The sequence below is a fragment of the Lissotriton vulgaris genome, chromosome 6 (assembly GCF_964263255.1).
Source record: "Lissotriton vulgaris chromosome 6, aLisVul1.2, whole genome shotgun sequence".
In the NCBI taxonomy this organism is placed as follows: Eukaryota; Metazoa; Chordata; class Amphibia; order Caudata; family Salamandridae; genus Lissotriton; species Lissotriton vulgaris.
Window position 1 is genome coordinate 1,400,341,671 of NC_141694.1, and position 576,716 is coordinate 1,400,918,386.

Below are 576,716 nucleotides of genomic sequence, written 5' to 3' on the forward strand. Positions count from 1 at the left end.
AAACGGCTCACCTCAGTTGGAAATCGGGGAAACACCGTTTATGTGAGAGAAAACAGAATTCCAGAAGAAAGTCCAGGCTCCGTACTTGCGGCGGGAGCCGCCGCCTCAGAAACACAAAATGGCGACCGGAGCCGCGAACGGCAGAATCGTCATCTACAGGACCGTCAAAATTGAAGGATGGCAAAGGGCAAAGGCGTCGCTAGAGTCCTCACATAATGCAGGTGAGGAGGGGATAAATCCTGGTCGATTTACCACCGCTTGAAGTGCAAAAATGCTGAAGGAGCAGAGGCTGTCGCGGGAGCTCCGCTGCTACACCGCCATCTTGCCTGGCACCGAAGCCACGCCCCCAGGGTCCATTATTGTTTTAAATCCATAATTCCATACCTGGGATAGCAACAAATGGGCTCTCACTCCTCTTCAGGCTATAGGTGCACACTGATGAGTTTTGACCTCGTTGTTTATTTCATAATTCCATATCCGAGATAGTAATTTATGGAGTGTTACTACTCTGCGGCTATTCGTACGTACCAAAAAATGTCAATCTTGTATATGGGACTGAAACAATTAGGTCGAGGTCTTCTTCAGGGTGGTAACCTTATATCTGTGTATCTGTGTGGGATACTCGCCAGTTACTTGCTAATAGGAGTGGCATCTTTGAAGATGGGAATCCCAGACTGTGGACCTCCCAGTGTCCAGCAACGGTCTTTTCCTTTTTAATTGAGACAACCCCATTCCCCAGCTTGGATGTCGCTTGCAGGGCTGTGAACCAGGTTGCATACACCATTGTGACTTTGGGGTGTGTGGTACTGAGGAACAAGGAAATGCAAGCACAGCGAGGAATCGACACAGACCATAACATCCCGCTAGGTGATTCAATCTGTCCGCAGCCCCAAAATGACAAAGGCTTCCTCTGTCCCCCTAGTACAATACAATAGTTTTGTGTTTTTTTCTTTATGTAATCTTGGAGAGGCTTACCCATAGAAGCAGAGCCATGACTGCCTACAATAGTTTACCATTCCCGTGCATACCTGAGAAACGATAACCGGTCTTGTGTTAACTTACAGATGGCTAGAATCCTGTCTGTGGACAAGTGTCTTTCTCCTGCTGAGAAGATGTGGCCTTAATAGTGTACACAGGGAAGACTGAATTGTCCCCTGAAAAGTGAAGAGGAACTGGCTATCTTGGCCAGTGAGAACAGAGGAAGAAAGGCATAACTAAAATATACAACTATGAACCATTTGGCAGTGGCTAGAATACATGGCAATATGGTTGCAGGGTTATGCACCACTGGACAACTGTGAATTAGAACAGGGTTAACAGCTCCGAATTCTTGCACAAATCTGTACATGCCGGTATGAGAGTTTTTTTATTGGCTTATTACATATCCTCACAGTGGGCACTAAAACACCGTGTTTTATTGAGGCAGAAAGATCAGGTCAAATACCCCTTCTGCCTCAGGACACTATGGGTTGGGGAATTGGGGCAGTTTCCTCATATGATTTATTTTAATTGTTATCTGCTCTGTTGGTAACATACAATCAACATTATTTTCATGTTCAACCATAAAGTAAAAGGCACTTCATCAAGTATAGCTGAATGAACTGAGCACAAGTTTCAACAATGACAGGGTTATGCTTTTAACTCGTGTGATTTTTATGTTATGAGTCAATATTTTTTGGTTATATATTGGTGGTCTGAAATCTTGGTTTTACATTACAGCAGAAGCCCTCTTAGGGGCACTCTGGTTAGCAGTCTAGTCTTTAGCTTCTCACTGAGCATATGAAGGGTGACTCTGCCTAAACAGGCAGTAGTATATCCATGCTTTTTGCAGGCTAATTATTTTACATTTTCTGCTATTTATAATGCGGTCTTCCAACTGTTCACCACATGTTTTCTTTTGTAATGTGATTTCAACAAAGACACCCTCACACACTTGTTCAGGACTTGCATACACAGGCCAAGCCGGGGGCGTGGCTAAGTCAGTGAGATTCAGGGGGTGTGAATCTGAAATTTCCCTACTAAAAAAGCAGTGGCCTACAGGATGAATGTGTGAGGTGACCGGGGTGTGGGATGGACAGTTCCCATGAGGAGCAGGGTCAGTACCGATTTGCTTACGGTAGGCCTCCTAGGCTGATTTAGAGTTTGACAAACAGGTGCTCTGTTGCCCTGGTGACTGTCTACCCTGTCCCTCAAACTCAAGGTACACCCATCCAGGCTGTTCATTTCCCCTCACATTTTGATATTTTAAAAACGAGTGAAACGGAAACAACAAAATGTGGTGAATAAAAAGAATCACTCTTCACTCAAAACCTACCAGGATTCTTGTGTTGATTTGAAGCAAGGAATTATCCTTTTGATAAAAAGATAACCGTGGAAAGGAGGAACACCTGCTCACAATCCCTTCTACACCCGTCCAGTTTCGAGACAACTGGACTGCAAGTTTTATGCAAACTGAGTCAAATTTAATATGTCAGTGTAAAACTTTCTTTGATGGCCCGACGGAGTAGGTGTCAGAAGTAACCCATGCAACTGTACACCATATTTAGAGTGAACAGTCAGATTACTTTTTTTCTTTTTTTACTGACCATCTTGAGGGACATTTAAAAAAGAAAAATTAATCCCATACCATGGAAGAAAACTGGTGTGGGAGGATCATTTGTTTAAACTCTGTCTTTGGGAGTTTGATTTTGAAAAATAAGAATCTTAGAAAAAGTTTGTCTGCCAGCTGTCATGTTTGAGGGAGCCATCCATTAAACTTGACCTACATTGACAGGAACCACAATGACAGCAGTTCCTGCCAGTGTATAGAAATGTCTGATGGGTTGGTGGACATATCTGAATTTGGCAGACGGAGTAAAGGCTAAATCCTAAATCAATCCCTCTGTCTAGAGTGGCACAGTAGGCAAAAACCAATGGATGGTTTGGAATGCTACGCCAGTGGTTATACTATTTGGAAGCATTCATCCTATCACATTTTAGTTGTTTGATTGCCAGTAGTAACCTGGAAACCCGCATGGTGTAGCTTTCTAAGACTACTGTTGCCAATGTTTGTTAATTCTAAAAAGAAGTAAATTGTATCCATTAAAGAAGTACTTCTGTGGGTAACGTTTTGCTATGCATTAAAAATGTGCTGTGTTAGACTCAGATTGGCAGGGGCGCTTTCATCCCCTCGTGAGGTAGGGAGACCATCAAGATTAAGGTTGATACAACTCAAAATACTCCACCGCACATATTATACTAGAATGACCCTCTACAAAATAGGGACGGCTTCACACCAATTTTGTCTACGAGACTGTGGGGAGGAGGGCACTTTCTATCATATTATATGGGAATGTTCGAAGGTTATGGCTTATTGGGTCAAGGTAATGAGGATGGTCTCGCAAACTGTGGGGGTGTCACTGCTTCCAGAGCCAAGGCGATGCCTACTGAATATGTGGGAGCCGAATGATTTGAGTCATTCTGCGCAGGATTGGGTAACGTTGGGGCTGATGTTTGCTAAGCGAAATATTGTGAAGAGGTGGGGTTCAGGAGAATCACCTACACTGCAAGAATGGTATAAAGACATGGATGAAGCTATGGAAGCAGAAAGGGCGGTATATGTACATCGGGGGTGCACTCAAAAGTGGGATAAAGTTTGGGGAGACTGGAACAAATTTAGAGAATATATTTGTGAACCACCTAGAGAGCCTCCAGGTGTGGAGAATGAGCAGTTGTCGGATTGAAGGGGGAGGGGGAGGAATGTAATTGTAGCATTGTTCCTGGGACCATTTTTTTTTTTTTTGCTGCAATGGGTAAAAATGATGTACCTGCTGTTACAGCTAAATGTGCCAATGATTACTGAACACAATGTTCTCTATGTGATTTCATGATGCCCTAAGTTTATAATAAAAATATATATATTTATTTAATGTGCTGTGTTGCTTCACCTGAAGAAAGCAGAACAGTGCTATCTCTTCAACGAAATGGCGCAGGTATACTCTCTGCATGAGCTGCACGCTTTGGGCTGCTAGCATTAATACAGGCCCCTGTAGACCATAGTGCAAGGATGTCTGCGTTATGCTCATGTCAGTTTTTGTGCATTAAGGGGTATCATCCTGCACAAAAACAGTTCTTGTAGGCGTTTTCCTATGTGCATCTGTGCTGTATTCTGCAGCACACATGCAAAGAGAAAATAAGTAGAGAAATAAAGATATTTCTCTCATTACGGCAGCCTCAGGCAGGCACACCATTTTGGTGTAAACTCTCGTCTATGACGGTTTGAAAATATGGCTTTCGATCAAAATCCATAGGTGGATGTATGGGAAAACCCACACACCACCCTTGGAAGGCCTACCAGACACAAAGCAATGCAAGTCAACACAATGCACTGTCATGTTACTTTTTCTGACAAAGCCAAATTCGCAACAGTAATGTGAGACTGTGGGAAAATTGCCTCCTTTTCCCTGATCACACCCATTTTGTGGGATAATGCTGTTTTTTGTATTTATTTGCCTTGTGCACTAGAATTCTGCTAACCAGGCCCAATACATGTGCTCCGACTACTAAAACATGTACAAATTGTCCATACGTCTAATTGGCATATTTAACTTCCTATCAGTCCCTAGTATAAGGCAAAAAGTGTACCCAGGGCATCAAGTTTAAATGTCACTAGTGGACTGTCTGCACCCACTAGCATGCAGTGTAAACCTGACTGTGGGCCTACCACGGAAGCCTGTCTGTGCATTTTTAAAACTGCTAATTCAACCTGTCAAAAGAACCCCCTTTGACAGTCCTAAACTCTCTTTTTAATTGGTAATAAGTCACCCTTAAGCAGGCCTTAATGTCTGTATGGCAGGGTGCATGATATTTAAAAGGAAGACATTTAAAGGTTTAATGTTACACATGTTCTTAACATGGCAAGGCTCCAAATGCTTTTTTTAACTGTAGCATGGTTGGTTACTCCATAGGAAAGCATTGGGTACAATCAAATGTATTATTATCTTTGCTTAGGAAACAGCTATAGAGTACCTAACGTACTTGTGCTGTGTGCTGCTGTTAATTCACTCGTTTTTAGGGCTCCCCTGCTGATGCGCATGCGCATAGATGGCGAACCTCTATAGTGGCTTATCCAGAGTTTAACCACTGGCGACTCCACTGGCGATTCCTTGCAGTGCATGTGCGCTTTTTAGGTCATTGCGCAAGCGCAAGCCCTAAAAAGAGCGTGCACAATGCCACCAGCCGCCTGCCTGCCTCGCATTATCACATCAAAGGCAGCTTCTCAGCGTGCGCTCATCCCCTAATTATTCACGGCCGGCCTGCTGTACTTTCAGTTTCACGGCCGCCAGGCCGTGTCTCCTTTTATGCTCTCTTCCTAGTCATTTTCCTCCTTACCCGCCAACCCTGATCAGCCCCTTCCCTGCCTCTGCCTAGATTACCCCTTCCTTAGCATTCTCACCCCTCATATGTCTAGCCTCTACAAGACCCCTTATTATTTCTCCCTATCCTAGCTCTTTCCTTTACTCCCCACCCCCCACCCCCACACCACCCGCCTCGTGCTATTTGTATGCCCCACTACCCCACACCCTCGTTGTTTATTTCTCCCCTGGACAATGATGGCGCTTTATGAAGTTCTAACCGTTTTTTGTCAGGGAGATCCTTCTCGCTGCTATGCAGCTCAGCGTGACGGATTAAACATCGACTAGTTAAATAAAAATTTATATCAACCACCTCCTAACTTCTAATGTCATGTTGTTTATAACTAATGAACTGATTAGAAGATAAACACATCAGTGAGACATTTCTGCATGCCTGCCTCTGATGCGGAGAGGCAGGCACCAGCAGAGTCCCTGCTTTCACCTAGGCTGCCAGATAGCTGCTATTCCAGTCTCTCTCTTCTCATTAGAGCTCCTGCGACAAGCATTTTATGTTATCCCTTTTTTACTCAATGACGTATTGGATTTATAAAAGTAAAACTGCTGAAAACGTTCTTAATTTTCATATTTGTTTGGCTAATTTCAGTACAATATACACCATAAGAAACACAGGGGGTCTATTAGCTAACTATTAGAGCTATGCAATCACTACGGAGTCACCTAGATCTCAACGTGTGTGCAAAAGAATAAGGACAAAGTAAGAAAACAAGTGGATACAAAGGTGAAAAAGAGATCGATACATTATAGACTATTCATCAGTGGCTGACCAGTCCAAAAGAGTGATGTAGGGTTTCCATCAAAAAAGACTTTTGTGATCAGTCATATCATCTGGCCAAACCCTGGAGTGTGAACGGCTAGTCCCCTGATCAAGGGGACTGAACCACACAGTGTTAATATCTTAGGATTTGGTCCACCAGTACTGATGAAACATCCGCAATGACTGATCTATGGATGGTTTTGAAAAAGGTGCAACAAAACAGAACATGTGACATAGAGGTTCCTTGTTGCCCAGAACTTTGTCTACCGCTGCAGGAGCAGACCACTTGCCTACCTGCCACCTTCCTGAACATTTCATCGACGTGAGAAGCAGCGCGAGAGCGAGGCCACAGAGGAGGTGAGAGGTGCGGCCCCGGGACTGCGAGGACCAGCAAGCAACACCAACAGCTGGTCCTCTTACCGAGGGAGCCGCGCCCCCTCCCAGTGCCACGCCCCCTGCCGCGTCCATAACCTCTCGCGGCCCCCGCTTCGCGGGAGCAGCTCGCATAGAGGTTCCTTGTTGCCCAGAACTTTGTCTACCGCTGCAGGAGCAGACCACTTGCCTACCTGCCACCTTCCTGAACATTTCATCGACGTGAGAAGCAGCGCGAGAGCGAGGCCGCAGAGTAGGTGAGAGGTGCGGCCCCGGGACTGCGAGGACCAGCAAGCAACACCAACAGCTGGTCCTCTTCCCGAGGGAGCCGCGCCCCCTCCCAGTGCCACGCCCCCTGCCGCGTCCATAACCTCTCACGGCCCCCGCTTTGCGGGGGCCGCTCGCATAGAGGTTCCTTGTTGCCCAGAACTTTGTCTACCGCTGCAGGAGCAGACCACTTGCCTACCTGCCACCTTCCTGAACATTTCATCGATGTGAGAAGCAGCGCGAGAGTGAGGCCGCAGAGAAGGTGAGAGGTGCGGCCCCGGGACTGCGAGGACCAGCAAGCAACACCAACAGCTGGTCCTCTTCCCGAGGGAGCCGCGCCCCCTCCCAGTGCCACGCCCCCTGCCGCGTCCATAACCTCTCACGGCCCCCGCTTTGCGGGGGCCGCTCGCATAGAGGTTCCTTGTTGCCCAGAACTTTGTCTACCGCTGCAGGAGCAGACCACTTGCCTACCTGCCACCTTCCTGAACATTTCATCGATGTGAGAAGCAGCGCGAGAGTGAGGCCGCAGAGAAGGTGAGAGGTGCGGCCCCGGGACTGCGAGGACCAGCAAGCAACACCAACAGCTGGTCCTCTTCCCGAGGGAGCCGCGCCCCCTCCCAGTGCCACGCCCCCTGCCGCGTCCATAACCTCTCGCGGCCCCCGCTTCGCGGGAGCCGCTCGCATAGAGGTTCCTTGTTGCCCAGAACTTTGTCTACCGCTGCAGGAGCAGACCACTTGCCTACCTGCCACCTTCCTGAACATTTCATCGACGTGAGAAGCAGCGCGAGAGCGAGGCCGCAGAGGAGGTGAGAGGTGCGGCCCCGGGACTGCGAGGACCAGCAAGCAACACCAACAGCTGGTCCTCTTCCCGAGGGAGCCGCGCCCCCTCCCAGTGCCACGCCCCCTTTTCACCTCATAGCCATAAAAGAAAGACCACCTCACGCAACGCGGGACGCGCGCGGGTCGCAGCACGGGCCAAGCAGATAACACCATGCCACCGAAAACCAGGAGTACCTCAAAGACCAAATCTAAACATGCACAGGAGGTAGCTCAAATAACGGGTCCCATTGATCTATTCATCTCACGGACCCACGAGGTAATAAACCAGAGTATTGCCCTGATGGAAAAGAGAGTGTCACTAGACCTCATGAACGCGAACGCAAAACGATCTTCTTTAGGCGCCATAGCAAATGCCACTTCCCCTATTCATCTCAACTCACAAAACTGTTCCCTTCCCGTGACCCTGTCAGCTCCTGACATAAATACAGTGCCATCTATAGTAGATCTTTCTGTAACACAGACCGAGTCTGACCTTTCATTAACTTCGGATGACTTGGAAGCAACCCCTGACCTGGCGATCTGTCAAACTCAGGAGGATGCCCAGATAAACGTTAACCTGCACCTTCAAGGAGAAAGGGAAGGAGCTATTCCAAAACAAAACAATACAACAACTGCTGAAAAAGCAGTAACCACAGCTCCCTGTTCAGATCATGTTATAACTCATCCAAACTCCACAACGCAACAAAACACACTACTCCCCTCTGTAACCAACCTACCTCACTTGGCAATTTCAAACGAGGCTTCCGATAACCTCTGCAGAACGTGAAAAGTCACCTCGCAAGTTCTGACTACAACAAAAGACCTCTTATTTCAATACCTGAAACCCATTCAACTCAGTATTAGAAACATAGAAGCTCAGTTGACTATAATCTCTGCAACACTCCTCGACACTAACACGCGCATAGAAATAAAGGGCCAGCGAAATCCACCGCAGCCACCCAAAACGCAATTCCAAGCGCAACCACACAAAGTAGTAAAACGTTCAAATCCAACTACCCTACCCCAAAAAAGTCACAAACAAAATACTGCAAATCAAAACTTGCCATCCACAACGCCCCAACCACAGCGGAGCTAAACCTCTGCTGTACCAAATCAACAAACACAAAACACAGACTCAGTCACTGTAGATACTCCAGGACCAGCGACAAATAATAACACCAGCAAAGCTTATCCGGAAAAAAAAGCCAGTATCTCTCCCATTGAAACCAGCGGCCTCCCAGCCGTCTCCCAAGAACAACACCAAAAAAACACCAGCAACCAGACGTCCAGCCCACTTGCCCCCGGAAGCCACTCCCTACACAATAGTTCTCACAGGCGTACCAGAGTTAACTGATGACACACCTGAAACTGCATGGTCACTTTAAAACAAGGTCATGCAGTGGTTAAGCATTAACAGACCTCTAGAATCCCATCTTTCTGGAGGGATCTCCACAGTCCGCAGGGTAGTCTGGGTAGGCAAAACAACAAAATCGATCCGCGGAGACTGTATTATAGTAACATGCAGAGACCCCTCCGCAGTGGACTACATCTGCGCCTGGCCCTCGCTGGAAAAAAAGGGGGGGATCGATGCTCGGCATCTTTCTTTCTTCTATCCCCCAGCGAGACAGCATCGCAACACCCCGCCCTGGTCCTGGCATCAGATCCCCAAAGAACCATGGAACCAAGAGCCATGGAACCAGATGGAGTACACATATGATCACGTAGGCAGAAATGGGCCGAGAGAACGGCCGAGGCAATACTGGCAAGAAAGACCCTGTCAAACTTATGAAGGCTGGCAGGGCCTTCCAACGCAAAACCGTTTTGACTGTCTAGAGATGGTCGATTGACCACTCAGGGAGGAACCTAGACACGCAAAACTCACCACCACACCACAACCACCTAACTTTATACAACATCCAGCACCCTCAGAGTCCCCTCCTGACAACCATAACAACCCATTCCAGGAATTGCTAACTACTTCCTCAAACATTCCTAAAAAAGGCACCTACACAACCTCTCCACCAGATGAAACTACCTCCGGCTTGTTTCACCAGTCAACTGTAGCTTCTAAAGTTTCAGTCGAACCCCCTCAGGTCAAACCACGACAACCACCAGAAACCCAGACTGCTAATACCCTGACAACTCCACCACACGTCTCGATGGACACCGCAAACCTGAGCTTCTCCATCGCATACTGGAACATTGCAGGCTTGACCTCAAAAATAACATCGACTTCGTGGCTTGACACAGCAAAGCAACATCAGATTCTGTGTCTGCAAGAAACCTGGTGCACAATCCCATTACATCTTGCGGGTTATAAAACTTTCTTTACCCAAGCAGTACCTGGAAACATGGGCAGACCAAAGGGGGGGCTCACGACCTATATCGCCAACACCCTCCCTTTCAGAGTGAAATTATTAAAGGAGTCACCTACTTTTCAAATCATGCAAATCACGCAGACAACAGCACCTAAAGGAAATAATCACATACTCATAAACTATTACAATAATTCAGGCACTCTGGAATGCTGGTCAAACCTAGAGGAGATAGCCGCATTTCTAACCCCACTTCAAAACGACAATAACATATCTCCAACTCATCTCATCTGGGGTGGCGACTTCAATTCCCCTTTGTGCCCAAAACACAAAAACGGAAACTGTGGTCTCCAGAACGAACTTGGGAATCCTACCCCTCACTTCGCACATTCGTCATGCGGTAACAAACTCAACGAAATCCTTTTCTCCCTAGATCTGGATTTTGTTAATGAACTAGTTGGCCCGCAGCAGGATTACTTACCCACCTTCCACGGGCGAGGCTGCTCCACAACCATTGACTATATAATAGCCTCAAATTCATTCAAAGGGCAACTAACGAATTACGAAATTGGGACAAACCCAATAAGCGATCACTACCCGCTCAGTGTGACAATCCACATGAAAAAAGCAGGAGCACACCCCGTAAAGCTTAGTTCCCTCGATCAACACTCGGTGTCCATGAACAAACTGAATGGGTTCACAATCAAATGGGCAAAGATTGACCCAGAAGAGATGACACAGAGGATCCTCGGAAAAACACACCATTGGCTATTCAAATGCATGTCCCTGGAGACGCCACCGGAAATAATTGTCAGCTGCTTCCAAAGTATCCAGGAAACAATAAGGGACAAGCTATTTGTCAACTTAAAAAACAAGACCAAGTCTCCCACCACGAGATGGTTTGACACCGCCTGCCGGAAGGCACTTACATCCCTTAAAGAAGCTCTGCGCAAGCCTACGAGAGACCCCCAGGAAATCTCTCACTCGAGGAAAAACTATAACTCTGCTCGGCAAGACCGCAAAAAACAGATCAAACGAGATCTATGGCTACGTCTACACGACAGTGCCCAAAGGAAAGATAGCACTGCATTTTGGCAAACCATAAGATCACCTTTTTTGGCAAACAGCACTGACCCTGATCACCTTGACGTGGCAATAACTGAGGATGACTGGGTCTCCCATTTTGCAAAAATCTTTGGAACATCATCAGACGCCGTACCAAATAACCCAACACAAGAAGCCCGACCGGAGAAAAACAACATCTACCCGATCAAGATACGTTTCTCCCTCAACGAAATCACAAAAGCAATCAAGGCTTCAAAAACTGGTAAGGCCCCTGGCCCCGACGGGGTTCCAATGGACTTGTTCCTTTATGACGTAGACTCTTGGTCAAAAATAATCACACGGGTCATGTCAGCAGTAGTTTCAACCGGTCTCTTTCACTCATGGTCAACCTCAATTTTATTACCCATCTTTAAAAAAGGCGACCGCAACGATCCCGTCTGCTACAGACCAATCTCCCTTCTGGACTCCATGGGCAAGATTGCAGGTCGATTACTCCTGGACCGACTACAATCTTGGGCCCGGGAGAACAACATCATAACCGACCTGCAATACGGTTTCCAGAAGGGGCTCGGGACCGTGGAGCAGGCCCTCAACCTTGTTCTCCTGGCTGGAAAATATGCTCGCGCCAAAGGAGGTAACATCTTCCTCGTCTTCGTCGATCTAAGCGCGGCATTCGACTGCGTCCAGCATGCGAAGCTTTGGCAAATACTAACCGACCTTGGTGTGGACCCCCCGATATTAACCTTCCTAAGAGAACTTTATACAAACGCCGAAGGTCGAGTACGATTTGGTACCAGCGGCGAACTGTCACGACCTTTTCATATAACGAAGGGAGTAAGACAGGGATGTGTACTGGCTCCCTTCCTGTTCAACCTCTACACAAATGGGCTTGAACAGGCTATGCTGGAAGGGAGCCAGGATCTGCCCCAGATAAATCATCGCCCGATACCCACCCTCCTGTATGCTGACGATTCAGTAATCCTAGCACGGACCTTAAATCAACTTCAGCTACAGCTCAACAAATACACAACATTCATGGACTCACTTGGCCTTAAAATCAACATCAAGAAAACGTTTACAATGAATATCGGCCCCAGGACCAAAATTTCCAAACCCATAACGGTCAATAACAACAGACTAGAAAAAACCCCGGTCTATCCATATTTGGGCATTCTAGTGGATGACGCAATGAACTGGCAAAAGGCAATCGAAGCCAGAAATTTACATTTCCGCCGTGCAACCTCAGCACTAACCTCTTTCTCGAGGAAACTGGGAAAACCAGCTCCACCTGAACTTTTAACCACATACTATGCAAAATGCCATAGTGTGGCCACTTACGGAGCTGGAATTTGGGGCCATGGACGTATTGACCAGCTTCAGGTCACTGAAAATGCCTTTATAAAATACATCCTAGCCCTCCCCAAAGCTCCCCGATATTGTCCTCACACCGGGAGCTTGGCATGGAATACATTATCGACACCATTCGATGCCAGCCCATCTTACTGTGGCATCGAATATGGTGTAATCCTGAAAGCCATCTAACTCGCTCCCTTATCATTGACTATTTAGGCCTGACAAACTGGCGGAAAATCCCGTGGCTAAACTATATACGTAATTTCTTTAAAGACCTGGATTGTGAACACTACTTTGACGAACCTCCCTCAGTCGAAGATATTTCCAGGAAACAACTAAAGCAAATGTGTTTGGGTCATCTGAGAGACCTTCGAAACCAGGCAGAGATTACCAAACCACAAAACGGAAAAATCTGTGCACTGCAGCCTGGAAAAGTTATTCAGCCCTACCTGACGTATTTTTTATCCAATTATGAAAAGTTTTTACTTACAAGATTACGCTTTGGTGTCTTCTTCCGTTTGGTTTCATTCCCGGAAATGCAGAATTGGTCCCGTAACTTGATGAGGTGCCCCTGCGACGGAGTCTCCTCACAATCCACGATCCATGTCGTCCTTTTTTTGCAAATATTACAAACGAGCAAGGAAAACATGGATCATCCCTATTCTCCGATCCAGTGGACTTAGACAATCCTATCCAGCACTCTCTTACTTGCAATCCTTAAATTCGCCACATGAAGCCAAACTCATAGCGACTTTTCTCAAAGCAGTTATAACAACGCGTCGCAACATTTCTAGCTAAATCAGTATTGTTACAAATCGTAAAAACTATTCCATTGTTTTAAATGCCTTTCTTCTACTGTGATTTAATTTTTCTGTGATTTCACTATTTTCTAACTTTTTGCGGTTAAAACTTTTTAATATGTACTTTTTATGTTTATTCAAACTGATAATCGAATAAAAGTTGATGAAACAAGACTTAAAATAGGATGGAATGTCCTCCTTTACGCAACTTTATTCTATGGACAAGACATGCCTCCTAATTAAAAACAGAACAGTGCAAGATGACAGTAACAAATATCTGTCTGTAAAGGGGCCAACATGTTTCTGCCTTTTGGGTGTCTAATCCCACGGCATTCATCAGGGCCTCTGTTCTTATACTCGTTGCACTCTTACAAGTGAAAAAAGTTCACCTCCACCATAAGAAGAAATGGGAAAACTGAAAAGAGATGGTTCACTACGGTACAACCTGTAATAACCATATGTTGTCACCCTCCGACTCACTCGTACTCTAGTGAATCCTGCGAAGGAAAACACATCAAACAATAACTTATAGCCTATCACTATGTGTCAAACCCCTTCCTGTGTGATAGGCGTATATGTTTTTAGCTTTATAATGCAACATTTCCACCGATGCACCCACCACACAGCTCCACCGATGCACCCACCACACTGCTCCACTGAGGCACCCACCACACAGCTCCACCAATGCACCCACCACACAGCTCCACAGATGCACCCACCACACAGCTCCACAGATGCACCCACCACACAGCTTCACCGAAGCACCCACCACACAGCTCCACCGATGCACCCACCACACAGCTCCACAGATGCACCCACCACACAGCTCCACCGATGCACCCATCACACAGCTCCGCCGAGGCACCCACCACACAGCTCCACTGATACACCCACCACACAGCTCCACCGATGCTTCAACTAACTTCCACCAATGCACCCACCACACAGCTCCATCAATGCACCCACTAAGCTCCACCGATGCACCCACCACACAGCTCCACCTACACAGCTCCACCGATGCACCCACCACACAGCTCCACCGATGCACCCACCACACAGCTCCAAGGTACCCACCACACAGCTCCACCGATGCACCCACCACACAGCTCCACCGACGCAGCTCCACCGATGCACCCACCACACAGCTCCACCTACACAGCTCCACCAATGCACCCACCACACAGCTCCACCGATGCACCCACCACACAGCTCCACTGAGGCACCCACCACACAGCTCCACCGAGGCACCCACCACACAGCTCCACCGATGCACCCACCACACAGCTCCGCCGAGGCACCCACCACACAGCTCCACCGATGCAGCACCACACAGCTCCACCGACACAGCTACAATGATGCACCCACCACCCAGTTCCACCGATGCACCCACCACCCAGCTCCGCCGATGCACCCACCACACAGCTCCCCCGAGGCACCCACCACACAGCTCCACCGATACACCCACCACGCAGCTCCACCGATGCTCCAACTAAGCTCCACCAATGCACCCACCACACAGCTCCACCAATGCACCCACCACACAGCTCCATCAATGCAACCACTAAGCTCCACCGATGCACCCACCACACAGCTCCACCGGTGCACCCACCACACAGCTCCAAGGCACCCACCACACAGCTCCACCGATGCACCCACCACACAGCTCCACCGACACAGCTCCACCGATGCACCCAGCACAGAGCTCCACCGATGCACCCACCACACAGCTCCACCGATGCACCCACCACACAGCTCCACCTACACAGCTCCACCGATGCACCCACCACACAGCTCCACCAAGGCACCCACCACACAGTTCCACCATGGCACCCACCACACAGCTCCACCATGGCACCCACCACACAGCTCCACCGATGCAGCTCCAACGATGCACCCACCACACAGCTCCACTGATGCACCCACCACACAGCTCCACAGATGCACCCACCACACAGCTTCACAGATGCACCCACCACACAACTTCACCGAAGCACCCACCACACAGCTCCACAGATGCACCCACCACCCAGTTCCACCAATGCACCCACCACCCAGCTCCACCGATGCACCCATCACGCAGCTCTGCCGAGGCACCCACCACACAGCTCCACCGATACACCCACCACACAGCTCCACCGAGGCACCCACCACACAGCTCCACTGAGGCACCACCACACAGCTCCACCGAGGCACCCACCAGACAGCTCCACCGATGCACCCACCACACAGCTCCGCCAAGGCACCCACCACACAGCTCCACCGATGCAGCCACCACACAGCTCCACCGACACAGCTACAATGATGCACCCACCACCCAGTTCCACCGATGCACCCACCACACAGCTCCACCGACACAGCTCCACCAATGCACCCACCACACAGCTCCACCGATGCACCCACCACACAGCTCCACCGAGGCACCCACCATACAGCTCCACCAAAGCACCCACCACACAGCTCCACCGATGCACCCACCACACAGCTCTGACGAGGCACCCACCACACAGCTCCACCGATACACCCACCACACAGCTCCACTGATGCTCCAACTAAGCTCTACCAATCCACCCACCACACAGCTCCATCAATGCACCCACTAAGCTCCACCGATGCACCCACGACACAGCTCCACCTACACAGCTCCACCGATGCACCCACCACACAGCTCCACCAATGCACCCACCACACAGCTCCACCGATGCACCCACCACACAGCTCCACCGACACAGCTCCACCGATGCACCCACCACACAGCTCCACTGATGCACCCACCACACAGCTCCACCGATGCACCAACCACACAGCTCCACCTACACAGCTCCACCGATGCACCCACCACACAGCTCCACCGATGCACCCACCACACAGCTCCACCAATGCACCCACCACACAGCTCCACTGATGCACCCACCACACAATTCCAACGATGCACCCACCACACAGCTCCGCCGAGGCACCCACCACACAGCTTCACCGATGCAGCCACCACACAGCTCCACCGATGCAGCCACCACACAGCTCCACCGACACAGCTACAACGATGCACCCACCACCCAGTTCCACCGATGCACCCACCACACAGCTCCACCGACACAGCTCCACCAATGCACCCACCACACAGCTCCACCGATGCACCCACCACACAGCTCCACCGAGGCACCCACCATACAGCTCCACCGAAGCACCCACCACACAGCTCCACAGATGCACCCACCACACAGCTCCACAGATGCACTCACCACCCAGCTCCACCGATGCACCCACAACACAGCTCCGCCGAGGCACCCACCACACAGCTCCACTGATGCACCCACCACACAATTCCAACGATGCACCCACCACACAGCTCCGCCGAGGCACCCACCACACAGCTCCACCGATGCAGCCACCACACAGCTCCACCGATGCAGCCACCACAGAGCTCCACCGACACAGCTACAACGATGCACCCACCACCCAGTTCCACCGATGCACCCACCACACAGCTCCACCGGCACAGCTCCACCAATGCACCCACCACACAGCTCCACCGATGCACCCACCACACAGCTCCACCGAGGCACCCACCATACAGCTCCACCGAAGCACCCACCACACAGCTCCACCGATGCACCCACCACACAGCTCCACAGATGCACTCACCACCCAGCTCCACCGATGCACCCACAACACAGCTCCGCCGAGGCACCCACCACACAGCTCCACCGATACACCCACCACATAGCTCCACCGATGCTCCAACTAAGCTCCACCAATGCACCCACCACACAGCTCCATCAATGCACCCACTAAGCTCCACCGATGCACACACCACTCAGCGCAACCACAGCATCACTCAGCGAAACCACAGCATCACTCAGCGCAACCACAGCATCACTGGTTCAAATATGTTGTTTCAAGCTGTTTTCAAGCTTTCATGCTTTATTACAAATCACAAAAAGATGTTAATATTTCACTTCTGTTCTTGGATTTTCATCACAATAAAAAACACTGAACATAATCTTCACAAAATTTATTTACAAAAGTTTAAGCTATTGCCATTGCCATTGTTATTTGTTATATCAATACATCTAAGTCACGTAAATACACAACATGTTGCATTACAAATGCTATACATGTTTGCGAAAGTTATAACTATTGCCATTGTAAATGACAAAGCTATTAATTTAGCTATTTTAAAAAATAACACATAAATGAAAAAAGAATCATTTATAAGACCAATAGCTCAAACTTTCCTAATTTGCCCTATTGCATTTCCAATGCTTGTTAAACTTGATTGTGTTCGCTTCTAATCTTGACTTTTTAAATTGACTGTGTTCATTAAATTGTGGTTTCACAAACTTACTCGCACTTCTGAACTCTGGGCACTTTTGACTTTTCTAAAATCGCTGCTTCCGCATCTCGGATAGCGCTGAGCTGGCTGTTTAGTGCCAATCAGACACGACAGGAGGTGCCTGTTCCTGCCCACCACCCCTTTGAATTGCACCAAATGCAGACGTGCGCTTCACTAAAGTACTCGTGCTGTGTGCTGCTGTTAATTCACTCGTTTTTAAACTTGATTGTGTTCGCTTCTAATTTTGACTTTTTAAATTGACTGTGTTCATTAAATTGTGGTTTCAAAAACTTGCTCGCACTTCTGAACTCTGGGCACTTTTGACTTTGCTAAAATCGCTGCTTCCGCATCTCGGATAGCGCTGAGCGCTGATTGGCGTTTTAGGGCCAATCAGACGCGACGGGAGGTGCCTGTTCCTGCCCACCGTCCCTTTAAATCGCACCAGATGCGAACGCACAGCAGACTCACGCCGAAGGCGCGCCTAAGGCAAACCCGTCTGCGCCAGGACGCTGCCAGCTACCCTGTTCAAATCTCTAATGACAGGTTAACTTAGACACGCTCCGAGCTCCTGTCCCTTAATATAAATTGCCCTAGTTGTCCAAAGCACATTTGGTCCCCTTTGTTGGATTCATTTCAGTGTGAACTATGGTCTTATAATGGTAGGAGTGGCATTTCTTCCTTTGTTTCAACAGAACTAAGGTTTTTTAGTTTAAATTGCCGCTCCCTTGCAAAACACCATGCAGAGATATTCGATCTACTTACAGACGAATCGCCTGCCGGAATTTTCCTGACTGAAACCTGATTAACACTCCCCCCAGGTTATAGTATGCATCAACTTAATCGATCTATCAAGCGGGTGGAGGTATTGCACTAATTCTCAAGGAGCCTTTTTGGTGCAGTTTTAAGGAGGAGGATATCCCTTATTGTGAAAGTGCTTTTTTTTTTTAAATCACTCTTAATCATAACTTCACGGTTTCAGAGTTGCTTATTTATCGCCCTCCTGGGCAGTCTAATATATTTAGGGAGACTCTAGTGAATAGGGTTTCCGTACTTGCTAGTAAAGCAGCAAATTTCACCATTCTGGGTGACTTAAATCTTCATCTGGAAGGTAGTTTCAAAACGGATATTGCCTGCTTCCTAGCCCATATTTTCTAATCTGGATTCTATATCCGTGTCACCTCCGGTTCCTTTGATCTGGTCTGACAACTTCTTGGTTTCCTTCTTCCTTCAGCTGCCTGGTAAACCAGCTTTGAACTACTCTCGCTCTGCGATGAAACATCCTTGGCATGAAGTGGATGCTAGTCAATGCTCGTATTTGTTGTTAAGCTCAAAACCTCAGTTGCCATCTGACATAGAGGTAGGTGATACTCTCTTCCAGGATTGGCTGACTCTAGCATTAGACACCAGCGTTCCTGCTAATCTCAGTTCAAAGAAGAAACAAGGGCCATCTAACCCGTGGTTCAATGAAACCTTGGTGAAAGCTAAAAAGGTCTGTAAGCAACTGGAGCGATCTTGGAAGCGTGCTTATGACTTGGAAGCTAAAGATAAATACCGCGCCGCAATTAAGACATATCATAGGTTGATCCGGAAAGCTATAGCCGAATACATTGCTGTTAAAATTTTGGAGAGTAATAATCCCCCTAAAATTATTTTTTCCCTTCTCAAAAAGATGCAACACTCTAATGTGAATGTGGTTCCCCCAATCTCCTCCAACGCTCAGTGCGACTAACTTGCTGATTACTTTGTGCATAAGGTGGAGACTATCTATAACAACCTTCCAACTGCCAGTTCCCATTTAGGGAGGGTCAACACTGATCAAATAGCCGAGGTCGAGGACAGGTTAGTCACTCCTGAACTAACGCTGTGCACTTTCCCTCCACTTTTGCTCTCTGCGACAAAATCACTCTGTCGTAATAAAAAATAAGGCTCCCCAGTCGATCCCTTGAGACCAGACCAACTCCGTCTGGTCTACAAGTCAGTTCTACCAGCGGTCAGGGAACTGATTAATTTATCCCTGCCCTCTGCATCATTGCCTGTAACATGGAAACATGCAAAAGTTATTCCTCTGCTAAAGAAACCATCTCTAGAGCCCTCGGACCCGGGTAATTTTCGTCCGATCTCTCAACTTACATTTTTAGCCAAAGCTACCGAGTCTTATGTAAATACTGTCTTAGCCAAGGTCGAGGACAGGTTAGTCACTCCTGAACTAACGTTGTGCACTTTCCCTCCACTTTTGCTCTCTGAGACGGAATCACTCTGTCGTAATATAAAATCAGGCTCCCCAGTCGATCCTTTGAGACCAGACCAACTCCGTCTGGTCTACAAGTCAGTTCTACCAGCGGTCAGGGAACTGATGAATTTATCCCTGCCCTCTGCATCATTGCCTGTAACATGCAAACATGCAAAAGTTATTCCTCTGCTAAAGAAACCATCTCTAGAGCCCTCGGACCCTTGTAATTTTCATCCGATCTCTCAACTTAGATTTTTAGCCAAAGCTACTGAATCTTATGTAAATACTGTCTAGGCAGAATCTGTAAAGCAGAACAAAATCCTTGACACCACACAAAATGGCTTTCGCCCCCGCCACAGCACCGAGTTGGCACTGTTGGTTATGATTGAGGATTTCCGTGGCAGCCTTGATGTTGGGAACTTGGCAGCCTTGATTCTGTTGGATTTAAGTGCCGCCTATGACACGGTTTCCCATGTCATCCTCCTAGGTAGGCTGCATGATATCGGTGTCAGGGGATTGGCCTTGACCTGGTTCCGTTCTTTTTTGGAAAGCAGAACTTTTCAAGTTGCTGTACCACCTTACCACTCGCAGGTGCATGCCATTAAGCACGGGGTCCCACATGGTTCGATATTGAGCCCGGCACTGTTTAACATCTATGTTCAACCCCTAGCAATGGTTGCTAAATGTAGAGGGTTGTCATTGATATCTTATGCCAATGACACCAAGCTAGTCATTGCCTTGTCAAAACAACCTTTTTAAATCTAAAGAGGATTTTTTAGCGATTTCAGACTGGATGACAGCCAATTGCTTGCAGCTTAATGCTGCCAAGTCGCAAATTCTTGTGCTGGGAGAGATAGTGCTCTCTGGTCAGAACAGTGGTGGCCGGACAAACACAAACCAGCACCACTGCCTAAAGAGGCGTTTAAGAATCTTGGCTTCTGGATAGATAGGGATCTTTCTTACGATGCTCAATCTAAAGTTCTTGCAAGAGGTTGTTTTGGACTCCTGAGGGGGCTGAAACCCCTGCTTGGATATTTTGAACTAAAAATCTGCCAAACTATTCTCCAGGCCACAATCTTATCCAGGTTGGACAATGGCAATTCCCTTTATCTCGGCGCCAATAAACGTGTACTTTACGCCTCCGGCCCGGGCTTTGCTGGCACTGCCCAAGTTCTGCTCGGTATCTAATTTTTTACCAAAATTGCATTGGCTGCCTGTAGCCGAAAGAATTCAGTTTAAGTCCTTGTGTGTAGCCCATAAAAATCTGACACAACAAGGCCCCCCGATCTTAATGGACCTGTTAGTCCAGTATACTCCGAATCGCTCACTTCGCTCTGCCAACGCAACTCTGGCCCCCGTTTTCGAAGAGCCCAAGCTGGTGAGTGTTCTTTTGAGGTCCAGGCGGCCTACCTCCGGAATTCACTCCCGATCTCTATCAGAGGACTCCAAAATCATTTGATTTTTTGTAAGGCTTTAAAGACCTGGCTCTTCCCGGCGTAACTGGTCTGGGTTGGTTGGAGCAGTCCTTTGCACCTGTCCTTTGGCAAGCGCTGGGACGCCCAGTTGCTGGGGCAGCTATGCACAGTATAAATCCGTAAATAAATAAAGTAAATTCTGACTTTTTAAACATTTTTTACGTGCCCAATTTACGGGTAAAGTCGGATTATAGTAATATTTTAGAAAATGCCCTTTTTAAGTTACCTGTACCCTACTTAAAGCCTTAAGAAGCCTGTTTGCATGACCTTCTAACTGTCATCCAGTAGCTTAATAGACCATTTGATGAGGTGTGAACATGGTACCAGAGCTGTGACAAAGGCCTTGGGAGTGGGGAGGTGTTCTATTTCTCTGACAAGAAGACCAGCTAGAATATGCCCGGGAACTTAGTTAAATTCAAAGACCAACACTGTCACAGGCATATGTTAGTTACACATCTGCATGGCCCTCTTTTGGCCACCTAGTCAGACGGGGACCGATCCCAGTGGGAGAGAAGCTGCCCCCAGAGCTGGTTTGAAGTGACCCCAGATATGGGGTTGCTCATTTCCCTGGCCACACCACTAGGGTGGGCAGAGGAGCACTGCACTGGGGATGAAAGGTTCTGCCATCTTGGTTTTAGCTGGAGAAGGGCACCCTGGGATTGTTTACAGTAGGGCACACCGGAATTGCTGCAAAGGTAGGTAGAGTTACCCCCGGGAATATTTCCCTATTGGTTAGGGAGGGTCTAGGGGTCATCCTCGCCCACAGGCTTGTGCCAGGCAAACACGTGTTACCCATGGGCACTCTATTTACTATACTACTGGACCTGTGAAAGACAGAAGGACTGCATCTGCTGTTAAAACCTGTGAAGACACCAAGGGTCAGTTGGTGGGCTTCCTATTAAGCTACAGGGATAAAACAAGCTGCTAGAAGCCTTTTCCCTGAAGAGCTCAGCCGACCACTTTCAACAGGAACTTCCTTGGACCCTGCTGGAGTCAGTGTTGACCTCCAAGTGCTGCTCGTTAGGTCCTGGAACCTTGGCTGTGTCAAACTATTCTCCCCCTAACATTCTGAAAAACCCGGGACTGAGAAACTTTTTGGCGTCAAAGACCTCTCGAGGAGGAGTGCAAACCTTCTAAGTCAATAGGATGAAGATGTGTTGCTGCTGGGCCAAAGATTGAGGTGATCTCACTCAGAGCTTTCCTGCAGCAGCAAATCTGTGTCAGCCGGATGCCAGAGAGAGAGTATACTGCCTCGTGGAGCCCTGTTCAGCTACACATTGCAGCCTTGCCTCACAGGAGGAATGCAAGCTCCAAAAAGGTGCCCAAGTCTGAACGTAGAAATCTTCACCCGACGAAGTATACCCTCCTGGAGGACTAAATAGTCCCGGCCTTATACTGGGTTCCATTCAGCTCTTCCTCCCAGTTGTCCTCCCATCTTGCTCGATCTGCTCACTCTTCTGCTGCCCCTCCTTTTTGCAGTCTGTTGAAACAATTCCATACATAAAGACATCAACCTAGATTTGTTGGACTCCTTTTTTTCTGTGCCAAGCTACAGACACAAATTCAGCTAGGCGATTTCTCTGCCACTTATTACAAATTATCGAGGGCTGTTCCTGTAGCTTGGGCAAAAGACATTGAACAAAGGCAGCACCCACAGTTTCCTGAGTTTTTTTCAGCAGGTTGAGCAATGCCTGAGTATCGTTCAAACACTTCCTTTAAACCATCTAAATAATCAGCAGGGGATTCACCTTTGTATTGATTTGTTTACCATTAGACATGCTGGTCCCATCAGTCATGACTCATGGTTGTATATACCTTGATTACAAGATTTAGTAAATCATCCCGGACAGCTGCATCATCTGGGACTGGACAAAGCCAAGTACTCCAGCCCACCAATAGTCGTCACCTGACCTCACTCTGCACAACAAGTTGCAGCACTTGATTCACATCAACCCAATTAGGTTTATAACGCGGGGTCCTGGTTTTATAGTATTTCTTTTTTTGACATTTCCGTCTGTATTTATCCATATTTATTTTTGGGCCATTTTATTGGTATTGATCCAGATTTCTTTTGTATTTTGAGGATAAATAGAGTTGTAAAATGGTATATTTCCACGTTTATTTAACTGATAAACGTGCACTCATACATTGAGGCCTGAAAGCACCCTGGCAGGTAAATATTATCAATATACACAAATATATGTTAACATATGGCAGTATTTTAGGGATTCTCAACCTGTTTTTAAATTCCCATGGTGGCTAACGTCTTAGCAGTAGGTCTTCAACTCATGAAGAATAACAAGGAGAGTCCCTCACAAGAAGCACAATTTTCTGCATTTGTCCAACTATAAAAATAAATGCCGACAGTAAATAGATTGTTTCCTGTCTGTATTTATCTGCAAAAATCAGTAAAAACAGAAAACTCAAATATTATTTGGAATGCCTTATTGAAATGTAAGGGATTTTTACTGATATTAGGGATTGTTTTTTGATGTTAAGAAGAAGATCCACAGGAGACCAAGGCACATGAATGGTACGTCAGCCTCCTACCCCTGGACCTAGGCGTTCTCACAAGAGATAAAAGGCATCCTTGGAATAATCACTAGATGAGAGGGTATGTTAGTCATTTTGAGGGTTCCACTCAAGCTCTCTCACTTTCTGATTAGCATTATGTCTCAGACTTTCCCAGAGGATTATAGTAAGAGGGTGTATCTTGTTGGGTCAATGTCAAGCATTGGTCCAGTAGGGTGCCAAGCAAGAGCAGGCTCTGGACGCGCTGTGTGTTGTGGCGCCAGACCCTGCCTCGACAGTGCCTCAGCATCCACTAGCCCTTTGCATCAGTCATGCTACCATCCTAAGTCATGGCTAGCTCGCAGTGTTTGATGCATCTGATGGGCCCACAAACGCAATATTTTTCTGGTACCTCTCCCGCCGTCTGTTGCTGCCTAATTTTCCAGGACCTGCCACTGGTGCACCTTGGGCTTCGGAAAGAGCACATCTGATAAGTCCTCCGCCTTTTTCTGTACCTGCTCTGGATTTATGGATGTAATTTGGGAAACCAAACACAGAGGAGGCAGAGAAGTAGAGCTCATAGTCCTTACCCCCTCCCTCTTGTGGATACCTTGTTACGCGAGTCCTCGTGACTCTCTCTCATAACTGTAGTTGGGACTCATGTTTGCATTTCTTAGCTTCCTCATACCAATTCAGTCCACTGATCTGCATCTACTTTACTTTGAGGTTTCTTCTTCTAAGGTTATTCAAGCACTCTAGATCAAAGGTACCTTCACCCAGGAAGGACTTCTGTCCATCCTCATTAGTGAGTCCCACCCACTGTTTTATCTACCTGCATGTGTTATTTCTAAACTGATAGTACTTTGTATGGGCAGAAGTTCCCTTTGCTGAGGTTTTTTCATGTTTCGACTTTTTGGCCCACATTTATGTCACTATTTCCTCATTTCCAACCAGGAAAACATTAAGGTGTCTGACAGCCTTGTGCCACTGCTCATGCTAGGAGGGGGTGAGCTAGAAAAGACAAAGTGAGACTAACCGCGCTTTTCTGTATGTTCTTGTGGAGGAAGGTAGGAAAGGGGTGCTTTCACTCTTATCCACTTTTTTTTTTTTAATCACCAGTAACAGCTTGTCAAGATTCACCAATGTTCCAATGCAGCTGGATCAGCATCTCTCTTTCATGCAAACCCATACACCTACTAGTCTGCCACTCCTGCCTTTCTTCCCCTTTCCCCTTTCCGAATTACTTTTAATTAATTCTATACAACACTTTTAATAAATGTATTTCATAATTTTTAATTTAATCATTGGAAATCATTTCAATTTAGTTTAATATATTTACAAAATCCATTTTAAATTAAAATTGAAGTGTGCTGTATAAAATTTATAAAATGTATTTACACCAATCTTCCAATTACACCCTATACTGTACAAATGGAAGATACTTGCTATTGTGGGATCCAAGGTGCATTTTATTGTACTAGGCTGTGTGCGTTTCCACCTAGCACCCTCAAGTGCACAACTTCAGAAATAGAGGGAAACAGTGGCACGTTACAAGATGTAGTACTGTTTTACTCTCTCCTTTTCATGCAACATGGTCTACCAAGTTATCTTTGTGCGCTATAGAGCATGAACACTAAGTAAATATGTCCCATGGTTCACTGTGTTACACCAACCTCAAAAAGAAAGAAAACTTCATCATTACAAAGATATGGTACTCTCTTTCTCTTCCCCCTGGTACTGCTTCAGTATTTAGTACCAAGCAGTAATGCATATTCCATTGCACATTAGAGCATGAAAGTGTCAATTATGTTAATTGTATGTGTTTCTGTCGAAGGGTAGTAGAATAACAATGCTCTAACATTTTTCCAACTTTCTGTCTGCCACTAGGCAGTATTTGTGCCTGGTAATGGTAGTGGGAGAGTATGACTATGAAAAATCTTTGTGAATATATTGCTTTTGTGCTCTATCCCTCTCCAGCAATACAGCACAGCAAGCTTGTTGTCAGTGGTGTATTGCATGCTATCATTCTAAATATGCCCCTATATATATATATATATATATATTTGTTCATTGGTATTCCATAAGGTATATGAACCAAAGCAGGATGCAAGACAATACATCAACTTGAGTAAATGCATTAATAATCGATGAAGACGGGTGGGAGCAGTGATGGAGCCTGTGTGAGGAGGAGCCACGATCCAGCCACCTCGCCACTGTTGCATGCTGGGAGAAACCTGATGCTTGGCGCTCATCGCACACTGCACTACACGGACAAACTGACAGCTAGTCAGCCAGATCGGAATGCAAAAGCAGAGATTGGAGGCAGGATTACCGGACAAGAAGGCAACCGACTTCCATGTCGTAAAGCACGGAGGCTTTACCCCTCGCTTAGTCGATCAAAGTTCTATGCGGAGGTACACTTGATTGTTCAATCATCGTGTTGTCAGCGGGTCCTGCTCACCGCAACAGTGTCTGTCTCAGCGGTCAGCAACACCAAGGCGGGGGCCCATGGGATCCTAACCGGGCAAACAGCATTTCTACACGAGATTCGGCTGCTAGCAACGAGGATGACGACGAGGGGCCAGAAAATAAAAACGAAGCCGACCGCGATGCAGTCAGAGGGAGAAAAGGAGGGAGAGAAATCAGACCAACCTCTGAAAGGTAAGAGGGACTTGGGGGCCGCTAGAAAGACTGTTAAACAAAACCTGGTAAAGGAGGGCCACTCAATCCATACAGGGCGCTCCCCCTCCATTAGTAGGCATTTCCCTGTACTAAAGTCTGCAATGCCAGCTAACCATGGGGACAATGCGATCAGTAAAGACACCGCTAGCGGCACCCCCCAAGTCTCCTCTACGGAGATAGAGCCACAAACACCGATGAGCTTGCTGGAAGCGGACTTGGATCCCAGGCAGAGCAATAGGGATGGAAATAATGAGCTATTAACAACCTCGAACATAGCCTTGTGTGTAGCAGAAGGGCTGGGGAAAAATTTGCCAATTGGGGATAATCCTGGGGGCCCACAGCCTCAAACTTCAGATCCTAGTGCCGAAATGTTCTACTCTGTATCAGACGGATCACTATCTGACATGGGTACAGGCAAAGAAAGCTCCTCTTCAGCAGAGGACTTGCAATCAGAAGAGAACGATAGCGAGGAGGAGTTTCCCCCAAGTAAAACAGCCAATACTGCCATAAGGAAGAGACAATCTAGGCAAAAACGGAATCAACTAAAATGGGATTACACTGACTCCCCCAGCCTTCTCTCACCTGGGAATCCCCCTAGCGTGCCTCAGCCGGGGAAGGATGCTGTAGCTCTAACTGGGAGCAGAAATTAAGCGGACATGCCCACTCTTACGTCAATTCTAAACTCCATTAAGGAATTTCAAGAGGAGGTGAGCTCAGATAGTCTCTCCGCTAAGGCCGCATCCAAGAAACTACAAAGTGGGATGAGGAAGCTCAACAAAGCCTGCACTGATATCGGTGACAGGGTGGCGATGGTGGAAACCAGGACGGATGTACTTGAGGGGGAGAGCGCGAAGGCTAAAGAGCGGGGAGACTCACATGAGGCATGCCTAGTTGATGTAATGACTAAACTGGAGGACCAGGAGAACAGACAACGCCAAAATAACCTGCGACTTCTGGGTATCCCGGAGGGCTGGGTATCTCGGAGGGGGTTGAGGGAGAAGACTCTAGAGGGTTCATAGTCAATCTGCTGAGAGCTGCATTTCCCTCTGAATCTTCCTGGAACTGGGCTTGGAAGTGCAAAGGGCCCACAGGTTCCCCTTCAACGTTAAGCCCAGATGGGGTGAGGTTAACACTAATGATAAACCCAGAGTTTTCTTAGTTTTCTTTGGAAACTTTCTACTGAGGCAGATGATTTATGACAAAGCAAGACCAAACTCACAGAAAGAGGCGAATGGAGTAAAGTTTTTTGCAAAACCTGACTTTTGCCATGCAACTGTAGAGCAAAGATGGAGACTGCGCCAGTTGATCTCTCCATTTCAACAGCAAGGGGCCCAAGTTTATTTAATGAACCCGGCTAGATTGAAGGTTATCCACGAGGGAAGAACGAGAGTCTTTCGGTCAGAAGTCAAAGCTGGAGAGTTCTTAAAGGAAGGCACAGGGCGGAAGCGATGAACTGATTATTCTCAAGACTTTGAAGTACACTAAAGCTTACACTAAGGTTTAGGCATTAGGACCCCCTGCTCACTAATGATTTCTTTTCTTTCTTTTATGTTTGTGGTTGGGTAGCTGGAACTCACACTTGACATCCATCATACAAGGTCATCTTGACTGCTCAATAAGGGAAGGGGGTGAGGGGTGGGGGCACCAAAGAGAAGTAAAGGAAAGGGCGCAAAGGGTCAGTTTGATACAAGTTATAGTTCACCAAAGCAAAAAAGAATAAAAAAGAGGCAGGAATGTGGGAGAGCTAAGAGAATCATTAAATTAAGATGACTGATATAAGCAAAGTTAAAATAATATCTGTCAATATTTCCGGTCTGAATGACCTGGCAAAAAGGCAGAAAGTTTCTCAAGGGCTGCAGACTCTGGGTCCTGACCTGATCTGTCTTCAGGAGACACATATTGAGGGAGCCCAGAAACCTCTTTTTAATTCACTAGGGTACAAAGTAATTGGGACCACAACTCGGGGTGCTAGAGTGAAAGGTGTAGCGGTGCTAGCAAATCACAGACTTGCTCTACAGATAGATAGTGTCAAAACAGATTGTCTTGGGAGATGGTTATTGTGGGGTGCTCTTTGGCTTCAAACTGCACTTTTACGTTGTGCTCTATTTATGGAAGCAACCTGGACGATCCGGGGGTTATAGTGACAGGAGAGCTATCTCATTGGCCGACGCCCATTATAATTTGTGGAGATCTTAATTTAAACCTACCTACCTGTTGGCAATCAAAGAAGGACTGGAGATACACGGGGAGAAAACCAAGGGTATTTCAAGCGATGCTAAACCTGGTGGAAACTCATGGTTTAGTTGATGTCTGGGCAGAATTGAGACCAAAGCAAGAGGGATTTACTTTCTTCTCTGCTCCTCACGTGTCACTCACAAGGATAGATTACTTTTTTATTTCTTCACCCCTGATCAGTACTTCTAGCATTGAAATTTTGCCCAGATTTATGTCAAACCACAACCCACTAATGTTACTCCTGGGGGTTCTAAAATTGGAAAGTAGGAATACAACCTGGTCTTTTGAAAAAGCGCTACTGTACGATGCCAAATACAAAGTACACATGCAGAAATGGATTGAGGAGTTTTTTTAGGTAAATTTAGACTCAGCCCCTCTTATGATTGTTTGGGACGCATTTAAGGCCGGGGTTAGGGGCGAGACCCTTAGTTTCTCAATCAAGAGAAATAAAACTGAAAAAGTACAGGTGCAGAAACTACAAGATAAACTGACAGTGGAAGAAACTAAATTGGCGCAGGCAATAAAAGCAGGAGGGGGAGTAGAAGCATTCAGCTGGTCGTAGCGGTGGTAAAGGCAAAGATAGGCTCAATCTTTGCAGAAAGAACGGCAGCAAAATGGGCTGCAACCAGGGGAAAAATATACGAATGTGGAGAGCAAAAAGGGCACCACCTTGCATTAGCAATCAGACTGCAGACAACAATTAATACAATCACAGAAATTAATACCAACTCGGAGGGATTGACTAAAGACCCGGGTAAAATTCACAAAGTCTTTGGAGGGTTTTATAGGAATCTCTACACCGAGGAAGATATTAGACCTTTAGAAAACAGGAATATAGACATTTCAGGATATCTAGATCTTGTAACCACGGCCAAACTTAACCCATCAGAGCAAGAACAGATGGAGTACCCTCCCTCGTGGGAAGAGATACTAAGCTCAATTAAGAGCTCACCGGATGGCAAAGCTACCGGATTAGCTCTATACCTGCAGAATTTTATTAAGTATTTGAGCCACAGATTAAAGAAACGTTTACACTAATGGTTGGCTTAATTTTTGGTGCCCCCCCCCCCCATACCTCATGGTCTCTTGCAAGAATTGTAATTTTTGCAAAGAAAGCTAAGTCCACAAGTGAAATGGCATCCTATAGGCCAATTTCCTTAATCAATACAGATTCTTTAAAATATTTTCCAAAATATTAGCCAGTAGGATCGCTCAAAACATACAGAGCCTAGTCTCAGATTGGCAACATGGATTTATCCCTAAAAAAGGAACAACCGAACATGTACGGAGAGCAATCATGCTGCTTGATGCAGCAAAGGTAGCAGGAGACCCGATCACTTTAATACTACTAGACGCTGAAAAAGCGTTTGACCGGGTCTCCTGGCTATTTTTATGGGAAGTACTAAAACGTGCTGGTATCGGCCCCAATATGCTGCAGGCGATTCAGGCACTTTACAAAACCCCTAAGGCTAGAATCACGATTAATGGAAATTTGACAGAACCTATAAATATTTCACGTGGAACGAGACCGGGATGCCCCTGCTCCCCACTGTTGTTCGCTCTTTATATCAACCCACTTATCACTAAAATAGAAACAAACCCCGAAATACCAGCGGATGTATAAGCACCAAGATTATGGCATATGCCGATGATTTAGCAATTGTTACACCAGACCCTGAAAGTGCCCTAAAGGCCCTAGAAAGTGAAGCACAGGAATTTGGGAAAATATCAGGGTATGCTTTAAATAAAACGAAAAACACAGATAATTCTGAACGAAAACATAAATTGGAAAGGTAGTCTAGTAGTTTCTAAAGCAAAATATCTAGGGGTGAGTATTACGGCTACTTAGACTCAATAGTTGAAGAAAACCTGAAACTATTATCTGTAGATACAAAAAAAGCACTGAAGAAAATTGATAACTTACATCTAACTATAACCGGCCGGAGCAATGTGGTAAAAATGACTTATTTTTCAAAACTATTATATTTTTTCAGAACAATTCCCCTAGAATTCAGTAATGCAATCCTCCAGATATTTGAGCAAATATTCTGTCAGTTTATTTGGTCATACTCTAATACAAGAAGATCAAACAAACTACTGTCCCTACCCAAGGAAAGAGGTGGCTGGGCGCTGCCAATTGTTAGGCTATACTATTGGACGACGGTGCTACAGTATAGCCCTTTCTTATTACATGATAGCTTTAGTCAGACACAACCTGGGATACCCTCCCCTTACATGGCTTTACTGGGGGAAAAATCTAAAGGATGTCTATGGAGGCAGCTTGAATTTGGGTACTTTAAACGGGTTCGGTTCAAGTCTCTGAAAAACGCATACCGGGTTTTCTCTAATGTCTGGAAACTGTTCGGTTTAGGAAGAGTGAACTATTACACCCCAACTAGAGGTAACCCAATGCTTCCTTTAATTTTTAATGATTCATATCTACAGAAATGGTACAATGCAGGGGTAACTAAATTGGGGGATCTGATCAATCGGGATGGGACCCGGCATTTTTTGGATCTTAAGACGCAGTTTCCAATTGAGGAGAACCAGATTTTTCACTATAATGCTGTTAAGAACTTTTTAGATCACAAGACTGGTGGCCTAGAGGGTTTCGATAAAATAGTAATTATCGATAGATTACAGGAGATTAACCCACCCCGGATTGGAGCAATTTACTCTAGCCTGAACGATAAAATGCCTGATGATTTGGGAAAAATTGACTTGAAGTGGAAAACCAAACTTAATGTTGACCAGAATGTCTTTTGCACTGCATTGAACCTCGCTCACAAATTTTTACTGTCCACTAAACTATAGGCGCAATTTTATAAAACGGGGTTTTTTCTATATATCACACCTAGTAAAATTGAAAAATGGGGAACTGGGAGAGGGACTCTATGCCCTAGATGCTTAGAATACTCTGCGGATCAGGTACACATGTTCGCCACTTGCCCAAAAGTAAAACCACTCTTAGCGCAAATTCAACTTTTTATGGGGTGGTACTAGGACAAGGTATACAACTAACCCCGGCTGCTGTCTTATTAGGGTTGGATAATTGTAACCGGGTGGGGGCCCTTTTATTTTTGTTCCAATTACTATTCATAGGATATGTATTGCGGCCCACTGGAAAGATCCGAACCCCCCGTCGTTTACACAATGGCAGGGAATATTACTAGCGACATGCAAGCTAGAGAAGGCTATTTATGCAAAAAAAAGGCAAGCGCGCAAAGAAAAATGAGTTAGCGGTATGGGAACAACTAGGAAATTGGATAGAAGGGGTACAAAACTGAAGAACTGAAGACCGCAAATGGTCTTTTAAGCTATTTTCGTTGTCTCACTCGGGAGAATTTGTCTTACTTTTCTTGCCTCTTATATACTGTTTAAAGTAAATTACTGCTGATTGCATTTTTTTTTCTTTTTTCTCCTTCATTTTTTTTGTTTTTTTCTCTTTTTTTGGTACAGAATGTATAGAATGGTGCCAGGGAATGGTGCCAGGGATTGAGTTGGAAAATGAACTAATGGAAACACTGTAATTGGATTTTCTTTGTGACGAAAAAACAAAATATATATTTTTTTTTAATTAAAAATTTAAAAATAATCGATGAAGGAGGAGCTACGCTGGCATCCAAGATGGTCGCGTGAGCAGAGAGCTCCCGGGAACCGCGCCGCCCTTATCGATCTATCCTTTCGACATCCTGATTATTTTGATGGGCTTTTGAAGTACTACTCTTGCTGATACTGCTGCCCTTTTCAGGGCTGAGATCGGACTTTGGGAACCATTTCTACGTCGTCCTACGTTTTCTGGCCTAGCCCCGGACGAGGCCGGGGTCTCTGCTGCTCTGGATGGCCGAGATGTAATTCAACAACAACGGTCGTCTGGCATCTGCTCAACCGGTGACGCTGTCGCTTTCACTTTCGGTTTCCCTCTGCTTCTGAGCTGCCGACCTAGGGAGCAGTTCGCATTCCTGGCTCCAGTGGTCTAGCTAGCTGTGCTCTTTGACTATCGCCCTGGACTGGCAGGTTGCAATTCTTTGCCTAAGCCCTGTTTTGGAGACCAGCGGATCGCTGCCATTTTCACCAGGTCCAGGAAGACTATTCGGGGTGCTGATTCCAATATGGCGGCTAAACCCGAGACAGAGAAACGCAGGACGAAGGTGACTACCCGTGGGGGATCGGTCCAATCCAACGTAATGGACCGCTATACTTAACCAAGAGGCTCCCCCAATGCTGCCAGCCGTAGTCTTGAGGACCCGAGGATGGACCTGGTAGCTACATCGGAGGTGTCCCTTCAAGATCTCATGGCCGCCATTGCTGGGCTCAAGACGGACATGGGTCAACAATGCGAAGCCATCGTGTCCAAGATTGACACGGTGGCGGTGGATGTTACTCTTATACGTGCTGACTTGGCTAAGACCAATGAGAGGGTCAAAGCTCTGGACCTCAAAGCCACCAGTTTGGTTACCGACATGGCAGAAGCACAATCAGAGATCGGTAATCTGCGGTCCTTGCACGATCTACTGGCCAGACGTCTGGAGGAGTATGAGAACAGGGCCCGACGGAACAACATTTGTCTAGTCGGAGTACCGGAGGACAGTGGTGCTGCTTCTATCGATCTCTTGGTCGAAGAGTTGATTGTGACCAAGCTTGCTCCCGCAGGTCTCAGTAAATTCTTTGCGGTCGAGCGCGCGTACCGTTTCCCGGGTGGACAGACCAAGCCGGGGGCACCCCCGAGGCCTATCATTGCTAGGCTATTCCACTTTCGGGACTGGGACGCCATCCTTCAGGCCTCTCGTAGACACGGTCCGCTGAAATTTGAGAACAGCTCCATTTCCATCTACCCTGACTTCACTCCTCAGGTGCAGCGGCAACGATCTGGATTCATGGGTGTGAAACGTCGATTGCGGGACTTGGGACTTAAGTACGCGATGCTGTTCCCAGCTCGCCTTTGCATCGAGTATAGAGAACGTACTTTCTTTTTTGATCAACCGGACAGTGTTAGCGACTGGTTGGACTCATTTCCCAAGGAGAACACCGAGAGCGGAGGCCTTGGAGGCGCGGACGGAGGTGCATCGGCACAGGAGTGATATTCTGGTTCCTGAGGTTCAATCCTGGGTCGTAGTATCTACAGAGTATCGTGTATATGCTTTCATTGTTAGGCCCGAGGGTGGGGTGGGATTGTCTCTCCCTTCCTCCTCAGGGGTTCTTTGTGTAGAGTTTGATGAAGGGGCGACAGGCACACTGCAGTTTGGGTGGCTTCTAAGTCAGCAGGGGTGCAGGGTGGGGGGTGTTGTAACGGGTTCTTGGTTGGGGGTGGGGGGGTGTTCCGGGTTGTTGTGTGTTGTATGTGGTTTCTCACATGGTACTTTTTCATTTGCTTGTATCCTTAGTTCTGGGATTTCGGGAGAGGGTGGTTTGGGGGTTCTGCGGGGCTGGGGGGGGTGATATGAAAGTGTTGTCTTGGAACGTCAATGGTCTGGGAGACAGGATTAAGCGGGGTATTGTGCTTCAATTTATTAGACGTCACTCCCCTGATGTAGTTTTACTGCAGGAGACCCACTTGATAGGGAACGCTTGTAAAGCCCTGGATCGTCGTGGCTACCGACTGGTGGCACATGCGGGTTTCACTTCCGGTTCCCGGGGGGTTGGCATAATGGTGAAATCCTCCCTGCCCCTTGAGATAGACGAAGTCACGCTTGACGATCGGGGCCGCTATGCTGCTGTTTCGGGGAGGTGGGAGGGAATGCTGATTGTAATTGTGGTTGTTTATGTTCCTCCGGGACTTCAGGCTACCACGTATGCTGATCTTGGTAGGACCCTCTTAGGGCTTCCAGACGGTGTCCTTATAATGGGAGGGGACTTTAATTCGGTGGTTTCGGGTGATTGTGATCGGTTGCCTCCCAGGGTTTTGCCCACGTCCCAGTTGTGGCTGACTGAGTTGATTGAGACTTTTGGGTTAGTGGATGTCTGGCGGATGTTGCACCCTACACAAACCCAGTACACCTTTCACTCTGGGGCCCACAGCAGCCTTTCGAGGATTGATTATTTTCTGATGTTAACTGCTAATACCTCCTTGGTGCGTGGGGTCCGACATCTTCCCAGGGGTATCTCTGACCACTCCCCCCTGTTGCTCGAGGCTTCGGTGAGAGACTGTTCTGGAGGTAGGGTCCCCCCTCTTCATCCCTGGCATTTTAGAAATCCTCAGCTTCGCTCAGACCTGGTTAAGGCCATTGACTGTTACTTCGACGAGAATGAGGGTTCCGTTTCTTCCCCTACTACCCTGTGGGAGGCCTTTAAGTCCGTGATACGGGGCTCCGCGTTATCCTTCATTGCTGCTGACAAGAAGGCCAGGAGAGAAACTGTGTCAGCTCTTGAGGCGGAAATTACTTCGCTTGAAAGTGGCCTGGGTGGTGACGATACCCCTGCAATCCTGCACTCCTTAGCGTTGAAACAGGCAGACTATAGGGCCCTGGTGACTGACGCTGCTAAAGTGATGCGTATGAATCAGCTGGGCCGGCTCTATGATGTGGGCGATAAGGCTAGTAAATTGTTGGCATGGTGGGATAAATCTGAGCGACTGAATCGAGTAGTGCCCGTGATAACCCGTGAGACTGGAATGTGTGTGACTGATCCGGGGGAGATTGTCGAATGCTTTGTGGACCACTTTCAAACCGTATACCGGTCTGTGAGTGACCGAGACGAGGCTGACTCTCGGTTGCTTCTGCGGGACATTGCGCTTCCCTGTGTGTCGGAGGAGGATAGCTCCGCTCTAGATGCACCTTTTACGGTGGATGAGATTGCCATTGCCATTCGTTCCTTGCGATCAGGTAAAGCGATGGGGCCCAACGGTTTGCCTATCGAGTTATACAAACTGCGTCCGGACAAAATGGCGACCCATCTGCGCACTATGTTTGTTGATGCTTTTGAGGCGGGCAGCCTCCCTCCCGACCAGCGTTTGACCACTATAGTAGTAATCTACAAGGACGGCAAACCTCGGGATCGATGCACCTCATATCGCCCTATCGCGTTGCTTAACGCCGAGCCTAAGATCCTGGCTAAGGTCCTTGCTAATCGTTTACTGACAGTTATCTGTGACTTGATCCATCCGGATCAGTCCGGTTTCATTCCTCATCGGAATACTGCGCTCAATCTCCGTAGACTCCACAGCGTTCTCGCGAGAGCTGGGACCCTTACTGAACCCGCTGTCGTGGTCTCCCTGGATGCCACGATGGCTTTTGATACCATCGAGTGGCCATATTTGTGGGCAGCCCTCTCGAAATTTGGTTTTGGCCCTAACTTTATCGCATGGGTGCGGCTTCTGTATGAACAACCGTTGGCCCAAGTCGTAGTTAACGGCAGAGTTTCTGGACCGTTCGCATTGGGGCGTGGCACCCGACAGGGCTGCCCGCTCTCTCCACTTCTCTTCGCTCTGGCATTGGAACCACTGGCGGCGTGGCTTCGATGGAAGCCCTCGATTAAGGGGATCCGGTGGGCACCGGACCTGGAGGATCGCGTCTCTCTGTATGCAGACGATATTCTGCTCTATTTTACCTCACCTCAGAAATCCCTCAACGTGCTCTTTGATGTTCTTACCTCTTTTGGGAGGAACTCGGGGCTCTTTATTAACTGGACCAAATCGTGTGTTTATGTTATAGCCGGGGAACTGCCTCCGCTACCTCGTAGATTCCCGATCTAGGTGGCAGAGACTGGGTTCAAATATTTGGGAGTTTTCATTTCTATGGATTCCTCTGTGCGGTATGATCGCAACCTTTATGCTCCTCTTCGTCGCCTAAAACAGGATGTTCGGAGGTGGCGCGGTTTGCCTCTGTCCCCACTGGGACGCGCAGCACTTTTTAAAATGATGTCCCTTCCCAGATTTTTGTATGCCTTGCAGAATTTTTGGGATCCTGTTCCTTCCCGTTACTTTTGCGAGGTTGAGGGTCTACAGAGGCAGTTAATTTGGGACGGACGAGCTCGTATCTCCTTATCTAAACTCACGCTCCCGTGGTACGATGGTGGCATAGCCCTTCCAGACGTTACTACTGGGCCTCACAGCTCAGCGCGATTAACCACGTGACGTACTACCCGTGGCCCGTACCCGCCTTCGCTATGGATAAACTCCTGTTGCCGGGCGGCAACTTCAACAGGGCTTTATATTCGAAGGCGCCACTCCGCCTTCTGACTGGCCCTACGAAATGCGCCGTGCGTGCTTGGAAGGATGCGACTGTGGCCACAGGTTGGAGTGATAGATTGACGTGAATGACCCGGCTGTATGACTCAGAGCGGTTGGGTGGCCTGTAAGCATGGGCGAATTTTGCGAATCTCGCGTTCGCGAATTTTGCGGATTTGCGAACTCGCAATCCGCAAAATCCGCGAATTCCCGTGGATTTTTTTTTTTTGTGTTCGCGCGTGTTTCTGCCAGTTCGCGAGGGTTTTTACAATTTCGCAATTTGCGAACTTACCTGTCGGGTCGCAAGTTTTGCGAACTTGTTGTTTCTACGTGTCCAGCCTGTTTGGGACACTCTTCTTCATCACTGCCACTCTCTGTCACCACTGCCACTCTCTGACTACTCATGCCACCCTCTGGCCCACCCATGCCACCCTCTGTTTCATCACCACACCCTCTGGTTGTCCAGTGTACATTATTTTCGGCAAAGCAAAGCACACCTTCCCTGCCTCAAGTGACCTGAATTAATTTGGGGCTGATTAATGTGTCACAGAATATTTTTTTAGCTGGCACCTGCTTCCTTAGTGCTTCCTGATTAGTGATCTTTTGCACTTGCTAAGTGCTTTCATTGTTGCAAAATTAGTTACAACACCTGCCCTGCCCCAACTGACAATAATGAATTAGGGGCTGATTAATGGATTTTAACTTCCAGCCTGGCTCCTGCTTGTCTCCCTTAGCTGTAATTCAGGACCTTTGTGGCATATGTGTAACTATTCTGAGGTTCAGAGCAGGGTCACATAATAGTTGCAACTGGCAACTGAACTCTGGAGGGGCCCCTCAGGAAGCACTACAGGAAATGGCTACTAATGATGAGCCTGAACTTTTGAACCTGGTAAGTAGTTTCAGTTTTGCTAAGATCGTATTTCTGCAATTTAGCACTTACTCGCGGGGTGCGAAGTTGTACTGGCAAGCCGCGAACTCACGCGAACAGTGCGAGCAAGCCATAAAATCCGCTGCTCGCGGATTTCACGGGAAATTCGCAAATCTCGCGGATTGCGAATTTACCGAAAATCCGCAAAATCCGCGAGCGAAACGGATTTTCCGCCCATGCTTAGTGGCCTGTGGCGAACGAAAGGGTTTGATAGATGGGATATGATCGGTATTAGCAAGGTGGAGGATCTTTGGGCCGGAGGCACAATTAAGTCCTTCGAGGCCCTGAAGGTGGATTATCAACTGGATGACAGGGAATATTTTCGTTATCTTCAGGTGCATCATGCGTTGCTCTCTGTTTTCCCCCCTGGGACGGAAATCCCCCAATCATCCCCGCTCGAGGATTGGATCCTTGACGGCCATGTGCCGGACAGCACGATTTCTCTAATTTATAAAAAACTTATTAATAACAGGGCTGATCTTCCGGTGAGGCTTAGGGCCTCTTGGACGGCAGATGGCCTTGAATTAGAGGACGAGGACTGGCAAATGGCGATTTCCTCCCCCAGGGAGGTGGCTATTCCGGCCCGCCTTTGCTTTGTGCAGTTAAAGATCCTCCACCGAGTTTACATGACTGGTACGCGTCTGGTTCGGATGGGGTTCTCGACTGATGGGCTGTGTAAACGTGGTTGTGGTATGGATGGCACCTTTCTTCACATTCTATGGGAATGCCCGGTGATTGCCGCTTTCTGGTCCAGAGTGCATGATGTAATGGGGCAAGTCACCGGGGTCTCCCTCCTCCCTGAGGCGAGGCGCTGCCTGCTTAATGTGTGGGAGCCTACGGATTGTACAGCTGCTCAGACCTTTTGGATCACTCTGGGCAACATAGTTGCCAAGAGAGACATAGCGCAACTCTGGGGCTCCCACAGACCACCTGGGATCAGTGCTTGGAGAGAAAACATGGACTGGTGCATGTTTCGGGAGAAGACGGTATATGAGGCTCGGGCCGACCCAGGAAATGGGGTAGAATTTGGCCACAATGGAATGCATACCATGGAGACATCTGTACCCCACCACTTGATTTTACTGCGGACATCCCCTCGTCCCTGTAGTTGACGTTCATATGGACTAACTACTTTACCTTTTCAATGATCCTTTTCACCGTCTCCATCCTCCCCAGAAGGTTGCCTTTATTCTTTCAAATCGATCTCCCCCTTCCCCCCATCCCGTGCCCTAGACACTGATCTACCATGTGAGTGTTTGTGTTGATCGTTTCAAATTTCATCAAAATTATAAAAACGAAACCTACATGATCCTTCCTCTATGTATGATGCCAATGCACCATAGTGATGTTATTTTTGGCTTTTTCCGCAGTATAATGTGGTCTGGAATATTGTAGATTGTCATAGCGGCCGGCCCGATTGGGTTGTAGGCAGACGCTGTGTACTGCGCATACGATAATAAAGGTTTTTAAAAAAAATAAATTTAAAAATAAATAAATAAATAAAATAATCGATGAAGACCATATACAATATGATATATACTTCCTGCTCTATTCTACAGCGTATGCACCTAATAAGAGTCCACAGCGCACTGCAGACACCTCCATAATATAGTGGAAATATGACTGTAAAATTTAGCATACTTCATGAATACTTATGTGTAACAAATTAGTAGTCCGTGCATATAAACTGCACAATTTTAGCACTTTCTATCTACGATGTTACATCAAGCATTTATGGATCTTTGTGCTAGTAGAACTTGGTGTAATGAGCAGGCAGTTAAAATTTCGGGGCTTATTTACAAGCCCTGTGCAACGTCACTTTTTGTGACGTTCCGGTGCTGCACAGGGCTTAGACTTATCTACAAGGCTACGTAAAGCCACCCGGAGTGCCTTTTCATTGCGTTGTAGATATGGAGGGAGGCAATGCAGCGCAAGTCCCTGCCCTGCCTCACACTAGGATGGAGAGGTGTGTTGTGGGTTTACGGTGGGTGTCCCCACGTAACACCCATGGCATTCGACACATTCCCAGATTCACAACAACCTGTAAACCTGGGAATGCGTCAAAATCCTATGCCTCCCCAGGCGGGGCGTAGAAGAGGCGCAACAAGGAAAAATAATATTATAATATAGTTTGTTCCTCTCCCTGTGTGTGCTGCATAGAAAGAGGAAATTGCCAACATGGATTGTTTTTCTGCAGGAAGGTGTCCCTGCAACGCAGACATCATGGTGCAAGGATGTCTGCATTGGCCTAAGGCAGTCCTTTGAGCACCAGCGCAGGGAAAAAGGACAGGAAAGCCCTGCACCTTATAGATACGGCGCATTCCAGCCCTTTTCTTTTGACTCAGGGTGGCATGGCAGGAAGGCTGGCGGCGCTGCCCTACGCCAAAAAATTGTAAATGAGGCCTTTCGTTTTTACACATTTAAAATATGTCTCACGGTTCTTTAAATGGGGATAATACAAATATATGCAAAATTTATTAAAATATCATGCACTTTTCGAAAGAACATTTATTAGTTGTTTCGTTTAGTAAAATTCCACAAATGTTATGATTTTAACAGCCTAAAACGTGTTTTTGTTCCCAGCGAGTGCCATTTCACCAGCTGGACTGCTTCACCACTTGTGAGTACCCATGCTTCTTCAGCACTCCAAACACTTCGAAGAAACTGATGAACTCATGGAACTTTGGGGAAATTAGAAAAAAACATAAAAGCAGTACGGGTTAGTATGTCAATTTATAAGTGCAGGTGCTCTAGCTTACTGCGTGGCAGGCATCATTTTAGGTACAACTTTAGTTAACCACTACTTATAGAAAGGGGAAGAAGTCCTAAACGTATGTATTAAATGCCCTAAACAAGTACTAAACAGTAATTGCCCTCTATGTGAAAAAATGTGCAAGCCTATACTGGTATTCGTGGGTTGAATGACGACATATAAACAAAATCTTTATATCTCGGATACTGCTTCTAATACACTCGGTCCTATATTTTTTAGAAATTTGGTTCCATAACAAATGTGTAGTGTGTTATTTTGTTGTTTGCACAGATGTGTAAAGTACCAAAAGGATGTCTGTTCAGGGTGAGAGTTAAGGTTAGACCTAAGAAGGTGGGTTGGGAAATGAGGGGAAGGTATTACCTGAAATTGAAAATATTTTAACATTTTTATGGCAAGGCTACTCCAAACATGGTTTTTAAACCTTAACTGCCTTCCATATATCCTTGTTTTTAGATGATGGGGGGTATCTTGGAATACTGTGGAGAAAGTGCTGGCTTATGGTATTGGTTGTCCAGGGGTATGATGGTGGGTATGTGGGAGAATGATGTTTGGAGTGTTGGTGTAAGCTAGAATCTATATAGGCATATGGTGTTTGTATGGGCAGGCACGTGATTGTGGGTGTATTGGTATATGAAGATCGATATTTTTGGCATAAGATTTTTGGTTGAGTGCAAGTATATTAGGTGTGTTTGTTGAGGAATGAATATGAGGTTGTTGGTGTGCAACAGTAAATGTGTTCCAGTATGATGGTGGGTGTTTTGACAGATGATGCAGTTCGTGTGTACATCTAATGGTTGGTGTGTTGGCATAGGATGTTGGTTGTGTGGATGAATGCTGGTGAGTATATTGGCCTACCATTGCGGGTGTGTGGAAATACGAGGCGGTGAGTGGGTGTTTGGACGCAATTGTATGAACATATGATAGAGGGTGTCATATGATGTTGGTTGTGAGGACGTATGTTGGCCGGAGTCTTAGTATATGATGTTTTATGCCTCTTCCTTCCAGTACCCACTCTGTGTGGCACCCTAGGTGCCCCGGCAGCACCTCTGTGGGCTTTCCATACCCCCCTCAGGGTGCCCTCCACCACCTCTACATCTCAACGCTCTGGAGCCGCTCTTAAGAGTCCTCACTCCACAGCAGCCCTTGCGAGTCTAAACTTGCCATGTCCCTGCTAGCCCCTTTGTATGCCCTTCTGCCACCCTAAGCATCCCCCTGTGTACTGTCTCTTAAGTCCCTCTGCATGCCACCCTGCTTTGCCCCCAGTAGCGGCTGGCATCTACGAGGACACGTGTGTGCAAAAATAAATCAATAAAAACTCACCGGGCCAACGTGATGTCCTCCGCTCCGGGCCCCCACAGGAACTGAAAGCTGGAGCCTGGAACTCCATAGACAATCAGGGCGCTGCTCTCACGCTGTGAGAGCGGTGCCCTGATTGGCGGAAGAGGCCACACTCTGTGCTCGGCATCGCCCTCGAGGCCTGTGCGGACTCTAACCCAGCTGTCTTAAAACAGCTGGATTAGAGATGTTTGAATTGTGCACGAGTGGCTGGCCGTCCCAAGAACGCTGGCCAAAAACACATGCACATTTTAAACCTAAGTGCATAGACAGCCCACCCTCCTCCCTGCTGCTGTCACTCAGCAGCGATGCCATCCCCGTTCTGATGCTTGACTTTGGATGGGGATGAAAAATAATATGGCAATAGGTTACCATTTATTTTTCATGGGGTTGGGGGGGGGGGGGGGGATTTTAAGGGGAGAGAGGCTCCTTCGCTTCAATGGACGGGGCCAGCCCTATGGGTAATCTCAGCCTCCCCTGCATCCTCTCTGTACCGTGTACCCCTGCAACATCTTTGTGTGGCTCAGCCATACTCCTATTCCAGTGTTTATTTATTTATTTATGCAATTTTATATAGCGCGGACTTTACCCGAAGGTGTCAGAGCGCTTCACAATAGGAACAGAAAAGATACAAACTGAGAATATTACACGAGCAACAGATTGCAGAGGCATACGTTACGTTACATACGGTAAAGTGAAAATTGTGAGCAAACAAGAATACATGAGGTAGACAAGGTAATTGTGACACTTGTGAGCAAACAAAATACATGAGGTAGTAAAAATGTGGGCTACCAAAAATACATGAGGTAGTAAAAAGTGCACAGGAGGAAAAAGTGACAAGTGTGCAGGCTACAAGAGAAAATGGAGTATAATTTGCGGTATAATACTGCAATATATGTTAGACACTCAAGCACAAGAACAAACGATTACGTAGGCAAAAGTGGCACTTGTGCAAGTATCAAAGGTAAAAAACATGTGAGAGGAAGCAAACCGTGTGTTACAGGGGCAAAGTGGTGAGTGCAAGTTGCAAGAGAGTTCTGCATTTTATCACCCCAGGTGTCCCTCTGCATGTCCCCTGCACTCCTGTGTTCCTTCTGTGTGTCCACCACCTCCCCTGCAGCCCTTTTTGTGCCTCAAAATCCCAGAACCCCTTTTGTGCAGTTCAGGGAGGACCTCAAGACCTGGATGTTCAGCCAATAGAACAGCAGCATGCTCTCCCCGCGCCTCGAGAGCCTCACGGGTGATGCAGCCATGCTCTACAAATCCTGATTGGTTGATTGATGTGTGCAACTTGCCTTCCAATAGACCGTTTGTGCCACCCTACCCTGCCCCGCTAGACCTGTGTGTACCAAGCTCCCCCTATAGACTTCCTACTGCATCACTTCTCATGAAGCTCCCTGAATTTCCCCCACTTAGCCTCTATGTGCCTCTGCCCCATCAGCCCCTTTCCGCACCCATACCTCTCCTGCAGCCCCAGTGTGCACACTGCCCTGGACCTATGTGGCCCTCCACCCCTTCCCCACACGACCTCTGTGTTTGCCACCTTTGCTCTGTGGTCCCCTGCCTGACTGCAGCCACCCTGGGCTGCGATGTTCCCGCCGGCCCTTTATGCCCTTTCATCCCTGGAGTCTCTGTGTGTGCCACCCATCCGCCGTGAAGCCCCTATGTATGCCTGCCCCCCGCAGCACCTCCCTCACTCTGTCCCTCTTCAGGCCCACGGTGGCACCCCGCATCTCAAGTCCTTCTTTGAGCCTCCCTGCCGCCCTCAACACTTCGGGGAGCTCCCTGCCTGCCCTGCAAGCACTTCCCCTCCACAGTCCCCTTTGCATCCATTGCCCCTCTGTGAGCACTTCCTGCCCTGCAGCCCTTCTGTGTAACCTCTTCTCATCAAGCCACGGTGGGCCACCCTACCGTGACCTCTGCAGCCACTTGAGCACCTGCGTGCCCCTACCCCTGCCACCTTTCCAGAGCCCTCACTCGTCATGTAGCCCCTCTGTGTTATGCAGCTTCTTGTTAAAGTGCCTTCACTCTTCCTGCTTATCCTCTACGTGCCACCTCGCACCCTCTGTGGGTGCCCCTGCTTCCCACCGTGTGCAGCTCCCGTCTTCCACCACCCCGCCCCTTGCACACTCCCTGTGAGATTCTGCCCTGCCCTGCCCCTACAGTCCATCTGTGTGCCTCCCCCATCCGGGCATTCGTTCAGTCTTTGTGCGCCCCCGTTGCATCCGCCTTTGGTTCCGCCCCCTGCAGTCGTGCGCAACACTAATATGCCCCTGTAGACCTTCTGTTCTCCCCTTTGCCGACCCTCGGCCCCGTGCCCCCTGTAGCTCCGCGTGCCCTCAATCTGAAACATTGGCAGAGCAAATAAGCCTGGGCTTGAAATGTACATTACAAACCAGACCTAATGACTGACATTTTTTCCAAGGTCTACCACAGAACATAAACTGAGAAAGATTCCTAGACTTTTTTACTGAACCAATTTTTTCAAACTCCAGGAGACAATAAAAAGGGGCTTCGATAGGAGAGGAATATCCCATAAAACCCTGCAAACACAGGGGGGAATTAGATACTTCTCTCTCCGCCTTGCCCAAGGGTCTTTCAAACACTACGCCTGGCCTTGCCCAAATGCATGGTTAGTGTGGTCTGGGCCACCCCTGCCTTGTCAAAGAGCGGGAGTTTTTTTATTTTTTTAACATAATGTCACTTTAATTGTGGTTTTTCAGTGACGATATATACAAGTTCGGATGAGCAGGTTAATATGCTATTTATTACCTTTAAGTGTGGCGAGAGCTCTGCCTCCCAAGAGAAGAGGCAAAGAGCATCCGAGTCACTGCTCCCACAATAATGGCCCTCAAAACACTTTACTCTGCTGATGATCGGCCTCCCTGGTTTATTCCATGCTATTTCCTTCATGAGTAGCAGATATAAGCACATTTATTCAACCAGAATCAGTGCACAAATTGTTAACCGTGTCCAGAGAAATACACATTTATTAAACAGTAATAGAGTTATGGTTTGCAAGCTGTAGCCACTGATGCAATGTGCTTTCTGGCAATAGTTCGGCTGTGTTATGGTAAGGACTTGGAATTTTACACTTCACAGCTCTGCGTATGAGTGCAAGTTTTATAGTTCATGTGTTTCACAGCATGTTCCATGTAGAAAAGGACAGACAGAAATGCAGATAGGGTGATAGATAAACTAAGAGAAAGGCAGACAGACCGATCGAGAGATGCGCCGTGTCGGTGAAATGTAAAAAGAATAATTGATGGACAGAATGCAGAACGATGTCATATATTCACCCCAGTCAGAGATCTGGGACTAAATCCATCGGTTTTTTGCACACCATGCCCTTCCAGTTTGAACCCAGACGTTTGCAAATCAACCTTGACCCTGCGCCCAATGGGACCAGTCCAGCCCGAAATCGGTGAAATGTGGCCAAGTGACGCAATTATAGAAAACAGGTTTAATAATAGTCACAGATTTATTGGTACACGACAAAGGCCACATTCTATGTTATTATCAAATAAACTGACATGAGAAAAACAATGTTTCTTACTGAATAGAATGCATCTCACACTAAATTTATTGCAAATAGTCGTGAAGTCCGTTTTATATAATTCCATCACAGATGTTACCACTCATGTTCTGGTGTGGTTCATGCACATGTTTAGAACCGACACACTGCGGCGTGGCCATCCACGGAGAGGTACCAGCCGGTGGCTGTAGGCGTGTTATTACCATTTTTAAGGTCGGAGAGAGAAATCATGAACCGCAGGAAGTTTCAGCTCTTTGGATGGACGGTCCCTCTACCCTCAAAAACGGCAAAAAAATAGTCCATTACCCCGGGTACAACTGCAGATACAGAGTGGGAGAAGATGCATAAGAAGTGAGCATGCAATGTGGTCCCGCAGAGCCGCTGAGGGGTCCCGGGTCACATCCTAAACCATGAGGCCAACATCAAGTGGGTTGTTAATGTCACCGATCCAATCTAACATGCTACACAATAAATATTGGATATGCCACTTTTTTTTGCAGTAGTGACTTAACATTTTTCCTTTTTTCAAACGGTAAAATGTTTATTGAAATCATTAAGTGAAATTCTGGGCTACACTGTTTACGAAAATATGTAATGGTGTAGTTAAGGTCAAACACCCTTTAAATTGCAGATTATTGGAGCTGCTCTCTGCGAGGTTCGGCTGACACGAGGCACCGGTTGGAATTCGACTATCCAGGCTTTGCTCACTTTTCATGGGTAGAATGTGGGTTAAACAGTGGGCAATATTAAAGCAGCGGTCTGGTACTTGTGTTATGAAGTTTAAGCCTACATTTCAAAGGCACCAATTAAATCGTTTCCAGATTTTACAGGGACCTGTAAAATAGGTCCCATTGTTTTTGGGTCCGGTCTGTGAAATAAGGGGTTTATTCCATAGTATTTCTGAAATTAAACCACTTAAACATGCAATAAGAAGAATCTCTCTCTCTCTCTCTCTCTATATATATATATATATATATATATATATATATATATATATATATATATAACCTTTCTTGAATGTGTGGCCGGCCATGACAAGTTATACGGTGCATTGGTTATAAATATAGCCACTTAAGCAGGCCCAGGGTACAGTGGCGCATAGTGTGAAGCATTGAAGATTATGCGGCATGGACACATTCTCGCTGCAGCGGTAACAAGGTGGGATTTCTCCTTTGCACGCTAGTAATATTTATTTGATCACTTGCCCTCACTGCCCACGAGTCCAGCGTCGGTCTGTAAATGCCAGCCTCCTCCGGGCGTACGTGTCCCTTCCCTCAACCACACTCAAGGGAACAAAAGAACAACGAACTCCACAACGCGTTTTTGCAGGATTTAAAATAGCGCCACTTATCTTTTTTTTTTTTTTAAACACAACAAAAAGTGAAACAAGGCGGCTTCAGCTTGACGCGCTGCTAATTGTTCGATGTTTGCGTCTTGGGAATGTGACAAGTGCGGTAAAGCTCTTAAATAAATAAAAGTCGGTGTAAACAACTAATTACTTTCTGGGGGCTGTTTGGACTCATTTCTTTTACATTTTGATGCGCAAACGCTCTGAATGGAGCACCTGCCCGCGGAGCTGGCATCGCACGCGGGCCGTGCCTTGGAGATGCGGTGCGCACAGATTTCCAGGCGGGCCCTCTGGAGGGTTTTGCGCCAAGAGGTGCGCGGTGCGCACGATGTGTGCGTGTGTTTGCAAAGCTCTGCTTAACACCGGGGCTCGACCCCCGGCCCCACAAGCGCTTAGCAGATGTTTACTACCATTGGGGTGTTTGAGTCGTGTCATTATTTTAAAATGTTTTGGTTTTGTCTCGAAAAATAAGCGCGCGTGGAAGTTACAAACATGGCCCTTTGAAACTAAGAATGTGTTCGAGGCCCTGCTTTAAATGGGCACGTGCTGTTCGGTACTGACTACCTGCATTTCCTTCGTTTGAACGGGGTAGTAACGGCACTTCTGCAATACACCTAATGTGGGAGTACCGGCACTTCTCGGCACAGCGCAATACACTTAATGTGAGAGTACCGGCACTTCTCGGCACTGCGCAATACACTTAATGTGGGAGTACCGGCACTTCTCGGCACCTCTGCAATACACTTAAAGTGGGAGTCCCGGCACCTCTGCAATACACTTAATATGGGAGTACCGGCACTTCGCGATACATTTAATGTAAGAATCCCGGCACTTCGCGGCACCGCTGCAATATATTTAATGTGAGAGTACTGGCACTGCTGCAGTACATCTAATGAGTGTACTCCCACTTTTCAGGAGTAGACAGGTACCGTATACCTGCACGTGTCAGCACTGCTGCAATATATTGAATGGGGAGTGCGTCTGTGCCTGCACTTCAAGAGCAAACGGATACTCGCATAGTAAGTACCTGCATTTTTATATTTCCGCTCAAGCACTGGTCTGAGAAGAGCCCGCGAGATGTGACCGTGTATTGGAAACATTACCCGAACCTACAAGCCTTGCGATTCGGGTTAAGTGGTAAAATGCGTGTGTGTGGTGGGGGGGGGCAGAGATATTTCTATAAAGGGGATATTATCTAAAGCTCGCACGCAGTGACGCAGCGCCCAGAGGCGCAGGTAGCTCACTCGGTTCAGACACTGACAGCGAGGCCTCCGCGCCTCACCAGAACCCCCGGGCACGTGGTAGGCAGCACCTCACAGTTCTGCAGGCACTTAAACCAGGACCCTAAAAAAAACCAAGCTGTTTAATGTCAGTAACCTTCGAGTTTCTTAAAATGTTACGCGTGAAACTAGTTACGCGTTCTAACCCTAAGAGGTCGGTCCGCAAATGTTACATTTGCTCAACAAGAACACAAAAGTTAGATTTAAAAAGTCAGTCCTCTTCGCGCAGGTGTGTTTCGTGATAACTGCACACTCGGCCATAATGTGGTGCGCAAGCAGCCGGAGTGCGCTTCGCCAACCCGCAGTTGGGTAGGGAGCGCTATATGAATCTTGCCGATGCGTCATTTACGATTAATCACTTGCGTGCCAGATATCAAACTGGAACGGATAATTCACAAAATAATTCGGACTAAAAGCACCTGCTTAAAAGATCGCACTGTCCAGCCAGCAGTGCTCAGTTGCATGACGGGAATTTGCTGCAAGAAAAGAAGGTAGGAACCGCGCACATAATGTGTTCATTTGCCTCCCGGGGTCACCGACGCCTTCCTTGGCAGGATTGCGTTGCTGATGGAGCTGGGTAGAGGTGTCTGGGTGTTTCCAGTAGCGCTACAACAGGTGGCTGATCGGATACCATTTTAAACGACTGAATGCTTTATATTTCATAGTGACAAAACGGTGAAATAGTGGTTGATGTTTATACGTGCGATTGATTCCTAGAGCAGGAACTACAATCTCCGCAATAAAAAAGAATTTTAAAAAACTTCGTTTCTCTGTCCTTGAACTCGGTCCATCATCAAATATTTCAATGCGAAAAATGTCCTCAAGGTGAACGAATTCCGAGCAGTCGTCAAATGGATGTTTGGAAATAAAAAAGCGCAGTACTCACTGGTGGAAAGTGGCGCTTCCCTCTGTTCAGGAGGCGAGGAAGACCCCCGAGGGGCTCAGCTGGGGTCAGTGGAGGAGGGTTCACCTGTCCCTCCGCGGCTCTGGCAGTCCGTGGGTTTGGAGGGCCCCTCTCCTTCCGAGGCTCTCACTAGTTTCCGTGCGTGGGTCCCTCGGGGCTCTTACTTCCGGTCAGTGGATGAAGAGGGCCCCTCAGCTCCCCTGGGCTGCTATTTGTGGTCAAAGAGTGATGGTGAAGGCCCTTCAGCTCCCTCCAAGACGCGTAGATATAGTGGGTGGTTTAGGAGGCCCCTCTGGTCTCCAGGGCTGGTCCGGTGGTCAGCGAGTGTGGTGGGCCCCTCTGGTGGCCAGGTCGGGCCCCTCTGGTCCCCAGGGCTGGCCCGGTGGTCGGCGAGTGTGGTGGGCCCCTCCGGTGTCCAGGTCGGGCCCCTCTGCTCTCCAAGTCTTGCCCCGGTGGTTAGTGCGTGTGACGGCCCCCTCTGGTTCCCAGGGCTGGCCCCGGTGGATAGTGCGTGTGGCGGGCCCCTCTGCTTCCTCCAGGACTCTCGCTTGCGGTCGGTGGGTGAAGAGCGCCACTCTGCCCCCCGAGGCACTCCATAACCAAGTGAGAACGGCCCTCTTCTCCCTCGGGAGTGCCAACTAACTACAGTTGGGGTGCCCCATCGAGTCTTCCGGGGCACTTGTGATAAGTGAGCGAGAAGGGCCCTTCTACTGCCCTAAGGCTTTCGCGTGGGGGTGGTGAGTGCTGTTAGAAGGACCCTCTGCTCCCTCCGGAGCCCTTGTGGTTAGCGGCGCCTCTGCACTCGGAGGCTCTCACTTGTAGCGAATAAGAGCGAAGGTCCCCTCGGCTTCCTCCGAGGCTCTCACCTGTGGTCAGTGCGCAGGACGGGACCCTCTTCTCCCTCCGAATCTCTCACTCGTGGTGAAAGTGTGAGACGGGCGCTCTCTGCTTCCTCCGGGGCTCTCCCGCGTGGTCCGTGAGAGAGAAGGCCCCCCTCGTTCTGCTCCGGGGCTCTCAGGTGTGGTCAGTGGGTGAAGAGCCCTTTGCCTTCTTCGGGACTCTCGCTTGCCCTTAGAGAGCGGGAAGGGTCGCTCTACTTCCGCAAGGGCTCTCACTTGCACTTAGTGAGCGGGGAAAGGCCGCTTTACTTCCGCCAGGGCTCTTCCTTGCGGTTACAGGGCGGGGAGGTCCCCTGCACTCCCTCCATGACCATCCGTGGTCAGTGGGTGAGGAAGGCCCCTCCAGGACTCACTCCCGTTAGTGAGCGGGAAGGGCCCGTTGACTTCCTCCTGGACTTCCACCTGCAGTTAGAGAACAGGAAGGGCCCCTTAACTTCCTCCAGAACTCTCAATGGCGGCGAGTGAGCGGGAAGGCTCGTTTATTCCTCCTGGGCCCCCTCCATGAGTCATCCGTAGCCATTGGGTGAGGAAGACCCTCCAGGACTCACTTCCGTTAGGTTACTTCCTCCAGAACTCTCAATGGCGGCGAGTGAGCGGGAAGGGCCCCTCGCTCCCTTCTGCGCAGCAGTGAATGCTCGCGAGGACGCCAGGGCCTTGGTGAGACACCTGTCGCCGCAGCCCGGATCCGGGAGCTCCTTTACTGGAGGACGACAGGAGCGGAGGCTGCGAGACGAGCACCTAAAGCCCAAACAAGCCCTGTGCGCAGCCAGCCACAAGCACCGCGCACAAGAGGCCCTTGCGGCCGAGATGGCGGCTCGCACTCCATGCTAGTGTGCGTCCTTGTGTGAAGAGGGGTCACGCGCAAAACCTACACGTGCACTGCTCGACGTCCCCCATCGGAAGCATTATGGAAAATATATATTTTCATTTGGTTCTGTACAGTGTGTATGTATATATATATAAATACATATATTAGCGTAACCTGTGAACTATCCTCACAGAGGCAGCCGCACCAGATCTTCGGACTGTGAAGCCAGTAGCCACTTCACTTCAAGATGCGATGAACTTCTTTTGTATTAGTTTCCAAATGTGAGTACACCAAAGAGTAATAGGACGCTATGTATAAGAATTATACATATATATATATATGGATAGCAGGGAAATCGGGCACTTCCCAAGTTTTGGGCGGAGAGCACTTATGTGGCGCACTCAACAGCACTACCGACAGACACTTCACAAACGAAAACAATTCTGACGTATGGGCGGTGTTGCAGAATGCTCCACAAAGTTGTTCTACGCCTAAAACGTGGGAACGACCCAGAGTTCCCTGCACTCTAACCCTGAAAGTGTGTGTATAGATATCGCACTCCGTGCCCACAACATATATTATACATATAAATAACCTACACGAGAGTAGATGCAGCCAGCAGCCCCGTGATGTTTGGATCGCCACGTGCTCAGCTCTATGTGGGGTGTTTTTTTAGGCCAGAATCGACATACAACTGTACGGTATCATTAAATATTCCCCTCCATATCCTATCAATGAGTGTAAACACCTGTCAAGCCCTTGGCTGTGCAATGATGAACCTGAAACCATAAAGGCCGTCCACTTTAAGGGGGTTACCGCGTTTGGGCCTGATGCGGTACACATACGAGGCGCGGTTTACATCAGTTACACTGGTTCGTTTGATTGATGTGTTGGGGCCTGGGGAGAGAGGGTACTCGACAGACCCATCCTGGCTTGAGGGTGCACACCCTCTTCCCTTCACCCACTAGCGGACGGGAGCCAGGCGGGCAGCGGCTCGATGTCAGCCTAACGCGCTCCAAGCGCACGCAGCAGCAGCGTGTGGAGATAGCTGTCAATGATGAACATTGTTTGCAAGGTGCTCATGGCTCCTCCTCTTCTCCTTTCTGCCTTGCAGCCCCCCCCTCCCCCTCCCCACTCGTGTTCTTTACCTCTCCCCCCGCCCTCGCCAGGGAGTCTGCTGTAAACCTGGCGCCGGCTAAAGTAAACCCGACATAAGAGCACCGCGGGCCCGGAGCAGGCGCCCCCTTCCGAGAGGGCAGCGCGGGGCGGACCCACCCCTGGCTCCGGCCGCCGAACCATGTCGCTGAGCCCCAAGCATACGACGCCCTTTTCCGTGACGGACATCCTGAGCCCCATGGAGGAGAGCTACAGGAAGCTGGGCGGCATGGAGGGCGCAGGCGGCTTCCCCCTGGGAGCCTACCGCCAGGGCCAGGTGCCGCAGGCGGCCATGCAGCAGCACGCCATGGGCCACGGCGCGGCGGCCGCCGCCTACCACATGCCGCACGGGGTCTCGCAGTTCAGCCACGGGGCCATGGGCGGCTACTGCAACGGGGCCATCGGCAACATGGGCGAGCTGACCGGCTACCAGGACGGCGTGAGGGGCGGCGCCGCGGCCGGGAGCTGGTACGGGGCCAACCCCGACCCCAGGTACTCCACAAGTAAGTTCGCACTTCAAACTTCGCGGTTCGGCCCAGTTTCGTCTTTGGTTTAATCGGCGAAACGAATTTAGCCATTTCTACCCACGGGAAAATTAGATACAAATTGTAAATGCCAACCTCTAACAGCAATATCCCCCCCCCCCCCCCCCCGCCCAAAAAAAATGATTCTGAATTTCTGGTGTACATTCCTGGAGATTTTGGGAACACGTATTTTATGTCAATGGTTGTGACATTTCTACTAAAGTTGGATTACTGGACAAACGAATTTTTCGTTAGTCATTTAACAGTTACCTGCTATCGATTTCATAAATAGAGGAAAAATAACAATCCATAATCTGTCTCAGTGGTTAGGAAATTGGAATTGACTCTAGTTCTAGTTATATTGAGATGTGTATTTATATTTCTATCTGTGTGTTCAAAGAAATACCTTCCATCTCTATATGTATAAATCTGTAAAGAGGAACATACATTAATGAATGTATTTACTTTTTGTTGCGTACCTTTACACTTTAATAAACCTGCCTAAAATGATGTAAAGCAATAGGAACGTGAGATTTCAAATGGAATAAAATGGCATTAATAACCATTTGGCTAATGCGATGAAAACATTTATGGAGATTCCATTTATTTACGAATTATTGCCAACAAACGGAACGAGAGAAACTTTAGGCAGTCGGCCAACATTTTTCCATCTGAATTATTAAATCTGATCATAATATTTGTTTACAAAGAGAATATAAATATAGCCCGACACAGGATCGCAGCTCATATTTTATAAAAATCCTTTTTATTTATAGCACGGCATGTGCAGTGTATCGGCTCACTATGAAATTGACTTAGTTTGGATTCTAAACATTTCCAAAGTCACGGATTTGACTTAAATTGAGCAATTGAACAGCAAAAATCTCTTAAGTAAACAAATAAATTACAAACCATACGAATAAACATTCCAAATAATACACAGATATCAAACATACGAATATCTACAGTCTGTGTATACATATATTCAAAATCCGATTGGCATATTTGGGGTATCAGTCCCCTTGAAACACCGGTTTAATTCACCTTTTCGTTTTATATGCACACATTGCAGGATTAAGCGTTTCCCGTTTAGAATCCCTTGCTTACGCCTCGATCATGCATGCCGTTATTTCCCATCTGCAGAAGATGCTTGCATTGGTGTTATTTTCGGTCTGCAACAGATCTGTGCATTGCTGTTTCCTCCTAGAGTAGATCAGGGCATGCTCATGTTTTCAATTAATTTTCTGCAGCAGATCCGTCCACAATTGTGACTTTCCCCCTCTGCAGTAGATCAGGCCAGGCCGCTGCTTTCACTTTGCTCCTCTGCAGTAGATCCGCGCATGCTGGTTTCACTTTGCTCCTCTGCCAGATCAGGCCGTGCCGCTGCTATCACTTTGCTCCTCTGTAGGGGCCCAATGCATGTTGTTGTTTATCCTGTGCGGTGGATTCGTGGCTGTGGTTTCTCTCACTGACCCCTCTTTTGCTCAGTTTCCAGGTTCATGGGCCCCTCTGGCGGGATGAACATGGCCAGCATGGGCGCGCTGAGCGGGATCGCCGAGGCCGCCAAGTCCATGGCCCCCCTGCACGCCGCGCCCCGCCGGAAGCGGCGGGTGCTCTTCTCGCAGGCGCAGGTCTACGAGCTGGAGCGGCGCTTCAAGCAGCAGAAGTACCTGTCGGCGCCCGAGCGGGAGCACCTGGCCAGCATGATCCACCTGACGCCCACCCAGGTCAAGATCTGGTTCCAGAACCACCGCTACAAGATGAAGCGCCAGGCCAAGGACAAGGCCAGCCAGCAGCTGCAGCAGCAGGACGGCTCCCTGTGCCAGCAGCAGTCCCCGCGCAGGGTGGCAGTGCCCGTGCTGGTGAAGGACGGCAAGCCGTGCCAGGGCGGCTCCAGCACCTCTACTTCAAGCCAGGGCCAGCAGAGCGGGGTGGCGCTGCCGACGTCCAGCGGGGCGTCCCACCAACAGCAGCAGGTGAGCGCCTTGAGCCAAGCGCCAGACCTGGACGACATGTCCCCCAGCCCACCCTCCATCCACAGCCAGGTGGCCGGCATGGCCCAGATGGACGCCTCGGGGGTCGACTACAGCAGTGGCATGGTAAACGCCAACCTGCTCTACGGCAGGACATGGTGATGGGCGGGCACGCACGGCGAGGACCACTGTGCCAGCCACAGACTCGTGCGCCCACATACAGGGCACGCGGAGGGCCCACCACAGGTACCAGTGGTGATTGTGCCAGCTTTCTTGGGACTGTCGAGGAAGCGCACCTGATGGGGGGCGGTGGACATTGAGAAACCTGCAAATGCAGTAAAAACACTAATATCTGTGGGTTCAATAGGTCATGAGCGGTTACCCCCCCTTTAAAGGAACTAGATGCGTTATTTTCCAGGTATTTGATGAAAGGACCGTGACTTGAAGTAAGTGGGCTAACATTTCACACTTGTTACACTCCTCACAAGCCAACCCTGCCGCACCCGCTACCACTGACTGAGACTTGAAAGTCGGCATCTTCGACTCCAGTGGAAGATTCACAGTAGACTTCTTGGAGAGTTTATTTTCTTCTAGACGCGAATTAATATTTGTACAAGCCACTCCTCGCCTTCCCCAAGAGCAATCTTATGTGCGATTGAAAATAAATGTTAATAAAACTTTGTCGAAGGTTCTCAGACGACCTCAGCCAGTGGAAGAGTCAGAGCGTCTACAGTGGCGAGGAACCCACACCATTAGCTGGGGTGCTCCTGACACTGATGAAGGAAGCTGGGGTGTAAGGACCCATGTAGGGACGGACTTGGACTCAAGTGGCGACCCCTAGCCGACCCGCTCGGATGTTGGAAAGCGCCGCCTCTCTGCAGATCACAGCCACACGCCATTTAATTTTAAAACAATCCTTTGATTGAACACTAACATTTACTAAAGGCTTCGCCTCAGACACGTGCATCACCTACCCAAAACTCCAGAGAAAACCTCACATTCGCAACATAAAATCCATACATTACAGATTCAAAATAGGTAAAGTTACAATTGGACGCACTACAAAATAGTCCTGATAAAATATTGCAGAGTAAGACAGCCCCCCCCTCCGTATTTTAAGGTTGCTGTAAACAGTGCTCGAATCCCGACAGGTCCAACTTGGCGCTTGTTTCCTCCAAGGGGGATCAAGTACCACGAATTTCGGCAGTGTCCGTTATTTAATCACATACAGGAATTTATTTTATACGGTTCGTTTGAAATGTTTTATTTTGGGCCACCCGCCTGTTTAGGTTAGATCCCACAAAACTATTAAACAATCATCTAAATCCTATGTCATCTAGCAGTCATATGGAGTGTAATAAAAAAACACAACTGAGGAAGTGTAAAAAGCTCCGTGGCGCAGGCAAGTTACGATCGAGCGTACTGGACGGAAATTCAACTGCATTAAACAAATTATTTAATTCGACATAGTCCATTTAATTTTTAGTCCTAAAAATCAACCTGTCGCCATGTGATGGGAATATTGTAAATTAGATAAGCATTTAATGTTTGCGCATGATCAAATGTAATCAATTTACAGACACTCGGTAATGGCACGGAGTAAAGCCCGGCATAGGCGCTCTCTTTTAGGCTCCTGGCAGGAATACGTTTATCACAACAACAAGCCCACAGATTTAACACTTTAGACCAATAGTTAATTATTCAGATGGCAAGGTAGTTTTCCAGGTAAAATGGCTCTCTTTCGAAATTTCCCAAAATATGTCCACCCCTTTCAAGATCACTAATTTGGCTTCTGGTTTCGAAAGCCGAGGGAAGCCAGCTGAAAAGCTTTAGTTGTGGACAGCACCGAAGCCACTTACACCCACTCTCCCATAAACAGAACCCAGGCTGCTTCTGTGTTTACAAACAAGATGGCGGCTTCAAGGGGCCTTTAACAAATCAACACAGACTAGGACAGGTCATCTTAGTTCTTTGCATCGTAAACAACGCCCAACTGGTTTAAAAAATAAAACACAACATAGCCTGAGCTCTGTAATAGAAGAGTAAGACACAGTGGCGGCATTGATCCTTCGGAGGGTAGGAAGAGGCCCGGCCATGATTAGTGCGGGCCACATGCGTGAAGTATGTGAAACTCATTAACTGAAGAGGGTGACAAGTGCATGCAGCCTGGACAAGCTGCCTACAGCATCTTTTTAATACCCCCAACAGGGAGCTTTTTGTAAACTTCACTGGGAGTCTATGATTAACATCCCGCAAACACATTCATTTAAAGGAAAGGGTAAAGGCTCCTATCATAATAAATATTTTTAGCAAACAAAAACATTTATCAATCTGTAGATCTTTACATTTGATTTTTAAGATTATATGCACTTAAGTTATCAAACAAAAACTGAACACTGGATGACCGAACATATTCTAAACAAAAAGTGTGCGTTTATTTTGCAGATATCCGGAACACGTTAAGCAGACATTGTAAAAAAAAAAGCAAAAGCCAACACGTGGTACCCAGTGCTTTAGCGCGTTCTAGGACGAGATAATTGTGAACACAGCGTCACTTTTGTCAATGTACTTTTAACTATTTGTTCTAAATGCCTCAAACATGCACTGTTACAAAATCTCCCCTCAAAGCTACCTGCAACCTGTTCTAACCTCTCAAGGCAAAGCAGCATAAGTTATGGCAAGAGGACACGGTTTCTCAGTTCCCCTGTTCGACAGGCTCGCTCAGATGATGGTATGACTTGTTTTCATTGTCGAGGTACTGTTTTTAAGATCAGATCATGTCTTCAGTTTGTAATGTATTTAAATGACGTCAGAGCACGACTCGAGCAGCTGAGCACAGGCTGTGTACGTGAACTTTCATTGCACCCCTACCGGTCTCCTGTTGTGTGTGAACGGCCCCTCACTTTGTAGGCCAATAAAACTGACCTTTTTCAACTTCGACGTTTAATTATTTAAAGGGTTGGCTATGTTGATGATTGTTCGCTAGTTCACTTATAAATGATTTTGCTCTGGGAGTTGTGAATATTCCGTTTGTAATGCTCTGTTTGATGTGGTTTTATGCGCGCACAAATTTCACACACAAAAAAATTAAGCAAACTATTGCCCAAAGTCACATGGGTTAGGCTAACTTGCCGCAGGCGCCGGGGATCGAACCGTGCCCCCCCATGTTCAGGAGTCCGTGGCCCTGTGCCAGGAACGCCTCATTTGCTGCACATTTCATCATCAAAACGTGCGAAATAACGACGAACATTAAACTGGTTATGACCCTAAAGAAGTCCTAGCTGTACCTCACACGAAAGCAGCTAGAGATGGTCGAATTGCTCGGTGAAGGGTTTAGTGATTAAGTCTGTTGCATTCTGGAGGGCTCGGGTTAGGTTCGCGTTAAAAGAAAAGTTTCCAAGGCCGAAAAAAATAGATTACATTGGGTAGCAGGGAACTCATTTACAGCACCACAGAATGCCAAAAGAGCAGAGCGGAAGGCGGCAGAAAACAAGAACAAAAAAAAAAAAAAAAAAAGACAGTTATTCAACTAGTGGATAAAAAAAAACGCATTCACGTTTCACTTAATTAGGTCGCTTAACAAATACTCTAACTACATTAAAAACCTATGGAATGCTGGGAGATGAAACGTGAGGGCATGAAATGCAGTAGGTACCTCGGAGCCAATCCGTGGGGCCGGAAATGGCGCACTCCTAGTGGAGAAGGGTCTCAACTAACAGTGCTTCAAACATCCGGCCCACTTCAAGCAGCAAGGCACACGAACACCGCGTGAAGGACTTAATATCATTTTAAGGCACAGGACGGTAAACCAGAACAGTGGCTACTTTCACATTACAGGCCCAGATGCAAGAACACCCCAGTGCACCCTCATTTCAACGCACATCCCTGGTAGGAAAACCACCATCTCCATGTCAGCAGCAGAAATTAAGCATGGGCCTTGTTGCCACTTCTGTACACCAGGAAAAGTTACATTTCTCTCCGCAACCAAAAAAAGAGTGGACAGACTTGAGATATGGCCACTCTCGGGGACAAAAGCAGAGAGTACACAGTGCTTCAATAACTGAGTCGCCACAAAGTAAAGGAGATATATATATATATATATATATATATATATATATATATATATATATATATATATATATACACACGTGCGTATTTACTATTTACTGGGTTAAATGGGTGTGAATTGGAGAGTCTAGAATGCCCCCAGTCACAGAGTCTGCTAGGGTGCACCAAAGATGGCAAACAAAATGCTGAAAATGGACTATTAAACTCTTCCCTAGATTGGCTGCACACCAATCATCTAGTTCTTAAAAACGATGTTCTTATAGGCGGGCACCAGAAACGCGTTAAACTGTTACCAGTTCATTCAAATCCAGACATAACCTAACCAGAATGTAAAGGGCTCAGATTCCGAGGGTGCTATGGCTTGTAACAATGCAAATGGTACACATGTGCAGAACATTTAATGCCCTAAAAAATGGTGATCATTTTATATTTATGTGGCTAAACGGCAAGAGCGGCCGACTTTGCAGCTAGGGAACCAGGTTGGAGTTTGGCAAGAGGCTCAAACATCCTGTGATTCTGGCCAAATCACTAATCATCCCGTGCCTAAAAAAAATAATTAGTATCTGCCATGCAACTAGTGCCCATGTAAAGCGCCATGGGGTCGAGTTCCCGCTATATAAAACTGCAAAAATATAAAATGACCTTTACTTAATATGCTTCTAGAAATACCACTGTCCAATAGAAGACTATTCCATAATATTTAAATTTAGGATTCCGTGACCAGGAAAATATATTTGCCAAAATAACATGTAGACTAAGAAAATTAATCACTAGGAAGTAAATGAACAGATTAGTCTGTGGCCAGTGTGATTCCCTCTTTAAAATCTAGGTCGAACAGACATATGCTTAATAACAGGAGTACACTGCAGAGGCATACCTTAGTACCGGTTACACCAGGCTCACTACAGGAGTACACTGCAGAGGCAGACCTTCGTACCGGTTACAACAGGCTCACTTTTACTACAGGAGTAAATTGCAGAGGCAGACCTTAGTAGCCGTTACACCAGGCTCAAGCTCTTCTTTACAAGCCAGAGCGGGCAAAGCATATTAAAGCTGGTGGACTTCTGTAGCAAATAAATGCTGTTTACTGGATTTGAACACTTTCTTAGTTTGATATTGTAAAGAAAGTGTAATATATATATATACACACACACACAGTTTATCCCGAACAGTTTCCACTAGTAAGCAGGTGCATCGGTTAGTATTGGCACTGCCATGGAAATAGCTGGCTCACAAGGACGGGTTCAAGCAGTGAGCCAACTTCTCACTCACTGGTACTGCTAACCGGCGGCCAGCACAGGCTTCTTCCATTAAAGAGAATGCTGCACAGCCACTGCACACCCTTACTACCCAAACGGGATTACGGAGAGAAGGCCCTTTCCAGAGGACTAGAACACATGCAGAGAGCAACACAGCAGCTCCTAAACCTGAAAACAAGCCACACCCTAACCGTGCGGTCGACTCCACACCATAAAGGCACCTGAGGGACAAGAATCGATTAATCAACTGCAACAAAGGACACAAGATGAAAAAGGTTGAATCATCTTTATAAAACAAGCCAGAGAAAGAAAATCAAATTCTTACATAAACGGACATAGTACAGCGTCTAAGATAAAACAAGCCGTTGCTCTGCAAACAGCTACTCAGGATTTTAGCATATTGCAGCAGAATGCTATTTTACATGTCCTAGTCCAAACTGGTGACAACATAAACATAGTTAAGATTCTGCTAGTGAACCAAAGCAGTGATTTAAAAAACCACCCACTGTATTCTAAAATCAAAGTACATACCTCATCACATACTGCAGCTATACACTTAGAAAGTACACAAGCAACACAAGTAAAATACCTTGAGTACAAAATACTTAAATCAAGAATTAAAAAGAATACTGGTGTTTTATAAAGATGACACTTTCAAATGTGGTTTAAAAATGCAGACTTCTTGACTTCAGGTCCAGCCGGATATCGCAAGACTATTTCCAGTTGTATCTTCCTGGTGGAGGTGGTAAGGGGTAACTCCTTCCAGAATTATATGGCTGAAAATAAACAGAAGAGTTTACTAGATAAACATAGCAAACACAGTAAATAGCCTGGTCTGTACACAACTTTAACACAAAAGGTGCCAGGGACAGCTAAGGACTGTTTACAGATGTGCTAACATGCCCTATACAAAGGATGCTGCTGCTACAGCCGGCTTCACTTGTAGTGTGTGCAGCCTCAAACTGAATGGTACCCCCACCCCGGGCCACGAGGCCGGATTACATTAACCAGTGGATACTAAAGCTGATCACAGATTACAAGTGAGAGGTTAGAGGTCAGGCGAAAGATTTATCACAAATCTGTACTTTGTCCCACAGGAGGCAATAGTTACACATTGCACCACAAGTATTTAGTACATGCGATGATTGTCACAAAATGATTATTGTAGCAAGTGAATTTCACAGAAATGGCTAAATTATAAAGCTAAATGTCTACCCGAATTTGAATTGGGTTTCAAAGGCCCATCAGATCTCGCTGTAGCTTTAACCCTCACGGACAGGGCAAATTTAAAATACATTCACATAATGCCTGCAGCGGGAAGAAGGCAACATCAACCCACCGGCACCAACTCTTTCCAGGTATCAATTCTTTCTGAATTACAGCACAAAAACGGAACCACTTTTAAACAATGTGTTTTCTTGAGAGAAACGAACACAAACATATCAATGCCAAGATCACAGTTCATGTCAATAAGTAAGGCACCAACTAATGTCACGAACTCCGGACAATTTTATTGCTTGGATTTACAATTTCTGCTATATTCCAAAATATTTTTGGATTCATTTACTTAGGCGTTTTAGTCAGTGTAACCAAAAACTAAAAGCCAATTCTTTGCAGCATCTTAAACGTTGTATTTTCTGCAGCTTCTTTAACCAAGGGCTGTTAGTTGATCCAGAAAGTGCCACATTACCAGATTGTTAGATGTATTTGGGCATGGAGGTTTTTTATGCACATGCAACCTTTGATGCATGGTTGGCCTCGGCTCTGTAGAGGCGTTTAACCGTTAATGTGGGATGTATAGTTAGTATAGCCAATATTCCTTATTAAACCAGATTTCCATGCATTAAGAAACCTAGACCTGGTGTTCAGAAATTGATTGTTTTTCAAATTAACTGACCACAGCGTAGGGTGTCTGGAGGGTGGGTGTGTGTGGAGGGGGGAGGGGGGGGGGGGGGGTGGGAGGGGGGGTAGGGGGGTGGACAACAGGCCTCCACACATTCATGTCTGTAACAGACCGCAGCTGACCTCAGTTCCTTACCTGTCTATCTCTGTCCCCACGATCATCCCTTCTTGGTGGATAACCGCCTTGTCTGCCCTGGTCCCCTTGTCGCTCTTGGCGGTAGGAAGAACTTTGGGAGTGTTGACTGCGGTTCCATGACATCGAAGGATCATTCCCAAAATTTCTGAGAAAAAAAGTTGGGAAAGAAATTACCATATAAAGATCAGATTAAAAGCAAGACATTCAAAACGAGAAAACGCCCCAACCGCCCTTTCAGAAACTGGAACTTAGCAATATCACAAATGGGAAGGGTTGTAAAGAAAAAAAAAGATCTCAAGAGGCAGTACTACTGCAAGAAAGAATATGAACTTTCATTTTTGAGAAGCAAAGCATACTATTTTATAAAATTAAGTTCAGCATCTAATTAAATGGCATTAGGACGCAATCGGTTCCTGCAATAATGTGCTAACAAACAGACACAAAAGAGGCTGTGGAGGTCCTCAAGTGTGTTTGCAATGACCTCGAATGCAGATTTTTGAACAAAACCTGGCCCTGACCAAGCCGCTACCTCGAAGACACTATCCTAAAAGTAAACATGCCTGGCTAGGAGAAAGGGTTTTCTCAAACGTCCAGACAGTTTCCACAGCCCATTCTCCCCCGTTAATTGCAGGTTGCAAATGAATTCTTACTGCAGAGTATTCGGAATCTAGGGTAGGGGCCCTGGGTCTTTTTTCCTCCTCCATTATTCTTCTCAATATGTCAGAAGGTCTGATCAGGAAGAAACCTTTTCAAGTTCTATTGATGCCGTTTTCAATTGACCGTGGTGACCTAGCAACATAGGCACTAATTGGCGCGCACTGACTGACATTTGGTGTACAGTTAGATGGGAACATTGGACAGCAATTACAATAGAGTTTGCATCGTGGATAACAAACCGAGCACATGGTTATTGCGCTAAAGTATCTATTGTAAAACCAGCATACAGAGCCATAGGTATAACACAAAGTACTGCCACCTGACCAATATTAATAAAATGATACATTTGAAGGGATTTCTAAAACATCTTTGGTTGACTATGATGGTGTAATTCACACAATCAATTTCAAATACCCCACATGGGCAGGAACACGAAGCTTTAAACATCTGCAATTGCCAAAGCCTATTTTCATTTTTTTTCATGCCACTACGCATCCGTACTAGCAGGGCTACTGCCAAGGCCCACTGCAAGAACTGGCATCCTGAAATAGGTTCTCCGATGTGCAGCTCACACAGATTATTTTTGCCAATCCGCTCCAAGTAGCAATTTATCAATATGCCCAGCCCGCACAAACAAAAATATTACAAGATATGGGAGGTATTGTGCCTACTTTGAATACTCTGCAGTTTCACTTCACGGTCCCCGGTTTATCTGGGAGGAGATACTTGCTTAGACTCTTCCCCATATCCCTGCAGGCAGAGACCACAGCCCGCTTTGTAAAGCTGAGTGTGCTGATGCACCCCCGCCCCCTCCACCAAGGATACGAGCAACATACTTAATGAAACAGTAAAGCAACCAAGGCCCCTGGATACTCTTGACTATCAAGACCCCCACAACACTCCGTGGAGGGTCACACACCAACTTAATTTGCGTCCGGGGAGAGATTCCTTCTAGGCACCCTGTTCACACCCTTGCACTCCTTGGGCTGCTGCGGAGGGCAATTTCACAAACTTCTGTGGAAGGTGGGCAATAAACAGCAGCTTATATGTCCAAGTTTATGCCTCTGGGACAGCAACCCAGTAAAAATCGGTTTCAATGCATCATTTCCGCTTAAAACAGAGCTTCGTGGGTAGAGTTTCTCTCTCCAGAGTGGTTTCTGGCAAGGACAACCTCCTTCATTCTGCACTGCCTACATGCAGGGACTGCGCACAACCTTCTGTGATGGGGATGTGGGTGTTAAAAAAAAAAAACTCACAAGCCAGGAGACGATTTGAAAACGAAAAAATAAAAGGATGTTACAACTGAAGATAGGCATGAACCTTTGTACCTAAATACCCGTTAATGTTCTAATTTTACGCCATGCATTCACTGTACTGAAAGGCTGCTTGAATATTTTTCAGTATCCCCTTTATATCCACAAAAGGTGATTAGAAGAAATGGGTTGAAGATCTATGGGAGGTAAAATAGAATTAAGTAATTCTTTCGTAATCCAAGCACTCCGGTTTGCGTCACAGAACATTCTGTGAATAGAGTAGTAACAATGAGAACGGATTAGTAGTTAGTTGAAATAGTCTTCACCAAGTTCTGTGGATAGAGACGGGTATTAATCTGTTTGGGAAGGAGAATGCGTCACTCACTGTATGGCCCAGCAGGTTAAAAAACGTAAACAGACCCAGTCATGATTAGCTCATATGTAACATCTATTTCTCCCTTTGATGTACTCCATTTTGAGGTGCTGGTCATACAACGAAGGGGACTCGTTTGGACCCTATGGAGACAGTTCGATATCTTGCTTAACATGAGGAGCCCCGAAGTACGCTTCATTGTGGAGACGAACATTTTCAGGCAAAGAAGGACGAAGAGAAGATACACACTTGGTTGGATAGCTAGGACTCACCCTCAAGGAGAGATTCGGGTGTCATCTACTACAAAGGGCATCATACCAAACTAATTGGGCATGAAAGAGGATGCACAAGGTTTCCAGTTTCTGCTACCTCCCCTTTTCAACTGCAGGAGGTTGATAGGGCCAAACATCCCTAACTGGGGTAACAAAACAAGTTTGTTACCTTCAGTAAGGAAGTTTCTGGTAGAGACTTATCTAGCCACAGATTCCTTACCAAATAATTATCTCCAGGTGTGAGACTAGATCTGGACTTTTCCGTGATGAGTACTCCTATGTGCTGGTAGGTGGTGTCATTAGGCTCTGCGTGTTGTCTGCGCTGGAAGTGAAGTACATGGTGTTATATAGGCACCACCCCAACAAATGGCCGTCCGTTTTTTTCGTGACTTTTCACGTCAGAAGCACAGCCACAAACACCACTGGTGTGTGGAACTGGGGCCCTGAAAAGGGAACAGCTCAGAACCCATAAATTCGTTCTGAGAGTGGGGAGGATGGGTGAGTTGGTAATCAATCTGCGGCTTGACAGTCTCAATTTAATAAGACATTACGAAGGTAAGTAACTTACTCATCTGATAGAGACTTCTGGCTGCAGATGCCTTACCTAATAGGTACACAAGCAATAGCTCCCCAGAAATGGGACTGCAAAAATGATTAATACCAGAAAGTCCTGCAGGACAGGATGGGCAAAGTTGGACCTGACTGTCCAGCCAGAAATGTTTGGTTAACATGTGCATCGAGGCCCACAATGCTGCCGGGCAGAGATCCAGGACCTGAAATCCACGTGCTAACGCAATGGTTGCAGCCTTTGAGCTGGTGGAATGAGCATGCAAGCCCTCCGGGTGCTGCTTCTTGGCCAATGCATAGCAAATCTTCATGCAAGCTATAATCCATTGGGAAATGGTCCGTTTCTGCATGGCTTTCCCTTTCTTGGCTCAGACATATCTCACGAAGAGTTGATAGTCCATCTGAAAAGGCTTTGTGCAGTCAAGGTAGAAAAACTTTTTGGGTACAACCGGAGCACACTCCTCTTCCTTAGAGGGAGGAGGTGGCACATAAAAGGTAGGAAAGGTGATTGATTGGCCTATGTGGAATGAGATTACCACAGTCGGCAAGATCAGAGGCAACCCGATAAGAGGACTGATGGCCATGATCAACAGCAAAGGATACCAAATTCTCTGAGCAGTCTGAAGCCACAAGAATGACTTGTGCCTGTTCGTTCCTGATCTTCTTGCAAATTTTGGGGAGTCGTCGTACGAGTGGAAAGGCGTACAGGAGGCCAGAGCTACTTCAGACGAAAAGCATCTCCAAGCAAGAGCCGCCTTGGAAACGCCAGTGCGCTGAACTGCAGACTTTGCATGTTCTTGGAGGTGGCGAACAAACCAAGGCTCTCCCCACTGCCGAAAGAGACCTTGCACCATCTCTGGATGGAGATGCCATTTGTGATCCACTAGGCATCAATGGCAGAGTTTGTCCGCCTTGGCATTCAGAAAGCAAGCCAGGTGTTGAATTACCAGGGAAATTTCCTGCCGTACCAGCTATGTCCAGAGACGCAGGGCCTTTTGACAAAGGGTCCACCCGCCTGGTTTGTTGCAGTACCACATGACTGGTATTGTCAGTGAACACCTGCACTAGCCTTTCTCCTATGGAGGGTAGAAAGGCTTACAATGCCAGTCGGATCGCTCGGTGCGCCAACAGATTGCTGTGGAGGCTGGACTCCAACGAAGACCAGAGTCCTCTGATCTCCATCGCTCCCAGATGGCCGCCTCAGCCAAGGAGTGACACATCGTTCACCACTGTCACATCTGGTTGGGTAAAGGAGAAGGCTCTGCTGCGGACCCAATCACTGTTTGTTAACCACCACTGCAGATCTTTTACAGTACTCTGAGATCTAGACCATGTTGGAGAGATTCCCCATATGCTGCGTAGGCTGGAACTTCAGGTCCCACTGCAGAGTCCGCATATGCCAGTAGGCATGTGGCACAAGGAGGCCATGAGGTCCAGCAGCCCGTCAGTCAGTCTCACTGAAACTCAGGGTGGCGGATGAATCATCGGTATACTAGCCTGAATATCCTGGACTCACTGTTTGGGAGGATAAGCCCAAAACTGCACTGTGTCCAGAATGGCTCAGAGGAAAGGGAGCATCTGAGAAGGGGTCGGTGTGACTTCAGCACTTTTATAGTGAACCCAAGCAAATGCATGAGGCCCACCAAAGTCTGGAGGTGAGAGAAGACTGCCTGGGACGAGCCCACATTCAACAGCCAGTTATCGAGGTTGGGGAAAGACTGGCACCCCTGATCTCTGCAGGTGAGCTGCAATCACCTAGGTGAACAGCCACAGAGCAATGGTGATGCCGAAAACTATAGAACACTCGAAGTGCTCTTGGCCCACCGTGAACTGCAAGTAACGCCTATGAGTAGGCAGGACGGGAGTTTGGAAGTATGCATCCTGCAAGACAAACGCTCCCATCTAGACTCCAGGGCACACAGGACATGAGTTAGTGAAAGCATCTGAACTTTTTTTCAAGAAAAAGTTAAGACGAAACAGGTCTAGAATAGGACAAAGGCCTCCATCCTTCTTGGACTTGCGACCTACTTCTGATGCAGGCACCCTCTCGATGGCTCCCTTGGCCAAGAGTCAACACTTACGATCAGCTGACAGAGGACCATTTCTCCTTGCTCTTGTAGTAAGTAGGCATGGGTGGAGGGGTGTCAAGAAAGGGGAGGGAGTAGCCCAAAAAGGCTATCTGCAAAAACCATCTGTCGGATGTTATCGGCTGCCAGTGGAGCAGGTGATGGCATATCCTGGCTGCAACAGTATGGCTCGGGGCTCCTCCAAGACCATGGGCAATACTTTCACAACATAGTCCAAGATCATAAGAGTTTATCAGCACAAGAATTACGCGGTGTTCACCAGCCGCAGTGCTAGGCTGGTGGAAGAGAACGCCCTCATACCAATAGGTATCCAGCCTCTAGGATTACCTATCCAGGGGCATGGAAGGGAACGTATCACAGTTGACTCAGGATGTGGAGGCTTGGACCAACAAGCTCAACGTGCTGGATGAGGAAACTGGTGTCCCCTGGAGCAGAACGGCAGCTGGCAATTACCTGTGCACAGGAGCTCCAGGGCAGCGCTTGGACAAGCGCCAAAGTAGGACATATGTAAGGGCTTCATCAAATGTGAGTAATGGTTCGGAGGGGGGCAACTCCCGTCTGAAGCACCCGTGCAATACATTCATCTTGATTGCCACAGAGCATCCAAAAGTCCAAGACCTGAGCCGCCTTTCACATCAACATAGTGAATGAGGCACCCTCCTCCGTAGCCATGGTAGGGGGAAGAGAGCAACCAAGTGCCCGGTGAGGTGTCTGGCATTAGGAATTGGGGGATTCCAGTGGGTTAGTTGCCCTCTGTCATCCAGGGGATGCTACTATCCATAAGGGTCCTCAGAACCCTCCCATTCATCTACCTCTTCAAGCTCCTAGAATGAACAACGCACTTGCTCCAGATCGGAGGGCATAGTCCAGGCCAACACCAGAGGCAGACTATGCCAGTTCAATTTCGTCCTGGAGAACCGAATGGCCAAAAAAGCCATCTCTCCGGACTTGGCTGTCCAGGCAGTAGTGTCTAGCAAACGTGGGCAGCGAGGCCCACGTAGCTGCCTGGCAGAAATCCTGCAAGGGGACTCCCCGACCCAGGGCAGTAGTAGCTGCCGTGGCCAGAGTGGAATGGGCACGCAGCCCTCCGGAGGCTCCTTCTTAGCCAAGGAGTAGCAAACCTTTATGCACAAGAACACCCAACGAGAGATGGTCCGTTTGTGCACCATCCGTCCCTTCTTAGCGTCCACGTAACCAACAAAGAGCTGGTCGTCCACCTGGAACTGCCGTGTGCAATGCAGATAGGAGAGCGCACGTTTTGGGTCCAGACGGTGGAGCCTCTCTTCCTCTTTCAAGGGATGCGGAGGCGGCAAGAAGGTGGGCAAGGTGATGGACTGCCCGATGTGAAAGGCCGTGACTACCATGGGCAGGAAGAAGGACGAGTCCTCAGAACAACTTTGTCTGGATGGACAGAGAGGAAAGGAGGTTTTAAAGATAGAGCCTGGTGCTCACTCACTCTCCTGGCAGAGGTGATGGCAATCAGGAATGCAGTTTTAAGAGTCAAGACGAAGAGGACAGTTATGAAGTGGCTCAAAGGGAGCGCACATCATATGTTAGAACAAGATTCAAGTCCCACTGAGGCATCACAAAGGGAACAGGAGAAAACGTGTGTGTGATACCTTTCAAGAATCTATTTACAACAGGGGACTTGAAGAGAAGGCTGATCAGGAAGCCTAAAGAAGGCTGAAATGACCGTGAGGTAGCCCTTGATAGTGCCCAGAGCAGAGCCCTGCTGGGCAAGAGAAAGAAGGAAGAGGAGAACCTCTGCAAGGGGGGCAGAGTAGATCCACAGCCTTTGCTGTGCACCATGCCACAAATTTGTTCCACCTGCAGGCATATACCGTTTTTGTGGAGGGATGCCTGGCTGCCAGAACAACATCGCAAAATTCAGGAGGCAAGTCAAATGGCCTCAACTGCTGCAGCTCAATCTCCACGCATGTAGGTGGAGACCGGACAGGTTCGGGTAGGACAGTTCCCTGCTGCTGTGACAGGTCCTCCTGAAGAGGGTGAATTGGAGGGATCGACTGACATGCTGAGTAGCTCGGAATACCAGTATCTTCGTGCCCAGTCCGGAGCCACAAGGAGGACTTGGGCCCAGTCTCACCTGATCTTCAGCACTCTGGGCAGAAGTGGTATAGGCGGAAAGGCGTACAATAGACCGCAGCTCCACTCACGACGAAAAGCGTTGCAGAGCGAGTGCTGCCTTGGAAATTGCAACGCGCAGAACTGATGACATTGCGCATTCTGTTCGGTGACGAATAGAGTAACCAAGGCTCTCCCCACTGCTGCAAGACGTCAGAGTTCAGACGCCATTTGTGATCCAAAATGCACCGGCGGATGAGTTAGTCCGCCCTGGCGTTCAGGGAACCTGCCAGGTGTTGAACCACCGGCGTGACACCCTGGTGTTCCAGCCATTACCAGAGGCGCAGAGCCTCCTGGCAAAGGAGGCATGACCCCACCCCGCCCTGTATGTTGTAGTACCACATGGTGGTGTTGTCCGTGAACACCTGCACTACACTTCCTCGGACAGAAGGAAGGAATGCCTTCAGTGCAAGTCTGATTGCCCACAGCTCCAGAAAGTGGATATGGAGCTGGAACTCCGCCGGAGACCAGAGGCCTCTGATCTCCCTCTCGCCCATGTGGCCCCATCCCAGGAGGGATGCATCCGTCATCACTACGTGTTCCGGTTGGGGTAGGGAGAGCGATCTGCCGCTGACCCAATCGCGGTTCGTGAGCCACCACTGCAACTGACTCGCAGTGCCCTCCGAGATCAGGAAGTGGTCGGACATGTTGCCCTGATGCTGTGCCCACTGACACTTCAGGTCCCACCGCAGAGCCCACATCTGCCTCCTGGCGTGATGCACCAGAGGGATGCAGGAAGCCATCAGCCCCAGGAGCCGCAGCGTCAACCTGACCGAAATTTGGGATGATGGCTGAAAGATCGGAATCAGAGCCTGAATATTCCAAACCCGCTGTTCCGGGGGAAAAACCAGAAACTGCGCAGAGTCCAGAACCGCTCCGATGAAAAGGAGCTTCTGAGAGGGGCACAGGTGTGACTTCGGCATGATGGAGAACCCCGCCGAGTGCAGGAGGTCAGCCGTAGTCTGGAGGTGGGAGACGACTGTCTGGGGTGAGCCCACCTTCAACACCTAGTCGTCGAGATAGGGGAAGACTGAAACCCCTGATCTGCGCAGATGAGCTGCGACTACTGGCACTTTCGTGAACACCCGAGGGGCGCTGGTAAGGCCGAAGGGGAGCACAGTAAACTGAAAGTGCTTGTGGTCTACTGTGAACCGCAGGTAGCGCAGGTGGGCCCGCAGGACTGGGATGTGGAAATACGAGTCCTGCAAGTCCAACGCTACCATCCAGTCTCCTGGGTCCAGGGCAGCCAAGACCTGAGCCAAAGTCAGCATCTTGAACTTCCCCTTCCGGAGGAAGCCGTGGACGCTTCAAAAAGGTCCAAGATAGGGCGTAGGCCTCCTTTGTCCTTCTTGGGTACCAGAAGCAACCACGTCCTACTTCTGGCCCAGGAACGCGCTCGATGGCCCCCTTGGCCAAGAGGGCCATAACTTCCTCCTGCTGAAGTTTCAAGTTATCCCAGACATGCAGTGGTACTGCAGTGGCATGGCTGGAAGGGTCGCCTCGAAGGGGATGGAGTAGCCCCTTTGGACGATTTGCAGCACCCACCTGTCCAACGTGATGGTGCACCATTTGAGGTGATGGTGAACCCTACTGGCGCCGAAGGGGTCTGAAATGCCCAACTGGAAGGCTTAGAGGCAGATGCTGCGGGAGCGGATGTGGACTGACCCTGCCGCTGAACCCCGGCACCGTCTTGGCGGTTACCACGTCTGCGTTGACTGGTTCTGCGGCCTGTGGCTGGCTGGACGTGTGGGGGCACCTCTTCCTTGGCAACGAAAGGGGCGAAAAGCCGAAGTTTGCTGGCGCTGGCCTAGACCCAAGGACTTGGCCGAAGCCCTGGAGTCCTTGAAACATTACAGCGCACTGCCAGATGTGTCGCCAAAAAGGAGACGGCCATCGAAGGGCATGTCCATGAGCGAGGCCTGGACATCCCCTGAAAAGTTGGCGGACCTCAGCCAGGACTGGCAGCGAACCGCCACCGTTGTTGCAATCGCCCTACCCAGTGATTCCGTGGTGTCAAGTCCACATCTAATTGAGTACCGTGCTGTATTCCGCCCTTCCGCCAGGGCTTGGGCGAGCTTTGCCCGGGCCTCCTCCGGGGACTGGGGCAGCACGTCCGCAACCGTATCCCACAGAGAGTGGGTGTAACGGCCCAATAGGCAGGCGGTGTTGACAGACCGCAGCCTCAAACTAAGAGAGAAGAACAGTTTCTTCCCAAACTGATCATACCTTTTGAATTCCCGATCCAGAGGAGCGGTCGGGAATGCGGTCTGGGACGTAGAGGCCTGGATCACCAGGCTCTCGGGGGTGGAGTGCACTGGCCATAGAAAGCTAGGGTCGCCCAGAGCCGGGCGGTGGCGTCTGGCCACATTCAGATCCACAGGAAGGCCTGTGGAGGGCTTGGATCAGGTGCCCAGCAGAACTTCAATGAGGGCTTCGTTAAAAGGCAGTAGAGGCTCCGAGGAGCTTGCCTGTGGTTTGTGCACCTCAGTGAGGTGGTTAGTCCTCACGGCCGCGACAGTGAGCTCAAGAGCCAAGGCCTTGGCCACCCTGTTCAACACCACGCTGTAAGAAGCCACGGAGGGAGGAGAGACGAATCCAGTGTCGGCGAAGTCAATTCCTTGTAACCGAAACCTGACCCAAACAACTAAATCAAAAAAGACCTCTTTCCACCCCAAAATCTTTTTGAAACCTGAATCCATTTCCCATCCCTCCCAGTCCATTGCATTTTGTCTTCGTAATAAGAAAATGTTTTGATTTAGTTGTTTGGGTCAGGTTTCTGTTACAAGGAATTGTACCTTATCTTTCTTACATGAATTACCCGATTCTTTTATCAATCTTTCCTTTCACAAGAGCACTTTTTCTTGCACTTTGCTACTGCGCCTGGCAGTATTCTTTCTTGATTTATGTATACATTTTTATGAAATTGTAAATATTCAAATAAATGCCGATCTTCGGAAAGAACATCCTTTGGAACATTTGATGGGTGCATTGTATATATATGTATAGACAACAGATTGGGCGTTTTCTTCCTCTGCTTAGGATTAATTAGTATGAACCAGTATCTTTTTAAGAATTGATTGGTCTTAAATATTAAATATAAGTCTAGGACCAATTTTTCATGTTTATCATTTGATGTTCTCAGCCAGGCATGCCTTCTGTGACCCCCGATCATCATGAGCCTGCTGGACCTGTCTGCCGCATCCAGGGCTGATTTTAGGCATGAGTTGGCTATATTCTTGCCTTCCTCCACCAGGTGTGTTGCCCTCTGTTGGTATTGCTCAGGGAGGTGTTTGAGCAGTTGTCCGATCTCGTCCCAATGCTAGTACGTATGCCTGTTGAGTAGGGTATTAGAGTTGGCAATGCACCAGTGTACTGCTGCATTCCTCTCCATCTTCCTTCCAGTGAGGTCTATCCTCTTACTCGGTCAGGTGGTGGGCCCAAGTTTGTGGGAACGTTGGCCCTTTTCCTGGCTGTTGCTACAATGATAGAGTCAGCTGTGACAGATCCCTGGATGTAGGGAGGATCCCTAGAGGAGTGTCTGTATTTTTTCTCTGTCCTGGGTGTGACAGACCTACAGCTTGCTGGTTCTTTGAATGCCTCTCTCCCCTGGTCCAGGACACTTGATATCATGGGGAGGAATGGACTCCTGGTTTGAGTGGGGAGCAGGGTCTCTAGGAGGAAGCAGGCTTTTGGTTTTTCTTCCTCCAGTTTCACTCCATAAGCTGTTGACGCGTTCCTGATGACCATGTTGTAGATACCAATGTCATCTGGTGGCGAAGGCCTCTAAGAAAAAGTCTTCACGGCCTCTTAATGGCTTTCGACATCGAGGTCCTGCCAATCCAGGTCCTGCACCACCGAGGATGCGGAGTCCATACTTGTGCGCTGGTCTTCACCTTCCTCAAAATAGTATTGGCCCTCTTCCTCTTGGTGTTCCTGGGGCTCTGGAGTTTACGGCTGCTCTTCGGCATCAAACTCCTCCTAGTCTTCGACTTAGACGATGGTCGTTGCCGGCTTAGACGGGATGGTGAACCTCTTCATCTGCTCGAATTCTCTTTACCTTTGCAGGATGTTATCCATTTCGGCCTCAAGCCTTTGCTTTTTCCTTTCCATCTCAGCTGCCTGTTCAGCGTCGAGTGTTTATGACGATCTCTTCGTCTATTTCGAAGAAGCCTTCGGGTATTTTCCTTCGGCGTAGAGCGCTCCTTTTCGGTGACGTGCTTCGACGACCTAGGCTTTTCGTGTGTTTTCGCCACCTGGGAGTCCTTTTCGAAGGATCCGCTGCGCTGTTTGTCCCTGGATGCAGCAGCAGCCGTAAAAATTTTCGGCACCACTGCTCCTTTGGTGGACAGACTGCTTCGAGAGTCTGACTCAGTCTTTCAAGAGTCTGTTGGGGCTTCAGGGGTCGACGTCTCTCCTACCTCTTTTGTAGTTTTCTTATTGGTCTCTACGACCGTGAAGTCATCTGGACCCTCGGCGATGTTGTCCACTTGGTAACTGGAGACGCCCAAGTCCCAAAGCAACAGAGATCTTTTCCTTGCATGATGTGGTTGGCTATCTTCTGCCTCTCTAAACCCGAGAGGCTTCGGCGTGAAGACTGAGCAGGCGTTGCAATCCTTGCTTTCGTGGTCGACCGGCAGGCAGAGGTTGCAAACCGGGTGCTGGTCCTTCTGCGCGTATTTGTGGTGGCAATTGCAGCAGAATTTGAACAGGGTCTTGTCCATTCCTGCGCTCAGGGGCCCCCTGGGTGCGCATTCTCCGTTGGACGTCGAAGTATTCGAAGTTCTCCTCCTTAGTCGGCCCGGCGGGCTTGTTCCTGGACGTATTCTCCGAACTTTTTCGGTAGATGAGCTTTTCCCTTTTCTCCAAAAACTCTGGAACCTCTCAGTGACGATCCAGACCCAACGGCGGAAAAAAGAATCTGAAGATGGCGCCCAAAGGTGGGAGCTGCCGCAGGAAGCATGCCGACGTCACAGGAAGTACACCAGAAGGTGCGACGTAGACTCCTACCTGGGCTACGGAAAAAAAAAAAAGAAAGGAAAGACTAGAATTCGGGACCCAACCACTAGACTGCGGAATAATGCACAGCGAATCCAGAAAGATTCATGCTGCAAAACTGCAGTTCCAGGTAATGCATTCCTTATCCAGTATTAGGGTATCTTTCATAGATTCACATGCCTGAATCAGAGTAGTAAGCAATGATGAGCACATTTCTGATGGCACAGTATCACACACTCACCAGATCATAACATATCAAAGTGAAACATAGAAAGTATCAAAATGCAATAAAAGAATAGTAATAGAGAAATGTGCGTAGAAGGATGGTGGATGAAGAGAAAAGGCTCACCTCTAATGAAATAGATGACGGAGCACAGCCTGTCCCACTGCCGCATCCTTCATGAGTTCTGTATCCAAGCAGTAATGCTTGGTAAATATATGCAGCGTGTTCCATATTGCCTCTCTACAGATACCTGTAATGGGCACTCCTGCAAAAAGTGCCATGGAGGTAGAAATCGCCCAAGTGGCATGGGCTCGAACCTTGGAATGCAGGGGATGCCCCGCTTGCTGGTGACAGATAATAGCTGCAGAGATCCATCGAGAGAGTCAAGTCAAGTCATAAAATTTGTATAGCGCACTACATACCCAGAGGGTTTCAAGGCGCTTAGGAAGGGGAGGAGGATTATTTGTCAAATATCCACGTTTTAAGCTGCTTTCTGAACGCTAGGTGGTTCTGGGTGAGGCGAAGGTAAGCGGGGAGTGAGTTCCATGTTTTAGCAGCCAGGTATGAAAAGGATCTGCCTCCCATGGTGGTCTTGTTGATGCGAGGTACAGTGGCGAAGGCTTGGCTGGAAGAACGTAGTTGGCGGGAGGGGGTGTAGAAGGACAGTCGAGAGTTGAGGCAATCTGGTCCGATGTTGTAGAGTGATTTGTGTGCGTGGGTAAGCAGTCGGAAAGTGATCCTCTTATTGACGGGTAGCCAGTGGAGGTCTTTAAGGTGACCAGAGATGTGTTTGTTGCGTGGGATGTCTAATATGAGCCTGGCTGAGGCGTTTTGGATTCGTTGGAGTTTCTTCTGGAGTTTAGCGGTGGTGCCTGCGTAGAGGGTGTTCCGTAGTCCAGTCGGCTCGTGACCAGAGCGTGGGTGACTGTTTTCCTTGTTTCGGAGGGGATCCAGCGAAATGTTTTTCTGAGCATGCGAAGAATGTTGAAGCAGGAAGAGGATACGGCGCTGACTTGTCTGTTCATTGAGAGGGAAGAATCCAGGATGACGCCAAGGTTCCGTGCGTGGTCTGTCGGGATGGGTGCTTTTCCGAGGGCTTCCGGCCACCAGGAGTCGTCCCATGCAGAGGGGGATGTACCTAAGATGAGGACTTCTGTTTTGTCTGAGTTCAGTTTCAGACGGCTTTGTTTCATCCATTCGGCGACTTCTTTCATTCCTTCGTGTAAGTTAGTCTTGGCGGTGCTGGGGTCCTTGGTGAGAGAAAGGATCAGTTGAGTGTCATCCGCGTAAGAGATGATGTTGAGGTTGTGTTGGCGGGCGATGGCCGCGAGGGGGCTCATGTATACGTTGAAGAGGGTGGGACTGAGTGAGGATCCTTGAGGTACGCCGCATATGACTTCAGAGGCCTCGGACTTGAATGGTGGGAGGCGGACTCTCTGGGTTCTTCCGGTGAGGAACGAGGTAATCCAATCAAGTGCTTTTCCTTGGATTCCGATGTTATTGAGGCGTTGTAGAAGGGTGCTGTGGCAGACTGTGTCGAATGCTGCAGAGAGGTCGAGGAGGATGAGGGCGACTGTGTCACCATTGTCCAGTAGAGTTCGAATGTCGTCTGTTGCTGCGATGAGGGCGGTCTCAGTGCTGTGTTTGGCTCGGAAGCCAGATTGTGAGGGGTCGAGGGATTTGTTGGTTTCGAGGAAGGCGGCGAGCTGGTTGTTGACGGCTTTCTCGAGGACTTTGGCCGGGAAAGGAAGAAGCGAGATGGGGCGGTAGTTTTTGAGTTCGGTGGGGTCTGCTGTTGGTTTTTTCAGAAGGGCGGTGAGTTCAGCGTGTTTCCAGTCTTCCGGGAAGGTGGCGGAGTTGAAGGAGCAGTTGATGACGTCTCGGAGGTGCGGTGCTATGACGGAGTCTGCTTTGTTGAAGATGTGGTGAGGGCATGGGTCTGTGGGGGATCCAGAGTGGATGGAATTCATCAGGCGGATGGTGTCCTCAGTGGAGATTGGGTTCCAGGCGTTAAGGGTGTTTACGGGGGGAAGATGGTCAGCAGATGGTAGGGTGGGTTGGCTTCCGGGTTGGTTATCAAAGCTGTTGTGGATGTCAGCAATCTTGTTGAGGAAGAAAGAGGCTAGGGAGTCGCAGAGGGTTTGAGAGGGGGTGATGTCGTTGGAGTTTGCCGAGGGGTTGGAAAATTCCTTGACGATGTTGAAAAGTTCCTTGCTGTTGTGGGCGTTGTTGTCAAGTCGATCCTTGAATGCTATTTTCTTGGCTTTACGGATCAGTTGGTGGTGAGTGCGGGTGGCGCTTTTGAGGGCGTCCTTGTTGCTGGTGGATGGGTCTTTTTTCCAGGCCTTTTCAAGGGAGCGGCATCGTTTCTTGGACTTCTTGAGATCATCGTTGAACCATGAGGCCTTCTTGTTGACAAGTTTGTGTTGACGTTTTTTCAGTGGTTCTAAGGTGTCGGCGGTGTTGGATAACCAAAGGGTGAAGTTGGAGGCGGCTTCGTTGGCGTTAGAAGAGAGGGCTGGGGAGGTTCGAAGGAGCGATGCGGAGATCTGATCTGTGGTGATTTTGTTCCAGTTTCTTTGTAGAGTTGGTTGGAGGTGGATGATGGGTTTCGGCTTGTTGTAGGTGAAGTGAACGCAGCTGTGGTCAGTCCAGAGGAGCTCCGTAGTGTGGCTGAAGGAGACATGTTTGCTGGAGGTGAAGATGGGGTCGAGTGTGTGACCTGCGATGTGGGTGGGGGAAGTGACCAGTTGTTTAAGTCCGAGGTTGGCGAGGTTGTCTAAGAGGGTGGCGGAGTTGCGGTCGTTGATCTTTTCGAGGTGAAAGTTGAGGTCTCCTAGAAGGATGAAGTCTTTGGAGGGGAGTGCGTGTGGGGTGATGAAGTCCGTGATGTCTTCACTGAATTTTGCGCGGGGTCCTGGTGGTCTGTAGAGGAGGGTGCCTCTAAGAGTTGTCTTAAGGTCGATGTGGATCTGGAAGTGAAGGTGTTCGGAGTTAGCGAGGTTGGCGTCAGAGCTGGTAGAGATGCGGATGGATTTCTTATGGACGATAGCGATTCCTCCTCCTGTATGGTCGGTGCGGTCCTTGCGTGTGATCTTATAGTCATCAGGGATAGCAATGGTGATGTCAGGGGCGGAGGAAGCGTTCATCCATGTTTCCGTAAGGAAGGCGACGTCCGGAGAGATGGTGTCTAGTAGGTTCCATAGGTCAATGGCGTGCCTGTGGACTGATCGGGTGTTGAGAAGGATGCATTGTAGGTGGTTGGGGTCAGGAATCTGTGGTGTGGTCGTAGCGGAGATGTTGTCGGTGCAGCTGAATTTGCAGGAGAAGCAGGAGAAAGGTCCATGGGTGCGTCCAGGAGCGGCTTGGACGCAGCTGGGGGCGCGACCGGGGTTAAGGGCTAGGAGGGTGGCGGCATCGTCGGTAATGCGGGAGGGCTGGGCAGCGCGAGGGGCAGGGGGTCTGGCGCTGGGCGCGGTCCAGGCGCGGACGGGCGTAGACGGGCTTACCTTTGGCGCACCTTTGGCGCGGGTTGGGCGCGGACGCTGCACGTGAACGCTGCGCGCGGGAACTCCTGTCATATATGGATGTGGAGGGGGAGGGGCGAGGGCGACTCAGCTGGGAGGCGGGGCGGGCTTCCCAACAAACAACAACCAACAAAATGGAGGAGGGGGGAGCACAACAGAGCGCTTGGGGACAACGCGCTAAATAGCTGAGAAGATCAAAACAAAGGCAATGCGCGTTATGTTAAAGCGGCAGACAGGCAGGGCAATACGAGGCACAGATGAAGCAGAATAAACGGAAGCGCTGCACAAATACCAGTCCACGCCAGGGAGCACTGGGAGCGACCACTCCGGTCAGAGCACAGAGCGAGTCACAGCGCTGCCGGGTAGGAAGGCGCAGATTGTATCCTGTGGGAGGGCGACTCAGCTGGGAGGCGGGGCGGGCTTCCCAACAAACAACAACCAACTTTGCTTAGTGAGCAGAAGACCTTTCCTAGGTCGACTAAAAGCCACAAAGTTGGTTGGATGTACGAAATGTCTGTTCTGTCAAGGTAAAATTTAAGGCAGCGTTTAAGGTCAAGAGAATGTAGAGTTCTTTCTGCTGCCATTTGAGGATGTGAAAAAAGGATTGCAATACTATAGGCTCGTTGAGATGAAAGTCTGGCGGGACCTTATGCATAAATTTAGGATTCGTGCGAAGTATGACCCCGTCGTGTTTGAATTGAAGGAAAGGGTCTTGAATTGAAAATGCATGAAGTTCACTTACTCGCCTTGCGAGAAGGAGCACCATTTTCCAGGAGAGATACTGAAGATCAGCTCTGTGTTTTGGCTCAAAAGTGTGTTTCATAAGCTGAACAAGAACTGTTAAGTTGCCAAGCGGGAGGTAAAGTCTTTACGGGAGGGAATGTCCTGAATATGCCTTTAAGAAACGGTTTAATCAACCTACTGGACCAAAGAGAAGGCCCGGCAGAGGATCGTCTGAAACAGGATATTGCTGCCAGGTGAACTTTAATGCAATCGTGTGCAAGACCTGAATTCGCCAGATGAAGGTAAGGCAATATTTCTTCCGGAGAAGATGAGGGTGTATCTTTTTTGACTTGCACCAGATGCAGAACCTCTTCCATTTCAAGGAATGTTTTGTTGGTACTTTTGGCCCGAGCCAGAACTGCATTGCAGTCCAGAGGAATATCTAGGCCATGGAATTCTCTTGAACTCAGGAGCCAAGCCGATAATTTGAGTAATGCTGGATCCAGATGTTGGACTTGTTGCTGGCTCATTGTGAGAAGAGAGGGAAATGATTTCAATGTGATCGGCAGTTCCAGGGAGAGAAGATGAAGCTCCGTGAACCAGTGCTGGCGTGGCCATGCTGAAGCTATCAAGAGGAGTGCAAGGTTTCGCTTTCAACTTCCTGAGGACCCTGGGAATCAGGGGAAATGGAGGAAAAGCGTACTCAAAGACGTTGAACCATGCGATCGAAAAGGCATTCCCTAGAGATCCCTTTTGGGGACGCCAGCTTGCGAAGTGTTGGCGTTTGGAGTTCTGTTTGGTGGCGAATAGGTCCAGGTGAGGGGTGCCCCATTGGGTGAAAATGCGGTTGAGAGTCCGTTGATTCAACTCCCATTCGTGGCACCTTATTGGTTGCCTGCTTAGTGAGTCGGCAAGAACATTGTCTGTTCCTGGGACAAACTCTGCCCGAAGAGAAATGCGATGAAGCAACCAGTTCCAGATTGTTTGTGACTCGCAAGTGTCAGAGAACAAATCCCCCTCTGCTTGTTTAGATAGTGCATTGTTGTGGTATTGTCCGTCCGCACAAGCACTAGAGAATTTTTGATCCTTGGAAGACATGCCAGAAGAGCTAGATCGAAAGCTCGCAGCTCGAGGAGATTTATCTGGAGTTCTTGGAGGAAAGCTCCCCAACCTTCCAGGGACGCATTTGTTGTGATGGTATGCGGAGAAGCTGGAAGCAAGAAAGGCAAGCCTTGAGAAAGGTTCGGAGGGCGAATCCACCACCATAGAACCATGACCATCTGAGGGGTCACTCGGATGACATTGTTTATTGACCCAGTACATTGGACCCATTGAACAGATATCGCCTCTTGAAGAGGGCGCATGTGGAGGCGACAGTGCAGAACCAGTAGAATGCAGAAAGACCCCCCGAACAGGGATTTGAAAAGGCGCACTGTGAGAGACTTTTTGGATCTTATGCGATTTGCCAAGAAAAGAAATCGGTCTTGTAGTTCTTGTGAGGGAAAAGCTTTATGGGTCGTGTCGAGAGTAGCACCCAGGAAAGTTATACGCCAGGAAGGCTGGAGGACGGACTTGTCCTGATTGAGAGCGAGCCCAAAGCGATCAAAAAGCTGTAGACAGGCGTCTGAAGACCTTGTCGGACCTTCTTGAGAGGGCGCTTTGACGAGCCAGTCCAGATATGGAAAGCCTGGATGGTGTTGCCGTCAGATATGCAGCCACCAGAGAAAGGCATTTCGCAAAAATGCGTGGCTCCGATTTGAGTCCGAAAGGCAGGACCCGAAATTGGTAGTGCCTGCCCGCCACAGCAAACCGCAGGAACTTTTTGTGATTCCGGTGGATAGGGACATGAAAATAGGAGTCTTTAAGATCTATGGACACCATGCAGTCATTTGCGTTGAGAAGTTTTAGCAACTCTTGGATGGTTACCATTCGGAACTACTGCTTCTTTAAAAATTTGTTGAGACTTCTCAAGTCCAGGATTGGCCTCCATTTCTTCTCTTTTTTCCGCACCAGGAAAAAAAGGGGAGTAAAACCCCTTCCCCCGTTGACGAGGAGGAACTCTTTCTATTGCTCCTTTCCAGAGCATCAGTGAAAGCTCCAGGAGCAGAAGATGCAAGTTCTTGTGAAGCATAGGTCGGGGAGGGGTTTGAGGAGGAAACTTGTATGAATTCCAGCGAGTGTCCAAATTGAACCAGCTAGTGGACCCAGCAGTCTTATCTTTTTCCAATTGGGTAGGAAATGAGAAATTCTTCCTCCAACTCTGGAGGGTGGAAAAGTGGAGACTAGTGGCAGTGATGAGTCCTTGTTGCCAAGTGGCGTCTTTGTCGACCACCTTTTCCTCAAAAGGAGGACTTGGAGTAAGAAGACTATTGTTGCTGTTGACGCGGCTTGTACTGTGGCAGGTTTGCTGATTGGAAGAATAGGAAGATCGGCAGTGCTGGTAGTTCTCTCGTAGAAGACTGTCCCCTTCCCCTTGAGCCATGAAAGGAGGGTGTTTGAATTGAAGGGTACCCAAAGCACTAGCTGTATCGGTATCCTTTTTTATGCCCTGAAGAGCATGTGTGCCGAAAAGAAGCTAACCATCCTAGGGCATGTCAAGAACTTTAGTTTGTACTTCCGGTCGGAATGCTGTCGCCTTTATGTAACCTTGGCGCCATAGTACCGCAGCACTGGCCAGTTGGTAAAAACCAGTAAAGGCGATATCCATCACACAATCTCAGATGCCGAACTTTCGCCCTCCAGCAAGATCTTTTTTGCTTCTTCTTTTGAATCCTCCAGCAAGGCTCCAAGATATGGGGCAATGTCTGCCCACATCTGCCTGTTATAGCGTCCTAACAGTGCCAAGGACTTGGAAGTACGCACTGTTAATGCGGACATGGACGAGAAACGTTTCCCAATATTATCAAGCCGTCTATCTTGCTTATCTGGAGTAGCGGTCAGTGGTGCGGAAGGATTTTTAAATTTCTGCTGAGCGGCCTGTGTGATAACTGAGCCAGGTTTGGGGTGTCTGGTCAGGCATGCTGGAGCGATGTTCGGAGCCCTGTATTTCTTGTCCAGCCGAGGCAACACAAGGGGTAGAGAAGAAGGGTTGTGCATAATCTTTACACCCTGATCCCATATGTAGTCAATAATAGGTATAGACCAGACAGATTTTTTGAAAGGTTCCATAAAGTAAGCAATCCGGTTGGTGTGAAGGCATAGGTATCAGGAAATGCTGTGCCGCTCTCTCTAGGATGTAATGGAAACCCGATACCCTCAGGAGGAGTCAGCTTGAGTGGGCACCAGGGATGCTGGACAGGGAATTACGTAATCCCACTCATGTCTCGATTGGGAATCGTGAAGTTCCCCTTCCTCATGTGGATCCTCCTCATCAACCGTGGAAGGTGGAGGCTGCGAAGTGGAAGGCCCAGGCTGCAGTCTTGGTGGTGGAGAGGCTACTGGAGGAGGTGAAGTAGCCAAAGTTGGAAACCTCTGCTTATTATCAGTGATTAGAAATTGGAGGTCGGAAACCAGGGACGCAGGAAGGCAAACCATGGTGGAGGTGGATGGCACTCTTCAGGATAATCCACCTGGTCCTCCTGCTCTTGGTCATCATAGTCCGAGCTGTTGTGGTACTTAACATGAAGTTCAAATGGGCTTATTGCAACTCTGAACATACTGCCATTGTCAGAATCTTCCTCCTCCAAGTGATGAGTAGGTGGCAAAGGTTGGACCCTACTAGGAGAAGTCAAGGCTGGTGTTGGCGTGCGTTTTGTAATCTTGAGGTGGACATACGCACTGTGTAGCTTGGGTTCTGTTATCGATGAGCCAGTCGGCGGAGTAGTTGACGGCGAAACGTCGACAGGCATCACCGGTGGTAACCGCGACAGAGCTCCCGTCGACTGAGCTGTCGTCGACTGTGTTGACGTAGTCGGCAGTGGAGAGGCCAGCATTATGCAATGGCGTATTCCACCTTTTCAAGAGGGGCAGCGATCTGGTTACAGGCTGAGTTCCCTTGTCCCTCAGTGAGCAGAACAGATGAGCAAGGCAGATATGTGCTAATGTCGACTTAAGTGTGTCCTTAGGCACAATGATTTCCTATGGGAGTAAAGGCATGTATAGCATACAGTTATTTGTGTTCAGCTTCTGGGGGTCTGCTTCGGAACTTAGGGTCGTAGGGGGCCAAGGTCCAAAGTAGTACCAGCAGATTCTCGTTACCTGCCCTGGGGCATCTGGGTGCAGAGGTGCTGGTTGTGTTGGTAGCTGCATGCAGTACGATGGTAAAGGGAAAGGGGGCACCTAGAAACCAGCTGCAGAGGGGGGACTTGAGGAGGGTGGGGGAGAAAAGCCCGGAAGCTCCCAACAGGAACTCCGGTCACAAGGGGCGTGGGGCCAAGGGAGAACAGTCTGTCGGTACCCGGCTGGGGCACTCTGGTGCAGAGAGGAAAGGTCAGCTGGGCTCCAAGCACCTTGAAACTTGTGGTGGTCTGTCTCGCTGGTTATGGGGTTAAAATCAGGTCAGACGGGCCACTTTGAAAGAGGGTCTTTCCGGTGCAGATGTCCCACGACATCTGCTTTGTCTTGGAGTCCTGACTGGAGTCTCTCAGTCTCTACTAGCTGCAAGGGGTCTGGGACCCCAGGGATTGGTCCTGTGTGGCTCCGGTTGGTCCAGGTGTCCTCTCTGGGTGTGGGGACAGATCTGACCTTCAGGACCACAGGGTCCTCTTTCCGGGCAGCTGCTGTGTCGGGTTGGCAGGGGAGCAGGAACACAGCAACCCTGACACTGCGGTTTGGTGCCGGAGGACTGCAGGGCAGTAGCTTCTCTACTCCAAGGGAGACTGCTTGCGGTTTGAAAAAGCCTGGCAGCCTCCCAGGGTTCTTGGAAGCTGGTCAGCTGCAGGACGAGTCACTGGGTTGTGACTGTCGAGACTTAGCGCAGGAAGCAGGTTTTTGGTGCCAAAAGTACACAACAGTCTTCAGTTTGATATTTCTTGCAGCTCTCGTAGCCTTCTCAACTTGATCTGTCGAATCTGAGCGCATGGTGACAGGGGTGGCACCTAAATCAATTTAGGGGCATTATGGGAAGCGACTGGCAGTAGCCAAAGGGCTACTTACCTTTAGGGTGTCCACATCCTCTATATAATCACTTCCTGTGGAAAGTGGGCATAAACCTGAACCAGAAGGCCTAATTTTACCAAACCCAAGATGGCAGAATTTAAAAAGTCACGTTCACATCAGGTATGGCACCTTAGGGATGGTGCTAGCCTGAGAGGGGGACACGCCTCGTGGCTAGCTAATTTTTCTGCCTGTTTTGGTGTCAAATATGCCCAGGGCAAGGGGTGGCACTTCCCCAGACTGGGGAAGTCTTTGGTCCCATATCAAAGGCTGCAGAGGACGTTGAAGACTCCTGCTTTCATATGCTGATCAGTTAGCCATCCTGCTTGGGTAGGTGATAACATCTCTGGCCGAAGCAGACATGGTTTCTGTCCTCGGAGAGCGTGAGCTCTCACATGCATGTAGTCAGAAACTAGTTTGTGGCAACAGGCTGGTCTACACCATTCAGCCAGAGCACTAGTAGATGGTAGGTTTTCATGGGGAAACCTCTAAGGTGCCCTATATATTGGTAAATCCATCACTGGATTCAATGTGGGTTTATTAATAAGAGATGTTTGATACCAAACAGCTCTAGTTTCAGTGAAGCCATCATGTGGCTGGGGAACCTGTAACCACCACATGTACTCAGAATGACTTCCCTGTTCACTTGTAATATCCAAGACACTATGTAGACATCACAGGGTCACATCTGCTCATGCAAGTGTCCTTAGGGCTGTAATGCTGATGTATGGATGACTTACTTACACACTATGCAGTGTCTCTAGGCATGGCACACAGAAGGTGTGCCATGTTATGTCTTCACTTTTCTCTGCACCATGGCACGCAACCGGCAATGGCAGTTTGTATGTTGGTGCCAAGGGTCCCTTAGGGTGGCATAATGCTTGCTGCAGCGCTTAGGGACCCTCCTTAGCCTCCTTGCCCTAGAGACCATGGGTACCCTTTACTAGGAACTTACAGGGAAGTGCAAAAGGTGTTGCAATTGGGAGAACAATTTTACAGTTTAAGGAAAGATCTGGTACTGGGATCCTGGTTAGCAGGAGCTCAGGGCACTTTGTCAAAATTGCATCAGACTCCAAGTAAAACATGGCTACAGGATTTAGATGCTTCATGTTCACCATTTACCCATTAAAAACGCAAGGGTTACAGCAAGCCACAGGACAGGAATAAATCCTTAACAGCAAATAGGCAGCTTACCTTAAAAATGAAACGAACCAACTGAGAAAATAAATTCTCTGATAAGATCGGTCATTTCAACCACAACAGCAACTGCTTGGTAGTTTGTGTTAAGCAATTGCTGTCCCTGATCCTCCGCTCTGGAAAAATAAACCCTTTAGTATTCTTGGATAGGCTGTCAAGTCGCCTAAGAATTGCCATACTGTGACCAGTATGGCTACTTGCGATACGCTCAACAATGGAATTTCTTCAAAAAGAAAAAAATAGGCTGGATCTTCTCTTGTAAGCATAATCCAGAGTTCTAAAGAATGTTCACCAGAAACAAAGACATAAGTCATAAGGACCATGCCTGTGGGACAGGAGTGGGCAAAGGCGGCCTTGTATTTAATCATGTGGAAATAATTTAGAACAGAAACTGTATCCAATAAATGGCATGTATGGTTATGAAAACCAGCGTGACAAGTTACAATGATTTCAGTTGTTGGAGCTGAAAGCTTCAAACTAGTATATTAAATCTCCACATGTGCAAAGCATCAAAGCACCAAGTGGAGGACACAGTCATTCTCCAACAAAAGCTCAGTGGAGGCAGATGGACTGCAAGAAGGGTGCAGAACAGAGGGCATTCCTATTTGGAGCCAATGTAATGAGGATGATGCAAGGTAGCTCCTTTGACTCTAAGATCAAGGAATGGGTTAAGATGCATTTCCTTGTTCACTGCAGATGTTCTGGAAGAATGGAGTGTAACTCTTGCATACCAAGTGGAGCACTCCAAGATTAGTGGAGACTGGCTGCCACTGGGTCTGAAAATTATTTTTCCCAGCTGTTTGTGGAGTGAGAGCAAATCAAAATTGCTTGGAGGTAGCAAAATCCACAAAAGGGGAAGAAAGATACTGCAACTGCTGTTGCGGGGGTCCCCAAGCAACAGCTCACTCGCTACAAATGAAGTGATGTGGTGTTTGAACTGGCGAGAAGGGTTGCTGCGGCCAGTATCGTTAACCCCCTAAAAAAGTTGTAAGAGATGGAAATGGAGGAATTGTTTAGTTGCAGAGGACTGTACCAGCGTGCATGCCGTAGCATTAGGGCTGACTGGGGGTCTTCAGAAAACACAATGGCACACACCAGGAATCCCTGCATAAGATCACTGCCTTAGCCATAGAGCAGGCCATAATGCCCAATCAACAAATCAGAATCTCTTGGGATTAATTAAGGCCATTTTGACCAATTTGGAAAAAGAATAGTTTGTCAACTAGAAGGCTAATTGTGCCCAGCTCTGCCATTTGCTATAGGGCTTAGACCTACTGCCTTGAGGAGGCATGTTGCGTTTTCAGTGTTTAAGGCAATACAATCAGAAGAAAAAAACTTTGCCCTTAGTGGATTAGAGCATTTGGACTCCCAGTCTGGCAGCACATGAAAAGTGTTGGGATTCAATTTTGCAAAAGATGCTTAAACCACCAAGCTCTCTGGAGAAGGAGGAGTCTAACATTTATATTGGAGGGCAATCTGCACGTGGACTGCTGGCACCAAAAAAGGCTTTTAACAGGCAGCCAGTACCTGTTCCAGAAGAGCCTAGCTGAAATGTACAACAGCTTCTGCAGTCACTGAAAACTGCTGCACGGTTTCAGGAAGAATATTGGATAGTTCTACAGACAGTAGGGGGCAACTCAAACATGCGACTTTTATACACAACCATTAACAAACATTTCCCCTGAAGGATCAGGAATCTCTTGTTCAAGGGGCGTATCAAGACTGCTCCCATTCTGAAGCCTTTAATAAAGCACCGCATCCAGGATATAAGGAGGGAGCAAGTTATCGGCCTCAAACATATTTCGCCGTGGGCCGAACTTCCAGGTGCCATATCAAGTTAATTTGCATACATAGGTTGAACCTCTGGGTATAGGGTCAGCATACCCTGTACGCAGTCCTGGAAAAAAAGCTTTTACTGTCTCCTTTTCTACCTGACTTATTTCTTTTGAAGGAGAGAATGCCAAACACAGCTCAGAGTGGCATCAGAGACTATAATAGAAGCAATGTCATAGTCCATACGTCCAGGGTTTTAGATGCCAGAAAACTCCCCAGAAGAAACGGCAGGACCCAAGTCTGTGTATGCAGTTGGCAGTGCCTTCGAGCGCAAGAGGACATTGAACAGTGGCTTGATAGGACGCAGTATATTATGCTCAGCTCTAATGCACTTCCTTGATTGGATTACTCGTGATCAGGGAAATGGATCACACTTTCTCTCAACAGTGTGGAATTCCATTCGAAGAAGACATTTGTCATTGTTACTGGAAGTTTGCTACCAATCACTGCCCTGATGAAGACCCTGGGGATGTGTATTTGGGGGTCGAAACCAACAATCACATGTGGACCTAAAATTTGACAGTTTCCGATGTATCGATTCAATGTTGTTTTGACTTCCTCAAAATGCACTACCGCACCATTGTGCGCACATTCAAAATCACTGCGCCATCAGTTGGAGCACAGATTAAGTATTTTTTCTTTGAATTTCATAAATATTTATTTGGTCATATGCACAATCAATTGTTGGTATAAAATTCAATCAACTGGTGGTTTATTGATGATTTGAGGTATTTTTAAACCAGGAAGCATAGGCTTGAAAGAAAAAACCAATGGGTCCCTTTTTGGGGGGGACGGACTGTTTGCGAGTCTTCTCACAGGTCTAGGCCAAGAACAACTTGGTTTTCCACTCTCCGGTGGCTTCCGGGTGCACAGACAATATGCAGAGGTCCATATCTTAACCCTATATCAGATTGTGACAAGATCTAGATAGTAAGAAGCCTAGGACGCTTACAACTAGTATTATATTCTTTAAGGAATTCTGTGAAAACCAAGTAAGAGCAACTGACAGTTGTCCGTATTGTGAAGAAAAACAAGCAGCACACCAGACGGCGCTACATATAGGCTGATTAATTTAGTTCCTTGGCAGGCAGAGCCACAACTAGTGTCACATGGTATCACCTAGCACGGCTGGAGACCTGTTAAGGCAAACATTTTCTAGATCCAGCCTATCACCAATGTCCACGTCTCAGCCTGGCAAAGATTAAGAATAAGCACTCGTGTGCCAAAGCAGTGGTAGCAGCCACTGTCCATTGGCTCGAAGGGGGCACCCCGTGGGTAAAGTCAGGGCCAAACTGAAATCTCAATGAGGCACAAAGGGTTTGGAGGGACATGTCAAATATTTTACAAATCGGATGACAACATTTTTTTTGTGTGGAAAAGGACGGTTGACCCGGTAAAAGCAGAAAGGGCTTCCAAATAACCTTCAAGAGGGCCGACTGCAAGACCTTACTGGGGCAAAGACAATTAAAAAAATTCAGAGAGTCTAGCTTGGTAAGAGTTTGCCTTGGACTCCACACCAGGCCTCAAACTTCTCCCATGACCTGGCTTAAATGAACTTTGCAGAAGGGTGCTTGAGAGCAAGGATGACATCTACCACTTTGGGAGATACATTAAACGCAGTTAACTGTTGTCGCTTAATCTCCACGCTTGGAGGCGTAAGCAAGTACAGTTTATTTCAGAAAATTGTTTCCCTAAAACTTGCAAATACAATAATCCTTGTAATACATAGTTATATAAAAATTTAACCAAATTAATCCATGCAAGTTAATCATACAACACTTCGGTTTAAAACCCTTGATAACAATTTCTATAAGTATTTGGATCAACATACAATCTATGCGTAAAAGATCCAAAACAAGATATTCATAAAATCAATTGTAAAGAATAAGACAAATGTGTGCAAATTAGCTATAAACTGACCTAATCTAATTCCTTCTTACTAAGGAATGGCTTCTAGCATAGTATGCACCAAAACACAATTTCGTAAAGTATCCCAGTACAGGCACTACCATGGTCAATCACAGTTTGCCCATGCAATTTGAATAGTGCTATAAACCAGTTTAGAGTAAACTAAAATGTAAGGTTATTTGTTTTCCTTATGAGGCCTAGGCCTGTAAGTACAGTCAAAGATGCGGTCAAAAGCAGGTTTGCCAACCTGCTTGGAGGTGTAGATTGTGCAGGTGAAGACTCTGCCCCGCAGCTGCAACAAAAGAGACTTCACAGAAACACCAACGTGCAAACCTTTTGACACTGCTTGTTCGACAGTAGTGAAAAAAATTAAGGCAGATTTCTCATCATTGCCGAAAGATGCTCTGCACTATCTTGGGATGTAGACACAGTCAAAGATCCTGCCAGGTGGTTTACTATCAGGAAAATATCCTAATGCTCCAGCGAACTTCAGAAACACAGAGCCTCCTGGAAGAGGACCCCATTCTGCCCTCCTGGATGCATTACATGGCAGTGATGGGTCCATGAGTACCTGCATAAGTCTCGCCTTGATGAACAAAAGAAAGACCTTGAACATCAGGCGAATGGCTGCAATTTCAAAAGATGGTTATGAAGCCAGGGTTTTTTCCAGAAACCTCAGATCTCCACCTACCCCAGATGACCTCCTCAACCCAGCAGTGACACATCCATCACCATATCAGCTTTGATTAGTGAAAAGAGCAGGGCATGCTGCTAGTCCAACTGCGGGCGAGCAGCTACCATTGAAGATAATCTGCAGTCTCCTCTGAAATCGGAATGGCATCCAATAGGTTTTCTTGGTGCTTGGCCTAATGAAACTTCAAATTCCATTACAGAGACCAGCAGGAGGCTAGAAGACAGTCTTAGCGAGATCAGAGGCTGAAACAGCGAGATCAGAGACTAACTTTGCTGGACTCATTGCAACGGAGGGAAGGCCCTAAACTGCACAATATCAAGGACAGCTCTGCAAAGGAGCCAGGTGTGACTTCGGCTTATTTATCATGAACTCCAATGGTAGCAGATGATCCACTGTAGTCTGGAGGTGGTGTACAATTGTGGTGTTCAAGTCAGTCGTCCAGATAGGTGGAACACTGATATCCCTGATCTCCAAAGATGGGCAGAGACCAACATAATCACTTTTTCATGAACACTCAAGGAGCACTAGTAGGGCTGATTGGGAGCACGGCAAACCAAAAATGCACCAGGCCTTCTGTGAGCTGCAAGTAACATTAATGGGACTGCAAGACAGGTATATGAAAATAAGAGTCTTGCCGGTCCAAGGATGGCATCCAGTTGCTTGAGTCTAGGGCAGACAATCTGGGTCTGGGCGAGGGTTTTAAATTTGTCCTTCCACAAAAAGTCTTACAGAGGATGAAAAATGGAAGATGGGCTAAAGGCTGCCATCCTTTGCCTGCACAAGTCAATAGCAAGAGTAGAAACCCTCCCCTCTTTCTGAACCCAGAACCCTCTCAATTGCTCCTTTGGAAGGTAAAACTCGCACCTCTGCAACAGTATAAACAGGTGTTCCTCTGAGATTTGCTTTCATGGAGAGGAGAGTGGGATGGGTGGGGGAAGGGGAAGAAGAAGAGTCCGCAGAACAGAAAGAAACAGTAGGGAATAACCATACTGAACAATTTGAGGGACTCTATGGAGTAAGATGTTTAACGAAAAAATCAGGCCATCTGCCTATTCACCGGTGGGCAAGAACAGGCTTTGATCAGGTGCCACTTAAGGCATCAGCAAGGGCCTCATTGAAAGGGAGCAAGGGCTCAGATGTGGCTGTTGCAGGTGGTACGATTTCTGCAAGGACCAAGCTATACCAGACTGATGAGCCCTAATCAGAGCCAAAGGTTAGCAGGCCTCAGTACACAGAGTCGAGAAACCAGCAGAATCAGTCGAAAAACTTGCAGTTGACTATACGAAAAGGGGTATTGCCTTACACTGTATTTGCAGATACAAATATAATCGGGTATATATTGGAATGGTTTTTTTATGGTCTTGTGTTTATTTACGGTTTTGATAAATGGGTCATGCTAGATTCCCTTCGAGTTAAGCCCCTCTGCTCAGTGCCACAGCTACCCAGTACTGAGCTACAGGTTGATTTAAAGAACCCCGACATGGAATAGTGACATTTCTTGGTGAGGTTTCATAACCACCCCCAACAAAAAATCCACTTTCTTACAACAATTATCTCCACTGCTACATGGACAACTGTGAATCAGGATAAGACAAATACATAAGTTGGTTTCCTGTGGTACAATGTGGTTGAGTGAGTGTTCCCTCGAGCCACTATGACACATCAGAACCAGAGTCCAGCCATCTGTTTAATCTTGAGGCTAATCAACATCAAGCAAAATATGAATGAATGAAATTGAGTTTCTATAGCAGGTTTCTACCCTGAGGCCTCGTAGCGCTTAACAGACCGGACAAGCTGGAAGCACATCAAGTTAGTGCGTAGTACTAAAAAGATTGGTTTTAAGAAGTTTACGAAAGGCCTGTAAGTTTGGTTCCATACGAAGAGTAGGGAGGGGGCGGGTGGGGGCGGAAGAGAGAATTCCAGAGGTTAGAAGCATTCAGGGAGCAAGAATGTCTACTCCAGCTAGATCTACGTACTTTCCTTTCCTTGTGGTAGCAAGGAAGGTGGAAGTAGCGAAGACTCCTAGAAGGATGGTAGGGAGTGACCAGGGGGTGGATAATGGCAGGGCCACATTTCCAAATGGCTCTGTGAGCCAGGCACGTGGCCTTGAATCGTATCCTCGACTGAATTGGGAGCCAGTGAAGATTACTCATTGCGGGTTTCGCTGATTGTCTCCAAGGAATCTGGAGAAATTGGCGGGCCGCACAATTCTGGATCACTTGTAGTTTTTGGATAGTGGCCTGAGGGGCACCCGGATACAGAGCATTCCCGTAATCCAGGCGGGACAGAATGAGGGCTTGCACCATAATCATTCTCGCCTGGAAGGGGAGTAGGATTTTCCTTAACATCCTCATCAGGCTAAAACAAGTAGCTGAGAGCTTGGTGGCTTGATGATTGAAACAGAGGGAGCTGTCTAGGCTCTTAATCGGATTCTTTGGGGTAGGCATAGTGCCAAGACAGGTTGGACATGAGAATGCCGAAGAGGGTGATGGAGATTTGCCCAGAAACATCAATTCAGTCTTGTCCTCATTTAGCTTAAGGTGATCGTTCCATCCATTCGGCTACCACCTCAAGGCAGGTGCCCAGAGCGCAAGATGAACCCTCAGTTCCAGTACCAGTTGGGTATCATCTGCGTAGGTGATGATTTTTAAGCCTAATGGAAGGACTATCTCTGCCAAAAGCGCCATATAGGTGTTAAAAAGCGTGGGGCTCAGGGAGGAACCCTGGGGAAAACCTCAGCTAAGAGGCCACCGGTTTGATGTTGCAGTGCCCTCAAAGACCTGAAAGAACTGGTCTTTAGAAAAGACTGGAGCAAAGTAAGAGCCAGGTGTGTCACTCCAAGATTATTTTTATTCGCTCAATCAGGGTGTTATGATCAACAGTGTCAAATGCAGCACTGGGGTCAAACAGAATGATTGCTGCTGAGCCGCCCTGATCCAAAAGTCTCCTTGCCGCCTCTGTTACTGCCAGAAGGGCCATCTCTGTTCCTGTCTGGGAATCATGGAGCAAGTTGTTAGACTCCTAATAGTGTACTAGCGTAGAGTTTATATATCTCAATCGGCTTGCTCAGCCAGGGAAGGAGGGAGATGGGTCGATAGTTGGCCCTGTTGGAGATATCTAGATTTGTTTTTTCAAAAGGACTCTAACCTAAGCACATTTCCAGGCACGGTACCCATGGCGATGGAGGCGTTTAGAGTGTCCAAGATTAACCGGCGAATGGCATCAGTAACTAGGGTGAGATGCTGCGGAGGAGCGGGGTCCATGGGAGAGCCCGAGGTTACTCTGGAAATAAGTGTATCAAGGAGACCTAGCCTAACATGGGAAACTCCGCTAAAGAGCACTGTAATTCGGGAAGGGAACTCCCAGTGCTGGGAGCTGTAGGCTCACTCTGGCGGGGAGGGAAGGATTGACATATCAGGTGAATTTTTTTATGGAAGTATTCCGCCACGTTGTTACAGCGAACTAGTTCATCCTCTGCGTTGGGAGATTTTTGCGGTATGGTGGAAAGGGATTTAGCAATACGGAAAAAATCTTTGGGTGAATTTGCAGCTGCACTAATCCTCTCCTCATAAAATGAGGATTGGGCGATTTTAATTTCTGCCTTATAGTTTCTAATTGCCTCTCTATAATCAATTTTCATCTCTTCTGCTAAGTTCTGTCTCCATCTCCTTTAAAGTTTCCAACTGCCAATGAAAAGGGTTCTACGTGCGAGGGAGTAATTGCGCCTCGCTGAGTACCCGTCTATGTGGTAAGTTATTTGACTAATAAAATGGTGCTACAAGGGGAGGGGTGACCCTAACAACCCCTCGAAAGCTGTTGTACAGAACAACCGTAATTCAAAAACCCAGTCCCTGTGCATACGCAAGTAAATATACATATAATAAGTACAATTTTAGAACATTTCCAATTGGTAATAAGAAAAATGAAGGGTGTAGCCTTGTAGGTCTTAATTCTTTAGTACTCGAAACAAGATAACCCCAGCCGACACGTGTTTCGTCAGAGTACAAATAAACTCGGACTCTTCAGGGCTTACTTCCAATGGAAGCACGTGGAACAATCCCTGAGCCAGTGTTAATTCCAACCCGGTTCGGGTGTTGATCAATTCTCAGATAGCTCTCAGAAAAATTGCATAGATGACGACCAAGCGGAGTCTGCTCTTATGTTGTGGGCTGTGTGTAATAAAGCCGTAGTATTATTCAGGGCAGACTAATTGAAAGGTATCTTCCCGATATACGGTGTGTTTATTAAAATTCTTAGAGTTTCGGTTCAAACCTGTGCCAATCCCATAATGGTCTGTGAATCCGTTGGTCTGCCCCACTACTATTCCGGTGTTCTTGTATGATGGCGAAAATTGCTGCACATGTATATTTACTTGTGTGTGCACAGGGACTGTGTTTTTCCTTTAAAGTTTCCTACAGGTTTGTTTAAGTTCCCTTAATTTGGGGGAATACCATGGTGCCGATTTTTGTTTGGATCTCTTGTAGGAAGGATTTTTTGAAATAATGTGTCCAGTGAGCTTTGGATCCAGAGATCGAAGTTATTAGCCTTCTCAGGATCAGGAACAGAAGGAGTGGTGGCAAACAATGCTGTGGACCATTGGCTGAAGGAGAGATTTGACCATTTCCTATCTAACGTCAGAGTAGCACTCAGAGGGAAAGGAAGCTATGGTCTCCCAGACCAGAGGAATTCACTGGGAATAGGAGTCCCAACCGAAAGATTCTAGTCGTTACTGAACACAGGATCAAGGAGATGACCCTTGACATGCGTAGGGGCGAAGCCTTTCTGCTTAATTTGAAGTGCCGAGGTTTGTTAGTAGCTCTTTGGCCAAGTGGTTGGAGGGGTCATCCAGGTGAATAGTAAGATCCCCCAGTATTGTAAAATTAGCTGGGGTTAGTGCTAAATTAGCAACGAAAGTTGTAAGTGCACTAAGAAATTGTCCTATGGGTCCTGGGGAGGGCGGAAGAGCAGTAGACCAGAGAATGTACTAGTGGGTGAAGATTCTAAGAAAAAGTTCATACTTTCGCAGTCAGGTAACCCATCAGTAGAAGACAGACAACAAAAATTGCCTTTAAAAATTATAACTAGACCTCCACCTCTTCCAGTCTTGTGGTCCACTCTGTATTAAATACCCCGGTGGCAAGGTCTGGGTGATCGCTGGGTCAGCTTCAACCTGTAACCAGGTCTGTCAGGAATAAAGCATCGAGTTTAAGATCTTCTATTAAGAGTGCAAGATCAACTGAGTTTTTTGGCAGAGAACAACAGTTTAGAAGGAATAATTTTAGCAGAGGACCAATGTCTGGTGCATCCTTACTAGGAGGTTGAAACTTAAAATTACAGTGGGAGCAACTGGATGAACTATTAGTGAGGATCAGCAAATGTAGGCAGTTGGTGCCCGTGACACCTCTTGTATTGATTAAGGTCTAAGCACTGTAGATGAGATTAATTTTTTGAAAACTGCCAGGGGGTCGTGGCTCCTAGACCCGGACGGGCACAGACTGGCTTGCCTTTGGCGCACCCTCTGCGCGCAGGGTCTGGCATGCTGCCTATGTACTGCCCAACTAGCACACGGACCTCCTGTCTCCGCCCCCAACCGGAAGCGAGGAGCCTCCTACACCCTCCACATCAATCAGGTGGAACCTGCGGTGGACCAGGGTGCAGCGGGAACAAGCGTGTCGCCTGCCTGCACGCGCGTCAAATTTTGCAAGAACTTTGAGAAAGACATGTGAATATTCCTGTGCTTGTGACCTCATGTTTGAGATGGTCCTGAAACACCAAAATGTCTAAACACCAATAACCACTGGTGTTCGAAATTTGAGAAATCACAGGAAAATACCCGCTGCAATTCACAAATAAACATTGAAAATAGAAAACCGGGGCTATCAATTTCGCTTTGATATGTTATGTTATGGTGGTGATTTATATAGCGCACGGCTACTCGGGCAGAGTGTCCCGGCGCTGTACAGATCTGTAGAGGGAGTCAGAGCACACCAAAACACACTAAAGGCCAAAAAGCCAGGTCTTAAGACTTTTCCTGAAAGACAGGAGATTGTCTGTTCTTCTCAGTGAAAGGGGGAGCTTATTCCAAAGCTGCGGAGCACGAGCCCTGTAAGAGCAACCTCCAATGCGTGAATGCTTTACTGCTGGGACGACAGCCAGGGCTTGTGTGGCCGAGCGTAGAGATCTAGAAGGATGATAGAACTGGACATGTTTCCTAAGGTAGACTGCACCAGTACCATGGAAGGATTTAAAAGTCATGGTCAAAGTCTTGAAGATGATACGCTTCTTCACCGGGAGCCAGTCGAGTGAATCAAGGAGGGTCGAGGTATGGGACCTGCGGCTCAGGCCAAAAATGGCCCTCGCGGCAGAGTTCTGTACAGTCTGTAGGCGAGCCAGGAGGTACTCTGGGAGACCTAAATAGAGCACATTGGCATAATCGAGCCTGGATCCAATCATTGCTTGCACAGTAATTCTCCTATGACAGTGCGACAGTAGTGGAAGAAATTTCCTGAGCGTGCGTAGTAGACCAAAACATTGGCCGACTAAAGTAAGGATCTGAGGTTTAACGGTAAGACCATTGTCAATTTTGACACCCAGATTCTTGGCGACCGCAGTAGGGGACGAAGGAGGATGCATATCTGCCGGCCACCAAGATTACCATTGAGTATCAGGAGAGCAGCCAAAAAATAACATTTCAGACTTGTTTTCACATAAGGAGATATTAGTGACTGAAAGGACTTTCTTTGGGCAAGTTAGGCAATGTTTTTCTGGGAACCATGGGTCTGATGAAATATCTGGCAGATTTAGGTTGCCTAAATACTATTGTTGACTTATCCTCTTAGGTGCAACTATACCAACAGGCAACCATAAAGTTGTTGCAGGGCAGCCATGAGGTAATTTTATTTAATTTCTTTAAGTCACTCATGCCTTCTCAATCAGGGGCGTTTTGGTGGTCGTGTTTAGGTTTCCAAGAGAAAAGCTACTATAGACAGAAGAGAACCCTTGTTTAAGGAGGTTTTAACCAAACTAATTCGCAAACTGGTGACAAGCATGGAGCAGGTGCAATTAAGAAGCACACCACCCTTGAGTGGTTTAGGAATCGGCGCCCTTTTAGTAAAGGAATCACTGTTTCATTTAATTAGGGAAGAACAGTAATATATCCCCGAAGGGCAGCATTCTGTAAACTAATGACTGGCTCCCTTTACCTTTCCTTCAAGTGCCTTTTGTGTTATGGGTCATCTCTAGTATTGTTTCTCCTTTATCCATGGTTATTGACGGGTGTAGTGAATCATCCCAAAAATGTATGGTAATTACAGTTTCTTCTCCACACAACATTACGGTAGGTTTAAATAAAAATATTTTTTAACTCACTTTCTCTTATAAAATCAAGGTTAAGTTATGGTTATGAAACCTGACAAACCACTGAAAATGGCCTGTAATCATAAAGTGCACAAAACTCACATGCCTAGGCTGAAAAACGTAACTCATCCTTCCCAGAAATGAACTGGTCAAGGTCCTACACGTGACAGACTGCATCACAAATAACCATGAGGACAAAATACCACCGTACCACTGACCTTATGATGACATTACTATGGACAGAATAGATTCTTTCTTGATTATGGTATAAATGATGTATTAAGTTCTATCATTTACCTTCAAAATATAGAGAAGTCTATATGCAGACCAAATGTTTTTCAATTTCAGAAGCCTCAGTTATGGTTTCCGCAGGGAACAGTAACTGGTCAATTACAGGGTATGGTTGAAGTGTTTATTTCGTAAGCATAACTTCACCTTACCTGTGTTTAAGGGTACATATATTTATAAGGGCAAGAACCAACTCTGCGTATAAAAAGACAGTTCTCTCTTAACACATGCTGGTCCAGATCTTTAGTCCTACATCCAGGTCTACTATAATCTGGTGAGGCCTTCAGTGGAATGCATATTCCTAACGTTTTATATGTTCATTATGAATTTATGATTAAAGTACCCGACTGAAAAATGGCATAAGAGTTAATGGACAGGAAAAAGGAAAGCCATTGGGGGAAATCAAAGAATAATAGGCACTATATTCAAAAGCTGGAGTGAGGATTCACATGGTGGCAGGCAGGGTGACTGTTAAAAGTCGCAATAGGAGAGCTGTTTTATGCACCAAGTGCAAGAGTGGAGTTCGTGGAGGTAATTTTATCATAGGAAGCATCACTGCACACCAGGATGATGGCAGGAAAGGAAATAGCGGGGATAAAGCGGATTTCTCAGTCTTGTGGATGCAAAGGGAATTATGGGGTGCAAAACAAACGTGGGCTAACTTTGCTGCATTAAAATGCCACACTAATACCCATATATTGAAACTGCTTTTATACTTGCATTTGCTCAGATCAGAATGATGTATATACATATTAACATGGTTCAAGAATTTGTATTTGTTTCGTCCAATATATATTATAGATAATTTTCTTACACCCATAGTTTAGGTTGTGAGATTGTTCAGAAATGACTATTTGAGCACATATGTTTAGCGCAAACCAATTGCTGCACGAACAGAAGCACAATGTTATTGCAGGCCTACCAAGTTCAACAAAACACCAATCAATACCTAGTCGATTTTATATAATGGCATGATACTACCCGTCATAAATCAGTTCATTAAACAGCCAAGACAAAAACATGAATATATCTAGCACGGACCTCCAATCACATTGTACTACTTCGTTAAGACCACCTCATTTAAAGAGCTGGATTTCATCAACGAAGCAACACATTTAAAACATCCCTCATTATCAAACCAAGTCACATTCTCTTTTCCTTAGTACTTACTCGACTGCAGATTGAATAATCCTCACGAGTCCTGTCTGCATTTAATTCAGTTCAGTCTTAAGTAGTTAAAGAAACTGTGTTCAGTGGCAACTAATAACTACTGACCTATAGTGACACAGTCCTACAATAGGCTTGTCGGGACTAAAAAAGTTTTTCCAAAGAAGCTGATTAAGACTTCAAGAGGTTTGTAGAAAGAATCAATGGCTCCTCTGTACTAATGCCGTAGGTCCCGCACAGAAGTGATAAAAGCAGAACTCCATTAGTTATGCTCAATTAAGCTCCAAAAACTCGCTCAAAAATGTGTTTAGTCTGTGCAAAATCTAATGGCAAATAGCTTTTTGTCGAATCTCGTTGCAATCCAAAGGCTTCATTAAAAATGCTTGAAGACTAGAGAAGCAGCTATGGAAACATCTATAGAGGTGGTTATGCCTACGATTCATTGGAAAGTAATTTAGAGCAGAAGATTCAAGCATCTGAAATAACTTCAGCGGAAGGAAATGGAATTAAAATACGCATGGAAATAGGAAACTTTATTGGGCAATTTCAATTTACAGTGAATTGAACAAGCACTTGCATACCTTTGCTGGGGTGGAGGATTGTAGCTTGGTGCTCTACTTTGCCAGGAATCTGCAAAGTAAAATAAACAAATAAATAAGAGTTAACATTTTATTAATACTAGTCAAACTGAGAAACGAGAGTGTTCTGCAAACACTGACCAACTGCGGGATTTCAGCGACTTGAAAATGCGCCGGTGTTGACAGGAATTCGTTCAGGTCATTCAAACGTTTTTGACATACAAAGTGTATATTAAGGATAATATATAAAACTCGGAGTACCCAATGAAGAGACTAAAACGGCCATTCCTTAATATAGTACCGAGTTTTCATTTTAAAAGTGTAAACTAATTCGATAAAACACCACTAACGCCTAAATACTCTTCACGCTTTTCACAGTGCAAATAGCATGGTTTACTCCTAAAACAACTCCCTCCTTTTGCCATTTCAAGTGAACAGGGCACCTTCCTCCCCTTCCATGAAAGCAAATACTATCAGAAATAAACAATAAACAGCAGGCGCCTATGGTTACACCTGTTCATTCAACTACCCTGTCAGGAGATATGAGCCTGGAAGGGTTATGCAGGACACAGGGAAAATCCGATAGAAATCGCCAAAAATGCATTATGCTTTGAAACAGCTTACCTACTTCCCAACTCAATAGAAGACACGTAACCTAATTCATGGTCATGAAAAAGGAAGAAGATAACTGAGCTGCTAAATTACAAGAAAAAACTTAAGGGCGGGCAGAGTGCGGGATCCGGAAAAGCAGCAAGGAGTCATTCAAGAAAATATCTTGCGGGAGTTGACTTGTTGAAATGTCTGCACGCCTGACCACCTTATGTGACAGAATTCAAACCGTGAGGGTTTCCCGACACTATCTGAGGAACGAGAACAGGGCTACATGGTAGGTTAGAACCACTTTTCACAGTTGGGATGTACCTTAACAATTGTGTGAAGACAGTGTTTAAAATACACAAATAGAGCTACAGGGCCTGGTGCTGACCCAACAGTCGACCAAAGGTCACCTTGTTGTGAGCTCTTGCACCTTTGGCAAATTTCAGGTTCCCTCATTGTAGTTTGCCCACTCTCTTCGCAAACTCAATCCAGGTACACAGTGGAGATGGTTGACCAGTGCTGTCAATCAGTACCTTCCTCTCAATCCGTTCCGCTACACCCAGTTCTTTTTCCCTTCCGTCCACAGCTGCCATCTTAAGGTGGAGAGAGAGTATAGGGAAGACCGAGTGCACCCCACCCCCTTCACTGCAGACGGCACTAGAACAAAGTACTAAAAGATGGCTTAGCAGCAAAAGAAATACCGCAATCTGCAGGTGAGTGAAGGTTATCCATGTTTAAAATGTATGGTAATACAGCTACTGGGCCTAGTTCTGACCCAACTGTATACTTCCAGTATGTTCTCCTGGCAGTGTGCGGTCTTGCAGCTCAGTACATTGTCTTTTTAAATATCAGGTTTTCACTTTATTACTGCCTCTACTCTCAACCTCCCCGGAGGACATGGAACAGCTGACTGCCTGATGCAGTTATGTGATGTTAACCACCTCACTGCTTAATCGGAGTAACTGCTGAGAGGCTAAGACTGCATACACTAACGATCTATTTCTGTTTGCACTGGAAAGAAACTGGGAAAGGCCGGTTTGACCTTCACATCACCCAGGTCAACACCTACATCCATTCTCCTTCAATTCACTTAAATTACATTTACCACAAGCACCAAATACCTTCTTTAATGATTCCAGAGGTCAGTCTTGGGGGGAATAAGACCATTTACCAAAGCTATCTGTGTCCAGTACATACCTCAGATGCTCCTCCATGGCTCTTGGGTGCATCTCAAGGCGTTTCACTGATTGCTGCGTTTCACCAACACATCTGAAGGTTATTTCTCAAGTAATCCTGGATGGACTCAGCATTTTACCCTAGCTTACTGCTATCAGTAAATTTTGGAAGAGCTAACCCTCCCTCACTCGTGGGGTGGGCACCAATGTGCACTTACCTTAAGGAAGCGAATACTGAATTGCGTGCCTATGATAATAAAAAGGACTGAAAGTAATTTGTAGGAGCAGAGCATTAGGTATTGTTTTCTTGAGTAGTGATTTCCTAGATTTGTCAACTTTGCCCAGATTGTGAAGCTTCATTTCTTAACACGTATCACCTCAGGACAAGCTACCTGTGTGAGAAAGTGTCCTCTTTCTTGCATGGTATGCCCCCACTTTTTGCTGATGTACTTTGACTGAGTGTGCTCTGGGCTCCTGCCAATCAGGTGCCCAGGGCCTGTGTTCCTTCCCTAAAACTGTATTGAAGCTAAAACCCAATTGGCATCTCTGGCCACATGTCAGTCCCTGGAAAATGGTACCCTAGGTACCCAGTGCACTGTGACCAGAGAAGACCCCTAAGGGCTGCAGCACTCATTGTGCCACCCGCCAGGGCCCTGCACCCTGACACCCACACACTGCCTTTGCAGACTGAGTGTCCTAGTGCAGCACTAAAGAGTCAACATGGCACACATCCCGGTGTTCCATGCCCACAAACCCACTGCCCTGGCATACATCAGTCGCCCCTCTAGCTGGGTGCCCTATTCCAGTGGTGTGGGCACAGGCACATGAGCCCTGTGCCCCTACAATTCCTAGGGCTATTCCTGGGCACTGTAAGTGCAGTGATGCCATTAGGAGTATATGGCGCTGGGAGGTTGTCATTATGAAACTCCACAGCCCATAATGGCTACACTGAAGACTGACAAGTTTGATATCAAACTTCTCAGCACATCAAATCCACACGGATGCCAGCATTGGATTTAAAGTAAAATGCACTACAGAGGGCATCTTAAAGATGCCCCCTGAAACCTAACCCACAATCCACGTCTTGTCTGAGGCTGCCTAGGCTGCCACACAGACATGTTGCTGGACCCCTGGATGTAGAGCCCCCGCTCTCCTGGGCCTGCAACAATGCACATCCTGGGCGAGGTCCTAGGTCTCCTCCCCCAGATTGGGCAGGGGGAAGCTTCAAAAGCATTCCGCCTTTGTAAGGTTCTCCAGGCCACTTGCTGTACTCTGCAACGGGGCCCCACCAGTTCTGACCCCCACTCTGGCGGGAAGACTGGTGGGAAACCCTATGTGAGGAAAGGGGGGGTGTCAGCCTATGCCAACTCCACCCCTTAGGTGGGAAAGGCGAGGTGAAGCACAACTCCGGGCTCTGGCCATCTTGAAGATGGGGAGCCCTGCCCAATCAGAGATAGGCTCCTGCCCCCCCTCCCACAGGAGAGGAGCAGTATAGGGGGTGTACTCACCCCAAGACAGGGACCTATTGGTCCCTGCCTTTCACCTACCTGTAACGCTCCTAAATGTAGTATTTAGGGGCACCCTGAACCTTCAGTCCTCAGATCCAGATTTCAAAACAAGAAAGAAGACCAAGAAGACCTGTCGTGCAGCTGCTAACAAGAGGACAACACCAACTAACTTGGCCCAAGCCCCACAGGTCTGTTGATCCTTGAACTTGCTCCTTCTAAATCACAGCATCTCCTGCGGACAGCAACCTCGAGAACCCCAGGGGACCTGCCTGCCTGGACCCTTTTAGAGACTGGGACTCCCATGAGCAGTGGCTCTGCTCAGACAGCAATACCCCTGGTGCCAGCCAAGAACCACAAATCCAGCCCACTGCACCCGCTGAGCCCGGCCTGTGCCCGAGTGGACAAAGACCCCGAGGACGGCCCCCCAGGTGTTTCGGACCTGGAATCCAGTGCCAAAGGACCCTCCTCGATGACCCAGACAACGCCTGCAGACTCCGAACCAGGGACCCCTCCAACCGTGAACAGCAGAGGGTAAGATTTCCCGACGTCCATAGACACCACTATATCCCGCGCCCGTTGGCCTCCAGTGCCCAACTCCGGGGTGCCTACCTATACTCCAAGATCCCAACTTACCCCTCGAAGTGTTGGTCGCTCCAGAAGATCCTCCGTCCCCGAGCCTGCAGCCATTGTTCCCTTTTCAAGACCTCTATTGAATAACATTGAGCCAGGTCCAGGGAAGACATGGCTTGGCAGTTCGGGCTGGACTGTTACCATGAGGTACAGGGTCAGACTGATTTGCATATAGCCATGTCTGAACTGGGGTGGCAGAGTGGGCTAAAGAACGGTGATGGATTAAACCCAGATCTTTTGACTGGGTGTGAGTGTTTGATTGATTCAGATGCTCCGTCCATCGCCACCCCCTTTTGTACTGTTTTAGATAGAGGTCCCAGTGCTGAACCTAAGAGTCCAGCACTGGATTACAAAAGTAATGTGAACATTTTCCTGCAAATTGAATTTCCTTCCATAGGATAACATTAGTAATTTCAACTGAAAAAGTTTCTAAGTGTCAACTTTTAAAATACAATAATATTCCTTAAAAATCACTACAGTACCCAAAACGCTTTTACTTAACTGTTTACAGCTCATATTCCGGGACTGAATGTAAGATCCAGTCCTGTGGTTAGAAAAGTAATCTACAAAGTAACTAAGTGCATTTAACTAAACATTCCCATTGAGCTCAATGTTTTTGTGTTGCCTATTGCAACAAACTAACTACTGCATTCAAAAAGTCTATTGCCTATTTGAAAAGTATTTAACTAAAGTAACTCGTCCTGAGAAAGTATACTTTGATACCTTGTTTGTTCTAAAATAAAACTATCTTTTGATACAAAACAATCGGCCTAGAGTTCAGTTCTTGAGTGTGTGAGACGATTTGCTGACTGAATGTGTACAACAAATGCTTTACACGGTCCTCTGATACTGCCTTACTGCTCGACTAAGCTACCACTTTAGAGAGTAAGGTTATATCTAACTTAAGCCTCTGCCAAACCTCTGGAGACTCTATATACTGGACCAAAGTAAGGTACGGTTTGTATATAGAGCCACTTTCCTACACCGTAGGGCAGCACTAGTGGAGGCATAGCTGTTCCGACCACACGACTCAAGCCATCTGGACTCGAGGGAGGAAGCATTAACTGAGGCAGGGAAGGCAGTTTGCAAAACAAACCTCTGCACGTCAGGGTGGACAAATAAGCAAACTGGATCATGTGGAGCAGGACGGTGACAGTGCAAGACAGAACGAGCCACTGGATCACCGGAAGCCGGCCGAATCCAGGTGCCCAAAAGGGCATCATAAAGAGAAGCTTCAAAGGGCACAAGCGGCTCCACATTCCCCGAACCAAGGTGAAGGACATCAAGCAGAGGGTCCACAGACAATGGGACTGAAGGGGGCCGCATGTTCAGAATACGAGTGGCCAAGGAGACTACTCTCAGAAAAGCAGCACCAGCCTCGGTAGCCCTCCATGGAGGAGACAGCAGCTCATCTGTAGGTGAGGGCTGTAAACTAAGCCATCCAAGACACTGAGGGTGCGACCAATGCCTAAAGGAAGAGCCCCATGGACGAATGGGGTAGTGATGTGGCTCCTGAGTAGGCGGGAATCCTGCTGGGTCCACAAATTATAAGGGGGGGCACAGGCAAGGTAATATCTGGCTCCACTGGACGTGAGAGCGACACCAAACTCTCTCCAGAAGCTCCTGGAGAAGTCAACAACCCGGCGTCGATGCAGTGCCAAAAAGACTTTTGTCAGCGCCAATCGTGCCTCGTCCAACACAGACTAGACTACATCCAGCACCAAGTCAGCCCTGTCCTGCGCCGAATCCATGACAAGCTCCGCTTCCGAAGAGGGAGAAGGCGCCCCACCTGCACCGACTCAGCCTCAACTACAACATGCTCGGACTCCGAAGTAAGAAGGGGAGTCTGAGCCGGGAGGAGAGTTTACAGCGCAGGCACTGCACCGCCCCCGGCTCCGGACAGGCGGACGCCTGCCCAGAAGGCAGAGGTGTGCTCTAAGCAAGGCTTTGAGCATCAGCAACCACCTGCGACGCCACAGGGATCCCCACGGGACTATGCAGCGGCAGGGGTGTTATGAGTCGTAGAGGGGGACCCAGCTGCACCCTGACAACATATCTCCGTCGTCCCTGGAGGGCAAGGGCTCATGTGGTGCCGGGGGCAAACCCACCGGGGCGAGTCCGTCAGGGACCCCATAAGTAGCTGAGGCCTTGAGGACGCCCCAGGGACAGGAGAGGACTCAAGGGAGGCCTGCAGAGCTGCGGCATAGGCCGCCATCTGGGTCTGAGTCGACCCACGCCCGGGTAGGGCAGATAGAGGAGGGGTGACTGCCGGGGGCGCATGTCAGGAGGGTTCCGGGAACCAGCCCCTGACAACAGATGAAAGTGAGGTCGAGGTCCTCGGCGACATGCGCCGCAACTTACCAATATGGGGCGAACGACGTCCCTGGGCCCCAGAGGGCGATAGACGGCGCAACTGGAAACCAGAGGGGCCTGTCGGCGATGAGGAGGCCGGAGGACGAGACTACTCCGACCGGGACAGGCGAGCCAAAAAAAAAGCTTCATCCAGTGCTCCCGCCGGGACTTCGGCTTGAGGTGTTGGCAGGCGTCGTAGTCCGTCGAGTCGTGGTGTTCACCCAGGCACCACATACAGATAAGATGTGGGACCGTCACAGACATTTGCCGCGAACAGGAAGTACAAGTTTTAAAGCCTGAAGGCATTGCACACTGTTCCAGAAGTGAAGCGTCAAAAGGGCCTGAAAACAGGCCAGAGGAATGGCTTACTCCGGATCCGTGTTGCACGTCGAAAAGGAAAACTGACATCAGCACGCCGGGAGGGACTTACATGAGGACGACGTCAGGGCTGGGTCGTGTGGCACCATCCCCCGGCGTGCAGAGGTGCTGCTGCAAAAAAATTACGGATCCAGTCTGACGCCTGGGGATATCCTGAGTTAAGGAATCTGCGGCTAGATGTCTATCAGATTGTTGATTCAATGTGGGAGCTGTGCCTCTGATAGACTAAGCTCAAAAGGGTATCCGGATGACATAAAATGAAGGGTCTGCTTTCAAACATTCCTCAGCAATAAACTACAATAAACCTGAGCAGCTATCTGATCTGCCAAACTCAAAATCTAAAATAGTGCAGGAGTCTGAAGAGTGGTACCCTGCAAAGGCCAACACATCTAATACCATTAAATTTAGTGACACTTGGGGTAAAAATCCTCTGCATCACTAACACCACTGAGCTTGAAAATCGTGCCAGCAAACAAGTACTGCTTGTTACAAGATATAATCATAAGGGTACTCTTTTTCGGAGAAAGGGCTTTCACCCCCGTCTAGGAGCACAGGCCTTTACAGTAGTACCACCAGTAGGAAGACCACCTATTGGCAGTCCTCAATTGCTTGCAAACTACTAAAAGTAGGGTGCTACGCCTTTAACACTCATGGTGGGATTCAAAGGTGAAAGTATGATTGCTGCGATCTGTTTGCACCCAGAGTATGAGGACAATGCTTTAACACCTACAAAGCCCTGTACTTGGGAGAGAAGTTTAGATTACCTCTGCCATTGATAAAACTCACCTTTACTCTATATCCTGCGATGCGGTCATCGCCCATGGAAATTGTAGCAGATGCAGGCCTCAGTATGAAGCAAACGCACAACAAATTGGCCTTTCAGAAGTGAGCTGACTTATGAACTCGATGCCTGCAAAACTGACGAGCAACAGACCGAATGCTTCCCCCAGGACTGAAGGAGCCTATAACGTTTTAACTATCATCCTGCCTTAACCAGCAGAAGGTTATTAATACATGGTTAATTTCTTATTTTGACACAGAGAAGGCTTCAATGTTACATAGTGGAGAAGCTGTCAGTACGGAGAAAAAAATGGACTGCTACCTTCTCTCTAGACCAGGCACAATCTGGAAAACTAGTGTAGGCTCCGTTCTACCTGGTGACCTGGGTAAAGGAGACCTCATCTGCTTGCCAAGAACATGGACTGCTCCTCCCAGGAGTGATATGAAAGCAATTAAGACAATCATGTCTCAGCTGACTGGACGATCTGCACGCGTACAGTTAAGTGGAACAACTAGACCCAGAAGTCACAAGGTCACCATAACCCATCCATTTAAGTGGAAACAAGACATTTGTCCTATCTATTGCAGCATCATTAATGAATGCATAGGATAGCCTACACTCTCCCAGATCCCTTCAGCTAAGGCAAAGGCAATATACTTTCACACACCTGGGACATGAAGTACAACTCTGCTAGCTGAAGGAGTTCACCCTGATTGCGGAACCTTTTGAACCGTCTTTCTAGTCAACATTGCTTCAGAAATATAAGAGGTTGAAGTTGCATTGACCATCTTACCCCAAAGGGCAAGTTCCAAATTGAGAATGGTGTTTCCAGTGGGTGTCTGTAGCGGGTGAGTACATAGTCAGGTGTACAAACAGCTTTAAAGTGAGCAACTGAAAAGGCTTGGTCAATTTTAGATTTGAAAGCAGATCTCTAGATCAGTGGCTCTCAACCTGGCTTCTGACAATTCAGGGGTAACAACTGTTACACAATTAAATATCAGAAATAAAGTATACATATATAAAAGTGCAATATGTAAAATTAAATGCTCTGTAAACGGGAAGGATTCTGAAATTGGAGGTTAAGAAGTAAGCTGGCATCAATAGCACACAACCTCTTATGTAGGATTTCTGGCTTCAATTAAAGCACAAGAGTGTGCTGATATATAGAGCACTTTGAGCAAAAAAACGAAGATATATGCTAGTCATATTGCATCATCTTTGAGAAATGTAGCCACATTTTTAACAGCTCTGGCTGGTTCATTAAATAAAAATGTGACTTTTTTGGTCAGGAATTAAAAAAAAAGAAAAGATTAAAAAAATCCAGAATTTGTGTATTGGACGTATACATATTTCTGTATTTTTTGTATTGTCTTGAGGTTCAAATTATAGAAATTGCTTCCAGTAGTGATTCACTGAGGGTCCACATTAGTCAAAATGTGGACAATTGCCCTAGATGCCAATTTGGTTAGACACAACACAGTACTGTGTTAATTGGTTAACATAACGAAAAACCATATCCCAAGCCCTCTAAACCAGTCAAAACTCTACTCATTCATGGGAAGGAGACTAAGAAGGTTAAACAAGAGATATAAAATGCCTACATGCCTTGAACACAATCACGTAAAAGATGTTTTGGGGTGCATAAACATCAAACCTTACCACTTGCATCCCATGTAAGCACAGAGTCTCTATGAACATGAATTATCCCTCAAGCTCAGTAGGCTAGGCATTAACAATGAAATCATGAGGACCAGAATCCTCCTCTGCTTTAAAACTAAATGATAAATCAAAGTTTAATCAGCTTTGCCTTCCAAGGAGAGAATAGTCGCTTTTACTGTCAGAGAAGCTAAATCCATTTAAGATTGGTTAAAAAATAGAAATAATGATAATAGAAGCTTGAAAATCAACATTTCCACATAACCTTTCAATGTTGAAATGAAGACTTTTGTAAAAAAAAAAAAAATAGTCCTTACTAGACAAACTGGGCAATTGTGGATGTCCTCTCGAGCCTTGTCTGTATGCATTTCCTGGATTGTAAGCTCCAGGAGGAGGTGCATTACTGTATTGTCCACTCCCTTGTCCTCGGTTGTCCTTTGGTATAACATGTCTGCATGATATGATGAAAAACAACAAGTTTTTAACAAGTCTGGTACACAAAGACTAAAACGGTAAGCTTTATGGAAACAATGAAACTATGACAATTCACACCAACTGGGCCCAACTCTGCAAACAAAAAAAAAAGTTACAAAGGGAGAATAAGTTACTTTTGATAGCGCATTATCTGGTAGAGAAAATACCTAGCCACAGCTACCTTCCCTTTGAATTTCCCAGGCGTCGGGCTGGATTCAGAAGATGCTTGTGTGAGCGAAACATCTTCCTGATCCAGTCTGTGCCAGTAGGTGGTGTCGAGCCACGTGTCTGCATTGAAAGTGACATTTGCGTCACCTATACAGGTGCCATTTCAGCACACTGATGTATGTTAATTTTCACGACGTTCTATGCCAGAAGCACAGAGCCATTAAAGGAACAGACACTGGTGTATACAAACAAAGCAGTGAAAGGGAATAAACCTAACCCTACAAATCTGTCCGCAGAGTGGGGAGGATGGGTGGGTCAGTAAGGAATCTGCGGCTAGATATTCTCTACTAGATAATGCATTACTGAAGGGAAGTACCTGGTTCATCTGATAGACATCTAGCCGCTGATTCCTTACATTTGAATAGATACCCAAGCAATACCATCCCCGGTGGTGGTCTGCAGACCAATTCTTAACTGGAAAGTCCTGCAGTTCCGAACAGGCAAAATGTCCATTCCTGCGGACCTAACTGTCCCGGCAGTAATGTGTGGTACACATATGCAGAAACACCCACGCTGCTGTCAGGCAGATGTCCAGGGTTGGGACTCCGCGTACTAACTCAGTGGTCGCATCTTTACCTCTGGTGGAATAAGCCCTGAAGCCCTTATGGGGTAGCAGATTTTAAACCAGAGTATAACTCAGCGCAAAATCATTTGTTTCTGCACCGCCCAAACCTCCTTTGCTACAAAATACCCCAAGAAGAGTTTGTCATCTACCAGGAACTCTTGTGCGATTAAGGTAGAATATGGCCCTTTTACGTACAGACTGGAGTCGCTCCTCTTCTTTTGAGGAATGTAGAGAAGTGGACAAAGTGACTGACTTGCCCACATGGAATGCTGTTACCACTTTCGCCAAGAAAGAGGCCAAAGTGCGAATTACCAGCTTATCTGGAAAAACAGACAGGCAGTTGTTATTGAGAAAGGCTGTTTCAATGGTAAGCAGCCAGCGGGGCAATTATGAAGAGGCTCGAGCAGAGCACACATTAAGAAAGTGAGAACCAAATTAAGGTCCTGCTGAAGCATATTGAAAGGAGAATGGGGAAACATGTTTTACAAGAGGTAGCAAAGTGCCTTTTTTGTGCATGGTTACTGCCCTATTTTTCCCGGATACTAACTTGACTATGTATGTGCTGGGGCACTGCTAACTAGGCCCCAGCATCTGTGTTCCCCCAAAACTGAACCTTTGTATCCACAATTGCCACACTTCTGGGCCACAAGCACATCCCTTGTATAAAGGTACCCCTGGTACCAGATTCCGTGTGACCAGAGATGGGCCCCCGAGGGCTGCAGCCTGTATTATGCCACCCTCAAAGACTCACACACTGCCATTGAAGGCTGCCTGTTTTGGTGCAGACCAACCAGAAGAGTCAACAAGGCTGTGTGCCATGCCTACCACCAGTGCCTGTGGCATGGGTAAGTCAACACTCTAGCAGGCCTCACAGTCCTAAAGCAGGGTGCACCATATCACAGTTGAGGGCATAGCTGTATGCGCAATATGCCCCTACAGTCTCTGCCATTCACAGACATTGTAAGTGCATTGAAGCCAGTTGGAGTACATGGGCTGGGAGTTTGTCAACACAAACCCCACAGTTCCATGATGGCTTTACGGAAAACTGAGAAGTTTGGTATAAAACTTCTCAGCACATTAATCCTACACGGATGCCAGTGTTGGATTTATTACAAAATGCACTCAAAGGGTATCTCAGAGTTGCCACCTGAAAAACTACCAACTTCTAGTGTATTGGCCGACTGGTCCCCACCAGTCACCCACCACCAGACAAGTTCCTGACCTCATGGGGTAAGAGCCTCTGTGCTCTTGGAGGTCAGAAGCAAAGCTTCTCTGGATGGAGGTTCTTCACGCCTCCCCCTGGCAAAACAGCAACACTTGGCGGTGAGCCTGAAAGGATCTCACTTTGTGATGTGCTGTTTTGGGCAGCTCCAACTAGTGGAGATGCCTGCCCCACTGTCCAGGTCCTACTTTCAGCGGCAGGACAGGCGGGAAAATTAAGTAAGCAGAGTACGTGTCGAAAAAGATACTTGCCTTCAGGGACGCATTATCTGGTAGTGACTATCTAGCTACAGATTTCTTACCTTTTCATTTTCCAGGCGTCCGGCTGGATCTAGAAACTTGCCGAGCAAAACTACTCTCATGCGCCATCGGGTGGCTCCATTCGGGCATGCGTGACTTTGTCAGCGTCTGTTATGACGTCACAGTGCCTATACAGGCACCCCACAGGGGCGCGGACGTCAGTACTTTTCATTTTTTCCCCACACCAGAAGTGTAGAACCACGAAGTAACAGACATAGTCGTGTGCAAAACTAGGGCCCTGAAAGGGGTGTAACCCTAGCTTTACATCAGTCCGCAAAGCCATACCATCCAGTGGGTGGGTGGGTTGCAGACCTATATCTCAAACTAGAAAATCCTGCATGACTGAATGGGCCAAATGCCAGTTTTTGCAGACTTGATTGTCCAAGCAATAATGTATGGCAAACGTGTCGAATGATGCCTGCATTTTTGCCCGACAATTGTCTAGGAACGAGATACCTGAGGCAAGGCTGTAGTCGTAGCCTTTCCCCTGGTGGGATGGGCAATTAATTCCACAGGGCAATGCTTCTTAGCCAGGGTATAGAAGACCTTAATGCAGAGAACGAGCGAGAGATGGTCCTTTTCTGCACTGCCCTTCGCTTTTTTGCTCCGACGTACCCCACAAAAAGTTGGTCATCCACCGCAACTCTTTAGTACAGTCAAGGTAGAACGACAACATTCTTTTTGGGACCAGTCGGTGGAGATGCTCCTCTTCCTTAGAAGGATGCGGGGAGCAAAGAAGGTGGGCATTGTGAAGGCCTGAATCAGATGGAATGGGGTAACATCTTACGGCAAAAAGGAAGCCAGAGTGCCAAGCATCACTGTCTGGAAAATGAATCAGATAGGGAAGCAAGATAATGCCTGTATCTCACTCAACCTCCGGGCAGATGTAATCCCCCACCAAGAAGGCTGTTTTGATGGTCAACAGCTGCGGGGAACAGTAGTGCAAAGGTCAAAGGGAGCACACATCAGGTAGGTGATGTAGGAAGCTGGGTTTGTTGCAGTAACCCCCCCCCCACACACACATTTTGCAAAACTACTGATTCACCATGACTTGATGTGCCCTGGGTCCCTGACAATCAGGGTCCCAAGGCCTGTGTTCTTTCCCAAAACTGTACCTTGTACCCTCAATTGACACCTCTGGCCACATTTCAGTCCCTTGTAAAAGGCACCATGGATACCAAGGGTACTGTGGCCAGGGAAGGTCTCTTAAGGGCTGCAGCACTTATTGTGCCACCCTTTGAGGCTCTGTACCTATACACACCCTACCATTGCATCTTGCATGTTTTGGTGCAGAAGCGAAGGGTCGTCATGACATCCCTGTGTGCCATGCCTGCAACCCACTGCCCTGGCATAGATCAGCCATTCCTCTAGCTGGGTGCACTATACCAGTGGTGAGGGTACACGTGCATGAGCCTTATACCCCTTCAATGTCTAGACCAATTCTTAGACCTATTCAGTGCAGTAATGTCATTAGGAGTATATGGTGCTGGGAGTTTATCATTACGAACTCCACAGCACCATAATGGCTTTACTGAAAACTGGTAACATTGGTATCATACTTCTTAGCACTTAAACCCACACTGATGCAGTGTAGGATTTAATGAAAAATACACTCCAGGCATCTTAGAGATGTCCCCCAGAAAAACGACCAGCCTCTGGTGGGTTCCCGGATTGGTACACACCAGTCTCTACCATCATGAGACATGTTTGTGGACCCTTTGGGTGGGAGCCTTCGCTCCCTGAGTCCAGAAACCAAGCTGCCTTTTTAAGGCGACCCACAGCCTCTCCTGCTCTCAGGAGCAGGTCCCCTTCCTGTCTCCCCCTCCTTTTCGGTGGGAAGACGGGCAGGAAAATTTAGCACAGCCCAGAAGGTGAGCCCACCTCTACCAACCCCACATCTCAGGTGGGGGAGGTGAGGTGAAGCCCACTCTTCAGTGCCCACCATCTTGCAGATGGCTGGCACACTCCAATCAGGATTAGGGATTGTGCCCACTCCCCCACAAGGGGTGAGCACACCAAGGGTGTAGTCACCCTACAGTCAGTAGCTCATTGGTTCCTGACCTAAAGACCCCTAAAACGCCCCCTAAAGCACAAGTTACTACTTGTGTAGGAATATGCTACTTACCAGTATGCATCTGTTCTTGGCATGTAGGGCTGCTGACATTCATTCCAGTGCATAGATCGCTGCCTAGTGTTGGGTCCGGATGATTGCACATTGTTGTCCTGGAAGAGTCTTCGAAGTATCACGAGCTAGGTGGCTCCTCCCCTGGACTACAGCGCGCATGGGCATCTTCTCCATCCTCAGATTGTTTTTCGCCATTGTGGCAGAGATGGAGTGTAGTACTGAAAGTGATGACCATGCCTGAAAATGATTCTGAGTGCTACAGCTGCGACAGGCACCGGGGAGGAGGGTGGGCGATATGAATGTCAGCACCCCTACATGCCAAGAACAGATGCATACTGGTAAGTAGCATATTCCGTTCGAGGCATGTGGGCTGCTGAATTCATATCTGTGCATAGAATAAATAGCAGTTACCTCCTTAGCGGCGGTTGCCCGTGCCAGCTGCAGCAGTCTGAAAGAGTTCTGAGAACAGCCTGTCCACAAGCAGCTTGCTGTTTGGAGTGTACATCTACGCAGTAGTGTTTGGTAAATGTATGTATGGTGGTCCATGTGGCTGCTGTACAAATATCCTCTAGAGGAATGTTACCCAGGAAAGCCATGGATGCCCCTAGCTTGCGGGTGGAATGCGCTCTTGGGGGAACTGTTAAAGTGCGTTTAGCCTTGTGATAACAGATTTGTATGCATTTAACAATCCATCTGGCTATACGGATTTGGAAATAGGGTTGCCTTTGTGTTGTGGAGAGAAGGCAACAAACAGTTGTTTAGTCTTTCTAAAGTCTTGTCCTGTCGATGTAATACAGGAGAGCTCTTTTAACATCTAAGGTGTGCAGTGCTCTGTCTGCCACTGAATCGGAGTTGGGAAAGAAAACTGGCAGTTCTATGTTTTGATTAATGTGGAACTGCGAGATTACCTTTGGCATGAACTTGGGGTTGGTGCGCAGCACTACCCTATTAGCATGAATTTGTAGGTAGGGCTCTTGAATGGTCAGGGCTTGAAGCTCACTGACTCTTCGTAGCGATGTGATGGCTATCAGAAAAGCCACTTTCCATGTAAGAAACTATCTCACAAGAATGAAGAGGCTCAAAGGGGGGCCCCATGAGCTTGGTGAGAACGATATTTAGATTCCAGACAGGCGAAGGAGGGTGTCTGGGAGGAATGACTCTTTTAAGGCCCTCCAAGAAGGCTTTAATGGCAGGCACTCTGAAGAGGGAAAGATGCTGCCTGTTTTGAAGGTAAGCGGCCATAGCAGCCAAATGTATCCTAATGGAACTATACGCTAGATTGCAGTGATACAGGTGCAGCAAGTAACATATAATGTTTTGCGTGGACGCATCTAGCGGATTAATGTCATTGTTGGAACAGTATATGACAAAGCGTTTCCATTTGGCTGCATAGCACGCCCTAGTTGTAGGTCGCCTTGCCTCTTTGATGATGGTCATACACTCAGGGGACTTTGTTTGATTCTTTGTTTCTCTGTAACTTTTATCCAATTGTATAAAATGATATCGTTTTTATTGTTTTTTAATGTTATGATTATGCATAATGAATTTTTTATATAAATAAAACCTAAACAGTTTTTTACTGAACAACTTATTGTGATGATTATTATTTTGAGTGAGTCAATACTATTGATATTCTATGCAATTCTACTGTGTCTTCTCCATCCTTGAGGTGTATATAAGAAAAATCCACCTACTTCACTGTATTTGTAAACAGACCACATTGTGCCTTTGCCTCCCTCGCCCACTTGATGGTATGCTGTTTTGATAATACACACCCCTAATAGTTAACATAGTAACTGGACGTATTCCATATTGTCCTTGTTACTAGGGACCTCTTCCTTTTCAATAAACATACACTCAGGGGGCAAGTGGAGGTAGCCAAACTATGACCTCAGGAGCCAAATCACTAGGCTCAACTGTTGCGGATCTGGGTGCTGAATGTCTCCACGGCTCCGAGTGAGGAGGCTGGGAGTGAGGCGCAGCCGTTGGTGTGGCACCACTGAAAGTTCCAGGAACGTGGTGTACCAAGCTCGCCGTGCCCACGTTGGAACAACCAGGAGGAGCGTCATGGAGTGCTACCTCAGTTTGCGCGCCACCAGCGGGTCCGCCATCTAGTTGTCTACGCCCAGGAGAAGTTCCGCCATGAGAAAGATGTTCCCCTGAATGGCCCACTTCCACATGCTCTGGGCTAGGTGAGATAGCTGCGGGGAGTGGGTGCCTCCCTGTTTCTGGATGTAATACATGGCAGTCATGTTGTCTGTCCGGATCAACACGACCTTGTTGCACAGGTGCAACTTGAACGCTTTCAGTGCCATGAAGATTGCCAGCAGCTCCAAAAGATTGATATGCATCTTCTGCTGTTGTGCCGTCCATAGTCTCTGCACAGTGTAATGGAGAACATGCGCTCCCCAACCCTGGAGAGATGTGTCCGTTGATAGCACTATCTGTGGGACAGGCTCTTGGAACGGTCGTTCCCTGCAAAGGTTTTGTGGATTCCACCAATGCAGAGAGTTGTATGCACGACCGGTTACCAACACTAGGTCTTTTAGATGCCCATGAGCCTGGTTCCACTGTCGTGCTAAGCATTCTTGAAGGGGACGCATGTGCAGCCTCGCGTGCGGGACTATGAATATGCAGGAGGCCATCATACCGATCAGCTGCATGAACACCTGCGCTGGGAGCGATTGAGGCCTGAACCTCCGAATGAGCAGCTGCATGCTGTTCACTCTGGCAGAATTCGGCTGCGCTGTTGCCGTCAGAGTGTTCAATGTTGCCCCTAGGTACTGTTGCACATGGGCGGGCTGCAGGTGCGACTTTGCGTAGTTGAGTGAGAAACCTAGACTGTGAAGGAGGTGAATCGTGCGTGACATGTGGCTGGCACACTGCTGGGCCGACTTAGCTTGAAAAAGCCAGTCGTCCAGGTAGGGATAGACATGAATGTGTTGTCTTCGAAGGTGCGCAGCCACCATCGCCAAGCACTTGGTGAACACTCTGGGGGCAGTGGTGACCCCGAAAGGCAGGACCTTGAATTGGTAATGCTGATTGTTGATGGTGAACCTGAGATTCTTGTGACTTGGGTGAATGGGAATGTAGAAATATGCATCCTTGAGGTCCAGGGTCGCCAGGAAGTCGCCGTGACTGAGCAACGGCAGGACCTGCTGTAAGGTTAACATATGAATGTGTTCTGACAGTATGTATTGGTTGAGGGGTCTGAGGTCTAGAATGGGCCGCAGGGAACCGTCCTTTGGGATTAAGAAGTACAGAGAGTAGACCCCTGTACCTCGTTCTTCTGCAGGCACGAGCTCTATTGCCCCTTTTTTCAGCATGGAGAGGACTTCTTGCTGCAATAAGTGCATGTGCTCTGCGGACATAGGACGGTGCCTTGGGGGTATGTTTGGTGGGGGGGGGGAAGAGGTTAGCTCTAGACAATAGCCGTATTGGATAAGTTGTCTCACCCACCTGTCTGTGGTAATGCTTTCCCAGACTGGCAGGAACTGCTGGAGTCTTCCCCCGACAGGTGTTCGATGGTCGGGGCAGTGACAAGGCGTCACTGTCTGTTGGGAGCGGAGGATCTGGCACTGTTATTGCCACGTCCTCTGCCCTTGGCGCTGTTCCCACGGTATCCACCCCTGGTATTCTTTGTATAGGTGGATTGCGGGCTCCCTTTGGTGTATTGGGCTTGCTGTAAAGCCTGTCCTCTAGAGGCTCCCCTATTACCGGAGCGACGAAAGGAACTGCCCCAAAACTGCTGTGACTGCAGAGCCCCCATGGATTTTGCTGTCTGTGTCCTTTTTTATTTTTGAGGGTAGTGTCTACCTCGGGACCAAAAAGGAAGTCTGGGTTAACCGGCTGGTTAAGCAGAGTTGTTTGAATTTCTGGCTTGAATCCAGAGATGCAGAGCCATGCGTGACGTTTTAACATTACACTAGTGTTAATGGCCCTAGCCGCTGTGTCTGCCGCATCCAGTGCGCATTTGATGGATGCATTAGAAATTAACTTCCCCTCTCGTATGATCATTTCTGCTCCCTCTTTGTAAGTATCAGGCAGGTGTTGCAACAACTGTTCTAGTGTGTCGTAGTGAGCCCTATCGTATCTAGCCAATAGGGCCTGTGTATTTGAAATCCTCCGAATATTAGCAGCCTGTGCTGCCACTCTCTTTCCTGACGCCTCCAAGATCTTGGATTCTTTGTCCGGAGGAGGAGCGTCACCACTAGTTTGCCCTCTTGCGAGCATTGGCCACTACGAGGGAGTCCAATGGAGTTGGCCTTTGATGTAGGTGGGGTCCACTGGAGCAGGCCTATATTTTTTCTCAATTCTTGGGTTGATAACCCTTGCTTTGGTGGGCTCTTTAAAAATGTCCGCAGCATGCTTGTGGACCCCTTTTAACATAGGCAAAGTCTTTGTGGATCTTTCAGAGGTGGAGAAAGTGTCAAATAAGAAATCTTCTTCCACAGGTTCTGCGTGCATTTCCATGTCATGGTTGAGGGCTGCCCTCTCGATCAAAGCGTTAAACGCCGCTGTGTGTTCAGTAGGCGATGTTTTGACATTGTAGGACTGAGCGTTCGGTGCAGCTTGTGGATCATCAGGATCTACAGTTTGATCTACAGCAATAGACCATTGCTGAGGTTCCTCCTGATCAGTGTCAGCGTGATAAGTGAAGGCCGCCTGACCATATTCATCACCCATGTCCTCCTCGCTTTGTGCTGGAGAATATGCCATCTGTTGTGAATAGTGCTCAACGTGTTCAAAGAACTGGTGAGGTGGCAGAGTCTTTCTTCTTTTTAAGAGGGATTTTATAAGCCTCCAAGGGATGTTTCTGGTGCAATCTTCCGTTTATGGATGGTAAGTGTGAGAAGGTGGCCTGATATGCAGTGCTCACTATTCTAGTGAACACTATGTATCAGTCCAGCAACCCTTATTGATGATTGGTTGTAAGTCAACCTTATAGACCAGCTATCCTAGTAGCGTGGATACGAGCAGTCTAAGGCTAAAGACTCGAGAGGGCGTGTTAAGCCAGCTGTTATACCACATATACCCCTTGAACACCAAGTGAAAGGACACCACACAAGTGTTATGAAAATAAACAGTTATTTATTAAGAATCACAACAGCCCTGTACTCTTTATGAGGACAGGGTACTAAGCACAAACCAAAACTCTTAAAAAAAATACTTAAGTTCGCACAGTATATACAAATGCCCGAGGGGCACAGAAAACCATATACTTGAAAAGTGGAATGCGAAATTACTAGCAGGTAAGTACAGTACTAATAGCCTTTGGAATCGCTAGGACTTGACTATAGAATTGTTAGATTACTTCTAGGAGACCCAGGGGACTCGGGTGCAGTGTGTGCACTCTCACGCGAGATGCGGGACAAAGTCTATGGTAGCTAGAAATTGCAAAGTTAGTGTTCTCGGGCGAACCCGACCTGGTGGGAGGAAAACGAAAGTAGATTCTGACCCTTGGATAGTGAGGCTATGCTGAGGCACCGAAATGCCGAAGTTACCTAGCCCAGGGGCTGCAGCTGCATAGGACTCAAAAGACGTCGGGAATCCTCGTTGCCGGACCAGGAGCCTGGAAGAAAGAAGTTGCTGGTAGGCGACCAGTGAAGAAAGTTCGGTGGATCCAAGCCTGGATCGATGGAAGATGACACCTGAAAGCAGAGGGGACCAAGTTCGAGACTACTAGCCAGTAGTCAGTGGGCACCAGGAGGGCACCGGATGGTAGCCACCTCGACAAGGTGAGTGGGTGACGCTGTGCTCGGAGATCTCACGGACCAGGAGGCGTTGTCGGCGACCAGGATGGAGGATCGAGCTGTCCCACGAAGATAGAAGCTGTCGGCGTCGCTGGACCCAGGATTGGGCAACAAAGCCTTGGCAAATTCAAGCCCACGCCGTGGACCTAGAATGGCGTCTGGAGTGGACCAGGAGGGTCCGGGGTGCCTCTCTTGAAGAAGGAAGCAAGGGCCAGTCTGGAGCAACCAGACCAGCAGCAGTGATGTCGTCGGGCGTCGTTCAGAAGGCCACAAGCCAGCCGGCTAGCAGCCAAACAACGCGGTGCACAGCAAACAGCAGAAGGGCCCCACGCAGATCGTGGAGATGCAGGGAGGCTGATCTTGGATGCTGGAGCTGCGCAGGGTTGGGGCTTCTCGGACCCCAAAGCACTCACCAGTGGAAGACTCGGTGGGCTTGTTACAAAGAAGTCCTGCAGTCTTGGCGATCGTCGGTCCCTCGAGGTCTCGTCGCACTCACGGTTCTCAGCTTTGCTGTAGAGGTGAGTAGAGGTCAGAGGTGCCAGGGAAGCCGGGTCTCGTCAAGCTGGGTCGTCTGATTCGTGAAGAAGGACTTGCAGCAGACCGCAGTGTTTCTTAGGATGGTGCCCGCTTGATGCAGGGTGACTACTCCTTAGCCACAAGGGAGAATCTTGAAGAAGAAATCGTGAAGTCCTTTCGAAGAAAGTCGTGTCTTGATTCCAAAGATGATCTAATTTGAACAGGGGGCCCGCTCCTGTCTTTATACTAAAAAAGGGGGCTGACCCGGTGACTAGGTCCTGCCTATGGGTGGGACCAGGAGGGGGGTGGTTACACCCTTCTCCCCTGCCGGACTTCCCCAGGCCAGGGGCTGGTGTGCCCCTGGAACTGGTTCTGACTGGCCTATGCGTAGTGAGTACCGGGGTGCCACTCAGCAGTCACCTTCCTGAAAAGCCCTGCCTACCCAGGATACACAAAACCATGTCTGGGATGGTGCTAGCACCGCCCCGGACAGGAAACCCTTTGTCCAGGCCTCCCTCGCTGGAAGGACTCCCAGCAGCAGGAGGTCAGACTTGTGTCTGTGGTGGCAGCATCCATTTTGTGGAGCTGAGGCTTCAGTTAACTTTAACCGGGGTTCACAGTTACATACATGTCGTGTCCCTCTAGAAGGGTGGAATGCTAACCCCGTCGCCAGAATTGGCAAGGGGTTAGTATTCCAATTCGTATGACACCTTACTCGACATGTTTTGATAACGCAATACCAAAGTTAGCATTTAACCGCGAGGATTATAATGCACTTAAGAGTATATGGTATGCGTTATCATGGAACAGCTATTAGGACTTGGTTCCGCAAGCTGCAGACAGGCTCAGCTCATGCCAGAGCACCATCTCACACGATTCCAAGCACTCTGCCTTCAGGATTGTCAAGGCCTGCCATAGGAGTGACTGATAGGAATCTGTGTGTCCATTTTAAGGTTAGGTATAGGTATACTACACCTACAGCAAAGGGTGATTACACGACTTTGCCCCAGCTGTCATGCAGCCAGTTGTGTCAAATTTAGGAGGCCAGCCAGGGGTGGCATAATACATGCTGCAGCCCCTGGCAGCCCTGGGTACACCTATGCCCTGAGTTACAGGGTCTGATAAGGTGGCCCAGTACCAATTGGAAATGTACCTAGGGTACATGGAATCCATTTTAAAGAGAGAGCAGTAGGCCTGGGGTCCTGATTGGCAGGGTCCCAGGTCGACTATGTCCAAAACCAGCTAAAACACAGGGCAAAAAGTTGGGGGCAACCATAGTCAGGATGTACCTTCCTACAGTAAGCCTGCCCGATTCTGAGTCGATGAAGTTTCGACTGGTTGTCGTACGAGGGTTCTTGGAACACAACCCCTTCAGTGGCGGGCTTCGAAGGCGCAGACAACATTTTAGAAGGGTCGGTGCATTTGAGGTGTTCGAGATGCTTGGCTCGAGCCGTTGGCGGAAGACCGAATTTAATCGGGTGTCTGACCTTCTTGGAGCTCGCCGCAGTGGTCGATCCGAGCTGCATCTGCGACTAAGCAGTGAGTTTGCTCGATTGAGTCGACTCGAGCTCCCGGTGCGTAGTATGCACGGCCTTGGGTGTCGATGCCACTGGCTGTTTCGGGTCGGCTTTGGTTTTCGACTCTAGTTGTTTGCTTAGTAGCGGTTGGAGCACTAAAATCTTCGGCTCGACAGCCTTCTTGGTCTGGAGGCCTTTGGCCTTGTCACCATGATCGTGCTTGATGGTAGAGCTCTACTGTGACGCTCCAGTCTTCGAGGCGACGGCCCCTTTCGACGCCGAAGGGTCGTCGATAGTCTTTGACTTGACTGGCATCGATCTGACGACCATCTTAAGCAGTTTCGGTTTCGATTTCTGCTCTGTAGGTTTCGGTTTTGAAGAATCGACCGATGGCTCTTTAAGTATTCTTAGCCTGGCTTGGATGCGGGGCTATAGAACGTAAAGGAAGATCTTGGCTAAGGCCCTTCGGCGATGCCTCGAACTGAGCCGTAGTTGGGCGTATTGACATTAGTAGGCCCCGCTACTGCGGGTGGGCCTGGCTCATCACTGGAGAAGTCATAGACGGCTCCGATGGCCCCTTCGTCGTCCCCTACCTCGACGACGTCTTCTTAGTCTTCGGCGCCTTACCGGCTCGGGCGCCGACTTTTGCGCTGACTGCCTTGCTGCGCGTCGAACTCTAAGCGTCTTCTTGGAGCGGAACTTGGAGCAGGCCTCATCGTGCTCGGGGGATAAACATTTATTGCACACTGGGTGCACATCGATGTGGGGGTATTTCGAATTACAGACTGGGCATCATTTGAACGGGCTCCGATCCATCGTCGTCGTGTTTGGGCCTTTGGTGTCGAAAGGGAAAAACCGCTTCAGACGTCCGGTTCGAAGAACTGGAGAAGAAACCGGCACCGAACGAGACAATACAGAAGCTTCGAAGGCCTTTTGGCCTTAGGAAAGAGTTAATACAAAGTTTCCGAACTGGAGTTGAGAAAGTACATCCGAACCCAATGGCGGAAAAAAACAATCTGAGGATGGAGAAGATGCCCATGCGCACTGTAGTCCAGGGGAGGAGCCACCTATCTCGTGATACTTCGAAGACTTTTCCAGGACAACAATGTGCAATCATCCGGACCCAACACTAGGCGGCGATCTATGCACAGATGTGAATTCAGCAGCCCACATGCCTCGAACACAATATATCTGTACGAGACATTAGCTCGTGATAGATTCCTTACCTTAGAATATTCCAAGGCTTCACACTGGATACAGTAGGTTTTGCTTAGCAGTACCCCTGCGGGTCAGTAGGTGGCATCCTGTGGCTCTGCGTCCGTCACTGGTGTCAGAAGCGCCGAGATGACGCCACGGAGTGTACTTAGGCACCACAAACTAGGGCTCTAAAAAGGATGATGACCTTAACCCTAGTTTGCATAACGAATGAGGATGGGCGGGGCGGTAAAGAATCTATTACTAATGTCTTACAGATATATCGTTACAAGTAGTAACTTGTGCATCTGAAAGATACGTTCGTGATCGATTCCTTACCTTAGAATAGATACCCCAGCAATACTAACCTTGGTGGTGGGTCTGCGAACAAGATTACACCAGAAAGTCACGGAGCACAGAACGGCCAAAGAAGCGCTCCCTCTGGACTGGACTGTCAAGGCAGTAGTGCTTGGTAAAAGTGTGCAGCGAGGCCCAAGTAGCTGCCTGACAAATGTCCTGCAAGGGAACGCCGCGTCCCAAGGCAGTAGTAGCTGCCGTTGCCCTGGTGGAATGGGCATGCAACCTCACAGGAGGCTCCTTCTTAGCCAACGAATAATAGGCTTGATGCAGAGAACGACCCACCCAGAGATGGTCCGTTTGTGCACGGCCCGACCTTTTTTTGGCACCCACGTAGCCAACAAAGAGCTGGTCATCCACCCGGAACTGTTGTGTACGGCTCAGGTAGAAGGAGAGTGCACGTTTTGGGTCCAGCACAGTGGAGCCTCTTTCTCTGGAAGGATGTGGATGCGGAAAGAAGGTGGGCAAAGTGATGGTCTGTCCGATGTTGAAGGGCGTGACAACCTTTGGCAAGAAAGAAGGACAGGTCCTCAGAACCACCTTGTCCAGATGAATAGAATGGAAAGAAGGTTTAGAAGAAAGCGTGGAGCTCACTCACTCTTCTGGCAGAGGAGATAGCTACCAGGAAAGCAGTCTTAAGAGTGAGAAGACGTAAAGGACAGTTATGACGGGGCTCGAAAAGAGCGCACATCTGAAACATCAAGACAAGGTTTAAGTCCCACTGACGCATGATAAATGGCACCGGAGGGAACGTGTGCGTAATGCCTTTCAGAAAACTGTTCACAACCGTGGACTTAAGAGAAGACTGATCAGGAAGCCGTAAAAAGGTGGAAATGGCCGAAAGATAACCTTTGATAGGGCCCAGAGCAGAGCCCTGCTGGGCTAAAGAAAGAAGGAACAAAAGAGCCTCGAAAAGCGGGGCAGAAAGGGAATCCACAGCCTTCGCTGTGCACTATGCCACAAACTTGTTCCACCTGCAGGCTTATACAGTTTTTGTATAGGGATGCCTGGCTGCCAGAATGACATCACAGACTTCGGGAGGAAGATTGGAAGGTGTCAACTGACTCCGCTTAATCTCCACACATGGAGGAGGAGGAGGAGGCTGGACAGGTTCGGGTGGAGAACCTTCCCCTGCAACATTAGATCCTTCCGAAGAGGCAGTCGGATAGGGGAATCGATTGCCATGCTGAATAGCTCGGGATACCAGTATCTTCGTGCCCAATCCAGAGTCACAAGGATGACTTGGGCCGGTCGCGCCTGATCTTCAGCACTCTGGGCAGAAGTAGTATAGGCGGAAAGGCGTACAACAGACCGCAGCTCCACTCGTGACGAAAAGCGACGCCGAGCGAGTGCCGCCTTGGAAATTCCAAAGCGCAGAACTGATGACACTGCGCATTCTGTTCGGTGAGGAATAGATCTAACCAAGGCTCTCCCCACTGCTGAAAGACCTTGCACCACGTCAGAGGTCAGACGCCATTCGTGATCCATCAAGCACCGGCAGCTGAGTTAGTCTGCCCTGGAGTTCAGAGAACCTGCCAGGTGTTGAACCACCGAGGTAATGTCTTGATGTTCCAGCCATGTCCAGAGGCGCAGAGCCTCCTGACATAGGGTCCAGGACCCCACCCCATCCTGTTTGTTGCAAAAACCACATGGTGGTGTTGTCCGTGAACACCTGCATTACACTTCCCGGGACAGAGGGAAGGAATGCCTTCAGTGCAAGTCGGATCTCCCGCAGCTCCAAAAGGTTGATATGGAGCCGGGACTCCGCCGGAGACCAGTCTCTCCCAAGTGGCCACCCCATCACAGGAGGAATGCATCAGTCACCACTGTGTGCTCCAGTTGGGGAAGGGAGAGGGAACTGCCACTGACCCAATCTAGAGACGTGCGCCACCACCGCAATTGTTGAGCAGTGCCCTCCGAGATCTGGGCATGATCGGACAGGTTTCACTGATAATCGCCCAATGGAACTTCAGTTCCCCACTGCAGAGCCTGCATATGCCATCTGGCATGTGTCACCAGCAGGATGCCGGAGGCCATCAGGTCCAGGAGCCGTGGGGTCATCCTGACAAACCCAGGATAGAGGCCGAAAGATCGGAATCATAGCCTGAATATCTCGGACTCGCTGCTCAGGAGGAGAAACCCGTAAACGCGTTGAATCCAGAACTGCTCCAATGAAGGGGAGCTTCTCAGAGGGACTTGGGTGTGACTTCTGCAATTGCTGGGGTTCTCCATCAGCCTGCCGGAGGTCGACCGTGGTCTGAAGGTGGTGGATGACTGCCTGGGGGGGAGCCCGCCTTTCAAAACCAGTCATCAAGGTAGGGGAAGACAGACCCCCCCGACCTGCGCAGGTAAGCCGTGACCACCACCATCACCTTCGTGAACACCCGAGGGGCTCTGGTAAGGCCGAAGGAGAGCACGGCAAAATGAAAATGCTCCTGGCCTACCGTGAACCGCAGGCAACACCTGTGGGCCGGCAAGACAGGGATGTGAAAATAAGCATCCTGCAAGTCCAACGATACCATCCAGTCTTCAGGGTCAAGGGCAGCCAGGACCTGAGCCAGCATTTTGAATTTATCCTTCCGGTGCAGGCCCCCCCCCTTGTCCTTCTGGGGGACCAGAAGGAAGTGGGAACAACCACTCCCTACTTCCTGCCCAGGAACACACTCGATGGCCCCCTTGGCCAAGAGGGCCGTGGCTTCCTGTTGGAGAAGAACCAAATGATCCCCAGACATGCGGTGGCACCGAGGCGGTATGGACTGAAAGGGAAGGGAATAAACCTTGAAGGTTATCTGCAGCGCCCACTTGTCCGATGTGATTTCGCGCTAGTGGTGGAGGTGGTGGCAGACCCTGCCACCCACAAGCGTGCTTCCCTGAAGCTGGCATTAGGCAGGTTTGGAGATGGAAACAGCGGGGGTAGAGGTGGACTGACCCGCACGCTGGTTCCCAAACCCACCACTGCAGAAGCGATGGCCGTGGCCGCGCTGAGGCTGGTTCTGCACAGGCTTGTTGGAGGAGCGTGCCTGGGAGCCTCTGTCCTGGCCACAAAAGAATAAAAGCCAGGAGTGGCAGGGTTCTTCGTAGAAAGACCCAAGGACTTGGCTGTGGCCTGTGAGTCCTTAAAGCGCTCCAGTGCACTGTCAGCCTTATCGCCAAAGAGGCAGGAGCCATCAAAGGGCATGTCCATGAGCGAGCCCTGGACATCGGGCGAGAAGGATTAGTTACTTACCTGTAATCCTAGTTCTCTTCCAGGGGTATCCTCATCAAAGTCTTAAGCACTAGAATATTCCCGCCCATGCGCGGGACCCCAGAAACACAATCATATATCCCCTCTACACCCCTATACACATATCTACACTAAAAAAGCAACTGGAGCCTTATACACACCAGAGAGGAATAATGCTGTAAGGACTGGCGATTCCCTATTATATCAAAAGCATACATTAGAAACAGGGAAAAACGACAGCAAAACCGGTTTTGAATCTGTTTTAATGCTTAGCAGTCAGAAGAAATTCTCACACAGGACTGAAAGCATATACAGCTCCCAGGATGCATTGCAAAAAGTCTAAAAAGACTGAAAAGCTAACTCAGAGCAACATAGAAATAAACTGGCACCATGCCTTTAAGGCAGTCATGGCCCCCAGCTTCCCATCATGCCTCAGGGGTGACAGTTAGGTCAGTCCTTTGCTGTGACTCACAAAGCCATGACATAAAGAGTTGACATTACCTCTTTAACAAACACAATGATACTTTGCCCGGGGTAGGTGGGAGGGTTGCTTAGGACTTTGAGGAAACCCCTGGAAAAGAACTAGGATTACAGGCAAGTAACTAATCCTTCTCTTCCAGGGGATATTTTTTCTGAATTCGAGCTGCTGCGGCCTTGAGCGTAGCTGGTGTCAGGAAGATGTCCATCACAGGTTCCAGAAGCCAAGGGGCGTAATGGACGAGACGCTGCAATCAGAGTCTCAAAGATCACCGTTGTTGCCACCTGAGCAGACCTCTCGATATTCAGCTTCTGACCCCCTCTCTGAAGCACATCATGGTAGGTGTTGATGTCATCTATCGGAGTTCCCTCGATGCAGGGCTGTCTGATAGGGTAGGGGAATAATCCCTCTTCGATGATCGGGTGGAAGACCACCACGACAGGGTGCTTCTTCCGCGATGGGAACTATGTCTTCGTTCCCGGGACCCGTGGGTGCTTGGCGTCTTGGGGGACACGATCTGTCCACCTCCTGCACCAACCTTTGTAAAGGTGGCCTGTTGATGGGACTGGCATATTCCTGCATCCGCTGTGTCGCCCCTGTATCCTTTTCCCAGTGATGCAGGGGGAGGAGCCCTCTTGGCGACAAGTGCACCGCAGGGGAAGCCTCCCTTTGAGAGGAGACTTATGAGCCGATCTACTGGAACATCCGTCTGGAAAGGCTGATCTCGTGGATGGCTGCCCGGAGGAATGTGAGGAAGAATAATGTGACGCGGATTCAGTCACCAGAACCACGGATCCTTCCATGGACCTCACTGAGGTGGGGCTTGACATCGGGCGTGCGTCTCTAGACGTCGAACCATACCTCCCATCTCCGGTCTGATGTTGGAACCGGTCTCGATGCTTCCCTAAAGCGACATTGGATCCCTTGCAGACGCCTGGACATCCCTTCGTCTCATTGTCTAACGTCAACTCGACGGCGAACGTCGCCGTGCAGATCCAGATGAAGGGGCTCTGCTCCTAGACACCAAACAATCTTGTAGACTACGGCGGAGGGCTCTTCCTAGACGACGAGCGTTGAGACTACGGCAGAGGGCTGCTCTCGACGCCGATCGAGACGGAGGGGTGTCTATCCTAGACGCCGATAGTCGTCGAGACGACGGAGGAGTTCCCGTCCAACGGGCTGACGGCGGAGGACTCCTGCCCCTAGACGTCGACCGCCGATTGACTGACGACGACTGAGGGGAGATACTCATACGCCGATCGCCGCCGGGTTGACGGCGGCGGAGGATCACGAGTCTTCGACGTCAACGACGTACCTGAATGTCTGTCTTCGACGGCGAGCCTGCCTTCGATGGCCTTTTCTTGGACAAATGACCTACCGGTGGTAGATTTTTCAGTGCAGAGCCAGACAATGAGGTCGAAGGGTGAGGGATCTTGCTTCTAGATGGAGATCTCAACCTCTTGGAAGCCTTCTTTACCAGCGACCTGCCTCTTGCAGATTTTTCTGCCAGCTCATATAGATGAATTATTTCTCTGCCCTTTAAAGTCCTTTTGGACAGGGTCTGACAATGAGGACAAGCCTTAGTGTCATGATCCTTAGGCAAACAATGGATACAGACTTCATGAGTCTGACCAGGCCACAAGGGTAGAGGTCAAAAAGTGAAGGAATTTTGAGTGGAATAAAGTGCCCAGAACGGTAAAAAAAAATACAGAACCTTACTTCAGAAGTAAGAAATTACATAGGGAGCAATATACACAGGGTGAAACTTAGAGTGCTACAGCATATGCGTGCCATAAAAAAAGATTTTAGTTACCCTGTGGCACGTCATTTCTCTATCAAACATAACAGTAACAGGGACCGGTTACATATTTCAGATTCGATCATGTACCCCCACATGTGAGGAGGAGGAAACAGTGCTAAAATTGAGAAGAAGAGTCTCGTTACATTATAGACTTGGGTACGAAATCCCCATATGGATTGAAAAGTGGGGAGGAATTGACAGTTCACCTTGGTAATTGATTCAATATGGTCGGTTTTTGTAGCTCTCGTTTTGTTGGTATTTCTTTTTCGTAATTTGTTTTATAGGAAGCATTGATAATAAGCCGATACACGGCTTTAAGTGTTTGGAACGAAGAGCGCGATGCCAGTAAACTGCTTAGAAAGGTTCCCAATACCGATCCACGGCGAGATGTGGTGCACTACGAATTGTATAATTGTATATAAATGTAAGAATACCAGGTTTTACTTTTTAACCAGAGATTAATTTTCATGCAATGAATATTCATGCTTAATTTGAGATTGCTCTACCAAGATGGCGCTTGTCAGTAGGTGACAGCGCATAAGTCCCTTGTTTGTTTCAATGAATTGATATGCTTTGCCTTTAAAAATGGCGAATGCCTGTTGAAACTTAGAAACACTGATCAAGGAAATTTATCCGAAACGCTTTTGTTTCTGAAATAAACTGAAGCTGTGAAATTAAGCTCTAAGAGTGCAGTCTTGCTGCATGTAGCGTGCAGGGATTGAGATATATATGTGAGGCACATATATGATTGTGTTTCCGGGGTCCCGCGCATGGGCTGGAATATTCTAGTGCTCATGACTATTGATGAGGCTACCCTGGAAGAGAACCCAGTCGAACACAACCAGGCGTGGTGCAGCAACGCCCCAGTCGTGGAAATTGCCCTGCCCAACCAATCAGCAGTGTCCAAACCACACCTGATGGCAAACTACGCCGCACCCTTACCCTCCGCAATCACTTGGGAAAAGATAGCTTGGGCCTCCTTAGAAAACTGAGGAAAGACCAGAGCAATGGAATCCCCCTCTGCTTGGGAGTAACAGCCCAATAAGCAGGTGGTGTTAACAGACCGCAGCATTAAGCTGGCCGAGGAGAACAAGCTCTTACCAAATTGTTCCTGCCTTTTAGTCATTATCCGGCGGAGCTGTGGGAAAGGCACTCTGAAGTCGAGGCCTGAATGACCAGGCTCTTAGGCGTAGGCTGAGTGGTCAAGAAGGCGGGATCCCGCAGCGCTGGGCAATGACGCCTGGCGAAGTTTTAATCCACCGGCACCCCTGTGGCCAGCCACAACCAAGTACCCAAGAGGACTTCGGGAGGGGCCTCATTGAAAGGAAGCAGCGGCTCCAACGATTTAGACGCCGTCTGGAGCACCTCTGTAAGGAGGTTCGTTTTGAAGGCCACTGTAGGGAAGTCGAGAGCGTCTGCATCCCGACGGAACACCATGGTGTACTAAGCACCCTCCTCCATAGTAGGCGGAGGAGAGGCAAACCCCCGGGTCAGAGAGACAGCTAGTTTGCCTGCGTCTTCCAGGTTGTCCACCCAATCTTGCTCGGAATCTCATTGCCGGGCAACAGGGTCAGATGACCCGTCCCAGTTGTTGTCTGCCTCTGACGTAGAGAGAGCATGTCGCGGCGGAGAAGGGACGAACGGCATTGGGTATGGCGCAGGCCCCGGCTGGGCCTGAGCCGCTCCACAATGCGGATCCCAGGCCGGAACAAGATGGTCCTGGAACCGGGGCAGGGGTGAGAAAAGGCACCCAGTGCGGCACCGGGGATGGAGCAGAGGGCGGCAGCGCTAAACCTCGTGGCACCGAAGCCAGCGGCACAGGATCCTGTGCCGCCGGGCCAACAGGATCTGGACACGGCCTGGGGGCCCGAAGGCGCGCCAGCGGGAGCTCTGGGCCTAAAAAGGCGGTCAATGGCAGCAAGAAACTCTTGCACCTGTTCAGGAGTCGCCGACGGACCGTGGGACTCACAGGCTCCAGAGGAGCAGCAGGGGAAGAAGCCCTGTCCCCCTAGTCTGCCTCTGAGGAGCGACGAGGGGAAGTCCGAGCGAACGCGCTTCTTCGACTTTTATGGCGTCGCTTACCGGAAACCGAAGGTGAAGATACAGCCTGAGGAGCAACGGCTCTCAAAAAAACAAGACTTCTCCTTCCTATGATGCTTTGTTTATTCCCAATGGAAAATCTTAGGAGCCAATTCACTGACAGGTGACTTGGGGTGAAGGAGATCACTTTGGCACCTCACTGCAAGCCCAAGCCAAAAACTACTTGACTTCTGCATTTCAATGGCATTCGGGAGATAGATAGATAGATAGGATAGATATATATGACGTGCATAATATACCAAGGTACATTCATGACAGGAGAAAGTGTGGTAGCCGATACTGCATGCTGCCACCTCGCACTAATGGAAAGGTACTGATTGAGAAAAGTTTCTCATACTAGTCTGAAGACTGGAATAATAATTCATAACGTGAAGGTAGTCAGGAAAACAACTAGAAAACAGGGTCTGATCTAAACCTAGGGGGTCGCAAGGGGAGCAGGGGAAAAGGAGAGGATTAGCACATGGTGAGCACAAGGTGTGCCCACAATTGTGAGTTGTAGGGGGCACAGATTTCTACTACACTGCTATAGAAGCAGTTTCTGGCCTCAGCACTGGATTGTGTTTCATACTAAATTTGACAATCGAAACAAATCCAAGACTGTATTAAGCGAATTACATGATTTTAAAAGTATATTTATGCAAACAAGCATCTAAAATGTGTTGGGGAAAAAACTATATTTGGTACTGAGTAAATGATACAATTGTGTTCACATGCCACAGGTCTCAAATTATTGCCCAAACAAAAGACAAGTTTAACTTTCAGCATACAAAAATATAAAGAACATGCGCCCATGAAAGCACAACTTGGCTGATGCAAGCATTGCATACTTCATTGATGATGCTGTTCAATATGCACTCACCCTAAGGTTCTGAATGCTGACGAATCTAGATGCACTTGTTTTCTGTTTGGGTTGAAACCAAGCTGGGGCTTCCAATTCCTTCCATTATTTGATTTTTCCCAGTCTCCTGGTTTCAGCGTTGGGGCAGCTTTCCTTAAAGAAGAGAGATTGTCAACACGAAATTTGGATTTAACTTTAATTAAAAAAAAGAAGAAGAAGAAGAAGAAGAAGAAATGAATTCCTTACTTGGCTCCAGGTAAAACCACAGCTTTGAAAACAAAGCCTTCCTCAAATTGCGGATCTTTAAATAGGATGCTAAAGAAAAAAAAAGGGGGGGGTTACAAAACAAATAGAATAGACTGGCAGAACATGTTTTGAAACAGCTTTAGTGATGCATGCACTATCCCTGGAAGAAATAGCCAACGTTACTAATGTACATAAATACTTTAGCACTAGGCTGCATACATTTTTCACTGTTTCTATGCATCAGTTTGTCAAACTTACAACTTAGATAAGCAACACCCTTTCCCTTGCATTTCACTGAATAACCAGTAGGTTTCCTCAAACTGGGGCAGAAGTTACTTTTTATATGCAACAAAAATAAAGGAAAAACTGAAAATATGCCATCACCTATACTTGATAGTATGGGAGAACACAGGTACCCCGAAATGTGAACCGGGGGTTAGTGTAGGTTTAGAAAGAACAATGGTTCAGGATTGGCCTCAATGGGTCCAGAGCAAGAAAGTAAAAATCCCCAATGAGACAGTGGGAATTCAATTTATACTGGACAATTAATCGTCACGGGAGCAAGAAGGTAGGGAAACATATGTAGTGTAAAATAGACTTTATTTTACACAAGTATGAATTTTATACTGCAAGTAATAGGTGCTCACAAAGGGAAAGGTGCATAATGTGACAAAGTGAGAGAGAACTAAAAACATCACATTGACAGCAAAATTGGAACTGCACATGAGTTTATACAATGGAAGGGGTTCATACAGGACATGTAGTGAGCACTACCTGTCCTGAAGATTATCTTAAGTACCTAAAAGATCGAAACGCCGTCGACCCTTACAACAGGAACCCCTTACATTGTATAAATTGAATTCCCACGGTCCCCTTGGGGATTTTTACTTTCTTGCTCTGGACCCATTGAGGCCAACCCTGAAACATTGTTTTCTAAATATCACCTATACTTGGCCACCTTAGAATTCCAATACACATTTTTAAATAAAATAAAACACTAATGCAATAATCTCAGACATGATAGGTATTCTAGATATAGATATATTTTACAAACATTAGTTGTGTCATGCATTTGGTTTGTATTTGTCAAGGAGGCAAGAAAAAAATACAACCTAGCCATTACCCAAATTGTACGCTGCTACAATGTCACTTTACAACAAGCATTTTCAATGCAATAGGTCTTGCATTTGCGAGAGTTTAAGCTATTGGCATTGTAAATGACAATGCCTTTTATTTATCTGTTTTGATTAACGCACAAATAAAAGGCAATGTCATTTACAATGCCAACAGCTCAAACTCTTATAAATGCGAAACCTATTTCATTTCATAGAAGCGACCGCCATTGTCCCCGGCAGCTTGGAAAGGGAAAGTGTGCATGGCGCGCCGAATGTTGCAAGAAAGCATGTCGTGCCTGCAGTAGGAGAAACTCAGGGTCCCGGAGCAGGCACCTCTGCCAGGGTGACCGCCGCGGCCGGTGGTGGCTTGCCTCGTGTTCTATAAAGACAGAAACCACGTGTTGAGCAGGGCACGCATTAAGGGCCTCCTAAAGATTAATAGTGGGGTCCGGATCTTCTTAGACTTCTCCAGGGAGAGACAGCATGCATCGTTTGTCACGCTAAAAGAAAGCTATGTCAAATGGAAGTGTCGTACTCTATGGTATGCCAGGCTGGAGATAGTACATGCGGGGGAGACAAGTTCTTCAACACTCCGCAAGATGTGTGGTATTGGATGGAGAAACGGGGGCTGAAAGACAGGAGACCCCATGGCCGTGATCAGCGAGAGCAGGACCATGCACGATTCCTCGTGAAGGGGGGGCCAATCAAGGGCCGCCCAACACAGGATGAAGTACGCCGAGACAGGGCGAGGGCTGTGGTGGCCATAGCATCCCTGAGCGCATCGAGTCCGAGGGGAGAACCCTCACAGTCACGGGAGAATCAAAGAGAATTATACTCATACCAGCTCAGCGACTATGGGGGGGACATCGGCCAGACCCTGCCGGAAGTGACCCCTAGATCGGCAGATGACTTATTCTGAAACAGTCATGGTCATCACTTGCATGCTGGGCAGCCTGCCTAGGAGGGGAGGTGGTAATAGCCTGCGGTTACACTGAGAGCCGTTGGGGCCTAAAGAGGGCAGCAGGAAAGCTCACTGAGGAATGGGGGACCAGGGGGTTGGGGAGGGAGTCTTCCCTCCAAACGGATGTTCACCTAGCTACCACCTGAACATTCGTCATTTGTCTGTTACCATGCCTGAGGGCAGTTTGGATGGGGGAGAATCTCCCACTTGTCCTGGGAAGGAAGAGTTGGTGACGTTTAGTTGTTCACAGTTGGGGGCACTGTTGTCTACAGATCCACAGGGACGAATGAGCAAGAGGCCTGGGTACGGGGCCGGCTGGCGGTAGCAAGATCATTTTGTGATGCTGGTTAACACGACGTATAATCTCATTTCTTGGAATGTCCGTGAAATGCACTCCATGCATAAGCGCTATAAGATCTTCTCACATTGGAGCAAAAGAGGGATTCACATAGTGATGCTGCAGCACACTAGCAGAGAAGGGGCAGTGCTACACCGTAGATGGCGCAGGCAGGCGTACTATACTTCCTACTCCGCATTTGCCAGAGGGACTCATCTGGAACAGGGTAGGGGTTCCCTTTCGACACACTGGGCAGAAGGTGGACTTGGACAGACGGTACATAGTGGTCACAGGGCGACTAGACTGCGAGGACATCACGTTTATCAATATTTATTGTCCGAATCTGGACCAGGGACTATTCCTAGAACGACTGTTAAGGACCCTAGCGCCGTATCCGACGGACCAGTCGTTATGGGGGGGGGGATTTCAACTGCATTGCAGATCTGGCTCTTGACCGCTCACACCCGCTGCTCAGGGACTCTCCAGCACATAGGGTGGCCAGGGCGTTTATGGACTGGAAATCACAGTGAAGGCTGGTGGACACATGAAGATGCACACACCCAGTAGATAGGAATATTACCTATCACTCACAGGTACATGATTTGCATGTACGGTACAACACTTTCTTGTGCTCTCCGGACGTACACGTCCAATTGTGGGGTACGGAATATCTCACCAGAACGGTCTGACCATATCCCAGTTACTTACCAGATTGCACTGGGGGTCCCAACAACCAATCCCTACATGGCGCCTTAAACCAGAGGCATTGGAGGACCAGGTGTTCCTGCATGAGATGTAAATTGTAAATTGATACTTGTATAGCGCACTACTCACCCGCAAGGGTCTCAAGGCGCTTGTACGAATACTGCTGTGGAACCCATCCTGGCTTTCCCTGTGAAGCTTTCACTCCTGGGCACCCCCAAGGTGGAGGCCAGGCATCCTTAGCGTTGTGGGGGCCGTTGTGGAGATTAAGCAAGCTATTGCCCAGAGTTGCAGAGTGGGACTCCATGATTGGAATAGGCACCAAGGCGAGAATTATCAGGTCTGTGGAATTTTGAGCCCAAGACCCGCCGAGGCGGGGAATTGAACCCTGGTCCCGGGCGAAGACCTCTGCATCAGGGTCTGCGGCTCTAATCATTTAGCCACACTTCTCCATCAGGGCCCAGATCACCACGTACTTTGAGGACAACGCTCAGACCACGCACTCTAGGGGGACAGAGTGGAAGGTCTTTAAGGCTGTAATTAGGGGATGATGTATGGCAGGTTACTGCGCTGGGTACAGTGGTTGTATACCGATCCTGTGGCGAGGGTGTGCACGGGGTGCACGATCTCTGATCTGAATACCGGGTGGCGAGGGGCACGCGTCAGGGTTGTCCCTGCTCCCCCCTGCTCTTTGCCTTGGCGGTGGAGCCTTTGGCTTGTGTGGCGAGGTCGGAGGAGGCTTACCGCAGACTCACCCTGGGGGAGCAGAGACATGCCATAGCACTGTACGTGGATGATATTCAGCTATTCTTGCGGCATGCGGGTTAGGAGCTGCCGGGGCACGGAGGATGATGGATGAGTATGTTTCCCTTTCGGGCCTTAGAGTAGAGTAAATTGGCAAAAATCCAACCTGTTCCCTTTGATGGCAGACGTGACTACACCGGGGGAGCTCAGGTACCTCAGATGGGAATCACGGTGCTTGTGTTGCCTGGGGGTACGCATATTTTACAACATGGCGGACGTGAAGTAGGGGAACATTGAGAGAGTTCGGTGGTCACTCAAAGACAACATTGCTTTCTGGAGGAAACTTCCACTCTGTGATGGGTCGAGTTTCTCTACTTAAGATGGTGGCCCTTCCCCCGTTACAATATTATTTCACAACACTACCGGTGTGCATCTCTGCAACATTGTTTAGGGAGCTGGGCTCCTGCCTGTCGTCCTTCATACGGGGAGCAGGCTGGAGACTAGTAGCCCTTAATACACTCAAACGACCTTGGGCAGAGGGAGGCCTGGCAATGCCAGATATGGAAACGTACTATTTGCCAGGACAGCTGCAGCCATTTACCCAGTGGGTGGCCGAAGGTCTCGATCTGGAGAGGGGGGATACAGATTTCACCCCAGACAAAATGGCAGTGTTCCGCACACCGTTTGGGACTGTTGGGCCACGCCAGGTCACTAGTGCAGAACAGAGTGATCTTAAAGTGCCGGAGCAGAGGCCTCCAGAAGACCAAAACAAGACACCCATACACACCGCAAGCGCTCTCTACTGTGATGGGGAGTAGTTCTCCTTGGAGGCACTTCCTACTCTAGAGCAGTCACGGGGGTGTGAGGAGACATTGGGGTACGGGTACGACAGAACCAACCAGACATGCAGCCTGTGACTATATAAGCCTTGCGGATGTGTTAAGGCGATGGCATGTCTGAACAGGGCCATGGGGCGAGATTCTATACAGTCGCTAGACAGATTGAGAAACTGGTGGGAGGAGGACTTGGCCAAGCCCCTGGTGGATAGGGACTGGGAGCATGTTCTGGAACAGGCAGCGAAGGTCTCCAGGAACGCACGCTTTAACGTGATAACCCCGGAATGCATTAATAGGTACTTTGCGGGGCAGAAGCCCAATGCCCGAGATGTGCAACAGTGGGACCGACTTACCTCCACATGCTGTGGAGCTGCACTTCTAACAGTACTGGTAGGAGGTGACAGGGGACTGCTAGAATCAAAATCACGGGGAGGGTGATCCCTTGCACGCCAGAGCATGCCCTACTGGGATTGTTCACACACACAGCTAAGACTATGACTACTAACAGGTTTCAGGACCTCGAGCCTTTGTACTTGCGAAACGAGAAATAACTCAACTGGAAAAAGGTGAATGGTCCCAGCGTGAGTGGATGGAAACAGGAGCTGGTGATGTGGGCGGGGTGTGAAAGCAGGGTCCAGATGAACAAGTTACTTACCTTCGGTAACACTTTTTCTGGTAGATACAGTATCTGCCTGTGGATTCCTCACCTTGTGAATATCCCCTTACATCAGCAACATTCGGAAATTCTTTTGTAGCTTCGCGCCGACGTCATAGAGGCACGGCATCGCAGGCGACTCCGCAGACGTCACCGACACTACAATAGGCCCACGCCGGCGTGATGACATCAGTTCTGCCTTTTTTTCCCGTGCCTTCGAGGCACACGGACGGACCAATGACAGTAGACATATACACCGTATACGCAGTACAAATATCAAGGTAACAGTGTGAAGCAAATGCAATAAACCATTGAAATACACAACTCCTTGACAAAGTAAATCGATTACAGTAACTCTGGTATAGAAGAGTGGACAACGGGGAGGCGGGTGGGTCAGTGAGGAATCCAGAGGCAGATACTGTATCTACCAGAAAAAGCATTACCGAAGGTAAGTAACTTGTTCTTCTGATAGATACATCTGCCAGTGGATTCCTCACATTGTGAATAGAGTCCCACAGCAGGTCCCACTCCCGGAGGACGGTGTCCACTCTTCTACACCAGAAATTCCTGGAGGACAGAGCGCGCAAAGTGGCCGTCCCTCCTCACCTCAGTGTCCAAGCAATAATGCTTTGTGAAAGTGTGGAGGGAGGCCCAAGTCGCCGCTCTACAAATGTCCTCAACCGGCACTCCTCTTGAAAGTGCAGATGTCGAAGACTTCGCTCTAGTAGATTGAGCTCTTATACCCTTTGGAGGATCCTTACCGGCCAAAGAGAAGCAGATCTTTATACAGAGGATGATCCATCTTGAAAGAGTCCTCTTATGTACCGCTCTTCCTTTCTTGCAGCCAGCAAATCCAACAAAGAGCTGGTCATCTATTCGATAGTCTTTAGTTCTATCAAGATAAAAACTCACCGCCCTCTTGGGGTCCAGACGGTGTAGTCTCTCCTCCTCCTTGGAAGGGTGAGAAGGAGGATAAAAAGGTAGGAAGGGTAATGGATTGGCCTAGGTGGAAGGGAGTCACCACCTTAGGGAGAAAAGCAGCACTGGTCCTGAGAACCATTCGTTCAGCATGAATGGTCAAGAATGGGGGCTTGGAACTAAGAGCTTGAAGCTCACTTACCCTCCTTGCCGAGGTAATCGCAACCAGGAAGACTGTCTTAAAAGACAAAAGCCTCATGGGACACTTGTACAAGGGTTCGAAGAGAACCCATCAAGTAGGTTCGAAGAGAACCCATCAAGTAGGTTAAGACCAGATTTAAGACCCACTGAGGTACAATAAAAGGAGTTGGAGGGAACTTTTTTGGGAGGCCCTTCAAAAACCTCAAAACCACAGGAGATTTGAAAAGAGACGGCTGGTCCGGCAAACCGAGAAATGCCGAAAGATAACCCTTTACCGTAGCAACAGCAAACCCTTGCTGCGCCAAAGAGCAAACTGCAGTATATCAGATAAATGGGCTTTCAAAGGGTCAGACTTCTCCCCACGCCAAGAGAAATTTAGACCATCTATAAGAATAAATGGATTTAGTGGAGTCACACCTAGCCGATATGACATCCACCACATTGTGTGGGAGAGAAAAGGAATTCAGGTTGCCCCGTTCAATCTCCAGGCATGAAGGTGTAATGTCTGGAGGTGGGGGGGTGTAGAACCTGCCCCTCCATTTGAGAGAGGAGATCTGCCCTGAACAGGAGAAGGAGCGACGGGCGAGATGAGAGGTGGAGAAGATCAGTATAGCACACCAGTCTTGGCCAATCCGGTGCGACCAGAATAACTTGGGCCCGGTCTTGGCGAATCTTCCTCAGAACCCGAGGAATCAAAGGTATGGGAGGAAACGCATAAAGGCGTTTACTTCCCCCAACTCAACTGAAACGCGTCCCCCAGGGCTCCTTGCATCGGATACTGAAGACTGCAGAATGACGGGCAGTGAGCATTCTCGCGAGTAGCGAACAGGTCCACCTGAGGAGTCCCCCGCGTCCGAAAGTCGTGACGAACCACCTCTGGGTGAAGCCTCCACTCGTGGTCGGCCGAGAACTGCCGACTGAGACGGTCTGCTCGCATGTTCAGAACTCCGGCCAGATGATTTGCCATCAGACAAATCTGATGGTCCTGAACCCAGGATCAGAGGCACAGAGCCTCCCTGCAAAGACACTGCGACCCCACTCCTCCCTGCTTGTTGATGTACCACATCGCGGTCGTGTTGTCCGTCAGGACTTGTACCGACAGATCGCGAAGGGAAGGGAGAAAGGCCTTGAGCGCCAAAAGTATCGCCCGCAATTCCAGAAGGTTGATGTGAAGCAACCTTTCCTCTGGAGACCAAAGACCCTTGACCTCCAGATCCCCCAGATGAGCACACCACCCTAGAGTGGATGCATCAGTTATTACTGTGGCCACCAGAGGAGGTAGATGAAAAGGCTTTTCCTGAGACAGATTACCTTCCACACTCCACCAAGACAGATCCGCTGCAGTTTCTCTGGAAATCCTCACCGACTCCCAGAGATCTCCGTTGTGTTGCTACCACTGCCTGCGGAGGCACCACTGGAACGCCCTCATGTGCCAGCGTGCATGGTTGACCAACGGAATGCAGGAAGCCATCAGACCAAGCAGGCGAAGGACCTTCAGGACTGGAACGACCGCTCCATTGTAGAATAAAGGAATAATTTCCTGTATGTCGCAAATCCTTTAAGGTGGAAGGAATGCACGACAGTTGTGTCCAGTACAGCACCTATGAACAGGTTGCGCTGGGAGGGCACCAGGTGAGACTTGGGTACAATTATTGAAAAACCCAACTGGTACAACAACAGTTGTCTACTGCAGATGCTGGAGCACTTTCTCTGACTCTGCTTTGATCAGCCAGTCGTCCAAATAGGGGAATACTGGAATCCCTGACCATCTGAGATGTGCTGCCACCACTGCCATCACCTTGGTGAAGACTCGAGGCGCAGTAGTAATTCCAAAAGGAGGGACCGCAAACTGATAGTGTTGCGATCCCACCGTAAAACGGAGATACTTCCTGTGCGACTTCAGGATTGGGATATGGAAATACGCATCCTGCAAGTCGAGCGACACCATCCAGTCTTCTTCCAGCAGCGCTTGAAGAACCTGTGCAAGGGGGAGCATCTTGAATTTCTCTTGTTTCAGATAGAGAGTCAAGATCCTGAGATCCAGGATTGGACGAAGCCTGCCATCCTTTTTGGGTATCAGAAAATACCGGGAGTAGCATCCCTGACCCCGTTCCTGCTCTGGGACCACCTCTATCGTACACGTAACAGATGTTCCTCCGTGCAAAAACCTTGGCAAGGAGGGTAATTGGGAGGGAATTCCTGAAAGGGAAGGGCATACCCATTTTCCAAGAGATTGAGAACCCAAAGATCTGATGTAACCGATTCCCAATCCCGTAGAAAGTAGGTAAGCCGGACCCACATGATCCTGAATGGCAGATCTAGGGCTGCTTTTCTGAGGCTGGGGGGGTTGGAGGAGGTAGAGGAGGAAAAAGCTTGACGACCGAGGTAGAGCCCTTTGCTTTCCCCTATGTGTGTTGTACAAGGGATTCTGCTGCTGTTGCTGACCTTGCCGATAGTTGCGAAAGGAAGAGCTTCCAAAGCATCTGAACCTCTTGGCTGTAGAACCTGACTTTAAGCCCTAAAGATTTGGCAGTAGCCCTACTGTCCTTAAATATAAGGCTGTATCAGCTTTTTTGCCAAAGAGACCAGATCCATCGAACGGCAGATCCAGCAAAGCAGCTTGAACATCTGCTGAAAAGTCTGGAGTTTTCAGCCAAGCCGATCTCCTTGAGGCAACTGCAGTGCCCATGATACGTGGCACAGAGTCTGCAGTGTCCAATCCGCTTTGTATCACTCGACGTGCCGTTGCTGTGCATCTGATAACACCTCCTCAAAATCCTTCCTGCTGTCAGGGATGTTAGGAGCCAAAGAACGCATAGTATCCATAAGGGCATGTGCATACCTCCGCATAAGGCAAGTGGCATTAGTTGACTTCAACGTCATACTCACAGAGGAGAAGGTCTTTTTAGCCACCTGATCTTGCTTCTTGGCATCCTTATCACCAGGCACTTAAGGAAACGCACAGTCTTTTTAGAACAGACTGGTTGTATGACTATACTCTCAGGAGAAGGATGAGACGTCAGAAAAGCAGGGTCCTCAGGCGCAAACCTGTACCTTCTTGCCACACTCTTGGAAACTGCCAGTGCTGTTAGAGGCTTTTTCCATACCTCCATAATAGGCTCCGTTAAGGCCTCATTAAACAGAAGCAACGGTTCCACCACATAGCTGGGCGAATGTAAAACTTCTGTAAGAAGATTGGACTTAAAGTCCACTGTTGGCAAAGTCAATTGCAGAAGTTCCGCTGCCTTCCTCATCACCACATAAGGCTGGACGTCCTTTGAAGGCGCATCAGAACTGGATGGTAACTCACACTCCGGAGAAAAATCCAGGCTACTAGCATCAGCTAGATCCTCAAAACAGTCATCCTCCAGCTCACCTTCCTCCATATCAGGATGTGACTCCATATATCTCTGATCCTCCATAAGGCGCTCTGCCTCCCTCCTGGACCTCTTCTTAAAACGCCTCGCCGCCGGATCCACTAACTACTCAGACTGAGCCGGAACCAACGTCTGTATCGAATCCGATGGTCGAGTGGGTTGCCCTAGAGGTCGAACTGTAGCGGGCAGCGCCAGTACCGGCGTAGACTACCTCGGCGGTGGCCGGGTATTGCCATTGCGTTTAAAAACTCCTCCTCCTCCTCCTCCTCCTTATTCGAAGCCCGAGTCGGTGACTGAGCTTGCGACTCCGAAGGCGAAGCCTCACCTTCCTGATCCGAGACATCCAGCATGACCACCTTGGAACGTACCTTCTTCTGTGACCTCGAGTCAGACTCCTTACCGGAATGACGCCGGGACTCATGTCTCTTCTTAGCTCTCCTCCTCAACTCTGAAGCAGGTCTGAAGCGGACTTCGAAGTCGACTCTTCTCGAGATCTGGATCTTGACTTAGACCTCGAACGAGATCTCGAAGATTTTTCTTCCCTTGTCACTCTTCAGCTTCACCACCAGAAGTTTGGTCGTTCCCGCAGGGCCTTCGGGTTCATCTTCCAACAAGACGAACATCCATCCACATCATGGTCAGAACTTAAACACCATATGCAGCAGTCCTCATGCGGGTCCGTGATGGACATAATTTTTCCGCATTCCCTGCAGAGCTTGAAGCCGGTCTTCTTTGTCGACAGTGTTGAAACAAAGAAGCAGAAAAGCAAAGATAAAAGGCAACAAAGTCACTAGATAGCTACTGAGATTCCCCGAAACAGTTAGCGTCGACACGGAAAAAAGGGAACTGTCATCACGCCGGCGTGGGCCTATTGTAGCGTGAGATGCCGTGCCTCTATGACGTCGGCACGAAGCTACAAAAGAATTTCCGAATGTTGCTGACGCAAGGGGATATTCACAAGGTGAGGAATCCACTGGTAGATTTATCTATCAGAAGCAGAATGCACAGCGAGGGATAGGAAGGAGAGAGAGGGCTAGAGCCTGGGAGGCGTTAGTGGAGGGCATGCGGAGGGATGATCGCTCTGGTGTGGAAGCGCCCGAAGCCCTACCACAGCAGGACCACCTTAACCGGGGAGGACAATGAGGGGCTATGAGGGAGTTACGGACAAGGAAAAGGATAGGCCACACATGCCTTTTGGAGAAGTTGAGGCAGGCTGGGAAGCTAATGTGCTCAGGCTGGAGCAAGGGAGGAAGGCGCTTGAGCTGGGGAGAATCTACAGGGAGGGGTAGGGGGTGGGGGAACAGTCGGAGGGGTTGTTGGGGCAAGGAAGAGGGAGTGGGGTTAGAGAAGAGCATAATGCAATGATTTATTTCTTGCGAACTGGCAACAAGCAGTGGAAAGGACGAGAATAGCATAAATCCTATGGGTATGTAATTGCCTTGACATGAAGGTAACAGAATTGTATATGAACTATAAATATGCCAATAAAATAGGTTTTAAAAAAACATAACATACCCCATGTATAAGGACTCTCTAAAATGGCAAGGGCTCGCCCTAATTTATATGAGCAGGCAGACATTTTAATAAAAATAAGTAGGTGTCCACATACCTTATTGCGGAGTTCTGAGTCAGATCCCTCAACATGGGAACAGGTGAAAATACAGCCCTAATAAAAGAAAAAATTTAAAACATGTTATTCCAGCACAGATCACATAACAAGCTGCTTGGGACAGTTATGACAGTACAGAAAATGTATTGTTAAGCAGGATGACAAATCTATATCACCTCAATGATCTGAAACCACAATGGCAGTGTCAAAGGTAAACTGCAGGATAAAGCTGCAAAGCAAGCAACGTAAAAAAGTGATTATCTTTATATTGCATATCAAGACCTTGGCCTTTAGGGAAAAAAGCTGCTTTCTAATCCGAACCCATCTCCATAACAGACAGATGAATGGTTACAAAGATACCCTTTTTGGAAGGTCACTGGCACTTTTTCAACTTTTTTGGGGGGGCTCAACTGCTGGTCATCTTGAACTCTCACACTGGGGTGCGGATATACAATGTCCAGTGTATGTACTCTGACCCCTAAAGCATGCATTTTGAAAGTGTCTTACAACCAGATTGGCACATTTACCTTTCCTTTAAGACCAGATTATATGGTGCAGAAGGAAAATGCTACTTACCAGTATGCATCTGTTCTTGGCATGTAGAGCTGCAGAGTTACACACTATGCATAGATGGCCACCTAGTGTTGGGCCTGGATGTTTGCAGTTTGTTTTGTTGTAGAAAAGTCTTTCGGAGTCACGGGATAGGAGACTTCTCCTTAGGAAAATACGGCGCATGGGCATCCGCTCCATCCCCAGATTGTTTTTCACCATTAGGGAAGTGATGGAGCTGTGTAAGTAGTGATGTCCATGTGATTTGTATCTAATCAAGAGAATACTGGAACAGATAAAGGTAGCCGGGTGGCGGGTGGGCGTGTGTAACTCTGCAGCTCTACATGCCTAGAACAGATGCATACTGGTAAGTAGCGTTTTCCGTTCGAGGCATATGAGCTACAGATTACACACTATGCATAGATTGTATAGCAGTACCCACACCTAGCGGCGACCACCCGTATCTGTTGCAGTTGTTTGAAACAGTGTTTTTAATACAGCCTGGCCCACAGTGGCTTGTTTAGTTTGCACATCTACATAATAATGCTTTGTGAATGTGTGCGGTGTAAGCCATGTAGCTGCTCTGCATGTGTCATCTAAGGGGATGTTCCCTAAGAATACCATTGAAGCCTCAATCTTTCTTGAGTGGGCTTTGAGGAATTGTTAACGTGCGTTTTTCTTTTTGGTAACACATTTGTATGCATTTAACTATCCATATGGCGATCCCCGATTTTGATATAGGGTTGCCTTTATGTGGCGGCGAAAAAGACAAAGTTGTTTTGTTTTACGAAAAGATTGTGTTCTTTCGATATAGTACAGCAGTGCTCTTTTAACGTCCAAGGTGTTTAGAGCCCTTTCTGCGACAGTTTGAGGCTGCGAGAAGAATATGGGCAGCTCAACCGATTGTTTTAGATGGAATGGTGAAATGACTTTAGGCAGGAATTTAGGATTAGTACGAAGAACTACTTTGTTCCGATGCATTTTCAAAAAGAGTTCTTTAATGGTAAATGCTTGTAGTTCACTAACCCTTCCAGGAGAAGTAATTGCTGCCAGGAAAGCTACTTTCCAAGTTAGGAATTGCAATTCACATTTATGTAATGGTTCAAAGGGAGGGCCCATTAGCCTTGTAAGAACAATGTTCAGGTTCCACCCTGGTGCTGGTGGCGTTCTGGGAGGAATTATTCTTTTGAGTCCTTCCATGAAAGCTTTAATAGCTGGTACTCTTAAAAGAGACCGATGTTGTCGGTTTTGTAAGTATGCTGCAATGGCAGCAAGGTGTAGTCTGAGACGTATAGGCCAAGTTACACTTTTGAAGGTGTAATAGATATCCTATGATGTGTTGGATAGACAGGTCTAAGGGATCGATTTGGTTGTTTTGGCAGTATATGACAAAGCGTTTACACTTAGCAGCATAACATGCTCTGGTAGTGGGACATTAGCTTCTTTAATGATGTTCATGCATTCTGGAAGAAGGTGGAGGTAACCAAACTGTGACCTCAGGAGCCAGATCGGACGGTTGAGCTGAGCTGGGTCCGGTTGCCTGATCTCTCCATGGTTCAGCATTAATAGGCGTGGAGATAGATATAGTTTTTGATGTGGCACCACAGTCATTTGCAGCAGCGTGGTGTACCACGGTTGTCTGGCCCAAGTTGGAGCGACTAGAATGAGTGTCAGGGAATGTTGTTGTAGTTTGCGGACCACTAACGGAAGTAGTGGGAGAGGAGGAAAAGCGTACGCAAATAGTCTTGACCAGTTCTGCATATCGCATTGCCCTTGGACAATGGGTGTGGGTATCTGGCAGCAAACTTTGGGCATTTTGCGTTTGTGGGTGGCAAAGAGGTCTATCTAAGGTTGTCCCCACATTTGGAAGAACGGATGAAGAACTTGTGGGTGAAGTTCCCACTCGTGGATCTGCTGTGTTTGTCGACTTAGCAGATCTGCGATAGTTTTTTGAAGTCCTGGGACGTGTTGGGTTAAGAGGAAGATTTTTAGCAGTATAGCCCACCTCCATATCTGCTGTGCTAACAGAGCTGCAGAAAGAGGCCCCCCCCCTGTTTGTTTATGTAGTACATAGCTGTCATATTGTCTGCGCGGACTAAGACAGCCTTGAATGACACTTGAGTTTGAAATGCTTTCAGAGCTAGAAACACTGCTATCAACTCCAAATGATTGATATGGAGTATCTTTTGTTGCGGTGTCCACCTGTCCTGCATAGTGTGATGCAGTAGATGGGCTCCCCAGCCGGAGAGCGATGCGTCTGCTGTCATGACTATTTGGGGAACTGGCTCTAGAAACAGTCGTCCCTTGGAAAGGTTTTTGGTGTTCCACCATTGCAGAGAACGATGAGTCAGACCGTCTACCAACACTAGGTCTGTTAAGTGACCGAGCCTGGTTCCATTGGCGTGCTAGGCACTCTTGAAGGACGCTTTTGCAATCTTGCGTAAGGTACTACAGATACGCAAGATGCCATCATTCCTATGAGTTGCATGAACACTCGAGCTGGTAGCGAGTGTTGTGGTTTGAATTTTGTTAGGAGAGTTTGTACACTGGTTATCCTGGCTGGAGAGGGATAAGCTAGTGTTAATTGGGTGTTCATTGTAGCACTGAGATATTGTTGTATGTGCAAGGGGTGCAGGTGCGATTTGATGTGATTTACAGAGAATCCCAAGTTGTGAAGCAGTTGAATAGTAGCTTCAGTGTTTTACACACACTGTCTGTATGAGCTGGTTTTTATGAGCCAGTCTTCCAGATATGGGAAGATGTGAATGTGCTGTCTTCTTAGGTGTGCTGCTACTACTGCTAGGAATTTGGTAAACACCCTTGGCGCTGTTGTGACTCCGAATGGGAGCACTTTGAACTGGTAGTGTTGTCCGTCTAGCACAAATCTGAGAAATTTTCTGTGTGCTGCGTGGATGGGAATATGGAAGTAGGAGTCCTTGAGATCTAGAGTGACAAGGAAGTCGTTTAATACCAGTAATGGGAGGACCTGTTGTAGTGTCACCATATGAAAATGATACAACTGTATGTAAATGTTTAGAGGTCCGAGGTCTAGGATGGGTCTTAGAGATCTGTCCTTCTTTGGTATTAGGAAATCTAGGGAATATACTCCTTTGTTTTTCTGATGCTCTGGAACTATTTATATTGCATTTTTCTATGTTACATGTTCCTGTGACATTGGACGATGCTTGGGTGGTATGTTTGGGGGGGTAGATGTTCGTTCCAGACAATAACCTGATTGAATTATTTGGAGCACCCACCTGTCTGATGTGATGTTTTCCCAGGCTGGCAGGTACTGTTGAAGTCTTCCCCCGACAGGAGAGGAATGAGGCGGGGGAGGGAGTCATTAGGCAAGGGTAGAGGCAGAGCGTGAGTTGCTACTTTTGCCTCTGCCTTGGTTATTATTACCCCTGTACCCACCCCTTTGGTAACGCACGCAAGAGAGCAAACTCACAAACATCGGGTGAGGTTGCACCACCAGATAATGAGTCTAAGCTCCTTGACGCATCAGGCAAAAGAACAGCGTCTCAAGCAGCAAACATGTGGCGTATGGCCAATACATAGGCACTGCTAGCCAGATATGACCGTGCACGTTACGATGAGCTAGAGTCACTAATGAGGCACCTCCCTGACAAGTACAAGGATAGAGCAAACAAGCTCATCCAGGAGGGGAAAAACATCACAAACACCTCTATTAGGTGTGCCCTCGATGCAGCAGACACGGCCTCTAGGGCAGTTAACACCAGCGTCTTGCTACGCAGACACGCCTGGCTGGGCATATCCGGGTTCAAACCCAAGGTACAAAGCGCCATTCTTAACCAACCTTTTGACGAACAACACATACTTGGACCCGAGGTAGATGTATCATTAGAGAAAATGAAAAAAAGATAGACACCGCCAAATCTATGGGAGCCCTGCAGTCGCACCAGGGGATATACTTCAGACACAGGTTCTACCTCCGAGGGTTAATGACCAGAGTTCTGACTTGGTCTTTGAAGACTTTAGGAGCATGCTTGATCACTCCTTTAAGCATGGGCAAGATGGATGAAGACCTTTGTGCATTATCGAATGTATCCATAAGGAAGTCTTCCTCAACAGGGTCTGTATAAAGGTCTACACCATGATAATGTGCAGCCCTGTGAATTAATTCATTAAACCCTATAGTGTCTTCTGGTGGGGAAGGCCTTGAGGGGTATATGTCATCCTGAGGGACATTTGGGACATCTGGGGTGGTATAATTGTCCCACGGGTATGGACATCCTGTGGGCGTTGTTGGATCAGGTGTGTTACCCCCCCATATCGTCAGAGCCATCATCCCTGTGTGGTGTGATAGGGGATGCTGGAGAATGCTGTGGTGGTTGTGATGGTGAAGGTGAGAGAAGGTGAAGGCAGTCTTAAGGGAGGAGGTAGCCATGTCCTTTGTATGCGGAGCTGGAACTGGTGAGTCCAGTGGTCGCTTTTTTAGTGCCAAAACTAGGTGTGCAGTGATTGGGCCCTTAGCCAGAGTGTTTTGAGCAGGGTCTGGGTAGGATAAATCCACTGCAGGGGATTGATTTTTGGTGTGGAGGAAGTCTTGTGCACCGAGATGGCTTGTTTTGGTTTCTTGGCAATGTCTTTCACTGGAGAGGCAGCCGTCTTTTGGTTCAGAGTGTTTTTTCGATTCCGGTATGGTTTTTGGATCTGGTGACCTTTTCGGATCCGATGATTTATTCGTTTCAGGTGGTGTCTTGGAATCCGAAGCGGGCTTGCTTGGTTCAGTCCTGGGTTTCGGTGCCGAAGGAGTAGTGGTGTGCTTCGGTGCTGATGGCTTGGGTGTCATGCCGTTGTCTTTTTCGGTGCCGGTATGTGTGCGCCGGCACCGTGTGAAGGTCGACTCGAGCTAGAGTCGCCTGAAGGCTTGGTTAGCTTCTTAGCTGGGCCCTGAAGGTGGGGCAATAGAAGCAGTTTGACGGTGTGCCCCCGAGCTGGAGGGAGAGGGTGTGACTGGGCCTCCTGTGTCAAGGAGGGGTCGGGGTCGACGGTCTTACTTACGACCCGCTGCACTGGAGTGATGTCCTCTACTTCAGAATAGTCTGCTTTGGAGCTGCTGTCGACATCGTGCTGTTCAGGGGCGTTTACACTCTCCTCGAAGAGGTCGTCCGGAATCTGAGCTAAAGATCTTTGAGCCATTGTTCTCCTCGCTCTTTGGTCCCAGATAGTCTTTTTGGAGCGGAAAGGAGGCACAAGCTGAACAGTCTTTCGCCTCGTGCTCCGGAGAGACAGAGGTTACACACCTCATGCAGGTCGGTGTGGGGAAACTTCGACCCACATTGAGGACACTTATTAAATGGTGACCTTTCCATGAGCTGGAGTTGAGGCCTAGGTAGGCCCGAAGGCTGTCGACCGCGCCGGGAATCGAGATCCTCCAAGATTAGCGTCGACTGGAAAGCGTTCAAAACGAAGTTTTGTAGTTTGGTGAGGATTGCGCGCCGAAGGAAATCTGTTCAAACACTGAGCGCTGGAAACACATCCGAGCCCAGTGGCGGAAAAAAACAATCTGGGGATAGAGCCGATGCCCATGTGCAGTATCATCCTAAGGAGGAGTCACCTATCCCGTGACTCTGAAAGACTTTTCTACAACAAAACAAACTGCAAACATCTGGGCCCAACACTAGGTGGCCATCTATGCAAATTGTGTAATCTGCAGCTCATATTCCTCGAACATAATATTTCCTTGGCATGGAAAGTTAAATGCCACCTGTGGTCTGCGGCGCCTATTGACATCTACCTCCACTATGGAAGCAGTGAAAGCATTGGTTTGAGCCTATCCTGTGTACGTTGGCAGCTGCAGCTTGAAGCCTGCAGCCCAGATTGGATAAAAAAATTTAAATAAATCACGCCCAAGAACACCTTGCTGTCCATAAAGTAGGATGCATAATTTTAAAAAGTGGAACATGTGAAATTAAGTAATGGCATGTTTCTCCATTGACTAGGCCCAACAAGACATTGCTGCTGGCCAGGCTGTAACTGTTACATAGGAACAGTCCAATCAAATACTTGTTTTTATATTTATTATAAAATCGAATGGTAAGTCAGATTTTGTATTGGATCCAACGGAAATATAACTTTTGAAAAGGTAATTTTTCCCTGCCCGAAGCTGCTGGAGGCTAATGTGCATTAGTTCTGCAGCAACAGGCAAGCCTGTACTGGACCTGAATTAGTGGGAAATGTGAAAACTGCTCCCAGAGCACGGATGATTGAGTGGGGAGGTGCTTTCTTCCCAGAGAAAGAAGACCGGTTGGGGGGGGCCCAGGAACTCGGTTAACTTCAAAGGGGCCGCCAGGCTGGCACCAAACAGTAAGAGGAAAGGCACCCTAGAACTGGTTTTGAGTAGCCACAGAGGACAACTGCTCATTACCATGGCCAGATTGCTAGGAGGGCACACAGGCTCTAAAAGTGAAATGGGGTTTCCCAATCTTGAATTTTGAGCGCGAGGGGCGCTGTGGTATTGTTTGCAGTACGGCAAACAGGAACTGCTGGCAAAATGGGTAGGGTTGCCCTGGGAACTTTTACCCCATTGTTTAGGCAACCCTACCCATTTTGCCAGCAGTTCCTGTTTGCCGTACTGCAAACAATACCACAGCGCCCCTCGCGCTCAAAATTTAGAGTGCCCAGGAGTCACCCCGACCAACTAGATGGTGCCCGGCATAAATTTAGCACCTCAAGGCATCTACTTGGAAGACTGTGTAAGAGGAGAAGAAAACTGGACCTGCTGTCTGACAAGTGGAGCCCTGTAGGGCCAAGCTTTCTCACTCTTGCACCCAGGACAAAGAAGTTGACTCCAAGGTGTGAAGTGGGTTTCTGTTGCAGTAAACCCCCCCCCCCTTTTTTTTGCTAAGAGTTCTGATGCACTTTGACTTTGAGCCCTGGGCTCCTGGCAATCAGGTACACAGGGCCTGTGTTCCTTCCTTAAAACTATGTTGAAAACAAATCCCAATTGGCATCTCTGGCCACAAGTCAGCCCCTGGTAAATGGTACCCTAGGTACCCCAGGCATTGTGAGCAGAGAAGACCCCTAAGTGCTGCAGCACTTATTGTGCCACCCTAAGGGGGCCTGTACCCTGAGACACACACATACTGCCTTTGCAGGCTGAGTGTCTTGGTGCAGAACTACAGTCGACACTTCCCTGCCCACAAACACACTGCCCTGGGGTATATCAATCACCCCTCTAGCTGAGCCCTGTGCCCCTACAGTACCCAGGGCAATTCCTGGGCACTAAGTGCAGTGATGCCATTAAGAGTATATGTTGCTGGTAGGTTGTCATTACAAATTCCACAGCACCATAATGGCTACACTGAAGACTGGCAAGTTTGATATCAAACTTCTCAGCACATTAAACCCACACTGATGCCAGTGTGGGATTTAATGCCAAATGCACTACAGAGGGCATCTTAGATTTGCCCCCTGAAACCTAACCAACTCCTAGTGTCCTGACCGTGTGGCTACTGAGGCTGCCACGTCCAGACATGTTTCTGGACCCCTGGATCGAGAGCCTGCTGCTCTTGGGTGGCCTGAAACAATGCACATCCTGGGACGAGGTGCCAAGCCTCCTCCCAGAGGATGGTCAGGGGAAGCTTCAAAGGCATGCCGCCTTTTGTGAGCTTCCCAAGGCCACTTTCTGTACTCAGCAACTGGCCCCACTGGTTCTGACCCCCACTTTGGAGGGAAGACAGGCAGGAAAGGAAGGAAAGAAAGGAAGGAAAGAAAAAGGGTGTGCCAGCCTCTGCCAACACCACCCCTCAGGTGGGAGAGGCGAGGTGAAGCCCAACTTTCGGCTACTGTTGTTAGGTTATGTTATTTTTATACTTCTATAGCGCACGGCCACTCCACGGAGTATCCCGGCGCTTTATCGAAGGAAACCCAACCGAAGAAGGGAGAACATAACACTGAGAGGACGTGAGGACACAGGAAGCAGCATCAAATTAAGGGAAAAGCCATGTCTTAAGGGCCTTTCGGAAGGACAGAAGGCTAGAGGTCTGTCTCAAAGAGATTGGGAGGTCGTTCCAAGCATGAGGAGCTAAGTAGCGAAAAGACCGCCCTCCTGCTCCAGCACGCTTGATAATGGGAACACTCATTTTAGATAGGGACGAAGATCTAAGAGATCTGGGGGGGGTTATACCAGGACAATCGTTTAGAAATATATTTGGGGCCTATGCCATGTAGGGCCTTGAAAGTCGTGGTCAAAGTTTTAAACAGAATCCTTTTAGCAATAGGAAGCCAGTGTAGTGTTGAGAGAAGATCAGTGGCTCTGGCTTTTCTTGGAAGACCAAAGATGGCTCGGGCTGCAGAATTCTGGGCGATTTGCAGACGCCTGGCCAAATATTTGGGAAGTCCCAGGAACAAAACATTAGCATAATCAAGCCTAGAGCCAATCAGTGCCTGGACAATGATTTTTCTGTGCTGGATGGAGACTAGAGGGAGGAATTTACGAAGCATCCAAAGGATGCCAAAACATTTCCCAGTAAGAGATGAGATATGCCGTCCGAAAGATAGCTCATTGTCAATCAAAACTCCCAAGTTTTTGGCTTTCGAGGACGAACTAGTGGGAGGAAACATATCTTGCAGCCACCAGGGTTTCCAATCAGGCTCAGAGGTACAACCAAAGAAGAGCAACTCCGACTTGTCGGAGTTGCACTTTAGCCCATGACGTCCAAACCACTCAAAAACAGCGCTCAAACAGCCCCTGACCTGGGCATCGTCAAACAGGCCATCCTTGTTGCTTACAAAGAGGAGCTGGGTGTCGTCAGCGTGACAATCCGGGCGCCGAAAGACTCCGCCGTCCCCGCCAGGGGGGCCATAAAGATGTTAAAGAGGAGGAGTCTCAGAATGGAACCTTGGGGAACCCCCACTTCTAGCGGTGACATTTCGGCGGAGTAGGGAGGCGCCCAGATTGTCTGCCGGCGGTCGGCTAAGAAGGATTTAAGCCAATTCCACACCGTTCCCCGCAGACCAAATTCCCAGAGTCTGGAAAGAAGAAGTGCGTGGGGAACGGTGTCGAAAGCCGCCGACAGGTCTAGCATAATCAGTAACACTTTTTTTCCAACATCCAACTCCTCCTGATGGCATCTGTGACTTCAAGGAGCGCAGTCTCCGTGCTGAAATTTCAGCACGGAAGCCAGATTGAGTGCTATGCAACAGACCCTTTTCCTCGATGAAATTAGAGATAGATCTGTGAACAAACCTCTCAGTCACTTTCGCCAGAGCAGGGAGTAGGGAGATGGGTCTGTAATTGGCATGGACTGAAGGGTCGAGCGCTGGTTTTTTAATGAGTGGCAGGATCATGGCGCTCTTCCAAGCTTTGGGAACTACCCCGGAAGAGAGCGACAGATTCAGGATGGGATTTACCCGGTCATTTAGAACTGGTGCCATTTTTGCTAGACACTTGGCCGGGCAAGGATCTTGTGGAGATCCGGATTTAAGACTTGCCAAGATGTCAAGAGAACTCTCCTGATCTAGTGGGGGAAAGTCACACAGGAAGGGACCGTGGGCTGGTAAGGGGCACCCCAGACTCATCGTATGCTGCTGAAAAGTGGCCTGGAGAGATTCTTGAATGGTGGTAATTTTCTGTACAAAATAGACAGCCAATTCCTTCAGCCAAGCTTCTGAATGAGCATGGGTTGGAGTATAAGCGGAAGGAGAGGTGAAATCTTTTACCACCAAAAAATTTCCTTGCAAGAATGCTCCGCTTCATTTATTCTAGATTCCAGATAGGATTTTTTACCTTCCCAAATTGATTTATGGTGGGCTCGAGTCAGCGTCTTAAAATGTAGCCTCTCAGTATGATCATAAGATCGCCTCCATGCTCTTTCTGCTTTCTTAAGATCTTGTCGTGCTTTATTTAAATGAGGGGTAAACCAAGGGCCAGATGTCCTCTTATCGGCGGAATTTTGTCTCTTGGCCGGAACCAAGCTCTCTAGACGATCTGTGAACCAGTTGTGAAAGAGAGCAATGTAATCCTCTACATTATCAGAGGTGGGACAAGGGAAGTTTGTTAAAGCATTTGAAAGCATCTCCCTAGTAAGAAGATGGAAAGGTTTGGAGAGATGCTTTAGCGACCCAGCAGGTTTGGACCGTGATGAAGCTATGACAGGGATGGAAAAAGTGATGAGAAAGTGATCTGACCACAAAACTGGCATAGGAGGGTCAACACAGATAGGAAGAGTAGAAAAGATCTGGTCCAACGTGTGGCCTTTATTATGAGACGGTCCTGCCACATAAGGAAATAGGCCTAGCACGGAGGTAATATCCAACAGTTTGAGTGTCCGGATCTGAACTATTGTCCATATGAATATTTAAGTCACCTAATAGAAGGCAATGATTAGACCTAAGGCATGGGGTCGATAGGGCTGCCTGCAGTTCTTCTAAAAACGGCCCCACCGAGCCTGGTGGTCTGTAAACAAGAATACCAGTACAAGCCTGGGAGGATGAGAGCTGGAGAGTGAAGCCAAGGGCTTCACTGCCCTGTATATTATCTACAGGGAACGTGCGACATGCTATATTCTTATTTACTATGATAGCCACTCCACCCCCTCTACCAGATGGCCTGTCTTTCCTATAAATATTGTAGGCGGAGGGTACGGCATTTGCCAAATCGGGGGAAGAAGAGTCAGACAACCAAGTTTCCGTTAGGAACAAACAGGATACCTTTGAATCCTGTAACATATTCCAAATGTCTAGAGCGTGGCCAGGTAAGGATCTGGTATTCAGTAGTAAACATTGATGGTGGATGGATGGGCTAACTTGTCTAAGTGATTTCCGATCAGGAAGGCGCCAACCACATGCGCTACACCCTTTCTTCAGAGCCCGCCCTCCTGGGAATACATGATGGCAACGGCCACACGGAGGACGGAGAGTACGAAGCTCGGGGCTGGAATACGTGAGCATACTAAGGCACATATTGCCACTAGCTCAGAAAAGGAAAAGTAAAGCAAATAGCCGTCCGCCCCCGTCCGCGCCGCTGACTGGCGCAGACTGGCTACTCTTTGGCGCCTCTTCGGCGCGTATAAGGCGCTACCGCTGCGCGTCACCGCTGCGCTAGGTAGGGAGAGGTCTTATAGATTAGGTGAGGGTGGAGACTAGCCCGTCAACCTCCCCAAGATGGCTGGCCAGGATGGAACAACCAGGAACCAGGAAGTGGTGTCGCTTCAACCTCCCTCCACAACAATCAGCACAGAAGCTGTGGTGGACCAGGGAGTAGCGAGCAAAATACAAGTAAGAGCTCAGAAATCGTTTTTAAAAACACATTATCACATGCAATAGGTTTTTAAAATATCAGTAAAACAGAGTAAAATGCTTTCAGTAATCCTAGTCACAGTCAAGCGCTAGGATCTTCGTTTGTCAATGATCGTGCGCGAATGACTCCCGCCCTAAAATAGTCAGGGCGAGGGGGAGACTAGCCCGTCAACCTCCCCAAGATGGCTGGCCAGGATGGAACAACCAGGAACCAGGAAGTGGTGTCGCTTCAACCTCCCTCCACAACAATCAGCACAGAAGCTGTGGTGGACCAGGGAGTAGCGAGCAAAATACAAGTAAGAGCTCAGAAATCGTTTTTAAAAACACATTATCACATTCAATAGGTTTTTAAAATATCAGTAAAACAGAGTAAAATGCTTGCAGTAATCCTAGTCACAGTCAAGCGCTAGCGCTACGATCTTCGTTTGTCAATCTTGAGGAGGGGGAGCCCTGCCCAATCAGTTAGACTCCTTCCCCCCTCCCAGAGGAGAGGAGCAGGATAGGGGGTGTAGTCACCCCAGTACAGGGACCCATTGGTCCCTGCCCTTACCCCACCTGTAACGCCCCTAACTTTAGTATTTAGGGGCACCCTGATCCTTCCTTCCTCAGATCCGGATTTGCAAGAAGATCAAGAAACCGGAAGACCTGCCATGCATCTGCTAAAAAGGATGACAACTGACTTGGCCCCAGTCCTACCGGCCTGTTGATCCTTGAACCTGCGAAACTCCAGCGCCTTCCGTGGTCAGCAACCTCAAAAACCCCGGAGCACCAGACTGCCTTGAGACTACCAAGATTGGGACACCCACGAGCAGTGGTTCTGCTCAAAAAGCAATACCCCTGGTTCCAGCCAGGAACCAGAAATCCAGCATACACTGCAACTGCCAAGCCCGGCCTGTGCCTGAGAGGACAAAGACCCGGAGGATGTCCCCCAGCGATTGGGACCTGAAATCCAGTGCCCAAGGACCCTCCTCGACGACCCAGACGCCTGCAGTCTCACAACCAGGGACCCCTCCAACCACAACCAGCAAAGGGTAAGATTTCCAGACGTCAAAAGATACCCCTGAACCCCACGGCCCCCTGTGCCCAACTACGGGTTGCCTACCTATCCACCAAGATCCCAACTTACCTCTCGAAGTGGTGGTCGCACCCGAAGAATCTCCGTCTCAGAGCCTGCAGCCTTTGTTCATCTTCCAAGTTCTCCATTGAACAACATTGAGCGCCCGACGGCTCCAAAGCACCCGGCTGCCAGAGTGGCCCTGGCAGTGCAACCTTTGTCCTCATCTACTTCCCCATTTGCCCTGAGCAAGTGACCAGGAGCCCAGCTCCCACAGCCCCGTGGCCTGCTTGCCAGCAGCCACCAACCGAAGCCCCCTGCCTCTCATAGGATAACATTGGGCCTAACTAACTCTGCACCCGGCTGCCCCTGAGGGTGACAACTGTACCTGATCCTGTGAGACGCCTGAGTCTATGCCCAGAACCATCTCTACCAGTCGAGTACTTAACCAAAAGCCGATAACTCACTTTTCTTCCACAGGGTAACATTGACTGGTTTCACTTGGAAATTCTTCTACGGGTGGAGTTTTGAAACTTTAAAATATTCATATAAAATCAGCTGAACAAATTCCGATTTACTCACCGGTTATCAGGAGAGAACCCAGTGCTGCATCTTCCCTGAAAAGTAAATTTAACCATACTTACCAGTAACTTGAATGTCCTTCCATAGGAATCCATAGTCTGGTTTTCACCAGAAAGTTTCTAGGTGTAGATTTAAAAAAACTACAAATATTCCTTAAAAATCGCCTGCATGACAATCAAATTCCTTAAATTGTTTACAGGAGATGCACCAGTGCTGGATGCAGGATCAAACACTGAGTAAGCAAAAGTAACGATCACATTACTTACCTGCTAAGTGAATTTCCTCCCATAGGATAACATTAGTGATTCTAAGTGAAATTTTTTGAATTGTCAACTTTTAAAACACAATATTCCTTAAAAATCACTACTGTAACTAAAACTTTTACTTAATTGTTTACAGGAGATGTTCCAGGAATGAATCTAGGATCCAGTCCTGTGGTTAGAAAAGTAATCCTTAAAGTAACTAATTGCATTAAACTAGAAATTCCCATTGAGCTCAATGTATCATTGTGTTTGAAATTGTGTTGCCAATTGCAACAACTATTGTAATCAAAAAGTCGTTGCCCATTTGAAAAGTATTTAACTAATGTAACTCATTCTGAGAAAGTATATTTTGATACCTTGTTGGTTTTAAATAAAATTATATATTTTTATACGAAACAATTGGCCTAGAGTTCAGTTCTTGAGCGTGTGTGACCATTTGCTGGCTGTAAAACAAATGCTTTACACGGTCCTCCAATACTGCCTTACTGCTCGACCAAGCTACCACTTTAGAGAGTAAGGTTATATCTAACTTTAGCCTCCGCCAAACTTCTGGGGACTCTGCACACTGTACCTTACTTAGGTCCAGTATATACAGAGCCACTTTCTTACACAAGGGTCCGCGGGCTAATTTCCAGTGTGGCTACAGGGAAACAAGCTGGGATAGGATGTTGCTGGGAAGCACCCAGCTGACATGGGGTAACTGGATCTGGACTGAACTTCGCTGTTAACCTCTGTTTGAAACCCATAGTCTCCAAGTGCCATTCCCCGGAGGTTCTGATAGCCTTAGAAGTCCTTTTACGCATTGGGACTCAAAGTTTGAAACCTGTGACTACCAGACACTCACTAGGACCAATCCACATGTTGTAGCCTACCAGGATTTCATTGTTGTAGGCCTCAATTTGCACCTAGATACTGGTATACTGCTTCCATAGACAATCAATGGTGTTATGTTCACTTCTTTAAAAGCTCTCATCTTCAGTTCCTCTTCTTGAATTTTGAGAGTTGGTTGTTTTGGTCTTCTGCTCAATTTTTCACTTTATTTTATAATTGGTTGTGGAATTTTTAGTTTTGGGTGTCTTTGTCTACTATGCAGGTACAGCCTTGCACATTGCCATTGATTTAAGCCATACTGCTTTGAGTCAAGTTACCTGGGATTGAGCAAAGGTTTGTTACATTTCATTTGTGTGCCATCAAGCAGGTGGTGGCCTTATCCTTTTGAGGTTGACACTTGTTCACCCCAAATGATATTCACTTTCTTAAACGGCTATGCATACAAGTTCTCCCTTAACACCAACTGGCAATTTGGTGTTTTGAAATAAGTGGAACCTAGTAAAGGAATATGCTACTTACCAGTATGCATCTGTTCTTGGCATGTAGGGCTGCTGACATACATATCTGTGCATAGATCGCAGCCTAGTGTTGGGTCCGGATGATTGCACATTATTGTCCTGGAAGAGTCTTCGAAGTATCACGAGATAGGTGGCTCCTCCCCCAGACTACAGTGCGCATGGGCATCCTCAGACTGTTTTTCGCCATTGTGGCAGGGATGGAGTATGATACAGTAAGTGATGTCCATGCTATAGAATAATTCTGAGTGCTACAGCTGCGACCCTCTGTCACCCTCTTAGCGGTGGTTGCCCGTGCCAGCTGCAGCAGCCTGGAAAAGAGTCTTGAGTACAGCCTGTCCTACAGCTGCTTGCTGTTTGGAGTGTACATCTACGCAGTAGTGTTTGGTAAATGTATGTATGGTAGTCCATGTGGCTGCTCTACATATGTCTTCTAGAGGAATGTTTCCCAGGTAAGCCATGGATGCCCCTAACTTGCGTGTGGAATGCGCCCTTGGGGGAACTGTTAATGTGCGTTTAGCTTTCTGATAACAAATTTGTATGCACTGAACAATCCATCTGGCTATACCGGATTTTGAAATGGGGTTGCCTTTGTGCTGTGGTGAAAAGGCAAGCAACAGTTGCTTAGTTTTCCTGAAAGGTTTTGTTCTGTCTATATAGTACAGGAGAGCTATTTTAACATCCAGGGTATGTAGAGCTCTTTCTGCCAATGAATCTGGATTTGGGAAGAACACTGGCAGTTCGATAGTCTGATTGATGTGAAACTGGGATACCACCTTCGGCATAAATTTAGGGTTTGTACATAGCACTACCCTATTTGCATGAATTTGTATGAATGGCTCCTGAATAGTTAGGGCTTGTAGCTCACTAACTCTCCTAAGTGACGTAATCGCCACTAAGAAAGCCACTTTCCACGTTAGGAATGGAATCTCACACGAGTGTAAAGGTTCAAAAGGTGGGCCCATTAATCTTGTGAGAACCACGTTGAGGTTCCAGACAGGTGAAGGTGGGTGTCTTGGAGGAATCACTTGCTTGAGTCCTGCCATAAAAGCTTTAATAGCAGGTACTCTGCAGAGTGAAAGGTGTTGCCTGTTCTGAAAATAAGCTGCCACCGCAGCCAAATGTATACGTATGGAACTGTAGGCTAAATTGCATCTATGTAAATGTAACCGGTAACATATGATGTTTTGAGTGGATGCATCTAGCGGATTGATGTCATTATTGGTACAATAGATGACAAATAGTTTCGACTTCGCCGCATAGCATGCTCTGGTTGTAGGTCTTCTTGCCTCTTGGATAATATCCATACAGTCATGAGGCAAGTTCAGGTAACCAAACTAGGACTTCAGGAGCCAGATCGCAAGGTTCAACTGTTGCGGATCTGGGTGCTGAATGTCTCCATGGCTCTGCGTTAAAAGACTGGGTGTTAATCGCAGCCTTAGATGAGGCACCACGGAAAGTTCTAGGAACGTGGTGTACCATGGTTGCCTCGCCCACGTTGGAGCAACTAGGATGAGTGTCATGGAGTGTGGTCGCAGTTTGTGCCACTAGTGGTATGAGCGGGGCTGGGGGAAAATCGTACGCAAACCTGCCTGACCAGTTCATCCATAACGCATTGCCCTGAGACTGCGGATGTGGAAACCTGGCGGCGAAGCTTTGGCATTTTGCGTTTTCCCTTGTGGCGAACAGGTCCACCTCTGGGTGACCCCACTGCTGGAAGTACGGTTGTAGCACCGAGGGATGTATCTCCCACTCGTGCATCTGGTGGCTGTGTCTGCTGAGCAGATCCGCAATCTGGTTGTCCCTGCCTGGGAGGTGTTCCGCCATGAGGAATATGTTCCTTTGAATGGCTCACTTCCACATGCTTTGCGCTAGGTGCGACAACTGTGGAGAGTGTGTCCCTCCCTGCTTCTGTATGTAGTACATGGCAGACATGTTGTCCGTCCGGATCAAGACGACTTTGTTGCACAAATGTACCTTGAACGCCTTCATCGCCATGAAGATTGCCATCAGTTCCAATAGGTTGATATGCATCTTCCTTTGCTGTGTCGTCCATAGTCCCTGTACTGTGTAATGGAGGACATGCGCTCCCCAGCCCAGGAGAGATGCGTCCGTCAGCACTATTTGTTGTACAGGCTCTTGGAACAGTCGTCCCCTGCAAAGGTTTTGTGGGTTCCACCAATGCAGAGAGTGGTATGCGCGACCGGTCACCAACACTAGGTCTTTCAATTGTCCATGAGCCTGGGTCCACTGCCGCGCTATGCACTCCTGAAGCAGACGCATGTGTAGTCTCGCGTAAGGGACTATGAAGATGCAGGAGGCCATCATGCCTATAAACTGCATAAACACCTGTGCTGGGAGCGAGTGGCGAGTGTTGGGGTCTGAATTTCTGACTCAGCAATTGAATGCTGTTGATTCTTGCTGAGTTTGGCTGTGCCTTTGCTACCAGAGTGTCTATCGTTGCTCTCAGGTACTGTTGTACGTGAGCGGGTTGGAGATGAGACTTTGCGCAGTTCAATGAGAATCTGAGGCTGTGGAGGAGGTGAATAGTGCGAGACATGTGGCTAGCACATTGCTGGACTGACTTTGCTTGGATGAGCCAGTCGTCCAGATAGGGGTAGACGTGGACATGGTTTCTCCTCAGGTGCGCTGCTACCGTCGCTAGGCACTTGGTAAACACCCTGGGGGCTGTTACCCCGAAAGGTAGTACCTTGAACTGGTAATGTTGATTTTGTATGGTAAACCTGAGATACTTCCTGTGTGCAGGATACATTGGTATGTGGAAGTATGCGTCCTTTAGGTCTAGCGTTGCCAGGAAGTCTCCCTGACTGAGCAATTGCAGAACCTGTTGTAAAGTGAGCATGTGAAAATGTTCTGACAAGATGTATTGGTTTAGGGGCCTGAGATCCAGTATTGGCCTGAGAGACCCGTCCTTTTTGGGTATTAAGAAGTACAGAGAGTATACCCATGTGCCCTGTTCCTGTATGGGGACGAGTTCTATGGCCCCTTTTTGCAGCATGTTGATAACTTCTTGCTGCAATAAGTCTATGTGCTCTGCGGACATAGGACGGTGTCTTGGGGGTATGTTGGGTGGAGTGGAAGTGAGCTCTAGACAATAGCCGTACTGAATAAGTTGTCTCACCCACCTGTCTGTGGTAATGCTCTCCCAGACTGGCAGGAACGGTTATCGCCTCCCAACCGGTGTTACATGGTCCGGGGCAGTGACAAAGCGTCACTGTTTATTATTGGCGGAGGATCTGGTGTTCCCTCGTCCTCTGCCTTTGCTGCTGTTTCCACGGTATCCACCTCTATTGTTTTTATTATAGGTGGTCTGCGTGCTCCCTTTATTGTATGGACTTTGTTGTGATGCCTGGCCTCGTGTAGATCCTCTGTTACCGGAGCGACAAAAGGAACCTCCTCTGAGCTGTTGGGACTGCAAGGCACCCATAGACTTGGCTGTTTGTGTCTTTTTTTAATCTTTTCTAAGATTGTGTCCATATCAGGACCAAAAAAAAAAAAAAAAAACAGGGTTTACAGGCTGATTCAATAATGTGGTTTGAATTTCAGGTTTGAACCCAGAGATGCGCAACCAAGCATGTCTCCTGAGCATGACACTTGTGTTAATGGCCCTGGCTGCGGTGTCTGCTGCGTCTAGCGCGCATTTAATGGATGCGTTTGTTGTGAGTTTCCCCTCCTGGATTATCATTTCTGCTCCTTCTTTGTAGGCCTCAGGCAAATGTTGAAGCAGTTGCTCTAAAGTGTCATAATGTGCCCTATCGTATCTGGCTAATAGTGCCTGTGTATTAGAAATCCTCCAGATATTAGCTGCTTGAGCAGCCACCCTTTTCCCTGAAGCTTCTAATATTTCGGATTCCTTGTCTGGAGGAGGAGCATCACCCGTAGTTTGTGAGTTTTTGAGACCACCAAAGAGTCCAATGGCAACTGTCCTTTAATATATGTAGGGTCCACAGGCGCCGGTCTGTATTTTCTTTCAATCCTGGGGTTGATAACCCCTTGCTCTAGTGGTTTCTTTGAAAATGTCCCCTGCGTGTTTAAGGATACATTTTAGCATTGGTAAAGTTTTAACAGATTTCTCTGAAGTGGAGAAAGTGTCAAACAGGAAGTCCTCCTCAACTGGGTCAGCATGCATGTCCACATCATGATTTAGTGCTGCCCTTTCAATCAAAGCGTTGAACGCAGCTGTATCTTCTGTTGGTGAAGTTTTAACAGGATAAGAAGGAGTATCTGGAATAGTTTGTGACTCCCCCTGGTCAGCAGGGTCCGTCCAGGCTTGAGTCTGGTCATCCTGATCAGTGTCCGCAGAGTAATGATATTGTTCATCATAGTCATACCCCATATCCTCAGTAGTGGTGTGGGAGAGTATGCAGAAGTGTCCTGGCCATGGTACCTCACAGTCTCAAAAAGGACAGGCGACGTTGAAGAATCCCTTTTCTTCTTGAGTGGAATTTTGTATGATTCCAGAGGATTTTCTGACCTGATCTTCCTTTGATAGATAGTAAGTCTACCAGATTCGGAGTCGATATGTATCTTTGACTGGTCATCATATGGGGGCTCTTGGTACAAAACGGCCTCTTCTAGAGGATGTGTCCTTTTTCCCAATGACACCTTCTTGGTCGTTTCGACCCCAGGCTTCGGATCGAGCGCTTTAGGGCGTGCAGTCGGGGGCAGACCGAATTTTATTGGCAGCACAGTGTCTTTAGACAGACTGACCTTCTTCGGGGCCGGAGTCGATGGAGGCCCGACCGATTTTGCCTTTTCGGCAATAAGTAGGTCCTTGCGTCGACTTCGGTGCTTGTGGCGTCGGAGGCGCGCTTTTTTGTCTTAACTCGACGTGGTCCTTCAAGGCACTTTTGGATTTCGCCTCTAGGCCTTTGACGAGCTGGGGCCCGTCGACTTAATGCTTCGGATCGAGAAGCTTCCGAGACTCGAGTCCTTTGATTGTGTCGCTGTCCTTCGACGACGACTTAGTCGGTTCGACGTGCTTGGATTTAATGGTGGACTTTAGCGAACCGATCTTCGGTTCGACACTTCACCTTCGACCCCGCAGGGTCGTCGACACCTTTTTTGTTCGTCGACTCCGATGGGGTCGAGCTCTTCGATCCAAAGACTGATTTTAGCAGTTTCGGTTTAGTTTTCAACTCAATGGCTTTCGGTTTCGTTTTAAGTAGCTGGACCGATGGCTCATGTGACAGATTCTTAGCCGGGCCTTGACGTGGGGCTATAGAATGTTCTTCATGATCTTGGCTAAGGCCTTCTGGCGATGCCTCGACCTGAGCCCTTGGAAGTCTGAGTGTCTGTTTCGGGCCCCGTACCCACTGTTGGGCCTGGTTCATCGCTTGAGTCGTCATCAACGGCTCCGATGGGGGATAAGTCGTCCCTTACCTCGATGTTTTCATCCTCTACGTTCTCCTAGTCTTCATAATAGTTGGAGTCATGCTCCGAGCCGGGATCCGACTGCTTTTCTGGATCCTCAGTCTCGACGACCTCATTGTCCTCTGCGTCGAAGATATTCACCGGGTCGGGCGCTGGCTTAGACATAGTTTGCCTCGCTGCACGTCAGAGTCTAAGTCTTCTTCGACCTGAATCGAGCACAAGCTAGACAGTTGTCCTCATTGTGCTCTGGTGATAAGCACTTGTTGCACACCGGGTGTACATCGATGTGCGGGTACTTGAGAGTTACAAAGGGGGCATCATTTGAACTGGCTCCCTTCCATCGACGATCAGTCTCCGGTGTCAAAAAGGCCACGCGGCTCTTAGAAGTCCTGCTCAAGAGTAACTGGAACAAGATCTCGGCACCGATCGAAACCATACCGACGACCCCGAAGGCCTTTAGAAAATTTTCCGAACTTGAGTAAAGAAAATTACATCCGAACCCAATGTCGGAAAAAACCAATCTGAGGATGGAGAGGATGCCAATGCGCACTGCAGTCCGGGGGAGGAGCCACCTATCTCGTGATACTTCGAAGACTCTTCCAGGACAACAATGTGCAATCATCCGGACCTAACACTAGGCGGCGATCTATGCACAGATATGAATTCAGCAGCCCACATGCCTCGAACATTTATTTTATTGTACTCGGGTATAAATTTTGAGAGGACCCGTCAAGACTTAAATCTGTAACCACTAGGTGAAACACAGATGCTTTAGTCAACTGAAACATCAATATTACATGAAAACTAGAATTACAGTGCCCAAGGAACCATTAATAAAAGGAAGAAAAAATGAAGTGTAATATTAGTTCTTCACAAGAATTTTAATGGAGTCAAAAAATGACAAACAAATAATGTGTGGGGTCACTTTTACAAAAACTCAAAAATAAACAAACAAAAAAAATACAATTGATCATTCCATGGAGTTTTTTCCCCACAGGCCTACTTAAGGGGATTTAATGGTCTATTTAATGGTTAGGACAGTCAAGTTCCCACGATGAAAAAGGAAAAGTTTACTTGTAATCTTGAATCACTCAGGTAATTGAATGTATGGACCTGTACATAATTCACTTTTGAATTTCGGAGCTTCTTGATCTGAAAAAAGCGCATAAGCCCCTTAAAAGATTTGTCTCTGAAAGATTGCAAAAGTTCTCAATAAGATAAAGAAAAAATAAGGTTTCATTTCAACTAAAATGACAGGGTTTTGGTGACCATTACCCTTTAAATTCACTCAATGAATCTGTGCAAAGAGCATTATGAAATCAGCTTTGCAAGAAAAGATATTGACACAATTTTTTCAAGTATACCTTGGCAATTGATAAAAATCTAAAATTCCAGTAGAAGAGTGGATGTCTAATTGCTCTTAAAACTATTGTACCTGCTACAAAATACTTATATTACTGACAAAGGTAGTAAATGTTTCTGCAATTTTGAAAGCTACCAAGTGCAGATTGATGGACAAGAGCATCAGCCTCTGCCATGCATACCCCTTCTGCCAGAAAGAATATGAATCAACAGCCCATTTTTGACAAAATATAGGCTGGACTACTTGTCAGACACCTCACATTTAAAAGATGTGGAATGATATTGTGCCTCATACAATAGACTAAGAGGAGGCTGATTCAGAGAGCTTAGCAAGAGAAATTCAGGAGACCGCACCAAAAATTCAAGAGTGGAAGATTGTGAAGCAGGATCCAGAATAAGACTAGAGTGTAGATCAGGCCCGACTCTGGAAATGATATAGGAAAAAAGCAATGGAGGAGATGTTCATGTATAACTGGGGGTCATCTGGTCTCAGGTCAATTCAGTATGATAGTTCGGGAAATCTGCTGAGCCTTGTAGAGGGAAGATACTAGCCATAAACCAACATATTGGGCCAAAACTTAAATGAACAAGCACTACCAAAATGCAACTGAGAAACCTTGTTGAGATGAATTCGTGGGAAAGGGCAGGACATTGCACAGAAGGTTAACTGTCACAAAATGAGACTAGTTTGCTCTTTAGTTGTAGTTATGATAAAATAATTATCCCTAAAATGTTTGTTCATTCAGTTCATATATTTGTAGGAAGCAGGCTGTTTATACAATGGACCAGAAAGTACACAATATAAAGAGTCCAACAAACCCCAAAGGAAATACAGAAGCACAAAAGACATCCCAAATGCTCTTTTGTAGTAGAGTGAGCGAGCTGTTCGTCATATCAGAGGGTAGCACTGTAGGAAGGTGGATACCTGACTAAGGTTACCCCCAACTTTTTGCCTGGTGTTTTGCTGGTTTTCCGACTTAGTTGGCCTGGGACCCTGCCAATCAGGACCCCAGGCCTACTGCTCTCTGTAAAATGGATTCCATGTACCCTAGGTACATATCCAATTGGTACTGGGCCACCTTATCAGACCCTGTAACTCAGGGCATAGGTGTACCCAGGGCCTACCAGGGGCTGCAGCATGTATTATGCCACCCCTGGATGGCCATCTAAATCTGACACAACTGGCTGCACGACAGCTGGGGCAAGGTGGTGTAATCACCCTTTGCTTTAGATATAGTATTCCTATATCTAACCCTAAAAATGGACACACAGATTCCTATCAGTCACTCCTATGGCAGGCCTTGACAATCCTGAAGGCAGAGTGCTTGGAATCGTGTGAGATGGTGCTCTGGCATGAGCTGAGCCCGTTTGCAGCTTGCGGAACCAAGTCCTAATAGCTGTTCCATGATAACGCATACCATATACTCTTAAGTGCATTATAATCCTCGTGGTTATTTGCTATCTTTGGTATCGCTTTATCATAACATGTCGAGTAAGGTGTCATACGAATTGGAATACTAACCCCTCGCCAATTCTGGCGACGGGGTTAGCATTCCACCCTTCTAGAGGGACACGACATGTATGTAACTGTGAACCCCGGTAAAAGTTAACTCGAGCCTCAGCATCACAAAATGGATGCTGCCACCACAGACAAGTCCGACCCCCTGCAGCTGGGAGTCCTTCCAGCGAGGGGAGCTTGGACAAAGGGTTTCCTGTCAGGGGCGGTGCTAGCACCATCCCAGACAGGGTTCTGTGTATCCTGGGTAGGCAGGGCTTTACAGGAAGGTGACTGCAAGTGGCACCCCGGTGCTCACTACGCATCTGCCGGCTAGAACCAGTTCCAGGGGCACACCATCCCCTGGGGAAAGTCCGGCATGGGAGAGGTGTGTAACCACCCCCCTTCCTGGTCCCACCCCTAGGGCAGGACCTAGTCGCGTACCCACCCCTTTCTTTAGGATAAAGGCAGGAGCGGGGACCCTTCCAAATTAGATCTTTGAATCAAGAAACTACTTTCTACGAAAGGAACTCAAGACTCTTCAAGATTTTTCACTTGTGGCTAAGGAGTAGTCACCCTGCATCTGCGGGCACCAACTAAGAACACTGCGGTTTGCTGCACGTCCTTCCTCTGGAATCAGACCGACCAGCACGACGAGACCCGGCTTCCCTGGCACCTTTGACCTCTACCTACCTCTACAGCTAAGCTGAGAACCGTAGGTGCGACGAGACCGAGGGACCGGCCATCATCTGAACTGCACGACTTCTATCCAGCACGACCGCCGAGGGATCCTCGTGTGAGTGCTTTGGGGTCCGAGAAGCCCCAACCCTGAGCAGCTCCAGCACCGAAGTCCAGCCCTCCAGCATCCACCAGATCTGCGTGGGGCCCTTCTGCTTTTTGCTGCTCACCGCGTTGTCTGGCTACTAGCCTGCTGGCTTGTGGCCTTCCCGACGACGCCCGACTACTTCAACACTGCTGGTCTGGTTGCTCCAGACTGGCCCTTGCTCCCTTCCAAAAGAGGAGCACCCCGGACCCTCCTGGTCCACTCCAGACGCCATTTTGAGTCCACTGCGTGGGCTTGAATTTGCCAAGACTTGTTGCCCCAATCCTGGGTCCAGCGACGTCGACAGCATCAACCATCGTGGGACAGCTCGCACCTCCATCCTGGTCGCCGACAACGCCTCCTGGTCAGTGAGACTGCAGAGCCCAGCGTCGCCCACTCACCTGGTCGAGGTGACTTCGCCCGGTGCCATCCTGGTGCCCACACAATCACTGGCTAGTGATTAAGAACTTGGTCCCCTCTGCTTTCAGGTGTCATCCATCTCCGATCCAGGCTTGGATCACTTCGAACAATCTTCACTGGTCGCCTGCCAGCAACTCTTTCTTCAGGCTCCTGGTTCGTCAACGAGGATTCCCGACGTCTTTTCAGACCTATGCAGCCGCAGCCCCTGGGCTAGGTAACTTCGGCATTTCGGTGCCCCAACATAGCCTCACTATCCAAGGGTCCAGATCCACTTTTGTTTTTGACCTACCTAGTTGGGTTCGACCGAGAACACTAACTTTCTAAATTCTAGCCTCCATAGACTTTGTCCCGCATCCTGCGTGAGAGTGCACACTCAGCACCCGAGTCCCCTAGGCCTCCTTCTAGTAATCTGAAGGTTCAGTAACGTAGTCCTAGCGATTCCAAAGCCTATTAGTCCAGTACTTACCTGCTAGTAATTTCGCATTCCACTTTTCCAGTATATGGTTTTTCGTGCCCCTCGGCATTTGTGTAAATTGTGCAACTTAAAGTATTTTCGTAAGAGTTTTGTTGTGTGCTTAGTACCCTGTCCTCATAAAGAGTACAGGGCTGTTGTGATCTAAATAAATACACTGTTTATTTTCATAACACTTGTGTGGTGTCCTTTCACTTGGTGTTCAAGGGGTATATGTGATGGTATAACAGCTGGCTTAACACGCCCTCTAGAGTTTAGCCCGAGACTGCTCGTATCCATGCTACTAGGATAGCTGGTCTATGAGGTTGACTTACGACCAATCATCAATGAGGGTTGTTTGGACTGATACAAAGTGCTCACTAGAATAGTGAACATTATATATCAGGCCAACTTCTCACAAGCACAAAGTATTTATTGCGCACACACAAAGGCAGTAAGTGAGACACAAAAACATCTGACACCAATTTAAAAAAACACCTGCTTTTATATGATTTTAGATACCAAGATCGGAATAAGGTAAGTACTTTTCAAGTTAAGAATTTTTGCAATTTAAGTTGAGACAGCAATTTTTGGGTGCAACAATGTTATCCTATTGGGAAAACACATGTACTGCATTCAGGCACTTAAAGGTCGCCTCTGGGGCACTCTGGTGCGGATGTATGCCACAGTGTCTGGAGTCCCTTTAACTTCAATGGGTAGCGGTCCGGCTGTAAAAAGGGTGCAAGCTGGGACTAGGGGACCAGTCTGGGGGAACCCACGGGGGCGACCCTGGAAATGCTTGGGCACGTGGGGACATCTTTGGTCCACTTCTCGGGCTGTGGGGGCTTCAGGCGCGTCAACGAGTCTTGGCGTTGGGTTCGGTGCTAGTGTCTCTTGCGGTTGAAAAGGGGCCTGCAGAAAGAAGCTGAAGGCGGCAACTGGAATTACAGTCTGGCCAGACCCATTAATGGGCTTGGCTATTGTGAGTCTTGGGACCCCATTGGCACAATCACCTCCTTTAAACTAGGTCTCTGATGCCGGTGCAGAGGCGCTTTGAGGCGTGAGGTGGCGACAGTCTCAGACTCACTCGTTCTTCGGTTTGTGCAGAAGAGGCCAAAAAGAACAGTTCGGACACTCTTAGTGGGCCTCACTGTCCCTGAAGTGAGCAGACATGTAGGCCTGTTTTCTTCAACGTTTGTGTGTTCTGAAGACAAGCCTTTGTTGCTGCAAGGGGTCCAGCACCTCAGGTATTGGGGTTGTGTGGCTTCGATCAGTCCTGCCGTCCCCACACTTGGAGGGATGACTGTTCTGACCTGTAGGAGCACAGCTACCTCTTCCTGGGCAACTGCTTAATCAGCAGTCCCAGTGAGCGACAGGTCTGTGAACTGGGTCTTGCTTCTTTGGTGACCGCGGCTGTAGGGGAGTAGCTCATCTACTCGATGGGGGAGGTCTCTGACAACAGGGGAAGCACTGGCAGCCCTCTGGGTGTCTTTGAGTCTGCACGGCGGCAGGACGAGTTATTTACTCCATAAGGGTCGGGTGAACCAGGCAAGCTGGCGCCAAATAGGTAATGCTCCCCTGCTCTCATGTCAGCAGTCTTTAGTCCACTCCTTTTCCGTCAATCGAAATCTGAAGTCCTGGTGTCAGGGGGCCGCTAAATACTCAATTTAGGGGTGCAGAGGGGAGTGAGGGGTAGATGCCAATGGGTTACTAACCCCTGGGGTCATTACACCCCTTGGATGAGCACTACCTTTGGTGAGTGGGCATCATCGTGTCCCAGAGTTCCTAATTCCACCACACATGAGATCGCAGAATTTCTAAATTAGTGTTCACTTTAAGCTTGGTCACCCTTAAAGTGTCTAGCCTGGCAGTGTAACACGCCTCCTGTATGGAAAATGCTACTTACCAGTATAAATCTGTTCTTGGTATGTAGAGCTGCAGATTCACACACTATGCATAGATCGCCATCTGGTGTTGGGTCTGGATGTTTGCAGTTTGTTATTGTCTTGGAACAAGTCTTTGGAAGTCACAAGATAGGCGACTCCTCCTTTGGACAATAGTGCGCATGGGCATAGACTCCATTTTCAGATTGTTTTTTCGCCAAGGGGGGAAATGAAGGAGTTGTGTGGAACAGAAAGATGTCCATGTAATTTGTATCTAAATAAGACAATACTGGAACAGATAAAGGTAGCCGGAGGTGGGTGGGCATGTGTGAATCAGCAGCTCTACATGCAAAGAAGAGATGCATACTGGTAAGTATAATTTTCCGTTTGAGGCATATGAGCTGCAGATCACACACACTGCATAGATTGCATAGCAGTACTGTGCCTTTAGAGGCAACCACCAGTATCTGTTGCAGTAGTCTGAAATAGTGTACAGCCTGGCCCAGACTAGCTTGTTAATTTGCTTGCGCATCTACACAATAGTGTTTTGTGAATGTGTGTGGTGTAGACCATGTAGCTGCTTTGCAGATATATAAGGGAATGTTTCCTAAAAAAAAGCCATGGAAGCCCATATTTTGCAAGTGGAATGGGCTTTAGGAGTAATAGAAAGTGTACGTTTTGCTTTGCGATAGCAAATTTGTATACATTTGACGATCCACCTTGCAATTCCAGACTTTGATATGGGATTGCCGTTGTGTGGTGGTAAGAAGGAAACAAAGCGTTTTGTTTTGCGAAAAGGTTTTCTTCTATCAATGTAGTAAAGAAGTGCTCTTTTTACGTCTAGTGTGTGACGAGCTCTTTCTGCAACAGTTTGTGGTTGCGAGCAGAATACTTGCAACTCCACAGATTGGTTGAGATGGAAGGAAGTCTATCCAGACTGCTAGTTCTTATTACAGCATTTAGCCAGTTCTCATGGGTTGGTGGTGCTGGTTTTATCCAGTTATTACAAATCTCTCTACGTGCTAATAGAATCATAACAAACAGTACGTTTTCTTGATGTTTATTTAGCTTAATCTGAGTTGGTTGAGTAGTATAGTGTATCCGAAAAATAATTAAGATAATACTCCCAGTTATCGGTGTTGCCAGTATTGCAGTTAGTGTCTTACCAATCTCTTGCCAGTATTGCGTAAGCGATGAGCAGCCACCAAACATGTGAATATCATCCACTTTTTCTTCGCCACATTAACTGCACGATTTTACTGCCGATCCTTTAAATTTTGATAATGTCTTGGGTGTCCAATACGCTCTATGTATAGAGAAAAGAGGATTCCTTTTTAATGCTGCAGGTTTTACACACAGCCAGCATTTCTGATTTTTTCCAGATTTGACTTAGATCCAAATCTTCGTTAGGTAGGTCTTTCCTCCATATTTTTTCAGAGATATTAAGATCTTCTTCTCCGGCTTCAATTAAAGTCCAATACCATTTTGAGACTTCTTTTTTTAATACTGTTTCATTCGTCATTTCGGATTCTAGATTTTCTGGATCTGTTGCTCCTTTCGGAATGGTATTTGCCCAGCTGCTCAATTGATAGTATTTGAACTTTGAGATTTTTCGGTCTGTAATTACTTGCAAATGTTCCCATGATATTAAAGCGTTTTCAGACAGGAGTTTTCCCCATTTTTCAATTCCAGATTGTCTGAGTGGGCTTGATAGTGAGTCCTTTAAACATTCTGGGGTGCCTGGTGAGTCCCATATTGGAGCCATACTACTGTAATATGGAATCTTCGTGGCAACTCTGATTTGATTCCAGATCTTAACGGCGTAATTCAGAACCTTCAGTTTTAATTTTTTGAAAAATTTTGGGTGACCAAATTTGAAGAGGAAATGATCTTCGCCGTTTGTTAAATGTTGTAGGTAGATTGGATATGCTTGATGCACCTTTAACAGGGCTCTGAAATTTTTAAATTGGAAGGATCTATAGTATTCATATATATCAGGGCTTGCTATACCTCCTTGTTCATTCTTTCTCCTGAGTTTGTTCCATGAGATTCTTGTACTCTTTGCTGACCAAATAAAGCTAGATATTTCTCCTTGTATTTTTTTTAGGGCTTCCTTTTTGAATTCTAACGGAATGTTATTGAAGAGATAAGTGAATTTGGGAGTGATTGACATTTTTATTATATTGGATTTGCCTAAGAAACTTAGCGGCAGGCCTGACCAAATTTTAAGGAGTTTTTTCATTTCTTTCACCACTGTGTTTAGGTTTGTTTCCGATAATTTTCCAAGATCTTGTGTTATAGTGATGCCTAAGTATTTCATTTTATCCTTTAAAAGAGATGAATTTAAGTTAGTGTTCCAGCTCATTACCTCTGTTTTGTCAACATTTTATCAAATAACCTGAAACTTTGCCAAATTTGTTCATTGCATCCTCAATCGCTACTTTAGAAGAGTTATAGTTGTCAGTAAACACCATTAGATCATCCGCGTAGAGCGCAACTTTCTTTATCCAATTTAGGTATCTAAAAGGAGTTATAATTGGTTGATTTCTGATAGAGCAGGCCAGGGGTTCGATATATAAATTGAAAAGTAACGGAGACAGGGGGCAACCTTGTCGTGTGCCTCTCTGAATCCCAATATTATCCGTGAGGTTCCCGTTAACTGCTACCCTCGCTCTTGGGTTAGTGTATATTTCATTTACCATGTGGATAAAGTTATTCCCTAATTTACTTTTTTCTATGATTTTATTTAGAAAAGCCCAGTTAACACGGTCAAAGGCTTTGGCAGCATCGTATGTGACAATCGTTAGAGGTAATTTTTCACATACAGCTACGTCGATTGTTGCCACTAATTCGCGTGTAATTTCCTTGATGTGTCTGCCCTTTATGGAACCCTTTTGGTCCGGGTTAATTAATTTGGCCATAACCTTTGATAACCTTTTGGCTATTATATTCATAAACAGTTTATAGTCACAGTTGAGGAGTGATATTGGCCTGTACGATGCGCAGTTCTTTGGATTTTTGCCTGGTTTTAATAATATGCTTATCGTCGCATCATTCCATGAATCTGGTATCATTTCGTGTCCCAGATAAGTCTTATTCATTATTTCTGTTAAATGTTCAATTAGTATTTCTTTTAATGCGATATAAAATTCATTGGGTAATGCATCTGGCCCCGCAGCTTTTCCTCTCTTTAGATTACCTATGGCACTTCTTACTTCTTCTGATGTTATTTCAGTATTCAAGAAATTCACTTCTTCCTCTGTCAGGCTTGGAAGTTGAATATTTTCTAGATAATTCTTAATTTCTTCATCTGATGGATTTGTATCTTATTTGTATATTGAGGTAAAACATTTGGAAAATTCTTGCCCTATTGAAACATCATCTGAGGAGATGGCTGATTGGTCTTGGGTGTAAATGCTTAATATATTATTTCTAGTCTGATCTGTTTTCATTTTCCAGGCTAGCAATTTCCCACAACCTTCTCCATATTCGTGATTTGCTAATTTGCTGTTCTCCCATTTTTCTTTAACTATATTCTCCAGATAATTTGTCAGGTTCTCTTTTGAGTTGCGATGCTTCTCTTCTAGGTTTTCCCTCAGTTCTTGAGATAAATCACATTCTAGATGTAGTTCTACTTCTTTAATTTCTATTTCCAGCTTCTTGATATCCTGTTTTTTTATTTTATGTTTGTGAGCACCCAAGCTGAGCAGTTTACCTCTTATTACCGCTTTATAAGCATCCCACGTTACTCTTTTTGATGTACCAACTGCGTTATCTTCAAAATATTGTCGGGAGGTTGTTATGAGTTTCTCCACACATTGTTCGTCTCTAAGGATTGTACGGTCAACTGTCCACCTATTAGCCAGATGTGGTTGTGGAAGTGTTATATTTAACTGAACTGCAGAGTGGTCCGATAAGTGTGCAGGTAGGTGTTCAATGCTTTTAACCTTATCTTGCAAATTTTTGTTCAGTAGGAAAAAGTCTATTCTAGATTTGTGTCCTAATTTTTCGTTATGGAAGGTATACGGGTAGTTTTTTACACCTTTTTGTTTCCACATGTCTTCCCAAAATTAAGTCATTTTTGTAGATCCCTAACCATTCCCTCATCTTCGGTAGATTCCTTTGTTTTGTTGGAGGTCTTCTATCTATTTTAGGATCTTCCATAAGATTGAAATCTCCTCCCATAACAATTGGGGTTGGGAATGTTAGGAGTTCAGAATATAGTTTAAGGGGCGCTGGATCGTCCCTGTTTGGGCCGTAATATCCCACAATTGTGAGAATGCGGTCTTCGACTGACTTTAGCAATTGCCCATCTACCATTGCTATCCACTTTATTAAATTCTATTTTGGCATTAAGGGATTTCTTTATGATGATTGCCACCCCCTTTATATTGCACTCTTGTGTTGTATGTATGCTTGATCCAATCCAATTCAGATTTTTTGCCAGTTGAGTCCACTCTGCATTTATTAAGTGTGTTTCTTGAAGGATAATAATTTCGCTTTCTATCTTTCAGGTATTCCACAATCCTTCTTCTTGATAGGGTTCTAAGCCCGTTAACATTCCATGTTAGAATTTTTATTGATTTCTCTTTTACCATCTTAAATTGTTGTTTCTATTGAGGCAGCCCTTAACTCCCTTACCATTCCTTTTATGTTCCGATTTTGAGGATTTTTTTTCTCTTTTTCCCTACTTTGCTCCCCACCCGTGTGTATTTACAGAGTTGCATTTTGCGTTTGCGTGTTACTTTGGATTCCCTCCCTGGGGAAGCCTCCCTTTTTTCTTCTTTCAGGTGTTATTACACCCGATTTCGTGCTCCGATTCTCCAGGTATTTCATTCTTTTGATTTTTAATGCGTAAGTGCTTCCCAATCTTTGTTTACTATAAGTATTTCTTTGTCTCTGAACACTTTCCTAGTTCCTTCTTGCCGTTTTTAGTGCAAGGAGTTAGTTCCTTCAACTCCTGCATTACTGCATTATTCCTCATTTAGTTTATCGATTTCAATTTGATCTTTTATTAGTTGGATAAGGTTTTCTACCTCTTTTGGGTCCCTTAGGTTGTGCATTTTATTTCGCCACATTATTCTAAGGGAGGCGGGGAATTTCAGTTGTACACTTGCTCCAAGAGTTTTCAGCTCCTGCATATACTGCCCCAGCTCAGATATCTGATCGTATACGAAATGACCAGTTGACTTTGTTGAAATTCCCAATTTTTAGACCCTCACTCAGTATTTTTTTCCTTCAGAGAGTATGTTCTGAAATTTACCAAAATTTTCCTCGGGTTTTTCTTCTCTTTACTCTTTCTGAATGGGTCTCTATGGACTCATTGGATGTCTGCTGCTAAATCACAGTCTTTTGTCCAGGGGAGAAATTCTTCTAGGAGGGATATTACGTAAGCCTTAATATCTGCTCCCTCTGAGTTTTCAGGGACATTCAGCACACAAATATTATTCCTTCTTCCTTGATTTTCCAAAGATTCTAGTTTCTCCTTGATTGCTTTCTTGTTTTCTTTTAGCGGTCTTATTTCTCTTGGGTTTGTGTCTACTTTTTTGCTTAAGGAGCCCAACTCATTCTCAACCGCTGTGACTCTCACCCCTAAATCATTTAATTTCTGGTCTAGACTTTCGACAACTTCTTGTATTTTGTTCTGGTTTCCTTCTGAGATTGAACATTTTTCTCTCATTTCCCCCATTATTTTTTCCATCATTTTATCCAGGCACACTTCTAAAATGTTTTTTGTCTTGCTTTTGTCTATATATTCCATTTGTTCCTGTTCTGGCTCATCCTCTTGAATCTCTTGATCAATTTCGACTTGCGGTGTGGTCCTTGAGCTTGCTTGCGGTAGATGTCCTGGTTGTGGTGATAGGTTTGGTAATAAAGATTGTTTCAATGGGGAAGTCGCACTTATGATTGGAGCTGGAGGAGGAGGCGACTGCATATCTGCTCCCGCCAATATTTCCTTGTCTACAGACTCTTCCACTTCTTTTTCGAAAATAGGGCTGATGCACTGATTGTCTGATGTTGGAGCTAGAAATTGTGGGGTCGCTGTGTCCGCTATATTTGTTATATCTGTTGCGTCAGTCGTATTATATGCAAGACGGTGACTACCTCCTTACTTGTACCACTTGTTGTATTTTAAAGTATGATCTTAATGATGGTGTGATTTTTATTTTCTGATCCTTGTTTTTCCTCGACCCTCTGCTTTTTATACTCTGTTAATTCCTCTGAACGTGGGGGATTTTTCACGGTTTTTTTTGTGCTTCTAGGGGTCATACACTTTTTTTATAGGCTGTAGAAGGCCGTTTACTTAGGTTTTGATTCCCGAGACAGTATGCTGACCTTATTTCTCCCTCTTCTGATCTCTCTGGCACAGAGAAAAAGGTTCCTGTTCCTTGTATTTTCCTCGTTCTAGATCTTGTAGAATAAATAAAATGTGGCGGGCTTTTTTCTTTTTTATTTTTGACAATTTTATTTTTTCCCAACGATAGAGTGATGTGATTGTGAAATTTTCCTGAGTTTTGTGATAGCAAATCTGTATTTTCTTGATTTTCTACTTCAGCTTTTTCTGTTGCTGTCTCTGTTCCTCCCTGCTGCTCACTGTGTGCGTGGCCTTCTTTTCCCAATACTTCTTTAGGGGAGAGACTTTCACCTCTCCTTTCACTCATCCAGCAGGGAATTATTAACTGTTTTGTATTTATAGCACTCACAAGGTCTTTTTTCACACTTTTCTCCTAGTATAACCTTTTGGTTTTCAATGAAAATAGGGCTCCTCAGATTTTCCCAATGCCCCACACTACAGACTTCGTGGTTATCGCCTAGTGAAACTTCCACCAAGTGTTTCGTTCTACTTCCTGCCCCCTCTACACATTCACATTCACACACAGCAGTGTTGCACTCTCTGCCGCTCTTACCCCGGAAGAGAAAAACTATCTTGAAGAGTTTCCTCCTGCAGCTCTGGGCAGCTTCGAGCTCTCTCCCACAATCCGTCTCTGCCTGATGAGTCGACTGCCTGATACGGACTTTGCCGCACCAAAGCAGAGACCCACCTCGTCATGCGGAACCGGCGCTTCCTTTCGCTCAGCTCGACCTGCCTTCTAGACAAACTCAGCGGCTGCCAAAAGCGAGGAGCACACAACAACGAGCCTGAAGTACGCCGCCGCTGCCACTGCTGAATCTGCTCACGCTGCCGCCCTCGATTACACAGCTCACACCGATCAGGTAACAGGCTCTGTCTGATTGTTCGTTTCGGAGTTATTCCTGCGAGCGCGCTGGGGGGCTTGCTGATTACTCCGCTGCCGCGCTCAGAGACACATCATGTTTTCCGGCTAGTTTGGCATTGAGAAGCGTTTTCTAGGCTGTTTCACCTGGAGTCTTGACGGAGCTCGCGACCGAGCGTCTCAGCCGGCCGCCATCTTCCCCCCTAGTATCTCGCATTTAGAGTCTTGCGTGAGGTACTATGAATATGCAAGAGGCACTCATCCCTATTAGTTGCATAAACACTTGAGCTGGCAGCGAGTGTCGCAGGTCAAATTTTGTTATAAGGGCCTGCATATGTGCTATCCTGGATGGATTGGGATAAGCAAGGCCTTTTGAGATGTATTGTGGCACCTAGATATAGTTGGATGCGGGATCGTTGGAGGTGAGACTTTGGGAGATTTATTGTAAACCCCAAGTTGTGAAGTAGTTAGATTGTGGTGTGTGTGATATTAACACACTGGGTATGTGACTTGGGTTTTAGGAGCCAGTCAAAGTATGGGAAGACATGAATTTGTCATCTTCTTAAGTGGGCAGCTACCACTGCTAGACATTTTGTAAATACTCTGGGTGCTGTGGTAACTCCGAATGGGAGAACCTTGAATTGGTAATGCTGACCCTCTACTATAAATCGAAATCAATCCTGTGAGCAGGGTGAATGGGAATGTGGAAGTAGGCTTCCTTGATATCTAAAGTGGCAAGGAAATCGCCTTGTTTGAGTAGGTGGAAGGACCTGTTGGAGTGACCATATGAAAATTGTCCGATTGTATGTATAGGTTTAATGGTCTGAGGTCTAAGATTGGTCTGAGGGTTCCATCCTTCATTGGGATCAGAAAATACAGGGAGTAAACTCCTGTGTTTTGATGGTGAAGGGGAACGAATAGTTTACCCGTCGGTGTAGTTTTGCAGCTTGAAGATCTTTCTGGATTCACTATGCTGTGCATTATTCCGCGATCTGGTGGTTGGGTCCAGATTCATAGTCTTTTCTCATTTTTTTTTTTGTAGCCCAGGTGGGCGTCGACGTCCCACCATTTGGTGCACCTTCGTGACGTCGGCACGCTTCCTGCGGAAGCTCCCACCCTTGGGCGCCATCTTCGGATTCTTTTTTCTTTTCTCTTTTGTGGTGAATCCATGGCTATGTGTATTAAACTTTCCTTCAACGTAAACTTCTTCACGTATATTTGTCTTTGTTAATCGTTCCTATCTTACTCCATGTCCTTCCACCTTCCCCAGCCTCATCTTTCTGGCGGAGGTGGGTTGGTTCGCTAGTGAATCCAGAAAGATCTTCAAGCTGCAAAACTACACCGACAGGTAAGAAACTAGGTTTTGTCACTCATGTGGCGGCTGGGTGGAGGATGAGCGTTGGTTGTTAAAGATATGTTGAAGCACTCTTTGGCCCACTTGTGCTTCCTTGTTCATCTGCACATCTACGCAATAGTGTTTAGTGAAAGTGTGCACTGAAGCCCATGTTGCCGCCAGGCATATGTCTTGGATGGGCGTGTTTGCCAGGAAGGCGATCGTTGCCCCTTTCTTTCTGGTTGAGTGGGCTCGTGGCCCCTCTGTGAGCTCTTCACCAGCTTGCATGTGGCAGAGCTGTATTGTTTTGGCAATCCATCTTGCTATGGTGTTCTTAGTCACTGGTCTACCCAGGAGACTCCTTGCGAAGGACACAAAGAATTGTTTCGTCTTCCTGTGTTCCTTCGTCCTTTCTATATAGTGCATTACTGCCCGCCTTGCGTCCAGAGTGTGGAGCGCCCTCTCCGCGTTTGACGTGGGCTTCTGGAAGAAGCTAGGTATCTGGATACTTTGGTTCATGTGGAATTTAGATACTACCTTGGGCATGAAATGCGGGTCTGTCCTCATCACGACCCTGTCACAGTGTATTTGTATGTACGGTTCTTGCAGCGTCAAGGCTTGTAGCTCGCTCACTCTGCGTAGCGATGTTATTGCTACTAGAAAGGCTGTCTTCATTGTCAGCATTTGTAATGCCGCTTTATGGATGGGTTCAAACGGTGGCTTCATGAGTTCTGTCAGTACCACGTTCAAGTTCCATGCCGGCGGCGGCATCCTCTTGGGTGGCGCTATTCTCTTCGCTCCTTCCAAGAACCTTTTCACTACTCTGGAAGTGAAGAAACTTCGTCCTGTTTCTCCTCTTGTGTATGCCACAATCACTGCCAGGTGAACCCTCAGCGAGGACGAGCTTAGTTTAGCTTTGATCAGGTGCGTGAGGTATCTGAGTACTGTAGACTCTCTAGTCAGTTTTCTCTCCAGGTTTTTCCTGTGGCACCACTGCGTGAACCTCTTCCATTTCTCCCCATAGCACTTCCGCGTGCTGCGTCTCCTTGCTTCTCTCAGCACCCGAAGTGTGCTCTCTGGTAGTTTTAGATGTGCGAACTCTAAGTCCTCAGGAGCCATGCTGACATGCAGAGGCTTTCTGGTTCTGGGTGTAGAACTTGTCCCCCTTCCATGGAGAGAAGGTCTCTTTTTTTTTGGGAACTTGTGTGCTCTGCCCTGCGACATCTCCATAAACTGAGAGTACCAAGTCTGCCTCGCCCATTGGGGAGCCACCAGGATGAGAGTCATGTTGCTCGACCTGCACTTGTTCAGGACTCTGGGGATCAGTGGCGTCGGTGGAAAAGCGTAGGCAAATTTCTTTGACCAGCTTATCCATAGGGCATTCCCATGGGACATTGGTTCCTGTTCCCTCAATGCAAAGTGTTGGCCTTTTGCATTCTGTCGTGTTGCAAACAGGTCTATTGTTGGTGTGCCCCACCTCCTGAATAGGTTCTCTGTCTCTTGGTTGTTCAGTTCCCATTCGTGGGACACCGATGCTTGCCTGCTGAGCCAATCCGCTTCCACATTGTCCTTCCCTGGCAGGTGTATGGCAAGCAGGTCTATCCTGAGTGGGATCGCCCATCTCCATATTTCTTGAGCCAAGCTCGACAGAGGGAATGACTGAGTCCCCCCCCCTTGCTTGTTGATGTAAAACATCGTTGTGGTGTTGTCTGTCTGTCTGTATCATCACCCCTTTTGTTGTAAAGGTGCTTTTGGAAGGCCTTGAGGGCCAGCAACACTGTTTTCAGTTCCAGGTAGTTTATGTGCTTGACTGCATCTCCTGGGTTCCACAGACCCCTCACTCTGAGCCTGTTCATGTGTGCGCCCCATCCTTTCTGGGATGCGTCTGTGGTGATGGTCACAGTTGGGCCCGGTGGCGTTGGAGGCTTCCCCATCGTTATATTCTCCTTCGTCCACCATTTCATCTCCTCCTGCATATTGTGCGTAACATCCACTAGATCTTCCCAACTTCCTTCTGCTTGTGACCATTGCTGTTGCAGCCACTCCTGTAGTGGTCTCATCTTTAGCCGAACATTGGGACCAGGTGGATGCAAGACGCCATCATCCCCAAGATCTTGCTCACCGTCCTCACTGTCAGAACTTGCCCCTTCTGGTAGTGACGTTTCTCCCTCAGCAGGCTGAGTTCTCTTCTCGCTGGGTGTCACTCTGTATTCGACCGTGTTGATCAGGGCTCCCAGGAAGATTTTCACTTGTTCTGGGTCCATGGAGCACTTTCTCCAGTGGATGGAGAAGCCCAGGTACGTGCGCGTTCTTGTGACCGGTTCTGCGTGAGCTTTGCATCTCGTGTAAGAGCTTGCCTTCACGAGCCAGTCGTCCAGGTAGGGGTACACGTGTATACCCTCCCTTCGTGGGTGTGCGGCCACCGCCGCGAGGCATTTGGTAAAGACCCTTGGCGCTGACTTGAGCCCGAAAGCCAGGGTTGTGAACTGGTAGTGGTCTTTGTTCACCTTGAATCTTAACATGTGTTTGTGTTTCCTGTTCATGTGGATGTGCAGGTATGCGTCTTTTAGGTCTATCGTGGACAAGTAGTCCCCGGGCCTTATTTGTGGGATGACCTCTTGCAGGGAAGTCATCTTGAACTTTTGAGTTTTTACGTAGGTGTTCAGGAACCGTAGGTCCAAGATGGGTCTTAGGCTTTCGTCCGCCTTTGGTACTAGGAAGTAGTTAGAGTACACCCCCTTGTTCCGTTCTCTGTGCGGGACTTGTTCTATGGCCTCTTTGAGGAGCAGTTCTTGAGCTTCCTCTTGGAGCAACTGCAGTTCTTTGCCCTTGTGAACCCTTCTCTTTGGCTTTCTGCATGGTGGATATTTTTCCAACTCTATGCAGTATCCGTGCTGTATAATGTTTAGTATCCACTTGTCTGTGGTTATTTTTCTCCATTCGTGTAGAAAAAATCTCAACCTTCCCCCTACTGGTGTTGTGTGTTCTCTTGAGCCGTGTCCGTGTGAGCCTCCCCTTAGCTGTTGGTGCTCTCCCCCCTGAGGCTTTGGGTGGGTGAGCGCCTCCTTCACGGAGTCACTTTTGGGGGGGGTTGATCACCTCCTCTCCGTCTCTGGCCCCGTCCGTTTCCTCTCCCTCGAAAGGACTGGCCCCTATTCTGGGAGTTCCAATTCTGCCTCTGTTGACCCTGGTGCCATTGGTTGTCACTCTGTTGACCATGGTGGTGCGACTGATGCGAATGTGATTGCTGGTTTCCCCCTCTACCATTTGCTCTCCTTGTGGGGGTGCCTCTCCGCATCCCCCCGAATTGTAGGGCTCCCATCGATTTGGCTGTCTCGTTGTCTTTCTTCAGCTGAGCCAGTTTGTCATCTACTGGTGCCCCGAACAGCGTCTCCCCGTTGAAGGGGGTGTTCAGGATGTTATTTTGCACTTCTGCCTTGAAGCCTGATATTCTGAGCCAGGCTTGCCTTCTCTCAGTGATGCCTATGGCCATCAGCCTGCTAGATGTCTCTGCCCCATCTAGGGCTGTCTTCAGGCATGCGTTTGCTATGTCCTTTCCCCTCTCCACGAGGTGGGCTGCCCTCTGCCTGTACTCCTCAGGCATGTGTTTCAGCAACTGGCTCATCTCATCCCAGTGCGGATATTGGTGTCTATTCAGGAGTGCATTGAAGTTTGCCATCCTCCAATGCATAGCGGCATTTCTTTCAATTTTCCTTCCAGTGAGGTCCATCCTCCTGCTTTCCTTATCAGGTGGTGGCCCAGATGTGGTTGGCACGTTGGCCCTTCTGGCCGTTGCCGCGATTATGGAGTCAGCTGCCACGGTCCCTTGGATATAAGGGGGGGTCCTCGAAGGAGAACTTGTATTTCTTCTCCGTCCTCGGGGTCACTGACCTACATGTGGCCGGTTCCTTGAAGGCTTCAGTCCCTTGGGCCGTGACGCTCTTCAGCATGGGCAGGAAGCTGCTTTCCGTCTGCGAGGGGAGCAAAGTCTCTAGCAGGAAGTCAGCCTTTGTCTGTTCCTCCTCCAATTTCACATTGTAGACTGCTGCAGCCTTCTTAACGACCTCATAGTAAGCCCCGATGTCGTCTGGTGGCGAAGGCCTCGAAGGGTATGTCTCCACAGGTTCCTCGGGGTTATCGGCCTCGAGATCCTGCCATTCTTCCTCTAGCGACGCCGAGGATTCTGAGTAGTAGCTCTCGCGGAGGTAATCTCCTTCCGAGCGGTAGAAATCCTCCTCTTCTCCCTCATCTGTGGGGTTTGGAGTTTTCGGCGGCTCCTCGGCTTCGAAGTCCTCCTGCACCTCTACCTCTTCGGTGGTCGCAGCGGTCTTCGATGGAGTCGAGTAGGTCTTCAAAGGAATCGTATAGTTCATTGTTTGCTCGAAGGCTCTCTTCCTCTGGAGCATACTCTCCATTTCGGCCTCAAGCCTTCTCTTTTTCTCCAGCTCTGCCGCTTGCTCGGAGTCGAGCTTTTCGGCAGGTCTCTTCGACAGTACCTTCGACGTCGAGGCCGTTCTGAGCGTCTTCTCGCTCGAGGGTCCCTTCTCGAGGGCCTGCTTCGACGACCTTTGCTTTTCGCTGGTCTTTGCCATCTGGGAGTCCTTTTCGAAGGATCCGCTGGGCCTTTCGGAGGATGCGGCTTCGGACGTCGAAACTTTCGTCGCCAGCGCTCCTTTCAAGGACTTAGCCTCTGCTTTTCGGGGTTCTCCCTCAGGCTTTCTCGGCCCTGTCTGGGTTTTCGGGGTCGTAGACTCTCCTACCTTTTTTGAAGGTCTCACATCGGTCTCTACGACCGTGAAGTCATCTGGTCCCTCTGCGATGTTCTCCTCTTCGTCGGAGGAGGCGCCCAGCTGGTAGAGGCTCGGCGTGGTCCCTTTTCCTTGCATCGTGTGGTGGGCCACCCTCTGTCTCTCTCGAACTCTGAGTCTTCGGCGTGAAGATTGAACAGGCGTTGCAATCCTCGCTGGAGTGGTCGATCGGCAGGCAGAGATTGCAGACCGGATGCTGGTCCTTCTGCGCGTACTTGTGGTGGCAATTACGGCAGAACTTGAATGGGGTGTTGTCCATGTGCTCGCTCAGGGGGCCCCCTGCGCGCGCTTTCTCCTTGGCCGTCGAGTATCACGAAGTTTTCTCCTCTTTCTTCGTTCTGGCTCAAGGAGGTCTTCTCAGACTTCCCTCGGTCCTTTTTCCTCAAAAACTTTGTGTATTTCCTGCTTTTCTCCTGAAACTTCTCCGGAGCTTCATGCGATGATCCAGACCCAACGGCGGAAAAAAGAATCTGAAGATGGCGCCCAAGGGTGGGAGCTTCCGCAGGAAGCGTGCCGACGTCACGAAGGTGCACCAAATGGTGGGACATAGACGCCCACCTGGGCTACAAAAAAAAAAAAAAATAAAGAAAGAAAAAAGACTACGAATCCGGACCCAACCACCAGATCGCGGAATAATGCACAGCATAGTGAATCCAGAAAGATTCACGCTGCAAAACTGGTTCTATTGCATGTTTGTGCAGTAGGGAAACCACCTCTTGTTTTAGAAGCGTTAAACGTTCTGTTGACATTGCTGTTTGGGTGGTATTTTGGGGGAGTGGAAGTGAGATCCAGGCAATAAGCGGATTGGATGATTTGTTCCACCCACCTGTCTGTGGTTATAGTGTTCCAGACAGGTAGGAAGGAGTAGTTTCTGTCCTGTAACTCCAGTTCTGTAGTAGGGGTATCTGTTATAGTCCTAATCTAGTGAATAGTCCCGCCCATGTGCGTGGACCCCGGAGCAATCAAAAATAATCTCTTAAAGTGTCGAAAAAATGCAGAACTGCACAGACCCTTAAGAGAGAATTTAAAGACAGATATTGCAGCCTATAACCAGACTACACTGTCCAGTACTTCAACTAGAAATTCCACCAAAAATCCACAAACCGCAAAGTCTGTCCAGATTTCCCTTGCCTCAGCAGCAAAAACCCTCTGGAATGATATAGGAAGACATGGACAGACAAGCCCCATAGGCTGCCATTATGTGGCTCAAAACAGGATACTGTGCCTTTAAGAGAACTTTCCAGAACTTCACAGTATCCCAGAATGCACTGCAGGTCCCTTTTACTTTCAGTTTTTTGAAGGCGTAACACGCCAGACCTGTAGCATTCCTTACATGAACATCTCTCTCCACTGGGGAGGAGGGCGGGCGCTTATGACTATAACAGATACCCCTACTACAGAACTGGAGTTACAGGACAGAAACTACTCCTTCTGTAGTAGGGGATCTCTGTGTATAGTCATAATCTAGTGAATAGAATGGCAAGCACATCCCCACACCAAAGCGGCGGTGGAGAAACTAGAAATAACACCACTATTGTGCGAACAGATTTCGCAGCGAAGCCTGCCCAACCTGAGCGTCTGCCCTGGCATCTGTGTCCAGGCAGTAATGCTTAGCAAAGGTATGGACCGACTTCCATGTGGCAGCCTTGCAGATTTCTGCAATAGGAACATTACGGAGCAAAGCCGTTGTGGCAGCTTTGCCCCTGGTGGAATGAGCCTTAGGTTTACCCCCTAAGGTCTTATTAGCTTTCTGGTAACAGTTGTATGCAGGACACAATCCACCTAGAGATGGACTTTTTAGAGGTAGCAAGACCCGTCCTGACTGATCCATAATTGATGAACAATTGGTCTGACCTACGAATATCTTTTGTCTTATCCAGATAAAATTTCAGCACCCTCCAAACATCCAGGGAATGTAAGGACCTTTCCGCTGGAGATGAAGGATTCTGAAAAAACTTAGGCAAAGTTATAGTCTGGTTGACATGAAAATCAGAAATAACCTTGGGAAGAAATTTAGGGTGAGTACGCATAACAACCTTAGCAGCATGAAATACAGTATAAGTAGGCTGTGGGGTTTTAGGTTTAAACCTATAATAACTGATAAAACCCCACTGATAGAAAAATAGCTCTCACCGGTGAAAACATATAAACACTGAAAAAACACCTGGGCAACCACAAACTAAATGCCATTCCAAGAAAGGAAAAAGAGAGTGAAAGATATTTTTTTCTTCCTGAAGGGGTCAATACAATGTAACTTTGTTATACAAGCTAGCAGAAAGAAAGACTGGCTAACATTATTCTGCTTGAGTTTTGTTCTTTAGGGATGCCACTAAAGTATTGTTTCTTCTTCGTTTTACTTTTTCAGTTTTGTGGCCTTTGGTCTAAAGATGCAGGGTTTAGTTTCATATTTTAGGTCTAGTTTAATTATTTTATAAACTATAGAGAATCAGGAAATATCAAACTCATATTTGATATTTTGGCTGCATTTGATTCTTTCACTGATAGGTGTATGTAAATGTATTGTATTGTATTGGCATTTATATAGCGCACTACTTACCCGTAGGGTCCCAAGGCGCTTCGACCGCTGCGAAACCCTTCCTGGCTTCCCTGAGAGATGGTCCCTTAATGGGTATCTCCAGGGTGAGACCAGGCATCCCCGGCGGTCTGGTGGGGCCGTTAGTGAAGATGAGGCAAGCTAATGCCCAGAGTTGCCGAGTGTGATCGCTGATCAGAGTGGGCACCGAGGCGAGAGAATTATCGAGTCCGCTGACCCTGGTCCAGAAACCTGCCGCGCCGGGAATCGAACCCTGGTCCCGGGCCGTCCTCTGCTCTCGGGTCTGCCGCCTCTAACCAGTGAGCCACACTACATGGCTGGTTTTATAAACATCTTTCCTAATATGTGTCATCACATTTACCCACAGAATGGGTAAAAACCCTTAATACATCAGACCATAGTTTCTAGCGAGTCAGTATTGATAGGTGAATTGCCAACACCTTAGGCTTTAAACATTCAATGCAAGGTATAGTGACAAGTATATATGGGATAGTGGTGAAAACATGACACCAGACTTGTGGAGAACATAAAACGCAGTGCCACTTGTAATGCTCTGCAAAAAAGGTTCTTTCCAAGTTCAACAAAGATTGGATTTATATTTTTTGTATTTGCAGGGATTCAGCTACGTATATAAAAAAGTTGTGTGATGACCTGCCAAAATTGATACCCGAGCTGAAGTTATTCCCTGTAGTAGATCCTTGCCACTTGTTAGATGGTATGCTGAAAGCATCCTTACAATCTTAAGAGTTAATGAGGGATGCTATTGACTTTTTAATCCATTCTGGTGCACTGTATGCACAGGAACTAAAATGCAAATATTTATCATTTCAAGCTTTATATGGCATCAAAGAAAGAGTCATCCCAACTATGTCCCCTAGCTGATGGTTCTCAGCCCAATTGGCTATGAATGCTGAGAGGGCCTTTTCACAGAAGGTTACATGGGAAGGAAAGAGCGAGCGCGCATGACCCAAAGACACACTGAAGAAGTATTGTATGGTGTACTACAATAAGATTAATTTGCAAAAATCTATTTGGACCTCATATACACTATAAGTACACTGTCTATATACCATATTCTTTCAGTGCAGAAAGCATTCAATAAGTAAAATGTTCCATAAACACCGGAAAACCCCTTTTTCTGTTTTTAGTGGCGCGAAAATGTGTAACCACTGATAACTGTTTTTTAAGATATTGAAAAAACTGAAAATACCCCACCAGAATTTACCAAAAATAGAAACTGAAAACAGGAAAGCCTAAGTATAAGGTTCTTGGCAACAACGCCTGAATTTTACTCACCCTGCGGGCCGATGTAATGGCCACGAGGAACGCCGCCTTCCAGGACAGGTGCTGCAACAAAGCATTATGAATAGTTTCAAAAGGCTCCTTCATCAATCTGGACAGCACCACAATCAATTCCCATGAAGGCGAAGGAAGCCTGACAGGAGGGAACACTTTCTTCAAGCATTCCAAAAAATCTTTGATCACTGGGATCTGGAAGAAGGAAGTCTGTGAAGGGCATTTCCTGTAGGCAGTCAATGCAGCGAGATGAACCTTAATGGAATGAACATTAAGGCCAGACCGCGCCAAATGTAGAAGGTAAGGAAGGATGACATCTTCCTTGCACGTCGTCGGGTCATAGTTCTTGGACTCACACCAGATACAAAACCTCTTCCACTTGTAAGCATAGGATGTCCGAGTGGAAGGTCGCTTAGACTCCTTCAGTATGCAATCTTGGGGCAGATTTAAATGGCCATATTGCACTCTCTCAGGAGCCATGCCGCCAAACTCAAAGACGAGAGGTTGGGGTGCAACATCTGCCCCCCGAACTTCGTGAGAAGGTCCGGCCTGCACGGCAGCTGTATGTGCAGAAGGAGAGATCGGTGAAGCAGGTCCGTGAACCACCACTGCCTGGGCCATTCCGGGGCCAATCAGGATCATCCGTGCCCTGGTCTGGGACAGCTTGATGAGCACCGCTGGAATCAGGGGAATGGGTGGAAAAGCGTACAGAAAGCTGTTCGACCAGTTGATCCATAGCGCATTCCCCAGCATCCCTTGCTGGTAGTACCTGGAGGCGAAGTCTCAGCATTTGCTGTTTTCTGGAGGCACAGTGGAGGACGGGGAGGTGGAGTGCAACTTCCTGGCCGCCGTCACTATCACGGAATCAGGGACCGGATCTATCCTCAGAAAAGCCGGGTCCGAATCTGGGGCCATGTACTTCTTCATAAGCCGGGAGGGAGCCGCCTTCACTACCGCCGGTGTGAGGAACAGCTCATCTGCAGGTTCTACCAGTCCAGGTACCAGTGGTAGGAGGGCGAGACAAATGCCTCTTGTGAAGCGTTTCGAATATCACGGACGTCGTAGGTGTCGGAGCAGTCACCGTGATACCCAATTTTGCAGCCCCCCTCAGGAGAACCTCCTGGAATGTGCTTATATTGTCCACTGGAGACACTCTGGTCTTTGGGGAGCCTGACAAAGTTGGTGAGTAGGAGCGGGTCCTGGAGGAGTCCGTGCGGGACCTAGATCCCCTTCTCCTATGGCGACGCCTTGATCTGGTGGAGGATCTGCGTCGACTCCTCGATCTTCCTCTCCGTCTGGAGCGTGATCGTGACCTCCTCGGCCTAGGGCGATCCGCCGGTTGCACCCGAGCAGGTGACTTCGGCTTAGGTGTCCCTTTGGGAGGGGTCGGAAGATTAGGCAAAGAGCGGCGAGCGTCGGTCCCTTGGAGTCGAACGCCTGCGCCTAGACGGCAACCTTCTGCGCCTAGACGGCAACCTTCTGCGCCTAGACGGCAACCTTCTGCGCCTAGACGGCGATCCACTCAGACGACGAGGATCTCCTAGACGACGATAGTCTCTTCGTCGACGGCGGTGTCGCCTCAACGGCGAGCCCCGACGCCTGGCCTTTCGGCGTCGATCCCTCGACGACGTCGACCAAATAGTCACAGGGGAATTCGATGGTGGCCTTGTAAGGTCCTTCGAAGCCGAGCGTCTACGTAGTTTCGCCCCCGACGACGGGGAACAGACCGTAGTCATCCCTCTCGACGCCGTAGTCGGTGCAATCGACCCAGACGGAGAATGGAGACGCTTGCTGGTCTTCCTGCCCCTGGGGAGCCCCCCAGAGGCCTCAGCATGGGCAGATGAAGCCAATCCAGACCCACCTTGTGCCTTCATTCTTCTGTCTTCGAGGCCCTGAAGTCTGATCTTCTCTGTCCTTCAGGGTCCTTCCAGAGAAGCCTTGACAGATCACACACTCCTCTGGGACATGGGAAGATGGAAGGCAGAGGATACACACCTCATGGGGATCTGATTTAGCATTCTTCCTGGAGCACTCCGGGCATTTATCGAATAATGCAGGCATATTCGGCAAAAAACAGTGCAAAAACCAAGGAGAAAGGCACCAAAGTACTATAAAGCACTTAACTTTGATAAAGCAGTGAAAAATCACCAAAAAACCCTTAAAAAGGGAGAGCTCAATGCTCCAGGGTCCTGCTTGCAGGAGCCGGAAAATAGAACTGAAAGTAAAAAGGGACCTGCAGTGCATTTTGGGATACTGTGAAGTTCTGGAAAGTTCTCTTAAAGGCACAGTATCCTGTTTTGAGCCACATAATGGCAGCCTATGGGGCTTGTCTGTCCATGTCTTCCTATATCATTCCAGAGGGTTTTTGCTGCTGAGGCAAGGGAAATCTGGACAGACTTTACGGTTTGTGGATTTTTGATGGAATTTCTAGTTGAAGTACTGGACAGTGTAGCCTGGTTATAGGCTGCATTATCTTTAAGTGTCTTTTTCGACACTTTAAGAGAAGTTTTTTGATTGCTCCGGGGTCCACGCACATGGGCTGGACTATTCACTAGATTATGACTATACACAGAGATCCCCTACTACAGAACTGGGTTAATCTCTCCCCAAGTGAAACCTAAAGTGTCCTCTAGCGGGGATGGTCTAGATGGGTAGACATCCTTTTGTGGAACATTAGGAACGTCTGCTGTGCCATAATTTTCCTATGGGTCATTTGGGATGTAATGATGGCTCCGTTCCCCTAGAGTTTAATTATCCCCTTCGTCACCAGTGGTATGATCATATGGAGGCGGAGGAGATTCTGTGGGTACTGGAGATTGAATAGGAGAAATGTATTGTGGAGGAGGTGTGGAAGGAGTAGCAGTGTGTTTTTTCTTTGAAGGAATTGGAGGTGGTGTAGGTTTGTCCATTTTCCTTTTGTTGGAAGGACTAATCTTAGAATGACCTGTTTCCGAATCCATTTCCAGAGTTTTTGTGTAGGATTGGGTCGAAAAAGCTCCTCCTCTGAAGTTTGGTGTTTCCGTGCCAATTTTTTCGGGTCCGAATGCTTGTGTGGCACAGTTTTTTGAGTTGGTTTATGCCCCTTAGGTTTGTAATCAGAAGTTTTGTTCGGTTCAGAGGGCTTGCTTGGAGTCTTGGGAACCGGTTGCTTGGCCGGTTCCAATGATTTTTTCGGATTGAAAGGTTGTGTCTGTACGTTTCGGTGCCGAATACGCCGATGTGTAAATAGGCTTTGGTGCGGACGAAGAGAAAGGTTTTAGTTCTCTTTTGTGGTCGGTGCAGAGGATGGGGTTTTGGCACAGACTGAGCTCGATCCAAAGTGCCATGAAGGCTCAAATGTCGACCTTTGCCGGGCTCAAAGGTGGGGTGTGGGAAGTTTTATCCCGGTGTGCACCTAGGCCCGAAGATGAAGGTGTTACCAAAGCCTTTGGATGGATAGGTGGTTGGGGGGGCCGGGGGGGTGTCGATGTCAGTACTTACCACCTGTTGCCCTAGAGTGATTTCTTTGACTGATTCTTCAGAGGCGCTAAAGGTGCCTTCCATACGCTCCTGCACCGGTATATCGATGCCCTCCTGGAAGATGTCGTCCGGTATCTATGTCGGTGATTGAGCCATGCTTCTTATAGCTAGACGATCTCTTATGATTTTCTTGGAGCGGAAAGACAGTCGAACAGTCTTTGGCCTCGTGCTCAGGTGAAAGGTAGAGGTGAAGATCATGAAGATCGGAGTGTGGAAACTTGGATCCACATTGAGGACACTTTTTAAAGGGAGTACTTTACATGAGCCAAAAGGCCTGATGGCGCAGATGGGACCGAAGGCCTGCTTCGACAAGCAGAACCGAAGTAGAAGCTTGTAGAGATGCGCGTCAAAAGGAAAACTCGGTCGAAAACAATACCGAAGAGAGGGTAAGGATTGCGCGTGTCGAAACTTAGATCTATAACTACACTGAACTGGAAAGCAAACCCATCCGAGCCCGATGGCGGAAAAAAACAATCTGAAGATGGAGTCGAGGCCCATGCACACTATTGCCAAAGGAGGAGTCACCTATCTCATGACTTCCAAAGACTTGTTCCAAGACAAATACTGTTAACATCCGGGCCCAACACCAGATGGTGAACTATGCATAGTGTGTGATCTGCAGCTCATATGCCTCGAACATACATTTACTATCTGTTTCGGGTATAAGGACACCAGTTGGCTTGCACTTTCATCTGGCATCTCCTAAGTCTGAGGCAATGGGCACAAATAAGACGAGGAGACTTTGGTATCAATATATCTACTCTACCATCTTATTTGTTCCTCACTTTCCTAATTACAGTCCTAGGAAAATGGACTGAGAAAATGTATTGGGTACCACTTGGGTGAATGACCCTTGATACACTATACTATTCCTCTTTACGTCGACTTTTTACTTTCCCCTTTCCTTAACATATCGCCATCTTGATATTCCAGCCCTGAAGAAGTCCTATATTATCATAAATAACAGATGAAACACTTGTTGGCAAGGAATAAAAAGACAAGCAGCAATATAAATGACTGTTTGGTTATTCGAATAAGGGACAGTTGATACCACAACCTCAACATGATCAGTGATTCATAGAGTGATCGGAGAACTCTTTTTTTCTATTGCGGAGAGTTTATTTTCCAACTGAGTACCATTGGGTGGCTCTGCCTCCTCCTGAACACCACAAGATATATGAACAGTAGCGTTCTAGACCTTTTTCAAGAATTACTTTGTACTGATTGTGTGCGGCTAATTTACCCAGCAACCACCTGGTATAATATTTAAACTGTTGTACATATGTACTTTTTCCACCACACCGTACAGTAAGTGAAGTGACAATCTGGCCTTCAATTTCTATTTTAAATGTGAACTTTGACAGTGAGCAGACTGAAAGCCTTATTGTTTCAGAAGGAAGTTTCTTTAACATCTGCAAGGGATACGTTAGTGCTTCAAGTTGCAAGTTTTTTTTAAATCCAGCTGCTACTGCATAATAACCTCCCGCAACATTTTTGAGAATTTGTGCTCTGCATGTTTTAACGTGCCACATACTGCGGGAGCAGTATACTTTTTTAAAGCAGTTGGCTCTGGGTTTATTAGTACTTTCCATACTATCTTCGGAATCATTCCATTTTTTATATACTCCTAGTTTCGGGAGTCTTTGGAGGCAACCCACTTTTTCTATTTCGGATGGTCCGGATCTTGTTTCTCTTTTTTGCTGCTCCGCAAAGGATGTTCCACCATGCGGCCAAATGAGAATAGCACTACCACATGTGCTACTGTGTCGTGAACGCATGATGTAGTATTCCGTTACACCCTTACTTCAGGAAATAAATGACAACTGTTCCTTGTTCTTTCGGCCTATATGGTTACATTGCATGCAGCCTACTGTTTGCAGTGCACTTTCAAATGTGCCCTGGATATATGCCTAGGAATGCAATTGGTCCAATCTCCGGATATATAGAGCTGCTGATGGGTCAGTTAAGAAACCACACGCAAGGATGTCCTGCACGATTGCAGTAGCTGCAAAATGATTGAGCCTTCCTTGGATGCTCCGGCTCCTGGATTTTCAGATCCTGGCTCGTCCTCTGCGGATGCACTACTGGCGGTCACCTTCAGCAGGTGCTGATTGGGTTTGAAACTTGTGACTGGGGTGCCAACAGAACTAGTCTGTGGAAGCTGGAAACAATATTGTTTTGCATCACAGAACATTTAAACAATCGTAGTTTCAAAAAGGAATTTGGTTTTCAATTCGGCCACTTTTTAACCCCTTCCATGCTCATGACTAGCTCAGCTCGTCATGCAGTACACTGGTCGTGTAGTACACTGGTCGTGTGCTTATGACGAGCTGAGCTCGTCATGAACAATGGTATTCAAATGAGGTCAGCACCCAGCGGGATTAACTTTATGCAGATATTAATTGTGCATTTTATACAATAGGCCTTTATATGTTAGTTGGCTTCCATTTTTGCTCAATTATGAAAGTGCAAAGTATTTTTAAGACTGTGGTTTAATGAGTATTTTAAAACTTTGATTTTAGTATATTTCAGTTTTTTATTATATGGAACTTTTAAGTCACCTTACATACAAGGAGTGGGTGTAGTGAAGTTAATGGGCCCAGGGTACAAACTTCCATTTTACATGTTCACGTTTGAAATGGACATCTTTTTAAACTATAACTGAACACTCATTTGCTTGCGCGCCTGCATGAGATGGTGTACTCAAATGGTTTGCTTAAAGTTACACTTCTTCATAGGCACATTATCATGCCTTTGAGCATTGTGTACAAATACGAAGTACACTGTGCAAAAAGTCAGTTTGTGGCCTGTTCGGCGACAGCTCTTAGAATCAACAATAACCACTGGACCAGACCTCAGACATAGAATGAATAAGACCAGTTTATAACATAAAACTCCACCAAGACTTTGTTTATGGATTGTCACTGTTGTGCTGTGACTCAAGTGTAGACCAGCTGAATCCCACCACTATCCTGAGAAGGACAGCAGCCTGTTGTACACCAAAGACTGGCTACCATATGACACACCCAAAGGTAAATGGGGAGTTAGACCACTGCAAAGTATTCTGGGAGACCCGCACACCTTATCCTTTGGAGGATAGATTGCGCCAGGTAGGAGTACAATTATATGTATTCAATGCAAACGCACAATGGTTACATTATTAATCCTATTCACCATTCTTGCAATGCTGGTTACACTGTTTCCTTACAGTAATAATTGCAGAGCACATTTTACTCAAGAGTCCAACTGCATCAATAAATACATGTTTGAAATGCAAATTCATGCATTTCTTGTGTTTCCTTTTGGGCATGCCTGAGGTAGCAATGAAAGGGTAGATCCATTTACACAAATTCCTTGGAGGGAATTAGTGTTATATTCTGAGGTTGCAAACACCATCTGGTACCTTTAAGGTGTAGAGGAAGATGGTGCACTGCGAGCTAGTCAGGAACTAGGTCAACATAATAGGATGGGACGGGCTGCTCTTTTTAAAATGGTGACACTACCACGCTTTCTGTACGTGTTACAGAACTCCCCCAACACCATCCCTGCCACCTACTTCACGTGGCTGGAGGCCATGGTACGAGAACTACTCTGGGAGGGACGTGCCCCACGAATTGCCATCAACAAGATGTCCATGGGCTGGTATGACGAGGGCATTGCACTGCCTGATATTAAGCTTTATTACCAAGCTTCTCAATTAATTACCATCAATAAGTGGGCACATGGGGAGCATGACGACACAAACTTTCTCACGGACCGTTGGCTTTTGGGTAAAGGTGGTTATAACTGGGCCTTGTACACAAACCCACGCACACTTCACCTCACGGGGCCCACAGCTCGCACAATGGAGATCTGGCATGGGGTGAACAAGAAATGGGGCGGGAATAACCTGCTCACCAAGGCCACCACACTCAGGGAGCCCGACATGTTGGGCCAACTTAGTCAATGCCCGGGATTTGACAAGTGGGACAGGATAGGGATCTCGTCGGTGGGCGACATGTGGGTGAAAGGTAAGCTGGCAACATTTGAGGACATGCAGGGCAAATACCACTTAGCTCACACAGAGGCCTATAGATAACCACAGATCAGTCACGCAATAGCAGCGGCCCTGCCTAAAGACAGCCCTTTGGCCGCATCCACCCCGCTTGAGGAGAAGACTGCTACTCAACCAGACAACAACCTTCTAAACAATAGGCTTGACCATATGACCCAATTGCGCCAGCGCTGGGGGGGGGGGGGATGGTGGTGAGACCTGGGGGAGATTGACGAGAAAGACTGGCGTGATGCCCTGGAGTCCCCTAGAGAGGTGGCCATTCCCTTGCACCTACGATTGGTACAACTGAAAATCCTACAACGCATTTATTTTGACTCACGTACACTGTTTAAAATGGGCAGACAACCAGAACCTCTGTGCCTCCAGCGTTGCATTTAGCCAGGCACGTTCTATATATTGTGGGAATGCCCCAAAGTCCAAACATATTGGGGGAATATCACGAAGCACATGGAGGGCATGTGGTAAATCTTTGAAGGCTTCCCCCAGCTCTGCCTCCTCAACATGTTTGATGCCACTGATCTTACACAGGCAGAACAGGCGTGGGCTTCAATGGTGTGGGCTCTCAGGAGTGTGTGAGATGGAATAAATATAGATGACCTTTGTGCATTCCCTACCATTGAATTACAGCGGGACTGATTTCTCATGTTGTAGGTCTCTGGATTTGACACACTCCCGCCCTGATGCAAACATCATACTGGCTCCATAATATGTTAACAAAAGCGTTGAGACGCCTAATGCAACTGTTTGTGGGCCCGGGAGTGGATTGCTGCCTAACTGTCTTGTTGTGCAGAATTATGTGGGGTGGTGGACCGTACCCAAATTGCATCATGTAAGCTGTATTTGCTATGTTTGCACAGTGGACCCAACTATCGATTCATTCAAGTACTGTACCTTGTCTTTTCTACTTTGCTTAATAAAAATGGTTTAATAAAAAAACATTCAGATGGTATGAGTGGACTCAGTCTCACATATTTGACGCATAGTTGCCCAATGCACAATTTTACTGAAGTAGTGGGAAATGTACAATAGCTAGGAGTCATTTGCCAAAGGAGTGCATGTAAAGGAAAGGCTAACTTGCTAGAAAGAAGCTACATGATTATGGGTGAATTCAAACAGCTTAAATGTAATTTATCCGTTACTTACTCATCCGGAAGAACTGCTCCATCGTGCACTGTAAGTTCCCCCCCAATCCCATGGCAAAGTTCTGGAGGAATATCTGTTGGCTATAGAGGAGAAAATAATTTTAGTAAACTTGAGAGAATTTGTTTTGCACACGTAAATTAGGGAAATAGAAGTATAGTGTTTTAAGATGGCAGATTTTAAAAAGCATACCTCTGAAGTGTTTGTTCTGTAGAGTTCACGGAGAAAGTCCCAAAGCTGGTGATTTTTTCCAACAAATATATGATCACTTCCCAGGCTATTTCTCCGTCCTTAAGAAAGAGAAACCCAAAATAGCAATCAGACAAAGAAGATCATATTTTAACTCAGAGGAGCAGCATAATCAGAAACCGCATTTGCAGTGGACAAACTTTACAGGAAAATGCTAAATTTGTGTTGATAAAATCTTCAAGCCCTTTAATTTACTAAAAGCCTCCTTTGGTACTGATTCACATTACACAGCACAGGGGCATAAGGAACCAGTTTGAGTCGAAATCCCCCAACCCACCACCCCCAAAGATGCTTACAGATAGATTAAAGTGCTTCAGAGATCATCATATTGTTAGATTGGGCTCCAGATTAGCAAGAGGAAGCTAATCCTATAAAAACACATAAATCCTCCCTCATCACAAATATTTACTCTTCACAGTGAGTTAAGATTGGCCACTAGAAGACAAAAAAACTGTGCTAGCCTACATGTGCAGTTTTTGGGGATAATAAATGCACACCTTTAGATCAAACATTTTTAGATAATACTGCATTACAATTAAATGGACCACATCATGTGGTTTGAGATAGAGGCATCCAGGAAAAAAATGTAAACTAAAAAAGAAACTTAAGACAAACCTGGTAGGTACAGTCTCTGCCAGTCCTTCTGGTTCTAACTAAAGTTAGAAATAAAAAGGTGGGTCCTGAACAGTTTCTATGCTCCGCAGACCAAAGTGAGGTGGGAAAGGGACAGCAGTGCACTGCCTCCACTAAATTTCCCTTTTAACTGAGTATTTAAACCTGAACTGATAGGAAATTGAACAAAAATTGTGCTTGCGCAGCTCAGAGCTTTTCAGCATACTGCTAGCTCTTTTCTATGGAGCTAGCAGAAGTTTAACAGGGAGTGTGAAGGCATAGATAGTAGTTGGCAGGATGGCAGTTTTTTTTGTTTAAAACACTTTAGTCCCCCCATCAGTTTAAAAAAAATTATATTTAGGGCATGGGAGGGTAAGCATTTGGGGGTGGTTGGGTGCAAGGCATCAATAACTTTTTTTTTTAATGTGCCTGGCTGTCAGGATGTCATGTTTTCTCTTTTTTAAATTGTGTGGGATGGATGGTCAAAGTGGGGTAGAGGTCAGTGGGAGGACACCATGTGAAAGAAGGGCAAAGGTCAGAGGCAGGGGTGTTGTGCACTTCTCCCCAGGTTCTCTGCCACTACACAGCATATGCCGATAAAATGGGAGCCACACAACATGGAATTGTAGATTGGGTTTTAATCAGACAATTGGAGGTTTGATCTTCTGTATCGAATAGTCTACCTGTCGGTGTAGATTTGCAGCTTGAAGATGGAGTAGTTTCTTACCTGTAACTCCAGTTCTGTAGTAGGGGTATCTCGGTTAGTCATAATCTAGTGAACAGTCCCGCTCATGTGCAGGGACCCCGGAGCAATCAAAAATAATCTCTTAAGCTGTCTTTTTGTGCAGTCCTGCATAGACACTTAAGAGAGAATTTAAAGACAAATAACACAGCCTATACCTATCAGGCTACACTGTCCAGTACTTCAACTAGATATTACACCAAGATTAAAATTCAGCACAGCCTACCAAGTTGCTTTCATTGAAAAACTCCCCCTTTTACCAAGAAAGCCTCTGGAATGATAGAAGGGAAGGGGTGGACAGACAAGCCCCATAGGCTGCCATGATGCTCAAAACAGGCTACTGTTCCTTTAAGGAAACTTTATAAAACTCAGTATCCCAGAATGCACAGTAGGTCCCCTCCACTTTCAGTTCTTTTTGGAGGCGTATAAAGCTAGACCTGTAGCATTCAGTACATGAACATCCTTCTCCACTGGGGAGGAGGGCGGGTGCTTCGGACTATAACAGATACCCCTACTACCGAACTGGAGTTACAGGTAAGAAACTACTCCTTCTGTAGTAGGGGTTCTCTGTGTATAGTCAATCTAGTGAATAGAATGGCAAGCCCATCCCCAACACCAAAACGGCGGTGGAGAAGAAGAAACACCACTACTGTGCGAACAGATTTCGCAGCGAAGCCTGCCCAACCTGAGCATCTGCCCTGGCATCAGAGTCCAGACAGTAATGCTTAGCAAAGGTATGGACCGACTTCCAAGTGGCAGCCCTGCAGATCTCTGCAATGGGAACATTACGGAGCAAAGCTGTCGTGGCAGCTTTGTCCCTGGTGGAATGAGCCTTAGGCTTACCCCCTAAGGTCTTATTAGCCTTTTGAAAACACAATTGTATACAGGACACAATCCACCTCAAGATGGACTGTTTAGAGGTAGCAAGACCAGTCCTGACTGACCCATAGTTGATAAACAATTGGTCTGACCTACGAATATCCTTTGTTTTATTCAGATAAAACTTAACACCCTTCTGACATCCAGGGAATGAAGAGATCTTTCCGCTGGAGTGGAAGGATGCTGAAACAACATAGGCAACGTTCTAGTCTGGTTAACATGGAAATCAGAAATAACCTTAGGAAGAAATTTAGGGTGAGTACGCATCACAATCTTAGCAGCATGAAATACAGTATACGGTTCTCGGCAACAACGCCAGAATTTCACTCACCCTGCGGGCCGATGTAATGGCCACAAGGAACGCTGCCTTCCAGGACAGGTGCTGTAGCGAAGCCTTATGAATAGGTTCAAAATGTTCCTTCATCAGTCTGGACAGCACCACATTCAATTCCCGCGAAGGAAGACGAACAGGAGGAAACACTTTATTCAAGCCTTCCTAAAAATCCTTTATCACTGGAATCTGGAAAAAAGAAGTCTGTGAAGAGCATTTCCTGTAGGCAGTTAAAGCAGCTAGATGGACCTTAATGGACTGAAAATTAAGGCCAGACTGCGCCAAATGCAAAAGGTATGCAAGGACGACATCTTCCTTACATGTCGTCAGATCATAGTTCTTGGACTTGCACCAGATGCAGAATCCAATCTCTTCCACTTGTAACCATAAGAAGTCCTAGTGGAAGGTCTCTTCGCCTCCTTCAGTATGTCCATACAATCTACAGGAAGATTCAAATGGCCATATTGCACTCTCTCAAGAGCCAAGCCGCCAAACTCAAAGAAGAGAGGTTGGCATCTGTCCCCCGAACTTCGCGAGAAGGTACGGCCGGAACGGCAGCCGTATGTGAGGAAGAAGCGACCGGTGAAGCAAGTCCGTGAACCACCACTGTCTGGGTCATTCCGGGGCAATAAGGATCATCCGCGTCCTGGACTGGGACAGCTTGATGAGCACCACCGGAATCAGGGGAATGGGTGGAAAAGCGTACAGAAAGCTGTTCGACCAGTTGATCCATAACGCATTCCCCAGCGTCCCCTACTGGTAATACCTGGATGCGAAGTCTCGGCATTTGCTGGTTTTGGCGGTGGCGAACAGATCCACGTCTTGAGTGCCACACCTGGCGAAGACGTCTCAGAGTACTTCGCCGTTTATGACCCATTCGTGGTTTTCCTGAATCAGTCTGCTCAGTGCGTCCGCCTGAACATTCTGCACACCTGGTAAATGGGTAGCAGTAGTCAGTCCTCTGGCTAGAAGCCAGTGCCAGATCGCCTGCGCCTCCTGCGACAGAGTGCGCGATCTCGAACCCCCCTGCTTGTTGAGGTAATACATCGTGGTCGTATTGTCCGCCTGTACAAGCAGAGTGTTGGTCTGAAAGGACGGATGAAAGGCCTTCAACGCCAAGTGAACAGCTCTGAGTTCCAGGAAATGGATATGATTCGTGGACTCTGTCTGGGAGCACGTTCCTTGTATCTAACTCTCCGGAATGCGCTCCCCAGCCATGGAGAGAAGCATACGTCACGATAGTCTGAGTGTGAATGTCCTTGTGGAAGGGAACCCCCTTGAGGAGATTCTCCACTGAACACCACCATTTCAGAGACTGTAGAGCATGCAGAGACAGTCGTATCTAGTAGTCCCAGTCCCCTCGCCTCAGGTCCCACTGATCCTCCAGACACTCCTGCAGCAGTCTCATGTATAGCCGTGCATGTGGCGTGAGGAAGATACAAGAGGCCATCGACCCCAGTAGAGAAGACACCATCCTCACTGTTGTAGATGGAACAGTCATAAGAGCCTGAGCCTTCAGAAGGAGTGATAAATGTTTGTCCTGCGAAGGAGACACGCTTGCTGACAGCGTATTGATGGAGACTCCCAAGTACTGTAGGCACTGGACCGGAGTAGGCACAGACTTGGACATTTTGATGTGCAACCCCAGCTTGTTCAAGAGAACGGACGTCTTCTGGAAGTGCGCTTGTACTTCAGAGAAGGAGGATGCTTTGATCAACCAATCGTCCAGGTACGGGTAGACAAACACCTTGTTCTTTCTCAGGTGTGCGCTACCACTGCCATGCATTTTGAAAAAGTCCTGGGCGCAGACTTCAGCCCGAACGGTAGTACTGTGTATTGATCGGGATTGGTGCAGACTTGGAATCGCAGGAACCTCCGGTTTCTCTGTGCAATGGGCACATGAAAGTATGCATCCTGTAGGTCTATCGCACACAGCCAGTCTTCCCTTTTGCAGTTGAGGGTAAATCTGGTGTAAAGACAGCATGCAAAACTTTTCCCTGTTCCTGTCAGCGAACTGTTGGAGGGACTCCCACAGAGGCCGATCGTACCGTCCCAACGCAGAGTCCCTCGCGGCCTTCATGGAGGTGGCGGCCGTCCCGCAGACCTTCCTGCCTGCTGAATGCATCCAGCGGCTCTCCTGGTCTGGAGGCACTGTAGATGACTGGATGGTGGCATGTTTCTGCGCCGCCGTCACTATCACTGAATCTGTTGCTCGATCCACCCTGAGAAATGCTGGGTACGAGTCAGGAGCCCTGTACTTTTGTAGCCTGGAGGGGGCTGATTTCGTAGTCGCAGGAGTGAGGAACAACTCCATGGCGGGCTCCACCAATCCCTGCACTAACGGTAACAAAGGTTGAGACAATTGCTTTTTATGAAAGGTCTAAAAAATGACTGAGGTAGTGGGCGTGGGAACAGTAAGCGCGAAACCAGGCTTGCTCGCCCCCCTCAAAAGCACATACTGGAAGGAGATAATGTCGTCCACAGGCAACACCCTCGTCCGAGAGGATTCTGACAGGGTAGGTGAGTAGTCCCTGGCACTGGACGAATCCGTACGGGGCCTAGACCTGTCCCTCCTGTGGCGCAGTCTAGATCTAGTAGACGAACGACAGCGACTCCTGGATCTCCCTCTCCGTACGGAGCAGGATCTAGACCTCCTCGGCCTGGGTCGTTCCGCAGGTCTTCGCGGCGGAAGTTGCGGCAGCCTGACCGGGGACCTCAGAAGAAGAGGCCCTGTAAGCGGAGTCGGAAAGTGCAGCAACGAGGCCAACCTCGGTGGAGCAGGCGGCCGCCCATGAGGTGGCGGAGGTGGAGTTGGTGGCAGCCCATGAGGCGGCGGAGGAGGAGGAGGATGATGAGGCGATGGAGGTGGCGTCAGAATCAGAGGGGGCGGATACTTTGGCAACGGAGGCGGTGGTGAAGGAGACCTCGGATTAGGGGGAGAGTGTACCACAGAGTACACAGAGCCCGGAGACTTCTCCACTCTTCTTCCTCATGTGACCTGACTGGGGAGACCGAGAGGCCGTGCCCCCGATGATCTGGAGGAGCTTCTGGTGTCAGAACCTTTCCTGGAGGGCGATGCCTTCCTCTTAGCCTCCGAGCGCCTCTTCAACGTCAAACGCTTTCTCAACGTCGACGAGCGGCGTCTCTACGTCAATGGTCTGTCTCGACGCGGAGTTCTCCTTCGACGTCGAAGATCGCCGCGACTTCGAACCTCTTAGTCTCGACTATAATGATCTTGGACGTAGACGATCTCTTCTTCGACGAATGGTGGTGTCGCCTCGACTGCGTGCGCCGGCGCAGACGTGACCTCTAGACGTCGATGATTCGACTACAATGAATCTGTACCCGACCTAGACAGAGGTATCTACGTCAGTCCCCTAGACGTCGAACGTGGACGCCGCTTCGACCCAGAGCCCTGGGGAGACTAGGAACAGACCGTGGTCATTCCTCTCGACGCGGACGTCGAGGCTATCTATGTCGACGGGAACCGGTGGCGTTATCTGGCCTTCTCACTGGGGAGCCCCTCAGAGGCCTCAGCACGGGCAGATGAAGCAGTTCCAGCATGCCCAGACCCACCTTGACCTTGCGGTTTTCTTTGCTCCAGTCCTTGGAGCATGATCTTCTGTCTGTCCTTCAGGGTCCTGGTGGAGAAAGCCTGGCAGATATCACACTCCTCAAGAACATGTGTAGAAGGAAGACACAGGATACACACCTCGTGTGGATCGGACTTGGCCTTCCTAGAGCACTCCGGCCATTTATCAAATAAGGCAGGCATATTTGATAAATGAGGGCTCAGAATTACCAGAAAAACACCAGTAATTATAGAAGGCACAAAAACACGTCGAGTGAACACACTAACACTTTATAAGTGCAAAAAATTGGAATAAACCCTAAAAAGGGAGAGCTCAACGCCCCAGTGTCCTGCTAGCAGGAGCTGGAAAAAACTGAAAGTGGAGGGGACCTGTTGTGCATTCTGGGATACTGAGAGTTCTAGAAAGTTTCCTTAAAGGCACAGTATCCTGTTTTGAGCCACATAATGGTAGCCTATGGGGCTTGTCTGTCCACCCCTTCCTCTATCATTCCAGAGGCATTCTTGGTAAAAGGGGAAGTTTTTATATCAAAGAAACTTGGCAGAAACTTGTGCTTAATTTTAATCTTGGTGGAATGTCTAGTTGAAGTACTGGACAGTGTAGCCTGATAGGTATAGGCTGCATTATTGGTCTTTAAATTCTCTTAAGTGTCTATGCAGGACTGCACAAAAAGACAGCTTAAGAGATCATGGATTGCTCCAGGGTCCCCGCACATGAGCGAGACTATTCACTAGATTAGGACTATACATAGAGATCCCCTACTACAGAACTTTCTGGATTCACTATGCTGTGCATTATTCCACGGTCTGGTGGTTGGGTCCGCAATCGTAGTCTTTTTTTTCGTAGCCCAGGTGGGCGTCGACGTCACACCTTTTGGTGTCCTTCCAGTGATGCCGGCATGCTCCCTGCGGAAGCTCCCACCCTTGGGCCCCATCTTCGGATTCTTTTTTTCCCTGTTTGTGTTCTGTTTCCGAATAGTATGGCAATGTTTCAATATTTTGTTTCACCACTTTTTCCTTCAAAAGTCGGTTAAAGTCTTTTGCCCGTTTTTAACACCTTTCTCCAGTCTCATCTTTCTGGAGGAGGTGGGTGGGTTCCCTAGTGAATCCAGAAAGATCTTCAAGCTGCAAAACTACAAAGACCAGTAAGACACTATTCGTTTTGCAGCGTGAATCTTTCTGGATTAACTATGCTGTGCATAGACTTTGTAGCGGTTATCATGGTGGCGGCTGGGTGGAAGATTAGCTTTGGGTTTTGAATGTGTTGAAGCACTCTGTCCTACTTGTGCTTCTTTGTTCATTTGTATGTCCGCACAGTAGTGTTTTGTGAACGTGTGCACTTAGGCCCATGTTGCCGCCAGGCATATGTCCTGAATGGGAGTGTTAGCCAGTGTTGGACTTGGCCCTTCTGGCAGGTTCACCCCTAGACTTTTTGCTTGTAGTGGTGGCCTGGTGATGGTGATTTTTGGGTTCTGCGCACTTTCACTGTGTCCCAGTGGAAAGTGCGTGCGCACTCTGAGTGCATGTGATGAGATAGGCCTGCCCTCCCATAGGAATGCATGGGGAATGTATGTGTCCCTGGTAGTTCCTGATGCGTGGTGTGTACAGGTTCGAATTTGATATGTGCGAACTCGTGTGATTGAATGCTTCGCAATGGTGTATGTGACATGATTGTGTCTTGTGCGGAAATGCCACTTCTAGGACTTGGCATATTAATGTAAAATATGCCTGGCGTGTGATTGGCTGGAGCTGGCTGGTGAGCCTGGCTCCAGGAAGGCTGGATGGTCTGCCCGGTGGTGAGTGTGAGATTAGCATGTTGATGGCTGGGGAGGGCTGCACCTGGTCCCTGATGGGCCTGGACTTTCCCCACACAATGCTGGCTCCGCCCCCTGTGGTGCGACTGATGACCCTAGCCCTGCCAGTGAATGAAATGGGTGGTTGAGCCATCATGGGTACTCCAAAACCAGCTGCGACTGGTTTTCCCCCCCCACCCTGCACCTACAGACAAAGGAATTGTGTATAAAAATGGGGCTGTGTCCCCACAGAAGTTGTTCTCTTCCAGGTTCCTGCAAGAGGACCGCCACTTGGACTGTCTCCCTGCCTGGAGACCCAGTGAGCTGGCTCTGGGCCCAGCCTTGCCCCCCTGCCTGCCTACCTGCTGGAGCTTTTGCTGCGCCTATAGCGCTGAGAGCGCTGCTCTCTTGTCCTTCAGCGCTGGGGAGCGCTGAGATTCCTTGCCTAGCGCTTGAGAGCGCTTTATTTGGCCCCTAGCGCTGTGAGCGCTTGATATTGTCCTCTAGCGCTTGAGAGCGCTTTCTCCTCGCTGCTAGCGCTTTGTGTCCTTTAGCCGGTGCCCACCCGGCTTTTGCTGACTTTGCTGCGCTCGTGATTTATTCGAGTGCCCACCTCAATTCCTTAACTGATTTAACCCGCCGGTGCCCACCCGGCATTGGACCAGTTTTGCCGATTTCTGGCCGAGCGAGTGCCTACCTGGCCTTATATTTAAATCACGAGGGAGCCCACCCCTCGGATACTGACACCTCGCCTGCCTGCCTAAAACTGGCCGCCGCGCTGCCCGCGACGACCCAGAAGAGGTTGACCTGCGGCCAATCCCAGCGCGGCTGGGCCGGAAGTCCCGCCCCCCACCGAGCCGCGAGACGAAGGAAGCAGCCTCCGTGTCCTTCCCGAGGCTCCTGATCAAAGGGGGAGCCACAGGAAAAGAGAAGAAGCAGCCGCAGCCACAGACAGCCGGTGAGTGTGCAGTGGGGCCCTGTGTGTGGAATCGGGGAGGAGGGCGTCGGGGCACATTGCCGGTGCCCGCCCCCTCCCCCTCCCCTTGGAGTGTAGAGTCTGTGGAGGCTCTTTGGGGGCATGTGCATTTCTCCGAGTCCCCCGTGAGGGACTCCAACGACCGGCCCACTTGTGAGGGAACCCAGAGAGGTTCCAGGGGCATTTCTTCATTTAGAGCCCGAGAGGCTCAGCGGCGCCGCACTTGGCTGTTCCCGAGTCCCCCGAGAGGGACTCCAACGTGCCCGCAGTAGTGTGCAGAGCCCAGAGGCTCACAGGCCCCACTGTAGTTTAAGAGCCAAGAGAGGCTCACTGCCCATATTGTTCTTAGAGCCCCAGAGAGGCTCTTGAGTGCCGAGTGCTGTGTTCAGAGCCTAGAGAGGCTCCCACGTTGGCCCCATCATTTGCACCAGTTGCCCAGCACTTTGTGGGCAACTTCTACGTTTAGGCTTGTGTTCTTGGCTGCCTGCGCAGCCTGCCTGACATTGGGACTAAGGGCATTGCAGCCCTTGTGAGGCTAGTTGGCCTAGGGACTGCCACAGGTTGTGGCTAATGTGATTCTAGCGCATTTATGATTTATGTGCCAATGTGATTACTGCGCAATTGTTATTGCTACACCTCTGAATGTATGTTATGCATCATGTGTTATGTGCTTATACCCCTACAGGTATTGTGATACTTAGGTGGTTGTTCTCCTAGTACAGGTGGTGCTAGTGAGGTCCTGGTTACCAGTAGTTACGGGTTGTGTACTTTATGTACAATTTTTTTGCTACAGTGATTTATACTCTATGTTTTAAGTGCTAATTCTACCTAGCGCTAAGATCTAAAAGTGCTGATTCCTGACAGTGTTCCAGGTGGCCCTGTCTTGTAAATATCCCTTGTAAATTCTCCCCGTGCCTGGTGGCACATTGTAAGTGTGTGTTTTATCTGATGTGTTTTGTTATAATACAAAGGCTATTTCTATATATAACCTTGTGTGTAGTTTCCTTTGTGGTGGGCCTTGGGTGTTGTTGCTGGGGTGCGTGCGCAAATACTTAACTCACATCGCCTCCAAGTTTAGCCTTGCTGCTCGCGCCACGTTACCTAGAGGGTGAGCAGGGGTTATCTTGGCGTGTAACTCCCTTGCCCTGACTTAGAAGTGGTGGTCTCTGACTGACTTTGGCGCAAGCCCTGGCCAGCCAGGGATCCCATTTCTAACAGCCAGGAAGGCTATTGTTGGTCCCTTTTTCCTGGTTGAATGGGCCCACAGGCCCTCCGCTAGTTCTTGCCCAGCTTGCTTGTGGCAGAATTGTATTGCTTGCACAAACCATCGTACAATTGTCCCCTTGGTAATTGCTTTTCCCATGAAACGGTCTGCGAATGACAAAAAATAGTTTTTCTGTGATTCTACGTTCTTTCTATGTAGTGCATGACTGCATGTCTGGCGTCCAGAGTGTGCAGTGCCCTTTCCGCGTTTGTCGTTGGTTTCTGGAAGAAACTAGGTATTTGAATAGTTTGGTTGATGTGGAACTTAGACACCACCTTTGGCATAAAGTGTGGGGCCGTTCTCATAACCACCCTATCGTTGTGAATTTGAATGTAGGGTTCTTGTAGCGTTAACGCCTGTAGCTCGCTCACCCTGAGTAGCGATGTGATTACCACTAGGAAAGCTGTTTTTAAGGTTAGCATTTGTAGGGAGACCTTCTGGATCGGTTCAAAGGGCGCTTTCATGAGTTCCGTCAGTACTAGGTTGAGGTTCCAGGCGGGTGCTGGTAACCTCTTTGGCGGTGCGATCCTCTTTGCACCTTCCAAGAATCTTTTTACAATCTGTGAAGTAAAAAGCTTTTCCTGTCTCTGCTCTAGTGCAAGCGACTATGGCTGCCAGGTGTACCCTTAGCGAGGATTATGAAGACTCCAGAAAAGGTAGGAGACTACGCCCCAAAAATGCCCGAAAGACAGTCTGCCCAAGACTCTCGAAAAAACTAGGGCGAGACCCCGAAAGCACCGATGCCAAAAACACCGGCGTCCGCGGCAACACCCAGGGCCAGCGAATCCTCACAGAAGGACTCCCAGGCGCCGAAGGGCGTCAACCTACCAAAGTCGTCGAAAAACCTCCACGAAAAGGAGCGCTAGACGCCGAAAACGTCTTTGACGTCGACGGACGTAAGACCAGTCTCGACGCCGAAAACTGTCTCGAAGTCATCAAGCCAGACAGAGACCGGCACAACCAATCGGCGCCGAACAGGCGACTGAGATGGAATGAAAGAAGAGAAGACTCGAGGCAGAGATGGAGAACGAATAGTTTACCTGTCGGTGTAGTTTTGCAGCTTGAAGATCTTTCTGGATTCACTATGCTGTGCATTATTCCGCGGTCTAGAGGTTGGGTCCAGAATCGTAGTCTTTACTTTGTTGTTTTTTTTGTAGCCCAGGTGGGTGTCGACGTCCCACCTTTTGGTGTCAGTCCTGTGACGTCGGCATGCTTCCTGCGGAAGCTCCCACCCTTGGGCGCCATCTTCGGATTCTTTTTTCTTTTCCGTTTGTGTTGTTTCCAAATTGTATGGCAATGTTTTAATCTTCTCTTTTAGCGCTGTTTTCCTTGAAGTTCCATGAAGTCTAAATTATACATTTTTTTTTGTTTACCACCTCTTTTCTCCAGCCTCATCTTTCTGGCGGAGGTGGGTGAGTTCGCTAGTGAATCCAGAAAGTTCTTCAAGCTGCAAAACTACACCGACAGGTAAGAAACTATTAGTTTTGCAGCGTGAATCTTTCTTGATTCACTATGCTGTGCATAGACTTCGTAGCGGTTTGTTATTGTGGCGGCTAGGTGGAAGATGCGCTTGTGTTCTTGATTATGTGCTGAAGCACTTTCTGTCCCACTTGTGCTTCCTTGTTCATTTGTATGTCCACACAGTAGTGTTTTGTGAACGTGTGAACAGAAGCCCATGTTGCCGCCAGGCATATGTCCTGAATGGGAGTGTTTGCCAAGAAGGCTATTGTAGCTCCCTTCTTTCTTGTTGAATGGGCCCTTGGCCCCGCTACTAGTTCTTGTCCAGCTTGTTTGTGGCAGAATTGTATAGTTTGCGCGATCCATCGTGCCATTGTTCCTTTAGTAACAGCTTTCCCCATGAAACTTTCAGCAAAGGAGACAAAAAACTGTTTTGTTTTTCTATGATCTTTACTTCTCTCTATGTAATGCATGACCGCACGTCTCGCATCCAGAGTGTGCAGTGCCCTTTGCTTTTGTTGTTGGTTTCTGAAAGAAACTTGGTATTTGAATTGTCTGGTTGATGTGGAACTTGGACACCACCTTTGGCATAAAGTGTGGGTCCGTTCTCATCACCACCCTGTCGTGAATTTGTTTGTAGGGTTCCTGTAGTGTTAACGCCTGCAGCTCGCTTACTCTGCGTAGCGAGGTGATTGCCACTAGGAATGCGGTTTTTAATGTTAGCATCTGTAGTGAGGCTTTATGCATCGGTTCAAAAGGTGCTTTCATGAGTTCTGTCAGCACTATATTGAGGTTCCATGTCAGTGGTGGTAACCTTTTAGGTGGTGCGATCCTTTTTGCACCTTCCAAGAATCGTTTTACAATTATAGAAGTAAAGAAGCTTTTGCTTGTTTCCCCTCTAGTGTAGGCGACAATGGCTACTAGGTGTACCCTTACCGATGATCAGCTCAGGTTAGTCTCGAGCAGGTGTGTGAGGTAGTTAAGGACTGTAGAGTGTCATCTTGTTGTGCAGAACCTCCTTTTTGCACCATAATGTGAACCTCTTCCATTTGGCCACGTAGCACTTACGTGTGCTTGGACTTCTTGCCTCTCGAAGTACCCTTAGGGTTTTCTCAGGTAGCTTTAGGTGCGCGAACTCTATGTCCTCAGGAGCCAGGCTGCTAGGCTGAGACTTTCTGGCTCTGGATGCAACACCTCTCCGTTGAGCATGGAGCGTAGGTCTTTCCTCCTCCCAAATTTGTGAGGTGCACTCTGTCATTTCCATAATCTGCGAGTACCATGTTTGTCTGGCCCACTTGGGTGCGACCAGTATGAGGGTCATGTTGCTTGTCCTGCACTTGCTGAGTACCTTGTGTATCGGGGGAATCAGCAGAAATGCGTAGGCAAATGTCTTTGCCCAGCTTATCCAGAGGGCATTCCCCAGGGACCCCTCCCCGGTTGCCTCGATGCGAAGTGTTGGCATTTCGCATACTGGTGTGTTGCAAACAGGTCTATTGACTGTGATCCCCACCTGTCGAACAGTCTTTGTTTCTTGTGCATTCAGCTCGCATTCGTGCGAGGCCGATGTCTGTCTGCTGAGCCAGTCCGCTTCCAAGTTGTCTTTTCCTGGCAGATGTATCGCCAGTAGATCTATTTTCAATGGTATTGCCCATTTCCATATTTCTTGCGCTAGCTCTGACAGCGGTGCTGATTGTGTTCCTCCCTGTTTGTTTATGTAGAACATTGCTGTTGTGTTGCCCGTCTGGATCAGCACTGTTTGATTGTACAACTTTGTCTGGAAGGCTTTCATAGCTAGGAGAACGGTCTTTAGTTCTAGGTAATTGATGTGTTTTACCGCATCCGCTTGTGTCCACAAGCCCCTCACGCGTAGTTTTTCCATGTGTGCTCCCCATCCCTTTTGGGATGCGTCCGTGGTGATGGTCACTGTTGGTGGTGTTAGAAGTTTCCCTTTCGTTATGTTTTCTTTGTTCCACCATGATATCTCCTCTTGCACTGCGTGCGTTACAACCACTAGGTCCTCCCAACACCCCGTCGCTTGTGACCATTGGTCCTGCACCCACTCCTGGAGTGGTCTCATGTGTAGTCGGACATTTGGTATTATGTGGATGCATGAGGCCACCATGCCCATCATCTTGCTCACCGTCCTCACCGTCAGAGCTTGCCTCTTCTGGTAGAGGCGCGCCACCTTCAACAGTGCCGTCGTTCCTTTCTCGCTGGGGAACACCTTCCCCTGAACGGTGTCGATTTGTGCCCCCAAAAATATCTTGACCTGTTGTGAGTTTATGGAGGATTTCTTCCAGTGAATGGAGAAACCTAGGGCGATTAGTGTGTCTGTCACTCTCGGAGCGTGCTGTTTGCACGTGTTGTATGACTTTGCCTTTATGAGCCAATCGTCTAGGTAAGGGTATATGTGTATCCCCTCCCTCCTTAAGTGGGCTGCGACTGCTGCCAGACACTTTGTGAACACCCTTGGTGCTGATTTTAGTCCGAAGGCCAATGCCGTGAATTGGTAGTGGTCTGAGTGGATTGCAAATCGTAGCAGATGCTTGTGCAGTCTGTTCATTCGGATGTGTAGGTAGGCATCCTTTAGGTCTATGGTGACCATGAAGTCCCCTGTTAGAATCTGTGGGAGTACTTCTTGCAGGGATGTCATTTTGAATTTGTGTTTTTATGAATTTGTTAAGGAACCTTAGGTCCAGGATGGGTCTCATTGTTTCGTCTAGTTTGGGTACTAGGAAGTACGTAGAGTACACCCCCTTGTTCCTTTCCATGGGATGTACAGGCTCTATAGCCTCCTTTAGTAGCAGTTCCTCTGCTTCCCTCTGAAGAAGCTCTAGTTCCTTTTTTGCTAGTGCTCTTAATTTGGTCTTCTGCTTGGTGGTGTTTTTTTAACTCTATGCAGCACCCGTACTGAATTGTATTGATGATCCATTTGTCCGTTGTAATGTTTCTCCACTCCTGGAGGAAGAGTTTTAATCTTCCTCCCACTGGTTTTACGTGCTCGTGGTGTTTCAGTGCGTGAGACTCCTGTTTTTTGTCTGTGCTCCACCCTTGGAGTTTTTTGTAGGGTGTGCACTGTCAATGAGGCAGTCACTTGGAGGTGGTTTGCTGTCCACCCCTCCTGGTGTTTCCACGTCCTCCCGCTCTCCCGCGAAAGGACTGGCCCCTATGATGGTATTGCCATTGTTGTTTTTGATGGCCATGTTGTGTATGGGTGTCGCTTTGGTGGGAATGTTGGAAGGACTGATGCGACGTTCCCACCTCTCCCGTGTGGTCTCCTTGACGGGGTCCCTCTCTTCGCTCCCCTGAATTGCAAGGCCCCCATGGATCTTGCGGTGTCATTATCCTTTTTGAGCTGTGAGAGCTTGTCATCCACTATTGCACCAAACATTGTCTCACCGTTGAACGGAGTGTTCTGGATGTTGTGTTGCACCTCCGGTTTAAAGCCTGATATTCTGAGCCAGGCTTGTCTTCTTTCTGTGATGCCCAGCATCATAAGCCTGCTGGCCATGTCTGCCCCATCCAGTGCTGTTTTTAGGCAAGAGTTTGCCAAGTTCTTGCCTTCCTTTACTAGGTGCGAAGCCCTTTGTTGGTGCTCCTGAGGGAGGTGTTTCACCAACTGCCCCAGTTCCTCCATGATCTGGTAATGGTGTCTGTTGAGTAGTGCATTGGAATTAGCCAAGCGCCAGTGCATAGCGGCATTCCTTTCGATCTTCCTTCCTGTTAGGTCCATCCTTCTGCCCTCTTTATCAAGGGGTGGACCCGAAGTAGTTGGCACATTGGCCCTTCTTGCTGTTGCCGTGATGATAAGAGTCAGCAGCGACCGTCCCCTGTATGTTGGTTGGGTCCTTTGAAGAGCGCTTGTATTTTTTCTCCGTCCTTGGCGTGACGGGTTTACAAGTAGCAGGCTCCTTGAATGCCTCTCTTCCTTGCCCTTTGATGCTTTCAAGCATTGGCAGGTACTGGCTCCTAGTGTGCATTGGAAGTAGTGTCTCTACTAGGAAATCCCCTTTCGGCACCTCTTCGAGCTGGACCCTGAACACTGTTGCAGCGTTCTTGATGCATTCATTATAGAGCCCAATGTCGTCCGGTGGCGAGGGCCTCGCTGGATATGTGTCCAATCCCTCTTGTGGACTTTCGGCGTCGACGTATTGCCACTCGACCTCCTGTGAATCAGTATGTTGATTCTTGGTACACCGTCTGTTTGTCATCTCTCTCCTCCTCGTAATAGGCATTTTCAACTTCCTGATATGCCAGATCTTTAAAGCTCTGACGCTTGTTCTACTTCGAAATCTTCCTCCTCGTCTTCGACCACATGTACTTCTGGTGACTTTGGCCTCGAGGGAATTGTGTAAGATTTCATTTTTTCTTCGAAATCTTTCTTTCGCTGCAGAATGTTCTCCATCTCTGCTTAGAGTCTCCTCTTCTTTCTTTCCATCTCCACCGCCTGTTCGGCGTCGAGTGGTTGTGCCGGTCTCTTTGGCGTGCTAGCTAGCACAGAGATGGGTTTCGGCGGCGACGCAGTTTTCGGCGTCGAGGTTGGTCTTGCGTCTTTCGTCGTCGACTTCGAAGATGTTTTCGTAGTCGAGCGCTCCTTTTCTTGGAGGCTTTGACGACTTTGGTTGGTCGCCGTCCCTCGGCTCCAGGGAGTCCTTGTGAGAGGATCCGCTGGACCTGGATGTCGCTGCGGGCGCCGAAGTTCTCGGCGTCGGCGCTTTCGGGGTCTTGGCCTCGTTTTAGAGTCTTGGGTGGACTGTCGAGAGTCTTTCGGGCCTTTTTGGGGCGTCGATTCTCCTACCTTTTCAGTAGTCTTCTTATTATCGGTCTCTGCGACCGTGTAGCCGATGCCTTCTTCGGCGACGTAATCCTCCTCGTCAGTCGAGAGTCCCAGGTCTCGAAGGGACTGAGGTTGGCCCTTGCCCTGCATGGTGTAGTTTGCAATTCTTTGCCTCTCTCTCACTCAAAGGGTCTTCGGGGTGAATGCAGGGCAGGTATAGCAATCTCTGCTTTCGTGGTTGACCGGCAGGCAGAGGTTACAGACTGGGTGTTGGTCCTTCTGCGCGTACTTATGATGGCAGTTGCGGCAGAATTTGAATGGTGTGTTGTCCATGTCCTGCGTTCAGGGGTTCCCCCGATTGCGCATTCTCCTCTGGACGTGGAAGAATCTCGAAATTATCCCCTTTCTTAGTCACCTTTCGATGGTGTAGTCTTCCTTCGTCTTTTCCAATGCTTTTTCTCCAAAAACTCGAGTCTTGCTTCTTTTCTCCAAATCTCTGGAGCCCTCTCGGGAACGATCCAGACCCAAAGGCGGAAAAAAGAACCTGAAGATGGCGCCCAAGGGTGGTAAACAACAAAAAAACAAGCATTTGCAATGCAATAGGTCTCGCATTAGGAAAGTTTGAGCTATTGGAATTGTAAATGACAAATTTTTTTAGTTTGGTTTTGTTTTTGAAAATAGCGAAATTAATAGCTTTGTCATTTACAATGCCAATAGTTATAATTTTTGCAAATGTGACACATATTGCACTTGTAATGCAATATGTGTTGTATTTACGTGACTTACATGTATTGATATTACAAATAACAATGGCTTTTCATTTTTTTTTTACATAATTAATACTTAAATAAAAGGTATTATAATTTATAATGGCAATAGCTTAAAGTTTTGTAAATAACTTGTGAAGATTATGTTCTGTGTCTTTTATTGTTACAAAACTCCTAGAACAGAAGTGAAATATTAACATGTTTTTGTTACATTTGTAATAAAGCTTGAAACATTGAGAGAACATATTTGAAGTAGTTGTTGAATGGTTGCACAGATTGATGTTGTGGTGGCGAATGAGTGATGCGGGGTGAGGATGTGAGAGGGTGTTTGAGGGTGAGAGGGGGTGGGAGGGTGAGAGTGAGGGTGAGTGAGGGTGTGTGTGTGTGTGAGGGTGAGGGTGAAGGGGTGTGTGTGGGGGTGAAGGGGTGTGTGTGGGGGTGAGGGGGGGTGTGGGGGTGAAGGGGTGTGTGTGGGGGTGAGGGGGGGTGTGAGGGTGAGGGGGGGTGTGAGGGTGAGGGGGGTGTGAGGGTGAGGGGGTGTGTGAGGGGGTGTGTGAGGGTGAGTGAGGGAGGGTGAAGGGGGGTGAGTGAGGGTGTGTGGCCGAGGAGGTGTGAGGGTGTGTGAGGATGAGTGAGGCTTTGATTGTGTGAGGGTGAGTGTGTGATGGTGTGAGGGTGAGTGAGGGTTTGATGGTGTGAGGGTGAGGGTGCGAGGATGTGAGAGGGTGGGGTGATGTGAGGGTGTGTGAGGGTTGTGAGGGTGAGGGGGGTGTGAGGGTGAGTGAGGGTGTGAGGGTGACTAGGAGAAGCTGGCAGTGTAGTTCTCCGGTTCCACACCTAGTGTCACAACAGAGATCTTTATGTTACTGCAAAAGCCTATTGCCTCCAACACAACACAGCTGAGTGTTTCAGATTTAAAAACAGACAGGAATGGGCATGTAGTGCAGGTAGTGGGCACCAGTACTTATTTTTAAGGTCCAAGAATTATTTTTCGTCATCTGACTTTGGTGTAGAGCACAACAGAGAAAGGCTAAAAAGGAAGAAAGGATAAGAAAACTGGTACTAAAGCAGCAGGGGTAAGAAAAAGAACCTGGAAAGTGAGGTATAAGAGAGGAAGAGTAAAGTGGTGTAAGAAAAGTTGATGAGGTGGAATCAAAACAAGGCAGCCTCAGTATTCAACAATACCAGCATTCAGTAGAATCTGTGGTTAACTCCCGAGAAAACTGAGCTCCGGCACTTTTATGCATATATTATTTTACAAATTAAGCGCCGGAATAAAGGTTTAGCTAGACTCTTTTCATTGTGTAAGTGTTACATCATCCTCCGGCTCAACAGCCAAATCTCTACCGGTGAAGAAAAGAGCAAAAGAGCTTCCAACCACACACACACACAGAAGGTGCTGACTGGTTGTGCAAGTCTGCTTGTACATAGCTGTGCTCAGTCACTGAGTTCAAATACACTCCCTTGAATAGAACCAGACAGCAGGGAATCTGAAGAACATGGGATGGATCTATGTGCGCCCACCTTGTTTCTGGCAGCAGCAGGGTAAAAGGATGCCTGTTGCACCTGGAGTGGAAAGGAAGCATGTAAGAGCGGCCTGGGGTCAAATGTCATGAACTGCAAACCGGAACAGTTAACAAGACTCAGAGGGACGCTAGTGTCCCACACCAACGCAGGAATTCCAGACACATAAAGCCACAAAACAAACAAGAATGTTTCAGCCAATAAATTACGCAAATTCTCCATGACTTGAAACGTGAGAATACCCAGCTGTGAGACTGCATGAATATCAACGCTAGCAGAAACTGGTCTGAGGCGGGGACAGAGATAATGAATGACACGCGAAGCGCCATGACATTCCCCATTCAAAATGCAAGTCACCCGGACGAGGGGCTCCCCCGGGTCTCTGCAGCGCAGGGAAACAAGGTAGTGTCAGCACAGAAAAGCGGGCGAATAAAATAAAACAGTCCTATGTGCTGACGCGGTGCCCAGGGTGACGTGTCTACAGACAGGAAAGGGTTAAAAAGCAAACTCACCGCAGCAGCCCGGCTTCAACAGGAAGCCAGGCAACCTTTGTTGGGACGGGGGCGGGGCCGGATACGCGACCGGAGCTTCCCAAGAGGCAGGCTGCAGTGGCTGGCGCATGGCTCCGGTGCAGAGAGGAGAGCCCTGCGTGCAGCCGGCGTCCGCCCGGGAAGCCAAGGAGCGGAGTGCCGGTGTCCCTGTGCCCGTTGACGTCGGAAGAGTCCTGCGGAGTAGAAGTCCCAGTGAGTGGAGCTGCAGCGTGTGTATGTGTGTGTGTGTGCGCGCGCGCCTGTGTGCGTGCATGCAGAGGGGTGGGGGCTGGATGTGTCCGGTGAGTGGGGCTCCGTGCTTGCGTGTCTGTGTGTATGCAGGGGGGTGGGTGGGGGGCGGCAGCGTGTGTGTTTGTGCGCGTGCGCCTGTGTGTATGCGTGCATGCAGAGGGGTGGGGGCTGGCTGTGTGTGAGCAGGGGCCGTGAGTTACTAGTTACTCTGCGCAAGCGCGGCTCAGACGCGCGCTCCCGCGGTCAAATCCGACACTGCAAAAGCGCGCGTCTGAGTCGTGTCCAGTCTCCTGAATACGGGCGACATTAGGTCTGTAGCAGACACTCTCAATGCTCACGCATTGAGCGTACGTCTGCTCGACCTAAAAATGTATAATTAAAAGACTTCATGGAACACCAAGGAAAACAGCACTAAAAGAGAAAAGATTAAAACATTGCCATACAATTCGGAAACAGAACAAACTGAAAAGAAAAAAGAATCCGAAGATGGCGCCCAAGGGTGGGAGCTTCAGCAGGAAGCATGCCGACGTCACAGGATGGACACCAAAAGGTGGGACGTAGACGCCCACCTGGGCTACGAAAAAAAAAAAAAAAGACTACGACTCCGGACCCAACCACTAGACCGCGGAATAATGGACAGCATAGTGAATCCAGAAAGATTCATGCTGCAAAACATCCTGCAACGAAAGAAAGAGTTCGACGAAAGGATAAAAGAGTATACAATTCCGTCAAAGCCAAATCCACCGGTGGTTGAGTTCGTCGAGGAAGATGAGTTTGAGGTCTAGGCACTGACGGAAAGCCAGGATGATCTGGAATATAGGAATATAGGGAAGATGACTCCCTACTACAAGGAGGAGGAAGATAACGACCAGAGGACCTTCCAAGGCTCGACATACAGACACACAGGACCTAGAGTGGCAGGACCTCGAAGCCGAGAGTCCAGAAGAGGGAGTGGACACATATCCGGCGAGGCCCTCGCCGCCTGACGACATTGAACTTTACGATGAAGTCATCAAGAACGCAGCATCAGCTTTCAGAGTAAAGCTCCAAGAGGAACAGCCTAAGGCGGATTTCCTCGTGGAAACACTGCTCCCAATACAAACTAGGAGCCAGTACCTGCCAATGCTTGAAGCATTAAAGGACAAAGCAGAGAGGCCTTCAAAGAACCTGCAACTTGTAAAACAGTCACACCCAGGACGGAGAAGTACAAGCACTCCCCCAAGGACCCACCCTACATCCAGGGAACGGTCACTGCAGACTCCATCATTGCGGTAACTGCAAGGAAAAGGGACAATGTTCCGACAAAGTCAGGACCACCTCCAGACAAGGAGAGCAGAAGGATGAACCTGACAGGGAAAAAGATCGAGAGGAATGCCCCAACGCACTGGTGCATGGCCAAATCCAACGCCCTGCTAAACAGGCACCAACACCAGATCCTGGACCAACTGTGCCAGTTAATCAAACACCTCCCACAAGAATACCAGCAAAGAGCTACGCACCTGGTAGAGGAGGGGAAGAACCAGGCGAATTCATGCCTAAAAACAGCACTGGACGGTGCAGACACAGCCAGCAGACTTATGATACTGGGCATCACGGAAAGGAGACCAGCCTGGCTCAGAATATCGGGTTTTAAACCATAGGTGCAACACAACATCCTGAACATCCCGTTCAACGGTGAGACACTGTTCGGAGCACCAGTGGACGAAAAGCTCACCCAGTTGAAAAAGTACAACGACACCGCAAGATCCATGGGGGCCTTGCAATTTGGGGAAATAAGAGGAACCCCGTCACGGAGACCAAACGGGAGAGGGGAAACCAGCCAGGGACTTCGCACCAGACTTTCCACCAGGGTGACACCCAGACGCAACAAGGCCAGCAAAAACAGTGGCAATACCAACAGAGGGGCCAGTCCTTTAGCAGGAAGGGGAATGGACGTGGAAACAGAAGAGGGGGACAACCCACCTCCAAGTGACTCTGCCGAACTAGCAGTGCACACCCTTTCAAAAACTCCACGGGTGGAGCAGAGATACAACAAAGAGGAGTGGCTCGGACTAAACATCCAAGGGCACGCAACACCGGTGTGAGGAAGACTGAACCATTTCTTCCAGGAGTGGAAGAAAATAACTACGGACAGATGGATTCTCAACCATACAGAACGGATACTTCATAGAGTTGGAAAGAACACCACCAAACAGAAAACCAAAAAGAGCACTAGCAAAGAAGGAACTAGAGCTAATTCAAAGGGAAGCCCAAGAACAGCTCCAAAAGGAGACTATCGAGCTTGCACTTCCATAGAGAGGAACAAAGGGGTGTCCTCTACGTACTTCCTGGTACCAAAGGTAGACTATACAATGAGACCCATTCTGGACCGAAGGTTACTCAACAAATACATAAAAACCCAAAAATTCAAAAGGACGTCCCTGCAAGAGGTCCTTCCACAGATACAAGGCGGGGACTTCATGGTCACCATAGACCTCAAAGATGCCTACCTGCACATCCCAATGAACATCTGCTAAGATTTGTCATCAACACAGATCACTGTCAATTCACGACACTGGCATTCGCTCTAAAATCAGCACCACGGGTATTCACAAAGTGCCTTGCAGCAGTCGCAGCACACTTAAGGAGGGAAGGGATCTACGTACACCCTTTCCTGGACGACTGGCTAATAAAGGCAAGGTCATACAAGACATGCAAACGGCACGCACAGCGAGTGACTGACACGCTGATGGCCCTGGGTTTCTCAATCCACTGGGGAAAATCCTCAATGAACCCAGAACAAGTAAAAAATGTCCTGGGTGCACAGATCAACACCGTACAGGAGAAGGTGTTCCCAGCGAGAAGAGAACGCAGGCACTGTTGAAGGAGGTACACCTCTACCAGAAGGGGCGTGCTCTGACCAAGGACGGCGAGCTAGATGGGCATGATTGCCTCATGCATACACATGGTGCCAAATGTACGACTCCACATGAGACCACTCCAGGAGTGGCTACAGGACCAATGGTCACAAGCTGCAGGTTGTTGGGAGGATATGGTGGTTGTAATGCATGCAGTGCACAAGGAGATATCATGGTGGAACAAAGGAAACATAACAAAAGGGAAGCCTCTAACACCAACTGTGACCATCACCACAGACGCATCCCAGAAGGGATGGGGAGCACACATGAAAAAACTCAGGGTGAGGGGTCTGTGGACACCAACGGATGCGGTCAAACACATCAATTACCTGGAACTAAAGACAGTTTTCCTCCCACTAAAGGCATTCCAGACGAAGCTGTACAACCAAACAGTGTTGATCCAGACAGACAACACAACAGCGATGTTCTACATAAACAAGCAGGGAGGGACACAATCAGCCCCGCTGTCAGAACTATCGCAGGAAATATGGAGATGGGCCATCCCACTAAACATAGAACTACTGGTGATTCACCTGGCAGGGAAGGACAACGTGGAAGCGGACTGGTAAGCAGACAGACATCGGCTTCACACGAATGGGAGCTCAATGCCCAAGAGACAAGGAGACTGTTCGACAGGTGGGGAACACCATCGATAGACTTATTTGCAACACTACAGAATGCAAAATGCCAGCACTTCGCATCCAGACAACCATGGTAGGGTCACTGGGGAATGCTATGGATAAGCTGGTCAAAGACATTTGCTTACGCTTTTCCGCCAATCCCCCTGATACACAAGGTACTCAGCAAGTGCAGGACAAGCAACATGACCCCGATACTGGTGGCACCACAGTAGGTCAGACAGATCTGGTATTCGCAGATTATGGAGATGACAGAGTGCACCACACAGATTTGGGAGAAGGAAAGACCTACTCTCCATGCAAAACGGAGAGGTGTTAAGTCCAGAGCCGGAAAGTCTCAGCCTGGCTCCTGACTGAGTTCGCACACCTTAAATTACCTGAGAGCACCCTGAAGGTACTTCGAGAGGCAAGAAGACCTAGCACGCGGAAGTGCTATGTGGCCAAATGGAAGAGGGTCACACTATGGTGCAGAAGGATTAGTTACTTACCTGTAATCCTAGTTCTCTTCCAGGGGTATACTCATTAAAGTCATAAGCACTGAATTATCTCAGCCCATGAGCGGGAACCCGGAACACAAACAATATACATATATATGTGTAAATATAACCAAAAGTACATAGTACTAACTAATTATACACATATACATGTATAATAACCATAATATGATGCCTAACATTAATACATAGGCTAATCAAACCAAACCTTACACGTTCTGAAGCATGAAAATATACTGTATATAAATGCAATAAACAGGCAAGAGCCTAAAATGCATTTCATAATCATGATTTTTTTTTTTTATTATCAAAGAACCGGTTGTAAACAGTTATTAGCCTAAAAGGCTGCATATGAAAAAAAATGTCTGTGTACAGAAAATCAGACTGGCACCCTGCCTTTAAGGCCCCAGAGAATCTGCACACTTTGCCTTTAAGGCCTCCAGGAGAACTCTGTTCCCATCATGCACCACAGGTGACAGGTCAGTTCTTTTTTACGGTACAGTAAACTTTAGCAGGAATCTGCACTTAAAACCTTCATAATACATATTGAAACGATAAACCTCAATGCTACTGCTCGCCCGGGGAGGCGGGAGGGTGCTTATGACTTTAATGAGTATACCCCTGGAAGAGAGCTAGGATTACAGGTAAGTAACTAATCCTTCTCTTCCAGGGGATACTCATTAATAGTCATAAGCACTGAATAGAGTAGCAAGCTCATACCCACCAGGAGCAGGCGAACAGATAAATGCATAGTCACACTTTATAACCACAGTGTTTACCTAGAAGTTGCAAACAAATTTCTGAGTGATGCTTGTCCCACTTGCGCATCAGTCTGTGCATCAGAATCCAAACAGTAATGGCGTGTAAACGTATGCACTGAAACAAGCAGCTGCTTTACATATCTGACATATCCACATTCCTAAGGAGAGCTGTGGTAGAAGCTTTCCCCCTCGTAGAATGAGCCCTAGGTCTACCCGATAACGACTTGTGGGCTAGCTGATAAGCCAGTAAGATACATGACACTATCCATCTAGAAATGGATCTCTTGGATGCTGACAAACCAGTATTTGTAGGACCATAGTTCACAAACAGACAGTCCGTGTGCCTCAAAGACTTTGTTTTATCCAAGTAAAATTTCAAAACCCTTTTCAGATCTAATGAATGTAGAGCCCGTTCAGCCGGACTCAAAGGGTTTGGAAAGAAAGTAGGCAATGTTATGGATTGGTTAATATGAAAATCCGACACCACTTTAGGCAGGAAAGAGGGATGAGTCCTGAGTACCACTCTGTTTCCATGAAAAACTGTACGGTTCGTTACAGCACAAAGCCTGGATTTCGCTCACCCTACGAGCAGAAGTGATGGCCACCAGTAACGCTACTTTCCAAGATAAGTGTTGTAAAGACGCTTTATGTATGGGCTCAAAGGGGGGGCCCATTAACTCAGTCAACACCACATTAACCACATGCGCGCTGCTCTTATTCTGCTGATATGCTGACTTTTTAAAAAACCCATTGTTCATGACGAGCTGGGCTCGTCATCAGTGTTTGAGGAGGCTACACCATGACGAGCCCAGCTCGTCATCAGCCTCGAAGGGGTTAAGCTCCCAAGGTGGAGAAGGAGACCTGACTGGAGGAAACACCTGCCTCAACCCCTCCAGAAAATCCTTCACCACAGGCATCCGAAAGAAAGATACCCGTTTTGGAGATTTTCTATAAGCCGTTATTGCAGCAAGATGAACTTTGATGGAACTAAACTGCAAACCAGATTCAGCAAGGTAAAGATGATAAGGCAAGATCACCTGTTCAAGACCCTTACGCTGACACCAAAGGTAAAAGCGCTTCCACTTAAATCCGTAGGATTGTCTGGTAGAATGCCTCCTTAAGGATGTTCATACACTCCGGAGTCAGCTGTAAATGCCCGTACTGGATGACTTCAGGAGCCATGCTGCCAAGCGCAGGGAGGGCAGATTGGGATGGAACACTTGCCCCTCCTGTTTGGACAGAAGATCCGGGTGACACGGCAATCTCCTGTGTGGCATTATTGACAACTGGAGGAGATCTGGGAACCACCACCGGCGTGGCTATTCTGGGCAAATCAGTATCATTCTGGAGTGGGTCTTGTACAGCCGATTGATCACTGCTGGTATCAACAGTGTCGGTGGAAAAGCGTACAGCAAGTTTTGATACCAGTCTATCAAAAGGGCATTCCCTTGAGACCCTTTCTGGTAGAACCTGGACGCGAAGACTGGGCATTTTGTGTTTGCCGCGTCTGCGAACAGACCGATGTCTGGTGTTCCCCAATCCTCGAAAATGCTGTGCGCGACGTCTTCGTTGAGAACCCAGTCGTGCGCTTCGACGAAGTCTCTGCTGAGGTCGTCCACCTGTGAGTTGAGATTCCCCGGTAGGTGAATTGCTGTTATGGACAGGTCTCGTGCAAGTAACCAATGCCAGATGGTCTGGGCTTCTATGGACAGAGTCCTGGATCTGGTACCCCCCTGCTTGTTTAAGTAATACATTGTAGTTGTATTGTCTGTTTGCACCAGGAGGGACCGAGTCTGTAGCGATGGCACCAGGGACTTGAGAGCAAGATGGACCGCTCTGAGTTAGAGTAGATTGATGTGATATCCTTTCTCGAAGTCGGACCATAGCCCTTGTACCTGAAGAGGGCCCATATGTGCCCCCCAGCCTTGGAGAGAAGCATCCGTTATCAAAGTCTGCGTTGGTGGGTCCTGATGAAACACCGGATGGAATCTCTTGCAGACTGTTGGAGATTAATTCGATCCTCCCAGCATCCCGTCCTCTGTTTCCACTGATCTTCCAGACACTGTTGTAGAGGACGCATCTATAAACGTGCGTTTGGAACGATGAAAATGCACAATGCCATGGACCCCAGGAGAGGACACTTGCCGAACTGTCAGACGTGCAGACTGAAGAAGAAGCAAACACTTCAGCTTGATGGATGACCACCTCTCCTCCGAAGGACACGTTTTCTTCTTCCGTGTCCAATTGAGCACCCAGGTAGTGGATCTTCTGGGTGGGGTTCATTATGGACTTCTTGTAGTTGACTTGCAGACCCAACTTGCACATGAGTTGGAGGCATATCGACAGATGTTCTTCTAGAAGCGATGGGGATGAACTCTTCAGAAGCCAGTCGTCCAAGTACGGATATATGAAAATCCGTCTCTTTCGAAGACAAGCCGCCACTACCGCCATACATTTTGAAAATGTTCGGAGAGCTGATTTCAGGCCAAAAGGAAGCACTGCGTACTGATAATGATGAGCCGCTACCTGAAACCTGCGATGTTTTCTGGATACCGGAATATGAAAATAAGCGTCTTTCAGATCGATGGAGCACATCCAATCCCCCTGGTGTAATTGAGGGAAGATCTGGTGAAGAGCCAGCATTCGAAACCTTTCCTTCCGAATGAATTTGTTCAACCGTCTCAAATCCAGAATGGGTCTGAACTCAGTAACTGGACCTTTTTTCTTTACGAGAAAGAATAGAGAGTACAGGCCTTGACCTCTCTGCTGAGATGGTACTGGTTCTATGGCCTTCTTCAGTAGGACGTTCGCTTCCTGTTGAAAGCGCTTTATATTCCACTGTACCATCTTTAGAGGACGCATGATAGGGGGTGGCTTCTTGAATCTCAAAAGGTACCCGCTCTGAATGATACCCAGCACCCATCTGTCCTTTGTGATCTGTTTCCACTCGTCCAGATAACACACAATACTTCCTCCAACCGGAGTGGCACACGGTTGTAGAGGAAGCCTCCGTTCATTGTTTTTGAGGCTGCTTGGTAGCAGATGATTGCTGCCTATTTCCATTGCCTCTGCCTCGTCCAGGCCGTCGCTGTTGGAATTGCAACCTCTGTTGATTCTGGCCTTGATTTTGCGAAGACCAATTAGTCTGTTGGCTCCTCTGCTGAAAAGATCTCTTGTCATAGGGACGAAAAGTACCCAGACGTTTAAATTCTCTCTTCTTTTCAAGGCCTACGGCCTTAAGAGTGTCCAACTCCACTTTCATTTTAGACATCTCGTCGTCTGCATGAGATCCAAACAGAGTCGAACCATTAAACTGTAAATTTACCATTTTCCTCTGAGCCTCCGGCTTTAGCCCCGTAAGGCGAAGCCAAGTTGTACGTCTTGCACAAACACCATGTGCATAACCATGAGCTGACAGGTCCGCCGCATCGGCAGCCGCGCTAATGCTCTGGTTAGCCACCAATCCTTCCACTATTTCCAGAAAGTCTTTCTGATCCTCCTTAGGGAGTTTATCTGCAAAACGAGCCACTGAGTCCCAGAGCAGACGGTCATAGTGGCCCAATAAGGCTGCCGCACTGGCCACTCGCATGACCGACCCTGAGGTGTTGCACATTCTTCGCCCTAAGGAATCCATACTCTTACTATCCTTTTCAGGTGGAGCAGAAGAGGTAGATGCTGCAGAATGCGCTTTTCTGACTGCCGCTACAATAAGTGAGTCTAGAGGTGGGTCAGAACGCAAAAACATTGGATCTTCTGGAGCCTTGTACTTCTTTGCAATCCTAGAAGGACCTGAACCCACTGTAGCCGGAGTTAGGAATGTTCTCATCGCTGGTTCTATCAACCCGGGCACTAAAGGCAGAAGAGGCCTGCCAGTCTTGTGATGCAGGGTTTCAAAGATGACTGACGTTGCTACTTGGGGAACTGCCATCTTGATGTTGAATTTATTCGCTCCACGACATATTAAATATGCTCAAATCATCCACGGGAGACACTCTGGAAGGAGGAGTAGATGTTATAGTTGGAGAATAGTCTCCATATGAAGATCTTGAAGAAGACGAAGAGGATGTAGAAGATGGAGAAGGGGTTCTAAGTCTTCTCTGAGGAGTTGCCGATCGCTGCCTCCTACGCTCCCTTGAACGGGATTTCTCCCTCACTAAGGATCTTGAGCGTGATCTTCTATGCAGCTCCGTCCGAGGGACCGGAGCTCTCTCCCCCATCACCGGACGCATCTTCCAATGTCTAAGACTTTCCAGCCACCTCGGTGACAAGTTAACAGGCCGTTCTGTATGCTCAGGTGAAGCCTCAGGTGACACCTGCACAATATTCAGCCCTGCTGAAGACTTGGAAGCTCTGAAAGCTACACTGTGCTCAGAGACCAATGAGCCAGAAGGAGTCCGTTGTCTGGGCACCAATTGTCTCATCTGACACCTGCCCTGAGGTTGAGCCCGAATGAGCCACCATAGAAGAGTCCTGGTGCACTGTCTCTTGCCCCACTGCAGATCTGTTGACTTGCTGATCATGCGGGGAAGTCTCCACTATAGGTTCTGGACTTATTTCTGACCTCGACAAAGACCTAATTGAGGTCCGAGAGGTTGGTCTTGATAGACTCGACGCCGACCTGTGTTCAGGTGGGGGAGACCTAGACACTCCATGCTTCGAGCCCAAAGCAAGCTTCGAGGTCGACCTACGTCGCGATGGAGACCTTGACTTTCTCTTTTTAGGTCTCGACGTCAAATCCTTAGACGGCATTCTTCCTCTCGACGTCTACCTTTTCCTCGACGACAACGTACGTCTCTCGACCCCGGTCTATCCTTAGACGTCGATCGATGACTCCCTTTCGACGTCAAAACTTTACCCTTAGACGTCGACACACGATCCTTCGACGTCTGGCGTCTCTCTTCCCTCGACGTCGATCTCTCACGATCCTTCGACGTCGAACGTTGCACTCCAGACGTCGTCCTTACTGCAATCGACACCAAATGTCTCGACGTCGAAAGGGATTTCGACGGCGACTGTTGAGACGCTGAACCTTGCCTCACAGGCGAAGTCCTCGACGACGACGGAGCGCCCTTTAACACGCCGACACTGCTGACGGCGATCTGGATCTCGACGTCGAGCGCACCTTTGACGGCGACGCTCCCTGGAGTCGATGTTTTTTAGTCCTACCTTCTGGAGACACTGATCTTTGACGTTTAGGCTGAGAAGATTGCTTAGCAGATAACCAGCCTTTGGAACTCTTCTCACCGCGGTTTTCTCTCTCCAGAAGGCCCAGCAACCTCATTTTCTCCCTTTCTCAAAGTCCTATTAGAAAGGTTGAGGCCGTGATAACAATCTTCCACCGTATGAGAAGGTGGAAGACACCACACAAACAGTGTGCGTCAGTTTGACATCTTCTTCCCACAGGAAGGGCATTTGTAAAATAAAGGTGGCATTCTGACTAAAAACCACCAACAGTTTAGTCAGAAAAAGATAACAAACCACCACCAAAGCTATATTTTGCCAAAAAATTACAAGAAAAACCAACTTCTGACAGAAAATACTACAAATGAGCAGAGCTCAAGTTCCAGGTTCCTCACAGAACAAGCCAGAAAAAAGAACTGACCTGTCACCTGTGGTGCATGATGGGAACAGAGTTCTCCTGGAGGCCTTAAAGGCAAAGTGTGCAGATTCTCTGGGGCCTTAAAGGCAGGGTGCCAGTCTGATTTTCTGTACACAGACATTTTTTCATATGCAGCCTTGAAGGCTAATAACTGTTTACAACAGGTTCTTTGATGAAAATACAAGTTTTTTTTCATGATTATGAAATGCATTTTAGGCTCATGCCTGTTTATTGCATTTATATACAGCATATTTTCATGCTTCAGAACGTGTGTAAGGTTTGGTTTGATTAGCCTACGTTAATGTTAGGCTGCAAATTATGGTTATTATACATGTATATGTGTATAATTAGTTAGTACTATGTACTTTTGGTTATATTTACACATATATATGTATATTGTTTATGTGTTCCGGGTTACCGCTCAAGGGCGGAGATAATTCAGTGCTTATGACTATTAATGAGTATCCCCTGGAAGAGAAAGGAGAAACTGCACAACAAGATGACCAGAGACTCAACAGTGCTAAAATACCTCATGCACCTGCTCGAGGCTAATCTGAGCTCTTATCGGTCTCTACGACCGTGAAGCAGTAGTCTTCTGCGACATAATCCTCCTCGTCTGGCGAGAGTCCCAGGTCTCGAAGGGACGGTGGCTGGCCCTTGCCCTGCATGGCGAAGTTAGCTCTCCTTTGCCTTTCTCACACGAAGGGTCTTTGGCGTAAAGGAGAAGCAGGCGTTGCAGTCCCTGCTTCCGTGGTCAACCAGCAGGCAGAGGTTGCAGACTGGATGTTGGTCTTTCTGCGCATACTTGTGGTGGCAGTTCCGGCAGAATTTGAATGGTTTGTAGTCCATCTCTTGCGTTCAGGGGCCCCCCTGATTGTGCATTCTCTTCTGGACGTCGAAGTTCTTCAAAGATCCTCTTCCTTAGTCGTCCCCTTCGCTGATGTCGTCTCACTTAGTCTTCTCTTCTCCAAAATTTGGCTTTTTGGCTTCTCTTTTCTCCAAATCTCTGGAGCTCTCAGGAACGATCCAGACCCAACAGCGGAAAAAAAGAATCTGAAGATGGCGCCAAGGGTGGGAGCTTCCGCAGGAAGCATGCGGACATCACCGGAAGGACACCAAAAGGTGGGACATAGATGCCCACCTGGGCTACGAAAAAAAAAAAAAAGACTAAGATTCCGGACCCAACCACCAGACCGCGGAATAATGCACAGCATAGTGAATCCAGAAAGATTCATGCTGCAAAACTCATCTCCCCCAAAACTAGTTTGGAAAAACCACTCTATCCAGTTACTCATCTTTAACTTGCTATATTTTGGCATGGTACTAAAGGTTGCTCCAGGACTACAGAAAAAAAGTCAGCCAGAGACAAAGCATTTGTATCTTACCCTTGTCACAGATCCTTTCTTGGGAAATGGGCTCACCTTAAAACTAAGGTCTTGAGTGCTTTCAAAAATTACCCATCAGTCCTGACAAATGTCCAGTCTAATAGCTGGGGTTCTCTTCTCTGCACTATTTCTTGCCTAAATGTTTTAACTGAGCTGCTTTCCTGCCTTATTAAAGACACTTTCTTAAATAAAGCATCAACTAAACGGGTTTAGGTTATTGAGTGCTACTTAAAGTGCAATACCAGATCAGGATTTCCCTCTCCTCAGACCCCCCAATCGTAAGCCCTGGCTGCTAATGAAAGCAATCCTAATAAAGTCAAGAATCAAAAGGTAGTAACTTGGTTATAATTTGGGAGTATTATAATTGTGGCTCTGGGGCACAAGTGCAAAATGATGGGTTGTCTGTAGGGTCGTCTTAATCAGGGCAAGGTTTATCCTCTTTGTCGGTAGACATGGCGTTGTCATAAGGCTCTGGCTGATCTTTCAGATGCTTCTAATCAGAAGCTGAGTTTATGGATGGTGCAGGAGGTTAAGAATGTGGAAGTGATAATGGAAGCTGTGGTGGTACAGGTTACCATGCAGTTTTCTTGGAAATCTGAAAAGGTCTCTTCAAACAAGAAGTGTAATTTTAGATTGCAGTTGGTCTGGGGCAGGTGGCAGTGCAAAGGTGTGGCCGGTGACAGGGCAAATTTATGTTATCCTCCACCATACATCTGGTTGGGTCTCTTCACCAGCTTGAGGCTCCTGTTAGCATAGAGATTGATGTGAATGTTGAGGTTGTCTGTGTTCTTCACAGCAGATTTTGAATTCTAAACTAGTTCAACAGCTCAGTGCAGATATTTCTTGGCATGAAGGTTCGTACTCCACTGTCTCTTGAGGTTGAAGTTGCTGGTCTTGGCATCAAAGTTCAGGATCTTGTACCTCAGGAGCTAAAAGTGATCTCCAGAAGATCGCCTGGAGGGTCTTCAATCCCTCCAGGCAATGATCTTCTCCTTGTAAGGCTCTTGGGTTGGGCAGAATCTGGCTCTCCGGGCACATTTTCCTGAATCTCCTGGGTGATATCACTCATTCAGTAAAGTGACTGGCAGACCCTCAGTCCTGATCACAACAGGAAGTAGTCTTGCTGAGATGAACTATGCTGATTTACAGGTTCAGTGTGACAAGTTGGAAGCCTCAAGATCCAGCTCATACGAATCTGTCGCCAGACAGAAAAGTGATTGGGTAATAGTCTGAAATTCATTTTATGGGTGTTCCTTTTTAAGTGTAATCTCCCAAGTCAGGTCCTGTTCTTTGTCTAGGAAGCAGTCTATCACAGTAGGGGCGACTCCAAGTTTGACAGCCACAAAGCATAGGCCATGAGTTTCCTCAAGGTTCACATCTGCATGTCAGCCTCTGATATATGCTCAATAAAAGATTGCCAAAGGGCCACAGCCCTACACATAATGATCCTCCTATCAGCAGAGCTCCATCCCCCTACCGAGATATGCCTAGGCTCCTTTCACTAGTGACTTCCTCTGGATTCAAAGAGCTCCTCTGAAGTGCAAGAAGGTCCTGGCTCCTCCTTCCTCCAGTTTGCATGTCTCATCCAGCTCTTAGGAATGCAGCAATCTACAATCTGGGGTGGCACCCATCTTATCATGCCTTCTCCAGCAGGCCTTAGGGTTCCCAATATTGAATCCACAGGTCTGAATACACTGTACCACTCACAGGCACACATGCATCCGTAGGCACTGCATGCAGACTCCTGTAGCTTTCCGTGCACTGTACCACTCACGAGCACACATACATGTCAGCGCGGTCTACTCACATGTGCACTGCCAGCGCTACATCCACCCTAATGTAAGCCAAGGATGAGCACAGAGCAGCAGAACTTTACTCAAGTGGGTGAATAGTCCCCACTCCCCTGACAGGTAAAAAGGCCAAGCCGTATTACAGATTAAAAAATGGTATGTTGCATCACTGTGCTTGTACTACTTAACTATAGGCAAGGGTAGTAGCTCTTTCACCACCATGAAGCTTGAAAGTTGTGCACCCCTTCACATCTAACTAGACATTCCTAGGACATGGTGCACACACAATTAGTGTTTACGAAGGATCCAGATATCCAAGCAGTAGGAGCACTCAGGGCAGGGGTTCATGCCTATTCCAATGAATTCTCCATTCCAAGACTGTAGTACTACAAAATAGGCTTATTTGTCTACATTAAAACTGAAATACTAGCTTACTGCCAATCAAATTAGGGAAAGAGAAATTGATCTAGAATCATGCAAATTCCATAATCAAGTGCGAGAGCGGATTTAAATATCATTTCTATTTTTCCATCCTAGGTGACTCAGTTTACAACCAAAGACTTTGTGAAAAATAATTTTAAAAGAACAGGACGGCATTAAAGGCAAGTACAAGCAAGCTAAAAAAAAACCAATCACATAGGCAATATGATGGCTAATTACTTTCTTCTGGAGTGAGGTCTGGGTAAACTTCTGCGAGGGCGGCTCTCAGGCGACGCTCATCAACAAATGGCAACAGAGCTACACCTAAGAAGAAAACATTGATTTAAGTGATATTAACAGATGGACATGCAAACTCAAGCTACTTTATAAAGCCATTTAGGCTCATTTATTTTGCTAGAAACAGCCCATGTCCATTTCTTTTTCTAAACCTTTTATCTAACATTTATCCAGATTTAACATCTTTGGGGTACCAATTAGCAAAAGGTAAACTCCTTTATAACTGCTTTTTGCCAAATTCTTGTGCTGGCTTGCTTACACTGCAAAAATGAATATAATACAGTTAATTGATACAGAAGCATAGTTATTTCTATACACTTATATGCACCCACGTGCTTTACAATTTTACATATGGGAAGCCATCGCATGTTAGGTAAATTGCCTTAAGCAGCAAGTCAAACATCTGGAGGGAATGTGCACTAGACATTGTGTAACAAATAAAGCAATTCAGCAAAATTGAAAATTTCAGTCCAAAACAGGTTGGGTTGAGAATATGAAACCGGAAAAGAAAAATGCTACAAAAAAGAAAATTGGTTCAGAAGTTTAAAAAATGCAAAATATTAAAATGCAGTGCTGTGAGGCTCCCCAGCAATACGTTTGTTGTAACAATGTAAAATAGGTAAAATATGATAGTTATGTTAGTCTCAGTAGAGTGTCTAGACAAAGTGAGGCCCATTGGCAAGTGCACGTTTTAACAATTGCAGAGGGCTCACATTAGTCAACAATTTTGCCTTCAGGCCTTCACATACTTTTCAGATTTTCTTGGACAAACTTTCATGCAGCCACTTGGATTTCTTATTTTGGATCAACTTTATGCTATTTTTCAACACTTATTTTTCCATCCGGTCCCAGGAGTTGGCATTGAATTGGTTTATCATTTCCCCCCCCAATATATTTGGCAAGTAAATAGTCTGAATTATATGGCAAATTCTATCTTCAACCCCCCCTAAAAAATGTGTTTTAAAAAAAAAATGTGCTTTACAATTTGAATTCAGATTGTAGTGTCATTTATCACAGTACAGCTGTGTCTCTTCCCCAAGTACAAGCTCCTAAAGTTAGTATTGCTGCTCCACCACAACAAGCAGCAAAAGACTATTTGCCTGCATCATGAGCCCTTTCATAATTTTTAAATGCTTGTGTTACACAATTTGAGCCTACAAAGACATGGTCTTTTCGCATTTGCTAGGACCGCCAAGAGGTCACAGTTGATAGTGAGGAAATACCCAGCATGTGAAATCTTTGTGGACAGTCAGGGCGTGTGCTTGTCAAGTCATTTAAAAAAGGAAAAAAAAGATAGAAAGAGTCCAGTAATAGGCACTTTGCTTCCCGCACTTACAAACTCACTGGCAGAAACTTAAACCCAAGAGCTCACTCCCTCCAGTATCTCCAGCTGGTTTTTAAATTAAGAAAGTAAAATCACCATAAATACTTACATGAATCATTTGTTCTTCTAATTCACAAACTCAGACAATGTCCCGAAAATACAACTTCATCTGTTATCCGCAGCATCATCATCATAACCATACCCCTTAGTTTCACATATCAATCCATGTAAACACAAATATTCCATAAGTCTGCTGGTCTAAAACATGAAAATGGACCCCAAATACTCAATTTTGTTTTGTCTCTTACCTCTGCAAATACCAGTTTCAATTTTATAGATTACATATCTCAGCCCAACAATATTCATGCAACAATAGCAATAGAACGACCTACATGTTTTGTCCAGTTTTAGCATCCAGAGTCAAGAGATTCCCTTAAGTGTATTTACTGTCTGCAGTGTGTTATTTAATTTAGGAGTCCTATCAGACCAAAACTGATCCCATTTTTACTCTGAGCAAACGTGTAAAATATTTCACCTAATCTTAGACACCAAGAAAACCAAGAATTACTCGTACATTTCCATTTGTATAACCTAGAAGGCTTATAGTGCAACAAATAGACAGTGCATACATTAAGTTTTAAATCTGCTACCATCACATTCTCCGAGTATAGACGAACTACATTTTTGTGACTAACTTGTGGCTAAGCTATCTATGACTCACCAATTTGAGGAAATATATAAAATATTTATAATTGCAAGTTTCGGTCGTTGATGCACGATTTCTATTAGAGGAATACTAATCATACTTGGTCCACTGCTACAGTTTGTCATACAAGAAAAAACAGATTAATAAACCCTTAGATAAAAGGAAAACTTGACATGTGCGTGGTCATGAAATATTTGGCTAGGGCATACAAGGCCATTTCGCTTCCAAGTGTGGCATGCAGCACCTTAAACTATATAAGGAATAGATTCTACCCCAATCAATTGATATTTTTGGATATTAGGAGCTGGAAAAACTATGCACCATCCTGGACATGTTTATTGCCTCTTAATTAACTAGAATGTAACCATTTTCAAGCAATGAGGGTCCAAAAGCCGGATCAAAGATCTCCTCTACCTTGGATCCTAGACAGCTAAAAATATGCTCAGTTTTAACTTCAGCTATTGAGGTAACAAAGGTAGATACTCAATGCTTGGAAGGGAAGGCCACAGGGTGTGAACTATGTATAAAATACTGTCAAACAAGGTGTCATTCAAAAAACAATTCCTGCTGGTTTCAGAACATGTGGTGCCCGAGTGATCAAAGCTGCTGTGATCTAGATTTTACTGCTTCCCATTAGTGAAGCTGCAGTCTGTACATTGGTCAGAAACTGTAGGTATAACTTCTTGGTTAAAAACGAGCTGTGAGCCTTTCTGCCACCACGGAGATACTAAACTATATTTTCTATTAAACAATGGGATAAAAGGTACATCTGACTCTGCTCATTTGGTAAGATATGAAAACAGAAAGTTTGCCTATGCCTCCAAACTTACTTAAAGTACATAATAGTTCATGTACAAGTAAACCACAACTAGTTAGTTTACAAAAAACAATTTATGTTTTACAATTTGGTAAGATAGCCATATGCTTGGAACCTTAACTGTGCTCTGGCTTAAAATTTTTTGCCAAGTCTGTGGTACCGTTCACAGAGGTTCCACATTCCACAACCACCTGCCAGCTGCCGCTATTTGCACTCCTCATTCTTGCCATCAGCACACTTTGTACCAACTGCTGATCCAACGCCTTCCAGGCAACCAGTTATTTAGGCCTTCTGTACAGTATTTTCATAGTGTTAATAAAACGGTCCGTTCCATCTCATCAGTTTCATGTGCATGGTTGCCTCTGCCATGTCTCCGTCACCCACGTGGAGCTCAGGCACAACTGCTCACACAGCTGTGATGGGGACATATGTATTCCCCCCCCACCTCTCTTCCCGCAACCAATAGCTTATACACCACAGAACACCATAGGAAGCTGGCTCTCTATATAGTGTACCAAAATGAGGGGCAGTGTGCAGAGTTCAGGTATCGCTCAGTGTACCGGGCTTGCTTTAATAATCAAGGTATTCCATTTGTGGTAGTGTGGTCGAGCAACATTAGGCTTATCATAGGGGACTGTTCTGCATCTAGTGCACAGTTGTTAAATGAGACACTCAATAAGGAAATCCAACACCAATTTAGAAAAATACATATTTTAATAGTTAGACACCAAGATGGAAGAGATTAGGTAGGTACTTTTGAGTTAGCGATTTTCAGCGACATAGAAAATACAGCTGTCAGATTTGAGGTATGAGTCTCGAACGCAGGGGGGTGGGGGGGACAGGTTAGCACCCAAAGTGCACCCACAGCTGCACAAGGGTGGATGGGTGCAGGGTGCTGTTTTAGCTTCTGGGGGCGTCAGGTGCCCTCTGACCGTCAATGGGGATTCTCCATTTCGAACACTGCAGGCTCTGGCCCGAAGATCTGGAAAAGACTACCAGTTGGAGAGTTACATTGAGATGTCGCAACACTATCAGTTGGGCCACCAAAGGCCTTGGGGCTTCCATTGGGCAGAGACTAAAAAGGTAGGTCAGTGATCACCAGATCCCAGGTCAGGATCGCCAGGTAGACCACCTCATGTTGGGCCACTTGAACTCTGGTGTGGGAATCTGCTGCACACTCGCGGATTTAGCCAGAGTGTGTTGGTGAGCAAATTCGGTGCTCACGGGAGACAGTCTTGGTTTGAGAACGCAGGGCAGGTCCTTCGGATTCTGGGTGGCTGCTGGCTGCAGGACATACCAAGATTTCACTGGAGCAGGTCGAGGCTGGTAAAGGCTGGGGTAAAGGCTGGGGCCAAGCCAGTTGGTGTCGTCCTCTTCTAACTTCAGCATGGCTCTTCAGTCCTTCTCGTTTCTTCTTGTCTGAGGCGGCAAGGTTCAGGGTTGCCCCTTAATACTAAATTTAGGGGTGTTTCAGGTAGGTAAAGGTTGGGACCAAAGAGTCCCTTCCTTGGGGTGGGTACACCTCACTATTATGCCACAATCCAGCTGGAGGGGGCACACGCCTCACTCTGGTTGGCTTGGCATGCCCCATCATCCACTTGGCAGGGATTGAGTTATACCTTGCCTCCCTCAACTGAGGGATGGGGTTGGAAAAGGGGCCAACCCCACCGGGTTCCTGCCCTCTGAGAGCGGGGGCCCTCACTTTCAGGGGGTCATAAACCAGTCTATGGTGCGCAGGCTGGTCCTCACCATTCATTCTGCACACTTGTAGTCTGTAGTTTTAAGGAGGGCACCTCCAAGGGGCCCTCTGGGTGCATGTATTAATAAGTCCATCACTGGTATCAGTTTGGGTTTAATACAAGATGTTTGGTACCAAACATCTCCAGTTTCAGTGAAGCCATCATGTAGCTGGGGAACTCTTAAACACCAGTGTCCAGCACATCTTCTCAAATGGTTTCCCTGTTCACTTGTAATGTCTAGTGTAGGAAGCTGCCTCTGTATATACTGCACCAAAGTAATGTATAGGGTGAACAGAGTCCAGTGGACCCCCAGAGGTATAGCTGAGGCTAAATCCAGACAAATTGAATATATAAAGAGTTGTTACTTTGTTATTTATATTACTAGAACCAACATTTACTCAGTAGCAGGCAAGTGATATTTTAAAAACAATTAAATTTTTGAAGATACAATGCGTACTGGTTTTGTAGTAGCATACAAATTACTTTGCAGTCCAGAAAACGGGTTGCAAGCTCTTCAGGATACTTTTAATTACTTAAGATTACTTTAGTTACTTTTCAGTTCATTTTCTACTTTTGCATAAAACAAACTAATCACAGTTTGTGCATTGTCGGACAGTAGGAATTAGGTTAACGCTTTGAAGACATTGTTACTTTGTTGCACTACAAAACAGCTTCAATAATTAACGTTTTTCAGATAAAAACCCACCCTACTATCCTATGGAGAAAACCGAAGTGTTCGGTTTGCAGGTAAGTAAACTGTTTTGGTAACTGAGTTTTGAGGGGTAGATCCAAGGTTCTGTACAGCACTTTGGGTGCACCACCAGCATCACAAGGGCAGTCTGGTGCAGAGTGTAAGGGTGCCAATGGGGAAAGTGGCACCTCTGTCTTGGGAGGCAAGCTCCTGGGGTAAAGTTGAGGGCAAAGGAGTCCAAGGTCAACGCCAAAACTACACCACCAACTGCACAAGGTGATTAGGCATGCTAGGAGCCCAATGCTTTACTATGGAGATTGCAGGTCATGGAAAAAGACTGCAGGCTGGAGCGAGAAGATTGGAAGAAGGGAACGTATAGTTTCTTACCTGGCGGTGTGGTTTTGCAGCTTGAAGACTTTATGGATTCATTATGCTGTGCATTATTCTAGTAGTTGGGCCCAGAATTGTAGTCTTCTCTCTCTTTTTGTGGCCCAGGTGAGCTTCGACATACCACCATTTGGTGTCCTTGGTGAAGAGACGCTTCCACCTTAGGTCGCCATCTTCGAATTGTTTCTTTTGTTGTGTTATTTTTATTCTTACTTTTATCTTTAAAGGTATTTCTCCAGGTCTAATCCCTTTCCTCCGGGCTCATCTTTCTGGTGGAGGAGGGTGGGATCGCTAGTGAATCCAGAAAGTGTTCAAGCTGCAAAACTACACAGACAGGTAAGCAACTAAGTTTTGCAGCGTGAATCTTTCTGGATTCACTATGCTGTACATAGACTTTGTAGCGGTTTGTCCTTATTGTGGTGGCTGGGTGGAAGATCTGGTTACTGAATAGGTGTTGTAAGACCTTCTGTTCCATTTGCGCTTCTTAGTTCATTTGAATATCTACACAGTAGTACTTCGTGAACGTGTGCACTGAAGACCATGTTGCAGCTTGGAAAATGTCTTGAATAGGTGCGTTAGCTAGAAACGCAATTATTGCTCCTTTCTGCCTTGTTGAGCGAGCATGATCTGCTCCTTGTAACAGTTGTCTTGCCTGTTTGTGGCAGAGTTGTATGGCTTGTGCAATCCACCATGCAATGGTATTTTTAGTCACTGGTCGTCCCAAAAAACTGCTGGCAAAGGAAACCAAGAACTGCTTTGTCTTTCTGCACTCCTTTATCCTTTATATAGTGCATTATGGCCCTCCTCGCGTCCAGTGTGTGTAGCGCCCTTTCTGTGCTTGTGGCTGATTTTTGGAAAAAAATAGGTATTTGAATTGTTTGATTGAAGTGGAACCGTGACACCCCCTTTGGAATTAAGTGTGGGTCGGTTCTCATTACAATCCTATCATTGTGTATTTGCAGGTAAGACTCTTGAAGGGTAAGCGCTTGCAATTCACTTGCTCTTCGTAGTGATTCGATAGCTACCAAGAATGCGGTCTTTAGTGTGAGCATGTGTAGTGCAACCTTGTGAATAGGCTCAAGTGGTGCCTTCATCAATTGAGTTAGCACTACGTTGAGGTTCCATGTTGGTGCTGGCATTCTGTTTGGAGGTGCAATTATCTTTGCTCCTTCTGAAATCTTTTTACTACTTGGGAGGTGAATAAACTTTTCACTGTTTCTCCTCTTGTGTAAGCCACTATCGCTGATAACGCACCCACTACAAAGTAAGCTAAGCTACACTTCCCTTAGGGTGCATTTAAGTATTTTAATACTGTGGATTTATTTGTGATTTTCCTTTGTAGTTTCTCCCTAATTCACCATTCGGAGAATCTTTTCCACTTTTCTACGTAGCACTTTGTGGTAGGTCTTCTTGCCTCCCAGAGTACTGCCATTGTGCTTGCTGGCAGTTTGAGGTGTGCAAATAGGTGGTCTTCAGGAGCCATGCTGCTAGGCTGAGGCTCTCTGGCTGTAGCACCCTCCCGTTCTGCATTGTTAACAGGTCCCTTCTTACAGGGAATCTGTGTGCTGGTGCTTGCGCCATTTCCACTATTTGTGAGAACCAGGACTGTCTGGTCCACTGAGGTGCTATAAGCATTAGCAACATGTTGCTGATCCTGCATTTGTTGAGTACCCTGTGTATCAGTGGTATCAGGGAGAAAAGCGTATGCAAATATCTTTGACCACCTTATCCATAGCACATTCCCTTGGGACCGATGGTCTGGTTGTCTGGATGCGAAGTGTTGGCATTTTGCATTGGTGTGTTGCAAATAGGTCTATTTGCGGTGTACCCAACTTGCGGAATAGTTTTTCTATTTCCTGTTGGTTGATCTCCTATTCATTGGATGCGGACGTCTGCCTGCTGAGTCGGTCTGCTTTCACATTGTCCTTCTTTGGGAGATGTATTGCTAGTAGGTCTATTCTTAGTGGAATGGCCCAGGTTCATATTTCCTGTGCTAGCCCGGATAGTGCTACTGATTGTGTTCCTCCTTGTTTGTTGATGAAGAACATGGTGGTTGTGTTGTCTGTTTGGATCAACACCCTGTTTCCGTACAGCTGCTTCTAAAAAGGCTTCCAAGACTAGGAACACAGTTTGTAGTTCTAGGTAGTTTATGTGTTTGGCCGCATCTTGCTGCAATCATAATCCCCTCACCTAGAGTTTGTTTATGTGCCCGCCCCACCCCAGCTGGGAGGAGTGTTGTGATGGTCACTGTCGGAGTTGGCTGTGTGAATGGTTTCCCCTGTGATAGGTTTTCCTTGTTCCACCACACTATTTCCTGATGCACGGAGTGTGTGACAACCACTAGATCTTCCCAACTCCCTGTTGCCTGTGACCATTGCTGTGTATCCATTCCTGGAATGGTCTCAAGTGGAGTTGAATATTTGGGACCAGGTGTATGCATGACACCATCATTCCCATTAGCTTGCTCACCGTCCTCACTGTCAGAACTTGCCCCTTGCGGTAAAGACGCTTTTCCTTCAGAATCCCCAAAGTTCATTTCCTGCTGGGGAACACCTTGCCTTGTATGGTGACGATCTCTGCACCTAAGAAGAACTTCCAGTTCCGGCTCCATTTCTGACTTTCCCCAATGGATTGAAAAACCCAGATGGATTAGCGTTTGTACGACCTGCTGGATGTGTTTACATTGGCTGTAAGAGCTTGCCTTTACAAGTCAGTCGTCGAGGTATGGCTATACGTGTATCCCTTGCCTTCTTAGGTGCTCTGCTACCACCGCTAAGCATTTAGTAAACACCTTTGGTGCGGATTTGAGACCGAATGCCAGTACTGTGAACCGGTGGTGAGTTTGGTTGATCACAAACCTTAGTAGGCGTTTGTGTTTCTTGTTGATGGGGATGTGTAAGTACGCGTCCTTTAAGTCTATAGTTGCCATGTAATCTCCTTCTTGTATTTGTGGTATTACCTCTTGTGGAGATGTCATTTTGAATCTTTGTGTCCTTATGAACTTGTTTAAGAACCTCAGATCTAGATTAGGTCTTAGCTTTTCGTCCACTTTTGGTATGAGGAAGTGGGCAGAATAAACCCTTGTGCCTCTCCTCTCTGCGGCACTACCTCTACTGCCTCCTTGCTGAGCAGTTCCTGCGCTTCTAGTAGCAAGAGCAAAAGTTCCTTTGCTGAGTGCACCTTGTTCTTTGGTCTCTTGTTTGGAGGTTGTTTTTCTAGCTCTATACAGTATCCGTAATTATGTTTAGTATCCATTTGTCCGTTGTGACCTTCCACTCCTGGAGGAAGTCGCTTATTCTGCCTCCTACTGGTGTTGTGTTTGAGGAACTGTGTTGTGTAAAATCAGGTTTTGTTTTTTCTTTATGTCTTGATGCCCCCATAGAGGTGTTTTTAGGGTGGGCATTTGCCTTACGGCAAAGTCACTGGGAGGTGAGTTGTTGCTCTCCTCTCCGTGCCTGTCCTCATCTGTTTGAGCACCCTCGGAAGACAGGCCTCGAGGCTGGTACTGCTAGTTCTTCTGCTGCTGCCCCTGGCTGTTTCCTTGAGAACCTAGTTGGAAGGTTTGGTGCGATGTACTAGGCAGGTTGCCTCCCCTTCCATTTGGCCTTCTTGAGGGTGTACCACTTCTCATCCCTCTGAACTGCAGTGCTCCCATGGACCTTGCTGTTTCGTTGTCCTTTTGGCGTGCCAAAAAGTTGCTCTCCGTTAAAGGCCGTCTTCAGGATGTTGTTCTGTATCTCTGGTTTGAAGGCTGAAACCCTAAGCCATGCGCCTCTTCTCTCCATCACCCCAATCATTTGCCTGCTGGACGTCTCCGTAGCATCCAAGGCGGATTTTAAACATGCTTTGGCCATGTTTTACCTTACTCTACCAGGTGGGCTGCCCTTTGCTGGTACTGTTCCGGTAGAGGTTTCAGGAGTTGCCCCACTTCCTCCCAATGCTGGAATGCTTGCCTGTTGATTAGGGCGTTCAAGTTCGTGATGCGCCATTGAATCGCTGCATTCCTCTACTTTCCTCCCCATGAGGTCCATCCTTCTACTCTCCTTGTCTGGAGGTGGTCTGGCATTTGTGGGTAAAGAGGCCTCCTTTATGCTGAAACTCCCCACTCCTTGAGTGGGAAACAGGCTACCCACCCCTTCGTTTGTTGTTAGATCCTTCGCATGGCTTCCACCTGTGGGAAGATTTCTCTGGTGGGTAAGATTTGTTCTATCCCCAACCATGAATCCACCCACTACTTTTTGAGTGGCTACCTCTTACTGAGGTCTTTTATTTTAACTAGACCTACATAACAATGTAAAGTCTAGGATTAAGTTATGGCGAGGAACAGGCAGAGGAAATATTAATGACCCCCTCAATCCTATTGGTCGACCGTGACAGTGCCACAGGCAGCCAGTCGGAGGAGTGGCAGTCACTCACGGCCTTAAAAAGAATGGGTCAAGGTCACATTGCACAGTGCCCTTATGAATGAGTACTTCAGAGCTAAAATTGCACCGAATGGATTCAGTGAAGAACTTCCCGAAGATCTTCTGGGAAGACGGACAGTTCAAAATCGAGTGGTCACAAATCTCCTGGAAATGTACCAGGGATTTATTGATTCCGATTATCAACACAGCCAAAAGATTGGCAGATGAGTTGTTGACCAGCATTCAGATAACCGAAAGTGCTTTGAAAAACGCTACTCCCGGTCTGAGTTTTAATACCAAACTCACTGAAATGAACAGAGAACTCGCCGAGTACAAAGAATACCTAATGAAGCAAAAGGTTGTCAAACTTCAGACAGACATGGAGCACTTCGATAAAGAAAAGTTATACCCATACCTCAAGGTGGACTTTGTACTACCAGGAACGGGTAACCAATCAGACACTAGCTGGAACTAGACAAGGAGAGATTCTGCTAGCAACAGCGACTCCAGCACTGAAAACTGGAAACCCTACCAACAGAGGGGGAGGGGAGGAAGACAGAACTTTAACAACTACCCACCACCCCAGTATCCGGGGCCTGCCTTTTGGCAGTACCACATGTTCCCCACAGGCCCCCGCAATTTGGAGCCCGACATGAGGCAGCCTTTTTTAGGCAGAGGTTGGGGCAAAGGGCGAAGAAGAGGGAATCAGCCAGAAAAGTGAGTACAGTGGGAGGAGCCACAACAGCGAATCTACGAGACCAGAAGCCACACCAAAAAAAAAACTAGAGGTCAATCTCTCACCGAGGATCTTGACCGATCTGGAAGAGGAGGTCCTCCAGAAGGGGTTGCGCTTTGTTCCCACAACCAAGGCGGACAATTTCAGACAGACATGTGAACTCCATCAATTGTTTCGAAAAGTAAGAATGCATTTTTCGATGATAAAGAAAACCAAGACGATGATGACTCTGGATTACATAATCCATCCACATTCACCCCACACAATGGGATTATCCCTAATGAGGTACTAACCTATGAACAAGCGGTGCTCAAGGATGTCAAATCATTGACTACCACTAGAGGCTTTAACAACCTTTCCAAAAAAAGACACTGGCAGTGGAATCACTAGCCAATGACCCAAAAATTACCATCAAGCAAGCCAATAAAGGCGGGGCGACTGATAATGGCAACCTCCGACTAAGACAGAGTGCCTCAGACAATTGAGTGACCGCAAATACTATACTCCGATCACTAAGAACCACACTGAAAGGCTGATAAAAACCATCACAGGGATAGTGGACTCAGCAGAAAGTCAAGGGTGGCTGAGTAAGAAGGAGGACTCCTTCCTCATTAAAAAAGATCCGAGAACCCCCTACTTTTACAGCTTACCGAAAATCCATAAGGGAGTGAGCCCTGTGCCAGGGAGACCGATCGTCTCTGGCATAGACTGTGTTGGAGCCACTGTCACAGTTTTGTGACCATTTCCTACGAGCTTTTGTGAAATGAATACCCTCCTACCTCAAAGACACCACGATGTCTTACGCTTGTTGTCTCAGTTTCCACGAGCTGACGAGATAGACTTCCTCATCACACTAGACATGGAAGCTCTTTACACCAACATCCCACAAAGAGCTACCATAGAAGTGATGAGTAAGATCTCAAGAGGACTAATTGGGAGTCACCTACGCCTCTTAGTTTCATCATGGAATGTGCCACACTGGCCTTAACGGAAATTTTTTTCAAGTTCAAAGGCCAACTCTACCACCAGACCCAGGGTGCTTCCATGGGAAGTACCTTTGCACCCAGTGTCGCCTGCCTCTATATGGCATCTTTTGAGGCTCGCTATATATACATGATTAATCCAACCCATACCGTTGATGTGTTTTATCTAGGAACCCGATTCAATATTGTGACTTTATGCCCCTATACGGCTATCATCAATAATATCCCTATAATGGCATAATAATCAGATCCCTATTTCAGTAAATCGCCCTTGCAGTCCAAGGCACGGCAAAAGCTACTTCCTTGGATTCCTAGAGAGCACACCGAGTTCTTTCGACACACCAAACCTCCAGCAACCTGGGAAAGCCCCGCTTGCTTTGATTTGTAATAGAACTCCTGCGAGCACTGTAAGAACGGCCAGTTCTTAGTGACATCTTTATTGACGTCTTATGTCCAAACCTTACGTCAAAATCGGCACCTTTCAGGTATAAATATACCAACGTTGCCTTAAGCAAACACACGGTGGTGGTTCTGGAGCAGAGCAGCTAATCTACTTTCCGAGAGCCCAGCAGAAGCGAGAAGCCCACGGACGCTGCCCCTCCTCTTTGACGCTGTCTTTTCTCCTGCCGAGAGAATCCAGCTCCGGCGTTTCCAGCCTACCCTTGCGGGTGACTGGGATATCGAGTCCTGAGAGAGACAGATACCAGACCCCCTACATTCTATTCCCAAGGTACAGTGCTGACTAAACCCGTAGAGAGAATTCTTGAACAGATCCTTGGAAACAAACCTATTTAACTTAAACTGCTACTTACTTACTCCTTCCCACGTATTAGGATTAGGTCAGGTACACCGGGGTAGGCTTAGTTTAGAAGCACCAGTTGAGCACGTTAGCCTATGTATATATGTATATATGTATATATATTTTATCCATTTTAAAGTGTCTTATGGCTAAGAAACCATATGCACAAGTTACTACTTGTGTAACGATATATCTGTAAGAGACATTAGTTAGTGATAGATTCCTTACCTTAGAATATCCCTAGGCGTCAGACTGGATCCGGAAACTTTTGCGTAGCAGTACCATTGCGAGTCGGTAGGCGTCGTCTGCGGCTCCGCGTCAGTCGGCATCGTGGGCGCCGTGATGACGTCGGAGTACTTATACGCCGCCTCCGCATGCTGACGTCAGTTCTTAGACACAGCTTTTCCGCGCCAGAAGCGCAGAGCCATGCCAAAAACAAACACGGGTGCCATGAAACTAGGGCCCTGAAAGGGGATGACCTTAACCCTAGATATCGTTTCGCAGAACGGGGAGGATGGGTGGGTCGGTAAGGAATCTATCACCAATGTCTCTTACATATATATCGTTACACAAGTAGTAACTTGTGCATCTGAAAGAGACACGTTAGTGATAGATTCCTTACCTTAGAATAGATACCCCAGCAATACCATCTCCGTGGTGGTGGGTCTGCGAACCAATAATCACACCAGAAAGTCCTGGAGGACGGAACGGCCAAAGCAGCCGTCCCTCCAGACTTGACTGTCCAGGCAATAGTGTCTTGCAAACGTGTGCAGCGAGGCCCACGTAGCCGCCTGGCAAATGTCCTGCAAGGGCACACCTCGGCCCAAGGCAGTTGTAGTGGCCGTGGCTCGAGTGGAATGAGCCCTCAGCCCAACAGGGGGTTCCTTCTTAGCCAAGGAATAACACGCCTGGATGCACAAGATAATCCATCGGGAGATGGTCCGCTTGTGCACCGCTTTCCCTTTCTTAGCGCCCGCGTACCCAACAAAGAGTTGATCATCCACCCGGAACTGTTGTGTGCGATTCAGATAAAATGAGAGCGCACGTTTTGGGTCCAGACGGTGGAGCCTCTCCTCTCTCGAGGGGTGCGGAGGACGAAAGAAGGTGGCAACGTGATGGATTGCCCAATGTGGAAGGCCGTGACTACCTTGGGTAGGAAGGAGGGCCTTGTCCGTAACACAACCTTGTCCGGATGGACTGAAAGGAAAGGAGGCTTACAAGTTAGAGCCTGGAGCTCACTCACTCTCCTGGCAGAGGTGATGGCTACCAGGAAGGCAGTCTTCAAAGAAAGAAGGCGAAGAGGACAGTTGTGAAGTGGCTCAAAGGGAGCGCACATCAGAAACGTAAGAACAAGGTTCAAGTCCCACTGAGGCATCACGAAGGGAACAGGAGGAAACGTATGAGTGATGCCCTTCAGGAATCGGTTAACGATAGGGGACTTGAACAAAGAAGGTTGGTCAGGCAGCCTCAGAAAGGCTGAAAAAGCGGAAAGATAGCCCTTGACAGTGCGCAGAGCAGAGCCCTGCTGGGCAAGAGAAGAGGAGAACCTCTGAAAGAGGGGCATTGAGGGGATCCACAGCCTTTGCTGTGCACCATGCCACAAATTTGTTCCACCTGCAGGCGTATACCGACTTAGTGGAGGGACGCCTGACTGCCAGAATGATAATACAGACTTCAGGAGGCAAGTCAAATGGCCTCAACTGTCGCCGCTCAATCTCCAAGCATGGAGGTGGAGACTGGACAGGTTCGGGTGGAGGACCGTCCCCTGCTGCTGCAACAGAAGGTCCTCCTGAAGAGGCAGACAAACCGGGGGAATCGACTGACATACTGAGTAGCTCGGGATACCAGTACCTTCGTGCCCAGTCCGGAGCCACAAGGATGACTTGTGCCCGGTCGCGCTTGATCTTCTTCAGCACTCTGGGCAGAAGTGGTATAGGCGGAAAGGCGTACAACAGACTGCAGCTCCACTCGCGACGAAAAGCGTCTCCGAGCGAGTGCCGCCTTGGAAATTTCAAAGCGCAGAACTGATTACATTACGCGTTCTCTTCGGTGGCGAATAGATCTAACCAAGGCTCTCCCCACTGCTGAAAGAGGCCTTGCGCCACGTCAGAGTTCAGATGCCATTCGTGATCCATCGAGCACCGTCGGCTGAGTTCGTCCGCCCTGGCGTTCAGAGAACCTGCCAGGTGTTGAACCATCAGAGTCACTCGCTGATGTTCCAGCCATTGCCAGAGGCGCAGAGCCTCCTGGCAGAGGGTCCACGACCCCACCCCGCCCCGTTTGTTGCAGTACCACATGGCGGTGGTGTTGTCCGTGAACACCTGCACTACACTCCCTCGGACAGACGGGAGGAATGCCTTCAGTACTAGACGAATCGCCCGCAGCTCCAACAGGTAGATATGGAGCCGGGACTCTGCCGGAGACCAGAGGCCTCTGATCGCCGCCTCTCCCAAGTGGCCTCCCAAGTGGCCTCCCCAGCCCTGGAGGGACGCGTCCGTCACAACTACGTGCTCCGGTTGGGGAAGGGAGAGGCATCTGCCGTTGACCCAATCGCGGTCCGTGAGCCACCACTGCAGCTGTCTCGCAGTGCCCTCCAAGATCAGGACATGTTCGGACAGGTTGCCCTGATGCTGGGCCCACTGAAACTTCAGGTCCCACTGCAGAGCCCGCATCCGCCACCGGGCGTGATGCACCAGAAGGATGCAGGAGGCCATCAGCCCAAGAAGCTGCAGCGTCAACCTGACCGAAACTCGGGATAAAGGCCGGAAGATCGGAATCAGAGCCTGTATATCCCGAACCCGCTGTTCGGGCGGGTAAACCCGAAACTGCGCCGAGTCGAGAACCGCTCCGATGAAAAGGAGCTTCTGAGAGGGGCACAGGTGTGACTTCGGCACATTGATGGAAAATCCCAGCTGGTGCAGGAGATCCGCCGTAGTCTGGAGGTGGCTGACGACTGTCTGGGGCGAGCCCGCCTTCAACAACCAGTCGTCTAGGTAGGGGAAGACAGACACCCCTAACCTGCGCAGATGAGCTGCGACCACCGACATCACCTTCGTGAACACCCGTGGGGCGCTGGTAAGGCCGAAGGGGAGCACGGTAATCTGAAAGTGCTCGTGGCCTACCGTGAACCGCAGGTAACTCCGGTGGGCAGGCAGGACAGGGATGTGGAAATACGCGTCCTGCAAGTCCAACGCTACCACCCAGTCTCCTGGGTCTAGGGCAGCTAAGACCTGAGCCAGAGTCAGCATTTTGAACTTCTCCTTCCGGAGGAAGCCGTTGACGTTCCTCAGATCCAAGATCGGGCGTAGGCCCCCTTTGCCCTTCTTGGGTACCAGAAAGTAGTGGGAGTAGCAACCACAGCCTACTTCTGGCCCAGGAAAGCGCTCAATGGCCCCCTTGGCCAAGAGGGCCGAAACTTCTCCTGCAGGAGCCGCAAGTGATTCCCCCGATACGTGGTGGTGTTGCGGTGGCATGGCTTGAGGAGTCGTCTCGAAGGGGATGGAGTAGCCCCTTCGGACAATCTGCAGCACCCACCTGTCCGAAGTGACAGTGCGCCAGTGAGAGTGGTCATGGCGAACCCTGCCTCCCACTGGTGTCACATGGGCAGAAAATCACGGACTAGGAGGGTTTAAGGTGGATGCCGCGGGGCAGATGTGGACTGACTCTGCCTGGTTGCCCGACTGCCTCCGCGTCGGTTTCCCACGTCCGCCGCCGCGCTGGACGACAGTCTCCGGCGAGTAGCCGGCGGCACGTGTGGGGGCGCCCATTCCCTGGCCACGAAAGGAGCGAAAGGCACCCGTTTGCTGGCGCGGGCCGAGAGGCCCAAGGACTTGGCCGTAGCCCTGGAGTCTTTAAAGCGCTCAAGCATGTGGTCTGTCTTGTCGCCAAAGAGGCGATAGCCATCGAACAGCAGGTCCATAAGAGTGTTTTGGACGTCTGCTGAAAAATTGGCGGATCTCAGCCAGGCGTGGCTTCTCACCGCCACTGCCGTAGCCATCGCTCTGCCCAGCGAGTCGGTAGTATCCAGCCCACACCTGATGGAATACTTGGCTGCGTCCCGGCCCTCCACAAGGGCTTGGCCGAGTTTGGCCCGTATCTCCAACGGGCACTTTGGCAGCACCTCCGCCACCGTCTCCCACAGAGAGTGGGTGTAGCGGCCCAAGAGGCATGCGGTGTTGGAAGACCACAGTCCCAAACTAAGGGACGAGAATATCTTCTTTCCATAATTCTCGTACCTCTTGGATTCCCTGTCCGGCAGGGCCGTCGGGAATGCGGTCTGGGAATTAGAGGCCTGGATGACCAGACTCTCGGGGGTGGGGTGGGAGGACAGGAAACATGGGTCGCCCGGAGCTGGGCGGTGGCGTCTGGCCACGTTCCTATCTACGGGCGAACCCGTAGCGGGCCTGGACCAAGTGCCCAAAAGAACGTCCGTCAAGGCCTCAGTAAACGGCAGCAGAGGCTCCATGGAGCATGACTGCGGCTTAAGGACCTCTGTGAGGAGGTTAGTCCTCACGGCCGCGATGGGGAGCTCAAGGCCCAAGGCCCTAGCAGCCCTCGTCAACACCACACCATAGGTAGCCCCTTCCTCCGAAGCCACGGTAGGAGGAGAGACAAATCCAGTGTCTGGAGAGGTGTCCAGGCCACTGGCCTCCCCAAGGTCTCCTGCTCAGTCCATATTACACTGACACTCCTTGGTCAGAGGGTCCTCAGACCCCTCCTCATCACCCATCTTCTGAGATTCAGGGTCGTAATTGTATGAGGTCGTTTCGTAGAAGTAAAAATCTCCAAACGGCGTCGGGTGCGAAGTAAAGGAGGTATCGGGGACGGAGGTGACACCACACGGACCGACACCAGGGGGGGTCGTAAGGCCCACCGATGACGATCCAGAGCCCGAGGAAGGTCCAGCGGCGCCGGGCCGGAAGGCACCGGCGGCGCCGGAGCCGCTGTTCCCTGCGGCGCCGGACCCGAGGGCACCGGCGGTGTAGGGATCGTGGAGCCCGGCGGTGTCGGGATCGTGGGGCCCTGCGGCGCCGGGCCCGAAAGCGCCGGCGGCGTCGGGCCGAAGCACCCAACGGCGTCGGGGTTGAAGCCCCCGACCCACTAGGGCCCCCAGACTGGTTCGCTGGGCCCAAAGGCGCCGCGGAGCCCGTCTGAGGAGAAAGGGACCTCATGGCCATGAGGAATTGCTCAATCTCCTCCGGCGTCGTGTTCAGCCCAGGGACCGGAGGGTATGGGGCCTGACGCGGCGCCCGCAACTCCCGAGGAGCTGCGTGGGCGGTGTCACCCGCATCGCGCGAGCGTCGGGGGGAGTCCGACGAGCGATGATGCCTCTTCGACTTCTTATGCTTCTTACCTGACAACTTGGACCCGGAGGAGTGGCGCCGACTCCCGGAGCTGCGACGGCTCCGTCCCCGCGACCTGTCCCTCGACCTCCCGTGGGACCAGGACCTCACATGGCGCGGGGCCGACTGCCGGAGTTAGAGGCGCCTGCAGGACCGCTCCCGCCTGGCTTTCCTCGAAAGGGCCAGACAGTCGGGGCAGGCCTCGTCATGGTCGACGCCCAAACACGTCAGGCACAGGCAGTGGGGATCCGTGACCGACATGGTACGGTCGCACTCGTCGCAATGCTTGAAGCCGGGCATCCCTACGGCACCGTCGGAGTCGTACAGACTTCGAAATGGATCAAAAAGATCACCAAAAACTTAGTCAAAAATTGACTAGGGTAACTGCTCTTCCCAGATCTGCGCTGGCTGGCGCGGAAAAAAGAAGAACTGACGTCAGCACGCGGAGGCGGCGTCGTCTAAGTACTCAGACGACATCACGGTGCCCATGACGCCGACGACGGACGCGGAGCCGCAGACGACGCCTACCGACTCGCAAGGGTACTGCTACGCAAAAGTTTCCGGATCCAGTCTGACGCCTGGGGATATTCTAAGGTAAGGAATCTATCACTAATGTGTCTCTTTCAGATCAATGCTTTTACAGTATTATTTCATAATACTCCTTTTACTGTACGTACTTTACATTAAGTATTGCAATTGTGGCAATTCATTTCTCTTGCATGTGAAGGAAGACTGGCGTTTTCAATAAAAGATATTATTTATTGAGCAGTCTCTATTTTCTGCACCCTGGTGAAATTAAATATGCACATCTGACTGAATGAAATAGCTGTCTATTGTTTCACACGACTCTAGAGATTGACTCTTATTCTGAGGGAGCAAAGTTGTCATGTTTATGCGGTTGTCGGAAGCTGAATCCCTTCTTGTCTGAGCCAGGGAAGCTGATCACTTCCTATTCATTCAAGAAAGTATCCAGTGACCTCTGAGCTAGCTGGCGCAGACCTAAATTTAGTCTAACATAGTCAGTAGAGACCTAGAAGACCTCAGTCCTACGTCTACGCTGCTGTTTATGTTATTCCTATGCGCAGGGCCTAAAGGAAAAATAGGAACTACACTACACCATGACAACATCCGGTTATGGAAATGCTTTATCAACATCTTGATTTTTTTGGCATGGGAACAGTGAAACTTAAAACTTTTTCAAGTGGGTTAACGACTTTAACCCCTACCTGAAATTTACTACCTCTGCATCTCCCTCCGAAATACCATTCTTGGATCTGACCATCAAACTAGGAGGGCTCTTCACAACAATGTATAAAAAGAGCACAGACCGTAACAGCCTTCTGCTCTTCAGCAGTCACCACCCTAAATCACTGAAGGAAAAACTGCCTTTCGGGCAGTTCCTCAGAATACAGAGAAATTTTAGTTCAGTGGATGACTACAAGACTGAATCAGCAGCCCTTGCACAAAATCTCTAACAGATTATCCTCTGAGAAACACCCCCCTCTCAAGAAAGAGCACGTAACAACAATAGAGAAAGTCTGCTAGAGGAGAAAAATAAAGTCAGGACAGAAACCTTGACCTGTGTGACAACTTACACACCAATATCCAACCAACTAAGGTGTTGAAAAAACATTGGAATATACTAAACACGGGGTCACTACAACTTGAGCACCCATGGTTTGCAATCAAGCGTTCGAGAAATCTGAAACATATGCTCATCAACACTAGACGTAAACCTAAGGCCATTAATAAGCAGGGAACATTGTGACAATTACCAGCAGTCACAGGCACCTATCCATGTGGCTCATGCACTGCATGTGCGTTCACCTCTAGCCATAAAAGCATCACGCTGAATAATGATTGTTTGGGAGATGCGCACCCACACAAACTAATACTGCTAATTGTATACATCTACTCACGTGCCCTTGCAACCTCTACTATGTAGCGATGACCACACGACCCATTAAAACAGCGTATCTCTGAACATCGCAGCAATTTCCGCTGCCACAAAACAAACACCAAGATGTGCACCCACTACCTGGAAAAAATGCATACACCAGATTCCCTCAAGTGGGTCATTTTGGAAGCCTCCCAACATCTCAAAGAGAAACCTCTTTATTAGAGAACAAAGATGGATACACCGCTGAATGGCATAAACGAGGATATACCTTGGAGTTCCCTGAAAACTTGTAATAAAAGCTGCAGACCATAAGTTCAGCAAGAGAGGTAAACATGAGGATCGGACAAGCATCTATATAGATACTTTTCCGCTATAGATGTGCCCATTTTACCTCGCTAACCAGGCATCATTTGCAACTTGCAAGAGCAGTAAAACTAGGTTAAAATCGCCACCGCCATATACACAGTACACAGGGACATAGCTCTATACATACTGAGCAGCGTTTATCGCACACATCTTGTTGCTAAAAATCAAGAAAAGTCACAATCAAAGGAACATAACACCCCCAAGTTTTGGGTTGGGCATCAGACCTAATTAGTGGGGCACACAACCATTTGTGACCCGAAACAAAACCGATGCTGTGGATACCAAGATTTATGGACGGTAAGGTTAGTTAGTTCTACTAATATACGGAGTCAAATCATACACTACATTACACACAGGATCCCAGCCCACTCAGTCTTTCATTCCCTTTCATTGAGTTTAACCAACTCAGAAATGGCCGCCACTCAAACGTGGCATGATCCCCACCCCTTTTAACACCATGTGACCGATCACATGACCCCCCACGAGTTTGATTTAATCTCGAATCAAGGGCAACACAGGCACCCCCGGGCCCGGTGGATGAGGGCAGGTCAAAGGACGCATGACCAACGCGGCAACCGTGAGTAACCCGCCTAGGCTCTGGGACCTTCTAGACACATCTGCTTACTCTACACGCTAGGCAAACTTTTACCTGGTTTAAGACCATGCTTCATGGCCACCAAAACACAAGCATTCTATGAGCTCGCCATCACACATTACTCTCCTTTTGCCAGTACCACCCTCCCCGCGCCTAAAGGTCAATGCATTTTCCAGTAGAGACGGCATGTCACCTGAATGCCACACACGACAGCGGACTCTAAATGAATGCAGATGCGGTCATTCTCAAGCACGCTGTTTAATGGTACACTACGGGCTCGGTTACAGCCCCTCCCCCCCCTCACCGGCTAAGTTACCCAGGCCACCATAGGAATTGAACTTTTACTCTTAGAGCAGCGCCACGCATACTCCTTTCTAGCAAAGAAGGAACGCTAACGAAACACCCATACTATTGACCGTGGGCTTTAATTGAATGCCCACGTGTTTTTTTCTAAGCACGCATTGAATTCAAACACCGCTGCCTTGAGCGTTAGAGCATTCCCACCCGCTGTGTCAATCCAGGGCACCCTGAACATTAAACTGCCACCCCCAGAGCAGCACTACACATTCGCCTGCAAGGATAATTGACAGTTGTCTCTCATGCATGGTTCAAACTTCCCTTGCCTTCTTGTTGCTGAAGCCCAACTTGTTCCTTCCCAACAGCCGCTTCAAGTAAATCTCTGCCAGCTAAATATGAATCTCTAATTAAATCAACCACACGCTTTGCCACATCACTGCTGCCACACTTTAGCCTACAATTTCATAAGGCCTTAGGGTTAACAGTGTACGGGTTATCATGGAGTACACTCACAGCTGTCTCCGAAGCACCCGTCTTATGATACTCACGGTCAGCACAATAACTTTAATTTTGAGTCCGAACAGTTCTTGCCACAATGCAGTACAATTGTTAGACTAAAAGCTGATACATTATACTTTTCTTTACCAAGTTACAAAATGCGAATAGAATTTCAAATAACACCATGATTCCCGGCTCAAACAAGGTGCCATTTACAATGGATGTAAGTATCATGTTTTTATGTCCCCAACACCAGTTCACACACAGGAGCAAAGCCTTGTGCGTGAATCCACCAGGCACGTTTGAAACCTAGGGACCATAACCATTGGGCGAGTCCTTCCTGGAGATATTTCTTCTGCCAATTTTTGTTCTTCCACTGGGGCAATAGTTACCATAGCTCACTGCGGACGGCACCACCGCGGTTTTAAGCCTTTTGCCATTTGTAAAACTGTCCATCCCCGTGCTCAGGGAGCCCCCTGTGTGCATTTTTTGTTAAACGTCGAGATCTTAGTTGAACCTTCTCCTTAGTCATCCCGGTTACCTGACCTGTAGTCAGGTGTGTGGAAATCCGATTCAAAGATTTTCTATTTTCGTCAATTCTCTGGCCAACTCTTCTGTAACGATCCAGACTCAACAGCAGAAAAAATAATCTGAAGATGGCGACCCAAAGGACACCAAATGGTGGTATGTCAATGCCCTTCTGGACCACAAAAAAAAAAAAAAACAATTCCAGACCCAACCACTAGATGGCGGAAAAATGCACAGCATAGTGAATCCAGAAAGATTCACGCTGCAAAACAAACGACTGGAGGGTGAACCTGGAGAGTTGCTGGACACAGTCAGTTGGGCAACTCATGACAAAAGGGTTGCAGGTGCAGGGGTGTCTTCGTGTCTGGTTAAATTAAAAAAATTAAAAAAAATAAAGGCACCTCCATGCATACTGCAACTGGAGCAAAGTAAAAATTCTGCATGCTTCTACAGCAGAAGCTTAAGGAAATTCAGAAGAATGCAAACCTTCAACATCATGCCACTGCATGTCAAGTTTTTATTTATGAACATAGTAAGCAACACTTTAACAGTTCAAAAACCTAATAAAAAAAGTTTCTACATAAATTATAGCCTTAGTATCAGCATATAAATATATATATATAAATATATATAACAGGAAGGGGGGCCTGCTCTTGATAGCAGGCAGGACTGGGGGTCACGTTGCAAAGATAACAAGGCCTTTGAAGCTCCCCTGCCACAGATGGCTCTTCCAGACCTGGGGGAGGAGGACGGACGGACGGGGGGGGGGGGTTAGTGTGAACACCTCCACCCAGGAAAGGCTGTGTTTCTGGGCCCAGAGAACAAAGGCTCCCACAAAAGGTGCCCAGAAACAGGTAGTGTGTTCAGGGGTCTCTTCCAAAGGGACCCCACAGTGGAGAGAATACTACATCTGACACTAGAATCAGTGCAGGTTTATTATTCTGAGATGTTTGATACCAAACATCCCAGGATTCAGTAAAGCCATAATAGTGCTGGGAAACACGCAATGACCAGCTTCCAGACCATATACTCAGAAAGGCTTTAGTGGATACTTCTAATATCCAAGAATGGCCTAAGATATTATAGGGGCCTGCCTTCTCATGCAGGTAAGTCCTCACATGAGGTATAGGGCACCCTGCTTTAAGGGAGACTTACCTAGCCCTTATGCAGTGCTGGGCAGGCATGGCACATGGGGATGTGTGCAATGTCCACTTTTAACTGCACCACAACAAGCAGGCTACAATGGCAGTAGCGCATGCTTGTGGTGAGAGGTCTCAGAGTGGCATAGCACATGCTGCAGCCCTCAGAGTACTTTCCTTGGCTACCATGCCTTAATACCACAGGTAGGCCAGAGCTGTTCCTGTTGTGAAAACAATTTTACAGAGTAGGGCCTAGGAATCCGATCAGCAGTGACCAGGGCACACTTAGTCAAATTGCATGAGGTATCTGGGCAAAAGGCTAGGGGCAACAATGCAGAAAGGGCACTTTCCTACATCACTTAATTCAACCAACAAAGTCATTAGGAAAGAGGACATTAAAACAAAGCTTAATTAAAGTCTTAAAATGTGTAAAGGTTTAAAAAGAAGTGTACCGCCATGGCTACTGCAACCTGAATAAAGTAAAAATTCTGCATGCATCTACAGGGGAGCATTAAAGAAATTCAGAAGAATGCAACGTTCCCAAAAAAATGCCACTGCATTTCAAGTTTGGATTTATGAACACAGTAAGCAACACTTGAACAGTTCCAAAACCTAATAAAATTACTTTCTACCTAAATCATAGCCTTAGTATCAGCATATAAATATTCAAAGTATCAACACGCATTCACATCGGCTACTTTGCCATGAGTATTTTAACGTTTCACTTGTAGCATCCACATTGGCGTTTCAATGAGCCATCAATATTTATCTAATTACTGTTTAAAAATGGCTGCTGATGCTTTTCAGCAGACTGGTTTGTGAACGCATGGAATCTAAGAAAGCCACCACAGGGGCATCAATATATTCACCTAGCTCACTAGTAATTAATCAGGTCTTGCGATAAGGTGGCATTGAATTTACGTGCATACATTAACTGACATCCAGTCACCCTTTCCCTTTAGCTACAGTACTGTGCCGTGCAATGCCATTGATGTGATTCACAACCATCAAGGACCTCACTTCAGTCATTGCTTTGAATCCAACTGAACGGTGGACCATACCCAGCAAATCTCCTTTGATTCTGGTAGGTCCCTAGTACCTCACCATGTTGTTCCATTACCCACATCCAACACTATTCTAAATCCAACCATTTCTAATTGTACAGGCTGTCCCTTGGTTCGCCTAGTCCTGTGGAGCCGCAGTGACTACTAGTAAATCAACTATATCTTTTGATACAAAACAATCGGCCTTGAGTTCAGTTCTTGAATGTATGAGACCATTTGCTGACTGTGTACAACAAATGCTTTACACAGTCCTCGGATACTGCCTTACTGCTCGACCAAGCTACAACTTTAGAGTGTAAGGTTATATCTAACTTTAGCCTCTGCCAAACCTCTGGGGACTGAGGACTCTATACACATTGTACCTTACTTTGGTCCAGTACATATAGAGCCACTCTTACAGGCATTACAAAGACGATAACACAACATAAATGACGGACTGTACAAGGCATACTGCCTTGTACAGTCCGTCATTTATGTTGTGTTATCGTCTATGTAATGCCCCCTCACTGTGTGAGCAAGACAGCTTGTCTTCTTGGGAGAATTCTGTGGATTACCTACTGGCGATAGCCAGTAGGTATATATAGTTAGGATTAGCTACCATAGGAAATCCGCAACATTCTATTGGGAATAACTTTGGCGCAGGTTGAGGAATTTGCGTGTAATTTTCCGAAATTTTGGCCAGCTCCGCTCCTTCCCTGAAAGTTTCGGGGGGATTCGTGAAGTGGGGGCTGAGAAAAAAGGGGGTCCCAAAACGTGTTTTCCCCATGTTAATTTCCATAGGACAGTCTGACAAGTCTACAGCCCGAATCGCTGAACGGAATAACGCCAAACTTTGCAAAATTGTAGGGACTGGTACGCAGATGTGCCTTTGCTATGTTTGGTGAAAATTGCTCCAGTGGTTTTTATGAAAATTAACTTCAAAAACACATATATCTGGGCGGAGCCTAACCACACATCTGATCTGATTGGCTGTCAGCACTTCATCCAAGAAGTGTTGGCAGCCATCTTAGGACCAATATACATGATAGTACCTCATTAAAAAGCATTGTAGTTAGAGGGTTTTAGGACTTTAGTTACATTATAAATCATTTGTTGATGGTACCACACTCATTTTAGGAATTGTGGTGTGTTCTAAGGTGATTTTACCATGTGAAAAAGCCTTCTGCTGTGATATCATGAATCATGTTTGAAAGAAAACTATTATCTCATGCTTTTCCCACAGTGGTTTGTAAGGGGATCTAAAAGCTAAACTGAAAGCATATTTTCTGTAAATTCACATTATCTTTCTCAGTCATGTGAGAATGAAGTCTGACACTCAGTAAAACATGTACATTCAACAAGGACAGAGACGGTCAGTTGATTCCTTTGTGTTCTACTGCAGCCTCCTAGAGTGTTCTAAAGAACTAGAGCGCTAACAGTCCTACTTATTACAAAGGTATAGCACACATGAAGCCATCTTGATTGGAATAAAGTGGTAACTCTTAAAACCTTTAATTTAAAAAGGAACAAAATGAGGGGGTTTATTTTGCCATAGAAAGTAGGATTAGTGCTTCAGAAAGAAAAATTAGGGCACATTGAGTGACTTCTCAAATCCTTTTCTATTTCATTAAAAAATTCTGACATGCAGTCTCCCAAGATGGCCACCAGAGACTGAAACATGCACTTTGAATACCAGCAGCAGACTTCTCTGGTGAGTAGTAGCTTTACTACAGTGATCTAATGAGCAACTAGAGTGCTAACATTCAGAGTTTATGGCAAATGTGTGACACATCTGAATGCCATCTTGATGGAATCAAAGTAAACAAGCATTGAAAATGCAATAGATCTCGCCCTCATTTAAGTTAAAGCCATTCTGTTTGTAATGAGGTGGCTTTTTAGCTTTGCTTTTATTAGTGTTTTTTAAACGTTCATGTAAATACCATGCATATGTATGCATGTATGTATATGTATGCATGCATTTATATAGATATACAGAGATATATATATATCTAGAGATATATATATATATATATATATATATATATATATATATATATATATATATGTGTATATGTGTGGAGAGCAGGAGAGAGAGAGAGAGAGAGCAGGAGAGAGAGAGAGAGCAGGAGCGAGAGAGAGAGAGAGAGCAGGAGCGAGAGAGAGAGAGAGAGCAGGAGCGAGAGAGAGAGAGAGAGCAGGAGCGAGAGAGAGAGAGAGAGCAGGAGCGAGAGAGAGAGAGAGAGCAGGAGCGAGAGAGAGAGAGAGAGCAGGAGCGAGAGAGAGAGAGAGAGCAGGAGCGAGAGAGAGAGAGAGAGCAGGAGCGAGAGCAGGAGCGAGAGCAGGAGAGAGAGCAGGAGAGAGAGCAGGAGAGAGAGCAGGAGAGAGAGCAGGAGAGAGAGCAGGAGAGAGAGCAGGAGAGAGAGCAGGAGAGAGAGCAGGAGAGAGAGCAGGAGAGAGAGCAGGAGAGAGAGCAGGAGAGAGAGCAGGAGAGAGAGCAGGAGAGAGAGCAGGAGAGAGAGCAGGAGAGAGAGCAGGAGAGAGAGCAGGAGAGAGAGCAGGAGAGAGAGCAGGAGAGAGAGCAGGAGAGAGAGCAGGAGAGAGAGCAGGAGAGAGCAGGAGAGAGCGAGAGCAGGAGAGAGCGAGAGCAGGAGAGAGCGAGAGCAGGAGAGAGCGAGAGCAGGAGAGAGCGAGAGCAGGAGAGAGCGAGAGCAGGAGAGAGCGAGAGCAGGAGAGAGCGAGAGCAGGAGAGAGCGAGAGCAGGAGAGAGCGAGAGCAGGAGAGAGCGAGAGCAGGAGAGAGCGAGAGCAGGAGAGAGCGAGAGCAGGAGAGAGCGAGAGCAGGAGAGAGCGAGAGCAGGAGAGAGCGAGAGCAGGAGAGAGCGAGAGCAGGAGAGAGCGAGAGCAGGAGAGAGCGAGAGCAGGAGAGAGCGAGAGCAGGAGAGAGCAGCAGAGAGTGAGTAGTAGAGAGTGAGTAGTAGAGAGTGAGTAGTAGAGAGTGAGTAGTAGAGAGTGAGTAGTAGAGAGTGAGTAGTAGAGAGTGAGTAGTAGAGAGTGAGTAGTAGAGAGTGAGTAGTAGAGAGTGAGTAGTAGAGAGTGAGTAGTAGTAGAGAGTGAGTAGTAGTAGAGAGTGAGTAGTAGTAGAGAGTGAGTAGTAGTAGAGAGTGAGTAGTAGAGAGTGAGTAGTAGAGAGTAGTAGAGAATATTCCGAAGTTTGGCACAGCACCACTTGCACAATAAGTCCAATCAAATCATATCACTTAAGAGTACTTATTGAAGCGCTGAATCTTGGTGTATATTCAAATGCTTTTATTTCCCTTAAGTTTATGTACCACAGCCAGCCGAAACGTTTCGTTCTGTACAACAGAACTTCTTTAGGGCGTTCTTATTTCCTTCAAGTTATGTCTGTATCCTGTTGTCATATAGTTAGATATTTCTTCCAAATGTTAGACGAGACGCAACTACATTCTTATTCAAAGTGACTAGGTATCCATTTTACCCACACAATTAGTGGAGACTTGAGTAATTTATAGCATCCTCAAAGTCAGTCTTTCAAAAATGCCAAAGTATAGGACATGATAATTAAAATCCAAATGTTTCTCAAGAAAAGTCATTTTCAGTCGTTCGGAATATCGGTGTTTGGGCAGATATGACCCAGGGACCCCCAGTATGCAAGGGGAATTAGTCTCCCCCCCCCTCTGCAAACGCACCAGTGGCCTGTGTTGCAGAGAGGTGTAAAAAGGGGCATGGACTCATTACACCTCTGTGCAATGCAGCCCCCTGGCGCATACTGGAGGTTCCAGGTGGGTTAGTTGGCCCTCAGGGACCCCTAGTATGCAAGGGGAATTAGTTCCCCCTCTTCAAACATGCACGGGGGCTGCGTTGCAGAGAGGTGTACAAAAGGGTGTGGCCTCATTACACCTCTCTGCAATGCAGCCCCCTGGCGCATACTGGAGGCTCCTGGTGGGCTAGTTGGCCCCCAGGATGCAAGGGAAATTAGTTCCCCCTCTGCAAACGGGGCAGGGGGCAGCGTTGCAGAGAGGTGTAACAAGGGGCATAGCCTCATTACACCTTTTTAAATGCTAACTCCTAACTATATAAGGCCTGAAACCTATGGTTTTTTCTATATATATATATATATATATATATATATTCTCTCCACAAGCTGCCCTTGAAGGAATGGTCACACAGATAGGGGTTTCTGCACAGCACGCCACAAGCAGCTTACAGCCGGCATGCTGCATCTCCTTTGTAAGCCATACGCGTTTCGAGCAATGATAGCCCTTGTTCACTGGCCACAGACGAAGAAAGCAGGTGAGTGTTTGAATGTTTTTTTATTCAAAAGGAAGTCCCGCCCTATGGGCGTCACCACAGGGCATTCTGGTCTTTGTAGTCCCTACATGGCAGAATCCATTGTTCACTTGCGCAATGCGTTGCTTTCTCCATCAGTGTAAATATTGTCCCATCAGGAAAGGTTAATACAACCTGCCGGCAGCCTGCCAAATGACCTTGTGGCTCAGGCCCCCCATCTTCCAAGTAGTGTTCCAAATCGCGAGCACCATGGATCCGCACTTGTGCGGCGGGACCATTCCGCGGTCGGACTGACCGTATTTATTCTCTCCACAAGCTGCCCTTGAAGGAATGGTCACACAGATAGGGGTTTCTGCACAGCACGCCACAAGCAGCTTACAGCCGGCATGCTGCATCTCCTTTGTAAGCCATACGCGTTTCGAGCAATGATAGCCCTTGTTCACTGGCCACAGACGAAGAAAGCAGGTGAGTGTTTGAATGTTTTTTTATTCAAAAGGAAGTCCCGCCCTATGGGCGTCACCACAGGGCATTCTGGTCTTTGTAGTCCCTACATGGCAGAATCCATTGTTCACTTGCGCAATGCGTTGCTTTCTCCATCAGTGGCTTACAAAGGAGATGCAGCATGCCGGCTGTAAGCTGCTTGTGGCGTGCTGTGCAGAAACCCCTATCTGTGTGACCATTCCTTCAAGGGCAGCTTGTGGAGAGAATATATATATATATTAGAGATTACAGCCGGCATGCTGCATCTCCTTTGTAAGCCACTGATGGAGAAAGCAACGCATTGCGCAAGTGAACAATGGATTCTGCCATGTAGGGACTACAAAGACCAGAATGCCCTGTGGTGACGCCCATAGGGCGGGACTTCCTTTTGAATAAAAAAACATTCAAACACTCACCTGCTTTCTTCGTCTGTGGCCAGTGAACAAGGGCTATCATTGCTCGAAACGCGTATGACCATTCCTTCAAGGGCAGCTTGTGGAGAGAATAAATACGGTCAGTCCGACCGCGGAATGGTCCCGCCGCACAAGTGCGGATCCATGGTGCTCGCGATTTGGAACACTACTTGGAAGATGGGGGGCCTGAGCCACAAGGTCATTTGGCAGGCTGCCGGCAGGTTGTATTAACCTTTCCTGATGGGACAATATTTACACTGATGGAGAAAGCAACGCATTGCGCAAGTGAACAATGGATTCTGCCATGTAGGGACTACAAAGACCAGAATGCCCTGTGGTGACGCCCATAGGGCGGGACTTCCTTTTGAATAAAAAAAACATTCAAACACTCACCTGCTTTCTTCGTCTGTGGCCAGTGAACAAGGGCTATCATTGCTCGAAACGCGTATGGCTTACAAAGGAGATGCAGCATGCCGGCTGTAAGCTGCTTGTGGCGTGCTGTGCAGAAACCCCTATCTGTGTGACCATTCCTTCAAGGGCAGCTTGTGGAGAGTGAGTATATATATATATATATATATATATATATATATATATATATATATATATATATATATATATATATATATATATATATATATATATAAATAAATAAATATATATATATATATATATATATATATATATATATATATATATATATATATATATATATATATATATATATATATATATATATATATATATATATATATATATATATATATATATATATATATATATATATATATTTTCCATTGCCGGTTCCTTTTGTCACTCCAACAGCGCTCAAAACGGGTGCGGCGCCCTGCAGCGGAATCCCGCCATATCCTAAACTTACGAACCTTAACGCCCTATGGGTTGAATCAGTCTGAAGAGTTACACACACATTTGTGAGAGTTTCGCTTTGATAAATGGTTGGTTGCCCAATATATACTCACAGTATCATGACTGGGTATGACACGCAAAATGTATAATGATGAGAATGGAAATGTTACTAATGTCTGAATTTCATAAGCGGGACTCTAATACTATGATATGAACCAGAAAAAAGCAATATGGTGAAACAGTGGGGACTAGAAGGTAGTCCCATTAAGGGGCAATAAGAGTTGAAATTTCAGCAGCTAAAGATACCCAAGTCACTGGCTTTGAATTAATACTATCAAATTAAACACGTAATGTCATCCCACTAGAGGGAAAATATCAGTAGTAAATATTGTGACTGCTTATGTATTAACAGAGGTAAACTAGCCATCAAATTAAACATGAAATGAAAAATTAATTAATTAATCCCACTAGAGGGATCCTAGCATCACTAAATGTGTCAGAACATCTCAAATCATAATCAATGTATTGGGCAAATATGGAGTAAGAATAACATTTTGGTAAAAAAACTACATGTCCCATAAAACCAAGAGGCACTGACAAACCCCTAACAGGAAGTGATGTAATGAATACAATGTAATGCAAGTATATCATGGAGGGGGAGTCAAGTGAACGGTTGATCGTGAGCAAGGTATTTGAAATACCGAAACGCGTAGATCGTAACATCTGCCTGTGGAATGTAATGAGAAAATAAAAAATTGCAAAATATAACCCGTGGAGTGCGACCCATTTGTTTCCTTCGTGAGGGAGCTGTGGAAAATAAATTATATATACATACATATACATACATACATATATACATACATATATATACACACATATATATATATACACACATATATATATATATATATATATATACACACATATATATATATATATATACACACATATATCTATATACACACATATATATACACACATATATATATACACACATATATATATACACACATATATATATATACACACACACACATATATATATATATATATATACACACACACACATATACACACTCATATCTAGCCTTAAATGCAAACTTTGATTTATTTTTGATGTGTTTTTAGTTTTGTGACTCATTTGAGGTTCTGTAATTCTCGAGTCCGACTCCATTTTGTTCTGTGCCACCATTTTGTGTTGCCCTCACGTAGGCCTGTGAATAAAGTGGCCTGGCCTTCTTAGTTCGTGTATACATTAACCTAGGTTTCTTTTTGACTCCGAAATGAACTGTAAGAAACTGACCTCTTCACCTGAAACTGACCTTACAAAGCCAATTTCCCTGATCGATCTTTGTCTGAGATTGCCGATCAATGTTCAGGACATCGTTTACTTTTAGTTTCCTTGCACATGCCTTCCTTGCACATGCCTTATCTTGTTCATCATCTGTTACTGTTTCTTTTTATGTTTCTTCATTATATGGGTTATGCTTTCAATTATATGTTTGTCAGGCTTTTGGAGGTTGTATCTGGGACAGTCTAAATTAACTTTTGGGTTGGGACACTGTACATGTAATCATGCCATGCCCTGCAGTGCCATCTAAATCAGATTAACCTTTGTGAACTATGTAATTATGTTTTGCCCATATCCTGCTAAAACCCCAAAGGCTACTCACCTGCTGACCCTCCAGATTTTCTATTTGTTTAGGCATGCAATTGGTACAACTCACTTATATGCCAGGGGCAGGATAAAGAGTATGTAACACGTGAAGTAAGACCATTCTAACAGACAACCTCATTCAGTTGCTAAGGCTTCTGTGTGACGTAGTCTCACTCATTTGAGGTTAATAAAAATGTACTTTTATATTCCAGCTTCTGTGTCAAGTTCTTCTTTGTGAGTTTAAAAGGACTAAGTATCAGTGGAACCCCTGAGAAGTGGAGTTTTGATTTCTTCAAATGGCACGGCCAACGCGGGCCTCAGAGAAGTGGCTATCTGAGGGAGTGATTTTGTCAGAAGACAAATCTACTGAGGAGGACAGGACTCTACTAAGGAGGGACTCTACTAAGGAGGTACTCTGCACGGAGGTTCTGAGGATTCTTTGTCTCTGCGGCCAGGTATATTTCTGATCTTCCTGATTTTGATCCTCCTGATTTTGATCCTCCACATGATGTCACTCCTGACTGAGAACCTTTTTGGCGTGAGTATTTAAAAAAAAAAAAAAAAAAAAAAAAAAAAAAAAAAAAGAGTTCGGTCATTTAGAACTTGGCAGTTAGAATTTGGACAACCATTTGTTTGGTATAGCTTTGGAATTTGTGTATTTATATAGGTTTATATATGCGAATTGCAATTTGTGTAGGCAGGTAATGAGGAGATTTTTCTCTATCTGGTTTTGTTGAACGGTGCAACGTACGAAGAGTACCTTAAGCACTACTTTGATTATAATACTTGCATATTCTGCAGTATTTTTGGCATGCCTGTTTTCAAGAGAATGTGTTGCTTTTCTTGGAGGTACAATAGTGTGATGTGAAGTAAATTAGCCGGCTCCCCTAGAGGGAATACCTAAATAGGTTTAGGTATAAAAACATTTCTTCCTTGGTGATTCTGTATCCCCAGGGAATTAAAATATGGACATAATGCATACAAGGATCCTCTGCTCTGTGCAATTTTATGAATGGAGATCTGCAGAGCGATTTTTGGTGTTCTGCCAGCCAAAACTAGTGAATTGAGTGCATCTTGGCTTCTTGGAAATAAAGGTCTGTGGGGCTGTTTTTACAGTCTTTTGGAACACTATTGAGAAGCGTTTCTTGTAAATAGGACTTACAACTAGTATTTACAAATGGTTTGGTTTCAGTACAGTCCGTGGGCTGTCCTTTGTTTCAGTCCTAAGTGTTGATCTGTGGGTTAAATGTGTGTTTAAATGTTTGTGGTTTTCCCATTAGTGCAACTTCTGTAAGTAAATCGCGATGGCGCTATTTATGAAATGAAATGAATGGCTAAAGCGCGCCGTATTGTGTGTCCTGAGTGTTTGACCCCTTTCTGTTTATGTCTGAAATGAGCTCAGTATGTGTTTGAGGTCTTTCTTGTGGTCTTCAGTCTGTTATGCAAAATGTTAGTTAATTAATATTAATTAGAAATTAAATAAAAATCCTGAAATGAACCATGTGATATGCTAAACTAGCTAAATCTTGCTATATAATTTGTAGAGTAAGCAATTCCACACATGTACAAACTGTTAAATGCTTAAAAAAATAAAATTCTCATTCACTAGGAATAAAAAAGCCCTCAAAAACGAAATTGTGTGTTTTGCAAGAAATAAACTTACAGCATTTTCTTTAGATACATTGTATTAGATATTAACAGGCAAACATCTGAATACATTGGATTTTGCTGTATTACACACGCATTTTGAAACTTGAAAGTCTTAGTTTTATATAGACAGCCACCGTGCCCACGTTTTCAACACTAAGAAACAGCTGTTGCTGCCGCTAAGCAAGCAACACGAAGCAATCACGAATAGACAGGAATGTTTACTCAGGCAGGACTTCGCCCTCAGTTAAACACGGGTGAATCTTTGATTTTCAGAATGTTGTTTTACAAAGGTTCCAAAACTAAGGTTCATTATTTTGTATTGCAGGAAGACATTTCAATTAAGGGTTTCCTCTCTAAGCATTTTTATAAGCATATTCTTGGTTCTTATGTTCAGATAATTGTCCTTCTTAAAAAAAAAAGTGGCGCAAAAATGTATCATGTTCCAAGTTAGGCTTATGTGCTTAGGCTTGTGAATGAATGAGTCTAAAATTATAGGCAAGGGATGCAGCTTGCTTTTATATGTAGAATTATCAAAAATGATTGGGTTTATTAAAAATAATGATTAATTATGAAAAATAATTATTAAAAATAAGTGCTTCTAAATTCATTTATTTATAAAGCTTAATACTCATACTATGACCTCCTAGCATTAAAATGTAATTGAAGTCGTGTTTTACTGCATAATGAGGACATTTGTATGTGGAATTTCACTTGGCGCAGGCGTAAAAACTCATTTTTCTAAGTATTTACATGATATGTCTAATGTCCAATCTCTGCAATCTGTAAAGAACATTCTGAGGATGATTACTATGTAATGCAATTATAGGATCTTTATTTTTAAGTGCCCAAGATATCAAATTCGATATTGAGTTAAATAGACTATTTAAACAGCATTCTTGCCATTTACAATAGCTTTAAAGTGTCTCAGGCTTCAGTAAATGCATAGATTTGTGTATAATACAAACTTGCAGGTTTGTTACCATTTGAGGTTGCTTTTCATAGCTCAGTGAGCCAATGTGCCCGGTGCAGAGGTTTGGGTTTAATATCAGGGTTGAAGGTTCCAACTCTAGCTGGGCCTACTGAGACGTTCATCCATTTAAGGTTGATGAAATGAGTACCCTTGCATAGGGTGGTAACAAGCATTTGTTCTAAAGCTGGTATGTTGTGTTGTGTGAATTATTCACAGTAGATGTTTTTGAGTCTGGGAATAGGAGTGGATTGTGGCCCCTAAAGGGAGTAATATATATGGTATGTGGTTTTGGATAGGGTTGGTTAATGCAAGTTAGAAAGAGTTAGGAAGGCTTTTTGTCTTGGACAGCTTCAGGGTGAAGAGAGAGGGCTGAGGAGAGGCAGATTTTGACCTTTAGGTCAGTAAGGTGGGGGTTATCAGTATGTTGAAACAAGATTCGTTTTTGTATGACTCCTTTGAAGAAAAAATGTATGCGTTTCACGTTTTTGCATTTTGTCCTTCTATGAATTGTTCCTGCTGGTCCTGTGTGTCAGAAGTGACACAGTAAGTTGTATTTGACAGCTGATCACCACTAACTAGTGACCAGTTGTCAAAAGAAGGGTGAGGAAAGTAAAAGAAAGTGTACTTTTAATTTTAAGCCTGACTAATCAAGCAGGCTAGAATATTGGGTTTTGGGCTGCATGAAGTGCGTGTGTCACCGCTCATTTACATGTGCTATTGTAATTTGCCTATGCTTTTTGTGCTTGGTATACAGCACGTATATCTGATGGCTTGACATGTGTTTTTTTTATTTTATGTATGTTTTTGTTTTATGTTGTTGCTTCTGATACTATTACAAGTTTTCCTGTGTTGTTAGGGGATGTCATGACGATGTACATCTTTGAGCAACAGTTGGTTGAACTTGCTCTGATACTAAATTTCACAGATATTATATTTTCATACTGTGAACAAGAGAGACAACACTTCACCAGTGCATCATGTCTATTTGGCTATAATGGTATTAAAGAAAAATAAGATATACAGGATCAAAGTGTGTCACCTGCAGTTAGTCACGTTACTGCCCCTTCCCTCAAGGAACAGGCAGCCCTAGATTTATGTTTCCTTGATTGGACCTACGGATGAAATTATAGATCTGTGACTTATTACAAGGTGACCTAATTTAACTAATGCAATATAGAATCATGTTCTCCTTCCTAAGTAGTATATGGCTTTGTTCCTTAAAAGGAAAGCAGGTTTCATTTTTCCCTGAAAAAGGAACTGTAACATTAGCTAAGATTACAGTATATGGTGTAGCGGCCAGCGGTAGAGCTAACATATGTGAACTATTTTGATTTTTGTGCATCACCCGTACTCTTGGTGTTGTGTCACATGCCTGACTGTCACCCAAGTAATCTTTTGGCCCTTCTCTGCTGACCAATGTCACATTGTGCATAGTTATTGGTGATTTTAGTTGTGTACTAGTCACATTTCCCTTTTCCGTACTCCTTTCACCAGTTAGCCCATTTATTATTGTTGGTGTATTGTTCAGGTTCACACTTCCAGGCTTCAGTGATGTACCAGGGACCCCCATATTAAGTAGAATTCCCTTTTGTATGACCAGATGGGTTTATCAAGAATTTTACTTCATGCCCACTTGGATTTCTTTTATAGGCTGACGGTCAGGATGGTGATGGACTGGTTAACTGACTTATTATAGTATGACAAGTTTTCCACCTCAATAGGAGATACCTTCCGTTTTTTTGAATATGACATATTCAATACCTATTCTAATTTGGTTTTCAGTTCCTTTTTTCTGTTGCTTTAATTTGTGATGGACCAAATGTGTTTTAATAATGGAAATAACAGGACTCTAGTTCTTGTCTTTGTTTCCACATTTTGATCATTAGCCTGTGTATTGCATAGTGCACCTGATGCAGTTATTAAAGGGAGGTTTCTACATGTCCCTGATGGTCTGTATCATGTGATCTCTTTTGAGATGTTCTAGATAAGGAATTTAGGAACACCTAGACATAATTGAGAGAAAAATGTTTACCCCATTAGACAATGCCACTGTGTGAGGACATCCATTTAGATAGATTCCCATGGCGTATGGCCACTCCCTCGCAGATTGCAGGCCACCTGCTTGCAGTCCCCTTGTTAAATACAATGAACTGTTTTTGTACTGAATTGAAGGAAACTAACAACTTTGTCACATTTCCTACGTCACTAGGTTCTGCGGGACCGAGTCATGACCTGCAGAACACTGATTTAAGCCTAATTCCCATCAATGACAGCTACAGATGAATGGCAGACGTCTTGGCCCTACAGTCTCAGCACCCAGAAAGTAGCAAGGCTGGACAGCGATCGCCAGCGCGCCATCAATGGTATCTCCAAAGTATTGTGCTTGCTTCATCAGAAGGCGTTGAACATCAGAAAAGAAGGAGGAGCTGGTTCAGTGCAAAAGAGCGAAAGAAGAATCCGGGTTATTGATGGCAGGGTTAGTCTGATGCTTGAGTTTTCTACCCGTTATGTGCTAGTAACCTCTGACAGTGTGGTCCCTTGAGCCCCTTGGCCTGAGTTTTGGCCATTCCCCTTTTTCTTTGCTCCAACGGAAGGGCAGAGCACCGGAGGATCCAAGATTGACAAAAGGCACTACATTATGGTGCCCATGGAAGAGCAGCCTGAGCGTCCTCTGACACTGAATAATGTGTTGGAGCCTGAGAATGTAGACCCGGGGCTGCATGAGATGATCTGTGCCCATGACCAATGAAGAGCACATTATTTGTAGTGTCTACCGCAGAGGAGACACACTGGTGCACTGCCTTGAGACTTTTGAGTGAGCTGTGAGTGTTTGCCAGGAAGGCACCCCAACTAAGCAGTCCTATTTTCATGAAGAGGCCTGAATCAAGAGGCCCAATGCGGAAGAAGACAATGGAAGCAGATTTGATGGACGATAGAAGTCTGCCAGAGAGGCTTTGAACGGACTTTGGGCACAGTTGCACAAGCAATTCCAGTGCAATTTTATAAAGTAAATGTTAATTAAGTTCTCATTTGACTGAGTTGCCATGGAAGAGGAAGTGGCTCCGCCTCTAGCATCCAAAAACGGTCCACCAGAAGTGAGTCTTTGTGCTACTATGTGTGTTCGGAGACCTGTCCCGAGAGAAGTAGAGAATAATAAGATGTTACAGCAACACCTTGAAGACCTAATGAATATCGATATAGACCTAGATTCAGATTAACATGAATCTTAGGTTATTGCCTACGTAATGGCAAAAGGAGGATCTGAGGTTCTGTAATTCTAGAGTGACTCCATTTTGTTCTGTGCCACCATTTTGTGTTGCCCTCACTTAGGCCTGTGAAGGTAGCCTGGTGAATAAAGTGGCCTGGCCTTCTTAGTTCATGTATACATTAACTAAGGTTTCTTTTTGACTCTGAAATGAACTGTAAGAAACTGACCTCTTCACCTGAAAGCGACCTCACAAAGCCAATTTCCCTGATCTATCTTTGTCTGAGATTGCCAATCAATGTTCAGGACATCGTTAACTTTTAGTTTCCTTGCACATGCCTCATCTTGTTCATCATCTGTTACTGTTTCTTTTTATGTTTCTTCATTACATGGGTTATGCTTTCAATTATAGGTTTGTCTGGCTTTTGGAGGTTGAATTTGGGACAGTCTTAATGATTAACTTTTGGGTTGGGAATCAGATTAACCTTTGTGAACTATGTAATTATGTTTTGCCCATATCCTGCTAAAACCCCAAAGGCTACTCACCTGCTGACCCTCCAGATTTTCCATTTGTTTAGGAATGCAATTGGTACAACTCACTTACATGCCTGGGGCAGGATAAAGAGTATGTAAGACCATTCTAACAGACTGCCTCATTCAGTTGCTAAGGCTTCTGTGTGACGTAGTCTCACTCATTTGAGGTTAATAAAAATGTACTTTTATATTCCAGCTTCTGTGTCAAGTTCTTCTTTGTGAGTTTAAAAGGACTAAGTATCAGTGGAACCCCTGAGGAGTGGAGTTTTGATTTCTACACATTTGGTCTTTGTTTTATTGAGGATTGCTGAAAAGTTGAGTATTGTTTTATTGGGTATTATTCAGTATAGCAGGAATCAACTCTGTACCTGGCAGAACCACATTCTCCACATTCGTGTACACCCAGGTTCTGAGGGGCACTGGGTCACCGCATTGTACTAGATGCTTTTCAGCAGACTTGTTTGTTTCAACTACTAAGTACTGTGGCAGAAGCGAGTGGATGGGAAGCCAAAACTAGCATGGACCAGATAGCAGTAAAGAGGTCACAAAACATTAAATTAGTACTGTTCAGTTTCAAGTAAAGAAATCTAAAGCAGATGCTGATTTGCTCTCTATAGAGCCGGTATAAAGGTACTAACAAAGCTCCGACTGAACCCTACATGGTCAATTAAAATGCAAAGGAGTTAAACACCTTATGTAGCTGTTGGGAAAAACAGAAAATGATTAATTCATTTTTTAGACTAATTTAATGCTTTAGCAGTGGTGCCAACCATGGCCTTTACCACTTAAAATCCAAGATCAGTGACTGAATTAATTTTGATGAGATTGTCTTTTTATAGTCTTGTACAAACAGCGTCAGTACTGTGGGTATTGTAAGAGATGCAAAAGTCTGAAAAAACAGCTGAGGCCAATTAAATTATCAGAACTAAAAGTCTTTCATTTAGACAGGCACGTGAGAATATAAAACTTCAAATACTAAAGGATTTTCTTCATTAGAAGAATGAACAGTAATATTACTATTTATGCAACAGAAAAAAATAAGATGTACATTTACCTTGCCAAGCGTATTTCTTTCCATTCAGATCAAGAGCAAAATCGTCGGGATAGAAGTCGATTATACTGGAATCCTTCATTTGGTTGATAGCAAAGGGGAACAATATAAACGTGCATGACTTAATATGAAGGAACCTTGCATTAGTAATCCAATTTCATCTAAACACACGCCATCGGTACAGCTTTAAAGATGAATTACATTTCAATAAATAAAAGGGGCACAGAAGTTGGAACACAGGGGAAGAAAATTCTATGTAGACCAATCTAGATGAAAACATGAATTAACATTGCTTGAATGGTGGTGTGTCAACAGGGCATGAAACTAGTTTCAGGCAGTCAGCAGCAAGGGCACAATTCATTAAATATGAAAATTTAAATGAACAAATTAAGTACTGCTGTTCCGGTTTCAGAAAAAAGTAATCTTTCGAAGGGTTTAAGCGGAGGACTCGATAACTAGACAATGAATTTGGTGAAAGGAACATAACAATGTTGGAGTTAATCATTACCTTTACAACCCAGATGAATTGCACCTTTCACAGTCTATTCTCTTTACACCTCAAAGAACCCTGTTCCATGATAACCGTATGAATGTGACAGGCAAAAAGGAAGAAACGGATCCTTCCCATCAAAATTCAACCTGATGAAAACTCGATGGACCCTGCATGCTCAAAAAGAATTAGAGGAGATATTCTTACCGGATCACTCATCAATCGCCGCCATGTTGAAGGTAGAAAGTTACCACTGGCTGCTGGGAATACTCCCATAAGTTGTTCCAGAGGTTTGAACTGCAAAGTTGTAAAACACAGGGACAACCGTTACTGTAAATAAATGTAACTTCTGGGCTACACATGTTTTTGTAGCCACTATGAAAGTACTTAATACACAAGTGAAACAAAAAACCTCTTACCGGCTTTGTGTTTTTCTCAAATTCTGTGAACATGTCGGTAATATCTTTGAAGTCTGAAGCAAATGGAGCATAGTGGAACGGGAAAAACCACTTCCATGAGGCACAACCCTGTCATGAAAACACTAGGAATTACTGACAATATATTGGATCCCAGTAAGAATTAAAAGTAAAACCGAATTCAACCAATACAGTTTGCTCTACAAGAAAAGATTAATATAGCACTTAACAGGCTACATCAGCATTTCGAAGGACAGAAAAGTATTTTTGCTAACGGTTTGGAGGGCTCAGAGTCCTAAACTTCAGAACTCAACTCTCACATGAGAAACTGGACAGCATGTGTCCTGCACACACTGTTGACAAATTAGATTTCCTTTCCCAACTATAGTGGAGTAAGAACACAAGATTTGCAAAGTCAACTGGCTTGCCAACACTTAAAATGATTTTTCAAATCTTTATTACATAAATATTTTTTTTTTTAAATGGGCAACCCTGTGCACATACCAAGGATGATGCAATTGATTATTTCAGTTAACAGTTTTAAGGATAAATTCAGTAAACAGTTTTAAGGATAAATTCAAAGATGTGCAGGTGAGTGTGCATGCATGTGCAGTCACATTTGAATTAAACGTTGCTAATAGCACAGCGCTTGCAGCGCTCATGCAGCATGTAGCACATTCAAGCAACATCAAGTAAATGTGTCTGGAAAGCAGTCAGGTCCTGGAAGGGGAAAAATCATTAATACAAATAAGCACTGTAGCTCAAGGAGATTATCTGTGCAGAAGAGCACCCTTTCTGCAGAATGCAGGCACATAAATGAAGGGAGCCAATCGTTCAAGTGGGCTGACCCACTATCAAAATGCTGTATGTAGGCTGTGGTGGGCGGAAGCAAAAACACAAAGGACAACAGACCAATGGACGAAGAGGCCTGGCTGAAAGCCTCTACAACTTTAATATACATTAAATTTAGTTAAAATCAAAAGGTCTTAGTTAATGCCAAACTTAAAAGCACATATTCCACTTAAGATATTCAACTACATGCAAAACACTCCAGTTTGCCATTATATTGTTGCTAAAGATGAAGTTCATAGGTGACAAAAATTAAGGGAAACCAGCACTGCTGAATAGCAAAATTGCAATAATGTAAAAGAAAAACAAAATTAAGGGTTCAATTACAAAATCAAATATTAATTGCACCCTTCTTGTCCAAAAACGAAGGTTTTTTTTTTACCTGTCGGTGTAGTTTTGCAGCTTGAAGATCTTTCTGAATTCACTATGCTGTGCATTATTCCACAGTCTTGTGGTTGGGTCCGGAATCGTAGTTTTTTTTGTAGCCCAGGTGTGCGTAGAGGTCCCACCTTTTGGTGCATTTCCGGTGACGTCGGCGCGGTTCCTGCGGAAGCACCCACTCTTGGGCGCCATCTTCGGATTCTTTTTTCTGGGATACTGTGGAGTTCTGGAAGGTTCTCTTAAAGACACAGTATCCTATTCTGAGCCACATAATGGCAGTCTATGGGGCTTGTCTGTCCAGGTCTTCCTCTATCATTCTGGAGGGGTTTTTTGCTGAAGGCAAGGGAAATCTGGACAGGCTTTGCTGTTTTGTGGATTTCTGGTGTAATTTCTAGTTGAAGTACTGGACAGTGTAGCCTGTTTTTTAGGCTGCATTATATGTCTTTAAATTATCTCTTCAGTGTCTGTGCAGTTCTGCATTTTTTCGACACTTTAAGAGATTATTTTTGATTGCTCCGGGGTCCACGCACATGGGCGGGACTATTCACTAGATTATGACTATACACAGAGATCCACTACTACAGAACCAGAAATACACCAAAAGGTGGGAAGTCGACGCCCACCTGGGCTACGGAAAAAAAAAAAACGAAAAATAAAACAAAGAAAAGACTACGATTATGGACCCAACCACAAGACCGCGGAATAATGCACAGCATAGTGAATCCAGAAAGATTCACGCTGCAAAACTAAAAATATAAAAAACACATGCAAAGTGGTCATGACTGTGCAGATGTTTCAAACTTGCGAGCATATCTGAACTGCAGACATTCAGGTAAACTCGTCTCCAAAGCTTAACATGTTTATGGATCATTTCATTGGAATACCAAATATCTAAAAGTCACACAAAGCGCTTTTTCAATGACCACCGTCTCTTTTCAAGAAGGGAAATGTGCAGTATTAGTATGCAACTTTTAGAAACAATTACAAACAACTGCAGGTCATTGCTAGGAAGCTTAACTGTCTTCCGCATCATTTGGTAAGGGACAGAGCACATACTGTAGGACAAACCACTAGCCAAGATGAGCTTACTTGACAACTCACATTTCTTGTTGTGGATTACTTCAGTGTGCTCAATTTCAAATACCATACACAGATAACTACTGAGGTAGCCTACAATAAATAGCAAAAATGAACAGGAATTGTTGCAAAGAGGCCACAAAGTACAACAGACTCTAGGAACAGTGGATATTAGCGAACTACTTATCAAGTTCTGCCCGCAGTCAGCAAACAAATCAGGCTTCATTGGGTGGAAATCAAACCAAAGCAACATTCACCCTCTAAGAATTTTACCATGTCATGCCAAAAACAGATTTGTGTGTGAAGCTCAGGCCAAAATTCAGCTCCAGTACAAAAGTTCGAAGATATATTACATTGATTTGTGTAGCACTTTATGGTAACCCTCCGGTTCCTTCACAGGACACTGGGAAGACAAGAGGAGGAAGAGGGGAGTAAATTAACCAAAAGGGGAATCTAGAAAGGTGGGCATTTTTTTATTTTCTTCATATCAAGGACTGTAACCAACTAAAGAGAAATGGTACACCAGATCCTACAGGCTTGGACCCCAGAGATGTTCTGTGAAGGATTTGGCAGGGGGGGCTAAATTATTGTAACTCCAGCTCGCGAGATGACCACACCCACCGGTGACCACACCCACCGGTGACCACACCAGTTATAAATTAGTTTCATATTTCTTCTAACTAAAACAAGACTATTTGCTCTTATAATGGTAAGGTACATTTCAGTTTTTAGCTTCAGGCCATCATATGTGTTAGTACCCAAGTGACAGTTAATCAGAGGCATAAGCTACTGCATTCACTCGCCTGCTCATGTTGAGTATATACAGTGTCACCTTTGAAAAAAACAAAGCTATCTGGGAGAAATGAACCGGTCAAATGTCCTGAGTGATAGTTCTGATATCTATTGAGGAGGCCTGAAAGGTCTATCACCTGATGAACAATCCTGCTTTCTTTATCACAAGGTGAAGTGCTTGGTATTTGCCCAATAGAAGGATATCTGATGTGGACTGGAATTTGGGGCATTGAGAGTGGAAAAATGATCTGTGTCATGTCTTAGATTTTCGGACTGAATGCCACTCCCTAGCATTAACTCTGATCTTGTTGGTTGGGGACAAAGGACCAATGTCAAAGACTGAATATTTGCTGATCGGAATAGACCTTTATCCTATGTGAGATATTCTGAGGCACTCAACGGGTGAAGAAAGCCGAATCACCAATGTATCATAGTGTGGGTAGTGTCTTCAAGTGAAGGATGGCGCAGGAATGCATCAACTAATTTGATTCAATATTTTGCCAATCAAAAGATTGCTATCCATCTGATCTAAATATTTATTGCAACTAAGGCACATCTTGTGTGCACTTCTTGCAAGGCTTCCCCCAGGGACTGCCCAACATCCAAGAGAGTATGCTATATAATATCTTAAACGTTCAATACAACACAGCTGTGCATTGCAGACGGCCATCAAAAGAGTACTAACATCACATGACTCCAAAAAGAGCACTTTAGGCAAAAATCTAGCACACATGACAGTCCTGATAATGTCAGGCCTTTGGATCCCTTGAACTCCCAAGAGCACGTAACATTCAACAATGGATTTTATTCTGACGTTTGGCCAATGAATCTCTGCAAATTACCCTACAGAGTATTTCTCCTGAGACCATTGTGCATCCATCAAAGCCTAGCATAATATCAACATGCATCTTAGAAAATGTGGTATCATACCACAAATTCATGGGCACAAACCAGCACCCAGGCTACAATGGGTTGCAAAAAAACCCTCAAATGAACAGTCTTTCCAAACCAGACCGTGGATAACTGCACACCCAGTGGAATGAAATGGGCATGAAAGTCCTTGTGTACACACTTTCCTGAACCTAGAACACTTAGGAAATCCTTATGAGATAGGTATGACTTTTTGAAGCATCAATACAACTTACTACCAAAACAAAACATTGCCGAGACCACCCATCTTGTGTCTGGTGGATGAGTCCCAGAGATGTATGGCCAAGCCACACTGAATGCAAAGTGCTCTTCACCCAATAAGGCGGTGGGAATATGCTGGGCACAGGTCAACAACGATGATTTGGTTCACTATTGTTCACTGGTATTACCTTTGGCATTACTGGAACTAAATCAGATAGCCTACTTTGAACAGATGCAAAACTTACGTGGCTATGTAGTTAACCTCGGCTTTGTGAAATGTGGAATAAAAAGGGTTGGCAAAGTATACTTTCCATGAGGACAGTTGTTCCTTACTGTGAATTAAGGCACAAAGAGTGAAACCGGTTTGGAGTGTCCAACTATCGAATCAAAATTTTCAAACAGGTAGCCAAGTAGATGGTCCATGAAAGATTGACACCTCCAGTTTCGACGCAACCCAGTCATTTACACAGACAGGGCAGTAGACTTGCTAAAATGTACCTTAAGCAGTGATCCAACTTCTTTACATCATGCTTTGTCTTACTGCAGTCTGAAAGAAAGGCCTGATTTCCGTTAGTGCTGATGATGGGCAACAGCATGTAGCCCATATTCTCAAATCTACTTCTGCTCTGTAGTATCAACTGAGTGGACAGTAAATGGACACAAATTAAATTTGCTTCACTGTGCACAGCGAATTTGTTTAACTATAGTAGTGACATCGGTGGACTTCCCATCAACCATCTAGATTACTCCAGAGAAGAGGTTTTTTAAGACACTGGCACTGAGGACTCAGTCAATGTGCCAAAACGAGTCAAAAATTGTCGGACTGCAACCACCCATCCGCACATGACGTGACAGCTCTAGGGGGGAAGATACAAATACCCCCACCCTCCCCCGTTGCCCAAGACTACCTCGAAGGACCTACTCAAGGGATACTGCAGCACAGGCGTGGGCCCTTCTAGAAAACTTGCCAAACCCACCCACCCAAACCGCTGGACACATATTGGGCCCAATTTTCTCATATTGGGCCAAATTTTCTCCTCAATCAGCAACATCCCAGTCAAAGTCAAAACCTACTGTATTTTAACTGTACTCCCAACCATAAAAGAGCACATTCAAGATCTCAACAAGTTTATAATAAAAACCAAATAAAAATCTAAACACAACCACAGCAAGAATGCATTAAAAACAGACTGAAAAGAAACATCCATGTATATCCCTGCTACCAATATCTCTCCCTGGTATGCAGACAGCATGCAATAAAATTTAACACAGCCTAACATTGTTCAAGAGTACCAAATTGTTGTAGAAGAGAAAGCAACCCAATGGCATCTAGTAGAAAAACTTCGCAAAAAATGGTGTAAGGAAGCATTTCCTATAGGCTGTTTTAAGTCCACAAAAAAGAATAAAGTGCAACGTGCTCGGACTGGACGCAGAGGCATGCAAGGACACATACTATGAGCGTTTGGAAATGCCACATCCCAGTCAACAAGCCAGCCAATAGGACTTGGACAAACACTGCCTTAGTCAGTTTCAGCATACCCAACCCACACCACCACTGTCCTACCACAATAGGAACCGGTCTTCATAGCTGAAAAAGCATCACCAAAGAGGAGTGAGTTTCTGCCCTCTTCACACACAAGCCTGAGCACACCTACAACTTGCAGAAAGCCATCAAGAAGCTCAATAGCTGGATCACTGCAGCTCTCCTCAAGCCTAACCCAACGGCAAGAGGCAGCTGGTACACAGGCACTCAAGCTGATAAAAAGCCACTGCAAGCAACCAGAGTTCAAATAGAGAACAAGTCAAAGCGACACAGACCTCTTCAAATCAGCAGATATTGAAAACCGAGCTCTTGCAGGCCGTAAGAATGTCAGCCCTAACAGCAGCAAGGAAATCTAAGCCAACAAAGATCACAGAGCGCCTCCTGCCACCTCCAGAAACATCTCCCCAACACAAGACCTTTGCAACAGCTCTCCAATTTCTACTATATAAAAAAAAGCATTGCATCCATATACAGAAACTTTGACCTTCAACCGGACACTGTCTGAGCTCAATGTCCCATCTCAGGCAAGAAATTAACCCTGACCTCCCATTACTGACAAAATAGCTGCTTCCACCAAAGGACTCCAACGGATCAGCGAAGTACTAACACCCATTATCAATGCCTCCATAGACTCCCCACGCTTCCAGGACACCTTGAAACATGTCACCATCATACCCTTGCTCAAGAAAACCTCTGCTGACTCAGCAACACTTACCAACTTCAGACCCACCTCCCTTCTGTCATACCCAGCAAACATCTTACAGAAACTAATCAACCAACACCTCACTGACCACTTCAGCAACCACCAGCTACTCTATGCCACGCAGTCCGGATTCAAGCTTGCCCACAGTACAGACCTGCACACAACACCACAGACTAGATCTTCATGATCCTTGACAGAGGAGACACATCAGTCCAGAATCCCATGGACCTCCTGCAGCATTTGACATGGTCCCACACTGCTTACTTATCAGGTGCCTGCTCGAGACTAGCATCCAAGGTACTGCTCTCCAATAGATCTGCTCCTTCTTAATGGATAGAACACAAGCTGTATGCCAGACACCTTACTCCTTGGAAGCCCGCAAACTCATCTACGAAGTGCCTCAAGGATCATCACTCAGCCGCACACTCTTCCACAAATACATGATCCCTCTGACCAATGTCATTCACGCAAACACAAACATACTCTCCAATGCGGATGGCACATCTCATACTCTCCCTCTCGGATAACACCCCTAATGCACAAGTTACTACTTGTGTAACGATATATCTCTAAGAGACATTAGTTAGTGATAGATTCCTTACCTTAGAATATCCCCAGTCGTCAGGAGGCGGAGGAGGCGCAGACCGAATGGGACAAGGACAGAAAACAATTCGGTAGACTCCTACAGGTAATTCGTGATAAGGCAGAGGACTTGGAGGCGCGCTCGCGCAGGTCCAATATCCGCATCACGGGAGTTGCGGAGACCACTCAGACCGGCAAAATGGAACTCTATGTAGAGAAACTGTTAAAGACTCTGCTTGGGGAGGAGGCCTTTTCCCCCCATGTTCATCGTGGAACGGGCACACCGCACGTTGGGCCGACGACCGCAACCGGGCGCGCCTCCCCGTCCCATCATCGCGAAGCTTCTCAATTACCGCGACAGAGACACTGCTTTGCGACTGGCGAGGGACATGGGCAAGCTGCAACATGAGGGCATGGACATCTCCCTTTACCAGGATTTTACGGCTAAAGTACAGGAGGAGCGGAGACAGTTTGCGCCGTACAAAAAACTACGTATGCTGGGCCTGGACTACGCGATGCTGTACCCCGCATCAACACAGGGGGGCATTCCTACTTTTTCCACGGATCCCAGAGACCTTCAGAAGTCCCTGAAGGAATGGACTCGAGAGCGCAAGGAGGCTCGGAAGACCCAGGAAGACGACGCTGGTTCAGTCTCGAACATGGACGAGCAAGACTAGATGGGTCCTGATGGACTATTTAGCTCTTCTCAACGAGGAAGGGACACTATTCCTCAAATGGAGGAGCTGCACCACCCCCTTGGGGGGCGGTAAGTCTGGATTGCACTATGACTATCAGTACTGTTTGATGGTGCAGCGTACGAATCAGATGGACTTGCGTTGTGACGGTTGTTGGAGAAGGGGGAGGATTACGCCGCTTGGGGGTATGCTCAGGCCAGTGCACAAGGGTAGGGGGGTTGGTGAAGTTGGGGAGCGTGTTGGTGTGATTTACTATGGACACTGGACAAATAGCGGGCCGGGCTGGTGAGCCGAACTGACTATATGCGATAGAGCAGTTGGTGGTGCGGTTCCTTACAGGCGTGCTTTGCCCCGGTGCCTTTGGCTGTGTGACTCCCTGGGGAGTCACGTTTCGAAACTACCTACGAATTGCTATTTTTGGGTTGATGGGGGTAGTTTTTGGGGCCTGTCTGACCTGGTTGGGGGTGGTCGGCTGTGGGTGGGGTTGGGGGGAGCTTCTGACGAGGGTTTTTGTTTCAATGGGTTTGGGGAGTTTGCAATTGCTTTGAGTGGACTGCTCTGTGGAACTTTACCCGAATTGAAATGCCGGCTGGCTACGATGGGGAAATGTGTACTGCTGTGTTTTGTTCTCGCCATCCCTGGTGATACAATGGTTCAAATGTCCTTGAAATGTCGAATGCTGCTTTGAATGCTCCAACACATTCCCCACACACTCTGAAACTGATGACCTGGAACGTACGGGGCCTGAACGATTACCGCAAGTTGAGGAAGGTCCTCAGCTACCTACACCGACACCATGTGGATTTGGCCCTACTGCAGGAAACCCATTTGCCTATCAACAGCCGGATGTTACAGTCTCGTGGGTTGGCGGGACATATAGTAGCGGCTGGCTTCACGACATTCTCTGGGGGTTTTAATCTGGGTCAGCCCTTCCACAACTGACATTGATCCCGGTAATGGCAGACACGGAGGGTCGATATGTCCTGGCTAGATGTGTGGGTAAGGGACTTGACCTGTTGATAGTTAATGTTCACGGTCTGGGAGGCATTCAAGGTTTTTATAAGAGGCATGGCTATGTCAAAACACTCCAGTATGCTGCGCACCATTAGGCGGGAGCTGACTGCTCTAGAAGCTAGGCTGGCGGACCTGGAGAGCCGCCAACTATTGGATCCTGGCACTGAAATGGCCCGGCGCTTACCTCGTTACTGTCAGAGTATCAGTCACTAGCGGACAGGGAAATCCTCTATATGGGTAAATACGCCACGGCCCGGGTCTACGGGGAGGGAGATAGGCCTGGCGCCCTTCTGGCTCGTATGGTTAAGGGCTCTCGGAAACCTCTAGTCAGACGAATTGAGATCCCCAGTGGTCGACGTGGTCGCGGATGAGGAACAAATTCTGGCGACCTTCAGACGCTATTATGCTGAACTTTACCAGTCCAAAACACGGGGCGTTGAGAGCGAAATGGACGATTACCTGGACCATATCGCCATGCCTTTCCTGCGGAATTCGGACAGGGAATTTTTGATGGCCCCCTTTCATGAGGATGAAATTTTGGAGGCACTAGCGGGCATGAGAGCGGGCAGTGCACCGGGTTCCGACGGGCTCACGGTAGGCTTCTATAAGACCTACAAAGACATCTTGCTCCCACACCTGATCACCCTCTTTGACACAATCTGTGAGGACGGTGAGATGCCCCTCACCATGCGTGAGGCGCTGCTGGTCACTATACCGAAACCAGGGAAACCCTCGGACCTCTGCAGCTCGTATAGGCCTTAGTCTGCTAAACGTGGACGCAAAGATTTACGCCAAAGTACTTGCCAATCGACTGGCTCTCTTGGTTCCGGAGCTGGTTGCGCATGAACAGTCTGGCTTCGTTCCGTGCAGAAATTTAACATACGCACGGTGCTGGGCACGATGCAGCATGTCAGACAGGAGAACCGAGCGCTAGCGATATTCCTGGACATGGAGAAGGCATTCGACTGTCGAATGGCCTTTCATGATCAGAGTGCTACGGAAGCTGGGCTTGGGCGAACCGTTTCTGCAGAGGATTGGGGCACTGTACCACCGCCCGTCAGCCAGACTGAAGTTGGGAGACAGAGTGTCGGAGCCGATCTCTATTGGCAGGGGAACTAGGCAGGGCTGCCCTCTATCGCCTTTACTCTACGCTCTGGTGGCGGAACCCCTAGCTTGTGCCATAAGGGAGTACCACAGTCTGGAGGGGATAAGCTTTCCCACCTACAAGATAGGGATTTCGACGTACGCTGATGACACCTTGCTGTACGTCCGAAACCCGGAGTCGAATCTGTCAGCAGTACTCCGGGAGGTGGTCCGCTTTGGCTCACTCTCAGGTCTACGGGTGAATTGGGACAAATCCATCGCTTTCCCCCTCACCCCAGTGACACATCCCTTTGACATGGAGTACCCTCTGAAGTGGTCCACAGACTCGGTCAGGTACTAGGGCATTCGACTGCACACTGACCCGGAGGTCCTGGTCAGGGATAACTATGGCGTAGCCTTCAATAAATTAGTCGATGTGGACACGTGGTGTAAACTCCCGCTATCCCTCCTAGGCAGGATTGCCATCATGAAAATGATCGTGCTGCCTCGGTTCCTGTTCCTTTTCATAAATATTCCAGTGGTGCTGTCGAAGTCCTTTTTTAGGCAGCTCACACAAGTCTTGATCCGCCTGGCCTGGGGCGGCAAACAACCTAGAGTACAGTGGGCGACACTAATTCTACCCTGTGAGATTGGGGGGTCTGGGGGCCCCGGATTTGGAGCGCTACTACCGAGTGGCGCAAGCTGCTCATTTGCACTCATGGGTCCACGGCGACGCACGCACGCCGCATCTCATCCTGGAAAGACTGTTCGCGGACCAGTTTCCCTTGCCTGCCACGATCTGCCTCCCGGTGGATCGCTCTGTTGGACGGATGGATTTCCTTAAGGCAACCAACCATGCATGGCATGCCCTGGCGCGGGTCCGCGGCTGTACTCCCCACTGATGCCGATAGACTGGGCGCTCTGGCTGGACCCCTTGGGTGAAAAGGGCGTCGTAGAGGCACTTCGCTCCCTCGGAATCGCGAAAATGGAGGATTTGTTCACCGAGGGTACACTAAAAACCTGGGAACAGCTCACTCCCACGGCGTCGGGCCCCTCATTGCTTCAGAAATTCCAGTTTCACAGGCTCCGCTCGGCGTTCCGGGAGGTTCTGGGCCCTGCTATGGAGGAACCTGAAGAGGTTCCTGAACTGACCTATATCATTAAAACTAAAACACCTGCTAAATTAATCTCGCAAGTCAACAAGTTGGGGGTGACGCATCAGCGCTTACAATACTCTAAGGCTAGAGCAGCATGGCAGGACGATCTGCAATCGCCCATTGATGACAATATGTGGCGATACTGCTGTTCCAGCACGCGCAAAATCTCGCTTAATGGCAGGCACAGATGGGTGCATTTCAAGTTCCTTCAGCGGGTGTATTACACCCCCGAACGATTACATCGATATGGCCTCCGTCCCTCGGCGGAGTGTGAGCGTTGCCGAACGCCGGTAGGAGGCTTTTTCCACATGGCATGGCTTTTTGGGGGGAGGTATTTACTGAAATCGATCAGATATTGGGGGAGACGCTGCCTCGAACACCAGCTCTGGCGCTCCTAGGTTACTCTAAACCGCTCCCCCCGTCTCTGTGTCGTCTGGTCGATATGGCGTTAATAGCCAGGAGAGTGGTGGCGGCCTGTTGGATGCGAGGGCCCCTCCCTGCCAAGACGAGGTGGACGAGGGATCTACAATACTGCTGTACTCAAACAGAGCTGTACAGCGAATTGATTCCGCCTAGGAGCAGGCCGAAAAACTTCTGGGACCTCTACAAAGAACACCTACAGAAGGGAGAGGAAGGCGATTCAGAAACATCAGAGGTGGTAGACCTCCAGGACCAAGTATTGGAGTAGTGGGTTGGACACATGGGTTTCTCCCCTTGGGACGAGGAGCGGAAGGGACTATGGGGTGGGAGGGGGTAGAATTGGAGTCCGGGATCCCATGGAGGCGTGGCTACTGGGGGGACAGGCACACTGGGGTTGGGGTTAGGACAGGGCGCATTGCAGACACACCATGTTTTACTCACGATTGGGAGGAGGTAGAAGTTTCACTGACACACTCACAGGAGGGAGGGGGGAGTTGGGGTAGTTTTCTTTGACCTTTTCCTCACCATAAGACCTTGCCACCGAGTTTACATCAGGGGATGGCCAGTTGTCGCACTGTACCACATGCTACCTACAGAGAGATATCACTATTGGTTATACTGGGCTAGTGCCACTATATCAAGCCGCCGGGCCTCCGGGATGCCGGCTACTATGGCTGTGTACAGTTTTTATTTTCTCTTTGGCCACGATGTTATTGTGATATGTAATTCCATGCAATGTGCATCTGTAAGAGCTTCAGTGTCAACAATGGCTTTGCTGTTAATAAAGGTCTTTCAAAACAAACAAAAAAAGAAAGTCCTGGAGGACGGAACAGCCAAAGAAGCCATCCCTCCGGACTTGGCTGTCCAGGCAGTAGTGTCTTGCAAACGTGTGCAGCGAGGCCCACGTAGCTGCCTGACAAATGTCCTGCAAGGGCACTCCTCAGCCCAGGGCAGTGTTAGTCACTGTGGCCCGAGTGGAATGAGCCCTCAGTCCTTCTTAGCCAAGGAGTAACACCCCTGGATACACAAGATGATCCACAGCGAGATGGTCGGCTTGTGCACCGCCTTTCCTTCTTAGCGTCCACATAACCAACAAAGAGTTGGTCATCCACCCGGAACTGGCGTGTGTGATCCAGATAGTAAGAGCGCACGTTTTGGGTCCAGACGCGGAGGCGGAAAGAAGGTGGGCAAAGTAATGGACTGCCCGATGTGGAAGGCCGTGACAAACTTGGGCAGGAAAGAAGGTCTTGTCCGCAACACAACCTTGCCCGGTTGAACAGAGAGGAAAAAAGGTGTAGAAGAAAGCCTATAGCTCACTCACTCTCCTGGCAGAGGTGATGGCAACCAGGAAAGCAGTCTTTAAGGTAAGAAGACTGAGAGGACAGTTATGGAGCGGCTCAAAGGGAGCACACATTAGGTAGGTAAGCACAAGATTCAAGTCCCACTGGGGCATAACGAAAGGGACCAGAGGAAACGTGTGTGATATACCCTTCAAAAACCTATTTACAAATCGGGGACTGGAACAAGGAAGGCTGATCAGGAAGCCTGAAGAAGGCGGAAAGGGCAGAAAGGTAGCCCTTGAGAGTGCCCAGAGCAGAGCCCTGCTGGGCAAGAGAAAGAAGGAAGAGGAGAACCTCAGAAAGGGGTGCAGAGAGTGGATCCACAGCCTTTGCTGTGCACCATGCCACAAATCTGTTCCACCTGCAGGCGTATACCGACTTAGTGGAGGGACGGCTGGCTGCCAGAATGACATTACAGACTTCGGGAGGCAAGTCAAATGGCCTCAACTGTCGCCGCTCAAGCTCGGAACTCGTAGGTGTAGACTGGACAGGTTCGGTTGGAGGACCGTCACCTGCTGCTGCGACAGAGGGTCCTCCCGAAGAGGCAGACGAATCGGGGGATTGACTGACATGCCGAGAAGCTCGGGATACCAGTATCTTAGTGCCCAGTCCGGAGCCACAAGGATAACCTGGGCCCGATCGCGCCTGATCATCTTCAGCACTCTGGGCAGAAGTGGTATAGGCGGAAAGGCGTACATTAGACCGCAACTCCACTCGCGATGAAAAGAGTCTCCAAGCGAGCGCCGCCTTGGAAACTCCAACGAGCAGAACTGATGACATTGCACGTTCTCTTCTGTGGCGAATAGATCTAACCAAGGCTCTCCCCACTGCTGAAAGAGGCCTTGCGCCACGTCAGTGTTCAGACGCCATTCCTGATCCATCATGCACCGGCAGGGGAGTTCGTCCGCCCTGGCGTTCAGAGAACCCGCCAGGTGTTGAACCACCAGGGTCACGCCCTGATATTCCAGCCACTGCCAGAGGCGCAGAGCCTCCTGGCATAGGGTCCACAACCTCTCCCCGCTTGTTGCAGAACCACATGGTGGTGGTGTTGTCCGTGAACACATGCACTACACTCCCCCAGACAGAGGGGAGGAATGCCTTCAGTGCAAGACTGATCGCCTGCAGCTCCAGAAGGTTGATGTGGAGCCGGGTCCCCGTCGGAGACCAGAGGCCTCTGATCTCCGCCCCTCCCATGTGGCCCCCCCAGCCCAGGAGGGACGCGTCCGTCACAACTACGTGCTCCGGATGATGTTGGGAGAGGGATCTGCCACTGACCCAACCGCGGTCCGTGAGCCACCACTGCAACTGTCTTGCAGTGCCCTCCGAGATAAAGACATGGTCGGACAAGTTGCCAAGATGCTCGGCCCACTGAAACTTTAGGTCCTACTGCAGAGCCCGCATTCGCCACTGGGCGTGATGCACCAGAAGGATCAACCTGACCGAGACGCGGGACAAAGGCTGAAAGATCGGAATTATAGCCGGAATATCCCGAACCCGCTGTTCAAGTGGATAAACCCGAAACTGGGCCGAGTCCAGAACCGCTCCGATGAAGAGGAGCTTCTGGGAGGGACACAGGTGCGACTTCAGCACGTTGATTGAGAACCCCAGCAAGTGCAGGAGATCGGCCATAGTCTGGAGGTGGCCGACGACTGTCTGGGGCGAGCCCGCCTTCAACAACCAGTCGTCGAGGTAGGGGGAAGACTGACAACCCTAACCTGCGCAGATGGGCTGCGACCACCGCCATCACTTTCGTGAACACCCGTGGGGCGCTGGTAAGGCCGAAGGGGAGCACAGTAAACTGAAAGTGCTTGTGGCCTACCGTGAACCGAAGGTAACGCCGGTGGGCCGGCAGGACGGGGATGTGAAAGTAAGCGTCCTGCAAGTCCAACGCCACCATCCAGTCTCCCGGGGTCCAGGGCAGCCTAGACATGAGCCAGAGTCAGCATCTTGAACTTCTCCTGTCGGAGGAAGCCGTTGACGTTCCTTAGGTCCAAGATAGGGCGTAGGCCCCCTTTGCCCTTCTTGGGTCCCAGAAAGTAGTGGGAGTAACAACCACACCCTACTTCCAGCCCAGGAACACGCTCGATGGCCCCCTTGGCAAAGAGGGTCGTGACTTCCTCTTGCAGAAGTTGCAAGTGATCCCCCGACACGCGGTGGAATTGTGGTGGCATGGCTGGAGGGGTCACCTCGAAGGGGAGGGAGTAACCCCTTCGGACGATTTGTAGCACCCACCTGTCCGATGTGACAGTGCGAAGAGGTGATGGCGAACGCTGCCCCCCACTGGCGTCACATGGGCCTGAAAGCACGGACTAGGAGGGTTTTGAGGCAGGTGCTGCAGGGGAAGGTGTGGACTGGCTTCGCTGTGGTCCCCGACCACCGCTACAGCGGTTTCCACAGGCGCCACCGCACTGTTGAACCCTATGCGGCGCGTGGCTGGCGGCACATGTGGGGGCGCCCCTTCTTTGGCCACGAAAGGAGCGAAAAGCACTCGTTTGATGGCGTGGGGCCGAGAGGCCCAAGGACTTGGCCGTAGCCCTGGAGTCCTTAAAAACGCTCAAGCAGGCGTGGCGTCGAACCGCCACCTTTGTTGCCATCACCCTGCCCAGTGAGTCCGTTGAATCTAGCCCACACCGGATGGAATACCGTGCTGCATCTCGACCCTCCACAAGGGCTTGGGCGAGTTTAGCCCGGGCCTCCTCCGGACATTGTGGCAGCACTTCCGCGACCGTGTCCCACAGGGTGTGGGTGTAGCAGCCCAAGAGGCATGCGGTATTGACTGACCGCAGTCCCAAACTGAGGGACGAGAACACCTTCCCGAACTGTTCGTACCTCTTGGATTCCCGATCGGGCGGGGCCGTCGGGAATGCGGTCTGCGAAGTGGAGTCCTGGATGACCAGGCTCTCGGGGATGGGTGGACAAAAAGCATGGGTCGCCCGGGGCCGGGCGGTTGCGTCTGGCCATGTTCCTATCCACAGGCGGACCTGTGGCGGGCTTGGACCAAGTGCCCACAAGAACGTCACACAAGGCCTCATTAAATGACAGCAGAGGCTCACTGGAGCTTGTCTGCGGTTTAAGGACCTCAGTGAGGTTAGTCCTCACGGCCGCGACAGGGAGCTCAAGGTTAATGGCCTTGGCTGCCCTTGTCAACACTACACTATAAGCAGCCCCCTCCTCCGTAGCCACGGTTGGAGGGGAGACAAATCCAGTGTCTGGCGAAGTGTCAATTCCACTGACCTCCCCAAGCTCATATGTCCAGTCGAGACTGGCAATCCCGTGCCAGAGGGTCCTCCGATCCCTCCCAATCACCCTCGTCACCGCTCGACCTACTCAGGCGTCGTGTCATGCCCAGGGACCCGAAGGTGTGGGGACGTCAGCGACTGTCGGAGCCGCGTGGGTGGTGTCACCCGAACCCCCGGCCGCATCATGCGAGCGTCTGGGTGGGTCGGAGGAACGATGATGTCTCTCTGACCTCTCATGCCTCTTACCGAGGACTTGGAGCATGACGACCGTTGTCCACTCCCGGGGCTGCAAGGGCTCCGACCCCGCGATACGTCACTCGACCTCCTGTGGGACCGGGACCTGGAACGGCGCAGGGCCAACTGCCGGAGTTCCAGTCGCTTGCGGGAATGCTCCCGCCTAGCTTTAGACGTCAGGGCCTGGCAGTCAGAGCCGGTGTGGTAGTCGTGGTCGAGGCCTAAACACTTAAACCCGGGCAACCCTACCGGCACCGTAGGAGTCGAAGACTCGAGAAAAGAAATGATCCAAAAGATCAAAAAGTTTTGTCAAAAAAGACTAAGTGGTAGAGCTTCACCGGATCTGCACTAGCTGGCGCGGAAAAAAGAACGGACGTCGGCGCGCATGGGCGGCGTCTATGTACTCCGACAATGTCATTCCGGCACCAACGACGCCGGACGCAGAGCCGCGGACGACGCCTGCCGGCACGCAGGGATATTGCTACGCAAAATTTTCCGGATCCAGTCTGACGTCTAGGGATATTCTAAGGTAAGGAATCTATCACTAACGTGTCTTTCAGATACAAGAAACAAATTCCCCTATATGACTAAAGTCGCTAACTAGATAAAAGCCTACTCTCACAAGCTCAACACGGACAAGACAGAAGTTGTGATCTTCGGGTGAACACTTCACCAGTAGGACTCAAACTAGTGGCCAGCCGAACTCTGAATAATCGGACAGCAAACTGGACAGGATCGTGCAAAATCAATGCCATCACTGCCTCCTGTTTCAAGACCCAGAAGATGAAGCTAGCCAAATGGCTCCTAAACACAAGAAATCGGTTACTCACGACCTACTCACCAACAGGTTAGACTACAGAGACACTCTTTACACCAGGATCACCAATAAACTCACTAGAAGACTACCAACAATCAAGAACTCTGCAGCTCGGCTACCCACACAGGTCACATCACACCTCACAGAGCTCCACTGGTTCCCACTACACAAACACTCATTTCAATCTCCTTACAAACCCATTCAAGGCACTACCCAACTTCAGCCCAACCTACCTGAAAAGTCAAACCCCGTTCCGACAACCACCCAGAAACCTCCACTCAGCATGACTACTACTTATCTCAAACAAACTGAACAAGATCAGAAGGCTGGATGTTAGAATAGTATAATTTACTATTCTAACTCCAGTCTGTGCGGACTGTAGGGAAGGTGTTTGATTTTAAATCCAACACCTTCTCCCCCTCCGCAAGTCTTTCCGACTTGCGGAGCAATGGTATGCGGAATTAAAATGCGGTTGTTTTAACGACCACGTTGTGATTCCCTGCGGGGAAAAAGTTTTGTGGTAATCGTTGTTTACTGTTAGCAGCAGACCCTCATACCTCCGGATACACAGATGAAAGCTCTGCATCTCCCGTACTGTCACAATCTTTTCCCTGGAAAGGTCCTCCAAGTGTGTGTCATCCGTGCATACCTATATGACAAAACGTATGTGCTGTTAAACAGCTGCATTTGCGTGTTTTGTCTAGGTGCTAGGGCCTGACCAGAACAGACAAAGGGCCATTGTTGCTCCACCTGGTCTACATGGTCAGACTAAATCCCAGAAAAGAATAGAACACAAAAACAGTGTGCTCTGTGTGAAAGTACATTGTGGCACAAACCGAAATATATCTCAAATAACGTGTGCAAAGCAGAGGACAGTCTACAACGTGCTCATGCTAACTTAGGGAAAACAACAATGGGCCTGCACAGGACATCCAACACCCTCCCCTTGGTCAGGATAGTAGCACTCCATGACGACAGAAATCTGATAAGCAGAACCAAAGTGCATAAGGAATTAATAAATTTGGAAAGGGGCCGCGTGGCCCCCCCTCCCGGGCCACTTGTAGCCCCGGGGCTGGCCTAATCACAGGGCTACACCAAAGCATAGTGTTCCTTAGTGTATGTATATATTTTAACTGTATTCCAAGTGTCTTTTAGCATAGCACTGGCTCTAGGACTGGTTAGTCAGAGTCAGTTAACACCAGTATCCATCTGAAAAAATTGTAAAAACTGCACCAAAACCCAAACTCTTCTAAATTCACCCAGGCACTCTCCCTGCAGTACTCTAACCATTCAGTCCGTACCCAAGTACCCATGCAGTGAGCCAGGCCTTAGCACATGGACTGCTCCAAACCCCAATCCACTATGCATGCAGTCCCCTAACTAAACACACTTATAGTTCTGCACTTATACATTGAACAAAAAAAACTATATTTCAGTTTTAATATTTAAAAACACATTTCCATTTATATTAAAATATATAATGTAATTTAAAAATAAAATATGTAAAAATACAGTTAAAAAACTGTAGAAAGGGGGGCGTGGCCAAGATGGCGGGGTGAGCGGACGCTTCCTCCCGTAACTCCTCCGGCCCAGCTCAGCTCGAGCCCCGATTCCTGCGCTTCTCTCCCCCCGCGGCTGCACTGCGGGCGAGAGAACTGTGCCGGAGCTCTGGGGGCGCATTTTGATACCGCTTTGTCTTCTGTTGCCCCGGGGGAAGTCCCCGAAAAGTTTGTTCAGCGATCGATCCGAAGAGTGGAGCCTGGATCGCCCCGAGGAGAAGGGCCTGGAGGCGGAGCGTATTGCGGCGCTGTCCGCGCGCCTCGGCTGGGCCGAGTGCTGAAAGCTGGGGATCCCGAGGGAGCGGACTCGACGGACTCCGTGGAGTGCGGAGGCTTCCTGGCCGGTGCCCTTGTGGCCAGAGTCATCGCTGGACGATAGACCCCAGACCTGCGTCGGCGAGCTTCCCCCCCTGCCATGGGAGCCGGTGTGTGACGCCTTGCGGACCCCGAGCCTGGAAGCGAGGGACGTTGGAGTTTGAGCGGTGACCGGGCCGGGCGTACTAACCGGTGAAACTGGGGGACACTGGTTTCGCACTTTCCCGACCCATTGCTGTTTGAGGGTCGCCCACAGATTTGCTGGCCTGGGCTGCCCTCCTGGGTTCCGCCCTCCCGCCATCTTGTCGTTGAGGAGATGGTACTGGTGACCCTCGCCCGCGCCCTTATCATACGGGCGCCTCGGTTCCTCCTGGTGCCTATGCATCTGCCGTCCTCCCTGGAAGCACGCGGCTGAAAGCCTCCGTCCTGAACCCTGATTATTGCCCGGACTGGCTCGATGGTCGTCTCGCACTGGCCCGTGCCGCCATTTTGTCACCTGTGACGCACTACCCTTGTCCTCGGCGAGGTCTTCACATCTGGTGCCCACGAGCGGCTGGGCGCATCTACAGCGGCCAGCTCTAGGCTTCACCCACCGCGGAGGCCAAGATGGCTGGGAGACGAGGCGCGGCACGGGGAGATCGCACTCTGCCGGACATGCTCGGCAGGGCCCAGCAACTGCGAGACAGGGCGCAGCCGTCCCCGGGGTCCTCCCGGGCCTCAACGGACGCCACCGGAGGCAAACCACCAGTCACGAGGTCCTTCATGGAGGACTTATTCAGCTCCCTCAAGGAGGAATTCCAGACTCTCAAGACCGAGGTGGCCGGAGAGGTCCGCGAAGTGCGTAGAGAAATCGAGGGCCTGGGTGAGCGGGTCGACACTGTGGAAACGGCGGCCCAGCGTCGCGACGAAGAGATAGTTCATCTACAGCAGGACGTTCTCCGCCTACGGGAGCAGTGTGTCGAGCTCCAGGCCCACTCCGAAGACCTCGAGAACAGGTCCAGGCGGAATAACATCCGGGTGCGAGGCGTTCCGTCCGCGGATGAGGGTACGGACCTAGTGGCCTATCTGCAGGACCTGTTCCGCGACATTCTGGAAGGAGCGTACTTCCCGATCCGCATCGACAGAGCACACAGGGTGGGCCGCCAGAGCCAGTCATCGGCACCCCCACCTGATATCCTGGCATTCCTGCCGGATTTCCCCCTAAAGGAGCGCATTATGACAGAGGCCCGCAGGAAGCAGCCGCTGTCCTTCCGAGAACGACCCGTGGCGCTCTATCAAGACCTGTCCGCCATCACACTGCAGAAGCGCAGGTCTTTCCGCATCGCTACGGACTTTCTCCGAGAGCATGAAACAGCCTACTCTTGGGGTCCCCCCTTTCGTCTTATCTTCCGATGGAATGGGGTGCTACATCAGCTGCGCTCCTTACAAGATGTCTGTGGGGTGCTGGGACTCACAGCTACAGAGGAAGGGGCGACGCCCGCATGGAGGCGCCCCGAGCGGCGGGGCCGACGGAGATCGAGGAGGCGCCAATCGTCGGCGACGGCGAGTCGCCCTGACTCCCCTACCATCAGGGCGGACATGGCGGAGGCCCTGAGGACTGCGGCCAGGAACTTGCCTGACTCTAATGGCGTGGCCCAGACGGCCTAACTTTACTCCGGGGGGAGAGTCTCTTAGCTTCTACGATGCTGGGTTGGGGGGGGAGAGGTTGGAGGTGTGTGGCTGGACGTCCACTTGACTGGTTTCTACAGACTTGCCCACTAGGGCTAGACTGAGACAATGGGGTGTTTTTTCTTGTTTTTGGTTTTGGCTGGTTGCATTGGGTTGGTTTTGGGGGGGGTTCAAGAGCTGGTTTGGTGTTGGGGGGGTCCCGTCCAATATTGTCCGAACACATGCGAAGCCGACTCTGGCCTTCCCTGAGCCCCTGCCCCGCGCGCCCCTTCCTCTGTTCCCCCGCTTGCTGCATAGCGCTTTGCTTCCCTGGGAGCGATGCCGTCCCTGAAAGTAGTGACCCTTAACGTTAAGGGTCTGAATAATCCTGTGAAGCGTAGGGCGATCCTTTCCCTGCTAGAAGGGTCGCAGGCGGACATCTGCCTCTTGCAGGAAACCCATTTACTCTCTAAAGATTGCCATAGGCTGCGCTCTGCCAAGTTCCCCACGCAACTCTTTTCCTCGGCTGCGACTAAGACTGCGGGGGTAGCCATTCTTCTAGCCAGCTCCTTCAGGGGTGAGGTGTTGTATAAACATGCCGAGCAGAAGGGGAGGCTTCTAGTGTATCGCATGCGTCTGGGGGGGGGGGGGGGTTGCCTTCACGGTTGGCTCCGTGTACAGCCCAAATGACCACCAGGATCGCTTCCTGGAATCTGTGTTGGTAGACGTTACTGCCTCGCCCGATCGCCACGTCATTTTGGGGGGAGACCTGAACATGGTCTTCGACTCCACCTTGGATAGGTCTGCCCAGCGCTTTCCGCAGACGGGGGAGCTTTCTAGAGCGGTACAGGACCAGATTGCAGAGATGGATCTGCATGACCTCTGGCGCACCATGCACCCCGCCGATAGGGACTACTCATATTTCTCCCACGCGCACCGCACTCATTCGCGGTTGGACTACCTCTTGGTGAGCGGACCGCTTCGCTCGGCCGCCACGGCGGCAGACATCGGGGTCTTGTCCCTGTCCGACCATGCGCCGGTTTCCGGAACATTTGCTTGGCCGGCGGCGAGGGATGTGGCGGCTTCGGGACACGCTTCTCCATAAGAAATCGGTGGTGAAGCGAGTGGAGGAGGTCATTCAGGAGTACCTGACCCACAATAACAACTCCGACACGTCCCTAGCAACGCAGTGGGCGGCTTTGAAAGCGGTCGTCAGAGGGGAGTTTATCTCCATTTCCTCGGCGGAGAACAGGGAGCGGCAACGTAAGAGGGAGGAGTTAACGGCGCAGGTCAGGGAACTTGAACAGGTTCACCGCCGGACGGGGGCTCCTCGAGTTTGGAGGCAGCTGAAGGCGGCGCGGAGACTCCTCTCTGCGTTGGACCTGGACCGGGCGGAGTATGCGGCGTTGCGCTTGAAACATGCCTTTTACACCGGCGGGGACAGATGCGGTAAGCTCCTGGCCCACCGACTCAGGGCGGCGCAGCAGCGCAACGTAGTAAAGGAGCTAGTGGGAGCGGATGGGGTCCCGGTTTCCGGTGACGCGGAGGTGGCGGATTCTTTCCGTACCTTCTACGAGGCGCTGTACGCTGCAGAGCCCTCCCCACCGGGAGAGGCTGAGGCCTATTTGGAATCAGTAACCCTCCCAGCCCTGGACCCCGCCCAGGCGGACCACCTAGAGAGGGACATTCATGTGGAGGAAGTTATCTCCGCTATTGCACGGTTAAAGCACGGCAAGGCCCCGGGCCCGGATGGCTATACGGCCTTGTTTTACAAGACCTTCTGTCCCACTGTCGCGCCTCTCCTGGCTCGCTTGTTCAATTCCTTCTCTGAACCGGGAGCCATCCCACCGGACCTTCTCTCGGCGACTGTCGGTTATTCCGAAACCGGGGAAGGACCGGACTCTGTGCGGCTCGTATCGGCCCATCTCGCTTCTGAATGTGGACCTCAAGCTTTACACGGGGATCTTGGCGGCCAGATTGGGTCTGCACCTACCAGGTCTGGTGGAGGCGGACCAGGCCGGTTTTGTACCCGGTAGGCAGACGGTCGACAACACCAAGAGGGTGACGCACGTGCTAGAAAAGGCCTCACGCGTCCCGGGGGAGCGGATGCTGCTGTCAGTCGACGCGGAGAAGGCCTTTGATAGGGTTCATTGGCCGTACCTCGAGCTGGTTCTCGGGAAACTGGGGATCGGCGAGAAGTTCCGCACTATGGTCTTTAATTGTTATAGGAGGCAGTCAGCATCGGTGCGTGTCAACGGACACAGCTCCAGCAGCTTTGCCATTGAGCACGGCACGAGACGGGGCTGCCCCCTTTCGCCGCTCCTATTTGCCCTCTATATGGAGCCATTTGCCCAGAGGATTCGCGATAACCCGGACGCTATCGGGGTGAAGATGGGGCAATACACCCATACTGTCAGCTTATATGCGGACGATGTCTTGCTGACCCTGGATGACCCCAAGCGGTCGCTCCCTGCCTGCGTCCAGGAACTGAACTCCTTTGCCCGCGTGGCGGGCTTCAAAATGAATATGTCTAAATCGGCTGCCCTGGATGTGTCACTCTGTCGACACCAGGCGGGACCTCCAGCATCTTTTTCCTCTGCAATGGTCCTCCTCCACGGTGCCTTACCTGGGGATTTTGCTTGCACCCTCCCTACCTGCGATGGTCACAGCCAACTATTCCTCCCTGGGCAAAAAGATCAAGGAGGAACTCGGCCGATGGAACAAAGGCCTGCTCTCGTGGCTGGGCCGTATCGCAGCGGTGAAGATGACGATACTGCCTCAGATCCTGTATCTTTTTCGCGCTCTACCTCTCCAGCCCCCTGTAGGTTGGATACGGCAGGCGCAGGCTGACATCTCCCGCTTTGTGTGGCAAGGCCGTAAGCCTCGGATGAAACGGGTCCTCTCCGTGCTTGCCCCGGAGGCGGGGGGTCTCGGTGTCCCGGACCTCCGGAAGTACTTTCAGGCGGCGCAACTCCGATATTTGGTGGAGTGGAGCCGGTGGGAATCGGACAAGCACTGGCTCTTTCAGGACCAGGCAGTTGCGGGCCGTACCCTCCAGGAGGTCCCGTTCCTGCGGCGCACTCACCGCCCGCCTAATCTCTACGCCTCCTTTATCACCCGGGTTCCGCTGCGAGTGTGGGACGCGGTGTGTGAGCTTCGTGAGCTCACCACTTTTCCATCACCGTTCACTCCTATTGCTGGCAATCCAGACTTCACTCCGGGTCTGGAACCGGGAGCCTTTTCCCACTGGGTGAGCGCGGGTTGTAGGGCGCTTTTCCAGATCTACGGGCTGGAGGGTGTGCTCTCCTTCCAGCAGCTCCGACAGGAGTTTGGCCTGACGGAGGGGGACAGACTGCGTTATATGCAAGTCCGCCACTGGGCTCTTCAACCCCAAGTGCGCGACGTCGCTGCCCGTTCGATTACGCCCTATGAGCGATGGCTGGTAACCCGGACCTCGGATGCCAAGCTTATCACCGACTTGTATAAGTTTCTCCAACCCCCGCCGTTTCATTACCATAACCCTGGGAGGGAGCGCTGGCACAGGGAATTGGGCAGGACCTTGAGCCACAAGGAATGGGACAAGATCGCGTATCGGGCGAGGCACTCTGCGTACCACACTGGGCTGACTGAGACCTTTAATAAGGTTTCCACCTATTGGTATTACACCCCGGAGAGGCTCTACGAGATGCCCAAAATCAGCGATAAAGGTTGCTGGCGCGGCTGCGGACAGGAGGGTACCCTCACGCACATTCTCTGGGAGTGCCCGGTGCTGTCGGCCTATTGGAAGGAGGTCTTAGATGAGGTGGATAGGCATTTTGAGATCGAACTCCTGCGCTTCCCTGCGTATGTCTTGCTAGGCCTCCCCAATGACCTGATGCACCCGCTGAAGTCCCGCAGGGGTAGACAGATTGCGATTGCGCTAGGCTCAGCGGTTCAAAACATCCTTGTACTCTGGCGTACCCCCACTGCCCCCTCTATCACTGGCTGGCTACACAGGCTCTGGCAGGTACTGGGTATGGAGAAGATGTCGCTAACAGTGGCTGGGAATGTAGACCAGTTTGAAGAGCTCTGGCACCCCTTTTTAGCACTGCTGTCCACGGAATTTCGCGAGCTCACATGTCCACGGTAACTGCGGCTCCTTCGGCTGACGCCGCCGGCGGCTCCAGCGGAGTGAATGCGGCGGGGTCGGGGGTTTGGGGCTGGGGGGTGGGGGGCGGGGTTACATGCTTCTAATGCTGACTTTCGGACGGGGATGTTGGGGTATTGTTTTTCTTCCTTTTTCTCCTTTGCTTTTCTTTCTTCTATTTTTCCGGGGACGGGGGGTTGGAGGGATGGTGTGTTTTTCACTGTGTTGCGGGACGCTACTCCAGCTCGGCCTTGCTCGGGGAATGGGGGTCTGCTGGAGGGTCATTCGCACCGCCTTATTGCCTTATGACTTATGCCCTGTTACCCTCCAGGGCTTCCTGCCTCCCTACTTTCCTTCTGAATCGCTGCAACGTTTCGCGTATTGTACTGTATGTTCGCTTGACCTCCTATTCCCTTCCCCATGTTTTTTGTACCTTAATAAAATACTTTAAACCTAAAAAACTGTAGAAAATCAGTATAAAAATACATACAACTTACATTTAAAAATTATTTTTAAAACCTTAGATATTCCCCCAAAAAAATATAGGTTTCAGGGCTGTTGTAGTTCGCTGGACATTTCACTCTTACAAAACCATTGAAATTCCTCTGTTAGTTCTGCTAACTCAAGCGCACGCAATCAACTGCTGTCACATGTTACATCATTTATGACATGTCAGTGACGTCACTGATGACATATCCGATGACAATCAGATACACCTCATCATACACTAGTATAACCTTTCACTCGCTGTCAAATACAGAGAAACCATATTAGAGTCGATTGACACCAATACAAGTTTCTAAAGAACAAGTTATACATTCGGTAACGATATATCTGTAAGAAATATTAGTTCGTATTAGATTCCTTACCTTAGAATATCCCCAGGCGTCAGACTGGATCCGGAAATTATTGCGTAGCAGTACCCTTGCGCGTCGGTAGGCTTAGTCAGCGGCTCCGCGTTAGTCTGTGTCGTCGTGGGCGCTGTGATGACGGAGAACTTATACGCCGCCTCCGCGTGCTGACGTCAGTTATTAAACATAGCTTTTCCGTGCCAAAAACGCAGAGCCATGTCAAAAACCAACACTGGTGCCATTGAAACTAGGGCCCTGAAAGGGAATGACATTAACCCTAGGTATTGGTTCGTAGAACGGGGAGGATGGGTGGGGCGGTAAGGAATCTAATACGAACTACTGTTTTACAGATATATCGTTACCGAAGGTAAGTAACTTGTTCATCTGAAAGAAACAGGTTAGTATTAGATTCCTTACCTTGGAATAGATACCCCAGCAATACCAACCCCGGTGGTGGGTCTGCGAACCAATAATCACACCAGAAAGTCCTGGAGGACGGAACGGCCAAAGAAGCCATCCCTCCAGACTTGGCTGTCCTGGCAGTAGTGTCTTGCAAACATGTGCAACGATGCCCACGTAGCTGCCTGACAGATGTCCTGCAAGGGGACACCCCGGCTCAGGGCAGTGGTAGCTGCCGTGGCCCGAGTGGAATGGGCCCGCAGCCCAACAGGAGTCTCCTTCCTTGCCAAGGAGTAAGAAGTCTTGATACACAAGACGACCCACCAAGAGATGGTCCGCTTGTGTACCGCCCATCCCTTAGCGCCCACGTAACCAACAAAGAGTTGTCATCCACCCCGAACTGGCGTGTGCGATCCAAATAGAATGAGAGCGCACGTTTCGGGTCCAGACGGTGGAGCCGCTCTTCCTCCTTTGAGGGATGCGGAGGCGGATAGAAGGTGGGCAAGGTGATAGACTGCCCGATGTGGAAGGCCGGAACAACCTTGGGCAGGAAAGAGGGCCTAGTCCGCAATACAACCTTGTCCGGATGGACAGAAAGGAAAGGAGGTTTAGAGGAAAGAGCCTGGAGCTCACTCACTCTCCTGGCAGAGGTGATGGCAACCAGGAAAGCAGTCTTCAAAGTAAGAAGGCGGATAGGACAGTTATTCAGTGGCTCAAAGGGAGCGCACATTGTGAGAAGTTGGCCTGATATATAATGTTCACTATTCTAGTGAGCACTTTGTATCAGTCCAAACAACCCTTATTGATGATTGGTTGTAAGTCAACCTTATAGACCAGCTATCCTAGTAGCATGGATACGAGCAGTCTCCGGGCTAAACTCTAGAGGGCGTGTTAAGCCAGCTGTTATACCATCACATACCCCTTGAACACCAAGTGAAAGGACACCACACAAGTGTTATGAAAATAAACAGTGTATTTATTTAGATCACAACAGCCCTGTACTCTTTATGAGGACAGGGTACTAAGCACACAAAACTCTTACGAAAATACTTTAAGTTGCACAATTTACACAAATGCCCGAGGGGCACGAAAAACCATATACTCTAAAAGTGGAATGCGAAATTACTAGCAGGTAAGTACTAATCTCATAGGGTTTGGAATCGCTAGGACTGGACTACTGAACTACTGAACCTTCAGATTACTAGCAGGAGGCCTAGGGGACTCTGGTGCAGAGTGTGCACTCTCACGCGGGATGCGGGACAAAGTCTATGGATACTAGTAAATGCAAAGTTAGTGTTCTCGGGCGAACCAGACTAGGTAGGTCAAAAACGAAAGTGGATCTAGGCACTTAGAGTTGTTCTACGCTGGAGCACCGGGGTACTCTGTTTACCTAGCCCAGGGGCTGCGGCTGCATAGGGTTCAAGTGTCGTCGGAAACCCTCGTTGACGAACCAGGAGCCTGAAAGAAGAAGTTGCTGGCAGGCGACCAGTGAAGAGATTCGGATGGATCCAAGCCTGGATCGGAGATGGAAGACACCTGTAAGCAGAGGGGACCAAGTTCTGAATCACTAGCCAGTGATTAGATGGGCACCAGGATGGCACCGGCTGAAGTCACCTCGACCAGGTGAGTGGACGACGCTGGGCTCTGCAGTCTCACGGACCAGGAGGAGTTGTCGGCGACCAGGATGGGAGGTGCGAGCTGTCCCACGATGGTTGCTGCAGTCAACGTCGCTGGACCCAGGATTGGGGCAACAAGTCTTGGCAAATTCAAGCCCACGCGGTGGACTCAAAATGGCGTCTGGAGTGGACCAGGAGGGTCCGGGGTGCTCCTCTTTTGGAAGGGAGCGAGGGCCAGTCTGGAGCAACCAGACCAGCGGTGTTGATGTCGTCTGTCGTCGTCGGGAAGGCCACAAGCCAGCGGGCTAGTAGCCAGACAACGCGGTGAGCAGTAAAAAGCAGAAGGGCCCCACGCAGATCTGGTGGATGCTGGAGGGCTGAACTTCGGTGCTGGAGCTGCTCAGGGTTGGGGCTTCTCGGACCCCAAAGCACTCGCACGAGAATCCCTCGGCGGTCGTGCTGGGCAAGAGTCGTGCAGTCTTGAAGATGGCCGGTCCCTCGAGGTCTCGTCGCACCCACAGATCTCAGCTGAGCTGTAGACGTAGGTAGAGGTCAGAGGTGCCAGGGAAGCCGGGTCTCGACGTGCTGGTCAGTCGGATTCCGGAGGAAGGACGTGCAGCAAACCGCAGTGTTCTTGGATGGTGCCTGCGGATGTAGGGTGACTGCTCCTTAGCCACAAGGGAGAAATCTTAGGAAGAAGTCAAGAGTTCCTTTCGTAGAAAGTAGTTTCAGGATTCAAAGATGATCTAATTTGGAAGGGTCCCCGCTCCTGCCTTTATCCTAAAGAAAGGGGTGGGTACGCGACTAGGTCCTGCCCTAGGGGTGGGACCAGGAAGGGGGGTGGTTACACCCCTCTCCCATGCCGGACTTCCCCGGCTCAGGGGCTGGTGTGCCCCTGGAACTGGTTCTAGCCGGCAGATGTGTAGTGAGCACCGGGGTGCCACTTGCAGTCACCTTCCTGTAAAGCCCTGCCTACCCAGGATACACAAAACCCTGTCTGGGATGGCGCTAGCACCGCCCCCGACAGGAACCCCTTTGTCCAGGCTCCCCTCGCTGGAAGGACTCCCAGCTGCAGGGGGTCAGAATTGTGTCTGTGGTGGCAGCATCCATTTTGTGATGCTGAGGCTCAAGTTAACTTTAACCGGGGTTCACAGTTACATACATGTCGTGTCCCTCTAGAAGGGTGGAATGCTAACCCCGTCGCCAGACTTGGCAAGGGGTTAGTATTCCAATTCGTATGACACCTTACTCGACATGTTTTGATAAAGCGATACCAGAGTTGGCATATAACCGCGAGGATTATAATGCACTTAAGAGTATATGGTATGCGTTATCATGGAACAGCTATTAGGACTTGGTTCCGCAAGCTGCAAACGGGCTCAGCTCATGCCAGAGCACCATCTCACACGATTCCATGCACTCTGCCTTCAGGATTGTCAAGGCCTGCCATAGGAGTGACTGATAGGAATCAGTGTGTCCATTTTTAGGGTTAGATATAGGTATACTATATCTACAGCAAAGGGTGATTACACCACCTTGCCCCAGCTGTCGTGCAGCCAGTTGTGTCAGATTTAGGTGGCCAGTCAGGGGTGGCATAATACATGCTGCAGCCCCTGGTAGGCCCTGGGTACACCTATGCCCTGAGTTACAGGGTCTGATAAGGTGGCCCAGTACCAATTGGTAAATGCACCTAGGGTACATGGAATCCATTTTACAGAGAGAGCAGTAGGCCTGGGGCCCTGAATAGCAGGGTCCCAGGTCAACTAAGTCAGAAAACCAGCAAAACACCAGAAAAAAAGTTGGGGGCAACCATAGTCAGGTATCAGAAAGTGGAATCTCTTCCCCTGTGCTCAAAGTAATAGCAGCAAACAGAGGACTAATATCTCTATCTCCCCTGCCTGCACAGCAACAAACAGAGGACTACTGTCTCGATCTGAACTATTTGGTGGCCATTTTAGACTAGTCTCTATTGGATTATAGTATTTTAGACTTGTGGGAAAGAATGCCGTCCTATGACCGTAGTATTATACTTCTACCTTCAGTTTGAACATTGGTATAGTGCAGATTGCTACCTCATATGAAAGAATGTCTGCCTATTATTGCAGTATTACACTCCTAGCCTTATTCTGAACTTTGTAATACACAGATTGCTACCTCATATATGAATGAGTGTTTGCCATCATTGCAGTATTACACTCCTAGCTTTATCTTGAACATTTGTAATGCACAGATTGCTACCTTATATATGACAGAGTGTCTGCATATCATTGCAGTATTATACCTATACCGGTATTTTGAACATTTGTAACGCACAGATTACTACCTCATATATTTGGGTTCCTCACTAGTGCCACTTTTACCTGTATTTTGAACATTTGTAAATGCACAGATTGCTACCTCATACTTTTTGGTTTGACAACCAATGTCACTTTCGATTCTTGAGTTTTGACGCACGTAAATTGTTGTATCTGGATCCTATCTCTATATTCTATCAGTATTATACTTGCACTTATATTCTGCACTACTCTGCACATTTCCGTAACCTATTCCTACTTCCTCTCTCCTGTTATGCACAGACTGCTACCTCATACTTAATATACTACTAATGTATCCTGCACTATTGCACAGTTACACAACCTGCATCCATTTTCACTCTTCTCTCTAAGGCACCGACTACTATCCCATATATCTCTGGTTGCACACGAGTGTCACAGGGTCAATTTTGAGCCATGTAACTTGATACGTGCACTGTACCCTTTCCCAGTATTTTACTTCACCTTTGTACTTTGTAATGCCTTATATATTTGCTCTACTGTAATATCGTATGTATTTGCTATACTGCACACTAGTATATCCTGGTTATGCTGATTGATCACTAGTGCCACTCTTGCACTCTATAACTTACTGCATGTATATGTTTCTCTGCACACTCTTACATTTGGGCTATGCTGATTGATCACTAGTACTACTCTTGCACTGTGCAACCTACTGTATTTATTTGTTTTCCTGCACATGTGTACCACTATACTGCATTCCCCCATTCCCTCCTAAACCACCATCGCAACATGGATCCTATCGGCAATCACACATAAAATCAACTACCCACCGGCACTCACCAAAAAAGCCGCTAAACGCTTTAAACACAACTTCCTTAGGTCACACCCTGAAACGCCCTTTGCTGACACCTACTTTTCTCCGGTCAATGGATCCCTGAACACTGATATCATATTCCATACCACACGCAGAGCTCAATGGAGAAAAGCGTTCCTCACCCTACTCACCGTCTCCTCCACCAGGAAATCCGCTCACAGCCTAACTCTCTCCATCACATCATCCCAACTCTTCCCAGGCAGAGCCACCATCACCATTTACAATAACGGGATTATCCTAACTCAATCCACAGACAGGAACCTGGAACTGCTAGACAACCTGCTCCCCACCCTCAAAGAGCACCTCTCCCATCCGCGGTCCAACACTCCTATCCCCTCCAGTCCCACCGACCATGACCTCACAGCCACATACTCCTCAATCAGGGACACACCTACCACCCCTGATCGCCCATCTCTCACCCACAACCCCTCTATCCCAGTTCAGCACCATGCAGTTGTAACACACGCCTCAAACACAGACACAGATCGCTCCCCCTCATACTCCACTCACACCCCCCACCCCTTTTACCAACCCCCAGACCTCCACACATACCATCAACACTCCTCTCACACCTACAGCGGGCATCATTACTCCGCTCACCCCTAACAGCACAACTCATACACAACACACCTAACCTAGTCCAGCACCAGGACAACACGCACTGCGACAAATTCCCCCCTTTATCCCCCCCCATTACCTTCTAACCAATCACGCAGAACACAACTCCTCTCTTAATTTAACTCCCCCTCCCCACAACAGGACCATCCCCGATCCCATTTCCCCTCCTACTATCAGCCCCCATTACCCTTCCTGCTCCCCAACCAGGACTATCAGTCTCCCAGCATACACCCTGACCCCCCCCCCGCCTACCACCAATGCCTTCACTCATACCACCAACCTCCTCCCTACCTCATCCACACCCCTCCCGCCCAAAACACCTCTCCTCCCTAACACCTTCCCATACACCAACACAACGCATACCTCCTCGTACACCAGCCCACGCTCCCACCTGCACACGAATTCCCTGGTCAGCCATTCACCTCTGACTGCCGCCCCCACCTCCACCACCTACCCCTCGATGGACATCATCATGGCCACCCTCACTCAGATCAAAGAAGACATACACAACATCAAGGAACTACTCGCCACCCACCCCATACACCCAGCACCCACCTCCCCTCCCAACTTGTCCCCTACCCCTCCAGCTGACTCACTCAACACGCCCCAAACCGGGCGTCAATTGCTGCCCATAGGCGCAGTAATTGCCCTCGTCCCCCCCCTCGTCATCCCTACAACCCCCCCTCACACAACTACATCTCTCCACCCAACGGGTACCCCACCCCTCCGACTAACTCTCTCACTCAACTCCCCCCCAACATGACCTCACTCCCAGCTAGCAATCGCAACAACCGCCCTCGTCGCACCCACAACTCTACTTCTGACCGCGACACTCACCCTTCTCCGCTTCTACGACCCAGCCCCCCAAAATCACATAACCACCCAACACCTCAACATTCCCACGATACTCAAATCCCCTTAGACCCCCCACACTAAACAGCAGATTCTCCATCCCCAATAACCTTAGAAAAGTCCCTCTCTCTAGAAACTGTCTACCACCTTCAACACACCTCGTCTCAAATGCACTCTCCTCAACTGTAGATCGGCCTCGAAACACTCTGCCGCTATTGCTGATCTCCTCTTATCAACGGACCTTGACCTAATCATCCGGACCGAAACATGGCTAACTGAATCTTCGACACCTATAATGGACATTCTGGTTCCTCCCAACTACCACATTATCAGGCTAGACAGAACAGGCAAATTAGGTGGTGGAATCGCATGCATCTACAGGAATAACCTCTGTTCAGAAAGTCAATTCTACGTCCCTATCATCCCCAACAACCTGGGAATACATCTGCCTTGACATTATCAGTGAGGGAAAACCGATATGTTCTCTTCACAGCATCTACCACCCACCCAGGGACAACTTCACCTTTTCCCAACAAATCATGGATATGATCTCAAACAATTCTGGACGGCAGCTCACCCAAATATACCTTGGTGACTTCAACCTCCACTGGAACGATTGCAAGGACGCGGTGGTAAATAATCTTAAAAACTTCCTCGATGCCCTCAACCTCACCCAAATATGTAACAGCCCGACCCACGAGAAAGGTTCTATCCTCGACCTGGTCATCTCCAAAGAGGAATCTATCCAACTCTACTCCATCCAACCCTGTGACTGGTCAGATCATCATACCGTCACATTCTTTATCAATGAAAAAGTTAAAGTTAACCCGGCTCAAGTATCCAAGCCAAAAGTCTGGAAAAGAGACATGAAAAAACTCAACCCAGGCTCTCTGCCCCCTAACAGGTGCAATCTCCTACTGCCACCGACAGGCGATACGAACGTTCAAACACTGACTGACCATTATCTCAACGCTATGTCCTCTATAATTAATGAGGCTGCACCTTTGCAGCTAAAAAGAGCCTCCACTAAAAATCTCCACTCCATGGTACGACGGGAGACTCAATGAAGATAGACGAGACATGCGAATGGCAGAGCGTACCTGGAGATCAGCTCCCTCGGCAATGCACCTAAAAGATCTGAAGAAAAAGAGAAACGCCTACTTCAGGAAAATAAAACGCTCAAAATCAGACTTCTTCAGCTTCCAGCTCGACCAAGCAAAAAAACGTCCGAGAAAACGGTTTGAGCTAATCAGATCACAATCCAAGGAGCAACCCCAACCACTCATCACTGCGCGTGAGGCACCATCCTGTGAAGACTTCGCTGCTTTCTTTTCCCAAAAAACTGACAACATAAAGAGCGATCTCCTCATTGACGCAAGCCTCTACTCCAAACCACAGTGCCTAGCAGCCACTGAACCAAAAAACAATGCCACATGGTCAACCTTTGGCACATACTCAGAAGAAGAAATTGGCAAACTGCTCAGCACCCTGAAACCATCCAATCACCTCACGGACCCCCTTCCTGCTGCAGCAGTAAAAGACTTTACCCCCTTGCTTATCCCTCTCTGGACTAAAATTATCAACAGCTCTCTCCAACAGGGAAGCATACCTGACTCACTAAAAGTTGGTCAGGTCACACCTCTCCTAAAGAAACCTACAGCCGACCCCTCTGATCTCAACAATTACCGTCCCATTACAAATATTCCCACTCTCGCCAAACTGCTGGAAAAATGCGCACAACTACAATTGGCACATTGAACAATTTGATCTCCTCAACCCGCACCAGTCAGGCTTCCGAGCAGGGCACAGTACAGAAACGGCTATGACTCACATAATTGACGACGCACTTCAAATGCTAGACCAAAACGACACCTGCCTCCTCATCCTAATTGATCTCTCTTCAGCATTTGATACTGTTAAACATGAGAATCTACTAGAGCTTCTAAACACAAGATTGCATCTGTATAAATGTAACAGGTAACAAACAATGTTCTGTGTTGATGCATCCAGCGGGTTTAGGTCATGGTTGGAACAGTAAATGACAATACGTTTCCATTTGGCAGCATAGCAGGCCCTAGTGGTAGGCAGTCTTGCCTCCTTGATGATGTCCATACAATCAGGAGGCAGATTCAGATACCCAAATTCTATGACCCAAATTCTATGACTTCAGGAGCCATATCGCAAGGTTCAACTGTTGCGGATCTGGGTGCTGAACTTCGCCATGGCTCTGGGTGAGAAGACTGGGTGTAAGACGCAGTCGTTGATGAGGCACCACAGAAAGTTCTAGGAACGTGGTGTACCATGCTTGCCTCGCCCACGTTGGAGCAACTAGGATGAGAGTCATCGAGTGCTGTCTGAGTTTCCGTGCCACCAGAGGTATGAGCGGGGCCCGCGGAAAACCGTACGCAAATCTGCCTGACCAGTTCATCCATATCGCATTGCCCTGAGACCGCGGGTGTGGGAACCTGGCGGCGAAGTTTGGGCATTTTGCGTTCTCGTTTGTGGCGAACAGGTCGATGTCTGGATGTCCCCACTGCTGGAAGTACGGTTGCAGCACCGAGGGATGAATCTCCCACTTGTGCACCTGATGGCTGTGTCTGCTGAGCAGATCCGCCATCTGGTTGTCCTGGCCCGGGAGGTGCTCCGCCATGAGGAAAATGTTCCTCTGAATGGCCCACTTCCACATGCTCTGAGCCAAGTGAGACAACTGTGGAGAGCGAGTACCTCCCTGCTTCTGAATGTAATACATGGTCATCATGTCCGTCCGGATCAACACGACCTTGTTGCACAGATGTATCTTGAAAGCCTTCAGTGCCATGAAGATTGCCATCAATTCTAGCAGATTGATGTGCATCCTCTTCTGTTGATCCGACCATAGTCCCTGCTCTGTATAATGAAGATGCGCGCGCCCCCCCCCCACCCCCACCCCAGGAGGGATGCGTCCGTCGTGAGCACTACTTGTGGTACAGGCTCTTGGAACGGTCGTCCCTTGCAAAGGTTGCGTGGATTCCACCAATGCAGAGAGTTGTACGCACGACCGGTAACCAACACTAGGTCCTTCAATTGTCCTTGAGCCTGATTCCACAGTCGTGCTAGACACTCTTGGAGCGGACGCATGTGCAGTCTCGCGTGCGGGACTATGAAGATGCAGGAGGCCATCATGCCTATCAACTGCAGAAACACTATGCCTGTAGTGAGTGTTGTGGCCTGAATTTGCGAATCAGCAGTTGCATGCTGTCGATTCGTACTGAGTTAGGCTGGGCTGTAGCCGTCACAGTGTCCAACGTCGCTCCCAAGTATTGCTGTCCTTGAGCGGATTGAAGATGCGATTTGGGATAGTTCAAAGAAAATCCCAAACTGTGCAGAAGACAAATTGTGCGGGACACGTGGCTGGCGCACTGCTGGGCTGACTTTGGTTGCACAAGCCAGTCGTCCAGGTAAGGGTAGACATGAATGTGTAGTCTCCGAAGGTGTGCCGCCACTGTCGCCAAGCACTTGGTGAACACTCTGGGGGCAGTGGTCACTCCAAAGGGTAGCTCCTTGAACTGGTAATGCTTGTTTTGTATAGTGAACCTGAGGCATTTCCTGTGTGCCGGATGTATGGGAATATGGAAATATGCATCCTTCAGATCCAGAGTTGCCAGGAAATCCCCCTGACTGAGCAATGGCAGGACCTGCTGCAGAGTCAGCATGTGGAAATGTTCTGAAAGGATGTACAGGTTCAAGGGTCTCAGATCCAGAATGGGCCTGAGAGACCAGTCCTTCTTGGGGACTAAGAAATAGAGAGAGTACACCCCCGTTCCGTGCTCCTCTAGAGGGACCAGTTCTATGGCCCCTTTTTTGCAGCATGCTGGCCACTTCCTGCTGTAATAAGGTCAAGTGCTCTGCGGACATAGGATGGTGTCTTGGTGGTAAGTCGGGTGGAGTGGATGTCGGTTCTAAATACCCGTACTGGATAAGTTGCCTCACCCACCTGTCTGTGGTAATGCCTTCCCAGACTGGCAGGAACTGCTGGAGTCGTCCCCCGACCGGTGTTATATGGTCTGGGGGCAGTGACAAGACGTCACGGTTTGGTATTTGCTGAGGACCTGGTGTTATTATTTCCGCATCCTCTGCCTTTGGTGCTGTTACCATGGTATCCACCTCAATTTGTCTTGTTAAAGGTGGTCTGTGCACCACCTTTACTGTATTGTGTCTGCTGAGACGTTTGCCCCCTTGACGGCCCTCTACTACCTGAGCGACTAAAAGAACCCCCTCTGAACTGTTGAGACTGCAAGGCCCCCATAGACTTAGCCTTCTCTGTGTCCTTCTTGATCTTTTCAAGAATCGTGTCAACGTCCCGCCCAAACAAGAAATCTGGGTTAACGGGATGGTTGAGCAAACTTGTTTGTATTTCTGGCTTAAACCCTGAAATTCGCAACCAAGCCTGACTCCGTAGCATCACACTAGTGTTAATGGCCCTGGCTGCAGTGTCTGCTGAATCTAGGCCACACTTGATAGAAGCGTTTGATATCAGTTTCCCTTCCTGAATCAACATTTCCGCCCCCTCTCTATATGCATCAGGCAAGTGTTGCAACAATTGCTCTAGGGTATCATAGTGAGCACTATCGTATCTAGCCAGTAAAGCTTGTGTATTAGCTATTCTCCAAATATTAGCTGCCTGCGCAGCAACCCACTTCCCAGAGGCTTCTAACACTTTAGATTCTTTGTCTGGGGGAGGAGCATCACCACTTGTTTGTGAGTTTGCCCTCTTCCGGGCATTGGAGACCACCAAAGAGTCCAATGGCAATTGACCCCTTATATACGTAGGGTCCACAGGAGCAGGCCTGTATTTCTTTTCAATACGTTGGTTCACCACCCTTGCTCTGGTTGTGTCCTTGAAAATGTCACTGGCGTGCTTAAGGACACCCTTCAGCATCGGCAGCGTCTTCACCGACCTGTCCGACGTAGAGAAGGTATCAAACAGAAAGTCCTCCTCAACTGGGTCTGCATGCATGACCACATCATGGTTCAAAGCCGCCCTTTCAATTAGAGCGTTGAACGCCGCAGTATCCTCTGCGGGGGCTGTCTTTACTTTGTAAGACTGGGTGTCCGCCGTGCCTTGATCGTCGGGCACATCCTGCGAGTCATCCTGATTAGATTCATCAGGATAGTTGAATTGCTCGTCATTCTGGTCATCCCCCCCCACCATCCTCAGTGCGTGTGGGGGGAATGAGTAAAGGCTTGTCCAAAAGGCCTTACGGACTCAAAAAGGACCGGCGAGGAAGCAGAGTCTTTTCTTTTTGAGCGGAATTTGATAGGATTCCATTGTCTTCTCCGGCAAGATCCTCCGTTTGAAGAGGGTGAGTCTTCCGGTTGCAGAGTCAATGTACAACTTCTTTGAGCTTTCAGAAGAAGGTGGAGTGGAGCCGACGCCTTCAGGGGTGGAGGTCGTTCCTTTAAGTTTGGACATCATTTTGCCAGGGTCGGTGCCCTGTGCCGGCTTGCAGTCTGAGGCAGTCCAAAAACTATAGGTGGGGGCCCCGATGGCTGTTTGACTTTTTTCACGGCCATCGCCAACTTCGAGCCAGGTGTTGCGCTGGGATCCCCAAAATGGCTGCGGCTTGATGAGTCACCTCCAACGCGGCCATTTTGTGCTGGTCTTCGAGAATCTTCACCAGCATCAACTTGTATGCATTCAGACTGAGGGGCGTCTGCGACTCAAGTCAGTCTTCAGTGTCCACGCCCTCGAGGGCAGCCTTAGATGACGTTGCACCGTCTCTTCGGGCCTTTGGCACCTTCTTGGAAGTACCGATCTTCAGGTTGGCATCCTTCTGTAACCCCGAAGGGGCAATGACACTGAGACCAGTTTCAGTTTCGGTTTGTCTTCAGTCAGTTTCGGTTTCGAAGACGTACCCACTGAAGGATCTGAATTATTCCTAACCGGGCAAGGTTGCGGGGCTGTAGAATGAGTAGAAAGATCTTGGCTAAGGCCTTCCGGCGATGCTTCGACCTGAGCCGTTGACAAGACAGTGTCACTTTCGACCCCCGAATGTTCGGGCGGATCTTGCTCATCGCTGGAGCCGCCCTCTGCGGCTCCAATAGCCATACCGTCGTTTCTTACCTCGACGGCTTCATCGTCTTCGATGTGTTCATCGTCTACCTCTTCTCCGTAGTAAGAATCTTGATAGGAGACCGGGTCAGAGAAGTGCTCCAGTTCCTCCTCTTGGACGCCCTAGTCGTCCCCAGCCTCGAAGATCACCTCTACATCCGACGCTCTCCGCGCCAGTAGTCTCGCCTCACGTCGAAGAGCGAGCGCCTCTTCCGACCTGAATTTCGAACAGGCCAAGCAACTCTCCTCGTCGTGGTCTGGAGACAAGACATCTGTTGCACACAGGGTGCACGTCTAAGAGAGGGTACTTCGCGTTACAGACTGGGCAACGTTTAAACGGGGCCTGGAATTTCATCGTCGATGGCAATCTTCGTTCGGGCCTAAAAAGCTGAGAGCACACGTTCTCAAGTATCCGGGAACCAGATAAGGTAACTCAGAACCGAACGAAGTACAATACCGATGCTTAAAGAGGCCTTTTGGCCTGAAGAAAACAAGTTTTTCCAATATGTTCCGAACAAGAGTCACGGAATACATCCGAACCCAATGGCGGAAAAAAACAATCGGAGGATGGAGAGGATGCCCATGCGCACTGTAGTCCAGGGGAGGAGCCACCTATCTCGTGATACTTCAAAGACTCTTCCAGGACAACAAGGTGTAATCATCCTGACCCAACACTAGGCGGCGATCTATGCACAAGATATGAATTTAGCGGCCCACATGCCTCGAACATTATTTTTCGCTTAGTCTTTTAAGGTGTCTGTTTGTATATTGTCCTTGTATTTCCACCTCCTCCTGCCTCATCTTTCTGGCGGAGGTGGGTGGGTTCGCTAATGAATCCTGAAAGATCTTCAAGCTGCAAAACTACACCGACAGGTAAGAAACTATTCGTTTTGCAGCGTGAATCTTTCTGGATTCACTATGCTGTGCATAGACTTTGCAGCAGTTTGTTATGTTTGTGGCAGCTGGGTGGAAGATGAGCGTTAGTTGTTGAATATACGTTGAAGCACCTACTTGTGCTTCCTTGTTCATTTGTATATCCACACAGTAGTGCTTAGTGAACGTGTGCACTGAAGCCCATGTAGCTGCCAGGCATATGTCCTGAATGGGTGTGTTAGCCAGGAAGGCTATTGTTGCTCCCTTCTTCCTGCTAGAGTGGGCTTGTGCCCCCTATGCTAGTTCTTGGCCTGCCTGTTTGTGGCGACACTGATGGGGAATTAAACCCCCAAGTCCACTCTATTGGTTTTAATAGAGCAAATTCTGCACAATTAAAATGATCAAGTAGCATTTGCATCGATTTTTATATCACTCACTTTCCTAGCACGGGACCCCATTTAGTTGCAAAAGTGTCTCCAGGTGGAGGCCCGCTCTTTATCAAATGTGGTTTTTAGAAAGCGAGGACTGTTGATTAAGCATGACACCTGGTGGTGTGTGAGGACAGTACTTACATTTTTTTGATATGCCCAACACCAGAAAGGTAATAGGCATAGTGTGCCTCTACCTTCTTTGAGAATCAGACACGGAGCCAGGGTAGCCCCTTGTTGTGTGTTACATGTCACTTTGAGGCAAGCTTACCATGACTGCCCCGTAGCCTCTTTTCCTCCTTTTTTGAATATTAGGGTTATTGTGCGTATATAGGTCTACAAGATTCCCTTAGAATATCCATGCATTGCTGCATGAGGAATAGGTAGCCAAACTAAGACCTAGAATGTCAGATCTCTAGATATAGCTTCCTGGAATCTGGGTGTCTGATCTGGCCTTAAGTGTAGGTGAAAAGGTCCCGTCTGTTGGGGAGCCTCATGTGGGGCTGATGGACATCTCTAGGAGTGGTTAGTACTAAGGCAATCTGATCCACCAGAGGAAGACCAGGTTAAGTGTTAGAGAGGCATTTTCCGAAAAATTTACAGGAGAGGGAGAGGCGGAAAAGTGTACGGAAAAATCCCTGGCCAATTCATCTATAGCGCTTTGTCCATGTACAATGGATGTGGGTATTTGGAGGCAAAGTATGGTCATTTTTTGTTTTCAGGAGTGGCAAACAGATCTATCAAGTTGGTTTCCACTCCCAGAAGGTACTCTGCCAGAAGATTGCCCAGTGCCAGGTTTCCGGAACTAGAGCAGAGGAGAGACACCCTGCTTCTGAAGATTGTACAGGGTGGTCAATGTCTGTTTTGATGAGGACTACATTGCCCTGCATTACTTAGTAAGGCCTGGAGATTAGGTGTATGGCTAGTAGTTAGAGGTTAACTGATGTGCCACCTGGTGATGGGGCCTCTGAACTCCTGTATTGCCATATGGTTGAGATGTGCTCCTCATCCAGAAAGGGAGGAGTCTGTGGCAATGGGGACTTATGGAATGGGGTCTAAAAAAGCCTACCCTGCAACGGGTTGGTGCTGCTCCACCGCTGCCAGAGAGCGATTGGCCTTGGCCTTTACCAGCACTAGATCTTCCCAGTGAGCCTCTGCTTGTGACTATTGAGCATAAAGGCATTCCTGCATCAGGCGCTCATTTAGAAAAAGGGATGGGGTACTATTGCAATGCAGAAGGCCATCGCTAGGAGGAGCACGACATTTCGGACATTAAAAAGATTTAAGAGCTGGTGGAATGGCAACATGCTCAACTGATTGAGGTAGACTATCTGCCTGAACCACGTACAGACAGCATGCATCGACTAAGGGGCCTGAGGTCTAACACTAGCATGAGGGGGGCTGTACTTGGGGAATGAGGAAGTAAAGAGTAGAATCCTTGCACTGGTAGTGAGGGGGCACTCCTACTCTGGCTCCTTTGTAGAAGAGTATCTGGACCTCTACCACTAGAAGCCAGAGATACTCTTTGCTGTGCTATGGGTGTGGTGTGTCGGTCGGAGGGGGTGTGAGAATTTTTAAGACAGTAGCTGTGGCGAACCACAACTAATAGCCATTGATTGGAAACAAGTTCCTATCAGCAAGAAGGGAAATCTTAATCTCTGCCACCTCAGACAGGTGATCAGTTCTTCATATCAGATTCAAGCAAAGGATCAGAAGAAACAAAGGGCACCACTGCAAGATGGATACTGCAAATGATACTGCACTGCTACCAGGAAGCAGGCACACATTTGGAAGCAAGACCAGGAACGCGTTCCTAGCAAACGCGTTAAGTGATATCTGCATGGCTGCCATCGAGTCACAAGTGCACACATTCATAAAACACTACTGCATGTACGCCCATTTGAATAAAGAGTCACAAGTAGGACAAAGTGCTGAAACGCTTGTCAGCAACCTCAACCTCATTTTGATACCACCTCCAAGAGGATTCCCAGATACCGCTCCAAACTCAGCACAGCATATTAATCCAGAAAAGGATGAATGCTCCAGAACAAAACGACTACTTACCAGCAGGAGCGGTTTTGCAGCTTGAAGAGTTCTGGATTCACATTAGACCCTCCACCTTCCCAGAAAATAAGGTTTGCAAGGAGGGTAACATACTTTAGTACTTCAAATCCAAGAGGTGCAAACATGGACAGAGGTCACCAAAATCGGGAAAAAAATTATCTGAAGATTGCAACCACGCACAGATGCTTCTATGGGGCAAATCTTACACAGGAGAACTGGCTTAGCACCAAATGACCACAGATGACCCAAGCAAAACAAAAACATTAACAAAAATCTCTGGTCCCAAGAACTGGATGAGGGGATAATGCACAGGATGTTAAGCCAGAAAAGGATTCAGGCTGAAAAAGTATAGTGCTCTGTAACCTTAAGTGTCATCCATCCTTCCATAAAAAGGTAGGAAGTACAGTTGCACCTATACAATTTGAAGGTGTCCTCTTTATGTTGCAGAGGACAAGATTAGTCCAGCAGCATAAGTGAAGCCAGAAACTAGCACTTTCCCGCTGCAAGATATTCACTCAACACAAAGAATATCCTCCAAGCCTCATGGATCCACCCCCCCCCCACCCCAACCCGCCCCAACACCCCCCCCAACCCCCTCCCCCCGCCCCAACCCCCCCCACCCCAACCCCCCGCCCCCCACCCAAACCCCCCCCCCCCCCCGCCCCAACCCTGTTCTCATAGACAAGACATGAACTGAAATCTTTACAGGGACAGCATCACAGACACTCTCCGATCTCCCTCCCAGGGAGAGGGGTGGGGTGGGGAGTGTCGAGACACCAAACATTGTCATCTGCCAAGCAGACTGGCTGTGTGAGAAGGGGGAGCTCTGCAAGATTTCTGCCTGTGACCAGAGCTGGGGGATCGTATTGCTTACGAATTTCATTATACCTCTGAATGGTAGAGTAACATAAAATACTTCTTTTTCTTATAATAAGAATTTGAATGGACATAGATTTATTATTTGTACGAGTGCAGCCCACAATAGCAGCAGTTGATCTTGGGAATTAAATTATAATGTTGCAGAATATACAGTAGTTTCATGGGAGAATTAAGGGACTGCAACTAATAGTAGCTATTAACCGTAAAGGTTAATCGATATCTTGTTATTTTCCATTTAATCATATCTGGTACTTTTCAAATTAAGCTTCATCAGAACTAAAGACCATCTGAGACAAGCAAATGCAATGAGACGAGGAGTCTATTTCAATAGAGTTGAGCAACGCAGTCAGTCTCATTTATACTCTTGCCCATGTGTGCCAGCAGGTCCGAGAGGTCAGAAGAATATTCTATTCCAGTACCCCTGATGGAAGGCACTATAGCTTATCATGCATCTGTAATAGCTTAAACGGGTGATTATTCACTTTAATTGCCATAACACCAAACAAGCAATAAACGGCAAATGATAAAAACATTAATCAACATCCATGGGAAAAGGAAGATTTAACTAACATGTGCTTTATACCTGGTAATAATATCGAAGAACCCAGCAGAGCCCTTCAACATAAGACTGTACAACTTTGCGACGGAATTTCTCATCAGTAGAATCAACATCAAATTTGTTCTTATAATAACGCTGTTTCCAACCTTCTTCCCACAACCTACAGAAAAAGTATTGTTCAGTTGTCATCTCGACTATTAAGGATGGGAAACAACAGCAAGCGTATGATATGGCGCGGGTTAAAAAAACACAATAACTACCCACAAAGACTTGAACAGAATTCAATACACCCACCAAAGCAGCAATACAAAGCCTTTCAAAATACAGGCAAAAATAACCGTACAACACGAGTGAACTGTGATGCACAGCTATGGTGTGCTGCATTATTATGCATCAGTGCATTATAAAATTAGAGACATTACGAAAACGTAAAATGGAAAGGAAACTATCCGGCAATGTGTCTCAACATTCAGATTCCTTGCACTCACATGAGAGGTGAAACTCAACTCTATACTCCCTAAACTAAATCTTAAATAAAAGCACATTAGTAAACTAACAGCGGCAATTCCAGTTAAATCCCACTAAGTACACTCTAGAACAAGGTGTTTTCAGTGTAGGCAGTTACAAGCTCCTGCAATCATGGATCACTGGAAAAAATATTTAGCGCATTGTGAGAACATTCACATGCACCAATTTAAGCACATTGCTACTCACTTGGGTCAATAGGGAAACAGTTTGACGCCTACACACGATAGTGCATATAAATGAAAACACTAGTTTTACTGTTCGATATTTTTCCACAACAAAAGGTTTTTCTAGCATGAATGTACACTGTCTAACCTCCACTCTAGTATGGTTGTTTAAGGAAAAAAAGGCACTACTGGTGTTATAAATCTTTAGCCATTAGGTACATTAAAGAAGCATATTTTCTCATCAAGTGCAGACAGGACCACACTACAAAAGCATGCACAGTATATTTCACTTCACCCAACCGTTTTCATTAGGTCATTCTTAGCTATACAACACAGGGCACAACCACACGGGCAACTTCACATGCATCACACACAGTTAACACAATGTCTTGACAATCTAGGTTATATTCTCCATGGGAAAGTGTCTTTGGAGGACGAAAACCACCATGCATACTAATTTAAGTACTTCGATTGAACAGCTCAAGCTTATTCATCTCACTGGAATTTAGTGGATATTCTAACCTTGCACATTAATTACTGGCGGATAAAGAGGTCACAGTAAAGCATTCGAAGGCACTGCTGCTTCAAGAAAAACTGCATTAATTAAAAAGCATCCATTTGAACAATTTGCTAACAAAGTGCTACTAAAAAAAGACGTCACCTGATGTTGTCCTCTGGTTCAGGGTCGCTGTCACTGTCTTCAGGTTTTCGTTTAACTCCCGATGGGGATGGAGATCCATCAGAGTTGAAACTTGTATTAGGGGATCCTGTAGGAGTCTATGGCGGACATTAAGCAATTTCAAAAAATTCAACAATTTCATTACAGATATTTTAGGTGATGAATCATAGAAAATGGGCATTCATTTGTCACTCCTCTCAAACTATATCTGGTATTTACTGCACGCATTCAGGCAAGGAGGGAGGCATTCAGGATGGGGGGGGGGGGCTAAATCTACACACCACTCTAGAGGAGATTAAAATAATCGCAAAAATCTACAACTGTATTTAGCCTTTCCAGCAGCGATGCCGTCCCACGCATCTTCATATCTACTTAATTAAAATCACAGTTTGGAAAGACAGATGTCACTACAATACAGCCTTACCCCAAGAGTTTAATCAAAAGTGTACATGCCAGTATTAATTCCAGTCCCCCCCCCGCCAGAAGTGCTAATGGATGTTTCAAACCCACTCAATGGTAAAACCGTGGGAACTTCATCAGGACCTGAACTCATGTGTGTATTTCTTCACCTGAGGTCAGTAGTACTGATTAATGGAAATATTCACTTTGAAACTAGTATAGGTTCTACCTGAGGATTCACTAAAGAGGTGCTGAAATGAGACTTAAAGGAATGGCATTGGACTCGATAACAGATCGAGCGCACAGAGAAATGTATTTACCACTCCTATTCCAAGCTTACATCTAGAGCCTCCCTCTGCAACAGAAAGGGAACAACTTCTATATTACTGCACTTCCTTTCATGCATAAAAAAAACAGGACTGGTGTATGAGTGGATAGAGCTCTAAAAATATTTGTAAATTTTCACTATAAAACAAAGAAAAGTAAACAATGCACTTTCACAAGTGTTGTCAATCTATATTTAAAGTATAAAAATGCCTTTTCCTTGCAATCAAGTACAGCTAAATATTGGTTAACAGGTTATAGTATACAAGTCAATTGAGCTTTATTTCGATTTAGAATATAAATCATAAAAGCGAACAACCATAACAATTCATTTACAATGGATTCAATATGTACAGGTAAAAAACAAACACACCAAATCTTGTCAGTATGGAGCTCAGTTAAAAAATAATACAATTAATCTGAGTTAAAAATACGAGACTATTCGTATAACTTCTCGCTTTTAAGTTTTAAAACTTGATTAATACTTTTAAAAGTTCGCTGAAAGTTCAATAAATGACTCTTTATTGATAGACAAGTGTTTAGCTTAAAAACGCTCTCTGTCTGACCGCGCATTTCAGAAAGTTTGCGACAAGATAAGTTGTCCTCTCTTCCTCCAGTTGCTGCAGAAATAGAAATGCTAGACAGAATTGTCTGTGTCCAGTCTGTTTTAGTAGTGGGACCAGCCACTTTTTCCTGAAATCGTGGCAATATTTGCAGAAGAGGATGGTGTGCATGGTCGAGATAGAGGGCCAGATAGACTTGTTTCATTGTGAACTGTAGGTCAATCGGGGACAGGTTATCAGGTTTATCAATATGTGCAATGTTCCGGGTAAGGTGGTCGTGGCACATGGGGTCAGTTGGATTGATCATGAATATCTTGGAAAAATGCTGGACCCACTCCTTTTCATCTATTACCACATCTATTTTAGGGTGATCTGTATTATTTGCTAAGAATATAGTGTACAGTAACTCCTTGCTTCGGGCGTAGCGGATCACACAATTATAAGGCTTCCATTTGCGCACCTAGCAAGGGCACAGTGTTGGGGACACTTGGACAATAGTAGACCTGTTTCTCTGCCTTTTAATGGTGCCTTTGTTTTAAGGGCCAACCACAGGAGAGAGACATGGGCGCCAATAGCTGCTGGCTATTGTTTAGAATGGTGAAATAAGTGTCTGCGCCTCGACATGAAAATATCACAGGGGCACCAAGAGCTAGAACGATGGTGCAAATGTTTTAGAATTTAGCATGAGCTCCAGACAAACTTAACATAGGGGGTGGGGAAAATACTTTTTTGGCCTTTGTGGGCTAAAGAAAAAGGTAGGTACAGCCACAACATTTTATTGCGAGATACTAAAAAAAAAACTGAATATAAGTACTGTCATCCCATTCCATCACAATCTATTTTGCCATGCCAAACTGAAAATAAAGAATAAAGTGCACTAACCGTATTCTGCATCCGCATCTGAAAGGCTGTCTGTCTTGGATTGTTTACAGCTTGAGGACCATAATTATTCCTCATACCCAACGCCTGAGGAGCAAACTGACCAGTCTGCATGAAAGAAGGCCGGTCTTGTTCCCTCTAAACAAATCAATACATAAAGGGAAGATATGCAATGGCCAATACAAGTGCAGTTTAAATTGCAAGGCAAATAAGTTTCATTTAGAATGCTGCATCAGATCAAAACATGCTACAGTCTCCTCATACGATTGACATTCATCGGATAAACACCTTCCAACTTCAAGAGTCAGGCAATGACAACGTATTCATCAAAAACTGCGTTACAACTCAAATGAGAGGAAAGTTTGGGAAGGATGTTTTAATAAGTACCATTTAACAAAAAAATACAATTCCTCTTTCTAAACTGTTGCCGTGAATGCAACGCCTTACAAGGGTTGAATACAACACCGCACAAGAAAGATTCACGGTGTATGGGAAATGTTTTGACATTTGCCTTTCAGAGGAAGTTTAAATCTTCAAATAAAATAGAGCATTGCACCCCCATCTCTTTACTGGTATAAGTTAAGTTTCCCGACATGCTTTGAATTCAACTTACTTAAGCACAGATTTTACTCAGCAAGTTAAGGAAAGGCAATACTTCCCCTGTTACAATATTAACACTAAACAAAACATCTTGGAGCCTACTGTTCTAGGTAAATATACTTGCTAGCACCCAAAAGACATAGGAAGTCAAATAATGTTATTTGAAACCACCAAACTCACTAAGTTGATTTGCATAGTGACGTTTTATTGTTACCTTCATTCTTTTTCGCTTTTCTTTGTTTCGTCTTCTGAAGTTCTCCTAAAAGTTTAAATAGAACATAATATTAACGTCTTATTGATCTAAGCAACACTTGGATTAAAAAAATTTTACTGGCATGTTCTACCCAGTGTCACTGCCCCCGTTGATCTTTGACCCGACCAATAAAAACAAATGCCTTTACAACCTATTTTGCTCCAAGACAAAAGGCATCCATTTGAAAGCCCATCTATTACAAATGTTATTAAAATCTTGCAATTGTAGTATAGCTTTTGTCACAAAAACATTAAGATGGTAACCAAACATATGCAAGAATACATCAACACTTCATTTGCATTGCCATGTAACACTTAATTCTTAAGAACTGTTGCCTTGTATGGATCAAACGGACTAGTTTTATAATGTATGCCCGTCATCAGCACAACTTACATCATCTTGTTTTCTCTTTTTAAATATGTTGTCTTCTACTTCTCCAACCGCTTGCATGATCATCTGTACGCGTTCTAAATTGACAAACCCACTGTCTGTAAGGTAGCCCTTGAGAGTGGAAGCAAAAATAAAACACATCAATGTCTTTCAGTTCCCCATTAACAAATTAAGTAGTGTTTTGTCTGGCTTCAAAACTTACCCCAGTTTTATGCACAACATTTTTATAGATGGTAACAAGACGATCAATGGCACCCTCCCTGAAATCAAGTGTAGAAAATTAAATCACAAGTTATATACTGTAGGACATAATTAGTCAAGATGCAATTGTTTGGAAATAAAACGGAATCAATAAATAACCTATTCTAAATCACAATCCAATCCACACACAAACTACTCAGTAAAGTATCTAAATTGTATTCCAGGGTAGCACTCATGCCTTAGCAGCAGGTTCAATGAACCGGTGCTTCCCAAAAGTCTCCAGTATTTCACCTAGACATAGCTATCCAACACCAATCCTTTTCCAGCCCTCTTTAAAAAGAAACAAGTTATATACTTGGGTCCAGGGTTTCGAAGATTGATTGTCTAACAGATTCACACCTGAATATATCTTCAGCATATTGTGGTTAGGCTAGACCCAGAGATGTATATATTTTTCAGAAAATGTTATACAAAAAACCCACACACAACTTGGGCTTAAACCAGATGCATTTCTCAAAGTATTCTCCATGATGTCACCCTGTGGCACCCATCATATGGGGCTTCATGGTTTTTTTCAGGGCATGCGGTGTCAAAAGTAAGGCTCCAATACGATACTGTCCATCTCAATCAAATATTAGGGAGAGCTACATGTGAATTTTCACCAGAATCAAGCTGTGAACTTAACCTGTTGCTTTTGCACAACACATCAGTATGCTGTGTCTACATCGTATGTGGCAGAGCTTTAGTGCAAGAATTATGCATGTTACATGAAAGACGGCCTGAATGCTTGTAAACATGCCTGCATTTAATACTAGAGAATGTGTGCATTAGCCAGGCGTAGTGCCTATAAAAAGCAGACTAATTGAACAGTAAACGTTACCAAATGTGTGCTTGATAGTCCTTTTTTCCAGTTTAGAAACCATGTTTTCTTACACTGTTCACACTAATGTGACAAAGAAGTTACACTCCACTACTTTGGGACACATGTCGAAGGAAGCTGCAACGAAAGAGGACATTGTACAGATCGGTCTTGTAAGGAAGAAGCAACGAGCACTGGCAGAACCAATGGGTCTGGTTTTGACTAAGCTTTTGGCTATGCCCATATTTGTTAGCTTTTTTGTAAAACTGAATAAGTGGATACGTTGATGTAGGAAGCGGGCTCTTTGCGTGATATATAGTTTGCTATATTATATAAAGAGTCCAATGGTTCTTCTAGAAGTGGACAGGGGCTTGCTCTAGCAATCCCAAAGTGTTCTTTTAGGGTGTTGTGTGGTCGAGCAGCATAACGCTCATCAGAGGGGAGTGTTAGACATTAACAAATACACACAATAGTCAATAAGGAGTAGTTTCTGTCCTGTAACTCCAGTTCTGTAGTAGGGGTATCTCTGTTATAGTCATAATCTAGTGAATAGTCCCGCCCATGTGCGTGGACCCCGGCAATCAAAAATAATCTCTTAAGTTGTCAAAATAATGCAGAAACTGCAAAGACACTTAAGAGAGAATTTAAAGACAAATAATGCAGCCTATACCCACAGGCTACACTGTCCAGTACTTCAACTAGAAATTCCACCAAATTTCACCACACACAGCCCAGCCTGCTAGTTTCTACCATAGAGAAACCTGCCTCCCCCAGTCAAAGACTCAGGAATGATAGAGAGGAAGGTAGGGACAGACAAGCCCCATAGGCTGCCATTATGTGGCTTAAATAGGATACTGTGCCTTTAAGAGAACTTTCCAGACTTCTCCCAGTATCCCAGAATGCATAGCAGGTCCAACTTACTTTCAGTTCTTTTTGAAGGCGTATAAAACGCCTGACCTGCAGCATTGTTTACATGAAGAATTCTCCACCGGGGAGGAGGGAGGGCGCTTATGACTATAACAGAGATACCCCTACTACAGAACTGGAGTTACAGGACAGAAACTACTCCTTCTGTAGTAGGGGATCTCTGTGTATAGTCATAATCTAGTGAATAGAATGGCAAGCCCATCCCCACAACTAAGCGGCGGTGTAAATACACAATGCCACTACTGTGCGAACAAATTCCGCAGCGAAGCCAGCCCAACCTGAGCGTCTGCCCTGGCATCAGTGTCCAGGCAGTAATGCTTAGCAAAGGTATGAACCGACTTCCAAGTGGCTGCCTTGCAGATTTCAGCAATCGGCACGTTACGGAGCAGAGCCGTCGTGGCAGCTTTGCCCCTGTTGGAATGAGCCTTAGGCTTACCTCCTAAGGTCTTATTAGCCTTCTGATAACACAATTGTATGCAGGACACAATCCACCTAGAGATGGACTGCTTAGAGGTCGCAAGACCTGTCCTGACCGATCCATAATTGATAAACAACTGATCAGACCTACGAATATCTTTGGTTTTATCCAGATAAAATTTCAATACCCTCCTAACATCCAGAGAATGGAGAGACCTCTCCGCTGGGGATGAAGGGTTCTGAAAGAACGTAGGTAAAGTTATAGTCTGGTTGACATGAAAATCAGAAATAACCTTGGGAAGAAATTTAGGGTGAGTACGCATAACAACCTTAGCAGCATGAAATACAGTATAAGGTTCATTACAACACAACGCCTGAATTTCACTCACCCTGCGGGCCGATGTAATGGCCACGAGGAACGCCGCCTTCCAGGACAGGTGCTGCAACGAAGCCTTATGAATAGGTTCAAAAGGTTCCTTCATCAATCTGGACAGCACCACATTCAATTCCCATGAAGGCGAGGGAAGCCTGACAGGAGGGAATACTTTCTTCAATCCTTCCAGAAAATCTTTGATCACAGGGATCTGGAAAAAGGAAGTCTGTGAAGGGCATTTCCTGTAGGCAGTCAATGCAGCCAGATGAACCTTAATGGAATGCACATTAAGGCCAGACTGCGCCAAATGTAAAAGGTAAGGAAGGATGACATCCTCCTTACAGGTCGTCGGATCATAGTTCTTAGACTGGCACCAAATACAAAACCTCTTCCACTTGTAAGCATATGAAGTCGTAGTGGAAGGTCTCTTGGACTCCTTCAGAATGTCCATGCAATCATCGGGCAGATTAAGATGGCCATACTGCACTCTCTCAGGAGCCATGCCGCCAAACTCAAAGACGAGAGGTTGGGGTGTAACATCCGTCCCCCGAACTTCGTGAGAAGGTCCGGCCTGCACGGCAACCGAATGTGAGGAAGGAGAGACCGGTGAAGTAGGTCCGTGAACCACCACTGCCTGGGCCACTCCGGGGCGATGAGTATCATCCGAGCCCTGGACCGGGCCAGCTTGATGAGCACCGCCGGAATCAGGGGAATGGGAGGAAAGGCGTACAGAAAGTTGTTCGTCCAGTCGATCCATAACGCATTCCCCAGCGTCCCTTGCTGGAAGTACCTGGAGGCGAAGTCTCTGCACTTGCTGTTTTCGGCGGTGGCGAACAAATCTATGTCTGGAGTTCCCCACCTTGCGAAGACTTCTCCTAGTACTTCGTCGTTTATGACCCATTCGTGGTTTTCCTGAAGCAGTCTGCTCAGTGCGTCTGCCTGAACATTCTGCACACCTGGTAGATGGGTGGCCGTTCGTCAGTCCTCTGGCCAGGAGCCAGTGCCAGATCGTCTGCGCCTCCTGTGACAGAGTGCGTTATCTCGACCCCCCCTGCTTGTTGAGGTAATACATCGTGGTGGTATTGTCCGTCTGTACAAGCAGAGAGTTGGTCCGGAAGGACGGAAGAAAGGCCTTCAGCGCCAAGTGAACAGCTCTGAGTTCCAGGAAATTGATGTGATACGTGGCCTCCATCGGTGACCACGTGCCTTGAATCTGCAGAGTCCCGGAGTGCGCTCCCCATCCCAGAAGAGACGCATCCGTCACGACAGTCTGCGTGGGAATGTCCTTGTGAAAGGGAACCCCTCTGAGGAGATTCTCCGCCGAACACCACCACTTCAGGGACTGAAGAGCATGCCGCGATAGGCGAATCTTGTCGTCCCAAGATCCTTTCCTCTGATCCCACTGGTCCTCCAAGCACTCCTGCAACGTTCTCATGTGCAGCCGTGCGTGTGGCGTCAGGAAGATACAAGAGGCCATCGATCCCAGTAGAGAAGACACCGTCCTCACTGTTGTAGATGGGGTCGTCATAAGAGCCTGAGCCTTCCGAAGGAGTGATAATCGTCGCTCTTCCGAAGGAGACACGCTTGCTGACAGCGTATTGATGGAGGCTCCCAAGTACTGTATGCATTGAACCGGAGTCGGGCTAGACTTGGCCATGTTGATGTGCAACCCCAGCTTGTTCAAGAGAACGCACGTCTTCTGGAAGTGTGCTCGCGCTTCCGAGAAGGAGGATGCCTTGATCAGCCAATCGTCCAAGTAAGGGTAGACGAACACCTTGTTCTTCCTCAGGTGTGCCGCTACCACCGCCATGCACTTCGAGAATGTCCTTGGCGCAGACTTCAGTCCGAATGGGAGTACTGTGTATTGATAGTGATTGGTGCCGACTTGGAACCGCAGGAACTTCCTGTGTTTGTGTGCAATGGGCATATGGAAGTAAGCATCCTGTAGGTCTATAGCGCAAAGCCAGTCTCCCTGTTGCAACTGAGGATAGATCTGGTGCAACGACAGCATGCAGAACTTTTCTCTGCGAATCCACTTGTTTGCCTGTCGCAAATCCAGAATGGGCCTGAACTCGTTCTTGTCCTTCTTGCGAACCAGAAAGAACCGGGAGTACAGACCTCTTCCTCTCTGAGACAGAGGCACGTCTTCTATCGCCCTTTTCCTTAACAGGATATCCGCTTCCGCCTGAAGCTCGCGCAGCTGGAACTGCGAGCTGACCGGGGGAAATCGCTGGAGGAGGGCTGGTGAACCGAAGACTGTATCCATTGCAAACAATATTCAGCACCCACTTGTCCTGAGTAATTTTTCTCCACTCTGCCAGAAAAAGTTGGATGCTTCCCCCTACCGGAGTGGGTAACGGATCCGGGGGAAGTAAGTTCCTAGGGCCTAGACCCCGCCTGGCCCTTGGGCGCCGGAGCCGATTGCTGGCCTCCTCTGCCCTTCTGCTGCTTCTGGAACGGCTTACGGAACGGCTGCTGCTGTTGCGAGTGCCCCGAAGCCTGTCCCCGTCCTCGGCCTTGTCCTCCGAACCGCCGTTGGAAAGGGCGGTACTGCTTCTTGGTCTCCTTGGGCTTTTCCAGGCCCACAGCCGTCAGCGTTTCAGCCTCCGCCTTCATGCGGGCCATTTCATCATCTGCGTGCTTCCCGAAGAGGGTCTCCCCGGAAAACGGCAGATTGGCCACCCTCTGCTGTGCGTCTGGTTTCAAGGACGTCAGTCGGAGCCATGCGTGGCGCCGTTGGTTGATCCCGTGGCAGAACCCGTGAGCAGCCAACAGGGAAGAGTCCGCAGCTGCGCTGATTATCTGGTTGGCCACCAGCATCCCCTCACTCAGGACTTCCATGAAGTCTTCACGCTGCTCCCGAGGTAAATGCTCCGCAAAGCGCTCGAGGGAGTCCCAGAGGGCGCGGTCGTAACGCCCCAACAGAGCCGTGGCACTCGCCGCTTTCATGGATGTCGCGGAAGTCCCACAGATTTTTCGCCCCGCCGAGTCCATCCACCTAGATTCCTTGTCCGGGGGAACCGTGGAGGTCGGAGTGGTGGCATGCTGCTTGCGGGCTGCCGTGACGATGACGGAGTCAGGCGGAGGCTCCGCTCTCAAAAAGGCCGGATCAGAGTCGGGAGCCCGGTACTTCTTTAGTAGTCTGGACGGGGCCGCTCTCGTCACCGCCGGGGTGAGAAACAGCGCCATAGCCGGTTCTTCCAGGCCCGGCACCAAGGGCAGGAGGGGACGAGACATGTGCCTCTGATGCAGAGTCTCGAAAATGACGGACGTCTTCGGAGTAGGCACTGTCAGTGTAATGCCTAGCTTCGCCGCGCCCCTCAACAGGACGTCCTGAAAGGCAACCAGGTCATCTATCGGGGACACTCTGGTGTCCGGCGACCCCGATAGCGTAGGTGAATAGTCCCTGGTCCCAGATGATCTCGTGCGAGAGCGAGATTCGCGCCTCCTATGGCGGTGTCTCGACTTCGTGGAAGATCTGCGCCTAGAGCGAGAACGAGACCTGCCAGCTCTAGGGCGCTCCTTCGGTTTGCGAGGAGGGGGTCTTCCGTGGTTCCTCACGGGGCCTCTTTGGATCCTCTAGGGGCTTCGGTTTCGGGGTCCCCTTGGGAGGAGCAGGCAGGGACGGCAGTGAAGTGGACCTCGGCGGAGGAACCACCGGCTGCGGGGTGGGCCCATGCGGAGGGACCGGAGGTGGAGCAGGATCCCCCGCAGGAAGAGGTGGCAAGGGCGGAGGGTCCTCCTTAGGTACGGGTGGAGGAGTAGGAGTCCTGGGTCGAGACGGAGTGTACACTTCCGAGTACACCGAGCCCGGTGACCCTTTAGGGGACGGGTGAGGAGATCCATCCCCATCCGCAGGCGACCGCTTCCTCTTGCGTCCACTGGAAGTGGCGTGACTCCTGGGGCTAGAGCCCCCTCTGTGTCGTTTTGGAGAGGGTGACCTACTCCTCGACGCTGACCGTTGTCTGCTGGACGCAGAACGACGCTTCTCCGACGTCGAATGGCGTTTCCTGGACTCCGGCGTCGAATGTCGTCCCCTCGACGTCGACCCTCTCATCCTCGGCGTCGAACGTCGACTCCTCGACGTCGATCTTCTCTTGCGTGACCTCTCACGTCGCCCTCTCGACGTCGGGCGGTCCACTCTCGACGTCGACCGCCGTCGTCTTGATGTCCTCGACGTCGAGGAGCCCCTCGACATCGATCGGCGGTGTCGCCTCGACGACGACCGGTGTCGCCTCGACGGCGAGCGTCGGTGCCGCTTCGACGGCGAGCGTCGATACACGTCCCTGCGCCTTCGGCGTCGGTATGAAGACCTCGACGTCGACGAAGACGATGACGTCGACGGCGGCTTCGACGTCGGCTTCTCCTTCGCCGTCGAGCCGTCACGCCGTCTCGACCCGGGGAGACGGGGAGCACGCCGTCGTCATCCCTCTCGACGCAGTCGTCGAAGCCCTCGACGTCGACGGAGAATGGGATCGTTGGCTGGACTTCCTGCCCCCGGGGAGCCCCCCAGGGGCCTCAGCAGAGGCAGAGGGATCCCTCCCAGGCTGCCCAGACCCACCTGCAGCGCGTTGACGCCTATCCTCCAGGCCAGCCAGCCTGATCTTCAATCTGTCCCTGAGGGTCCTAGCAGAAAGTTGCTGGCAGATAACACTCCTCAGGGCCATGATCTTCTGGAAGGCACACGATGCAGACATCATGGGGGTCGCTTTTGGCCTTCTTCCTCTCACATGCTGGGCACTTAACAAAAAGGCCAGGCATTTCGGAGCCCCAAAACGCCTAAAAAACAGCACAAAAGTGAGAAGAGAACACCAAGCAGTAACTGAAACACTTTTAAAAGTCAAAAGTGCAAAAGCGAATTCAATAAACCCTTGAAAAAGGGAGAGCTCAATGCCAGGGTCCTGTAAGCAGGAGCCGGAAAAAAGAACTGAAAGTAAGTTGGACCTGCTATGCATTCTGGGATACTGGGAGAAGTCTGGAAAGTTCTCTTAAAGGCACAGTATCCTATTTAAGCCACATAATGGCAGCCTATGGGGCTTGTCTGTCCCTACCTTCCTCTCTATCATTCCTTAGTCTTTGACTGGGGGAGGCAGGTTTCTCTATGGTAGAAACTAGCAGGCTGGGCTGTGTGTGGTGAAATTTGGTGGAATTTCTAGTTGAAGTACTGGACAGTGTAGCCTGTGGGTATAGGCTGCATTATTGGTCTTTAAATTCTCTTAAGTGTCTTTGCAGTTTCTGCATTATTTTGACAACTTAAGAGATTATTTTTGATTGCCGGGGTCCACGCACATGGGCGGGACTATTCACTAGATTATGACTATACACAGAGATCCCCTACTACAGAAGTGAGACTCTGCTCAATAAGGAGATCCACACCAATTTAGAACAATTATATTTATATATAATTAGGCACCAGTTCAATCAGGTAAGTACATTTTTCAATAGGAATACTTTTGCTTTAAAAAAGTTGACACTGCAATTTTCATAAGCTGCTATGTGATCTTATGGGAGGAAAAGCAAGTGTGGCATTGAGGCACAATACAGCTACTTTCGGGGCCATTCTCCAGCAGGTAGGGTGAGTGGTGGGAAAGGTCCAAGGCAGCACAAGCAGAATACCACCAGCCGCAGTAGGGCGGCCGCGGTGCAAAACAGCATTGGGTGCACAAGGTTACTCTAAGTGGATCGGTCTTCGCGTGAAGAGGCTGGTAGCTTTGACTGAGGACAGTCAGGCTGAACCCACAGGAGTGGGGTGCGGCCCTCAGGCCTCACAATGGGGACATAGGGACACCTTTTGTCCTCTGCAACCATCACTCCGGGCCCGTGGTGAAGAGATGTCTTTTGGCATCAGGTTTTCCTTACCGGGAGCAGTTGCAATAGAGGAGACCTGCGTGAACAGGATGCAGGCAACATCGGAGAGTTCAGGGGTGCGTAACCACGGTGGACTCAGATTCTGGAGAGTTGGGGGACCACGTTAACACAGTTGACCCACTTCACCTATAGCTTGAAGCAATGGGTGCTTTGGTGTCTTCAGGCGTTGGGTTTATGTGGTTTTGCAGCGTGAATCTTTCTGGATTCACTATGCTGTGCATTATTCTGCGGTCTTGTGGTTAGGTCTGGAATCATAGTTTTTTTTTCCCGTAGCCCAGGTGGGCATCGACGTCCCACTGTTTGGTGTATTACCGGTGACGTCGGCACGCTTCCTGCGGAAGCACCCACTCTTGGGCGCCATCTTCAGATTATTTTTTCCGCGGTTGGGTCTGGATCGTTCCAGAGAGGGCTCCAGACATTTTTGGAGAAAGAAGAAGAAAACACAGTTTTTGGACGAAAAACATTGAAGACTTCAGGAGACTACATCGAGAAGATCGACGAGGGAAGGAAGTTCAAGAACTTCGATTTTCCATCGAGGAATGAGAGCGCAGGGGGCCCCCTGAACACATGAAATGTAAAAGACTCCTTTCAAGTTCTGCGCAAATTGCCACCACAAGTACGCGCAGAAGGACCAGCACCCGGTTTGCAACCTCTGCTTACCGGTAGAACACAAGAGCAGCGACTGAAACGCCTGCTCCGCCTTTACGCCGAAAACACTGAGTTAGAGCGAGACAGAGTAGCCAACGCCACGATGCAGGGCAAGGGCCAGCCTCCATCCCTTCGAGACCTGGGGCTATCTTAATACGCAGAAGACAACAACGCCACCGAAGACGACGGCTACACGGTCGTAGAGACTGATATTACGAAGACCCCAAAGAAGGTAGGAAACTCTACGGCCCCTAAAGCCCTGAGAGACTCTGAGTCTCGAAAGATAGAGGGAAAATCCTCGAAAGCGCCGGCGCCCGAACCTAAACCCAGGCCCAGCGGATCCTCTGAGAAGGAGTCCCCGGCGCAGAGCGCTGAACAGCAAAAGCCGTCGAAAAACGTTTCCGAAAAGGAACGTCCGACGCCGAGAGTGAAGGACCTGAAAAAGGCTCCTGCGCCGACGCCGAAAATGAGCTTGGCGCCGAAACAGTCGATGCCGAAAATAGGTTCGGCACCGAATTTACCGCCAAAGAGACCGGCCGAACCATTGGACGCTGATCTGGCTGCTGAAATGGAGAAAAAGAGGCATCTCGAAGCCGAGATGGAAAACATCCTGCAACGAAAGACGGATTTTGACGCCAGATTGAAAGACTAGATAATCTCGACGAAGCCCAAGCCACAGGTGCACGAGGTGGTCGAGGAGGAAGTCGAGGAACAGTCTAAGAATTTCGAAGCATTCGACGAACCGGACGAAGACGCCTTCGACTACTATGAGGAGGACGACAACAACCGCAGGACGTTCCTGGGTTCGGCGACCTCGGAAACTCAGGAGATAGACTGGCAAGAAGTCGACACAGAGTCCTGAAGAAAGAGTCGACACGTATCCTTCGAGGCCTTCGCCGTCAGATGACATTGGTGTACAACACAGTCATCAGGAATGCAGCAGCTGTCTTCAAGGTGAAACTCGATGAAGAGCAGCAAAAGGCCGACTTCCTTCGAGACATTGCTCCCCACACAGACCAGGAGCCAGTACCTGCCAATGCTGGAAAGTGTCATGGCACAAGGGAAAGAAGCCTTCAAGGAGCCGGCTACATGCAAGGCAGTCACCCCAAGGACTGAAAAGAAGTATAAACATTCATCCAAGGACCCCACCCTATATCCAGGGCACAGTCTCAGCTGACTCAATCATTGCTGCCACAGAAAGGAAAAGGGCTAATGTGCCTACTACCCCAGGACCACCTCCAGACAAGGAGAGCAAGAGGATGGACTTGGTAGGGAGAAGAATTTAAAGGAATGCCGCGATGTACTGGCGAATGGCCAATTCCAACGCACTACTAAACAGGCATCGGTACCAGATACTGGAGGAACTGGGCCAGTTGATAAAGAATATGCCTCAGGAATTCAGGGACAGAGCTGAAAACCTAGTCGAAGAGGGGAAGAATGTGGCAAACTCTTGCATCAAGAAAGCTCTGGACGGAGCGGACACCTCCAGTAGGCCATTGATGGGCATCACAAAGAAGACAAGCCTGGCTCAGGGTGTCAGGCTTCAAAAGTACAACACAGCATCCTGAACACCCAGTTTAACGGACAGACCTTGTTCGGGGCCCCAGTAGATGAAAAGCTCAGCAAACTAAAGAAAGACAATAAGACAGCAAGGTCCATGGGGGCATTGCAGTTCAGAGGGTCGAAAAGGGGCACCCCATCACGAAGGCCCAACGGCAGGGGTGGTAACCAGCCAGGAACATCGCAACAGGCGTTCCAACAATCACATCAGGCAGAGAGCCAAACACAGCAAGGGCAACAGAAGCAGTCCTGGCAATACCAGCAGAGGGGCCAGTCCTTTCACGGGAGAGGCAATGGACGTGGCCAGAATAGGAGGGGAGGTCAGAAACCCCCCGCCAAGTGACTTGGTCAAGCAACGTGTGCCCACCCAAATAAGAACTCCCAGGGTGAAGCATAAGGACAAAACGCAGGGGTCAAACGCACTAAGTACCTGCGTTCATGTGAGACCAGTGGGAGGAAGACTAAAACATTACTTCCAGGAGTGGAAGGCAATAACTTCAGACAAATGGGTTCTAAACATAATGCAGTTTAGATACTGCATAGAACTGGAAAATACACCAACAAGCAGAAAGCCAAAAAGAAGGCAACTAGCAAGGAAAGAGCTGCAGCTACTTCAAGAGGAAGTAAGAGCTCCTGCAAAAACAAGCCATAGAACCAGTCCCTTAGAGAGAAAGGAACAGGGGGGTGTATTCAACGTACTTCGTGGTGCCAAAGATAGACGAAATAATAAGACCTATCCTGGACCTAAGGTTCTTAAACAAATTCATAAGAACGCAAAAATTCTAAATGATCTCCCTACAAGAGGTGCTTCCTCAATTGCAGCTTCCTCAATTGCAAAGAGGAGACTTCATGGTCACCATAGACCTAAAGGATGCCTACCTACACATACCAATGAACAGAAGTCACAAACATCTGCTCAGGTTCGCCATAGGGGAACACCACTATCAGTTCACAACCCTAGCGTTCAGTCTAAAGTCAGCGCCAAGGGTCTTCACAAAGTGCCTAGCAACAGTCACAGCACACCTAAGAAGGGAGGGAATACACGTATACCCTTACCTGGACGACTGGCTAATAAAAGCAAGGTCATACCAGATATGCAAGGAGCATGCACAGAGAGTGACAAGAACACGGATTGACCTGGGATTCTCCATACACTGGGGGAAATCCTCAATGGAACCAGAACAAATAAAAATCTTCCTGGGAGCTCAGATCGACACCGTACAGAGCAAGGTGTTCCCAAGCGAGAAGAGGTCAGTTGCACTGGTGAAGGAGACGAAGCTCTACCAGAGGGGGCAAGCTCGGACAGTGAACAGCGAGCAAGATCATGGGCATGATGGCATCATGCATACACCTAGTGCCAAATGTGCGGCTGCACATGAGACCTTTACAGGAGTGGTTACAAGAGCAATGGTCACAAACAGGGCGTTGGGAGGATCTAGTGGTTGTAACGCACGTAGTGCAGAAAGAAATGGCATGGTGGAACATTGAGAACTTGACGAGGGAAAAGCCTCTAACGCCGCCAACGGTGACCATCACCACAGATGCATCCCAGAAGGGATGGGGAGCACACATGAAGAAACTCAGAGTGAGGGGTCTATGGACACCAGCATATGTGGTCAAACACATCAATTACCTGGAGTAGAAGACCATTTTCCTCGCTATAAAAGCCTTCCAGACAAAACTGTGCAACCAAAGAGTGTTGATCCAGACAGACAACACAACAGCGATGTTCTACATCAACGAGCAGGGTGGAACACAATCAGCCACACTTTCGAAGCTGGCGCAAGAGATATGGGCTTGGGCCATCCCTCTCAACATAGACCTGCTAGCCATACATCTGCCAGGGTGGGGGACACCGTCGGTGGACCTATTTGCAACACGCCAAAATGCAAAATGCCGAAACTTCGCATCCAGGCTGACCGGGGAGGGGTCCCTGGGGAATGCTCTATGGATAGACTGGTAGAGGACATTTGCCTATGCTTCCCCCCCCCCCCCCCCCCCCCACCCCCGATACCGCTGATGCACAAAGTCCTCAGCAAGTACAGAGCGAGCAACATGACACTGATACTGGTCGCACCACAGTGGGCCAGGCAGACATGGTATTCGCAGATCATGGAGATGGCGCAGAGCGCACCCCACAAATTCGGAAGGAGAAAAGACCTGCTCTCCATGCAAAACGGGCAGGTGCTACACCCAGAGCCAGAGAGCCTGAGCCTGGTAGCGTGGCTCCGGAGGACATTTGCACATCTAAACTACCAGGGAGCACCCCGAGGGTACTTCGGGAGGCACGAAGGCCCAGCACACGAAAGTGCTATGTATCGAAATGGAAGAGATTCACTCTATGGTGCAGGAGAGAGAAGCTGCACAATAAGATGCAGAGGGACTCAACGGTGCTAAGATACCTCACGCACCTACTAGACAAGAAACTAAGCTCATCCTCCTTGAGAGTTCACTTGGCAGCAATAGTCGCGTACACAAGAGGGGAAACGTGTAAGAGTTTATTCACCTCACAAGAGGTTAAAAGATTCCTGGAAGGAGCGAAGAGGATTGCGCCTCCAAAGAGGGTGCCACCCCCTGCATGGAACCTTAACCTGGTCCTAAGAGAACTGATGAAACATCCTTTCGAACCAATTCACAAAGCATCCCTAGAGAGGCTAACAATGAAAACAGCTTTCCTGGTAGCAATCACCTCGCTGCGCAGGGTAAGCGAACTACAGGCTTTAACGTTACAGGAACCCTACATCCAAATTCACAATGATAGGGTGGTAATGAGAACGGACCCACACTTCATGCCGAAGGTGGTGTCAGGGTTCCACATGAATCAAACCATACAAATAAAAAGTTTCTTCCAGAAACCGACAACAAGCGCTGAACGAGCTCTTCACACCCTAGACGCCAGAAGGGCAGTCATGAGCAACATTGAAAGGACAAAGGAACACCGGAAAACAAAGCAATTTTGTTTCCTTCGCAAAGAGTTACATGGGAAAACCAGTAACTAAAGGAACAACTGCGAGATGGATCGCACAACAATACAATTCTGCCACAAACAGGCAGGGGAAGAACTGGCAGGAGGGACACGGGCCCACTCTACCAGGAAAATGGGAGCTACAATAGCTTTCCTAGCCAATAAACCCATTCAGGACATATGCCTGGCGGCAACATGGGCTTCAGTGCACACGTTCACAAAGCACTACTGTGTGGATATACAGACGAACAAGGCAGCACAAGTCGGACAAAAGGTGCTTCAACACATTCAATAACCAGCGCTCATCTTCCACCCAGCCGCCACAAACATGAGAAACCGCTACAAAGTCTATGCACAGCATAGTGAATCCAGAAAGATTCACGCTGCAAAACTAATAGTTTACCTGTCGGTGTAGTTTTGCAGCTTGAAGATCTTTCTGGATTCACTAGCAAACCCACCCACCTCCGCCAGAAAGAGGCTGGAGAGGAAGGGGGTTGAAAACATGGACAATTACTTGAACAAACAAGCCTTGAAGGTTAAAGCGGTGAAAGACTTACTAGAACATTGCCATAACTTTGGTAACAGAACAAACACGAGAAAAAAGAATCCGAAGATGGCGCCCAAGAGTGGGTGCTTCCGCAGGAAGCCTGCCGACGTCACCGGAAATACACCAAAAGGTGGGACGTCGACACCCACCTGGGCTACAGAAAAAAAAAAAAAAAACAGACTACAATTCCAGACCCAACCACAAGACCGCGGAATAATGCAAAGCATAGTGAATCCAGAAAGATCTTCAAGCTGCAAAACTACACCGACAGGTAAGAAACTATTGGTTATGAAGTCCTCGCAGGAGGTTGCACGCAGGATGCAGGTCCACTACTTCTTGGGAGGTCTTGGGTAAAGTGTTGGCAGGTCACCCGGGCTTTGGTGACTCAGCGGATGCAGGACAAGTTTTCTTTCGGTGCAATTGTCGGTCAGCAGGCAGTCCGGCAGGGCTGGTGGCAAGTAAGTTACGGGAGTTCAGTTCTTTCTCTTTGTGACTCTTTAGGTCAGTCTTCTTTGGTGCTGGCAGGGTCAGTTTCTCGGGTGCCAAGGGCTCCTCCTAATTCCTGAATTTAGGGGTGTCAGCGGAGTGTAGGGTAGTAGCCAACTGGCTACTTATCCTTGGGTTCACTGCGTCCCCAGTAGGACCCTTTCCTGTGGGAAATGATTTGATTTTTAAATATATGAATCGTAACAAATGCCCGGAGGCGTCTTGGCGCTGGGGACTAAGAAGGAGAAGCCAGAATAGGTGCAGGGACGATTTAAAAGGTCTGCCCGGAATAGCCAGGTTTTTAGTGATTTTCTGAATGAGGTTAGATTCTGGCTGTTTTTGATTGAGAATGGTAGGAGATTCCAGAGTTGTGCCACTCTTAGTAAAAAACTCCTTCCTCCCCAACGCACCTGCTTGAACCTAGGTACATGAAGCAGTTTCAGTTGTGCAGATCTGAGATTCCTGGACGGAACAGTGTTTTATCCTAGAAGTCAAGTAAGAGGGTCCCCTTGCTTGGAGTGCCTTAAACGCAATACAAAGTGACTTGAATAGGATTCTTTTCCGGACCGGCAGCCAGTGGAGAGCTGCTAGCCGCTGGGACACTGATTCGTGCCTAGGGATGTTCAAGATCAATCTGGCTTGTGCATTCTGCAGGCGTTGGAGCTTACTCAAATGCTGTGTTTGAATCCCTAGGTAAAGTGCATTACCATAACCCAGCCTGGAGATTGCAAGGGCGGTTACCACGGTTTTCAGGGCATCCAGGGGAATGAAAGATCGAATCTTTCTGATGAGTTTTATTACAGCCCAGAACTTCGCTGCAAGGCAGTTGATTTGGCTATCGAAAGTTAACAGACAGTCAAAAATCACCCCTAGATTTTTGACCTCGGAAACTGGTGGAGGGCATTCACCCAGCTCAGCCACCATTTCGGAGACCAACCTAAGGGATTGGCACCCAACAGTAGGACTTCAGTTTTGCTGCCGTTTAATTTTAGGCAATTAGTAGGCATCCTGTTAACATGGGACATGCAGGTGTTAAAACGTTCTGCCACCTAGTCTTCATCGTTGGTGATTGACACTACAATGTGTGTCATCTGCATAGCGGATTACTGCGAACCCAAATTGTCTAATCAGTGCGGCCAATGGGGCCACATAGACATTGAAGAGCGTGGGGCTCGAAGACTAGCCTTGCGGTACTCCACAGTGAAGATTGAAGGTTTGTGAACTTGTTCCGTCTACTTCGACTCTGAAAGATCTTTGAGATATAAGATGACTGAGCTGGGTGTCCACAAATCCACTACGACTACAGACAGTCTCATAATTAGTAGATTGTGGTTGATGGTATCGAAGGCTGCCGATAAGTCTAATGATATCAAGGCGGGCTTCCCTCCTCCGTCTAGGGATTTCCTGAGCTCTTCACTTGCAGTGGTTAAGGCAGATTAAGTCCAGTGGCCTTCTCTGAACCCATTTTGAGAGTGGTCTAGCAGATTGTTAGTGGTGATTAAGGTAGAAAGCTGTACATAGCGTATTTTCTCCAGAACCTTAGTGAAAAAAGGAATTCTGGAGATAGGCCGATAACTATTGGGATCATCGGGGTTCAGATGGGGTTTTTTCAGCAAAGGAAGCACGGAAGCTGCTTTCCAGGCCTCGGGAAATTCCCATGAAGTATAATTCCAGAGAACAGCTCATTTAATTGAGCGCTGAGCAACTCCGGACAGGGATGGAATATTTTAGGGGGACCTGGATCTGAGGGGGCCCCGATTTCGTTTCTTTAATAGTTTGTGTAATTTGATCCCTGCTGGGTTGGGAAAATGAGAAACTAGGAGAATTTAGGACGAAGACAGTTGTCTGCTTGCACCTTGTCGGCAAAGGCTTGGTCCAGAGTGTTACAGAACTCTGGGTTGTCGCCTGTAGTGGTTTTTTTCAGGCAGTCTGGCCAGTTTAATGTTCTTGAAGAGCTCTTTGCTGGAGTGGTTAGTTGCCGAAATTTTGGCAGCATAGTATCTGCATTTCTCCTCCCCGATTAGCTTTTTATATATGGCCAAAGACTGGGCATATTTTATTTTAAATTCCACATTATAGTTTAGTCTCCATTGTTTTTCTGTCCTTCTACATTGCTTTTCAGACAAGCTAAGGACTCAAACAGCTATGTTCAGACGTTTTTTTCCTTCTAGTAGAGGAAGTTATGAGAGGAATAGCTGTGTTGGCTGCCTGTGCAATCCAATTAGTTAGATTGTGGACAGCCAAGTTGGTGTCTGGCCCCAAGTTAGGTTCATTCACCTGAATTAGTGTGTGAAAGTGGTCTAGGTTGATTTTCGCCCAGTTACGATAGGAATGAATCACAGGCGGAACGTACTCTGCTTTTTCTTGGGGAGTAGCCTGGATTGTAAATCTGATTGCTCTATGGTCTGACCATACTACAGGAAGTATCTTGTGTATCTTAATCTTGAAGTTGGAAGTGAAAAAACCGTTGAGGGTGTGTCCGGCATCATGGGTGCTCTCTTTGATCAGTTGCTCTAAGCCCAGGCCCGCCATTACCGCAAGAAGTTTGACATTAGAGACGTCAGAGACATTCTCTAGTTGGTAGTTAAAGTCACCAAGAACAGTGTAGTTTGTGTAATTTATGCTAGCTTCCAAGAACAGGGTAAGTAAGTTGAGCTAAGGTAGCAGGGCTTTAGGTGGTCGATTAATTAATAGGCCATTCAAGGAATCATTAGGATTAAGTAGGATCTGAAATGCGAGCAGTTCGCAGTCCTGTGAGTTGCCCAGTGAGGGTGCCTTTGCTGATATTTCCTCTTTAGCGATGATCGCAAGTCCGCCACCTCGTTTATTGGTTCTGTCCGCTCTGGTAATTTGAAAATCAGGGGGAAAAGCTTGTAGTTAATCCGGGTCAGAGGTCTCATTAGCCCAGGTAATTTGAAAATCAGGGGGAAAAGCTTGTAGTTAATCCGGGTCAGAGGTCTCATTAGCCCAGGTTTCCGTAACAAATACTAGATCTACCTTGAGACTATCATCTTTGCCATTTCCGTATTATGTCTGATTAGTGAGCGAGTAAAAGTAGCATAGCTCTGATCTCTTTGGTAGGCTCTTGCTGCTTTAGTTTAGTTGAAGGTAACAAGTGTTTTATTGGGTCATAAGAGACACAGATTGCAGTTTGGGCACTTACATAGCTCCATCAAAGGGTTAAGCCTGGGGCAACAGGGAGACGCTGACCTGGGTCTCCAACGTAATAGGTCTTCCCTAGAGTAGATATGTACTGGACTTAGTGATGCAGGGGTTCTGGGCCAGGCGCTGACTGGCTTGCCTTTGGCGCATCCGCTGCGCGTGCGCATATGCTTCCCCTAAATACTGGTGTGAGCGCAAGAAGCTAGACGCTAACCACCCGGAAACCAAGAATTCCACCCTCCAGGAGGCCCTCCGAGCAAACGGCACACACCACGTCGGACCGGGGCCCGAGGAGTAGCCGGGAATTGGATAAGGCAAGTAAAATTTAAAAAGCAATTAAATGAAAGTAAGAACTGTATACCAAAACATCAGAGCAAACGTTTTTAAAAGTAACGCACCGCAGCTGACAGCTTACCTGCTGTGTCCGCTGCGCGTGCGCAAATGCTTCCCCTAAATACTGGTGTGAGTGCAAGAAGCTAGAGCGCTAACCACACGGAAGCCAAGAATTCCACCCTCCAGGAGGCCCTCCAAAGAAACAGCACACACCGCCTCCGACAGGGGCTGAGGAAATGGGCATAAACCTGTCCAAGAAGTCCTAGGTTTGCCATCACAAAGATGGCTAAAGCTGAAGAGTTGTGGCCACTTCAGTTAGCCCACCTTAGGGGAGGTACTAGCCTTGGGGTGTGCACGCCTACCTGACTGACATTTTCCCACATGTCCAGGGGCCAAAGGCTCTGGGCAGGAGGGGGCAGGCCGCTTCCTCTCCTGTGAGGGGAGCAAGATTTGCATTTCAAAGGTGAGGGCTTCTTTAATTAGCAGGTCATCCTGGGAGAGGCGGTGTGAACACCCTCTTCCTGTGCAGACTTTGTTTCTGACCTCCAGAGAGCAGAGGCCCTCACCCTGAGAGGTCATAAAATCTGTCTCGAGGTGGAAGGCAGAGACCAGTCAGCAAACCAGAAGCTGGTAGGCTTTCAGGAGGTACCTCTATGGTACCTTCTGTGTGCATGTTCTCACATATCCACCTCTGGGATCAAGATGGGTTTTTGAACAGGAGAGGTTTGATAAACTTCCCTATTTTCAGTGAAGCCATCATGTGCCTGTGGAACTCATTTTCACCAGTGTCCAGCACATGGGCTAAAATTGCTTCCCTGGTCACGTATACTGGTAGAAATTGAACTGACCAGCACAGGGGCACATCTGCTTATGTAGATATGTCCTCACATGCTATAGAAGGCACCCTGCCTTAGGGCTGTAAAGCCTGCTGTAAGGTGACTTACAAATATTACATGTAGTGTTCGGTTTCATGGTACACAGGGATGTGTGTCATGTCATGTTTTCACTTTAGTCTGCAGCAAAACAAGCCGACTGCGAAGGCAGCCCTGCAGGAGTTTGATGATGGGTCCCTTATGGTGGCACAATATATGCTGCAGCCCTTGGGGACCCTCTTTAATTCCCTAATAAATTGTACCTAGGGTTTGAGGTACTTAAGAGTGTTTAAAGGTATTGCCAATTGGGGACACAAATGTACAGTGTTGGGGAAGATCTGGCACTGGGGGCCTGGTTCGCAGGAACCCAGTGCACTCCTAGTCGAAAGCATGTACAGGCAAAATGTGGGGGAAACCATGTCAAAAAGGGGCACTTTCCTACAGTGGACTACTGTTTGTATCTGCAAGAGCAGAATGCCATCCCTCATAGAGAGAAAAACTAACGGCTAAAGTGGGCTGACCCATTTCCTAATGCAGTATGATGTGATGGCTGGAAATAAAATGTGAAAGACAAGAGACCAATTGCAAAGGAGAGTTGGCAAAAGTCCCTTTATGTTAAGTACATTATAAAATTTTATTAACACCAGAATATCTTGGTTAACAGCAGACTTTACAATCAGAAGTGCAGTATAAAGGGTTATATGCAGAACAAGATATTCGTATTTGTAGTGCTGGGGGATGACAGTATATATACAAAACAAGTTATTCTTCAAATTACACTCACGGACCGCAAATCTGAGACATATGAAGATTAAGCGAGTAATCCGAAGTGAAGCATCACAATTGAAAAATGAAGTGTTTTGTTTAGATATTGAAAGCGCTTACCACCAAAGCTCGCCCCTTCTTCCTTTACCGCTCACCATTTTTATACACACGTACACTAATATAGCATAACTAGGTGCATAGCATTCCAGTGCCAATGTATACATTATCCCCCAAAGTTGACCTTCGGAGAAAGATCACCCTGAGCTAAGCCAATTTGGGCGTCCCTCCAACCAGTCACCTTTGTTAAGGGTCAGGGGAAAGGGGAGGCAAGAGTATACAAGAAAGGAGGGTCAGGAGAAGAAAAACTGACAAAAGGTGGACACTGCTGACTGCCTTTAATGCACTCTGCTGCAGTCTCACTTTGACTTGGCTGCAAAGTCAGCCCCTGTGCAGGTCGGCGCCCTCAGCTTGGACCCAGCTCTACTGCGCTAAAAGGCCGGTCCATAGTATAACATTTATTCATATGCCATACAACTGGACAAACAAGTGATGTGTGCAGACAATGATCGGCATGTTCTGTACAGAGGCAAGCCATTCTCCTCCGCTTCAATTCCCCTCCGCTTCAATTCCCCCATGCACCCCCTCCATTCTATCCTCCCCACAGTCCATGACTCAAACTAGCTCCAGGAAACATCTGCACTCGACCATAAACTGGACATACCTATGACAGCAAACCTATGAAGTGGGGCCTATCACTGAGCAGCAGAACCCAGTCATGACAACCACATTTGTAGTACACCATTCTCTTGGAAAAAAATAGCAGGCATCTATAAGTCATTACAGCTAAAGTTTGTTTCTTTTGCCGGTGCCACAGTCCAGAAGTATAAAAGAAAGGGACAAATGAGCCGAACAGGGAGGAGCCTTGCACAGGGAACGGAGGTGAAGATACCATTATTTCAATAGCATCAATCACTTCTTAGTCTGTGTTCTCACTGCACCTGCCTAACAGTTGTCAAATCACTGCTACTGAGGCAGGATGGAAGTAATCCGATCCTCAAAAAGGCGTCGGACAACCCACTCCAAACCCAACAGAGTATAGCCCAGCTGGCATGGTTGCTGGTGCTGTTTAGGGTCTGCACCCCCTCCCCCCACCCCCACCCCATGCTGCTGGAGCTGTGCTTCCTGCCCTGCCATACCTGGTAGGTGAGCATTTTGAAAAGAGACCTGCCGCTCCTACGGGTAAGAGGGGATAATATTCAGAAGGCAAGGCTATTAACCCCCACTTTGATCATCCATCCTTTTCTCGAACTTGCGGTCTTCTATTTCTAGCCGCCAGTAGAGCAGCCAGTGTGGCATATGCCCTTTGGCACTGATGGCTGCTGTTTGAATGATAAAGCACACCAAAAATCACAGATCAATGGGCTAACGAAAACACCAGTGCTCCTAAGGTGTGGCGGATCGGTCCCCCCCTCAAAAAAATATAAAAAAGTAGTCCCGAAAAAGATGCTGTGTATGCTTAAAAAGTGTTTGAGCGGTGCGCTGGGTGAAGGCTAAACACCTGAAGAGGCAGGACGTATGCATGCCTTTGACAAATGGGGAGAACAAAAAATGGAGCACTGACAGTGCCAGCAAATGGCAAGCCTATTGGCAGGCTGCAAGCCCAGAACTAGATACAGCAGGTCTCGGTTCAAGACAGTATACACACAGTCTAGAGCAGAGAGCTAAAAAGTTGCATTTGTTTCCGTATGCTCCTGTAAAGGGCCACCAACTGAATATTATTGTAGCAAAGCAGAGTACAAGCAACCACCTTTCTGGCTCCATAAGACATCATTGGAAATATAAGGCATCTAAACAGCGGAAGAGTTGCACATGGGGACTGAGTACTGACAGGAGATGCTGAAGGGCTGAATTTGACTGCTGACAGTATGCAGGAAAACTTTGCATTGGCATAATTAAATAAAACAAATACAGCCGTATAAGTTGGACGGCTGACAACATTCGGACATTTTGGGTTGAGAATAGACTAATAGATTAAAGCAGTGGGATGACATAAATGGGGCTTATTTAACATTTGCCTTCATCTGCATATTATCTGATGAATCTTGAATAAATCTGCTGCATGTAATTCCTTAACAAATTCAGCAAAATTAATAAACCTATGTGAGTCAAATACCAATTATGTGTGCAGTGATTTGGGGATATAGGGACGGGGCTCTAATTATCACCTGCAGAGAAGATATTCTCCGACAGATTTGTCAGACTACCAGACTCCCCATTTAGCACTTCATACCTCGCCAGAAGGAGAATGAAAGACACCTGAGCAAACACAAAGATGGACGGAGCGCTGAAATGTTTCAGACACTCACCCCCAGTCACAGATCTGGGCTGAATCCATCATCATTCTTTAGCTCACTTCACCACCACAGATCATACTCAGCCATATGCAAATCAGTCTTGACCCTGTGCCTCATGGTAACAGTCCAGCCTGAACTGCCAAGCCTGGTCTTCCTTGGACCGGAAACAAGCATCCTGGGACTGGTTTACATGTAAAAGCCCTCATCAGTCACGCCAGCTTGAATCCAGTGGCAAAGTGAGCAAAGTGAGCAAGGGACCCACGTCTGGGAATACGGCCAAACTTAGGATGAACAAAGCAAACATGTAAGGAGCGCTTAAACTTTCAAGACCCTCACTCCCCAGACAACTGCCAGTTTCTCTCTTTTGGGGCTGAATTGAAGTCTGTTGGCCCAGATTGATGGTAATCTTACTAGCGTCTGGTAACTTTCAATGTGGTGCAATCAATCTATTTGGCATGCGAATAATATTTCTGACTTGCATGTGATGTGTGGTCATGTGCAACCACTTGCGCAACAGGGATAAGGAAAAGAAAAGCAACAAGGGCAAATGTTATGCATTAACTGATGAACAGCAAAGTGCCTTCAGACAGGTGGTGCAGATATGTAAATGACCAAGTAGGGCATTGTTTCTGCAGCAGAAAAAGTCTAAGAACCTGCAGTTTTTACCACCACTGCACCCCTTGGTCCTACTAGAGGGTGGCATCCAGTTCTGTACATAATACATGCAAGACCGCAATCTCCAGTCACAGAAAATGAACAGCTCTCTCGCACTAATGCCATATTTGCAATGAGGTCTAGGTTAAACCTGGAGATTGTGCTCAGCTGGTACACTGTTCAGTCCAAACTGGCAGCACCTTCCAGTGAAATTGGATTTGAAATAGACTCTCGCAAGTGACCTACCCTATACCACAGACAATACATGCAGTAACTTTGGCAGACAAGGGAAGAGAGTCATTGCAAGGCAGCATTGAGGAAACCGAATAAGGGAAAGGATACGAAGGACGCTTTAAGACTGGACACCTAGAAATAAAAAGAGTCAATGATAAGAGAAGGAGCCCATTCAGGTAGTGAAAAGCAGACCAACCCAGCCAACCAGCAGAACAAGTTGCTGGGTCACCACACCCTGCGATTCCCAGTAGCAGACTGCAGACCCAGGCAAGTACAGTGTCCGGAGTTACAATTCCACAAGGGGAAAAGGTATCCTCTCGTATCATCACTATAAGAGTGCTATGCTTAGCTTTAGAATCACCACCAGATTTGGTGGGGGTCGGAGGGGGAAGAGCATCTCCACTGTAATTATTCCTCATATGGAGAATAAAAAGGTATTGTTGCTGTATGTGTGGAGTTATCATGCATAGATAACTCTGCACAGGTGAATAGGAGCCTTAAAAAAGTTGTGATATTCCCAAAAGTATGCCTCAAAATCTATTCCTGGCGCAGCTTTCCAGGGGGTACTTCTGGGAATGTTTGTGAAATGATAAAAACAGTAAAATACGCTCCGTCTAAGCTTTCTCTTTTCTGGTGTATAAACCTCTGCTTATTCCTCTGTCACACACATGTCGAGTGAAATAAACTTGCCTTTCTGTTAGAGGACTAGGCGTTGCTGAGCCTGAGACAGGCCTGTGGTATTGAAGGCACATCATATATCGGTGAGCCTCATGTAAACACCAAGCTTGGGTGAATTAATTAGTCCTGCTTAGCCTGTATTGCAGCAACATTATATTTGTTTCCTGCACTCTGAAAATGACAAGTACCCATTATATCAGGAACATGCACACTGGCATGAAAACCACGGAGCTGCTGCTTTTTCATACGCTAACAGTCATTCAGAATTAGTGTCGCTTTGTTCAGCGGTAGAAAAAGCCAATGATTTTGTAACAGATTTTTCTCTGCCCTCTGCCCCACCCCCCTCCTTATCGGTGTGTTGATGAAGGCATTGCTGCCGGGAGCCTTGGGAAAGGGACTGCTTTCGTCTCAACTCCATTGTGTAACCGTGTAGGTTACCTTTTATTGCTTCTGATGTCTGTTGGTGCATCCTCTACCAATAGTATCGGATCCTAATGCTCCGAAACTACGTAATTTGTGGTTACTAGTGTGTTTAGCAAAAACTCTGGCAAAATACACCCAGGAAAGAGAAACAGGCAGTCCTCCTCAGAAATCAACTTGATACAATGGATTTGGGCATAGGAAGGAAAAGTCAGAAATTGTGTTTTTCCCTTCTAGTGATGGGAGATTGTTTCAAATGTTTTCAAATTGCAGGACTGAATGGCTGGCTCTGGTGATTGGAGGAAGTGCTTTGCAATGTGGGTGGGGAAAAAGGAGGAGACGTTTGCTAAAACTGCAACAAAACAAACAAGCATTGGCATAGCCAATAAGGAATATGCTACTTACCAGTATGCATCTGTTCTTGGCATAGAGGGCTGCAGAGTGGTACATTTATGAATAGATCGCCATCTGGTGTTGGGCGGATGATTGCACTTGTTTTTCTCTTGGAGAAGTCTTTTGTCGTCACAAGACTGGTGACTCCTCCTTTGGGTGCTAGTGCGCATGGGCATCGGCTCCATCCTTAGATTGTTTTGCCATAGTAGGGTTCGATGGAGTAGTATGATAGAATACAGATAGAAATGCCCATGTAAGTGTATCTAAATAAGATAGAGTTGGAACAGACACAGGTTTCCGGGGAGGCTGGGAGGGCATGTACCACTCTGCAGCCCTCTATGCCAAGAACGAACAAGTTACTTACCTTCGGTAACGCTTTTTCTGGTAGATACTATATCTGCCTGTGGATTCCTCACCTTGTGAATATCCCCCTTGCGCTAGCAACATTCGGAAATTCTTTTTCGTAGCCTCGCGCCGACGTGGATAGGACGTCACAGAGACACGGCTCCGCTCGCGACTCCGCTGACGTCACCGACGCCTATAATAGGCCCACGCCGACGTGATGACATCAGTTCCGCCTTTTTTCCGTGCCATCGAGGCACACGGACGGACCAATGACAGTAGATATATACAAAGTACACACAGTATACAATAGTCAAGGCAAAACACAGTGCAAAGCAAATGCAGGAAAGCAAATGAAACATTTCCTTGACATCAAAATAAATATACATTGCAGCACAATAACTGGCATAGAAGAGTGGACAACGGGGAGGCGGGTGGGTCAGTGAGGAATCCACAGGCAGATATAGTATCTACCAGAAAAAGCGTTACCGAAGGTGAGTAACTTGTTCTTCTGATACATACATCTGCCGTGTGGATTCCTCACTTTGTGAATAGAGTCCCACAGCAGTCCCCACTCCCGGAGGGTGTCCACTCTTCTAAACCAGGAAATCCTGAAGGACAGAGCGAGCAAAGTGGCCGTCCCTCCTCACCTCAGTGTCCAAGCAGTAATGCTAAGCAAACGTGTGGAGGGAGGACCAAGTTGCCGCTCTACTAATGTCCTCCACAGGAACACCTCTAGCCAAAGCAGAGGTTGACGACTTCGCTCTAGTTGAATGAGCCCTAATACCTCTGGAGGTTCCTTACCGGCCAAAGAGTAGCAGATCTTAATACACAGAACGATCCATCTTGATAAAGTCCTTTTATGGACCGCTCTTCCCTTCTTGCAGCCAGCAAAGCCAATGAAGAGTTGATCATCCAAGCGACAGTCTTTAGTTCTGTCCAAATAAAAAGACACCGCCCTCTTAGGGTCCAGACGGTGTAACCTCTCCTCCTCCTTGGAAGGTTGCGGGGGAGGATAAAAAGGTAGAAAGGGTAATGGATTGACCAAGGTGGAAAGGAGTCACCACCTTAGGAAGAAAAGCAGCCCTGGTCCTTAGAACCATCCGATCAGCATGTATGGTCAGGAACGGGGGCTTGGAACTAAGAGATTGAAGCTCACTCACCCTCCTTGCCGAGGTAATGGCAACAAGGAAAACAGCCTTAAAGGTTAAAAGCCTCATAGGACATTTATGAAGAGGCTCAAAGGGAGAGCCCATCAGAAAAGTCAAGACAAGATTCAAGTCCCACTGAGGTACAATAAAAGGAGTAGGAGGGAACTGGTTTACAAGACCCTTCAAAAACCTCAAAACTACAGGAGACTTAACCCCTTCCATGCTGATGACAGAACGGTTCCGTCATCAGCTACGGGTGAGCTGTGCTGATGACGGAACCGTTCCGTCATGAGCCCGTTAGAACCTTAGAACCTTCAGCACAGCGCGAAAATTCGCGCCGCGCTGAAGGGGTTAAAAAGAGGGCTGATCAGGCAAACAAATAAAAGCTGACAGCGCCGAAAGATAGCCTTTAACCGTGGCAACTGCAAGCCCCTGTTGGGCCAAAGAAAGAGCAAACCGGAGCACATCTGATAAATGGGCTCTCAACGGGTCAATATTCTCACCACACCAAATAAACCTAGACCATCTATAAGAATAGGCAGTCTTAGTGGAGTCACGTCTGGCAGACAAAATGACATCCACCACATCAGGTGTGAGAGAATACGAAATCAGGTTGCCCCGTTCAATCTCCAGGCATGAAGGTGCAATGTCTGGAGGTGGGGGTGTAGAACCTGCCCCTCCATCTGAGAGAGGAGGTCTGCCCTGAGAGGGAGACGGAGCGGCGGGTGAGAGGAGAGGAGGAGTAGATCTGTATACCACACCCTTCTTGGCCAATCCGGGGCGACCAATATAACTTGGGCCCGGTCTTGGCGAATTTCTCAGAACCCGAGGAATCAAGGGCATGGGAGGAAACGCGTAAAGGAGTTGATTTCCCCAACTCAACTGAAACACGTCCCCCAAGGCTCCTTGCATCGGATACTGGAGACTGCAGAATGACGGGCAGTGAGCATTCTCGCGAGTGGCAAACAGGTCCACCCGAGGAGTCCCCCACGTCCGAAAGACGTGACGAACCACCTCCGGGTGAAGCCTCCACTCGTGGTCGGCAGAGAACTGCCGGCTGAGACTGTCTGCATGCACGTTCAGAACTCCGGCCAGATGATTTGCCATCAGACAAATCTGGTGGTCCTGAACCCAGGACCAGAGACGCAGAGCCTCTCTGCAGAGACACTGCGACCCCACTTCTCCCTGCTTGTTGATGTACCACATCGCGGTCGTGTTGTCCGTCAGGACTTGGATCGACTGACGCGAAGGGAAGGGAAGGGAGGAAGGAAGGCCTTGAGCGCCAAACGTATCGCCCGCAACTCTAGAAGGTTGATGTGAAGCAACCTTTCCTCTGGAGACCAAAGACCCTTGACCTCCAGATCCCCCAGATGAGCACCCCACCCTAGAGTGGATGCATCCGTTATCACCGTGGCCACCGATGGAGGTAGATGGAAAGGCTTCCCTTGCGACAGGTTGCCTTCCATGCTCCACCAAGACAGATCCGCTGCAGTTTCTCTCGAGATCTTCACCGACTCCCTGAGATCTCCGTTGTGCTGATACCACTGCCTGCGGAGACACCACTGGAGTGCCCTCATGTGCCAGCGTGCATGGTTGACCAGGAGAATGCAAGCAGCCATCAGACCGAGCAGGCGAAGGACCTTCAGGACTGGAACGACCGCTCCATTGAAAAACAAAGGAATCATTTCCTGAAGGTCGCGAATCCTTTGAGGAGGAGGGAATGCACGACAAACAGTGTCCAGTACGGCACCTATGAACAGGTTGCGCTGGGAGGGCACCAGGTGAGACTTGGGCACATTTATCGAAAAACCCAACCTGAACAACAACTGAGTTGTCTCTTGCAGATGGAGCACCTTCTCTGACGACTTCGCTTTGATCAGCCAGTCGTCCAAATAAGGAAACACAGGTATCCCCGACCTCCTGAGATGAGCTGCCACCACCGCCATCACCTTGGTGAAGACTCGAGGCGCAGTAGTAAGACCAAACAGAAGGACCGCAAACTGGTAGTGCTGCGACCCAACCGTGAAACGGAGATACTTCCTGTGCGACTTCAGGATGGGTATATGGAAATACGCGTCCTGCAAGTCGAGCGACACCATCCAGTCTCCTTCCATCAACGCTTGAAGAACCTGAACAAGGGTGAGCATCTTGAATTTCTCCTGCTTCAGATAGAGATTCAAGATCCTGAGATCCAGGATTGGACGAAGCCTGCCACCCTTCTTGGGGATCAGGAAATACCGGGAGTAGCATCCCTGACCCCTTTCCTGCTCTGGGACCACCTCTATCGCACCCTTTCGCAACAGAGTTAGAACCTCCTCCTGCAGAAGAGACAGATGTTCCTCGGTGCAAAAACCTTGACAAGGAGGGTAAACAGGGGGGAATTCCCGAAAGGGAAGGGCATACCCATTTTCTACAAGATTGAGAACCCAAAGATCTGTCGTAACCGATTCCCAATCCTGTAGAAAATGGGTAAGCCGACCCCCAACCGTACCCACATGATCCTGAATAGCGGATCTAGGGCTGCTTTTCTGCGGCAGGGGGGTTGGAAGAGGTGGAGGAAGAGGAGGAGGGCTGACGTCCACGAGGACGCGCTCTTTGCTTTCCCCTGTACGATCTGTACACTGAATTTTGCTGCTGCTGCTGCTGCTGCTGCTGTTGGCCTTGCCGGAAATTCCGAAAGGAGCGACCAAAGCCCCTGAACCTTCTGTTGGAAGAAGTGCCCCTGATCTGGAGACCCAAAGACTTCGCTGTTGCTCTGCAATCCTTGAATCTCTCAAGAGCTGCATCCGCCTTCTTCCCAAAGAGACCTGAACCATCAAAAGGAAGATCAAGCAGAGTCGCCTGAACATCAGCCGAAAAGTCCGATGACTTCAACCAGGCTGACCTAGTGGCGACAGCGGTGCCCATAATACGAGCCACAGAGTCGGCAGTGTCCAGACCACTTTGAATAACCTGGCAGGCTGCTGTCTGAGTGTCAGAAATCACCTCCTCAAAATCCTTCCGGTTGGCGTCAGGAATTTTTGGAGCCAGGATACGGAAGGAGTCCATCAGGGCATGCACATACCTTCCCATTAGACATGTGGCATTAGTTGACTTCAACGCCATACTAGCCGATGAAAAGGTCTTTTTTGCCACCTGGTCCTGTTTCTTTGCTGCCTTCTCACAAGGAACCTGAGGAAAGGCACTAAGACTCTTCTTTGAACAGGCAGCCTGAATGACCAGGCTCTCTGGCGAAGGATGTGAAGACAGAAAAGCCGGGTCCTCAGGAGCAGCCCTGTACCTCCTCGCAACACTCTTAGAAACCGCAGTCCACTTCCATAATAGGATCAGTCAAGGCATCATTGAATGGAAGTAAAGGCCCAACCACAGAATTCTGTGAATGCAAGACTTCAGTGAGGATATTAGACTTGAACTCCACTGTAGGCAGAGTCAATTGAAGAAGCTCAGCAGCCTTCCTCATAACCAGATGGTAAGGCTGGATATCCTTAGAGGGAGCACCCGAGCCTGAGGGCAACTCCCACTCTGGAGAGAAATCAAGAGTCCCTGAATCCGCCAATTCCGCAAAACAGCTCTCTTCTAATTCACCTTCAACATCAGACTGTGAATCCATGTATCTCTGCTCCTCCAAAAGGCGTTGAGCTTTCCTTCTGGACCTCTCCTTTACACGCCTCGCAGCCGGATCCACCAGCGGCTGCGACGGATTCGGGGCCGGCGCCGGCATCGAATCAGACGGCACAGAATAATGCCCTCGAGGATGATCAGGAGCAGGCGACGCTGGAATCGGCGTCGATGACTTCAGCGGAGCCGGGAACTGCCAATGCGGCGTCGGAGCCGGCATGTAAGGCATAAACAGAGCCGGAGGATAGGAGTGAGGAACTCCCAGGCTGAATGCCAAAGGACACATGGGACCCGAAGGTGCACCAGAGGGGTACCACGCCCTTGAGAAGACGCCATACATAGCGTTAAGAAACGCTGAAGGGTCCTGGCCTGGAGCAGGAAAGGGCAGCTGAAAACCATCAGGCCGGTCCTGTAGAGGGATCGGATTCGGCTCATCAACAGGCGCAGAATCCACCACCTCCCGAGTATCTTCCTCTTCACGGGCCGGGGACGGCGCCGGAGACTGATTCGGAACCGGAGAAGCATTCGGAGCCGGAGAGGGAGACCGCCCATGCGACTCAGAAGGTGAGGCCTCACCTTCATGCTCAGAGACTTCAAGAGTAACCACCTTCGAACGTACCTTCTTCGGTGACCTCGATCTCGACCTCGAGCCCGACTCCTTACCAGACCGACGTCGGGACTCATGTCTCTTCTTGTGCTTCTTCTTCGACTTCGAAACATGATCCGACACCGACTTCGAAGACGACCTCTCTCGAGAAGCAGATCTCGGCCTCGCCCTGGACTTAGACCTCGCCCTTCGAGAACGAGACCTCGACGACTTCTCCTTTCCAGCTTTCACCTTAGCAACCAGAAGTTTGGCTTCTCTCTCCCTCAGGGCCTTCGGATTCATCTTCCGACATGAAGAACAATCCTCCACATCATGGTCAGAACTTAAACACCAGATGCAGTCTTCATGGGGGTCGGTAATGGACATCATTTTACCGCACTCCCTGCAGGGCTTGAAGCCAGTCTTCTTGGATGACATCTTCGAAGAGACAGGATACAGAGAAGCAGAAATATGCAACAAAACAGCAACAATGTACCAGTAGGCTACAGAGATTCCCGATAACCGTTAGCGTCGACGCGGAAAAAAGGGAACTGATGTCATCACGCCGGCGTGGGCCTATTATAGGCGTCAGTGACGTCAGCGGAGTCGCGAGCGGAGCCGTGTCTCTGTGACGTCCTATCCACGTCGGCGCGAGGCTACGAAAAGAATTTCCGAATGTTGCTGGCGCAAGGGGGATATTCACAAGGTGAGGAATCCACACGGCAGATGTATCTATCAGAAAGATGCATACTGGTAAGTAGCATATTCCGTTCGAGGCATATGGGCTGCAGATGGTACATTTATGAATAGACTATACAGCAGTTATCTCCCTAGCGGTGGTCACCAGTGTCTGTTGCCACAGTCTGAAATAAAGTTTAGTACAGCTTGTCCCACTCTAGCCTGTTGTGTTGCCTGCACATCTACACAGTAGTGTTTTGTGAAGGTATGCGGTGTAACCCAGATAGCTGCTTTGCATATGTCATCTAGAGGAATGTTTCCTCAGAATGCCATAGATGCTCCTAGTTTACGTGTAGAGTGAGCTCTAGGAGGAACAGTTAATGTCCTTTTTGCTTTTAAGTAACATATGTATACATTTTACAATCCACCTGGCAATGCCCGCTTTAGAGATAGGATTGCCCTTATGTGTAGGATAAAACGCTACAAATAGCTGTTTTGTTTTTCTGAAAGTTTGTGTTCTTTCTATGTAGTACAATATCGCCCTTTTGACATCTAATGTATGTAGGGCCCTTTCTGCTACCGTCTGTGGTTTTGGAAAGAAGACTGGTAGTTCCACTGGCTGATGTGGAATGCTGAAATTACTTTAGGCAAGAATTTTGGGTTTGTTCTAAGAACCACTTTATTTTGGTGTAACTGCAGCAATGGTTCTTGTATTGTAAATGCTTGCAATTCACTTACTCTTCTGAGTAAAGTAATAGCTATAAAAAAGGCCACCTTCCATGTGAGGAATTGTATTTCACACCTATGCATAGGTTCGAAAGGTGGTCCCATTAGTCCGGTAAGTACTATGTTGAGATTCCAGACTGGGGAAGGTGGTGGTCTTGGTGGAATGACTCTGAGGCCTTCCATGAAAGCTTTTATTGCTGGTACTTTAAACAGGGAAAGATGTCTGTTTTGCAGGTACGCTGCTATAGCTGCAAGATGTACTCTAATAGAGGTGTAAGCAAGGTTACATTGCTGCAAGTGTAGTAAATAGCAAATAATCTCTTTAGTGGATGCGTCCAGAGGGTTGATGTTGTTACAGTATACAGCAAGCCTTTTCCACTTTGCTGCATAGCATGCTCTGGTGGTAGGACGTCTTGCTTGCTTAATGATTTCCATACAGTTCGGAGGTAAATCTAAGTATCCAAATGCTATGACCTCAGGAGCCAGATCGCTAGGTTTAATTGTTTGGGATCTGGGTGCATTATTTCTCCATGGTTCTGTGTAAGGTGCATGGGTAGTAATCTTAACTTTTGATGTGGCACCTGTGAGAGTTGCAGTAGCGTGGTGTACCACGGCTGTCTTGCCCACGTGGGTGCTATTAGTATCATTGTCATTGAATGTTGTTGCAGTTTCCGAACCACTAATGGAATTAGTGGGAGAGGGGGAAAAGCGTAAGCAAATTTGTTGGACCAATTTATTCCTAGCGCATTGCCCTGGGACAGGTGGTGTGGGTACCTGGATGCGAAGTTTTGGCATTTTGCGTTCTGATGAGTGGCAAAGATATCTATCTCTGGTTGTCCCCATCTTTTAATCGAAGAATGGGCTAGTCCCGACTTAACCAGGGACAGCAGATAAGGTAGGAGCTGATGAGGCTTGGAAGCAAAGGGGTCAATCTTTTCTCTCCTACACCAGCAACAAAATCTTTTCCATTTTAGACGGTAAGTCCTGTTCGTTGAAGGAGCCCTTGCCTGGGAGAGGACCTCCTTAATTTTGCTTGAGATGGGAAGATTCATAAACTCTCGCTGCTCAGGAGCCATGCTGTCAGGTGTAATGACTAGATCTGGGTGCCAAACTTGTCCTTCGGACATTGTGAGGAGATCTGGTATAACCCTCAAAGGAAGAGTAGGAGCTAGAGACAACAGATGGAGTTCCGTGTACCAGAACTGTCTCGGCCAAGCAGGGGCTATCAAGATCATCCTGCACGGCTCAATCTTGATCTTCCGGATGAGCCGCGGGATCAGAGGGATGGTGGGGGAAGGCGTAGACAAATGTCCTTGACCAGGCTATCGAAAGCGCATTCCCCAGTGACCCTCGATGGTGAAATCTGCTTGCGTAAGACCGGCATTTCTTGTTGGTCGGTGTGGCAAAGCGATCCACCTCCGGTCTGCCCCACTGGCTGAAGACCTCTTCCAAAACTCGCTGGTTCAATTCCCACTCGTGGCTGAATGAGGATGACCTGCTCAGTCTGTCGGCGTTCTCGTTTAGAACTTCTGGCAAGTGTTCTGCCTTTAGCGATATTCCCTGAAGGATCGCCCATTCCCAGATCTTTTGAGCTTCTTGCGACAATGGACGAGATCTGGTTCCTCCTTCCTTGTTCACGTAGTGCATGGCCGTGGTGTTGTCAGTCCTGATAAGCACTTGCGAACCTCCCAACGCGAGGAAGAAAGGCTTGCAGAGCCAGTCTTATTGCCCTTCGCTCCAAAAGGTTGATGTGGAGTCGTTGTTCCTGAGGCGACCAACGACTGCTGATATGTAGGTCTTGCATCACTGCTCCCCAACCCTCCAATGACGCGTCCGTTGTTACTACTTGAGGAGACGGGTCGTTATCAAAGGATAGACCTTGGTACAAGTTGTCTTGATCTGCTCACCATAAGGCTGCTTCCCTCATCATTGGAGTGACGGTCACTTTGTCCTTGAATGATCCGTGAACCTACTTCCATTGGTTGTCTAGTTGCTCCTGTAGAGAACGCATTTAGTCTGCAATGAGGAATTAGGGGAATACATGATGAAATTTACCCCCCAGCGGAGATTGGAAGACACCTATCTTTTAAGTTCCAAGCCAAGGTCCGTAGTTTCTCCCTCCTTTCCAGAGTAGGGAAGGCTTTCGAGGGCTTTGAATCCAGGATGGCTCTTAGGAAACGAGCCTTTCTGGACGGGACCAGGGATGACTTTTGTTTAGAGTGAGTTCCACATTCTGAAACAAATTTGTACAAGTCTGAACAGCGTCTAGCGCTGCCTCTCTGGATGGGGCCTTCAGCAACCAGTCGTCCAAGAAGGGGAAGACCTGGAAATGGTTTCTTCGCAGAAATGCTGCTATGGGCTGAGCGGAGTCCAAAGGGTAAAAATGGCTCTTGGCTACTGTGAATCGCAGAAACCTTCTGTGTGCTGGGTGAATCGGGACATGGAAGTACGCATCCGAGATAGAGCGTGGCCATGAAATCCCCTGGGTTGATGGGCATCGAGATGTCGGAGAGAGATCATCCGGAAGGACAGGGCAATGAGATAGGTGTTTAGCTCCCTGAGATCTAAAATGGGGCACCATTTCTCTAGCTTCTTCCTTACCAGGAATAACCTGGAATAGAATCCTTGTCCCTTTTGATTGGAGGGGACCGGCTCTATCGCTCCCTTCCGGAGCATCTGTTGGACTTAGAGCCGCAGGAGACGCTGGTGTTTCGATGGAATGGCTGCTGGGAGCTTGGGTGGAGGGACATGCATAAATTCCAAGGTATGCCCTTTCCGAATGATGTGGAGCACCCAACGGTCCGATGTTATCCTGTACCAGTTTTGAAGGTATTTGGTCACCCTGCCTCCAACTGATAATCTCTTGGAAGAGGGTCCAGTTGGAAGAGCCAGGAGGCCGCTATTGGCGCTTGGACGAATCTCATCCTCGTACAGCCTGTTTCCCCTTATTGTAAGGCCTGGAGTAGTTTGAAGATTGGCCTGGTCTCTGCTGATAAGGTATTGCTGGGAACCGGAGCCCGTGGATGAATAGCGCTGCTGTTGATAGGATCCCCTGTAGTTATGCAGGTCCTGAAGAAAAGAAGATGATACTGTAACCATATCCTGCCCAGGATGATGATGATGTGACTGGGCTGCCCGATTATGTCCACCATCCTCCTGGTCATATTCTCCTTCACAGTCCGTCTCTTGACATTTGACTAGAAGTTGAGGGACTATTGGCATAACTATACGAGTCCTGGTCATCATCAGACTCCCCTTCCTCAAAGAGCAAAGCTGGTGGCAAGGGGGTCACTCTCCTAGGAGATGTCATCTCCGGCGCAATTCTTGTAACAGAAATTGTAATTCTCTTTTCGGAGGACAATACCGTCGACGCCCTTAGTCGTCGCCGCATTAGTCGGCAAACCTCCCGTCGACGCAGATGAACTTGCCGTCGACGCTTCCTTCTTAGATGACGAATCCCCCAGTCGACGAATCCCCCGTCGACGAGCTATTCGACGAAACCAATTTTAATTTTGACTTCGATTTCCTAATCGACGGAAACTCCGCCGTCGACGCCTTCGTGGTCGAGGACTTAGAACTCCTCTCAGAAGACTGGGAAGAGGGTTTCTTGAAGGCTGAGACATTCTTCTCACCCTTGGAAGGCGTAGCTGATCCTACCCTCTCCTTTACACCTTGGTGAGGAGATTTGCTGGGACCCTGGCTCTCAGATTCACCGGGGGTCTTTTTTGAGGCCTTAGTAGAACGATCCACAGAAGGGGAACCCCTACCCCTTTTGACTGACCTTCTTGAGGAAGATGCCGATGCTGTATCCTCACTGTCACTAGAGACCGTATCCTTCCTGGACTTCAGCTTCTGGAGCCATGTCAAAAGCCTACCCTCACGGTCCCGGAGGGTCTTGGTCGAAAAGGTTTGAGCAGCCTTGTGGTTAGGATAGAGGCAATAGATGCAGTCCTTATGCTTATCCTCCACAAAAAGCCTTTTCTTGCCACAGGTGGAACATGGTTTGAAAAGGGCCTTTTTCTCCTTGTCAGACATTCTGGAAGGCAGCTAACAATTCTGAAGTGAATCTGAAGAAACTCCTTGAAGAGTAGAAGTTGAGAAGAGTTCAAAGGAGACTTCCTAAGCACAACGTGCAGTAGAAAATCTGAGGGTCCTTCAGGAGGCTTCTAAGGGGTGAGGCACTTCTGATTGGCTGATGCCAGAGTTTGGTCTCTTTTACAAAAAGAGGGTGATATGCTACAAAAGGGAATGTGGTGGTGGTGGTGTGAGAACACATTGATGTCTGGTATCATTAGGCGAAAAGCTGAACTCGAGAAGGAGGCTTCTGTCACGCACGGCCACTCGGCTCAACCTTAAGCTCGCACGAGGAAAGCAAGGGGCCATCTATTACGGTTTACTGTAACAAAAATAAGGTGCACTGCTTCCTTAATTATCTGTTTTACATCTGTGCAGGGAGCAGGAGGGCGGGGAAGAGTGGGAACAGCAAATGTATCTTTGCCGAAGTTAAATGCGCAATATTTTTCCTTTATGTCAATTTTGTTCCCATCCGGTTTCCCTTTGAGTAGCCGTGCAGTTTTTCTGCATTCGGGCAGAGTGGTGAGCAGAGGCCGTTTAATAACCTCTGGGAAAGTGCTTCAGAAGACATTTGCAGTGCTGGAGGTTACCCCAGCCACAGCCTTGTGTCCGCGCCGTGCTCCAGATATTGAACCTTACCGTAACTATAATTACAGCAGGAACCACAACATGCCGATCTGAGGACTGTTCAGCAACACCCATTCAGAATTTACTTACATTTGCACTAGAAAAATTAGTGTAAGTGCTATTGTGAGCAAATACACGGACCGTGATCAATAACCAACCAATTCTTGGCATAGAAAGCACCTCTGAGGTCTGTGGTTGCTCCTTTCTGAGTCCGAGGTTGGCCTTTAATGTCTTATCCATTGACTTTTCCCGTAAATATGTCTAATGGAGGCCATCCTGAAAGTCCAACAAGAAATGATACCACTTGTTTGGTAAGAATTGCTAATTAAGCTAGTATGTAAAACCCGAAGCCCCTTCTTTCTTTCAATACTTCCGCTCTGGTAAATGCAATCCCATCTAACATGTTGTAAACTGTGAACCCAAGGTTTCTATCTGATTCAGGAGATACGGGCAGATGATTAAACAAGCAAGACTTTACTTTGGAATGTGCTCGTATTTCATTGCTTTGGGTCAATACCAGATTTGAGCCTAGGTGAAATCAATAATTTTGAAAAAACATTTTCCTTAACTTAATAAAAGCTGCGTTAGCAAGAATTTCTCGCATTTCAGAAATGGACTTTATAAAACTTAACTTGGGGGCGCGAACTAGGTATTATATTTGATGCCCACGGGACAATTAAAGATGCATCACTATTCATTACACATCATTTTATATAGATTACTGTACTGCACACTGTTAGTTGCTGGTCAGTAGTAATGCCCGGAGTTGTGTTTAAAGTTAAAAAAAAAAAAAACTAGACGCGGCCTACCGGCTGTGAAAGTGAAAGTACGGCCGGCCGTGTCTCGGGGAAAATACAGATTAACACCCAAAGACAAGAATAAGCAATTTAAAAAAGTGAACAATCAATATTTGCCAAGAGCTTTCCATTTCACTGCAAGAAGCGTGGCTGGAATTTGCGCTTTCGCTAAAGCGCTTTAGGCACGCTGAAGGGCGAGGGAGGCGAGGGAGGGAGGAGAAATACGAGACGGCCTGGCGGCCATGAGACGTGTGAAGCAGGGGGCGGGGGGGAGCGGATACCTTTGAAGTGAAGCTAAGCTTCACTTCAAAGGCTTGTTGGCACAGCGCACGCTGGGGGATGACTGTGGGAGGTAGGCTGGTGTCTGTGCACGCGCTTTTTATGGCAATGCACATGCGCATTGAGCGAGCTTTTCACGGGCACTGCATGGAATTGCCCGATCTCGGTAAGCTCTGTTTAAGCCCCTTTATATCTCGCTCCGCTCAATGCGCATGCGCATTGATAGGTCACGAGACCTAAAAACATATCCACAGTCTACAGAAGTCAAAATTCATGTGATACAGTTTACTACACTACCAAGACAATTATTCTTAAACGGAATATCAAGAGCAAAACAGACTGTCACACAGCAAAACAAGTTTGAATCTGGATATTAAAGGCAATGCAGTAAAACATGCATTTTGACAAAGATTAGCCAGAATCATTTGTAGTAAGCACAAGCCTCAGAAGATGTCCGAGCATCACAAAGCAGGGCTTGAACTCCATTACATACCGAATCTCCAAGGAAGGCAAATGTGGCAAGAAGTCATTTCCCACAAAGAAACACATGAAGACCCAATCATCGACACTCCTCTCAAAGTCAAACGGGAATGGTAAACTGGCCATGGTTAGTTCTTTCTCCAAATACTAAAACAAAAATTAAATAAATATATAGTCAGGTTTACATTATTTTTATGTAGCCTTGAAAGAAATAATTTAAAATGTGCCTACCTCTCGCAGGACATTCAGACGAATAAAAATAAACTCCACATCTGACCCAGGGAGGCTGTCCGCAAATTCATCATGCTGAGGAAAGGAAAAAAAAAATGAAGATAAGACAAATAAAATACTTACTTAGCATAAATCTCTTCATGCCGAATAAAACTAGTTTTCATCTACAGAACTATGCACACAGAAAAAAAAGGCTGATAGCCAATTTATTCAATGATTTAACATTCAAAAAAATTAAATCCATTTCTCACCTCTCCTTTTTTCTCTCTGGGTAAACCCTGGCAGTCTTTGATTTCATGACCAACCTGGGAACACAGAGCACAAGGCCTTGGCTGGTTTGGCTTGAATTCTTCTCGTATGATCGTAAAGTTTGGTTCATGAGTGGCTAGCCCCAGCATAATGAGATCAGCTGGAAAAAGAGACCAAACAATTAAAAATGAAGTAGCAAATAAAATGCACATTTCACAGGACAATAATGGAATAAAGTCTTTAATTCCAACTGGCAGTGGCTTGGACAACTAGTTTTGAGACCACAAGACAACCTAGGAATCCAAAAAGCAATATACTGAAAAAACAGTAACCTAAAAGTCCAGCCTGAGAAACAGATCTCAAATCGAGGCGGTGCTCCGACATCCGAACAAGTAGAGCATAATAACTAAATAGGCAGAGACAGCAGTTAGTGTTAAGTTGGAACCACAGGACTGTCTCTGGATTCCATGCACATTTTAGAGGCATTAAATACATTTTAATAATTAATTGAAGACAAAAAAAGAAGTTGTACAGATAATTAATGAGACTTTAAAATGTGCATCCATAATAGAGAAAAACATCCTCAGCATCTGAATAGGTCAGGGGAAAAACGGAATACAATAGAAGTCTTACCGTCGGCTCCACATAGACAATGGTGTGTGTTTGGATCATGGTTTGGCTGACCTAGATCAAATTAAGGGAAGCATTAGTGGAAAACTCAATATTCTATTTAAACATTAAGCAAGCAAGCTATTTTTATGTAGTCAATTTACCTCGTTGGCGTCTAATGTAATCCATGATTTTGTGCTCTCCTTCACCAGGAGCACTGGCATCAGACAAAATAACCTGCAAGTCAAAGACCAATAAGGTCAAAATCTTTGTTTGTTTCAAGTAACCAAAGTATGAAGTGCCTGCACATATTCACAAGAGGAGTGCTTTGTTTGCCAGTATATAAATTTGAAAAGATTATACAAACCTATAAACAGGACTCCTAGCAGTATTTTAATCATATTGCATGTCATTTTCAGAAATAGACAATTAAGTCTCATTTCTCAAACTACTTAGGTGAAATGATTTGAATAATGTATTAATCAGAGGAGCACTGATGAGTAATAATTCTATAAAAAGGGAGCAAGCTCTGGGGAAAACAAACACCTCAAACCTTATTACCCACTAGTGACCCTTCAACATCTTACTGATCAAGACCAACAAAATACCCATTCAGTTTCCTTTTACATCAAACTCGGATATCCGATAATCACATCAACCAAAATAAACATTTATCCATGGACACGTGCACAGTTATAAAATAGTTTGACAAGACTAACAGGACAGATAACTTTCACTCGCAAATAATTTGCCCGCTACCTTTTCCATGCAACTTTACTTGTAGAACAGACTAGGGCAGTTCTCCAAGAATTATTTCTACTCCTGCTGAATTTTTGAAGATGCGGTACGAAGAAAGCTGCTGACCAAATAATGTTCTTCAGGGTGCCCTGTAAATCAAAGGAACTCTGGCCAAATCAGCGTTCCAGCTGACAAGATGATACAACCAGGCTCTCGGATGAAGTCATCTGCTGTATAAACCACTAAACTTTACATTAAAGTGTATGATTTTGGTCCTGAGAGAAGTACGCACCCGGAGGAAGAAAATACTGTTGGTGTAAAAACCCAGAAATTTAGACAGTTGTGACTAGTCCCATTCCCCTACTTGCTGTGGCTTACACATACTGAATTACCTCACAAAGTCAGGCTGAAATGGTAGGATGATGGTTCCTAATAAAGCGATTAATAGCATTAAAAATAAAACCCCATCAAAGAAGGGATATTGAGACGGGCCCAAATAACTCCCTTTTTAAGATAAACACCATTAAATGAGGGCTTCCACATTTTTGTTCCAATTATATTCATGTTTCACATCCGGAAGCAATATCAGGATGCAGTTTTCAGTGAGTTTTAAGGACAGCATGGCCTACTGCAGCTTGCTGCTTGGCTTGCACATCAACACAATAGTGTTTAGTGAAGGTGTGTGTTGTAGACCATGTTGCTGCCTTGCATATGTCTTCTAGAGGAATGTTTCCTAAGAAAGCCATGGAGGCTCCTAGTTTGCGTGTGGAGTGCGCTCTAGGAGGAACTGTTAATGTACGTTCTGCTTTGTAATAGCATATTTGTATACATTTTACAATCCACCTTGCAATTCCAGCTTTAGCGATGGGGTTGCCTTTATGTGGAGGAGAGAAAGCTACAAACAGTTGCTTTGTTTTACGAAATGATTTGGTCCTATGTAATAGAGAAGAGCTCTTTTGACATCTAGTGTGTCTAGAGCTCTCTGCTACACAGTCTGTGTTTTGAAAAAAACACTGGTAAATCAACTGATTGGTTTAGATGAAGAGTAATTACTTTAGGAAGAAATTTAGGATTAGTTCTTAGAACCACTTTGTTATGGTGTAATTGTAAGAAAGATTCTTGTATAGTGAAAGCTTGAATTTCGCTAACTCTAAGAGGTAATAGCAACAAGAAAAGCGGTTTTCCATGTGAAAAATTGTAGTTCACGTTTGTGTAAAGGTTCAAAAGGGGGTCCCATGAGCCTTGTAAGAACAATGTTTAGGTTCCACTCTGGAGAGGGTGGTAACCTAGGAGGAACGATTCTTTTTAATCCTTCCATAAAAGCTTTTATTGCTGGTACTCTAAACAACGACATAGGTTGTCTGTTTTGCAGATATGCGGCAATGGCTGAAAGATGTAAACTTATAGATAAATAAGCTAGATTACATCTTTGTAAAATGTAGAAGGTAACAGATAATATTTTCGATGGAAGCATCTAGGGGATCAATTTGATTATTATTGCAGTATTGCAAATACGTTTTTCCGGCAGCCTGGAACAACCTATCAATCGAAATTCGTAAGGAACCCAACCTGCTGCCTTTACGCAGGATGCTAAAAACTGTGCTCTTCCGGGAAGCCTGGGGCGTGCTGTAATTCGATGACTGGCCCTATGAATTTTGGTGTGGACCTGAACAAGCGCTTAGAGAGCCCGGGGTGATAATGCGCTATATAATTCTAAATAAATAAAATAAATAAATGGCACATCTTTTCCATTTAGCAGCATAGCAAGCTCTAGTAGTAGGTCTTCTGGCTTCTTTAATGATATTCATACAATCTGGTGGCAAGTTAAGGTAATCAAACTAAGACTTCAGGAGCCAGATCGCCAGATTCAGTTGATTTGGATCTGGATGCCTGATGTCTCCATGGTTCTGCGTTAATATAGATGGTGTGAGAGTTTTTGGTGTGGAACTAGAGAGTTCTAGCAGTGTGGTGAACCACAGTTGGCGTGCCCATGTGGGAGCTACCAGAATCAGTTTGAGAGACTTTTCTGAGCTTGCATACCACTAGTGGTATTAGTGGGGTTGGCAGAAAAGCATACGCAAATCTGCCTGACAGGTTCATTCATATCGCATGCCCTTGGACAACGGGTGTGGAATCCTGGCTGCGAAGGTTGGGCATTTTGCGTTTTCATGTCTGTCAAACAGGTCTATGTCTGAATGACCCCACTTGTGAAAGAATGTTTGAAGAACAGATGCAGTTCCCATTCGTAAATCTGTTGGGTCTGTCGACCTAACAGATCGGCTATCCGATTGTGAACTCCTGGAAGGTGTTCTGCAAGCAGATATATCTTTTGTGGAATGGCCCATCTCCAAAGGTTTTGTGAGAGCTGGGACAGTTGCAGGGAATGTGTGCCTCCTTGTTTCTGTATGTAGTACATGGCTGTCATGTTGCCCGTCCGGATTAAGACAGCTTTGTTCTGTATGCGTACTTGGAAGGACTTTAGTGCCGAGAAAATCGCCAGCAACTCTAAGTGATTGATGTGAAGACCTTTTGTTGAGTAGTACATCTTCCATGAGTTGTGTGGTGGAGCAGATGTGCTCCCATCCTGTCAGGGATGCGTCTGTTGTCAGTACTATTTGTGGAACAGGCTCGAGGAACGGCTGACCCTCTGGACAAGTTTTTGGTGTTCCACCACTGCAGAGAGCGATGTGTGCGGCTGTCTACCAACAGGTCTGTCAATTGTCCTTGTGCCCAATTCCACTGATGTGCTAGACATTCCTGCAATGGACGAGTTTGGAGTCTTGCATTTGGTACAATAAAAATGCAAGATGCCATCATGCCCATTAGTTGCATGAACACACTGGCTGGGAGAGAGCGTTGGTTTTGAAACCTTGTGACTAAGGCTTGAATGCTCTGTATCCTGGCTGGACTGGGATAAGCTAGAGCTGTATTGGTGTTTATGGTAACCCCTAGGTATTGATGTACACGAGGGCTGTAGATGTGACTTGGTGTGGTTTATTGTAAACCCCAAGTTGTGCAGTGTCTGAATTGTGTGAGAGGTGTGTTGAACACACTGGTTGAATGGCTTGGCCTTTATGAGCCAATCATCTAAGTAAGGGAATACATGGATATTTTGTCTTCGGAGATGTGCGGCTACTACTGCTAAGCACTTTGTGAACACTCTTGGGGCTGTTACGCCGAATGGAAGGACTTTGAATTGATAGTGTTCTTGCAGCACAAACCTGCGATACTTCCTGTGAGAAGGATGTATGGGAATGTGAAAGTATGCGTCTGAGGTCTAGTGTAGTGAGGAAATCGCCTTGTTGCAATAATGGGAGCACTTGTTGTAAAGTGATCATGTGAAAATGATCTGAGTGTATATACATATTGAGAGGCCTCAAATCTAGAATTGGTCTTTGTGTCCCATCCTTTTTGGGTATTAGGAAGTAGAGTGAATAGACCCCTGTTCCTTGATGTTGCAATGGAATTAGCTCTATTGCATCTTTTTGTAGCAATAAGAGAACTTCTAGTTGGAGCAGCGTAGATGTTCTGTGGACATTGGACGCTGTCTGGGTGGCATATTTGGAGGGGTTGCTGTAAGCTCTAGGCAGTAACCATACTGGATAATCTGTCTTACCAACTTGTCTGTTGTGATGGAATTCCAGACAGGTATGAACTGTGTTAATCTCCCCCCTACAGGAGTGGTAAGCTATTGGGGGAGCTGAGGGAAGTCACTGTTTAGTGGTGGAAGAGGATAGATTGTTTTTACCTCGACCTCTTCCCTTGTTATTACCTCTGTAGCCTCCCCTAAAGTATCCTTTATTAGAGTATGCTTGTGTATTAGTTTTAAAGGAAGCTGAATTGTCTGCTCCAGCTTGTTTGGCGCCTCCTCTGTAAAAGGAGCAAAGAAAGGAGCCTCTTGCTTGGGTGGACTGCAAAGCTCCCATAGACTTGGCTGTGTCAGTGTCTTTTTTCATTTTTCAAGAGCTGTGTCTACTTCTGGACCCAACAACTGGTGTTGGTTGAATGGTTGATTTAAGATAGTAGTCTGTACCTCTTGCTTAAATCCTGAAATGCGTAGCCACACGCGACGTCTAAGGACACTGTTTATTGCCCTGGATGCAGTGTCTGTTACATCTAGTGCGCATTTAATGGAGGCATTAAATACAAGCTTACCCTCTTGTATGATGTCATCTGCTTCTGCCTTATATTGATCAGGTATATGTTGTAATAGCTTCTCTAGCTGGTCATAGTGAGCCCTATCATATCTTGCAAGGAGGGCCTGTGTGTTAGCAATGCGCCATGCATTACTAGCTTGGGCAGCTATTCTTTACCCTGAAGCATCTATGATTTTGGATTCTTTATCAGGAGGTGGTGCTTCGCCTGATGTTTGTGAATTTGCTCTTTTCCTAGCGTTTGAAACTACTAGGGAGTCTAAGGGTAGCTGTCCCTTGATGTAAGCAGGATCCCCAGGAGCTGCTCTGTACTTTTTTCTATCCTTGGGTTTATGATTCTAGCCCGTACAGGATCTTCAAACACTTCTGGGGCATGTTTAATCACTCCTTTAACCATTGGCAGTATTTGCAAAGATTTTTGGGAATGTTCAAAAGTGTCTAGTAAAAAGTCTTCTTCTGCCTCATCTGAATGCATGGTGACATTGTGATAGATGGCAGCCCTATTAATCAAGTGTCCAAACCCAATATTGTCTTCTGGAGGAGAAGGTTTAGATGGATACATTTGTGGGTCAGGAATATCTGGTAAATCATGTGGGTTTGGATACTCCCAATCTGGTGAACCTGTTCGGTAGGGGAAAGGGTCATCTGGGTCTTGCCCTCCCCCCCATGCTACACTGATAATCATCAGCATCCGGAGGAGGTGTATGTTGTGGAGAATGAAGAGGAGAATTTGGAGTTGAAATGTTTAAAGGGACAGCAGGAGAGGGAGATACAGGAGAAGAAGGGTGCATAGGATATGTGTCGGAGTCCTTCTTGACAGGCACTGGAGGTGTAGGTGCTGTATCAGACTCCCTAGTCCGGTGTGGTGGAAACATTTCCTGTTTTTGGGTATATCCTCTTTTGCAAAGGATCAGGTCTAAAAAGCTATTCAGAAATAGCTTTCGGCGCCGATTTTTCCGGCTCCGGGCCTGGTTTCTGCTTATCCTTAGCCTTAGGAGTTGTTGAATAATCCTTTGGCGTAGGTTTCGGCACCGAAAGTATCGTTTTCGGCGTCAAGGCCTGGTTTGAGGGCTTGAAGACATCGGTAGCAGGCTTTGTAGGTTTCAGCACCGAAAATTTTGGACGGGAAGCGGTTTCGGTCGGCTTGGAAGCGCCAGAAACAGGCTTCATTGGTTTTGGTGCTGTATTGTCTTTAGGAGTCTGCGGTTTCTGGGTCTTTTTTGGAAGTGGGACTTCATTAAGCGCCGAGGGAGCTGGTCGTATCGGCACGTGCGGTTTGCTCAGTATGGAGCCAATGGAATGCTTTAATATTTTCTTCGGAGCCGAGCTCGATGGTGGGGCTTTCGAAGCAATGTCTCGGTCTCGACTGAGCCCCGAAGGCAGAGTTTTGAACTTAGCCTTTGGTTTAGGTGTTGGGGCTGGGGTAGGGGCAGTCGTACTCGCACGTTGACCTGACGGTATGGAGTCATCGGAGTAGTCTGCCTCAGATACGATCTGGAGATCGGAATCTTCCTCGGGGACACATGGACCACTCTAAGACATCCACCGGTTCCAGAGCTGATCTCTGCATGTTGCGTCGACGGGCCCTCCGATCTCGAATTGTCTTCTTGGATCGAAAGGACACACAAGCTGTGCAGCTCGACTAGTTGTGTTCCGTGATAAGGAACATGCTACTTACCAGTATGAATCTGTTCTTGGCATGTAGGGCTGCTGACATTCATATCTTAGCATAGATCGCCGCCTAGTGTTGGGTCCGGATGTTTGCACTTGGTTGTCCTGGAAGAGTCTTCGAAGTATCACGAGATAGGGGACTCCTCCCCTGGACTACAGTGCGCATGGGCATTTTCTCCATCTTCAGATTGTTTTTCGCCATTGTGGCAAAGATGGAGTATACAAAAGTAAGAGATGACCATGTAAATGTATGTAGAAAGAATTACTGCAGCTGTGACCGGAGAGGAGAATGGGCGATACGAATGTCAGCAACTCTACATGCCAAGAACAGATGCATACTGGTCAGTATCATTTTCTGTTCGAGGCATGTGGGCTGCTCGACTCCTATCTTTGCATAGACTGTATAGCAGTATCTCCTCTAGCGGTGGTCACCTGTACCAGCTGCAGCAGTTTGAAAGAGTTTTGAGGACAGCCTGGCCTACAGCAGCTTGCTGCTTTGCTTGCACGTCTACACAGTAGTGTTTAGTGAAAGTGTATGGTAGACCATATAGCTGCTCTACATATGTCTTCTAGTGGAATATTTCCTAGGAAAGCCTTGGATGCCCCCATTTTGCGCATTGAGTGGGCTTTTGGGGTACTGTTAGAGTGCGCTTGGCCTTTGATAGCATATTTGAATGCACTTAACTATCCATCTGGCTATTCCTGTTTTTGAAATGGGGTTACCCTTGTGTTGTGGAGCAAAAGCAACAAAGAGTTTTATCTTTCTGGAAGCTTTAGTTCTGTCAACGCAATATAATAGAGCTCTTTTTACATCTAGTGTGTGTTGGGCTCTTTCAGCCACTGACTGCAGGTTTTGTAAGAAAAATGGAAAATCTATTGACTGATTGAGATGGAACGTTGATATAACTTTTGGCATGAACTTAGGGTTAGTACGGAGCACTACCTTATGATGTATTTGCATGAAAGATTCTTGAATTGTTAGTGCTTGTAGCTCGCTCACCTGAGGGAGGTAATGGCAACTAAAAATGCCACTTTCCATGTTAGGAATTGTAATTCGCACGAATGGAGTGGTTCGAAAGGTGGCCCCATAAGTCTGGTAAGTACTACGTTTAAGTTCCAGACTGGCGAAGGTGGATGTCTTGGAGAGAATTCTTTTAAGTCCCTCCTTAAAAGCTTTGATAGGTGGTATTCTGAACAGTGACAGGTGTTGTGTGTTTGAGATATGCTGCTATAGCAGCAAGGTGTAGCCTTCTGGAAGAGTATGCTAGATGCACAAGTTACTACTTGTGTAACGATATATCTGTAAGAGACATTAGTTAGTGATAGATTCCTTACCTTAGAATATCCCCAGCCGTCAGACTGGATCCGGAAATTTTTGCGCAGCAGTAACCTTGCGCGTCGGTAGACGTCGTCTGCGGCTCCGCGTCAGTTGTCGGCGTCGTGGGCGCCATGATGACGTCGTCTGAGTACTTAGACGCTGCCTCCACGTGCTGATGTCAGTTCTTAGACCCAGCTTTTCCGCGCCAAAAATGCAGAACCATGTCAAAAACCAACACTGGTGCCGTTGAAACTAGGTCCCTGAAAGGGGATGACCTTAACCCTAGATATCGGTTATCAGAACGGGGATGATGGGTGAGTCGGTAAGGAATCTATCACCAACTAAGGTCTTACAGATATATCGTTACACAAGTAGTAACTTGTGCATCTGAAAGAGACAAGTTAGTGATAGATTCTTTACCTTAAAATAGATACCCCAGCAATACCAACCCCGGTGGTGGGTCTGCGAACCAATAATCACACCAGAAAGTCCTGGAGGACGGAACGGCCAAAGAAGCCATCCCTCCGGACTTGGCTGTCCAGGCAGTAGTGTCTTGCGAACGTGTGCAGCGAGGCCCACGTAGCTGCCTGACAAATGTCCTGCAAGGGCACTCCTCGGCCTAGGGCAGTAGTAGTCGCCGTGGCCCGAGTGGAATGGGCACTCAGCCCAACAGGAGGTTCCTTTTTAGCCATAGAGTAGCACGCTTGGATGCACAGCACGATCCACTGAAGGATGGTCCGTTTGAGCACCGCCCGTCCTTTCTTAGCGCCCACGTAACCAACAAAGAGTTGGTCATCCACCCGGAACTGGCGTGTGCGATCCAAATAGAAAGAGCGCACGTTTTGGGTCCAGACGGTGGAGCCGCTCTTCCTCTTTAGAGGGAGGCGGAAAGAAGGTGGGCAAGTTGATGGACTGCCCGATGTGGAAGGCTGCGACTACCTTGGGCAGGAAAGAGGGTTTTGTTCGCAACACAACCTTGTACGGATGAACAGAAAGGAAAGGAGGCTTAGAGCAGAGGTCTTCAATCTATGGGGCGCGAACCCCAGGGGGGGCCGCAGAGTCCTCAGAAGGGGGTCACGCATTCACCAGCCTCACGTCTGCCTCGAATCTAAAACGTTTCCTCTTCGTTTTGGATTAGAAATACTTGCATCTCAGGAGGCTCTCCGATTGGAGGACTGGGTAAAATAAGCCAATCATAATGTGGCTATCATCAAAACCTTTCCTCCAATCAGAAACTGTAGCATGCAGAATAGGAACTGCCCGCAAACTTTGTCCACAAAGATTTGCAATGCAGCCTGTACTTCGACGGAGTTCTGCAATATTCCACGCAGTCCCTGCTGCCTTCCTTGACCATCCCTGCTTTCACCTCGCGCTTCGTAGCTCGTTGCTGCCTCTTCCATGTTACTTTCGCTGATTTCCAAGGCAACCCAAAGCTTTCCAGTTTAAATAGGTAACCTGCCTCTTCCCCCCCTGCAGACATACACTGAAACTATCTCGCGCACTCACACACGTACACAGATCCTTATTTATTTCCCTGATTGAGCCACGAGGGGATTTGGGCAAAGGCTCCGGTTAATTTTTATTTTCTGTGTTCTGTTCGTTTTCTTATTCTTTCCTGCGTGTGTGTCTATTTATTTATGCTGCCTGAACTCCGTGGTCTGTCATTTATTGCTCCAGAGAAACACCATGGAAGAGAGAATGTTTGTCTTTGAACACGGCTCGTCCGTGTGGTGCTTGATTCTGCTGACAATGGACATTCACTGTGAAATGCTTGAAAAGATGTTAACTAAGCAAAATTATGCTATACATAATTATTTGTTTACTTTTCAACTAAGCTTATAGAGATTAACTTGTTTGTAAGTTAAGTGCAGTGAATGGACTACTGAAGATGACAAAGTTGTCTGAAACATCATTGCTTTTACGTTTGCTTAAATATCACTGCAGAAAGATTCAGGCAGCATGGTTAAATGAAAGTGTCAATGCTAGTGTTATTTGTCTGAACGGAGAATGTATTTTTTCAATAATTGACAAAGCCAAATATTTTTACAGCATCAAAATATTACATGGTAAAGCCTATACAATTCCAATATTATTAAACACATTTGGTTGTACAGTTTGCTCAAATAAGCAGCAACACAATGTAGCTGTGTGGGTTTTGATGGTACTATTATGTTGCCCACTAAATTCTTATTTTGGAGTAGATTAGGATAAACCACATTTACTTACTGAAATTATAACTTTTTAAATTGATTTGTGCAGATCAAACATCTAGGTCTCACATGTGGCCTTGAAGCTGAAATGTACTTCAATACAAACTCATGGGTTGGGGCAAAGGCTCCAGTTCATTTTTATGGCTTTCAAATATTTTCAGTGTGCTTTCCGTTTTCATTCTTGTAGCAGCAGTTTAATATGAGACTGGTTGCCACCATTTCCAAAGAAAAGTGCTGGCCATTTGTTCATGTGTAGAACTCTGCAAAGGCTTGGGTATGGTATTTCAAATTGAGCTATTTTAACATTGTTTGCATTTAATCTTAACATGGTGAATTAATGCATGGAATTGTGAACCATTTGATATCAGCTTTACCAGACAGGGATGAGCAGTCATGCTGGAAAGAATAAAGGGTGGAAACAGTGTACACCTTCCATTCTGTGTGGCTGTAAGACAGTTTCCAGCAAGATATCATTAACACACTGCAGCAGTGAATGCTTTGTGAGTCTTCAGCTCATTTAGAACACATGCTACCATTAATCAACCAGGTACCGGGGAGAAGGAGGAGACAATGGTGTGTGGTAAACATCTGTCTGTCTCATGTCAAGGCCAGGCTCTCACAGAATCACTGTGTGTGCTGATTTGGATGCTATCCAGCTCCTTGCTGACAGCCTGTGTGATCTTAAATAATCTAGTTTACCTTTCGCCGTTAGATATCCTGTGGTTGGTAGCTGCCTCTGAGTACAAGGAACGTCACCCACAAAAATGAAACCGGTGTCTTTTGGCTTCCATCTCAAGACAAGTGTATTTTGCTACCTTTCACAGCCTCTCTTCTGACCCTCACCCTGCGAAGGCATTCCCAAGACAAAGGCTCAGTTGAGCCAGTCTGACCATGCAACATGTTTCCCTGCACCAAGTGAATGGACACATGTTCACAATGGATGTCATTCTTCTTCCAGACACTAAGCCCCCCACTGTACTGAACGTATAGCCTGAAAAGAAAGGCACTTCTAGGGGCACTGACGTGAAAGAGGTCATAGATCACCTGCTAGGGACAAGAGACGCACCGTGAGCATAGGTAGTCTGCTCCAAAATGGCCTTGGAGAGTAGCCCAAGCACACAAATCACAAGAGTATACCCCATGGCCGTACTTTTACCACGTAAACATAATTATAGGCTAGGTGACTGGATACCCGGCAGCCAGCCTCTTAGCATTTTCACGTGGCATTCAGAATTTATTGTTCACTCGGCCAAGATGGTTACCAAAAACCGAAACAAATAACCCAGAAGACCACGAACCACAGTCACCCACAACCCTTTTGGTTTTGCTAAGCACTGTTTAATTCTATTTCCCCACCGTAAAATGATTTGCCGTGGGAATTTGGGGCGCTTTGGTTGACGATGATGGTGAGTACAAAGTTCTTGATATTTTGGTCGGAAGGGGGTCCTTATTCCAAAAGTTTTTTGACAGGGGGGTCTCGGGATCAAAAGGTTTGAAGACCTCTGGCTTAGAGAATAGAGCCTGGAGCTCACTCACCCTCCTGGCAGAGGTGATAGCAACAAGGAAAGCAGTCTTCAAAGTAAGAAGGCGGATAGGACAGTTGTGAAGTGGCTCGAAGGGAGCGCATATCAGAAAAGTAAGAACCAGGTTCAAGTCCCACTGAGGCATCACAAAGGGAACAGGTGGAAACGGGTGTGTGTGATGCCCTTCAGAAAACGATTTACAATAGGGGACTTGAACAAAGACGGTTGATCAGGTAGCCTTAGAAAGGCTGAAAGGGCAGAAAGGTAGCCCTTAATAGTGCCCAGAGCAGAGCCCTGCTGGGCAAGGGAAAGAAGGAAGAGGAGAAAGAAGGAAGAGAAGAACCTCAGAAAGAGGGGCAGAGAGAGGATCCACAGCCTTTGCTGTGCACCATGCCACAAAGCTGGTCCACCTGCAGGCGTATACCGACTTAGTGGAAGGCCGCCTGGCCACCAGAATGATATTACAGACTTCAGGAGGCAAGTCAAATGGCCTCAACTGTCGTAGCTCAATCTCCAAGCATGGAGGTGGAGACTGGACAGGTTCGGGTGGAGGACCGATCCCTGCTGCTGCGACAGAAGGTCCTCCTGAAGAGGCAGACTAACCGGGGGATCAACTGACATACTGAGTAGCTCGAGATACCAGTACCTTTGTGCCCAGTCCGGAGCCACAAGGATGACTTGGGCCTGGTCGCATTTGATCTTCAACACTCTGGGCAGAAGTGGTATAGGCGGGAAAGGCGTCCAACAGACCGCAACTCCACTCGCGACGAAAAGTCTCTGAGCGAGTGCCGCCTTGGAAATTCCAACACGCAGAACTGATGACATTGCGCGTTCTCTTCTGTGGCGAGTAGATCTAACCAAGGCTCTCCCCACTGCTGAAAGAGGCCTTGCCCCATGTCAGAGTTCAGACGCCATTCGTGATCCATCATGCACCTTCGGCTGAACTCGTCCGCACTGGCGTTCAGAGAATGCCAGTGCTTGAACCACCAGGGACAGTCCTGATGATCCAGCCACTGCCAGAGACCCAGAGCCTCCTGGCATAGGGTCCACGACCCCGCCCTGTTTGTTGCAGTACCACATGGCGGTGGTGTTGTCCGTGAACACCTGCAATACACTCCCTCAGACAGAGGGGAGGAATGCCTTCAGTGCAAGACTAATCTTCTGCAGCTCCAAAAGGTTGATATGGAGCCGGGACTCTGCCGGAGTGCTGGGCCCACTGAAACTTCAGGTCCCACTGCAGAGCCCGCATTCCCCAACAGGCGTGATGCACCATAAGGATGCAGGAAGCCATCAGCCCCAGAAGCCGCAGCGTCAACCTGACAGACTCAGGATAAAGGCTGAAAGACCGGAATCAGAGCCTGAATATCCCAAACCCGCTGCTCGGCGGGGGGGGATAAACCCAAAACTGCGCCGAGTCGAGAACTGCTCTGATGAAGAGGAGCTTTTGAGAGGGACACAGGTGTGACTTCGGCACGTTGATGGAGAACCCCCAGCAGGTGCAGGAGATTAACCATCGTCTGGAGGTGGCTGACCTGGCCGCCAAGACCTGGAACTCCCTCCCGACCGATCTGCGCCTGACCCAAGACCACCTCTCCTTCAGGAAGAAGCTGAAGACCTGGCTGTTCGAGCAGTAACGGCACCCCCCTCCCCCCAGCGCCTTGAGACCCTACGGGTAGGTAGTGCGCTCTATAAATGTCTTTGATTGATTGATTGATTGATTGACGACTGTGTGGGGCGAGCCCGCCTTCAACAACCAGTCGTCGAGGTAGGGGAAGACTGAAACCCCTAACCTGCGCAGATGAACTGCAAACACCGCCATCACTTTCGTGAACACCCGTGGGGCGCTGGTAAGGCCGAAGGGGAGCACGGTAAACTGAAAGATCTCGTGGCCTACTGTGAACCGCAGGTAGCGCCGGTGGGCCGGCAGGACGGGGATGTGGACTTAAGAGTCCTGCAAGTCCAACGCTACCATCCAGTCTCCTGAGTCCAGGGCAGCTAAGACCTGAGCCAGTGTTAGCATTTTGAACTTCTCCTTCCGGAGGAAGCCGTTGACGTTCCGTAGGTCCAAGATAGGGCGTAGGCCCCCTTTGCCCTTCTTGGGTACCAGAAAGTAGTGGGAGTAGCAACCACACTCTACTTCTGGCCCAAGAACGTGCTTGATGGCCCCCTTGGCCAAGAGGGCCGTAATTTCCTCCTGCAGAAGCCGCAGATGATCCCCGATTGCGGCGGTATTGCAGTGGCATGGCTTGAGGGGTCGTCTCGAAGGGGAGGGAGTAGCCCCTTCGAACGATTAGCAGCACCCACCTGTCCGATGTGACAGTGCGCCAGTGGGAGTGGTGATGGCGAACCCTGCCCCCCACTGGCATCACATGGGCCTGGAAGCACGGACTAGGAGGGGTTTGAGGCGGGTGCTGCAGGGGAAGGTGTGGACTGGCCTCACCGTTGTCGCCGACCACCTCCACGGCTATTTCCACGACCGCCACCGTGCTGGATTTTAGTCTGCGGTGCGAGGCTGGCAGCACGTGTGGGGGCGCCCCTTCCTTGGCCACGAAAGGAGCGAAAGGCACCCGTTTCCTGGCGCTGGCCGAGAGGCCCAAGGACTTGGCCGTAGCCCTGGAGTCCTTAAAGCGCTCAAGCGCGTGGTCTGCCATATCGCCGAAAAGGCGACAGCCATCAAACGGCATGTTCATGAGTGTATTCTGGACATCGGCCGAAAAGTTGGCGGACCTCAACCAGGCGTGGCGACACATCGCCAGCATCGTTGCCATCGCTCTGCCCAGTGAGTCGGTTGTATCCAGCCCACACCGGATAGAGTAGTTTGCTGCATCCCGGCTCTCCACAAGGGCTTGGCCGAGTTTGGCCCGTACCTCCAACGGACACTCTGGCAGCAATTCCGTGACCGTATCCCACAGAGAGTGGGTGTAGCGGCCCAAGAGGCATGCAGTGTTGGAAGACCGCAGTCCCAGACTCAGGGAGGAGAATACCTTTTTGCCGTACTTCTCATACCTCTTTGATTCCCTGGCGGAGCAGACTGGAATGTGGTCTGGGAATTTGAAGCCTGGATGACCAGGCTCTCGGGGGTGGGGTGGGTGGACAGGAAACATGGGTCGCCTGGGGCCGGGCGGTGGCGTCTGGCCACGTATCTATCTACGGGCAAACCCATAGCGGGCCTGGACCAAGTGAACAAAAGAACGTCAGTCAAGCCCTCATTTAACGGACATAGAGGCTCAGCCGAGCGCGACTGCGGTTTAAGGACCTCAGTGAGGAGGTTAGTACTCACGGCCGCGACGGGGAGCTCAAGCCTAGGCTGCCTGCGTCAACACCACACTGTAGGTTGCCCCCTCCTCCGAGGCCATGGTAGGAGGCGAGACAAAGCCAGTATCTGGCGAGGTGTCCAGACCACTGGCATCCCCAAGTCCACCTGTCCAGTCCTCTTGGGACGGACAGTCCAGCGTCAGAGGGTCCTCAGACCCCTCCCAATACTCCTCATCACCCATTTCCTGATAATCAGGGTTGTCAAATGATGGAGCCGGTTAATAGAAGGTAAACTCCTCAAGAGGCGTCGAAAGCGGCACCCAGCGGCGCTGTTCTGACACCGGAACCGGAGCGAGGGAGGCATCCGGGACGGCGCCGCCAGAGGACGGCGCCAGAGGTGACACTGAGGGATCGGCGCCAGGGAGGTCGTCAGGTCAACCGGCGACAACCCAGATCACAAAGCGGATCCAGTAGGGCCCCGCGGTGCCGGGCCCTAAGGCGCCGGCGCATCTGGGCTGAAGCACCCGGCGGCGTTGGGGCCAAAGCACCCAACCCGCTAAGGCCCCCAGATGGGTCCGCTGGGCCCAAAGGCACAGCGAAACCAGTCTGAGAAGCAAGGGACCTCATGGCCATGAGGAAGCGTTCGATCTCCCCCGGTGTCGCGTTCTGCCCAGGGACCGGAGGGTGTGGGGCAGGCCGTGACGCCCGCGACTCCGACGGAGCCACGTGGGCGGTGTCACCCGGAACCCCGACTGCATCACGCGTCGGAGGGAGTCGGAAGAACTGACATCAGTACGCGGAGGCGGCGTCTAAGTACTCAGACGACATCATCACGGCGCCCACGATGCCGATGACTGAGACGGAGCCGCAGACGACGCGCAAGGGTACTGGTACGCAAACATTTTCGGATCCAGTCTAACGCCTGGGGATATTCTAAGGTAAGGACTCTATCAATAACGTGTCTTTCAAATTACATCACTGCGGAAGTAACAAGTAACATGTTTTGGATGGAGGCATCTAATGGATTGATTTGGTTATTATTACAGTAAATTACAAATCTTTTCCATTTAGCTGCTTAGCATGCTCTAGTAGTTGGGCATCTTGCTTCCTTGAAATTGAAAATGTTCATACAGTCTGGAGGCAAGTTAAGATATCCAAACTCCAAGACTTCAGGAGCCAGATCGCTAGGTTCATCTGTTTGGGATCTGGGTCTCCATGGTTCTGCGTTAACAGCTGTGGCGATAGGTGCAGTCTTTGGTGTGGAACTACTGAGAGTTCTAGGAGTGTGGTGTACCATGGCTGTCTTGCCCATGTGGGAGCAACCAGGATCATTGTGAGGGACTGTTGCTTTAGTTTGCGTGCCACTAATTGAATCAGTGGGGTTGGCGGAAAAGGGTTCGTAAATCTGCCTGATCAGTTCATCCATATCGCATTGCCCTGTGACAACGGGTGTGGGAACCTGGTGGCAAAGGACTGGCATTTTGAGTTTTTTGTTACAAACTGAACTCTGGATGCCCCCACTTTTTAGGTCGAGGACCTAAAGGCTGCGCTTGCGCAGTCTGGGGTCGGAGAATCAATGTCCCTTAGTAGCGCTTTGGAACCCGCCTCCCTGCCCTGTCTGCTCCATTGGCTGGCTTCCTAAACGGAGGCCAGCCATTGGAGGAGAGATGCGTCACTCCGATTTAGCCCCGTCTTTTTCAGATTTGGGGGCGTAAGTTTTGCTGTTCTTTAGACAGTGACGTTGTCCGTCACTCAAAACAGCAAAACCACGCCCCCGAATCCGAAAAATTTGGAAGCTTGTGGCCGCCTTTTTTTTGTGTTGTTCTCTTCGGTTGGCAATACAAGGCCTGAAATCTGTTTTTATTGAAAAGTTCATGTTTTGCCATGTTCTGCACCCGTGCGTCTAAGGATAGGTTTGCACGTGGGCGGATGCTGGGGCAGTGCAGCACTCGAAGGGTGGGCCTTTTTTTTTCTTTCAGTGGGTTTGCGGCTGCCATGGATGCCCGGAACAGCCTCGTTTCTTTATCCCTCTACTCATTTTCGCGGCGGAGGCTGCAGTTTCCTTCCTCCTCCTGTTGCCCTGCAGTATGGGAGACCAGAAGAGCCCTACCAGGTGAGATGGCTGCGCACAATGCAGCCCGGGCAGAGGGGCGGACATGGCGGAGACGGGGGCAGCTGCAGAGCAGTATCCCGGCCCGGTGAACGCCATTGCTTCCCTCCCTCCCAGGAGCACGGGTGTCTGATGTTTCTCGAGCAGGCCGAAGCGGCAACAGAACCCGTCCTCGGACAAGAGCTACTGGGACTGCAGTGTCTGCATCTTCCGCAACGGCGCCGAGGCCTTGATGTGCGATGTCAGGAAGGGCACGTCCACACGGTGAGTGAGGGCCGGGGAGGGTAGCTCTGATGCCCCGCTGCTGCTGCGCGCACACACCAACATAGCACCAGGCTGGCTATCTGTCCCTCTGCCAAGGGCAGGCTGAAGCCCTCAGTAAGCGTCTTCACTCAACCGCGAAGTAGGGAGCAAGAAGAGTTATGTGGCGAGGGCATTCGGGGAAAAGGAGACCTGAATTCAAAATCGGGGGTCTTTGGTCCATGACATCGAGGAATCAGGGCAGGGAGAGCATTGGAAGTCACAGTATTCTGAGATCCACAGTGTCATTATTCCTGCGCCAGTATCTGGGCTGATCATTTCATATTGGTCATTAGCGGGATCAGCCCACCTTCATGCATTCTTCACCATAACATTTACATTCCTCATGCAAACCTGAGCAGTTGTCAGTTAGCTTCAACTGTCGAGCAGAATTCTTCAGAAAATGCTTCCCCCAAGCCTAATGCTTTAAGCTGCTGCAAAGAACCCCCAAGCAGCAGATTCTGTACGGAAGAAACTACCTCAAGATGTGAGGCCAAGGCTGAAGGCACGCAGGGCTGTGGGCACGCACAGCTGGGGGGCACAATGGCGGGGGGGGCAGGGCTGAGGGCACGCAGAGCGAAGGGCACACAGGACAGGGTCCACAGGAAGGCCGGTGCAGCCCGTACTGTATATTGAGCCCTCACTGCGGATTTGCCAGGATAGTTTCCGTGTCCCCTCCACGGGACGATCAATGGTCACGGACCAGTACCTCTCAAGGCATCGCTTCCATGGCCGTCCCCGCTACAGCACAGCAACCGCCCAGCTCCGCGGGACCGGGTATGAGGAGCAGGAGGCCATTGTGCCTATAAGCTGCATGAACACTCAAGCTGGCAAGGAGTGTTGTGGGTGAAATCTTTGAATTAGAGACTGCATGTTCGCTATCCTGGCTGGATTTGGATATGCTTTTGCAACTGAGGTATCAAATAGGTGTACCTGTTGGTGTAGTTTTGCAGCTTGAAGATCTTTCTGGATTCACGATGCTGTGCATATTCCGCAATCTGGTGGTTGGGTCCGGAATCGTAGTCTTTTTTTTCTCATTTTTTTTGTAGCCCAGGTGGGCGTCGACGTCCCACCATTTGGTGTACTTTGTGACGTCGGCATGCTTCCGGCGGAAGCTCCCACCCTTGGGCGCCATCTTCGGAATTTGTTTTTTTCCCCTCTTTTGTGTCCTTGTAGTGAATCCATGGCTAGGTTTGTTAATACTTTCTCCAACGCAATTCTTTTCACGTATCTTGTAAGCTTCAACTTGCTTTCTATTCCATGCGTTTCCACCATCTCCAGCCCCATCTTTCTGGTGGAGGCGGGTAGGTTCGCTAGTGAATCCAGAAAGCTCTTCAAGCTGCAAAACTACACCGTCAGGTAAGAAACTATTCATTTTGCAGCGTGAATCTTTCTGGATTCACTATGCTGTGCACAGATTTTGTAGCGGTTTTGTTACTTTTGTGGCGGCTGGGTGGAAGATGAGCGTTGGTTGTTGAATATATGTTAAAGCACTCTTTGTCCTACTTGTGCTTCCTTGTTCATCTGTACATCCACGCAATAGTGCTTAGTGCACGTGTGCACTGAAGCCCATGTTGCCACCAGGCATATGTCCTGAATTGGTGTGTTGGCCAGAAAGGCAATTGTTGCTCCTTTCTTTCTGGTCGAGTGGGCCTGTGCCCCTCCTGTTAGCTCCTGCCCTGCTTGCTTGTGGCAGAATTGTATAGTTTGTGCGATCCATCGAGCTATGGTGTTCTTAGTCACTGGTCTACCCAGGTAACTGATTGCGAAGGATACGAAGAACTGTTTAGTCTTCCTGTGTTCCTTCGTCCTTTCAATGTAGTGCATCACTGCCCTTCTTGCGTCGAGTGTGGAGCGCCCTCTCGGCGCTTGTCGTGAGGTTCTGGAAGAAGCTAGGAATTTGAACACTTTGATTCATGTGGAACCTTGACACCACCTTTGGCGGGTCTGTTCTCATCACAACCCTGTCACTGTGTATCAGGATGTAGGGTTCCTGCAGCGTTAGTGCCTGTAGTTCGCTCACCCTGCGTAGCGAGGTGATTGCTACCAGAAAGGCCACTTTCATTGTCAGCATTTGCAGTGATGCCTTGTGGATGGGTTCGAAAGGTGCTTTCATGAGCGCTGTCAGTACCACATTCAGGTTCCAAGCCGGCGGCGGCATCCTTTTTGGTGGCGCTATTCTCTTAGCCCCTTCCAGGAATCTTTTTACTACTTGAGATGAAAAGAAGCTTCTCCCCGTTTCTCCTCTTGTGTATGGCACAATCGCTGACAGGTGTACCCTCAACGAGGAGGAGCGTAGCTTTTATTCGGTGCGTGAGGTATCTTAGCACCGTTGATTCCCTGGTCAGCTTTCTATGTAGTTTTTTCTTGCAGCACCATTGAGTGAATCTTTTCCATTTTTCCCCATAGCACTTGCATGTGCTGGGCCTCCTTGCCTCTCGCAGTACCCGCAGGGTGCTCTGGTAGTTTTAGATGTGCGAACTCCAAGTCCTCAGGAGCCAAGCTGAGAGGCTGAGGCTCTCCGGCTCTGGGTGTAGAACTTCTCCGTTTTCTATGGAGAGTAGGTCTCTTCCTTTTGAGAACTTGTGGGGTGGACCCTGCGCCATCTCCATTATCTTAGTACCAGGTCTGCCTGGCCCATTGTGGTGCCACCAGGATGAGCGTCATGTTGCTATTCATGCATTTGTTGAGAACCCTGGGGATCCGTGGTATCAGGGGAAAAGCGTAGGCAAATGTTTTTGACCAGCTTATCCATAGGGCATTCCCCTGGGATAGTGCCTCTGGTTGTCTGGATGCAAAGTACTGGCATTTTGCATTCTGGTGGTTGCAAACAGGTCTATTGTCGGAGTGCCCCACCTCATGAATAGTCTCCGTTTCCTGTATGTTTAGTTCCCACTCGTGGGATGCTGAAGTCTGCCTGCTGAGCCAATCCGCTTCTACATTGTCCTTCCCTGGCAGGTGTACGGCTAGCAGGTCTATTTTGAGTGGTATTGCCCATCTCCAGATTTCCTGTGTCAAGCTTGACAGAGGGAATTATTGCGTTCCCCCCCCCCCCCCCCCCGCCCCCCTGCTTGTTGATGTAAAGCAGGGGTCTCCAAACTGGTCCTGGAGGGCCGGATCCATGCCAGATTTTTAAAATTACTACATGTATATCAATGGGGATATCCAAAAAATGTGGCATGGATCCGGCCCTCCAGGACCGGTTTCGAGACCCCTGATGTAAAACATGGTTGTGGTGTTGTCAGCACCTTCTGGTTGTACAGTTGTATCTGAAAGGCCTTGAGGGCAAACAACACTTATCAGCTCCAGGTAATTGATGTGTCTGAACGCATCCGCTGGGCTCCACAGACACCTCACTCTGAGCCTGTTCATGTGTGCGCCCCATCCCTTCTGGGAAGAGTCTGTGGTGATTGTCACTGTTGGGTCCGGTGGCGTTAGAGGCTTCCCTATTGTTATCCTCTCTTTGGTCCACCACTTCATTTCTTCCTGCACCTTGTGCGTTACAACCACTAGATCCTCCCAACTTCCTGTAGCTGGACCATTGCTGTTGCAGCCACTCTTGGAGTAGTCTCATCTGTAGGCGTACATTGGGGACCAGGTGTATGCATGACGCCATCATTCCCAAGATCTTGCTCACTGTCCGAGCTCGCCCCTTCTGGTAGGGACGTTTCTCCCTCAGTAGGCTGAGTGTCCTCTTTTCTCTTTTCTCTGGGTAACACCCTGCATTGGACGGTGTCGATTTGAGCTCCCAGGAAGATCTTCACTGTTTCTCCCTCAGTAGGCTGAGTGTCCTCTTTTCGCTGGGTAACACCCTGCATTGGACGGTGTCGATTTGAGCTCCCAGGAAGATCTTCACTTGCTCCGGTTCCATCGAGCATTTTCCCCAGTGTATGGAGAATCCTAGGCTTGTTAGCGTTCTTGTGATCTGCTCTGCATGATCCTTGCATGTACTGTAAGAGCTTGCCTTTATGAGCCAGTCGTCGAGGTAGGGGTACACGTGTATCCCCTCTCTTCGCAGATGTGCGGCCACTGCTGCGAGGCATTTGGTGAATACCCTTGGTTCTGACTTTAGACCGTATGCCAGGGTTGTGAATTGGTAGTGATCCTGGTTTACTGTGAATCTTAGCATGTGCTTGTGCTGCCTGTTCATGGGGATGTGCAGGTACGCATCTTGGAGGTCTACGGTGGACAAGAAGTCCCCAGCCTTTATCTATGGGGTGACCTCTTCTAGGGACGTCATCTTGAATTTGAGTCTTTACGTATTTGTTTAGGAACCGTTGATCCAGGATGGGTCTTAGGCTTTCGTCCACTTTTTGCACCAGGAAGTAGTTTGAGTCCACTCCACTGTTCAGTTCTTTGAATGGGACCGGTTCGATGGCCTCTTTGAGGAGGAGTTCTTGAGCTTCCTCTTGGAGCAATTGCAGCTCTCTTTCAGAGTGCTCTCTTTTCTTTGGCTTTGTTTGGTGGTCTCTTTTCCAACTCTGTGCAGTATCCGAACTGTATGATGTTGAGTATCCACTTGTCTGTGGTTATTTTTCTCCACCCCTGGAGAAAAAAATCTCAGCCTGCCTCCTACTGGTGTTACATGTTCTTTTGTGTCTTGTCCGTGTTGCCCTCTCTTTGTTTTCCCGTGCTCCTCCCCCGGAGGGTTTGGGTGGGTGAGAAACTTTTTCCGTGTGAAGTCATTTAGAGGGGGGTTGTTCATCGACTCTCCTTCTATGGCCCCGTCCGTTTCCTATTCCTCGAAAGGACTGGCCCCTGTTCTGATAGTTCCAGTTTTGCTTCTGCTGGCCCTGGTGACATTGGTTGTCAATCTGTTGACCCTGGTGGAACGCCTGGTGTGATTGTCCTTGCTGGTTTCCAACCCTTCCGTTCGGCCTCCGCGTAGGAGTGCCTCTTCTCATCCCCCTGAATTGCAGGGCTCCCATGGACCTTGCCGTCTCATTGTCTTTCTTCAGCTGGGTGAGTTTCTCATCAACTGGGGCTCCGAACAGTGTTTCTCCATTGAAAGGTGTGTTCATGATGTTCTGAACCTCAGTTTTGAAGCCTGAGATCCTGAGCCAGGCTTGCCTTCTCTCTGATGCCAATAGCAATCAGTCTGCTGGATGTTTCAGCCCCATCCAAGGCTGTCTTCAGGCACGAGTTAGCAATGCTTTTCTCTTCCACAAGGTGTGTTTCCCTTTGAAGGTATTGCTCTGGGAGGTGCTTGAGCAATTGGCCGATCTCATCCCAATGCTGGTATTTGTGCCTGTTGAGGAGGGCGTTTGAGTTATCCATCTGCCAGTGCATTGCGGCGTTCCGCTCAATCTCTCTGCCTGTCAGGTCCATCCTCCTGCTTTCCTTGTCAGGTGGTGGCCCAGATGTTGAGACGTTGGCCTTCTTCTGGCCGTTGCAGCGATTATTGAATCTGCTGTGACGGACCCCTTGATGTAAGCAGGGTCCTGGGAGGAGAATTTGTATTTCTTCTCTGTCCTCGGTGTGACTGATCTGCATGTAGCCGGGTCCTTGAACGCTTCCTTCCCCTGGTCTGTGATACTTTTCAGCATGGGCAAGAACTGGCTTCTTGTCTGCGTGGGGAGCAATGTTTCCAGCAGGAAGTCTGCTTTAGGCTTCTCCTCTTCCAGCTTAACCCCATAAGCTGCTGCTGCCTTCCTGACGACCTAATTGTATGCCCCAATGTCATCCGGCGGCGAAGGCCTCGAGGGGTATGTCTCCACAGCCTCCTCCGGGTTTTCGGCCTCGATATCCTGCCATTCCAGGTCTTGGGCCGTCGAGGATCCTGAGCCGTAACTTGACGGCTGCTCCCCATATTCACCCTCTGTGTAATAGAGGTCCTCTTCGTGTTCCGAGGGCTCCGGAGTTTCCGGCGGCTCTTAGACGTCGAACTCCTCGTGCTCCTGCACCTCAGCGACGGCCGTCGCTGGCTTAGAGGAGATACTGAAACTTCATCTTTTCATCGAAGTCCTTCTTCGTCTGAAGGATGTTCTCCATTTCGGCCTCGAGCCTTCTTTGCTTCCTCTCCAACTGTGCGGCCTGCTAGTCGTTGAGCGTTTCGGCTGCTGTCATCGCGGTTGAAGTCCCTTTTCCGGGGGCTTGCTTCGGCGACCTTGGCTTTTCGCCTGTCTTCGGCGCCCGGGAGTCCTTCTCGAAGGATCCGCTGGGCTCTTTTTCGGAGGATGTAGCTTCGGTCGTCGAGGGTTTTCGGCGCCGGTGCTCCCTTCGAGGCTCTGGACTGATTTCCGAGAGTCTGCCTCAGGCTTTCAAGGCCCTGTCGAGGTTTTCGGAGTCGTAGACTCTCCTACCTTGTCAGACGTTTTCTTATCTGTCTCTGCGACCGTGAAGTCATCTGGACCTTCGGCGATGTTGTCCTAGTCGTCTGTGGAGAGGCCCAGTTCGTAAAGCATCGGGGCCTGGTCTTTGCCCTGCATCGTGTAGTGAGCTATCCTCGGTTTCTCTCGAACTCGGAGTGTCTTTGGTTTGAAGACTGAGCAGGCGTTGCAGTCTTTGCTCTTGTGGTCGACTGGAAGGCAGAGGTTGCAGACCGGGTGCTGGTCCTTCTGTGCGAACTTGTGGTGGCAGTTTCTGCAGAATTTAAAGGGTGTCTTGTACATCCCTGCGCTCAGGGGGCCCCTGTGTGCGCATTCTCCAAAGGAAGTCGAAGATCTCAAGGTTCTTCCCCTTCTTAGTCTTCTCTCTGATGGTCTTCTCCTAATATTCTCAGGTCTTTTCTGTCGAAAAGTTGCTGTATTTTCTCCTCAAACTTCTGGAGCTTCACGAGACGATCCAGACCCAAAGGCGGAAAAAAGAATCTGAAGATGGCGCCCAAGGGTGGGAGCTTCCGCCAGAAGCATGTAGACGTCACCAAAGGTACACCAAATGGTGGGACGTAGACACCCACCTGGGCTAAGAAAAGGAAAAAAAAAAAAAACTAAGATTCCGGGCCCAACCACCAGATTGCGGAATATGCACAGCATAGTGAATCCAGAAAGATTCACGGTGCAAAACTATTGTTGCTCTCAGATATTGTTGTATGTGGGAGGGCAGCAGATGTGATTTTGGGTAATTTATGGAAAAACACAGACTGTGCAGCAGCTGAATTGTCCGAGATGTGTGGTTTGCACACTGTGCGTATGAGTTGGCTTTTATGAGCCAATTGTCCAGGTAGGGGAACACATGGATGTGTTGCTTTCTTAGGTGTGCTGCTACTACTGCTAGGCATTTTGTGAAAACCCTTGGTGCTGTAGTTACCCCGAAGGGTAGAACTTTGAATTTATAGTGTTGACTTTCTATCGTGAACCTGAGGTATTTCCTGTGAGCTGGATGTATAGGTATGTTAAAGTATGCATTCTTGAGGTCTAATGTAGCGAGGAAGTCGCCTTGTTGGAGTAACGGGAGTACTTGTTAAAGAGTGATCATATGGAAATGCTCCGAGAGTATGTATTGGTTCAGAGGTCTAAGGTCCAATATTGGTCTGAGGGACCCGTCCTTTTGGGGAATAAGGAAGTATACTCCTGTCCCTTAGTGTTGAAGTGACTGGCCCTATGGCTCCCTGTTCTAGCATGGATGTTAACTCTTGTTGTAACAGCGTGATGTGTTCTTTGGACATAGGACGGTGTTTGGGTGGAGTAGAAGTGAGTTCCAGGCAATAACCATACTGGATAATTTGTCTCACCCACCTGTCTGTGGTAAATGCGTTCCAGACTGGTAGGAATTGTGTTAGTCTGCCTCCGACCGGTGTTGAGTGGTCTGGAGGGAGTGTGAGCAAGTCACTGGTGACTGAAGGCTCTGGTGTTGTTGCCGCCACATCCTCTGCCCTAGTTATTATTGCCTCTATAACCTCCTCTGTTGGAGCCTTTATTAAAGGTGCTCTGGGTATTACTTTTGAATGCGTAGTAGTAATACACTAGTGTTGATGGACCTAGCTGCTGTGTCAGCTGCGTCAAGTGCACATTTAATGAAGCATTTGTTATAAATTTGCCTTCCTGTATTAGGTCGTTAGCTTTAGATTTGAATGGTTCTGGGAGGTGTTGTAGTAAACCTTCCAGCTGGTCATAATGTGCTCTTTCGTATAGTGCTAATAGAGCCTGTGTGTTTGCAATTCTCCAAGTATTTGCTGCTTGGGATGCCACTCCTTTGCCTGAGGCTTCTAGTATCTTTGACTCTGTCAGGAGGGGGGGGGGGGGAGCATCTCCTGTTTGTGAATTAGCTCGCTTTGGAGCGTTTGCTACCGCTAATGAGTCTAAAGGCAACTTTATAAGAAGGGTCTGTAGGGGCTGCTTTATACTTTTTCTTAATTCTGGGGATTGAGGACACGCGCCCTGGCTGGATCTTTAAATATGTCTGGCGTGTGTTTTAGTACAGCTTTTAACATAGGAAGTGTACGTACGCTTTTTTTCTGAAGTAGGAAAAGCGTCAAAAAGAAAATCCTCTTCTATTGGGTCAGTGTGCAGGTCTACATTATGATATTTAGCTGCCCTATCCACTAGTTGGTTAAAGACAATGGTTTAGTCAGTAGGCGACGGCTTTGTAGGATATGTTGAGGGGTCAGGGATGGGTTGTGGGTCGTATGTATCATAAGGATCATTTTGGGCATACCATGTATTATCTTGTACATCCTGATCCTCAGGGTCTACAAAGTTATCTTGAGGATCGTTCCCTATGTTTTCTGTCTCATCATAATTTGAAGGAGTGTAAGGTACATAAGGCATGTCAGGAAAGAAAAGAGGAGGAGTGAAAGGCCTTGAGGGAGATGTTGCAAAGTCTTTCTTCTTTGGAGGAACAGGGGAAGAAGTGTCAGTGTCCAAAAGGTCTCTTCTTCCTGTGGTAAACTGTTACCTGTGCGGTTTTAGGGTCTATTTACAGTTTAGGTTGTTCTTCGTCCACTGGATCAGGGTGGAAAAGTTCCTCAACTGTCTGGTTTTAGCGCTGATGATTTTGGCTTAGTCACTTGTTTATGAGTCTTTGGCTCGAGGGCCTTCGGCTGTGGAGCTTCTTTCGGCTCGACTGCTGTATTCAGGTCTCTGACATTTTTCGGGTCGGCGACTCCCTTTTGTTCGACGTGTTTTGTTTGCTTTACTGCCTTTTTTGGTCTGCGACCTTTTTCGGATTGACTGGTGTTTCCGGTTTGATAACCTTCGGATCGACCTTTTTTTCGTCGACTCGGCTGCCTTCTTCGGGTCACCAGGAATTTTAGTGTGACCTGTTTTTTGGAGGTTGACACTTCGGCTCGACGGCCTTTTTCGGGTCGACTATTCTTTTGGGATCGATGACCTTTTTTGTTTAGACTACCTTTTTTGTATCGATTTTCTTCGGCTCGACAACCTTTTTCGGTTCGGCGGCCTTTTTGGGGAAGAGTAGCTCGTTCCCGGGGTATCAGAAGGCTTGGGTTTGGTATTCGGAGCCAAGCCGGAGTCTCTGAAGGAGTTTGTCGATCTCGGCTAAGGCCTTTAGGCGATGCTTTGACCGGAGCCTGGTCTTGAGATGAGTGGGGTAGGGGGCTTGGTACTCACGGTTTGCCCCGGTGTGATCTGGTCATCTGAGTCAGATTGGTCCTCTACGGTGACAATTTCTAGGTCGGAGTCAGCTGCTTCTGGGAGGTCATGTTAAGCCTTCGAAAAGGTTCTCCGGTTCCGTTGCCTGCCGCTACATCTCTTGTCTAGCAGCCCTTCGGTTCCGGATAGTCTTCTTTGACCGGAACTGAGCACAAGCTGGACAGTTTTCCTCGTTGTGCTCAGAAGAGAGGCACTTGTTGCATACTGTATGTTTCAGTATGTGGGAACTTAAAGTGACATTGTGGGCACCTTTTAAATGGGGTCCTTTCCATCGGCAGCAGGCCCACGTGGCGTCGAAAAAGCCCAACGGCCCGCGTCGACGACCGGATCAAGATGGAAAGTGAAGGTTTATCGAACGAGAATACTGTTGCGGTAGAAGGCCTTTTGGCCTTAGAGAGTTGAAAAGTTATTGTTCCGAAGTTGGAGTTGATGAATAGCATCCGAACCCAATGGCGGAAAAAAACAATCTGAAGGAGAAGATGGCCATGCGCACTGTAGTCCAGGGGAGAAGTCACCTATCTCGTGATACTTCGAAGACTCTTCCAGGACAACAAAGTGCAAACATCCGGACCCAACACTAGGCGGCGATCTATGCTAAGATAAGAATTTAGCAGCCTACATGCCTCGAACACACATGTTATACACCTCGTGATGGTCGCCGTGTGGAAATTTTGCCCCACACCCGGGGCATCTTTGAATGGTGTCCTTTCCATGACGTGTAGGACTCACCACGTAGGTAGGTCCGACGACCCGCGTCGACGACCGCAATCGAAGTGATTAGGTTGAGTCTATGTATATTGAAGTTAAGTTTGTTTTTAGAAAGTTTTGCGCATCAAAGTCTTTGAAAAGAAGATTTTCGAACCGGAGCCGAAAAGTTGCATCCGAACCCAGTGGCGGAAAAAAACAATCTAAGGATGGAGCCGATGCCCATGCACACTATCGTCCAAGGGTGGAGTCACATCTCGAGACTACAAAGACTTCTTACAAGACGACAACATGCAATCATCCGAGCCCAACACCAGGTGGCGATCTAATGCTAAGTGTACAATCTGCAGCTCATATGCCTCGAACACAGTAGTTTCCTTCAGTATTCATCACACTAACATATAAATTACAAGACTTGACCCCGAAACTCCAGTACTTCAGGCAAACCTACCTTTCAAAAGGTTCCCACATTTCTCCTGGGGAGGCACAGTGGTGTTAGACCTGTTGATGGATAATGCCAGGCACCAGACCTTGGCCCACCATCACCGTAAATACAGGCACAGCTTGGACAAGCCAACAGCAGTATGGGGGTTAGGGCATCCATGGAAGTATCACTCCTGCCTTGTTAAATAAAGATTTTGCAGGGAAATCTTTAGAGGGAGGGCACTCGAAGCAGAGGACAAGATGTCAGACATTAATGCTAGAACACCAAGAGAGGCACAGACACTGCCATAGCATAGGGATGCTGTGCCGTTGGGCATGTGTTGTGGTGGCAAGGTTCAGGGAGACATTCTCCCGCTTGGAAACAGTTGCAGCAGCAAGGGGTTGGTGGAGGCAGCAAACTCAGGACTATTCGTTGGAAGACCTAGCAAGAGCTATGAACATGCTAGTGAGTGTGAGCGACCTTGGCTGGCCCAATGAGATGTGCCACAACCCACAGGGTGGCATGGAACGAGTAATCGAGCAACCTACAAAGAGAGCAACCAGATGTAAAGAGGAGAAGAAAGCAGGAAGCACAACTCTGCAGAATAATAGGAAGGACACTCATAGTGAGCATGAGGACAGACAGCAAGACAAGCTGATGGAGGCCCTGGAGCAGGTGTGCCAAGGGACTGAGACAAATGCAAACAACAATTGATGAACAGAATGCAAAATAACATACATTCACCCCAGTACAGAGAACTGGGCATAAATCCATCTTTTTTTTTGCTTGCCACTCCAGTTTAGAGCTAGCCATATGCAAATCAGCCTTGACTCTGCGCCCAATGGGAACGGTCCAGCCCGAAATGCCAGGCTAGGGCCTCCCTGGACTGCATTCCAGCCATCAATTGTGTTTTTGCTTTCTGGCCCCAAGTGCGCCAGGTATGCCCAGACGTGGGTCCTGGGATCACTGTACCACTGGAATCAAGCTATCCTGGCTGAAAGTCTGCATTCCATCCATCAATTGTGTGTCTTTTGAGGGTCTGAGACAGTCCGATCAGAACGATAGTGGCATCCAGCCGATTTTGGAAGCAGCTGGCATTGAGCAGCATGCATCCCAAGAGGGTACAGCCAGGTGTCATCAGGAATTAAAGGGGTAAAAAACATACAAAGGATATATGGACAGTGCAATTGGCATGGTGGCTTAAAATTAGCGAGTAAAAATGGACCAGGGTAAAGCAGTGGCCAGAGACATAGGGAGTGAAACTTCCCGGCAGGTATATATAAACATTACTAGGGAGGAAGCAGAGTCTATAAATGCAACCTCTCACAAAAGAGTTGGGAGACTAGACAGTTATCAGACAAACAATAGAATTGAAAGACAAAAATACCATGAACTGTGAGTATATCAAGCATCTAGCCAGGACTTTGTTGGCTGAAAGTGATGAAAGAACTGGACAGGAAGCAGCTCACCGTTGAGTCGGAACTAAGTACTGATAAGGAGCCGGACATCTTGACTAAGGTGCATTACTGGCAACTAAAGAGCGCATAAATGGAGGAGCGTGAAGATCGATGCCTTTATCTCCAAGGGTACAAGAATCTTCAACCAGTACTTGCCCACCTACACCCTCAAAGCAAAAAGGCATTCAGGTCAGTCACAGATTTTCTTAGAGCTCACAAGAGACTGTACTGCTGGGGAACGGTTTTGCTTTACCTTTGAACTGAAAAAGAGAAACCAAACAAGATCCTCAAGAGGCAAAAAAATGTCAATCTTCAGGATCTGCTGGATAGGAAGGATTAGGGGTCAGGAGCCACCCTGGTCATAACAGCTGGAGGTCCGTAGCAAGGAGGAAAAACGCTACTGGACCTTCCAACAACATGCGGGGGGAGAGGAAGACCTCCAAATATCAGACGAGGTAGAGTTCCAATCAGGAAGACCAGGAAAACCACAGTGGAGATTCAGCATCTGAAGGAGTACGAGACTGACGAATGGACCAATGCCAGACAAGTCGAATGTGCTAATGGTGGTCAAAATGCGGCAAAAAGGGCAGGAGTTCAGTGGAGTAGGCCTCACTACAGTCTTTTTAGTCAATAGACAGTCAAGAGAGGGAGGAGAGTTAAGAAGGGGATGATGAAAGTGATGTTCACGGTTTAGATGTTCCACACGCTGGTTCCGCAGGGTTATGTTTTAGGGATGGGGGAAATTTACTGGTTTGAGTGATGCAGTGGGCAAGCATCATGTGGCAAAGGCTGTGGATGAGGGGGGAGCACCATCCATAACAAACAGCATAAAACAAAACAGGTCTATGGCTAGGTCACTAAAGATGGTGTAATTTAATGTTAGGGGACTAAAAAGATCAAACAAGCGCTTGATGGCATAACACCCATAAACTGATAGGAGAAATAGGCCACTGACAAGAAAGGAATATGCTACTTACCAGTTTGCATCTGTTCTTGGCATGTAGGGCTCTTGACATTCATATCTGTGCATAGATCGCCGCCTAGTGTTGGGTCCGGATGATTGCACATTGTTGTCCTGGAAGAGTCTTCGAAGTATAACGAGATAGGTGGCTCCTCCCCTGGACTACAGTGCGCATGGGCATCCTCTCCATCTTCAGATTGTTTTTCGCCATTGTGGCAGAGATGGAGTATGATACTGTAAGTGATGTCCATGCTAACAAAGTAATGTTGAATGCTACAGCTGCTACAGGCACCGGGGAGGAGGGTGGGCGATATGAATGTCAGCAGCCCTACATGCCAAGAACAGATGCATACTGGTAAGTATCATACTCCGTTCGAGGCATGTGGGCTGCTGAATTCATATCTGTGCATAGAATGTATAGCAGTCTCTCCCCTAGCGGTGGCTGTCTGACAGCTGTGGTAGTCTGAAAAAGAGCCTGTCCTACAGCTGCTTGGAGTGTAAATCTACGCAGTAGTGTTTGGTAAATGTATGTATGGTAGACCATGTGGCTGCTCTACATATGTCCTCTAGAGGAATGTTTCCTAGGAAAGCCATGGATGCTCCCATTTTGCGTGTGGAATGCGCACTTTGGGGAACTGTTAAAGTGCGTTTAGCTTTAATGTAACATATTTGGATGCACTTAACTATCAATCTAGTTAAACCATTTTTTGAAATAGGGTTACCTTTGTGCTGTGGTGAAAAGGCAACAAAACTTTCGTCTTCCTGAAATATTTTGTCCTGTCTATGAAATATAGGAGAGCTCTCTTAACATCCAGTGTGTGCAGGGCTCTTTCAGGTACTGACTGTGGATTTGGGAAGAACACTGGCAGTTCTATTGATTGATGTGGAAGTGTGATACCACTTTGGGCATGAATTTAGGGGTTGTCCGAAGTACGACACTATTTGCGTGAATTTGAATGAATGGCTCTTGAATAGTTAGGGCTTGCAGCTCGCTAACTCTTCTAAGCGAAGTAATGGCTACGAGAAAAGCCACCTTCCATGTTAAAAATTGTATTTCACAGGAGTGTAAAGGCTCAAAAGGTGGTCCCATTAGTCTGGTTAAAACAACGTTTAGGTTCCAGACTGGTGAAGGTGGGTGTCTTTTGGGGGGGGGGGGGGAACATCACTCGTTTGAGGCCCTCCATGAATGCCTTAATTACAGGCACTCTGAACAGTGAAAAAGGTGCTGCCTGTTTTGAAGGTAAGCAGCTATAGCTGCCAAGTGTATCCGTATGGACGTATAGGCTACATTGCGGCGGTGTAAGTGCAAAAGATAGCATATGATATTTTGAATGGACGCGTCTAGTGGGTTTATGTCGTTGTTGTTACAATAAATGACAAAACGTTTCCACTTTGACGCATAGCAAGCTCTTGTTGTAGGCTTTCTTGCCTCCCTGATAATGTTCATGCAGTCAGGAGGTAAGTTGAGGTAGCCGAACTCTAGGACCTCAGGAGCCAGATTGCAAGGTTCAGCTGCTGCGGATCTGAGTGCTGAATGTCTCCATGGCTCTGCGTTAAGAGACTGGGTGTTAGTGGTAGTCTTTGATGAGGCACCACTAAAGTTCTAGGAACGTGGTGTACCACGGTTGCCTCGCCCATGTTGGAGCAACTAGGATTAGCGTCATGGAGTGCTGGCGCAATTTGTGTGCCATCAACGGTGCTGGTGGAAAAGCGTAGGCAAATTTGCCTGACCATTTCATCCATACTGCATTTCCCCGAGACTGCGGGTGTGGGAACCTTGCGGCGAAGGACCGGCATTTTGCGTTTTCCTCTGTGGTTAACAGATCTATTTCTGGTTGTCCCCACTGTTGGAAGTATGGTTGAAGCACTGAGGGGTGAATCTCCCACTTGTGCACTTGCTGGCTGAGTCTGCTGAGCAGATCCGCTATCTGATTGTCCTTGCCTGGGAGGTTTTCCGCCATGAGAAAAATGTTTCTCTGGATGGCCCACTTCCACACTCTTTGAGCCAGATGCGACAGCTGTGGAGAGTGTTCCTCCCAGTTTCTGTAGGTAGTACATTGCAGTCATGTTGTCCGTCAGGACCAACACGGTTTTGTTGCACAGGTGTACTTTGAAAGCTTTGATTGCCATAAAAATTGCCATCAGCTATAGCAGGTTGATGTGCAGTTTCTTCTGCTGCGTGGTCCATAGGCCCTGTACTGTGTGGTGGAGGACATGGGCTCCCCACCCTATCAGGGATGCGTCCCGTTAGCACAATTTGTGGTACAGGCTCCTGGAACAGTCGTCCCTTGCAAAGGTTTTGTGGTTTCCATCAATGCAGAGAGTTGTATGCACGACTGGTCACCAACACTAGGTCATTTAATTGTCCCCGAGCCTGGTTCCACTGCCGTGCTAAGCACTACTGCAGCGGACGCATGTGAAGTCTTGCGTGAGGGACTATGAAGATGCACGAGGCCATCATGCGTATCAGTTGCATAAACACTCGGGCTGGGGTGAGTGTTGTGGCCTGAACTTCTGGATGAGCGTTTGAATGCTGTTTATTGTGGCAGGATTTGGTTGTGCTTTTGCTGCCAGTGTGTCTATTGTTGCTCCCAGATACTGCTGCAGGTGGGCAGGCTGGAGATGGGATTTGTTGTAGTTCAGCGAGAAACCTAGACTGTGCAGGTGAATAGTGCGCGACTTGTGGCTGGAACATTGCTGGGCTGACTGTGCTTGTATTAGCCAGTCGTCCAGATATGGATAGACATGTATATGCTATCTTCTGAGGTGTGCAGCTACTTTCGCTAGGCACTTGGTGAACACCCTTGGGGCTGTTGTAACCCCAAGAGGGAGGACCTTGAATTGGTAGTGCTGATGTAGAATTGTAAACCTGAGATTTCCTGTGTGCCGGGTGTATAGGTATATGGAAATATGCACCTTTGAGGTCGTGTTGCGAGGAAGTCTGCTTGACGCAACAGTGGCAAGACCTGCTGCAGAGTGATCATGTGGAAATGCTCTGATAAGATGTATTGGTTTAGGGGCCTGAGGTCCAAAATTGGTCTGAGAGACCCGTCCTTTTTGGGGATTAGGAAGTACAGAGAGTACACCCCTGTACCCTGGTGTTCTAAGGGTACTAGTTCTATGGCCCCCTTTTCTAGCATGCTGATGACTTCTTGCTGCAGTAAGTTTAGGTGTTCTGCGGACATAGGACGTTGTCTTAGGGGTATGTTGGGCGGTGTGGAGATGAACTCTAGGCAATAGCCATGCTGTTTCATTTGCCTCACCCACCTGTCTGTAGTTATGGTTTCCCAGACTGGCAGGAACTGCTGTAATCTTCCCCCGACCGGTGTTACATGGTCTGGGGGCAGTGACAAGAAGTCACTGTTTGGTGTTGGTGGAAGATCTGGAGCGGTTATTTCCTAGTCCTCTACCCTTGGTGTTATTGCCACAGTATCCACCTCTTCTGTTCTTGTAGGCGTTTTGCGTGTTGCCTTTATTGTAAGAGGTTTGCTGTGTTGAGGCTCCTCTAGCAGCTCCTCTGTTGCCGGAGCGACGAAAGGAACCACCTCTATATTGCTGTGACTGCAAGGCACCCATAGACTTGGCTGTCTCGGTGCCCTTCATTTTGTCCAATATTGTGTCCACATCAGGACCAAATAAATAGTCAGGGTTTACAGGTTGATTAAATAAAGTGATTTGAACTTCATTTTTAAACCCAGAGATGCGTAGCCACGCATGTCTTCTGAGCATGACACTGGTGTTGATAGCCCTGGCTGCTGTGTCTGCTGCATCTAAGGCACATTTGATGGATGCGTTAGATATGAGCTTTCCCTCTTGTATCAGGAATTCTGCCTGTTCCTTATAAAGGTCTGGTAGATGTTGGAAGATTTGCTCCAGTGGGTCATAGTGTGCCCTGTCATACCTGGCTAACAAGGCTTGCGTGTTTGCAATTCTCCATATGTTAGCCGCTTGAGCAGCCACCCTTTTGCCTGAGGCCTCTAGAATTTTGGACTCTTTGTCTGGAGGTGGAGCTTCGCCAGAGGTTTGAGAATTAGCACGTTTACGTGCATTGGAGACGACTAAAGAATCCAAAGGCAGTTGTCCCTTAATGTATGTAGGGTCAACCGGGGCTGGCCTGTATTTTCTCTCTATCCTAGGGTTAATGACCCATGCCCTGGTTGTGTCTTTAAATATGTCCCCTGCAGTTTAAGCACCCCTTTTAGCATTGGCAGTGTCTTGACGTTTTTCTCAGGTGCTGAAAGGGTCAAAGAGTAAGTCTTCATCAATGGGATCTGCATGCATCTCCACATGGTGATTATATGCTGCCCTTTCTATTAGTGCGTTGAAGGCAGCTGTGTCCTCTGTAGGCGAGGTTTTAACAGGGTATGCAGTATTGTCAGGAATTGTCTGAGTCTCCAGGATCTACATGGTCAGACCATGGCTGAGTTCGTATGTCCTGGTCATTGTCCGCGGAGCAGGCGTTGCAGTCCTCGCTTCTGTGGTCTACCGGTAGGCAAAGGTTGCAAACCGGGTGTTGGTCTTTCTGCGCGTACTTGTGGTGGCAGTTACGGCAGAACTTGAACGGCGTGTTGTCCATCATCGAGTGTTCAGGCCTCCCTGGCCGCGTGGACTTAGACGATCGTCGAAGTCCTCTATGATTTCTCCTTCGTTTCGCTGGTCAGTGATCGGCGAAGTCTTCCGTAGTCTTCTGGTCAATTTCTTCTCCAATTTCAGTCTTCTCCTTGTACTTTCTCCAAAAATGTCTGGAGCCCAACGGGAACGATCCAGACCCAACCGCGGAAAAAAGAATCTGAAGACAGCGCCCAAGGGTGGGAGCTTCCGCAGGAAGCATGCCGGCGTCACCGGAAATGCACCCAAGGAGGGGTGACGCCGACGCCCACCTGGACGACGAAAAAAAAACAAAGAAAAGACTATGAATCCGGACCCAACCACAAGACTGCGGAATATGCACAGCATAGTGAATCCAGAAAGATTCACGCTGCAAAACTGGAGATGTTGAATGGTCTCTTTCTTTTTAGAGGTATTTTGTAGGACTCAACGTTAGGGTCAGGTCTGACTTTACTTTTTAATAGGGTAACCTTCCCAGTATCGGGGTCAACATACAGTTTGGACTGTTCTTCAGCTGATGGGTCCGGTTCCTCAGGTACTTTAGCTCTTTCCCCCAATCTTGGCCTTTTTGGCTGGGTCGGTTCGAATCCGCTATCTTGTTCGACCGTCCTCGGCTTGACGTGCGGAGGCAGTCCGAATATTAATCAGTCCGAGACACTTTGGTTGTTGGACCGTTTTAGTAGACTGTATGATCTTTTTCGGCGCCGTGGTTATAGATCCAACTGTTTTTGGTTGTTAGATAACCATTCTCTGGCCCGGTGTCGACTTCGGAGCTTGCTGCTTCGGAGCGATGTTTTGTTCCCTTGGTTAGACGGAGCCCTTCGGCTCGATTCTTGATTTTGGCGAGTGTCTGTGTGCACTTGCCTCGGTTGTTCGACCCGTATTTTGGGATCGACAACCGTTGTCCGTTCGAGTCCTTTATTAGTGTTGCTTGGCGTCGATGTCGTCGGCCTTCAGCTTAATCGCGGACATGGGAGTAGTGGCTCTGGCCTAGACAACCTTTGCATGCGACCGACGGGTCGACGACCTGTTTGGTCGGCTTAAACGGATCCGCCATTTTCGGTCCGAAGAATGGGATGTCGATCAGCTTCGGTTTCTGTTTAGGTTGCATCACTTTCGATTTTCCCAAAGTTTGGTAATGTCGCACCGATGGCTCTTGTATTAGATTCTTAGCCGGGCTTAACCGCAGGGCTATAGAATCAACGTTCTGATCTTGGCTAAGGCCTTCCGGCGATGCCTCGACCAGAGCCTCTGGATCTGAACCTGCGAATATATTGGGCTCCGTACTCACGGTTGGCCCAGCGTCCTCGCCAGTCGTCCTCGACAGCTCTAATGCCTGGATCGTCGTCCCCTACCTAGACGATGTCTTCTTAGTCATCGACGTAGTAGTTGGAGTCATGTTCAGACCCCTGCTCCGACTGCTGATCAGAGTCTTCAGGCTAGACGACCTCTTCGTCGTCTTCAAAGATGTTCCCTGGCTCAGGCGCTGACTTCTGCATATTCTGCTTCGCTGCACGTCGAACCCGAAGTGTCTTTTATGAGCGAAATGGAGCACAAGCTAAGCAGTCGGCTTTGTTGTGTTCTGGAGATAAACACTTGTTACAGACTGGGTGTTTATCAATGTGTGGGTATTTAGAGTTACAGTTGGGGCATCGCTTGAAAGGACTTCGTTCCATTGACGATTGGCCCTAGAGTCGAGAAGGCCACGTGGCCCGATTCGACGTCCTGAGTAAAAAGAACAGGAATAAGTTGTTGGTACCGATCGAAGAAACAATACCGACGCCCCGAAGGCCTTTAGAAAGTTATTAATCCATTTCCGAACTCCGAGTAGCGACAGTACATCCGAACCCAATGGCGGAAAAAAAACCTATCTGAAGATTGAGAGGATGCCCATGCGCACTGTAGTCCAGGGGAGGAGCCACCTATCTAGTGATACTTCGAAGACTCTTCCAGGACAACAATATGCAATCATCCGGACCCAACACTAGGCGGCGATCTATGCACATATGAATTCAGCAGCCCACATGCCTCGAACATCACCTATTATATAATGATGTCAGGGTTTTACTTTTGTTACGCCAAGTACAATATTTTGACACCACTAAGAACAAAACCACAAGGTTGGAAAGCAAACAAATTACTTACCTGTAACTGTAGTTCCCCAGCATTGGAATGTTCTCTCTGGAGTGTTCTAGAGGCTGAGGGACTCCGATTGGTTCAGGGACAAGTTTGGTCTCTTTTACATAACGAAGGTTATGGGTTGCAAGAGGAAAATGGGCCTAGGCCTCTTTTCAGTTTGCTATACTACTAAGCATTGCTTTTTTATGTACCGGAGACTCCAGTCGCGACGACGGGGAATGATTCAGGCATGTGAATCTATGAAAGCTCCAATAATGGAGTAATCTTGTTTGCACCACATGTGGGGTTCTCGTTGACTGCACCATTCACGGATAAAAAGATGGCTTCATTTGAACACACACCAAAGGGGGAAAAGGTATGTACCACATTTGTGACACAAGGCATTCCTCAGGTCCACTATTCAGTAACTTCTTGCCCACTGATATTAGGAGGAGATTGGAAACCAATGGCAGAATCTAGGTAGTGCAAGACAGGGCATGTATTCAGGGTACAGTTATACTTTCAAAAAGTGGTAGGCAACCCAGACTACTCCAACTACTCTGCTTCACACCAGTATTATAACAGATTACACAGTCTTCTTAGATCATACAGTGATAAGTTAGGTAGGGAAACAGTGCAGTACATCTCCCTTTCAGATCATGTCCCGGGAATCATTCCAGATTGTAGGATGCTGGCTCTGTATACACTATAACAAAATGGAGGTATAGTGTGCACAGAGTCCAGTAGAACCCCAAAGATAGGCAGGCAGAGGTAAATGTAGCACCTTACTCTATTTGTGGTAGTGTGGACGAGCAGTAAGGCTTTATTAGAGGGCAGTGTTAAGTATTTGTTGTACACAATCAATCAGCACAGGTCACACACTCAGCCTGAACTCGGACCAATTTAGTTTGTGTAAAAATATTGGTAAGTTATTTTATTTCTAGAACCAAGCCAAGCATGGCACAGTAAGTGAAATACATTTTTTGCCAAATATTATGGAGCGTTTACAATTTAATGTTGATTCAAATGCAGTTTGTTTGAAATACAGGTAAATCAAGGATTCAATATTACTGTACAGATTACTTTTCAGTTACTTTTTAGATTACTTTTTCTACTCAGTGTGATATTCCTAGATATCACATTGGGACATTTCCTAGAGATAAGGAAAGTAAAATCTGTTATGTACAGCTATAGTTTCAGGTTTCCTACAAATCAACTCCACATTTAGAAAAACGTTCAGAGAAAAACAGTCAATGCATTCCTATGGAGAGAAATGAAGTGATCAAATACCAAAGGAGTACTCTGTCTTTGGGGTTGAGGTTCTGGATTTAGAACAAGGGTTCCCCCAGGGTCAAGGGTGCACTCTTGTAACACCCTCAGCAGCACTAGGGTAGACGAGTGCTGAGGCCCAAAGTTACCCAATGGGGAGGGGGGGGCACTCAGCTTGGTAGCCGCTTACGAGCAGGTCAATGGGTTGCGGGAGCAAAGCTACTGGACTGTAGCTCAGGACAAATGGGGAAACAAAGTAGCACCAAAAGGTGCACCCTCAGCAGCATTAGAGCGGCAGGGTGCGGTTTAGACGTCGGGCGCCATGTTTGCAATGGGGAACCCCTGGTTTGCAAAGGCACTGCAGGCTCTGGGAGGAAAGTCTTCTGTGTGTGACCACCACCTTCAAAAGTTAAGTTGGGATGTTGGGGAGGTTGGTTAGGCACAGTCGGTAGGGCCTCCCAAGGCAGTGGGTCTTCAGGTGCAGGGGTGTCTTTAGGCGTCTGGTTTCTCGTACCAGCTTGTCTCAGTGAGTCCCTAGAAAGAGGCCGCAGGCTTCGCTGGGAGATTCGAGGCAGTGCAGAGATCACCAGATCTCAGGTCAGGATTGCAGGGGAGACCTCCGGGCTGGGCCACTCGAACTTGGGCGACTGGTGCAGACTCACGTCTTTGGCCTGAGCCAGAGTTTGAGGGTGAGGGTGAAAAAAATCCGGTGTTCACAAGAGACAAAGTCTTTGGAAGGTAGGGCAGATCCTCAGGGTTCATGGGGTTGCTGGCTGCAGGACACCAGAGTTTCGCTTCTGCAGGTTTGAGGTGGGGATAGGCCGGTAGGACTGAAGCAAAGTCAATGGGCACTCTCCTCTTAGCTTCGGCTGATCGGTCCTCCTCCTTTTCTTCTTAATAGTTTCACGGAGGCGGCAAGGTTCAGGCTGGCCCCTAAATACTCGATTTAGTGTTGTGACAGGTAGGTTAAGGTTGGGACCAATGTGTTCCTTCCTTGGGGTGGGTACACCCTCTGTTATGCCACACTCTGGTTGGCTGCCCCCACCCCCTCCATCTACAAGAGGGCAGAGACTGAGCGTTGTGCTTCAACTCTCCTCCCCCATCTGTGGGGTGGGGTTGGAAATGGTGGGCACACGTCCCTTCCTCACTTTGTTATCCCACAGATTCTCCCACCAGAACCGGTGGGTCAGTTGCTGGGAGCAGCAAAGGACCTGGGCCAGCTCACAAAGGCCGCAAGCCTTTGAAGCTCCCCTTCGTTGACCCTGCCCATCCTGGGAGAGGAGGCTTGGTACCTCAGCCCAGAATGTGCATAGTTTCAGAACACTGATAGCAGTAGGCTCTCGATCAATAGGTCCAGAAACAGGTCTGGTGGTGGCAGCTGGCGAGCAGCCACTCAGCCTGGACATTAGTGGTAGGTCATTTTTAAGGGGACATCTCCAAGATGCCCTCACTTGGAAACTATAGAGGTACAGGGCTCATGCACCTGTATCCTCACTACTGGTATAGTTGACTCGGCTAGAGGGATGCTCACCTATGCCAGGGCAGTGGGTTGTAGGCATTGCACACAAGGATGTGTACCATGTAGAGTCTTCACTTTGTTCTGCACCAAAACACGCAGCCTGCAAAGGCAGTGTGTTTGTAAAGGTACAGGGCCTCCAAGGGTGGCACAATAAGTGCTGCAACCCTAAGAGGCCTTCCCGTGACACAGCACCCGTGGTACCTGTGGTACCATTTACAAGGCCAAAGAGTGCCAATTGGGTTTTGATTTCAATGCAGTTTTAGCAACCAAAAAAAAAAAAAAAAAACATAGGCCCTGGGTCCTGTTTGGCAGGAACCAAGGGCACACTTTCTTTCATAGATTCATTGGAAAAAGGTGTGGAGAGACTGAGCAGAGAAGGCTACTGTAAGAAGCACATCTCCGACACACACAATAGGGTGAATGGCAGTTGGGGGCCAGGTAGACTATTGTACATGGCTCAGAATTCATGTAGGAAAACTCTGGAGACAGATTTTGCATTTAAGGGGCCACCTCAAGCTCTTAGGGTGAATAAGATTGCCAAAATTGCAATGACCTACGATGATAATAAATATTCCAAGGTGGCATTCTTTATATCTGGGATGGAGGTGAGGGGAGGAACAAGCCTAGTTTGTAGTGGGAGATTTTAGAAAGATTCATAAGATACGAGGAACTGTGAACCCCGAGGGGGTGGCTGATTCATGTAACTCTAGACAAACTTACACTTGAAAAAAGCGAGGAACTGGCCCAACCTATAAGGATGAAGAAAATCATAAGGCGATTAAGTCCCTAAAGGATTCTAAGGTGTCTGGTCCTAATTGGTACAGAATGAAATTATAAATTATTCAGACAATGGTTTTAATGTTTAGGCTGTTCTACTCCACTGTGAAAGACTGGAATTACACCAGCCATGGCAGACGTGAGAATTTCTTGCTTGCTGAAATCCAGGAAGGATGTTGAGGAATATGGACCATACAGACCCATTTCACTACTTTATACTAAAGTAAAAATGTCTGCTAGGGTTATGGCTAGATCAGGATCCTGCTACAGATCGTACAACAAGATCAATAGGGGCTAGTTGGGAGAAGAGTAGCTACAACAGGTAGAACATATCCAATATGGTTGACTATACCAAAGCTTAAAGGAAGCTATTGCTTTTGAACTTGGATTGCCAAGGCAGTGTGTCTTAGGGTGGTTTCTCAGGAATTCAACGAAGGAGAGTCCTGGAAGAGTCCTAGTCATGGTATGGCTGAGAAGCTGCAAGTGTCGGTATTAACGCACAAGATTCCAGTGTTATAAGGGTAAGCCAGGGTACGAAGCAGAGATGGCCCGATTACTGCCCCCAAGACCCCACCCTAAGACCCGCCTCACAACCCACCACCATCCTAACGCCCCCCGCCTCCCAAATGTCATTGCCCAATTCCCAATGGTATATAATTAACAGGAATAATGCTGGCTTAGACAGGCCAGTGTAAAAGCAATTTAATAAAGCTATAGCTTAAGCTATATTTTGGGAGCTTTTTTGTACTTTAGTGAGATGGGATAAGGTTAAAAAAGTGGGTAAGATGAAAGAAGGAAAGGGGATTCCAAAAAATGGGATCAGGACATTCGCTTAAGAGAAGGCAAGTGACAGTAAGATTCTAACGAGAGCTAGCAGCTGGTGGATCGGTAGAAAGGTAACAGATTGTGAGCAATACTACATCAAGAGGAGTTGTAGGCTACATGCATGCAAAAGAAGAAACAAGGAGTAGAGCAAACAAGAAGATCACACTAGTCTGGTAGACTACGCAGGGTTGAAGCAGGCTGGAAGACATGGTAAAAGAATGGGTGGAAAGGAAGGGTCAAGGGACTTTCCAAATGCAAGAATCACAAAAACTAAAATCGAAAGTCAAGCTGAAATCGTAGGTCTATGGAAAAATGATGGGAGCACCAAGTAAAAGCGGTCAACTACACCAACAGCAGATGGAACAAGATTAATGAATGCATGAATTTAATAAAATTATAATGCATGATAGTTACCCCATAAGGACTAAGGATCTGGCCATTGGTGGTAATGAATAGGGGGATCAGAGTAGTTCGTATTTAATGAACAGCTAGGTCTTCAAATTTTCTGGAAGATTAAATGATCCTGGGTTTAAATGAGACAAATGCATTCCAGTGCTTGTTTTACAGAAATGAAAAGCGACCGCCGATGCAGGTACCTTTGTAGCGAGGCAGAGTAAACTAAGCAGAGGACGCATAGAGCAGAGAGCTTGGACAGTATGTTCAAAAGGGTTTAAGGTAAAGTGGACCAGAATTGTTATGGCCATGATGAGAGGCGCCAAATGTTTGCTAATAGGAAGCCAGTGAATCATCTTAAGACACGTCATTAGCTTCCTATGAGATAAAAGCACAAACAAAAGACCATTGAGGTATTAGGTCACCCAGATGGGTACCTCTGCCCAGGAAGTTGGTTCCATGATCAACATCAGGCAAACGGTGGATGGACCACTCAAGACTGAAAGGCTAAGATTAACCATATACAAACTAAGGTAGCGTATTTTAAGGTACTCAACTCACCGTTAAATTTTTCCATCCGGGATCATTGTTCAATCGATCAGCAACATAATAGCGAAGGCATTTTGCAAGATTGTCCATAAACTCTGTTCCCTACAACCAGAAATAGGAAAAGCATGCTTATAACTTCGCATGAAAGAAGGGTTGGAAGGGGAGGAGGGGTAGGAACATGGAAGTGGTTGTGAAGAGAGCCATTTAAGAGTATAGAAATGTTATAACTTTTTAAACAAGAACACTTACTGGAGTAATACAGTTGCTGTCAAATCTTTCTTTTATTTCCTCCGGAGGAAGATAACCACCTGAGAAGTTTCAAGAGAACAAGTTATTTAGCAAAAAACTAAATCCAAAACAGATCCTAATCTGAATAGGTCATGCTAAATAATCAAACAAAACAAGCATTGGCAAATCAAATAGGTCTCCTCCATACAAGAGCTACCAGCTTTGGCAATGTGTTTTTGCCATGTTGTACACCAGTGCGGCTGCTGTTTAGCATGGCTATAAGTTAGTGGCGTGGAGTGTCCTAGAGTGGAGTGGCGTAGTTTGGGCTGGAGCGGGGTAGACTGCCTTGTGGCCGGAGCAACGCAGATTGCCTTGGGGCAGACTGCCTTGGGGCCGGAGCGACGCAGATTGCCTTGGTCCGCCACGGGGCAGACTGCCTTGGACCGGAGCGGGTGTAGGAAAGTAGCCCTTTTTGGCATGGTCACCTGCACATTTTGCTTGGCAACTAATATGATTGCAACTGGAAGGGGCAGAGAGTATCGTAGAGTGCAGTGTCAGAGTGGATGAAGTGCAGTGTCAAATTTGGAGGTAGTCATTTAGGAAGTGTAGTCTCCAAGGGTCAGTAGCCCATTGGCTACTACCCTACACTCCCGCAACACCCCTAAATTCAGAATTATGGAGAGTCCCTGGCAGAGAAGCTGTTCCAGACGACCTATGAAGGAGAACACGAAGAGCTGCAAAAGACTGGAGAGCACCTTCCTTTGCCCCAGCCCAGCTGACCTGTCTGCCGCTCTTCTCAACTGTGCCAAAGAAGTTGCGTCCTGCCGCTGTGTGCCTCCAAAACCTAGGACTGCCTGCTGTCAAAGATTAAGACCTCTCGAAAAATAGCAGAACTGTTAGCCTACATCCTGTAGAAACTTCAAAAGAAAAAGACGGAGGACTCCGGAATTGCCAAAAACAGACACCTGAAGCCACCAATGCATGGTCCCAAAGTGTCCCAACAGTGTCAAGGTCCCCCAGCCCTCCAGAGCGAGAGTCCATCATGGCTTCACTCCGCGTGGACCCACCAATATAGCCTGCAGCCTCTGCACAGCAGGCCCCCTCTACCACGACTGCTCCTGGTAACAAAACCAGATACCTAAACTCCCCTCTGTATCAGTCGCCCTGGGCCAAGGAGAAGAGGAGCAAAGCGGTCCCTACATCCCTGAGCATCTCAAGGCCGGAGGCCCGCGTATTTATACTTCAACATTAAAATCACGCCTTTAAGCCAGACTCAAAGTAGATCGGTTGCAGCGGCCAAGCTTTGGGGGTTAGGTTAAGTACAGGTGCAGGCACCAAAAGCAGCGCCAAACACCACCAGCAGCAGCCGGGTGCAGTGTACAGTGCACAATTTCAACAATGGGGTATAATTCACAAGTGGGGGGGATAATGGAGTACTTTGACAGTTCCGCTATTAAACATCTTAGGACAGCGATTTACATGGCGACGGGTAAATTAACCTTTTTGTACGGACAAAAGGAAGGGGAAAATGTCTGAAGTATACCTATTTAGATTGTGATGGCTGTTAATAAAAAAGGAACCTGCTTGATCACTGAGGAAATAACTTGAAAACTTGTTTACAAAAGTGAGTCTGAGATGGGAGGTTCTGAAGTGAAAATCCATGCTGATAGGATTTAGGTTGAAGATCTTGTTTTGATAAAGATATTTTATAGTTTATATAGTCTGAGGAGGAAGGGTGGGGGGGGTTCAAGAGGAGGAGCTGAGGCTAGAGCGGTTGACATTGTATCCGGGGGACCCAGGTTAAAATTCCACCTTTGGCCTTGGATTAAACATCCTAGGATTCAGGACAAATCACTTAATCTTCCTTAGCCTAAAGATGGAAAATGTAATGTGTGAACTGGGTTTGTGTAATCCCCAACTTGATGCATGTGATCTTGTCGATAATCTTCCATTCCCCAAGTAATGTACAGAGCTTTGTTACATCTACTTGAGCTATACAAATTACAATACATAAAATCACACAAATGTATGTGTACGAGGTCTGTCAAATCGGTCAGCCTGAGCATGTGGTTGTGTTCAATGGGGACAGAATTGTACAAAAGTAATGTCAAGAGAGCTACTAAAGCAAAATAGCAACTTGCTGAAATGTTTAGAAGGGCAATTGGATAGTGTAGTGGCACACTTGCATCACATTGCATGCATATTTCAAACCCCAAACTTAATTCACTAGATTTAGTTAGCTTATGTATTCCAGTGAAGTTGATCTATTTTTAATTAGACTTCCAATACAAAATCCAAATGGAGTTTATAAACTTTTATTCTGGGAGGAGCACGTATGGTATAATCTTGCTGAATACAAAGCGCTTTCGTTCAGATGGAGGTTGGGGGCCTGAAAATTCATTTCACTTGTCATCTCCACTAATTCTGTGGAAACTGTCTTGAGCCTCGCTGTGCCTTCAGTTGCAACCTGGACCAATTGAAAAACAGAATACAACCACTCAACACATTCCCTGAAACCTCCATAACCTGCCATTGTGAAAGACTTTAGACCAAAGGACTCAAGTTTAGAAAAGTATAGATACAAGTACATACCTCGCTTCAGCACTTCCTCCCGGACACGTTGTTTCTCTTCAGTTAGCTCTACACCTTCCTTTGATGCTCTAAATCTTCTAGAGCGCTGTTGATTCATTTTAGCACGAGGGGCCTGGAATAAAGAGTTCTTTCAATTAACAAGTCAACATTTCAACTAACTTGAACAAGATATAAACTCAGGACCACACGCAAAAAATAAGCCCTCGGTTTCAAAGTCGAAAAAGGAACAGGTCTCATTCAGTTGACACAAACTAATAAATGACTGGCCATTGCAACTCCAGAACAGTCTTTCAGCTCCTTTCATCCATATTCTCAGAGCATCTTCTCATTTTAAGTATGTTGAGCAGATACATCAAGACTAGCCACCAAACATATATACTTCAGGTGGGCAATGTGTTAAACGTATAAATCTATTCCTTCGATTGTATACACACATACTATATTATATATATTAACTGGGGGGAAAAAAAAAGGGTATGAGGGAGGTTAGTAAGAAATTAGCATTTAAAAAACGTTCAAATTCAAGGGGAAAAAAAACAAAGGTTACAGGAACGTTACTGTTAGGCTGACATTTCATTTGTATCGAACCTGAGAAATTCTGCTGTTGCAGTCAGCTGAGCTAACTAGGACTAGCCCTCGCAATGCACTGGTTATGAACTCACATAGTAAATCCCTCACGACCGGGTGACCTCCTGGTGCACTGCTGCTTGGGAGATGAAGTCCACTTTAGTCCTGAGGCCCTCAGGACACAAGGGGGCCTCACCACCCACCAGCAATGCACCAAGAAGCGCGTTTAAAGAGTGGTGTATAAAGGGGTATGGCCTTGGACCACCTCTCATCAAATCACACTGTGTGGGGCTTACTGGAGATACCAGGTGGAATAATTAGCCCCCAAAAGGACCCTCAGTAGCAAAGGATACTTCATCCCCCCCCAAGCAATAGCGTGCCAGGAGGCACGTTTGCAGAGTAGTAGACAAAGAAGGCGGGGCCTCCAGAGAGTTGCCTGCTTTTGCGCCCCAGGGATCCCACCCCTCAAGACCGGGCCCATTTCAAAAAATGTTTATAAATATTACCGCGGGGTGAGGGGGGGAGGGGGCGGCCAGCAATTCTTCCACATCCCCCAGGGCTGGGCTTTTGCTGCATCCTTTTGTTTTATGAGAGGGGGAGGTGGACTGTGCAGCCCCCTCACCCAGGCCAATTTGGCCCCGAGGACCCCATCTCCGGCGGTCCGGCCTTTCATTTTTTGGAGGAAAAGGGGAGGCCGCATGTGCCCCCCTTACTACCTCCCCAGGGCCAGTTATGGCTCTCGCTTCCATGAAGCAAAGCAGAGTTTGCTATGGCATGACATAGCAGTGCTCCTGCCATGCCAGAGCAAACTAATGTCCCAGGGGTGGGACCCCAGGATATTGCTGGAGCCGGCCTGTTGGGGGTCCCCAGGGCCATTTACAGCTCCAGGACGGGGGCCGCGTGGCCCCACCCTCCCATCTTTGTAATGGCCCCAGGGAGGTGGTGGTCCCCTGGGCTACGGGAGTTGGTGTGCCCCCCCCCCCCCCCCCACAGCATTGAAGATAATTAGCCTAGGGGAGGTGGCAGTCCCCAGGGGTCAGGAGCACCCCCATGCAGTTTCTTAATCATTTAAGCCCCGGGAGGTGGCGGGTCCTCTGGGCATGCGGGGGCAGGTATCGCATTTTTAAATTGCTCTTGGGACCTTGTCCACCGGGGACTTCCGAGGAAATGAAGCACGGAAGCCAGTGCTTTGTTTTTGTGGTTTTTTTCTGCGCGATTCGCGGATCTAACATGATAGCCCCTGAGAAGGCCTACGGGTTTCTACCCTGCCCCCTTTCCTTACATCTTTGAAGTTTTTTCTACCCATTTTCTTGTAACTGTTCAACCGAGTCACAAGATCACTGCAAACACTTCCTGGTTTTAAGTGTTGCCAGCCAATCAGATCTCAGGCACAAGATCTGGGGGGTCCATCATAGCCCTATTTGCATATCTGAGAAATGTTTAAAATTTCTCAGGAACTACGGAACAGATTTACACCATTCAACAAAAAGAGTGAACTATGGACCAAGAGCTATCTTTTTGTTTATTTGGTGTAATTTCGTTCAGCAGCTCGGGCTGTAGTTGCGTCAACAGTTACCTATGGCCCCCGCTTGACAGAAACCCCTCCCCCCCTTGAAATTTTCAAGACCGCAGCTAAAGCGTGTGGGACACATTCGTCAAACGGCTCCAAACATGTTAATAAAGTTGAGGGTGAGTGATTACTTTGTTAATTGCACTACAAATCACTGTGAGCTGTGAACTTGGTTATAAATGAAGCTCCTGAGAACATAGTTTATGGAGCCATCCCGTGTGTGTAGGCTTAGTCTTGGACCCCCATAGTGATAATATGTGCTGCGTGGCTGCCTGCATGGCGATGCCCATCTGCAGACCACGCAGTGACTTTAAGGGGAATGTTAAGGCGTTCGGCAGACCTAACAAAGCGTATGCAGGGAATCTCTGGATCTCAAAGCGTATGCAGGGAATCTCTGGATCTCAGTCTCGAAGGTGGAGTCGATCTCATCCAGGACTATTTTCCACAAGTCTCCCAGTTCCGGGCAGTCCCAGAGGATGTGAGTCAGGGTACCCTTTTCCCCACACCCCCTCCAGCAGAGTTCGCTGCGCGTCGGGTTTCCTTTGTGTAGCCGGACTGGGGTGAGGTGCCAGTACATGGCTAGCTTTACTGCTGTCTCCCTCGCCTTGGTGTTGCGCGTAGTATGTGAGGCTCTATAGTATATGTACCCCCATTCTTTGGGTGACAAGGCCCTACCCAGTTCAGCCTCCCAGCGTTTTTGGCTCGGTGTTTTAGCCGGGGTGGGTGGAGGTGTGAGCATTTTATAGAGTTCGGAAATGAGGTGTTTGTCTGTAGTTTTAGTTAACAGCCATTTCTCAAAGGTCGTCATGGGACGGCTCACTAGGGCAGTGATTTCAGGATTAGTGAGCCAGTGTCGAAGTTGAAGGTACTGGAAAAGATAAGGATTTTCTATACCATACCCTTGTTTAATGTCCGCGAAGGGCTGAAATCCCTGCAAATCAAAAAGGTCACCTGCAGCTCGACATGCCGTGCCTCACCTGGAGGGAAGTCAGGGTTATCTAATATGGGAGTAAAAGGGGAGGGGAAAGTGGTCAACCCGTGTCTATGTGCCACCCGATCCCATACCTGTAGAGTCGTGCGTGTGATAGGGGATCGTAACCTGTATCTCGGTCTATGTTGCTTAGCTAGAAATGGAACTCTCCAAAGCAGCGTTCGCGCCATGGCCCTGTCCTGGAAGAGCCATCTCTTCTCGGCAATCGAATTTTTGAATGCAATAGTTACTGTTTGTTGCAATAGGCAACACAATTTCAAACGCAATGCAACATTGAGCTCAATGGGAATTTGTAGTTAAATGCAATTAGTTACTTTGTAGAGTATTTTTCTAAACGACAGGACTGGATCCTAGATTCAGTACCGGGACATGAGCTGTAAACAGTTAAGTAAAAGCATTTGTTACAGTAGTGATTTTTAAGGAATATTATTGTATTTTAAAAGTTGACACTTAGAAACTTTCAGTTGAAATTACCAATGTTATCCTACGGAAGGAAATTCAATTTGCAAGTAAAATATGTTCACGTTACTTTTGTAATCCAGTGCTGGACTCCAAGGTTCAGCATTGGGATCTCTATCTAAAAACAGGCAGGTAATTACATTATCCATGGCACGATTTTTAGAGAATATTTGTAAGTTTCAAAAATCGACACTTAGAAACTTTCAGCAAAAAGCAGGCAAGGATATCCTATGGAAAGAAATTCAAGGTACGGGTACGTACGGTTAGAATTCTTTTTCAGGATCAGTACTGGGCTCAAAGATGCAGCACTGAGGTCTCTCCTGATAACAGGTGAGTAAATCGGAATTCAAAGTTTGGCTGATTTTAGATTAATATTTGAAAGTTCCAAAACTCCACACTTAAAAGAATTTCTAAGTGTAACCAGTCAATGTTAGCCTATAGAAGAAAAGTGAGTTATCTGCTTTTAGGTAAGTACTCGACTGGCAGAGTTAAGGTTCTGGGCATAGACTCAGGATCTCCCAGGGTCAGGTAGGTACAGTTGTTACACCCTCAGCGGCACAGGGGCAGCCGGGTGCAGTGGTAGTTAGGCCCAATGTTATCCAATGAGAGGCAGGGGGCCTTCAATTGGTGGCTGTTGGCTAGCAGGCCAAACCGCTGTGGGAGCTGGGCTCCTGGTCACTTGCTCAGGGCATATGTGGAAGTAGGATAGGACATAGGTTCAGGCGGCTGGGTGCAAGGTGCTTTTGAGCCGTCGGGCGCTCAATGTTATTCAATAGAGATCTTGAAAAGGGAACAAAGGCTGCAGGCTCGGGGACGGAGGAACTTGTGGAACGACCAACACTTCGAGGAGTAAGTTGGGATCTTGGAGAATAGATAGGCACCCCGGATTTGGGCACAGGAGGGCGGGGGGGGGGGGGGGGTGCCGGGGTGTCTTTGGACATCAGGAAATCTTACCCTCCGCTGGTCGCGTTTGGGGAGGGGGGGTCCCTGGTTCTGAGTCTGCAGGCGGCGTCTGGGTAATTGAGGAGGGTCCATGGGCACTGGATTCCAGGTCATAATCGCCAGGGGGACGTCCTCAGTGTCTTTGTCCACTCGGGCACAGAACGGGCCCGGCGGGTGCAGAGTGGGCTGGATTTGCAGTTCCTGGCTGGCACCAGGGGTATTGCTGTTTGAGCAGAACCACTCCCAGTCTCCAAGAGGGTCAAGGCAGGCAGGTCCTTCGGGGTTCGAGGTTGTTGTCCGCAGGAGACTAGGATTTAGCAGGAGCAGGTTAAAGGATCAACAGGCCTGTAAGGCTGGGGCTAAGTCAGTTGGTGTCGTCCTCTTATTGGCAGCTGCACGGCAGGTCTTCTTGGTCTTCTTTCGAAATCGGGATAGAAGGAAGGTCCAGGGTGCCCTTAAATACTAAATTTAGGGGTGTTACAGGTAGGGGGAAGGGCAGGGACCAATAGGTTCCTGTCCTGGGGTGAGTACACCCCCTATCCTGCTCCTCTCCTGTGGGAGGGGGGCAGGAGCCTATCTCTGATTGGGCAGGGCTTCCCATCCACAATATTGCTGGAGCCCAGAGTTGTGCATCACCTCTCCCACCGGAGGGGTGGAGTTGGCACAGGCTGGCATACCCCCCTTTCCTCACGTAGGGTTTCCCCGACAGTCTTCCCGCCAGAGTGGGGGTTAGAACAGGTGGGGGCCAGTTGAGGAGTACAGCAAGAGGTCTGGAGAAGCTGACAAAGGTGGTAGGCATTTGAAGCTTCCCCCTGCCCATCCTGGGGAGGAGACCTAGCACCTCACCCAGGATGTGCATTGTTGCAGGCCCAGGAGAGCGGGGGGCTCTCCACCCAGGGGTCCAGCAACATGTCTGCTGTGTGGCAGCCTAGGCAGCCTCTCAGACAAGACGTGAATTGTAGGTTAGGTTTCAGGGGGCATCTCTAAGATGCCCTCTGTAGTGCATTTTACATTAAATCCCACACTGGCATCAGTGTGGGTTTAATGAGCTGAGAAGTTTGATAACCTTCGCAAGCTTCAGTGTAGCCATTATGGTGCTGTGGAGTTCGCAATGACAGCCTCCCAGCACCATATCCTCTTAATGGCATCACTGCACTTACGGTGCCCAAGACTGACCCTGGGTACTGTGGGGACACAGGGCTCATGCACCTGTGCCCACACCACTGGCAGAGGGCACCCAGCTAGAGGGGTGACATGTATGCAAAGGCAGTGGGTTTGTGAGCATGGCACTGGGATGTGTGCCATGTCGACTCTGTTTAGTGCTGCACCAGGACACTCAGTCTGCAAAGGCAGTGTGTGGGTGTCAGGGTGCAGGGCCCCTAAGGGTGGCATAATAAGTGCTGCAGCCCTTAGGCGTCTTCTCTGGTCACAATGCCGTGGGTAACTAGGGTGCCATTTACCAGGGGCTGACATGTGGCCAGAGATGCCAATTGGGTTTCAGCTTCAATACAGTTTTTAGGGAAGGAACACAGGCCCTGGGCACCCGATTGGAAGGAGCCCCGGGGACCCTCAGTCAAAGCAAATCAGCAAAAAGTGGGGGCATACCATGCAAGAAAGATGGCACTTTCTCACACCTATTGCCTGGATATGAAGAACTATACAGCAGAGGTAAGCCACATAACTGCTAAAAAGGACTTCAAATTGACTCGCATGCTTATACCTAAGGTTATGCTATATTGATATATCATATACATACACACTGAAAAAAAACCAAAGGTTACATGAAAGTTACAGTAGGGCTTAGATTTCACTTGTACAAAACTAGAGAAATTTACCAGTTACAATTACCCGAGATAACCATCTTGCACCCGAGCAAAGCACTGCTTAGGACCTTACATTACACCACTCATGACATAGTGTCACCACTGATGACCTCTCAAATGACATCACTGATGACATCAAGTGCTCATAGTGTTTTTAAGAGTTATGGGGTGCTAAACATATATACTAACCTGCTACAAAAGTTAGATTAGAAGATTAGCCGTACTACTGAGTGATACCACCTCAAAAATGTGTAATCTGAATGGGTGTGTGACTACCTGTAGCAGTGAGAGAGTGGCTGTGCGAGTGGGTGCATGCATTTCTAATTAGGTCGGTTGGTGACTGAAGGGGTGTACAAGTAGGTCTGTTGGTGGCTGCACAGGGGTATACAAGTAGGTCTGTTGGTGGCTGCGCAGGGGTATACAAGTAGGTCTGTTGGTGGCTGCGCAGGGGTATACAAGTAGGTCTGTTGGTGGCTGCGCAGGGGTATACAAGTAGGTCTGTTGGTGGCTGCGCAGGGGTATACAAGTAGGTCTGTTGGTGGCTGCGCAGGGGTATACAAGTAGGTCTGTTGGTGGCTGCGCAGGGGTATACAAGTAGGTCTGTTGGTGGCTGTTGGTGGCTGCGCAGGGGTGTACAAGTAGGTCTGTTGGTGGCTGCGCAGGGGTGTACAAGTAGGTCTGTTGGTGGCTGCAGGGGTGTACAAGTAGGTCTGTTGGTGGCTGCAGGGGTGTACAAGTAGGTCTGTTGGTGGCTGCAGGGGTGTACAAGTAGGTCTGTTGGTGGCTGCAGGGGTGTACAAGTAGGTCTGTTGGTGGCTGCAGGGGTGTACAAGTAGGTCTGAGGGTGGGTATGTGAGTGGGCAGGCGAGTAGGTGAGTGAATAAGTAGGTGTGGGAGGGCGAATGTATGAGTAGGTCAGTGGGTAAGAGTGACTGGCGGGTGAGCGTGTCAGTGTCCGTATGAGTGAGTGGGTGTGTGTGACACAGTGTCTGGGTGTCTGAATGGCTGTATGAGTGACTGGGTGTGTAAGTGGCTGTATGGATGAATGAGTTGCTGTTTGAGTGAGTTGGTGTGTGAATGGTTATATTTGAGTGTCAACAAGAAATAGGGGGGAGAAGGAGGTTAAACCAGACTAGGTCGGCCTCCAGTCAATATCAGAAATTCAGGAACCCAATTTGAAGGGTTCAGAGACCTAGTTGGTGTGTATGGTTACTGCCAATTTTGTCAGTGTGTACCAAGAATGAGAAAGAAAAATTTCTTTCTAGAGTCCCCTCACTCACCGGGGTTTCCCCACGGTGACATGCTTCATCATTGGGGCCATCCCAGTTCTCTACGAAAAGGGGCGTGCTGCGACTAGCGGACTACCTTAGAAGGTTAGAATACAGTGTTACCCCATTTAATAAACCAAACTAGGAGCAGAATAAATTTGAGGCCCACTAGCACGGTATTTTTAATCACACACCCACTCCACCATCACCACACTTTACACCACACATAGCCATTTCACAAAAAAGTGCTCCTGCGTAGTCCGCTAGTCGCAGCACGCCCCTTTTCGTAGAGAACTGGGATGACCCCAATGATGAAGCATGTCACCGTGGGGAAACCCCGGTGAGTGAGGGGACTCTAGAAAGAAATTTTTCTCTCATTCTTGGTACACACCGACAAATTTGGCAGTAATCATTTCCTATATTTGAGTGTCTACATGAGTATGGGTGAGTGATCAGATTATAGGAGAGCTTGTATGGATGTGTGACTGGGTATGTAAGCGGTTGGGAGTGCTTGTATGGGCGAGTGGCTGTTTTGAGAGGCTGTATGTGTGTGCAAGTGTCTGTATAGGTTAATAAGTCTGGGAGTACCGGTGTATGGCTGTATGAATGTGTGGGGGTGTGACTAGCTGTATGGGTATGTGATTGTGTGGGTGGGCCGTACAAGAGGCTGTATGGGAGTGCTACTGGTTTGGGGAGGTCACTGACAAAGGAATGAGTGATTTATTATGTGAGGTGATAAGCAAAGCATTGCAGGGGCATAAGTTATAGTTAGCTCAGGGAACTAGAACAGCTGCCCTCCGCCTCCCTTATAGTCAACTGTCTTGAAACGGAAACTAATTAATTAAGCTCTCCGATGGGACAACTTAATACTGAGAGACGAGATGGAGTGGAGGGTTAAGAAAATGTACCTGGATATGGATTGCAAAGTTAGAAGATGTGCAAAAAGAGAAAGTGAAAGCCCTCAAAAGTGAATAGGAACTTCTTGGATTCCCAACTGCTCATATATAGGCAAGTCAGACAAAGAATATCAGGGACCTGATAGAGAACCAGGATAGCTCACCTCCTGAATATACATTGCTCCCTACAAAGTTTCAGATTAAGGCGATCTCACAGATATATAGAATTTGAGACTTTTCTGGCTGGCTTAAATAAACTAAAAGATAAATGGAAGGAATATTTAGGATGGACGGAGGATAGAGACTGGGAAGAGACTTGTGAATGTCCTCAAATAATGGCAATACAGTCTGAATTTGATCTGGTTTAACTCAAAATATTGCATAACATTTTTTTATGAGTGCGCAGATTGAGGTTTTTTCTGGGATGGGGAGTACAATCCGTGCCTCTGACGGTATGCACAAGAGGAGAAGTTTCTTCGTGTACTTTAGGTATATCCCCTGTTCTGGAGAGAGAAACTAGCTGCGTTACTTAAACGGCTCGCTGGAACTAGACCCTAAGGTAGTACTGTTGGGAATGTGCAGAGATTCCATATGTACAGAATAGGACAAACTGATATTATTTGCATGATGGGGGCTAAAACAGATGCAGTATAATCGTGGAGAAGCTGCTGCTCCTGCAAAAAGATGTATGGCAGACTAATATGGATTGGTGTAGTGTGGCTGAGTAATAAATAAATGAGGGTGAAAGGGTTGTCTCCGAAATTTAACAACATTTAACAGTAATGACAAGGGTAGCAAAACTTGGAGCAAGACAGTTTGAAGGGAGGCAGGGTGGGAAAGGCAAGTGCCAACTGCTCATACAAAGCTGTATAGTTTGATAAGTTCCACAAGATTTAAATTTGGACAGATAATGGATACATAATGTACTATTGGTATATAAAGGTACACTGACAACTAATGTAATCATCATATGTATTCGGGGGGGGGGAGGGAAGACACACGAGAAGGTGGGGTTAAAACAAAGATCAAATCGGACTTCCCCAGATCACCAGTTGTGCCACAGCAGTCTTTAGGAATCGTGTAACCATAAAGAGCGGGCATATTGGCCATTTTTATGAATATGCCCCACTTAAGAGGTAGTAAGGCTATACAAGTGCAGCAATAAAACATGCGAAACTTACCACACCATCAATTGCCATGTAAAGAAGTCTCCTTGGTCTGCAAATGTTGAAAAGTCGATCAATATACTCAAAAATTGCAACCATCATTTCATCTTCATTTTTAGGAGCGGCCCTGAAACGTTAACAGCAGAGGGTTACCACCAATATATGCGTAACAGTATTAATTTAACTAAAATATCAGTTTAATACTTACTTGTTTTCAGGATGTGTGCAAGGATGGATGATGCCATTCATGTCCAGATACAGGTTGTCAAACTCCACTTCATTCGGATTTGGCTTGCTGGTATCGATCGGGATCTGTATGCCATTGCATTCTTTAGGCTGAGGAAAGGAAAAAACATCACTTCAGCATGTGCTTTAGGAAGCAGTAACAACGCTTACTTGTTCACACTCTAAATAAAACGTATAAAAGACGAGTCAACATGCCATACATGAAACCAAAAGCCAGACAGGCTGTCAAACACACTGGAGAACTAGAGATTGAAATTGAAGACCAGTACTGCGAAGAATTTTCTACCACAGTATTACTTATGAGCTTCAGAAAAACAGCGCTTTACTTTTGGGGATCAAAGTAGGGCTTCATTGTGAAAACAGAAAAATCTAAAGCTATGCCTCACAGAATCTTCTTGAACAGTACAGGTGTAACAAAGTCAGCTCATCATAAACTTAATTATTGTAGGTACAGCTCTATTGCCCAACAAATCAATCAATATTTGATAAAATCGCTGCTCATCACTGGTGACTGTATCCCGGGGCTAGGTTTAGTTGAACTGCCAGGTCGAGTCTATTCCTGAAGTCAGTCAGCGAGGTTGATGTTCAGCGGGGAGATCGCTCAAGGACTTGGCGGCTACGTTTGAGAACAAGCGGCCTTTGATGTGGCTACGGCGGCTGCACTGTATCAGTGTGAGGGAGGCAGAGCGAAGGATTCTGGATGGTTGATTGAAATTTAGGTGGTGGTTCATGTATGCTGGTCCCTGTTGAGTGCTTTGCAGGCGTGTCAGTAACTTGAATTGGCATTTTTTCTGGACGGAGAGCCAATGAAGGTGTTCGGTTATGTGGGTCTGTATGGGCAGGTTGACAATCTGACCACTGAGTTCTGTATAGTCTGGAACCTTCTCATGAGTTTGGTGGTGGTTCCTGCATACATTGTGTTGCCTCAGTCCAGCCAGGTAGTGATTAAGACTTATGTGAAACTCTCATGCTGATGGGGAGCTATTTGAAAACTCTTCAGAGCAGGCGGAATGTGGAAGCAGGAAAAAGACTTTCATGTTGAGTTTGCTGTCCAGGATGATGCCGAAGTTGCGGGCATGTTCTTTTGGTGCGAGTGGGCTAGAGTTTGGTGGGACACCAAGTGTCCTTACAGAGGGAGACATGGTTGGCAATGATCAGCACTTCGGTCTAGTCAGTGTATACCAACATGATTGTTGCACTTGAAAGAGGTCAATGGAACAAAAACTTTGTGAATAGCGGCCTAACATAACGTAGCTTGATAAGAACATGTAATGATGGGAATATTTGATATATGATGAAAAACCAATTTGATGACAATAGACGGGGTGATAACATCAAGAAACAACTTGTCTCTCCACCTCCTCATTTTCTTTTCTAGTAAAAAGGAGTGGATCTCGCTCTTGAAAGCTCCTTCTGTGAATCGCCATGATTGTCCCCATTGTGACTTAAAATGTGAATAAAATACACAAATTAATTCTTAACCTTCTAAAAAGATATATAAAATATGCCAAGGTATACCCCAGCTATTGAAAAAATGTTTTATATCGGATTTTTATTACAGGTGAATCAAACAATTTTGAACCTAAGTGGGTAACAAAAAAGACCACTGAATACTGCACAAAAGGAGTGAGTAGAATTTTAATGTGTTGTGTTTGTCCTGACGAATGCTCCATAGACCCGGCTGGGCAATAAGGAGCAGAAACATGTTGACTTTGTGAGTAAAGTGATATGCGAAGATCCAGTAACTTGATCTAAAAGCATACCCAGTGATTTTTAATAACAAATCGCACCCTATCATAATTAAAGGAGTTTTTGGATGTAGGTTTGTCTTTTATGCACAACCTTCACTGTCGGGGTATCTGTGCACATCTCTGGACACTACTACGCCACACCAGGGGTTGCTTGAGGCTGGCATATAGCACGCTAGATGACCCAATGATAAATGCCACAACGCTTATGTGGGGCGGAAAAACTATATAAACCGCAACAAAAACTAACATAGCGTTTATGAGGGTTATCTAAGAAACCTAATGTAACATAGTTACAATTGTCCTGTCCTGCATTTGATTTAGAGGTCTGTATTAGATGTCACACTTCAGCCAAACAGGCTCTTCAGGGCAATTACCACTGCTACTTGTGCTGAAATATCAGATAACTATGATGCTTCAATGATTTCAGAAATAGAACAGACTGTTAGACCTGTCTGCTTCCGAGAGTCCCCTCACACTAGGATTTATTTTGTTCCCCCGTGCCTCCTAAAATTTGTCGCTTTTTCTTTGTCTACCAGGACCTTTTTGTGTGTTGTCCCATGGGGCTAGATGCTCCTTGATACCCAGTCGCTCACCAAGTTCCTGGCACCTATGTACAAGGCGCCTGACGGAACCGGTGGCATAACAAACTGGGGTTGTCAACCCTAAAATGGTGGACACCATTGTCCCCTATGAGAGTGACTCCCATTGGAGCCCCTCTGAAGGTTTTGGCGCACTTTGTGTAACCTGCAAACCTGACAGGAATCCCCTCAGGAGTTACAAGTACACAAAATGGCTGCCTTAGGAAGCCCAGTACGGTGGCTCCTAATGACCAAAAAGATACCTTGAAAAGGCCATGTCATTGACATAGCCAGGGAAGGCTCTAGAACCTTCTGGCTCGTGCTGGCATCCTAGGGCACTGGCTATAAAAGGCCCAGTCCCTGGCGGCCATTTTATGAATGATCAAAGAACACCAGAAGAAGAGGACTTGACCCCAGATTGACACCTGCCCTGTTAACCCCCTGAGGCAGCTGATAGCGCAGGCAGAAGAGCAGCAGAGGTTGCTGGCGTGGACCCTGACTGGCGTTCCAGTCAGAAGCGTGAGCAGTGACCTCTCTCCTTCAGCGCCTGGTCAGCGAGTGCCCAATTGCCCCTCAGAGACTTTGGCCATAGTTAGAGCCTCCCCGCCCCCCAGTGGTGAGATCGCGACTGCAACTCTTAAGAGTGCCCGCTTCAACTTAAGTGCCTCCTGGCGGGCGTTCGGACGTCTCCGAACCCACCGCCGTCGACGCGCTGTTTGAGGATAGAAGGTGAGGTGCTGCGCTGGGGCGGGGAAAGGCTGGCCTTCATTTGGGCGAGATTACTGTCTCTGCCCTGCCCGAGTGACTTGGGAGCCGGTGTGTGGGCGGGAGCCCCCCCGCCCGTGAGTGAGCTCGGGAGGATCGCGGAGCCCCTGGAACCCCCCTTCGCCCTTGGGAGAAGTGCCATACTGACTGGAGCGCTTACGGGCGCCGCCGAAGTGAGGTGGGCCGTCTCTACCCCTGAAGTTGCCGCGTTGTTGTGGAACTGTGATGCGGCCCCATTTTGAGCTGTGCGCGCAGGTGTTTTGGCCCCTCCAGTAGCCCGTTCGACGGTCCCAAGACTTGTGAACTGGAGTCGCCTTCGGAAACCCCGCCTGCGCTGACAGAAGCGCACAGACTCCTCCGGCAGCAATAGCATTGAACCGGCTGGCCGCGGAGTGTAATTGCCGTAGTTCTTTTATGCCTTTATCTTCCAGATATACGCGCAATGAGTTGTGAGTGCAACTAAGGGATTATCACGCGTATCTTGTGCCCAGAGAGCCCGAACCCGTGAACACTTCAAAAACTGTAAGAGCGCGCATTCGCATTGAATAACAAACGTAATGTGTTTACCCTGAAAGGGATTAATTGGTGGCAGCGATACCAGAATGACCCTGTGATATTTATGTGAACCGATCAGTATCTAACCTGCTAGGAAACTGTACTGCATTGCTGATATTTATTCCAGTCAATGCTGATATTTATTCTAATGTATTGAATCCTGATATTTATCCAGTATATTTATTTATTTATTAGAGTCCAACTATTTATTCCTGAGAAACCAGTACACAGCTAATCAAACCCATGTAAGAAATGTGAATGTGATTACCTAAGTGAACTTCCTTCAAACCCAGAGAACTTTTACATAAACGAAACGTATTTTTCTATAACAGTGGTGTGGTGTCGTCCTTTTTGTGTGGTGTGCAGGGAGTTATTATTTGGTCATAGCCGGCTTAACACACCAGCCTTCTCCCGCCTTGTCACTCAAGCCAAGCTACCCCCCTTTGTGCTGGGCTTGCCCATCGCAGGTCCAACAGACTGCATATGCTGCCCTCAATATCCTTTGATGGTCTCTCGGACAAGAACCACCCGCAAACAAGGTCAGATTAGCCATTCCAAAAGGGAACACCTTCAATAGCAGACCTTTGTATGGCACACAATTCAGTTGCAGAAATACAATGTCATGGTCTTAATTTTTTGGGAAACAGTATTAAATGTTGCAAGATTTAAAGTATTGCACCTTTTGATTGAAAAATTTGCAGCCGCCACTATGGTTTGGCCATACTTTTTATGGCAGCAGTTTGTCAAACGCAGAGTTTGAGTACGTGTCAGCAAAACCATGACTGGACGAGGGACAAACGTAATGAGGATAAGCGGTAACACATCATCATGCTTTGATCTGCACCAACGTACAAGACATAGATGCCCTCTTTCCCCTTCTTACTCGCTATTGACTAACTATTCCATGCTGCTTCTGAAATTAAGGGTCTCCAATTCGGACCCAACATCCTCATCTTCACAGAGGACCTAAAAAAAAAATGCAAACTAGAGTATCACTAAGATCATTCATGTTTTATGTGGTTTCTGGATATGCTTTAAATACGGACAAAACGGACAGGTATTTGTGTCAGAGGTTTCCCGAGCACTGGATGATTGTTTTAGCAATAATTGGGGGTAGTGCTGCATCCCGGACAGTATGCCTAATAAAAAAGACACACTATTAGGCAGCAACTCAATAGACAGCTGTATAGCCTATTTTGGAGCGGAGGATTGAGACAGCCATTATACAGCCCTGGCAAGATTGCAGGAATGAGCTTGACAGATGTGAGCGCTCTAACTATAGAAAAAGACTCCAAAGGGAAGGAGACAGGCCGAGCCGTATGCTGGCTACGCTCATCAGGGCGGAGAAGAGTGGGGCTCCAATAGTGGGACTCCGTGATGGACGGGGCAAGAGGGTAGACACGCAACAAGATATAGTGAAAGTGTTTGCGACACACCTGTAAAGTATATACTGCCACAGCCCTTGCAACTGTGGCTGAGATATGAGCCTATCTGGATACAATAAACAAGCCACGGATAGATGAGGAGGGTAGAGATACGCGGGACACCACTTTGACGAGGCACGAGATAGAGCCGGCAATTAAAACTATGCGGACTGGGAAGACCCCCGGAGGAGATGGCTTGCCAGATTCTCTCACTAGGCAGGCTGTCTTAGCTGAAGAACTGCTTGAAACAGGGAGGGGGGGGGGGTGAGGCTACTACCAGGGTCAATGAGAGCGGCATGGATATGGATGATCCCAAAACCAGATATGGATAGTTATGACCATGCTAAATGTGGATCTGAAAAATTCTAATGACGGTTCAGGCTAGGAGACTTACCCCAATTGCTGCAGTTGATCGCAGAGGATCAATATGGAATCTGCGTTGGTCATCGTTGATAATACACTCCCGAACCTTGCAACACGATTCATATGCACTAGCATTCCTGTCGTGGGACGCTCTCTGGGAGGTCCTCCGTAAAGCAGGTATTGGAGACATCTATATTAAATGGGTGCAGCTGCTGTATAATAGCCCTTCGGCTAGGGTCCGAATCAGTAAAACAGTGTCACGTTGGGGGTGTAGGCAAGCAGTCCAACATGGTGGACGCGCTCTAACTGAGCTTCTGTAGCCCCGTCATAATCAGACGCTTATCCTGCTGTGTCGGCCCGTGCAATCCATGCGCTACTGCCGTTGGGTGGTACACCTAACTCGCCGGCCTTCCAGAATGCTGCCTGCGGAGCCCCCTGTAGGCCGGTGGTGAGACCTAGATCCGCAGCAGTGCAGAGGACCAAAGATCCTTGGCCTCAATTTGAGAAGAGACGTCGGAGCACAAAACCAGTGACTGCTGTTTCGGGCGGGAGTGAAGTGGGTGTCGCCCAGAGACATCCCTGCTGCGCGGCGACAGATGGCAACGCAGCGAGAGGAGTTGTGAGCATTTAGCGTGCAACTCAGCGGCCGTTTCGGGCTGTGGTGATCCAGATTGAAGATGAAGCTGAGGCCTAATGATCCTCGGCCTAGATTAGACAGCAATATGGTGAGGAAGACCCGGAACTGCCTCTTGGCGCCGGAGCAATGTAGAGATGGATCCATCATTCAGAGGCATATACGCGGTGAGGCGGTGGGTGGCGGAGCCACGGGGGGTGCTGGGACACTATCTGCAACTTGGCTGCCGTATCAGGCTGCAGTGTGCCCACCTCCTGTAGGTCCGACCAAGAGCGGTGCAGAGAGAGGCTAGCGCGGAGTTGCACTGTTGGAACTCGACCCTTCCTGCGGGCAAAACCCCCTTGTCTCAATCCTGCGGTATACCCCCATCGGGATGTGTGCCGATAACTGCCTGTGACGTGGCCAAGTACCAGCTCGTCGGCGATCAGTTGGTGAAGATAGAAGTACGTATGACTGACTGGGCGAGTGTCTACCCACGCCCCTGGCAATTAATTCTTTAATTGGAGACACTGAGCCGGGGGGGGAGGTTGGGCAGGGGTTGGTCAGTGCAACATGACGGCCATCACCCACATTTCACAACTAGAGCGGGACCTGGCCATTGGAACGCCCAATATTTATTGTGCCAGATTGACTACGAAGAGGAAGCTTAGACGCTCCCTTGATTGTTGCACCCCGTTCTTGCTGCACCTGTGTTGGTGTGACCATCAGGGCTGGGCACAGATATCAAAGAGTCAGGTGAGACCCCTTAATCATCTGCTGTCACTGGCTCCTCATCAACTGGAGAAGCATTATACCCATGCCGCCCATTATTCGAACGTGATTGGTCGCCATTCTGCCGGAGCTGAAAGTCGCTTGACTGGCACAACAATATCAACTTTCTCATTTGCAACTGATCCACAATGGCCAAGGATAATCCCCCAGCCGCCTCGGCATGCAAAGTACATTGGACAAATATCTTCGTGCCGCAGCCCAGACACCTAACTTCGGGGATTCATTGCAGCCTATGCCAGACAATGCTGCCATATTATCAGCCATTACTTAGTCCAGGGAACCCATTTACATACTGCCATCGTAGACTATTTCTCAAAAAATACTGGGGTCAGTGCAGTCCGCTGTGTCCATGTGGGAGGCTATGAAGCAGAAGCTCAGAGGGATGGGCATGCATACTGTACAGCGCATGCAGCGCCGAGACAACGGATACAGATGTAGTCCCAGCTCATAGACCTTGAATTCAGGAGACGGTAAACACTGAGCCACAGTTATTACATACACAGCAACTATACACCAGTGAATTCATGGATGAGGCTAAAACCGCTTGGCCAGATACTCGTAGCAGGATAGATCAGTGGGGGACAAATCCAATGCACTACTACAGCGCCTCTGCGACAGGACGCTTTGTCCCGTATACATGGGAGGTGCTCACTGATCCATCGCAATCGCATCAAGTTTTGCCGGCTATTATGAGGGTCTATTTGCATTCCAGTGAGACTATATTGTCACACCGGATTCATACATTTATAGACGTTTTGCCTCCACGGCCCTGGTGGATTCAGTGAGAGAGGAGTTGGATGTTCCAATATTTGAGAAAGAGCTGGTGCCCTGTGTGCAGGATAGTTGTGCCCTGACAGGGAATAGACAGGCCTGAGAAAGGAAAACCTGGGCAAGGTTGATTACATTAGTTATGGGCATCACAATTTCAATGTGACTAAACCATAAACAATCACTCTTCACATATTATATTTTAAAAAATGGGCATTTATTTAGAAATTAGACATAACATACTTTATTTCACCATACAGATATATGTTTTTTGTTATTTCACTTTTTATTTTTAAAATGTTTTTATTGGTATTTACAGGTTACACATACTGACAGACGTTTTGATTGTTATTCGCCGCTGTTTGTACAAAAGAGACATACAAACAAACCATATAGTTGAGGCTGTTTGTTTGACAAGAATAGGGCCAGTTCCGGTCAGGGGGTCGGTGGGCGTGAGGACCCATCCTGTGTTGGTGGAAGTGTTGTGGCTATGGAGGTTTGAATGTGTCCATGTGTTTGTCTAGTTTGGTCCACATCGCTCTATCGTGATGCCTACCTGGCGTGTTTAAGGGTGGTAGTGTCTGCTCCTCTTAGGAACATCACCCAGTTGAGCCAGCCTTTGAAGGTAGCCTTGGATGTGTCTATCCAGTTTGTATTATTTTTGTTGCTGAAGAGAGAAGAAAGTCAAGGAGGTTTTTGTCTTCTTGCGTCTTGACTTCTTGTGAGATCTGTGCTATGGCTAATGTGGCAAATGTCAGTTTGATGGTGCAGCCTAGTGTGTCGTTGGTGAAAGCTAATACCTGTGTCCAGAAGTTTTTGACTTTAGTGCAGTCAAGGATGATATGTTCTAGATCTCCTCTTACTAGACCGCAGTTCCAGCAGATATTGTCTATTAGTCCTATCGATGCCAGCCGTGCTGGTGTCCAATAGGCCAGGTGTAGAAGCCAGAACTTTGTTAGCGCTAGTACTGGGGATATCATGCACTTAGATGGGGAAGCCCACAGGGTGTGTAGCTCTTGTTGTGATAGTTTGACCTTAGTTTGGGTTTCCCAGTAGGCCGTTTTTTTGTCACTGAGCTTGGACGTGGATGGTCGGCGCAGTTTGTACAGAAGCGAGACCTGGTGGCCTGTCTTGTTTATGTTCTCCATTAGTTGGAAGAGGGGGTTTGTCCAATTTTGTTTTAGTTAGGGCTGTTTTAATGGCTAAGAGGGTATAGAGTTCTACGTCTGGTAGGTTGTGTTCCTCCTTCAGGTTGTTGAAAGTGTATGGTGCTCTTCTGGCTCTAGTTGTATTGGGAATTGAATTCCCCAGCTTTTCCATGCACTCCTAAGGTTTTGCTTCTGTATTTAATCCTGTGGTTCCCCCAGAGTGTTTCCCACCGCGAATTTTTGATGCTGACCTCTAATCTACGGTCTATCATCAGTAGAGCCTGTTTTGTGAGCTTTAGGATGGCGTTGTGGTTGAGTGCTTGCTTGTTCGCTGTTAGTAGAGTGAGTGGGGAAGAGTTGTTTAGCATCGCTCTCTATGGTTAGCCAGGTTGGTGTGTATTTTTGGGTGGGTAGCACCCACTGCGTTCCTTGTCTGGCTATGAATGCTAGTTGGAACGTTTTAGGGTCCGCTATGTTAAGCCCGCCTAGTTTCTTTGCTAATCTGAGCTTGCGTAGGCCTATCCTCGCTTTTTTGCCTTGCCATATAAATTTGTTCTTGCTTTTTATGGAAGTCTTGTGTCAAGGACAGTGGGATCATATCTGCTAGATAGTTGATTATTGGCGTGACCATCATTTTGATAGTCTCTATGCGGCCCCACCAAGTGATAAAGTTGGGGACCATGAGTCTAGTAGGTCTTTTACCTTGTTCAGCATAACTGTTTCGTTCAGTTCTAGTGTGCTTCTTAGATTCCTTTTGAATTGGATACCCAGGTATTTGATGGCCTTTGGCTGCCACGCTAGCCCTATACCTCCTAGTACTTCTCTGGTGGTGTGCACATTGAGTGGTATGCAGTCAGATGTGTCCTTGTTGAGTTTGTAGCATGTTTCTATTGTGCTCATGAGTGCTGGTATGTAATCGGCGGGGTCGTTTCTCAAGATTAATAGGTCGTCTGCGTAGGCCGCGATCTTGACCGTTGTTTTATTTATGGTTATTCCTGACATTTGTCTGTTCGCTAGGGTGCCTGATCAGGGGTTCCTGCGCCAGTAGGAATAGTAGAGGGGGGGGGGGGGGGGGAGGGGAATAAAGGGCATATGGTGCCTGCTTAGTCTATGTTGTTGTCTTTAGTGTAGAACTCTTTGTAGAAGTCCCTGAACGTTTGTAAGATTCCCATATGACTTGCATGTGTTGTGTTTTGCTTGTCAGTAATGTTTGAAATGGAGTGCTGTCTTTGTTTGAGGTAGGACGCTAATATTTTCCCTGCTTTGTTGGCTTCGCATAGGTTGATCTGTTTGTACTTCCTGATCCATATTCCTGCCCTCTCGCTCAGGATTCTGTTATATCGTATTTCTTACTTGTGAGAGTGAGGAGGAGGTCTGAGTTTGATATGTCCTCTATGCGTTTTGCTTCTAGATGTTTGATATCACTTTCTAGTTTAAATGCGACATAACTTCTCTGTCCCTTCTGGCTTTGATGAGGTTGCCTCTTCTAGTCGCTTTCAGGGCTTTCCACAGGCATTTTGGGTTGGTGTCCTCTATAGTTCATTAATGTAGTTTTTGATCGCTGTTTCTATTGCATACTTATCTTCTTGCCTCGCTAGAGTAATGTTGTTGAGCTGCCATTTTCTAGTTGTGTGGTCGTGGTGTCTGCCCGATAGATGTAGGCTAATGCAGGAGTGGTCTGAGATCGTCCTAGCTGCTATATCTGAGTGTGATTTAGAGATGAGAATGCAGTCAATCCTGCTATAAGTGTTGTGCGGGTTGGAGTAGAAAGTGTAGTCTCGGGTGTCTGGGTGCTGTAGTCTCCATGGGTCTTGTAACTGAAATCTCGCAGATATTTTTTGGGGTATTGTGGGAGGCTGTTGGCGTGTGACTGCCTATCTAAAGTGTGGTCTAGGACTAGAATGAAGTTGCCTGCAACAATATTTAGGTTGTTTGTGTGGTGCTTTCCTAATTTATTGGTTACTCTCTCCCAGAATGGTGGATCCTCAGTGTTTGGCGCGTATGTTACCGATATGGTTTCCTCTCTTTAGTTGTGGGTGCAGAATTCTACCTTCATCATCATGATTTACACTTTCGATTGTGATTTTGGACTTAGAACTCATTAGGGTGATTACTCCTCTTCTTCCCTACTGCTGGTGAGCATGCTAGGTGGCTTATCCATCGCACTGAGCTTATTCGCATCCTCTGCTGATAGTTTAGTTTCTTGCAGGAGGATGATATCTCCCTTAGTTTTTGCTAGGTAGTCTAAGATCTTTTTCCTTTTGACCGGATGGTTCAACCCCTTCATGTTCAATGATACACCTTGAGATCAGATTGTAGTGTGTCCTTGCTTCTCATTACGACTAAATGCTGGTCGTTGTGTCTTCAGTTTCCGAGTGTATGGGAAGTGTTTTCTATGGTACCTCTTGTTGGGTGGCCAAGTGTTCATGGTAGGTATGATTTGGACCCGATTCCTGTCTGGATTTGTGCATTGGGTATGGTTTTGACTTCCAAGACTGACATGACATACGTATCTAAGACCACAAAACATATGACAAATAGTGATTCTCCCCTCCCTCTCCCTGTCCCTGTCCTCCCCCCCCCCCCCCATCATCATCGTCGTGCTAGAAGCGTGCGACAGCAATGTCCTCTGCTCCCCACTTCCCCGGGACTGTGCTATGGTTGTTGAAAATTAGGGTTCCTTGGTTGTTGGTTATTCTGAATTTTGTGGGACCGACAAAGGAGTAGGTGATGTTTTTTCTCCTTAGATTTTCTCTTTGCGCCAGGAAGCCCTTTGTAATATCTACTGTGGGTTTCGAGTAGTCTTGCATGAGTATGATCTTTCTGCCACGCCATTGTAGGTTCAATCAAGAAATTTGTATAGCGCGCTACTCACCCAGAGGGTCTCATGGCGCTGAGAGGGGGGGGGGGCTACTGCTCGAACAGCCTGGTCTTCAGTTGCTTCCTGAAGGAGAGGTGGTCTTGGGTGGGGCGAAGGTGGATGGGGAGGGAATTCCAGGTCTTGGCTGCCAGGTAGGAGAAGGATCTTCCTCCCATGGTGGTTCTTCGGATTCGTGGGACGGCGGCGAGGGCGTGGTTGGTCGATCGTAGTTGGCGGGTGGGAATGTAGAAGGTCATGCGGTTGTTGAGGTACCTGGGGCCCAGGTCGTGGAGGGCTTTGTGTGTGGGTGAGGAGGCAGAAGGTGATTCTTTTGCTGACGCGGAGCCAATGCAGGTCTCAGGTGTCTGGAGATGTGGCTGTGGATGTCCAGGAGGGGGATGTCCAGGATGAGTCGTTCGGAGGCGTTGTGGATGCGTTGGAGTCTTTTCTGCAGTTTGGCTGTGGTTCCGGTTTAGAGGGTGTTTCTGTAGTCTAGTCAGCTGGCGACAAGAGAGCGTGGGTGATAGTCTTCCTGGTTTCGGTGGGGATCCATCTGAAGATCTTTCGGAGCATGCGTAGGATGTTGAAGCATGAAGATGAGACGGTGTTGACCTGTCTGGTCATCGACAGGGAGGAGTCAAGGATGAAGCCCAGGTTGCGTGCGTGGTCCGTTGGTTTGGGTGCGTGGTCCGTTGGTTTGGGTGCGCAGCCTAGGGCCGGGGGCCACCAGGAGTCGTCCCAGGCAGATGGTGTTGAGCCAAGGATGAGGACTTCAGTCTTGTCTGAGTTCAGTTTCAGGCGGCTGTTCTTCATCCGCCCGGCTACTTCTTTCATCCCTTCGTGTAGGTTAGTTCTGGCGGTGGCGGGTCGTTGGTGAGGGAGAGGATCAGCTGGGTGTCGTCGGCGTAGGAGATGATGTTGAGGCTGTGTAGGCGTGAGATGGTTGCGAGGGGGCTCATGTACACGTTGAAGAAGGTGGGGCTGAGTGATGAACCTTGAGGAACGCCGCAGATGACTTCGGTGGCCTCAGATCTGAACAGGGGGTGGGGGCGGACTCTCTGGGTTCTTCCGGCAAGGAACGAGATTATCCACTCCAGTGCCTTCTCTTGGATTCAGACGTTGCTGAGGCGTTGAACTAGGGTGCGGTGGCAGACAGTATCGAACGCTGCGGAGAGGTCCAGGAGGATGAGGGCCGCTGTTTCCCCGTTGTCGAGCAGGGGCTGCAATGAGGGTGGTCTCGGTGATGTGATTGGCTCGGAAGCCGGACTGTGAGTGGTCAAGGGATCCACTTGTCTCGAGGAAGGCGGCCAGCTGTCTGTCGACAGTCTTCGAGGACTTTGGCAGGAAACGGGAGCAGCGAGATGGGGCGGTAGTTCTTGAGGTCGGTGGGGTCTGCCGATGGTTTCTTCAGGAGGGCGCTGAGTTTGGCGTGCTTCCAGCTCTCCAGGAAGGTGGCGGTGTTGAAGGAGCAGTTAATGATGTCCCGGAGTTGGGGTGCGATGACGGAGTCTGCCTTGTTGAAGACGTGTTGAGGGCATGGGTCATTTGGTGATCCGGAGTGGATGGTGTTCATCTGGATGGTGTCTTCGGTGTTGACTGGGGTCCAGTCGCGGAGGGTGGGGAGCGTTGGTTCTGTGGTTGGGTGCGTGGTCTGTTCGCCAAAGCTGTTGTGTATGTCTGCGATGTTGTGAAAGAACGTGGCCAGTGAGTCGCAGAGGTCTTGTGAGGGAGTGATGTCGTGGTTTCCGGCGCTGGGGTTGGAGAGCTCTTTGACGATGCTGAAGAGCTCCTTGCTGTTGTGTGCGTGGTTGTCTAAGCGTTCCTTGAATGCCGTCTTCTTGGTGGTGTGGATCAGCTGGTGGTGTTTGCGGGTGGCGTTCTTGAGGGCGGTCATGTTGTCTGTGGTCGGATTCTTTCTCCAGGTTCTCTCGAGGGCGCGTTCTTTCTTGCCACTCCGAATATCGCCTCGGTGTGTGTGATAGTAGGGGTTTGCATATTATCGACCTCGGAGTGTGTCCGTTACCCTGTCTTTGCGCCGGGATTCTGTATGCCTGGTCTAGCTCGAAGGGGTTTTCGAACTTTAGATTTATTAATTTTGGAATGAGGTCCTGTAGCATGGCAACACATGAACCCGCTTGGTCTTCTTCCCCTTCTGGGATGCCAAGGATTCTTATGTTCCCTCTCCTCTGTCGGTCTTCAAAGTCAGCCACTTGTTTTTGTAGCTCTGTTGTCGCTTTGGCGATATGACCCATAGTCTTATTTGTAAGGTGAGATTTGTCCTCGATGTCGCTGACTATCATGTTATTGGCCGTGTGGATGTCCGCCCTACATGCTGAGAGTTCTAACTTGATGGCGTCCGTCTTGTCGATTCTGCCAGATCATGGACTTCGGCCAGTTTTTTGAGGATGCTGTCCAGTGTGGCGCTAATGTCCGATTTCTGTTTGAAAGGCGATTCTGGTGCGGTTTCTGCTTCTTTTATTGTTGGGTCACCGTGCCATCGCTTCCCACCATATTGCGCATCCCTCTTTTGGTCTGTAGGATCGGGTATCTCTTTTCGTCACCCGCTGTTGGTTTCCGGTCTTGTTCCTTTGTTCCATTAAGTTTTAGTGCAGGGACTGGTTTTATTTTTCCGCAAATGTGTCTTGTCGCGCGTCTGTTTTGTGCCTTTGGTGCACACGTTGTTGCTACTTTTGGAGCGCCATGTTTGTGTGGACGTGCTGTGCTGTCTGTAGGTTCTAGTTTGTGGCAGTTGTCTCTTCAGTCTGTGTTAGTTTGTTTCACTTTCGTTCTTGCGGTCGCGCAGCGCTGCCTTTGGTTTATGGTTTGTGAGACTTGGCGTTTCCTATTTGGTCTTGGTAGTGGTGCTGGTCTGTGTGCCAGAGGTATAACCGCTTTACAGGCCTCCTCTTGCTACGATGTTGTTTGGGGCGTGTGGGCGGCCTTATTGTCTGTCTGTGCCAGCTGTTTGGCTGATATCAGCGGCAGCGCTGCTCTGTGGTTGTGCGGGGGGGGGGCAGAATCGCTGTTTCACTGCTTTTTTCTTTCCCTTTTTGATGCTGACTCGCGCTTTGTGCTTCAGTTCCTGCTCGAAGTGGTCCCCGCGATGTCAGACCTCTATGCCGGCGCTGAGAAGCACACATTTCGTCTGATGGTGCTGACCCCTTAAAGATGGCCACTGCGTTGTTAGCCGGTTTGTATGCACTTGTGCGCCCTCTCTGATGTAGTTTTGGGGCGGTGTTCTTGTCACTGTCTGCTGTTAGCTTGGGCGCTCGGTAGCGTGCTCTGTCCTTACTCTACGTGGTCGCCCCGGTGTCTGATCTGGCACTGATGGCTCGCTTGGAGGTAGTCCCCACACCAAGATGGCAGCCGAGTTGATATTTGCCTGTTTGTATGCGTTCGAGTGCTCGTTCTCCTTGTTTGATGCTGGCTGAGGCGGATGGGCGGTAACTGTCACTGTCCGTTGTTCGCTTGGGAGCAGTATTAACTGCTCAGCGCGTTCTGTTTGTTCTATTCTGCTGTGGACTGGAGCAGCAGCGTCTGTGGATGTAGATTAAAGATGCCCGCCCCCTATAGCTGTGTTGGTTTCGTTTTTGCGCCGTGGTCTTCCCTGGTAATGGCAAGGGGAGGTTGGGGGGGGGGGGGGGGGGGGGTGCGGTAGGGGACGCTCCTCGCTTGCGGACGCGCAGCGCTAACCTTGAGAACTACGTCGGTTTTCCCAACGGAGTGCGCACTGCTTTCGCTTTTCCTCCGCTATATCGCTGCTCCTGCCATCTTGTCAGATTTCACTCTGCTCACTCGATCGTTTCTTTCCTATTTTTCAGTTGACCCGTCGATTGCTAGGCGCAGTTTTCGTTGCTGCGTCATGACTGGTGGGTTCTGGTTGCTGTATTTCTGCTTGGGTTCTTCCGCTGTGACCTTTTTGCACAGATTTTAATCTTATTGGTCCCAGGGAGCCGAGGAGCTCTCAACTTTTCATTGCTGTCCAAGCCACCCCCCCCCCCATTTCACTTTTTATAGTCAAGCTAGTTGATCCATTGAATATTCATTTGTTATAAGGCTTCATTATGTTGACAATTTTTTTTTAAAGGTCATTCAGTGAGTTAACATAGGACAGTTTCACAAACAATACATTAATGAAATATACATTCTCAATTATAAAACACTTTGGTTACAGATAGACCCAATGATCAGGCACTGACTGTTGAAATAAACACGTTTCAGTATGGCCTTCATCAGGGTTCTGTCTCAACGAGTCAGTCAGTACACTCAAGGTTAAATACTATTCATGGAGGGTATCTTTTTAAATCTACTGATTAAGCTGCAAGATTTCTTCACATAAAGAAGGGAGCGGCAATGTTAAAGTATTATTGGTGTCCCCGGAGTTTCTTATCTTTTTTGGACGAATGCTGCGACCCAAGAACTTTTCAAACATATATCTCGGCTAGGCCGTGTTGATTTATTATCTCCTGGACTCTATATGGCTCCAAAATCCTGGTGCATATATTGTGCTCCAATGTATCCTAAATACGTGTGTCCCACGATGTGGTTAAAGAGGATCCAATTTAGTGGCTTGATATGAGGAGTCAGTGTCCTTTCAAGGCGGTCCTTCTGAGTAGCATTTTAGAGCTGTCCCACCGTTATGGAGTGGCACAACTGAAATGCGACCCAGTAGGACCGCTTTGAACGTGTTACAATCAAGAGGGAATAGCCACTGACAATGTAGCACAGTGCTATTACCTCCGTAACCTATAAGGCTGCTTAATTCAATTACAATTTTCAAAGACAAACCAAAACTTTACATATCGCATGGGGGCAGCCAAAAAAGCTTTTGTAGAGCTGAAAGGACACGGCTTCCCGTGTGAATACTATAAAAAATACCAATCCCTCCTGACGGGCCCATACCTAGCAGCACTTAATGATTCCCTGGTGATTGGTGCCTTCCAGTGGACTGACGACATGCAGAAATAGTGGTGTTTTTAAAGCCTGGTCGGTCCACTGAAAAACATGCCTCATATTGCCCAATATCACTCCTTAATGAGTAAGAGAAGCTTCTTGCCAAAGTTATTGCCAATCGTATAGTACCACATATTATGGAGTTCGTCCATCCGGACCAAGCGGGATTCAATAAATATCAAACAGAAAAATCTGCTCTACCTATATAGTTTAAAGATCACAAAAAAGTTTCATTAATATGCCACTCTTGCTAGACCATGTGCTCAAAAACTTACATATTTCGAATTACTGAAACAATTTTATTTTTTGTTTTCCTACTTTTCAAAACAGATGGATAAGTGCATCAATCATCTGTTTGTACAATAAAACATATGCATAACATTCTCAAAGATAGACTGTAGTGGTTCCTATGGACAACCTTTCATTCATTACATACATATATCCTCATACTCCGATATACTCATTCAAACCACAAAAACACACCTAACATTAATCATAAACAGTAGTTTAAATCCCATATGTACAACATCAAAAGGTTTCACTCATTAAAAAAATTAAATAGGCGATATAGATTCGAATATACAATTCGATAATTATAAATGTCTGTAGGATATTCACATTCTAAATCAAGAACACAAAGAAAAAACTTTTTTTTAATTGTATAAACAATTATTCGTCTTCACAGGAATAAACAGTAAGGTATATAGGGGACAGGTTCACAGCACCGACACGCGTTTCAGTGTTATACCGCCTCTAGGGGTATCACCTTCTTCAGGGCACATGAGGATTCAAATCCAAAGGCCATGGCAGCGAACATGCATGGATAAATCTGTATATAAAATTGTGAAAAACAGGGTGATTCTGCTGATGAACAAAATAGGTGGGGTGTACAATAGAGATGCGCTGAAGCTTGTAACAGACAGATTGTGGTGAATGTAATAATCCACTAGGAAGCACCGTTAGCCGGGTTGATCACGAAGTGTTTGTTCAAACGAGACTTCTAAAGTAGCGGATTTCGTGGATAAAAAAACCTTGTAGTCTCGAGGGAGGGCTGGCATTGCTAAACCGTTGAGATAAAGGAGTGCAAAAGGAATGTATCAGATTGTCACTACGGCTTCAATGATCGGCCGAGTGGCCCGGGAGTCTGAGATAATGGGGAAAAACACTGCAGCATCGGCATAGAACGGTCTGCGTACTCCTGCGGGATACTTCAAAAAGCAGGATTCATGCCAGGCCGTGCCACATTAGCTGTGTGCACAACACTATTGCATCAGTGGACCGCCTGGGCGAGCCGACCGCACTATTGCTGGCTGACATCGACAGGGTATATGACTCCCTCAGCTGGACTTATCTCTTTGCACTTCTGAGTTGAATAAAATGTGGCCCCTCTCCTTAAACACATTCACTTTCTTTATACTGATATTACTGCTTCCATTCGCATTGCAGACTCCACCTCACAAACATTCTCGGTGGGGTACCCGTCAGGGCTGTCCCCCATCTCCATATCTCTTGGCACTCGCCATGGAACCTCTCGCGGACTGGGAGCGGATAGACGCACAAATCTCAGGTTTCGAGTGGATGATGTCCTTTTCTTCCTTACACGACCGGGCTGGAACTAGTCTACTTAGGATTATGCAGATCATTGGGGCTATATATGAATCCCCGAAAATTACACTCGTGGCCTCTGCGGGTTGGGCTGCACCTAGGTGACGGGAAAAACTAGGTCACGCTGGTGCGAGATGGGTTTAAATATCTTGGGGTATTTGTATCAGCCTCCCAGCTAATATCTTGGGGAAAGAAATCTGGCCCCATTGTGGACGCCTCATTCCTTACCAACCGAGTTCAATCCGATGCCTTTGGCAATTTCAACTCACCTCCTTTCACTCTTCCTTATGGTGTTCCCCAGGGATCCTCGCTAAGTCCCACATTATTTAACATTTATGTTTCAGACTTAGCGAGGATCATAAAAATCCATCACCTGGCGGTTACATCATACGCCGACGACACCCAGATTGTCCTAGCCATAAACAAAAATGGAGATTAAGTGGCCTCCAACTTTAATCTGGGAATGTTGGCAATAAGTAATTGGATGGCCAGAAATTGCCTGAAACTGAACTCCGATAAAACGGAGGTGATGTTGTTTGGTAACTTCTCCCCTGCCTGGTCCCCCACATGGTGGCCTGATGCCCTTGGACCACCCCCTCCCCCTGTGACCAAGGCAAGAAATCTCGGAGTTATACTGGACACCAAACTCAGCTTCATGCACCACGTCAATGCGGTAGCATCCTCCTCATTCCATACCTTGAGAATGATAAAAAACTTCTACCCTATCTTCCCATGAATATGGCAAAAACTCTTATCAGCGCACTTGTCATGGCCCGCATCGACTACTGCAATTGTCTGCTAGTCAATGCTCAAGAAGGTGTTCTAAAGAAATTACAACTGGTGCAAAATGCTGCAGCCAGATTGATTACTGGATGCCCCAAGTATGCCTCCATTTCTGGCACACTCCGCGAGCTCCATTGGCTGCCGGTAAGAGAAGTTTAAGGCTCTCTGCATTGCCTACAAAGCAACTCACGATCAAGGTCCAGCGTTTCTAAAAGAATCTTTATGCCCTTACAAACCTGCTAGATCACTCCGATCCTCAACCGCCGGACTCATGCAGGTTCCCAGGACTAAGAAAGTCTCCTGTTAAGAGTCCAACGTTTGCAACCATGGAGAAGGAACCCGAACAATAGGGCCATATCAAACATGAATACACTGTGGCTATGTTGAGGTAACATGAGCTTCAAGGGAGACACGAACAGATGAAGGACTGATGTCACGTCACTACAACGAGGTGGTCAAGATGGCCGGATGAACATCCCCCCCTTTCACTCGCATACACTACAATTCAGCCTTTCCGCCGGCGCTTCAACGCGGTCCAGTTGATCCATGGAAGGAAGGGGGATGCCTGATTATCCTACATATTTCTCAACTGGGATAATCTAACTGTTTAACACTGTAAACAGGATCTTCCACTCAGAGAGGCCAAACACTTCCATTATTTGAAATGGAGTCTGTGGGCACTACATCCAGACATTAGGGGGCAGTAACACAGGAACTCTGGAGGGCTTTGTGAAAGGGTTTAGAGCGAACACAGACAATATCTTTATTGTACTCCTTACTTCTCCACACACTGCCCTAACAACGACCACATTGCATTTGGGAGCACACGCTAGGATGCGAAATACAGGAGGGACACTAAGACCTTGGTTTTAGACCAGCCGTTGCCAAGGAAGCGGAATGTCGGTGGGCAGGAAGCGGGTAAAAGAGGTTGCATCACTGCCAGCAAGCACCGCTTCAGGATGTTTGAGTTTGGTGGTGCTGCTTGAGCCCAGGAGTAGAACTGAGGGGCAGCTACCTGCTGGCTAACCACTGAAGTTCAGAGTCTTCGCTCAGTCCCCTGCTACCTGCCCCTCCCGGGCAGGCTCGTGGCATAGGGTGGAGACTGGTGGTATCCTGAAGCATGAGGAACATGAGGGGAGTCAGGAGCCGGTTGGAGCCCATCATGACCAGAGCACACCCAGAGTACATTTGATTTGATTTATAAACTTATAAAGCGAAGGCGTCTTGGCGCTTATGACAGACAGCAGTCCTCTCTGAAACGGGCCACCTAAAAGACCGCAGTAAAAAGCCAAGTTCTTTCCGTAGAGTAAGATGAGAAAAGTCAACTGCACTTGAAACGTTTGCTCCCCCAGTACTATCCCTCACACCCCACCACCATTTCGCTCTCCAACAATTACCCAGCGCCTGTGTGAATTATTACTGCCCTGACTTCAACATTTGGCCTAGCATTACCATTGGTAATAGGGATCAGCAGGCACTGTGGCACCTTCTACCACAGTACCAGAAGCATCTTAAGTGCCTCCCTGGCTCTCCAGCCTCCCAGTCCACAGAACCTAGCATTCAGTACGACCAAGGAGGGGAGGCCACCTAAGTAGGTGGGCCTGTGGAGGTCGGTGGTGCACAGAAGCGGCCAGCATTGGGCTGGTGTGGCTTGTGCCAACCGCACAATCCACTAACCCCTCCTACAACATCAAGGGCTTGTAACTGCAGCTGATCCATCCAACCCTGAGAACTAGCAATCACACAAACAAGAATACGAAACTCAGGGTCCAAATAGTGAACCTCTCCAAGAGGTGTATAGGGGGATACCTCGGGGGCATTCAGCTTGCTGACTTTAATACTCATTGAAGCACCTGTTAAATCATGCGCTGCAGAAAATCAAGGGGACCTGTGGTGGCACCCAAGAAACTGAAGTGGAGGGCAGACTGCCTGAAACCTACAATGGTATCTGATCAGATACTTGATCTAACACCAGCCACAACATCAAACGGCACACAGATTAACTCAACCCTACATACAACCGCAACCAGCTTTTCAGGATCCAGCACTACACTCTCCCAGCCAAAGATCACCTCTAAATGCAATTACCCCAAAAGCGCATGGTCTGCTATCTTTTCCAGCAACTCAAGCATCAAGGGTCTGCCAATCCACCTGAGCCCGATAGTGACTGTTAGAAAAGGGGGCATGAACTCAAGTGCACACTCAGCTGGAAATTAGACCCAGAATACGCATGACTTTTGGGTCCCCTGGGCACACTATGAGTGCACCCCAAAAGGAAGGTGCTTCTGCCTCCTCCACACCTCGGAGAGGGTGGAGGCCCTGGCTGCCGTTTGCTCTATGTAAAGCAAGACCAGCATAAGAGGATAAAGAAGAAAAAAAAAATCCAAAAAAACACAAAAAACAAACAACAGCTAGCAATGCAGCCCCTAAAGCAAAGTTGGACGGGGGTGGATCTCCTGCAGCCTTCATTCAACTAGTCAAAGGGCAGGGAAGATCTATACCACTTAATTTCTCAGACAGAGGAAGAAGAGAGGAAGCAGGAGGCCCTGGACGAGAACGGAAGCGCTGCACCCCTGACAACTGGTCCACTAGAGGAACAATTACCACTCACAGACGTTCCAAAAAAGCCAGAAAGTAAACGAGCATTGGAAATGCAATAGGTCTCGCAATAGAAAAGTTGGAGCTATTGGTTTTGTAATTGACAAATTTATTTTAATGTGTGGGTCTTGAAACGTGCAAAAGTAATAGCTTTGTCATTTACAATGGCAATACTTTATACTTTTTCAAATGTGACACCTATAGCATTTGTAATGTCAACGATACATACAATCCAGACCCTACTGCCTTTGACAGCGCTCAAAGAGGTACAATGGCAGGCAGGGTGGGTGTCTGTAAAGGTGGAGCAGCCAAGGAACTGAGTTAAGGAGCCACTGTGCTAAGAGAGAAGAGATGTGTGACAACAGTCAAAGCAGCAGGGGACGAGCTGCATTTTTGCCACCCACTAAAAACAAGCTTTGGGCATTGTGGGGGGGTTAATTGGGGAGAGTGGGGAAAGGGCCTGAGGTTTCAGTGGGGCGGAGTTGGGCTCGCAGTTTGGATGGGTGAGGGAGGTGGGGGGGGGGGGGGGGTTGCATGGCTTGGGAGGACGCGAAAAGGGGATGGGTACAGGAGGGGAGAGACATTGCATTTAGGGGGTGGTCGCAGCAGGGGCCTTTCATCCTTCTGAGGCCGTTTGGGTTGGGGTGCAGTTCGGCGGTCGATGGGAGGACAGGCCGGGGGTCGGGCATGGTCTGTGAGACCTAAAAAAAAACAAGTAACTTGTTTTAAGGCCTAAAAAACATACAGCATGTACTTTGGGCTTGTTTTTAATATGGTAACCATGCTTACTGATTGGGCGGGGGCGCGGAGGCCAGAGGCTGGGTAAGGGCCAAAGCGTGTGGAAGAACTCGCTAACTCCCTTCGGACAGTGCGTCGGTCCCAGGGGAGATAAATGATAGCTATGCCCGGAAGGGGGTGGGGGGAATCTGGAGCAATCCCCGGGAGCGCAGAAGCAGAGATGGACTGGGAGAGTGGGGCGAGAGAGGCTGAAGGAAGCAGATGGCGCAAGGCGGTAGCGCACAGGGGCAACGGGGTGACAAAATGCCATGTGCTAGGGGGCCGCTAATGGAGTATGCTAGGCGTGTCATCTATACAAGGAGGCTACTGGGTGAAGTGATGTGCGGCGGGCAAGGAGGCTGGAGGGCAGTGAGGTGGCGTGCGTGCAAATGGGTGGAGGATGGAGGCAGGCTGGCAGATTAAGAGACCGAGGGGTGCTGTGTACGTGATCGGCCTGTAGCAACGGATGAGAAAGCGGGACGGCAGGGAAGGGTTTGAAGGGATGCGGGAACCATCATACCTGGAGGTAGGAGGTCAAGGCGGGGTAGTGGATCAGCAAAATGGATCCGATAAAGGGAAGCGAGCAAGCGTCTTCCTGGGGAGATCTGGAATGAGAACGGTGCTGGTCGGCAAAAAGTACGAAGAGTGGGGCAGGGGGTGGGGCGCAGGGCTACTAACTTAAGGGTATGTACATTGGAGCGCCGGAGTGTCTCTGAATACGATGGCGATCGGGTTGATCGTGGAGTTGAGCGAACAGGACCTGCGGAGTGGGAGGGAGCTGGGAGGGACCGGAGGACGTCTCAGGCGAGGGATCAAGGCAAAGAGGAGGTCTGAGCCAACGTTGTGAAGCAAAACAAAATGAAACCTTGGTACAAGACAAGTTAGACAATTGACAATTGAGGAACTGAATGGAGAAAAAAGCCTGTCAGCCAGTGGAAGGGCTGCAAGAACATAAGTACAAACATGTACGGGACAGTTGGTGGGGAGAGATGTACAACATGGTCAGAAACGAGAGACACGACCTCACGGCCGTGAAACTACGTCAGCCGGCCGTGAATAATTAGGGGAGGAGGGAGGAGCTAGGGGGGGGGGGGGGGGAACAGGTGGCTGGCTTTGATGTGCATGCGCTTTATGTCAATGCCCTTGCGCATTGAGCTTGCTCTTCACGGGCACTGGATGAATTTGCCAGTTTGGTTAACCTCTGGATAAGCCCCTATATTCTTGCAAGCTCAATGCGCAGGCGCATTGACAGGTGAGACCTTAAAAGTACAGGAAAGTAGATGAATCCAACCGACCCTCCCAGTTAGACTTATTACCTCTTAAAGGACTTACCCCATTGCTGCCTCACGGAATGGGAGATCATGCGGTCATCTTATGGAAAAGAAGCTCCCAATAATTCAAGCCCCTCAGCCACCCTAAAAGAGAATGCCATAGCCCAACAAGAGTCGACTGGGACCACAGCCCTTAGTATCCTACCAGAGGTCCGTGGATGCAATGTCCTACCAAGCCAACAAAGGGACATACAGATTAGCCTTCTTAATACCTTGGCTTTGTAGGTTGCCAGCATCTCCAGCTCATCTGTTAAGAATGGTTATGCCAACACCTCCCTTCGTTTTTCTGTAAAATACAAGGACTTTTCGGAACAGTACCAAGCCATTCCATACCTCAGGATAAGAGTCTGAACTCTTGCTATTATGAACTTTACAAGTGGCACTTGCGACCCTATTCTCTAACCAGTAGGAATTTTCTAGACATCTAGACCATTTACGCAGTCCCTATTGAAGGCATTGCCGAAACGCGTGTAGTACAACAATATACCGCCAGTTTCTACACACTGTGTTTATTCTCTGCCATACTGTTTTATTGTCATCATAGATTGCATCATTGAATTGTCTGTTGTAAATAAGTGGGTCCTTTGACCTCTGTATATGAAATTGTGCAGTATCAATTCTTGTAACCACAACACTGAATTATTGCAATTTTGGCTTTATGAAAAAGAATATACAGGAAATATCCTGTTTGACTATGGATACATATATACCTAAAGAAAGTATTTTTATATAAGATTTTATTCAATAAATCTCTTTTGAATAAAATTCTCTAGACTCACTGTTATTGTTTTTTGATGGATTTGAAACTTTTATACCTGCATTTGTTGTAATTCACCATGCCCAGGTGTTCTTTGACCGCTTATTGTTTATTCCCTGTCAGGGCATATTTATCCTGTATATAGGTCGGTGGGAAACCATTACTTGACCCAAGCCCCCAGCACACTTTGCTTGGTAAGTGCTTGGGGCCTACCTACCAGTCAATTAAAAGGATGGCAAAAATCAACACAAAACTGCTTTAACCCCTTCTGTGCAGCGCCGATTCCCCCCCGGTGCTGAGCTCTAACCGGGCGTGGTCATGACAAATGGTTCCGTCATAAGCACAGCTCGACCGATGCTCATGACGGAACCGTTCCGTCATGAGCATGGAAGGGGTTAATAGAACACGTACAAAACAAGTGATATTCAACAGTTATAGCCAACTATAACTTATGCCCCCTCATATATTACATCACTCATGAAATGGTCAGTGACATCATCCACAGAGACACACACACGCCAATACAAACTCACAACCACTCACAGACCCATACAAGTACTCACACCACTCACAGAAACAAGACTAGATGACACTATGTGCTACTTAAATAACCCCTATAATTAAGGACAAAGTCAAAGTTCATGAAGCGGAGTATGGGGTAATCCCTATCTCGTGTCATCTCCCAGCTTGGAAAAGGGGCAAGGAACATGTAATGTGCCGGCTTTGCAATCAGCAAAAAGAGAACATAATACATGTAGTGTGCATGTGCCCTACCCTTCTGGAGGATAGGAGCACTTTGTTACAAAGGGGGCGGATTGCTAAAGATATAAGATCCTGCAGGTAAGCAGTGCTGACCCGTTTTGACCCATGTAATATCACATTAAACTGTGCTTTGATCTAATTCATTCACCGTTTCTCAAGAAAGATAGAGGCCCAGGATCATGTAGGTGAAAGGCTGAGAAACAAATAGGTTATTACCAGGTCCTGTTATTCCCTGCCTTAGATTACACCCACCCCCTCCCCAAATGGCACACCCGTTACCACTTGAGACTATTAGACCCTTCCCAGCTGACACCACTGGGGCAGGAAGCGCTGGTGTCCTATAAAGTTCACAAACCTCTTTACTTAAACCGGTCTTACTCTTATCAGTACAACGATGTGAACTCCCCGGCTTCTTTTATTTTACTCATGTATGCACTTTACATTACAGCACCACCATGTTCGTGATATGTAAATACAGCCACTTTGCCATGTCTCAATGATTTTTAACTTCTATTTGTTTTAACTATTTATTTTACAAACAGGCAACTTTTTATTTAGTATGTAAATTTGAACTGGATGCCATTTACCTAGGGTTCAAAGGTTTTAATTAATCATGCAATAAAGTCTCCCACTGGAAGTCCCTATGGAAGGATATAGCACATCATAATCGCTCCGTAAGCCTTCGGGAAGCCCATTACAAGCTACTTTACGATTGGTACCTTTACCATGCCAAATTAAAACTGATTTTCCCTAATACATCAGATCTATGCTGGCGGGGTTGTGTCATGCTGGGCAATTTCCGACACATATGGTGGGCTTGCCCAACGACCCACCCCTTCTGGGACGAGATACTGGCGCAAATCAAAGATACGTTGGGATACCCACTTCCAGATTCCATGGACCATGTCCTCCTGGGCCTCAGAGACTCTTCTTTGAAATATCAAACAAAAACAGAAAAAAAATGGTGGTGTCTCTGCTTAGGTGTGGCGAAACTGGCGGCGGCATAGAAGAAGAGGGGCCCCCGCCCTGACACAATGGTAAGTATGAGTGACATTTAGCGAGGATTTAAAGAATGTTGAAAATGCTTAGGGACCCCTCAGTTATCTTTCCTGGGGTATTACTCCTCTAGTAGCCTGCCCCTCCAGGGTATGAGCACTGCACCTTTTCCAGTTCTGAATACAAAGAGGTCCATAACCTGTGGGAGAAATAAGAGGGGGTGCACATGGGCCTCCCTTGAAGGGCTTATTTTAGCCTCTAGCACCGGCACCTCACCAGGGAACTATTTGTATGCAGGCAGGGCCGCTGGGATTAACCGTGCCAAGGAAAAAATGCATGTGCCCCACAGCAGTTATAGTTAACTGAGCTAACTATAACTTATGCCCCCTCATATATTACATCACATCACTAATGAAATGGTCAGTGACCTCATCCACAGAGGCACACACCCCAATACAACCTCACACAACCACTCGCAGACCCATACAAGTACTCTGTTGTATATTGATTCTTCTTGTAATATGGCTGACAGTCATTAGCCCTTCCTCATTGTTTTCACCTTCTCAGCTTCCCAGAATACCTGTGAGTGTTCTAATCTGTACCAGAGTGTTCTACCAGTGTCAGTTGATGGTCTGGTCAGCTGGTGAGGTTTTGTACTCAGCTGTGTCCTACAATAAATCTACATGTAATCAACTAGAAGTATCCTGTCATCTATCACCATCCTATTTACAACATACTCACAGACCCATACAACTCAATTACATATAAAACAACTCATACAACCAGTCACTTAACCATACAGCCACTCTCGGCATCACACACACATCATGCCAGCTACTCACACACCTACTTATTCACCTATACATCCACTCACCCACCCAGCCTCTAAAACGCAGCCACTCACACTTATATTAACAGATCCATACAAGCACTCTCACCTGCTCACCCACATATCTTATTCACAGACACTTTACAATACAGCCATTTATACACTAATTTGCTAAATCAAACAGCCACTCACTGAAACTGCCAGACAGCCACTCTTCAACATAAAAACTCACACAGCCACTCACTCTCCCAACACAACTACTACATACCTACTTATACACCCAAACAGCCACACACACACATACCGGCACTCAGACACTCACAATAGGTTTACAATAAGTATACTATTTTAACGTGTTACTAATTATCAACTAAACGACAAAATACGGCAAACAACTGAACGATAAGCTGATAATTATTGATGTGACACCTACACCAATACAGCGATGACATACGCCAAACAGACAAATTAGTGAAGTACTATTGCTTCAAAATGAGCAGCTTTAGGTCATACAATCGAATTTTTTAACCAGATGTAGTCAACCTTGTTAACCAAGTTGGTCTTCACTTGCCGCATAATTCCAGTGGCCCTTGCATAGGCCCGAGACTGTGCCAATGAAGAAAGGGCACTTTTTGGAGGCATATAGAGCGGGTATACAAATTCAATTTCAACAAAGTTTAGCAGCAGAGTACGGAAACAAAGGGCAGTCGTTTTGAGCTCGTCAGCAAAATGTATTTACTCAGACATATTTCAAGTTAATGTATGCGCTCGGGATTAAGGCATCGCGATACGGACCCTGACTTTAGGAAGAAAAGATCTGGCTGTAAAAGGAGGGTAGCTTGTTCAACAGATAGTAGAAATTCAAATTCCATAAATGCGGTGGGTATATCGATGTAGGTCAGCATGGTCATGGCCAAATGGGTTTGAACCTTTTTGCAGTTAAATGCGTCAAAATATACACTTAGCGTGCTCTTTATTTTAATTAAATGTCGATTCACCGATAGCAGTAATCAAATGGCAAAGCCGTCTTTGTCATTTACAGTAACACTGCTGTGCCAAAAAAAACATCCCGAGACCAGGAGTGTGCGACACAACTAACATCTCAAAGTTCAAGAACTGACCAATGTCCCTCGTGGTGCACGTTTTGTGATCTCCTACATGCACTCTGAAGAAATAAATCTAGGAAGATAGGAATCTCTTAAACTGTTTATTTTAAACCCCCAGCTGGAAGGTCGTCCACCAACCGACCCGTTAGCGTTCAAAACATAACCAGGCTCAGAGCACTAAGCACAGGCATGAAGCTGTGCAAACTCAAGCGATAGCAGTCTACCATTGAAAATTCGGAGAAAGGCACAGATAAGCAAGCCTCAGCTCTTTGAGAAGAGCATGATGAAAAACTCCTACAACTGAAGAAATAATAATACCAGTCGACAATGAGCACACGTTTTCCCTTTTCTGCAAAACAAAAGCGTGCCGCTTCCCATAGGCGGTCAGACCCACCTTCTCCTCCACAGCGTGCGTAACGAGTGTTGCGTATTTGCGACTGAGCCAGCGGAAGAAGGCCGGGACTCCCATGGCGGCGCTGGCGGGGAACGAGGAGACTCAAGCGGTGGCGGCAAGGCTAGAGTTCCACCTTAGCCGCGATGAGTTTTGAGAAGAAGGAGGAAGAAGGAAGCTGGATCCGGTTGGAGTAAAGCATACCGGAAGCAGAAGCGCGGCACGACCTTTCACCCATGTGTAGGGGGCGGGGGAAAGAAAGGAGGAGGAGCTGCACAAGGGAATTACCCACTTCCCGTGAAGTCATAGTGGGATTCGAGTGCGACGTCACTTTTCTTTGTACCTTTGTTGCTACATTTGCTCTCACCTGAGGTTTGCTTGTTACTTATTTTTGGGTTTGCATATAGCGCGGACGTAGCATCAGAGCGCTTTAAAACAGTTGTAGGGTACAAGGGTTACAGCTAGTAGTCGGGGGGCAAATTAGGGAACTTTGGGCGGAGAATCAGAGGGCGGATATAATTGGGTCGGTGGATAGTCAGAGGTATGACCAGAAAGTAAAAAACGTTCCGATTTTATTTGGCGTTTCACTGACGTGTTACAGCTTATTATGTTATTTAATTCAACCAATGGATAATTATTGACAAAAAATAATTTCACAAGATGGCATATTTTTCCAGTCACAGAATGTCGAAAATACGCTTAAAAGTGGAATCACAAGCTATTTGTCTCGGAGCCATGCAGTTTCTGTAATCAGCAGTTAACCTTTTTTTCCACAAGAGCAGTTCGAGCATGGATGGCAAAATACCCTAGTTTACAAATGTTTCCCACATAATTATGGCTCCATTTTTGCCACATGATACATCATCGGCTGCATAATGAGACATTTCCTAGTTAGCACGAAGGAAAGTTTAAATGTTATTAAGGACGCGGAGGCAAGGATTATGCATTCACTTTATTAACAGCAAGTTCAAAGGTAAAACAAAAAAACACACACCTTGAACTACATATCCCATGAACCTTAGCTGTAACCATGTGTAGTGAGCTTTCCAGGCAAAACAAGTATTATATAAATATCCTTTATTTCCAATTAAGAAAGGTAGTACAGAAATAGGGTGCTGCCAGCTTTAGGAACAACTGCAGACTGAGCAGCCTCAAGAAGAACTTATTAACACCTTAGCTGCGGGGCAATTCCCTCCCCAGTGCTGCGCTGTCCATTCGAACTAGTGCTGAATGAACGTTCAATGGACGTGCGCAGCACTGGGGAGGTAGTGCTGCCGTCAGCCAACGCCCCGACGCACCACACATCTCCCCTCTTTAATAAAAAACAAACATGGAATAAGCTAAAAATAACTAAAAAATAAATACTAAAATTAATTACAAATGTATTCCTGTAAGCATTTCGGAGTAATGACTTTTCTTCCACTTTTAGTCACAACTTGTTGTAAATCATAACTATCATTAGAAACAATATTGCGTTCATCAGGATTAACATTGGAACAACTCTCAAAGTCTAATTCTTGTGATGTTGGACCTGAGTAATCATCACACTCTAAATCAATGTGGTCCTGAATGTCTGAAGTACAATCATTCACGACAACCTTATCATCAGAACGGGATGAATCTGGTTGAAGAGACTTCAGATCAGAAACTATGACTGGAGTTAACCACCAAAGTCATCATCATCACAGCCCTCTTCTTCCCCCATCACTTTTTTTGAATCAGAGAATTTAGCTAAAGCAATCTTACTCATATGATGGATGTTACCATCATCAAGCATGTGTACAAAAACTTCCTAGGCAATCTGAGTGACAGACTACAGATAATGGGACCAAATAGGACTAGGCGTAGGCAAACAATACAAGAAAAAACATTAATAAAAATGAATCATGATTTTAATCGACATATTAAAAATCATATAAAGAACAATTAGTTCAAATTATATGACACACAATTACATAAAATGACACAATATACAATCTTTATAAATAAAAAGACACCGACATGAACCTACTAGTGTCTACAATATAACAATATAAAATATAGTGGCAAATTACTGAGTAATTTGCCACTATATTTTATATTGTAGACACTAGTAGGTTCATGTCGGTGTCTTTTTATTTATAAAGATTGTATATTGTGTCATTTTATGTAATTGTGTGTCATATAATTTGAACTAATTGTTCTTTATATGATTTTTAATATGTCGATTAAAATCATGATTCATTTTTATTAATGTTTTTTCTTGTATTGTTTGCCTACGCCTAGTCCTATTTGGTCCCATTATCTGTAGTCTGTCTCTCAGATTGCCTAGGAAGTTTTTGTACACATACTTTATTTACCCTGCCCTATGAGTCTTTAACTATCACTACCCAGGGGGTCCTTTTTTTCTCACACACCATCATCAAGCATAACAGTATTACGCATGACCGTAACAATTGTTTTTGGCTCTGAAAATCTAGGAAGAAGTTTCCCCATTTTCCTTGACAATTTAACTCTAACTAATTGACCCACCTTGACTTGGGGACTCTTGGTATGATGTTTTATGTCATAATAGGTCTTATTTTTCTCTTGAGATTTACAAATATTATCTCTGACCTCATTTGCTTCCCAATTGTACTTCCTGCTCCTGCCCATCCAAACAGGATTTATTTTACAATAGGGAAATCGACCTCTTATCAACCCAAAAGGACAACCACCACATGTCTCAAGAACCGTTATTCTATAAGACCACAACATTTTGTCCAATTCACTATTCCAATCTTTTCTATTCTTGCTAGCCAATTGTAGTGTTCCCTTTATTACCCTATTCACTCTTTCCACAACAGAGTTACCTTGGGGATGATATAATGCCGAAAATCTTTGCTTCACTCCAGTAGATTCCAAGAAAACACTCAGAGCATCTGACTTAAATTGCACTCCATTATCTATCAGCAAGGAAGCAGGTAACCCTTCCCTAATGAAACATCCCTCTAAAAATTTTATTACCACTTGTGTGTTGATCCTCTCTACAACTACCAGTTCAATCCATCTAGAAAATAAATCAACCAAAACTAAAATACACTTTAAAGAACCATCCTGCCATGTCAAAGGTCCCATAATATCCAGTGCCAGTTCTTCCCAGGGTAATTTTGGACAACCTAAAGAAGACTTGGGGGGATTGAGTGTCTTTTGACTTTTATCTGAGCACTCACAGCTCACACAGTTTCTAACTGCTCTCTCAATTTCTAAATCAATGCCTGGACACCAATACAAGGCTTTTATGTTCCTCTTAGTTCTGGCACTTCCAGGATGGCCATCATGTCCATAACCAATTATTTTAGAACAAACCCCAAACGGAGGTATTAATTTGTTCCCACGACAAATAAACATTCCATCAACACTCAATTCATTCCTTACCTCCCAAAATGGTTTTAATTGTGGCTCAACTTTCAAATGAGTGTGCCAACCATAACTAATTTTTTCCTTAACACTCTTAAGAAGTTACAGCCTGATTCACCAAAGACCCGTTTTGCGAGTCTTTAATAGCGATTCATAAGGAATCGCTATTACAGACTCGCAAAACGGGATTCATGTAGGAATCGCAAAATAAAATGCGATTCCTACATATTCCTTATTTGCGATTAGCAAATTGCTAATCGCAAATAAGGAATACTCCCCATTCATTCCTATGGGCCAAAAGGCCCATAGGAATGAATGGGGAGTATTCCTTATTTGCGATTAGCAATTTGCTAATCGCTAATAAGATAGCAATTTAAACGGTGCCAGGGGTGTCCAAAGGACACCCTGTAGCACCCCTTAAATGCAAATTTAAACAGGTGTTGCGCACACACATGTCTAAAGGACATGTGTGTGTGCAACATGCAACTTAGAAAAATGCTTTTAAAAGCATTTTTCTAAGTTTTCGCTATTTACCACGAGGTTTGACCTCGCGGTAAATAGCGGGCCGAAATTGCGAATTCGCAATTTAAAAATGGATGATGAATTGCATTTAAGGAATCTCAAATAGAGATTCCTTAAATGTAATTCCTCGCAAAATAGCGAAATCGCTATTACCGATTTTTGCATTTGGGATGATGAATCCCAAATGCAAAAATCGCACTCGCAAAGGGCCAGATTCTCAGAATCTGGCCCTTTGCGAGCACAAGTCAGCTTGATGAATCAGGCTGTTAATCTTTTTCATTTTCACTTTCCCAATCAGTTTTAGATAACGCTTGTGAGTCAGAAAATACCCCGGCAACACAACAATCATTCCAAGCATTATGTTCTACTTCTCTCATGGGTAATGATAATCTACTGAGAAAATCCGCTACAACATTTTTAGCACCTGGAACATATTCAATAACATATACAAAATCCTGAAGTCTCATAGAGAGCCTAGCTATCCTGGCTGAAGCTCTGCTCATTCCTTCAGTAGTTAACAATTTTGTCAAAGGTTTATGATCTGAACGAAGAGCGCTTTAAAACAGTTGTAGGGTACAGGGTTACAGCCAGTAGTCGGGGGGCAAATTAGGGAATTTTGGGCGGAGAATCAGAGGGCGGATATAATTGGGTCGGTGGGTAGTCAGAGGTATGACCAGAAAGAACAAAACATTCTGATTTTATTTGGCATTTCACTGACGTGTTACAGCTTATTATGTTATTTAATTCAACCAATGGATAATTATTGACAATAAAATAATTTCACAAGATGGCATATTTTTCCAGTCACAGAATGTCGAAAATACTCTTAAAAGTGGAATCACAAGCTATTTGTCTCCGAGCCATGCAGTTTCTGTCATCAGCAGTTAACCTTTTTTTCCACAAGAGCAGTTCGAGCATGGATGGCAAAATACCCTAGTTTACAAATGTTTCCCACATAATTATGGCTCCATATTTGCCACATAATACATCATCTGCTGCATAATGAGACAGTTCCTAGTTAGCACGAAGGAAAGTTTCAATTTTATTAAGGACGCAGAGGCAAGGATTATGCATAATCTTTCTTCACTTTATTAACAGCAAGTTAAAAGGTAAAACAAAAAAACATTCACCTTGAACTACATATCCCATGAACCTTAGCTGTAACCATGTGTAGTGAGCTTTCCAGACAAAACAAGTATTATATAAATATCCTTTATTTCCAATTAAGAAAGGTAGTACAGAAATAGGGTGCTGCCAGCTTAGGAACAACTGCAGACTGAGTAGCCTCAAGAAGAACCTATTAACATTCCATGTACTACATTCTAACTCTATACTTACATCATCATGTAAACACATCACCACACCATGGATACCAAGTAACCAATCATAGTCCATTAATCAAGTCCAAATAAGCAATCTTCCAGCGTAGTCCTTCCTCTTTCGCTGCTGCAGGAAGTTAAGCCATCCGCATTCTATTCCGCTTTGGGATCAGAACCTAGGAGAACAAAAAACACTGTAATCTCCAGGCTCAGCATAAACTCATGAATAAAAAGAACTAAGGACTATCAGACAGAACAAACATGTTATCAAGAATGCAAGCACAAATGAAATAACATAGGAATATATACTGGATTCAAGCAAGGTACAAAAAACAATAATGCAAATGTTCACTGTACAAAAAAACTGAAAACAAACAATCATAAGACCAACAGTACTTCCCTGAAACGTAGAAATATGTATCAGAAAACCCATGAAATCAGACAGATCATCAGGGTGAGAGGCACATGAAGATTGCCTGGGGGGGAAAATCCTCACCTCCGCGTCCTTAATAGAATTGAAACGTTCCTTCGTGCTAACTAGGAAATTTCTCATTCCATGTCAGGAAGCGGAGGCGAGGATTATGCATGTTCAAAGCTTACCACCAACACTGCGGCTTCGTGAATTGGTCTGAAATAAAACTTTTTAAAAGTGGATTCCAAAGACCATTCAGCCGCATTCATAATGTCTTCCAACCTGCCACCTACCTGGACAACCTTGGAATCCATAGCCCCCCTAGTAGAGTGTGCACCATATTCCCTGACATCAATTCCGGATTCCGACATAATCCATTTGACCCACCTAGCAATGGTTGGAGAGGACACTGCCTTAAACGTTTTTTAATGGCAATCAAGAGTTGCCGTTCTCCAGGAGGTCGAACCTCCAAAGTCATATCCTCGTAGGATTTCAAGCATCTGACCACACACAATTTAGGAGAATCAGGGAAAGCAGGATAAGTTACTGACCTTGTACTTGACTTAGTCCTCCTGGAAATGTTAAATGTAACCCCTTCCGGGGTAAAAATCCGAGCAGTAATGTCAAGCGCTCTGACGTCTGACGCTCTCTTGCAGGAAATGAGACAAAGGAGCATAGCTAACTCAGCCGAGATCTCCTTCCTGGATAGAAATAAGTTATCTTGCCAAGAAGTCAGCAAATGAAGAACTAAGTTAACATCCCAGAGACCCGCATAACGTGGCTGTGGGGTGCGAGAAAGCCTTATACACTTCAAAAGCTTACAAACCCAGGGATGTCCACCAACCGGGGCACCATTCACCAAAGAATGACCACCTAAAATGGCCGACCGGGGGCGTGGCCAAGATGGCAGGCTGAACGGACGTGGTTTCCTTCGGCTCCCCGGCCCAAGACCCAGCACAGCCTTAATATAGCGCTGGTGACCCCCTGATTCGGGCGATTTTACTCCCCTGAGGCGTGGTCACCCGCGGCGGGACCGTCCTCCCGGCCCAGAAGTGCGGGAGCAGACGGAGCGGCCCGCGACCCGGCCCAGACCGGGAGATAGACACAGGCGAGGCGGGCTCCGGAGACAGAGCGGCCCTGCGGGGAACAGCGGAGCTACCGGCGGTGGGCCCGGGCAGGTTGGAAGCGAGCCCAACGAGAGGTGGGCGGGCTCTGACATCGGCCTGCACCGCACGGTTCCCTGAGGAGACGAGGGCGGCAAGAGGCGGCGGCCATCCGACACCCGGCCGGCAGGCCGTTCCAATCGAGGCCCCGGCTTTGGGCCTAGGCGGACAGCAGCGAGGCCACGCGGGAGCACACAGAAGCGGCGCTCGGCCTGACGGCCCCCCGACAGGAGCGTGTGAGACCCGGCGGTGAGGAGCACTGACCCCGGGGACAGGGCGGTCATCTGCACGGAACCCGGGCCACACACCACGACAAACCGGGACTAGGTCGAGGGGAGGTGCGGCGTTGGTGGCCAGTGGCGGCTGGTCCGGAGACGAAACACGGCAGCGGGGAGCCCGGTGGGGAGCGGCCAACCCCCCGTCACGAGAGCTGCGTCGGTGGGCCAGGACCATACGTTGGAAACACGGAGAGGTGGTCGAGTGGCGAGACGCCGCAATCGAGGCCCCGGCTTTGGGCCTAGGCGGCCGGCTGCGAGGCTGAAGAGGCAGGGGTGGGACCCCACCGGACCGCCGCAGGCAGGTGAGAGGGCGGCCGGGAGTCCAGCGAGCGAGTAGCGGGCCTGAAACAAGAGGCCCCGAAACCGGGCGCGACTGCGGAGGGGCCCAGATCTACGAGACTGTGAGTGGCCGGGCGCCCGGGCCCACGACCGCAACGGGCCAGACGGGACGCCGAGATCAAGGCATCTCCGGGAGCTTCAGAGAGGACCCATTCCTAGTAACACCGAACACAAAGGCCCACTGACTGTGCGCCACCCAGTTGCCCACGCAAAATTTGGTGGAGTGAGACCGTGCCCCATCGCTATTGCTGAGGATCTAGCGCTACTGGGGGAGTGTGCCGGGGAGGAGTACCAAGGGAACCCAGGGAAGCCCGAGCTGAGGTGAGGAGTGGGGCGCATACCTCGGGAGGCAAGGTGATCGGGCCCCCGGCGGGAGGAGAGAGGGGCACTAGTCGGAGCCGGGCCTGGGTGGCTGAGACAGGCAGAGACAGGTGATAGCAGACGCTGCGGGCGGGAGCCGGAGAGGAAGGGGCCCCAGGGCTGTCCCGAAGGCAAAAGTGGTACTGCCGATGGACTTGAGTTCCTCACTGGCAGATGGAAAACGGGGACCATCTGGGGCCCAGGAGAGGAACCCGGAGTTATAACAGGCCCCGCGCTTGGGAGCAGCATGGCCAACTCAAGCCGTAGAGCTAATCGCACCATCACAGACATGCTCCACACGCCTACATCCAAGGGAGGGAAGGCTCAGACACCCCCCCCTACCCCGGCTAACCCCGATGTGCAAAACCAGGAGGTGCACGAAGCGCCCATCACCCGCACCTTCTTAGAATCGCTGTTCAACACCCTCAGGGACGATTTTCAGGCTCTCAAACAGGACATCGCGGGGGAACAACGGGAACTCCGTAGAGACATAGACGGTCTGGGGGAGAGAGTGGCCGCGGTGGAGGATGCCGGTCATGCTCGCAGCGAAGAGTTGGTGCACTTACAACAGGAAGTCCTCCGTCTCCAGGAGCAGCAGGTGGACCTACAGGCGCACGCAGAGGACCTTGAGAACTGCTCTCGGAGAAATAATATACTGGTCAGAAATGTACCACAGGGTGCCGAGGGGAATAGCGTCACAGGATACTTAGAGGATCTTTTCCGGGAGGTACTGGGGGAATCAGAGAACTTCACCATACGCATAGACCGTGCACACAGGGCCGTGCACCGGCCCCGCCACCGGACATTCTGGCCTACCTCCCTGATTTTCCTGTGAAAGAACGGATCCTCCAGGAGGCCCGGCGGAAACAGCCTCTGCAATTTAGTGGGGTTGCCATCGCTCTGTTTCAGGACCTGTCAGCCATCACGCAGCAAAAGAGGCGCAAATTCAAGGTAGTAACATCCTTCCTATGTGAGAAAGAGGTGCCATATTCATGGGGCCATCCGTTCCGGATCATTTTCAAATGGTAGGGGAAACTGCATCAACTTCGCTCCCTCAGCGACACCTGTACCCTCCTAAATATTGACCTGCCAGATCCCACAGACACGGAGGATGGCTCACCCCATGGATCGCAAGACAGACTGACGCAGCGTAACCAGGATGGCTGGCGGAGGGTCAGAAGAAGGCGCAGGCGTGGGACGCGCCTGAGGCCGGACCCTGCGACGATCGCCCAGGAACAAGCGGCGGCGGTCCAAGAAGTGGTGCGGGATACCACTGTTGCTCCATGAATAGCACAATGGGGGGTTGATCACCACACTTTGCTTTAATAATGGGGGAGGTGGGAAGCCGAAGGGGAGCCACCACTGCCACGTTTCCCACTGAGACACTTCTGCGGACCTGAACTGCCAATCAGGGCCGAGACTATGGTTTGTTTTTTGGGGTTTCAAGTTGGGGTATTGATGGGGGGAGGGAGAAGGGTGGGAGGAGGGGGGAGGGTTGGGTGGGAGCTGATGGGATTTCCAGTTGGGGTTAGGGTTGGACAGTCTTTTGGAGTGGGGGAAGGGGGGAGGGGCCTCCTTGTCCACAGTCGCTGAGAAGCATCGCTGTTTTTTTTTTCTCCCTTTTACGCCTCCAGCCTGCTCTAAAAATGCGCCTGCCCCTGTTCCACGCTCAGGATGACACGTCCGCTGACTGTACTTTCCCTAAATGTTAGAGGGCCATACAGCCCCAACAAGCGCAGGGCGATCCTCTCCTTCCTAGAACACTCACAAGCTGACATATGCCTTCTGCAAGAGACACATCTGCTGTCCAAAGACCACCATAGGCTTCGGTCCCACTCCTTTCCAGAGCAGCTTTTTTCGTCCGCTTCCAAGAAAGTGGCCGGGGTGGCAATTCTGGTGGCAAGGTCCTTCAGGGGGCGGGTGTTGCAGAAGGAGGTGGAAGTGAAGGGTAGGCTACTGGTCCATCGCTTCCTCGTGGCGGGGCAGACACTATTGATAGGCTCCATGTACGTACCCAATGAAGGACAAGAGAAGTACTTACATTCCGCACTAGAAGCAGCTACAGCCAACACGCATCAGCACCTATTTCTAGGAGGGGACCTCAACCTGGTGTTTCATATCATCGCTGACCGCTCCAACCAGAAGTTCGGCCAGGTGGGGGCATTGTCAGCGGAGGGGCACGCACACCTTGCAGACCTGGGATTAGTCGACCTGTGGAGACATTGCCATCCCCATGCCACAGCCTACACTCATTACTCGGCAGCCCATAAGTCTTATGCGCGACTAGATTACCTTTTGTGTTCCGCCCAACTAGCGACGCACACACAAGATGTTGAGATCCACCCGGCCTCGCTATCCGATCACTCCCCGATAGAGGCATCGTTTCTGGTACCAGACACGCCTAGCCCACAACGACACTGCCGCTTGCGAGATGGCTTGCTGCAGAACCCCTCCTCGGTGGAGAAGATCAAGGCAGCCATCAGCCAATTCCTCACACACAACGCTAACGACGACACTACCAAAGCTACCCAGTGGGCGACGCTTAAAGCTGTCCTCTGCGGCGAGTTTATTTCACTAGCCGCGGCCAATAATAGGGAACGCGCGCAGAAGAGGGCTGAACTCACACAGCGCGTAACGGAGCTGGAGCAACTACACCAACGTACTGGGGCTGCCAGGGCTTGGCACCAGCTCTGCACGAAGCGGAAGATGTTGGCTGCACTAGATCAGGACGTGGCGGAGTTCGCCGCTATACGCCTGAAACATGCCTACTACACCGGTGGCGACCGGTGCGGAAAACTGTTGGCTTGCAAACTGCGGGAACAACGGCAGCAGCGACACATCCATACTATCCAATCTAATCAAGGTGACTCGCTCACCGGCGACGACGCCATCGCGGCAGCGTTCGGGGCCTTCTATGCAGACCTATATGAAGCGGACAGGCTAGACCTACAGCGCGGCAGCGACTTCCTGGAAGGGGCAACCCTTCCATTGCTGAGCGAGGCGCAATCACAGTTCCTCGATAGGCCCATAGGCCTGGAGGAAGTCATTTCAGCGATCTCCCGCCTCAAGCTGGGGAAATCCCCGGGCCCAGATGGCTACTCCGCTGCTTTTTATAAGAAGTTCTGCCAGCAGGTGGACCCTTTGCTGCGGGATCTCTTCAATACCTTCGATCAGGCCGGGGCTATCCCTCCGGAGCTACTGGAGGCGGCAATTTCTGTGATACCCAAAGCTGGCAGGGACCCCACTCGCTGCGGCTCCTACAGTCCGATATCCCTATTAAACGTAGACCATAAGCTGTATACAGGTATCATTACAAGCCGGCTGGCGCCCTATATGCAGCAGCTGGTTGAACCCGACCAGGCCGGCTTCATCCCCCAGCGGCAAACGAGAGATAACACCAGACTCGTCCTCCACCTCATCGAAGCAGGATCTCGCACAAGACCGGGTTGCATAACCATAGACGCTGAGAAGGCGTTCGACCGGGTGCACTGGCCCTATCTAGAACAGACGCTCCAGAGATTCGGCTTTGGGGAGACTCTCCGCAATCGGATATTTAACTGCTACAGACAGCCTACCGCGACGGTCCGAGTCAATGGTCATACCTTGCCACGCTTTCCGATAGGCAGAGGGACCAGGCAGGGATGCCCGCTCTCTCCCCTCCTGTTCGCGCTCTACATGGAGCCACTAGCACAACGGGTCAGACAACACCACCGCATCAGAGGCATCCCCTTTGGGGGAGATACACACAAGATCAGCTTATATGCGGACGACATCCTGCTCTCCCTCATGGACCCAATGCAATCCCTGCGGGCGCTCCTCGTCGAGCTGCACTCCTTCGCCCAGGCCTCGGGTTTTAAAATCAACTTGGAAAAATCGGTGTCGTTGAATGTGTCCCTGCCCCCTGATGTGTTGGCGGATGCCAAGGCCGAATTTGACCTGCAGTGGTCCAACTCCACGGTTCCATATTTGGGGGTCTTACTGGCGCCGACAGTGCGAGGCACGGCGGATGCCAACTACTCCAGGCTAAGCGCACCACTCAGTGAGACACGGAGGAAATGGAATCGTCTCACACTTTCCTGGCTAGAAGGTATAGCGGCAGTCAAGATGACCCTCCTACCGCAGGTTCTCTACGTCTTCCAGACCCTTCCTCTGCGCCCACCGACGGGATGGCTCCAGAAGACCCAGGCGGAACTGGCACGTTATGTATGGAACGGGCGTCCTCCCTGCTTTAAGCAGCAGATCACAACTCTCCCCCCGGCCAATGGAGGCGTGGGACTGCTCGACCTCACCCTGTACTTCCAAGCAGCGCAGCTGCGCACTCTGGTGGAATGGTACCAACTTGAATCCAGGAAACATTGGCTCTTTCAGGACCAATTCACAAAAGGGGGTGGTGATGAACAGAGTGTCTGAATTGAGCAGACCACTCTTACCCAGTCCAAAGATCAGGGCTTGATCCATCACCGTTATTTATCTCACTGCCCCATCCCAGCTCAGAACCTGGCTATATGCAAATCAGTCTGTCCCTGGCCCAGTGCATCATGGGAACAGGGCAGACTAAACTACCAAGCCAATTCTTTACCAGAAAGGAGACAAGCTACCGGGGACCGGTTTCTGGCATTTCAGCCGTCTTCGGCCCGGCTTGCTTGAATCCTGATGGAGCAGTGAGAAAGGGACTCATGTCTGAGTATACCCTGCCGCACCTATAGTGGCCAAAATCGATTCACAAAAGGGGGTGGTGATGAACAGAGTGTCTGAATTGAGCAGACCACTCTTACCCAGTCCAAAGATCAGGGCTTGATCCATCACCGTTATTTATCTCACTGCCCCATCCCAGCTCAGAACCTGGCTATATGCAAATGCACTGGGACAGGAACAGACTAATTTGCATACAGCCAGGTTCTGAAACTGGGATGGTGCAGTGAGCTAAAAAACGGTGTTGGATCTAGCCCTGATCTCTTGACTGGGTGAGAGCTTTCTGCTTAATTCAGAGACTCTGTCCCTCACCACCCCTTGTTGTAAATATTTTTGTCCACCCTAAGCGTGGAAGGGTATTCTCAGATGTGAGACCCTTGCTCATTGCACCATCAGGATTCAAGCAAACCGGGCCGAAGACGGCTGTAATGCCAGAAACCAGTCCCCGGGAGCTTGTTTCCTTCCCAGTGTAAGAATTGGCTTTTGTAGTTTGGTTTGCCCTGTTCCCATCATGCACTGGGACAGGAACAGACTAATTTGCATACAGCCAGGTTCTGAAACTGGGATGGTGCAGTGAGCTAAAAAACGGTGTTGGATCTAGCCCTGATCTCTTGACTGGGTGAGAGCTTTCTGCTTAATTCAGAGACTCTGTCCCTCACCACCCCTTGTTGTAAATATTTTTGTCCACCCTAAGCGTGGAAGGGTATTCTCAGATGTGAGACCCTTGCTCATTGCACCATCAGGATTCAAGCAAACCGGGCCGAAGACGGCTGTAATGCCAGAAACCGGTCCCCGGGAGCTTGTTTCCTTCCCAGTGTAAGAATTGGCTTTTGTAGTTTGGTTTGCCCTGTTCCCATCATGCACTGGGACAGGAACAGACTAATTTGCATACAGCCAGGTTCTGAAACTGGGATGGTGCAGTGAGCTAAAAAACGGTGTTGGATCTAGCCCTGATCTCTTGACTGGGTGAGAGCTTTCTGCTTAATTCAGAGACTCTGTCCCTCACCACCCCTTGTTGTAAATATTTTTGTCCACCCTAAGCGTGGAAGGGTATTCTCAGATGTGAGACCCTTGCTCATTGCACCATCAGGATTCAAGCAAACCGGGCCGAAGACGGCTGTAATGCCAGAAACCGGTCCCCGGGAGCTTGTTTCCTTCCCAGTGTAAGAATTGGCTTTTGTAGTTTGGTTTGCCCTGTTCCCATCATGCACTGGGACAGGAACAGACTAATTTGCATACAGCCAGGTTCTGAAACTGGGATGGTGCAGTGAGCTAAAAAACGGTGTTGGATCTAGCCCTGATCTGTTGACTGGGTGAGAGCTTTCTGCTTAATTCAGAGACTCTGTCCCTCACCACCCCTTGTTGTAAATATTTTTGTCCACCCTAAGCGTGGAAGGGTATTCTCAGATGTGAGACCCTTGCTCATTGCACCATCAGGATTCAAGCAAACCGGGCCGAAGACGGCTGTAATGCCAGAAACCGGTCCCCGGGAGCTTGTTTCCTTCCCAGTGTAAGAATTGGCTTTTGTAGTTTGGTTTGCCCTGTTCCCATCATGCACTGGGACAGGAACAGACTAATTTGCATACAGCCAGGTTCTGAAACTGGGATGGTGCAGTGAGCTAAAAAACGGTGTTGGATCTAGCCCTGATCTCTTGACTGGGTGAGAGCTTTCTGCTTAATTCAGAGACTCTGTCCCTCACCACCCCTTGTTGTAAATCTTTCAGGACCAAGCAGTGGCTGGCCGACCCCTCCAGGGTGTGCCCTTCTTACCGCGGCGTCACAGGCCACCTAACCTCTATGCAACATACATTACGAATAACGGTGATGAAAGTGTGGGACCAGGTGGCTGTCCGGAGAGAACTCACTTTGTTTCCCTCCCCACTAACGCCAATATTCGGGAAACCCGACTTTACACCGGGTCTTGATCCACAGCTCTTTAAAACGTGGAGGACTATTCCCTGTAGGGAGGCGGGCCATATGTTCAACCTCGAAGGCATCCTCTCCTTTCAGAAGGTGAAGGAGGAGTATGGGGTACAAGAGGCTGATCGGCTTCCCTATTTGCAGGTCCGGCACTGGGTCCTGCACCCGTCCATTAGACCAGGAGCGCAGCGTTTCCTCACGCCGTACGAGAAATGGCTCCTCACACGCACATCCGAGAAGAAATTACTTTCAGACTTATACCAACACTTGCTCCTCTCCAACATCTACACATATAATTCAGGGAAGGCTAGGTGGGAGGAGGACCTGGGGAGGCAAATCACGCGCAAAGAATGGGAAGGGATATACCACAGGGCCAGGCACTCGGAGACCCTGACTAAGGTAGCCACATATTGGTATCATACCCCAGCGCGAATCCATCGCTGGGATCCCCAAGCAAGCGATCGCTGTTGGAGGGGGTGCGGGGAGCGGGGAACACTTGAGCACCTGCTATGGAGCTGTGAGCGGCTGCAACAATACTGGTCCACCATCCTAGGTCTAATAGACACGCACTTAGACACCCAGCTCCCTAGATTCCCTGCCTATATACTCCTTGGCTTACCAAATGCGCTGATGTACCCCCTGAAATCCATGAGAGGGAGGCTGATTGCTATCGCACTAGGGGCGGCTGTGCAGAACATTGTGGCACGCTGGAGAGACCCGCAGCCCCCCATACAACTTGACTGGCTACACAGACTTTGGACAATCGTAGGGATGGAGAAACTGTCCCTGACAGCAGCCGGGAGAGGTGAGGAGTTTGCAGGCCTCTGGCGGCCGTTCTTGACTTTGCTCACCGGGGAGTTCAGGGAGCTGAGCTGTCCCCGCTATCTGAGATTGCTATATCTCGCGGACACTCCACTCACTGAGCCCAAGGCAAAGGCTCGCAAGCGGAAAGTCCAGATATAAAATAGTTTGAAGACTGCCCCTTTATTGCTGCAGGACTGGTTGGGGGTTCTGCTTGGTTTACTCAGCGGACAAGGAGGGGGGTGGGGGGTAGGAAAGGGGGGGGGGTTAGTTTGGGGTTTGGTTTTTATTGCACACATGACTACAGCATTCGACTAGTTCTCTTGCCTTTAGACGCGGCAGGCCCGACTGGGTTGTAGGCGGCTTGCTGTGTTTAACGCATTTTGTATGGCACTTGCGCCTGCTATGGAGTTACTTTGGCATTGTTATTGTGTGGCTGGTGCCTTCACAAGCATGGGTCGGTATTTCTGCGATTAATAAAAAGATTTAATACTAAAATGGCCGACCTGAAAGAATTAATGGTGCAGTAAGCCAACCCCTGCTGAAAAAGTTCAGCCAGGAAGTTAACTACTTCAGCAAAGCTGGCACCCACCGGATCCAGGTGTTTCGCCACACACCAACGAACCCATTTCCTCCAGGCGGATCGGTATTGTTTGGTAGTACCTGGGGCCCATGCCTGTTGGATAAGGAACTCAGCGTCTCTCGAAAGTGAGATGTCAGTCCATCGTCCCCTGAAATCCTCCACGCCATAAGATGTAGATGGCCCTGGAGAACGAGGGGATGAGGCTGGCCCAGGGGATCTGACAGGATTCTGTGGAATGAGGGCAGTCGAATTGGCCTGTCCCAGGACAACTCCAAAAGAGATGGAAACCAAATCTGGGCCCGCCAAATCGGGGTAATCAGGATCAGAGAGGCTCTCTGTCGACGAACCTGGGCAGCGACTCTTTGGATGAACAAAAATGGGGGAAAGGCGTAAGCAAGGATCCCGGACCAATCCTGAAGGAAAGCTTCCACAGCTTCCGCTCCCGGATCCGGTCTCCAACTGAAAAAACGGGGAATTTAGAGCTTTCTATCTGGAAGCAAAAAGGTCCACCAGCGGAAGACCCTAAAGGCTCGTAATCTGAAGGAAAACTGCTGGGTCCATCCTCCAGTTGCTGGCATACCTGAAATGTCTGGAGTTCCAATCTGCCACACAATTCTGATCCCCCCGGGAGATACTCTGCCGTCACCAAAATCTGACGTTGAAGGCAATAATGCCAAAAATCTTTGGCTAGCTCTGCCAGGATTTTGGAATGAGTACCTCCCAGACGGTTGATGTATTGCACCGCCGTTGTATTGTCCGTTCTGAGGAGAACACAGCAGGAGACTCTGTTCGTTTTGAAGTAGCGAATGGCAAAGGAGCCCGCCAGGAGCTCCAGACAATTGATATGAAGAAGAAGCTCCTCCTCCGTCCATCTGCCTCCCACAGAGAGAGTCCCGCATCTGGCTCCCCAGCCCAGGCGACTGGCATCCGACTCTATCACCAGATCCGGACGGGAACCGAAAATCGCTCTCCCATTGCGAGCTTCCATGTGCTTTATCCACCAATGAAGTTCCGACGTGGCTTCCAAGGTTAGGGAGATCAATTCCGAATAGGTGAGGCTCCTCCGAAGATGCGAGTTCTTCAACCTCTGAAGAGCTCTGTAATGCAGAGGCCCCGGAAAAATGGCATGTATGGAAGATGATAACAATCCCACAATCCTGGCCAACTGTCGTAAGGAGATTCTGTCTCGCCGGAGAACCTTCCGAATCTCCTTTTTGATCTTGGAAATCTTCTGGGACGGAAGATTGAAGGTTGCATCCTGCATGTCGATGCGAAAACCCAGAAAAATCATGCTCTGTTGGAGAACCAGATCCGACTTCTGAGCATTGATGATAAAGCCCAGATTCTGCAGAAGGGAAACAGAATCCGCAAATGGAGGAGAAGCTGGTCCCTGGACTAATCCATCAAAAGGATATCGTCCAGGTAAATAATCAATCGGATGCCCTTTGTCCGGAGATGTTCCACTACCGGTCGGAGAAGTTTGGTAAAGCACCAAGGTGCTGAGGAAAGACCAAAGGGAGGAGTTCTGAACCCGAATATCTGAGCCTTCCACTGGAACTGAAGGAACCTGCAATGTGGAGGAAAGATGGGGACCGACAGGTACCCATCCTTGAGATCCTGACGAACTAACCAATCGTTCTGGAGAAGGAGGTTCCTGAGGAGGTGGATCCCCTCCATCTTGAAGTGACGGTAAACCAGCCACTCGTTGAAAGACCTGAGGTTGATAACCGGTGAATCAATTATCATCCCAATTTTTAAAAAGGGGGTTAAATCAGACACAAAAAATTATCGTCCAATTTCCTTATTGGATTCCTCCATCAAAATTATGAGTAGGATCTTGCTGATTAGATTAGAAGAATGGGTAGAGGATTATGGGATTTTAGCCGAGTCACAATACGGTTTTAGGAAAGGGCGAGGAACCCTCAAACTGTGTATTAATTTAGATTTATTAATCGGAAAATACACTTGTGCTAAGTAAGGGTTCCTTTACCTATGCTTTGCTGACCTTAGCAGCGCTTTTGATTTGGTGGACCATTTGATCCTATGGCCTACCCTCTTAAGACTTGGGGCCTCAGAGTCTATAATCTTCTTTCTGGCTAGGCTCTATGAAAGATTATTAACATCTGTACGGTATGGACATAGGGGAGAATGTACCCCCTAAATTTAATGTTAGATGTGGCATTTAACAGGGCTGCGTCCTTGTCCCTTTGCTTTTTATACTTTTTATTAATGAGGTTGACGCAGTTCTTAAATTAGTTAAATCGGATGCACCACAGGCGGATAGCATAGATGTGCCGGTGCTGCTCTATGCAGATGACGCCGTGCTTTTATCCAGGACCCCAATCGGCCTTCAGCGGCTTATAGATAAGTTTGTTAACTTTATAGCGGGGAGGAAGTTGCAGATTAACAATAGTAAAACATATGCCATGGTTTGTGGCCCAAGCCGGAAAAAGATGAATCCCTTCTTTATAGAAGGACAGAATATCCAGACGGTGGAAAAATTCTGTTACTTAGGGATAACCTTTGCTGGGGATGGTACATGGTCACAAGAGATGCTGAATGTCAGGGCAAAGATGGCCAAAAGTGTCCATGGTGTTTTTAGATTTGCAGCGAAGCTGGGTGAACGTCTAATAAGAGAGATGATACATTTATTTATCAAGAAGTACCTCAATTGCACTATATGGAGCAGGGGTTTGGGGTCATTGCTCTAATAGTAATTTACAAACTGTGGAAAATATGTTCCTCAAAAAATTGCTCTGTTTATCGTCCTCAGCGTCAACAGAATTAATCCACAGGGAAGTTGGTATCAGCCACCTGTCGGATTTAATAGCATTTAGGCCTCTACTGCTTTCGTGATCAATGTGGTGTAAGGAGGAGACCGCTTTTAACAGAATAATAATTAAAGACTGTCTCCGCCTGGACTATTATTTTAAGATCCCCTGGCTCAAATATATTATACATAGTTTTAACAAAGTTTTTAAATTATGGATGATCCTAATGCGGTAGCTGAATTGCCGAAAACGGAAATGAGGAATCTGTACTTGCTTCATAGGAAAAGGAGGCACCTTAACAACTCTGAGCATTTAACAACTTGCCAATTTTATAACCGTAACTCAGTCCTGAAGGGTCTCCAAACTTATTTGAGCCAGGTAACCAGAATTTCACAGAGATATGTACTTACCAGATTGAGATTCGGGCTGGCCCATCATTTAGTAGCATTTCTACGAGTGAAACAGTACCCAGTTTCCCCTTGCTCATGTGACGGCCATACCAAACAAAGCACCTTGCACTTTCTCCTGATTTGTGATTTATATATGAATTTTCGTATAGCGTTTTAAAAAACCTTGTTTTTAAAATATCGCACTTTTACTACAGATGCTGCTATGAGGTTGATTTTCACAATGCAAGAACCAGATATATGTTTTTTTACTGCAACCTTTATTCTTAAATCAATTGATGCAAGGAAAAGCATGATGTTCTAACTCAGGGTTCTTCAAACTGTGGGGCGCGCCCCCCTGGGGGGGCGCGGCACCATCCCAGGGGGGGCGCGCTCTACTCTGATCTTCCCTTTATGCCCCTTCCTTTGTCTGGGTAATTCTCCCAGGAGGGGGCCAATTCATGGAGTCAACAGCTTCGGCTGCAGTGCAGGCAAGGAGTCTCCTATGCTAAAAACGAAAGCAAACAAACAGACACGCTTTCAGCTTTAGCAGAGGAGACCCTTTGCCTCCCACTGCAGCTCAAGCTGTTGACTCCATGAATTGGCCCCCTCCTAGGAGAGTTAGCTCTTCGCCTGCCATGTGTGGGTGTGTTGCGGAGATGCGGTGTCTTAACTGCTCTGCCCCAAATGTACATGCTTCTCTGACCCTCCGTCTCTGCGTGGCTCGCCAGCCTCTCCCATGCTTTCTTGCCATTTCAGTACTGCCTTTCACCAATGCACTGCCCCCTTACCCAGACAATACTCCTCTCTCCCTTTACAACTGCCTGTATCATTCCTGCTGCCCCGCACTGCTTCTAAGCGTCTCTCCACGCCCGGAGTGTAATTTCTTGCCTGAAGAAAAAAAACGGACGTGAATTTTAATTTACCGGGAAAAGTAAGTCTGTGGATACCGCCCCCCAAGCACCTTCCTTTCATAAGCTGACATATTGCACCGTGCCGTGAGACCACGGGTACAGAGCCGCTCTAATTTTGCACTTTTATATAGAGCAAACTCGATCCGAATGTATTGGATCGCTTTAACATATTATATTACACAAGGTCACATTCCTGTTTTTAGGCACGAGAAGATTATGTGATTTGGCCAAAAACCAAGGATGTGGTGCGGGCCCAGAGACTCCAATTTTGTTCTCTTTTGCCAGAGTCTGCAGGTCTGTCGCTAGGGCCACGTCCTCTTGTTCCTGGGACCCTCAAAGGCACCCATACTCGCCGCAAAGCCTGACCCCGCGCCATTCCCGCACAGTGCTTCATAGTGCACCTCATCAGGGTCATCAGAACTTTTTGCTATCATGTTTCCCCCTTCCCATCAGCTTGGATGCAGGCTGGCATGATAATTCGGTGGCGGCAATCGGGCCACGTTGCCCTGAAGATTGAAGTCGTTGGACCTGGATGTGTACTCCTGGGCTAATTTTCTGTGTAACTTATACTTACTCAATTACTCCAGAATTACTCATTGAAAAACCTGCTGGTGTTTTCGTGATTGGCCACACTTCAGGTGTGAAAGTTGTGACAGGTGAGAGCAATAGGTGATATAGACACACATGTGACAAAGACACAGCCAAGTGTCAGACAGTGGAAAGTACCTGTGAAAGTTCCTGCAAAGTACTCAGTGCGTCTGTGTGTGTGCCCTGTAAGCTGGGGTGCGGTGACAGAGGATGACAGGTAGAAGGAGGGAGACAGAGGGAAGGAGACAGAGGGAAGGAGACAGAGGGAAGGAGACAGGGAAGGAGACAGAGGGAAGGAGACAGAGGGAAGGAGACAGAGGGAAGGAGACAGAGGGAGAGGGAGGGAGACAGATAGAGGGAGACAGAGGGAGAGGGAGGGAGACAGATAGAGGGAGACAGAGAGAGGAAGGGAGACAGAGAGAGGAAGGGAGACAGAGGGAGGGAGGGAGACAGAGGGAGAGAGGGAGACAGAGGGAGGGAGGGAGACAGAGGGAGGGAGTCCAGGGTAGACAGAGGGAGGGAGAGACAGACAGACAGAGGGAGGGAGACAGAGGGAGGGAGACAGACCGAGTGCATGAGAACCCCCCAAACTCCCCTTAGGTGTTTCGGGCTCGCTACATTACGCGCGTTCGCTATACTGCCTTGCTGTGTCCCAAAATGATGCATCTCCAAAAAGTGTGTCTCTACCATGAAAAGTTTGGAAAGCTGTGCCCTAGAGGGTTTGAGGCACGGGCGGGGTGGGCTCTGGCCCAGGGCCCCAGCCTTTCAAGGGGGGTGGGAGTGAGGGGGGAGGGTGTGGGGGTGGGAGTCCTTCAGTTGTTTTGGGAAGGGAGGAAGAGGTTGCAATCCGGGTTTGGGCCATGAATCGGGACGGTGGGCTCTGGTCTGCGGTCATCAACTCATGAGGATCTTTGTGTGGGGCACCGAAGTGTCTGTGTGTAGGGATGTTGGTCTGCAGATTCAAATTTGAATCATCAAATGTGTGAGGGATGTTGGGTGGAGCCGGCCACCAGACGTCTGTTATGTTGCCATGTGGGTGAATAGATGTATGGGTGGAGTGGTGGATGTATGGGTGGAGTGATGGGTGGAATGGTGGATGCGTGGGTGACATGGTGGATGTATGGGTGGGGAGGTGGATGGATGAGTGAGGGGATGGATGGATCGGTGAAGGGATGGATGGTGGGAGACAGGATGGATACATGAGTGGAGGGATGGATGGGACTGGATGGATGTGTGTATGGTTGGAAGGGTAGATGGATGGGTGGAGGGATGGATGGATCAGTGAAATGGTGGATGGATCGATGGGGGGGTGGATGGTGGACGAGTCGGTGGGTGGATGGATGAGAGAGGTGATGGATGGATGGATTGATGTATTGATGGGTGAAGAGGTGAATGAATGAATGGATGGATGGATGAGTGAAGGGCTGGATGTGGGGATGGATGGGTGATTGAGGAGGGTGGATGGACGGGGGGGATGGATGGAGGAGTGAAGGGGTGGGTGAGAGGTCAATGGATGGATTCATGAGTGGATGAGTGGATGTATGAGTGGGTGGATGGGTGAAGGGTGGATGGAGGGATGGGTGGCTGGGTGAGGGGGGAATGGAGATTGAGGGGGAGGATGGATGGATGGATGAGTGAGGACATGGATGAATGATTGGCAGAGTGGATGGGCAGGTGTGTGCATAGATGGGTGAGGAGAGGAGCATGGAGATGGATGGGTCAGAGAGTGCATGCATGAGTGGGGGGAGGGTGGAGAGCGGGAGGGATGGGTGGGTGGACGGATGAGTGACTGGGTGGATGGATGAGTGGGTGGGGGGATGGCTGGATGGGTGGGAGGGTGGGTGGTTTGATGGATGAGTGAGTGGATGGATGGGCGGAGGAGTGGATGGATGGGTGGAAGAGTGGATGGATGAATGGAGGAGTGGATGGATGAGTGGGAGGACAGCTTGGGTGAAGGGGTGAGTGGGTGGGGGGATGGCTGGATGGGTGAGAGTGTGGGTGGTTGGATGGATGAGTGAGTGGATGGATGGGTGGAGGAGTGGATGGATGGGTGGAAGAGTAGATGGATGAATGGAGGAGTGGATGGATAAGTGGGAGGATAGCTTGGGTGAAGGGGTGAGTGGTTGGATGGATGAGTGGGTGGATGGATGGGTGGAAGAGTGGATGGATTGGTGAGGGGATTGATTGGGTGAAGGGATGGATGGGTGATGGATGGATTGGTGAGGGGTGGATGGGTGAGATGATGGATGGAGGGATGGATGGTGGATGGGTTTGCAAGTGGTTGAAGGGGTTTGGATGTGGATGGGGCACAGATGGAGGGAAGGAATGAATGGTGGGGGAGTTGGTTGATGACAAGGTGTACATGATGGATGGGGAGGGTTGTGATGACTTCCTTTGCCTTGGAGGATTGTGTTTTGAGCTGTGTGGTACGCCTCTGTCGTTTCGCCACACCCACTCACAGACCTGCAGTTTGCTAGGCACTCTTGTTGTGTTGAGCATTGTTTGCCGGATATGGCCCGTGGTGTGCGCGTTGCAGTCGATCATGTGGTGTGCCGGATTCCCGAGGTTTTGGTCGGGTGGTGGGGGGGCCCAACATCTGGGGGAATTGAGCTGGGGGGGCTCAACCTGGAAAAGTTTGAATACCTCTGTTCTAACTGTACTTATATTTGGCCGGATTCTCACTATCAAATGTACTGTAATGAATTTCCCTTTGTTTGTATGTTGATGTTTTTATCTCTGTATGTGCTTTTATAGTCGTTTTTTACAAACAGAATAAAGCTTATTGAATTGAATTGATAACCGGTCTGAAGCCTTTTTCTTTCTTTTCTACAAGAAAAATGTTGCTTAGAAAGACTTGCGGATGGAGACTTGACAGAGAAATAGCGCCTTTGGAAAGAAGATCGTGAACTTCCTGATCTATCAGAGACTCTTCTAGGGCTGAAAACACTTATGGACGTGGACGGGAAGTTTGAATGGGAGTCCCGCAGAACTCTATATGAAAACCTTGGACCGTCTCCAACACCCAAGGGTCTGATGGGAGAGACGCCCATTCTGCTAGAAACAGAAAAATCCTGCCCCCAACCGAACCTGATTTGTGATTTATATATGAATTTTCGTATAGCGTTTTAAAAAACCTTGTTTTTAAAATATCGCACTTTTACTACAGATGCTGCTATGAGGTTGATTTTCACAATGCAAGAACCAGATATATGTTTTTTTACTGCAACCTTTATTCTTAAATCAATTGATGCAAGGAAAAGCATGATGTTCTAACTGTACTTATATTTGGCCGGATTCTCACAATCAAATGTACTGTAATGAATTTCCCTTTGTTTGTATGTTGATGTTTTTATCTCTGTATGTGCTTTTATGGTCGTTTTTTACGAACAGAATAAAGCTTATTGAATTGAATTGATAACCGGTCTGAAGCCTTTTTCTTTCTTTTCTACAAGAAAAATGTTGCTTAGAAAGACTTGCGGATGGAGACTTGTCAGAGAAATAGCGCCTTTGGAAAGAAGATCGTGAACTTCCTGATCTATCAGAGACTCTTCTAGGGCTGAAAACACTTATGGACGTGGACGGGAAGTTTGAATGGGAGTCCCGCAGAACTCTATATGAAAACCATGGACCGTCTCCAACACCCAAGGGTCTGATGGGAGAGACGCCCATTCTGCTAGAAACAGAAAAATCCTGCCCCCAACCGAACCGGAGGGAGGAGATCTAAGCTTACCATTGTATCCTCCGGAATTGGCCTGACCTCCACCACGGCCTCTTTTCTTTCCTCTGCCGCCACGGGAGGGCTAGAAGGTGCCTTGACGACCATCATTCCAGCCATTGTTTCGTTGGGCCTGCTCTCTGTTGGGGCCTTGATTGTATTGGCGGTTGGAAGAGCGACCCCTGCCTCGTCCAGCCCCACCAAAAACCTTTTTGGGAAAGATCTTTTTCATAGAAGCTTGTGCCTTGTCCAAAGCTGAGAAGGTGGCGACAAACTTTCCCAATTCCTTAACAAATGGATCGCCAAAAAGGGAACCTTGCGCCACTGGTCCGGCCTCAGAAGAAGACAACTCTCCAAGCTTAGGATCTATCTTTAACAAAAGAGAGTGGCGACGTTCAGCCGAGAGGGCGCAGTTGCCATTGCCCAAAAGGCATATAGCCCTCTGCGGCCACTCGGCGACGTCTTCCGTAGGGAGAGGTTGTCCAGATTCACGTGACCTTTCTGCTAGTTCAATAATTTTGGTGAGGGGACCAACAATATCCAGGAGCTTGTCCTGGCAAGCCCTCCAAGACCTATCTATTCCTTTCCTAGTCTCCCACTACCAACCAAGCAGAAACCTTCGATCGAACCAGGCCTTCATGGCCACAGCACCCAGAATAAAAAAAGCCAGATCTGGCGGTAGGACCTTCACCCATAATGCTTCCAAGACGTGGAACACCCTACCCCTTCATCTGAGAGCCAACCCCAACCTCTCCTCATTCCGGAAACCACTCAAAACATTCCTCTTCAACTCCCCACAGTAATGCTTTGCCAGTCCTCCTGCTCCATCTCTCCCCTCTGTTGGTTCCTAGCGCTTGGACGCCCCCGGGCAGCAACCGCGCTCTATAAATCCACATACAAATACAAATACAAATAATTAAAGAGAACAAAGACAGAAAAGTCACATAATGAATGAATACATACTTTTTTATTTATAAATCTATTTCCTGTCAAGAGGAGGTCTTGCAGGCTCTTTAACCATATAGAGTACCTCTACGCTTTATGTTTAGTTCATTCTTGTCTCCCCCCTCTTGACCTCAAATTAATTGGGAGAACTCCTCCTTATTTCTTGCAGGCTCTTTAAACAACACACACATGCATTTTACTTTTAGCAACCCTACTTTATATTTCTTTTCATGAAATGCATTCTCACACTACAGCAGTAAATGTGAAATATAAATGTACGGAATAGGCAGAGTAGGACCCAGGGGGTTCTGGAATCAGGAAAAAACACTAAGCCTCTGTAACCAGTTTACAAAGGCATGTAAATCTGTAAATAGCCTTTAAAGACCTGTGAAAAACTCTGATGGGTGTGCTGGACATTAGACTCCAGACACTGCCAAGCTGAGGCCCCAGCAGCTCGAGTTACACTGAAGCAGCCCGTGCTGAGACACAGGACGGGGGAAGAGGGGGGCTGAAGCCCTTGGGCCTGAGCAGAAGTGTCAGTGGGGATGCGTGACCCCCTTTGCATCGCTCCACGTCCCCCCTGGGGGTCTTGCCTCACAGTTTGAAGACCCCTGGCTTATGGGCAATGTAGCCTTACAATAGTGAAAAACGAAAATGGCTGCCATTCACTACCAGAGCATGTCACCTGCACTAGTACATGATCTACCTTTCACATACACTGCACCCTGCCCAGGGGGGTACCCTGGGCCTTCCATAGGGGTGAGCAATGTGCACAGAAAGAGAAGGGTTAGGCCTGGTCAGTGGGGACACTGACCAGGAGGACATGGCAGTTCACAGACTGCACACAGGCACTGCGGTGGCAGGCCCGAGACACAATTTTAGGGCTACTCATGTGGGTGGTACAATCAATGCTGCAGGCCCACTAGTAGCATTTGTCATCATCAGCCCTGGCACATCCAGTGCACTTTACTAGGGACTTCTTGGTGATACAAATATGCAAATCATGTGTATCCAATCACAGTAACAATTTACACAGGGAGCACTTACACTCTGACACTGATCAGCAGTGGCAGAGTGTCCAAAGCTTCTAAACCAGCAAAAACGAAATCCAGCACAGCATCAAAAATACAGGAGGTAGAGGCAAAAAGATAGGGGGAACCAGGATGCCAGGTCTAACAATTCTACTTTATTGCGAGACTTTGTAACATGGGGAAAAGTTCTCATGAAAACCTTCTTATCTAAGCTAGAGGATGCGCTATGAGCTCAGCTGGATTTTATTCGGAGATGCGGAGGCAAACTATCCATAATATTCAGATGTAGTGTGCATAAATATCTAAATCATTATTTATTATAACAGACACAGCAAGTCTCGTATTTAAATAAATAAATGATCTAACATGGGTTGAGGAGCTGAATGAACACAAGGTTAGAATCAGCACATTCCTAAATGAGTTGCTAGTGCTAGGCAGAGTATACCAAACAATGTCTATGGAGTATGAGCAAGAGTCCAAAAGAAAAAATGGCTTTTTGGGCCTTAGATAAAGGGGCACAATTAAGATTTACTGCTTAGTGTGAATTTTTTTTTAAACATACATTAATGAGTTAACATTCTATGAGCACTCTTAACCATACATGTGATTCATTAATATATTTTGCAGCATGCACAAAGTTTCTACACATTTAATGTGATGTGCACCTGTCATCTTCGTGTCGTTTTTAGGTCTCGCCTGAGCCAGCGCATGCGCTGCCCTGGTGAGACATTTAGTAAGTGGGCATTAGAATTCCGACCCCACGCTTTTGCTTGTGGCATAAAGCTTGTGGTTACGCGCGCAGTGACGCGCACAGGCGCCATCTGGCTTTCCATCATGGCTCATTAAGCGCTCGCAGCACCCTTACAGCACGCGATCACTTTCGCGGCCGCGTAACTTTCACGGCCGCTCAGACCAATGCTTGTTAATTATTGCTTTCCGCCCATCGCCGTGGCTGACTGCTATTCCGCTGCAAGGGAGCGCCCTGCAGGAACACACAGCTATATGCATGGGCGCCGTGCTTTATATTTCAGCACGGCACCCGATATGCTCTTGCACCCTTCTGTTTGTTTTCTCTGCCATTTGTCTCATTGTCTATAAGTACATGCCATCACCCTAAGCAACACACACACAGTTTCAGTTGTGCTGCAAACGTGCAATCGCATACTGTTCTGGAGCGTTGCTGCCACTACTTGATCCAGACTGCAGTGAGCACTTGTTTACAATTGTTGCAGCCTCGCTGCTTTCTCCTTTAATACAGATTCGTTTTTTTTGCAATAGCATTCTGTGTGACAGCTTATGCAAGGTTTTTCTAATCTTAAACTTTAGAAGTGCCACTAATTTTCAGAAACTTTCGATCACCCTGAGCAACACACACACGGCTTCAGTTGTGCTGCAATCATGTAATCACATACTGCGCCACAGCCCGGAGCGTCGCTGCCACTACCTGATCCAGACTGCAATGAGCACTTGTATACAAATATTGCAGCTTCGCTGCTTTCCCCTTCAATCCAGACTTGTGTTTTTTTTTTTGCAATACCATTCTGTGGGATAGCTAATGTGAGGTTTTTCTAATCTTCGCTTTAGAAGTAGCACTATTGTTTAGAAACTTTCAAACTCTGTGCTAAATTGTTACTTGCCTTAGTACTTATAGCATTTTTCACTTCTCTGTTAATGTTGTGAGGGGGCGAGGCCAGCTGTCTGTGATCAGACGGTAATGGTGCATGATACTGCCACAAGTGATCCATTGGCATACCTATCTCTCATTTTAGGACTCTGGCTCTTATCAAAATATCAAAAGTATTCTAACCTGAAGGGCAGAGCTTTTTATTACCACTGCATTACTTTGCGTCTTGCTGCGTGTGGAATGACTCATCTGATGGAGAATTTAAATGTAGGTTATTTAGAGTTTTGTTTGTCTCCAGGTTCATCAGTCAAAGGCATTACGGATAGTATTAATACTAGCAGTGGGCTTTAGGTTAGGCCAATGCTTACTGTTGGTTGGCTTTCCTGTCAGTTTGCTTTTTATCTGGTATTTTCTTTTATCCTGTATTTATCTCTACCCTCGAGCATAGTTTCTTTATCATCCTTTTTTATTGGATGACTTGTAGGCTTTCCCCTTCTTAAATTCAGGAAACTGGTTTAATTTTTATTTCAGCATTCCAAGGGAGTGCCTATGATTTCTTGCTCTCTCCCTCATGTGTTGCTTCTCCTATCCTTCTCAGCCTTTTACTCCCCCACAACTTTGTTGCTTCTAAGTTGAACCCCCCCCCAAAAGACATTTCTCACCTAGCAATCCGTGAGGACATTTATTTTACTTCCCTTTTTGGGGTGTCAGGGGAGGGGGCTATGGGTCAATTTTGTTACCAAGCCACTGTTTCTTTACTGTACTTTTGTGCATTATTTATATATGTGTTTATATAATATACTGCTTCAAGATTTGTGTCCATCGTCTTAGAACATTAAAAGGTAAAGGAAAAAAAGGCTGTTGATAACATGTATGGTGTTGAATGCTCTCTTGTCATCACTATGGATCGTTTCCCTGATGAAATTTTGCCTCTCCAAACAAGTGTTGTTTTTCTTGCTGTTTTGGAATACCACAGGCATAGCAAAAGGGTCTGGTAATGCCATTAAAAGACAATACTTATTGGGCTTTGGCAATAGGCAATCTCTGTTATGGGTGGCATGGGGAGATATTGGTTAACACAGACACCAGAAATCTGTTGTAGAGGCAAAATCGATATAGACATAAGTTAATTTTGCACTTGGTATTATGAGGGCGATGCCTAGAAGTAAAGGCCACCATTGAGGCGCCTGACTGTCAAGAACGGTGACTAGTTGTAAGAAAGTGGCTCTATATATACTGGACCAAAGTAAGGTACAGTGTGTATAGCGTCTCCAGAGGTATAACAGGCTAAAGTCAGATATGAACTTACTCTCTAAAGTGGTAGCTTGATCGAGCAGTAAGGCAGTATCAGAGGCATTGGGCCAACTATCAATGCAACCTGGCTGCACCTGTGCCGCTGAGGGTGTAACAACTGAACCTTTCCGACCCTGGGAGACCCCTGAGTCTATGCCCAGAACCTTAACTTCACCAGTCGAGTACTCACCTGAAAGCTGATAACTCACTTTCCTTCCAAAGGCTAACATTGCCTGGTTTTTACTGAAAATTCTTCTTAATGTGGAGTTTGGAAACTTTAACATATTCATCTAAAATCAGCCGAATAACGGATGCCGAAATACTCACCTGTGATCAGGAGAAAAGCCAGTGCTGTACCTTTTAGCCCAGTACTGAACTGCCAAAGTAATCCTAACTGTACTTACCAGTAACGTGCATTTTCTTCCATAGGAAACCATTGACTGTTTTTCTCTGAAATTTCTTCTAAGTGTCGATTTTTGCAAACTAGAAATATTGGTGCTGAGCACATTGCTTCTTTCAGGGTGTCAAAAGCCTTTTGGCAACTAACAGTCCAGTGTACTTTATTGGGCATTTTCTTGGAGGTGAGTTCTGTGAGGGGACTCACAATGGACCCAAATGCCTTCACAAACCTCCTGTAGTACCCAGTCAAGCCGAGGAATGCCCTGACTTGGGTCTGGGTGCTTGGAGATGCCCAGTCCATGATACTCTGGATCTTGCGTTGTAAGGCTTGTACCTGGCCTCCACCAACAAGGTGGTCTAAGTACACTACAGTGCCCTCCCCTATCTGGCACTTGGATGCCTTGATAGTTAGTCCTGCAGATTGCAGGGCTTATAAAACCTTCCCATGGTGGATCAGGTGATCCTGTCAGGTGGAGCTAAAGACAGCCATATCATCAAGATAACCTGCACTAAAGTCCTCTAACCCGGTCAGGACTTGATTCACCAACCTCTGGAAGGTGGCAAGGGCATTCTTCAACTCAAAAAGCATTACAGTAAACTGATAGTGCCCATCAGGTGTGGAGAATGCAGTTTTCTCTTTTGCTCCTCGGGCCATGCCAAAGTCAAAGGTACTGAGATATGTGGCTGCCCCCAACTTGTCTATCAACTCATCTGCTCTTGGAATGGGGTGAGCATCTGTCTTGGGGACAGAGTTGAGCCCTCTATAGTCCATACAGAACCCAATCTCTCTCTTTGAACCCTGTGGATGAGGCTTGGGGACCAGAACCACTGGGCTCGCCCAGGGGCTCTTAGAGGTTTCACTAACCCCTAACTCCAGCATCTTGCTGACTTCAGCTTTGATGATTTCCTTGATTTGGTCTGATTGTCGATAGATCTTGTTTTTGACAGGGTTACTGTCACCAGTGTCCACATCATGGGTACACCAGTTGGTCAGACCAGGGGTTAGGGAAAAGAGACTAGCATACAGTTGCAAGACTTGCTTGCAGTTCGTCTGCTGTTGGGCAGAGAGGGTGTCTGAAAAGACTACTCTATCCGCTTACCCATCTTTTGGGCTGCAAAAGAGGAGATCAGGGAGAGGTTCAATCTCTGCTTTCTGTTCCTCATCAGTCACCATCAGCCTGGTGAAGTCAGCACTGTCATTGTAGAGTTTAAGGCGGTTCACATGGATAACCCTTTTGGGTGTCCTGCTTGTCCCCAGGTCCACTAGGTAAGTGACCTCACTCTTTTTTTTCAGAATAAGGTAAGGGCTACTCCATCTGTCTTGGAGAGCCATTGGTGCCACTGGGGCCAAAATCCACACCTGTTGCCCAGGTTGAAATTCAACCAGTGCAGCTTTTTGGTTATACCAGTGCTTCTGAAGCTCCTGGCTGGCCTCTAGATTCTTGGATGCCTTTTCCATATACTCAGCCCTTCTGGACCTTAGGCCAAGCACATAGTCCACAATGTCTTGCTTAGGGTCTTGGAGAGGCCTCTCCCAACCCTTTTTCACAAGACAAAGTGGTCCCCTTACAGGATGACCAAACAGAAGTTCAAAGGGGGAAAACAATACTCCCTTCTGTGGCACTTCCCTCTAAGCGAAAAGCAGGCATGGCAACAGGACATCCCATCTCCTTTTGAGTTTTTCAGGAAGACCCATGATCATACCTTTCAATGTCTTGTTGAATCTCTCAACAAGGCCATTGGTTTGTGGATGGTATGGGGTAGTAAACTTGTACTGCACACCACACTCCTTCCACATGTGCTTCAGGTAAGCAGACATAAAGATGGAACCTCTGTCTGAAACCACCTCCTTAGGAAACCCTACCTTGGTGAAGACACCCAGGAGGGCCTTGGCTACTGCAGGAGCTGTAGTAACCCTAAGGGGAATTGCTTCAGGGTACCTAGTAGCATGATCTACTACTAGAATGAATTTGTCCCCTTAAGCAGTAGGAGGTTCAAGTGGACATAAAATGTCCACACCTACCCTTTCAAAGGGGACCCCCACCACTGGCAGTGGTATCAGGGGGGCCTTTGGGTGGCCACCTGTCTTGCCACTGGCCTGACAGGTAACACAGGAGCTCACAAACTCCTTCACTTTTTGATGCATCTGGGGCCAGTAGAAGTCACTGACTAGCCTTTCCCATATTTTTTTGCCCCAGATGCCCAGCTAGGGGGATGTCATGAGCCAAAGTTAGGAGGAACTCCTTGTACTTCTTTGGTACTACCACTCTCCTGGTGGGTCCAGGAGTGGGGTGGTTTCTTGCCTCAGCATACAGTAATCCTTCTTCCCAATAAGCTCTGTGTGTACCCCGGACATCTCCCTGCGCTTCTAAAACAGCTTGCTGCCTTGGGCTTTCAAGAGTGGGACAGTCTTGCTGACCCTGGCACAGCTCTTCCCTAGTGGGTCCCCCTGGGCCCAGGAGTTCAACCTGGTAAAGCTCAAGCTCCACGGGCTCAGTTCCCTCTAGAGTTTCCAAGTCTTCTCCCTGAGGAGGGGGGTCCTGAGAGGTTTGATGTATAGAAGCTGGTCCCCCAGTCTTCTGGCTTTTTCTCTTGGTTGATTTGGCCATACTTTCAGGCTCCAAACATACTTGTTCGTCCTTCTTTTTGCTCTGTGCCCTTGTTTGCACACACACCAATTCAGGGATACCCAGCATGGCTGCATGGGTTACTTGTTCAACTTCAGCCCAGGCTGAAGTTTCTTTGTCATTTCCAAGCAGAAAGTCAGCTGGCAACTTCGGAGAGACCACTACCTGTTTCAGGCCAGTAACCCCCAGCTTAATGTTACCATAGCCATAGGATGAATAGTGGTAACACTGTCAGTATTGGTGACTGGGTGAGTTTTCCCAATCAGGTATTGCTCTGGGGAAACCAGTGTATTTCTCACCATAGTGACACTGGCACCTGTATCCCCCAGGGCTTCTATCCTAGTTCCAGTAATGTAGGGGTATTGTAAATACTTTTTCAAGTTGGGTGGCCACACAGCTGCATTGGCAAACTCCACATCCCATAAGGAGACTAGACTTGCTTGAGTGTATTCCCAGATTTGCTCTGGGCATTCCTCTGATCCCATTTTAGACTTGCTACCCCAGGAGTAGCTGTAATGTGTGCCTTAGGGGTTTTGTTGTGGGGGCAATTTTTGTCTCCAATTAAATGTCACAACTTCTTACAATAGACCTTGGAGGGATCAAAGTTCTTCCCCCTATAGGGCTGAGGCACATAGGGAGTAGTTTGGGACCCACCTACCTGTACAGGTTTTTGGGGCCCTCTGGAAGACTCAGACTTTTTATCTTGGGGATTCTTACCACCTTTCCCCTGGGGAGGTTTTGTAACCACCTTCTTTTGGTCACCCCCAGTGGTTTTCCTTGTCAACCTAGTCTTGACCCTGTGGTCTGCTTCTTTCCCAATTCATCGGGAGAAATTAGACCTAGGTCTACCAAATTCCTATGCAACTTTTCATTTGTGCAGTTACTTAATATATGTTCCTTCATGAACAGATTGTAACGTCCAGTGAAATCATGCACATTATGTCCAGCTAACCAACCATCCAGGGTCTTTACTGAGTAGTCTACGAAGTCAATCCAGGACTGGGTCTGGGTTTTGTGAGCCCCCCTGAATCTAATTCTGTACTCCTCAGTAGTGAGTCCAAATCCCTCAATCAGAGTGTTCTTCATGAGGTCATAGGACCCTGCATCTGGCCCAGAAAGGGTCAGAAGCCTGTCTCTGCAGTTACCAGAGAACATTTCCCACAGGAGTGCCTCCCAAAGAGGTTTCTTTACTTTACTTATTTCACAAGCCATCTCAAAGGCTGTGAACCACTTGGTGATGTCATCACCTTCCTCAAATTTAGGGACAATCCCTTTGGGGATCTTAGAATCAGAAGTCTCTTCCCTATCTTTATTGTTATTGTTGCTGCCACCATTGATGGGTGCTAAACCCATCTCTTTCCTTTCTTTTTCTAGAGCCAGGTGTCTGGACTCTAGGTCTATTCTCTTGGCCAACTTTGCTAGAAAACTGTCCTCTTCACTGGGAATATTCCCAATGTTTTCTCTGGGACCTGCCCCACCTGTATGAGACCTAGGATCCCAGAGAGTGATTCTTGGAGTAAAGGGTATGGGGGCCCTCTCCTCCCTAGAGATGACTGGGGGGGGAGGGGGTTTCCCCCTCCTCTGACACCTCTCCCCCTTCTGACTGGTCATCACCATGTTCAGAGGGGTGGCCTTTAGCATATTCAGTCAGGAGCTCCTGGAGCCCTTATTTGGTTAGATGCAGGCCCATTTGTATATTTTTAATTTTGCATAATTCCTTGAAAGACAAGTGTGAGTAAGGTGTGAGGTCGAGCTCCTCAACCAGGTCCATGGTGTCATCTTCACTAATAGCTGGGTTCTGTTGAGACATTCTAACCTGACAGTTCTAACCCTCTACCCTTGACTTTAGTGATGTTTAGTTTTCTAAAATTCAAAAAGGACTTAAGCAAGGCCCTGACAAGACTTTTAGTATTTTGGAAAAAACAATTTCAGAATTCTAAAGGCTAGTTATGTGTTCTGTTGTGTGATCAGTTGGTAACCAAGAAGTCCAAAAAATGCAAGTATGTATCCCACCACTGATCCACCAATGTACGAAAGTGGCTCTGTATATACTGGACTAAAGTAAGGTACAGTGTGTATAGAGTCCCCAGTCTCCAGAGGTATAACAGAGGCTAAAGTCAGATATGACCTTACTCTCTAAACTGGTAGCTTGGTCGAGCAGTAAGGCAGTATCAGAGGACAGTGTAAAGCATTTGTTGTACACACTCAGTCAGCAAAAGGTTTCACACACTCGAGAATTGAACTCTAGGCCAATTGTTTTCGTATCAAAAGATATAATTGTTTTATTTTAGAACCAACAGGTATCAAAATATACTTTTTCAATATGAGAGACTTTAGGTAATTACTTTGCAGAAAGGCAATAGACTTTGTAAGTTCAATAGCTACAGTGGTTGCAAGAGGCGACACAATTCTAAACACAATTTAACATTGAGATCAATGAGTTTTTCTACATAAATACTGTTGATTACTTGAAGGATTACTTTTCTAACCACAGGACTGGATCCTGGATTCAGTCCCGGGACCTAAGCTGTAAACAGTTAAGTAAAAGCCTTTTGGTTACAGTTGTGATTTTTAAATAATATAAATGTTTTTTCAAAGTTGACACAGAAACTTTTCAGTGAAAAACTAGCAATGTTATCCTATAGAAGGAAATTCAAGTCACAGGTAAAGTAGGTTCTCTTTACTTTTGTAATCCAATACTGGACTCCTAGGTTCAGCACTGGGACCTCTACCTGAGACAAGTAAGTAATTTCGTTTTAGTATTTAGTACAATTTTTAAGGAATATTTCTAGTTTGCAAAAATCGACACTTAGAAGAAATTTCAGAGAAAAACAGTCAATGGTTTCCTATGGAAGAAAATTCATGTTACTGGTAAGTACAGTTAGGATTACTTTGGCGGTTCAGTACTGGGCTAAAAGGTACAGCACTGGCTTCTCTCCTGATCACAGGTGAGTATTTCGGAATTCGTTATTCAGCTGATGTTAGATGAATATTTTAAGGTTTCAAAACTCCACACAGAAGAAATTTCAGTGAAAACCAGTCAATGTTAGCCTATGGAGAGAAAGTGAGTTATCGGCTTTCAGGTGAGTACTTGACTGGTGAAGTTAAGGTTCAGGGCATAGACTCAGGAGTCTCCCAGGGTCGGAAAGGTGCAGTTGTTACACCCTCAGCGGCACAGGGGCTGCCAGGTTGGCCCAATGCAATCCAATGGAAGGTAGGGGGCCTTTGGTTGGTGGCTGCAAGCAGGCAGGCCACGCGGCTGTGGTAGCTGAGCTCCTGGTCACTTACTCAGGGCAAGTGGGGAAGTAGTGTTGGGTAGTAGTTGCACTTCCAGCGGCACTCGGGCGGCTGGGTGCAGGGTGCTTTTGAACAATCGGGCGCTCAATGTTATCCAACTGGAAAGTTACAAAGTGAACAAAGGCTGCAGGCTCGGGTACGTAGATTCTTCAGGTGCGACCACCACTTCGAGAGGTAAGTTGGGTTCTTGGAGAAGAGATAGGTACTCCAAAGGAAGGCACAGGGGGCCGTGGGGCGTCTGGTGCAGGGGTGTCTTTTGGTGTCGGGAAATCTTATCCTCGGCTGGTCGCGTTTGGAGGGGTCCCTGGTTCTAAGGCTGAAGCGTCGTCTGGTTCGTCGAGGAGGATCTTTGGGCACTGGACTTCGGGTACCATTCGCCGGGGGGACGTCCTTGTGGTCTTGAATCACTCAGGCACAGGCCTGGCTTGGCGGGTGCAGAGTGGGATGTATTCGCGGTTCCTGGCTGGCACCAGGGGTATTGCTGTTGGAGCAGAACCAGTGCTCATGGGAGTCCCAGTCTTGTGGAAGGTTCAAGGCAGGCAGGTCCTCCGGTTTGCCTCCGGGTAGACCAATTATTTCGGGTATAGGGTCTTCTACCAAACATATTTCAGAGTCTATTGACCAACTCCTTCAACTTTACGTTAAAAACCTACCTTCATTCATATTGGATACGAAGGACTTATTGAACCAACTACATGATTTTATATGGACTGAGGACTGTAGTTTTGTCATTCTTGACATTAGTTCTCTTTATACGTCTATCCCGACCCTTGAGGGATTAGAAGCTGTCAAGTATTATCTATCTAAACGGGATGCTTTATTGTGGGAACATACCACAATGTTAATGGAAATGATTACACTGATCATAGAAAATATTGTGTTTTTACATAACTGATCCTGGTTTAAACAACATCAAGGAGTTGCCATGGGGTCGAAATTTTCTCCTGCCTACGCCAATCTTTTTGTACGGTGGCTAGAGAAATGTTATACATGGTCCAGATGCCCAGACTACTTGATCAACCATGTCATATATTGTGGTCGTTATATAGACGACGTTTTGTTGATTTGGACAGGAGATACCTTGCAACTTGAATAATTCTGCTCCTTTTTACATTCAAATGAATATAACATATGTTTTACACATCTCCATAACAAACTTGAAGGGATCGTTTTGGATCTCAAATTGTACATTAAAGAGAACTGTATCATGTCTGCTTTATATAGGAAGACCACTGCATGCAATGAAGTGCTGCATGCAGACACGGCCCATCCCCAATCACAAGTCAATTCCATCCCTTTTGGAGAGCTCACTAGAGTGAGACGCAATTGTAGTGAGGATGAGATTTTGAAGCAAGAAATTAAGAACACATTAATGAGGTTTGAAACTAGGGGGTATGATAATGAGATCCTTAACAAAGCTGAAAGAAAGGCACGAGGACTAGATCGCAGACAACTACTCACACATAAACCTAAGAAAAAAAGAAATAGTGCCTTCAATGAAAAAGTTGTGATGGTAACAACATATCATACACACAGCCATAGACTGTTTAGAATATTTAACAAATACTGGCAGATATTAAGAGTTGACCCAGATATCAACAAGTAATAGGAGCTAAACCAGCTATTGTTTACAAACGAGGTCAAACTCTGCGTAACATTTTGAGTCCTAGCTTTTACAGTCCAAAGAAAGTGGATAGAGGTTTTACCTGGCTAGGTAAACCACTGGATGGTTTCCACAAGTGTGGTCACTGTTTATTTTGCCCCCATTCCATGGACAAAATCAGTAGTTTTAAATATAACTCTTAGACTGAACATAAAATTAAGTCCTTTATGAATTGCAATACCAAATTCATGGTATATTGCATAATATGTACTTGCAAGAAGATCTACGTAGGCAGTACGATCAGACCGGTAAAGGAGCGAATACAAGAACACATACGGGCAATTAGAAATGGTAATGCCAGCTATCCTTTAGCTGTACATTTTAATGAGAAACATGGCCCGGCGGAATTACCGCACTTGAAATTTCATGGGCTAAAATCCTTGCCTGATAATCCCAGAGGGGTGACTGGGTCCATTGCCTGCACAAACTATATTCAGAAAAGGGGGTGGTGATTGACAGAGTATCTGAATTAAACAGAACACTCGTACCCAGTCAACAGATCAGGACTTGATCCATCACCGTTTTTTAGCTCACTGCACCATCCCAGCTCAGAACCTGGCTACATGCAAATTAGTCTGTCCCTGGCCCAGTGCATCATGGGAACAGGGCAGACCAAACTACCAAGTCAATTCTTATACTGGAAAGGAAACAAGCTTCCGGGGACCGGTTTCTGGCATTACAGCCGTCTTCGGCCCGGCTTACTTGAATCCCGATGGTGCAGTGAGCAAGGGACTCACATCTGAGTATACCCTTCCACGCTTATGGTGGACAAAACGATTCAGAAAAGGGGGTGGTGATGGACAGAGTATCTGAATTAAACAGAACACTCGTACCCAGTCAGCAGATCAGGGCTTGATCCATCACCGTTTTTTAACTCACTGCACCATCCCAGCTCAGAACCTGGCTAGATGCAAATTAGTCTGTCCCTGGCCCAGTGCATCATGGGAACAGGGCAGACCAAACTACCAAGCCAATTCTTATACTGGAGAGGAAACAAGCTTCGGGGGACCGGTCTCTGGCATTACAGCCGTCTTCGGCCCGGCTTGCTTGAATCCTGATGGTGCAGTGAGCAAGGGACTCACATCTGAGTATATCCTTCCACGGTAATGGTGGGCAAAAACGATTCAAAAAAGGGGGTGGTGATGGACAGAGTATCTGAATTAAACAGAACACTCGTACCCAGTCAACAGATCAGGGCTTGATACATCACCGTTTTTTAGCTCACTGCACCATCCCAGCTCAGAACTTGGCTACAAGCAAATTAGTCTGTCCCTGGTCCAGTGTATCATGGGAACAGGACAGACCAAACTACCAAGCCAATTCTTATACTGAAAAGGAAACAAGCTTCCGGGGACCGGTTTCTGGCATTACAGCCGTCTTCGGCCCGGCTTGCTTGAATCCTGATGGTGCAGTGAGCAAGGGACTCACATCTGAGTATACCCTTCCACGCTTATGGTGGACAAAACGATTCAGAAAAGGGGGTGGTGATGGACAGAGGCTACATGGATCTGTAAATTGAGATCGGTCGAGTATGGGTTAAATTTTGATAAAGAAATGTTTGTATTTCTAAAAGATTGAGTGAACAACAAACGTTAGAAATATAACACAATGAGTTTTTCATCTTGAGCAGCGGTACAATTTATAACCCATATCTCGATAACTTCGAAATGTGTAATCTGTTTAACTTGTGTTTGATGTACATAATGTCTGGCTTAAACGATTTAGGTTATATATATATATATATACAACAATACACAAGTCACAGTATTCTATGTCACGATTTCAGGGGGCGTGCTTGACCAATCTGTTTTAATGATTCTCCGATTTACTGTTTGTAACAAAACAGCTATTGTAAAATGTAAAAAGAAAAAAAACAGTCCAAACTGTAATGCCAAATGTGGGCGATGAGAACAAAGTACTGAATAGTGTTTGATTTTGTGTTACAATGTCTGTACTGTATCATAAAGAATATACATTGTAAACTGTTTAGATACATGCCTGCAATTAGGATATTCTCCCAGGCCGAACTTTCTATCTCCCACCCCCCTCTCCCTCCTTCCCTTCCTCCTTCAACTCTCCTCCACTCTTCAACTGCCCCTGGTCTCTTTAACGCAACTTCAATATCTTCTCAAAATTTATAAACGCATGTGTCTTTCAGTTACTTGAACTATACTGTATCAAAGGGCCCCCTCCTTGAGATATCAATTCAGGGAGGGACATTCTATTGAAATTTATATCTCCTTGTAACAGTGTGAACCAGCTCCGTAAAGACGATTGGGAAAGGAACTTAAAATGGGAGGTTTTTCTGGTGCCGTATTGAGGTTGACTGCAAAGAAATTTATTTAAAATGTAGAACTTTATAATGTATCTCTCTCTGAATATCGATCTTGAGAGAGACATGTAAATGAAGCCACAATCCTTGCATAACAGCTAGAAATAGTTTTACTTAAAATGACGTAAAGGGAAAGGAAAAGGAGAGGTTTCTAGTGTCGTATTGGGGTTATTTACAAATAACTTTATTGAAAATACGAATATCACAACGCTCTTAAGGGCGCGAGAGGATACTGTTTTTTTGTTGGTTTTTTTGTCTGATACTTAGCCCCTACTACCAAGTGGGTTTAGTTACGTGACCCCAAGCATCTCTAGAAGATGGAGTGCTTCTCTTTATCAGTTACACAATAGGAGGTTGTGTTTTGGGAGTTATGAATAGCCTACAGTGCGTATAGAACAAAGAACTACAAAAATGGCTGCCGGATCTTTGACCCGGTGACGTACATACGCATGTTTTGGTCTTTGGGTGAGTCTAACGTCAGAGGAGGACGTGTTGTTGTGGTATATTTAAATGGCGGTTTTCGCGGGAAGTTGATTACAATCTGGCCGTACTGTGAGCTGAAGCCCGCCCGTTAGAGGAGAGTCACAAATGAAAATTACACTCTTCTGTTAGTTGAGGGAAGGGGTCGCGATGCCACAGTGCCCATGAGGGAATTTTTGGCTGTGGCATCTGGTTTTACTATAGATATTTTTTTTTGTGTTCCAGCCACCGCATATATGCAGATGTGAAGGAGATACCATTGCGTGCAGCTGTAACTTTCTACTACTTCTACTCCACACTGGGAACCCTGCATACGTTATTATTGTAGTAAGTGAACCTGCAGGATTACTCGAACTTTGAAAGAGATTGTGTAATTACAATTACAGAATATCGATATACGGAGGCTATTTTATAAGTACCATGCCATGTCAAGAATCTGATGGGAGGAAGATAGTGTTGTTTTTTAAGACTTTCTGAGTAATTTTAGACTAGGGGACATTTTATTGATAGGAATTGTTCTTGAGTGAGTTACGACAGTATTGACCAACCGTTTTTTAGGTCTCAGCCTGCGATGGCTGCGCTTGCGCAGTCTCGCTGGCGATATTTAATGAGATAGGGAGAACATCACTAGCGAGATTAAGCCCTGCCCCTCTTCTCCATTGGCTGGCCTCCTAAAAGGTGGCCAGCCATTGGAGAAGAGGTCCTAGTGACGTTCTTCTTCCTCTTTAAGCGCCGTCCTTTTCAGATTGGATTCCTTGACTTACTGCTGAAGTAAAAGCTTTCTTATCTTCTTTAGGGGTCCAGATGGCCCCATAAAGAAGATAAGGAACCTTTTAAGTCAGCAGGAAGTCCGGGAGCCCAGTCTGAAAAGGACGGGCTAAAAGAGAAAACTTGCGTCATGGCGAGCCGTTTTTCATCGCTTGTGGCGAGGCGGTGCGTTTTCCATGTTCATTATTTAGCTTTTTCGATGCTGGTCATTTAGCAGACCTTGTGATCGGTGACCTCCAGCTATTCGGCGTCGAAAGTGACAGCAGAGTGCGGGGTTAAATGTGCCCGGGCGCACCTCGGCAGGGAGACACCATGCGCGAACCCGTTGCACAATCTACCCTCACGCACACAAGTTAGAGAGGCCCACATCTGCTCCTAGGGGGGAACAATCCCTGCCGAACTGGAAGCATTACACGCCAGCCGCCTCCGCGCTCCTCTGGAAAATCCGTGTCCGAGGCACAAAGGGGCTGTGGGAAGAAATCTGAAACCGGTGCCGTAACACTGCCGCTCTGGAGAGGGGGTGGCAAGTGTAGCCGAGAATACCGAAGTTCAGGGGTCCATTATACCCCGCAATCAATCCGCCAATGGGACGGCTGGCACGTGTAAATATGCCGAGGCACACAGATCCACAGTGCCGCTGTATCCAGGCGCAGGGAAGCTTTGCACTCAACTTGGCCGCCATCTTCCATTGGGAAGGCTGGCCGAGAGCTCTGCGCCCCTCCCGCCCTCCCAGGGTATTTAAAAGGCGTCGCTTGCAATTGCCAGTAATTGCAGTTTGTTTCCCTCTGAGGCGGAAGCCGGAGGTCTGATTGTGCTCCCTTGCACCTCTGTTATTTTAAACTCGCCAAAAACGATTGAGACAATAATTGTTTTTTACTCCCTGTATATATTTTAACTGGTGCATTTTATTAGTACTGTCTTTCTGAGGCGAGACTACTTCGCCAAGGATCGAACTTCCCTTCTTCAGCGCCGCTGTATCCAGGCGCAGGGAAGCTTTGCACTCAACTTGGCCGCCATCTTCCATTGGGAAGGCTGGCTGAGAGCTCTGCGCCCCTCCCGCCCTCCCAGGGTATTTAAAAGGCGTCGCTTGCAATCGCCAGTAATTGCAGTTTGTTTCCCTCTGAGGCGGAAGCCGGAGGTCTGATTGTGCTCCCTTGCACCTCTGTTATTTTAAACTCGCCAAAAACGATTGAGACAATAATTGTTTTTTACTCCCTGTATATATTTTAACTGGTGCATTTTATTAGTACTGTCTTTCTGAGGCGAGACTACTTCGCCAAGGATCGAACTTCCCTTCTTCAGCGCCGCTGTATCCAGGCGCAGGGAAGCTTTGCACTCAACTTGGCCGCCATCTTCCATTGAGAAGGCTGGCCGAGAGCTCTGCGCCCCTCCCACCCTCCTCCCGCCCCGCCCAGAGTATGAATAAAAACAATACCATCGCCCGTCCGCGTAGCGGGCGGGCGCAGCGGGCGCGCCGGCGGCACGCCGAAGGCGCGCCAAAGGCAAGCCCGTCTGCGCCCGTCCGCGCCGGGACCGGGCCCAGGGCCACAACCCCTGCCCCTCGCTTCTCTTACTCCCTTACTCCCGTAACGCACTCATGGCGATCTGTCCATCTCACGCCCCGCTGTGTACCAAACTCTATGTTTCCCTCAAGCAGCCGGCATCACAGACAAAGTGTTTACACTGTAACATCCCGTCAGTGCTTATCAACCCTACTTTGGACGCCAAATCCTTAGTTATAGAGGCTGACACACACATCGCCATGGCACTGATTAACGCGCGCTCCTTGAGCAAACACTGCCAGGACATAGCTGACCTCATTAGTGATTTCAATCTAGATGTGCTTTATATCACAGAGACATGGTCAGACGAGGCATCTGCTCCTGACTATGTCACGGCAGTCCCTCCAGGTTACAGTGCTTATCGGCAGGACAGGCCTATAGGAAAAGGAGGTGGGATAGCCATCATAGCGAGAGACAACTTTAAAGTCCGCTGCTCGCCAATTCCTATTAACTCATGTGAAGCCATGCATTTTGATATAAATCTGTCCCCCACTTATACTTTTAAGGGAACACTGATTTATAGACCCCCTGGGACTAGATCCGCGTTCCTCGCAAATCTCAACAACATCACTGAGTCTATAGCTACAGAAGACTCTACTACGATAATGGGAGACTTCAATTTTCATCTAGAGCTTCTCAGTGATAGGGATACCATAACCCTCGTATCAGACCTAGAGACCATGGGTCTCAGACAACTGGTCACGACTCCCACCCATCAGGCTGGCCACACGCTGGATGGAATTTTCACAAATGTGGAAGGACTGAGTATTACCTCAGTTCTCCCTATGACCTGGACAGACCACTCAGTTATCTTTAGCAGACTCACTATCAAAGGTCCGCAGAGAAAAAAAGTGGCCCCCGGAAAAAAAGATACGTTCAAAGCCTGGAAGGACATCAACCCTAAAGACTTAACGTTGCTTCTCAATACCACAACTCCGGAACTATCCACTGATTCCACGACCGCAATTCCAAAAGTGGTCGGGCGAAGCCACGACCCAGCTGGCACCCACCAAATCAATTTCTAAAAATAGAAATATGCCTAAAGCTCAGTGGTATACGACAGAACTAAAAACCCAAAAACAATTAACCAGGAATAGGGAAAGACACTGGCGAAGAACCTATGATAGTGGAAATAAGGAAAAATATAAGAAAGCCCTGGCTACGTACAAAGCTATGATAATAGCAGCTAAAAAAGACTATTTCACACGCCATATAGAAACTGCTAAAAACTCCAGCAAACAGTTATACCACATTGCCAAAACCCTTGCTGGAAATGCCCCGGATCTTAACCCACCCCCATCGCAAACTCTATGTGATGCCCTATCAGATTTCTTTTTTGCAAAGGTCAACGATATCTATCAAGCCTTCAATCTAGACCAGGCCAGTAGTAGTGCCATTACCCCCATGACTACCCCCAAAAGTAACATGACCTGTTTTAGCCCCCTCACCACTGACCAAGTCAAGAGCATAGTAAAAACGATTAAAGCAGGCTCAGCTTTGGATCCATGCCCAACTTTCGTCCTTGCTACTGTGCCAGACACAGTCATCCCCATTATCACCACCGTCTGTAATACAATTCTGGCATCCGGATCCTATCCCGACTCACTAAAAAACACATTGATCAAACCTCTGCTCAAAAAGCCTGGGTTAGATAAAGGTGAACTAAAAAACTACCGCCCTATAGCAAGTCTCCCTTTCCTAGCAAAGGTTATAGAAAAGGCCATGAACCAGCAGTTATCAGCCTATATAGAAAACAACAATCTGCTGGATGATACGCAGTTCGGTTTCCGCAAACACCACGGCACAGAAACCGCTCTCATCAAAGCAGCTGATGATATAAGAGTCATTCGTGATCAAGGAGGAACTGCTTTACTAGTTCTCCTGGACTTGTCAGCTGCTTTCGACACGGTTGACCATAAGATCTTGGTCGACCGTGTCGAGAGGATGGGCATTCAGCTCACCGCTAAGGATCTACTTGCCTCCTTTCTAGCCAACAGAACCCAGGCGGTTACACTTGGCCCCTTCCAGTCGGCTGACCTATCGTTACCGTGTGGGGTACCTCAAGGCTCATCCCTAAGTCCGACACTATTTAATATATACGTGTCGGACCTCGCTAGTGTCATCAAAGCACACGGGGTGAGCCTAACCTCATACGCCGATGACACGCAGCTGGTGCTGGCTATAAAGGGCGATGGTCAGAGGGTGGCGGAGAGATTCCAAGGTGGGATGATTGCTATCGGCGAGTGGATGGCAAGGAATTGCCTGAAGCTTAATTCCGATAAAACGGAGGTGGTGATCTTTGGTAATCTCTCCCCGGTCTGGTCGGAAACCTGGTGGCCATCGGCCCTAGGCACACCTCCCTGCCCCACGGTCAAAGTCAGAAACCTAGGTGTTACTTTCGATGACCAGCTTAACTTCATGGCCCATGCAAACAAGGTGGCAGCCAATGCCCACTTCAAGCTCAGAATGGTAAGAAAAATCACACCTTATCTACCAGACTCAGCAGCTAAAACATTAGTCACCTCCCTAGTGCTCACATCGCTAGATTACTGTAACGGTCTGCTGCTCAATGCTCAGAGCAGAGTTACCAAAAAACTTCAGACCGTGCAGAATGCTGCCGCTCGCGTCATGGCAAAAAACCCCAAATTTGTACCCATTTCGGACACGCTCAAAAACTACCACTGGCTGTCCATCCACAACAGGGTCAAATTTAAAGCTTTGTGTACAGTATACAAATCATTACAGGATCAAGGACCACGTTTCCTTAAAAAGCAACTGATTCCTTATAACCCATCGAGAACGCTCAGATCCACCTCTCTCAACCAATTAGTGGTCCAACGTAGCCGTACAGTTTCCTGGGGCGATCGCCGCTTTACAATTGCGGCCCCCAGACTTTGGAACACCCTACCTAACCATATAAAAACAAGCTCCACACTTCTTCAGTTCAGAAAAAAACTGAAAACATGGTTATTCAATCAGTAATTTCACAGCTCCGTACTTCCTGATCATGGTGTGACATCAATGCATTTTCAGCGCCGAGACGCCTAAGGGTAATTGTACGCGCTCTACAAATGGCATTAAATAAATAAATAAATAAATAAATAAAGTCCGCCTCCAAAAAACTAGAAGAGAAGGAAGAAGTGAGTACATCCGGGCTAAAATGCAGTCTGATTTACAATCCAAGCATTCTCCCAAGGCTGCTTATTTGCATGATGAGGGCTCCGTGAGATGTTCGTTCAAAAGTCGAAAGTCATTGACCCTTGTATTCTTTCCACCTGCAGGGTGCCGACTGTGTTGAGGTGATGTGTGTTTACGGACGGCGCCGAGGCGTCGATGAGAACTTCACCCCCTCCACTCCCCCCCCTCCCCTTTCAGGGTTGTTCAGGAGATATGGAAAAGTTCCCAGAGTGTCCATTTTCTGTCGGACACCTATGTATCTTTGCTGGTTCTCTGGGTATTTTCCACGAAGGCAACTTTTATTTTCAGCCATCGTCTTGGATGGAGCACGGCGCTAACTGTACCAAACATTCCAGACATAACATTCATTTTAACACCAAATGTGATTGTCACGAGGCATTGTTAAATAAACAAAAAAAAAGATGATTCAGCACCCTGTGCATTGTTTCAGACTCGGCTAAAACAGTTACTTTAAACGCAACATTATTGTAGAGCATGCATTACGTGTAGGTATTGTATACAACCTCCACAGCGACGACTTACACATTTAACAACTTAATTTATCACACCTCTGTTGCAAGCGTTACTATATTCAAGCGCATTTACTCCAACACGAATGTTATCTGTTGTGTATCATGTCGCAAATAAAGACGCATTTTGAGTCTGATTAATGCAATTAGAGATCAGGTGCCACGTTACATGTGACAAATACGTGTTATAAACTAACATATAGTTAACTGTGGATTGTGTTTGCATAAGACACATCTTAGAATTTCCCCCTTATGAAACACACTGGACGCTTGTGACTCACACCCATCTCTCGGCGCGCCTTGTGCCTGGGGTGTGTGTTGCAGTTATCACATAGTCTGGCCCACCGCAGGATGCTTGTTACCGCCACCATTTACCGTAAGGAGAGCCATAGGCCGGAAACGGCAGAGGTAGGATCACTAAGCCCTTGGCTTTAAGGTGCACACCCTCTAAAAGAAGACAAGAAATAACCCCCCTTGGGAGGCGCTAGGGGGCGCACAGCGGAATGGCTGCCTGAACCGCAGCTCCGCCGGGCGACCGCCGGCAATGTGAGAGTTTGCCGCTTTAACCCCCGCGAACCCACTCTCCAAGCATATTAACGTGTGGGTGAACATGGACTGCACCGTCCGGTGTGGAGATATTCACACACCTTGCTGCGAAAACTGATTTTAATCGAGGGACATGTGGTGACCGGACGCTTGCCTGACAAAATGGCCGGCGGCACTGAGCGAACACCGGACTAATGCAGGTACCGCAGCATGAGACCAGCGTGCTACATCAGCGGGCTACCACAGAGGGTGAGCAGTTGCCTTGTCCACAAGAATCGCTGAACTGGACTGCCTCTCCCGACCTTGTACGGCCGTTTACCACAACAGAGGCACCGGACAAGTGCCTGACAAGATGGCCGCGCGGAGGGACAAGGTACGGATGTTGGTGCCTTCGCGCCTAGAGACTCGGACTGAGCGGGTCAGATCTCTCCGGCTGGCAGATAAATGAAGATCGATGCTGCCGGGGAATAGCACTTGCCACTAACTTTCGGAGGGCACACTACCAAGTCCAGCGGTATTTAATTGACGTAGATCGGCCAGGTCAGCGCCGGAAGCGTGCACAGCAAAGACGGCGGGGAGCTCGTAGAGACGGCCGAGCTTCATTATCCTGCGATACATGGTGGAGACAAGAGTGCAATACAGGTACTACCCAGCCATATTACACCGCATTACTGAAGTGGGGATCTGACCTCGAACCCCATTACCCACAAGAACTGGCGGGAAATTATCACGACCCTGATCCTCAATAGCGGTGGCAGTGGTGATTGTAGCAGTGGAGCACCCTGGGAGGTGAATCACGGCGACTGCGGTGAGAATCACAAGGGCGTCTGGGCCCGTTTGCAGGAAAGCGACATCCCCATCCACAAACATGGGGAAACCGGATAAGCAGCAGCCTAAGATCTCCTTCGACAACAGGAAAGCGGCAAAATCCACGGAGGAAGTGTTAGAAAATGGCGGCGCGGCTGAACCTATGCCTAGCAGCAACATGGAGAAGATCCTACTGGCGATCCAATCAAACCTGCAGGATATCAACGGTAAGCTGGACAACCTTACTTGTAGGATGGACAGCATGGCCGCCAGGCAAGAAAAACATGGCGAGAGGTTGGATGAGGCCGAGACTAGGATTTCAGCCGTTGAGGACGAAGCGCGAGCCTCCACCTCCAAATGCGCTGGCATGGAAAGACTCCTGGAAGTGATAAGAGCGAAGGAGGAGGATTTGGAAGCGCGCTCGAGGCGCAATAACGTGCGTATCACGGGCCTGCCGGAGACAACGAACACGGGGCGGATGGAGAACTACATTGAAAACCTGTGCAAGGATCTTTTTGGGACAGAGGCCTTATCGCCAATCTTCATAGTGGAACGGGCGCATAGATCGCTGGCCCCCAAACCGCCGCCTGGTGCCACACCTAGACCGATAGTGGCGAGGATCCTAAACTATCGAGACAGAGACACAATCCTCCGGCTCGCACGAGAGAAGGGTAAAATACAACATCAAGGCAACTCCCTGGAGTTCTACCCAGACCACACGGTCGCAGTTCAGCAGGCCCGAAAGGAGTATACATCAGTGAAGGCTAAACTGCGCGATTTGAACATTGTGTACTCAATGTTATACCCAGCACGACTCCGAGTGGTGTGGAAGGAGAAGGCGATTGTGCTAACTACGCCTTAAGCGGCCCAGGACTTTGTTAAAAAGGCACAGCGGGAAGCACGAGCGGAATCGCAAAATGAGCAACAGAGAGACTCAGACTGAAGCCGCTGGTAATGTCCCTCATCAGAAGACGGTGAGTTATATTACACTGTTGACAAATGAGTGTTGCCGCATGGTCACTTACGGCTGAACTGAGCAAGATGACTAGTGCCTAGATCCACAGGGTGGATCAGGAAGATAGTAATGCGCTACATACATATTTAAGGGGCTGACACTCACTGGGGCATAAGCATCTGCTAAACTTCCTCATATTTCTACTCTGACTGTTTCCGGTAAATGCACATTAAGTACAGACACGCCCTACAGTGCATTTACGCTGGTTACCTAGCGATGTGGAGGTGATTTTCAGACACGTGGGATTGTGAGTGCAAGAGAACAACCAGAGTGTGAACAAGGTGCACCATATGAAGCACAGACTAGGGGTATGATACCCGGCAATTGTACACCCACTCCTGCAGGTCTCAATTATGCAGCCTAAAGACAATGATAAGACTGCCGCAGGACACACTCTGAACATTGAACATGAGGAGAATAGTGCAAATGCCGCCGTCGGCTGAGGTAGTGGAATTGATATGCTGCCTCTACATCACTGCAGATGCTCGGGTAATATTAGGAAATGCTTGGAGAGAGGAGGGGAGGGCGGCGGAGGATCACATAACTCACGCGTATGCACAGTTTATATAGTGTCGCCTGCACCCACATTCTGGGTGAAGAAGTGTGCGCCTGGCGGTCCTCCATGAGGGTAATACCCAACACGAGTTCTAAATATGGGCACTGAGTTGAAGATTTTCTGTTTATGGGGCTGGTGCTCAGAGGGGATATGGCTTCGGCAGGTTGGGGTTGCTGGAGTGGGTGGGACAAGGGAGGGGGGGTTATTTGTACGTTTACATAGACCAACAGGACGCCCCTTCGCTGGGGCAGCTGCTGCGCCTAATAAATGTTATTAACATAACATAACATAACAGCACTGTCTCTAGATATGTTATTTGTTTCTCCACCGGAACTGCCTACCACAGATATAGACGTTCATTATGCGGAGGATAGAAGCGTATCAATTGCACCATGGAATTGTATAAAAATGTTATGTCTTGCATTAACTGATGTTACTGGGTTCTAGAAATACGGACAGGAGAAGTTTGAACGTTCTTACCTGGAACATCCGGGGATTTTCCAGGCCGCAAAAAATCTGACAGATTTTTGCCAGTCTTACTAGATGGAAGGTAGATATAGCGTTTCTGCAGGAATCACACCTTGCACCAAACACTCACGCACACCTGGGAACGAGATGGGCTGGGTCCGTATACAGGGCATCTTATTCATCCTACTCTCGTGGGGTGATAGTATTGATAAGGAAAGGAGTAGAATTTGAGGCACAACAAGTCACACAGGATCCCTATGGCAGATACGTGGTGATTACGGGCAAACTAAGGGGCCAACGTGTGACGCTACTTAACGTATATGGACCAAACACCGATGCACCGGACTTTTTTAGGGAAGTCTGGGATCACTTGCAGAAACATGCTAACACGCACATACTGTGTGGGGGGGACTGGAATATGAAACTACAGGACGGGATAGACCGATCTTCTAATTCCTTGGAGCAGCATAAGCAGTCGAGACAAATGGTAGACCACATGATGAAGGATTTAATGTTAGCAGATCTCTGGAGGCTGCAACACACTGACGCGCCAGGTGCCACACACATCACAGCATATCACAATAGCTGGTCCAGATTGGATTACTGGTTAGGTTCAAGGGACTGGGCCTTATGGGTTCATCAAATACAGGTGTTGCCCCGTACATTATCAGACCACAATCCGGTCATGTTGCAAGTGGACATTCCACAATACACCCCTCCCCCCTTCCAGTTGCGATTTAATTCCCAGGCTCTCTCAGACACAGTATATGTAGACACCATTAAGAAAGCGATAAAGGACTATTTTGATATTAACACACAGACAACAGACGACCCGTGCCTACTTTGGGAAGCGTTCAAAGCCACGATTAGGGGTATCTGCATTGGCACCACCATAGGGGCACTTAAAGACATCAGGAGCCAGATCCGCCGTTGCGAACAGCAGATGAGAGATTTGGAAGTGCAGTATGAGACGACTAAGGATGTTTCATTACTGCCTAGATTGCCTGAAGTGCATACTGAGCATGCTGACTTCCTGGAGTCTGAAATAAAGTACCTGGATCGCCCACACGTGGCTAGAACCTTTGGAGAAGGGGGAAGGCCGGGGGCACTGCTGGCTCGGAAAATTTGTGAGGGACGGGGACAAGCAGCGATACTTAGAATTAAATCCAAGGAGGGTATATTGCAAACACACTCAGCGGACATACTGAAATGTTTTGTAGACACATTCGGCTCACTATATCAATCACAACCCACAGCACCAGCGGAGGAAACGTACGACTACTTACACGACGTAGCGATTGGGTGGCTGTCGGACGGGCACAGGGAGTACCTGGCCAGGCCCATAACGGTGGAAGAGGTCACTGAGGTGATAAGCTCCTTACCAAATGGAAAAGCACCGGGCCCCGACGGATACACCACTGAATTCTATAAACAATTCGCGGACAGTCTAGCTCCTCATTTAGTGGAAATGTATGGCGCCTCCTTTGAGAAATCGCTGCTTCCCCCATCACTGCGAGAAGCAATGATTTTGGCTCTTCTAAAGCCGTCCAAAGACCCAGAGGAATGCGACTCCTGTAGACCTCTATCCCTGATCAATGTGGATTCGAAAATTCTCGCTAAACTCATGGCAGGTCGACTATCTCCCTTGATGGCCCGACTGGTCCTTCCGGATCAATCTGGGTTTGTACCCACAAGATCAACCGCACATAATACTAGGTCCTTATTTGCACTCTCACACTACCTGCAACCCTCGGTTAAAGCGGTGGCCGTCATGCTAGACGCCGCTAAGGCATTCGATTCAATTGAATGGCGCTACATGATTACAGTCCTGAATAGAATGGGGTTTCCCAAGCAGTTTGTGCAATGGGTCTCTCTGCTTTACACACAACCGCGCGCCAGGGTCAGAATAAATGGTTATGTCTCAGAGCAGTTTGATATTGAGCGTGGTACACGGCAGGGCTGTCCACTATCGCCACTGCTATTTGCGCTGGCGCTGGAGCCACTGGCATGCATAGTGCGACAGAACTACAAAGAATCGGCGCTGAAATTCGTGGCCAGACCTCTTCACATATCACTCTACGCGGACGACATGTTGCTATACGTCCGAGACCCGGAAACCCACTTGAACCCACTGCTTCGGGAATACATCCGATTTGGCGGGCATTCGGGGCTAGCGATTAACTGGGCTAAATCCTCTATAATACCCCTCACTGACACTACATCGTCCTTTGCAGTAGACTTTCCGTTGGAATGGCAGCAAGAACCGATTAGATACCTAGGGGTTATGTATCACAGGGACCCAGATGAGGTTCTATGAGCGAACTATGGGGTGGTGCTCTCTAAACTGGAAGACAAAATTCAACGCTGGATTCATTTGCCGCTATCACTAGCTGATAGAATAGCTATAGTCAAAATGAACGTGCTACCCAAATTGCTATACTTGTTTAACAACATACCGATCACGCCACCACAAGCAATATTCCGCCGTATAAATTCCTTGGTGCGGACTTTGATATGGGCGGGCACACAAGCTCGTATTGATTTGCAGACACTTACATTACCATTCGCGCATGGTGGGTTCGGTGTGCCTGACTTCCTCCTCTATTACCTCTGTGCGCATGCACAATAGGCAGCGTATTGGTACCATGCGGTCCCGTATCTCACACACACAGCTATAGAGGAGGGTGATGCCTATCCGATCCCTCTCTCTGCAATAGTCACGCACACAAGGCCACCGCTACATGCAAAAGATATCAACACTGTGGACACAACGGTTAAAGCGTGGCACAGGCTTGGACAATTGGCTCACAAGGCCCCGCTGTATGCACCAGCCATGCCATTGCAGCATCATCAGGCTTTGTCCGTAACTGGGGAAAAGGTTGGGATGTCTTTGCTGAGTAGAGCTGGGATTGACAGGCTGGGTGATGTGTTTAAAGAGGGCAAGTTCATAGGACTAGACCAATTGCACTATATTCAAAATCAGACTCCTATGTTTCGTTTTACATACTACAGATTGACCAGAGCATTGAGGGAACACTACCCGACATTCCCACAAGAACCAGAATGCCTTGCACCACTGCAGCTACTGATTACCTCTAATGATCTTTCACATTTGGTGTCCAGATTATATACAGCAGCGCAATCAGAGATAGCGGGGCATACTCAGAAGGCTAAGGGGAGGTGGGATGCGTTAATGGCCACACCATTGACAGATGAGGAATGGAGTAGCACCTGCGCTTTAACACAGATACTGACGCCCAACGGCAATTTAAGAATTATTCATTTTAAATTTCTTCATCAAATATACTACACACCGGCAAAACTGCTTAGGTTTGGATTGAAAGAGGAAGACAAATGCAAAAGATGTGGCAGGGAGGGTGCGGATTTTGCACATCTAGCCTGGGACTGCGCAGGGGTGGCGAGGTACTGGGGGGAGGTAACTGACACACTAGCGGTGATGCTGGAGGAGGTGGTGCAATGCACGCCCAAGATCTGTCTACTGGGTATTGTGCCACAATTCAGGGCATTAAAGCGCAAGTTCTGTGCAATTGCTTTGCTGCTGGCGAAGAGACAAGTAGCGCAATGTTGGCACAGCCGCAAAGTGCCGACGAGGAAAACGTGGCTTTATGATATGACCATCTGCCGTGTCAAACTGCAAACATATGAGGAGCAATTGCCGGCTAAGTCCAGGCCGAAGGACACTTGGTGTTTTCTAACAGACTACCTCACCTCACTGCAGGACAGTGAGGAGGACTAGCTCTCTTTTTGAATCAATCTAACAGGGATGGTGTATGAGGCGTAAGCCCGAGTCTGATGGTGGCAGACTCTTGGTGGACACGAGAACTATTATCACAATTGTTGTTTAGAATGTGTAGGATGGAGCTGTGAGGTCTTAGTTGGGGTATGTTGAATTTCTGTTTTCCTTTTCTATAAAATGACAAAATGTAAGGCTCACGTCATGTGTCGGCTTGGAGGCCTACGGACGATGTATGGGGAGGCTCGAATTTGTAATACTATGCTGTTCTTCATGACACAATCGAATTATGCCAGAGGATTGTACCAACGTAGCGAGCCGGCCCCAGGGTTGTAGGCTCATGCTGTGTAAAATACTTTGTGCTAATAAAGGTCTTACACAAAAAAAAAAAAAAAATAACCCCCCTTACAATCGCCCCGCAGACAAGGATTGTGGGGGCAAAGACCGCTACTTGGGTCTGGCGCAGAGAGGCAAATACCGCATTCGGTCCAACAAGCATGCTGTTAAGGGTACTTCCTCAATAGGGCAAAACAAGTAATAATCATAAATGTGTAAGCGAGAAATCCTCAAGGCTACACTTCCACCTATCTACTGTCACACACTGCACTTTTTTCTGAGTTGCAAATTTGCACTACAGTGGGGAACAACGGCGGAACAACTGCAACTCGTTTTTTTCTGATCTTTACTGTTTCGCAATATTTACTTCCCAAATAATGCACTCGAATCCCCACGCTAATTCTTCAACACAATACAATGGAACTAACCCGCGGTCAACTTTCTGCAACAAACTACTCCACCACATCCACCCCCATATCCACCACCACATCCACCACCACCACCACATCCACCACACCCACCACCACATCCACCACCACCACCACATCCACCACCACCACCACATCCACCACCACATCCACCACCACTCCCACCACATCCACCATCACCACATCCACCACCACCACCACATCCACCACACTCACCACCACCACATCCACCACACCCACCACTACAACAATCCACCACCACATCCACCACCACCACCACCACATCCACCACCACATCCACCACCACATCCACCATCACCACAACATCCACCACCACATCCACCACTACCACATCCACCACACCCACCACCACATCAACCACCACCACATCCACCACCACATCCACCAGCACCACATCCACCAGCACCACCACATCCACCACCACCACCACATCCACCACCACCACCACATCCACCAGATCCACCACCACCACATCTATTTGTGTGTGTGGCTCTGTGTGTGGGTGGGTGCAAATGCAATAGGTCTCGCATTTGTGAGAGATTAAGCTATTGGCATTGTAAATGACAATGCCATTTATTTATCTGTTTTCAAAACCAACACATAAATAAAAAAAATTGTCATTTACAATGTCAATAGCTCTAACTTTTGCAAAGGCGAGACCATTGCATTGTAAATGCTTGTTTATTACTGTGATTAGGGTGCACATTCAAAGGAAAACTAATACACTTATTGGTGTGTTTTCCCAGTGTCGGTTCGAAATTGACGTCTGAACAGGGATCTGGACAGTCTTATCCGTATTCCGTGCTGCTTTGGAACAAATACAAAGGCCTTGTTTTAAAAAGACTTATTACTACATATATTCAAGGTATTTTATTTCAATTTGCGGTTCTTTTCTGATGCTGAGTCTCACGGGTCTGGATGTCTTTCTGATCCTTTTCACTTTAAAAATTCATTGTCTCTTTCTTCACAGTAAGGGTGTATGCACAACTTAAAGCATGCCTTAATGAAATTACTGCTCTGTCACATAGGTGCCTTATGAACTTTTCTATACTACTTATTATGTTGCAAATCCCTTCTTTGTAACGTTGCCTGACCCTGATGGGATAGGGTGTTCAACTGAGCACATTAAAATTATCATGTTGCTATAAGCCTTTCCAATGAGTGATAAAATTTGAAACCCTGTTGTATTATCTTATTAACAGCCTTGAAAAAGTCGCATCAGCGACAAAACACGTGTCGGCTGTGCCATTGCTGTAACAACATAGCAACAGAGGTGAAGATCTATGTGCTGAACAAAGTGTTACAATTCCGCAGGAGACGCCGGAGTTTTGCAGGAGCAGGTTCAAGGATCAACAGGCCTGTAGGGTTCTGGAGCCAAGTCAGTGGGCGTTGTCCTTTTGTTAGCAGCTGCACGGCAGGTCTTCGTGTTTCTTGGTCTTCTTGTTGTTGTACATCGGGATCTGAGGAAGGAAGGTTCGGGTTGCCCCTAAATACTAAATTTAGGGGTGTTACAGGTAGGGCAAGGGCAAGGACCAATGGGTGCCTGCCCTGGGGTGAGTACACCCCCTAGCCTGCTCCTCTCCTGTGGGAGGGGGCAGGAGCCTAGCTGTGATTGGGCAGGGCTCCCCATCTTCAAGATGGCCGGAGCCTGGAGTCGTGCTTCACCTCGACTCTCCCACCTGAGGGGTGGGGTGGCATAAGTTGGCTCACCCCCTTTCCTCACTTAGGGTTTACCGCCATTCTTCCCGCCAAAGTGGGGGTCAGAACCAGTGGGGGCCAGTTACTGGGTACAGCAATTGGTCTGAGAAGCTCACATGGGCGGTATGCCTTTGAAGCTTCCCCTCCCCATCCTGGGGGAGGAGGCCTGGCACCTCGTCCCAGGATTTGCATTGTTTCAGGTCCCCGAGAGCGGCAGGCTCTCGACCCAGGGGTCCAGAAACATGTCTGGTGGTGGCAGCCTTGGCAGCCACACAGTCAGGACGTGGATTGTAGGTTAGTTTTCAGGGGGCATCTCTAAGATGCCCTCTGTAGTGCATTTTACATTAAATCCCACACTGGCATCAGTGTAGGTTTAATGTGCTGATAAGTTTGATATCAAACTTGTTATTCTTCAGTGTAGCCATCATGGTGCTGTGGAGTTCATAATGACAACCTCCCAGCACCATATACTCTTAATGGCATCACAGCTCTTACAGTGCCCAGGAATGGCCCTGGGTACTGTAGGGGCACAGGGCTCATACATCTGTGTCCACACCACTGGAATAGGGCACCCAGCTAGAGGGGTGACTGATGTATGCCAGGGCAGTGGGTTTTGTGGGCATGGCACACAGGGATGTGTGCCATGTCGACTCTTTGTCTGGTTCTGTACTTAGACACTCAGCCTGCCAAGGCAGTGTGTGGGTGTCAGGGTCCAGGCCCTTAAGGGTGGCACAATAAGTGCTGCAGCCCTTAGGGGTCTTCTCTGGTCACCATGCGCTGGGTACCTAGGGTACCATTTACTAGGGGCTGACAAGTGGCCAGAGATGTCAATTGGGTTTTAGTTTCAACACAGCTTTTAGGGAAGGAACACAGGCCCTGGGCACCTTGTTGGCAGGAGCCCAGGGCACACTCAGTCAAAGCACATCAGCAGTTCAGCAAAAAGTGGTAGCATACCAATGCAAGAAAGATGGCACTTTCTCACACTGGTATGCTAAAGTAACTTAATAGGTAACTGGGTATTGAATTTTAACTCTTCAGGGGTGTGGAAGTTAGTAAAATGTCTACTTGTCCATGGAACAAGTTGCTTAATAAATCTACTTATCCTGTTAAAAAAAAAAAACACTTGTCCCTTTTGGTATCATGTAGTCCGGTGATAAATTATGGCAGCAATCTCAATATATAAGAGCTTTGCTAAAAGCCTCTCTGATTATGCCAGCCCTCATACTATAGTAGGGTTTACATTCTAGCAATTCCAGCTCTTTGTCACTTTTCCATATATTTATGTACTGGGGCTGGAGTACGTTTAAGCAGTAGTTCTAGGATTGGAATACTCTTTTGCATCTGTGCAAACTTACTTGAATGTCTTGTTGGTTTTCACCGTCTCATCTCAAATCTTTTCTCATACTGAAAAAGGTTAGAAATTTACTCCTGACAATGGCAGAAGGCAAACTTCTTCCACGGTTGAAAAGAGAGTGGTTGGAGGGAAGGTAAACTTTTAAATGCTCAGCAGATTTTCAAATGAACAATATCCCTGTGCTAAAACGTAGTTGACAAATATTTCCTAGGAGTAAGATTTCCTGACCTACTTTTGTAAATTGTGAATTTGTGAAAGCTGTAATAATGCAAGGGCATATACAATGGATGCACTTTTGTGACTTTGTTAAAAAATTGAGCCCCTGATTTAGTCTTGAGTTAACCAAGACCACTTGTTTTTATTAAAATGACATCTTATCTATAGACTGACTTCACTGTGAATCGCAGCATACTGTTTTTCCGCAAGGAGCACATCGGCACACAAAGTAGTTTTGTTCAGTGCCAGGGACTACTCTGGAAATGTGTGCTTTCTGAGACCCAAAACAATTCTGGCATTTTGCCAATGTTTGTTACAAAGGTGAGGGCCAGGCAGCTCCGACAACAATAATGTTTTACAAATCTTGTTGAAACTGGTTGCACTGATTTTTCCATCTTGAATATGTTTTTAGGTGATGCTCTCCTCTGTGAGGCACACTGTATTAAAGTATGGACGTGAAGCTCCGCCCACTCTCTGCCCATATTTTTCATTAGCTTGTGTCATTGTCCTTTGTAAATGCTGGCTTCTGATTCGTTATAGGCTTCTTAGTTCCTCCTTAGTACCACCTAGTACCACATTGTCTCCATTTGTAACCTCCCATGAGGACTGGCACTTTTACTTCTGTAAGCACTATGGGCCATATGCATGAACACTTTTTTGGTTATACACAGAATGGGCAAAACCCTTTGATGCATCTGGCCCTATTTTCTTTAATAAATCTGTCCCACTGAAGGCACAACATGCTTTCCTGCAATATTCAGTGCACCATGCGTGCTTTCACTTTCCAAGCAGCCCGCGACAATGGCGCCTGCTTCTTTGAAATGAAATAGAACTTTACAATTTACAAGAGTTTGAGCTATTGGCATTGTAAATTTCATTGCCTTTGATTTTTGTGTTAATTATCAAAACAGATAAATAAAAGGCATTGTCATTTGCAATGCCAATGCCTAAAACTCTTGCAAATGCGAGACCTATTGCATTGCAAATGCTTGTTCTATATGAAAATATGTAGTAGTTTAGACACATTCTAAGGTGTAATTCTAACATGGTTTGCAAGTGATATTTTTATTTTAATCTAAATTCCCTCAGTTCCCTCTCTTTTGATGATTGTAAATCGTCACACTATTTGAGGATTCACACTCAAAATCTTAAGTCTAGATAGCACTTATTTCTCCAGATAAATCTTGTCTTTTTCTTATATTCCTCGGTTAAGCTGAAGTGATTTCATGTAGTCATCATTCATTATTCCCATCAAACCCATGTCTATTTTGTAGAAAGTATCCTGTCGTTTGTGGATAAAATATTTACAGCTCAGAAATAGAACATAAAGAAATATTAAGCATAGTCCTATTATCAGTATAGGCATTAGTCTAGCTTTAATTATTCTCTTCCCAGCTGCCGAAAACGAATTGTGGTCAGTCCTTTCCCAAAATCTTCATATAAACTTGGTGTTTCCAATTCCTGTAATTCAGGTTCTAATCCTGACATGTTATTTGCAAAAGCATTTATATGCTTGCTTTCGTCTGGTATGTACGCACAGCAGTGGGTTAATTTCAGTATGTGACAGACTCCCCCTTTCTCTGCGAAAAGGATGTCTAAAGCAGGACGGTCTTCCAAATCCATAAACCTTATAGCAATTAGTTCTGTGTTAATTAAGAGTAAAGCTCCTGATGTGCTTGTTGCCATTGTCAATTGCAGTAGCTAACTTTCTAATCTTTTCCAGGCACATGCATCAAAGGAAGAACCAGTCGCAAACCAAACAACGATCATCCGCGAGTGGATGAATCACCTAACTGCACTCAACGGTCAACCTCTCATCATTCATTACGCAAAATCTCTGGGAATAACCCTAGATAATAAGCTAAACATGCTGAAGCACATCAGCACTGCAACAAAAGGAGCACATTTTCAGATAAACACACTAAAAAAATTGAAACCTTTCATACCCGCAAATGACTTCAAATAGGCGGTTCAAACTGTAGTAATTCCCAGAGTTGACTATGGGAGTGTCGCACTCTATGGTCTACCCAAATCAACAACAGCTCCTCTCAGAGCCTCAATCAATACAGCTGCCAGACTCGTCACAGGCACCAAACAAAACTGCCACATTTCCCCTGACCTTCAGGCCCTCAACTGGCTACCGTTTGAGTCCAGAATCCAGGTAAAAATTGCCTGTAAGACACATAAGGCATTACATCACAAAACTTACCGAACACTTTCTGTCGGTAGGACATAGCGCTGATGACATTCGATGGACAATAATTGAACAAATATGACCAGGAACTAATGTGAACCAACGCCTTTTTGAAAAGGAACAAAGGTGGGTTTACAGACTTGCCACCCACAAAACTGGCCTTAACGATAACATCCCATGGAACACAGTAATGGGTTAACCGACCCCCGCTAACACAATGAGTGCATAACTCCATGTACCCCACACTGAAACTTCCAACTGAATACGAGTCATAATATTCTGAATTGAAGCCCGTCCTTTATATTGTTCTGTCCAATGTTTCTCATCAATGTAGCTCTAAATAATTGTTTTCCCAATTATCAATCATCCAGATCAGGCCAACACCCTGAATTCCGGTTTTCTGCCGGGGGCGCGGCTCCTCCGAGAGCTCCGTTCGCCCAGCAGTTACCTAGACAACCGCAAACACTGAAACCCACGTGACCGCCACGTCAGACGCAGCGTCAGCGGGTACCGCCCCTGAGCTGCGCTCCGATTGGTCCACCGGGAGCCTCCGTTTGGAGCCACGCCTCACCAGGAAGTAGCAAACAATCTACTTCTCGGTGTCACTACCACATCGGATCACTCCACGGGGCATTAACGAGTAAGAACCAAGTAGGTTTGTACGCCAGACGAGCAGAAGCCGCAAGTAAGTGCCCTGTGATTAGATTTAAGACGCTGAGTATACGTCTCGGACCTAGACGCATCCATCTAAGGCAACTGGTTAATTGGATGCGCGCCTTTTATTTTGTTGTAATTTTCAGGTGACGGACACTTGCCGTCTTGGCCAACTCGATGCCCATGAAGCGCGAATTACCGCTTCAAGTGTAAGCAACACAATCACTTTGTGGATTATGTTTCCAACAGAATATGACTACTTCCTTCGGTACTAAAACTTAGATACCGTTCACTTCCAGTAATGCCTGGGCGTGTTGTGACGCCGCACTAGTAGTGGCGATTGCTCTCCCACACCTCCCCCTTCCCTTTTCACGTGTCCCAACAACTAGTGTACTAACTAGATGCTGGATTCATTTTTAGCACATCTACGCTCCGGTAATCTTCGCCTGAGCACTACTGTCTGGTACCATAGACAGATCACGGGTACGACCTGATATGTTAGGTGTTCTACTATCACCTGAGTGTTGGTGTATTCACCTAGCACAGTATTTGTCAAAGTATGTATCCTTGTTTTGTCATCCCCAGTACGTATACCCAACCTTCTATATGTTTTTCTATTACAGGTTTTTCTCCTGACCCAGGAAAAAGCACTTTTTTACACCAGACCACTATTTATGGTCTGTTTTTGAACGAGGGCTGGACACGCCTTAGCGTGTGTGGACCACCCCGTTCAAGATACACGGTCCTGACGAAAACCAAAAAATATTACAGATGGTTGAAACATGTAGACCTACTTTTAACTAACTCACATAGCACACTTGGCTATTTTTAAGTTTTTCACACGTCTCGAGGCACCAAAACCTTCCTAATTAGGCACTGGTGCCACAAATATATTTTAACAGGGCTCAAGCACTCCAGAATAAATTCTCGGTGTGAGTAGACTTGGCCCTTTTTAACCCACTTTTCACAGTTATCCTTTGCACATATAATAACAAAGAAACCCGCTCCACTGTAACCAGGTGTCGCAGCACACCCTATGGGCACTCGGCCTATGGGGTGGGACCCCAATGATGAAGCATGTCACCAACCAGGTTGGTGAGTGAGGGGTCTTCTCTAAGGACTACTACTGTCCTGTATAAAGGTTGGGGCAATCTTTTGCTAACCAGAGCCTTAAGCTCCTGATACAGAAGGAATTTCTTCTTTGTATTTTTCGCCCACAGGGGGTACTCCTCCATTGTTGTTTAACTCTACCTTAGGGGACCAGGAGTTCCCACCACACATAGACTGTGCAAACCTCCCTTACTCTCTCCTTTGTTATACACATACTAGGCAGCGCACAGCTGCGAGAGCGACACATAATTAGACCCTATTTTTTCACAACCATGGCCGAAAATCAAGGTCTTTCCTGCACCTCTGAAGAGGTTGAGGAGGTGATGAGCGATCTCTCTATTTTTGCGGACCCTAGCATTGCTCAAAGCATTTCTGCAACCTCAGATTGGGAAAACTTAACAGAGCTAAAAAGGAATAGAATTAGGACAATCCTACACGGGACTATCCTAAAACAATATCTGGACAAGAACATGGCGCCGAAAGGGCTACTAGTCTCCAATGCTCCATGAATCTTTTTAGAAGACGCAGTCTTTCGTAAAGACTGGGCTGCCATAGCGTGGCACTGTACCCACGACTGGATAGTCTTGATTTTAAAGACAGCTCTAAGTATATCCGAAAAAATCCAAGTGGAAATCCAAGTAGCGGAAGGCAATATGAAGACGACCATCACCGGCTTTAAGAAAAAGCTGGATGAACTGAATAAAGAGATGACAGACTACAAAGACAACTTAACACAACAGAAAGTGCAAAAATTCCAAAAAGATTTAAAAAGATTCACTATGGTGAAAGCATACCCATACTCAGATCCGGAGTATGTACCACCATCCAAGGGGGATGACAACTCTGATGCTTCAAGCAATGCATCTAGCAACACCTCTAACTCCAGTGGAAATTCCAGCAATGGAAGCATAAAAACAAGAGGTAGAGGACGAGGCAGAGGGAAGAATAATTGGCCTACATTTAATCCAATGCCAATGCCGCCTTTCCAGGATGTATACAACCAACCAAACTTCCCTATGTACGGGTGGCAACCACCGTTCCAGCAACCCTTTTTTCCCCAAAATCCCTACATGCCCCCTTTTTTAAACCGGGGCGGGAGAGGACAAGGAAGGAGAAAAAATGCCGGCCAGGGCAACCAAGTCCACTGGGCACCGGAAGATCCGAGTACCAACCAGGGCAAGAACAAAGCTCAACAACTAGGACCGAGCAATCGGAGAACCTAATTACTAACCTCTCCAACAGACCCCTCACCAAAGATGAGGAATCAGTACTTAACAAAGGTTTAGGCTTTGTACCGACCGCGAATTTGGACAAGTTCAAACTCCACTGCGAACTGGCTTCCTTTTTTAGGAAATTGAGACTTAAAGCCTTTTTTTAAAAGAAAACCTTAACAGAGGAAAGCACCGATGCCAACGAGACAGGGCTACGGAACAAGTCCACATTCATGCCACCACCACATATGGTCCCTGTAGAAGTCTCTACGTTTGAGCAGGCTGTTTTCAACGAGGTGGAGAAAATATCCCCAAAGAAACCTTTTATGAATCTTACCAAACAAGAAAGTATTGCACTAAAAAACCTACAGAACTCCGACACCATCATCATCAAACCTGCTAATAAGGGCGGAGGGATAGTCATCCAGGATAAATCAGCTTACCAGACCGAATGCCTCAGACTACTGGGGGATCACCTGAATTATCGCAGACTACCGACGGACCCCACAGATGATCTCAGAGGTGAGATCACATCACTTGTGGAACATGGAGAAGCAGAAGGCTACCTCTCCAAACAAGAGGCTGATTTCTTGTGTAAAAGTGAAGGGAGGACCCCCTACTTTTACACGCTCCCAAAGATGCACAAAAACAAAATTCCACCACCTGGGAGACCTATTGTCTCAGGGATAGGTTCATTGCTCGAACCCCTTTCCTGTTTTTGTGATGTCTTTTTCAAAACTATGGTTCAAAAAACAAGCACCTACTTACAGGATACCAAAAGCGTACTACGACTCCTGGACCAACTTACCATAGATGATGACACCATCTTGGTAAGCTTTGACATTGAGAGCTTATATACAAGCATTCCTCAGGATGCTACTCTGGAGGTGCTCAAAAGGGCTCTAGATAAAGAAGATTGGACCTCGAGAACCCCAAGAGAGTTCATCTTAGAATGCGCAAGACTGGCCTTGAAGAAAAACTACTTCCAATATGAGGACAAGATCTATCTCCAAACTGGGGGCACTTCTATGGGCAGTACTTTTGCTCCTAGTGTAGCAGGCTTGTACGTACACGATTTTGAGGAGAAGTACATCCTGAACCAGCAAAACCCCTACAGTTCTAATATCTTACTTTGGAGAAGATATATAGACGATGTGCTGACCATTTGGAAAGGCAGCGAAGACATGTTATTATCCTTTTTCAACTGGATCAACACACGGGATGAACATTTGAAATTTACCTACGTGAAGGACCTGAATTCCTTGGTCTTCCTGGATCTCACCATAACGAAAGCCAATGGTAAACTGTCAACTGCCACCCACTACAAACCCACCGCTAAAAACAATTTACTCCGCTTCGAAAGCTTCCATCCAAGACCTCTGCGGGAGAACTTACCGTATGGACAATACCTACGGTTGCGTAGAAATTGCAGTGAACTTGACGATTATAAACATCAGACTCAGGATCTCACAAACAAACTGAAGAACCGGGGATACCCTAGTAAGATCCTAAATAAGAGTCAAAAACGAGCCCGCAACCAACATCGAGCGGCTCTTCTAGAGGATGCAACCAGAGCGGAGGAGGAACCTCCCCATACATGTGTCACAACGTACAACATGATTTCTAATGATGTAACTAAAATCATAGGAAAACACTGGAGCATCCTCAATACTGGCAATCTGCGATGGGAAAAGCCCCTCTTTTCATACAGAAGGGCTAAGAGCATCAGAGATGCAGTGGTGAACACTAGACCCAAAGTAACTACGGAGGAGAATGAGTCAGTCCTCAACACATGGGGGCTACCAAAAGTGATAGGACACTACAAATGAGGCAACTGCAGCGTATGCCCTTTCACCAATAACACTAAAACCTTACAACTAGAGCCAAACAAAATCTGGACGATTAGGGGGCATACGAACTGCAACAGTGAGAACGTTGTGTACTTGCTAACATGCCCCTGTGACCTACGATATGTGGGCATGACTAGCAGAAAAATTAAAAAACGCATTGGTGAACACAGAAGCACCATCAGGTGCAAAAAGGCCAATACTAAACTTACCGAACCCTTTCTGTCGGTAGGACATAGCGCTGATGACATTCACTGGACAATAATTGAACAAATAAGACCAGGAACTAATGTGAACCAACGCCTTTTTGAAAAGGAACAAAGGTGGGTTTACAGACTTGCCACCCACAAAACTGGCCTTAACGATAACATCCCATGGAACACAGTAATGGGTTAACCGACCCCCGCTAACACAATGAGTGCATAACTCCATGTACCCCACACTGAAACTTCCAACTGAATACGAGTCATAATATTCTGAATTGAAGCCTGTCCTTTATATTGTTCTGTCCAATGTTTCTCATCAATGTAGCTCTAAATAATTGTTTTCCCAATTATCAATCATCCAGATCAGGCCAACACCCTGAATTCCGGTTTACTGCCGGGGGGCGCGGCTCCTCCGAGAGCTCCGTTCGCCCAGCAGTTACCTAGACAACCGCAAACACTGAAACCCACGTGACCGCCACGTCAGACGCAGCGTCAGCGGGTACCGCCCCTGAGCTGCGCTCCGATTGGTCCACCGGGAGCCTCCGTTTGGAGCCACGCCTCACCAGGAAGTAGCAAACAATCTACTTCTCGGTGTCGCTACCACATCGGATCACTCCACGGGGCATTAACGAGTAAGAACCAAGTAGGTTTGTACGCCAGACGAGCAGAAGCCGCAAGTAAGTGCCCTGTGATTAGATTTAAGGCGCTGAGTATACGTCTCGGACCTAGACGCATCCATCTAAGGCAACTGGTTAATTGGATGCGCGCCTTTTATTTTGTTGTAATTTTCAGGTGACGTACACTTGCCGTCTTGGCCAACTCGATGCCCATGAAGCGCGAATTACCGCTTCAAGTGTAAGCAACACAATCACTTTGTGGATTATGTTTCCAACAGAATATGACTACTTCCTTCGGTACTAAAACTTAGATACCGTTCACTTCCAGTAATGCCTGGGCGTGTTGTGACGCCGCACTAGTAGTGGCGATTGCTCTCCCACACCTCCCCCTTCCCTTTTCACGTGTCCCAACAACTAGTGTACTAACTAGATGCTGGATTCATTTTTAGCACATCTACGCTCCGGTAATCTTCGCCTGAGCACTACTGTCTGGTACCATAGACAGATCACGGGTACGACCTGATATGTTAGGTGTTCTACTATCACCTGAGTGTTGGTGTATTCACCTAGCACAGTATTTGTCAAAGTATGTACCCTTGTTTTGTCATCCCCAGTACGTATACCCAACCTTCTATATGTTTTTCTATTACAGGTTTTTCTCCTGACCCAGGAAAAAGCACTTTTTTACACCAGACCACTATTTATGGTCTGTTTTTGAACGAGGGCTGGACACGCCTTAGCGTGTGTGGACCACCCCGTTCAAGATACACGGTCCTGACGAAAACCAAAAAATCTTACAGATGGTTGAAACATGTAGACCTACTTTTAACTAACTCACATAGCACACTTGGCTATTTTTAAGTTTTTCACACGTCTCGAGGCACCAAAACCTTCCTAAATAGGCACTGGTGCCACAAATATATTTTAACAGGGCTCAAGCACTCCAGAATAAATTCTCGGTGTGAGTAGACTTGGCCCTTTTTAACCCACTTTTCACAGTTATCCTTTGCACATATAATAACAAAGAAACCCGCTCCACTGTAACCAGGTGTCGCAGCACACCCTATGGGCACTCGGCCTATGGGGTGGGACCCCAATGATGAAGCATGTCACCAACCAGGTTGGTGAGTGAGGGGTCTTCTCTAAGGACTACTACTGTCCTGTATAAAGGTTGGGGCAATCTTTTGCTAACCAGAGCCTTAAGCTCCTGATACAGAAGGAATTTCTTCTTTGTATTTTTCGCCCACAGGGGGTACTCCTCCATTGTTGTTTAACTCTACCTTAGGGGACCAGGAGTTCCCACCACACATAGACTGTGCAAACCTCCCTTACTCTCTCCTTTGTTGTACACATACTAGGCAGCGCACAGCTGCGAGAGCGACACATAATTAGACCCTATTTTTTCACAACCATGGCCGAAAATCAAGGTCTTTCCTGCACCTCTGAAGAGGTTGAGGAGGTGATGAGCGATCTCTCTATTTTTGCGGACCCTAGCATTGCTCAAAGCATTTCTGCAACCTCAGATTGGGAAAACTTAACAGAGCTAAAAAGGAATAGAATTAGGACAATCCTACACGGGACTATCCTAAAACAATATCTGGACAAGAACATGGCGCCGAAAGGGCTACTAGTCTCCAATGCTCCACGAATCTTTTTAGAAGACGCAGTCTTTCGTAAAGACTGGGCTGCCATAGCGTGGCACTGTACCCACGACTGGATAGTCTTGATTTTAAAGACAGCTCTAAGACTATCCGAAAAAATCCAAGTGGAAATCCAAGTAGCGGAAGGCAATATGAAGACGACCATCACCGGCTTTAAGAAAAAGCTGGATGAACTGAATAAAGAGATGACAGACTACAAAGACAACTTAACACAACAGAAAGTGCAAAAATTCCAAAAAGATTTAAAAAGATTCACTATGGTGAAAGCATAACCATACTCAGATCCGGAGTATGTACCACCATCCAAGGGGGATGACAACTCTGATGCTTCAAGCAATGCATCTAGCAACACCTCTAACTCCAGTGGAAATTCCAGCAATGGAAGCATAAAAACAAGAGGTAGAGGACGAGGCAGAGGGAAGAATAATTGGCCTACATTTAATCCAATGCCAATGCCGCCTTTCCAGGATGTATACAACCAACCAAACTTCCCTATGTACGGGTGGCAACCACCGTTCCAGCAACCCTTTTTTCCCCAAAATCCCTACATGCCCCCTTTTTTAAACTGGGGCGTGAGAGGACGAGGAAGGAGAAAAAATGCCGGCCAGGGCAACCAAGTCCACTGGGCACCGGAAGATCCGAGTACCAACCAGGGCAAGAACAAAGCTCAACAACCAGGACCGAGCAATCGGAGAACCTAATTACTAACCTCTCCAACAGACCCCTCACCAAAGATGAGGAATCAGTACTTAACAAAGGTTTAGGCTTTGTACCGACCGCGACTTTGGACAAGTTCAAACTCCACTGCGAACTGGCTTCCTTTTTTAGGAAATTGAGACTTAAAGCCTTTTTTGAAAAGAAAACCTTAACAGAGGAAAGCACCGATGCCAACGAGACAGGGCTACGGAACAAGTCCACATTCATGCCACCACCACATATGGTCCCTGTAGAAGTCTCTACGTTTGAGCAGGCTGTTTTCAACGAGGTGGAGAAAATATCCCCAAAGAAACCTTTTATGAATCTTACCAAACAAGAAAGTATTGCACTAAAAAACCTACAGAACTCCGACACCATCATCATCAAACCTGCTGATAAGGGCGGAGGGATAGTCATCCAGGATAAATCAGCTTAACAGACCGAATGCCTCAGACTACTGGGGGATCACCTGAATTATCGCAGACTACCGACGGACCCCACAGATGATCTCAGAGGTGAGATCACATCACTTGTGGAACATGGAGAAGCAGAAGGCTACCTCTCCAAACAAGAGGCTGATTTCTTGTGTAAAAGTGAAGGGAGGATCCCCTACTTTTACACGCTCCCAAAGATGCACAAAAACAAAATTCCACCACCTGGGAGACCTATTGTCTCAGGGATAGGTTCATTGCTCGAACCCCTTTCCTGTTTTTGTGATGTCTTTTTCAAAACTATGGTTCAAAAAACAAGCACCTACTTACAGGATACCAAAAGCGTACTACGACTCCTGGACCAACTTACCATAGATGATGACACCATCTTGGTAAGCTTTGACATTGAGAGCTTATATACAAGCATTCCTCAGGATGCTACTCTGGAGGTGCTCAAAAGGGCTCTAGATAAAGAAGATTGGACCTTGAGAACCCCAAGAGAGTTCATCTTAGAATGCGCAAGACTGGCCTTGAAGAAAAACTACTTCCAATATGAGGACAAGATCTATCTCCAAACTGGGGGCACTTCTATGGGCAGTACTTTTGCTCCTAGTGTAGCAGGCTTGTACGTACACGATTTTGAGGAGAAGTACATCCTGAACCAGTAAAACCCCTACAGTTCTAATATCTTACTTTGGAGAAGATATATAGACGATGTGCTGACCATTTGGAAAGGCAGCGAAGACATGTTATTATCCTTTTTCAACTGGATCAACACACGGGATGAACATTTGAAATTTACCTACGTGAAGGATCTGAATTCCTTGGTCTTCCTGGATCTCACCATAACGAAAGCCAATGGTAAACTGTCAACTGCCACCCACTACAAACCCACCGCTAAAAACAATTTACTCCGCTTCGAAAGCTTCCATCCAAGACCTCTGCGGGAGAACTTACCGTATGGACAATACCTACGGTTGCGTAGAAATTGCAGTGAACTTGACGATTATAAACATCAGGCTCAGGATCTCACAAACAAACTGAAGAACCGGGGATACCCTAGTAAGATCCAAAATAAGAGTCAAAAACGAGCCCGCAACCAACATCGAGCGGCTCTTCTAGAGGATGCAACCAGAGCGGAGGAGGAACCTCCCCTAACATGTGTCACAACGTACAACACGATTTCTAATGATGTAACTAAAATCATAGGAAAACACTGGAGCATCCTCAATACTGGCAATCTGCGATGGGAAAAGCCCCTCTTTTCATACAGAAGGGCTAGGAGCATCAGAGATGCAGTGGTGAACACTAGACCCAAAGTAACTACGGTGGAGAATGAGTCAGTCCTCAACACATGGGGGCTACCAAAAGTGATAGGACACTACAAATGCGGCAACTGCAGCGTATGCCCTTTCACCAATAACACTAAAACCTTACAACTAGAGCCAAACAAAATCTGGACGATTAGGGGGCATACGAACTGCAACAGTGAGAACGTTGTGTACTTGCTAACATGCCCCTGTGACCTACGATATGTGGGCATGACTAGCAGAAAAATTAAAACACGCATTGGTGAACACAGAAGCACCATCAGGTGCAAAAAGGCCAATACTAAACTTACCGAACACTTTCTGTCGGTAGGACATAGCGCTGATGACATTCACTGGACAATAATTGAACCAATAAGACCAGGAACTAATGTGAACCAACGCCTTTTTGAAAAGGAACAAAGGTGGGTTTACAGACTTGCCACCCACAAAACTGGCCTTAACGATAACATCCCATGGAACACAGTAATGGGTTAACCGACCCCCGCTAACACAATGAGTGCATAACTCCATGTACCCCACACTGAAACTTCCAACTGAATACGAGTCATAATATTCTGAATTGAAGCCCGTCCTTTATATTGTTCTGTCCAATGTTTCTCATCAATGTAGCTCTAAATAATTGTTTTCCCAATTATCAATCATCCAGATCAGGCCAACACCCTGAATTCCGGTTTTCTGCCGGGGGGCGCGGCTCCTCCGAGAGCTCCGTTCGCCCAGTAGTTACCTAGACAACCGCAAACACTGAAACCCACGTGACCGCCACGTCAGACGCAGCGTCAGCGGGTACCGCCCCTGAGCTGCGCTCCGATTGGTCCACCGGGAGCCTCCATTTGGAGCCACGCCTCACCAGGAAGTAGCAAACAATCTACTTCTCGGCGTCGCTACCACATCGGATCACTCCACGGGGCATTAACGAGTAAGAACCAAGTAGGTTTGTACGCCAGACGAGCAGAAGCCGCAAGTAAGTGCCCTGTGATTAGATTTAAGATGCTGAGTATACGTCTCGGACCTAGACGCATCCATCTAAGGCAACTGGTTAATTGGATGCGCGCCTTTTATTTTGTTGTAATTTTCAGGTGACGGACACTTGCCGTCTTGGCCAACTCGATGCCCATGAAGCGCGAATTACCGCTTCAAGTGTAAGCAACACAATCACTTTGTGGATTATGTTTCCAACAGAATATGACTACTTCCTTCGGTACTAAAACTTAGATACCGTTCACTTCCAGTAATGCCTGGGCGTGTTGTGACGCCGCACTAGTAGTGGCGATTGCTCTCCCACACCTTCCCCTTCCCTTTTCACGTGTCCCAACAACTAGTGTACTAACTAGATGCTGGATTAATTTTTAGCACATCTACGCTCCGGTAATCTTCGCCTGAGCACTACTGTCTGGTACCATAGACAGATCACGGGTACGACCTGATATGTTAGGTGTTCTACTATCACCTGAGTGTTGGTGTATTCACCTAGCACAGTATTTGTCAAAGTATGTACCCTTGTTTTGTCATCCCCAGTACGTATACCCAACCTTCTATATGTTTTTCTATTACAGGTTTTTCTCCTGACCCAGGAAAAAGCACTTTTTTACACCAGACCACTATTTATGGTCTGTTTTTGAACGAGGGCTGGACACGCCTTAGCGTGTGTGGACCACCCCGTTCAAGATACACGGTCCTGACGAAAACCAAAAAATATTACAGATGGTTGAAACATGTAGACCTACTTTTAACTAACTCACATAGCACACTTGGCTATTTTTAAGTTTTTCACACGTCTCGAGGCACCAAAACCTTCCTAAATAGGCACTGGTGCCACAAATATATTTTAACAGGGCTCAAGCACTCCAGAATAAATTCTCGGTGTGAGTAGACTTGGCCCTTTTTAACCCACTTTTCACAGTTATCCTTTGCACATATAATAACAAAGAAACCCGCTCCACTGTAACCAGGTGTCGCAGCACACCCTATGGGCACTCGGCCTATGGGGTGGGACCCCAATGATGAAGCATGTCACCAACCAGGTTGGTGAGTGAGGGGTCTTCTCTAAGGACTACTACTGTCCTGTATAAAGGTTGGGGCAATATTTTGCTAACCAGAGCCTTAAGCTCCTGATACAGAAGGAATTTCTTCTTTGTATTTTTCGCCCACAGGGGGTACTCCTCCATTGTTGTTTAAAATTAGGTAAAATCCTACTAGTTCTATTACATTCATTATTACTATTATTACGGAAACCATACACATAATATAATACTGTTCTCCAGGCACACAGAGATAAATTGAGATTGTGGTTTCAGTAGTTCTTTATATTCCTTAATTATTATACGAGCCCCTTGCCAATACATGTTTCGGCTCAAGCTGTGGTTGTCACAGCTGACTTCCTTAGGGCAAAATTTCAGGCTCTTGACAAATTCAATATCGTTTAGATGAAGTCCTGTCCTACCAACGGTTTTCAATTAAAACTCAAGTCAGCCTACCTCTGTAACTAGGGCTGATATTGAAATATTTTGTAGTATTTAGTCACAATAGTGTGTTAACTCCCTTAGGTACGGGTCCGCTGAGAGCGATGGCTACAAATATATGAACCATAGCTCATGAGCTCCCTTTGAAACCTTCTTTTCTGGTATTGCTTGGCCACTTTGCTTGAAACAGCTTCTTCTTGTCCCGGGTCTTGTTCCTTTAATGGGGTCCTGTTCTTCTCTTTGTGCATTTTCACAGACTTCTTCAGCAGGAAGTTGTTTCTGCTACATCTCCTGTTGCAGGGATTCTGCGGAGTCACAGAACTATGCTTGGTATTATGGGACCTTAGTAAGTAAGGACTTAGTCATCCTACCACCTGAGTTCCCATGAGCCCGGGACCGACTAGCTATAGTGTCTCACTTGCCCTCCTACTCACTTACAGAGGAACAAGTGACTAGACACCCCAGAACACAACATTCCCGACCCTCTCAGGAATCGCAGTTGCAGGACACACTCTTTCGCTCACACACTCGTGCTAGACCACAATAAGTTCTGACAGAGAACGAGAAAAGTTTGAAATGTATATTTTAACTCTTGTGCTCTAGTATGCAGTATATGTGCCTCAACAAGTAGGAAAATGCCTAACACAAATACAGTTAACATAGCAAGTAGTCCGTAAATCATAAATGGATCTGTCTTTATATACGACCGTGTAGACTAACCTCCCTCCCCTTCAACTGAAGCAAAATTATTATATATCAGAAGATCTCCAGTTGTTTGCAGCAGACCCCGTACCTCAGTAAACACAGTTAAAAGTTCTACATCCCAGACGTTGTCACGATCTATTCCCTGGAAAGGCCCCTCTCCAAATGTGTGTTACCTATCTATGCATACCTGTATGACAAAGTACATGTGCCCAAACAACAGCTGCATTTGCGTGTTTTGTCTAGGTGCTAGGGCCTGACCAGAACAGAATCAAAAGGGGCATTGTTGGTCAACCGTGTCTACATGTTCAGACTAAATCCCATGAAAGAACAGAGAGCAAAAACAATAGCGCGTTCTGTGTGAAAGCACAATGTAGCACAAAGCAAAAATATATCTATAAGGTATTGTGTGCAAAGCAGAGGACAATCAGCAACATGCTCATGCTGACATAGGGAAAATGACAATGGGCCTGCACGGGACTTACAACACTCCTTCTGAGACCTTGATGCCACTTTGTGATACTTCAAACACTTGTACTTGTCTTTCGACTTCACAATCGTCACCCTTCTCTCTGCACTTCTCTTTGCACTTTTCCTTGCACCTCTTCTGGTGCCCTGTCGTGTGCTGGTGCTGCAGGTCTAAGTGGTCTCCCAACTGATGACTCAACCACTAGTTATCTTCGCTCTGGATCAGAGACCAAAGACGCCTCTTCTGGATTACTCACTCTCGTGGTGTGTGAGGCATGAATCCAGTTCGGAATTCCAGCAAATTTAACAGCAGAGTTCGCCGTCAATATCATTTATTATTTATTTTATTTTGAGAATTTGTAGAGCGCGACTGATACCTTGCAGGCTTCCTGGCGCTGGAGAGTACTCTGTTAACGGAAAGAACCAGGAGAACAGTCAGACGGACAATTATTGGGGGAAAAGCCAGGTCTTGATACGTCTCCTGAATGGAAGAAGCTGTGACAGCTGACGTATGTCAGTGGGCAAGCTGTTCCACAGCTTGGCCGCTGCAACCCTGAAGGATCTTCCCCCTGTTCTAGTTTTATTAAATCTGGGTACCTTTACCAGACAGGCCGAGGATGAGCGTAGGTCTCTGGCTGGAGTGTACCACAGAAACAGGGCTTGCAAAGGTTTAGGTCCAAGTCCATGCAGAGCCTTAAAGACAATGCAGAGGGACTTGAAGGCCACTCGTTGTTTTAGGGGTAGCCAATGTAGCTCAGACAGAGCTGCGGTAGCCGAAGCCCTCCTCGTCCAGCCAAGAGCCAGCTTGGCGGCGGCAGATTGAATACGCTGTAGTCGATCCATCAGCGTGACTGGAGACTCCAGGAGCAGGGCGTTACAATAGTCAAGGCGACTGAGTATTGTACACCTGACTATCGACGCCCTGGCTTGTGCCGGGAGGAGAGGCATGATTTTCCGCAGTGAGCGAAGCAGGGCTGTACAGATCCCCACAGTTTTCGTCACCTGGGTTTCCATACTTAATTTATTATCAAGCATGGCTCCCAGGTTGCGAACCGAGGGAACTGGCAGAGGTTTGTCTCTAAACTCTGGGGGCCAGAATTCATTCGGAAACTGGCGGGGTATCTTAGTGCCTGAACAAAACAGGACCTCCGTTTTTGCGGAGTTAAACTGGAGGGAGTTTCTGTGTAGCCATCCAGCCGTCTCTCTTAGGCAGTCGTGGAAGGTGGAGAAGGGAGTGGCAGCTTCACCTTCCCAAAAGAGGATGAGCTGTGTGTCATCCGCGTAGTTTATTGTTTTGATCCCAAAGGATTGAATTAGTTTGATTAGCGGGATGAGGTACACATTAAAAAGGATGGGGCTGATGGCGGAGCCCTGTGGGACTCCCTGTGGTACTGGTGAAAAAGTGGATTGGAATGGGGGAAGAGAGACAGCCTGTCTTCTGTCCCAAAGGTAGGAGTGGAACCAGAGCAGTGCAGTGCCCTCCACTCCCACTTCACCAAGTCTCTGCAGCAGCATACCGTGGTTGACCGTATCGAATGCGGCAGACAGGTCCAGCAGTATCAACGCCACTGGCTGGCCCCTGTCTGCACGCATGCGAAGATCCTCCATGGCTGTCAAGACTGCTGTTTCGGTGCCGTGGGCAGGACGGAACCCGAACTGGTGATCGTCGAGAAGGTTGTTTTGTTCCAAGTGGACGGACAGGCACGAACTGACCCATCGTTCGGCGACCTTCGCTGGGAAAGGCAGCAGGGAGATGGGTCGGTAATTTGACAGACAGTCCGGGCTTAGGGAGGGTTTCTTCAAGAGAGGGGTAATCAGTGCCTGTTTCCACGGAGTTGGAACAAAGCCACTGAGCAGAGACTGATTACATATTAGGCGCATGGTGTCAAAAAGTTCGTTTCCAAAATTTTTCCAGACTTTTGGTGGTAGGGGGTCGAGTGGAGAGCCCGAGGTGATACCACGCGCCAGTCTTTCAAACTCGATGGCCGGGATTGGGGGAAATTCCCGAAGTCTAGCCAAAAGGACAGAGCCAGGAAGCGACGAGTTTCGAGAGCTGGTGTCTGGTCTCTGCGTGTTGGAAGTACCTGAAGATGGGGGTGTTTTCAGGTTGTGAATAATGGTGTTTATTTTGTTGATAAGGAACACTGCAAGATTGTCACAGAGGGCTTGGGTGGGAGGCTGTGTAGAGGTGACACAGTCCGGATTAGTTAAGTTTTTTAGTATCTGAAAAATACTTTTTGAGCTGTTGGTGGCGTTGGTGATGATGGAGCAGTAATGTTTAGCCTTATTTTGGGCGATGGCAGTTTTGTACTCCCGGAGGTTTTCTTTCCAAAGGATTTTGTGGGTGTCAGAATAACCCTGCCTCCATTTTCTCTCTGCTTGTCTGCATGCTTTGGTTGGGGCCTTTCCATCCGGGTTCAAGACAAGTCTTCCAAACATGCTTCTTGATCACAATCCAATCACCAGGATTAAGGTCATGGCACTGTTCTTGAAGAGGGTATCATGCAGCAGCCGATACCTGAAAAGAAACCGAATGAACCACATCAGCAAATGCCTTCCAGTAGTCCAAAACCATGTAATATATGATGTTCACTAGGGCATTCGCAGGTATGGCTGGTAATCTCATGGCCCTCCCCATGAGTATCTTACGTGGAGGCAACCCTGTCTTCCTGTCTGTAATACTTTGGACGCTCATTAGCACGAATGGTAAAGCATGTGGCCATTTCAGTGAGGTTGAAGCACATACCTTTGCCAATCTAGATTTTATTGTTCCATTTATTTGCTTAACTATGTCTGACGCTTCTGGTCTATAACTGCAAAATAATTTCTGTTTAATCTGTGGTGTAGCACATAACATGTTCATCACTTCATTGTTGAAGTGTGTTCCTCTGTCTGACTCATGAAGAATTGGCATCCTGAAATTTGGTGTGATATATTGTAATAGCAACTTGACTACAGTCAGTCTGTCATTTCTCCTTTTGGGTAGGCTTACACATATCTGGAGAATACACAAATAATCACCAGTATATATCTCAACCCATTATTCACAGGCTTCTCAATAAAATCCACCTGTAGTCTGTCAAAGGGACAATACAATCTCCCTATATGTGTGCTTCTAACGTGTTCTCTTTCCTACATTTAGTTGCTGACATACAACACCGTCTGCAGTTCTCATAAGCAATCTTGCGAAACCTGGGGTTAAACCAACTTTGTTGAAAAAGTCATATCATGGCATCTCTCCCTAATTGTGTATACCTGTGGTAATACTTTTTCATTGGAAACAACAAGCTGTCCGGCAACTCTGGCTGTCCATCAGCTGATATCCATGTCATTTGTGCATCCTGTTCTGATCCACCCATTTTGCTCTGCTTTGGACACATTTCCCTGCACTCTTTTTATTTCTTCCCATGTATCGGTTATTTCCATCATCATTGCAAAAGCACTTTCTTCCTCAGATTCATTTGTGAAACCTCATTTAAATGTGCAGCTAGCAATGCACAGTACCTGGCCACAGAGTCAGCGTATTGGTTGCCCATGGCAATGTATCCACTGCCTTTTTGATGTCCTGGACATTTCACAACAGCAATTTCTTTAGGTAACTGTAAAGCTTCAAGCAAATCCTTCACATTTTGTCTATTCCTGGTTGGAGTTCCTGTGGTAAATGAAAAATCTCGCTGCATCCATAATTGCCCCAAATCATTAACTAAGCCAAACCCATACTGACTATTGGTAAAGATGGCGACTCTTATCTGGACAGTCAAAACTGCAAGCTCGAGAGAGGGCAATTAACTCAGAAACTTTTGCAGAGAAAGCAGACTGAAGCCAAGAGGCTTCGATCACATAATTTATGGAGCACACAGCAAATGTTGCTCTTAGTGTGCCTTTGTTTCCTCTTAGGCATGAACCATTAACAAACAGGACATGATAGGGCTCATTTAGTAGTTCATCCTTAATATCGGCCTGGGTTTAGTAAATAGCTCAGTGACACTTAGGCAAACATGAAAAAACAACTATGCCCCTGCGCTATAAACATTCAATGATTGGATAATAATGATGTAAGTTTGTTTAGGAAGATAATGGAAGTTGTTAGGACAAATCTAAACATTTAGTGAATCTCCGAGAATTATTCTCGGAGATTCACTAAATGTTTAGACTTGTCCTAACAACTTCCATTATCTTCCAAAACAAACTTACATCATTACTATCCAATCATTGAATGTTTATAGCACAGGGGCATAGTTGTTTTTTCTAATTGTGTGGATCAGCTTGCTGGTCCTTCTTGGAGCGGTTCAGAGGTATTACCGCTCGCCTCATTGCCTATACTGACTACCGTTTGAACATATTACCTTGCGGCCACCCAGGTAGTGCGCCTAGTAATTCTGGAAAACTAAAAGACCTCTAAGCTGATTCTTCACTTAGGCAAACATGATCAAACTCTTCACATTTGTCATTTTGTTCTGTAACATGCATCAGAGCAGAAACATTCAACACATTGCAACGTTTAATAGAAACATGTTTTGAGGCAAGTAGGGCTTGCTCATACTTTGTGAGCCTTCTGTGGGTTGGTACTGAGTCTTAGTTTTAGTTAACAATAATTTGACTAAGTGTGGGACCATAACAATTAGGGGTTGTCCCATCACTATGATCTCACTCTTTTCCAGACTAGTACTCACCGTAGCTACTGCCTTCAAGCAGCTGGGGAGTCCTGATACCACATGGTCAATGGTGGTAGAAATTTATGCCACAGGTCTTCAGGCTTCTCCATGTGTCTGCGTTAAAACTGAGAGTGTGCACCCATCTCTTTCACTGCAAAACAGAGTGAACGCTTTTGTGTAATCTGGCATTCCTAGAGCTGGGTCATGATACAATTTCTGTTTCAGCTCTAGGAACGCTTTGGTGCATTCATTGTCCCAGGGGAGTGGATCAGACACATCTGTCAGCCTCAGTAGGGGCTTTGTTGTGAAGGAAAAGATTGGTATCCACTGTCTACAGTAGCCGGCCATTCCCAGAAACACTCTGAGCTCTCTTTGCATTCATGGTGGATTCATCTGCAAGATGGCTTACACTATTTTTGGTGAACCTTCTTGACTCCTTTTATAATGACGTGTCCAAGGTATTGAACTTCTTTTTGGCAGTACTGCAGCTTACCTGGAGACATTTTGTGTCCATTATCTAATTCAATAATGCAATTGTGTCATTTTTTCAAGCATCATGTGTATCTGAGGCTACCAATAAATCATCTATATACTGAACATGGTTAGGCTCACAAGCATCTGTAGTGACTCAAGGTTTTTCTTTAGAATTTGGTTAAAAATCAATGGGCTCTCTGCATACCCTTGAGGAACGCAACACCACGTGATTTTCTTCTGCTAGAAGACAAAGGAAATAAAAACATGTCTATATATTAATGCAAGGGCCCTGAGAAGAATGCCTGTATAAGTCAATGATTGTAAACGACTCTGCAGTACACTAGATTTGGAAAAGCACTGTAGAGGTAATTGGTACTATAGGACTAAGCATGGGCGGAAAATCCGTTCCGCTCGTGGATTTTGCGGATTTTCGGTAAATTCGCAATCCGCAAACGCTCGCGAATTTACCGAAAATCCGCAAATTCGCACGCAGCGGATTTTTTTTTCTTGGTGATACAATTTTGCGGCACGCGGCGTTCACTTACCATCATTCAGCGTTTGCCGAGTTGTTTTTTTCGATATTTTGCAAAGTGCTGCGCCATTTTGGATCTTGCTGCGAGATCTCGCGGGAGTTTGGTGACCGCGATTACGTCATCGCACTCGCCACCTTGCACAGCGAGACTTTGTCAACGCGAGTACGCCGTGATCACGTATCGCGAGAGTTCGGAATCGCAAACCCGTACATGCGGCGGGCAGCAACAATCTTGCACTCGCGAAAATACAAAATTTGCAATTCTGCACAAGAAATCCACCAGCAAGCAGCATAAACCTTCTGAAAATGATGATTTTTATCTTAATAACTCCTCAGGTTGACATTTGCCTGCACTTGTTTTGCAAGGAGTCCATTTTGGGGTGGGGGGTGGGAGGAAGGAAGTGCCCCACAGTCTCCAACTTCCTGTTCCTGTCCAGCAGGCTCCTCCCAGTGCTTTGTCCATCTCCTGGTCACTTTTCATTTGGATCTGGAGCTGGAAGGATTACTTTTTGTGGATGCTGTTGGTTATTTGGATTTGAGGCCTTTTTGACTTTCTTTGGATCACTTTTGGATTCGAAATTTCACAAGTAAGTTTGTTTGGGGCATTACAGTTGCTTCCACTACAATTTTGTAATTTTCGATTTTTGGGCGGTTGTTGGGGCCTTTTGCCCATGGGTACTCAGTGGTGGGTGGACTGAGTATTTCTGTGTGGTCTCTTTAATAAAAACATCATGGAGGGCCTGGATGGCTTGGGATTGTGCTGATTTTCTGTGATTTTTGTTTTTTTGGGCTGTTGTTGTGGCCTTTTCACCAGGGCTAGTGAGTGGTGCATGTGCCTAGTCTTTCTGTAGGGTGTCTTGAATTTAAACATCATGGAAGGCCTGGATGGCATGGGATTGTGCTGATTTTTCTGTGTTTTTTATTTTTGGGGGTGTTCATGGGGACAGGCCATGTGGCTGGGGGCCATTTTGAGTGCTGCTACAGGCCCTGGCCCTGTGCTGGGAGGGGGGGGGGCATTTTTAATGCAGGCAGTGTTGTTAGGTCTGCAACCATTTTGCCTAGCTTTCAACCTTTATGCCCAGGGGTACTGAGTGGTGCATAGGCCTTGTCTTTCTGTGGGGTGTCTTGAATTTAAACATCATGGAGGGCTTGGGATTGTGCTGATTTTTCTGGGATTTTCGTTTTTTTGGGCTGTTGTGGCCTTTTCACCAGGGATAGTGAGTGGTGCATGTGCCTAGTCTTTCTGTGGGGTGTCTTGAATTTAAACATCATGGAGGGCCTGGATGGCATGGGATTGTGTTGATTTTTCTGTGTTTTTCGATTTTTTGGGGTGTTCATGGGGACAGGCCTTGTGGGTGGGGGCCATTTTGAGTGCTGCTACAGGCCCTGGCCATGTGCTGGGAGGGAGGGGGCCATTTTGAATGCAGGCAGTGTTCTTAGGTCTGCAACCATTTTGCCTAGCTTTCAACCTTTATGCCCAGGGGTACTGAGTGGTGCATAGGCCTAGTCTTTCTGTGGGGTGTCTTGAATTTAAACATCATGGAGGGCTTGGGATTGTGCTGATTTTTCTGTGATTTCCGTTTTTTTGGGGCTGTTGTTGTGGCCTTTTCACCAGGTGTAGTGAGTGGTGCATGTGCCTAGTCTTTCTGTGGGGTGTCTTGAAATTAAACATCATGGAGGGCCTGGATGGCATGGGATTGTGTTGATTTTTCTGTGTTTTTCGATTTTTTGGGGTGTTCATGGGGACAGGCCATGTGGGTGGGGGCCATTTTGAGTGCTGCTACAGGCCCTGGCCATGTGCTGGGAGGGAGGGGGCCATTTTGAATGCAGGCAGTGTTCTTAGGTCTGCAACCATTTTGCCTAGCTTTCAACCTTTATGCCCAGGGGTACTGAGTGGTGCATAGGCCTAGTCTTTCTGTGGGGTGTCTTGAATTTAAACAGCATGGAGGGCTTGGGATTGTGCTGATTTTTCTGTGATTTTCGTTTTTTTGGGCTGTTGTTGTGGCCTTTTCACCAGGGGTAGTGAGTGGTGCATGTGCCTAGTCTTTCTGTGGGGTGTCTTGAATTTAAACATCATGGAGGGCCTGGATGGCATGGGATTGTGCTGATTTTTCTGTGTTTTTTTATTTTTGGGGGTGTTCATGGGGACAGGCCATGTGGCTGAGGGCCATTTTGAGTGTTGCTACAGGCCCTGGCCATGTGCTGGGAGGGGGGGGGGGCATTTTTTATGCAGGCAGTGTTGTTAGGTCTGCAACCATTTTGCCTAGCTTTCAACCTTTATGCCCAGGGGTACTGAGTGGTGCATAGACCTAGTCTTTCTGTGGGGTGTCTTGAATTTAAACAGCATGGAGGGCTTGGGATTGTGCTGATTTTTCTGTGATTTTCGTTTTTTTGGGCTGTTGTTGTGGCCTTTTCACCAGGGATAGTGAGTGGTGCATGTGCCTAGTCTTTCTTTGGGGTGTCTTGAATTTAAACATCATGGAGGGCCTGGATGGCATGGGATTGTGTTGATTTTTCTGTGTTTTTCGATTTTTTGGGGTGTTCATGTGGACAGGCCATGTGGGTGGGGGCCATTTTGAGTGCTGCTACAGGCCCTGGCCATGTGCTGGGAGGGAGGGGGCCATTTTGAATGCAGGCAGTGTTCTTAGGTCTGCAACCATTTTGCCTAGCTTTCAACCTTTATGCCCAGGGGTACTGAGTGGTGCATAGGCCTAGTCTTTCTGTGGGGTGTCTTGAATTTAAACATCATGGAAGGCTTGGGATTCTGCTGATTTTTCTGTGATTTTCGTTTTTTTGGGCTGTTGTTTTGGCCTTTTCACCAGGGGTAGTGAGTGGTGCATGTGCCTAGTCTTTCTGTGGGGTGTCTTGAATTTAAACATCATGGAGGGCCTGGATGGCATGGGATTGTGTTGATTTTTCTGTGTTTTTCGATTTTTTGGGGTGTTCATGTGGACAGGCCATGTGGGTGGGGGCCATTTTGAGTGCTGCTACAGGCCCTGGCCATGTGCTGGGAGGGAGGGGGCCATTTTGAATGCAGGCAGTGTTCTTAGGTCTGCAACTATTTTGCCTAGCTTTCAACCTTTATGCCCAGGGGTACTGAGTGGTGCATAGGCCTAGTCTTTCTGTGGGGTGTCTTGAATTTAAACATCATGGAAGGCTTGGGATTCTGCTGATTTTTCTGTGATTTTCGTTTTTTTGGGCTGTTGTTGTGGCCTTTTCACCAGGGATAGTGAGTGGTGCATGTGCCTAGTCTTTCTGTGGGGTGTCTTGAATTTAAACATCATGGAGGGCCTGGATGGCATGGGATTGTTTTGATTTTTCTGTGTTTTTCGATTTTTTGGGGTGTTCATGGGGACAGGCCTTGTGGGTGGGGGCCATTTTGAGTGCTGCTACAGACCCTGGGCATGTGCTGGGAGGGAGGGGGCCATTTTGAATGCAGGCAGTGTTCTTAGGTCTGCAACCATTTTGCCTAGCTTTCAACCTTTATGCCCAGGGGTACTGAGTGGTGCATAGGCATAGTTATGGAGTGTGATGAGGCTCAACAAGAAGTGGCAGATACTCCTGCTGATGAAGACTCTCACGACGACGACGCAGTCATCATAAAGGTCACTGCAGCCCCAGCGGCATGCAGCAAAAAGACATTTTGACCCTAGCCCGAGAAGCTGCTGAGAGTGATGATGTTGTCGACGAGGAGGCAATGGAAGAAACACCACAATCATTGGAGTTAACTAGTACACCAACACCTACCGCTTCCATATTTCTTACTTGCCAGAAGGGACCTCCATCCACCTCGACCTCAATTAGTGGTGGTGAAAGTGCAAAACGTACTGAAGTTCGGCAATCCACATCCTCCACTTCATCTGGCATTAGCAGCAGGACCACCACCACCAGTATCGCCGCCTCCTCCGGCCCCCAAAGACATTTCAAGTCCGCAGTTTGGGACTTCTTTAGTGTTTGCCCAAAAAAGGAAAACCTCGCCATTTGTAGCATTTGTAAGTTGGCAGTTAGTCGTGGTAAGTTTGGTTCCAACTATGGTACCGGAGGCCAGAGAGGTCATCTTGAAAGAAAGCACGCTGTCAAATGGTTTGCGCACCTACAGGCGATCAAGGAAGCCCGAATTGCACGTAATGAAAACGTTGATGTTTCATCTGATGATGACGAGGAGGAAGAAGATGTGTCAAACACTTCACTTACACCCAGTACCCCTGTCAGCAGCACACCCCATGTGAGCCACACTAAGAGTGTGGGAGAGAGTGAGACACCAATGCGAAAAAGTTCATCAGCGAGCGTAACTGGGTCGAAGAAATCATCATCATCATCCCGTAAATGCTTGGTTCAGGGCAAAATTAAAAAGATGTTGTTTACAGAAGCGCAATATGAAAGCAACCACCCACTGACGTGTCTGTATAACACTAAGCTGGCTAAAATGCTAGCTCTGGACCTTCTCCCTTTTTCTTTTGTAGAAGGGGTTGGTTTTCTAGAATTAGTGGCAGCGCTCTGCCCTAAATGGAAGGTTCCTAGCCGGTTCTATTTTGCCAGAGTTGCGGTTCCAGCACTACATGAAGATGTGCTGGAGGTGATTGGGGCAGCTTTGCAGAAGAGTGCTGTTCACACAATACATCTGAAAACAGACATGTGGACCAGTGGCGCAGGCGCTGATTACATGTGCATAACTGCACACTGGGTCTCTTTTTCAGGGGTTAAAGCAAAGCTAAACGCAGGTGTTGACCCGGACCAAGTTTTTAAAGCTGCTCGGAAACATGCAACACTAGCCATGTTTGGCTTGGAGAAACGTCACACAGCACAAAACATTTTGGATGAGTTTAACACAAAGGTCCTTCACTGGCTGTCCCCAAAAAAACGCCAGGTTGGTTATGTTTCCAGGGATAATGGCGCCAATGTAGTTAAGGCCATGGAGCTGGGTCACTATTTCAGAGTGCCGTGTTTGGCGCACTGTATAAACCTGGTTGTTAAAAAATTCTTGAGTGATAAAGACTGTCCAGCGTACGAGGTAGTGGACACCTACCGAAAAATGTGCAACCATTTCAGCCATTCTTTTAAGGCCCGGAAGCATCTGAGGAGCCTGCTACATGAACGTCGAATGCCAGTGAAAGCACTCATCCAGGAGGTGGCAACACGTTGGAACTCAACCTTCTACATGCTTGAGCGTCTGTATGAGCAGTATACGGTACTCGATCACTATTTCTTAAAACAGGGTACAGCTCACAAGGCCTGAGGATGGATGCGGCGCAATGGGAGCTAGTTAAAAGCCTGACAGACATGCTTCGTCCTTTTGAGTTCTTCACGCGTGCAGTCAGCAAGGAGGACTGTAATTTGGGAAAAGCTATCCCATTGTTGTACATGCAGGAGCACCAACTGAAGGCGGTGTCTTCTGTGTTTCAAAAAAATGAAAAAAACCAAGACCCTTTTGTTTTGGCGGAGAAATTATTAGAGCGCCTACAAGGTGATGAACGTCTTAAAATGATCCACTCAGAACAGCATTACATTTGTGCTACTATTCTGGATCCACGCTACAAAAAGGCGCTGGCAGGCCGAGCATTATTTCCTTTTGCTGATGAAGATGTTACAAAGTACAAACGTTGGCTAGTCTTGTCAGCCAAGAGGTTTGAAAGAGAACGGCAGCTCATTGAAGGAAAAGGCAGTACATCAGCATCAGCAGGCCATCCCCAGTCAAAACAATCCACTTCTGCACCTGTGGCTGTGGCACAAGTGACCTCTCAGCCGTTAAAGACACCGGCAACCGGATCATCTGCACCAGACACAACAGTAACATTGGAGGCTGAAGAGGATTGGCTAGCTCTGCTTGGGTTTGGTTCTCAAAAGGTCACAGCAACAGCTAAGCAAAGTGGAGGAACCTTGGAGGAGGACCTTGAGTCGATGGTGCAGGACTATCTGAATGACTCAACAGAGGTCTATGTTAATGCTGACCCATTGGCGTTATTGGCATGGGAAAAAAGAATTGTGGCCACAGCTCTCCAACCTGGCTTTAAACTACTTGTCTTGCCCACTCGCAAGCGTGTCTTCTGAACGTGTTTTCAGTGCTGCTGGTGGCATTGTAACTCCCAAACGGAGCCGCCTCTCGCCCAAAAATGTGGAGAGGTTAACAATGATCAAGATGAATCAGCACCTCATACCACCAGATTACAAAGTATGAGAAAGCACGCCGGATGAAGACGAGGTGGACAGCAACGTAGATGAGGGAATTTCTTCTCTGTTAGGTGACACTGAGCTCACCCTGCCTGAATTCACAGAGTATGATGACGAAGCCTTATTCTTATTCCTGGACCCTGACACCGAGCCCTGAAAATGAGACAATGAATCAATAACTTTCTTTTTCGTCCTTATTCACTTTTATTCCTGTGTGTCTGTCTTTCTTTGTTGTGCACAGTTTATATAATTCAAACTTTAATCACCTAATCACAAAAACAAGCCCATCAGCAGAACCGTCTTCACTTGTTTGCTTATTGATTTGAAGGGTCCGCAGTCTGCATTCCTCAGGTTCACAAGTTCAGAAGACCATGCTCCTCTATCCTCCTCCTCCAGACTCCTATTTCCATCAAACCAGAGGGCTAGATTACGCCCAATGAAGAAAGACTCAGCACTTGTGGGGGTGTTCTACTTCTTTGCGGGTGAGTTGACGGCTCTGGGGCCATTGCTGGGAAGCTCTAATACCGGATAAAAGTGGTTTGGACCAAATCGGAGGCGGAATTTTTTTTGTGTTTTTGCTGACTTGCTTGCCTTTGAGGTGCTCTTTGGGGGGGTTCCGGGTGTTTGTGGGTGAGTTTTGGGGTCTGGGAGCACTGCTGGGACAGTCTAATCTTGATTGCATTTGCTTTTCAGGAAATCCGTGGTGGAAAACAGGAGTTATGGCCTAGCTGCACAGCGCGTTTGGACCGAAGGCCAAGAAATATTGTAAGTATGAGATTTTCCTTTTTGGCTTTTTTGGGGGTGTTGTGCTTTTTGGCGGGTGGGTTGGCGGGTCTTGGGGCATTCCTGAGAAGGTCTAATACTGGATAGAAGTCGTTGAGACAAAATCCACGCTGATTTTTTGTTGTTGCTATTTCTGACATTTTGCTCAATGTAGCGTTTTCGGGGGCCTGTTTGGGGGGCTTCCTTGTGTTTGTGGGTGGGTTTTGGGGTCTGGGAGCACTGCTGGCTATGGATACTTTAGTTTGCAAGAGGTTTGAAGCAAATCCATGGTGGCAGAGGGGAGTTAGGGCCTAGCTGCAGAGCGCGCGCGGAGTGATTTGGGAAATTGGCAAGAAAATGACTAAGTCCCCATTTTTGTACTTTTGCTTTTTGGCTGTTTGGTGGTCTTCTACTAGTTTTCTCCTGGGTTGACGGCTCTGGGGCCATTGCTGGGAAGCTCTAATATCGGATAAAAGTGGTTTGGACCAAATCGGAGGCGGAAATTTTTGTGTGTTTTTGCTGACTTGCTTGCCTTTGAGGTGCTCTTTGGGGGGGTTCCGGGTGTTTGTGGGTGAGTTTTGGGGTCTGGGAGCACTGCTGGGACAGTCTAATCTTGATTGCATTTGCTTTTCAGGAAATCCGTGGTGGAAAACAGGAGTTATGGCCTAGCTGCACAGCGCGTTTGGACCGAAGGCCAAGAAATATTGTAAGTATGAGATTTTCCTTTTTGGCTTTTTGGGGGTGTTGTGCTTTTTGGCGGGTGGGTTGGCGGGTCTTGGGGCATTCCTGAGAAGGTCTAATACCGGATAGAAGTCGTTGAGACAAAATCCACGCTGATTTTTTGTTGTTGCTATTTCTGACATTTTGCTCAATGTAGCGTTTTCGGGGGCCTGTTTGGTGGGCTTCCTTGTGTTTGTGGGTGGGTTTTGGGGTCTGGGAGCACTGCTGGCTATGGATACTTTAGTTTGCAAGAGGTTTGAAGCAAATCCATGGTGGCAGAGGGGAGTTAGGGCCTAGCTGCAGAGCGCGCGCGGAGTGATTTGGGAAATTGTCAAGAAAATGACTGTCACCATTTTTGTACTTTTGCTTTTTGGCTGTTTGGGGGTCTTCTACTAGTTTTCTCCTGGGTTGACGGCTCTGGGGCCATTGCTGGGAAGCTCTAATACCGGAGAAAAGTGGTTTGAACCGAATCGGAGGCAGAATTTTTTTGTGTTTTTGCTGACTTGCTTGCCTTTGAGGTGCTCTTTGGGGGGGTTCCGGGTGTTTGTGGGTGAGTTTTGGGGTCTGGGAGCACTGCTGGGACAGTCTAATCTTGATTGCATTTGCTTTTCAGGAAATCCGTGGTGGAAAACGGGAGTTATGGCCTCGCTGCACAGCGCGTTTGGACCGAAAGCCGAGAAATATTGTAAGTATGAGATTTTCCATTTTGGCTGTTTGGGGGTGTTGTGCTTTTTGGCGGGTGGGTTGGCGGGTCTTGGGGCATTCCTGGGAAGGTCTAATACCGGATAGAAGTCGTTGAGACAAAATCCACGCTGATTTTTTTGTTGCTATTTCTGACATTTTGCTCAATGTAGCATTTTCGGGGGCCTGTTTGGGGGGCTTCCTGGTGTTTGTGGGTGGGTTTTGGGGTCTGGGAGCACTGCTGGCTATGGATACTTTATTTTGCAAGAGGTTTGAAGCAAATCCATGGTGGCAGAGGGGAGTTAGGGCCTAGCTGCAGAGCGCGCGCGGAGTGATTTGGGAAATTGGCAGGAAAATGACTAAGTCCCCATTTTTGTACTTTTGCTTTTTGGCTGTTTGGGGGTCTTCTACTAGTTTTCTCCTGGGTTGACAGCTCTGGGGCCATTGCTGGGAGGCTCTAATACCGGATAAAAGTGGTTTGGACCAAATCGGAGGCAGAATTCTTTGTGTGTTTTTGCTGACTTGCTTGCCTTTGAGGTGCTATTTGGGGGGGTTCTGGGTGTTTGTGGGTGAGTTTTGGGGTCTGGGAGCACTGCTGGGACAGTCTAATCTTGATTGCATTTGCTTTTCAGGAAATCCGTGGTGGAAAACGGGAGTTATGGCCTAGCTGCACAGCGCGTTTGGACCGAAGGCCGAGAAATATTGTAAGTATGGGATTTTCCTTTTTGGCTGTTTGGGGGTGTTGTGCTTTTTGGCGGGTGGGTTGGCTGGTCTTAGGGTATTCCTGGGAAGGTCTAATACCGGATAGAAGTGGTTGGGACAAAATCCATGCTGATTTTTTTGTTGTTGCTATTTCTGACATTTTGCTCAATGTAGCGTTTTCGGGGGCCTGTTTGGGGGGCTTCCTGGTGTTTGTGGGTGGGTTTCGGGGTCTGGAAGCACTGCTGGCTATGGATACTTTAGTTTGCAAGAGGTTTGAAGCAAATCCATGGTGGCAGAGGGAAGTTAGGGCCTAGCTGCAGAGCGCGCGCGGAGTGATTTGGGAAATTGGCAAGAAAATGACTAAGTCCCTATTTTTGTACTTTTGCTTTTTGGCTGTTTGGGGGTCTTCTACTAGTTTTCTCCTGTTTTGACGGCTCTGGGGCCATTGCTGGGAAGCTCTAATACCGGATAAAAGTGGTTTGGACCAAATCGGAGGCAGAAATTTCTTTGTGTTTTTGCTGACTTGCTTGCCTTTGAGGTGCTCTTTGGGGGGTTCCGGGTGTTTGTGGGTGAGTTTTGGGGTCTGGGAGCACTGCTGGGACAGTCTAATCTTGATTGCATTTGCTTTTCAGGAAATCCGTGGTGGAAAACGGGAGTTATGGCCTAGCTGCACAGCGCGTTTGGACCGAAGGCCGAGAAATATTGTAAGTATGAGATTTTCCTTTTTGGCTGTTTGGGGGTGTTGTGCTTTTTGGCGGGTGGGTTGGCGGGTCTTGGGGCATTCCTGGGAAGGTCTAATACCAGATAGAAGTCGTTGAGACAAAATCCACGCTGATTTTTTGTTGTTGCTATTTCTGACATTTTGCTCAATGTAGCGTTTTCGGGGGCCTGTTTGGGGGGCTTCCTTGTGTTTGTGGGTGGGTTTTGGGGTCTGGGAGCACTGCTGGCTATGGATACTTTAGTTTGCAAGAGGTTTGAAGCAAATCCATGGTGGCAGAGGGGAGTTAGGGCCTAGCTGCAGAGCGCGCGCGGAGTGATTTGGGAAATTGTCAAGAAAATGACTGTCACCATTTTTGTACTTTTGCTTTTTGGCTGTTTGGGGGTCTTCTACTAGTTTTCTCCTGGGTTGACGGCTCTGGGGCCATTGCTGGGAAGCTCTAATACCGGAGAAAAGTGGTTTGAACCGAATCGGAGGCAGAATTTTTTTGTGTTTTTGCTGACTTGCTTGCCTTTGAGGTGCTCTTTGGGGGGGTTCCGGGTGTTTGTGGGTGAGTTTTGGGGTCTGGGAGCACTGCTGGGACAGTCTAATCTTGATTGCATTTGCTTTTCAGGAAATCCGTGGTGGAAAACGGGAGTTATGGCCTCGCTGCACAGCGCGTTTGGACCGAAGGCCAAGAAATATTGTAAGTATGAGATTTTCCTTTTTGGCTGTTTGGGGGTGTTGTGCTTTTTGGCGGGTGGGTTGGCGGGTCTTGGGGCATTCCTGGGACGGTCTAATACCGGATAGAAGTCGTTGAGACAAAATCCACGCAGATTTTTTTTGTTGCTATTTCTGACATTTTGCTCAATGTAGCATTTTCGGGGGCCTGTTTGGGGGGCTTCCTGGTGTTTGTGGGTGGGTTTTGGGGTCTGGGAGCACTGCTGGCTATGGATACTTTAGTTTGCAAGAGGTTTGAAGCAAATCCATGGTGGCAGAGGGGAGTTAGGGCCTAGCTGCAGAGCGCGCGCGGAGTGATTTGGGAAATTGGCAAGAAAATGACTAAGTCCCTATTTTTGTACTTTTGCTTTTTGGCTGTTTGGGGGTCTTCTACTAGTTTTCTCCTGTTTTGACGGCTCTGGGGCCATTGCTGGGAAGCTCTAATACCGGATAAAAGTGGTTTGGACCAAATCGGAGGCAGAATTTTTTGTGTGTTTTTGCTGACTTGCTTGCCTTTGAGGTGCTCTTTGGGGGGGTTCCGGGTGTTTGTGGGTGAGTTTTGGGGTCTGGGAGCACTGCTGGGACAGTCTAATCTTGATTGCATTTGCTTTTCACGAAATCCGTGGTGGAAAACGGGAGTTATGGCCTAGCTGCACAGCGCGTTTGGACCGAAGGCCGAGAAATATTGTAAGTATGAGATTTTCCTTTTTGGCTGTTTGGGGGTGTTGTGCTTTTTGGCGGGTGGGTTGGCGGGTCTTGGGGCATTCCTGGGAAGGTCTAATACCGGATAGAAGTCGTTGCGACAAAATCCACGCGGATTTTTTTTGTTGCTATTTCTGACATTTTGCTCAATGTAGCATTTTCGGGGGCCTGTTTGGGGGGCTTCCTGGTGTTTGTGGGTGGGTTTTGGGGTCTGGGAGCACTGCTGGCTATGGATACTTTAGTTTGCAAGAGGTTTGAAGCAAATCCATGGTGGCAGAGGGGAGTTAGGGCCTAGCTGCAGAGCGCGCGCGGAGTGATTTGGGAGATTGGCAAGAAAATGACTAAGTCCCCATTTTTGTACTTTTGCTTTTTGGCTGTTTGGTGGTCTTCTACTAGTTTTCTCCTGGGTTGACGGCTCTGGGGCCATTGCTGGGAAGCTCTAATATTGGATAAAAGTGGTTTGGACCAAATCGGAGGCGGAAATTTTTGTGTGTTTTTGCTGACTTGCTTGCCTTTGAGGTGCTCTTTGGGGGGGTTCCGGGTGTTTGTGGGTGAGTTTTGGGGTCTGGGAGCACTGCTGGGACAGTCTAATCTTGATTGCATTTGCTTTTCAGGAAATCCGTGGTGGAAAACAGGAGTTATGGCCTAGCTGCACAGCGCGTTTGGACCGAAGGCCAAGAAATATTGTAAGTATGAGATTTTCCTTTTTGGCTTTTTGGGGGTGTTGTGCTTTTTGGTGGGTGGGTTGGCGGGTCTTGGGGCATTCCTGAGAAGGTCTAATACCGGATAGAAGTCGTTGAGACAAAATCCACGCTGATTTTTTGTTGTTGCGATTTCTGACATTTTGCTCAATGTAGCGTTTTCGGGGGCCTGTTTGGGGGGCTTCCTTGCGTTTGTGGGTGGGTTTTGGGGTCTGGGAGCACTGCTGGCTATGGATACTTTAGTTTGCAAGAGGTTTGAAGCAAATCCATGGTGGCAGAGGGGAGTTAGGGCCTAGCTGCAGAGCGCGCGCGGAGTGATTTGGGAAATTGTCAAGAAAATGACTGTCACCATTTTTGTACTTTTGCTTTTTGGCTGTTTGGGGGTCTTCTACTAGTTTTCTCCTGGGTTGACAGCTCTGGGGCCATTGCTGGGAGGCTCTAATACCGGATAAAAGTGGTTTGGACCAAATCGGAGGCAGAATTTTTTGTGTGTTTTTGCTGACTTGCTTGCCTTTGAGGTGCTATTTGGGGGGGTTCCGGGTGTTTGTGGGTGAGTTTTGGGGTCTGGGAGCACTGCTGGGACAGTCTAATCTTGATTGCATTTGCTTTTCAGGAAATCCGTGGTGGAAAACGGGAGTTATGGCCTCGCTGCACAGCGCGTTTGGACCGAAGGGCGAGAAATATTGTAAGTATGAGATTTTCCTTTTTGGCTGTTTGGGGGTGTTGTGCTTTTTGGCGGGTGGGTTGGCGGGTCTTGGGGCATTCCTGGGACGGTCTAATACCGGATAGAAGTCGTTGAGACAAAATCCACGCTGATTTTTTTTGTTGCTATTTCTGACATTTTGCTCAATGTAGCATTTTCGGGGGCCTGTTTGGGGGGCTTCCTGGTGTTTGTGGGTGGGTTTTGGGGTCTGGGAGCACTGCTGGCTATGTATACTTTAGTTTGCAAGAGGTTTGTAGCAAATCCATGGTGGCAGAGGGGAGTTAGGGCCTAGCTGCAGAGCGCGCGCGGAGTGATTTGGGAAATTGGCAAGAAAATGACTAAGTCCCCATTTTTGTACTTTTGCTTTTTGGCTGTTTGGGGGTCTTCTACTAGTTTTCTCCTGGGTTGACAGCTCTGGGGCCATTGCTGGGAGGCTCTAATACCGGATAAAAGTGGTTTGGACCAAATCGGAGGCAGAATTTTTTGTGTGTTTTTGCTGACTTGCTTGCCTTTGAGGTGCTATTTGGGGGGGTTCCGGGTGTTTGTGGGTGAGTTTTGGGGTCTGGGAGCACTGCTGGGACAGTCTAATCTTGATTGCATTTGCTTTTCAGGAAATCCGTGGTGGAAAACGGGAGTTATGGCCTAGCTGCACAGCGCGCTTGGACCGAAGGCCGAGAAATATTGTAAGTATGGGATTTTCCTTTTTGGCTGTTTAGGGGTGTTGTGCTTTTTGGCGGGTGGGTTGGCTGGTCTTAGGGTATTCCTGGGAAGGTCTAATACCGGATAGAAGTGGTTGGGACAAAATCCATGCTGATTTTTTTATTGTTGCTATTTCTGACATTTTGCTCAATGTAGCGTTTTCGGGGGCCTGTTTGGGGGGCTTCCTGGTGTTTGTGAGTGGGTTTCGGGGTCTGGAAGCACTGCTGGCTATGGATACTTTAGTTTGCAAGAGGTTTGAAGCAAATCCATGGTGGCAGAGGGAAGTTAGGGCCTAGCTGCAGAGCGCGCGCGGACTGATTTGGGAAATTGGCAAGAAAATTACTAAGTCCCTATTTTTGTACTTTTGCTTTTTGGCTGTTTGGGGGTCTTCTACTAGTTTTCTCCTGTTTTGACGGCTCTGGGGCCATTGCTGGGAAGCTCTAATACCGGATAAAAGTGGTTTGGACCAAATCGGAGGCGGAAATTTCTTTGTGTTTTTGCTGACTTGCTTGCCTTTGAGGTGCTCTTTGGGGGGGTTCCGGGTGTTTGTGGGTGAGTTTTGGGGTCTGGGAGCACTGCTGGGACAGTCTAATCTTGATTGCATTTGCTTTTCAGGAAATCCGTGGTGGAAAACGGGAGTTATGGCCTAGCTGCACAGCGCGTTTGGACCGAAGGCCGAGAAATATTGTAAGTATGAGATTTTCCTTTTTGGCTGTTTGGGGGTGTTGTGCTTTTTGGCGGGTGGGTTGGCGGGTCTTGGGGCATTCCTGGGAAGGTCTAATACCGGATAGAAGTCGTTGAGACAAAATCCACGCTGATTTTTTTTTTGCTATTTCTGACATTTTGCTCAATGTAGCATTTTCGGGGGCCTGTTTGGGGGGCTTCCTGGTGTTTGTGGGTGGGTTTTGGGGTCTGGGAGCACTGCTGGCTATGGATACTTTAGTTTGCAAGAGGTTTGAAGCAAATCCATGGTGGCAGAGGGGAGTTAGGGCCTAGCTGCAGAGTGCGCGCGGAGTGATTTGGGAAATTGGCAAGAAAATGACTAAGTCCCCGTTTTTGTACTTTTGCTTTTTGGCTGTTTGGGGGTCTTCTACTAGTTTTCTCCTGGGTTGACAGCTCTGGGGCCATTGCTGGGAGGCTCTAATACCGGATAAAAGTGGTTTGGACCAAATCGGAGGCGGAATTTTCTTTGTGTTTTTGCTGACTTGCTTGCCTTTGAGGTGCTCTTTGGGGGGTTCCGGGTGTTTGTGGGTGAGTTTTGGGGTCTGGGAGCACTGCTGGGACAGTCTAATCTTGATTGCATTTGCTTTTCAGGAAATCCGTGGTGGAAAACGGGAGTTATGGCCTAGCTGCACAGCGCGTTTGGACCGAAGGCCGAGAAATATTGTAAGTATGAGATTTTCCTTTTTGGCTGTTTGGGGGTGTTGTGCTTTTTGGCGGGTGGGTTGGCGGGTCTTGGGGCATTCCTGGGACGGTCTAATACCGGATAGAAGTCGTTGAGACAAAATCCACGCTGATTTTTTTTGTTGCTATTTCTGACATTTTGCTCAATGTAGCATTTTCGGGGGCCTGTTTGGGGGGCTTCCTGGTGTTTGTGGGTGGGTTTCGGGGTCTGGAAGCACTGCTGGCTATGGATACTTTAGTTTGCAAGAGGTTTGAAGCAAATCCATGGTGGCAGAGGGAAGTTAGGGCCTAGCTGCAGAGCGCGCGCGGAGTGATTTGGGAAATTGACAAGAAAATGACTAAGTCCCTATTTTTGTACTTTTGCTTTTTGGCTGTTTGGGGGTCTTCTACTAGTTTTCTCCTGTTTTGACGGCTCTGGGGCCATTGCTGGGAAGCTCTAATACCGGATAAAAGTGGTTTGGACCAAATCGGAGGCGGAAATTTCTTTGTGTTTTTGCTGACTTGCTTGCCTTTGAGGTGCTATTTGGGGGGGTTCTGGGTGTTTGTGGGTGAGTTTTGGGGTCTGGGAGCACTGCTGGGACAGTCTAATCTTGATTGCATTTGCTTTTCAGGAAATCCGTGGTGGAAAACGGGAGTTATGGCCTAGCTGCACAGCGCGTTTGGACCGAAGGCCGAGAAATATTGTAAGTATGGGATTTTCCTTTTTGGCTGTTTGGGGGTGTTGTGCTTTTTGGCGGGTGGGTTGGCTGGTCTTAGGGTATTCCTGGGAAGGTCTAATACCGGATAGAAGTGGTTGGGACAAAATCCATGCTGATTTTTTTGTTGTTGCTATTTCTGACATTTTGCTCAATGTAGCGTTTTCGGGGGCCTGTTTGGGGGGCTTCCTGGTGTTTGTGGGTGGGTTTCGGGGTCTGGAAGCACTGCTGGCTATGGATACTTTAGTTTGCAAGAGGTTTGAAGCAAATCCATGGTGGCAGAGGGAAGTTAGGGCCTAGCTGCAGAGCGCGCGCGGAGTGATTTGGGAAATTGGCAAGAAAATGACTAAGTCCCTATTTTTGTACTTTTGCTTTTTGGCTGTTTGGGGGTCTTCTACTAGTTTTCTCCTGTTTTGACGGCTCTGGGGCCATTGCTGGGAAGCTCTAATACCGGATAAAAGTGGTTTGGACCAAATCGGAGGCAGAAATTTCTTTGTGTTTTTGCTGACTTGCTTGCCTTTGAGGTGCTCTTTGGGGGGTTCCGGGTGTTTGTGGGTGAGTTTTGGGGTCTGGGAGCACTGCTGGGACAGTCTAATCTTGATTGCATTTGCTTTTCAGGAAATCCGTGGTGGAAAACGGGAGTTATGGCCTAGCTGCACAGCGCGTTTGGACCGAAGGCCGAGAAATATTGTAAGTATGAGATTTTCCTTTTTGGCTGTTTGGGGGTGTTGTGCTTTTTGGCGGGTGGGTTGGCGGGTCTTGGGGCATTCCTGGGAAGGTCTAATACCAGATAGAAGTCGTTGAGACAAAATCCACGCTGATTTTTTGTTGTTGCTATTTCTGACATTTTGCTCAATGTAGCGTTTTCGGGGGCCTGTTTGGGGGGCTTCCTTGTGTTTGTGGGTGGGTTTTGGGGTCTGGGAGCACTGCTGGCTATGGATACTTTAGTTTGCAAGAGGTTTGAAGCAAATCCATGGTGGCAGAGGGGAGTTAGGGCCTAGCTGCAGAGCGCGCGCGGAGTGATTTGGGAAATTGTCAAGAAAATGACTGTCACCATTTTTGTACTTTTGCTTTTTGGCTGTTTGGGGGTCTTCTACTAGTTTTCTCCTGGGTTGACGGCTCTGGGGCCATTGCTGGGAAGCTCTAATACCGGAGAAAAGTGGTTTGAACCGAATCGGAGGCAGAATTTTTTTGTGTTTTTGCTGACTTGCTTGCCTTTGAGGTGCTCTTTGGGGGGGTTCCGGGTGTTTGTGGGTGAGTTTTGGGGTCTGGGAGCACTGCTGGGACAGTCTAATCTTGATTGCATTTGCTTTTCAGGAAATCCGTGGTGGAAAACGGGAGTTATGGCCTCGCTGCACAGCGCGTTTGGACCGAAGGCCAAGAAATATTGTAAGTATGAGATTTTCCTTTTTGGCTGTTTGGGGGTGTTGTGCTTTTTGGCGGGTGGGTTGGCGGGTCTTGGGGCATTCCTGGGACGGTCTAATACCGGATAGAAGTCGTTGAGACAAAATCCACGCAGATTTTTTTTGTTGCTATTTCTGACATTTTGCTCAATGTAGCATTTTCGGGGGCCTGTTTGGGGGGCTTCCTGGTGTTTGTGGGTGGGTTTTGGGGTCTGGGAGCACTGCTGGCTATGGATACTTTAGTTTGCAAGAGGTTTGAAGCAAATCCATGGTGGCAGAGGGGAGTTAGGGCCTAGCTGCAGAGCGCGCGCGGAGTGATTTGGGAAATTGGCAAGAAAATGACTAAGTCCCCATTTTTGTACTTTTGCTTTTTGGCTGTTTGGGGGTCTTCTACTAGTTTTCTCCTGGGTTGACAGCTCTGGGGCCATAGCTGGGAGGCTCTAATACCGGATAAAAGTGGTTTGGACCAAATCGGAGGCAGAATTTTTTGTGTGTTTTTGCTGACTTGCTTGCCTTTGAGGTGCTATTTGGGGGGGTTCCGGGTGTTTGTGGGTGAGTTTTGGGGTCTGGGAGCACTGCTGGGACAGTCTAATCTTGATTGCATTTGCTTTTCAGGAAATCCGTGGTGGAAAACGGGAGTTATGGCCTAGCTGCACAGCGCGTTTGGACCGAAGGCAGAGAAATATTGTAAGTATGGGATTTTCCTTTTTGGCTGTTTAGGGGTGTTGTGCTTTTTGGCGGGTGGGTTGGCTGGTCTTAGGGTATTCCTGGGAAGGTCTAATACCGGATAGAAGTGGTTGGGACAAAATCCATGCTGATTTTTTTATTGTTGCTATTTCTGACATTTTGCTCAATGTAGCGTTTTCGGGGGCCTGTTTGGGGGGCTTCCTGGTGTTTGTGGGTGGGTTTTGGGGTCTGGGAGCACTGCTGGCTATGGATACTTTAGTTTGCAAGAGGTTTGAAGCAAATCCATGGTGGCAGAGGGGAGTTAGGGCCTAGCTGCAGAGCGCGCGCGGAGTGATTTGGGAAATTGGCAAGAAAATGACTAAGTCCCCATTTTTGTACTTTTGCTTTTTGGCTGTTTGGGGGTCTTCTACTAGTTTTCTCCTGGGTTGACAGCTCTGGGGCCATAGCTGGGAGGCTCTAATACCGGATAAAAGTGGTTTGGACCAAATCGGAGGCAGAATTTTTTGTGTGTTTTTGCTGACTTGCTTGCCTTTGAGGTGCTATTTGGGGGGGTTCCGGGTGTTTGTGGGTGAGTTTTGGGGTCTGGGAGCACTGCTGGGACAGTCTAATCTTGATTGCATTTGCTTTTCAGGAAATCCGTGGTGGAAAAAAACGGGAGTTATGGCCTAGCTGCACAGCGCGTTTGGACCGAAGGCAGAGAAATATTGTAAGTATGGGATTTTCCTTTTTGGCTGTTTAGGGGTGTTGTGCTTTTTGGCGGGTGGGTTGGCTGGTCTTAGGGTATTCCTGGGAAGGTCTAATACCGGATAGAAGTGGTTGGGACAAAATCCATGCTGATTTTTTTATTGTTGCTATTTCTGACATTTTGCTCAATGTAGCGTTTTCGGGGGCCTGTTTGGGGGGCTTCCTGGTGTTTGTGGGTGGGTTTCGGTGTCTGGAAGCACTGCTGGCTATGGATACTTTAGTTTGCAAGAGGTTTGAAGCAAATCCATGGTGGCAGAGGGAAGTTAGGGCCTAGCTGCAGAGCGCGCGCGGAGTGATTTGTGAAATTGGCAAGAAAATGACTAAGTCCCTATTTTTGTACTTTTGCTTTTTGGCTGTTTGGGGGTCTTCTACTAGTTTTCTCCTGTTTTGACGGCTCTGGGGCCATTGCTGGGAAGCTCTAATACCGGATGAAAGTGGTTTGGACCAAATCGGAGGCGGAAATTTCTTTGTGTTTTTGCTGACTTGCTTGCCTTTGAGGTGCTCTTTGGGGGGGTTCCGGGTGTTTGTGGGTGAGTTTTGGGGTCTGGGAGCACAGCTGGGACAGTCTAATCTTGATTGCATTTGCTTTTCAGGAAATCCGTGGTGGAAAACGGGAGTTATGGCCTAGCTGCACAGCGCGTTTGGACCGAAGGCCGAGAAATATTGTAAGTATGAGATTTTCCTTTTTGGCTGTTTGGGGGTGTTGTGCTTTTTGGCGGGTGGGTTGGCGGGTCTTGGGGCATTCCTGGGAAGGTCTAATACCGGATAGAAGTCGTTGAGACAAAATCCACGCTGATTTTTTTTTTGCTATTTCTGACATTTTGCTCAATGTAGCATTTTCGGGGGCCTGTTTGGGGGGCTTCCTGGTGTTTGTGGGTGGGTTTTGGGGTCTGGGAGCACTGCTGGCTATGGATACTTTAGTTTGCAAGAGGTTTGAAGCAAATCCATGGTGGCAGAGGGGAGTTAGGGCCTAGCTGCAGAGCGCGCGCGGAGTGATTTGGGAAATTGGCAAGAAAATGACTAAGTCCCCATTTTTGTACTTTTGCTTTTTGGCTGTTTGGGGGTCTTCTACTAGTTTTCTCCTGGGTTGACAGCTCTGGGGCCATTGCTGGGAGGCTCTAATACCGGATAAAAGTGGTTTGGACCAAATCGGAGGCGGAATTTTTTGTGTGTTTTTGCTGACTTGCTTGCCTTTGAGGTGCTATTTGGGGGGGTTCCGGGTGTTTGTGGGTGAGTTTTGGGGTCTGGGAGCACTGCTGGGACAGTCTAATCTTGATTGCATTTGCTTTTCAGGAAATCCGTGGTGGAAAACGGGAGTTATGGCCTAGCTGCACAGCGCGTTTGGACCGAAGGCCGAGAAATATTGTAAGTATGGGATTTTCCTTTTTGGCTGTTTGGGGGTGTTGTGCTTTTTGGCGGGTGGGTTGGCTGGTCTTAGGGTATTCCTGGGAAGGTCTAATACCGGATAGAAGTGGTTGGGACAAAATCCATGCTGTTGTTGTTATTTCTGACATTTTGCTCAATATAGCGTTTTCGGGGGCCTGTTTGGGGGGCTTCCTGGTGTTTGTGGGTGGGTTTCGGGGTCTGGAAGCACTGCTGGCTATGGATACTTTAGTTTGCAAGAGGTTTGAAGCAAATCCATGGTGGCAGAGGGGAGTTAGGGCCTAGCTGCAGAGCGCGCGCGGAGTGATTTGGGAAATTGGCAAGAAAATGACTAAGTCCCTATTTTTGTACTTTTGCTTTTTGGCTGTTTGGGGGTCTTCTACTAGTTTTCTCCTGTTTTGACGGCTCTGGGGCCATTGCTGGGAAGCTCTAATACCGGATAAAAGTGGTTTGGACCAAATCGGAGGCGGAATTTTTTTTGTGTTTTTGCTGACTTGCTTGCCTTTGAGGTGCTCTTTGGGGAGGTTCCGGGTGTTTGTGGGTGAGTTTTGGGGTCTGGGAGCACTGCTGGGACAGTCTAATCTTGATTGCATTTGCTTTTCAGGAAATCCGTGGTGGAAAACGGGAGTTATGGCCTAGCTGCACAGCGCGTTTGGACCGAAGGCCAAGAAATATTTTAAGAATGAGATTTTCCTTTTTGGCAGTTTGGGGGTGTTGTGCTTTTTGGCGGGTGGGTTGGCGGGTCTTGGGGCATTCCTGGGACGGTCTAATACCGGATAGAAGTCGTTGAGACAAAATCCACGCTGATTTTTTTTGTTGCTATTTCTGACATTTTGCTCAATGTAGCATTTTCGGGGGCCTGTTTGGGGGGCTTCCTGGTGTTTGTGGGTGGGTTTTGGGGTCTGGGAGCACTGCTGGCTATGGATACTTTAGTTTGCAAGAGGTTTGAAGCAAATCCATGGTGGCAGAGGGGAGTTAGGGCCTAGCTGCAGAGCGCGCGCGGAGTGATTTGGGAAATTGGCAAGAAAATGACTAAGTCCCCATTTTTGTACTTTTGCTTTTTGGCTGTTTGGGGGTCTTCTACTAGTTTTCTCCTGGGTTGACAGCTCTGGGGCCATTGCTGGGAGGCTCTAATACCGGATAAAAGTGGTTTGGACCAAATCGGAGGCGGAATTTTTTGTGTGTTTTTGCTGACTTGCTTGCCTTTGAGGTGCTATTTGGGGGGGTTCCGGGTGTTTGTGGGTGAGTTTTGGGGTCTGGGAGCACTGCTGGGACAGTCTAATCTTGATTGCATTTGCTTTTCAGGAAATCCGTGGTGGAAAACGGGAGTTATGGCCTAGCTGCACAGCGCGTTTGGACCGAAGGCCGAGAAATATTGTAAGTATGGGATTTTCCTTTTTGGCTGTTTGGGGGTGTTGTGCTTTTTGGCGGGTGGGTTGGCTGGTCTTAGGGTATTCCTGGGAAGGTCTAATACCGGATAGAAGTGGTTGGGACAAAATCCATGCTGATTTTTTTATTGTTGCTATTTCTGACATTTTGCTCAATGTAGCGTTTTTGGGGGCCTGTTTGGGGGGCTTCCTGGTGTTTGTGGGTGGGTTTCGGGGTCTGGAAGCACTGCTGGCTATGGATACTTTAGTTTGCAAGAGGTTTGAAGCAAATCCATGGTGGCAGAGGGAAGTTAGGGCCTAGCTGCAGAGCGCGCGCGGAGTGATTTGGGAAATTGGCAAGAAAATGACTAAGTCCCTATTTTTGTACTTTTGCTTTTTGGCTGTTTGGGGGTCTTCTACTAGTTTTCTCCTGTTTTGACGGCTCTGGGGCCATTGCTGGGAAGCTCTAATACCGGATAAAAGTGGTTTGGACCAAATCGGAGGCGGAAATTTCTTTGTGTTTTTGCTGACTTGCTTGCCTTTGAGGTGCTCTTTGGGGGGGTTCCGGGTGTTTGTGGGTGAGTTTTGGGGTCTGGGAGCACAGCTGGGACAGTCTAATCTTGATTGCATTTGCTTTTCGGGAAATCCGTGGTGGAAAACGGGAGTTATGGCCTAGCTGCACAGCGCGTTTGGACCGAAGGCCGAGAAATATTGTAAGTATGAGATTTTCCTTTTTGGCTGTTTGGGGGTGTTGTGCTTTTTGGCGGGTGGGTTGGCGGGTCTTGGGGCATTCCTGGGAAGGTCTAATACCGGATAGAAGTCGTTGAGACAAAATCTACGCTGATTTTTTTTTGCTATTTCTGACATTTTGCTCAATGTAGCATTTTCGGGGGCCTGTTTGGGGGGCTTCCTGGTGTTTGTGGGTGGGTTTTGGGGTCTGGGAGCACTGCTGGCTATGGATACTTTAGTTTGCAAGAGGTTTGAAGCAAATCCATGGTGGCAGAGGGGAGTTAGGGCCTAGCTGCAGAGCGCGCGCGGAGTGATTTGGGAAATTGGCAAGAAAATGACTAAGTCCCCATTTTTGTACTTTTGCTTTTTGGCTGTTTGGGGGTCTTCTACTAGTTTTCTCCTGGGTTGACAGCTCTGGGGCCATTGCTGGGAGGCTCTAATACCGGATAAAAGTGGTTTGGACCAAATCGGAGGCAGAATTTTTTGTGTGTTTTTGCTGACTTGCTTGCCTTTGAGGTGCTATTTGGGGGGGTTCCGGGTGTTTGTGGGTGAGTTTTGGGGTCTGGGAGCACTGCTGGGACAGTCTAATCTTGATTGCATTTGCTTTTCAGGAAATCCGTGGTGGAAAACGGGAGTTATGGCCTAGCTGCACAGCGCGTTTGGACCGAAGGCCGAGAAATATTGTAAGTATGGGATTTTCCTTTTTGGCTGTTTGGGGGTGTTGTGCTTTTTGGCGGGTGGGTTGGCTGGTCTTAGGGTATTCCTGGGAAGGTCTAATACCGGATAGAAGTGGTTGGGACAAAATCCATGCTGTTGTTGTTATTTCTGACATTTTGCTCAAGTAGCGTTTTCGGGGGCCTGTTTGGGGGGCTTCCTGGTGTTTGTGGGTGGGTTTCGGGGTCTGGAAGCACTGCTGGCTATGGATACTTTAGTTTGCAAGAGGTTTGAAGCAAATCCATGGTGGCAGAGGGGAGTTAGGGCCTAGCTGCAGAGCGCGCGCGGAGTGATTTGGGAAATTGGCAAGAAAATGACTAAGTCCCTATTTTTGTACTTTTGCTTTTTGGCTGTTTGGGGGTCTTCTACTAGTTTTCTCCTGTTTTGACGGCTCTGGGGCCATTGCTGGGAAGCTCTAATACCGGATAAAAGTGGTTTGGACCAAATCGGAGGCGGAATTATTTTTGTGTTTTTGCTGACTTGCTTGCCTTTGAGGTGCTCTTTGGGGGGGTTCCGGGTGTTTGTGGGTGAGTTTTGGGGTCTGGGAGCACTGCTGGGACAGTCTAATCTTGATTGCATTTGCTTTTCAGGAAATCCGTGGTGGAAAACGGGAGTTATGGCCTAGCTGCACAGCGCGTTTGGACCGAAGGCCAAGAAATATTTTAAGAATGAGATTTTCCTTTTTGCCAGTTTGGGGGTGTTGTGCTTTTTGGCGGGTGGGTTGGTGGGTCTTGGGGCGTTCCTGGGAAGGTCTAATACCGGATAGAAGTGGTTGGGACAAAATCCACGCAGAATTTTTTTTTGCTGTTTCTGACATTTTGCTCAATGTAGTGTTTTCGGGGACCTGTTTGGGGGGCTTCCTGGTGTTTGTGGGTGGGTTTCGGGGTATGAGAGCACTGCTGGCTATGGATACTTTAGTTTGCAAGAGGTTTGAAGCAAATCCATGGTGGCAGAGGGGAGTTAAGGCCTAGCTGCAGAGCGCGCGCGGAGTGATTTGGGAAATTGGCAAGAAAATGACTAAGTCCCCATTTTTGTACTTTTGCTTTTTGGCTGTTTGGGGGTCTTCTACTAGTTTTCTCCTGGGTTTGCGGCTCTGGGGCCATTGCTGGGAAGCTCTAATACCGGATAAAAGTGGTTTGGACCAAATCGGAGGCGGAAATTTTTGTGTGTTTTTGCTGACTTGCTTGCCTTTGAGGTGCTCTTTGGGGGGGTTCCGGGTGTTTTTGGGTGAGTTTTGGGGTCTGGGAGCACTGCTGGGACATTCTAATCTTGATTGCATTTGCTTTTCAGGAAATCCATGGTGGAAAACGGGAGTTATGGCCTAGCTGCTCAGCGCGTTTGGACCGAAGGCCTAGAAATGTTGTAAGTATGAGATTTTCCTTTTTGGCTGTTTGGGGTGTTGTGCTTTTTGGCAGGTGGGTTGGCGGGTCTTGGGGCATTCCTGGAAAGGTCTAATACCGGATAGAAGTGGTTGGGACAAAATCCACGCTGAATTTTTTTTGTGCTATTTCTGACATTTTGCTCAATGTAGCGTTTTCGGGGGCCTGTTTGGGGGGCTTCCTGGTGTTTGTGGGTGGGTTTCGGGGTCTGGGAGCACTGCTGGCTATGGATACTTTAGTTTGCAAGAGGTTTGAAGCAAATCCATGGTGGCAGAGGGTAGTTAGGGCCTAGCTGCAGAGAGCGCGCGGAGTGATTTGGGAAATTGGCATGAAAATGACTAAGTATCCATTTTTGTACTTTTGCTTTTTGGCTGTTTGAGGGTCTTCTATTAGTTTTCTCCTGGGTTGATGGCTCTGGGGCCATTGCCGGGAAGCTCTAATACCGGATAAAAGTGGTTTGGACCAAATCGAAGGCGGAAATGTTTTTGTGTTTTTGCTGACTTGCTTGCCTTTGAGGTGCTCTTTGGGGGGGTTCTGGGTGTTTGTGGGTGAGTTTTGGGGTCTGGGAGCACTGCTGGGACAGTCTAATCTTGATTGCATTTGCTTTTCAGGAAATCCGTGGCTGAAAACGGGAGTTATGGCCTAGCTGCACAGCGCGTTTGGACCGAAGGCCGAGAAATATTGTAAGTATGAGATTTTCTTTTTTGGCTGTTTGGGGGTGTTGTGCTTTTTGGCGGGTGGGTTGGCGGGTCTTGGGGCATTCCTTGGAAGGTCTAATACCGGATTGAAGTGGTTGGGACAAATCCATACCGGATAGAAGTGGTTGGGACAAAATCCAAAACCCATAAAAGCCTTTTGGCACTTTTTGTAACTTAGGGTTAGCCCTAGCAGCAGGATTGCATGTGTTTCGGGGTGTTCTAGATTTTTGCAACTGAGTACTGGGGTCTTAGAGCACTCGTGAGAATGTGTAATTTCGGTTGCAAGTCATTTGAAGAAAATCCATGGTGGGAAAGGGGGGATTTGGCATAGTTAAAGAAAGCCTTTGCCACTATTCTTAACTTAGGGCTCGTTAGGGTTAGCAGTATTTCTATTGCATGTGTTTGGGTGGGGAGGTTTTCGAGTCTTGGAGCGATGCTGGCTATGGATACTTTTGCTTGCTTGCAAGTGGTTTGAATACAATCCACGGTGGGTAAGGGGGTATTTGGGCCTACTTTTACTTTCAAAGTATGTTTTGTTCCCAGTTTTCTGCTAGGCCTCGTTTTTTGAGATCTGATTGGGGGTCTTCTACATTTTTGCGACTGGCTTTAGTAAGGGTCTGGGTGGGAGCACTGCTGGGAAGGTCTAATTTTGTTCTAACACACAGTTTACAGTACACCTAGCTTGAGGGGAAAGATCCGCTAAATTAATTTGCCCATACTTATTTATCCTTCAAAAGGTGACTCAGACAGAGTACGCACTTTCAAAAATCTTGTACTGTCTATTAGGAAAATCAAAGTGTGACTTTTTGCACTACACAGCGTACATACCTTATATTTATTTATCAGTGGTGTTGTAATATTATATCACTTCCTGTTTTTCGTTCAATAATTACAAGCCGGGTTTCAGTCTGTGCAATGGGGAAAAAAGGATGGAGTCAGGCTTCACATTAGCGAGCCGCAATTCAGCATCCGCCAGGCAGGCAGTGGACAGGGTGTCTTCTGGTCACCAACATTGATGGACGAAGCGTCAGCTGGAATGGAGGAGTGCCGCTAATAAGAGGAATTGTTTGCTGCATGCAACTTACTTACCAAATTCAACAGGACAACTACAACAACATACAGATACAGTATCCATTGTTTTCTTCTATGAGTGTGACTGCATTTCTTGGATCTCTCTCTGCTTCTAAATTGATCCCTACAGCCATTCTATAGGTTTTACTTCGGCTATTTTTTAAACCTAATTTAATGTAGCCCTGTACTGTCGTATTCTGTCATTCACGGTTGTCGAAAGTACTACTTACTTTTCAGTAACAATGCATTCAGTAGTGCATGCACTTCCTTTATGTCACGTAAAAGATTTATGGTTAGCTTTGTACCCAAAAATGTATTTATGTTCAATTATTGTTTGTCCATGCTGTGCTTTTTTTTTTTTCTCTCAACAAAACCTACCCAAAAAGAAACCCCCATTCCCATCCATTTTATAAACCCTAACCCTCTTCCCCCGGGTTGTGTGGTTTTGCTTGATGTGTGACTAAATTACATCAATAATTCCACACACTTGTTGGGGAGGATAAGGTCATAGCAACAGGCTGGTGAAGGAATCCGAGGATATATTCTAGACTTACTCAGCTTCAGTACTATTTCTTGTAGTAGTAACCAATGTCAAAAATCCAACACAAGTACAAGTTATACTATCAATACTTTACCATTTGTTACGCTACATTGTGGCACTGTTCTAGTGTACTGTCACCTGCTATATTCTCTATTGTACCGTTGTAATGCTACAGTAAGGACAAACCAGGTTTCATTTTCTTTTTTTCCATAGGCATGCAACTGCCACTGTGTCACACCACTAGTACCACCGCAATGAGGAGGAAATTTCATCCGCCCTGGATTGCCAACCGTAATCGTCATTTCCTGTGGAGCCAGCCCTGGGCCTAGCCCTACTTTCAAACACAAATTACAGGTAAGATAAGCGTTTGGTTGGAGGTAGTATAATGGAGTATTAGGAGAGACGAGAGATTGACGGTAGTACTACTAAAGTCCTAGGACTATTCAGGAAAACAAACTTACTGTTAAACCCCCACCCACCAGACGCAAAAGCAGTAAAAAACAGGTATGGTCAGATAAAGTTTCAAAAAGTATATTTTTATAGCCCTAACAAAATAATCTCCCGCAAGACCCTCCCTAACCCCAACGATTGTCCTTCAAAAGTCCCAAAAAATCCCAACTCCCAATTCCCACCCCCCAAAAGTCTCTAAAAAAGGGGCAAGGGACACTACGGTAGGGTGCTGTTGACTTTAGCAGCCAGGGCATCATGCTCCTTGCGGAGGGTGGCATGGTCGAAGCAGAGGCCCTCCACCAAGTTCTTATAGCTTAGGACCTCCTGCTCCAGGTAGGACAGTCTGAGGCATAAGCGGCGCTGGCGTGCCTTGCAAATCCTGTGGGGGGCAGCTGCTGTCTTTGCTGCTCGGCGGTGGCGTTTGGCTTTGGTAGCCCGGCTCCGTACCGCTGGAGCACTGCGCTGGCTGGCAGCCCGTGGGGGCATGGAGGAGGATGCAGCTGTCCCAGTGGATGTTGTTGTTGTACCGGTAGACTGTGTCTCCTCCTCCTCCAGGGCCACCAGCCGCCGATATTCGGCGACAGTGGCATCCAACCTCCGTTGCCGGGCCATTCGAGCCAGCTCCCTCCTCCTTGATGGTCTCTTTGATTTGGAAGGAGCAACTATATGAAGAAAGAAAGACATAGTCTGTAACCAATGCTCCTTAAGATTAACACAAAATGATTGAGCAGAAAGTTGTGTCACAGTACAAGTAGCAAATTGAAAGCAAAGTACATAACTATTGAGGACAGTATCTATGTAACCTTCGACTTCTTCATCCTTGCTCTAACATTAGTGGGAGTTTAAGGAACAAATTCTATGAGCACTATGGACTTCCATTACAGTAAACTATGACAGTACACCAGTCTTATTCTTCTTCTTCTCTCTTGTTTAGGAAAATTGGTACGTTATCTTATGCAAGCCGGCCTAATGCCAGCGCAGTGAACTTGCACCCGAGAAAAACAGACGCACACCATGATGAGTGAGACAGACTTGCGTTACTGTACCGGTCCAGTACATGCAGGCGGTGAAGCTCTTACTTTTCTATTACGGGTGGCACTGAGAATACTCTGTTAAAAGGGCTACTGCTTAATTAATTTAGCTTTCACCCTATAGTGCAAATGAGTATTAGAAAAGGAAAATGAAGAAGCTAAATAATCTGATTATCTATCACTTCACATGGGATGTATTTGATGACATATGGGATGACTTTAGGTGCTTTGCTTATTATTGAGTGAACAGTGATACACCCACACATGAATGACGTACTACTACTAAACTAAAGTTATTAAGAGAGGTAGGGAGTGTCCACCGTAATAACCGGATATATGCTGTGCTTGCAGTTGCAATACAAACTACTGCTACTATTCATGGTAGTATTTGGACAAAATTACAACTTCTTTTCCTTGCCTTTCCTACACTGGGACGGACGTGCCGGTGCGGTGTTACATGCTCTTCAAAGTAACACTTAGTTCATCCAGTGACCGTCTACTCTCTCTAGATACACACATGCTATCTAAGAGTCAGATAGTACCATGATCCAGGCATCCTTCCATTCAAAGTATATGCACACATACAGTTTCTGTTTCACCCACCCAGGCTGTTCTCATTCCACCCATCCTTGCTTCATCATTCACCCAGCCATGCACCATACCATATTCTTTCCTTCCCAGCCACCTCGGGGACCAAGCAAACACATATCATTCTTCTTTGACAGTCATCATTACATTTCTCCTCCTTCCACACTTACTTACACCCTTCTTTCGCTTTTCGTTCATCCCATCCATCAAGTTCATCTCAGATCTGATTGGGATTCTTCTCGCCAAAAACTTCACAGCTAAGTCGAAGTACATTTAGAGGAGGCTACTACCTGGTTGATTTATAATACATCCGTGCAGAAAGCACACTCTGCAGTCTTCAATCTCAATAAGTAAGGAATATATAGCTTACCTCTGCCCGCCACCACCGTGTTATCCCTCACAGGATTGTCCAGCACTTCCACCGCCTCCTCCCCAGAGTTGTTCCCCTCGTCCAATGCCACCACCTCCGCGCTGGCCCCGCCTCCAGATGTTCCACCTACAAAGTACATTTAATAATGTTAGAATACACCACTCACTACTATATAATATTTGGTCTAGGAGGAAGAAAGAAATGTGAAAAAAACAGAATACAATGTAATAATTTGTGACTGTCTACTCTAAAGTAAAAATGTCCCTTTTTCCAGGGAAGGCTGTTGTCTTGCTGCACTTTTTGGCACAACTGATGAATGCTTGCTTTTTATTTTTAACACGCACCACTTTTTCTCCTAACAGACAGAAGCTTGACTTCTAAGAACACGAGCAGGATCAAGTTCAAACCAGGTGATAGCTCGGCTCGACCACAAGAAATGTGTCCAATTAATCGTCAGCACTAAGCACTTTTCCATTTTCCGTTAAACGTTTACTTTTATGACCAACTTGATTTTAATAAATGTGTTTACTTTTAATAAAGCTATTAAACTTAAATAGACTCTGTGGTTTTTGGTCCTCCAGACTAGAGTGGATGAGCTAAAGGTTTTGGAATTTTTGCAAGCATGAGTCCGTGCCTATGACATCATTGGGGATCAATCATCGGTGACTTTGGGAGCTAAATGACTCTGCCACACTATCTAGTCAGTAAGGAGATTGGGGGTTCAACTACAAAGTCTGTTATCACTGAGGTATGTGGAAAGTCTAACAGCACCTATTATAATTGATAAGCTAAGCAATGCATTATTTAGTGTCCATAGTTCTGTTTGTGCAGATTTGTCCCTGCAACAGTAGTAGAATGGATTGTCCTACTATCCAAACCAAAAGTAAAGTAGTATCTTAATTTTTTTTTGGTGGTCATTCACCTTTTTATTGTTGGCAATTGTCAAAGCATAAACATTTAGAAGACTTGAAAAGACATTATGGACAATCCCAGAGGACTGCACTCAGTGCATAGAGCTATTGCTGACTAGAATGAGAGTCCAATGGAATTGCCAAATGTGCAATCTTAGTTAGCTACACAGACAGACTAATAAGAATAATCTAGTAATACCACAGGGAGTCATAGTCGAGGCAGGATAAGAATTTAGATCCAGTCTACAAGAAGATCAAAGACGATTTAGAAAAAATCGAATGAGGAACGCTAGGAAAAAAGAAGTACTCTATATTAAAATTAAAACTTACTGGGGCCAGCAATCCTCCTCCTCCTCCTCCTGTGTCCTCTTGCCCCTGGGGGAGCTGATGTACAACATGAAAGAAAGAAAGACCAGAAAACATGGATGATATTTGTCAACCAAATCAAACATTTCAAAAGAACAATAACAAAATATTTTGGCGAAATAGCAAATAGACAACTATTCCACAGGATATATTATTGACCGATCTCATGTGGTCTACTACGTTATTAGTATTGCTTGATTTGCAGACCGTCGAATTGGAAACTTCTTATGTAACTCACTAAACAAAGTACTAAAAAGGTTTGCCTAGGATTGGCAGGCAGCAGTCCGCAGTACGCGAAGTGACAGACAAAGTCCATCGTGATTGCAGATCAGCGACAACACTAAAGTTTCCTACTACATTAACCAGTCATTAAAATACTCAAACTATCAATCCACCACCACTATTTCTTCTTATCGCCACGTGTACAAAGGAAGGACTGGACTTGAGTCTGTAGGGGCTGATTTAGAAGCCCCTTGCAGCTCTTTTGCTCCATTGTTGCGTGACTTTTGTGACGCAGCGGCAGAAAAAAGAGGCGCAATGGTGCGGCGTATATTAACAACGTGACGCATATGGGAGATGCATCACGTTGTAAAGCCCTGCGCCATCAGGGGGCGTTCCGGCGCAAGGGAGGGCGTTCCTGCGCAGGAACGCATCCTAAAAGTGGCTGAGGGAAATCTACAAGATTTCAATCACTCACTTTAACGACAATGATGCGTGACTCAAACCCTGCGCCTGCTTGAAGCAGACGTATGGCTTGACGCAGCATTGGGGAGATAGGGCACCCCAGAGCATTGATGGAGCTGCGCCATCGTTGCGACGCAACTCCAGCAATGCGTCGCCTTTACGGCACAGATGCGTAACGCTTTGGTGACGTTTTGGGCCCATGGTGCACCGCATTGTAAGTACGGCCACTGCCCCCTGACAATCGACCCCTCGCGCAGCTGAGCTAGGCGCTGAGGAGGGTTGAGGACAGCCGCCGTGAAACCACAGGGACACGCCCACCGAGTTAGGCCCCCCCCCCCTCACTTAAGAATGTGCTGTTTCCGGAGGCGCAGCGGACGGGCGCAGCGGGCGCGCCGGCGGTGCGCCGAAGGCGCGCCAAAGGCAAGCCCGTCTGCGCCCGTCCGCGACCTGACGGGACCAGGGGCCACAACCCCTGCCCCCCACACCATCCAGGTCAGGACATACAGCTCAGCCGCCATAAAAAAGATAAGACCTCCTATTATGGCGCAATGCCGCACTCCTTCCCTCCAGCCGACCTCCCTATTCAATGCCCTGGCTGCAAACACTCCTTCGACACCAGCGAGGCACCAGCCACGCCACAGGACTACCAGATGTACCTGTTAAACTGCCGATCTCTTCCTCGGCATAGCATGCAGATATGCCTACTCCTAGAGAATCACAACCCGGATGCCATCTTCTTGACGGAGACATGGCTCACGCCCCATTCAGAGCCAGACATAGTCACCGCCCTTCCCCCTGGGTTCCAAATCCATAGAATGGACCGGACCAAGGGAAGAGGGGGAGGCCTGGCTATCATTCTAAAAGAGAAATACTGCTGCCGCATTTCGACCGAAGCTATTCCCGAATGCGAAAGCATTGCATTCAGAATAGACTTCTCTGCGAACAGCTCCCTTTCTGGTACCCTGATATACCGCCCCCCAGATTCAGGAAAACTGTTCATTAGGTCTCTACCAGATATCATCGCGAATCGGCTTCTAACCCCGGCTAACTATACAGTTCTAGGAGATTTTAACTTCCATTTTGACTCCCCCACAGACCTTGTTGCTAGGGAATTAACAGAGGACCTGGCAGCTCTGCAACTGACCCAGTTGGTTAGGTCCCCCACCCATGAAAAGGGAAACCTGCTCGACCCAATCTTTAGTAACTGCACCGGACTAACGGTCGGGCAACCCACTCGCCTCCCATGGACAGACCATTTCCTCATCCCATTTACCTGGTCTACCATCAAACTTCCCTCATTGCCTCCCCGTCCTATAACTAGGAGGAATTGGAAAAAACTTTCCATAGAGCCATGGACAACTATCCTTGAAGACTCCCGTCCACCTCCCTGTACTAACCCCATCCAAGCAAATAACAACTATGAGGGCTGGATCAGGAAATCACTGGACACGATCCTTCCTCTACGGAAATCCGCTCCCAAGAGATTACTCAAGTCTGCTCCCTGGTTTTCAGACTCCCTGAGAGATCTGAAACGCCTCTGCAGGAAAAAAGAGAGAGCCTGGAGAATAGATTTCCTCCCAGAAAACAAAAAACACTACAAAGAGGCTATTAAGGCCTACAGAAATGGGGTGAGAACAGCTCAGTCCGCCTACTTTGCAGATCAAATAATGGCAGCAAAATCAAAACCCAAGGAGATCTTCCACCTGGTCAAAAAATGCATTACTGTTAATACTGTCCCCCCAGTCCTGAAATCACTAGAGCAATGCAATGAACTTGCAGACTTTTTCCACAATAAAGTCACGCAGATTTATTCTGCTTTCCCGGTAACAGCTAACAATTCAACTTACCAAAGCCCCCTGAATAACTCCCCCCTGCAAGGACAACCTATGCTGGATCATTTTTCCCCACTAAACCTGGAGACACTGCAACAACTGGCAGTCCAAGTCAAATCTGGGTCTCCCCTCGACCCTGCCCCACCAGAAATACTGCTCCAGGCAGGCCAAGCCATCTTTCCAGTGGTGCTAGAGCTCCTTAATTCATCTATTTCCTCCTGCACAGTACCAACCGGGTGGAAGAGAGCCATGGTACGGGCTTTGCTAAAGAAACCCACCCTCAATCCAGAAGATCACTCTAGCTACCGTCCTATTTCATTACTCCCCTGGGTAAGTAAGGTGCTAGAGAAACACATAAATACCCAGCTGACACAATTTCTGGAAAACCATGCACTCCTGGACCCATCCCAGACAGGTTTCGGGCCAAAACATGGTACTGAAACTGCTTTGCTGGCAGTCGTCGAAGAGTCTCGAAGGATACTGGATCAAGGGGGATCAGTGGGAGTGATCCTCCTTGATCTAAGTGCAGCCTTCGACACGGTCAGCCATGCCACTCTGCTGAACCGTCTGCATAACATTGGTGTCGGAGGCGGCGCTCTAAAATGGCTGGAATCATTCCTGCATAACAGATCCTTCCAGATCTTTGATGGGGACATAACATCAGCCAGAAAACCCCTAGACTGTGGAGTACCACAGGGCTCCTCTCTGAGCCCTGTGCTCTTCAATGTCTATATGAAACCATTGGCTGGGCTCGTCGAACCATCAGGCATAAAAATTGTATCATATGCCGACGATACCCAGCTAGTGGTTTCACTGACGCAGGAAAGCACCGGCCACACCTCAGGAAACCTGATGAACTGCCTGGAGGATATAAAAAAGTGGATGACAGGCTCTTCATTAAAGCTGAATGGAGACAAAACGGAGCTCATGCTCCTAGGCACTGTTTCACCCACTTTACTCCCCTCCATGTGGCCTGGATGTTTGGGCACGCCTCCCATCCCCAAAGAGAGTGTAAAAAGCCTGGGAGTATGGCTGGATAAAAACCTCTCCTTCTCCACCCAGGCCACTAAACTTTCCGCCATCTGTTTTGGCTTACTTAGAACACTAAGGAAGGTCCTCCCCCTCCTCCCAATGGAAGCAAAACAAGTGGCAGTTCAGGGCCTGATCCAGTCCCGGCTGGACTCAAATAACGCTCTGTATGTGGGGGCCCCAGAGCTGTCCATGCGAAAACTACAGGTCGTCCAAAACTGCGCAGCCCGCACGTTGCTGCAGATTCCGAGGACGCAGTCTGCAAAACCCGCCCTGGTCACCCTACACTGGCTCCCAGTAAAGCAGAGAGTGGCATTTAAGGCACTATGCATCGCCCACCGAGCTTTCTGGGGGTCTGGCCCAAGGATCCTCAACAAACTGGTTACTCAATACCATCCTAATAGAAACCTCCGATCTACGGAAGCCTTTTTAGCCGTAGTCCCAAGAGTGCGGAGAGCCAGGACCGGAGGAAGGATGTTCTCCTTAAACGCCGCAAAGATGTGGAACACACTCCCGCTACAAATCAGGTCCAATCCCAACTTACTCTCATTCCGAAAGCAGCTGAAAACTTACTTGTTTGCTAGATCCACCTAAGCTCGTTTCCACCACTCATCAGTTCTGTTTTTTATGCCTTAGCGCTTGGACGCCCATTGGGCAGCAATCGCGCTTTACAAATCACAATAAATAAAAAAAATAATAAAAACGGCGCACCATGGGTGGTGGTGGCGTCGCGCACAATTACTGGCGCATCCCTCCTACTTTGCAGGGATGCGCCAGTAATTAAAAATCTGAACCTTAGTGTCTAGCATTACGCAGTTCTTTAAACTACACTCATGCATAATTTCACAGGCCAATGAAATGAACACAAAATCGAAAACAAATAAGCATAGTAGCAACACTACTGAGAAGGAGAGCAGTGCACCTGAAATGCACAGATTTTGAAATATAATTTACCTACAATGTAATGAGCAGGATTATTGCTCTTGGTAAAAAACAAAAATTTGCAATATAATAACACACAGAGCAGGAGAAAACAGAGTAGTAAAGAAATAGCTACTACTACTCACCAAGCCCGGGGATCTCATGGCCAAGCAGGTCGAGTAGATCTCGTTCACGGTCCAGGACATCCGTCCAGCGGTGGGTGGCCTGGTTGTAGGTGCGCCGGACCTGAGAGTGGTGGTACATGGCCCGGCACACCTTCTCCCACCGCTTCCGGTGCTCCCGGATCCCGTACCCGACACCGATCCTGCCGCCTGCCATGATGGTCCTGGGGAGGCGGCGCTGAACATAAAAAATGAGTGCGGCCACCTCCTCCGGGCTAAAGATCTCCCGGGGTGCGACCTGCTCCCCCCTCAAACGCCCGCACGGGAGCCGGGCACGGGGTGCGGGACCCTTCCCCTTCTCGGGATGCTTCCCGTCTCCCTTCACCATGGTCTGGGCAGAAAGGAAGCTAAATAATAAAGAAAATAGAATAGGGAAGAGAAGAAAAGTAAAGAGTTGAAAAAAATAGTTTAAAATTAACCAAAAGTAGCAGAAAACACAAAAATATAGAGCAAGAAAAATAGAGAGATAGATAATAAGTAAAATAGATCAAAAAAAACTTCAAACAAGCAAAGGATGGCAGAGATACAGAGAGGATACCAAAATCATGCCCAGAACCATAGCAATGAATGAGAAACAAGATGGCCGCGCCAGTTCACGACCGAGCGGGTAAGTTCGCGTGAGATTTTCCTCGCGAACACCCGCGAAATCGTACTGGCGAGCCGCACACTTTGCGAGATTACACTTCGCGCCCGGAAACGGAAATACGTCATGCAAACAAGATGGCCGCGCCCTTGAACGACCGCGAGGGTAACTTCGCGCCTTGCGCTACAAGCGGCTCACGAAAACGCACAAAACCTTGCGAACTGACACGGCGCTAAAAAACAAATCGCATATTTGCACGAATTTGCGGCTTCCGAATCCGATCTCGCGCGTGTTCGCGCCCCGCGAATCCCGCGAAATTGCAGAAAAACGAGTTTTGCAAAACTGAAAGCACTCAGCAGGTGCAAGAGTTCAAACTCATCATTAGTAACCATTCCCTGTAGTGCTTCCTGACTGGGGCCCCTCCAGAGTTCAGTTGCTAGTTGCAGCAATTGTATGACCCTGCTCTGACCCTCACAGCAGGCTCATAGAATAGCTACAAGTAGGCCACAAAGGTCCTGGAAAAAAAATTGCACTGCAACAGAAAGCAAATTACTGATAAGGAAGCAGGTGCCAGACCTGGAATTTTAAAACAGTGACACATTAATAAACTAACCCCAAATTAATTCATGTCAGTTGAAGCAGGGCAGGTGTGCTTGCTTTTGCCCTCAATAATCTACAGTGATGATGAACCAGAGGGTGGCATTGATGTAACAAAGGGTGGCATGGGTGACACAGAGGGTGGCAGTGGTGAAACAGAGGGTGCTGGGAACCTGTGATGATGAACCAGACGTAGAAACAACATAGTCGCGACCGTTGCGAGCCGACAAGTAAGTTCGCAATTGCGAACTGGTACCAAACCCTCGCGAACTGGCAGAAACCCTTGCGAACACACAAAAAAAATCCGCAAAATCGCGAGAATTCGCGGATTTTGCGGATTGCGAGTTCGCAAATTCGCAAAATTCGCGAACGCCAGATTCGCAAAATTCGCCCATGCTTATATAGGACAACAAAGCCCCACCATCTCATTGATCCGCCTCAGGTCTTGAACAATCCTATATTTGCCATTCCGCTTTTGGATACCCATTATGGGTGAATTTCAGGGTTTCCAATCATCTCTCTTAGTATGCCTTTCTGAAGCATATCTTCAATCACTGGCTGTATTCTTGCAACCTTCTTTGGGGACAAAGTATAAGGTGGTATTCTTGGGAAGACAGCATTTGGCTTTATTTCGACTCGGACTGGTTCTACACCTTTTATAAGTCCAATGTAATATCCTGTAAAATCACAGACTACAGCATTTACAGTGGTTCTGAGATCCTCCGCAAATAAGAAATTGTCAGTAAAGGAAACATCCCTGTTTCAGCATTTTGGTTAATGAACTTAAAATCAACATCCTCATCATAAGTCTGAAACACTACACTATTCAGTGTATAGTATATTGTGAAAATTAACTTATACAATAAATTCCTTCCTAATGAGTTTTTTGGGCTAGAATCACAGACTACGAATTGGTGTTTTTCTTCAAATTACCCTATTCTTACTGGAACCTCTTTTGAGATCAGATTTGACATTTGAATATTTGTAACTCCAACTACTTGACGCGTTTTTCCCAGGAGAGGCAAGACTGTTCTAACTGTGGATCGGGTAGCTCCTATGTCAATCAAGAATGACACGTCAAGACCAAAAACATTTGCCTCTTCATATGGGCTACTTTGGTCTACCTCTAAGACTATGCCAAGTACGCAATCCTCTTCCTCTCTCAGGCACCATCATTGGGAATTATCAGAAGTGAATTCCTCAACCTTGCATTTGATTTAAATTAATTCTAGCGTTTCCCACTTGCATAGGAGCAATGGGCATCAATTGGCCTTGATTCTGCTTAGGGGTCTGCATTTGTTGGGCTGGCATTCTCTGACCTGTCATACCTTGGGGATTTTGCATCAACCCAACAGCATTTTCAGGATTAAATCGACATTCTCTTTTCCAATGTGCCACCCGATTACAGATGTGACAAGTGGTAACTTTTTTCATGGCAGCAACATCTGTCCCTGATCCCACACATGCAGGAACACCTCTGTCTTGGGATTTCCTGCAGAACTAGCCTGTGGGGAAACCTATCCCTGCATCATTTCTTGATTTCCTCCAAATGAAGGATTCTGAAAACCTAGCCTGTGGAGAAACCTCTCCCTGCATCATTTCTTGTTTTCCTACAAACAAAGGATTATGAAAACCTTTCTGAGGCAATCTTGTTTGAGTCAACATAAATTTCTCCTTTATTTTTCTCTGCTTCATCTCCAATTCATCACTGCAAAACTTTGCATAACACAAGGTCTCATCTAGTGTTTTCGACTGCCAGGAGATAACACTTTGCATGATGTGTGCGCTCTAATTTCAGTCAGTCGAAAACACTAGATGGCTCCTCTGCTGTGGCACAGGCGCGTCAACCCCACCCACCGCGTCAGCAGTCTGAAAAAGGTAAAAAAAACAAAAACAATAATAAAACATGTTTATTGTCATTTTATTTTTGCTCTTGGAGCCGAGGTTTGGGGTAGAGGCATCACGGGGTAGGGGGAGTCATAGGGGGGGGGAAGTGGGCACTGTTATCAGTGTGCATGACAGTCTGGACAGCAGTCTCAGACTGGCCAAACCATCATAAGCACAAAAACTTTCTCCAACCTGAGCTGCGTTGGAGGCAGCAGGCCCAGGCTCCCATTCTCCCTAGGAGCGCAAATCGAGGGTGCTCAGGCCAATCCTGATGCTGCTCTCATGACATGAGAGCAATGTCAGGATTGGCCACAGGCGAGTCGTGGAGCCTGTGCTACATGCAGTGGAGCCTGAAGATCGAAAGGGCGGCAAAGCAGCAGGTGCGTTCTTATGTGCATTTTAATTTAAAAGAAATCTTGTCCTCCGTTGTCCGTCGCTCCCCCTCGTCTGCGCCCTGCCTCTCTACCCTGACACCAGCCGCCACTGGCTTCATCGCACACAATTTTCCCTTCGAATGATCTAGGATTCTGGTATTAAAAGTCCTCTATCTCGTAAAACATAATACACCTTCACCTTCTGTAACTCTCTCCCATTGCTTTAGCCAGAACCATGAATTTAATCCAAGCTCAGTAGTCATTATGCATGCTGGAGTACCCTGAGGGAGTGCCTCCTCACCTTTTCATACAGGAATAGTGACAGCACCCCTAAAAAGGTTTTTAAAATCCTTAAAACATTTCAAAATGACAGTCATATTTTCAAAATTTCATGTAAACCTAAATGTTTTGATTTGCATGTCATATTTCGTTCACCAATTAAATGACAGCTTTTATTTCATTACTATGCCTTGCCAAATCAAGAAACAGATCTCACACACCAATATCCAATCACAGTGCGACACAGAAAATTAACTGACCAATAGCAGTGCGAAAGTACACCAACCGTCCAATCCCATAGCGCAACATTATGTCAGACACCCTCCTTCACAATTTTCTCAATATTTGCATACTCTTCTCAATTAACTTTAAACAATTCCTTGTATTATGCCGCGTATATTGAATATCTTTCATTAAGCCACGTATATTGTATACAAAGTTTACAAAGAGCCATCAATCGTATCATATGGGAAACAACCACGACTCAACCATCAACAGATTACGAAATGTAAATCGGGAGGGGTTATGGGTGTCCCGGTGGTATCACAATACTTCTAAGCTTCCCAACTACGTTTCATTTTGGGATGGATCGCCCCCTTTCAGAAAAACATGGTCATTCATGGATCAAGCTATTGCAGGGGTGAATATATGAAGGGAGATCTGGCTTCCACGTAAACATAGGGCGTAGGGACTCTACTCCTCCCCAATAACCGCGACTACCCTAAAAATTCTGGGACACAACAGCGACTTGTCATGGTTTAACTTTGCTCCCCTCACCGATGACCCTATTGGTGGACGATCCCGACTTTTACCTGGGATGTAAATCAGAACTGTTTCAGCTTTGGCGTGAGAAGGGATGCAAATGGGTAGGCTTGCTATATGATCAGGATGGGATCATCCCATTCCACCAGCTTCGGGAAGATTACGCAATCCCGGCATCTGATCTGTTCACTTACAACGAGGCCCTTCACTCTGTAACCTCCCCGGAGATGAAAGCGGGAACCTCCCGCCACCTGGCGTAATTTGAAAAGTGGCTAGTTACTAAAAAGGACTATAAACGTATCATATCAGAACTGTATGCTTTTCTTTCAGCAGAGAACACTTACACAAAATGTAAGGGGCAGGTGAGATGGGAGGAGGAAATAGGCAGAACACTCACAAATAAAGAATGGCGGACATTCATTACAGAGCCCATCATACAGCACATGACATCCCAGGCACAGAAGCAAAATACAAAGTTGTGTCCAATTGATGCCAGCCCTACTCAACTGCTGGAATAGAGACCGTCCAGCCTCCTACTGGAGCGTAAGCGGACAGACTTACTGGTGCACTTACTCTGGCACTGTCCCAAATTAGTACGATATTGGGACCTGATTCTCCAGGATATAAACGAAGCCTTCAATACTGATGTCCCAGGCTTCCCGGTCTATACACTGCTAGGTCTCCCCAATCTCCTAACCTTTCCCTTGCGCTCGCTTGAAGGGAGGCAGATAGCCCTAGCCCTAAATGCTTCAAAGCTAGAGTTACTTGCCCACTGGGGCTCAGTGGGGGTCCCTGACTACACAGCATGGATGAGGCGGTAGTGCACAGTGCAAGCTATGTAGCGCTTATCTATGATGGTGGATAACAAAGCAGACACATACACGGCTCTTTGGGCTCCATTCATCTTGATACTAAGCGAAGAATGTAGGGAGGTTACGTGTCCCAGTTTCCCACTAATCCTTCGCCTCACTTGCACCACCCAGGAAGAGGACATGCCCAGAAGTGATGGGCAACCGTCCTAGATAGCGATAAACACTATTATTACGACATGGGAGGGTTGCCAGGTGCAGGGGCAGATGTGGGTGGGGGGAGGGGTGGCCAGAGGGATGGGGTTTCCTTTGTTGTTTGTTGGATTTATTTTCATAATTGTAATTCTGGGTCATTTATCCTTGTTTGCTTCTGCTCTTCTTTACTCCTATTGCTCTCTCTCCATGTTCCACAGGATTCAGCATAAACATGGCAGTTCGCCCTTCACTGGCATGAAACTTAGTACACATACTACTGCTACTTTTTAAATCTCTGCCGCCCCCAAGGTTGTAGGCGCATAACTGTGTCCTTTTCCATATGTATATTATTCTAAAATCACCCAGTGTCTATGGGCATATTTGATGTTATGATGTTGTGAAAACGAATAAAAGATTTATTCAATAAACAATTCCTTGTTAGCTTTTTTATTCTCTCCTAAAGAAATCAAGTATGACAATCATTCAAGATGTTTTACACTCGCAAGTGACTTTTAAAACCAATGAAAATTCACACAAATAATGCAGCTACATGTACACATTTGTGCAATTAGGTTCCACCAACATTAACAAAGATTAAATACACAAAAAAGCTTGTCCCTAACGTTACCAATAGAAATGATGGTACCTCACATTCCACATCAACTAAACAAATTTAATTTCCCGGGATCTTTCGACTTCAATGAGCCTGAAATCAACTTCTCTTCAATATCGACTTCTCAATATTTCTCATTACTCATTCATACCATCTGAAAAGGAAAAGACACTTCCAAACACTACTCTTACAACCACAACACATTCTCCCTATTAATACTCATACCTCCAAGACCCCAACCGCTTTGTTACACTGTCAGGATCTGGACACTGGAAACTGGAATTATTTAAAATAGATTGGGTACTAATTTTAAATCTCCATTCATGGTGTGAACCATATATCTGCTGCTAGAAGCTGCAAGAGCCTAAAGATTAGCCATGTTTGGTTCAAGATTTACACACCTACTTCCAAATATCGTCCTTGGAAATTATATGGCTCTTGCGTGATCAGATGGACCTTTTCCACCGTACAAAGAATGGGAGGTAGAACAAAATCTTACCATACATATATCATCAACATTCAGGATTTTTAAATTCAATGACTAGAATATGGAGAATGTTTCAACACCTTTACTTGTATTAAAAGATTAGTATGGTCTTTGTCATCTTTTTTCAGTCTAGTTGGTTTACAGAAATCTCAATAAAAGATTGGTTAAAGACAGTATAAAATCAATACACAGTGTTACATAAAGGAAGAAAAGGAGTGAGATGAACCACTAATGAAGAGCTATTCTAGAAACTCAGCCAAGTCTCCTACAGCTGCTGTAGCAACTGTCTGCAATAGAAAAATCTATGCAATAGCATTGATCAGAAGAAAAGACAATATATAGGAAAATGTAAGTCACCTTAGTAGTAGATGTCAGTAACAAGCAAAGAATCAACTCTCCATAAAGAAGAGTCCCCAGAAAGGAGAGGAAGATCAGCAGTCCGAAGGCATGAATCTCCCAAAGGTAGTTGTCAAAGAGATAGAATACCAGTATCTTCTCAATAGTAATCCCAATACTAATACTCTTAACTGGCTAGGAACACCTATTAATATAAAGTCACCTAAATTGTATCAAGCACTATTAGGTGGTAACGATACCACAGGGGCTGTGGTAGTCCTAAAGGGAATGGCTTCAGGATACCTAGTAGCATGATCCACTACTACTACTAGTATGAACCTGTTTCCTGAGAATATGGGAGGTTCAAGTGGACCCACTATATCCACTCCTACCCTCTCAAAGGGCACCCCAACCACTGGTTGTGGAATTAGGGGTGTGTTGTAGCTCCCTCTGTGTCACAAATATCATAGGCGTTTGTGGAGTTTTGACCATTTGTTTGTTACTGTTAAGTTTAAACAACTATTCGTTTATTTCTTTCAACAGAACGTCTTTATACAGTCTCTAGTTGAGTATGAGGTCTTCTCCTTTTTCCTGCCTGCTTCCATCCGGGTTGCAGTACTCGGGAATTTATGTGAAAGGAAAGAAAAGAAAGTAAAAACTTCAGGCTACTGCCTTTCATGTGAACAAAACCGGTTGGGATTTGTGCACCTTCACCAGTGACCCTAACTGTGCAGTGCCTAAGAAGAGAGATTTTATGGTGTTGAGGTTAGTGTGGCCCTTAACCCTGCCCACCAGCCCTGTAATGAGAACGCGCACGCAGCAGGCACTTGCCTGTATCCACGACCCTCCGGGGCCGTGGTAAGGTGAGATCCCTCCCCCTCGATTCCCTTTGGAGAGCTGGTCTCATCCGCAGTGCTCTTAGAGCGGTTTTCCGGTATCCTGGTTCCCTCTTTGTCTCTGGAGTCATCCTCGAACCTCGGGGCCTCTTATGTGGTTTCCTCGCCGGCTCGATACCTCTCGTCCTCTCCGATTGCGCTGGTTTCGTCCTCCTCTTGCTCCGGGTACTCTTGCGCCATCCGCCAGTCTTCCGCATCTCCTCTCACTGCTGCCTTTAGTCCGTCGTTGATGGCGGTATGTCCTCACGTCGTGGTGGGGAGGATGGACCACCTACACTACTTCCTGTTTGGTGCATCTCCACGGCCATATTGGATAGGTCGCCGCTCTCCCGGCCGTCAAGGGGCATCGCCTTGTGGAGCACATCACACTGGGTGTGCTCCTGTCTTGCCACTGGCTTGAGATTGAGCACAGGAGCTTACAAACTCCTTCACTTTTTGGGACATGTGGGGCCAATAGAAGTGGGTGACTGTTAGACTTGGCATCTTTTGGCGCGTTTCCCCTGAGTTTTTGCTTTCTGACCTCCCATTTCTAACACTGGTTGTCAGCGGTGAGGATAGGACTTGTGTTTGCACTTGACCTACAGTGATTGGTGTGCACTACTACCATATCGCCGACCACCACGTAACACATACTGGTTCTTTTTGGCCAATTTTTGAGCTTGCCAGTTTAAACTTGCTACTTCATCATGCCTGAAACAAGAGCATCATCTGTTACATCCCTGGAAATTGCCTTTGAGGAGGATAGGTTGCAATCCTACAATGTGAAAGAATTGAAAGCAATTTGCAAGAACCTGAAAGTCCAAGTCAGAGGCCTCAGTAGGAAGGACAAGCTACTAAAGGCCCTGAGGGCATGGTTAGCAGCCAGACATGCCAGAGAGCAGTCCGGTATTCTCAGTGGAGAGGCGGAGGAGCCTATTCCTAGGGTGGATGTGCTTTTGGGAGGGGGGAACCCTCCAGTCTAGACAGCAGTAGCTTGTTCCCAGGGGAGCTGGAGGACTGGCTGGATGCAAGGAAGTTGCGACTGAGTTAGATAAGCTCAAGCTAGCCATGGTAGAGAAAAGAATGTTGTTAGATTCTGAGATCAGAATGAAGGAGTTGGATCAAAGGAGTAGGCCCAGCTCAGATGGTGGCAGTAATTCGTCAGGACAGGTAGACAGAATCGTACACATGCCTAATGTCGGGTATTGCAGATATCCCAAGCAGAAGGTGGAATTCCCCAGGAGCAAAGCTGTGGTCTTACCTTTCCAAGAACTACCACCTCTCTGCTAAAACATATAACTAACAGGTTGGAAGTAGCCCTCGAAAATGAAGAGACCCAAAAACTGATGTATTTCCTCATACATCAAATGACTTCCAAGGAGGTGATTCCAGGACAGATGAGTTTTAAAGTAATGTCTCTTTTTTTTCAGGGTCTCCAAATAAACAATGCCGAAGGAATGTGGTGTCCTTTAAAGGTGTGAAGAGAAAAATATTGAGGCAATACTGCTCCGTCAAAAGATAATCATTCCTCCTAAGAAGCTTTCCTGTGGCGAAGAAAACGAAGGAAAATCAGGCGGACATAATTCTACTTTATTGCTCCCAACTCGGAGTTCGGTGAAAGTGAAACGTTCCCACAGAGAAGTTCAGGCAGCAGTGTTCGGTGGTGTTTAATCAATTCACACCTGCAGACAATTAGGACCACGTTCGTGTGTTTGAACTGAAGACTTCGTCTCCACACACAAAAAAATAACGTGGCTCTTTTAATGTCCTTCACAGCCACGGAGGAAATGCAAATGCGCGTTAAAATCCTTACGCTTGCACTTGCAAGAAATACTCTTTAAAACAATCTGCAGAAACTATCAGCAGAACTAAACACTGAGACGGGAGGGGCCGAGAATGCAGGCAACAAGGTTCCACTGAATTGGGAAAAACGGAGAAGGGAACCATAAAAAATCAGGAGGAAAGAAAGGCACAAAAGGGGGTCCAATATCCAGAACTAGAAGACCAGGCAGGTCAGAAAACAGGTCACAGAATCCGTTGTAGCCTCTGAAGATATTAAGAAAAACAGTCTCGAGGCTCAGGGTAAGACACAAGGCAGGACAAAGAATCCAAGGTGCTAGCACGAAAGCCAAGCGCTGCACACTGACCCTTGGAGGCTTAAGAACCTCCCTCTCAACAGACCAATCCCATGGCAGCATGGGATAGCACACAACCCTGAGTTCTTTGTAAGGCATTATGGGTTATGTAGTGTATACAGAGAGCATGTGGCTCGAGACCTAACACCTAAGAATGTGGGTGGGGAGTTCAAAAAGGGGGATGACATACAGAGGTGGTTTCAAGGTTACGAGGCACGATACACATGAATGGGGTCCCTGAGAAGAATTGGGGAGCAGGATTGTAGCCTCCGTTTCCGGAAGAAGCCAGGGGTACTTTGACAGCTTTGGGTAAGGGGCCTAACCTCACCTATGCTGATATGAAGGAGGCCTTTCTCACTAGGTACGGTCTCACTCCTGAGAAGTACAGGGATCAGTTTAGGTCCAGTAAGAAGTCTGATGCCAACACTTGGTTGGAATGTGTGGATATGTTTTGCAGGTCACTGGATGGCTGGGTGAAGGGCAGTAATGCAACAGATTTTCAGGGGCTCTACAATTTTATTGCGTGGGAGGACTTGTCTAGTGTATGTTTTGTATATCTGCACCAGCAACTAGTTAATACTAAGCTGACTGACCCCAGGAAGCTTGCTATGGTGGCAGACAGCTGGGTGAGTACCAGGGTCCACAAGAAAGTGTTTGGGGAGACTCATCCAGGGCAGGGTCCCCAGCAGAAACATGGGGGGGACAAGGGTAAAGCACAGGAGGTCTCTAAAGGGCCCCAAACTAATACCCAGGGTAAAGGTTCTCATCCCTAAGGAGATAAGAAGAAATGGGCCTCTACAGGCAAGCCTGCTGAGACCGGCCCCCACAAGTGTTTTTCATGTGACCAGGTGGGTCACCTGAAGGAGGAACCCAGGTGCCCAAAGGGGACGCAGCCACCCACTGGTGGGCAGACCAAGGTGTTGGCTAGTGTAGCGCTTGGGGAGGAGGGGTACACACAGGAGGGTGGGGATCCCACAGTAATGACCCTCATCTCACTAGGGGACAGTGAAATGGTCCCAGGAAACCAGGTGCCCAATAACACAACAAAATACAGCACCTTGGTGACCATCAATGGGAAAACGGTAGAGGCTCTCAGAGATACTGGAGCCGGTGTGACCACTGTCTGGTATCACCTGGTCTCTAAGGATCAGGTAGTCCCAGGGGCATTCCACCAAGTAGTTGCTGTGGACAACTCAGAGCGCCAGTGTATGGTGGTACAGGTTTCATTTGAATGGTGGGGTCTCAGGTCCCTTGAGGGTGGCTGTGAGCCCTACCATGCCTGTAGATTGTTTGCTAGGTAATGACCTGGAGTCCTTATGGAAGGATGTTGAGCTCAGGTCTCACTTGGAGATGCTTGGGTTGCCTGAGTGGGCATGCGTGTCCACTCGGTCAATGGCATCCAGAAAGGGTGATAAAGAAGACTTGGAGCCTAAAACAATGGCTCAAGTCCCTGCCAAGAGTAAGGGTAGGGGGCGCGGGAAACCGGCCCCTGAAGTTCCCACGGACCGGAAGGAGGCTGACCTTGAGAGGGACGCCCTGGTGCCTACAGGAGAACAAGTAGCCGAGCTGAGGGAGATCTCTGAGCTGACCCATTGGCAGCAAGAAGGGGGTCCCACCAGGGAGGAATCCCGCAAGGAGCAGAAAGAGCACCATTCTCTGGAAGGTCTGCGGCGGCATGCTGCAGACCAGGCAGCTGGTGATCAGTCTGATCTAATGGGAGAATGGTCTCCTGTACAGTGATTGTTTTGTAGTTTGAGAGTGACCCCTTAGCACACCAGGGGAATAGGGTACTTTAAACAGTAAAGAAAAGGGGGTTTCTTCCCTTGGCGGACAACTGCAGTTACACAAACATAATAATTGTCTAGGTCAACTAAACACATAAGATAAGTTATGCATACTATAATGCACCCACATGAAAAAAAACAGTATAGTTTTGTTATTTATTTAGTAAAAAATGTTTCTGTATATTACACTACTTAAAAACAGGCCATTGCGCGCCTCCATAAAAACAGTTTACAATTTCATTAACATCATTTTATACACATAATAATAAAAAACATTAATTCACATTAAATTTTCCTCAATATAAGTTGATAAAAAGGAGACAAAAATCACTTTGGGGGAGAGACAAACAGACACATCTTATTGGTTCTTATATTTAGCACATCTTTAAACCTGGTATTCACAAAATCTAAACCTGGACCCGTTTTATATCTTGTCTACAGGATAGATTAGGTTTCTTGATTGTGCAGCAGTGGCGTTGACGCGTTTCGATGGCTTTTAATGATACTCTGCCATCTTTTTCAAGACTAAATGATCAGTCTCTCCTGCTTCTAGGCACTGGTTGGTTGCCACTTACATGAAATTTCCTGCAGATAAAAATAGAGGAATAGAGGAATTGTGTACGAAATCAAAGCGAGATGTAACCACCTGTGTTAGAACAATGCACTGATTTTGATAGTAACAATGTGCAAGACATGTACAGAAAAGTAATGTATGTATGTATGTAGGCATACTTATATAGCGCGACTGTCACCCAAAGGGCATCCTGGCGCTTTGACCACAGAACATTCCTTCCAATGTCAATTACACTGCCTTCGGAAAAAGGTAGGTTTTAGATTTTAAAAAAGGCAGTTACAGCGCTGAGGAACACGCGCGTAATAAATGCAAGTGGTCTGTAAGATGACATCTACGTTAGTTATTCATAAAAATATGTTTATCTGCAGGTAATTTCATGTAAGTGGCAACCAACCAGTGCCTAGAAGCAGGAGAGACTGATCATTTAGTCTTGAAAAAGATGGCAGAGTATCATTAAAAGCCATTGAAACGCGTCGACGCCACTGCTGCACAATCAAGAAACCTAATCTATCCTGTAGACAAGATATAAAACGGGTCCAGGTTTATATTTTGTGAATACCAGGTTTCCAGATGTGCTAAATATAAGGACCAATAAGAAGTGTCTGTTTGTCTCTCCCCCAATGTGATTTTTGTCTCCTTTTTATCAACTTATATTGAGGAAAATTTACTGTGATTTAATGTGATTTAATGTTTTTTGTTATTATGTGTATAAAATTATGTTAATGAAATTGTAAACTGTTTTTATGGAGGTGCGCAAAGGCCTGTTTTTAAGTAGTGTAATATACAGAAACATTTTTTACTAAATAAATAACAAAACTATACTGTTTTTTTCGTGTTGGTGCATTATAGTATGCAGAACTTATCTTATGTGTTTAGTTGACCTAGACAATTATTATGTTTGTGTAACTGCAGTTGTACGCCAAGGGAAGAAACCCCCTTTCCTCCTGTACAGTGAACCTAAGGTTGCTGAGCCTGGGCCAGCCTGTGTGCTGGTGGTAACCCAGCGCTTCAGGACCTTCCTACTGGGTCTGGCTCATGACGTGCCTTTGGCAGGACATTTGGGATGGGACAAGACCTTTGACAGGCTTGTCACCCACTTCTTTTGCCCCCAAATGCAAAGGCAGTCAGATGGACACTGCAGGCCTTGCCAAACTTGCCAGGCAAGTGGCAAGAGTGGGAGGAGGGTCAACGCTCCTCTCCAACCTTTCCTTTGTGTTGGAACACCCTTTGAAAGGGTAGGAATGGATATTGTGGGGCCACTGGATCCCAAGACAGCCATGGGCAACAGGTACATCCTGGTCTTGGGGGACCATGCCACCCGGTACCCGGAGGAATTCCCTTTCAGGACAATGACGGGGCCAGTGGTGGGCCGGGCGTTAATGGGGATATTTTCTCGTGTGGTGTTCCCCAGAGAGGTGATGTCTGGCAGGGGGACCAATTTCATATTCAAGTTTATGACATCCCTGTGGAAGGAGTGTGGTGTAACCTACAAGTTCACCACTCCTTCCCACCCCCAAGGTAACGGTCTGGTAGAGAGATTCAACCAGACCTTGAAGGGCAAGATTAAGGGTCTAACAGAGTCCATGAGGCTTAAGTGGGACGTGCTCTTGCCATTCCTTCTCTTTGGATACAGGGAGGTGCCTCAGAAGTCTCGTGAGTTCAGTCCGTTTGAGCTCCTGTATGGCACCCTGTCAGTGGGCCTCTGAGTTTGGTGAAGGAAGGCTGGGAGGCAGCTCCCAGGAAGACCCCCCAGGATGTGTTTAGTTACATGCTGGCCTTCCGCAACCAAACTGCCCGCTGCAGGAAACTAGCTCAGACAAACCTAGAAGCAAGCCAGGAAGAAATGAAGAAATGGTATGACGAGAATGCCATTCTGGTTGAGTTTCAACCTGGGCAAAACGTATGGGTCATGGCCCCACTGGAACCTTTGTGCCTTGCAGGACAAGTGGACTGGACCATTAGAGGTGGTGGAGCGCAAAAGTGACATCACCTATCTGGTGGACTTGCAGACTCCAAGGAACCCTTTGTGGGTCCTCCATGTGAACCGTCTCAAGCCTCACTTTGAGAGGTCCAAGGTGAGCATGCTATTGGCGACAGATGAAGGAGTGAAAGAGGGGAGTGAGCCTCTCCCTGACCTCTTGTCAACCAAGGAGCACGATGGGTCAGTAGGAGGTGTGGTCCTCTTCCCTACACTGATCCCAGAGCAGCAGGGGGGCTGTCGCCAGTTGTTGGGATCGTTTGTCCCACTGTTCTCTCTGACCCCAGGTGTTACTCACTGGTGTACCCATGACGTGTACACTGCTGACAGCCCTCCAGTAAAACACAAGATTTACAGGTTGACTGACTGGGTCAAGGCCAGCATCCAGGAGGAGGTCCCTAAGATGTTAGCGTTAGGGGTGATCGAGCCCTCCAACAGTCCTTGGGCCAGCCCAGTGGTCTTGGTCCCAAAGGCTGCTGTACCAGGAACCACTCCAGAAATACGGTTTTGTGTGGACTACCGTGGGCCCACTGCCATCACCAGGACTGACCCGCATCCCATCCCCAGAGCTGATGAGCTCATTGATCGGTTGGGAGCTGCCAAGTTCCTCAGCATGGTTGATTTAACATCTGGGCACTGGAAGATTGCCTTAACCGATGGGGCCAAGGAGAGGTCAACATTTTCAACCCAAGAAGGACATTACCAGTTCTGGGTGATGCCCTTTGGGTTGAAGAATGCCCCTGCCACCTTTCAGAGGTTGGTCAACCAGGTGTTGGCTGGACTGGAAGATTTTAGTGCCGCCTACCTGTATGACATTGCTGTGTTCAGTTAAAGCTGGGAAGAACACGTGCAGCACCTCGGTAAAGTGTTGAGGGCTCTGCAGGGAGTAGGCCTCACGATCAAGGCCAGTAAGTGCCAGATCGGGCAGAGTTCGGAGGTTTACTTGGGTCACCAGGTAGGAAGCGGCCAGGTGGCACCCCTACAACCCAAGACTGACTCCATTCTGGCTTGGGAGACCCTAAGACCCAGACAGAGGTAAGAGCCTTCTTAGGTCTCACCGGGTACAAGAGGAGGTTTGTTAAGTGCTACAGCACCATTGTTGCCCACTTAACAGATCTGACTTCCAGGAAGCAGCCCATGAAGGTGATCTGGACTGAGTCCTGCCAGAAAGCTTTTGATGCCCTGAAGGCAGCCATGTGCCCGGCTCCCATGCTCAAGGCACCCGACTTCTTCAAGGAATTCGTCATGCAGACTGACGCTTCAGAGCATGGTGTGGGAGCGGAACTCTCACAAATGAACGAAGAGGGCGTAGACCAGCCTCTGGTCTTCTTTAGCAGGAGACTACTCCCCAGGGAACAGAGGTGGAGTGTCATAGAAAGGGAAGCTTTTGCTGTGGTCTGGGCACTGAAGAAGCTGAGACCATACCTGCTTGGGACTCACTTCCGGGTTCAGACAGACCACAGGCCACTCAGATGGTTGATGCACACGAGGGGTGAAAATCCAAAACTACTGAGGTGGTCCATCTCCCTACAGGGAATGTAGGAAGAGGGGTTTTCTTTATTGCAAGTCTACCTGTTCCCATAGGCCAGAATGGGCAGTTTGATTATAACATTTTATAATCCTAACTTACCCAGGGAACATGGTAGAAAAACTAATTTAGTATGCCTGAACTCAGAATGATAAAAAACATCTTTTATTGAAGTTGGTTTTAATATTCTGTGTTTGAAAATACCACTTTTAGAAAGTAGGTATTTTCTTGCCTAACTACCCCGCCTGCCCCTGGTAGACTGTGTCTTGCATATCTGGTTTGTGAGTGACAGGGTCTGGGGTGGCTCCAGGATGCAGGGTGAGTCAGCACTTGGCTGAATAGACATATCTCCATTGGGAGTAGCACATGGACCTGAATAGGGCTGTACCTGCCTTCCACAATGCTGGCTCCACCTCTTGTGGTGTGTCTGATGACCCTGGCCCACACTGACAAAGGAAGAAGTTGTGCACTGGCAGAATGCACCGAGAACTGGTTTGGACTAAGTACAGACACTCTTTGCCTTCAGGGAACAAAGGATTTGGTGGTATAAATATTGGGGCCCAAACCACAGAACTTTAGAACTCTTATGGATCAAGAAGACTGCCAAGAAGAAGAGCCGGAGAAGCTGTGAGGAGGAACTACCACTTTGCTGTGTGCTTTGCTGTGTTGGCCTGCAGTGGCTGCTTCTGTCTTGGGCAGTGAAAGGACTGGACTGAACTTTCTGCAATCTACTTTTGTGTGTTTCTCCAAGGGCTTGAGGTAGAGCTTGCCCCCTGTTCAAGAAGGCTCAGGAACATCAAAGACTTCAAGCTCTTCTGCCCTCAGCACTGGGGACTGTGTTTTGTGCTGCAGTAGAAGAAAAGCAACTCGACGACGTCTACGATGCCGCTGCTGACTCCGGCACCACAGAGGGCACAGCTGCAACGTGACCCTGGTCTCATCGATGACGTCTGCTGCGCCACCACTGAGCCGCTGCTCGCACCGCGACCTGTGGGCCCACACTCTGCACCTCCTCGCTTTACAACGACGCCTTGGTATCCCCGACAACACCGCTCCGCGCCGGAATCGACGCCCCTGCTTGCACCGTGGTTCAAGGGCACCGCTTGTAAAGTTACACGACGAAACGCCCTCATCCCGCACCGCAGCGTTGGCCTACCGATGCCGGTGTCATAGACTCCAGTTCATCAGCCGACGACAGCGCTTCAGCAAAGACGACGACACTACTTGTACCGTTACCTGTCAGCACTGCGACTAGCACCGCATTCACTTCGCACCACAACCCTGGTCTCACCGACGCCGCCACCTGATGCCACCAACGAGCCGCTGCTTGCACTGCGACCTGAGGGCACTGCATGTCGCACCGCTGCACTTTGCACCACAGCACCCTACGCCAGCGCTCCTGACTATCAGAGAGGAGATCGATCTGCAACATGTGTGACTTCAAGGGCCCGATGACTCCTGCACCGACCTCCGGAACCGACGCCTGCAGATGCCGTGTTTTCGGAAGCTCAACTAGAGGTCATTGATGCCCTGTATTTCTAAAAAGTACCGTTTGAGGGTCTTCTCGACACCGTAGCTGGCCCGCAACGCCGCGGTCAGCCAGAACTGTTTGGATTTGTTTGCTCACAACTCCGTGATAGCCCCGGACGGAGCTATCAACATCAAGGAACTGTTTTTCAAGATTATTTTGATAGCTGAAGATTTTTTAAGTACTGTATTGTGTATTTTGTATAGTTTTTGGTCTTATTTTAAGTATATAAAAATATTGGATAATTTTCTAAACTCGTGTGGTGTCCTTTTGTAGTGCTTACACTGTATTACTGTTGGTTATGTGCAAATGCTTTACACACTGCCTCTAAGATAAGCCTGACTGCTCATGCCAAGATACCAAGTGGGTGAGCAGGGGTTATTTTAGGAGTGTAACTCCCTTATCCTGACGAGGAAGAAGGGTCCCTATTTGGACTAAAGTGCAATCCCTTGCCAACTAGAGACACCCATTTCTAACAGTGACCAATCTTTCCCAAGTGTTGGTCTGACCCAGATATCCAGCTAGGGGGATGTCATGGGCTTGAGAGAGTAGAAACTCCCTACACAGTTGAGGCACTACCACCCTCCTAGTGGCACCAGGTTTAAGGTCTCTGGCCACAGTGTTTCTTCGCTGTAGGCAGGTCGGAGCCAGGGCAGGCCGGCAGGGCTGGGGCCAAAGCAGTTGGTTAGGCCAGGGCGGCTTACTCCCGAGCGTCGGGCTCACGATTCATTTCCCAGCGCTGGAGGCAGATCAGCTCAGCATCAGGTGGCTCTGAGCGATAGCTCACTTAATCTCCCCGATGGCCCCCAGTGCATTGAGATCCTTAAGGGTGATTAGTTTGCGCTTTACAAATACTGGCTTATTCTTCCTGGGTCAGCATGGCTCTCTGGTCCTTCTTTCTTCCTCAAATCCGAGGCAGCAAGTTCAGGGTTGCCACTAAATACTACATATGGAGCCATTAAAGGAGTGTGTAGGTCAGGACCAATGGGTCCCTTCCTTGGGGTGGGTACACCCCCTATTATGCCTCCCTCCAGTGGGAGGGGGCATGAACCTCACCCTAATTGACAAGGTCCCCTCAACTTCAAGATGGAGGGGACTGAAAGGTGTGCTTCACCTCACCTCCCCCACATGACGGGTGGGGTTGGTAAAGGTGGGCACACCTCTCCTCCTAGCTTGGTTTTCCTGATGATTTTCCTGTCCAAAGTGGGGACCGAACTGGTGGGAGACAGTTGCTGGGATCAGCAAAAGGCAGGGACAGCTTACAAAGGGGGCAGGCCATTTGAAGCTTCTCTTTCGTGGACCCAGCCCATCCTGGGGGAGGAGGCATGACAACTCTGGCCAGGATGGGCTCTCTTTCTGTACCCAGAGAGCAGTGGTTATCTACCTAGGGATCCAGAAACCTCTCAGGTGGTGGCAAATGGCAGGCAGCTATTCAGGTACCACACCAGGGCTGTTCGTTTTTCAGGGGGCATCTCTAAGATGTCCTCCAATTGCATTTTATATTAAATCCAACACTGGCATCAGTGTGGGTTTAATGTGCTGAGAAGTTTGCAACCAAACTTCCTAGAATTTATTAAAGCCATTGTGGCACTGTGGAGTTCATATTGACCAACTCTCAGTCCATCCATATACTCTTTATGGCTTTACTACACTTACAATGTCTAAGAATGGGCTTAAACACTGTAGGGGTACAGGTCTCATGTCGCTGTACCCTCGCATGAGGGCTAGGCACCCTGTTAGAGGGGTGGCTTACCTAGGCTTCAGGCAGTGGGTTGTACACAGTGATGTGTGCCATGTCAACTCTTCACTTTTCTTTGTATCAATTGTGGGTACAGAGGTACAGTTTTGGGAAAGAACACAGTCCCTGGGAACCTGACTGGCAGGGAACCAGGGCACACCAAGTCAAAGTGCATAATGTGTCAGGCAAAAAGTGTGGGGGGGTAACCATGCAAAAAAGTGCACGTCCTTACACACATACCTTAATTTGTAAACATTCTATGAGCATTCTTAACCCTACATGTGATTAATATATTCTGCAGCATCTGCAATGTGTCTACACATTTGATGTGTACCTGTCACCTTCATGTCATTTTTCTATGTGAAAACATTTCTGCAGCAGTTTAAATGCATTCTAAGGTGTAATCTTAACATGGTCTGCAAGTCGAATTTATATTTTAAATCTAATTTCCCTCAGAGCCTGGTGAAGAGTGTACTTAAGTATGGTTGATGGTGATTACCTAAGGTTTCTGTCAAATAGGAGGAGCTTGAGATCCTTTCTGAAGGTGACTAAGCAGGTGGTTAGGCAGAGGGAGGGAGATAGAGAGTTCTAGATTATTGTGGCGCTAATTATTATTACCAACATTGCCAAAGCCAGTAGTTAGTCTTTTTCAATTAAAACTGTTTTTTGAGTAAACAAGACATTATGTTGTGGTGGTCCTGGTGCCCGGGGAGCGGTTACAATTTCTTACCTGATAGACCTTTTTGGTTGACCGAGAAGCAAAGGGGAGTCTGCATTCAAATAAACAATCCAACTTGTGTAGCCAATTTGACAAAACAATAATGATCAAGAATCAATAACTAAAGTTTAGTGGGTTTAGTACACATTAATGATCAATCCAATAGATGAAAAAATCATGAACATGTTATTAATGTAAAGAATCAAGGCCAGCAAATTAAGCCGTCAAAACAGATCCCGTCTTGATAGCATAAAGCATAGAGAAATAACAGAACAAAGAAGATGCCAAGAATTTGTAATTGAAGTTCTTTATAAAGTTACTCCGTTCCTTCTTTATAAAGTTACTCCGTGTGAAGTAGTGTGGCTCACTGGTTAGAGGCGGCAGACCCGAGAGCAGAGGACGGCCCGGGACCAGGGTTCGATTCCCGGCGCGGCAGGTTTCTGGACCAGGGTCAGCGGACTCGATAATTCTCTCGCCTCGGTGCCCACTCTGATCAGCGATCACACTCGGCAACTCTGGGCATTAGCTTGCCTCATCTTCACTAACGGCCCCACCAGACCGCCGGGGATGCCTGGTCTCACCCTGGAGATACCCAATAGGGACCATCTCTCAGGGAAGCCAGGAAGGGTTTCGCAGCGGTCGAAGCGCCTTGGGACCCTACGGGTAAGTAGTGCGCTATATAAATGCCTATACATTTACATTTACATTTACACTCCCTCTTAAAAAAGAATAGTTTCTAAAGACATCTTCTAAAGCTCTAAATCTAAATCAAGGATGGTTTAAAATAAAAGATTTCAGGGGAATTTAGAAATGGAGGAAGGTGTCAGCATAGTGGAAACTCCAGTAAAACTCTTCTAAACATAAACAAGTGTTAGCCTAAAGCCAAACTCGTAATAGAAGGGAAGCAGAGAGGTTTGTACCTCTGAGTTCAAGGGAGATCTCCTCTCGTCACTAACGCCTAACAGAAATGAGCACTAATTAAAACACACAGATGCTTCATCATTCCCCTAGAATTCATACCACCCCTCCAGGGACCAGTGGTATTGTACTTCACATTATGTGATGGCAACATCAGTAGGTTTTCTCATCCCACGACCCCCGGGCACGCACAACGACCTTGAGTATCCCACCGTTAATGATCCTTGATGAATAGAAGGCTTATTTAGCTTATTAGTTTGCCACATCTCTGCCAAGATTTTCTCTCTCAGGTCTCACTATCTCTAATACACAATGCTCCTTTCTCCAACTACTGAAGCCTTGAAATGGCACTTGCAGAGGAGAGAAGATGCAAGGCAAGAAGAAAATAAATTTCAAAATTCAGGCCTAGTTAAATTAACCTTGTTAACCACTACAATGGGCACTTTGGTTACACGTCTATGTGTGTGTTAGACCTGACATCATTGGCTTGAGTCTCTCCTCCATTTTTTTCTGTTTGCCTCCACTGTTTTACGATGTTTTGCTGGTATAATGCTTTGGGCGCTGTGCCACTGCTGATCAGTGCCACAGTGCAAGTTCTCCCTATGTTAAATTACTGTATCGATTGAATTCCATGTTTGGCTTATTTGGTTTACTGTCAGTCCCTAGTCTAGTGCACCAGGAGTGCCAGGGCTTGTGAATACAAATGCCGCTCGTGGGCTTGCAGCACCTGTTGTGCCACCCACAAGAGCGGCCTCGTAAAAGTATGTCTGAGTGTCTGCCATTGCCAGACCCACGTGCAGTCTAGTACTGGCACGCTGACTGCGCAAGTACACCTACTTGCCAGTCCCTAAACCTTCCCTTAACTTCATGTTAGTCACCCCTATGGTAGGCCCACGGACAGGGTGCGTTGTAAGTATAAGGTAGGACAGGCCTGACCAAGTTGGCATGTCCTAATAGTGAATTACCGCCATATTCGTGTTTCAATATTGCGAGGTAACCGGCTCTCCATTAGTTAGAATGGGCTGCCAGGATTATTAATGCTATGATCCTAGCTGGCTCGGGGAGCATGGTGCAATGTCGAGTTTGGTATCCCTGAACTCGGGGTTTAATAACGCATCCGTTTGGGTGGATGGTTTTTGGACTCTGGGTTTGAAAATAGCACTTTTAGAAAGTAGCTATTTTCTTGTCTAACCATTTCTGGTGTCTGCTGGTTTGGTGTGTGCGTGACAGGAGCTGGGTGGCTCCAGAGGTCTGAATGAGTCAGTGTGGGATGAGTGGGACATTTGGGTTGAGAGTAGGGGGAGAGTAGTTGCTGATAGCCTGCCCTGCCTGATACAATGCTGGCTCCACCTCCTGCCAGGCGACTGATGGCTCTGTGCCTGCCATGGACGATCCTGGCCCCACCTCCTACCAGGAGGCCGATAGCTCTGCTCCTGCCAGTGACAATGCTGGCTCCACCTCCTGCTGGGCGTCTGAGGACCCAGCCCTGCTCAGTGAATAGGCCAGGTGCCTCTGCCTGGCTCCACCCACAACAGACCCAGGATGTTGGGAAATTCCCCTGCATGGACAAAGGGATCAAAGCCAAAAAGGGGTATAAGAGAAGGACCCCTGAACCAAGAATTTAGATCACTTCTGACAAGGAACCCTGAAACCAAGGACAAGAACCCTGCTGATCCAAGGACTTGCCTACCCCTTCTGCCAGTGTGCTGTTTGCTGGGGGGAATCCTGCATGTGCTTCTTTATTTTTGCCAAGGAACCAGGAGAGAGGAACTGTGTGTGTACTCTCAAACTTTGCTAAGAAAATCTCCAAGGACTGGAAGAGTGCCAGTCTCCTGTTGAAGTCACAGGGCTAAAGGACTTCATCTGCTTAAAGTGCTATTCGCTGGAACTTGTGAATCCAGCACCTCTGAAAGAACCAGCAATCTCGACGCCGACGGACGTCGCCAAATCCAGCTCGACATAGTGAGTAACGGCTCCAGTGTCCCGCTTCCTCGACGCCGGCCGCCGGGCCCGATCGACGCCAGCAGCAATGCCAGTGAGTAGTGAGTTCGGCTCCAGCTCCAAGGGACCTCGTGTCTGCACCGCTGCTGATCGCATCGACTTCGAAGCCCTCTCGACGCCGTGAGCGCTGCTCACTCTTGCAACAGCATCATCGACATTGACAACTACTGAGGCCTGATCGACACCGACGACGCGACGCCGGATTGCTCGACGCCGCTGATCGTCGTGTGCTTCACTTTCCTAAGGTACTGTGTTGTTGGGGGTCCGTGTGACTCCGGGCTCGACGTAGCGCTCCTCGCGGTCGACGGCAAACCTTTGGATTAACTTTGCCTCGACGTCGTGTGACTCTCGTGTGGGTTACATTGTTGCCAAGAACTGTGTTTCCAAAAGGAAGAGTTCCTTTTGATACAAAAGACTTTGTGCTAAAGAAGAAACTACATTTGAACTATCATTTTCCCTTCCAAGAGTATTTATTAGGATTGTGTATATTTTTGTCGTTATTGGGTCTTGTGCTAAGCCTTATATAAAAATCCTTATTTTTATAATACTACTGTGTCGTGTCCATTTGTAGTGTATTCACTTTATTACTGTATGTGGTCATACATGCTTAACACACAGAGCACAGCCTCTGAGATAAGCCTGTCTGCTCTGCCAAGCTACCAAGGGGGTGAGCAGGGGTTATCAAAGGGTGTGATCCCCTTGCCCTGACTAGAAAAGGTGTGACCCTATTTGTCAGAAGTACATACCTCTGCCAACTATAGACATCCGGTTCTAACATTGGACGCAGCGGTGAGGATTTGAACCTTGCATTTATGACCCATGTGCAGTGATTAGTGTGCGCTACATAGTGAAAGCAGACCATAGCGCAGCCACAATCTACTTGGAAGGATCCTATTTTTGTTCTTCGCTTTTCTGAAGCTTGATTTTTGAACACTGCCAGTTTTGACCATGAGTGACACCGGAGTCACTACCCCTGTTGTTGTTGTGGAGGAATTTGACAGAGCCAAGATAAACGACTACGGCTTAAAGGAGCTGAAATCCTTTTGCAAGCAGTTGAAAGTGCCTACCAAAGGCATCTCAAGAAAAGAGGAATATCTCAAAGCATTGCAGGCCTGGTACTGATCCGGTGGTGGTACCGCCAGTGGAAGGGGATGAGGAGGCACCAGTGAATGGAGTCGTGTCCTCTCCCGGAAGCAGTGTTTCCTCCAAAGGTCTTTCCCCTGAAGAAAGAGAAGAAAGGGCGAAAGAGCGTGCATACAACATGGAAATGGCAAGGCTAAAGTTAAATGGGCAGTTGGAGTTAGAAAATGCAAGAGGTAGGAGAGAAGCTGATTTGGAGACCAAAAGGTTGGATTTTGAAAGGGAGAAGTTAG

General features: G+C 47.6%; 2 protein-coding genes across 2 annotated transcripts; one reads left to right on the top strand and one right to left on the bottom strand.

Annotated features, from left to right (window-relative positions):
* Nucleotides 1-51,896: 51,896 nt before the first annotated feature.
* On the top strand, nt 51,897-57,170 carry NKX2-4 (NK2 homeobox 4). Its single transcript, XM_086925410.1, has 2 exons — nt 51,897-52,257; nt 53,767-57,170. The coding sequence occupies exons 1-2, from the start codon at nt 51,897-51,899 to the stop codon at nt 54,411-54,413; spliced, it is 1,008 nt and encodes a 335-aa protein (XP_086781536.1). The 3' UTR covers nt 54,414-57,170.
* Nucleotides 57,171-59,849: 2,679 nt separating this feature from the next.
* XRN2 (5'-3' exoribonuclease 2) lies at nt 59,850-440,146 on the bottom strand. The gene is made up of 30 exons (XM_086927507.1): nt 439,898-440,146; nt 411,352-411,479; nt 411,159-411,270; nt 401,462-401,573; nt 398,891-398,949; nt 398,654-398,743; nt 356,371-356,443; nt 356,231-356,281; nt 355,600-355,757; nt 355,349-355,423; nt 355,131-355,264; nt 317,246-317,303; nt 317,047-317,154; nt 316,615-316,659; nt 315,804-315,938; nt 313,618-313,733; nt 312,289-312,424; nt 269,184-269,291; nt 268,972-269,061; nt 268,278-268,350; nt 228,794-228,877; nt 195,019-195,116; nt 194,830-194,909; nt 142,019-142,075; nt 130,564-130,632; nt 130,339-130,470; nt 107,945-108,078; nt 98,554-98,602; nt 61,617-61,761; nt 59,850-60,354 (listed from the first exon to the last, which is right to left on the bottom strand). Exons 1-30 carry the CDS (start codon nt 439,970-439,972, stop codon nt 60,292-60,294), a joined length of 2,847 nt encoding a protein of 948 aa, XP_086783633.1. The 5' UTR covers nt 439,973-440,146; the 3' UTR covers nt 59,850-60,291.
* Between the last annotated feature and the right edge of the window lie 136,570 nt (nt 440,147-576,716).

Bases quoted from the DNA above. Each gene is read 5' to 3' on its own strand.
- NKX2-4 (XM_086925410.1), top strand. From the start codon at position 51,897: ATGTCGCTGAGCCCCAAGCATACGACGCCCTTTTCCGTGACGGACATC. The intron at 52,258-53,766 runs GTAAGTTCGCAC...TCTTTTGCTCAG, and splicing joins CGACCCCAGGTACTCCACAA to TTTCCAGGTTCATGGGCCCC.
- XRN2 (XM_086927507.1), bottom strand. From the start codon at position 439,972: ATGGGAGTCCCGGCCTTCTTCCGCTGGCTCAGTCGCAAATACGCAACA. The intron at 401,574-411,158 runs GTAAGTTTCGCA...TCTTTATTCCAG, and splicing joins ACATGGCAATTGATGGTGTG to GCCCCTCGTGCTAAAATGAA. The intron at 316,660-317,046 runs GTAAGTTGTGCT...TTAAACTTTTAG, and splicing joins AAAAGAGAAAACAAGATGAT to GAGAACTTCAGAAGACGAAA.